The 576,716-nt window shown below is 42.3% G+C and overlaps 5 protein-coding genes across 5 annotated transcripts; 1 reads left to right on the plus strand and 4 right to left on the minus strand.

Annotated features, from left to right (window-relative positions):
• Nucleotides 1-13,572: 13,572 nt before the first annotated feature.
• On the minus strand, nt 13,573-19,444 carry prdm14 (PR domain containing 14). Its single transcript, XM_055633462.1, has 7 exons — nt 18,327-19,444; nt 18,143-18,199; nt 17,407-17,567; nt 16,759-17,026; nt 16,462-16,664; nt 14,681-14,782; nt 13,573-13,800 (listed from the first exon to the last, which is right to left on the minus strand). The coding sequence occupies exons 1-7, from the start codon at nt 19,006-19,008 to the stop codon at nt 13,573-13,575; spliced, it is 1,701 nt and encodes a 566-aa protein (XP_055489437.1). The 5' UTR covers nt 19,009-19,444.
• A 15,578-nt stretch (nt 19,445-35,022) lies between these two features.
• On the minus strand, nt 35,023-336,048 carry ncoa2 (nuclear receptor coactivator 2). The gene is given in 24 exon segments (XM_055634454.1): nt 35,023-39,194; nt 49,178-49,376; nt 50,439-50,616; nt 53,972-54,227; nt 55,874-55,963; nt 56,487-56,783; nt 57,816-57,990; nt 62,398-62,527; nt 62,807-63,019; nt 67,029-67,211; nt 78,447-78,657; nt 86,188-86,878; nt 86,880-87,476; nt 90,772-90,919; nt 101,560-101,700; nt 101,802-101,903; nt 106,312-106,500; nt 107,292-107,469; nt 108,440-108,540; nt 138,646-138,818; nt 146,053-146,160; nt 226,076-226,155; nt 310,985-311,129; nt 335,709-336,048. Coding segments are annotated over 21 exon segments (4,392 nt in total). The 5' UTR covers nt 146,142-146,160; nt 226,076-226,155; nt 310,985-311,129; nt 335,709-336,048; the 3' UTR covers nt 35,023-39,143.
• A 42,247-nt stretch (nt 336,049-378,295) lies between these two features.
• tram1 (translocation associated membrane protein 1) lies at nt 378,296-407,819 on the minus strand. Its single transcript, XM_055634455.1, has 11 exons — nt 407,589-407,819; nt 403,981-404,044; nt 398,957-399,075; nt 398,758-398,874; nt 398,610-398,668; nt 393,748-393,832; nt 392,001-392,071; nt 385,729-385,833; nt 382,962-383,105; nt 381,639-381,799; nt 378,296-380,981 (listed from the first exon to the last, which is right to left on the minus strand). The coding sequence occupies exons 1-11, from the start codon at nt 407,706-407,708 to the stop codon at nt 380,908-380,910; spliced, it is 1,119 nt and encodes a 372-aa protein (XP_055490430.1). The 5' UTR covers nt 407,709-407,819; the 3' UTR covers nt 378,296-380,907.
• Nucleotides 407,820-444,726: 36,907 nt separating this feature from the next.
• On the minus strand, nt 444,727-470,338 carry lactb2 (lactamase, beta 2). Its single transcript, XM_055634456.1, has 7 exons — nt 470,161-470,338; nt 463,704-463,867; nt 456,879-457,002; nt 456,528-456,706; nt 454,267-454,415; nt 452,168-452,249; nt 444,727-445,563 (listed from the first exon to the last, which is right to left on the minus strand). Exons 1-7 carry the CDS (start codon nt 470,280-470,282, stop codon nt 445,523-445,525), a joined length of 861 nt encoding a protein of 286 aa, XP_055490431.1. The 5' UTR covers nt 470,283-470,338; the 3' UTR covers nt 444,727-445,522.
• Nucleotides 470,339-471,878: 1,540 nt separating this feature from the next.
• Nucleotides 471,879-490,870, plus strand: xkr9 (XK, Kell blood group complex subunit-related family, member 9). The gene is made up of 3 exons (XM_055634457.1): nt 471,879-474,865; nt 483,904-484,091; nt 486,966-490,870. The coding sequence occupies exons 1-3, from the start codon at nt 474,564-474,566 to the stop codon at nt 487,706-487,708; spliced, it is 1,233 nt and encodes a 410-aa protein (XP_055490432.1). The 5' UTR covers nt 471,879-474,563; the 3' UTR covers nt 487,709-490,870.
• The last annotated feature ends 85,846 nt before the right edge of the window (nt 490,871-576,716 follow it).

The raw sequence follows: 576,716 nt of genomic DNA on the forward strand, positions 1-576,716 counted from the left end.
GGTCGCCTAATTATAGGAAGGATGTCAACAAAATAGAGAGAGTACAGAGGAGATTTACTAGAATGTTGCCTGGGTTTCAGCAACTACGTTACAGAGAAAGGTTGAACAAGTTAGGGCTTTATTCTTTGGAGCGCAGAAGGTTAAGGGGGGACTTAATAGAGGTTTTTAAAATGATGAGAGGGATAGACAGAGATGACGTGGAAAAGCTTTTCCCACTGAGAGTAGGGAAGATTCAAACAAGGGGACATGACATGAGAATTAAGGGACTGAAGTTTAGGGGTAACATGAGGGAGAACTTCTTTACTCAGAGAGTGGTAGCTGTGTGGAATGAGCTTCCAGTGAAGGTGGTGGAGGCAGGTTCATTTTTATCATTTAAAAATAAATTGGATAGTTATATGGATGGGAAGGGAATGGAGGGTTATGGTCTGAGCGCAGGTACATGGGACTTGGGGAGATTATGTGTTCGGCACGGACTAGAAGGGTCGAGATGGCCTGTTTCCGTGCTGTAATTGTTATATGGTTATATGGTTATTAAGTGTTTACCAAATATGACAAATTTCTCCAGATACTGATAATTATCGAGATATTGCAAAACTATCTAGCCATTTGTAGCATGCAGCTACTCACTGGATAATGATAACTGCAGAGTGTTGAATCTCGTGTAGGAAGGAACTGCAGATGCTGGGTTACACCGAAGGTAGATTGCAAAATGCTGGAGTAACTCAGCGGGACAGGCAGCATCTCTAGAGAGAAGGAGTGGGTGACGTTTCGTGTCGAGTCTGAAGAAGGGTCTCGGGCCGAAACATCACCCATTCCTTCTCTCCAGAGATGCCGACTGTTCCGCTGAGTTACTCCAGCATTTTGTGACAATCTTTACTTCAATGATCTTGAATGTTGAATGGCGCTGTGCATTCTCAGGAAGCTTGTATGTTATCTGTGCTAGAATGCATATCACTGAAAAGTGTTGAATGACAAGGATCACAGCAACTTTAAAATTGAATTATATTTGAAAAGGAAATGTTTGTAGCATTCTGGGAAAGGCTGGGAGACCAGCAAGGCATTTTGGGAAGATGATGGCTCAGGTATAATTACCCAAATGTCTTCCTGCGATTCCCATTTAAGAAGGAATGTCAGGAGCTATGGGGTAAAAGCAGGAGAATGGGGTTAAGAGTGAATGATAGATTAGCCACGATTGAATGGTGGAGTGGACTTGGTGGGCTGAATGGCCTAATTCTGCTCCTATCACGTATGAAATTCAGTTGAGGATTCCTCTCTTCACAAGTTAATGCAACAGAATAGAATTTTAGGTCAGATGTAAACATTCATGTATGCTGGAGCCAAAGAAGAGTTCATACAAGATTCAACAAAATGACCCCGAAAGGTCACAAATTATACAAGGATTTAGTGTCATTTATGAAACCTGAAGACATTTTCACAGTAAAATACATGAACACCAAAATGATTTGCCATATAGCCTAAAAAATTGAGATATAGCCTAAATTGCAGAGCATCCCAGATTTACAGTATGTATGATGAAGAGCAGCCAGCGTGCTAATTGTGATATGGTAAAACATACAATTTCAAACCATTCTTCCCCTTTGTCGTTCACTCAGAAATACTAATCTAATCACCACATTTATTGGCCCATCAGTTATAATTGCTTTTATTGTATATATCTACTGACTTTCTCAGTGCCTTGCTTTATGTACATGTCCTGCCATTAGTCAGCACCTCTCCTGCCTGGCAATTTGGGTTCAGCATTGATAGTGTTTGTGAGCTACTGAATCATGGACTCATTACTAGACTATGTACCTGTTGAGCATCCAAATGCACACCCAGCTATGCCGCCTTATGGATAAAAATCATTGCTTATAGCCTTGAATGACATTGCTTCCAGAATCCGGTATGCTTAAAGTAATTGTGCTCCATTCACCGGTGTTTGGTCCAAGATCAGCTAACTTAAACAGGGGGATCAATTCAGGAACTTGGTCTACAAGCAGAACTTAATGACTATTAGCAGGACTAAAACAACCTCACTCCAAAGAAGGGTCTCGACCCGAAACGTCACCCAATCCTTCTATCCACAGATGCTGCCTGTTCCGCCGAGTTACTCCAGCATTTTGTGACAATCTTTACTTCAATGTTTCACTTCAACGTGTTGCACTAGATGTAAGAAAAAGATACAAGCAGCAACTCATGGATGTTATATTCAATAGTAAATTAATTTTTTGCTTAGATTGGCCAAGATTTACTTCATTTCATAATCAAAAAGTTCCTAAATGTTCACAAAAAATCTCACATTTATAGTGTAATTCCGTGTGCAGTTTCCAATGTACAGTAGATTAAATCAGTGCAAAACTAAGTTAAGGTGTGCATCGTGGCAAATCAGTATTGCAAAAGAATTTAAAAGGACTCCAATAGGAGGTGTGCAAAATCCTTAATTCTCATACTGCATCAATCCAGTAATTTGCCAACCCTGAGAGCAGAATAGGAACCATCTACATTTGCGCGGTAGTTTAGCAAATGCTCTGCTGACAGTCTGTGGTTAGGTTGTTGATGGTTTGCTAATTCCAGGGTCTGTAGCCATCGTTGTGCAGTATGGTGACTCCTGTGGCTGCATGGTAGGGGTTGCTCTCCCCTTTGTCTGCATTCTGGGGGGTTGGCAATGGCTCCTCACTTGAATTGTAAAGGTAATCTCCAGTCTTTGAGTCTGTCTGATCGGTCGGCATGCTGTGCAATTCTTGGGTGGCAACAGCACCTACCCGACGCCCCTCACCTGATTAGCAAATGAATTTAACATTAGAGCTGGAAACAAAAAAAAAGAACAAACTTCCCAGAGGAAGTAAATGGGTAATTTTAATCAAAGTGACTACACCTGATGTTGTCTAAAGAGAGACTAAATTTCAGCTAGACACTTCACGCAGCATTTTTCCTTTGCAACTACATGCAAAAATAACCAGATAGTCCATATCCATCATGGGGCGGTACAGTGGTGCAGCGGTAGAGCTGCTTACTTACAATATGAGAGACCCAAGTTCGATCCTGACCGCGGGTGCTATCTGTGAGATGTTTGCACATTCTCCCTGTAACCACGTGGGTTTTCACTGGTTTCCTCCCACACTCCAAAGACATACAGGTCTGTAGGTTAATTGGCTTTGTTAAGAAATTGTAAATGGGCTGAAAGAATTATTCACTTTTCTTTTAATTCCTGTCCATAACATCAAGTCGGGTCTCGACCCGAAACATCACTCATTCCTTCTCTCCAGAGATGCTACCCCAGCATTTTGTGTCTGTCTTTGGTGTAAGCCAGAAACTGCAGTTCTTTCTTCACCATCATAACAGCAGTGCTGTTCCATTATTCCATCAAAAATGTTTTTCCTCAGATTAAGTGTTACTGTAGACAAGTGCTTGCCGCAAAACATTAACAACATAACCTTCTTTGGACAAATGGAACAGAAAACCAGTTTTATAATAGACCTGTGACCTGCAATCAAAACAAGTGTCTCGTTTTCTGACCACCTAATATTGTGAGCCTCGTCTGTGTATTTGCATGCATCCAATTCAATGCAATATCATCTGGTGCAATGGCTAGGCGGAAAGATGAGAAGATACAGAGAGAGTCGCCATTAAATCAATAAAACAAAAGCAAAGAACAGCATTGTGAGGTGCGGTGTAAAGTTGTCAGCGGATGAAACGTGGTGACACTTGTGTACTGCCTAGGTGAGGTCTGCTATAGGATTATAGCATTTCACTGTACACGTGACAATAAAGTATCATTGAAGATGGGACAAAAGCATGTTGTGTTTTCAATCTCAGGCTCGGAAAGATGGCTGCCCCAAACATGAGTGCAGCTTCTGTGAGGTGAGGTGAGTTCTAATTAAAACCAGCAGTGCTTTTCAAATTAGATACCAATTTTCGCAATGAGTACTTAAGAATAACATGACTAAGCACTTTTGTCCTTGGCTATGTCATTCCTGTGCCTCCACCTCGTTCCATCTCTATTGTGTTTCGAAAGCAGCAATGGTCCTAATTAGAGCAGGCAGGCTCGGTTCCCAGGGCGAGAGCTCAAAATGAATGGCAATATAAAGGAGGGAGGAGTATCAATTGTAGAGATAGGTGTGGATATGCAGAGATTTGCAGTGACAAAATATCATGAACGCCTTGAGAAAGTAAAGGATATGGGCTGTCCATTCAATTGCTTTAAAACAGGACACATTTTAAATTAAAATAAATTATATTCATAATTTTTATGCAAACAAACATGTCCTTAAATATACTTTTATCAACAATCACTCCACTGTGTATTCAGTTTTGTTCTTTGGATATCAGGCCATATTTTAAAAATGCCATTTCAGGTAAGTTTCCACTTTCCAGAGCATTCACACATTTTAGCTTAAAAACATCAAATTAGTGTGCGGGATTAGAGGCAGAACATTAAATGGACGAGTCATAACCACTTGGCCACATCGGAAATAACAATGAAACATCTTTAAGCCTAGAAAGTAATCAACACCTGTAGAGGTGCAAACCTCTCACGCCAGGCCAATAACAATGGCTTTGGTGACACAAAGGAACTGGAGATATTGGAATCTTGTGTAGAACACAAAATGCTGGAGTAACTCAGGGGCTCAGGTAGCAGCGATGGTTTTGGCCATGGATCTGCTGCTTGAATATTCATTCAGTAGTGCCTGAGGCCAAGTCATGGGATGCTACTGATCACCCTTGCATAAAAACAAAACACAGAGTGCTAGAGTAACTCAGCAGGTCAGGCAACATCGTTGGTGGAAAGGATAGGCAAATTTTCACAGAGATCCTTCTTTGGAAATGTCACCTACCCATTCTTCGATAAATACTGCCTGAGTCACTCCAGTACTTTGTGTTTTACACAAGATTCCAACATCTGTGGAATCCAGGAAGGTAGCACAGTGGCACAGTGGTAGTTGCTGTCTTGCAGCACCAGAGACCTGGGTTCGATCCCGACCACGGGTGATGTCTGTACAGAGTATATACGTTTCCCTGTGACCGCGTGGATTTTCACCAGGTGCTCTGGTTTCCTCCCAGACTCCAAAGATGTGCAGATTTTAAATTGTAAATTGTCCCTAGTTTAGAATAATGTTAGTGTATGGGTTGATCGCTGTTTGGCATGAACTCGGTGAGCGGAAGGCCTGTTTCCGAGCTTTACCTGTAGTTCCTGTTTCAGCAGTCCATTACTTATTCCGAGCAGTCTATGTGTGAGTTTTGAGTCAATGCGCCTATGATGCTGCTCCAAGCAAAATTTTCATCGTACCTTTACCTCATTGTACTTGTGCACATGTCAATGAAATTCAACTTGACCTCCACCGAAAATAGACACAAAATGCTGGTGTAACTCAACAGAACAGGCAGCATCTCTGGATAGAAGGAATGGATGACATTTTGGGTCAAGACCCTTCTTCAGACGCATTGCCTCAAGGCAGAGGGGGTAACACTCCCTAACTCTAGCAATGTTACTCAATGTCTGCCTCGCCAAGAGTGTCTGTCCCTTCCTTCTTTGGTGTTTTAATAGTATGTGTTAAATGTATGTTCTTAGTGTTCTTTAGCTTGTTTTATGTGGGGGGGTGGGGGAAACTTTTTAATCTCTTACCTCGATGGAGATGCGATTTTTTCCCTGTATTGTATCTCCATCTGCACTGCAGTCTAACATCAAGGAGTTGGCAGCCTTTGCTGGAGACCGACTTCGAGAGCTCCAAACACAGGAACCTGCGGACTTTAACATCATGGAGCACGCGGTCGCTGGTTAGAGAGTGACTTTGGGAGCTCCAACCCGCAGGAGCTTCGACCGGCCCGACGCGGGAGCTTCGATCGTCCCGACGGATCGCTCGACTGCCTCGACCGCGGGAGAATAGAGAGGAAGAAGAGTGAACTTTATTGCCTTCCATCACAGTCAGGAATGTGGGGAATCCACTGTGGTGGATGTTTATGTTCGTTTTTATGTAGTTGTGTGTCGTGTTGCTTTTTTTTAGTATGGATGTATGGTAATTCACATATCACTGTACCTTGGTACACGTGACAATCAAAGACCTTTGAAACCTTTAACTGGATTTAGGGGGGTTACCAGGGAAAAGGGCATGTATGGCAAATGAAGAATTAGAAAGATGTTTCAAACAAGGATCAGATACCATGAATAGGCGGTATTGGGACCCAACACTGCACATTTGTTAGATATGGAGATTGTTGAAATGGGTAGGAAGAAACTGTAGATGCTGGTTTAAACTGAAGATAGACACAAAAAGCTGGAGTAACTCAGCCTGACAGGCAGCATCACTGGAGAGAAGGAATGGGTGAAGTTTTGGGTCGAGATCCTTCTTCAGACTGACTGATTGACTAAAGGGTCTCGACCCAAAACTTTACCCATTCCTTCTCTCTGGAGATGCTGCCTGTCCTGCTGAGTTACTCCAGCTTTTTGTATCTATCTTTGGTTGAATTGTGCATGATTTTCCTCCAGGGGGGCATTGTTAACTGGACAGATCTTTTGTGGAGGGCTGGTGGGAGATTAGTAAAACACAGCTAAACAGTGTGCTGAAGAAGATATTTCATCATGTCTTCATCAGTCAAGGTATAGAGTAGATAAGTTGAGCCGTCAAGTTACAAGACATTGGTAAGGGAACATTTGGATAACTGCGTGTAGATCTGTTCAGGAAGGAACTGCAGATGCTGGTTTAAACTGAAGATAGACTCAAATGCTGGAGTAACTCAGTGGGACAGACAGCATCTCTGGAGAAAGGAAATGGGTGAGGTTTCGACTGAAAATTATTCCTTCTCTTCAGAGATGCGGCCTGTCCTACTGAGTTTCACCAGCATTTTGTGTCTATCTGTAGTTGTGTTCACCTTGCTGTACAACAAATGCATTCATCTGGAAAGGCTGCAAAAAGATTTACATGGATGTTACCAGGTCTGCTGGGCTTGAGATACAAGGAGAGGCTGGGTCTTTGGCCCCTGGAGTATAGGACAGCTGAGAGATGACCATAGAGGTTTATAAAATCATGTGGGGCACAGATAAGGTGAACGTCTACAGGCTTTTTCCAAGGGTAGGCGAGTCTAAAACTGCAGAGCATAGGTTTAAGGTAAGAGGAGAAAGATTTTAAAGGGAAACATTTTCCACACAGAGGGTTGTGCATTCGTGCAACTGATTTTGCCAGAGAAAATGGTAGAGGTTGCTACAATTACAACAACAAAAGTTACTTAGACAGGTGCATGGATAGAAAAGGCTTGAAAGGATAAGGGCCAGGCACAGGCAAGTGGGCCTAGCTCAGTCAAGCACGTTGGTCAGAATGTACACGTTGGGCCTGTTTCAATGCTGTACGGATTAAAATTAGATGTGTGGTGAGGGAGACGGGTGGTGGTGAAGAGGACATTCACCGACATGTGCCTGCACTCAAGGTTCAGATCATGAAAGCAGTGCCTAGATGTTTGAGTGACTGGGGCTTATAATTCAGGAGGTCAGTAGAAGAGGTGAGAATATGCAAGTACCATGGGTTGACAGGGGATGGTGAGATACTGCTAGGGCAAGGGTTGGGTCAGATAAACAAGCAAACGTGCCCGAGTCAAGTTTCCTGCTCAGGACTGGGACACAACAAGTACACTTTAGAACAACACGTACTAATATCTCCTGGCAAAATCCAAGATAAACATTGAATAGAACATTGTTGTTATGTGCTGGTCCCATATGTCAGGAAGTGCCAGATGTAATTTCCCCAAGAGGTAATATTTGACCTGGAAACTACTATAGAAATGCTTCAAATTGCACAAAAGATGTTCTGAGAAAAGGCAACACCTTGTGATTGGTTTTCTAGGAAGTGGAACAAAGAGCTGTTTTTTAAAGCACTGATGGTCGCTTGGTATAATGCCCTTCAACCATTAGAACCAAACAACAACATTTCCATCTATTAACACTTCATCTTCTTGTCCAGATTTATGAAAATCACTAGAACTATACAGATCAGGTCCACAATGCAGAGTTACCATGCAGCAACAGTTCAGAATTTGGGTTAATAAGCCTGATGCAACATCTTAAAGAGACCTCAGCTCACCATTAAAGGACAAGTTTTGCTGGTGACAAAATAGAATTGACACAATCTCTTTAGTATCATGAGGACAGGAAACCTTCAAACAGTTATACAGCTCTCTGGTGACTCAACTCATTAGGGCATTGAGTGGTTGAATCATACACAACAGTAAAATCACAGATGCAATTCTCAGGAGGTGGTGTGTTAGCCTACTTCAGCCAGGACAGCTATACTGACACCATAGTCAGCTGTAAGGCCAAGGGAGATTTTTGGAAGAGGAAGTCATTCAGTTACATTTCCAATCAGCATCTATATAAAAGCTCTTTAAATGGACATATGCAGAATTGGTGTGGATAGGTTAGGTTTTGTTTCAATACTCCCCAAACCCCCATTCCATTTGGCTACCAAGCATTATTTAAGCTCTAGAGATAACTGAGTAAATCATAAGCAAAGGCCTGAGAAAGAAGTGAAGGAGGCATAACTTAAAAGGGAATACCTGACTCCTTGCAAAGAACCCAACCCTTCTCGAGTTTTGTTTCTGAGAATCAACCACATGCCTGCTATCTGCTCATCAAGCAGAAAGATAGTATTCAGCATTGGCAACTAGCTAGGCAGGAAGAACACCACCATCGGCAATCACTCCGTTCAGTCCTGGTTCAAATAAGCATACTGACACCAATACCACTGGCTATTGTTCAGTAATGTAAACTGCAGGATACTGTACTATTCTATTCTATTTTAATTTTACTCTCTCTCAAACCAGCTGAATGACAGAGAATTTAAAGAATTGGCCTGATGAGACCAATTAATGTAAATTGGAGATTGAATTGCTAACTGCTTAGATCCTTGATAGCAAAGTGTCAACATGACTGTTTTTGCTCATATCAATTGTTTTTTATTGTTAATAAAATAGTGCATTATTTGTAATGTTAATGGATGCTTATTACTAGCATTAATTAAAAGTATGGGAACCATAATCCTCATAGATTTCTTTATTTCCTTTTTTAGCTAGTAAATAGTGAAACAAAGCTGGCTGCTTGTATCAAGTCAAGTCAAGTCACATTTATTTATATAGCACATTTATAAAACAACTCTCGGTGGCTAAAGTGCTTTACATTTGTTATAAGCTGTGGTAGGATGCAGGGAGGTTAAAATGGGACGTGGACTGGTTAAACAAATCTGCAAGTATATGGTAAATGGAATATAATGGAAAATATATGAAATCATCCATTTTGGAGGAAAAAAAATAGAAAGGCAGGTTAATTTTTAAATGGAGATTAATATTGAAAGGGATTGGTGATACAAAGAACCTTGTACACAAACTATTCAATGTTAACATGCAGAAAACTCTACATTGGCCTTTATTGTAAGGTGATTTGTGTACGCGAGTAATGATCTCTTATTGCAATGATATATGGTCCTCGTGAGACTACACCTGGCCTGCTGCAGGTCTGATCTCCTCCCGACCTATGGTGGAATATACTTACAATATAGGGAGTGCAACAAAGGGTCTTGACCCGAAACGTCACCTATTCCGTTTCTCCAGAGATGCAGTCTGACCCGCTGAGTTACTCCAGCTTTTTGTGCCTATCTTCGGTTTAAACCAGCATCTGCAGTTCCTTCCTACACAAGATTCATCTGGTTGATTCTTGGGATTGGGTGATGGTGGAGAGATTAAGTCTGTCTTGGCCTATAAACCCCTGAGTTTAGAGGAATGAGAAGTGATCTCATTGAAATACAACATAAAACATTCTTGGTGTGTTGACAGAGTAGATGCAGGGATATTATTTCCCCACACTAGCGTGTCTAGAAAAAAAAACTCCCAAAGTAAGGTGGTAATCATTCAGAAGAAATGTATTTATCTGGTCATAGTCATACAGCGTGGAAGCAGGCCCAACTTGCCCACACAGACCAACATGGCCCACCTGCCCGCATTTGGCCCATATTCCCTGAAACCTGTCCTATCCATGTAGCTGTCTAAATGTTTCCTAATTGTTGCGATAGTACCTGACTCAACTACCTCCTCCGGCAGATCATTTCCAAACACCCACCACCCTTTGTGTGAAAAAAGGTACCCCTCAGGTTCGTATTTAATCTGTCCCCCTCATCCTAAACCTCTGTTCTCTGGTTCTCAATTCTCCCCACTCTGGGCAAGAGACTCTGTGCATTTACCCGATCTATTCCACTCGTGACTTTGTACACCTCTATAAGATCAACCCTCATCCTCCTGCATTCCAGGGAATAGAGTCCTAGCCTGCTCAACCACCCCTATAGCTCAGGCCCTCGAGCCCTGGCAATATGCTCGTAAATCCTCTCTGTACTCTTCCAGCTTGACAATATCTTTCCTATAACATGGTGCCTAAAACTGAACACAATATGGTTTCACCAATGTCATGTATAACTGCAACATGACCTCCCAATTTCTATATTCAATACTGTAGACTGCTGAAAGCCGTTCTGACCAACCTATCTCCCTGTGATGCCACTTTCAAGGAACTATGTACCTGGACTCCTAGATCCTAGGGCTGTAGTTTCTCAGTTGAGTATATTAGACATATTTCTTTAGATATTAAGGATATCATGGTTATGGACTTTGTACTCAAAAATGGCACTGAGGTAGAAGTTCAGCCATGATATATTATAGCAGCATCGGTGCAAGGGACTGGCTGACCTTCTGGTTTGATTTTCAATGTTATGATGTATACACTGGCTTTACTGACAAACTCACAAATTGCATGTAAATCTGCAAATCTAAAATCAAAAGATAGAATTTACAAGGATCAGCGGGGATCTTATAGAAACATATAGAATTCTTAAGGGATTGGACAGGCTAGATGCAGGAAAAATGTTCCTGATTTTGGGGTAGTCCAAAACCAGGGGTCACAGTTTAAGAATAAGGGGTAGACCATTTAGGACTGAGATGAGGAAAAACATTTCACCCAGAGAGTTGCGAATCTGTGGAATTCTCTGCACAGAAGGCAGTGGAGGACTATTCACTGGATGCTTTCAAGAGAGAGTTAGACTTAGCTCTTCGGGCTAAAGGAATCAAGAGATATGGGGAAAAATCAGGAACGGGGTACTGGTTTTAGATGATCAGCCATGATCATATTGAATGGTCGAATGTATTGATGATAAATACGTTAATATTTACTCTGAATGTAAGCAAGGTTATCTGAGATGATAGGTAATGATTGCAGTCATTTTGTGTTGATCATAGAATGGGCACGAAGGGCCTACTCCTGCACCTATTTTTCAATGTTTCTATGCTTCAAATGACATGTTTAGTATGAGCTACACGATTTTAAAAGTTCCTTGGCAAACAATTTTTGTTGATAGATTTTAAAAATTGCCTTGGACTATTCTTGACATTTGTGGGAATTCGACAGAAACAACAGCCCTTTGCTAATGCTAAAATTTAAATTCTAAACCTGTTGTGCAGAACTCAGCAATGTTAAATATATGTTAATTGACAGAAAAGCTTGCTTAGAGAAGAACAATGTGAGATCTAGCAAACTAACAAAGGACTAGATATGTGTAGGAAGGAAATGTAGATGCTGGTTGGATATTCTGCATTTTGTTTTCAGCAGGTAATATTTGGAACCTCTAAGTTTAAGTTTATTATTGTCATGAGTAACAAAGTACAGTGACAAGTTTTGATTTACATGCTCTGCACACATTGGTCTGAGAATGTATGCACGGCAGTCTAGTTCTAGTTCAGGTACAATGAGAAGCTTTTGTTGCGTGCTAGCCAGTCATCGGAAAGACCATACATGATTACAATCGAGTCATTTGCGGTGTATGGATACATGATAAAGGGAATAACATTTAGTCTTTATGAGTTTGATAACTCATAATGTATTGATGGTAAATACAAGTCAATATTTACTCTGGATTTAAGCAAGGTTATCTTAATGATTACAGTCACTTTGTGTTGATCATAGATCTTCTGCTTACTAGTGCAGTTAAACAGATTTCTCAAGCTGCAGTGGATGAGTAATTAATTGGAATAACAAACAATAACATATGGGAAGGTAAGGATATATTTCTTGGAATACTCTGTTGCTTCTCAGCCTTTATGTGGTTTCAGTTTATTGTTACAATGACCTTCTCCCATATCTGTGCATATCTCAGTAACAAGAACATCCACTCCTGACACAGTAGGGGCAATTTACAGAGGTCAATTAACCTAAAAGCCAGCACTTTAGGATGTGGAAGGAAACTGGAGCACCCCAGAGGAAACCCATATGGCCACAGGGACAGCGTGCAAACTTGCAAACTCCATACAAACAGCACCCAAGGTATCAAGCCTGGGCCCCATAGCAGAAACGTCCATGTCACGGGGCTGGAAACTGGAAGTATCCCGAGCTAATTATGCTACCACCATCATCTATTGCGACAAGTGATGGCTTCCACTGATTGTCGCCGGAAGCTTGCGTCCTTTTCAGGACAGACGATGACAGAGAGGCCACCATTTGTAACAAGATGGATACAAAAAAAGAAAAAGTATTGTACCTGGGTCTCTGGTGCTGTGAGGCAGCCGTTCTACCAAATACTTACTCTGAACTCATAATACTGATACACCAAACTCTTTGGTTTAATCCAAATCTGTATGAGTGGGATATTTAAAGCAAAATTGCTATATTTAATTGGCTGATCTAATTTCAATTAGATCAGCAAAACAGTTCTACCAGGCTGTCAAGTCTCTTCCGTTTCAAAGGAATAAATGAAAAATTAAACTTTCTCTGCCCAGGTTTCCTTCTATTTCATGAACTAGCCGTCCAGTTCAAATTTGTGTGGGTGATCATTCTAGTGCATTTCTGGTGCTGTTTGAAACACTGCTTGCAGGAGAGATGAGAGAACAGATGGAAAACCACACCAAAACAAGCCTGACAGCAACAATTGTAAAATGACATGTGGCATCAAGTAGATTCTGCAAATTAAAGCGGAATTAATTGATTGAAAGATACAGCATGAAAAAGGCTTTTTGGTCCACCAGGTTCACACTGACCATCAATTACCCATTCACATCAGTTCTCTGTAATCCCACTTTCACATCCACTACCTACATACTGGGGACAATTTACAGAGGCCAATTAACCTACAAACCCACACATCTTTGGGATGTGCGAGGAAACTGGAGGGAATCTATGCAGTCACAAGGAGATCCTACAAACTCCACACCGACAGCAGTCAAGGTCAGGATCGAACCCGGGTGTCTGGCGCTGTGAGGCAGCAGCTCTACCAGCTGCGCCACCGTGTCGGCCCTTTAGCATTGACATCTGTGCCTTCATACAGAATGAATAATGTTACATTATTTTTCCACAGGTCCAAAGATAAACCCGTTGCAGACATCAATAATACAGAACAGGCCAAGTGAAAACAGCAGAGAGGTGCAGGTAAACAATAAACTGATTCCCAATGAGATAACACATGTTCCTTAAACCTTAACTGGTAAGGTGGTGAAGAACACAAAGGACGGTCACACCCAGACACATGGTACCTCTTATCTCACCCACACGGCCTGGTACTAACCTGCGTGGAACTGCACCTGATGATAACTGAGCTCGTGTGCTTCCATAAAGGTTTTTTTGCAGAGATCACAAGGGAACATTTTGTCTTTAGAATGTGTGCGCCTCACATGGCTGTCGTGAGCTGCATGAGAAGCAAATGCTTTGCCACAGTGACGGCATTTAAAGGGCTTTTCTCCAGAGTGCTGCCGAATGTGGGTCCGTAAGATGCTCGAGGCGGTGAAAGCCTAGAGTGGGACAAGAGAAACAGTAGAAAAGCATTAGTGATGCTCAGAGCTCTCAAACCAAGTCATCGAAACTCACTTCCCTAAAATTCAAACTCTTAAGATGCAACAGAGTTGATCTTTAAACACCTCTTAATTTATTGTCACAGTTCCACCCACCAAGTAGTATAGTCAAACACATGACGTGTCCCAGAACACGGGTATTTTTACTCAGCTAACAGCAACGTCAAAATTAATCTGTAAAATTGAACAAAGCCAACCACCAAGGAGAGCTGATAAAATATGGATCATTCCACCTGCCAAATTTAATAATTTTTACAGGTTTAGTATGAACTTGATGTCTACTGTGTTAGATCCTGCTATCAATGTTTGATAGAACCAATACAACCTTAATTTGACATAAAAGAAATCCTGATTAAATATGTTCGTAGATTTGCTATATGTGAGCATGTAAGTGTATGTATGTATATATATATATATGTGTGTTATATATATATGTGTATGTATATATATATATGTGTGTGTGTATATATATGCGTATGTGTGTGTGTATATGTATGCGCGTGTGTGTGTGTGTGTGTGTGTGTACATATATATATATATATGTGTGTGTGTGTGTGTGTCAATATATATATATATATATATATATATATACACACATATATCTCTGTGTGTCCCTGTCTCTATATATATATATATATATATATATATATATATATATATATATATATATATATATATATATATATATATATTTAAATATATATATTTAAATATATATATACATACATGTTCCATGCACTTTAATGTACTATATTTCCAAGACACGCACATTGTTCATGGCCTTATGGTTGAATAAATGGTGTGGAAATGTTCCACTCACCTTGTTGCAGTAGACGCACTTGTACGGCCGTTCTCCCGAATGAACCCTCATGTGCTTGTTGAGGCTGGAGGATTGCGAGAAGCTCTTCCCACATACGGAGCACTGTCCAACAGAGAGAGTCACAACTTGGACATGGTCGGTAACGTTAACTATCCCAGGAATTACCTCACAATAATTCAAGCTTATACATTGCACATGCAGCAAAGTGTCACCCAAATTAAATGGAACTGTGTGGAGCGAGGAGCTGTGTATATGAATAGAGTATTTGAATTGTGGAAAGGTGACACTTACATTTTGATGGAAATGGGTGTGGAATACCATATATGTAACTATTGAATTAATTCACGATAAAGCAATAGGTTTTATAGTATTTCTCATGTCTGTAAGCTCTAAGTGATAGACTGATGGTGTGATGCTTCTCCAAACATTGTGAAAAACAGTAAAACCAACAGCAAAATACAAAGTGCTGGAGTAACTCAGCAAGCCAGGCAACGTCTGTGGAGAGGATAGGCGATACTTCAGGTCTGGAACAGCACTCTTTGAGTAAAATATGCTAATTGGAGAAGCTCTTCCATAAGAACTGAACTGACTGAAAAAAATATGGATGGTAGACAAAAATGCTGGAGAAACTCAGCGAGTGAGGCAGCATCTATGGAGCGAAGGAAATGGGCAACGTTTCGGCTCGAAACCCTTCTTCAGACTGATGTGGGCGGGGGGGGGGGGGGGCTGGTGAAAACTATGGAGGCTGGTGACAATATTTGGATGAACGATCATGGTATATATTATCAGTTACCGGGGATGGGTAGGGCGTCTGTGAAGGGCGCTCAGCATCGCCAAGGACTGCTCTCACCCCAACCATGGACTGTTTACCCTCCTACCATCCGGGAGGCGATACAGGTCTCTCCGTTGCCGGACCAGCAGGTCCAGGAACAGCTTCTTCCCGGCGGCTGTCACTCTACTCAACAACGTACCTCGGTGACTGCCAATCACCCCCTCCCCCCCGGACACTCCTCCCACAGGAAAAACACTATGTCTGTATATATGCTAATGTAAATATTTATTCAAATCATATGCTATGTCGCTCTTCCAGGGAGATGCTAAATGCATTTCATTGTCTCTGTACTGTACACTGACAATGACAATTAGAGTTGAATCTGAATCTGAATCTGAATGGGTATTTTTAAACCAGAGAATGATAGCTTCTTGATTAGTAAGGGCGTCAGAGGATACGGGGAGAAGGAAGGAGAATGGGGTTGAGAGGAAAAAATACATCAGCCACAATTGAATGGTGCAGCAGACTGAACTGAATGGGCTGAATGGCCTCTAATGCTGCTTCTATGTCTCATGATGTTCAGAATGCTTCATGTCCAATGAGTTACTGTGGTTACAGAAGTGGTTCATGATGTGGTTAACCAAAGGTCAGAGAGCGAGATATTTCAATATTCTGCAGCTAAGCAGGAATTCTCCCAAGGATAAATCACTTAGAATATTTCTATACTGCTCCACTAGGTTGTGTATTTGGGACAGAGTTAGTGGATAAGAATTAGCATCATGGAGAATCACACTGGGTCTTATGTACTGGATCACGGGCTCTGACCGTACACTAGGAATAAGTCTAAACAGAATAAAGAATAATAGTCTAAATAAAATGAAGAATGAAGGTCTAAACACAATAGACAATTAAAGTGTAAACACAATGAAGGGTAAAAGCTGGGATCAGGTCTGCAGTGGTGAGCAGGCGGGGCGGGGTACAGGGGAGGTCGGGATAGGACTGCGCTCACTTTGTGCGGCCGGTGTTTTTCATGGACGTGCAGTATGTGGATCCTCAGTCGGTCCCTCTTCTCGAACGAGCGGCTGCAGAGGTGGCAGGGGAACTTGCGATCGCCCTGGTCCACGCAGCGGGTGTACTTCAAATGCTTGTCTCTGTAGTATTTGTAGGCGAAGACCTTGCCGCACCTCTCGCATTTAAAGCCCTCTGCGGACTCTGACAAGGGAATGGAAGTCGCGTTTCAGACAAGCGATAGCAGCTAATGACAGTAAACCGCAAAAAGGTCAGAAAATCGTTTAAGTGTTTTAACCTTCGGCTTGCTCTGTGAATTGGCTTTCAGTCATTTCCTTTAAAGTGACCGGTATTCCCATAAACTGCAAGTAGCAGTCTCCATACCACACCAGGAGCTCCTGTTTCTGCCGCACATCCTTGCAGGTCTCGTAGAAGATCTTGCCCTCGCTCTGCACGGCCGTCAGGTTCTGTTCCTGCGGCGACCTGGCGCAGTTTACCAACGCCATCCAGTTACTCGCCGCCCCTTTCCCGTCGATAAAGTGGCTGAGCCGACCGTCTTCGAAAATCTGTAAAGACAAGTTGAGAGAACTCACAACAGCTCAGGGCGATCACCGCCACAGAGGTCTAACCGTCCCAGAACGGGATGCCGGCGTTAAACCCAGCTATATGTAAACACTCGAGACACAAAGTGCTGGAGTAACTACTCGAGATGCTGCCTGACCCGCTAAGAAGTGCTGGAGTTACCCAGCGGGTCAGGCAGCGTCTGCAGTACCTCGGGAGGTCAGACACTTGTCCAGAGATGGTGCCTGACCCGCTGAGTTATTCTAGCACTTCGTGTGTTGTTTTTTCTTGTTAAAAACCAGCATCTGCGGTTCCCTGTTTCTCCTCTCGTAAACCGTTGACATTTCAAACTAGCTCTCTCTCTCTCTCTCAGAGTAATCCTCACCTCCCACATGTACGAGTTGTCGTCGTAGGTTTTAATTTCGCTCATATTCACCACTTTTCCCGTAAAAGGTCCGAATCGGACGCCCTTGGGGATCAGATTTTGGGAGCAGAAGACGCCGTGGTGGGGAACTCCGCCGTAGTAGGTGTGAGACACAGCGAGCCCTGCGGGGAGAAAGGGAGAGGAGGGTGAGCAGTCAGCGGTCACTCGCACAGGATTGAACTGAGTGATGCACATAGATCAGAGCGGCACCGACACCCCCCACCCCTCGCTCCCTACTCCTTCCCAAACCCTATCTCTCTCCCATACACACCTCCCCCGCTCCATACCCGTTCTCTCCACATAACCGCCCCACTCCCCCTTCCCCACTCACTCTTCATCACTATTCGCCCATTTACTCCTCCCTCTGCCACTCATTGCATATCCTCGCTCCTTCACCCGCACACTCTACCATACTCACCTCCCCTACTCAGCAATCTTTTACTCACCAACACAACGCCGCTCTCTCGCACTCACTCCAGGGACCGTGGCCCGTTCACCCTCCCCCTCCCCTTCAGTCCCCAAATCCTTTCATCCTCGCTCGCTCCCTCTCCAACTCCTTCCCTCAATCCTCTCCCCGGCTCCCCACCCTCTCCCCTTCCACTGCTTGCTCCAATCCTGCCCCCCCCCCCCCCCCCCCCCCCCCCCCGTTCGTTCCCCACCATCTCCCACTCCTTCCCCAGTCGCCCCCTCCACTCACCCGCTGGGATTTGGACAGGGTCTCTGTCCAGGTGTTGAAGCTGGGACTCGTGACCACCTGCAAGGCAGAGGGACAGAGGTATCACTGAGATATTTCGTTCCGTCCAGGTTCCTGAGAAACAGGTGAATGAAGTGAGATGAACCTCTCTCTCCCCGCCCACCCCCCTCCTCACTGAGCTGTGTACCTGTGTTTCCCGATATCCGCAGCCCTGAGATCGCATGGCTGACTGTCCCGTCGTGGTTGGCAGAGTTCATGCGGCCGTATAGGACAGTGTTGAGGTCCTGCTCGGTGAACTGTACGGGCTGGAGGTGGTGAGCGGCCGCTGTCGCCTGCCCGGTGGAGCGCAGGGAGCCAGTGTGCTGGGCGCTGTTGTTCGGCTGGAGACGGTGCCGCCGACCCTGCCTCTGGCCGGGACTGCACAGGGGAGCCGGGCGGGGCGGCACAATGACCGGCTTGTCCCGGCTGCGGGGGTAAACCGGGTTGACGCTGTCCGGCATCTTAGTGAAGAGGGTGATCGGAGCGGAGGGCAGGATGCTGCAGATCCGTTCGGCAGCCGGAGAAGACTCGTTGAGAAAGGAGAAGTTGCCGACGGAGAAGGGCATGAGCGGGCTGGAGTCGTTGACCAGCCTGCCCAGAGACTTGAGAGGCTGGAGCGCTTCTTCTGAGGAGGAGCGCAGCACATCCAGGTAGTGGGAATGGGGCTGGATGGAGGGGTAGTAGCCCGGGATCCTTGGAGGGGGCGCCGTCCTGATGGTTTCACTCGCGTAAACTTGTTCTTCAGTCGACAAGGACATCCCAGTTGGAACTATGCGGCAACCCGATCGTCTGTGAATGAGCAGAGAAAACCGTAACCAGTGTGAATACATGTTTGCATTAACATGGGTAAAGGGAGCTTCCGTCGTCAAATCTTGCAATCATGGGTCAATGGTCGATCCTTTCCACCACCCCAAAGGTAAACACCGGGCTCGTCCATCGAGCGACAATGAGTGTACATTGTGTAGGAAGAAACTGCACAGTCTGGTTTACGATGAAGTTAGACACAAAATGCTGGAGTAACTCGGCGGGGCAGGAGGGAAGGAATGGGTAACGTTTCAGGTCGAGACCCTTCTTTAGACTGAGATTCAGGGTGAGAGCGATATGGAAGGGTAGGGTGTGAAAACGATAGATAGGTGGAAAGCAGGAGGAATCACAGAGTGGAAGCAGCGAGAGAGGGTGTTACATAACTCTTGTCGGTGAGAGGAGGATAACGTATTCAAAGTAAGACCAAAATGCTGGAGTAACTCAGCGGGACAGGCAGCATCTCTGGAGATAAATGAGATAAATGGAGATACATTCAGACTGAGTATTTCTGGAATTGGAATTTGAAAGGGGATCCATGTGAAGTTCGATCAGTCTGAAGAAGGGTCTCGACCCGAAACGTCACCCATTCCTTCTCTCCAGAGATGCCGCCTGTCTTTCTGAGTTACTCCAGCATTTTGTGACTATCTTCCATGTACACTTTAGCAGATCTCGGTTAATTGACAGCATTTGCCTCAGGTACCATCCATTTCTACTGAGCAAAATTGCCGGAGTGGGGGTGGGAGGGAGAGGGAGTGGGCAGCTACCTGATTCGGAAACATGTTGTAACTCCTATGCAGTGGGTTGCACGGTCCAAGAGTCAGTATCACATGTCCAGTGCGTTTCTAAGCAAAGACTCCCCAAACCAGCAGTTAGGACGTTTAACAATTCATTAAATAAATCTCTGGAAGAAGATTACATATTAATATCCCACAGTAAAATGTTATCTTTGAAATTTGATAATCGTTTTTGAAAGTACAGTATACACACGCATACAACTGATCTCCGAATTACTCAATTCATTAAATACATCTCTGGAAAAAAGATTACAGAAAGGCAGATAGGAAATGAAGAGGTAAAAATCTGTTGGGAACATCCGAATTTCACTTTTAGAATAAGAATAGCTAGAGAAGCAACATAATGAAATTTACAACGAACAATTTAAAATTACATTCAATGGAGATCGGTATATTATGTACAAACGGTTAATACAAACTTTACTCCATATGGAACGAAATTATCGTTCTTCTGCAAATGAGGTGAGAAAGACGCACGTATTCGACGTGTGAATGAAAAAACCATGAGAAACGTTTATGTAAAACGAAAGCCCAGAAAGGATCCAAATCATGGCGCGACTCTAAAGATGGGTAATTAACAGGACTACAGGCTAGTTTCTAAATGAATGGCGCCCGCAGCGATTTACCAGTCAAGGACAGAAAGAAAAGCAAGGAGAGAAAAATAAAACACCATCGTTAGGGCAAAGTTTTTTTTTTACAGAGGTAAGATCCGATCTGGAAACGCGTAATTCGGATTCTTTCCAGAATTGCGAACAATCATTCATCAGGTTTCCATATTTTGATAAATGAGTGTCCCCAAAGCAGTATCGATTTGCCGTAAGGGCTATACGTCCCAACCCTACCCCCACCTCAACTGCATCTCCAAATGCTTATGTTTTGCAAGAACCTGCTGTAATTAATTATTGCGACGAGGTTTTGTTTTTCCTCGATCCTAGAAATCGCGGTTAGAAAATAATGGACCAGTCTTTACCGTTTCCTGGAAATGCAGGAAATCTACTCAGCACGGATGAGGAGTTCGTTTTATTCAATTCAATGCTCGTTAAATTTCGTCAGCCTCCAAAACTCCACATTTCACGTTGATAACAGTTAAGGGTCCGTGTGTGTTAACTCGCATGAACTGCATCAATGTAGTAGATGACGAAGTACGATTCTGTCCATGTGTGATAACATATATGCATCTTTCAGCACAAATAAACATTGTTTATTGGACCATTATTATAACGCCATTTGATTTAAATAAACATGTTACATCCCCGTCTCCACCGAACTGAAACCACGGAAGAACACTATCTTTTGCAGAGCACAAAGTTGACAATCTGACTATTCAGTTCGAAGTGCAATGAATTCGATATTATCCGTTGGATCAATATTCGCCAACAATTGAGACAAAACAGGGTCGTGACATTTAAATTAAAGAACATAGGGTCAATCGCAGAGGTCAGGGGGAACTAGATAATGAACACATCTAACGCCTTGGTTAAGTATTGAGTAAACAAAACGCCAGTTTGATCAATTACTTTTTAATATCCTCGTTGCTGTAAACGGATGCAAGAACTCAACCCCACATTTTTTTAATGATAGCATTTTATGGCATTACAGTCTCTTTACCGAGGTCACTAAAACCAGTGTTTGAAAATGGGCAGCAGCCACTTACCTACTTTGCCGTAAGGTCGTCTGAATCCTTCAAGACATTGGGTGCAAACGCGATAGGCGAGATTTCGCACGAGTTACTTTATTGTAGCGGTTTGATGATGGGGACGGGAGTAGTATTTTGACTCTTTGCTGTTTACAGAAAGCTTCTGCTGTGCGTGTGGTCAGCTAAGGACAGATGGCAAGAGAGTGGAGAGCAGGAGGGGCCGTGGATTCTCCCCGTCCCGGCGATTGGTCAGAGGCAGAGAGTGGGAGAGAAAGAGAGAGAGACCTCCTCGGGGACTGCACTTTAACACATTAGAAGCCTCCATCTCACTGTCACTGCATCTCCTGACCCTCGCAATCCGAGCTAACAGCGTTGTGGCAGAAAGCAATGTGGTTTATCAGTGTAGACCTAACCAATGATCTCCAAATACAACAGCAAAACATCGTTTAAATGTTTTTTCGATGCCTTCCCCGGGAAAAGCCCAAGGCATTCGCTTGTAGAATGACTTCGACGATCCAGATGCGCGCACCCGGTCACTTCATAAACTCGCTGCCTCAAACGAGAGTCGGACATCTCGCTTCTTGGAGCCAAGGCAGAAAATGAATGAATCATTGGATGAAACGGTTTAAAACAGAAGTCCTCAGGTTGATATAATATTGCAAGTCTCTGATTCATTTTATAATTCAAACAAAATATTAATCTGACGCTACAAAAATAAATGTCATCGATTCAGAACCAGTTCCAATGTCCCTTTATTTAGTGACTGCAATAGTAGACCCAATCACTGCACATCATTCGAAATCTCAGATTTAATTTTTATTTTATTTTACACCATCAGAACTCGTGGTGTTACATTTTCGATGTCTAGCCCAAATCCGGTAAACATTAAAAAAACCCCCCAATGTTTTGGTCAAGCAGTGGAAATTGAAAGTTTACTGAACGAGCAAACTGGTAGAAATAAAACATCATTTTGTGAAGACGACGTCAATTGCAACAGGGGTTTATTTATTCGGCATATTTTGCATGAAATATAAATGGGGACATTTGAATTCGGAATGAAAATAAAGCTTTTTGTACTTGCTCAGAGTGAATCATCCGACATGATACAGTATTGTGCCCCTCCCCCCAACGGGGCATGTAGGGAACAGAGGTTAGGTTACAGAGTATAAATGTAACTTCTGTTTTAAGTAAACAGCAACTCTTAAAATGCGCAGAAAGGAAGAGCAAATGTTGGTAAATACCGAAGATATACAAGGTGTTTAAGAAAGAACTGCAGATGCTGGAAAATCGAAGGTACACAAAAATGCTGGAGAGACTCAGCGGGTGCGGCATCATCTATGGAGCGAAGGAAATTGGCATCGTTTCGGGCCGAAACCCTTCTTCAGCCAACGTGTTTGCTTCTGGGAGGAATATACTCTTGTTAAGTGATATTAATTTTTTTTTAAAGAATGCTTGGAATAGCAAGGGTCGATGTCAAGCTTTAGGGCCAATCGCAAATCTGAATTTCATTACATAAAAATGTAAGAAAGATAAAAGTAAGACAGACAATTGGATGGGAAAGGTTTGGAGGGGCATGGGCCAAACGCAGGAAGGTAGGACGAGTGCTGATGGGGCATGTTGGTCGGCGTGGGCAGGTTGAACAAGTTCCACGATGTATGGTTCTATGACTATGACTCTATGAAATTTACTTCTACATTTTAAAACTTTTATTATGCAGCCGACATTAACATGCCGGCGTTTTTTTTTCTTCTTTTATATGAAAATGTATTCCTGTTAATTTTGATTTAAATCTTTTTATTTGAATTTCACAGCAATTTGCATACGTACAATGATAACAGACAGTGACAGTCAAGGTATAATTATTCCTGTTAATTTTAACAAAGGCAAATTCCAAATTAATGCAAATGATCAGATGTTAGTTATTAAAATATAACCAGAAGATTTTTATCATGTAATCTACACAAACGTGGACTTTAAGATCGATGACATCCAACAGATGCCGGCAATCTTATGTTGTTTTTCAGAAGTGAAAGGCAATGAAACTAAGTGCAATAACGGAGTTTAATTAAGTATCCGAATTATTTGCATTTATGTTGGCAGGTGATTCGGGACGGTGCACACAGATAACTAAAAGGGAATTAGTCGGGCGGGCGCTCTTCTCCCACTTACACAAGTACCAACTGGCGTGCATTTCTGGGCACCGAACGAACGACCTTCGTTACATTAACACCAAAATCAAGTGTTTGAAGGGGAACTAATGAATTTACCTTTTATATCGGTGACATTGGAACAACATTTCGTTGACTGCACGATTTCTGGGGATTCGGGTGGAGGGGGGTTTATCTCCGAACAGCATGAGCTCAGGTAGAAGTGGGATAGGCTGAGCACCAGTGAGGGGGAAACTGCAGACGTTGAATATCGGAATACAAGTGCAAACTGCTGGGCATACACAACCAAAGATCCTATTGCAGAGCAGAGCTATAGGATCTTTGTACACAACGGCTCTGCCAGTCTCTGCAAATGCAAGACGCCGGGAACCCGTGTGAAGAACCTTCCTCGCAACTGGTCACCGACGGATTCCAGTTCAGAGGTTGACCGGCAGGCTGGGTGTCCCCAGCATTTCGAAAGGCCATATGTTTTTGATGAGTTACACAGAAAAGCTGGAGAAACTCAGCGGGTGCAGCAGCATCTATGGAGCGAAGGAAATAGGCAACGTTTCGGGCCGAAACCCTTCTTCAGACTGCCCGATTCACCTGCCTCCATAGATGCTGCTGCACCCGCTGAGTTTCTCCAGCTTTTCTGTGTAACCTTCGATTCTCCAGCATCTGCAGTTCCCTCTTAAACACTGTTTTTGATGAGTGTAGGGTTATATCCTAGTGGAAGTTTCAATATACATTTCTTTAGTGAACATGCTGGGGTTTTTTTGTTAACCACTGCTGAAATTGAGTTACCTATATTCGAACAGGTTTGCATTTAAATATTCTCACTTCATTTACAACCAAAACTTCTCACCTTCCGCTCACCACTTCCTCAATACGTCCTGCTTTTAACCCTGTAATAAGGAACTGTAGATGCTGGTTTATACCGGAAAAGTGCCTCGACCCGAAACGCCACCTGTTCCTTTGCTCGAGTGATGCTGCCTGACCCGCTGAGTTACTCCAGAATCTCGTGTCTATCTGCTTTTAACTCTTTCTCGATGTGCTTTGTGACTGGCTTTTATGAGATAGGCGGACGTGTTGTAAATGGATGCCGTTATACAAATCGTTTAAAATCTCTCAATAGTTAAAATAATCTCCCACAAGATCTGCAGTAAGTATACCTAAATGCTTACCGTCCATCTGAACTGAACTGTTCGGGATGGTGGTTGAAAGAGGAGGACATGGTCTCTAAGCAATGCTGTCTGCAGCCGGTTCCATCACTGGCACTGGACTGGTCACAGCGCTATTAAACATCTTCCAGAAATGGGTGAGTCCTTGCTGTTTCATGTGCATAAACAATATTCTGATGGATTTTTAAAAATTGAGGAAAAAATGGTCGATCGATTCATGCAAGTATCTTAACCCGCGTTTTAATAACCTTTTAGTTTTTCATTTTTCCCGTTGTAACATTTGACTGCATTATTTCCACGCTAAACACGGTGCGTTTCCCCTCAAGCAGAGAGCCCACGTGTGAGAAAGGATCGTACCGCTCCTGATTTTACAGAAGGCCACTTCTGTATTCATATATTTTTCGTTATCGCCTCGTGCACAGCCAACAATAGACCATTGTGGGCTCCACCTTTCCTTGGTCATCGGTGCCGTCTCTGATTTGATCTGAACCTTTTTCATATCTCTAGTCCCCCTCTCTCCTGACTTTCGGTCTGACGAAAGGTCTCAACCTGAAACGTCACCTATTCCTTTTCTCCAGAGATATAGCCCGACCCGCTGAGTTACTCTAGCATTTTGTATCTATCTACAGATTTAACACAACAGCGTTTGACACCCGATTGGGTGGGTGTCGCTCGGGAGTGCGATGCAAGGTGAACGTTGGCTGGGGAAACGCAGAATACAATGCACCTGAATCTCACTAACTGTTTCAAAATACATTTAATCGCTAGTGATACAGAGATAGAACCAAGACATTGCTTTATAACCCCGAGCTAAGCAGCATACACTCAAAATTAAACCACCGATATTCCAGCATTTCTATCGTTCCAACCAAATATTTTTTAAACGAAACAAAGAGTCTTCCTGGTCACTGTTCAATTTTCACTCCTGTTCCTGCTTACGCTTCTCTAGTTAATTCATTACAGCATATGCCGTTTTACATTATCCACCAGTTCCTTCTATCTTTTTTTGTGTTAATTTTCTTCTCCTGTTCCCCTCTTTTTTCAGCCTCTCGGTAAATTGGCCCCATCAGTGCACGAGGTGGGGACCACAGAGGAAATTACAAAGGCTCCGGCTGCCTATCTGACCCAATCTCTCATATCAACATTTTTTTTTTTAAAGTATTGTAATCATGATTTCTATTGACATGGTTATGGAATGTCAGCTCAATAATAGCATGCACTGAAATCAGCTAACTCAGGAAATTGAAGCAGGGACTTTCTTTGGTGGAATAGCTCTATTGCTCACATACCTAACCAGCCGAGACAGAGACAGTCAGTCCACTCATCATCAGTTTCTATTTTCTCTTATTGGAAGCAATTTTCAATCCAATTTGCTGAACAGTCATTAATTCGACATTCCTCCATCTTCTTTAAAGGCATCAGATAATTGAATATTTTGTGAAATTTGTAATATATTATATTCACAATGCTTATTAACTCAAAGAAACCAAGTAGATTTGGGATGCATGTTTCACCTACTGTACTGATGCCTTACTCTCCAAATTAGTCTGTAATTTCTTCTATAAAATAACTCAACTGCGTAAAGCATTAACAAAGTCCTTGGATGCTGCTCCAGTACTGCAGAACTCCTGAAATATTCATTTGAAGTCTTGCTTATATTGTCATATGCATTTATTTTAGCATTCAGTGATATTGATTAATCGTTTTGGGTAATCTATAGACATTCAGTCACTTATACTTATTTTGAAAATGTGTGTTACTTTACATATACTCTTGCTGTCTGAGTTATTCTAATTGGATGTTAGAGCTGTGACCTGAGAACGAGTTGGGCATATTATTTATTAAAATGTTGTAATTATATTAAAATATAGCAGTTCTTGCTACATCCACCCCCATGAAACATATCTTGCAAGCTACAATACATTTGAACATGCATCTTACTATCAGTTTCTCCTTTCATTACTTGTCCTAAAGTGCCATCTATTGGTTGTTTCTTAGATCATCTAAATATGTATACACCCTGCATAGACACAAAATGCCGGAGTAACTCAGCAGGTCATGCAACATCTCTGGAGAAAAACAATAGGTGACGTTTTGGGTCGAGGCTCTTCACCTATTCCAGAGTTGCTGCCTGACCCACTGAGTCACTCCAGCATTTTGTGTGCATCTTCGGTGTAAACGAGCATCTGCAGTTCCTTCCTACACATACAGTATGCACCCTAGTGAATAGGAATTAAAGTTAATATTACTTTGCAGGAAGACTTACAGCATCTCACCAACAGTTTGGAGCTGCTCAGACTTGACCATCACTGCCTTTGTAGATCGTATCCTGAGAAAAATAACAAATATTTCTCCTCCATTATAAAGAAGCCCAAACATTTTCCCCTATTACCTACAAATAATCCTCACTTTAAATTTTTTTTTAGAGATACAACATGGAAATAGGCCCTTCTGCCCTCCAAATCCTTGCCGACCAATGATCACCCGTACACTATTTCTATTCTGCACACTAAGGAAAATGTACAGATGCCAGTTAACCTACAAACAAGCATGTCTTTGGAATGAGGGAGGAAACCAGAGCACCTGGAGAAAATCCACACGGTCATGAAGAGAAAGTACAAACTCCATACAGACAGCACCCGTAGCCAAGATCGAACCCAGGTCCCTGGCGCTGTAAGGCAGCAACTCTACCGCTGTGCCATCGTGCCGCTTCTGACACTAAACGCATGGCTCCCAATGTTTTAAAAATCAATGCCATCTGCACCAGCTGCCAGCTCTTATCCTGCAAATCTTCATTCTTTCATGCCTCCTTCCTAAAACCCCTGTCTCATGGTGCGAGTCGGCCCACGAGTGACCCCGAGTTTAAAACAAATTAAACTCGTGGTAATCACGTACAATTAACGTAGCAGGAACGTCGGAACTCATAGACGCAACTTAGCGACTCGTGCCGCTAACGGCAGGTACCCGGGAAACTTGTTAACTCTTGAAAAACTTTAAACATGTTTAAAGATTTCCACGAGCCAAATTTACTCTTGAAGTTAAAATTTGAAACATTTAAACTCATTGTAAGAACGTAGTGGCCCGTGAGTTTACCGTAGTGACTCTAGAGTTTTCATTGTCCTATCAGGGACACATGACAATAAACTCACTTGAACTTGAACTTCTTTACCACTGTTGCTTCGCTGCCACCGCCTCCTTGCTGCACAATGGCAGCGAGTGCGGGACCGAGATCCTGCCTAGTTTTTTTAAGTTCTGAAATTAAATAACTTTCAATACTGAATCAGAATATACTTACTGTATGAGATGCTGTCCAGCTCCTCTATTTGATACTTAAAACAGGCCTTCATTCACGGTTGGCTCAAGAGTAACTCAGGAGAGGAACTTGGTAACTCGAGAGAGGAACTTGGTACATCACAGAAATGAGAAGTAAACGGCAAACTTAGACATACACGTGGGAACTTGCTTAAACTCGTGAACATAAACTTGGAATCTCATAGACAACCACGAGTGTGCTTTTTTCTTTCACTTCGGATCACTCGTGGGTGGACTCGTACCGTGAGACAGGCCCATAACTCAGTTCACCTCTCCCACTCCATCGTCTTCTGGGAGCCTTTTCTCCTGATATGTTATCATCGCAGAAGTAAGCCAGCCGCCATACAATTTCCATGCCAGCTGATGAGGAATCTAAATTTAAACACACAGAGAAACACCAACCAAACTTTAAGTAAAAATGCAATGATCCCCACAGCAACAGCTGCATGTAAATAATTTAATGGCATGACACTATTTATTTATTCTTTCTTTCTGAGTTATAGAATCATAGCACAGAAACAAGCCCTGCAGCCCAATTTGTCTATGCCGACCAAGATGCCCAATCTTGCCCGTATTTGGCCCCATATCCCACTGAACGTTTCCTATCCATGTGTCTTTTAAGTGTCCTCTGGCAGCTCATTTCATATACCCTCCGCCATCTGTGTGAAAAAGTTGCCCTTCATGTTCCTATTAAATATTTCTCCTCTCACCTTAAACCCATTCCCTCTGATTCTTGATTCCCCTACTCTGGGTAAAATATACCTCGGTAAAAGGTGCACTCAGTTCCCTTCATAGTCTCATACACCTCTATCAGATCACTCCTCATCCTCTTGGGCTCCAAGGAATAAAGTTCTAGACTGCCCAATCTTTCCCTATAGTTCAGGCCCTCAGGTCCTGGTAACATCCTCGTAAATCTTTGCACTCTTTCCAGCTTAACATCTTTCCTACAGCAGGGTGACCAAAATTGAACGCAAAACTCCAAATGCAGCCTCACCATCATCTTCTACAACTGTAACATGACATCCCAATTTCTATTCTCAATACCCTGACTGATGAAGGCCAATGAACCAAAAGCCTGTGACATCACTTTCAAGGAGCTATGTACCTGTACTCCAAAATCCCATCTTTTGGCCAGATACACAACGATTAGGAAGCTCGATGGCTACTGGAAACTGTTTTTCAAAACAGAACGCAAAGGCATTGAAGAACATTCATTTACAAAAAAGTGTTGAGGAATATGGGAATGGGATTATGTGCTGTACAGGTTGATGGCATGGCCTGGACATGCTAAATTGCTTCCCCACTTCCAGTCCACTTCCTGAGAATTCCTTATTTCACAGGATTGTATAAATTAGAAATCAACCACTCAGAGTCTGCTCTGCCATTTAAAAAGATCATGATTCAACTCTGAAGAAATTCTGCTCCGATTCTGGAGAAAATAGGTGGCATTTCGGATCGAGACCCTTCTTCAGAGTCAGGGGAAAGATAAATGAGAGATAGATAGCGATATAGAGAGAGATACAGAACAAATGAAAGAAAGATGCAAAAAAGTAGTGATGATCAAGGAAACGATCCATTGTGGGCGAGGTGAAAACTCACCAGGACAACAGTGAAATTAGTACAATGACTAGGGTGGGGGAGGGAGGGAAAGAGAGGGGATGCAAGGATTTCTTGAAGTTAGAGAAATCAATATTCATACCGCTGGGTTGTAAGCTGCCCAAGCAAAATATGAGGTGCAATTTCTCCAATTTACATTTGGCCTCACTCCGACAGTGGAGGCGGCCCAGGACAGAAAGGTCAGTGTGGGAATGGGAAGGCCAGTTAAAGTGTTTGACAACCAGGAGATCATGTTGGCCTAGGCGGACAGAGTGACAATGTTCAGCGAAGTGATCGCCCAGTCTACGTTTGGTTTCATCGATGTATAAGAGTCCACACCTGGAACAATGTATATAGTAGATACGGTTGGTGGAGGTGCAAGTGAACATCTGCCTAACCTGAAAGGATCGCCAGGGTCCCTGGACAGAGTCGAGGGAGGTGGCATAGGGACTGTGCCTTTGCTCCAGCTGTGTCACTCTGACTGTTCTCGAACTAGTTTCTCAAGAAACCCATTGACATAGTACCAACCTGATGCAAATTTCTTGCATTCACACGTAAATCTGGGCACTATATCTTCACCTGTTGCACCGTGACACAGTTTTAGCAACTTTATTTATCTTAACAGAGAGGAACAGCCCTGTGATGACTTTATTTATTTTGTGAGGAAGAGACTGCCACAATTTAAATTTAGTGAGTTTGATGCGATAATAAAATATTCTTAAATTAGAGTAGCATGTGATTTGCTCCCAGTGAAGTGTGCATGCATTCATACATCTGCTACTCTCATCCTTTCTTGTGGTGGAGGTGACGTTTAGGAATTCATTGGAGTAGACCAGGAGCACAACTGCATTTAGTAAATGGTATATGCTATAACCATTGTGTGTCAATGGTGGAGGGAATTAAGTTTTAGGGCACAGCTGGAGTGCAAAGGAAGGCGGTTACTTTGATCTGGATAGTGTTGAGGTCCTCAAGTGTTTTTGGAGTGGGATTCATCCAAACTAGTGATGAACCATTGCAATCTGGACTTGCACTTTGGAAAGACTTCAGGCAGTCAGACACCGAGGACACCTACCCTCTGACATGCTATCCTAGCTATTATTGCACTGACCGAGCATATGAAGGAAGCTGGGAATGTCAAGGATAGCCATCAATACTTATCAATTGATGTCTGTGTGTGACCTCGACGTTTTCACACACAGGCAGAGATGGAGGACTGCAAATTGAATTAAACGTTGTGCAATTAGCAAATATCCCCACTTATGGCCCAGTGATGAGAAGATCCTTGACCTGCCAGTCAGCTAGTTCCTTTCCTCTTCTCTGTCTGCACATCTTCCACCCCTAGGTTTCCCATTTTCCTCTCTCCCCCTCCTTATTCCCTTACATCCACTACTCCTCCCTCTGATTCTACATCTTCAGTGCCTCAAACTTCCTTCTCAGATTCCACATCTGCTCCTTTTGATTTCACTTTACCTCCAGCCTTTGTTACTATCTGCACCTATCTGCCAATAATCTCACATCACCTGAATCCACCTATCACTTGCTAGTTCTTGTCCTGACCACTTCCCTCTACCAGCTTTCTCGCCTCTATCAGTCTGTAGATTGGTTTCCCGACCCAAAACATCACCTGTTGTTTTCCCTCCACAGATGCCGCCTGGCATGCAGAGTTCCTCCAGCACTTTGTGCTTTATTCAGGGTCACTGGTAAAGATGGTTCGGCCTAGGACACAAGGGACACCACTCTGAGGAAGCCCTGCAGTGTTGTCCAGGGCAAGGGTGAGCAACCTCCAATAATCACCACCATTCTCCTTCAGGCTAGATAATCACCAGTCTTCATTCCATTGCACACTCACACTACTACTTTAGACTTTGCCCACCTGCAGCACCACAGTAACTATTGACATTACACCACGTTTACTGCATTCTTGGTTCCTGAACCACTGAATAATGCAGACTCAGCATTTCAGTCAAATTCTACCAGTGTGCCTCTGCCACATTCTGCTACAAGGCAGAAACCATGCAGGACCTTTCAGCCTGAAAGGACTTGACTTACCCACCACTTTCCCCAGCTGTCTAAGCAATGGCAGGGCGGGTAGTTGCTCTCTCATAAGGACCTAGGTCACATCCTGATCTCAGGTGCTGCCTGTGTGGAGTTTGCCCATTTGGACTGTGATCGTTTGGGTTTCCACACGGTTCCTTGGTTTCCTCCCATGTCCAGAGGATGTGCGTGTGGCCTCTGTAAATGGCCCTAGGTGTGTAGTGAGGACAGTGGCGGACTGGGTCTAAAAATATTGGTTGCCTGGAGACAAAGGGGGCCCACTTCATCAGGGGCCCACTTGCCATCGGGCAAGCTGACACCCTGGCCAGTCCGCCACTGAGCGAGGAGGCAAAAATGGTATAACATGGAATTAGTGTAAACAGATCAATGGTCAGCATGGATTTGGTGGCTGATGGGTTGTTTCCATGCTGTATCTTTAAATAAATAAACTTTTGATGTTTCAGTCCGGCAGACCAAACCCAGTTTCAATCTGGCAGATTTTATGGTTTATTTTAAGTAAGTAGTTTAAGGGATTTGAATAAAATGGTTGCTGTTAAGAGTTTTCATTTTTGCCAGAAGCAGTTTTGGATCTCTAGCAGGGCAAAGACAGAAATGCTCAGAGTGCCACATTTCCAACATGCTTAGAAAACGATAAAAGTACAACAGCTGAAATTTCACAAGTTCAGCCAAAACTCAACTCCAGACTCAGCTATAAGAAATAGGTAGTGGTAACCACATCCTTGGCGACTTCTTGATTTAAAAGGTCTTGTGTGAAGTCAGGAGCAAATCTCATAAAAGTGTTAGCTTGCTGCCTCAAGGGGGTGCTATAATGATGGGAGATACGCCACCTACTGCACAAGAGCTGCATGGCTGTACTGTGATGCTGTGCTACATTGGAGCTTAGGTACTCGTGCTGAATCACTGCAGAAATCTTAAGGGTGGGAAGATTACTGGCTGGCATCTATCCATGTTAAGTTTGTATGTCCCATCATGACCCAAGGTTTACTTTAGTGCAACTCAATTTAAAAGAAAAGGCAAAATTCAAAGGAATTAAATTTTATTAAACATCGCAATAACAGGATTCTTTATTTACAACAGCATTATTTAACATCAAGTAAGCAAATGACATCAGCAAAAGCAATATTAGTTAACAACTTGCATAAATGTATTTAATTTCTTTGAATATACCTAAATTGGCATAGAATGCTCACAATAAGGATACAAAAATGGATGCCAGAAGAAAAAAAAAGGTGTTTAGTGTGAACTAAAAAAAATACATCTCTGAACTTGCAAACACTGTAAGCCTTCTGCCGAAGAACCTTACTTTACATATTGCTTAGAATTTGCAATCTGCCAATATACACCACTCAGAGACTTGGGGGAGAAAACAAACATTTTACAAATAGTGCCCCACTACTGACCACAAAAGGAACAAAGTAACATTGAAAAAAAACTAAGCAATAATCATGGGTCCATATTGCAGTAGGCAACCATTATTTCTAATTATCTGACAAAAAAAAAATTAATAACTGATGACACATCCAAAAATTGTACACAATTCACTATACAAACAATATAATACAACAAACAGCTGCTAGGAATATACAGGACATAAAAACATATCTAAGGCATTATGCTAAGTTATAGCATTTGAGGTTCCTGCACTGTACTAAGAAATTGACAGATCTTACAAAACAAAGTCAAGCTCTAAATGAAAAAGTAGATGGGATTTGCCTATCAAATTGAAAATCCATAGAATTGTTTGTGCAGAGAATTTGTCTGCATCCAGTCAACAATCAACTGTGTAGAAATACTATAAAATTATGTTGAACCACACCAACACACCATGGCTTAGCTGTATTTTAAAATCAACTCAGTGAAATCTTTGGATTTTGCAAACGGAGTCGTATCGCCTTGCTTGTCTGCAATGTACAGCACTACAAAGTTCATAAATGTTAGTTTTGATTCCATACTTTAAGTCTGTTAGAGGAAAAATGTTATGATTGAACATAATGCAATCAGAGAGATTTTGCTTCCTAATGAAAGTAGCTCCCATGATCCTCTTCCCAAGAGAGTAGACCTTTAAGCATTCAAATTTAGAGAAGATATAAATTTGGGTTACAGTGCACAGAGTTTAAATGATCATGTGAAACAAATCTACCCCACCCTTCAGAGTTCTGTGTTTTAATCTTTTGGCTCTGTAGGCAACTACACAGTGGTTATTTGCACAATTCCAACAGTAATACACCCAGTCATAAACCATATATTTTAAATTAAAGCAAAGATACAAAATAGGATAAATACAGAAAACTTATTAGATTATTACATGATGTTCCCATAGACATAAATGCAAAGGTCTAGGCTCTAAATGCTTGCAAAATTAATTGCCTGCATTTCAGAAAACATTTCTAATTCACAGCAGTATTTACATAAAGCTATATACCAAAGCAATCTGAAACACAATGATGTTATCTGAACACACAGAAAGAATACATTTCTTTATCAAATGAACAATCTGCAGCTGAGATGTGGCAGCTCACCTTTCTAATAGCAACTGTTGAGGCAAAAACAGGTCTGCATTCAGTGTCTGTACAGTGATCAATATGATCAGTGTGGGTTTTGGGCTTTTAATGACAGCATGCTCCATACAGCCTGACACACAAGCGCATAGGTATCAGGACTCAGAATGTTACAGCTCAAGAGCGAAGCTATGTAATAAAACACCCGCTTCCAACCCATTTAACAAATTTTCCAATGTATTCATAATATTAGACTGAGAGAAGCTACATGGACCAGAGTAGCAGTTTGGAGTTTTGGCATGATATTTGCACGTTTGAAAATCTAAAAATGGTTGCAAAATATCTATCAGAAGAGCCAGTCAAGTTACTGGCCTTATAAATGCTACTGAAACAGGCTTGTTCACTACCTATCAAGGCATCATGATTCTTTACTTACAAAATAAACCAGAGTCACTGCTGCTAAGGTATCTAATGTAATACTGTAGTACCTCACATTAAATCAGCAGCATAAGAATTTTACTTCATCAAAATTCTACAAGTATGTAAAACATAATGCTCTCAAGTAAGTTATTGCTTGGTTACATACAGGCTCTTATACATAGTGCCCTCCATAATGTTTGGGACAAAGATCCATTATTTATTTATTTGCCTCTGTAATCCACAATTTGAGATTTGTAATAGAAAAAAACATGTGGTTAAAGTGCACATTGTCAGATTTTATAAAAGGCCATTTTTATACATTTTGGTTTCAACATGTAGAAATTACAGTTGTGTTTGCACATAGTCCCCCCCCCCCCCATCCCCCCCCCCCCCCCCCCCCCCCCCCCATTTCAGGGCACCATGTTAGGGACACATGGCTTCACAGGTATTTGAAATTGCTCAGGTGTGTGTAATTGCCTCGTTAATGCAGGTGTACGAGAGCTCTCAGCATCCAGTCTTTCCTCCAGTCTTTCCATCACCTTTGGAAACTTTTATTGCTGTTTATTAACACGAGGACCAAATTTGTGCCAATGAAAGTCAAAGAAGCCATTATGAGTGAGAAACAAGAATAAAACTGTTATAAAGACATCAACCAGACATTAGGCTTACCAAAATCAACTGTTTGGAATATCACTAAGAAGAAAGAGAGCACTGGTGAGCTTACTAATCGCAAAGGCACTGGCAGGCCAAGGAAGACCTCCACAGCTGATGGCAGGAGAATTCTCTCTATAATAACGAAAAAAAACCAAACACCTGAGGGACGGATCAGAAACATTCTTTAGGAGTGAATTTGTCAATGACCACTGTCCGAAGGAGACTTAATGGACAGAAATAGAGGCTACACTGCAAGATGCAAACCACTGATTAGCCGCAAAAATAGGATGGCCGGGTTACAGTTTGTCAAGAAGTACTTAAAAGAGCAACCACGGTTCTGGAAAAAAGTCTTGTGGACAGATGAGATGAAGATGAACTTATATACGAGTGATGGCAAGAGCTAAGTATGGAGGAGAGAAGGAACTACCCAAGATCCAAAGCATACCACCTCATCTGTGAAACACGGTGGTGGGGGTGTTATGGCCTGGACATGTATGGCTGCAGAAGATACTGGATCACTTATCTTCATTGCTGATACAACTGCTGATGGTAGTAGAATAATGAATTCTGAAGTGTATAGACACATCCTATCTGCTCAAGTTCACACAAATGCCTCAAAATTAATTGACTGGCGGTTCATTCTACAGCAAGACAATGATTCCAAACATACTGCTAAAGCAACAAAGGAGTTTTTCAAAGCTAAAAAATGGTCAATACTTGAGTGGCCAAGTCAATCATCTGATCTGAACCCAATTGAGCATGCCGTTTATATGCTGAAGAGAAAACTGAAGGGGACTAGCCCCCCAAAACAAGCATAAACTAAAGATGGCTGCAATACAAGCCTGGCAGACCATCACCAGAGAAGCCACCCAGCAACTGGCGATGTCCATGAATCGCAGACTTCAAGCAGTCATTGCATGCAAAGGATATGCAACAAAATACTAAAAATGACTACTTTCATTTACATGATATTGCTGTGTCCCAAACATTATGGTGCCCTGAAATGGGGGGACTATGTATAAAGACATGGTGAAATCAAAATGTATAAAAATGGCCTTTATTAAAATCTGACAATGTGCACCTTAACCACATATGATTTTTTTTCTATTACAAATCTCAAATTATGGAGTATAGAGGCAAATAAATAAATTATGGGTCTTTGTCGCAAACATTATGGAGAGCACTGTAGCTAACTGCTTTCCAAAAGTCATCGTATCTTATTATTTACAAAATACTGTACCATATGAAAATGTTATGGCTGTTTGTGTTTGGGCTCTTATCTGATCCTAGATCTACACAATTTTGCTTTTTGAAACTGCCGCTGACTTTAGGAAATTGTAATGAAGTACTGGGTTTCTGAAGCTTATAAAACAGTCCGTCCTCTCAGCACAATAAAACTGCATTGAACAATTAGTTTCGAATAATAGGCTAGACGAGTCTGTAATACCTTTAAATTTTATGTCTCACAATGCAAGCATTACTATCCCATGCATAAACTCAACTAAACACACCAGAAGCAGTCATGAGTGTAAAGTCATGAATTTAATAGTTATAACAATCTGGTCTAATATGCATGATAGGATAGCATTGTTGGAACCAAACTGCATTGAATACTTAGCCTCGATGGAACCGCCGACATTGTAGTATTTGGTATATTGTGTGAGTAATGTCACAATTATATCTGCTTAATTCTTCAAAGCTAAAAGCTTTTTAATGTCTACATAACAAATGCAGTATGGAAAAGACCCATACTAACCCCATGCCCACACATTGAAAAGAAACTCAAGAAACTCTTAATAAATTCCAAACCTGTTCACAATTGTCACTAGAATGAGTAGCCCAAGATACATTTGCTCAGAATTCTGTATTACGTGTAAAAACCACGACTTGATACCAGAAATGCAATAAACCAGGTAATGCAAATATTGGTTCTGCACACAACACGGTATGCACCATTTAATGAGTTTCTTGTAAAACTTTGATCAAGTTTTACGTGTGAGACTCGTAATAGAAGCTTCTGCTCTTTGCACAGTTCGGTCCCAAACCAATTGATTGTTCAGGGACAATTAAAGAGTATAAAAAATATTAGATTAGTAATACTTTGCTAGATTAGAGATGCAACATTAAATGATTATGAATCAGCAGTGAGGCCAGGCACAGGATGCCACCTATTTCAGAAATCCAGTAAAAAAAGTTATCCTGAAGATTCTCATTTCCGCATTATGTCTTAGCTGCCTGTATACCTGTGTTTGCTTCTATCAATGAAGATGAACAACTTATCACCTGAAGAACACATTGTACAAAATGAGAAAGCAAGGTACACCAAGAAAAGGAGAGAATACATTTGATCTTTGCTTTTGTTATTTTGCCATTGCAGACTTTTTTGAAAGAAAATAAGTGGAGAAATCCTTAGCAAATGTCAGTGATGCTCCTGAACTCCACCCAGCACCCCAGCCTGTCTGTGGGAGAGTGTGAATCATATTGCTCATCTCTGGTGGACAGAGATAAAGCCAGCATGGGAGAATGATCTGCAAGAGGCCAACCCGTCATTTTGGAAAGGCCAATACTGTTGTCACTATGGTAAGAAGCACAACCTAAGAGAGGCAAAAAGCAAAGCTCAGAAGAAGGGAAGATGGTGAAGGAGAGAAGGAAGCTGGCCTTCAGTTCCAAGGAGGCCAATTTCATGTAGGGATTTTTGTTGTGAGAATACCAGATGTTGCCAGGAGAATAGTAATGTTGACTGGGTGAACAACATACACTTGCAATGAGGATATGACTACAAATTCCTGCCTTTTTTAAAGATGGATTATGCAGCTCCTGATGGGATTGAATTGGGGCTATGGGCTTTCCTGAGACAGTCCGAATGACTGAGAGAAATCTATTCTGCATTTTGGGCACGGGTAGGGACATACGTCACCATCGCTGGTCGGTCGTGGGAACTAGCACGGAGATTTGACCTGAATGTGAATGAAGAAAAGTCGTAAAAATGAGCCACAGATTTGGTAACCTAACTAGATCTGTAACATGGCAAGGATCAAAATGGTCTTATTTACTGCGATGTAATCATTAAGATGATTTGGTAATTTTGTGTTTTCTGTCGACATGCAACAATTAGTCAGATAAGTTATTCTGGTGTGAGAGGTGGGGCTCTACAGAGCTGATAACGTTTAATAGGTAGCCTCAGTCTGCAGAGCCAAATGATTATAATATTTGAATGTAATAAAAAACAGTCAAAACATTTCATGCACCCTGGATATTGAGCCATGACTGCAGAAAACACAGAGCATGAAGAGATAATGCACCAAAACACCTTAGCTAACACACTAACAAACCACCAGGTCTATTCCCCATTTGGTTTCATGTAAAACATAAAAACAATTTCATATTCCATTTAGATACCTTCCAAACCAAATTCTTTATTCTTACATTATTCAGCTTATTGGTAAGTTTATTTATATTCACAGCAGAACCTTTTAAAGAAAGGCTTCATTTCTAAATACTGTTGAAGGGAAACATGGCTGAAAGCCTGCACACTGGATTAAATAGCAGAAAAGTCAGCAACCACTGAAGATCAAAAAAAAGCGCAAAGAGCTGATCATTCTGCAAAACGACGATAGAAATACATTCATCGGACAAGGTTCAAAGCCGATGTCAATCTGTTGTGAGGACAGACTTAAGTCACACTTATGGTGAATGCAATTAATGGACAAAGCAACTTCGGTAGGCAAGTATGTTGCTACTAAAGAGCCTGTCTCTGTTAGCAACACTTGTAACAGGAATTTCTCTGAGACTGGCTGAGTTCAATTGGCTGCTGCACTTTTCTTGGCTTGATCTGGTGGAGCTTGTTTGTTGGTATAATTGTTACCACCTAAATGTTGACCTTGCACTGTACATCAGCAAGCACGTGGACCTTCTGGACCTAGTTGAAGACAGGAGGAATAGCAATCCAGAGGGTCAGCAATATTTCTGCAAGATTGAAAAGCATGAAATACATTTTTAATTAACAGAAACAAGACACAATATACCATTATAAAGAGTAAAAGCAGTGGATTCAGAACAGTAAGCGACTTTGGAAAATACGAAATCAACTATTTTTTCTGGTCTTTATGCTTTTTTTAGACAATTAAAAATAGTTTGCATACCATATAATAATCTTTCCAATTGCTTGAATTATTATGCTTAAATCATTTTAAAAATGTGATATTAAATGATATTAAAACCTTTACAGTGCATTCATTATGTGCAGTATACACTTGATATTTTTCGTTTACATTTTTGCTTCTTGTCCTAATTAAGGATATGTGCATAAGCAGTCAAGGAGTTAACAAGCCAGGGCTGGATAAACAATATTACAGTTTAAATGTTTTAAAATATAACATTTTTAGTCAACTCATCCCTGCTTTAAAAAAAACTATAGACTGAATTGAATGGATTTTAAAAAACCATGAATGCATTTTGACTTTTTGCTTTTACTATTCACTATTAGTTAGTTAATAAATCTCTGTTGTACTAATGGAACACAATTAATTATTTATTGCAACTTGTTATTGTAGCACTCTTGCAATAAATCTTTCCTCTTAAAATAAAAAAAAGTTTAATTCACATCAGCAGTAACAACTATCATCCAAAAGGCAACCCGTGTGCTAAATATTTAATGTTATTTGTTGTTTTAAGATTTGTAATTTGGCAATAAAAGCCGGTAACACAATATTATCCTACCATGCATTGGTGAAGCTTGGCTTCAATTCAACTTAGATAGAGGAGATAAAATTACCTCTTTTATTCAAATGCAAATTAACTAGAATTTATATAAGGAATTAATCCATAGGCCAAATGAGCAATTTCAGATAGACCATCGGAATGAGAAATGATACAATCCTCACTTTGGAGCTGTGCTGAAAGAGAGTCACTGCAGGTATGACACTTCTTCCTATTCCTACCATCTATGAGGCAGGGTCTCCCAGTTGCAACACACTTTAACTCCCCTTCCCATATGACCTTTCTGTCCTGGGCCTCATCCACTGTCGGTGAGGCCAAAGGCAAATTGGAGGAACAGTACCTGATATTTTGCTTGGGCTGCTTACAACATAGCAGTATGAGTATTGATTTCTTTAAATTCAAGTAACCCTTGCATTCCCTCTCTCTTGGTCCCTCCTACACCCTAGTCATCCTACTAGTTTCACTGCCGTCCTGCTGAATTTCACCTTTTCACTTTCTAGTTTTACTCGTCTTCACAGCAACACAGGACCATTGTAGGCTCCACCTTTCCTTGATCATTTTCATACAAAAGCACTAGTAGAGAATACAAATAACTCTGAACTTTATAAACCAAATCTGCGGGTGACAAGATATAAGAAATATCTAAGGAAGTGACCAGAAACAAAACCTATGTATAGGATTTTTCTAGGAGCAATTATTTAAACAGCATTAAGATTTAAATTCTTAAGATTATACATAACATCAGCATAATATGTACTACAAATCTATGCTGTTATAGTCAAGGGTTTTACAGGGTTATAAACTGGGCATTAGATGATGTACATTAGGTCCAAGAATTAATTGTGCACTTGTAAAACTAATTACTTTGTGATTCAGCCACGTCCCTTAACTGAATATCCACTTAAATAATTTATCTACTTCATAATAAACTCAAAGTACGCTTATTGCGACTTTAATTGCATTTGGGTAGTCATGGTACTTAATGTGAAGATACAGTGCCCTCCATAATGTTTGGGACAAAGACCCATCATTTATTTATTTGCCTCTGTACTGCACAATTTGAGTTTTGAAATAAAAAGAAATCACATGTGGTTAAAGTGCACATTGTCAGATTTTATTAAAGGGTATTTTTACACATTTTGGTTTCACCATGTAGAAATTACAGCTGTGTTTATACATAGTCCCCCCCCATTTCAGGGCACCACAATGTTTGAGACACATGGCTTCACAGATATTTGTAATTGCTCAGGTGTGTAATTGCATCCTCAATGCAGGTATAAGAGAGCTCTCAGCACCTGGTTTTTCCTCCAGTCTTTCCATCACCTTTGGAAACTTTTATTGCTGTTTATCAACGCGAGGACCAAAGTTGAGCCAATGAAAGTCAAAGAAGCCATTATGAGACTTAGAAACAAGATTAAACTATAAGAGACATCAGCCAAACATTAAGCTTACCAAAATCAACTGTTTGAAACTTCATTAAAAGGAAAGAGAGCACTGGTGAGCTTACTTATCGCAAAGGGACTGGCAGGCCAAGGAAGACCTCCACAGCTGATGACAGAAGAATTCTCTCTATAATAAAGAAAAATCCCCAAACACCTGTCCAACAGATCAGAAACACTCTTCAGGAGTCAGATGTGGATTTGCCAATAACCACTGTCTGCAGAAGACTTCATGAACAGAAATACAGAGACTACACTGCAAGACGCAAACTACTGGTTTGCTGCAAAAATAGGATGGCCAGGTTACAGTTTGTCAAGAAGTACTTAAGAGAGCAACCACAGCTCTGGAAAAAGGTCTTGTGGACAGATGAGACAAAGATTAAGTTATATCAGAGTGATGGCAAGAGTAAAGTATGGAGGAGAGAAGGAACTGCCCAAGATCCAAAGCATACCACCTCATCTGTGAAACAGGGTAGTGGGGTGTTATAGAAACATAGAAATTAGGTGCAGGAGTAGGCCATTCGGCCCTTCGAGCCTGCACCGCCAATCAATATGATCATGGCTGATCATCCAACTCAGTATCCCGTACCTGCCTTCTCTCCATACCCTCTGATCCCCTTAGCCACAAGGGCCACATCTAACTCCCTCTTAAATATAGCCAATGAACTGGCCTCGACTACCCTCTGCGGCAGAGAGTTCCAGAGATTCACCACTCTCTCTGTGTGAAAACAGTTCTTCTCATCTCGGTTTTAAAGTATTTCCCCCTTATCCTTAAGCTGTGACCCCTTGTCCTGGACTTCCCCAACATCGGGAACAATCTTCCTGCATCTAGCCTGTCCAACCCCTTAAGAATTTTGTAAGTTTCTATAAGATCCCCTCTCAATCTCCTAAATTCTAGAGAGTATAAACCAAGTCTGTAGATGCTTATGCATGCAACCAAATATGTAGCTACCTCATTATCATATTGACACTCCCACCTTATGTAGTATAACTGTAGTATCTGCATGCACCCTCCCCCTGTAGGTTGCAGTACGTGTGTAGACCAGTTGTGGTCAGTGCTGGGACGTGTGGATGTAGTGTCTTAATAAAGACTTAGTGAAGGACTAAGGACTACGTCTAAGCTCCTTTACATGGTGTCAGAACCTTTTAATCTGCGCCTCTCGTATATCGGGTTTTATTTTGCCTTTTGAGTGTGTGTGTAGTGATGGCTTCGTCTTGTCGCAAGCCTACCCCGTTAGTCTTTGATGCCGACATCGCGGAGCGATGGGACACGTTCGTCATGGACTACAACCATTATGTGAATATTGCACACCGTAATGACCCTGCTGCTGTCAAAGCATCGCTGCTATTGAATCTCGCTGGGCCCGATGCTATGAGGCGGGCTCAGTCGTTTGTGTACCGTCCAGCGGTCCTGGGCGAGGATGACCAGATTGCTGAGCCAGCCGAGTCTCCTGACGACCCGGTGTGTCTGTTGAGGAAGTTTACAGAGATTTGCGACCTTCCTTCGAACCGCATTTTGGAGCGGGCTCGTTTCTTTTCTCGCAAGCAACAGCCTGAGGAACCTGTGGAATGTTTTATTGCCGACCTCCGCTATCTATCCCAGCGCTGTCGTTTTGGTGAGTTGTGTGACCAGCTCACGCGGGACATGTTAGTTACTGGCATGCTAGACCAGAAGTTGCGGGCTGATTTATTACGGAGGCCTGACCTCACGTTGAACGAAGCTGTGCATGCTTGTCGCATTGCTGAGGTTGTTACTCCGTTTTGTGGGAGAGAGGATCTGGGAACCGTGCCGTTAGCGTGGCTGCTCTGTCTGTGCCGCGGCGGCCACCAAACAGTTTTAACCCACAGCCTCGCCCAGTTCCTGCCCCTCATCCTCAGAGTGTCAGGAAGTGCCCCAATTGTGGGTATGGACATTTGCCACAGTCTCCGTGCCCTGCTTATGGAAAAGCCTGCAACTATTGCAGAAAACAGAACCACTTTGCGGTGGTATGTCGTTCCCGTGGGAACACCGCTCAGCCTCCTCGCCAGGTGTTTAACAATCTCCAGAGGATTGAAAGTGTCCTTGATTCTCAGTACATTGAGGAGTCAGCCCCCGAGTCAGACTCCAGCATCTCTATGGGGGATGCCAGTGTTTACGCTCTGCTGCACAACCAGACTCGACTCCCTGATCCATCGGTGCTTGTTACTGTTAATGACAAGACCTTCACTGCGAAATTGGACACGGGTACCAAGGTCAGCGTAATGTCAACATCACTCTTCCACCAGATAAGGTCTAATGAAAGTTTGACTGCAGACCGCTCTGTGCTCCGAGCGTACGCAGGGGAGGGACTGACACCTGTGGGGAGGGTAACTTTCCACTGCAAGCTACAGAAGACATCTCGTGACCTGTCGTTTTTTGTGTTGGATTGTGATTGTGTACCTCTGCTGAGCAATCAGGCATGCCAGGATCAGGGTCTGGTTGCTTTCGACAGCACAGTCCATGAGGTGAGGGTGGCGTTGGACCCTGTCTCTGAATACCCTGACCTCTTTGATGATCAGCTCGGTAAGCTGCCGCTTGTATATAAAATTACTATTGATTCCTCCATAACTCCTGTGTGCCGTCCGTCTCATAGGGTTTCTTTCGCGATGAAAGACAAAGTTAAAGCAATGCTGGACAAAATGGTAAACTTGGGGGTGCTAGAAGCTATCAGTAAGCCCGCTAGCTGGGTGTCTACGATGGTTGCCACTATAAAAAAAGGGAAGAACGAAATTCGGGTCTGCATCAACCCGAAGGACTTGAACACTGCCATTAAGCGGCCCCACTACCCTATGCGGACAGTCGAGGATGTTGCTGCCCAGGTTGGTCAAGCCACCGTATTTTCAGTTCTTGATGCCAGGAGTTCGTTTTGGCAGATTCCACTGCACAGTCAGTCAACTGACTTGACAGCTTTTGCAACGCCATTTGTGAGGTACAAGTTTTTAAGAATGCCTTTCGGGATAAGCTCGGCTAGCGAAGTCTTCCAGCGCTCCATGGGGCAATTGTTTGCCGGGCTACCATGTGCCATCATTGTCGATGATATCCTCGTGTATGGTCGGGATGTCATGGAACACGACCGAAATCTCTGACGGGTCCTCGACCGGGCTCGCCAGATAAACCTCAAACTGAACCCGTCCAAATGCAGGTTCCGGTTGTCTGAAGTGTCGTATGTCGGCCACATCTTTACCTCTCGTGGTAGCCTGACCCAAACAAAACTGCTGCCATCTCCGAGTTCCCTGCACCTGTTGATCTTGTGGCCTGAAGCCTGACCCCAACAAAACTGCTGCCATCTCCGAGTTCCCTGCACCTGTTGATGTCGCTGGCCTGCAGCGGTTTCTCGGGATGGTAAACTATCTGGGCAAGTTTGTTCCGCGTCTCAGTGAGCTCAGTGCGCCGCTGCGCCTCCTGACAAAGAAGGATGTTGCCTGGTCGTGGAGTCTGCAGCACCAACAGTCATTTGACACTTTGAAAAAAAAATGCTGGTCAACACTCCGGTTCTCCGGTTTTTCGATCTCCGACTCCCAATTGTGGTGACCTGCGATGCCTCTCGTTTTGGTCTCGGTGCAGCCTGCATGCAACTTTGTGATGGAGATTCTCTGCTGCCTGTCTCGTTTGCCTCTCGTACCATGACGGACATGGAGCAAAGGTATGCTCAAATTGAAAAGGAGCTCCTTGCTGTGGTGTTTGCTCCAAGTTCCGGGACTTTCTCTTTGGGGTTCGGTTCACGGTGGAAACAGACCACCAGCCGTTGGTTACGATATTAAACAAACCTATTCATGCTGCCCCGGCCCGTCTGCAGCGGATGATGCTACAGCGGTTCGAGTTCAACATTGTGTACAGGAGGGGTACCGAAATGCATGTTGCCGATGCTCTGTCGAGGGCACCTCAGTCCTCCTGTACCCAGCATCCATACGAGCAGGAAGACCTGCACGTTCTGAATGTGAATTTTGTCCCTTCAAAGCAGCTGCGGTGCCTGCTCGAGCACACTGCTGCTGACCCTGACTTGCAGCAGCTGTCTGCTGTCATTATGCGCGGGTGGCCCCACAAGCCCAACTCTCTGCCTGCTGGCGTGCGCCCATTCTTCCTGGTTCGGGATGAGCTTGTGGTTCGGGAGGGTATCATCGTGAAAGGTCACAAGGTGGTGATCCCTGCCTCGCTCTATGATGCTTACTACTCTGCTGCTCATTTGGGGCATCCGGGCGCTGACGCTACCGTTGCTCATGCTCAAGGGCAGTACTATTGGCCTGCCATGGCCAAGTATATCAAGGCTCGAGTCGCGGTGTGCTCCGAGTGCAACTCCATGGCCCCTCACCAGCAGCGCCAGCCCCTGTTGCAGCAGCCGGCCCCTGACATGCCCTGGTCTTCACTGGCTGTGGATATTTTTGAGTGGCGTGGGAAGCACTACCTGGTGTTTGTGGACTCGTATTCATCCTGGTTTGAAGTGGACCTTCTTCCCACCATCACATCGGAGATGGTCATCGGCAAGCTGCGACGTCACTTTGCTGCCTTTGGTTCCCCGGTCAAGCTCCAGACTGACAACGGCCGTCAATTTACAAGCGCTGAATTTGCTGCCTTCGCTACCAAATGGAACTTTACTCACTTTACTAGCAGCCCTGAATTCCCTCAGAGTAACGGCCTGGCTGAACGTGCTGTGCGCAGCGCGAAGACGTTGCTGGAGCAGTCTCGCTTGTCAAACTGCGATTTTATCAGGGACTGTCAGAGATGGTGTTTTGGGTTCACCTGCTCAGCGGCGCATGTCCCGTGTCCTCCGGCCACCAATGCCAATCGCTCAGCAGTCGCTGGTCCCGGTGGTACGCCACCCTGAAGCGGTCCCCGCCGTATTTCTCAATGCCACGAAATCCAGTGCTGGTCCCACGACAAGTCTTGCCGCCCCCTACCCCCCCTCACGACGGGTCAGGTTGTCCGTTTGCAGACACCTACCGGGTTTTCCAAGCTTGCCACTGTAGTAGGGGTGGCGGACTAGCCCCGTTCCTATTTTTAGTAGACTACGAGGGCACTGTGTACCGTCGCAGTCGCCAACATCTGTTAGCTGTCCGAGAGCCTGCGCCCCCGCTTCCATTCCCGGAGCCTCCCTCTCCGTGGCTCGACTCTCCTCCTCGGATTGTGCCGCCTAATCCTATTGTTGTTCATGCCCCTACCGTGCCTCTCACGGTGCCTCCTGGTTTCAAATACTCGGCCGGTGCGTCTCCTCCACGTCTTTCGCCTACTGGTTCTTCTTCTTCTTCTTCTTCTTCTTATCCGCCTCGGGAATCGCCACCTCGCAGTCCACCGGTTTCTGGCCAGTCCCCTGTTTTTCTGTCTGATCCGCCGTCCCCTCATTGTTCTCCGCCTCCGCCTTTCTCTTTGGGGGAGGGGAGTGAGGGTGAGGGTGCTGTACGGACCCGCTCAGGTAGAGTTGTCCGCCCCCCTGATCGGTATGGCAACTTTGCTTAATATTGTGCTGTTTGATTAATTGATACTGTTACTATGTTGCAGGTTTGTATAATTACGCTGCTGCTGTTTATTCTACGGGAAAGGATGTAGATGGTTATGCATGAAACCAAATATGTAGTTACCTCATTACCATATTGACACTCCCACCTTATGTAGTATAACTGTAGTATCTACATGCACCCTCCCCCTAGGTTCCAGTACGTGTGTAGACCAGTTGTGATCAGTGCTGGGACGTGTGGATGTAGTGTCTTAATAAACACTTAGTGAAGGACTAAGGACTACGTCTAAGCTCCTTTACAAAGTCTATCCAGTCTTTCTTCATAAGATAGTTCTGACATCCCAGGAATCAGTCTGGTGAACCTTCTCTGCACTCCCTCTATGGCAATAATGTCCTTCCTCAGATTTGGAGACCAAAATTGTACGCAATACTCCAGGTGTGGTCTCACCAAGACCCTGTACAACTGCAGTAGAACCTCCCTGCTCCTATACTCAAATCCTTTTGCTATGAAAGCTAACATACCATTCGCTTTCTTCACTGCCTGCTGCACCTGCATGCCTACTTTCAATGACTGGTGTACCATGACACCCAGGTCTCGCTGCATCTCCCCCTTTCCCAATCGGCCACCATTTAGATAATAGTCTGCTTTCCTGTTTTTGCCACCAAAATGGATAACCTCACATTTATCCACATTATACTGCATCTGCCAAACATTTGCCCACTCACCCAGCCTATCCAAGTCACCTTGCAGTCTCCTAGCATCCTCCTCACAGCTAACACTGCCCCCCAGCTTAGTGTCATCCGCAAACTTGGAGATATTGCCTTCAATTCCCTCATCCAGATCATTAATATATGTTGTAAATAGCTGGGGTCCCAGCACTGAGCCTTGCGGTACCCCACTAGTCACTGCCTGCCATTGTGAAAAGGACCCATTTACTCCTACTCTTTGCTTCCTGTTTGCCAGCCAGTTCTCTATCCACATCAATACTGAACCCCCAATGCCGTGTACTTTAAGTTTGTATACTAATCTCTTATGTGGGACCTTGTCAAAAGCCTTCTGGAAGTCCAGATACACCACATCCACTGGTTCTCCCCTATCCACGCTACTAGTTACATCCTCGAAAAATTCTATAAGATTCGTCAGACATGATTTACCTTTCGTAAATCCATGCTGACTTTGTCCAATGATTTCACCACTTTCCAAATGTGCTGCTATCCCATCTTTAATAACTGACTAGCAGTTTCCCCACTACCGATGTTAGACTAACTGGTCTGTAATTCCCCGTTTTCTCTCTCCCTCCCTTCTTAAAAAGTGGGGTTACGTTTGCTATCCGCCAATCCTCAGGAACTACTACAGAATCTAAAGAGTTTTGAAAGATTATTACTAATGCATCCACTATTTCTGGAGCTACTTCCTTAAGTACTCTGGGATGCAGCCTATCTGGCCCTGGGGATTTATCGGCCTTTAATCCATTCAATTTACCCAACACCACTTCCCGGCTAACCTGGATTTCACTCAATTCCTCCAACTCCTTTGACCCGCAGTCCCCTGCTATTTCCGGCAAATTATTTATGTCTTCCTTAGTGAAGACAGAACCAAAGTAGTTATTCAATTGGTTCGCCATATCCTTGTTCCCCATGATCAACTCACCTGTTTCTGACTGCAAGGGACCTACATTTGTTTTAACTAATCTCTTTCTTTTCACATATCTATAAAAACTTTTGCAGTCAGTTTTTATGTTCCCTGCCAGTTTTCTTTCATAATCTATTTTTCCTTTCCTAATTAAGCCCTTTGTCCTCCTCTGTCCTCAACGAATTGCTGTCGGGAATCTGTCCTGTATTTTGACCGTTTGTCCCTTATTTGGGAGTGAGAAAGTTGGCAACCCTATCCATAACATTACTCAAATTAACTGGACTATTGATTGCATCCCTGCCCCTTGAGTTCAAAGCACAAATCTGGACACAAATATTCAAGCCTTTGTCGTACATGCTGCTGTTTGCTTGGTTAATGTTTGAGTCTTCCTGCAAAGGCTGATTGCAACTGTTTGCACTCCACATTTAATACCATTACTCACTTTCATATTTGAAATGTTTTCCAATGCAAAGTATTTTGCAGGTAAGTCCTTTCATGACATTAAAATGCCATGTCTCTCTCTAGCCTTTGGTAAGATGCATTTGGTGAGATCTCAGCGACTTGGCTGCTGTTCCAAAATTGAGCTGTTAATGCACCAGTATTGAATTTCACTGATATTGGGAAAACATTGTCCATTTCTTACCTGTTCAGCACCCATAGAGGACAATCCTGGTGTTGGCACAGAGGTCATTGAGGTCATGCTAATCTGCCCTGACATCTGATTCATGTTGTTCATACCAGCAGCATTGGTTGCCATAGAAACACTGATATTCATGTTGTTGCTGTACATGCTGGTGTTTGCCTGTTGTCCAAACTGTGGTGGGGACGGCTGTGAAAACATGCTATATTAGAAGAGGGGGAAAACAAAAATCATGTATTAGATAAAGTACATTTCCCTAAAATATATACAACTTGGGTCTGTGAGATCTGCATCCAACCAGATCCCACTACTGGCCACATCTTCCCATCTCCAACCTTTTCTGCTTTCCGCAGAAACCGTTCCCTCCACAACTCCCTGGTCAACTCGTCCCTACCCACCCAGTCCACCCCCTCCCCAGGAAATTTCCCCAGCAACCGCAGTAGATGCAATACCTGTCCCTTTACTTCCCCCCCTCGGCTTCATCCAAGGACCCCAACAGTCAGTGAGTCTTACAAAGGGTGGCACACTTTTCATACAGTAGACAACAAGGGCACTCCCTGCCAAACCTTTGAGTCACAATGAAGGTGCTTACACTTTCACTCTTCGATCCACATTGATGCTTTAATCAGATCCAGACTGAATTACTCCACCACTCATCTGTGGACTCTCCACAATGGATACACACTTGCTCAAAATGGAAAACCCATCCCATACAAAATTTCACAGGTCAATCAAGCTTGGCCTCATTAAACTACACTGCTCCTTACCTCACCTATCCACATAAACCTTGGTTCATTTTAAATGGCAAACTGTGCAGTAGAATAGTTAGATATAACAAAGACTTCAAAGCAACTAAACAGTTTTGCAAAAATCTCCAACAATTGATTTTTAAGTCACACAACTTCAATCCCACTCTTCTCCATCACAGAAATAATTACAGCCCTTAATAATATCCCCCCCCCCACCCCCCAAAAAAAAAGTATATGGGTTAAATTGAACAGCTAACATACTCAAGGGGTTGTTATGTAAACACCGTTTACTTTCCTCCATGATTCAACCACTTAACAAAAGCACATATTTTGGTCTGCAAAATTGTAACCGAAGTAAGACTTTTTCTTAATCTTAGAAGTTAGAAAGATTAAAAAGACTCAATTTATTGCAAATCCCACCTCAGATGTCCTGAATGTGATGGTGAAAGTATTTGCATTCATCTGTTTTCCCACCCTCCCTCTGTAATGGAAGCATGAAGATGGTGAGAAAGTACCTGTTTCCGTTCATGCTTCCCTGTGGCCAGCCATTAATCTCAGAAGGTGACTGGTAGGTGGGTGTAGGTTGAGACTGCTGTATCATTGAACTCTGTGTATGGCTCATCCTTGGGGACATTAATGGGCTTTGGGGGGTGGTAGCCCCAGCAAATCCTGTATCAGACTGCTGATTCATTCCTGTGATTGAACAAACACCATCAAGCAATTTTGAACTATATATAGTTTAAAGAACAATTTTATAATATTTACTTTATGCATTTAAAAAATATCAACATTTCTCCTTCGATGACAATGAGCAAAATTGACAAAAGTGTCAACCACTTGTGAGCAAAAGTGGATGACACTTTTTATCCCTCTTCACTGCACACAACCAATTAATTTACCATGAGGAATGAAAGCCAATTAATAATTTTTAAAAATGCATCCATTGCTGTAGTTACATTTTGGCTCTTTCCTCAGAAATACCTTGGTAAAAAATTGCAAATTGAAAGCAACAAACAACAAAATACAATCAGACCTATATTCTCAATCGTTTAATGAATGCCAAGCACATTTAAAAAATGAATTTTTATATTTTAAATTGATGTATCCACATAATGAAATATAAAGAGCTTGCTTGAAATTAATACATGATATCTCATATCTGTCACAATGCAGTCAGTAGTTTATTCTGCTCTGTTTAACTATTTCTCACAGCAATGAGGAAATTGTCATTTGCCTCTTCATTATTGGCATAAACATTTACATTTTTTCATTTGGTTCCATTAAAAATCTCCTGTACACAATCGCAGTAACAAATTCCCTTGAGCATCTGTCTGGTGGTAAATTAGGAATTTAGAAAGATGGACACAAGCAGGAATTAAATGATATACGTTAATGTGACGATTAATTCCCAAAGAACTCACAAAAAGGGAAGTGAATGAATGTAACTAAAAAGCATTTATTTTTCATTATGCCAACATTCAGTTCCTGCAATTTAATTTTGAATTTTTTTTAACAGCGTCATTAAAAACCTCAAACCAGCTTTGTCACCCATGCCTTTTTCATGCATCATAAAAGGTAGCTCAAGGTGGACACATGGTTATAAATTATTGCCACTATCATAGAAGGTGGACTCCAACAAAATTGTTAGGTGTTGATAAAGTGTCTCCTTTAAGCAGCCCCCTGTAGGAGAGGACACGCATCAGTTCTCAGGCTTTCTCAACCTACAAGACTGTGCCGTGTCATATACTTCATTTACCTCATATGTTAGCAGAAAATGTGAGTTACTGGTGGAATATTTCCTGAAGTTAGATCAATTTTGGAATTTGCCAGTTAAGTTTTCTAAACAGCCACTACTGAGCAACAACTTCACATGTGAATAACATCCATGAAATTGTCTTATAGATATGGGGCACATTTAGAAATTATATCTCCTTAGTAGTATTTCAAAACAACAATGCACAGAATTTACATCTGTGGATCCTATGTGCCAATGGATGTCAAATCAATAGGGTACCGGGATTGGGGACGAGAATATTGGATGAACTAAATCAATTCCCATTCTTTCTTTTTCTGTAACATTTAATTAACATTAAAATGTTGCATGCAAAAATGTTTAGTTCATTTTTATTTCCATTATAAGATTCTATGGCTACATTTATAACAGGAAGTTTATCATAATTATAACACCAGTCATACTATGCAGACAAGAGCAGAAGTTTGTTACTGCCAATCAACAAAAGAGAGGTTTACAAAACCATTGAATTAGCTACACTTGGGGCTGTAAAATCCGACCACCAATGTTTACAGCTCAATTTTGTGGGTAAATATATGACAAGATGCGTGAAAGCACTCCTATTAAATAACGGTCATTTTTTTCTGCCATAAAAAATAACGTTAGAAGTCTCATGAGAGTTTTCTTCACAAGGAGAATAACTGTATTCACATTATCCTTTGAATACTCACAACATAGATTATTCTCAATAACAAAACCATACAGAACATTAACCTCGCGAATAAAGTTTAAATTAGGCATCTAGGTTCAAAAGATAAATTAATAGCGAAATTAAATATCTCTGAAATTTGTTCTAACGTTTAATTGTTTAAACTGATTTAATTATTACATCACAAATATGTAACTAAAGCTTTTATAGGCATATAAAGTATGACCCCATGAAATGTTTCACAGTAATTCAACGTAAATCAATTCTGCTCAATCAAGTTTACAAATTTGTAAATTACAATGTTTACTTTAACAACAAAATACTACTCAGTTTTGCAAGTCTAGTAGTTCATTGCAAAAATTCTACTGAATCCTGTATCAATGTACTGTCAGTAAGCAAAACGTCATAAAAATCTCCTCGTTGTTGAAAATACATAATCCAACTACTTTGGATTCTTAAAACTAATGACGACTTGTAAGAATGATAATGACCAAGGCTGTCAGCATTGAAGATTCTGTGTTCATTTGAGTTATGTGATGTTTAATACAACGTAACACTATTTAGAATTTGCACATGATGTAATATTATTATCAAAATATTGAATAATCTACCACAGGAATGGTTTATGTAGAATTAACTGGTGAAATGCCAGGTATTTGAGGGACTAACAATTGACATCAACCTAAGTGTAACTTAAAATGTAAATTGGTTCAGGTTCTATTGAACCTTTACTAGTTGCATCAGATGAATAAAATTTACTCCCTCAGAATGGCTTTCCCTAACAAAACAATAATGCAATCAGAGATTTATTGGATCTGCATTATGTATTAATTTTACATAAAAGATTACATTTTGCAAAATATTAGATAACAATTCTCCACCAGTCAACAGAAACAATTCACTAATAAATTATGTCAGTGTCCAATTAGGATGAGCAGTAAGGCATCCATAATATAAATGCCCGCCTACATATTGGTGACTGATAACTGATACTGGGAATCAGTATTTTGATCCAAGCCCAACAATTTTTTTAAATAAAGATCAGAATATACTAATTATAATGTAGCTGCTGATGTGAAACATTTCATTAATGGCCTACGATGGTATTTTCCTCATTAAGATCTATGGTCTCACTGAAATGCAATAACTTTAGCCGGCATTGTAGCAGAGAAGCAGTGCATGCGAGTTAGTACTGAATATCAACATTCACTTCAAAAAAGGAAGGCGGGTCAGGTTAAATAAGGTAAAGACATTGCAAGCAACAGCTCCACACCCAATGCAAAGCCAAAATCAATTTGATCTATCATTCCCAACACACAAAGACAAAGAATAATGCAATCTGTACAGTAAATAGATTTGCCATTCTAATAGTTAACAGCACTCAGAGGAAAGGCAAGTACCTGAGCTGGGAAACTGGAAGGCATTGTGCTGCACCTGGGGACTCAATACAGGCCCAAACTGTCCTCCCACATTTCCTATCATCCCCTGGTTAGCCAGATTCATCTGTGAGCCATGCAAGGAGCTGTGAGAGAGGAGCTGTGACCCAGGATTTGGGGACACTGGGGAGAAAGGACTGGTGGAAGGCGGTGGGGAAGTAAGCCCAGTACCATAGTTCGGAGGGAATGGGAACTGTTGTGGTGATGCCTGAGGAATCCGAGGAGTGCTCATGGCAGCTGCCATACTGCCAGAGGTTGCCATATTTGGTGGGATGTTCAAACCCTGCTGCCGCATCATGATGGTTCTCTGTTGCACCTGCTGCTGCTGTTGCTGCTGCTGTTGCTGTTGCATCAATTGTCTTTGACGCAGGTGCTGATTCAGAAGCTCACGCTGTCTCTGGGCCAGCATCTGTGCATTTATAGGTCCCTGAAGAACAAATGCAAAATATGACCCTGTCATTAACAATGTTCAATTATTTAGTAACCTTGCTGCAAATCAGTTCATAATAGGAGCTGAGTGGGTTCGCAAGTAAATCTGGAGCACCTTGTCAGTTCCCTTACCTGATGTAGGACAATATGGTGTTGAAAGTCAACGTTCAATATAACAAGAATGCCTGAAATAATTGCCTTCATCAATTAAAATAAAAGAACCATAAACAATTGTTTTTTCTCCCCCTCTCTTTTCCACCCCAAATTCTATGAATTTTCTTGAATTACATTCATAACATTACGACTTGAAAGAATAAAATTGTGTTTGCTTATGACCAAGTTACCAGCCTAAATTATTTTGGGTTTCTTATTATCTCTGCATACCACAAAAATGTTCCTGATGGGTTTTAGAGAAAAAGGTATGGTATTGTTCAATCTTTCAGCACTAATTCATTGTCCGTTAATATATCCAATTTTAAAGCAATATCAAAAATTACCATTGAAGCTGACATTTTAACCAATTTGTTTTTAATAAAACAGACTAATTATTTCATATTGGAAGCACAATTTTTATATTTTCTGATAACTGCTGAAAAATAGACTAGAGATGTGCATTTAACAGGTATGGTATGAATCTACTTTAAATGGAGTCAGCCTTATTTTCCTGATTTTTTTGTTTTGTCACTCAAACGTGCACATTCACGTCAACTATGATTTCCCAACCCCCTTTTTAAGAAGCAGCACTTTTTTAATATTAGAATCTAATTTGTAAGAATTATAAAGCAGTTCTGGTGAGGCCAGCGTTCAAATTCAGCTTGCTTGGTCCGCACAGTCAATATCGGCAGTACAGACACCAGGAAGAGGATACATTTCCCAGCTCTTCAAGTAAGATTAATAGTCCATACCCATTCCTAGAGATAAAAAGAAACCAAGCCGGCATATGGTATGCTTGCCATTATTGATCGGAGTATTGAGCATTGAGTCAGGAAGTTATGGTGCAGTTTTATAGGACTTGTTTGGGCCACATCCAGAGTACTGCATGCAGTTCTGGTCGCCCCATTAGAGGAAGCATGTGGAGGCTGGATTAGAGAGTATTAGGTATAATGAGAGTTTGACAGACTTGGATTGTTTTCTCGGGAGTATGTAAAATTGTGAGAGGCATAGAGAGGGTAGACAGGCAGGACCTTCTCAGCAGGATTGAAATATCAAACACTGCAAGGCATAGCTTTAAGGCGAGAGGGGCAAAGTTTAAAGGACAGGGGCAAGATTTTTTTCCTCACCCACACACAGAGTTGTGGGTACCTGGAACATGGCACTGGTGTTGGTGGTGGAGGCAAATATGATAGTGGCACTTAAGAGGCTTTTTGGATAGGCACATGGATGTGCAGGGAATGGAGAGATATGGATTATGTGCGAGCAGATATGATTAGTTTATCAAGATATCCAGTTGGGCACAGATATTGAGGGTTGAAGGGCCAGATCCTGTGCTGTATTGTTCCATGTTGTAGCAGGCAGCAAGTCTACAACTCTCGTCTCAATGGATATCGAAATGAACTTATTTATGAATCTAATGGGAAAATCATTATTTGAAATAAACAATAAATAGAACATGATTAAAGCATCCTAGTATTTTCTAATGCCTACCTGACCACTCATTTGTGGTGGCACGCTGGCCCTTAGAGGTAGATTCATGTTGGAGACAGTGGTGAGTGGGTTCATCAGTGGCTGTCGATTCTAGCAAAACAAATACAAATTGTGAAATTGGTTATTTGTATGAAAATGGTTAAGGTTTCAAAATAAGAAATGGAGAAGCAAAGGCCTTGTAGATGCATCTGAATTAGCACATTGCCACAGTACTTGACAATACATCATCCTTTATTACAGGAGTGGGGCTGTGGCCATTACCAACCTTTCCCTACTGCCGCAGTAGATTACTATTAGGTTTCAATCATGAACAACGGGAACGTGCTTGAGATACCGAGGGGCACAGGTCTGGTTATGTAACATGGGTACAGTTCTGAGGGGCACGTGTCTGTCACTGTAACATTGGGTCACAGTACTACTGGGCACAGGTTTGTCACTGTAACACTGGGCATAGGTCTGTCACTGTAACACTGGGATATAGTACTGGTGGACACAGGTCTGTCACTAACACAGAAAGGTGGTCACTGCGTAACAGCAATGGTGGAAATCTGCACTCGTCTAAAATAAAGGACTAGGTCTTTTTGCTGCTTAGCTCAGATAGCAAGTGCATTACCATTTGCTGTCCTTGAAGCCTTTGTTGGAGCTGAAGCCGAAGCTGATTGGGCTGGTTAGGCACCATCCCCGATGACCTCAGTGCAGGTCTTGGCTGCATCCGTAACATCGGGTATCCTGGTCGTTGCCCCATTTGATTCGCCAGAGGATGAAAATTAGGATCCTGCATGGTAGAGTAGTTTCCTTGTACTACTGTGGTCTGCGGACCATATGCCTGATTGTAGACTTGAGGCTTTTCAACCATCATTGTGGACTTCTGGCTAGGAAATGACTCTGGCTGGTGATCCACACTTTGGCTCTGAAATACAAGATTAAACTTAAAATAAAATTGTGGGCAATGGTCTTATCTCACCCTTTCCCTTAAATCCTATTTACACTTTCTAGTCTACACACATGGATATTATCACTCTTATAGTTCTGCTTTTAAATTTTGCCCCGAGCCGCTCATAATCTCTCAGCTGAACATCTTTCCACAATCTACCATTGACTACATGGACTACAGCATCTGAGTCCTCCCCCTCTTGCTCCAAGATCTTGTCTAACCCAGAAGAGACATCCTTACTCCTCCACACTGGGCAGGCAACACAGCTGTCAAGATTTACTGTATTTGTGGCAGAGAGGGACAGCTGGTAGGACTGCTGCGTCTCAGCGCCAAATATCTGGGTTTGATCCTGACTTTGGCTGGTGACCTTGATCCTGACCACTGTGACTGCGTGGGTCTCCTTCAGGTGCACCACTTTCCTCCCACATCCCAAAGACTTGTGAGTTTGTAGGTCAATGGACTCTAAGATAGATGAGTAAGCGAGATAACACAGAACTAGTGTGAACTGGTCCACACGAGTGGGCCAAAGGGCCCGTTTCCATGCTGTATCACTAAAATAAATCAGAGAAGTGTCTGCTCCTCTGCTATGTTATCCCACGTGACTACTACATTACTTTTTCTTCCCTCCATTCGAATGGTTCCTCTGCCTTGGTGCTTTGGACAGTTTGCATACTCTCCCTTTAGTCCACACCCATTATCATACAGGGGGCAAGAACCTTGCATTGTTTTACAAGAGCTAAAGCTACTCCAGATTCAGCCTCTAGATCATTACTCTGGACAGAAACATTTATTTTGGCACAAATGTAGTTAATGGAATTTAGGGTGGAAAAGTGGATTTGATTTAATGGCAGATCAGGCTTGACAATCCTCACGAATGACTCCTGCTGTTTATAGTGGAAGACTTGTGTGGCATTAGTGTACAGCTTACTGTGATAAATATTTTTGTGAACCAAATTTTACAGTACCACCTTCTTGCGCTCAATCTTTTGTGCAAGACTGAATGCTTACCTGGATAACGAGTTCAGGTATTCCGAGTGCCCGGTCAATTTCTTCCAGTCCTAGTTCATCAATATTCTTTAGTGCTGAACGTAACTGGTCTAGAATTGTGCCTTCATCATTTGGAGCTTCCGTTGGTATAGATGTACAAAGCAGGTCATCTTGAGAACTGTTGTACGACTGCCTTCTAATATTTAAAAAAATAGTAGTAATATAGCCATCTCAACAAGTTTTTACATTGCTGCATGTGATAACAACAAAATAAAATAGGTCTGGGCAAAATGATGGCTTCAGAGTAAGAAGTAAGGTTTGTGAAAGAGCTTAATGAAATAGATTAACCATATTTGGATATTTTCACATCACTGACAAAGAGACATACTTTCAAATCAATTTTCAAATTTTCTTTATTATTCATTAAGAGAAATGTTTAGCCTTTATCTATTGTTTGGGCATACTTCTTCATCCACGTTCAGCTCACATTTCCTACTTCTTGTATACCTGACCTTGAATAATGAATTCTAAGCTCTACTTTTACATGGCTTATTCAAGTTCAGGCATCAAAATCCAGTGTCCACTATTTAGGTTGTTGGCTCTCCACTGGAGTTCCTTCTTGTGCCTGACCCAGAAAGCTAGGAGATGGAGATTGGTGGGGGGGGGGGATTGAGTCATGGGGAAATTGGTGTCCAACATTTTGAAAGGGGTGATTTTGAGGGTCAGTGGTGGAATGGGGAACAAGCATTTGTGATTTGGCAAAAGGCTCATGATCCACTATTTGCGTTGTTGTTTCAGGTGGTGATGGAAGTTAGTGAGGTTCAGCATCAACATTTGTGAGGATGTGAAGTGGGTAAGAAGTAGAGTGGGGAAGAAAAAGTTAAACAAAAAAAATTGAAGACTTCATTGTCAGGTTTGGAGGCCAAATAGCAAATCAACCCTTAGGGCTTGCATAAGGGTAGGAATGATGAGCGGAGGGAGCAATCGATCAGTGCATCAAGTATCAAGTATCCTTATTATCATTCAGACTTTTCAGTCTGAACGAAATTTCGTGCCTTGCAGTCATAACATAGAATAAAATAACAAAACACACAATAAACACAGATTTAACATCCATCACAGTGAGTCCACCAGGCACCTCCTCACTGTGATGGAAGGCAAAAGTCTTAAGTCCTTGTCTCTTCCCTCCTTGTTCTCCCTCTGCGCTGAGGCGATCCAGGCCTCCGATATTGTGACCCTGCCGGGTGATGGTGAGCAAGTCCCGCGGCTGAATCCGAGCTCCGCGAATGGGCCGGTTCAAACTCCGTGGCCCGGGGAGGTCGAAGCTGCCGAAGTGGCCGCCCTCCAGTCCAGCGGACGAAGCTGTTGTTGCAGGAGCTCTGGAAAAACAGGTCATCAACCTGTGACCTGCGAGCTCCCGATGATGTCGTCCACTGGGCCCGCGGCCGAGTCTCCGAAGTCGGGTCGACGCCGCCGCAACGCCACCACAGCCCCGGTCGGCCAGCCTCGTGTTGGTAAGTCCTGGCTGGCTCTGCCTCCGGAGCCTCGAGGTCGGTTCCAGTTGGAGGCCGCCAGTTCCGCCATTAGACGGAGACGGGGGATACGACAAGAAAAGGTCGCATCCCCCCTGAAGGAAGAGACCAAAAACATGTTTCTCCCCCCCCCCCCGATGTCCCAGTCTGGTTGTCATAGTCATAGAGAGTGGAAATAGGCCCTTCGGCCCAACTTGCTCACACCAACCAACATGCCTTATCCACAAGTCAAGTCAAGTTTATTCGTCACATACACATACGAGATGTGCAGTGAAATGAAAAGTGGCAATGCTCGCGGACTTTGTGCAAAAACACAAACAAACAAACAACCAAACAAACTATAAACACAATCATAAACACACATATTCTTTTACATAATAAATATTGGAAGGAAAAACGTTCAGTATAGTTAGTCCCTGGTGAGAAAGGCATTTACAGCCCGAATGGCCTCTGGGAAGAAACTCCTTCTCAACCTCTCCGTTCTCACAGCATGGTAACGGAGGCGTTTGCCTGACCGTAGCAGCTGGAACAGTCCGTTGCATGGGTGGAAGGGGTCTCTCATGATTTTGATGGCTCTGGAGTTGCACCTCCTGATATATAGTTCCTGCAGGGGGGCAAGTGAAGTTCCCATAGTGCGTTCGGCCGAACGCACTACTCTCTGCAGAGCCTTCTTGTCCTGGGCAGAGCAATTCCCAAACCAGATGGTAATATTCCCGAACAAGATGCTTTCCACAGCCGCTGTGTAGAAGCACTGGAGGATCCTCGGAGGCACTCTGAATTTCCTCAATTGCCTGAGGTGGTAGAGGCGCTGCCTTGCCTTACTCACGAGTGCTGAGGCGTGTGATGCCCATGTCATATCCTCGGAGATGTGGACTCCCAGATATTCAAAACAGCTCACCCTATCCACAGGATCCCCATTTATCCTCAATGGAGTGTACGTCCTCGGATGATGCGCCCTCCTAAAATCCGTGATCAGCTCTTTCGTTTTTTTGATGTTCAAGAGGAGGCTGTTATCCTGCCACCAGAGTGCTAGACCAGCCACCTCCTCCCTGTAGGCCTTCTCGTCGTTGTCTGAGATCAGGCCCACCACCACAGTGTCATCAGCAAACTTAATTATTGAGTTGGAGCTGAACCTAGCCACACAGTTATGTGTGTACAGGGAGTACAATAGGGGGCTGAGGACGTAACCCTGGGGTGATCCTGTGCTCAGGGTGAGGGACTTCAATGTATTCCCTCCCATCTTGACTACCTGGGGCCTGGCGGTGAGAAAGTCCAGGACCCAGGCACACAGGGAGGTGTTGAGCCCCAATTCCAGTAGCTTCCCGGCCAGTCTGGTGGGGACTATCGTGTTGAAGGCTGAACTGAAGTCTATGAACAGCATCCTCACGTAGCCCCCCTTCCGGCTGTCAAGATGAGAGAGAGCGGTGTGCAAGACCTGGGAGACCGCATCGTCCGTGGATCTGTTCGGATGGTATGCGAACTGCAACGGGTCCATGTTCCGAGGGAGGAAGGTGCAGATGTGTTTCTTCATCAGCCTCTCAAAGCATTTCATGACTACCGGACGGTAGTCATTCAGACCGGCTGGGGAGGCATTTTTTGGTACCGGTACAATGAGGGATTTTTTGAAGCAGGCAGGGACCACGGACTTGTCCAGAGAGAGGTTGAATATTGCAGTGAGCACTGGAGCTAGCTGCGTAGCACAGGACTTGAGTACTCGCCCCGAGATGCCATCGGGGCCTGCAGCTTTCCTCGTGTTCACCCGTGTCAGAGCCCTCCTCACGTCATGCTCGGACATGAGTCCTATTTGCCTGTGTTTGGCCCATATCCCTCTAAACCCGTCCTATCCACGTACCTGTCTAATTGTTGCTGAAACATTGCGATAGCACCTGCCTCAAATATGCCTTCCGGCAGCTCGTTCCAAACACTCACTGCCCTTTGTGTGAAAAAGTCACCCTTTGGATTCCTATAAAATCTTTCCCCCTTAAACCTATACCCTCTGGTTCTCAATTCCCCTACTCTGGACAAGAGACTTTGTACACCTACCCGCTCTATTCCTCATGATTTGATACACCTCTATAAGATTATCCCTCATCCTCCTGCACTCCAGCTTGCTCAACCTCTCCCTATATTTCACACCCTTGAGTCCTGGCCACATCCTTGCAAATCTTCCCTGCACCCTTTCCTAATAAACAACATCTTTCTTATAACATGGTACTCCAAATGCAGTACATAACAGTACTCCAAATGCAGTCTCATTAATGTCTTATATAACTGCAACGTGACCTGCCAACATCTGTACTCAATACTCTAACTGAAGCCAATGTGCCAAAAGCCTTTCTGACCACCCCATCTGTTTGTGTTATCAGTTCCATGTTCATTTGAAAATGGGCCATCTCTAGACCACTTTTCTGTTTAATTATCACTTCTAGCTTTGCTCATCTTCATCACACTGTCATTTCTGTGCCATCGTTTTCTACTTTAACACCTATTACACATTTTTTAATATATATACTTTGTGAATGAATAGACTGACTTCTATGCCCCAAGCTCCAAAGGGAGTTATCCCATAAGTTCCATTCTCTCATCCTTATTTCACTGTACTTCTGTAAAGTATTAATTCACACATTCGTATCAACTCCCCTCTGGCTCTTTTGTGCCATTAGCCTGTACAAAACAATAATTTATAGAGGTAAATTAACCCAAACTTTGGCAGCTACGAGGAAACCGGAGCACTAGAGATGTAAGAACCTGCTAACTCCCCACAAGCAGCATCCAAGGTCAGGATTAAACCCGGGTCCCTGGAGCAGTGAGGCAGCAGCACTAACTGTTGTCACTGTGTTGTCCTGAGATTTAAACTTACAATTTTTTTGTTGTCCCCATAATCTATGCACCCAAAGCTAATTTAACCTTTGATGTGGAGAACTCTTAAGCTTACAGTATATCTCATTTGAACTATTTACTACTCAAATGCTTTTCTTCCTAAGATAATGCTGGAATAAAAATTACAATTCTTACCTCATTGCAATTCAAAAAATAAAATAAAGTTAGTTTTAAATAATATTGCAACTTACCGATTTTGATTAGCAAAAGGCCCCTGATCAATCGGCATTATACTGTCAGGCCAAGGTGCAGTTTGGTTTGGAGGCGCTTGTTGCTGACCATATGATGGCCCTCCCAAACCCACCTCAATTTCTGGCGACCCTAATTCACATGACAAGTAGCAGAAAAAATGCTTTTTTAAATTGGCATTTGGTAACATTGCTCGCTCTCAGAAAACAAAATTAATTTTAAAAGCTCATTAGACGGATTTCTGTAACAAAGTGAATCAATATGTTTAGATTTATTATTGTCACGTGGACAGTGAAAAACTTTGTTTCGCATACAGTTCAGATATACTATACATAAATACAATCGTCAAACTCAAGTACAGTAGATAGAGCAAGAGAAGTAAACACAAGAACTAGAAATGCTGCTACATACCCATTATTTGTGTTTGGGGCATTGATCTCTGACCGGGCTGACTGTTGGGTCTCATAGGAATACCAGATGAAGGACTGCCGATCATGCTGCCTTGCAGAGTTGCCCTGCTCATTGTAATAGATCCTGTGGTGTTTGCAGCAGAGCTTGACTGACCCCAGTCTACAGAAGCCATACTGGATCGTGGGGCTCCACTTCCCATACTACTGACCATTCCTAGGCGGAAACAAGGAGGGCTGGAGAGTAATCCTGTTTCTGAAATCCATTTTTCTTCCACAATTAGAACACACGGTTATATGCATACCCAAAACTTATGACACTACTTCTACAATTTCTTTTTGTCCATTTATTTTCAAATCTGTAATTACTGCCATACTACCATTTCTTCAAGGTAAACACATTCTCGTCGTATTTAGCACCGTAAAACATCTTGGTAAATTCTAGCAGTTTAGTCAAAATAATACTTGAATATCACTAAACATGCATTATATCTCTTCTGTGGACTAATAACACTGTAAAATCTTGCTGGCAGGAAGTGTTTCTTTATGTACCAGTGACAGGTGCCGAAGAGTGTGGATAACCCTAGCTTCCTTCCTGAGGAAGTGAATCACTTTTGCTGCTGAATACGTCAATGTTTTACTTTCCAATGAGCTCAAGATAAGTTACCAATGCCTAATAGCCAGTTTTATTACACACAAAACAATTTGTTGTGACTGAGAAATTTTAGGTATTTTTAATACGCTGGAGTACAAGGCCACAAATTATTTAATAGAGGACTCAGTAAACACGGTCGAGTCAAATTTTTTTATATTTCATAGCACAGGGAAATTACACAAATGTTTTCCGATGTTTGTCTCAAACTGCAATACATAATGGGTATACCCTATCTGGGGAAATCCTCCTCTTTCCATTATGATCAAAGAATCACGCAAATTGTGCTTCTGCTATGTAAAGCAGACCACTTCCAGCAATTTATCATAAATAAATTTTTATAAATGATCACTTTTAAAGCAGTCACTAATTAAAGTATAATTGTTGATTTATGTCATCTTAAAGCTGTATAAATTATGTGGATAATGACAGTGCCCAGTCTTAATCCAGTGAATGATTGTACACTACAGTATATCCTGCCAAGTTGTAATATTTACTTAAAATTTATCAGATGAATTAATAAAAATAATCAGGCTTACAGGACTAGCAGCATTTCAGCTTTCTGAGTTTTTGAACTTACAAAATTCTTAAGGGGTTGGACAGGCTAGATGCAGGAAGAGTGTTCCCAATGTTAGGGAAGTCCAGGACAAGGGGTCACAGCTTAAGGATAGAGGGGAAATCCTTTAAAACCGAGATGAGAAGAACTTTTTTCACACAGAGAGTGGTGAATCTCTGGAACTCTCTGCCACAGAGGGTAGTCGAGGCCAGTTCATTGGCTATATTTAAGAGGGAGTTAGATGTGGCCCTTGTGGCTAAGGGGATCAGGGGGTATGGAGAGAAGGCAGGTACGGGATACTGAGTTGGATGATCAGCCATGATCATATTGAATGGCGGTGCAGGCTCGAAGGGCCGAATGGCCTACTCCTGCATCTATTTTTTCTATGTTTCTATGTTTCTATGTTGATATAACACATGCCTCAAATGGCACTGCATATATTTGGGGTAGGTTTGGTAACCATTTCAGAAGCCTATTTTGGTTAATTAGAGTTAAATAGTAGCAGAATTAGGCCATTCGGCCCATCGAGTCTACTCCACCATTCAATCATGACTGATCTACCTTTCCCTATCCATCTCCTGCCTTCTACTCATAACCTTTGATACTCTTACTAATCAAGAACCTGACAATCTCTACTTTAAAAATACCCAATGACTTGGCCTCCACAGCCGCCCGTGGCAATGAATTCCGCAGATACACTATCCCCTGACTAAAGAAATTCCCCCGTCTCCTTTCTAAAGGTACGCCCTTTTATTCAGAGGCTGTGTCCTAGACTCGCCCACTAGTGAAAACATCCTGGTGAAGGGTGGGGAATACTGAGGAAGAGACAAATACTGCATCTTAATCATCATTTTTCTTTTGAGATAATTTCAATTAGTGGTCAACTTCACAGCAGTCACATAATTTTTAAGTAAGGCAGCCGATGTAATCTACTGAATTTACATAATAGAATGAAGAGAATACCACCTACTGCTGTTAAAATGTGCCAAATGCAATACAATTCCCCTGTTCTCCACTCAAGCATATAATGTGATTACAGACATGTTTTCAGAAAGACATTAATAAAAGAAAGATAATTAAATCTTCAGAATATCGAGTATGAAGGCAGGCACGGGTTATTGATAGGGGACGATCAGCCATGATCACAATGAATGGAGGTGCTGGCTCGAAGGGCCGAATGGCCTCCTCCTGCACCTATTTTCTATGCTCCAGAATTGTATTGCAAAGTATGGAATGGAGAGTTCCAATTATATTTCCAAGCCTAACCAAATAGACAATATGGAACACATAAATAATGTTATTATTATTTCCTGTACTTTTGGATTGGGAGTTCTGGTTTTTGACCTGGTGATGAAAGAATGGTGATGTTTTTTTCCCAACTCAGGGTAACACACTGCTTGGAAGGAAAGATAAATCACAGAGATGGTGACCCCAATTCCTGCATGTTTGGTGATTCTGCCAAAAATGTATTTGGTGAAGTGTTGTACCTCATCTTCCAGATGTTGTTGTACACAGCACATGGGGTGGGAAATCACCTACTGAAATCTGGGCTCAAACAAGAGGCTCATAGTTTCATTCCTCAGGATGTATTGAGCTAATCGAAGGGAATCATGACAGGCTACTGAAGGGAATCAATCCATTGGATTCAGCGGAGATAAAAGTCAGCCAAAGATTATATAATTAGCTTGTGTTCAACATGACATGGTGACACAGTTCCAGTACAGTAGGCGAAGGCATGATATCTCTTGACTGTGAAGCTGCATGTTGTTCACGAGGCCAAGGACAATGTTAATTTGGTTAAACCAGCAATTTGGCTAAACCAGTACCAGGCATTGTTTTATACGTACAATGCCTTTGTCCAAGTATAAAACAATACAATTTCTTCACAGTGATTAGATACCTTGTTTAGATTTTCTGACATCAGGATCTATAAGGCAGCAGTAACATGCATCAAATGTATACCCGAGACATTGCATTCAAAGGAAGTCGCCAAAAGACAGTGCAGAATTATTTAAACACTTTGCAGCTGATGTCTATTAAAACTTCATTCATCGGAGTAAAGACCCACAGCAGAAAATGACAACTACAGTAACACCTTTACATCCTCTGCCTCCAGATCCAATTGATATTATTAGAAGTTAGCAGTTGTACGGCATAAAACAAATTGTACAACTCACACTGTAAACTCCACAATGAATATATTTCCTTTACACCCCCAGATGAAAAGCAACAACTTGCATTTTTAGATGGCTTTAAACCTATTTAAAAATGTCCTAGGATTCCTCGTTAGCAAACAAGATTTGATTGAGCCACCTAGGAAAATGCTAAAATGACAATGGGCCTGATGAAATTTGAGAGTCTAAAGTAGTGTCTTGGAGGTGGAGGAGGGAGTGAGACATAAACTTTAGGGGGGCAACAGCAGAGTGTAGACTGGGTCAACACTGAGAGGAGTGAGGATAGAGAGAAGCCCGGCAAGATTAGCTCCCACTGGCCTGGCTGGATGGGGACGCAAACGAGAGAAGATGAAGCTACTGGGGTTGATACTTCTGAGGAGAGATTGGCACAGAGGGTGATTATAGGATTATCCATGGGTGGGGCAAGTATGGGGTGCTTGCAGGAGAATAAGTTCATCAAGGGGAGATGACCTGGTTGAGGTAATGATTTGGGAGACAGACTTCACAACAGGTAAAAATTGAAAGGAAGTTAACTAAGAGAGAAGAACAGAAAAGAAAAGAGGTATTTCAATTCTGACACAGGTCAATAGTCAAGAGAGTTTTATTGTCAAATGCCCCTTGGATAATCACTCTTGAGATTCAGATACAACACATGATTATTTGAGTTAAGCAAAGTTCAGCAGGTTAGTAGTTCTTTAAGTGGAGAAAAAGGAAAATCAAAATCAAATGCAGCCTAGATCTTTCATGTTTTTATGTAAAAACGATAAGATTTTTATTTCTCTTAGTTGTATTGCTAACTAGAAGTAGAAAGAGTGAAACAGAAATAGTTCTGACATAAACATACCTGCACTGGCTCCCAAACCTCCTTGGTTACCCATGACTTGCTGTGACACTACAGCAAATGGACTAATGTTTCGTATTGGTGGGAATGGTCCTGCACTTGTCTGTCCCTGCATATGGATGTCCATTCCTGTATTTCGACCTTGTTGCTGTCTGCCTGGTTGCACAGCTCGAGGGTTATTGAAAGCTGCAGTACGAGTTAAAAGAAAAACATGTGCATTGGTGAAGAACTATTAAACATTTACCTGTCAACAGGTTTAAGCAATTTTGGCTCATGGTATGACAAATACATATGGTCCTTTATTTGCTGACAATAATGGCGAGCACATAGTTGGACATTATTGCTACATCAATTTCAGATGAGGGAAGATTCACAGTAAATAGGAAGACTAGGAAACTATTCTCTGAAATGCATCTACTATGGCATTGGCTCCCAGTTCACCACTGGAGTGCACTGACTAGCACAGGGTTGTGGTATTTTGTAATAGGCTCAAAGTTAACCAAAAATGTGTTCATTCATAAATGTTTGAAAGACTTCTGCATATTTTTCCATTAACTCATGAACATAGGTATCCATTGTTGGCAAGGGATGTTCCAAAGTGCAGTGCAATTATTTGTGAAAGTGGCTGGCATCTTTAATTAGTGCACCACCATTTACTTGGCATCAATATTAAAATGGCTACATTTCCCACATCACAACAATAAGCACATCTTAAAAGTAAATCTTTGCAAAAGGACTTGGGATGTGGAAAGGCCTTGTGTAAGTGCAATTCTTGCTTGGAGTATCATGCGGCCTGCCGAAGCTCTCGCTGATATCTTCAGAGCTACTGTCTTTGGGCGGCAATCCTTACTGCTTGGCTGCTGGTTTCTTCTGCTTCCACAGCCTTGATGGAAGCTGCGACTTCTGGGGTGATACTTTTCAGTTGGCTAGGAAGTGCCCAATTTCACCCAAGTTACAGTGTAAACATAAAACGGAAAAATGGTACAGACTTTCTATTAATTTGGAAAGATGCTGAGAGGGAGGTCAAAGGACATGGGGTGCTGATGTTCTGCCAAAATGTAGGATCGGCAGGTTTGATCCTCTGTGGTAGATAGGATACAGAACTCGAAGTGTGTCTGTGTGTATTCTCAAATGCAAACAGAGTCAACGCGTCAAGAATGTCATGGAGGAGCAAAGAGGCACTTTATTTAATGTGAAGGCAGCTGCTTTACACATGCCAGCCAATTTTCAAACCAAGTTAAAAGTGAATGTTAACCGGGTCCTGCTGCCTGCAAGGTCTGAGTTATTGTCTGAGACAACTGCCAAAGGAAGTGATGACTGTAGCTGAGGTCAGGACATTAACACAGCTGAAGATGGTAGGTCTTGGATGCAGCTCTTGATTTATTCTTGCAATTACATCCTTGGGCCATAATTGTTGGTCTCTGCAGTTTCAAACTATTTCCTATGTCCCAAGTGTGACTGAAATCAATGGAATACTTCTACCTTGTCCTCACTGACCAATATTTGCAAGGCTCTTTCACGGTACAACCTTTCAAAAGTTGCGTCAATGTCAAGCCTGACATCACCAGGATTTAGCTTGTGCCCACATTTGGACCAGGCCTGTAATGAGGCTAGAATAGAGTCCTGATAGAATCCAAACTGAGTTAGTTACTGCTGCAGAACGTCTGCTCGAGAACAAAGTTTCTCAAGCAAAGCATTCTGTCCATGTTTAAGATCAGACTCTTAGGTCAACTTGCTTATCATGGACAAAACACTCTCAATTCTGAAGAAGGGTCTCGACCCGAAACGTCACCCATTTCTTCTCTCGAGAGATGCTGCCTGTCGCACTGAGTTATTCCAGCATTTTGTGTCTACACTCTCAATTTCCTGTGTTATCAAGAACAATCTTGCACAATCTTGATCCCAATAGTTGTGATTGGTTCTGAAACATAATCTGCAGCAGTGCAGGTTTTATGTTGTCGGGGTGTATGGTCTTTACTGAGTCTTGTGGACTTGGTTGCTGTTTCTTCATTCAGATTAGTTTGTCATATACACCAGAGTACAATAAAATTCATAGTTTGCATGAAGCTCAGAGTAAGCAATATTCATAATAATGAGTTATAACAGTAAATAGTGACAGACTCAAAGCAGCCGAATGGTGCAAAGATTGTAGTGCAATCTGAAGTCACGCAAAAATAAAAGTGCAATAACGAATAATCAAATGAGTTAAGAGTTAAGATGTGTGAGAGGTGATTGGTTCAGGAGTCTAATAGCAGTGGGGTACAAGCAGTTCCTAAGTTTGGCCATTAGGGGTTTCAAGCTCCTGCATCTTCTATAGAAGGTAGAAGAGAGAAGAGGGCATGGCCAGGATGACAAGCATCCTGCACAATATTTCCAGCCTTCATGATGTAACGCATCGTGAAGATGGACTGAATGGAATGAGTGATGAGATTGTGATGAACTGGGCTGCATTCACCACATTCCATCAACAGTGCAGCAGCTGCCATACCAGGCTGTAATGCATCTCATCAGAATACTTTACTATAGTCCATCTGTAGAAGTTCAAGAGAATCTTTGTGAGCATGCCACATCTTCTCAGATGCTTAAGTAAATATACCGATGTGCTATCTTGATCACATCAGTGTGAAGGGATCAGATTAGGTTGGAGTTAATATGGATCCAACAAACTTAACTGTTGACCATCTCTAATGCAGCTCCATAGATGATGAAAGGGTTGTGTTCGCAACCCCCACTTCCAAAGGTCAACAGCAAACTATTTTATCTTGTTGATATTAGAGGGCTTGGTTAATGTTCTGACACCAGGACACAAGGTTCCTGATCGCTTTCCTATAGTCCTTCTCATTGTTGATCCGGACAACAGTGGTATCAACAATGATCGATTGGCCACACAGTAACATACTCTCAATCTTGAGGAGCACCAGTGTTGAGAGTCAGGGTGGAGGAAACCTTAAGATCAATTATAACACAGAGATCTGGCATTACAAAGTCCAGAAGCCACTGGTACATGCAAGCACCAAGACCAAGCTTGATGAAGTTGATGAGCATTGCAAGTCAAAATGATTTATGAACTCAGGTCTGCAATACGGAAGGCAAAGTCAGCTTATTCTAAGAAATTGGAACAACAATTCAAAACTCATAATTCAAGAGAAGTCTGGAAAAATCTACAGAAGATGACAGACTACAAAAAACGTCCTGTTCCCATCCCAGATGAGGATCCGGAGTTACCGGAAAAACTGAACACTTTTTATGCACGCTTTGATAATGCCACCCGGCCATCTATGCCTCCCCCTCCACCTAACTCAGCACCATTCACCATCTCTGAGGAGGTAGTTAGGGCGGCCTTCAAAAATCTTAATAAAAGAAAAGCGGCAGGGCCAGACGACCTTAGCCCCGCTGCTCTCAACCACTGTGCAGCTCAGCTGGCTCCTGTGTTCACCTCCATCTTTAACACTTCCCTCAGCCAATGTAGAGTCCCGCAGTGTTTTAAATCATCCATTATCATCCCTGTGCCCAAGTCCTCCAAGGTGAGCTGTCTGAACGATTTTAGACCTGTTGCACTAACATCAGTTGCCATGAAGGCCTTTGAGCACATAGTCCTCACCCATCTGAAAACACACATTGCCCCCATCATGGACCCTTCCAATTTGCATACAGCGCCAACCGGTCTGTGGAGGATGCTATCAACTTAGCTCTTCACTACTCCCTACATCATCTGGAATCACCGAACACTTATGCACGCATCCTGTTTATAGACTTTAGCTCGGCCTTTAACACTATACACCCAATTAAACTCTACAATACACTGTTGGACATGAGCATTCACCCAGCCATGTGCCATTGGATTCTGCACTTTCTGACAAACAGACAGCAAAGAGTCAAGGTGGGTGAAAAACTCTCCAGCCCTCTGACTCTCAACACAGGAGCCCCTCAAGGGTGCGTTCTGTCACCTAAGCTCTTTTCACTTTACACCAACAACCTCACATCCCAATGCAGCTCAGTCAAAAAATTTAAATATGCAGACGACACAACAATAATTGGCCTCATCTCAGACAACAACGAATCACAATACCATCTAACAGTGGACAGCGCAGTCAAATGGTGCGCAAACAACCTCCAGCTTAATACTTCAAAAACCTTAGAAATCATCATAGATTTCAGACGCAAACAAAACCCCAAACCCCCGGTCCATGTCAACTCCCACCCCATAACCTCCACAAACTCATTTAAGTTTCTGGGCACCTATATCTGCAATAATCTAAAATGGCACATTAACGCAGACCACATCATCAAGAAAGGTCAACAACGCCTATACTTCCTCAGACAGCTCAAAAAGTTCAGAGTCCACAAACACCCCCTGGTCCGTTTTTATCAATCCATCATTGAAAGCATCATCACCTCCTCAATCACAGTCTGGTACGGAAACACTGACAGTCACTCACTACACAGAATACAACGCATTGTCTCCAAGGCCTCCAGGATCATCATCTCCCCCCTCCCCTCAATCCATTCCATTTACATCCAATGTACCTCAAAACGGGCAATAAAGATCATCTCGGACCCCTCCCATCCAGCAAACCACCTTTTCCAGTCTCTCCCTTCAGGGCGCCTCAGGTCACTTGCTACAAAATCCACCCGCTTTAAAAACAGTTTCTTCCCCTCAGCAATAAGAACGCTCAATTCCCTCCAATAACAGTCAATATTAAGGACTTTTGATGTATACAGTGTCTTGTCTATGGTCTTTGTCTGTTCTTTTGCACAATGTATTGTTGGTGAGATTTGTGATTTGTGATGTGGTATGGATGCACTTTATTACTGTGATCTGTGTTGTTATTAGTGTTAATGTGACTAAAGCAGTGTACCATCATGTACCGAACCCAAATACCACCAACCCTGGTCGTGTGGCAAATAAAGATTCTATCTATCTATCTATCTTAAGATTCGCTATGGTGATTATTAAATCCTCCGGAGACATTGCAAGAATAGTCGCCAAAGGCGTAGCTGAAATTAACCGCTTCAACCTTTGCTGCTGTACTCGCATGCTACACTCCACACTGAGAATTATGTTGTTCACGGGAATTCCTTGTCGAACCATTCATTATAAATGGCGATGGCTAATTTAACCACAAGATGGAAGAGAGTTGCAAAGCTTGACCCAGCCATCTGATCGACAAACAGTTTACTCTATCTATTTAGCCAAGCATGTAACACTAGGTTCACAATGTTGGCATTTTATACACCCTTAATTGAAGAGGTAGTAATGGCGTAAAGAGGGATAAACCAGGCCTACTGATAGTGCCTCACAGATGACCAATTTGAGTTACTAGATCTCCAATATCTATTGCACATAACTTAAGATACACAGTGTATTCTGTGTATTAGAATGGCCATGGCAGAAGCACTTTGCAAAGGAGATTAGTAAATGTGAGGTCAAGTAACGTATCCACACATTTCAGGTCAGGGGAATTTGGTCGACAATAGCATCCCTGAATCACACTTCCTCATCAATATTGGTGTTCTCCGCTCAGAGGACATTTATGTCGTTGTAACTGGAGAAATGGAATAGGCGTGTTACGGGCCGTGACCCATCTTCAGACTGAGAGTCCCTGACTCTCAACCTGAAGAAGGGTCTCGACCCGTAACGTATCTATTCCATTTCTCCAGAGATGCTGCCTGACCAGCTGAATTACTCTAGCTTTCTGTGTCTATCTTCGGTTTAAACCAGCATCTGCAGTTCCTTCCTATACTTTATGTTGCCATACTGACTGGCATTCAACTGTGTTGCCATACCGACTGGCAAGATACCGATACATATGATGAGGAAAAGTTATTTTATCAGTGATTCTGTTTCCCAATTTCCTTTTGGAGATGCCTCCTTTGGATACCATTAAATGGAGTTACTCATCAAACTGATTACATTAAGTGAAGAAGGGTCTCGACCCGAAACGTCACCTATTCCTTCGCTCCATAGATGCTGCCTCACCTGTTTCCCCAGCATTTTTGTCTCCCTTCGATTTTTCCAGCATCTGCAGTTCTTTCTTAAACGAATTACATTTGTTGGTAAAAGATTGCATCGGGTGAACTTGAAAATGCTTTTATGTCTCCTAACTTCAGTAAAAAAAAAATCTATCATTCAATTTTTCCTATCAGTGAGAGAAGTCACAAAGACTTCAATCCAGATGCTTGGCTCAGTATTGTCCAAAAGTAGGTCCAAATTATATGATTTATTCGCAATAGTAGCGATTGAACCCACAACTTCTAATTCAGTGATGAGAATGTCACCAATGAGTGAAAGCAAACTCACATCAGTTACAACATTAGGAAGCCCCTACCGGGTTCAAATGGGTAGATACAGCGCAGATAGTTCACCTGGCTTAAGAGTCTGCAAACCAGGAATCACACTCAGAATAATGTAATGCCATTTATGGTTAATGTGAGGAGATTGTAACCATTTATGGTTATGGTTAATGTGAGGTTAATTCGCTCCTCGTTCGATTCAGGTGATGCACCCGTGGGAAGTTTCCAGGCTGACAGCTGTCCTCAATTTCATTCAAAACACAGATTGATAGATTATATGTGTAGGAAGGAAGATTGACACAAAACGCTGGAGTAACTCAGCGGGACAGGCAGCATCTCTGGATAGAAGGAATGGGTGACGTTTTGGGTCGTGACCCTATCAGACCTACAAATCTGAAATGCATCTGTGCCCTCATCTTAGCAAGTTACACAACAGCCCTGGATCTAATGGTGTGTCCAGAGGCAAAGTGAGAGGTCAGATATATGTTACCTAATCTGCAGCATGTTTCCAATTTCAGCACTGCAGCATCTCTGGATAGAGGAATGGGTGATGTTTCGGGTTGAGATCTTTCCTCAGACTAGATTATAGATTTTTGGATGTTTAAGGGAATCAACGAATGTGAAGATAGTGCAGGAACATTAGGCAGATTAGCCTTATTTTAAGATCAGCCAAGATTTTAATGCAGTAGAGCATTCTTGAATGATTAGATGGACTACTACTGCTCATAGTTTAAATGCAAATTCATAACAATATTATTTCATTTATGAATGCTAATTTGCTACTGCAAAAAACTAAAAATAGTAAAAAAGTAGGGTTGCTTCCCCTTCATGCATCTTTCAATTTTATTACCGTGATGACAAAAGTATGTATGAAGCACGTTTGCAACATGTAAATGAGAATGGAAGCAGATAACAAAATATACCATTTGCTAATTAAAAAAATTAATTTGAGGATTTTAAAAGCCAATCTTATCAATTGGTTTTATAATGAGACAAGTATTACCATTAACTAAAGTGATAAAGGAAATCAATGGTGTGTGATAGCAGTACTGTGAAATTAAAAGTTCAGCAAATCAGCATTCACATATCAATAAATATGCAATTCAATTGAACTCTCCTGACTTTGAAATGGAGATCGCATAAAAGAATTAGGATTCAACATTAAATAATTTGCTGCCATTCATCTTAACAAGCCCCCAGAAGTGTAGTTTTATGACAGCAAGGTCAATATATAGGTGACACCCAAGACTAACTCGAGCCAAACTGAAACAGCGAGGGAAAATATATCAGATGGAGAGCCAAGAAATTGCAGATGCTGGAACCTGGAGCTAAGAAAGCAGCATGCGTGATGGATGGAAAAAGAAATTGTTTACATTTTGGGTCGAGACACTGCATCAAGAATATAATAATATAACAGATCTTTTAGGTAGTATAGTTATACCATGCAAGTAAGATTTGCCCAAAACATGAAGACAGGAAGAAAAAACATGATTGATAAATGAGTTGCATAATAAATTCAAAATTGTTATAATTCCTGCTTTGAACAGCAGATGGCGATCATACTGCTCCTGCGTGTGCACAAGAAGGACAAAACCAGACAACTCTGATCTCCAGCAGTAAACAATATGTAGTGTCACCCATCTTGTAAATGGGCAGTTTCCACTGCTTCCCCAACAAATTGTTAGGGGAAACTGTATTTTTGTACAGTACTGTATGACCAGATGTAGATGCAAATTCATCATAGGGAAGCTTCAGAATTTAAATACAGGGTGGAAATAGCGAGTCCGCACCGGCCAGCAATCCTCATACACTAGCACTATCTACACACTAGGGACAGCTTACAATTTTACCAAAGCCAATAAAACCTACAAACCTGTCCGTCTTTGTTGTGGGAGGAAACCGGAGCACCCAGAGAAAACCCACACGGTCACAGGGAAAGACGTACAAACTCCATACGGATAGCACCCATAGTCAAGATCGAACCTGGGTCTCTGACGCTGTAAGGCAGCAACTCTAATGCTGCGCCACATTTAAGAAAAATTATATTAAATAGCACGAGTCATCAGATTTGATCCAGCCTATATCCTTGCTTCACATTTGAAGTCAGCACCTGAAAAAAAATTACCTGTGCTGACAGATCTTCAAAACCTAATTTTTGCCCATGTTTTGCACAATGTTTCTTTGCAAGGGAGTAAGGGTTACTGTTGAAAGGGGAGATGGCAGAAGCAGGGAGGAAAGGATTATTGTTGACTGGGAGTGGGGGGAGGGGTCAGAAGGAGGGAGCAGAGATTATTATTGAAAGAGGAGGGGGAACTAGGCAGGAGTAGATTATTTTTGGAAAGGACAGAGGAAGTATGTAGAGTATTATTTTTCTGAGAGTGGGAAAGAGTGAAGGTGTTGGGGATTATTTATTACAATTAAACTTTACAACATGACGTGGAAGATTAAGATTTAAATTCAGAAATTCTGCAATGTTGGAAATCCCAGTAGTCAGCCAGGTAACATTGGCCCCATAAAAACATAAGAAATAGGAACAGGAGGCATGGGCGGTATGGTGGCAAGGCGGTAGAGATGCTGCCTGACCGTGCCAGAGACCCGGGTTCCATGCTGACTATGCGTGCTGTCTGTATGGAGTTTGTACGTTCTCTGCATGACCGCGTGGGTTTTCCCTGGGTGCTCCGGTTTCATCCCACACTCCAAAGATATACAGGTTTGTTGGTTAATTGGCTTCAGCTAAAGATGACTGTAAATTGTCCCTAGAGTGGAGGATGGTGCTAGTACATGTGGATCACTGGTGGGTGTGGACTTTGTGGGCCGATGGCCTGTTTCTACGCTGTATCACTAAACTAAAGTTGATCATTTGGCCCGTTCCTACTCTCCCATTCAACAAGATCATGACTGAGCTTCCTACCTTATCTTCCATTCCTTGATATCTGTTCAAAAGCCCATCAGTGTTTGTTCTGAGTGTACCCCATGGTTGCATCTCCCCACTCTTGCCAGAGCAGAGAATTCCAAAGATTCACTCACCCTCCAAGTTCTAAAATATCTCTTCATATCAGTATGCTCCCCCTCCCCTCATTCTGGAACTGCTCGCTGATTTGGGTTGTTGGGCAGTTCATTGGCTGAGGGAATACTATAGTTAATAGCAGCCAGCTTGAAGTTCAGCTCAGCTTCATCCATTTTGTGCACGCTGACGGACAAATATGGTGAAGCAAAAGCGGTAGTGATTCTGTGTCAAGTAGCACATAACTGTTCATTTTCCATGACTCTCCTTGCAGCACCATGACAAAATTAACATACAATTTTATTACTTCTTGTGTTATTGAACTTGAACACAGAGACTGAAATCTTTGCACAAATAAATGGTGGCAGTCAGTTGAACCCTCTTGCTGGGGGGATTGTAGCGCCGAAGATTTAACACAAACCAGACCATGAATTGCCTGGCCCATAAGCCAAAATATAATCAGGCGATGAGAAGGATTGCAAAGTCCAGACAGGGTTGCAATATATTCCTTATGATGCATTAAAAAACATGTTTGCTGGCTTGGAAATTTGACAAACCCAACACAACTCGACATGAATATTAAAAGCTGTGCACTATAAAGGTCGAAAACCTAAAATATAAACAGAAAATGCAAGAAACATGGTTTCTGTATAGAGAGAGAAACAGTTAACACTTTACATCAATAACCTTTTCATCAACACAGAACATTAAGGTTGGTTCTCTCTCCAAACCTGCTGCATGGCTTGCTGAGTATTTCCAGTATTTTCAGATTTTTGCTTTAAATGTTGGAAATTATTTTTGGAAAGGAGCGATGGCTGACTAAAGAGAATATGGAAGACAGGAGCAGCAGTAAGTGAGGAAGTCAAGAATGCCAAGATACCCATACCTAATCTAACCAATGTCCCCTTAACCCCTTCGACTAATAGGCAGGGAACACAGCGTCTGGGGTGTCCATTCACATAGAGGATAGAATCACATAATCCCAACCTTCACTTTTGTTGCTGATCAAAACAGGGCACATCATTTAAAGTGAACCGAGCTCCAAGGGTGTAAAATGAGTTCAAGATCACTCTGCTCCACTACATCCATTTAACTGGTCTACGTTAATTATATTTAGTTTAGTTTACTTTAGTGGTACAGTGTGGAAACAGGCCCTTCGACCTGCACCGACCAAAGATCCCCGTGTGCAGTTTTTGTCCCCTAATTTGAGGATGGACGTTAGTGCAGCGTCAGTTCACAAGGTTAATTCCCGGGATGGCGGGACTGTCATATGCTGAGAGAATGGAGCGGCGAGGCTTGTATACTCTGGAGTTTAGAAGGATGAGAGGATTGAAACATAAAAGATTATTAAGTCTGAAGAAGGGTTTTGACCCAAAACGTTGCCTATTTCCTTCGCTGCATAGATGCTGCCTCAACCGCTGAGTTTCTCCAGCATTTTTGTCTACCTTCGGTTTTCCAGCATCTGCAGTTACTTCTGAAAGATTATTAAGGGTTTGGACATACTAGAGGCAGGAAACATGTTCCAGGTGTTGGGGGAGTCCAGATCCAGGGGCCACTGTTTAAGAATAAGGGGTAAGCCATTTAGAACAGAGATGAGGAAACACTTTTTCACACAGAGAGTTGTGAGTCTGTGGAATTCTCTGCCTCAGAGGGCGATTCTCTGGATACTTTCAAGAGAGAGCTAGATAGATGGCTCTTAAAGATAACGGAGTCAGGGTATATGGGGAGAAGGCAAGAACGGGGTATTGATTGGGGTTGATCAGCCATGATCACATTGAATGGCGGTGTTGGCTCGAAGGGCTGAATGGCTTACTCCTGCACCTATTGTCTATTCATTAGCGAAATCCTATACACCAGGGACAATTTACAATCTTTACCAAAGCCAATTAACCTAATAATCTGTACATCTTTGGAATGTGGGAGGAAACTGGAGCACCCAGGGAAAATATACACGTCATGGGGAGAATATATAAACTTCGTACGGACAGCACCCGTAATCAGGATCGAACACGGGTCTCGGGCACTGTAAAGCAGCAACTCTACTGCCGCCCCAAGACATGCTCCACACTTTGAAGGCCAAAACAACATAGATCAATACAATGCGAATTACATGTGACACTTACCATTTTGTAACATCCCAGATAATGGGCTCGGCGTTCCAAGTGGTGATGCAGAGACATTCCCGTTGCCTATTTGCAGCAGGTCTTGGAAGATGGTCTGCTTGTCCACTGGTCCACTGGCAGGAACTGTCTTCATGTCTGGGAAAAGCTGCTGTAACTGACTGTTCTGCAGGTCATCAAGAATTTCTTCTAAGTTATCCAAGTCACTGCTGATCTGCTGTCAACAACAAGGCCAATTACCGCCCATAAATTTTGTGTCCAAGCCCAATCAGTGGATACTAATTAATTATCACGGCCTGTTTAATCATTTTAAAATGATCTCATGCCTCCCGGCCCAAATCTCTCTCCCTTCGCTCAAGGAGGCGGAATATTTGTTGGGGTTAGAAACTATGGCCACAGGACCCAGCACCATCCACCTTTGCATAAAATGCAAAGATCTAATGACTTAAAGAGGCACCTCAGAGACACTTGATCCCCATCAGCTGTCAACACACGTTACACTGGCATGTTCAACAAGGAAGGAAATAAGAACCTTTCTTATTTGTCCCCTCCCCTTAAAATCCACTAAAATTCCTGCCATCAAAAATAGTTTAAGTACAATTTTTATCTCGAGGGGATATCTTTCAATTCCTTATGACATAATCAATACAGATTGAGAACCTGCAAGGTAGGAGCAGGAATGGGCCTCATTGCCCATCAACTCAATTCTGGCATTAAAGAACAATATGGTTGATCTGGCTGTAACATCAACACCATATTCCTGCTTATTCAGGGTTACATTTCACTAAATGTTCATCAGGAATCTATACACCTCTACATTATAAACATTCAAAGGTATTCCTCCCCTTGAAGGAGAGAGTTCCAAAAGAATCTTGACCCTGGAGGGAACAAAAGTCTAATCTCTCATGGCACCTTTTTATATAATTGCACATTAAAAAAAATGTCTGATTTTGCAGCAAGCACCCTGATGTGTGACTAAATGTTAAAGATATAGAATTTGTATTTAGCCCGCCATCAAATATACTGAAGTTTCAAACAAAAAGAGGAAACTTCAACGGTGTTTATATATTAACTAAGCATTATTTCAAACTATTTCAAATCAAACTGCATTATCAATTTCAAAGTCTATTTCAAACTAAATTTAATTATAAACGATTTATTCATTTATATAGCTCTTAATGTGGTTAAACACGCAAGGTTTAACCATCAGGAATCAAGATTGCCTTCTTGGGAAGTTGATGATTTAATGTTATGTTCGACAGGTGCATGTACATTGCTGAGGCCTTCTGGAACACAAGGAACTAGGAGAATGTGGGTGTCGTTCCCAAGAGTGCAGTTGTATAAAGATGACAATGTGGCATCTGCTTCCAGAGATTACTAGTTAACCTATTTTTACATTATTAATTATTCCCAGGTTGGCCATTTTAGCCAAGAACTTCAATATAATTCATGTTAATGTGAAGAATAAATGTATTGGTGCATGTGATCGACAGAAAGCATGACAAAAAATGTCCAATGACTTAACTAAATTGGTTCTCTTTTACTTGCAGAATAATCCCTTCAGCAGTAATTTTAATGAGACACTTGGTATCCATATCATTCTGTACATTAGATGTACATGCTACAGCCCATTGGGATATTTAATCTTACTCCAAATCAACACTATCTACACAACCCGCATATTTACTCCTTCTTCACAGAACCGACCTTGATACCAGATCCCATTTAACTTTGTTGTTAAGCAACCCTGTGAGGAAGCCACACCAATTAGATCTGCCGTGTTTAAGTCATCAGCCATTCTCAGGCCTAGTGACGATAGAATGTCTATGACCTTTAACTGTATGGGCAGAATAAGATCAGTTGTATTGTCAGAGTAGAGATGGAGATGTCACACAAAAAAAAACCTGAAGCTACATTACTTATAAACACCTCAGTGGGTAACAACCAGCAGGTACAGAATAACACGTCTTCAACAGGGTGAATTTCCATTAAAATCTTGCTGAATTTCCAAATTAAAGACAAATTAAAACATTTTCTAAAATTAAAGTTGCCAGGATGACTCCTGCACAAAGTGGCAAGCTATTCAATACCAACACTTGCGCAGTTAACCTAATTGTTGTTCTAATTGTAAAATTTAACACAATACCTGATACGTTGACGCGTGTGGAGCTAGGATTCCTTGCCCAACAATTCTGCACCTGCATCACCAATCTCTACTCTTGTGAACTTTGCTGTGCATCACAGCTGCCCTCTTAACAAATTCAACCAGGTTGAATAAGTGCCAGACAAAGCATGAGCCCTGGCATTCTTGAAATTAAAATCTCAAAACATATCATGAAACTAATCGCTGCTTTCAGCTCCCTGTACACAGGCCATTATCACCATCAGTCGGAGAGACTGCTCATTAAATGGGCTAAGCTGGATCTTTGACTTGTCATGTAGAAGGCTATTAGCAGAAAGATCATGCACCATAAAAAGCATTGGGGGAAAAGTATGAAACTGGATCCAAATCTGATTTTGTGACTTTTGCATGAATGTTCAGCATGTTACAAGTAATAAATTGTATGATAACAAAAGCCACTGAACGAGAAGCAGTAATATTTGGTTTCAGAGACATATTATAAAATCTGTTTTATTAATAAAAGAGCTTGGAAAATAAAAGGCTGAACAGGTGCTTTTCATTTCAGCTCAGCCAGAAGGCTTAAACTTATCTTTATTGTAGCTTGTGGAGCCACTTCAGATAAATGACCAAAAAGATGAGAATGTAATGAGCACAGAGAGACCCAGGAGTAAAACATGGGAAAGAAATAAGATAAGATAATAAAATGCTGATGTACGAGAGCAATGACATACAGCAATGTGCTTTCTCTCAATGTGGGAAAACATCCCAAAGAGTTTCACAGGTGCAATCAGAAATCAGACAAAATAATAGCTGGATGTATGATGACAAGGCTTGGACTTAGTGCCAGTTAATGAGCAACTGTTAAAAAATCAGCAAGGCAGAGGCATTTAGAGAGATGATTTTCAAATTGAGGACCCATGGAAAAGTTGCTGCAGCCACTAAATATGAGGGAAGGGACACATTATGTTGGAACATTTCACAATATTGCAATATGGGAATGTCGGCAGGGAGTGTTGGAATGGTAGAAGCAGCAAGAAAACAAAGCATTGGGAAGGGAGTCATTGTTGAAGAAACACCTATTGTCACAACCTGGAAAATATACATGATTGGGCCAAACTTTCAAGGAACTATGCACTTGGCAGGACAAATCAAAATAGGACGTACATGGTAAATGGTAGCGAATTAAGGAATGCAGTTGAACAGAGGGATCTAGGAATAATTGTGCATAGTTCCCTGGAAATTTTGGTCGCCTAATTATAGGAAGGATGCCAACAAAATAGAGAGAGCACAGAGGAGATTTACTAGAATGTTGCCTGGGTTTCAGCAACTAAGTTAGATAGATAGATAGATAGAATTACTTTATTAATCCCCTTATTCAGGGGAAATTCAGATGTCCTTGCAGCACACTAATAAAAATACAACATAGCATTCAAGACGTTTAACATTAAAACATAAAAACATCCCCCCACAGTGGTTCCCACTGTGGGGGAAGGCACAAAGTCCAGTCCCCATCCTCTTGTCCACCCAGAGTCGGGCCTATTGAGGTCTCCACAGTCACCGTTACGAGGCCCGATGTTCCCGGCCGTTCTCGCCGGATGATGGTACTCCGGCGTCGGGAGAACCCTCAGCGGCTTGGGGTGCCAGGAACGGCCGCCCTCCTACCGGAGACCGCTGCCTCACAAGCCAACAGACCGCGCTGGACGAAGCTCCACACACTGGCGATCTCGGCGAGAGATCCCAGGCTCCGGGATGTAAAGTTCAGCGCCGCAGCTGGCCGCTCCACAGAACCGCGGCTCCACGATGTTTCTATCGGCGGTCCCAGCATATTGGAGCTCCAGCGCGGCGACCCAGGAAAGGCATCGCCCGCTCCGCGACAGCGTTCCAGTACTGTGCCGCCGCCAAAGCCGAAGTTCTGGCCAGGTCCCCTCAGGAAACGTCGCTCCAGGACCCGCCGGTAGGCCGCGAGGACAGGTCGAAGGTGCTGCTCGGAGGAAGGCAGCCTCTCCGACCAGGTAGGGACTTGAAAAGCAGTTTCCCCCTTCCCCCCCACCACCCCCCACACATAAAAAGATTAGACCCCCCGACTACACACTTCTAACGTACTAAAAATAATAAAATAAGAAGTGAAAGAAACGGACAGCTGCAGGACTGGCAACCGTACAGGACAGCGCCCCCACCGAGAGTTACAGAGAAAGGTTGAACAAGTTAGATCTTTATTCTTTGGAGCGCAGACAATTAAGGGGGGACTTGATAGAGGTCTTTAAAATGATGAGATGGATAGACAGAGTTGATGTGGACAAGCTTTTCCCATTGAGAGAAGAGAAGATTCAAACAAGAGGACATGACTTGAGAATTAAGGGACAGAAGTTTAGGGGTAACATGAGGGGGAACTTCTTTACTCAGAGAGTGGTAGCTGTGTGGAATGAGCTTCCAGTGGAAGTGGTGGAGACAGGTTTGATTTTATCATTTGAAAATAAATTGGATAGGTATATGGACAGGAAAGGAATGGAGGGTTATGGTCTGAGTGCAGGTAGATGGGACTAGGGGAAAATAAGTGTTCGGCACGGACTTGAAGGGCCGAGACGGCCTGTTTTCCGTGCTGTAATTGTTATAAGGTTATATGGTTGCACGCAAAGGTACGTCTCACTTTTCTATACCACTCCCTAAGGTCCTGCCATTCATTTGTACATCTTAACCCTGTTTCAACTCCTCTAAATGCTTCACCTTGTACTTGTCTGCGTTAAATTCCACCTATTATCCCCTTGCCAACTTTCCCAGTTGATCTAGATCCTATTCTGACGGCAGGCAAACTTTGTTGCTGTCCACAAAAACACCAATTTTGGTGGCATCTACAAACAATCACGCCACCTACATTCTCTGCCAAAGTGTTAACATACATGACAATAATAAAGGGCCAAGCAGTGATCCCTGCAGCACACCAGCAGTTACACGTCTCCAATGTGAAAATCAATCCACCACTTCCACACGTTCTCCTACCACCAAGTCAATTGACTAATTTATCCTGGATCCCATGTATTCTACCTGTCTAGAACAATCCCGCACGAGGGACTGCATCAAAAACCTTGTAAAAGTTCAATTATAGATGTAAATGGCCATTGAAAATATTATTGTTCACCTCCTCAAAAAACTCAAAATCAAATTTGTGCAACATGATCTCCCTTGAACAAAGCCATGCCAACTAACTTTAATCAGTCTACACTTCAACAAACCAACAATCTCAGGCTCATCAACCTATAGTTCTCTGGCTTGCCCCTGCATCCCTTCTTAAATAAAGACATCAAAATAGCCATCCTCCAATCTCACTCACGGCTAACGAAGATACATATGACCCTGCCAGGATCCCAGCAATCTCCTTTCTTGCCTCCCACAACATCCTAAATATGCCCAGTCAGACTCCTGGGATTTTTCAGCCTTTACGTGCTCCAAGACCTCTACCTGCTTCAGGGGATCATTGTTTTCGTCCCCAAACTCACTAGCTTCCATGTACTTTTCCATTGTAAATACAGACGAGAAGTATTCACTCAAGACCTCACCCATTTCCTGTGGATCCACACACAGATTACCACATTAATCCTAAAGGAGACCTACTCCTTCACTAGTTACTATACCATTCTTAGTATTCTTATAGAATATTTTAGGATTCATCTTTATTTTATCTTGATACCTCATCCATGGCTAAAGTAGTTTAAAAAAGTCCCCTATTTGCCTTCCTAATTTTCTTCTTACATGTACTCCTACATCCATTATATTCCGAGGGACTTGCTCTATCCCAGCTGTCTATACGCAACAAATGGCTCCTCCTTTTCCTGACCAGAGCCTGAATATTCGTTTTCAGTATTCCCAAATCTTGCAGGCCCTGCCTCTCACTAGCTCTTCCTACCTCATTTATATTTAAATACACACAGATAATTCCTTGAAATTCCATTTCGAGCAGGGTGCAAGGCCACCAGATTCAAATCCATTTTCCTACAATTTCAAGCAGGGTACAAGGCCACCAAATTCAAGCAGTTTATTACCACTTCAAGCAGGGTGCAAGGCCACCAAATTCAAGTGCAATTTCATTCCATTTCAAGCAGGGTGCAAGGCCACCAAATTCAAATGCAGCTTCATACCATTTCATGCAGGGTGAAACTACCATAAAACCACACAAAACACCAAACTCACAGTTCAGTAGACATTCAGTGTGTTCAGTTGATTCACAGCTCAGACAGACATGACCTCTCCCTCCCCCATCATGCAGAGACTGCCACACCCACACTTCCGAGTTTTATAACACCTCCCCCTCCCACCGGAAAAGGTGTGGCCTTCATGGCGTGATTGACAGGAAAGAGATTCTCAACATTTTTTAAACACTAATAACACTTTTATTTTTCATTAATGAGAAGAATCCTCTGCACCTGCTGAATGGAGGGGGACTGAGTAAGATGGCCAAAAATCACAGCCCTAAGTGGTAGCGTTTTATCTAAAATCAATATACAGTGCAAACAGGAAGTTACCCAAACCACCATTTGCAGTAGTGCATTTTAACTTCAACCCAAAGCACCCAAACAACCATTTACAGGCCGTGCCTTTTTACTTCAAACCAACCATATTTTCATTTTCAAACCACATTAAGGGGACTCACAGTTGAGTAGACATGTGTTCAGTGTTATTCAGAGCTCAGAGAGATGTGACCCTCTGGCTTCCTCCATCTTGCAGAGACTGAGTGAGGCACACCACTTCCGGGTTTTATAGTCCATCCCCCCTCCCACCAGCAGGGGCAGCAGAGAGAATGGCAATTTAAAAAAAAACATTTATATCTCTCTGAATTTTCATCGATGGGAAAAATCCTCTGGTCCCGGAAGGCGGAGGGGGGCTCTGAGCGAGGTGGCCAAAAATAACGGCCGTAGGTGGCGGCGTTCTCTTGGAAATCACACCACAGCGAACCAAAAGTGGTCAAGATCAGACTTTTAGTAATATAGATAGATAGATACAGGGAATGAAAGGATGTGGCTCACATTAAGATGGGAGTTTAACAGCATCGTGTCCATCACTTACATTGTTGCAAACTTGCATGTGGGTCAGAGCAGCAGCTTGAGCCTATTATTCCATCCATAATATAGAGAGAATAACAGTGCCCATTCCCTCCTTGTCAAACTTCTTCCGTTAATGCAACAGACAGAAAACGTAAACTGGTTATGCTGCAAAACCTACTTAAATTGAAAAAAAGGCAAAGCAGTTTTGCAGGTCCCGAGGCCATCATGCCCTCGGGACCTGCAGTTAATAAACCAAGTCTTATTAAGCAATGAGGCAAATTATTCTGTTCTGCCATGTCATTTCTCTGTTTACATGTGAAGTTTCTTGGATGGCTCAAAATAGTGAAGTACTGCCTGGAACCAGAAGGCCTGGATTGAACTCTCAAGGTGCATTGAGTTACCTCACATCAAATGGGCAACTAATGAGAATCACACAAAAATTATTGTACAGTAAATGTCATTTGACCCATTTGGACTATTTCAGACAGAAAGATTTGAATAGGATCTTTACAACTTAGAAATTAAAATAATGACTTCAAAAAAATTCATGCTTTGAAATAAAATTATATCAACTGGAGGCACGCACCTGTTCTGATGGTTCAAAATTAATTTCCTTCTCAGACTTGATTGCTGTTTTAGTGCTCATGCAGGCATCCAACTTGCTATCCATCCGCTCGATTTTAGGTTTAATATTATACATACTAGTGTCGTCCTTATCCAGTAAGTATCGAAGTAGTGCATTTTCTTTTCTCTTCGGGCTCATTTGTTCCTGTTTATTAGGTATTTCTCCACCAGGAATTGAACTGCCCACGTCCTGGTTGTGTTCCTTACCTGTGGCCTCTGCTGTCAGCTTTGCCAAATCTACAGGAGAAGTGCTGTCCTGCAGGAGTCTGTGCAAAATTTTATGTTTTTCTTTCAGCGAGGGCCCATGTGATGCAGAGGTGTTGGTTGTGGATGATGTCACTGCTGAAGTAGACAGTAATCCTAATGAATTGCCTGGAGAGTCTTTCATTGAATCTCCAAGAGTACTTGGCAAAGGGGAAGCTTCCACTTGATCTGATTTGGTGATCAGTAACTGTAGGAGTTTGGTATGTCCTTTGCCATCATGCCCTCTGCCTTGGCCATCAGTCCTTTCTCCGCCACCAAATGGATTTAAGTTACTTTCATTGCCATCTTTCTGTTCACCAGAAAGTCCACTTTCTGACTGCCCGGTTGCAGCTTCAGTTGGTCCTGGCTCACCGAACAACCCAAAGGAATCTTTGGAGTCCACGCTCCCTTTTTTTAGTGAGCGAAGAACTGGCGTTTCCAGGAGAATTTTGCAAAGTCACCATTTTCAGTTCAGGTGATGCTCCATGAGATACTCCATGTCCTTCACTGAGGGCTTGAAGTGCATTAAGGGAGCTGCTAGAGTAGCTATGGCTATTCCCTGTGCTGCTACAAACCCCGACTGGAGAATGCAAGTTTCCTACGGGAGAAAACTGATTAGCTGAGATGCAAGGGCTTCCAACCACCCCGGGACTTCCACGATGTCTGGGAGAAAGCATGGAGTTCTTCTGCCCAGCAGTCACTCCTGGACTACTTCTTGATGGGCTGCCCATTTTGAGTGCATAGTTACTACCCTGAGGAGTGGCTGCTTGCATGCTTGATCCATGGTTTATTCCTCCTGCAACAAACCTGTTTCCTGGCATTTGTCCCATACCTGTTTGCTCTTTCAGACCATTCATGGCAAAATTTGAACTGCTGTTCATTGCCATCTCTTGACCTGTTGTTGCAGCTGAAACACCTGCCATGGCTGGACTACTAGAATTTGGATTCAATGGCTTTACCATTCCTTGTCCAGTTGATTCCTGATTCATCCCACAGACATTTTGCTCTCTGCAGTTTTAAATAAAACAGGCAAGTCATACCACTGCAATTAAAATATCAAACACATACATTTATACAGGATCAATGGAGAGGAGGGATGAAGGTGACTGTGGGCATTGGAGATGGATGATGATGTTTCAGGCACCCAAGGGAGAGTGGTCAAAAGCAGCAAGCTTATTTTAAACATGAAGGGCACCTAGCAATAGCAAAACCTCAGCTTTGGCCAACATCACTTCATAACAAGAGGAGTTGAGTAGAGGAGCAAAGAGGTGCTTCTGCATTTGTACAGGACCCTAGTGAGACCACACCTGGAGTATTGCGTGCAGTTTTGGCCCCCCTTTTGAGGAAGGACATTCTTGCTATTGAGGGAGTGCAGCATAGGTTCATCAGGTTAATTCCTGGGATGGCTGGACTGTCATATGTTGATAGAATGAAGCAGCTGGGCTTGTACATTCTGGAATTTAGAAGGATGAGAGGGCATCTTATTGATATATAAGATTATTAAGGGTTTGGACACTCTAGGAAGGAAACATGTTTCCGATGTTGGGGGAGTCCAAAACAAGGGGCCACAGTTTAAGAATAAGGGGTAAGCCATTTAGAACAGAGATGAGGAAATACTTTTTCACAGAGAATTGTGAGTTTGTGGAATTCTCTGCCTCACGAGGGCGATGGAGGCTGGCTCTCTGGATACTTTCAAGAGAGAGTTAGACAGAGCTCTTAGAGATAGCGGAGTCAAGGGATATGGGGAGAAGGCAGGAACTGATTGTGGATGATCAGCTATGATCACATTGAATTGCGGTGCTGGCTCGAAGGGCACGATGGCTTACTCCTGCACCTGTTGTCTATTGTCTAAGTTCCATTGACCATTTGCTGAAGCACACCTCACATTCATTGTGAAGACCAGGTCTGGAAGGATAAATCTCTTGAGATCCAGGCTGAGCTGGGCAATTAGATATAAAATTGGCTTGAAGATAAGAAAGAGGGTTGTGGTGGAAGGCAGCTTTTCCAGACTGTAGACTGTGAAGTTTCCATGTTGCATAGCTCTGCGGCTTTTTAACTATCACCTGCTTCTATGCGAGGGTATAACACCACCCCTGGGCCACGTTGACCCATGCAAATGCTGCACGGATCACACCAACCCGAGGTGCATAGTGCACATCCAAGCAAATCATTGTATGGGCATGTCACTTGCACAGAGAATATGGAAGTAATATTGCAAACTTCAAATTACACAAAGTACAATGCAATCCAATTAACTTCTGTGGAGTTGTACATAAAAATAATGCTCTATTTTACAGGTGGTCAAGACCAGGTTTTAATCACTTTAAAACAATAGCAAGGCTCCATGATAATAAGCGAGTTTGATATTCCTACAGCTTCCGACTGCGCATGCCCAGGACAAAGGTCACTATGCATAAACAGCCGTGGAAAGCAGTGGAGCAGTGGACCTTCATTTCTTCTGTTTTTTCCAGCTTTGATTCTTCTAGGTAAGAAAATACTGCTTTCAAACTATGTTGTTCCTTTGTTAAAAGCTAACATTATTTTGTTGTTTTTATTGCTTTATTATGGTCTGGTGCGTGAGCGAGATCGTGCTTGTCCGTGGTCGGTGTCGGGCCTGTTGAGTTGCTGCTGGGTCGTCCCCGTCCCCTCCCGGGTGTCTCGTTCCTGTCCGGGGGCGGCCGGAGTTGTCGGGCTGGGATTGCAGCTGGCGCGGGGGGGGAGGCAGAGTTGCTGGAGCACTTTATAGTATGGCTGGTGCTCAGCTTTCGCCGGCTATGGGAGAGTTGGCCGCTGGCAGTCCCCGGCCCGTTGGGGATGGGCTGGAGTTGGCGATTCTTCTCCGCACTGGCTGTGGGCCTGGGGCCGCTGGTGTCTACGGTCGGTCGGGCCTGTCGGTTGGCCCGGCGGGAGTTGAGCTGGGCTTGCCTCTTCTTCTCCATGCTGGCTGTGACCGATGACACCAGCGGCCCCAGGCCCACAGCCAGTGGAAGAAGAAGTGCCAACTTCAGCCCAATCCCGCTCTCCGATGGGCCGGGGACCATCAGCGGCCAACCCCCCCCCCGGCGACGGAGAAAGCCGAGCACCAGCCATACTATAAAGTGCTGCAGCAACTCTGCCTCTCCTCCCCGCGCCGGCTGCAAGCCCAGCCCTACATCTCCGGCCACCCCCGCACAGGGACTCGGGAGGGGACGGGGACGACCCAGCAGCAACTCAACAGACGCGAGCACGACACCAACCACAGACGAGAACGATCTCGCTCACTCACCAAAGCATAATAAAGCAATAAAAACGACAAAATAATCTTAGCTTTGAACAAAGGAACAATAAATACAACTATTTCATAGTTTGAAAGCAGTACTTTCTTACCTAGAAAAATCAAAGCTGGAAAAAAACAGAATAAATTAATTGCTTAACTGCTTTCCAGGGCTATTTACACATAGTGACCTTTGACCTTGGCATGCACAGTCGGAATACCGAACTCGCCTATTGAGAGTTCATAGCTCCAGATAGTGTGCAGCAATCTACAAAGTCAATGAAGATAATTTCCATTTGATATCAATAGCAGTCTTTCTGGATTAATTGAACAATTAGATGTTACTTTTTTAGCATTGGAGCAGGGGTGTCTAATTAGTTCTTGGTAGACTGCCAATTTGATGGATCAAGCACTGGTCTTCATAATGTCAGTAAGTGGTCATTCTTTTTTTATCTCTGCAGAATGTGAGCAGAAGATGATTTAAACAGAAAAAGGGGGGGGGGGGGGGAACAAGTAACTTTAGAACAGAGGTGACGTAAACAAAAATCTCCGATATGCCTATCAACACCGTTGCAACTTTATAAGGCTTCACAAAGAGGGGATCGTAGGAGACTGTCCAATCTCATTTATAATAGTCTTCCCTTTATTTGTTCTGTTTACATTACATATCATATTATTGCTTTTCATCTGTACCTTATATCAGCTGGGTGCCTCTCAGACTCCTTACATCATGAGGGAATGCACAGGATACCAGATATAGAATGCAGATGCCACGTGGAGCAAAGCATCTACATTACCATCCATAAGTGGAGGCAGAGTTGGAGAAGATGACTAACAAAATACGAGATCCACACTGTTGACAATTAACCCAAGTGGAAAATCCAATAAATATGATCCAGCCACCCCGCACTTCATTATAGTCAAAGACGTTGTAAAGGATCATAATCATGCAGGTGCCATATTCTAATTAAACGCCTCAGCATATTTGGTTCTTGAGATAAAACACTAAATGGTTACTGAAAAACCACAGGAAGGAGGTTTGAAGCTTACCTTTGAACAACATGCAGTGACATGATAAATTGAGACTCGCTGGTATTTGGAGTGCGCATAAGCCTGCTCCTTGTTTGTGCAGCAACCATGGTGCCATCAGATAAAGAAAACCGATACACAGGACTCAAAGCCTGACCCTGTCTCAACACTGAAATTCAGAGAAGTTGAGGAAAAATTACGAAAGGCACACAATGCTTCCTGAAAACTCAGACTTTAGATAGTGTTTAAAAATAATAATTCCCGCATGGACATACTGATTAATACTGGGATACCATCCCATTAAAGATGGCAGCTCATTCTTGTAAACATTTTTTATGAGGAGGATTTTGGGAAGGAGATAAAAGTGGGCAGTGTGGGGCTGGAGAGCTACAAGGTTGGAGGCTGTGGAAGGGATATCACCAAAGGTGATGAGATCGGTAACAATCTGTGTGATGATGGTCTGGTGATTCGTTTGTGGGGTCATGGTTAAGGGGTAGATATGAGGAGGTGCTCAAGAGCTGACGTCTCGTCTTAGCATGGTAGAGGTCAGCCTGCCAGATTACAACGGCACCCCTCTTGTCGGAGGTTTTGATAACAATGTTGGGATGGTTACTGTATGTGCGGAGGGCTAGCCGTTCATAGGGGGTGAGATTGGAGTGGGTAAGGAGTAGAGAAGTCACGACAGTTGATGTCACGTTGGCAATTGGAAATTAAAATGTCACATAGTCAAGAGCATTGATTTAAAGGCAAGAGGAAGAACGTTTAAAGGTTTACATGGCAAGTTTTTTTTTACAGTGAGGGGTTAGTGACTGGAATGTGCTGCCAGAAATTCAATGGAAAGAGATACAATAGCAATATTTAAAAAGGCATTTAGACAGACACATGAACAGGCATGCAATTGTGGGGCATAGAGCACATGCAGGCAGATGTGCTGTTTAAATTGGCATCATAATCGGCACTGATACAGTGCCCACCATAAAGTTTGGGACAAAGACCCATCATTTATTTATTTGCCTCTGTACTCCACAATTTGAGATATGTAATAGAAAAAAAATTACATGTGGTTAAAGTGCACATTGTCAGATTTTATTAAAGGCCATTTTTATACATTTTGATTTCACCATGTAGAAATTACAGCTGTGTTTACACATAGTCCCCTTCATTTCAGTGCACCATAATGTTTGGGACACCTGGCTTCATAAGGCGTTTGTAATTGCTCAGTTGTGTTTAATTGCCTCCTTAATGCAGGTATAAGAGAGCTCTCAGCACCTTCTCCTCCAGTCTTTCCATCACCTTTGGAAACTTTTATTGCTGTTTATCAACATGAGGACCAAAAATAAAGCCAAATAAGCCATTATGAGACTGAGAAACAAGAATAAAACTGTTAAGAGAGCCAAACATTAGGCTTACCAAAATCAATTGTTTGGAACATCATTAAGAAGAAAGAAGAATCGCAAAGGGACTGGCAGGCCAAGGAAGACCTCCACAGCTGATGACAGAAGAATTCTCTCTATAATAAAGAAAAATCTCCAAACACCTGTCTGACAGATCAGAAACGCTCTCCAGGGGTCAGGTGTGGATTTGTCAATGACCATTGTCCTCTGAAGACGTCATGGACAGTAATACAGAGGCTACACTACAAGATGCAAACCACTGGTTAGCTGCAAAAATAGGATGGCCCGGTTGCAGTTTGCCAAGAAATACTTAAAAGAGCAACCACAGTTCTGAAAAAAGTTCTTGTGGACAGATGAGACGAAGATTAACTTATATCAGAGTGATGCCAAATGCAAAGTATGGAGGAGAGATGGAACTGCCCAAGATCCAATGCATACCACCTCATCTGTGAAACACGGTGGTGGAGGTGTTATGACCTGGGCATGTATGGCTCACTTATCTTTATTAATGATACAACTGCTGAGGGTAGTAGAATAATGAATTCTGAAGTGTATAGACACATCCTATCTGTTCAAGATCATACAGGGCTCTCGCTTAACTTTTTTTCCCTGTTGCCAGCCGGGCAACCTAGGCAGCTTTTTAGGTTGCCAAATGACGGTTTAGTTGGTAATTTATGACGGCTCGAATGACACGTGTGATAATGTGCTCGGACGAAGTGCATAGTTACCAGTCAGAATTATGGTCAATGAAGCATTCACATATTATTTCTGCTTCAAATAAAGTCACAAACTAAACATATTCACCAATCAAGACATGATATATACCATGAAGAAGGGTCTGAAGAAGGGTTTCGGCCCGAAACTTTACCTATTTCCTGCTGAGTTACTCCAGCATTTTTGTGTACCTTCGATTTTCCAGCATCTGCAGTTCCTTCTTGAACATGGTATATACCATAATGACATGCAGCAAATTTACAATACAGTATCTCATCTCTTTTTACACGTTGCAATGCATGCAATTTCTATTATTTCTTTCCACTTCCAAACAAAGGTTCAAAGGTTATTTTATTGGTCACATACACCTAGGTGTAGTAAAATGCTTCTTGCCATGCAGCACATAAAGAAAGAATACAGACATAACAGTAATAAAAAAATTTAAACATTAAAACATCCCCCCCACAATGGTTCCCATTATGAGGGAAGGCACAATGTCCAGTCCCCATCCCCAGTTCACCCATAGTCAGGCCTATTGAGGCCTCCACAGTTCCCTCCACGGAGGCCCGATGTCCCAGGCCGTTCTCGCCGGTCGATGGTGCTCCGGCGTCGGGTGAATCCTCACAGCGGCATGGGACACCTGGAACAGCCGCTTCCGTACTGGAGGCCGCGGCTTCTGAAGCCAACAAGGCCGCGCCGGATGGAGCTCCACAACTGGTGATCTCGCTGAGAGATCCCAGGTTCCCGATGAAAAGTCAGCACCGCCACCTGCAGCTGGCCGCTCCTCAGACCCGCAGCTCCGCGATGTTTTTATCGACGGTCTCAGCTCACTGGAGTTCCAGCGCGGCGACCCGGGTAGGGAATCGCCCGCTCCGCGATAGCGCTCCAGCTCTGTGCCGTTGCCGATGCCGAGGTTCTGTGCGGTCCCCGACAGGAAACGCCGCTCCAGGCCCGCTGGTAGGCCGCGAGGACGGGTCGACGTTGCAGCCCAGAGAAAAGCTGCCTCTCCGGCCAGGTAGGGTCCTAGAAAAGCAGTTTCCCCCCTCCCCCCCCACACATAAAAAAGGCTAGAACTCCAGAACAAAAAACTAAACTAACTAAAAATTAAAAAAAAAAGAGAAAAAATGGACAGCTGCAGGCTGGGCAGCCATACCATACAGGACGGCGCCCCCAAAATTCTGGTTGGATTATTCAGCGTATGATCAACCTCAGTGAGACCAAGTGCAGGCTTGGCGATTGCTTCACACAACACTCGCTTCACAATAACCAACCTGATCTCCCGGTGGCTCAGCACTTCAACCCTCTCCCATTCCGATCCGATCCTGTCACTTTCCCTTGCAACCGCAGGAAATGTTACACTTGTCGCTTTACCTCCTCCCCTGACTCCATTCAAGGACCCAAGCCTTCTTTCCAGGTGCGGCAGAGGTTCACTTGCACCTCTTCCAACCTCATCTATTGCATCCACTGCTCTAGGTGTCAGCTGCTCTACATCGGTGAGACCAAGCATAGGCTTGGCGATCACTTTGCCCAACACCTCCGCTCAGTGCGCAATAACCAACCTGACTCCCGGTGGCTCAGCACTTTAACTCCCCCTCCCATTCCGAATCTGACCTTTCTGTCCTGGGCCTCCTCCATGGCCAGAGTGAGGCCCACCGTAAACTGGATGAGCAGCACTTAGAAACATAGAAAATAAGTGCAGGAGGAGGCCATTCTGCCCTTCGAGCCAGCACCGCCATTCATTGTGATCATGGCTGATCTTCCCCTATCAATAACCCGTGCCTGCCTTCTCGCCATATCCCTTGACTCCACTAGCCCCTAGAGCTCTATCTAACTCTCTCTTAAATCTATCCAGTGACTTGGCCTCCACTGCCGTCTGTGGCATGGAATTCCATAAATTCACAGCTCTCTGGGTGAAAACGTTTTTTCTCACCTCAGTCTTAAATGACCTCCCCTTTATTCTAAGTGTGGATCCTGGTTCTGGACTCGCCCAACATTGGGAACATTTTTTCTGCATCTAGCTTGTCCTTTTATATGTTTCTATAAGATCTACCCTCATCCTTCTAAACTCCAGTGAATACAAGCCTAGTCATTTCAATCTTTCCTCATATGACCGTCCCGCCATCCCAGGCATCAATCTCGTGAACCTACGCTGCACAGCCTCAATCACAAGGATGTCCTTCCTCAAATTAGGAGACCAAAACTGTACACAATACTCCAGATGTGGTCTCACCAGATGTGGCAAACTTCATATTTTGCTGGGCAGTTTACAGCCCAGCGGTATGAAAATTGACATCTCCAATTTCAGGTAGTCCCTGCTTTTTCCTCCGCTTCTCAGCTCTCCCTCAGCATACTGTCTTTACGCCTCTTCCTTTCTTCTTCCCACCCCCCTGCACCCTCACATCAGTTTGAAGAAGGGTCTCAACCCGAAACATCACCTATTACCTTCGCTCCATAGTTGCTGCCTCACCCGCTGAATTTCTCCAGCATTTTTGTCCACCCATTCACACAAGTTCTGTTATCTCATTTTCCTCACCCACTCCCTACACATTAGGGGCAATTTTACAGAGACAAGTTAACCTACAAAGCCAATGCGTCTTTGGGATGTGGGAGGAAACCTAAATGCTTGCAGGGAGAATGTGCAAATTCAACACAGACAGTGCTCGAGGATAGGATCGAACACAGATCTCTGGCGTGTGAGGCAGCAAGTCCACCAGCTGTGCCACTATATTTTATTTTCCAACACACAAAAAATTATACGTTGATAACTTTGGTTACTAAAAAAAAAGAAACTATCCATTTTCAGTCTTAAATCTCTAAGTGACGCTATGTCCCCCTTTACAGCTACTGTATGTTTTAATTATGTTCAAGACTATGGGGGCAGTACATTGGCCATAAAGTTGTTGCCTAACATTGCCAGAGACCCGGAATTGATCCTGAATATGGGGGCTGGGAGTTTTCTCCTTTTCCCTTTGATCGCATGGGTTTTCTCCGGGTGCTCTTGTTTCCTTCCACATTCCAAAGGAGTGCAGGAACCTTTTTCGGATCCAACCTAAAACGTAATATTTTCCTTTTGTCCAGAGATTCTGTCTGACCTGTTGAGTTACTCCAGCTTTTTGTGTCTATCTTCAGTTTAAACCAGCATCTGCAGTTCCTTCCTACACGCACGATACTATACGATAGAACTTTATTAATCCCAGGAGGGAAATTGTATGTGTGTGTGCATAGTTTTATATTCATATATAAATATACACTATTTTGTTTTCTCGTTTATAACATTGTTTACAGAGTACTATGTTTACATATTCTGTTGTGCTGCTGCAAGTAAGGATTTCATTGGGACGTGAGAGAATAAAACTCTTGACTCTTGATCTACGTCTTTGCTACCTCACTGCTGGACACCTCGCTGCACCCGCTCTGTTGGACAACCTCTCTGCTCCCTCACCGCTGGATACTCGCTGCACCCGCTCTGCTGGACAACCTCTCTTCACCTTCTCTGCTGGTCACCTCTCTGCACCCTCACTGCTGGACAACCTCTCTGCTGCTTCCTGCAGTTGCTCGGGCTCCTCATCATGCTCAAATACTCAACTCTGCAACTGACTGGTCTCTTCAACAACTACATCCCATCCTGCATCCCAGTCATTAAACAGCTTAGACTTCTACGTCGACCACGTTACATCCACAGAGGCTCTCGACGCAAGCTTGTTTACTTCAACCACGGACATTCCATTCCATCCACCTGCTCACTACCACGCTCTACCCCCCCCTCAACTGCGTCACCCCCCACCCCAGCTGACCACACGCACTGTCAACCGGGACAACCTCAGATCTCTCCAGCCTGCCCCCATCCCTCCACCCACTCACAATGCCAACTTTGTCCTCCTCAACACCAGGTCGCTCAACAACAAAGCCCTTGCCCTCCATGAACTAATCCTTGACAACACTCTGGACTTCCTTCTGCTCACTGAAACCTGGCAACAACCCAATGTCTTCTTCTCCCTCAATCAAACATCCGCACCTGGATTTAATTACATCTCCAAACCCCGCCCCTCCCGCCATGGAGGTGGCCTCGCTGTTATTTTCAACCAGAACTTTCCGATCACTGAACTCACCCTCCCCCCAGTAGCATCATTTGAATTCCTCGCCTTCAAAGCCCTTTCCTCCATGACAGTCATCTTCATTTACCGGCCACCTAAACCAAACCCCTGCTTCCTATCTGACTTCACTGAACTCCTCACACTTGCCTCATCCCTCTCCCCACGTCTGCTGCTACTTGGTGACTTAAATATTCACATGGACTCCCCCACCTGCAAGCTCGCATCTGAATTCGCCTTTTTACTTGACAACTTCTCTCTCACTCAGCACGTCACCTTTCCTACCCATGACAAAGATCACATCCTTGACCTGGTCTGCTCCACAAATCAACCGGTACTCGATCTCCATCCTTGCCTCTTCCCCCTCTCTGATCATAAGCTTATACGGTTCACCATCCCTTCTCCGACACCTCGCCCCGGCTTCCTCCGAGAAATCACCTTCCGTAATCTAAAATCCATTGATCCCCACCATCTCTCTGACCTGCTCTCCACCACTCTCCCCCTGGACTCAACCACCATCTCACCTGATGATCTCACAAACCATCTCAACTCCACCTTGTTTACCTCCCTTAACACTCTGGCCCCCCTCAAAACAAGAACCGTAACTTTTAACACATCTTCACCTTGGTACACACCTGCACTTCGTAAGCTGAAACAGACAGGTCGCCGACTTGAACGACTCACAAAGAAATCATCTCTCACAGTCCACCATGAAGCTTACAAACTCCACCTCACTGCCTACAAAGATGCCCTCATTGCTGCAAAATCTGCCTACCTCTCCTCCATATTCACCGACCCCTGCCTTAACCACAGAACCCTCTTCTCCACAGTGGGCAACCTCCTCAAGCCTCAACACTCTCCCTACCTCTACTCCGGATCTCTGCAACTCATTCCTCCACTTTTTCGCTGACAAAATCAGCACCATCTATCAATCTTTATCCCCTGTACCCGACTCCCCAGCATCTACTCCACCACCTACCAAGGCCCCTCCTTTCAACATCTCCACTGACCTCCTTACCCCTCCTCCACACTGCTTCCTCTCCCAGTTTGACCTGGTCACCCCTACTGAAATCTCCAAAATCATTAGCTCTTCCAAACCCACTACCTGCTCCCTCGACCCTCTCCCCACGACCCTGCTGAAGTCCTGCCTCCCCGTTCTCTGCCCCTACCTCATTAATCTCTTCAACTCATCATTGTCCCAAGGAATTGTCCCCTCTGCTTTCAAAACTGCTGCTGTTACACCCATCTTAAAGAAACCTGGTCTTGATCCCTCCTCTCTCATTAACTACCGCCCAATCTCAAACCTCCCCTTTCTTTCAAAACTCCTGGAGCGTATCGTTGCGTCACAACTTCATTCCCACCTCCTTGCGTATAACCTACTTGAACCCCTCCAATCTGTATTTCGCCCCCTCCATAGCACAGAAACTGCTCTCCTCAAAGTCCTCAACGGCCTCCTCACCTCTGCTGACACTGGTTCCCTCAACATCCTCATCCACCTCGACCTGAGTGCGGCCTTCGATACCGTGAACCATAACATCCTGCTCACCAGACTCAAAGACCTCGGCATTGAAGGCTCTGCACTCAGCTGGCTCCGTTCCTACCTTTCCAACAGATCCCACTTCATCTCTCTCCATAACCACACCTCTGCTACAGCCACTGTCACTCAAGGCGTTCCCCAAGGCTCCGTACTCGGCCCCCTCCTCCTCATCATCTACATCCTCCCCCTTGGTCATATACTCCGTCACTTCAAACTGGACTTCCATTGCTATGCTGATGACACCCAGATCTATCTCAGCACCAAGTACCCCCACAACCCCCCTCTCTCCCATATCAACTCCTGCCTGTCAGCCATTAAATCTTGGATGCAAGTCAACTTCCTTAAATTAAACAGTAACAAAACAAAATTTCTCCTCATTGGCTCCAAATCAACACTTACCAAAATTAACAACCCCACTCTCACTATTGACGGCACCACTGTCTCCCCATCTCCTCAGGCCCGCAACCTTGGCGTGATCTTTGACTCAACCCTCTCCCTTGAACCTCACATCCGCCATGTTGTCAAAACATAATTTTTTCACCTCCGCAACATGCCTTCATCTCCTCCCGACTGGACTACTGTAACTCTCTTCTCTTTGGCATCAATTCCAGCAACATCAACCGACTCCAACTGGTCCGGAATGCAGCCGCCCAACTCATTACCCACACCAAATCCTGGCACCACATCACCCCAAACTTCACTGGCTTCCCATTTCCCACCGGATCATCTACAAAATCCTGGTCCTCACCTACAAAGCCCCCAACCACTTTGCCCCCCCCCCCCCCCCCCCTTATCTCACTGACCTCCTCTCTCCCTACCAACCCTCAAGGTCCGTCAGATCCATTTCAGCCGGTCTCCTCTCCATTCTGAAATCCAACCTCTGCACTTTTGGAGACAGAGCCTTCTCCAGGGCAGCTCCCAGGCTCTGGAACTCCCTCCCACAATTGATCCGAACTTCTGAGTCCCTCACCATCTTCCAGTCCCGCCTCAAGACCCATCTCTTCACCTCTGCATACCCTTAGTCCCATGTCCCCCTCCCCTTTGCATCTCTGTCTTACTGCTCTATTTTGTTTTGTTCTTGACTCACCATGTAAAGCGTCTTTGAGTCCTTGAAAAGCGCTATACAAATAAAATGTATTGTTATTTATTATTACGTCGCTAATGTGTGGGATAGAACTAGTGTACGGGTGATCGGTGGTCGGCGTGGACTCAGTGGGCCGAAGGGCCTGTTTCCACGCTGTATCTTTAAATTAAACTAAAAACACTAAAACCAGAGGAGATCTAAAGAAGGGTCTTTACACAAAATGTCACCCAATTTCTTCTATCCAGAGATGCTGGCTGCTCCGTGGAGTTCCCCCGCACAATTAAAGCATGGAATAGTCTTCACCCTACTATAGGTATCCAACCAGAAGCAATTAAATTTAAGGTAGCTCTTTTTTTCCCCCAAGAACCCTTTTTTTTGTTTAAGTCCAAGTCAAGAGTCAATAGAGTTTTATTGTCATGTGTCCCAGATAGGCCAATGAAATTCTTGCTTGCTGCAGCACAACAGAATATGTAAACATAATACAGAACAGGAGATAAAATGCAATAGGCTGTTATTTTTCAGAGTTTGGTGTTTGGTGGTGGTGGGTCCACTCCTGTTTCAATTCCATTTCGAATATTTTTGGAGGATCAGGAAACCAAGAAGCAAGAGTTACTCCAGGGAGTTACTCCAGCTCCAGCAAGTGATTCTGTGTTGGTTTTCAGCGGTCGCGGCGAGGCGGCGACCGGATAGAAATGGCGGCCAGAACTCCCACCATGCAAAGGGAGGGAGAAAGTGGCCGACGTCGACCAGTTGCAGTGGCAGTGTGCATGTGCAGGGCGGTACATGCGCACAACCACGCTAATGATGTGCTGGCCAAAGATCCTCGCTATAGGATCTTTGGTGCTGGCCGTGGTTGTGCGCATGTGTAAGGCGGCCTGCCATGCCAGTGGATGAGGAGCGGGCAGAGACCAGAGACCACGGATGCCGGGCGGAGACGGATAGTGACAGAGAGAGAGAGAGAGAAAGATAGAGAGGGGGCCCGCACAGAATTAAACGATAGGTGTCCCGGGTGCTTGCCAAGCTGGGCAAAATGGCATGGCTTTTAGGTTGCCCGGCAGGACTGTAGGTTGCCATTTGCAGCCGGGCAACCGCTAATTTTGAGCCCTGTTCAAACAAATGCCTCAAAACACATTGGCCGGCAGTTCATTCCACAGCAAGACAATGATCACAAACGTACTGCTAAAGCAACAAAGGAGTTTTTCAAAGCCAAAAAATTGTAAATTCTTGAGTGGCCAAGTCAATCACCCGATGCTGAAGAAAAAACTGAAGGGGACTAGCCCCCAAAACAAGTATAAGCTAACGATGGCTGCAATACAGGCCTGGCAGCTCATCACCAGAGAAGACACTCAGCAACTGGTGATGTCCATGAATGGCAGACTTCAAGCAATCACTGCATGCAAAGGATATGCAACAGTATACTAAACATGACTACTTTCATTCACATGACATTGCTGTGTCCCAAACATTATGGTGTCCTGAAATGGGGGGGGGACTATGTGTAAACACAGCTGTAATTTCTACATGGTGAAACCAAAATGTATAAAAATGGCCTTTATTAAAATCTGACAATGTGCACTTTAACCACATGTGATTTTTTCTATTACAAAACTCAAATTGTGGAGTACGAGGCAAATAAATAAAGAGTCTTTGTCCCAAACATTATGGAGGGCACTGTATGAGCTGACGGTCACGCTTCTTATTGTACCGTTCTATGTTCTGCTCTATCTCAGTCACTAAAAAAACAATAACCGTTCATTACTCTTTTTCTACAAATGCTTGGCTTTTCTACGAATACTTGACTTTTCCTTCTACGACTTAAAAAAATATATATTGGTTCCACCTGTAAGTTAGTAAACACATTGTTTTCATATAGCAATGGATTTATTGTACATTTCTATCATTTATTCTGAAGTTTTAATTTTAGTTGTATTTGTACAATGTCCTGTATATCTTGCTTATATCATTTTAGTGCATTCCATAAATTCTCACCTTCATGATGATGCCTCTTAGCAAATGGAATCTCTTTGTCATTTTGCAGGTGAAATCTTTGAATACACCTTCGCACTAAGTCTTCCCAGCCTGGTTTCATTGAAGCACGTAATGCATTTATATCCAGAGATTTTAATTTGCCTAATTTTGTTTAAAGAGGAGAGGAAAAAAAGAAACAAATCTTATATGTCAATTATCCAAGATGAGAAGATTCCAAATTTAAAACTGTCATATTGTTTTACCTGTTAAATCATGTTTGGTGGTAAAACTTTCAGTATTAGCAAATTGAGATCTCTCCTTCACGGGAACTCTCCTTGCCACACAGATTAAACAGGATTGCAAATCTGAGAAAAGAAAGAAACTATTTTCAGTAAAAAATAAAAATGTAATGTAACGTCAGAAGTTTACAATTAAATATAACGCAGAAAAACTTAATTACACGTGCAGCAATCACTCCTACACTGTAGACATTACCCAAACTGTGTCGTAAAAAAACTGAAGTAATCATGAATTGTGGCGTGTTAGAAATTTTATTCAACTTGATCCCTTGGGCAACATCCTATCCTCCAAAGCAGATGCTGTACATGATGCAAAGAACTGATATTTTGGCACTGAGACACGTCTGGAATCAACATCTAAATGATCATAATTATCTCTCAAAGTTCTCAGATATCTGTATTAACAATCATAATTCTGCCACCTTCGTGAATTTATTTTAACAAAATGTGGGGAGAAGTTGCTGGTGAACCAATAAGCACGTGTTTGGAAGAAATGTATTGAAAATAATTGGCCTCCTATTTCTGGGGCCATTTGGGAATAAAGAAATTGGAAAGAAAACTGAACACTTCATATACCATACAAGTTCCAGCTCTGACAGGTCGACAAATTTATTAGACAGACTTGCATTTATTTAAGAAATTCTTGGCTCAATGCAAGGGAGGCAAGCACTGAGGTATGAAAATTCTCATATCAGGGACCCCAGTTTGGGTATAAACACAACCAGATGCAAGTCAAAATTATTTATTTTTTGCTTGAATATAGTTCAGCCATAATTTTAGAAGAGCACACAAAATGCTGGAGTAACTCAAGCGTGACAGGGAGTATTTCTGGAGAGAAGGAATGGGTGAAGTTTCGGGTTGAGACCCTTCTTCAGAAACATCAGCCATTCCTTCTCTACAGAGATGCTGCCTGTCCCGCTGAGTTACTCCAGCATTCTGTTTACCTTTGATTTAAACCAGTATCTGCAGTTCATTCCTACACACTTTAGAAGAGTAACTTAGCAGCACCTATTGGCAATCCTTTAATTTCCGATACAGTACTATTCATTTCATGGCATGTCAGTTGGAATCACATTGTGGAAAATTCAGGAGAAAAGCTACCAAAACAGCCCCCGGTAAATCTTCCTATAACTCAATGGCCTTGGATGGATTTGAACCTAGTGCAGGCATGTGAAAGATCAATGCTAAATCCATTTATCTTGCATTTATCAAAGGGACTCGCATAACATCCATAGTATACTGACAACTCCACTGATCTTCTCTACAGCCTTGCATTTCGATGTAGTTGTCCTTATCCAGCAGGATGGTCCCTAAGCCAATCCTTTCCATAATTTAACAGCAAATACCATAACCGAAGTCAAAAGGCTGCGAACTTGAACAATCTGAGCATTCTGCTGGCCTGGCTGTCTATTATCTGATCTGACTGGACAACTTCCTGCTGCATCATTTACTTCTTTTTGTAGACGCAACTATCTTTTATTCAAAGTGCATAGAATGATTTTCCTATCTACCACAAAATAATCTGCTCTCATCGATCAACCACACGCTCCACTTTCATCATCTCAGATTCAGAATGGGAACAAGTTGGAGCTTTATGTTAACATCAAATACATAAGTTTTTGCAAAGTTTTTCTAACCCTTCCATGGTGGCAGCAGATGAGGATGGAGATAGAAATCACCACTTGGTCACATCAAGGGATTACATTACAGATGCATACAAATTATGCCAAATTTTACCAATAGCATAATTCCAAAGATTGTTGATATGATGAACTGATATTTACTATCAACCAACACCAAACACAAACTTGTTCTTTTAAGTTCCTGGTTCCACTTAAAACCTAATCCATAATTATTTAGTATTAAGCAACAAATATAACTCTAGCTTTCACCAAATATTTGCTACTTCACATCTATTTCTTATGCTATCTTATCTACTAAATTGCAATTAAAAATAACCACCATTGAAGCATATGAACAAAACCAACATTTATAGGTGAGTCCCTGATTTTCTGAAGATGCACAAGATTTTGCAACACTACAGTGTGTGACGTGCTGCATCTGAGCTGGGCAGCGTGAGAGAAGCATGGAGAGGGAAGTCATTCAGAAGGTCAGGAACATTGAGGAGGTGAGGTTGGGTTTTAGGGGTGTGGAGGGAGTAAGGATTAGAGATCGTTACCTCCAAAAAAGGCTATGGTGAGTGGGTAGTATTGGAAGAGAGGGAATGAAAGGTTAGCAGGTACTTAAATTACATGGGTCCTAGTCCTGCAAAGCATCAGGACTACTTTGTTGTTCTGGGTGACCAAAATCAGACAACACAACACATATTTCCCCCCAATACTCCAAAGACACATTGCATGGGAAATCCCATCAGCCTATGTACAACTGACATGGAAATAAGCAGTGATACAACATGGAAACTTGTGTCTTGGCCAAATGAATCTGTGCCAACTATCAAGCACCCATTAGCATTAGGATACTTCTACAATAGAACTTTATTTATCCTAGGAGGAAAGTGATTAATTACCTTTTTTTTACCATGAATATTACCATTAATACCAGTTTTTATTCTCCATGTTCCCATCATCCCACCACAGATTCTACCACTCACCTAAACACCACAGGCAACTTACAGAGGCCTATTAATACCAACCCACGCCTTTGGGAAGTGGGAGGAAACCAGAACAAGTGTCAATTCCACACACACAGCCGGGGTCAGAATTGAAATTGGGTCGCTGCCCTAAGCTGCAAGAAAGCAGCACAATAAGCTGCAAATCTGTCCAACCAGGGTAATCAAAGACAAATCATATCCAGAGTGCCCAACTGAACTATTTGGAGTGTCATGAATTAATTTGAAAATGATCGTTACAATGCTTTCAATATTTTTTCAATCGCACAACACTGAAAATAGTATCATTATATAATTCAATTGTTAACTTAAATTGCTTCATGACATGATCTGAAAATAAATTTGCCAATCTGATCAAATTCCTTTACGTCGGCTATTTATTTTAAAGCATTCAGGAAAAAAAGATAAATATGTATTATTTTTATGAATACTGCATTTTCTTTACAATACTATTCTTGTAGCAGCTGAAATGCACTAAGCTTCATATAATACTCAAATAAATTGTTTTTGCTAAGCAAATCAATACATCCACAAATTATAAATAAGGAAATTACTATATTAATAACAATTGTCGATTAATAAATAGGGAAGGATTTCCATTTGTTATATTTATCTGATTCTTTGCTCACCATCCACTAAAACAATAAACTCTGAAAAAACATTAGAAATATTGACTATAATTTACATACAATTACTAATGAAGTCAAACTACTTTATAAGAACAAATCATGTTTACATTCCATAACTAAAATCTTGCATTTACATGTTGCAGTTGAAGGTAAGGTTCTTATACGATTAAAGGCAATATGCTAGTATCCTGTTGGAACACAGATTTAATTGTGTCAAGTTTACCGCAATTGCCAAACAGGAAGAATTCTGGTCAAGTTTAGATGCTGCCAAACAAGCGAAACAAAAATAACATGATTTTTTTTTTTTAAAGTTCCATCCATTTACATTAAATACTTTGAATGTTCCTTCTATGTGGTTCATTGTTATTTATAGATTTTGTTTAAACTGAAGGAAACAGACCATTTAAAGCTTATAATTTCATAAAGAGGGTGTACAATAAATCCCAGTAGGATGAATATAATTTAATTTTTTTTTTGTGACTATTAAGTATCAGAACTGCTTCTTTCCTTAGGAGAGGTCAATTATATCAAAAGCTCAAATTATCGTTAATCTTAGTTAGGTACAAATAGTTAACAGGGTTTGAGGCAAGGCAGCTTCAGTAATCCTATTATTGATCTTTGCATTGAGTATTACTGATCAGATAGAAGTTTTAGTAAAGAACCGGCAGATATGAAACAGGATTGAGCAACTACCATTGGATAGAGCAAAACAAAATTAAGAGACGTTTGTATAAATTATTTTGTTTCAAATTACTAGCAGTAAAAGGAACATCTTGATTCTTAAATATTAATGAAGCACATTTAAAGCACTTTAGCTTCAAAGCTTGCAAAAATTATGTTGACGTTATAATGTTTACCAGCTTTTTTCCCCCGTCTCAAAGGCTGCCCTTGTTACGTACCAGCCAACGTCCAGAGAACAAGCAAAAAGACTGACCCCAGGTTACCACAAACAGGAGCTGCAATTCAGCCATTAGGTGGCATGCATGCCTGACTTTCTCTCACTTCCTGTGGGGAAACACCTGACTTCCAGTGCTCCCACAACAGCGCTTGCACGCCACATAAGAATTAAATGTGCAAAAATCTATGACCCACATTTCCACATGAACGCAGGACCCAATAGCTGGTGTGAAATATTTGCACATTTTAAAATATGACAGGCGATTCTGTCATTGACTGTGGATTATCATAGTGCCAATGTGATTGCATGAAATCTTACCTTCCCCTTCTTCTTTAATTGACTTTGGTTGAGATACAGCAAAACACTGCATTGTTTCATATTTCTGAGGTGCTTGCTGGTTATCATGGCCTTCCTCATCAGTCTCACCAGGTGGTTTAACCAACATACGACAGTTAAAAGTGTGGCTGTTTCGTCTTGGGATTTCATTGGACCAAGGCACCACATTAACTGGAAAATGCAAGGTTTACACACTTCAGTGTGAAATTGGAAAGAATAATTTGTATACGGGCAAGCGAAAAATATAAAATCTTTATTTCATTAAAATTTGTATTTAATGTAAATATACTACGTCACTTGTTGCCACTTACATGCAGAAAATAATATGCAAAGAATATCCTTGAATTTTCTTTAGTGTCTCCACTAACAATCAGCAATCTGGAAGCCAGCTACTTTGAAACATGATTAGAATAAATTCAGCCAGATTGGATTTAGTACATTAATTTGTCTTTTTTATTCTGAGGCACAGCCTCTATCTTTGTAACATGACTAAAGTTGCACTTTATTTTATTGGCTCTTAGCGACCCGAATAACATCAAGGTAGTTCTTGAACCTTGATCAGATGTCTGGAAATACAGCTAGCTGCGCATTCCCAGGTTCGCCCATTTTAAGGCCTCACCATTCAGACTCTGGCAATCCAGAGTTCCGAGGGATACACCATTTGGTCAATGGATGAATGAGTTGGTTGTCGGCAGGCAAATAAGCATAAGGGTCAAGGTGGGAATTAATGACAATGGGTGAGGCGAGGAGAACAGCGATATCACATCATCCCAATTTAACTATTACATTAAAAGCCAAGATGCTAATAAGAAAGAAAATCCCGTATAAATTAGTAGTTGCCAGAGTCAATGGAAAAGCAATGTCCAGTGATCCACTGCCAGCTTTGAGCCACCAATAAATAGCCAAGTAAAAATAAAAAAAATATTAAATGAAGAGATAACAATTTTTAAACTGATCCTTACCAAGAGATTTAGGCAAAAGGTTTCTGACAAACTCTGCATGGTCACCAACATGCAGTATGCTGTATACACTGGAGTTTATAAGCTCTTCTTGGTTGTACTTCAGGTACTGAGTCACATTTTCAGATACAAACACTATGTGCCCTTCAAGATTGACCACAAAAAGGAATCCATCCAAGGCCTGTGAAGAACAAACACTACAAATTAAATGCTGTTTTATAGACACTCTCCCATCCTTAATCAGATGAGACATTATGTGCTAAAATGAAAGAAAGCTAGAGATTGGGGATGAATATCAGTGGCAGTTTACAGTTCCAAATCTAAAAGTTCTTGAAATCATTTTTTCATCTACCTATCAACATCTCTCAGAGGCTGCTTGGGTAAATGCAGGCTGTCACTCAACCCAATACCAACATCAATGCAGCCAGTCAGCAAGCAGACCTGGTGCACTCATGCCACTTTGTCTTTCGATACCCTCATTAACTACCCCCACATCTTCCTATGGTCGGGTGTTGTTGCATTCATTTGCTTCCTCACACTGCAATGCTCTTAAGGGGCAGCACAGTGGCACAGCTAGTGAAGCTGCTGCCTTACAGCTCCAGCGACCTGGTCCAATCCTGACCTGTGGTGCTGCCTGTATGGAAGTTGTGCATTGCCCGCATCTCCACCTGAATTTCCATCAGATGGTGCAATTTCCCCATACATCCCAAAAACTTGTGGATTGGTCAGTTGAACAATATTGAACAAGTAACTTCAGCATCACCTCTGGAATTCAGCTCTTGTATTCATATTTGGAGCAAGACTGGAATGACTACCCGAACCTCATGCAGGTTATTGGCAGGGGAGTCATGTAGCACTGTATGAACTGTTTCAATTACGTGAATCATAAGAGTAGAATTGAAGGGATTAATGGGCTGGATTTGACTATGGTTTGGCTACATTTAAACCCAGGGACATTGAGATCAAATGTAACAGATATATTCTCCTGGGAAAGACCAGTTTAATCACCAGAAATCAGGATGATTTGGTCTCTTAGGTGGCACAGAACCAGAATGTTATTCAAATTAATTCTGGTCCTTAACAGTCAACAAGTATGTTCCTTTAGAAATGAAAATGAAACTATTTTCATTGCTATTGGTTGTTAAACTGACCTCGAGCATCATTGGACCGAGCGCCTCTTTATCAATTACACCTTGACCTGTGGAGGATACATCCGCTTTCTGCACAGCATCTTCGTTTGCGGCAACCTTTTCTGCAAAACAAGAGGAAACTATTACTAAATCTCTATTTACAGATTCTTAAACTAATTTCTAATTTCATATTGCCATGCTAAGCTTTTTTAATATTTTCTTCGTCTTTAATCCAGATGGTACTGTGATGGTGAGTCCCCCCAAAAAAAAGTTGCTCCATGTTTGTGACCGAGTCCCTATTGGAACACTCAATGGCTGTCACTATAACTACCAGGCTATGCACAGTCTGCTCACTGTGATACCCAACTCGCAATGTATTCCGGAAACCACTGATGCCTTCAGTTTTAGATAATTAGTGTCCCTCGATTAAAGGCAACTTACATATGCAATTTCTATTTCTTCTGAACATCAATATACTGACAGTTAATGAAAATATGTATTTATTTATTTCTTTATTTCGAACAGAATAAAAGAATAAAAAGCAAGTGTGAAACAGCATACAAAAAACAAAACAAGAATATTTAAAAAGTGTCATAAACAATATCTATAAATAAATGAAATCGTATGTGTCCGAAAAGGAGCAGGAAGAAGCCAAAGCTTATTAATTCCCACCCCTTATTCAACTGCTTATAATTATCTTAAACAAATTTAGCAGCTATATGTACACCATATGTACACCACCAGCTATATGTACACCAAATTATTTACATTTATACACTAATCAAATATTTACAAAGCCATACAAAAAAGAGAGAAAAACAGAAAGAAAAAGAAAAAACCCTCATGTACTATACAGTACCTCTTAGTCATATATACAACCCATCACCCTATAATCACCATTTTAAAAAAGTGTTTTTGTATATCTTTTTAAACTTAATTATGTTTGTGCTAAGTTTTATCTCCTGTTCCAGACCATTCCACAAATTCACCGCACAGATTGCTATGCACATACTTTTAAGAGTTGTTCTGACATTGAGTTTTTAAAAATTATGTTCCCCTCTCAAATTATACCCACCCTGTCTTTCCATAACGTTTTTGTATATTTCCTGGAAGTAAATTATTTCTTGCTTTGTACATGATTTGTGCAGTCTTAAATTTAACCAGATCGGTGAACTTCAGTGTATGTGTCTTTAAGAATAATAAATTGGTATGTTCAAGATATCCAACGTTATTGATAATTCTTATTGCTCTTTTTTGCAATGTGCATAATGGCTGTAGGTTGGTTTTATAAGTGTTACTCCATATCTCCACACAGTAACTCAGATATGGCAATATGAGTGTATAATACAGAGTATGTAATGATTTGTGGTCCAGAATGTGTCTTGATTTTCCCAATATTGCTATAGACTTGGCCAGTTATGCTTTGACGTGGTTTATATGTGGTTTCCAGCAGATTTTGTGGTCTAAGATCACACCAAGAAATTTATTTTCATAATACTCTTTCTATACTTATGTTATCTATTTTCAATTGTACTTGAAAGTTTGTTTTATGTTTTCTAAATAAAAATATGAGATGATCATATAAAAATACATACAAATTCATATTCATTGCATTATCACCACCAAATCATTGCATCATCGACATTAAATCAATGCAGTATTTGAGAAATCTAAATTATAATTAGTGGTGTAATGTGTTTCTCAGAAGAGTGGGGAACAATATTAGGCAACATGAGCAATAATGGACTGCCTGTAACCGACTCCATCATTAAATAACTAGAAATCGAAAAAGTTACAAGAAAACCTATATATTAAAGATAATTAGGCTAGGATGCTCATGACCTCAAACGAAACAGTGTAATTGTGCAGATGTTATTTTTGTCAGTTTGAAATCACAGTAGTTGAGGATCAGAAGATACAAAGGCCCAGAGGAGGTGGCAGCAATGAAAGTGACATTATCAAAGCTCACCTTCGTTAAGGGTTGAAAATGACTACAAGCCTGAGGTCAAAGGCAAGCATAGTTTAAGATGGAAATTCTCAATTGCTGCTATCAATTCAGTGTTCCTCTACAGATATGATGTATGCAAACACAAATAATAGAAGCAATGCACTGACAAAATTCTAGGTTATTTAAAATTTTGTTTTGCTTTAATACCCTGAAAATGTTATGCCTGGACAGGTAAGATGCAAGTCTTTTTTTTTAATGTGCACTGGGCCACAATTATTATTTAACCACCACTTGCAGTATTTTAGATTTTCTTTAGTCTTGCGTGCATGTTATAATCTTTATTTCATATTCTCCAAATAGTTCCATTATTTGAAATAAATGTTTTATCCTTTTTACTTTGATGTCCCTGGGAACTTTTCAATCTGGCTGACCACACACCTAATTTGATGATATCAATTTTGTCAACCATACTAATGTCTGTAAAGGTGATTCAAGAGAGTTTATTGTCATGTGTCTCAGATAGGACAATTAAATTCTTGCTTTGCTTCAGCACAAGATTTTTGTTTGAATTGAGTTTAATAGTCTGATGGCTGTGGGGAAGTAGCTGTTCCTGAACGTGGATGTTGCAGATTTCAAGCTTCTGTATCTTCATGCTACAGAGATTACTAAAATCTTTGTGGAGGATTTACTTGAACTCAGTAAAGATGTTGTGCTAACTGCAGATTCAGGGCCAATTGACTGTCAATCTAATGGCAGTGGAATAGTCATTGCAGATGACACTGGATTAATTTTACAGCTGGATTTTATGGTGTGATAAGATGCAGTATGTGTGGAATTTTTCTCACCTCTGTTAGCCAAGTTTACACTCTTCTACGAATGATGCAATGATTATTATATGAACTGCATAACTATTGGAACTAAGTGAGACGGAATATGCTGCCTGTGGCAAGCCCAATCCATGTGCTCACTACCAGCTGTTAGAATGCTGCAGATAGAGCTTTTACACATCCTGATATCAACTTGCTTGCACATGCTGCCCAAATCTAGGATGACAGGACTCTGTTGTAGTGGAGCAAGCCAACACTTGCCTACGAAACAAAATAAAACTCTGACCATCAATAAAACCTTGTCCTTCCCCTGACTCAGTTGGCTGTCAATGTTGTTGTACATTGTTTCAGAATATCCCCGATATTCAGAAACAGTCAAAAACTATTAACAATTTAAACAAGTCAAAAAGTTAAAAGCTAAAAGTTAAGCAAAAATAAATCATACTAACACACTTGTAAACTAAAGTACTTAAAGTAAACGCAATTAGTTTAAACAAAATGTAAATAAGCTTAAATTACCCTTCCCCCTCACTGCTGTCCCTGCGTTTAAATAAATTCTCCAAGCATAGTTTCAGTGAATAGATCCCGCAGCTTAACTGCTAAGGAATTAAAGTTAGTTTTTACTTTGCCACTGAAGTTCAATTGGAGTGTAAAGTTAGAGTGCAACTGGGAAATTTGTTGGCGAACCTTGGCCAACAAGTTGAGAGCTTCTGTATTTGCACTGGAGCCCTGAGCTTCCTGAAACTGACAGAAGGGGCACATGCCAGAGTAGAAGCTCTGACCATCAATAAAGGAGTGGAACTGCATTCCAGCTGTTTTGTTTTCACCTGTATGTAGTTTGTGCTGCGCATCCTAATTTAATTATATTTTGACCCCAATAGTGGAAAAAATTTAATTTACTTTCCATATCTTGAATCAAATGAAAATCTTTGTCATTCTTGACCTATGTCTTGGTTTAAGAACTATGAATCTAGTGCTTAAATGAAAACATGTACTTTGTTTGAATGCTTAAATATGAATATTTAATCCAAAAACTGAGGAACAAAGTGTCATTTTAGTCCAGGAAATAATAAAATGGATCATGTGTGCCTGGAATTTTAGTTATAACCTTAGGTAGTTAATAAGATCCAATTTTAGTTAATTGCAGATATAAACAATTTTGTCCCTGTTTTCATTGATAAAATTAACTGAAAAGATCAATACAAGCTAAGTGGTAATTGCAAAATACATGCTGGACTGAGCATAATTTTAAAGCACCAAATGTCTGTTGCTCTAAAACCACATCTGTTTCTGCTTTCTCAATGTTAATGGTGAAAAATGGGTAGGCAGTCTGGTTCTTCATATCCCCTTTTACTTCACACCCCAACTTAATTTTGAACAGCTGCTCTGTGTGTGCCATTCTGCATTTTAATTTCTTTAAGAAGCAGAATGAAATGAAAATAAGATACATTCAAAGAGCATGGCGCAATCTGGCTCTAAGCAGATGCAATGTGCTCATTTCCAACAGCCTGCCAGAAGGGAATATCACTCTCTTGCTGAGTACGCCTTTCCACTGGGATTATAGCAGTGTCTTAAGAGACTTTGTTTATAATTACACTAACTGTGGCAGCAGCAGCAGCTCTGCCTACAATATGAACATGTCGGATCGAATTCAATTGAACAATGTGATCAATTATTCTTCCAGAAAATCTTCAGTGCTATTTAAACTGATTTTATGACCGGTGTGGTTGGTTGTCACGATTACAACACAAATAATGCAAATCGCTAATAAATGTTACTGCATGTCATTTGCACAAGAGATGCAAGGGTTATCGCCGGTGTAGAATGTACAATGCCAATTCAGAAGACAATGGCAAAATCAGAAGTAAATCAGTATTCAAATTCATTTCTACATAAATCTGGATTTTATATTAAACATCGATTAACATGAAGCTTTGTTGAAAGACCCACTATACTGTACAGTAATATTTTGTTAAAGATTAAAGTAAAAATCCCAAAAGCCAAATGCTCAAAATACAGATAGTTTACCGATACAGCCATGAAGCAATTTATCAATCCTATCTCACATTTAATTAAATTAAACATTAGATTAATACAGCTGGACAAAGATGGATTTAGCAATTTACACCTCACACTGACACAGTGCATCACAAAACCTAGAGAAATTTAAACCACTGCACATCTCTGATCTTTAGCATATACTGTCATGGTATAATTTTAAGACATATCTCGGTTGAATGACCCTTAAAACAAGCTAATTACACATTCTGATTAAACAATCATATATGCTACCCTATTAGTTTGTTGGGTTGTGTTATTGGGGGGGGTGATACATGTTTTTTTGTCTCTTCCTTCGGGCGAATGCAACTTTTTCTTGTCGTATCCCCCTTCTCTGTCTCCGTCTGCGCTGAGGCCTAATGGCGGAGCTGGTGGTCTCCAACCTGCGGCCGACCTCGAGGTTCCGGAGGCAGAGCCAGTCAGGACTTATAACGCGAGGCTGGCCGTCTTCGGGGCTGAGGCAGCGGTGGCCCGACTCGCTGATGCGGCGTTCCAGCTTTCGGCAGCGGCCCGGAGCTGAGACTGCGGGACTCGGCGCTGTTGCAACGGGACTCGGAGCTGTTGCAACAGCCCGTGGCTGGGGCTGCGGGACTCGGAGCTGGGGCTGCGGGACTCGGAGCTGAGGCAGCGGGACTCGGAGCTGAGGCAGCGGGACTCGGAGCGGAGCGGGACTGAGCTGATGCAGCGGGACTCGGAGCTGATGCAGCGGGACTCGGAGCTGAGGCTGCGGGACTCGGAGCTGAGGCTGCGGGACTCGGAGCTGAGGCTGCGGGACTCGGAGCTGAGGCTGCGGGACTCGGAGTTGTGGCTGTGGTGGACCGACTCGGAGCGGAGACGTCGTTCCGGCTTTCGGCAGCGGCGACATCACAGAGGTCCACTGGACTGGAGAGCGGCATCTTCGGCCTGGATCGGTCGCCTCAGCGCAGAGGGAGAACAAGGAGGGAAGAGACAGAGACTAAGACTTTTGCCTCCATCACAGTGAGGAGGTGCTTGGTAAACTCACTGTGGTGGGTGTTAATTTGTGTTTATTGTATGTTTTGTTATTTATTGTTACTGTGTATGACTGCAGGCAACGTAATTTCGTTCAGACCGAAAGGCCTGAATGACAATACAGGAATCAAATTCAAATTCAAAAATGAAACAAATCAACTCACAGCTTCTTTCAGCCTATAAATATCAGCCACGAGGTGAAAGCTTTTGTAAAACCAGTGTACTATTCACAATCACAATTTTTCTTAAAGGCTGATGTGCCACCCAGGGGAGCTCCCCTCCAACAGCCGAGGGCTATCGAGAGCACCTCCCCTATGGCCACTGGTAGAGATCCCCTCCAGTGACCGGAGGCCATCCAGAGCTCCCCTCCAGTGGCCGAGGGCCAACTAGAGGAACTCGGCTCCAATGGCTCGGGGGCAGTCAGTGGAGCTTAGCTCCAGCAGTCAAGGGGGACATCTGGTAGATCTCAGCTCTCTTGGGCTCAGAGATGTCTGGAGGTGCTCATCGCCAGCATCTATGTTTGGCTGTAAAATCTTTGGATGAGTCTTCCCAGGACACAGTCTAATCAACAATGCAGATCATGCTGATACTGCTAAAAAATTATAATTGGCCTAAGTGTGCAATAAACAGAGTATAGTACAGCTCAGTCACAGGCCCATCGACCTGACTTGTCCATGCTGACCAAAATACCCACATTCCTGTATTTGACACATATTCCTCTATTCCTTTCCATGTACCTGTCTAAATGCCTAGTAGGTTTTCAAAAAAGTGAAACGTGTTCCTGTGAGAAAGAAAGGCAAGACTGACAGAAGTGAGGAACCTTGGGTGACAAAAGATGTTGAGGTTCTGGTTAAAAAAAGGAGGTATCTGTCAGATATAAGCAAATCAGGTCGAGAGAATCCCTTGAGTATAGGAGGTATCAGAGTACATTTAAGAGGAAAATCAGGAGGGCAAAAAGGAGACATAAAATCGTTTTAGCAGATAAAATAAATGATAATCCAAAGAGCTTCCACAGCTACATTAAGGGCAAAGGAGTAAGTAAAGTGAGAATAGGAGCCTTAAATATCAATGAGTTGTCTATGTGTGGGCCACCGGAGATAGGCTAAGTGATAAATTAATATTTGGTGTCTGCATTTACCATGGAGAAAAACATAGACACTTGGGAACTCGAGGAAGTTAATATGGATGTTGTAAAGAGAGTTCACATTAGTGCTGGAGAGGTGCTGGAGGTCGTAAAATGCAGAAAGGTGGATGAATCCTCAGGATCTGCACACTTGTATTCCAGGACATTGTGGAAAGCGAGGGAAGAAATTGTGGGGAAACTGGCAGAGATATTTGATTTAGTTTATTGTCATATGTACCGAGGTACAGTGAAAAGCATTTTTGTTGCGTGTTATTTAGTCAGCGGAAGGACATGCAAGATTACATTCAAGATAGTCAAGTTCAGATGCAGGATAAAGGTAGAGGAGATTAGGAGCAGCATAGATAGTAAGAAATTCTGCAGATGGAATAGAGGTTCAAAAGAGTAGAGTAATTGTAATGAATGATTGCAGATCCACTTTTTGGACCAGCACACCGAGAGGCATCTGGCTTGGGCACCATCTTTCTTTTTTTAGCACCATTGATATCCACAGCTGAGGTGCCGGAAGAATGGTGGGTGGAAAATGTTGTGCCTCTATTTAAAAAGACTGTAAGGAAAAGCCTGGGAACAATAGTCTGTTGAGCCTAACATGTGGTGAGCAAATTATTGTAGGGTATTCTGAGGGATGGTATCAACATGTATTTAGAAAGGCAAGTCAGGGATAGTCAGCATGGCTTTGTGTATGGAAAAGTCTCTCCAATATTACCAAGTACTTTTGAAAAGGTGACCAAGGCAATTGATGTGGGCAGTGCAGTGGACTATCTACATGGACTTTGGCAAGACCTTTGCCAAGGTATCGCATGGCCACTAGTCTGGAAGATTACTTAGGTCATATGGGATCCAGGGCAAGCTGTCGACTGGATACAAAATTGGCTTGACGATAGGAGACAGAGGGTGGTGGTAGGGTGTTATTATTCCAACTGGAGGCTTTAACTCATGATATGCCACATCATGCTGGCACCACTGTTCTTATTGGTCCTTACCTATATTAACAATGTGGACGTGCATGCACGAGATGAGTTAGTAAGTTTGCAGATGACACCAAAATTGGTGGTATAGTGGACAGTGAAGAAAGTTATCCAAGATTACAATGTGAACTTGAACTGGGCAAACTGACTTAGAAATGGCGGATATAATTTAATTTGGATAAATGTTGCATTTTGATCAAATAAACCAGGGAAGGATTTACACAGTAAATGGTTGGGGCATGGAGTGTGTTGTGGAAGAAATAAGAGATTCAGATGCATAGTTTCATTAAAGTGATAACACAGGTTGAAGGGTGGTGAAGAAGGCATCTGGCACATTTGCCTTCATTGGTCAGTGTACTGAGTATAGATGTTGGATGTCACACAGGCAAGTGAGGATTAACTCAATTAGGCAACTTGGTTAGCATTGGTGAGTTGGCCTGAAGAGCCTACCATGCTGGAGAGTTCTATAATTCTTTCTGCTGTGACCACATCCTTTCTACAATGTGGTGAGCAGAACTGCATACAATATTCTAAGTATGGCCCAACCAATGTCCTGTACAGCTGTAATGTAGTGTCCTAATACTTGTACTCAATACCGCCGCATATGAAAGCAGGCGAGCTAAACACCTTTTTCTCTACCTATGACTGTTACATCAATGCTGTTAAGGTCCTTGCCATTTGTGCTTACTAGCATTAGACAATGCAAAATACATTATCTCACACTTATCTGAAATAAATTCCATCTGTCACTGCTTCACTCAACTTTCTAGCTGAATTATAACCCCCCAATTCTTAGGCAACCATTGTCAATATCTACAACTGCACCTATTTTCATGCCATGAGAAAACTTACACGAATGATCCGATTAGTACATTTGCTGATAACACGAAGATTGGTGCAGTTGTATATATACACACACACTATACATATATACACCAGATCTCCAGATTGCCTGCAATGCTCAGGCAAGGGTACTGTGGAACACATCCTGAGCTGCTGCCCAAAGGCTCTTGGGCAGGGCCGGTACACCTGGCGTCACGACCAGGTTCTTAAACCCATTGCAGAAGCCATCAGGCATGGGAATCAGCAGCTGCAGACGAGCACGCCCCACCACCCAGATGATCACCTTCGTGAAGGCTGGAGTGCAGCTACCAAGAACCACAGCAGCCAGGAATCAGTCAGGAATCCTGGCGACTGCGCAGGACTGGCAGCTTTCCGTAGACCTGGCGAAACAGCTGAAGTTCCCACAGCACATTGCCACGACCATCCTGAGGCCAGATATCCTCCTGGTCTCAGAGGTGACCAAAAACATTGTCTTGTTGGAACTGACAGTGCCGTGGGAGGACCATCTGGAGGAGGCCCACGAGAGGAAGATGGCCAAGTATGATGAACTGGTCATAGACTGCTGCAAGCAGTGCTGGAAGGCAAGGTGTATGCCCATTGAGGTTGGCTGCAGAGGTTTTGCAGGGCAATCGCTCTATAAAGCCTAGAGTGCACTGGGCATCAACGGAGTGGCGAGGAGAAGGGCCATCAAGAACACCATCGAGGCAGCGGAGAAGGCCTCGAGATGGCTCTGGATCAGGAGAGGAGGTCCATGGGGAAGAGCGAATGTCACCTGAACACGTCGTGGTCTGATCAACCACGGCTGGGTCGCCTGGGTGATGGTGTCTGATGTTGAAAGAGAAACACCCAATGACCCCAGGTTACATCACTGATGATGTGTTCATGAGCATCTATAAATGTATTTGTATCAATCAAACACATATCTATTATACATGCACACATAACCCTCCACCACTACCTTCTGTCTCCCATCAGCAAGCCAATTTTGGATTCAGTTTACCAAATCATCAAGGATCCCATGTGCCCTAACCTTCAGGTCCAGCTGACCATGTGGACTTTGTCAAAAGCCTTGCTAAAATTCACATAAAACTATCTACTTGACTCCATCAAATTTCCAAGTAACTTTCTCAAAAAACAGATCTGTGAGGCAGCATTCCCCCACACAAAACCACGTTGACTCCTCTTAATCAGTCCTTGCCTTTCCAAGAGATCATAATTGCTACCCCTAAATTAATGTTCAAACAATTTACCTAATACTGTCACAAGACTCTACTGACTGCCCATCTTAAAATGGGTAACAACATTAGCTACCCTCCAGTCTTGCGGCACCTCACCCACAGCTAAAGATGATGCCAAATAATTGATGATGCAATGTAACAGATTGTTGGCAGCAAGGCAAAAAGAATTGCCATTCCATGTACAATGCTCTTTAAAAGGAAAATGGTGAGGTCAGGGTTGCCAATCTACATGAGGCACAGGGGAAAGGAAAAACACCACCGACTTACTTGTGCACCGCATCGAACTAAAATTAGAAAACCTAACATATGGCTGCATGAAACCAGGGGCATTCATGTTCGTTAGGAAGCATTCTACTCCCAGAAAAACACAAGACCCTTCCTGTGCTCTCCAAATGTGTTTATCTTTTCAACATTAATGTACTATATTTCACTGTGCTGCTGAAATTCCCTGCAGTGAATATTAAACACAGCAGCTGCACTTTTTCTCAGTGTTTACACTTTCAGAGAGCAAGCTAAGAACAAAGCTCTGTACTATGCCAGGTACAGCTGCTATGATATTAATCAAGCTTTTCTATTTTTCACCACGCCCCTTCCCATCTTTCTTTCAGTTATTATGTTACTTATGACTGAGGAACACCATCTTAATTTATCCACCAAGATTAACCCTCTGACATAGATGATTCCATAATTTCTAATAGTTTACCGAATGTTCCAGCCTGCCCGACATCCCTCCCTCACCTGACTCTACTCATCTCTTTCCCTTCTTCTCAGCATCCATAATCTGCAGTCCTCATCTCCACAAATTACCTCCTCCATTGCTATATTCACCCCTTGCTTTCATCCCCAACCATCAACTCTTCCTCATCTGGATACACCCATCACCTCCGATCTCCTGTTTTGCCCTCTCACACCTCCCCCATAAAAGTGAAACCCCACAATTGATTTAATCAATTTAATATTTAAGAACGAACTGCAGATGCTGGAAAATCGAAGGTAGACAAAAATGCTGGAGAAACTCAGCAGGTGAGGCAGCATCTATGGAGCGAAGGAAATAGGCAATGTTTTGAGTTAAGACCTTTCTTCAGACACCCGCTGAGTTTCTCCAGCATTTTTGTCTATCTCTAATCAATTTAATAGTTTGGGAATGGTGAATGACCTAGTGCCTCCAAGAAATTCTGGACAGCAATGCTCTTTTTTAACTTGTTATCTGAAAATAGTGCGGGCAATTTGTTAGCCACCTCCCCTTTACACTCTTAGACCTGTTGCAGAGTCTCAACTCGAAATGTTGACCATCCCTTTGCTTCCACAGATGCAACCTGACACATTGAGTTCTTTTAGTGTTTTGGGTTTTTTTCAGCTCCAGATCCCAACATCTGCAGTCTGTGGTGCCTCCCTGAACAACCATATTTCTTGAAATTGAACCATAAATCTAGCTCTTGGTTTTTGGAATAGCTGAATCCAAATCTCACTGAACTTGCTCATTCCGCGATTGCTGTCCCCCAGGGTGCTACAATTTTCATTTCCTGTACATTGCCAGCACCATATTCAGATAACTAGTCAAAATGAGTATTGCTGTCCAGAGTTTCCTGGACACACAGGGTCATGCAGCAGTCACGAACTACTAATTTGATTAAATCACTGGGGTTTTTCCATTTTATATTTGGCTGCTGATGCCTGATTGAAATATCTTTCCTGTTCTCTCATACCCTTATCTTGCTCCAGAGAATAATGTCTTCGGCTAGCATTGCCTTAATCTTTAGCAACACATACTCGTGCTAGCATAAATTTAACAATAGTCAGAATTGTATAGCACAGTAACGGACCCTTTGGCCTACTATGTCTATGACGACTTGTTTGCCAATCAACATGAATCCCATTTGCCTGCATGAGGATTATGTTTTTCCAAGTCTAGTGTAGGAATGAACTGCAGATGCTGGAACACCAAAGATAGAGACAAAATGCTGCAGTAACTCATCGCGTCAGGCAGCATCTCTGGAAAAAAGGAATTGTTGATATTTTGGGTCAAGACCCTTCTTCAGACTGAGAGTCAGGGGAGAAGGAAACTGGAGGAGGCTTAGAACAGAAAGTTTCCCCCTCTCCAGACACTCAGTCTAAAGAAGGGTCTCGACCCCATACGTCACCCATTCCTTTTCTCCAGAGATGCTGCCTGACCCGCTGAGTTACTATATCATTTCTCCAAGTATTGCCCATATAAGTATGTCAAAATCTCCTACCTCTCACCTTAAACCAATGCCTTCTTGTTTTTGATATCCCTTTCATAGGAAATGTTCATTTTGGATATTTCTGACCTACACTTTCCATATAATTGTTATTCTTGTTTTGCACAAGAAATGAACAAACCACTTTGCCTATTACATTGTTTAAGGCACTTAACATTCCTAAATGTAAAGTTAATTTACATCAATTGGTCTGCTGTGTTCCTGGTATCCCCTTCTCATTATAATACACCACCCTCACAAACTCATTATATCAACATATTTTCTTTAACTATATTAATGTAAACGTGCTCCAGGTATGTCAATAATATCTGCTTGATCTTGCTGGACATTGCGCCCTCTTCACCGGCTGACCATGTTGGTCCACACAACCACCCAATCAGAGACCTGTTACTTCGCAGCTCAAGCAGCATGTTTAAATATTTCCAATATTTAGAAACATAGAAATTAGGTTCAGGAGTAGGCCATTCGGCCCTTCGAGCCTGCACCACCATTCAATATGATCATGGCTGATCATCCAACTCATTTATTCTGTACCAATCTTATTATGGAGGTATTGCTGATTGTTTTGTTTTATTACCTCCACTTTTCCACATTAGGTATTGTTTAACACTAACATAATCAAATGCATCCCTGTTTTACTATACTGTATACGCTTGAGGTTACCTGTTATAACACACCACCTCACCAACTGATATTGAAACAATATTTCAATCAACCTGCCTTCGGAAGTTATTTCTCCTTTATATTTTTAGAACTACATTATTGGTGATCTCTTGCTTATCCAAGAATTGAAACTATATGCTGTTCTGAAGTTTTAATTATGCTTTCTAACAAAATGTTTCAGTGTTGACAATCCCCGTTCCAGCACAGGTTCGCAGAAACAGCAGGTACAGCAAGCACAGTACCTCGAAACAACGGAGAGGCCTCCATTGTGTCCGGAAACGTGGCCGACGGGCAGGAGTTCAGGTCAGTCTGAAGCGCAGGGGACTTCGACCCCCTCTCCCTACCATCTTACTGGCCAATGTACAGTCCCTTGAAAACAAAGTGGAGGACTTAAGAGCAAAGCTGCTTTACCAAAGGGAGCTGAGGGAATGCTCTGTGTTCTGTTTCACAGAGACATGGCTCACCCCCAGCTCCCCAGACTCAGCGGTCCAGCCTGAAGGTTTCTCCAGCCATCGCATGGGTCGTACACTGGCATCTGGGAAAGGTAGAGGAGGGGGCGTCTGCCTCATGGTCAAATCTGCGTGGTGCTCAGACGTGGCAGTCCTGTCCAACTCCTGCTCTCCACACCTCGAACATCTGGCGGTGAAGTGCCGTCCCTTCTACCTACCGAGGAAATTCACCACCATCATCCTGACCGCGGTCTACATCCCTCCCCAGGCTGATGCCCATCTGGCACTGGGGGAGCGGCACGCCCTGATCAACAAGCAGCAGATGGCTTACCCTAAGGTGTTTACCACCATAGCCAGGGACTTCAACAAAGCCAACCTGAAGAAATCACTTCCGAACTTCCAGCAACATGTGTCCTGCAGCACCAGAGGATCAAACACCCTCGACCACTGCTGCACGACCACTGCTTATCGCTCTATCCCTCGCCCTCACTTCAGTAAATCTGACCATACTGCAGTTTCCTGCCTACCCCCCGAGGTAAGGACCGTACAGAGCTGGTCGGTGGGGGCGGGGGCAGAGGAACAACTCCAGGACTGTTTGTTGTCAGTAGAATGGGCAATGTTAACGGACCTGGAAGAATACGCCACAGTCATTACAGACTTCATAAAGAAATGTGTGGAGGACTGCTTCCCAACAAAAACCTTCGGAGCGTTTCTTAACCAGAGGCCTTGGATGAACCATGAGCTCCGCACTTTTCTGGTCCAGATCCCGGGCATTCAGGCCTGGAGATGCAGAAGTCTACAAGAAGTCCAGATACGACCTTGGTAAGGCCATCAAAAAAGGCCAAAAGGGACCTGCTCCCAGCTAGAGGATGAGACGGATGTTCGGCAACTGTGGTATGGCTTGAATGCCATCACCTCCTACAAGGCAAAATCAAGAGGAAGCTCAATTGTCAGCGAAGCATCACTCCCTGACGAGCTCAATGCGTTTTGCGCACGTTTTGGTAGGGAGAACACTGATGTGCCTTCTCGAGCCCCCATTCGCCGTGATGGTATTTCAGTCACAGTCACAGAGGCCGATGTCAGAAGATCCTTCAGGGGGGGTGAACCCTCGGAAAGCGCCTGGGCCTGATGGTATACCCGTCCGTGTTCTAAAAACCTCTGCGGACCAACTGGCTGGAGTTTTTAAGGACATTTTCAACCTCTCACTTCTGAGGTCTGAGGTTCCCACCTGCTTTAAAAGGGCATCAATAATACAGGTGCCCAAGAATAGCAAGGTGACGTGCCTCAATGATTATCGACCAGTGGCACTAACGTCTGTGGTGATTAAGTGCTTTGAGATGTTGATTATGGTGCATATCAAATCCTACGTCTACAAGAACGTCGACAAGAACGTCGACCCACTGCAGTAGGCTTACCGCCTCAACAGATCAACGGTGGATGCGATCTCACTGGCTCTCCACTCCGCTCTGAACCACTTGGACAACAGAAACTCATATGTCAGACCGTTATTCATTGACTACAGCTCAGCGTTTAATACCATCATCCCCTCCAAGCTGGTTACCAAGCTCTCAGATCTGGGTCTCTGCGCATCCTTCTGTAATTGGATCCTCGACTTCCTCATCCACAGACCAGTCTGTCCGTAATGGTGGAAATGTGTAATTCTCGTTAACAATCGGCACAGGAGCACCTCAAGGCTGCGTGCTCAGCCCCCTGCTGTACTCACTGTATACTCATGACTGTGTAGCTGGACATAGTGCGAACTCCATCATCAAGTTCGCCGACGACACCACTGTTGTGGGACGAATCACTGATGGTGACATGTCAAGAGTATAGAAGTGAGATCGACCGATTGACCAAATGGTGCCAGCACAATAACCTGGCTCTCAACACCAGCAAAACCAAGGAACTGATTGTAGACTTTGGAAGGGGTAGGATAGGGACCCACAATCCCGTTTATATCAACAGGACGATGGTGGAAAGGATCAAGTACTTCAAATTCCTGGGCGTGCATATTTCCGAAGATCTTTCCTGGTCCCAGAACACTGATGCAATTATAAAGAAAGCACATCGGCGTCTCTACTACCTGAGATGATTACGGAGAGTCAGTATCTCAAAGAGGACTCTCTCGAACTTCTACAGGTGCACAGTAGAGAGCATACTCACTGGTTGCATCGTGGCTTGGTTCGGCAACTTGAGCGTCCAGGAGCGGAAGAGAATGCAGAAAGTTGTGACCACTGCCCAGTCCATTATCGGCTCTGACCTCCCCACCATCGATGGGATCATTCGCAGTCGCTGCCTCAAAAAGGCTGCCAACATCATCAAGGGCCCATCCTTCAGATTGATGGCATTACTCAAACTAATCAGTTGAACAATTTGGATTATTAAAAAACTTCCACATCATGCATCTCATTGCGGTTTATCAGGCCTTGTGAACAGATCACTCAGTCATACAGAATGAGAACAGGCCCTTCAGCCCAAATTGCACATGCCAACCAAGATGCCCCGTCTGCACTAGTCCCAAATGCCCTCGTTTGGCCCATATCCCTCTAAACCTTTCCTATTCATGTCCCTGTCCAAATGTATTTTTAAATGTTATAGTATCTGCCTCAACTACCTCCACTGGTAGCTTGTTCCATATTCCCACCACCTGCTGGGAAAATAAGTTTCTCCTCAAGTTCCTATTAATATTTTTGCCTCACACCTTAAACCTATGATCTCTTGTCATAATTCATTCCAATGCAACAATAACTACAGTTGCAATAGTATCTCATTCACTATAAAGCACTGTAAATCATTCACTGTAAATCAGGAGATGGCAAGTTACTTCATATACAAACATTTTCATCTTTATCGTGTGCTTCACAGGGCACATTGCATTTTAATGACAGCAAGGCAATTTTATTTTTAAGGTTATTATCATTCTTTAGCAATAATTAGAAACATCAAGTCTTAAGCAATTACTCCAAGAAAATCTCTACGTTTGAAATATCGGTCTTGGAAACCCAGATTCTCTTTAAAATTAAAGATTTCAAACTTAGCCATTTCATCACGTGGCATATATGTTTATTTTATGTGATTTTATTTTTTCCCCCACTTCAGCTTAAAGTGGAGGAGACTAGTTTCTGTAGGCTAGCTTCCCATAATTATAACGTAACAAGTAACCATTTATTCTGACCCTAAAATATCAGTGTGTGTATGATGGTGACTGGATAAGTCAATCATTCTTGTTTACATTATGGACCACAGAAGACAATGTCTCCATTCAGTTGATGCACTAATATAGTGTAAAAGAACTCTCCTAAAGTACAGCTGGTACAGTGGGTTGGGAACACAGAATTTTCATCTAAATATACAAAAGGATCTAAACTTAACCTGGCCGAATTTATATAGCTTTGCCCCATTTAAAAAAACTGCAGTTACTAATTTATCCTATTTAAAGTCAACTCCACTTTAATGTCTAATTATTTGAAATATGGAAAAAGTAATCATACTTCGAACAGGGAAAAAAAATCTTTATTTTACTGTAAAGTTGACAAATGCAAAAAATGTGGTTACTTAATGCTGTGCTGCTTAAATGTCAATTTGCATAAATTCACATCTTGAATTTAAGCAGAATCAGTTAATCAGTGGATGGTTTGAACAGTACTTGCAGCGAAGTACAACAAAAGAGAACTATGTAAGAGTTAAGTTAAAACAAGTCAAAATAGTAAAAGATCCGTTTCACATATGAAAGCACTTGCAAATGGAACAGTGAAATCTGCAAGCATTAGGTTTAAATTGGATGACAAAACATAAATTAATGCTGAGACTATAAGCATTAGGATCAGCATTGTCACGTGTCTTTCACTCTTTGTGGACATTGGCTAGCAATGTTACAACATTTTGAGATTTAAAAAATCAAGCCTGTAATTTATCCCATCAGATAAAGCATAAAAAGAAGTTTAATTTGGCACCTAATTCACTTTCATATCTCAAGTATTTAAAAAGGTATGGCCATTTTCATACTTGGAAATTAGCATCTTGTTCCCTATTGATTTTCTATGGACATAACAAAAAAGCTGTGATCGTGAACAGTCAAAAGCACATAACCTTCTTAAAAATTAAGAGAACTGAATGAAATTTTCAGATCATAGATTGAACCATTCTGAAACAAATATAAAATAATCTTACTCGGATGACCTGAAATTAAAGCATATAATTAGTTAGTTACCCACTTGTAGCTAATTTCAAACTTCAATTACTAGATCTAAACATCTATCCATTTCTTAATAAATGATTAACATTTTTAAATAGCCTAAGTGTCCAAATAATATTCACAAATAATTCACAATAAAACATGATTTTAAAATCTCATTTACATTAATTTATAGGCCAAATGGAAGGAATTTAGTGTTCAATTGCCGTGAATTAAAGTCCATTTTAAATCAGCTTTCTAGTGGGATCCTGTGAACGCGCTGGTTTAGAAAGTTCACATTGCGGTAGATTTGTGCCATCAAATGCCCAGAAAAATACTATATATACTACTATAGCACTTAGGAAAAACTCGTAAAACTAATAATAGCTCATGTGAGGGAACCTACCAGCGAATTTCCGTTAATAACTAACTAGGCTGAACAAACTCGATTTGAACAGCCTAGAGAAAATCGCGTTTTAAACCCGCCCCCCTCTAAACGGAGCCAAGATCGAGCACACGGGCTGGGGCAGATTTTCAGCGACGCTTCAGGTACGCTTTGCAACATACCTACATTGGCAAAGTCAACAGTACCATCTTCTTTCAACATCCTTCCTTCTATGTGGTACTTATTGGACTTTTTCCAGTGGTTTCCATTCTTAATTAACTTAAGCACAGCCAAAGCATCTCCATCAATGGTTTTGATTCTGCTTGTATGCGCTAACCTGGATCTCCATGGCAACAGTACTCATAGCCAGAGAATTACCTGAATTGACTTATCCTTTGCTCCTTCATTGTTGCCTCTGCATTTTCCAATAATCAAACTGGGCTCCTTCCTCTGTCATCTCCATGCAGTCTTTCATAACACAATTGGAAAAAATAATGTTGCATTTCAAGTTTTACCTTGGGATCTCTCGCCGACATTGCCAGTGTCGGAGCTCTGACTAGCGCGGCCTGTGGATTTCGGGAGTCGTGGTCTCCGGGGAGGAAGCGGCCGTTCCAGACGTTCCAAGCCGCTAAAGAGTGTTCTCCCGACGCCGAAGACCCATCATCGGCGACTGCGGAGGGGGGATGCAGTCGTCGCAACAACTTTGTGGGGGGATGCTTTTATGTTTAAAGTTCAATTCTTTTTTAATGTGGTGTCTTACTTTTATTGGTGTGCTGCAAATAGCAACTCAAATTTCACTACACCAGAAATGGTGTATGTGACAATAAATATATTTTGTCCTTTGTATCAATGAGCAAAAATATTCTTCAATTAAAAACTAAGATCAAAGCTACCATCTTTGGGCACTGACATAAATTTATTTCCCAATCTGATAATTTCATTCTGCTCCCCAGGGAACCCAGATTGTTCTGCCCCGACATGAGTTCCCAAGCACATTTTTACTCCATCATCATATTCACCTCAAAACTTTAGTAGTTTCTATTGCTTTTGCCACCTCTAGACTTTAGTATTCTAACCGTGTCAAAGCTGGTTCCTCATCTTTCACCTACATAAACCTAGGCTCATTCAAAATGTTACTGCCATAGCTCACACCATTCCCTTCACACAAACTCACACCGTTCCCTTCACATCAATTGCCGTTACACGCTCTGGGTCATGCAAATTTTAAATTCTCTTTTCTGTTATCCTCCAATGCCAGCACCTCACTAACTGCTGTAGCCATCTAACTCTCCAAGATCTCACTGCTCCCTCAATTCTGACCTCTTTCACAACTGTTCACAACGCGAGGGTGGCACGGTGGCATAGAGTTGCTGCCTTACAGTGCCAGACACCCATGTATGATCCTGGCTATGGGTGCTGTCTGTACGGAGTTTGTATTTTCTCCCTGTAACCGCATGGGTTTTCTCCGGTTTCCTCCCACACTTCAAAGACATGCAGGTTTATAGGTTAATTGGCTTTGGTTAAATTGTAAATTGTCCCTAGTGTGCGTGTGTATGCCGGAAAGTGTTAGTGCGCAGGGATTGTTGGTCAGCGTGGAGTCAGTGGGCCGATGGGCCTTTTTCTGCAATGTATCCCAAAACTAAACTGCAATTTTAAATCTCTCTGCCCGCACTGGAGACCAAGTCTTCATTACAAACTTACAAAATAGCAGGACGAGGATCATTTAGCTCTTAGCATTTGCCATGTCATTCATTAGAATGACTCTTACTAATTTCTGCAAATGCACCTTACAAAGTATTGTATCCGGATGCATCACACTGTTACGCAAAAAATTCCAAAAAGCTGTGAACACAGCCCAGTCCACAACACAAACTAGCCTTCCCCTCTATTCACTCCTTCGTGCCGTCTCGGGAAAATGTTAACAAAATCAAGGACCACTCGCAAACTCTCTCCTCCCCTCTCCAGTCTGGCAAAAGAATCAATAGGTTTAAAGCACGTCCAACCAGAACAGTTTCTTCCCCGCCATTATCAAACTCTTTAATGGAGATCTCATATGATAGGGATCATTTGCCAATCTTTAAATCCACTTTGTTGTGGACCTTGCACTTTGTTTTATCAGCACTTTCTCTGGAGCTGTCGCACTACATTCTGCATTTTGTTTATTTTCTTTTTTTTTAAATTACTGATTGCACTCAAATGATTTGCCTGGACAGCAAGCAAAACAAAGTTTTTCACTGTATCTCGGTACACATGACAATAATAAACCAATACCAAGAACGAAGATCAGGGTTGAACTTGGACCACAGCGCCACCTGAATGTATTCAGAAGCTGCATTTCACCAAGCCTCATGGGTCGAGCTTTCTAGATATATACTATCTTTTGAGGAAATACATTTCTTCTAATCTCAATACTGAATTACACAGACACCACAGACAAAGGGAAACCATTATCATTGCATCTACCACGTCAAGTCCTAATGGGGCTGTCCCACTGTACGAGCTAATTCAAGAGTTCTCCCGAGTTTGCCCTGATTCGAACTCGGAGAATTACGGAAATAGCCGCTCGTAGGTACTCGGGGCACTCGTGGACATTTTTCAACATGTTGAAAAATTTTCACGAGTCTTCACGAGCTTACTGCGTTTCCCAGTACCTGCCATTAGCATTACGAGCCGCTAAGAGACGTCCCGAGCTCCGACGTACCCACTACGTACATTCTACGTGCTCACCACGAGTTTGATTTTTTTTTAAACTCGGGAGAGCTCTTGAATTACCTCGTACAGTGGGACAGGCCCTTAAGGAATTACTTAAACTCTGAATATTATGATCTCTCATTCTTCTAAACTCTAGGAAGTGCTTCCCAATAGCTAGACCCCATCTCTCCCCATTCCAGGAATTCATCAGTGTATTCATTCTACTGCAAGTATAATGTTTCTCACACAATATTGCATATACTCATATGTCTCATTAGGGACCTAAATAATTGCAGTTAGATATCATTACACTTAGACTCAAATCCTCTTGCAATGAAGACTCCACACTGTTTATCAACCTAATTATTTACTGTACCTTCACACTAATATTCAGTGATTCATTTGCAAGTAGATTCTGGTCTCTCTGCACCAAAACACCTTTCAAATCTTTCATAATTTAAAATATTCTGCTTTTAATTTTTTCCTACGTCACATTTTTCTACATGGCATTCCAAATGCCATGGCTTACCTCTTCACTTAGCCTGCTTATATAACATCAAAATATAAATAGACAATGCTTGAAACATTCATCAGGTCAGGCGATGTGAGCGCAAAGAGAAACAGAGTTAATGTTTCAGATTTGTAACCCAATGTATTTTGTCTTTCAGATTGTCAGCACCTGTAGCTTTTTATTGCTTTTCGTTTTATAAAATCTCTGAAGCCTCTCGACATCCTCTTCATAATTCACAACTGCACCCAAAATATGAACAGAAAACGATGGAGATACTCGACAAGTCAGGCCGCATCTGTGGGAAAAGAAACAGAATAACATTTTCAAGATCCTAAGCCACAAAGTTGTGACAAAGGGTCGTTGTCCTGAAAAGTTAACTCCATTTCTATTCCCACAGACAGAATCTGAATTGCTATTTCCAGCATTTTTGTTTTTGATTTTAGATTTGTAGTTCATTTTCTATCAACATCAAATCTGGATATATTATACATGGTCTTTTCATCCAAATCATGGATGTAGATTGTGAACAGCACCCGAGGCATCTGATTACTCCCAGCCTCCCAATCCAAAAATAATTTACCTGTTTTCTCTCCATTAATCAATCTTCAATATATGTGAGGATAGTACCACAAATTCCACATATCCTCATTTTGATTTATCACTTCTTGCATGGCATCTAATCAAATGCTTTGACATTTGATTAGACATACATCATATCTACCAGTTTCCCCCTCATTTATTCTTCAAGATCCCAAATTTAAATTTTCTTCATTAACCTTTCTTCAGTTTAAAATCAAACATTCTAACCAGGATTGTGTGTTCTGACTTTGGTATCGAACTTTAATTGATATCGTCCCTCAGATAGTTTCACAACAGTAAGGGCATTATATAAATGCAAGATATGGTGGTGGCAGCTTTTAGTCACGCCTCCAAATACCTTTCTTCTTCACCATGGTCTCAGATTTTGACTGAACAGGCTTCAATGCACATACCTGCAAAATATTTCTATGTTAGCATCGATATATAATTTCATGCTTTTCTCTATTGTTCATGGTCATCCTTATGGGCCTGTCCCACTTAGGCGATATTTCAGGCTACTGTCAAGTTATGCAGGCGGGGGACAGTGCAAGCGGGGGTAGCACTGCCTGAATGAAATTCACACAGTGCAAAGTCAAAGGAAAGGGGGGAGCAGGGGGAGAAGCGGGAGAAAGGAGTGGTCAACTTTTAAGAAGCCAGAGATACAACTTTTAAGAAGCCAGAGATACACGGCTGTGTAGCTTGGCGGACATTAACATTACTGCTCGGTTATCCTTGGTACTGAAAACTACTGCTTACGTTTTTTTCCCCGAATGCGCCAATGAAATTCATCGGTCAACACCAGCTACAACCTACGACAACCTTTGGCCTCCTGGCGACCCACCTATGGCACGAGAAATCTCGCTACCCTCCATGGTGGCTTCATTTTGGTCGCTGCTAATTTTTCAACACGTTAAAAAATTCACAACGACCATAATGAGGCCGCGAATAGTTCCCAGAATGCGGGAACTCCTCACAACCATGAAGACGACTACCCGGCAACCACCTGCGAACATGTGGCGACCGCAGAGTCTCCTGCAGTCGCCTAAAAAGTCGCACAAGTGGGACTGGCTCATAAAGTTTACACTGTGAATTAATAAGATTAATTTGATTTTTGCTCTGTCAGAGAGAGCTGGAAGTTATCAGGTAAGCCTGGTGAAGATTAAAGAAAAGGGCCATGATAGGACTGAAATATGGAAGGCTAATTTTAAATCAGCACTGGGAACCAATGCCAACCAGCAAAGGAATGATGTGGAAGTAGTTTAGAGATACAACGTGGAAACAGACCCTTTGCCGCACCGAGTCCATACTGACCATTGATCATCCGTACATTAGTTCTGTGTTATCCCACTTTCACATCCTATACACTGGGAGCTATTTACAGAAGCCAATTGACGTACAAACTTGCATGTCTTTGGAATGTGGGAGGAAACCGGAGCACCCAGAGAAAACCCACAGAGAGATGGCCACTAGGAGAACGGACAAACTCTGCACAGACTGGATATAGGTCAGAGGATATCTGGCAGTGTTAGATGTACTTACATCTGTCAATGGTAATGGATGGAAGACTAAGCACAGTCACATGCAAATGCTTGTTCAGAGGTGACAAAGGCAGGAATGGGAATTTGAGCATGAGGGTAGCTGGTGAAGGGGTAGAAACAAGTAAATGTTCTAGACGGTGGATACCAGATGGTTGTTACGATGAAGAATGTGATATCATGAGCTCTGCCCTGGTCATTTGGGACAGAAAGGGATCTGGTTCAACCACTGATATCAATGAGGAGGATGGAATTAGTGGTTTGCCTTCTGCTTCTTTCCCCACCTTGGTGGTTGTTTCTGTATTCAGGTTGAGATCAATTGTGCATCTCTCCTGTTGGAGAAAGACCACCACGTTCCCAAAATCTCACAGGTAGTGGATACGTTTCCCAGAAACAGTCTCCAAGGTGATATTTCAGGAAGCTACCAAACTCCTTGTGTACAGAATACTAGAAATGTATGAAAAAGTACATATTCAGAAATTAACCATATTCGAATTGTTAGTTGAACAATCCAACTGTTCCAGCTTCTTTCAAATCAATGAGCAAAACAAGAGAGCAAACAAGGACAAAGCGCTGAAAACATTTATCTGGCATTTTAAGGTAAATAAGGATGTAATTTTAAAAGCCTTGCACATTAATGGCATCGAAGAGCAAATCAGTTGGGCTAGGTTATTGACATTTGAGCATATCAGATTTTAATCTAGAAATATCAGATCAAAAGCCAAAAACATCTGAACAAAAAAGTGCATTCTGTCAATGAACTAACACCTAAAAATCATTGTCTGGTGATTGCTCGGAATTAACCTTCTATTACTACCCAAGACCCCTGCATCATCATTTTATGAGAGATTTTAGATAACCTCTGACTACTTCCAGAACATGAGCGTCAACCAAGAAGCAGGGCTTGCAACTGAACAGTTTAAAAATATTCCAGGCTTCAAATCACACATGGACAACCAAATATTGTATCAAAGAACAAATTGTTCCCCAGGATGTTTTTCAGAGAACCTCTGAAATATCCAAAATTCACAACTCTCAATTTTTATTGCAATCAGCCTCTGGCTAAATGTAATTCTCATCTTTTGCTCAAGTTCTCTGTCGACCACCACTCGAACATCCCCTAAATATGACCATAGCTACGTTAATATTAAGTACCCACTGTGATGTCCCACCACCATTTACTGCATCTCCTCCATATTCTCCTCCCAATGATCCTATTTAGTTTATTCCGATACAATCTTTTCAACTTCCTTTCTTTTCCAATCCGAATTTCAGAACAAATTTCCAGTTTGTCTCGGTCTTCTTTCACAATTTTTACTCAACACTAACATAGGAAGTCTGAAGAAGGATCTCTACCTGAAATGTAATTTACTCTTCACGGTTGGTGGCTGAGCTGCTAAGCTTCAGTACTCCAGCATTTTGTGTCCTTTGTGGAAGAAGGAACTGCAGATGCTGGTTTAAACAGAAGATAGACACAAAAAACTGGAGTAATTCAGTGGGACAGGCAGCATCTCTGGAGAGGAAGGAATGGTTGACGTTTTGGGTCGACCTTTCTTCAGTCCTTTTATGTATTAACCAGCATCTGCAGTTCTTAGTTTCTACATAAGGAGGACTATGGTCTTTTATTAAGTGCTGACATTCACCAGGGACATATACAAGATTATGTGACCATGCCATCAATATGGGCCTAATAAAAGCTCACTAACAGTTTCCAACTTAGTGAAGCCTGCATGTAATATTCACATGCACATCAACGTCTGTTCACACCAGTTCTGACCAAACATTTCCCAAGTATTACCTTTAATACATCTAGGTTTATGTGCTTGACTCCTCAAGCTAAAAAATTTACTTTTTTCCCCTTCAAAATTTCTTGATGTTAGCCACGCATTATTTAAAGAGATCATTTGTGTTCCACTGTGGATGGATCGATTGTAATCATGTATTGTCTTTCTGTTGACTGGTTATCATGCAACAAAAGCTTTTCACTATACCTGACAATATGCACATGACAATAAACTAAACTCAAACTGTTTTCTTCACATCTCCTTCCACTCCAACTTCACTAAAGCAAATATTGCACAGGCCCAACGGTTTTGACTGTTGTCAATAATCATTAATATCTCTCTCTAAGTCCTCATCAAGGGCCAACATTCACGAGAGACATACAAAAGAAATGGGACTCGGAGCACAGACCACCTACCCACACCAAGTAAATGGCAACAGGAGGTTAAAGATGAGTTGCTCTCCCTTATAAAAGTCAGCAGACTTAAATTCCTATTCCTCTCCTCATCTTCACTTGCCTCACCCAAATAAGCTTCCTTTCCCATCTTTCCAAAGTCTAAGTGTCTCCTCACAATTCTTACTTGATCCTCATGTCCATAAAATACAAAACCAGCAGCAATGTTATCTGTTAATCTATCCTATAGCTTCACCCCATAGTCTCCTACAAGATCCCCCAATAGCCTGACATTTTGCACTGGTGATCACGGTCCCTTTGAACTTCTATCTCCTATCAAATACCCTATTTCCACCAAACAACCCAAACTACGATACTCAACTTCCCATAAAATCATCTTTTTTATTTTTTTCTGTTCTGCACGTTAGCGGATTGTCCTATTCATAATACTCTATATTTTTCTTGCAATCTATTGCAGTATCCTCCCTTACTTTTCACAATCATACTGTGAAGCCGTCAACAACTTCATTGTCCTGCGAGATCTGTTGAGGAGAACTGTCCTTGCGATGGCTTCTTTTCCAGTTTACAGCGGTTTACAGTTTCATCTCTTGTCATCAGGGGAGCAGGGGAGAGACAAGACTTTGCCTTCCATCACAGTGAGGAGGAGATTCACTGTAATGGATGTTTGTGTGAAATGAGTTGGTTGTGTGTCTTATAAAATTGTTTCTTCTTGTTGTGTGGCTTCAGAAACCAAATTTTGTTTGAACCTCATTTGAGGTTCAAATGACAATAAACGGTATTGTATTGTATTTTTATTCAACCTTTCTTTCATTTAGATTCACATATTCCACCCATCACCTAATTTGCAAACACAAGATTTATGTCCATTTATCTGTTTGCCATCTTGTTAGATTTTTCCCAGACTAAGTCGCTGGTGAATTGGAACTTGCATCAACTTGAGAAAACCAAAACAATTTCAATTATTATTTATGAAAAACAGCATGCTATTCCCTTCCCTCAGAATTAAACACAGAGTGTCACATCATAAAACCACTTGCATGCATCTCTGCAACATTGTTAGCTGCACACATTATTGTTAAAAACTTAGTCATGGCTTTGTGAATCTAAATATGGCCTTCTCTAATGCACTTTCTGCTGGTCTCCCAAACTTTTTCCTATAAAGATTATACTTGGCACAGAACTCTATCACCGTCTTATGCAGTCGAGTTTTCTTATCACTTCAGCGTTCACTGCTTTCCTCAGGCTCCCTGAATCTCAAAACTAAAACTTCAAAATGTCTTCAATCTTAATTCTGCAGCCACCTCCCACCACAACATATGACACCAGTCATTTGATTCTGGCCACATACAGTGGCAGAATTGTTAGCTACCGTAGCAGTATATTCTCTAAATCTTGTCAAACTATATCATAACCATCATTAAAAGTTAACAAAATGTCTGCAATCTTGCAGATTTTTCCAAATCTACTGTTGTTTGCCTATGATCAGCTGCAGAAATTGCAAGACAAATGCTGATTGTAAAGGATGATTCCACAACAAGTCTGTTCTCAAGGAGGGATGGAGTGGCTTTGAGATCAGTGGCGTGCAGATTTCCCAGATTGATTCCCATGAAGAGACCAAATCTGGAGTATGGTGTAGAATTTTGGTCGCCCAATTATAGGAAGGATGTCAACAAAATAGAGAGAGTACAGAGGAGATTTACTAGAATGTTGCCTGGGTTTCAACAACTAAGTTACAGAGATAGGTTGAATAAGTTAGGTCTTTATTCTCTGGAGCGCAGAAGGTTAAGGGGGGACGATAGAGGTCTTTAAAATGATGAGAGGGATAGACAGAGTTGATGTGGACAAGCTTTTCCCTTTGAGAATAGGGAAGATTCAAACAAGAGGACATGACTTCAGAATTAAGGGACAGAAGTTTAGGAGTAACATGAGGGGGAACTTCTTTACTCAGAGAGTGGTAGCGGTGTGGAATGAGCTTCCAGTGGAAGTGGTGGAGGCAGGTTCATTGGTATAATTTAAAAATAAATTGGATAGGCATATGGATGAGAAGGGAATGGAGGGTTATGGTATGAGTGCAGGCAGGTTGGACTAAGGGGAAAAAAAGTTGTTCGGCACGGACTTGTAGGGCCGAGATGGCCTGTTTCCGTGCTGTAATTGTTATATGGTTATATGGTTATAAGAGCATTTGAGGAAGCTTGACCCATACTTACTGCAGTTTACAGGCCATGTCTTTGTTACAAATACCCAATTGATGGACACCCATACGCATAAACAAGCACCCATAAATATTATTAAATTTAGACGAGAACTACTCTTGGAAAATAAAACTTGTAACCTCCCTGCTCTAATCAGATATCATTGTCTCGTAAGAGCATCGGCTGTCAGAAGGCGGCTTCTCCAGAGAGTTCCTTCGGAAAATCACCAGCTAACACTTCTATTGATACTTGTGCAACAATTCTCTATTAAATAATGTAGCAACCATTGATACTTCCATTTGAGCATGATACATCCGTTTCTGTAAAATGTTAACTAGGGAGGAGAATAAATAAATGTTAACTGACTCTCATCAACATCACTCTCATCAACATCATTCATTACAAAATAAAGCAGAATCAAAATCAACAAAAGATTTCACAAACTTAAAACGTTGATAGTGGATGTCCTTGCAATTTTACTCACCAACTTCAAAAATGACACGAAAGTTTATGACATCTTTTGTTGATTTCAATCATGCTTTATTTTTTAACTGATTAATAAAAGTCTCACCTTTACTTTAGCTCTTTGATGTCACTTTTGCATTTGTCTTATTTCTAACAGTCATGAATTGACGGGTTTGTTCCCACCATGGCCCTCACCACTCCACCCCCGCTCCTCCCAAAGATCTTTGGCGACTTCCTTTCTTTTTGGTCCGGCTCTGATGCAAGAGGAACAAGCACCATTTCACCACTCAGCCACTTCTGACAAGCCCATTTCCTTATTTTGTGACAAAGCACTGTCTTAACACTCTTTGAATCCAAGTCTTGAAGGTTGTTCATATATTCAGGCACTTCAACATCTCTCTTAAAACCCAGACAGTTGCAAGGTGAAAATAATAATAATAATTCCTTAACTTCACACCCCCAACAGCTTTGCAAGCTCTCTGTGGTTTTCTAGATTATTGTCATGACTGGGAGTCTTGCTCGTCGGTCAATCTCCTCCACAACACACAGAGGCCTCTAATAAACCCCCAAATTCTTCACAATTCTGAGCATCTCCCTTCAATCATTTTTTTAGATTTAGTTAATCTTTTACAAATTTTCACAATAGAGGAACTCTCCATCTCCCTCAGTCTTTTATTTCCAAGCAAGGTTGGTTTTTATTTATCAATTTACAGGACTTGGACATAACCGATAATGCAATGTTTTTTGTCCATCTTGAATTGTCCCCAAACTGACGAAGCATTTAAGAGTTTAAAAGTATTTAACACATTGATGGCTCTGGAGTCACCAGAGGCCTTATCTGTCGGATGAGAATGGCAGATTTCCTTAAATGACGTACGCTTATACAATAGATGTGATTTTATTCCAATCCATAGTTAATGTCACTGAGACAAGCATTTCATTTTTAATTGACCTAGTATAATACAAAATAAAATACGTGAATTCAAAATCGCAATTGCCAGATTGTTAATCCAGAACTTAGTTTGCATTGTCAGTTCCTTTACAACAATGAATATCAGCAAACTGCAGACACTGCAAATCTGAAATAAAAGCAGAAAATACTGGAAAAATTCAGGTGATCAGGCAGCATCTATGGAAAGTGAGTGTTAATATTTCAGTTGCAAGACCCTTAATCAGAACCCAGTCCTGTTCCAATCCTGAAATGTTAAGTTTCTCATTCCACAGAATGTGTCTGATTTGCTGAGTTTTTCTTGCATTTTCTGTTGTTATTTCAACTTTGCAATTCTGCTAATGTCTGCTTCCTTTTAAATGTTTTGTGTTCTCTATTGGCAATCCATCATATCTTCAGGTGAGGATGGCAGATTTAATTTTCTCCAAACTACAACTTCGCCCATAACTCTAGATTTCTCAAATTGTAATCAAAATACGACAGATGTTTCACTCTAGTGCAATTTCAAACAAGCCCACAGCCAACCACCATTTCTAACCTGTGCAACTGGAATAAGTTGCAAGACATTTAAAATTAAACAACATTTTCCATATGAATTTATTTCTTATGAAAAGTGAAATCTGCCCTAACAGAATGGAAGAGGAACTTCTACAGCTGCAGCTGAAAGCAAATTACACGGTTTGATTAGGTTCCAATTAAAGACAATGACTAATAAGGGGTCACCCGTGTGGGATTCCAAGCAACACCACTCAAGGAAAGTGAGTTCTCAAACTCTTGAAAGGAACAAGACAATAAATAAGAAATGTTTTTTTTACTATTAGGATTATTCCAAGCCATCATGAAAATGATAGTGTATAGTTTTCTTTTTCCAAGAGACAGTTAAATTATCAGTCTTAACATGAATTTTCAGTTTTTCTATATTGCTGACATGGATTTGCCCTTGCATGTACTCACTCGATTTCCAATTTTTCAAAATCATAATAACCAGACCTAGAATTCATGTGTACCACTGATAAGCTGCAAACATCAAAATGGAGGATGTGAACAGGAAATAAGGCGTCTGAAATTGGGAAGTGCAACAACTTCATTTGGACCATTGCATTTTAATGTGGAACTATGTCCCAAACACATCTAACATTAATCCTTTTAAAAACAGGCAAATTCTGTGTCATTAGTTAACTTACCCTGCTCTTTTATATGCCGGATTCTTTTCACAGTTTCTTTTAGGATTGCACATTTGTCTGGCTTAACGTTGAAGTTGTCAATGTCATTAAAATTAGCAAATATCAGTTCAGCAAGTTCTTCAATGTACTTATTTTCTTGCTCTCGATGACGTTTCTCAGTGTTACGTTTGGGGCTGTTAAAATACAAAAGCAGCAGTATTAGATGCCAAACACAATGAAGGCTACTTCACCTTGTGAAATGCAGGGAGTTAAAATTGATCGTCTTTGTGTAACTCCATCCAATTATACAAGATTTGACAAAAAAATAACCACATCTTATCAGAGCGAACTAATAGTGCAGCTAAGGTAAAGTTGAAATAACAATAAAATATATCTTGCTTTCCACTAATCACGATTTTCAGAATGGTAGAAACAATTTTTTCCCCCTAAAAATCTGAAACAGCAATCTCAGGATTGTCTTTCTTCATGAATTGAGGAATTCGGCATTGAAAATAATCAACAGTTTAAATATCAAAAAATTAAATTTGGCCTCCAGGAGGAAAGGTTATGATTCCTAGAACCCCTCGAACTACCTTAGTTGGAAAATGGTTATTAATAGTTAAGAGTACTTTAATTACACGGCTAACAAGACTTGGTAACTTCAATGAGGAACCTTTTCAAACACACTCTAACACCAAACCATGCAAAACAGCATCAGGGTAGAAAACAGAAAAATCTGTTCAAAGAATTAATTATATTATTGAACTTAATGCACCAATATTTCTCATTGCCACAATCCTGTTCTCAAGTTCCTTAAAAGAACATTTACTGTTAGTTTCATTATCTTTTGCATGTATAATTTCATGAATCCTTGAGGCATTGTGTACTAGACCAAGTGCAGACCCGTTGGGTCTGTTCCCCCAAAGTGTGTTTGCGGGAGAGGGGGGGGTGAATGCGGCGTCACCCACCCAGATGGGGAGAGAGAGAGATGGGGAGAGAGAGAGAGAGATGGGGGGAGAGAGAGAGGGCGAAATGCAACCGTGCGTCACGCGTTCAGAATGTTCAGGAAATGAAGCGTGCGCGTCTCATGCATGAAAGCTGTCAGCAACTCTATGGAATTCAGGGGAGCAGCCTGCCGCGTCACACACACACTAACCACCCCCCCTCCCCCCTCCTTAGTGATGTTAATTGACAAATAATTAAATTAAATTCAATTGAAACCAATGGAATCTGCAACCTGGCCGGCAGGGGGGGCTGGGGCACCAGGCAGGCTGGGGGAAGGGCCGGACGGGGCCAGTTGGGCCAGGCGCAAAGGCATTGTGAGGTCGGCGGGTGGGGCCGGGCGGGGCCACCAGGCATGCTGGGGGGGGGCGGGGCCAGTTGGGCCAGGTGCAAAGGGATTGCGAAAGGGAGGGGGAGAGATCTGTGAGATGGCGCTGTGACTCATGCAGCAGTTTTGATTTTACAATACAATACAATATTTATTAAATGTCATTTGAACCTCAGTGAGGCTCAAACGAAACTATGTTTCCACAGCCATACAAACAAAGACAATTCCTACAATACATACAAACAATTCAATTTACACAAACATCCATCACAGTGAATCTCCTCCTCACTGTGATGGAAGGCAAAGTCCTTTCTCTCCCCTGCACCATTTCTCTCCCGATGTCGAAGCCCCAGGCGGGTGATGGTAAGTCCCACGTCCATTTAAGGCCGCGCCGGGCGATGTACGGCCCCGCTCCGGACCGTTCCAACCTCGCGACATGGGCTGGAGAAGTTGCGTTCGGGAGATCCGAAAAGCGGCCACCCGGACCCGTGAGCTCCCGATGTCCCAGTCCACCGGTCTGCAGCTGGAACCGCCGAGCTCCGGGGTCGGGCCACAGCAGCGAGCCACCACCACTCCCCACGCTCCAAGGCCGGGCAGCCCGACGATGGTAAGTCCGCAGGCTCCACGACTGGAGCCCCCAGGTCGTTCCGTTCGTTCCGTTCGGAGGTCGTTCCACGGTGCTAGGCACCAACGACAACGGAGACCCAACAGGGAAAAGGTCGGGTCCCCCATACAGGGAAGAGATTTTTTAAAGTTTCCCCCGCCCCCCACATATACACAGTTAAAAACAGTATTAAGAACCACTACATTTAACTAACCAAAAAATAAAAAAGACAGACAGGCTGTAGGTGCCGCTGCAACGTGACTCACACCCTCACACTCACAGTGGGTCCACGTGAAGGTTCCAATCTCCCACACCTGTCCAATTGTGATGTCATATATGTAAATGAGATCCATTGTGATTGGACATTGTGAGGTGATTCAGATTCAGATTCAATTTTAATTGTCATTGTCAGTGTACAGTACAGAGACAACGAAATGCATTTAGTGGCACTGACTCATGCAGCAGTTTGATAGTAAATTTTTTTGATGTTTTGTGAACAATTTTATTCAAAATCTGGTGAAATAATAGACCAAATCTAGAGAGGAGTGCATTTATGAAATCGTAAGTTAAATCCCTACCGAAATTGTAAAAATCTCCGCGTTTTTGCGCCTGGCTTTCGAGAAAAAACGTTTCACATGCAAAATTACACACACACACACACGGTCTGTTTCCCCAACACGCGTTTGCAGGGGGAGGGGGGGGGCTGCGGAGTCACACTCACACTAACCACCCCCAAACACACATGCAAGGGGGGGGGGGGGGGGAAGAGGGAGAGACGGGGTGGGGAGAGAGGGGAGGGTGGGGGAGAGGTGAGGGAGGAGGAAAGGGGAGGGTTTGGGGAGGGAAGGAGGGAAGGGGGTGGGGCGGGGAAGGGGTGGGGCGGGGAAGGGGGGGAGTGAGAGGGGGATGGGGAGGGGGAGGAGAGTGGGGAGGGCAAGAAAGGGGGGAGAGGGGTAGGGGGTGGGATGTTAGAGGGGCGGGGACATAGGTGGAGAGAGGGGATGAGGGGAAGGGGAGAGGAGAGAGGTGGGGGAGGGGGAAGTGGAGAGTGACGGGGAGAGGGGTATGTAGAGAACAAGAGAAGAGGGGTTGGGGAGGGGGGGAGAGAGGGTGGGAGGGGAAGAGGGGTGAGGAGAGGGAGACAGAAGACGGGGTGGGGGGGGGGGGGGGGAGGGAGGGAGGGGGGGGAGAGAGGGTGCTGAGAGAGGGGTGGGCAAGAGGTGGAAGAGTGGGGGAGGGAAAGGGGGTAGGGGGGAGTGGTGGAAGAGGGACAGAAGGGTAGGGGGAAGGAAGGGGGGGGGGGAGAGAGAGGGGTGGGGGAAGGGGGAGAGAAGTGGAAGTGGGGAGAGAGGGGTGGGGAGAGTGGTGGAAGAGGAACAGAGTGGTAGGGAAAGGGGCGGGGGAAAGAGGGAAGGGTGTGGGGGAGGAGAGAGGGGAGGGATTTAGGGGAGGGAGGGGGGAGGGGAGAGAGTGTGGAGGGAGGGGGAGGGGAGGGGGGGAGGGGAGAGAGGGGAAAGAGTGATGAGGGGGGGGGGGGCAGTCCATCTATCCTCATTTCCTCATTGCCTATCACCCCCAATCCTCTTTCTCTATTCCCACACATATGACATCTGTGAGCATTGGGCATTTGACATCACACGTTCACCAACATTCTAGGGTGAGAGCTGTTTGACTTACTTCCATAAAAACAGTGGATTTGCGAATGTGTGAAATTTCTACCGAAATGGAAAAAATCTCTTTTTGCGTGTGGTTTTGGCGGACCAAGGAATCAAAGGCCAAAAATCTAATCTGAAAATGGAATCTGACATACACCCACAGACATACAGTTTTAAATGTATAAGACCAAGTGTTCCCCCAACGTGCGGTTGCGGGGGGGGGGGGGGGGGGGGGGCAGCATGTGGCATCACACACACTAACTACCATCTCACACACACGCTAACTACCCCCCTTGATATCTACTCCCTTATTAATATTATTAATTTGCTCCTTTTACCCCTTAACCGCCCTATCCACTGACGCATAGCCCCTAACTCGCAGGCGCGTCTAGAGGGGGGGGGGGGGTTAGAGAGTGAGGGCAGAGAGAGAATGGGGAAAGACAGAGATAGGGGCAGAGACAGAGGGAGAGGGGGGTGGAGGGGAGGAGGAGAGGATGGATGGGTGAGTGAGGGGGGGGGGATTTAGGGGGAGATATGGGGGGGGGGGGGGAAGAAAAGGGGTGAAGGGAGAGAGAGGGACCCACACTCCCCAGGATGAGAATGGGGGGAGAGGAGGGAGACAGGGGTAGGGGTGGGGAAGGGGGAGAGTGGGTGAGGGGGCTAGAGAGGGGTGGGGGAAGGAGAGGGTAGATGAGAGGGGAAGATGGTGATGTGAGAGGAGAGGGGTGGGGGAGAAGAGGGGTACACGGGAGAGGGAGAGGGGAGGAAGAGGGGGAGGGGAGAGGTGGAGAGAGAGTGGAGGGGAAGAAAGAGAAGATGCTCCATGCGTCTCATGCACCAAAGCTGTTGGGGGAGAGGAGTGTGCGTCGTCACACACACTAAGCACCCGCCCAGACAAACAGATGAGAGCGTCTGCTTGAATGGAGAGTGCGTGCCTGCCCCACAAACAGTCACACACACACGGGCAGGCGGGCTGCCAAATGAAGAGAGAGAGAGAAGCAGCTTCTGACTCTGTAAACCCACAGCTGGAATGAGTGCACAAGGCTTCACGAGCTGCGCCAATAGTGATGCTAAGGTTCAGCGTGTGAGGACTTGCTGCCCTGAGATGTGTAGAACAAAGAAGCTACAGCGGAACGGAGCTGTAGAATGTTTGTTCTGAAGAAGTTTCTCGATCTCTTTGCGCCTTTAATCCACAGTGGTGGGCGGGTGGGGCCTGGAGGCATGTGGGCCTGGATTGGTCGGCATGTGGCATAGTGACGTCAGCAGCTCGTGAGTCCCGTATAGATTTTAAAATGAGTGGGGGGGGGGGGGGGAGGGGAAGGATTTTATTTAAAAATGTGTACATAAAAATGTCCAAATGTAATGAGGAGTGGATTAGCAAATGTAAAAGTGAAATCGCTAGCGAAATGGAAAAAAATCTCGGAGTTTCTGCATGTGGTTTTGGCGGACCAAGGTATCAAAGGCCACAAATCTAATCTGAAACAATAACACATAGACATAGACACACACACACAGTTTTAATATATAGATATGATATGATATATACTACTTGACGCCCTATTCTTATAGACAAACCCATAACTCCCACTAGTTTCCTATCAATAGTTGCTTAATTGCACACAAGCAACTTTTATCTTTTGGCGACACATTTAAACACTGGCAAACATTTCTTTAAAAGCCATTTATTCACAGATAAACAGGACAATTATAAATGCTTAATCTACTCAACGTTTCAAAGTTAACTATTCTTGCTCCTGCCTTTAAAAATCTAATATCAGGTTCAATCAATATTAGAATTATCAATTGTAGTTTATTTTATTACTATTAGACGGTTAATTATTTTGTGTTTGTTACTCGTCAAATCTAAATAGCCTCATCTCTTGTAGGTCCTCTATAAATGTTTCAGCTTTCCTGCTGGAACTATTCTATTTTGTCAAGCCCACATGAAATTGAAAATCTTCCGTTGCAACCACATTGCTTCCACTATATGCTTCCTTGCTACATGTGGATAAATGTGAGGTTATCCATTTTGGTGGCAAAAACGGGAAAGCAGACTATTATCTAAATGGTGGCCGATTGGGAAAGGGGGAGATGCAGCGAGACCTGGGTGTCATGGTACACCAGTCATTGAAGGTAGGCATGCAGGTGCAGCAGGCAGTAAAGAAAGCGAATGGTATGTTGGCTTTCAAATAATTTGAGTATAGGAGCAGGGAGGTTCTACTGCAGTTGTACAGGGTCTTGGTGAGACCACACCTGGAGTATTGCGTACAGTTTTGGTCTCCAAATCTGAGGAAGGACATTATTGCCATAGAGGGAGTGCAGAGACGGTTCACCAGACTGATTCCTGGGATGTCAGGACTGTCTTATGATGAAGAAAGACTGGATAGACTTGGTTTATACTCTCTAGAGTTTAGGAGATTGAGAGGGGATCTTATAGAAACTTACAAAATTCTTAAGGGGTTGGACAGGCTAGCTGCAGGAAGATTGTTCCCGATGTTGGGGAAGTCCAGGACAAGGGGGTCACAGCTTAAGGATAAGGGGGAAATCCTTTAAAACCGAGATGAGAAGAACTTTTTTCACACAGAGAGTGGTGAATCTCTGGAACTCTCTGCCACAGAGGGTAGTTGAGGCCAGTTCATTGGCTAAATTTAAGATGTGGCCCTTGTGGCTAAGGGGATCAGAGGGTATGGAGAGAAAGCAGGTACGGGATACTGAGTTGGATGATCAGCCATGATCATATTGAATGGCGGTGCAGGCTCGAAGGGCCAAATGGCCTACTCCTGCACCTAATTTCTATGTTTCTATGTAGGTTTGCCCAGATGAAGTCAGCACAGTTTGGAGGATGATACATGGCACTTCCTGGAGTTTAGCATCCTCTTTACCGATTACTCATCCTAACTGATGTCATTTCTTTCCACTTTTATCATCTTTTATTAATGCTGATACTCCTTCTGATTCACCAATTTCTCTCCACATTCCAAACAACCTGAAATATTTTATGTTCAATCATGCACCATTTGTTGGCACCTCTTTAATGACTACCCCATTATTTCCCTCAGGGTGAATTTGTTCTTTCAAATTATTTTTATTGGCAATATGAATTCAATAAGTTAATTTATCTTGCTACCTATCCCCACCTTGCTCTGTGTCCTGACACTATTTCTCACCTTATTTGAGACCACATACATGTGGATGGTATTGTTCTTTGAATCACAACAAAAAGGTTCAATTTCCTTTTTTACACTTTCACTTTTTATTTTATTATTTCTCTTTTACCTCTTTTTCTTTTTTCCTTGGTAAAGTGCCAGTTCAAAGTGTTCTCCCCCCCTCCCCTCCCCTCCCTGTCCCAGAAGTTAGCAAAAGTACATGCTAATTGCATGTGCTGATTAAGTAACTGAGCCAGATGGTACAGGAACCTTACAGGTTACTAAGTTAGCCAATTTCAGAATTGTGCACTTGGATTTAGGTCTTGAAGGAATGAAAAAAAGTATTCAAATGCAGGTCTATTGTCCATTGAGAATTTGGGAGTCTGGCAAATAAAAAAATATCCAAAGACCAACTTAGAAGGTCATAAAAATGTAAGCAAAAAAAATCAAATGGTGCTATTGTGAACTAAAGATCCTATTCAAGACCCTATTCTCAAAACTAATATTGAAGAATTGAAATGTATTAAAAGGATGATAAATAACAAAATATTTTAGTGATGAAAATATTGGGGGGAAAAAAGCACATTTTAATCAAGATAAAGCTGTAAATTAATTGGATAATTAATGCAATTTACCTTAAAAATATGTTAAGTCATTGAACATATTGCTAACTTTCCTTAACTTTTCTCTTACCTTGGTCGTGGGTGGTCACACGGTGATTCCTTGCGTTTTCTCGCGTCTAATCTGGCAAGGTCGGAGGAATTTTCACCCATTCCACTCATCTTGTGGACATATAAGCAGCTGAAGATAAAATAAGTTTTAGTTACAATTTCTCTGCTGTGCCATGATGGCATTCATGCAAGATTTCATAAATCACTTGCCCTAATATTCAGGCACGGAAATCGCTATCCAAATATGGAGGGGACCGGGGGACAGGGGGACAGAATTTTTTGGCGGCCGCGTGCACATGCGCACACTCACACACGCACGAGGCTTCAGAGGTTCAATCCAGAGCTAAATGCAGCTCAACTCTGCTTGTCTCGCCGGGTTAACCTACAGACCTGCCTGGACTGACAGGACTACAGCCTTGCTTCTCCGCGCTAGCTGCAAGCCTGGGGGAACAGCTCCCGTCTGATTCCCGACCTCTCTGGCCACCCTTGGGGGGGGGCATTTGACTGGGGACGGGACAGCGCCGGAGACCCGGGATCGATCCTGGCTGCGGATGAGGCGCAGGTCTGTGCCGAGAGTGTTTTGGCACATCTCTCTCCTTCAATCACTGCGCTCTATCCTCAGTCCCCCCCCCCCTCCTCCCTCCTCCAATGATCGCGCTGAATCATCATATCCCGCCCCCATTGCCTGTTGACCGACGTCTCTCTCGTCCAATCAGCAGTCCCACCCCCACTGTCTCACAGAAAGCGGAGATTTCACCGGGTTTCAAAATCTGGATTACAAAAACTTGGGGGAAGGATGTTATCCACCTCTCAAAATAGAGGGGAGACATGTCTGGCCCCCCCGCGATTTCCGCCCCTGCTAGTATTCAAAAGGAGATACAAATACGGTTCCAACATTCAGGACAACATCAACCACTGGATTATATATTACACTTTATATTTATTAGTTACATTTACATTCATAGCACACAAATGAGCATAAGCACATGTGCTTGTGTGTGCGTGTGCGTGTGCGTGTGCGTGTGTGTGTGTGTGTGTGTGTGTACATTGGTCTATGGATTTTAGCCTATCTCAATGCCACGCCAAACTATTCAATTTCACAGAACAAAGAAAGGAAGAGGTTGAAATGCGGCCACTCAGTGTTTTAGGCCTGATCCGTCATTCAAGAAGATGGTGGCCAAATAGCACCTTGTCCCCGCATCCTCTGATCCCTGTGGCATTAAGAAATATTTCCACCTGATCCTACAATAAACCTAATTTTAAACTACCTTGTGGTAATGAAATCCACAGGTTCACCACCCTCTGGTGAAATAATTTATCCCGATTCTGGTCCTGAACGGCATGTTCGATTTTCTGGTTCTGGACTCACCTGACCATTTGGAAAATGTTTCCTGCATCTAGACTGTCCAGACATTTAAAGTTTTATGGGTTTCTAAAACTCCCTTCCATTCTTCTACACATTAGTGACAACAATCCTAATTGACCTAATCTCTCCTCATAAGTCAGTCTTTGGTCCTGACCAAAGATTATAGAGGAGCAAGATAGACCACTCCTCGAAAAACTGCGTAGTATGACGTGTGTGATGGCCGACCCCATTTTATAGGGCTGCCCACATACTGTCATGGCGTCCACATCTACAGTTCAGTATAAATTGCTCTAAACGCTGATGTTGACAACTCAACCTGTCTTTCTTCAGGTTCCCCAACATCAAAGAAAGGTGAGGAAATATTATTGTTTTCTGTCGACATTATTTTGTCCTGAAAATGTTATTTTTTGTTCCCCTATCAACGCTCATTCAGACACTAGGGTTGTTGGTACATTAGAAAGTGAATAGACTTTTTTTTTAATAGATCTAAAATTACCACAATAATAAAGTCAGCAATTTGTGTTCTTCTGTACATTTAGTTTTTGTTTCTGTACGGCAGGAGTGTCCAATATATGGTCCAGAGGGAGAGAGAGAGAGAGAGAGAGAAGGGGCAGAGAGAGAGAAGAGAGAGCGAGAGAGATGGGGAGAGAGACACATGACCCATCACGAGATTTTAACCTCAGATTCGAGTCGGGGAGCGCGTCGACCCGGGGCTGCTCTTAGTGTAGTTACCGATCAGATCACTTGAACTGTCAGAGCCGAGACATCACTGGGCCGCCGTGAAGAAGGGTGTAATGGTACGGTGCGGGGTTCAGCGGCTGTCAGAATGGGGCGGCTGTACGTTTTAACGTGCCATCGTTCCTCTCTCTCCCCATCTCTCTGCCCCTATCTCTCTCTCTCTCCCTGTCTCTCTCTCTCTCTCTCTGCCCCTTCTCTCTCTCTCCCTGTCTCTCTCAGTCTCTGCTCCATCTGCCTTTCACTCTCTTCCTCCCCTCTCTCTCAGTCTCTGCCTGAGAGTTGGCAGCCCTGCTAGTGTCTTAGGTCCAATAGAGGATAGAATGAAAATTCTTTAAATGGTCTACATAAGAAGTTTTAAATAAGCTCTTCTACATTGAAGGTAAATTGACATATTAGTGGCAAAATGCATCTTCAATATACAGGTATCTCCCCACAACTGAACAATTGCACTTAAATGATATATCATTCATTCTGCAGATATGTAGTTATAACTACATTTTTTCCTTCTTAGTTAATCCAATATGAGATTTTCTGTAATTTCAGCGGGTCCAGAATATTCGTTGACAAGATCTCCTCCATATAACCATATAACAATTACAGCAGGGAAACAGGCCATCTCGACCCTTCTAGTCCGTGCCAAACACGTATTCTCTCCTAGTCCCATATACCTGCGCTCAGACCATAACCCTCCATTCCTTTCCCGTCCATATAACTATCCAATTTATTTTTAAATGATAAAAACGAACCTGCATCCACCACCTTCACTGGAAGCTCATTCCACACAGCCACCACTCTCTGAGTAAAGAAGTTCCCCCTCATGTTACCCCTAAACTTCAGTCCCTTAATTCTCAAGTCATGTCCCCTTGTTTGAATCTTCCCTACTCTCAGTGGGAAAAGCTTATCCACGTCAACTCTGTCTATCCCTCTCATAATTTTAAAGACCTCTATCAAGTCCACCCTTAATCTTCTGCGCTCCAAAGAATAAAGCCCTAACTTGTTCAACCTTTCTCTGTAACTTAGTTGCTGAAACCCAGGCAACATTCTAGTAAATCTCCTCTGTACTCTCTCTATTTTGTTGACATCCTTCCTATAATTAGGCGACCAAAATTGTACACCATACTCCAGAATTGGCCTCACCAATGCCTTGTACAATTTTAACATTACATCCCAACTTCTATACTCAATGCTCTGATTTATAAAGGCCAGCACACCAAAAGCTTTCTTTACCACCCTATCTACATGAGATTCCACTTTCAGGGAACTGTGCACAGTTATTCCCAGGTCCCTCTGTTCACCTGCATTCTTCAATTCCCTACCATTTACCATGTACGTCCTATTTTGATTTGTCCTGCCAAGATGTAGCACCTCACACTTATCAGCATTAAACTCTTCAAACTGGCATAAATCTCTCTGTAGACTTTGAAAATCAACTTCATTATCCACAACCCCACCTATCTTAGTATCATCTGCATACTTACTAATCCAATTTACCACACCATCATCCAGATCATTGATGTACATGACAAACAACAGTGGACCCAACACAGATCCCTGTGGCACCCCACTAGTCACTGGCCTCCAACCTGACAAACAACCATCCACCATTACTCTCTGGCATCTCCCATTCAGCCACTGTTGAATCCATCTTGCTACTCCACCATTAATACCCAACCATTGAACCTTCTTAACCAACCTTCCATGAGGAACCTTGTCAAAGGCCTTACTGAAGTTCATATATACAACATCCACTGCTTTGCCCTCATCAATTTCCCGAGTAACCGCTTCAAGAAATTCAAGAAGATTAGTCAAACATGACCTTCCAGGCACAAATCCACGTTGACTGTTCCTAATCAGACCCTGTTTATCCAGATGCTTATATATATTATCTCTAAGTATCCTTTCCATTAATTTGCCCACCACTGACGTCAAACTAACAGGTCTATAATTGCTAGGTTTACTCTTAGACCCCTTTTTAAACAATGGAACAACATGCGCAGTACGCCAATCCTCCGGTACTATTCCCGTTTCTAATGACATTTGAAATATTTCTGTCATAGCCCCTGCTATTTCTACACTAACTTCCCTCAATGTCCTAGGGAATATCCTGTCCGGACCTGGAGACTTATCCACTTGTATATTTCTCAAAAGTGGCAGTACTTCCTCTTCTTTGAATCTCATAGTTTCCATAGCTACTCTACTTGTTTCCCTTACCTCACATAATTCAATATCCTTCTCCTTGGTGAATACCGAAGAAAAGAAATTGTTCAATATCTCCCCCATCTCTTTTGGTTCTGCAGATAGCTGTCCACTCTGACTCCCTAATGGACCAATTTTATCCCTCATTATCCTTTTGTTATTAATATAGCTGTAGAAACCCTTTGGATTTACTTTCACCTTACTTGCCAAAGTAACCTCATATCTTCTTTTAGCTTTTCTAATTTCTTTCTTAAGATTCTTTTTACATTCTTTATACTCCTCAAGCACCTCATTTACTCCATGCTACCTATAATTATTGTAGATCTCTCTTTTTCCGAACCAAGTGTTCAATTTCCCTTGAAAACCATGGCTCTTTCCAATTTTCACTATTTCCTTTCAACCGAACAGGGACATAAAATTTCTGTACTCTTAAAATTTCACCTTTAAATGTACTCCATTTCTCTTCCACATCTTTCCCATAAAACAAACTGTCCCAATTTACTCCTTTTAAATCCTTTCGCATCTCTTCAAAGTTAGCCTTTCTCCAATCAAAAATCTCAATCCTAGGTCCAGTTCTGACCCCTTCCATCTCCTCCACCAAAGTCTGGTGTACTTGTCAACCACCTGCCGTTTTTGTTCTGAACACTGAACTTGACAAGTTTTCCAACAGGCAGACCAATGAGAGGCTAAATTGCAATGCAGTTCCAACGCTATTTGACATCCTGAACATTCCGAAGTTCTGTTTTCCCAACGCAGGTTACTCAAGAGGAAGTATGAGAACCTCCCGTTAGCCGCACAAAATTGTGCAAATGACGATTTATTTATTATTGTATATAAATTGGAAATGTTGTTCTTTGGGGTAAGCAAGTGGTGGGGCTATCATTGTCTGAAATATGTTGAATTTTACATCACTTTCAAAACACTGCAACCCCCTGTATATGTCGTGCACAAAATGATGTGAATTATGTAAATATTACCATAAATGACGGAAATAAAAAGTGTTTTCCTTGTTTATAAAGTTCAATTTAGAGTTATTTGAAATTGTGGGGGTTGGTGCAATATACGGCTGACCCACAAATGTGTCATTATGAGACATTCACATTTAAAAAATCCATGTCTCAAAAAAAAGCAAGAAGATCCCCATATTATTTGACTAACTTATCAACTGAATTTAAATATGTAGGTATGTATGCACTACATTGTGTTATGCTAATATAGTATGGAAAAATATTTTGACATTGTGTTCATGGATGTTTTATTCACAATATTAGGATTTCATATATATATATATATATGTATGTATGTATGTATATATGTATGTATGTATGTATGTATGATATATATATATTGTGTATATATATATATATATACATATACATATATATATGTATATATATGTGTGTATATGTGTGTGTGTGTATGTATATGTATATATATATATATATAGATATATAAAGATAGATACATACACAAACAGAGTGAGACATATATATATACACACACACACACACAGATTGAAAGAAAAAGGTTGCTAAACAAATTAGAGGAAATCTGAAGAAAGAAACTAGAGAAATATGTCAAGTCAAGTCACTTTTATTTATATAGCAGTGAAAGATTTTTCAAGTGACCATTTGCTGGTGGGACAGACCCTTAACTTTCCTCTCACACACAGGCACACACATTCATATAAAGATATATATAAGTTACATTTAATTTTGTGCACAGTGTGTGTTAAATCAATAGAAGGGAAACTGCACAATACAATGCAAGGGAAACTACGCAAAGGTGGCGGCTGGGGAGGAAAGATGGGAGGGAAATGGGGGAACAGGGGGAAAACATTGACATTAAAATTAACTAAAATATGTGATGTGATAGATGCGCTAAATCAAACACTGTTCCCTACAACACTGATGACACCAGACGATAGAGCGGATTACACAGCGGGAGGCATAAACAAATGGCGGCCGTGACGTTCCGTCACGTACTACACGCCAGCCCATTGGATTTCGGAGGAGTGGTCTATCTTGCTCCTCTATAATCTTTGGTCCTGACTTCCCAGTAGTCAGCCAAATGACACTTTGTTGCTCTCCCTCCGTGGCAAGAATATTCAGACATTCAATTGGTTAAAGCACAGAATCAATGATACTTAATGCAAGCAACAAAGAGGTAAAAATAATTTTCAAATTTACTCTGATAACTGCAATAAATCTTAAGGCTGCCCACGCCTAGATTTTCTAATTGAAAGTAATGAAGAATGTACCAACAACTTCCCAACGCGTGGGCAACACTAGAAGTAGACTTAATAATTTCTTCAACTGAGAGAACTCTTCCCACACCGAGATCCATATAAGCCAGCAAAACTCACTGAGTAGAAATCAGAAGGAAGAACTCTGACCTATTAAATAATCATGTGCAGTCATCAAAAAGAGTAACTGAACAGAATTATTATCTTGGGATCAGTCTCTAAAGGAAGACTAAACCATCACCTGAAACTGCCTATCAATACAGAAAATCCAGCTGAGAAGAACACCATACTTGAAGAACGTTGAGCAATTGTGTGATTCAATTACTGGCAACATCTGGAAACATCAAATCCCCATTAATACCTGACGTTCAGCACAAACACAAGATCGAAGCAGTAAATTTCTTTATTACCTCTCAACAACCAATTTAGACATTAAAATAGCAGTGAATCAAACATTTCATTTTTGAAAGAAGTTAAATTCTTTTGTGACCTGTGTGCCAAAAATGGGTCCCCAGACCAGGCATTTTACATTTATTATCAGTTCCAATTGCTCATTCGTTTGCAGTTTTCATAGAGTAACAATGACATCAAAATTAGAATTAGCAGTTAATTATACTAAGGTTGACAACTAATCTAATATCATTCATTATTCTTTAACACATTGTGAACTCAACTTTTCAAGCACAGATTAAAGCATGTAATACAGAAATGTGTACTTTGATTTGCATGTGCTCTTGTTGGGAATAAATAAAATCGATTCACCACGTTGTAAGACAAAAAATTGAATTTTCTACATGTGCCTTATCAATCTTGCTTACATTTCAATATTATCCAAGGTCAAATAACATGCAATTGAGTTATGAGAAAATTCTGAAAACGCATGTGATTTTAAATAAATGATCATAGTAATGCGATGACCATTCTGACGACTCCACTTCTCCATGTGTGAACCTGTACAGCAAATGCAGGTAGACTACTTACCAGCACATTCTTTCAAATCTCACCTCAACAGCAATACTAGTCCAAGCCAGAAGGCTATGCAATCAAATTACCATCTAGAGACTACAGAGGTTCAGGCAAACCCCACCGATGTTCCAGTCAAAAGTGAACTTCTGCTGCATTATAGAAACATAGAAAATAAGTGCAGGAGGAGGCCATTTGGCCCTTTGAGCAAGCACCGCCATTCATTTTGATCATGGCTGATCGTCCACAATCAGTAACCCGTGCCTGCCTTCTCCCTATATCCCTTGATTCCGCTGGCCCCTCGAGCTCCATCTAACTCTTTTTTAAATCCATCCAGTGAATTGTCCTCTTCTGCCTTCTGTGGCAGAGAATTCCACAAATTCACAACTCTCTGGGTGAAAATGTTTTCTTCATCTCAGTTTTAAATGGCCCCTTTATTCTAACATTGTGGCCCCTGGTACTGGATTCCCCCAACATTGGGAGCATTTTTCCTGCATCTAGCTTGTCCAGTCCTTTTATAATTATATATGTTTCTATAAGATCCCCTCTCATTCTTCTTAACTCCAGTGAATACAAGTCCAGTCTTTCCTCATATGACAGTCCCGCCACCCCAGGGATTAACCTTGTGAACCTACGCTGCACTGCCTCAACAGCAAGGATGTCCTTCCTCAAATTAGGAGACCAAAACTGCACACAATACTCCAGATGTGGTCTCACCAGGGCCCTGTACAACTGCAGAATGATCTATTTACTCCTATACTCAAATCCTCTTGTTATGAAGGCCAACATTCCATTTGCTGTCTTCACTGCCTACTCTACCTGCATGTTTACTTTCAGTGACTGGTGTACAAGGACACTCGGGTCTCGTTGCACTTCCCTTTTTCCTAATCTGACACCATTGAGATAATTACATGCCTCCTTGTTCTCACCACCAGTGGATAACCTCACATTTATCTACATTACACTGCATCTGCCAAGCATCTGCCCACTCATTCAACCTGTCAAAGTCACCCTGCAACCTCCTAGCAGCCTCTTCGCAGTTCGCACTGCCACCCAGCTTTCTGTCATCTGCAAGTGGTACTTTTAATCCCATCATTTAAATCATTAATATATTGCAAATAGTTGCGGCCCCAGCACCGAGCCTTGCGGCACTTCACTCGCCACTGCCTGCCATTCTGATAGGGACCCATTTATTCCTACGCTTTGTTTCATATCTGCTAACCAATTCTCTATCCGTCAATACCCTACCCCTGATATCATGTGTTCTAATTTTGCCCACTAATCTGCTGTGTGGGACCTTATCAAAGGCTTTCTGACAGTCCAAATACACTACATCCACTACATTCAGCTTTGTTGAAAGCTGAACTGTGTCAACGCAGCCACCTCAGAATCTTACAGTGGTCAAAGTGCAAGACGTTACCAGGCCAACATTCAAGCTGTAAGAACATCACCAATGAGTCCTGATATTATCCCAACATTTATAACAAAATATTTAATCAGCAGTAATCTTTCAATAAACATAAGCGCAAGGACGAGGCGATAAGAGGCCAGCTATAGAAGTTAATTTACGGAATATGCCCTCTACATTAATGAGGTAATCGGCCTCACAAGCAGTGCAGGAAAGATATCCAAGGAGATAACAAGAGCATTTGCTAATATGAATCATGTCATAAATGAGTCATTGAACTGTTGATTTTACTTTTAAAAACGATTTTTCAAAAACAAAGAATGTAGATGCTTTCTCAAGAATGCTATCGTGACCTCTTTGGAGCATTGACACTCTGACATGTCAGGTGTTAGCATTACCTACTCACTGACGTCTGAGAAACAAACATCCCAAAAGGAACTAAATGGATAGTTGTGAACAAGTGATCCATGCATAACGGATGAAGCAGCATTCTTGTGGTAAATCTCAAACATTTTCCCTTACACCTAGTTGGGAAGGCAGGAGGCGATAACAAAAAGGAAACGGGTTAACAAAACCCAGAATTAGAGAGCTCTAAAACATATATAGACAATAGGTGCAGGAGTAGGCCATTCAGCCCTTCGAGCCAGCACCACCATTCAATGTGTCCATGGCTGATCATTCACAATCGGAACCCTGTTCCTACCTTCATCCCACACCCCTTGATTCCGCTAGCCCTAACAAACTTTCTTTTGAATGCATCCAGTGAATCGGCCTCCGCTGCCTTCTGAGGCAGAGAATTCCACAAATTCACAACGCGGTGTGAAAAATTTCATCCTCATCTTAGTTCTAATTGGCCTACCCCTTATTCTTAAACTATGGCCCCTGGTTCTAGACTCCCCTAACACCGGGAACATGTTTCATGCACCTAGTGTGTTCAATCCCTTAATAATTTTATACGTTTCTATAAGATCCCCTCTTATCTCTCTAAATTCCAGTGAATACAAGTCCAGTCGCTCCATTCTTTCATCATATGACAGTCCTGCCATCCCAGGAATTAACCTTGTGAACCTACGCTGCACCCTCAATAGCAAGAATATCCTTCCTCAAATTAGACCAAAACTGCAAGGAATACTCCAGGTGTGGTATCAACAGGCTCCTTAGCCCAACAAATACATACTTCTAATGTTTAAGCATGCAGGTCATTCTCAGAAAACGACTGGCTCCGCTTTTACAGACATCCATCAATTTGTCTGCAAGACAAAATACTCAATGGCATCCATACCTCCACAGTATTGTAATAACAAAGCAGCAAAAGCATGCAGGCTGATAAAAAAAGAAAAAATACTAAAATGATAATAGGCAATGGACAATAGGTGCAGGAGTATCTCTGGATTGTGTTGTGAATCTTTGGAACTCTCTGCCACAGAGGGTAGTTGAGGCCAGTTCATTGGCTATATTTAAGAGGGAGTTAGATGTGGCCCTTGTGGCCAAGGGGATCAGAGGGTATGGAGAGAAGGCAGGTACGGGATACTGAGTTGGATGATCAGCCATGATCATATTAAATGGCGGTGCAGGCTCGAAGGGCCGAATGGCCTACTCCTGCACCTAATTTCTATGTTTCTATGTTTCTATGAGTAGGCCATTTGGCCCTTCGAGCCAGCACCGCCATTCAATGTGATCATGGCTGATCATCCACAATCAGTACCCCGTTCCTGCTTTCTCTCCATATCCCCCAACTCTGCTATCCCCAAGAGCTCCATCGAACTCTCTCTTGAACCTGCCTCCACTGCACTCCGAGGCAGAGAATTCCACACTCTCAACTCTCTGTGTGAAAAAGTTTTTTGTCAACTCCATTCTAAATGGCTTACCACTTATTCTTAAACTATGGCCCCTGGTTCTGGACTCCCCCAACATCGGGAACATGTTTCCTGCCTCTAGTGTCCAAACCCTTAATAATCTTACATGCTTCAATAAGATCCCCTCTCATCCTTCTAAATTCCAGAGTATACAAGCACAGCCCATTAATTCTTACTCTTTGTTTCCTGTCTGCCAACCAATTTTCTATCATGTCACCACTCCACCCCCAATATTGTGCCCTCATTTTTCCCACTAATCTCCTATGTGGGACCTTATCTGCGGTGGAGAGGAGGAGGAAGGGGGGGTTGGGCAGAGAACTGGGGAAGGGGGGGGGGGAGAGGAGGGAGAGAGAGGGAGGGGAGAGAGGGTGGGAGAGGGGGGGGGAGAGAGGGGGGGGGGGAGAGAGGGGGGAGAGAGAGGGGGGGGAGAGAGGGGGGACATGGGGAGGGAAGAGGGGGGGGGGGGGGTGAGAAGGGGAGAGAGAGGGGGGGTGGGGGGTGAGAAGCGGGGAAGCCTAGGGGAGGAATGGGGGGAGAGGAGGAGGGGGGGGGGAGAGGAGGAATGGGGGAGAGGAGGAGGGGGGGGGGGGGAAAGGGGCCCGAGCCGAGACGGTTCTGACCCGTGACAGACCCCGGTACAGGGACCGGCTTGCTGGTTCTTCACGTGCAGCACAGTCTTCAGCTATGATATTTGGTCTTCAGTTGACGGGCCGACTTTTGATTAACGGGGGGAGGAGGGTAGGGTGGGGGGTGACGTCATTCGCAGCACGAGCAGACAGCAGGCAGGCAGATTCATTGTGACGGCATCAGCAAAAAACAGGCATTTTGATTTCAAAGTTTTATCAGATTTGTGAACATTTTCATTAATAACTCAAGAGATAAAGCACAACATTTACAGATAAGGCCATTTCAGACTCTAGGGGGTAAATCTCCTCCCGAATATGCAAAAATATAACCGTTAGCGCATCGCTTTTTCGAGAAGATGTGACAACACAAAAACAAATAAATATACACATGCACGCATCCACATACAAGATCAGAGTTTTATAGTTATACTAGACCAAGTGCAGACCCGTTGGGTCGGTTCCCCCACCGTGGGGTTGTGGGGGTCGGCATGCAGCGTCACACACTAACGACCCCCCCTCCCACTAATGGAGGGGGGGGGGGAAAAGGGGGGAAGGAGAATGAGAGGGGGGGCGAAGAGAAGAGAAGGGGGGGTAGAAGAGAGGGAGGGGGGAGAGGGGGGGGGGGGGGGGGGGGAGAGGGGGAGAGGAGGAGAGGAGGAGAGAGAGGAGAGGAGGAGAGGAGGAGAGGAGGAGGAGGAGGGGGGAGGGGGGGGGGTGAGGAGGGGGGGGGGGGGGGGGGGGGGGGGAGAGAGAGTGCCTTTTTACTTCAACCCAAACCCAAACAACTATTTGCAGGCAGTGCTTTTTTACCTCTGACCATATTTCCATTTTCAAACCAAATTAAGGGTACTCACAGTGCTGTAGACATTCGTCAGTGTCATTCAAAGCTCTGATTGAGGCACACCACTTGCAGAGACTGATTGAGGCACACCACTTCCTGGTTTTATAGTTGTTCCCCCTCCCTCCAGCAGGGGCAGCAGAGAGAATGGGGAATGTTGTAAAAACATTAAACATTTTCATCGACGGTAAAAATCCTCGGCACACACGCGGCAGAGGGGGGCTCTGAGCGAGGTGGCCAAAAATGACAGCCGTAGGTGGCGGCGTACTCTTGGAAACCGCAGCACAGAAAGCCGAAACCGGTCAAGAACAGAGTTTTAGTAATATAGATAATAAGGATGTGTCGGATTGCCATTGTGTCGGAAGGCTTTTATTCCACCGGGAGGTCTGAAAATTTTCTGATTTGAGTATTCAAGTTCAAGTTCAAGTGAGTTTATTGTCATGTGTCCCTGTGTAGGACAATGAAATTCTTGCTTTGATTAAGCACACAGAAAATAGTAGGCATTTACTACAAACAGATAAATGTGTCCATATACCATGATATAAATATATACACACATGAATAAAAAAACTGGTAAAGTGCAAATAACAGAAAGTGGTTATTAATAATCAGAGTTTTGTCCGAGCCAGGTTTAATAGCCTGATGGCTGTGGGGAAGTAGCTATTCCTGAACCTGGTTGTTGCAGTCTTCAGGCTCCTGTACCTTCTACCTGAAGGTGGCCTAGCAGGGAGATGAGTGTGTGGCCAGGGTGGTGTGGGTCTTTGATGATACTGCCAGCCTTTTTCAGGCAGCGTCTGCGATAAATCCTCTCGATGGAAGGTCAGAGCCGATGATGGACTGGGCAGCGTTTACTACTTTTTGTAGTCTTTTCCTCTCCAGGGCGCTCAAATTGCCGAACCAAGCCACGATGCAACCAGTCAGTATGCTCTCGACTGTGCACCTGTAGAAGTTAGAGAGGGTCTTCCTTGACAATCCGACTCTCCGTAATCTTCTCAGGAAGTAGAGGCGCTGATGAGCTTTTTTGATAATTGCGTTAGTGTTCTCGGACCAGGAAAGATCTTCAGAGATGTGCACGCCTCTGTATTCTGAGTATTCTGATCAACCATTGATTATCTTATGTAAATTTATGCATATTATTGCTATATTTTAGCACAATGGGCTAAGAGTTCGGCTGGCGACCGGAGGGTAGCCGGTTCAAATCCCGCTTGGAGTGCATACTGTCGTTGTGTCCTTGGGCAAGACACTTCACCCACCTTTGCCTGTAATGGAATGTTACGGCGGCAGGCGCGGGCACACCGCGACGCCCTGTGTCTCCCTTTCAAGGGAGATGCTAAAAATGCATTTCGTTGTCTCTGTGCTGTACACTGACAATGACAATAAATTGAATCATTTCATTTCATTTTTTTTTTATATTTTCTTCTTGGCTATCTTTAATAGAGATGTACATGCTTTTAGGCCTATTAAATGCATAAATATGACAACAAATGGGCTGCTGAGAATTACAAATGGCTGTAGGATTTACAATATCAAATTCTTTAAAACTACTAAAACATACATGTAAAGAAGTAGCAGGGGCTCCATTGGGATAATAAAAATGTATTATGTCAAGCCTTGCTCTGACTGCAGACCTTTAGGACTTTCATTGTGGAAAGGATGCAGTCTAACTCAAAATGTATAGAAAAACTCCTTTGCAGGATTAGAGAATGATTTGAGAATATTTGAGATGATTCAAGTTGTAAAGGCAGGGAGATGGTTTTGCAGAATTCAAAATCAAGCCAGCTTGTTAGGTGGCAAGTGTGATATTGCTTTTCCTTAAATGTGAACTGTTACCCTTTCTCCTTATCAGGGAAATGTGTTAAACTCACCACAAACAGCAAAGTGGGGTGAGACAAAAACACACCCACATAATAACTCAGTGGCAACTGCTCCATTATACTTCCCTGCCTTCAGAAGATGTTTGCTTAAAAATAATGCAGCAGCAAAAATGAGGCCATATTCACTTTAAAAAATACAAGAAACTGCACTCTAGGTCAAGTAAAGAATGGTGTTTATCCCACACAGTTTGAAAAATAATCTTAGCAAACTCTAACCTCACTGCTGAGGCAATGTAAAAGTGGGAGTTGTAATTTGCTACCTGGTAACTTCTATTGGAACGTGTTTTCATCCAACACTCGCACAAATAACCAGCCTCTGGCTTGATGCCTTCACTTCATAAAGCTCTATGGTACAAATTGGCAATTGGAACAATGTTCTGGATGTCTCCTTGCATCTCCAAAAAGAGTGATTAATATTGGGGGAAACGTAGAGAATAACACCAAGAAACATTTATTAATTAAACCTTAAGAATAAACCGTGCCAACCTCAAAGTAGAGCTTGGCATGATTTTGGAGAAAACATCTGTGCCTTCACCTGCAGATCCAGTAGCAAAACCATGTGGAGCTTTTTTCAACCATAAGCCTTCCATTAGCAAAGAGAATGCACCCTATCAGCAAAGAAAGCCCATTGACTAGAAGTTCTTCAGTGCAAGGTCCAAAAGAAAAAGACCTAGCAAAAACGATGACTGCATCAACATGGCATAACCCAGTTTTGTACATCCTGGCCTCTGAACAAAACCCACCGCCTACTCTTTCACCCAGATCACCCAAATCACATCACTAGGAGCGTGTACTGTACCTGAAATTTGGATCTGGTTAGATTATAAACGTGTTGGTCTGAACCATCACTAGCATGGTTTATACACAGAGAGAAAGAATTCCAGGCACAGAAACTTTCCCTGGTTGACTAAGCATGCCCCCCCACCCCCCCCCCCAAAATTTGAGTAGCTGCAAAAGTCAGAAAAACTCTTGCAGAAAGAGTTGCTCATCAAATCAAAAGTAAGTAACAAAGCAGAAGAAGAATTTCTGACAAAGATGGCATTTGAGGTAGCAACTGTCAGGGAGGTGGCTTTAGAGGGTTTTCTTAGGACACTAGAAACTTAGTTGCTGGAATGTTGATCAAAAAATAAAGTGCTGGAGTAACTCAGCCAAGCAGCATCTCTGGAGAATGTTGATAGACGATTCGGGCCAATCTGAAGAAGGGTCCCAACCTGAAGCATCACCTGCCCATGTTTTCCAGAGATGCTGCCTGACCCCGCTGAGTTACTCCAGTTGCTCAAGGGTTTTCTTACCCTGGAATGCAGCAGTGAACATGAAAGTGTCCAACATGACATACCTCAGGAGATTTCACCCAAGGAAATATTTCTGAGAATGAAGGCGACCCTGACTTCCACCGAGGAAGCAGTGCAGATACTTTTATTTATTTGTAACCGGAAGTTTGTCAAGTAAAGTTTCATCAAAGTAAGGAGCCTAACATTTGTGATAAATATACCTTTTGCATATATACCAATGAGCATTAACTATAGGTCAGGGCTCACAAAATTGCATTCATTCATTGAAGGTCACTGATATTCTCACTGGATACTGTTTTCTTGCAGACAGCAAAAATAAATATGTTGTCTGGTGTTATTTTTGATGGCTTTGTAAACTTTCTGCCAAAGAGCCTTCTCTCTGGAATTTTATTTCTCAGCTAAAAAAAAGTTATTTGGCCAATTGAAAAACCTTATCAAGAGTCTTCACCATCAGCTTGGCTTCAGCATCACGTCCTCCTCCTCCTCCCTGCTCCTCACTTGGGCTTGACTCCTCATTGAGCTGAATGGTGTGGAACATCTGCATATCCTCCAGCTCCTCTGCCTGAAGATCACCCACAAATGACAACCCACTTACACAATCCCTTCCACCTCAGGTTTCATGTTAGCGGTCATAAAAATCATTCATTGCCTTATCTCACAAATTTGCCAACATTTTAATAGTGAAAGATGTTATTTAATTCAGAAACACCAACTTTTTTTATACATAATCTCTGCCAAGGTGTAATCCTTCCAGCATCTGGCCACTCCCAAACTTAGATTAAGTTCGAGTTAGATAGCAGCTCAAGTTCAAATTGTATAATAATCTTTAAAAGTTTCAACTAGGTCAAGAGACTGCAGGAGGGATGTGGTGTTCAATTGCTTAAAAACCTCTCCATAGCAGGACACACAACCTGAAGGCTTTCAGAGTAGTTTGGAGCATTACCAAAGATCAGGAGGACCTCAGATCCTACATTCTTCAATGCCATGTAGAATCCCACAATGTTAACCAGATATCTGTGCAACTGGATCCTGGATTTCCTGACAGGCCAACCCCAGGTGGTGAGGATCGGAGACCACACTTCCACAGCCCTCACCCTCAATATCGGTGCACTTTAGGGGTGTGCCCTCAACCCCTCCTGTACTTCCTGTACACCCACGACTGTGGCACAACATGACACCAACACTATTGTCAAGTTTGCGGATGACACTACAGCCTGTCATTACACCCCTGAATGGGTGGGCGGCGCGACTCAAGTCGCAGCGGCCTCTGCAGACCGTCTGTCGTTTTTAAAATTTTTGGCTTGTTTGTATGTAGTTTTTATTTTTATTTTTTTAATTGGGTATGTGTGTGGGGCGCGGGGAAACTTTTTAAAATCTTTCCCCTGCACGTAGAACCCGACCTTTTCTCTGTTGGGTCTCCGTTGTCGTTGGGGCCGAGCACCGTGGAGCGGCCTCCAACCGGAACGACCTGGGGCTCCAGTCGTGGAGCTGCAGACTTACCCACCATCGTGGAGCTGGCCGAGTTCGGAGCGGGAGGAGCGGTGGTGGCACGCTGCTGCGGCCTGACCTAGGAGATTCGGAGGCTTACCGCAGGTCTGGTGGACGGTGACACCGGGAGCCCGCGGGTCCCTGGTGGGAGACCGTTTTTCGGGGCTTCGCAACGGCGACTTCTCCCGCCCGAGTTGCGGGGTTGAAGATGACCTGGAGCGGGGCCTTACATCGCCCGGCGTGGCTTTAAATGGCCGCGGGACTTGTTAGCGCCCGCCGGGGGCTCCAACACCCAAGACCCGGAGCGCGGCCTTGCATCACCCGGCGCGGCTTTATAATTGCCGCGGGACTTATTTACCATCGCCCGCTGGGGGCTTTGACTCTGACATCGGGAGGAGAACGAGAGTGCAGGGGAGAGATAAGACTTTGCCTTCCATCACAGTGAGAAGGAGATTCACTGTGATGGATGTTTGTGTAAATTGTGTTGTGTCTTGGTTCTTCTTCTTGTTTGTATGACTGCAGAAACCAAATTTTGTTTGAACCTCTGGGTTCAAATGACAACAAATAAATTGTATTGTATTGTATTGTACAGTCGTGGGTCTGAACACCAACGGGGAGGAGTCGGCCTACAGAGAGGGTACGTGGCCCTGACACGGTGGTGCCCGGCCAACAACCTCTCTCTCAACACCGACAAGACCAAGGAGGTGATCATCGACTACAGGAGAGGGGGAGCAAAGTAAGCACAGTCTGATCATGCCCATACCTTCAACTAATCTGACATGATAGACAGCATACCAAAAATTTCAAATTATTGAACAAGCAGGTTTGTGTGTAATGTAGTTAGACATCAAAACATGCAATGCCTAGTAATTCAACTTGAATGTTCCCATCACTTGCATGATAAATTTCCTCAGATGATAAAGATTTGCTTACATTTTGTCAGCATGTCATATGAAATGAATATGGAACTAACGTCACCTGAAGCTCTGGCAATACCAGCTATTCATAAGTTCTCTCCTGGTAACCTAGTTAGTCGGAACTAATGAAGTGCCGTCTTCAAATGTGTCTATACAACGAGAATCAAATCTTGCACGATCGATCTGTATATCTATGATTCAACAGAACAGAAAGGATGCAACCAAAATGCCCAAATTGTTTGCATTTGGCTTCCTACCAACAGCTTCAGTGCATCAATATTTGGTTTATAATGCAATCCAACAAAATTATACAGTGTCTTAGGCGAATTCCATGTTGCTTTTCTGGCCTATGGAACAGGGGCAGACTCTAATTTCCACTCTTTTTAAAGGGTATGCGATAGTACCAGGTCAAGTATGTCAGAGTCACAAAACACAACATTAACTCCCTTCCCTCCCACCCACCGCTAACTCGTCCAAGATGTTGCAGGAACGAACTGCAGATGCTGGTTTAAACCGAAGATAGATACAAAATGCTGGGATAACTCAGCGGGACAGGAAGCATCTCTGGATAGAAGGAGTGGGTGATATTTCAGTTCGAGACTCTGCCCGTCCAAGCTAATCCATTTGACCATGAGTGGCCATTATCCCTCTGAACGTTTTCTATGTACCTGTCCAGATGGCATTATTGTTTCTACCTCGACTACTTCCTCTGACAGCTTGTTCTATATATTCCCACCCTGTATGTGCAGAAGTTCCCCCTCAGGTTCCTCTCAAATCTATCAGCTCTCATTTTAAACTGCCCTTTAGTTCTTGATTGCCCTACCCTAGGTTAAAGTCTAAGCACATTCACCCTGTCTATTCCCCTTGTGATTTTATGCACCTCTATAATATCACCCTCAGCCTCCAGCACTGCGAGGAAAAAGTCCTAGCCAGCTTAACCTCTCCCTGTAGCTCAGGCCTGCGAGTCATGGCAACGTCTCTTAAATCTTCTCTGCACTTTCCAACCAAATTACATTTATTCTACAGCAAAGTAACCAGAACTGAATACAATGCCCCCAGCATAACATGTAATAAGAAGGAACTGCAGATGCTGGTTTATACCAAAGATAGCCAAAATGCTGGAGTAACTCAGTGGATCAAGCAGCAAATTGGAGAAAATGGATAGGTGACGTCTCGGGTCGAGACCATTCTTCAGTGATTATATTAGGGGGAGAGAGAGAAAAAAAACAAAGCAAAAAGAGACAGGACAAATTACAGCCAGCAACAGATGACCTTAGATGAGGAAATCCTGATGGGCAGATTGCTGGACAAAGACTGGATATAGAAACAGATGTGAGCCCAAGAGACGTGTTTACAGAAGTTATTTAAAATTGGAGAATTCAAGTGTTCATTTACCTAGGAATGGCATTGAGTACATTATAACGATGCCAGAGAGAAACAGTTTGGACTTCCCTCGAGCTTCACTGGGTAGGTAGAATCTACCAAATGCCTGAAGAGCGGAGCAAGTTCCAAATCAACTCCAACTGACTGTAACTTTGGAATGAATATCTAATTCCCCCTCTTAAAACAGCCAAGGTTAACAGTAAGCCAAGAACTGGCAAAGATTGTTAAAATCTGTCACACCTGCGAGATCCATTAGTCTATTATGCATAATGCTCAAAATACATTAAACTGGGAATTTATTTAGCAGTATTGGGCGGGCATAAAATAAGGTATTTTGTCAATAGCTTTGCATATTTTGTTGATGTACCAAACAAAATGTGGTAGATGTACCAAACAAATTTGTGCATTATGTGCAGAATGTTGATAATTCAACAATACGGATGCCCAACTTAACTTTAGAATCTCATGTTGTTAATTAACTCTTCCCAAAAATGACCCTAATTTAAAAATCATCCACTCTAAATTTTTTTGAATGCGTTTTCAGAAGTACCTCAGAGTGCTATAGATGTTATCAAACGTGTCATGTAAATGTAAGTTTCTTTATGCAAGAACAAAGCAGGATTTAATGTTGACATTTGTTCATTTACAAAAAGGCCATCTATTCTCTCGCCATGCATGAACAACTTGGTTAAAAATCTATTGACAAATACATCTGTGCTATCTGAATGACTCGATGGGAAGCTGCATGTGGACTGATACAAATAAGCTGCTCTTCAAGGACAGTGTGTTGCTTTATGAACAAAATGCTTCAGTATTAACCTCCTGATAAATTATTTTTATTTTACACACAAAAAATTGCCTACTTTCCATAACTAAATAAAGCCTTCCGTTTACATGGATTTTATGAATTCTTATAAAACGGTTAAAAATAATTGATGCAGTTTCTCGAAAAACCCATTAGCTTTTCCTTTTCAATAGAAATCAAGAAATTATATAACAAGATAATGAATCAGACGTGCATAAACATACATTGTTTATGACTCTAAAACATTGATTTTTGTGCAATTTCAAAAGCAACATAAACAGATTTTTTCTGCACTTTGATGTTATGTTTATTGGTGAAATGGCAAAACGAAAAGCAGAGAGTGCAAGTGGGATTGTTTTGATTCTAATAAATGCTTTACCAGTCAAAGAGCCCCTAGACAACATCAGTGGGCACATTTACCAACAGCTGTTTTATAACCACACAATGCAATTTTCCACAATCGCTTTCCACACAATGGCTACTGTATCCCTCAGTTTGTACCAGCTGCTAATTTACATTAAAAAGTGCCATGTGCAGAATGTATTTTCAGTTTATTTTTTTACAATGCATCAGCTTTGGATAAGCAAACAAAATGACTTTAGCAGCCAAATTCCTGCATTTAACACGACAAACCATCACATCTTGATATGTATTCATATGTTTCGTCTGCATTAGGGCACCACAACCTTCACAAGAAAAAGCACAACTCCTGGATATGGTTTCCTTTGTTCAGGAAAGGCAGGACCATCCAAACCTTCCAGAGACCCATTTATTTTACTTAAATTACACCAATATTTTATAATCCGTCAACAAAGACTTAAGGCCTTGTCCCATGATGCGAGTTTACCCAAGAGCTCTCCAGAGTTTAAAAAAAAAATCAAACTGGTGGTAAGTACGTAGCGGGTACGTCGGAGCTCGTGGATGTCTCGTAGCGGCTCGTAATGCTAACGACAGGTACTCAGGAAACGTGGAAACTGGTGAAGTTTTTTCAACAGTGTGAAACATTTCCAAGAGTAAAAAAATACTTGTGATGAAGTACCACGAGGTTCTTTTTTTTTAAACTCGGGAGAGCTCTTGGGCGAACTCGCATCGTGGGACAGGGGCTTTAAGATTCAAAACTCATCAACGGTAATTATTTAGCAACTGGACATGAGGGCATAGCAGAAGAGGGATCGCAGTCAAAACCCAAGATTCATAATCTGCAACTTATTCAAATACAAAGTTCATATTTCAGATCCTTGAACATTCCGAATTTCATGACAACTATTTCAGAGATCATCCAAAGAGAAAAAAAACCCAGAAGCTGGGAGACCTTTCCTAATCTAGCCAAACCATTTCCTAAAAATGTTAAACAGCATTCTGTTTCCATTACTTTCCATAGAAAGACAGAAGGCGAACATTACATTTGCAGTGATTGAAGTGGCTGTTCAGAAGTTATGCATGTGGAAGTAGCAAAAAAGCCTCTTTATATAATTCAACAGTGGTATTTTTTTTTAATAAAATGATATACTTTGACATTTAAACTTCCTTTTTACATTGAATTGCAACACTATGGCCAATGAATGAGATTCTCTTTATTCTATCTGGAAAATGCAATTCAATGTCACTGGATGACTTCCAATTAAACTAGAAATGTTTCCACGAACTATCTGGTGCCCAATGTTATTCTGATTGTACCACAAAAGGGTTACTCAAATTAATTGTTTCAGCATTTGTGTTATGTTAAAGCACTTAGCTCTAGCTAAGACAAATTATTTAATATTTCGGGAATGGTGCAGGGATATCATGTAATTTTATACCATTGATAGCTTCAGATACTCCCGGGGCAGGCAGGAGTTGAAATCTGCTTCCATGCTCTATTATGACAAAAGAGATACCCCCAGTAAGTGTTCTCTGTATGACGAAAACCTTATCTATTCCTCATCATGATCATACTTCTCACACAGTGACACCGAAGAATTGTGAATAGTGTAACACCATGAGCCTGACTGTACCCTTTCCTTCCTGATCCAGTGTAAATGGCTTTTGTATCTTAGTCTCAAACACTTTACTATCCATTACCCTTAACCTCTGACCACTCTCATTTCCCGATACAAATTTTCTTTAGCATCCCCAACTCCCTTTTCCTAACTTCCAGTTGAACAAGTTAACTTCTCCGTGGATTGTCACCTTGTCGTGGTGGAGGAGATTGGTGTGGACTTGAGATCCTGAGAGCGATGCTGTCTGGAGCTATGCTCCTGGTAGGGTCACCCATGGAGGTAACGTCGTGGGGGAGGTATCTGACAAAGAGCAATCCAACCAAGACCTCAACGGTGGAACAGGCGGAAGACGTTGGTTGACAGTGGAGCATCACAATGACTGGGAAGGCGGATGAAGGCTGCAGCAGAAAAGGGTCTCCGGTCGTCTTGGACTCCATGCCACTGGATCCTGACCAAGATCTGTCAAGGACTGTGAGGTGGGTGTCTGTGCACCAGTCTCCCCACGTTAAACAAAGTTACGCACAGGCATCCTCCATATAGGGAATAGCACTCTGGAGACACCCATGGTCAGCCATGACTGAAGGGGGCCTAAGAAAGTTGAACAATAAATTTATCATCATGGTTCCAGTCTGCTCAATATCCCCGTCTTCAAGATAACACTTAATTTCGACTCACCATGCACAATACCAAGGAATGACAATAGCTAATGGACAGAAAGCCTTAATTTCTACAGTAACTCCTTGTCAACTATATTCATCTTAAAAAGATGCATCCATGGAAGCTATCGAGTAAACTTCATATTTTGCAGCTCCATTCTCCTGACATAACACTACAATTTTGCAGCAACCAAAACTTACAAATAAAAAATACTGACGTCCCTACAGTACTTCCCTTCTAAAATTGTTGCAAGTTTAACTTTCTACTGCAATCATAAGATTTGCACTGCCCAAATCCTAAAAATAGATATACCAAAGTCCCAAATAATATTTTCCTTCTCAGATTTTACTTTATATAAATAAATACAAGAAAGAAATGTGCAATGTTAAATATAATTCCCGACTTATGTCAAGGTAAACCACCCACTAATGCCTCTAAAGAATAAATTTAACTAATAGTATTTTCCAAGAAAGATGATAAACCAAACCTGCCTCATTCCAGATCCTAGACACAAAATGCTAGTGTAACTCAGCAGGACAGGCAGCATCATAGGAGAGAAGGAATGAGTGATGTTTAGGGTCGAGACCCTCTTTAAACCAGCATCTGCAGTTTTCGGTTTAAACCAGCATCTGCGGTTCCTTCCTACACATTCCAGATCCTACCAGTCTTGCATCATAAACTGGCACAATGTAATAACATTGGAAACAAGGAACAAATTTGAAGAAATCCCATTAGTTAAGCTATGCAGTTTGTAGAAAATGAGTTTGATGATGGGGAAGGGGAGAGAAGAAAAAATGAATGGAAACCAAAACATGCCTTCAAGTAACCACACCAAATCAAACAGGCAATCAATCATAACTACCAAAAAGATTATGCCGTATGGAAATAACAATCACTTGCACTGCCCATCATATCATCCTTTAGGGGTCACCAAGAAATTATTTGATGTTTAAAGTAAAACTTCAATACCCTGATGTAGCTGACTTACCGCCTAGGTTTGTAGGCTAATTTTCTTTGGTAAAATCCGTGAATGATCCTAGCGTGTAAGATAGTGCTCGTGTACGGGGTGATCGCTAGATATCACAGACTCGCTGGGCTGAAGGGCCTATTTCCGGCTGTGACTCTAAAGTCTTAAACCTTAAACATTATTTTGAGATCACTGCTTCAATCTGTCAAATTCTATCTAATGGCATTGGAAATGATGAAAATAATTTTGTCCTTTTTCTACAAATTTTACGCAGATTGACAGAAATTGAAACTGTGAAGATGACTGCCGAAAGCATAGTTTCTACAGTGAAATCTAAACCAACAACTGCTACAAAAATGTATTTCTTTTTCCTCAGTGGAAATTCTGACAGACCCATTTCTCTCAATTCAGTAACTAAAACAAACGAACATTCACCATAAAATGGAGGTCTAACAGAGACTTCCTTTGCATTAAAGTATTGAATATAAATGATGAACTCTTGACATATATCAGAGATAAATTTTGAAATATTTTAAATGGCAGCAAAGGATGGCAAACAAGAAAAAAGCTTATTTCTGAAAATCTCCTTTACAAGTATTATTATTATTTTTTTTAAACTCAAGCAATTAAAAAAACAAACAATTTTTACAGCAATGCCGGGTGCTAAATTCTTATTTGGTTTCTATCTCCTCACACTGGCTCCTTGAGGTCTCATATATTCTTTCTACATAGGAGGTCATTCAGCTCGAGTCGTGCCAGCTCCCAGAGAAATCCTTTTGCAGCTATTCCTGTACGTATTTGACTGTAACTAATTCCACCTTACTTCCATCAATTCCACTTTGATTCTCCCATCGCGTACTGACAGGGGGGGGGGGTATTTACAGTGATCAATTAATCTACCAACCTGTTTTGTCATTGGGATGTGGAAAGGGACTGGAGCACCTGGTCATAGAGATGCACATGATCATAGAGAGACTGTGCAACTCCACTCGTGGCTCTGAAAGGTAGGAGACTGCATCTGATGTGAAGAAACTATATCTATCCAGCATTGGACTTGAACAATGAGTTTAAAGAGTGAAGAAAACACGAGGAAGCTGCTTGTATACAGGCAGCACAGGAGATCAGACTGAGCCCAGCACATTGGAGCCGTGAGACACCAGGCACGACTTGTGCTGCCCTTTAATGAGCAGCTTCCGTTTGTTTCCCTCGATCAATAAACTCATGATTCAAGTCCAGAGTTGGAAAGATGTGTTTTCTTCTCCTCAAATGCCGTCTCCTTAAGGGCCTGTCCCACGAGCATGCGACTCCATGCGGCAAAGGCGACCGGAGCTGTATGGAGTTGTGTGGAGCTGGTCCCGACATCGCGCGGGGCTCCGAAAAATTGACCATGTTCAAAAATTCCGCCCGGCAATGGCCTGCCGGCCCGCAGCCGCCTCAACGCCGTACGCACCGCCTCGATGGGCATGCGCAGCGTCTCGACGCCGTACGCAGCGTCTTGACGCCGTACGTCACGCGCGAACTTCCCGCGGACTTCACTCGAACTTCACATCACTCACTCAACCTCCGCGCAGCCCCCGCTTCCGGTTTGGTCACGCTCACCGCATGCAGGCGCATGCTGGTGGGACCGGCCTTGTACGGGGATCACTTGACCTCCGCGCGGCCCCCACTTCCGGTTTGGTCGCGCTTGCCGCATGCAGGTCGCATGCTCGTGGGACAGGCCCTTTACCTTTCGAAACTATCATTGGCCTCTCTCCTCAAAAGGCCCCTGTCCATGTAAACCAACCTCTTCATAACCTTCAATTTTTTTAACACAATGCCACCTCCCAAGTTCCTGTCCTTGCAACAGTACTGAAATATTGAAAGGAACAAATGTCATCTCATTAGTCAATGATGCTAGTTTGCCTCTCTCATCTGCTTCAACCGTAGAGCCTTAAACATAGTGAACCTCCTCCACCATCATGTGGTCAGCTATGCACTGAGGTAATATTTTCAGAAGACTTGTTTTGAGGTTCCAAAGAAACACTGAAAATGCCCAGCCTTACTTTTGCTGTTTAATTTACAGCAAAGCAACACTTAGTACCCAGAATCCCTTACTGCTGCTGACCCAGCTGTAGAAAGGCTACCAAAGGAGAGATGGCATTTACAAATAATTCCCTCTTACCATTGGTTTTCGTGATTACTTTGCTAAAAGCAGAATCAATGTATTTATAACCTGCACAAATTCTGTAAATGGGATCCACCCGCCCACTTCTTCACCATTCTATCCCTTCATAGTTGGAGCCGGGTTCCAGGCCTCAGGCACTGTGAGTGAAAGTACTTAAAGCCCATTTGTGGCTTTGAGGGCAGCGAGCTGTCAAATGGCCACAGTGTCCCGTGTATGAAAATTCGGGATCCACAACTGAGACCAAAAGTCACTTGCAGATTGCCTTGCATTGTGAGATGGCTACAGCAGCAAAACCTGAAGATTTGTGGACGCCAAAGCCCAAATATATTGTTTTTGGCAAATTAATCATCAGAAACAATGATAACACAGAATTATTTGTGGAACTGACAGCAAACTGGGAGACACTGGTCGTAGCCCCAGGAATGGGATGTCGTGTCTCAGTAGGGCTGCCAGCAACCATGACACTGGACCATTTAGCGCTCAGAGAATGAACAGGGTGGATCGTGTCCAACCATATCTGTGTCTTGTGATTGCCATCTGTGGTATCCCTGCAGCCGTACTAAACGTTTGTAGCTTGGGGCGTCCAGAAATCTTCAGGCTTAGCCATCTCACAATGCAAGGCGATTTGCAAGTGACTTTCGGGCTCAGTTGTGGATCCCGAATTTTCACCCAGGGACAATGGGATGGCGATGTCACTGCCCTCAAAGCCACAAATGTGTTTCAAATACTTCTAGTGATCAGAGATATTTAAAACAGGTCAAACAATTCTTTCCATTAAAAACAACTTTAAAATACATTTAAGTCATGTATGTCGTTATGCAAAGAAATACAAGATATTTAGCTGCACTGTGTTAAGCGAGGGTCTTGGACACACTTTGCATCCAGCCTCTCACCTCAGCATTGCTGAGCTCCACTCAGAGATCCTCTGCACGGTCCAGTGCTGCATCAAGAGTTCAAATTCCTGGCTTACTCACTGCAATGCACAGGCATGAATCAGGAATGCACAGCTCAATGGATTTGCACCCTCATTCACTGGGCTGCAATGACCTCCATAGTAGAAAAACAACTGGCTCGGTATAAAAACTCAACAACCACCATTTTGAAACGGTTAAAGTCATCTTTACCCATGCTTTCATTGCCTCCAATACCAACTATTTCAAAACGTTCTTAGTAAAGACCATATCCTCCATTTTTAAGTTTCATCATTCAATTCCCCACCAACTACATCCTATTAAGATACATTTAGACAGATACAGGGAGTCAAGGGATATATACCATGCGTAGGCAGATGAGATTTGTTTAATTTATCATCATGTTCAGCATGGACATTGTGAGCCAAAGAGCATGATCAATCTCTCATAATCCTGCTTACCCCAAATATGTACATGAATTGGTAACCTAGGCTCCAATTTAAATAGCTAAATCAGACATTTAAAAAGTTGTCACAACCTCCTCAAACCTGACATTTTTACATTTTGCGCATCTCTCCATTTCAACAAAATCACTACAATCAGCTATTTGGACACTGTGGAATTCACTTCCTATTCTCTTCTTATAGTCAAGCTTTTAGCCACTTGTTGTGGTACCTCGGCCTTGGGGCCAAGTACATTTTTGTCCAGTTACATCCAACTGGTAAAGGCACTAGGCACTGCATCAGAATGGAAAAGGTTCAAAAATAGAACCCACAAGTGAAACAGAGGCCGATAAAGTCACATGGATCCATTAAATGCCAGGTTAATGCATCACTTTTCAACATATGTCTGGTAAGAAAAATAAATACACAATTAGCAACAGTTCTTTGAATTTTAAGGGGAGACTGTGATTAAAGAACGGCAAATACCACTCACCCATATTACTATGCAGATGAAGACATCACAGAACATCATTTCAGTAACTGTATAATTCACAAGGACCGAATATTCTTAGGACATGCAGACAGCACTACATGGAACAACCAACATTTCCCGGTACAAGATCCAGCAAAAATGTTGATTCTTATCTATACATGCAAGGGTGGTACAGTGGCGCAGCACTGCTTTCCAATGCCAGAAACCCGGGTAGGATCCTGACTAATGGTGCTATCAGTATGGAGTTTGCATGCCCGCCCTGTGACCGTGTGGGTTTTCTCCGGATGCTCCTGTTTCTTCCCACATTCCAAAGACATACAGGGTTTGGAGGTTATTTGGCTTTTGTAAATTACCCCTAGTGTATGTAGAATGCAAAACTGGGATAACATGGAACTCGTGTATGGGTGATCGATGGTCTGCGTGGGCTCGGTGGCTGAAGGGCCCGTTTCCACCTTGTACCTCTAAACTAGCAGGGACGCAAGCTCTGAACTTTCTGGGTGCTCTTTGCCAGCTTTTTCTCAGTTGTGCTCCAATTGAATTCAGCAGAGAATCAGCGCCAAAACCTGCACCAGAAACATTCATTTGAATGGAAATGAAGTAGCTGCAAAGGCAAGTTACTATTCTTTGAATTGCACACTTTAAATGCTTGAAATTCTTTAAGCGCTTTAGCTTTTTTCCTTAATTACTAATATTTGATCTCTGACAAAATAATATTTGCTGTATGCTCAGAACTATTTCTAATTTTGAAGTCTGTTGGGCGAGAGGCCGTGGTTTGGCTAGCTTTCAATTCTTTTTAGCCATTTTGTGGCGTATGCTATTTTTGCTCCTCCCTCCACCCAGCATAATGATTCCAATGTGTGGAGGGCTGCACCATTGAGAATTTGGTTTGCACTTTCCACGACACTGACACCAGTTGATCCAGATAACTTCCGACGTGCTACGCGAGTAAGCAAATACACATTATACTTATACCACTTTCCAGCACTTGGCCCACAGCCTTCAATGCCTTAAAATTTCAAGTGCTCCTCTAAATACTTGCTAAATGTTGTGAGAGTACTTGCCTCCACTACCTCCTCATGCAGTGCTTTCCCAAAAAAAAACACACCCACACACACACCCGTCAGCCTGTCCAGTTTCTCCACAGCTGAAACACTACATTCTGGTCAATCTCCTCTGCGTTCTCTCCCGTGCAATTACATCTTCCTACAGTGTGGTGATCAGAAGTGTACAGACTTCTCTAATTATGCCTTAACTAATGCTTTATATAATTTTACCATGACTTCCTTACTCTAATATTCTGCACCTCAGCTAATGAAGGCAAGTGCTCTGCATGCTTTCTTAAGCACCATATCTGGACATGCTGCTGCTACCTTCAGGATCTTTGAACATGCTCCTTAGTACTCTCTGGTGTCCTATCATTCATGGTGTATCTCTTAGTCTTTAGGCCTTGTAGATGGTTTATGCATGCAACCAATCATATAGCTACCTCAGCACCAGTAATCCCGCCTTGGGTATCATTTATAATAACACCCACTTCTCCCTCTGCGCAGTTCAGTAGCAGACTGGAGTCAGTCACTACTTATGTGTTGTTTAAGTCTATGTATTAAAGACTATTTCAAAGTCACATGTGTGTAATGTCTCATTTACATGGTGTCAGATAGAGACTACTCACATCTCCTGTTTACCGGTTTTTCTTTCTTTCATTAAGTTTTTATTTTCATTTTGACGATGGCTTCCTCTTGCCGATAGCCTGCCCAGCTCATCTTCGATTCGAATATCGCTGAGCGCTGGGCTACTTTAGAATTGGACTACCGCCACTACATGAACATCGCGCATCGCAACGAACCAGATGAAGTCAAGGCCTCTCTTCTACTCAACCTTGCCAGCCCCGATGCCATGAGAAGAGCGAGGACTTTCCGGTACTCCCCAGCGGTCCTGGGTGAGGACGATCAGGTACTGATCCCCGTAGAAACAGCTGATGACCCGAATGTCCTGATGCGCAAATTCAGGGAGATTTGTGACCTGCCCTCTAATCATATTTTAGAAAGGGCGCGATTCTTTACTCGCAAGCAGTTGCCAGACGAACCAGTTGAGGGCTTTATCGCTGATTTACGCTACCTGGCCCAGAGGTGCAGGTTCGAAGGCATGACTTCACCATTGTTTATAAAAAAGGTACTGACATGCACGTTGCTGACACTCTCTCTCGTGCACCTCGAGTGTCCTGTGACCGCCACCCCAATGAACGGGAAGACCTCCTAGTGCTCGGCGTCGACTTCGTCCCCACCAAGGAACTACAGTGCCTGGCCAAACATACTGCCGCGGACCCTGCACTACAACGACTATCATTAGTGATCAAAGGGGGCTGGCCGAACAAGCAGCGCACCAGCAGAGGCACAGCCGTTCTTCCTAGTTCGCGACAAACTGGTCATACAGGACGGCGTTATTGTTAAGGGCCACAAGGTCGTGATCCCTTCCTCGCTGGATGACAAATACTACAGTGTGGCACACAGCGGGCACCCGGGTGTTGATGCTACGATCGCCCACGCACAGTGCCAGTTCTACTGGCCTGGGATGGCCAAGTACATTCGAGACTGTGTCTCGTCTTGCTCTACCTGCAACAGTCTTGCACCTCACCAGCATAAGCAGCCCCTTTTCAGATCAGATTCAATTTTAATTGTCATTGTCAGTGTACAGTGCAGAGACAACGAAATGCATTTAGCAGCTCCCTTGAAGAGCGACATAGCAAACGATTTGAATAAATAATAATAAAGTGTCCGTGGGGGGGGGGGGGGTGATTGGCAGTCACCGAGGTACGTTGTTTAGTAGAGTGACAGCCGCCGGAAAGAAGCTGTTCCTCGACCTGCTGGTTCGGCAACGGAGAGACCTGTAGCGCCTCCCGGATGGTAGGAGGGTAAACAGTCCATGGTTGGGGTGAGAGCAGTCCTTGGCGATGCTGAGCGCCGTCCGCAGACAGCGCTTGCTTTGGACAGACTCAATGGAGGGGAGCGTGGAACCGGTGATGCGTTGGGCAATTTTCACCACCCTCTGCAAGCCTTCCGGTCGGAGACAGAGCAGTTGCCATACCATACTGTGATGCAGTTGGTAAGGATGCTCTCGATGGTGCAGCGGTTAGAAGTTCACCAGGATGGAGGAGATAGATGGACCTTCTCAGTCTCCTCAGGAAGAAGAGACGCTGATGAGCCTTCTTGATCAGAGGAGGTATTGTGGGTCCAGAGAGGTAATCGGAGATGGGACTCCCAGGAACCTGAAGCTAGAAAATGTCCCACCTCGCGTCCCGTTAATGTGGATGGGGGTGTGCGTGCCGCCTCTGGACTTCCTGAAGTCTACAATGAGCTCCTTGGTCTTCTTGGAGTTAAGGGCCAGGTTGTTGTCAGCGCACCATGCTGCTAAGTGCTGGACCTCCTCCCTGTAGGCCAGCTCATCGTTGTTGCTGATGAGGCCAATCACCGTTGTATCATCTGCATACTTGATGATGGTGTTAGTACCATGTACAGGTGTGCAGTCATAGGTGAAGAGGGAGTAGAGGAGGGGGCTCAGCACACAGCCCTGAGGAACGCCGGTGTTCAGGGTGAGGGTTGAAGAGGTGTGCTTGTCTAACCTCACAGACTGGGGTCTGTTGGTTAGAAAGTCCAGTATCCAGTTGCAGAGGGAGGGGTCGATGCCCAAGTTACCGAGTTTGGTGATCAGTTTTGATGGAATAATGGTGTTGAATGCTGAGCTGTAATTGATGAACAGCATTCTTACATAAGTGTCTCTGTTGTCAAGGTGGGAGAGGGCGGAGTGAAGTGCTGTTGAGATGGCATCCTCCGTACTCCTGTTCTTGCGGTAGGCAAACTGATAGGGATCCAGTGTGGGGGGTAGGCAGCTTTTGAGGTGTGCCAGGACCAGCCTCTCGAAGCACTTGGTGATGATGGGGGTAAGTGCAACTGGGCGGAAGTCGTTGAGGCTTGCCACAGTGGAGTGTTTTGGCACTGGCACGATGGAGGTGGCTTTAAGGCAAGTGGGGACAACTGCTTGGGCAAGTGACAGGTTGAAGATGTCAGTCCAGACGTCTGTCAGCTGCGCAGCACAGGCACTGATCACGCGCCCGGGGATGCCGTCAGGGCCAGCAGCCTTACGTGCATTAGTCCTACTCAGTGCCACGTACACGTCGTAGGGGGTGAGTGTGAGGGGTTGGTGATCGGCAGGTAGCACAGCCTTGATGGCTGTCTCTAGATTGTCCCTGTCGAAGCGGCCATAGAAGTGATTCAGCTCCTCAAGGAAGGAGGCGTCGCTGGATGTGGGGGTGATGTTGGAGGGTCTGTAGTCCGTGATGGCAACATTTTGCAACAACCCGCGCCAGCCCTGGCCTGGACCTTGGAAGCTGCTGACATTTTCGAGTGGCGCGGTAAGCATTACCTTGTCCTAGCCGACTCGTACTCGAACAGGTTCGAAGTAGACCTCCTGACCTCCCTCACATCCGAAATGGTCATCCGCAAACTGAGGAAACACTTTTCAACATTCGACTCGCCTGTCCATCTGCAGACCGACAATGGCAGGCAGTTTACCAGCCACGAGTTCAAGCTTTGCCAACAAGTGGAACTTCCTCCATTTCACGAGCAGCCCTGAGTACCCGCAGAGTAACAGACTTGCAGAGCGGGCCGTCAGGAGCGCTAAACAGCTGATGGAGTAGGCGCGCCTGGCTAATTCGGACTTTTACCTTGATCTACTTAATCTCAGGAACATTGCCAGACAACGCAACCCTGGGATCGCCAGCCCAGCGGTTAATGTCCAGAACAACGCGACCACCATGCTGCTACCTCATGTGCGGGAGCCTGCCTCCATCCAGTCGCAGCACGATATCCAGAAACGGTCCCACAACAGGTCATGGAAACCACTCGTGCCCCTGCTGCCAGGACAGGTCGTTCGTCTACAACCTGCAAGTGGATATTCCCGTCTGGCCACCGTTGGCACAGCCGACGCGCCACGATCTTACCTTGTGGACTATGAGGGGACTGTTTACCGCAGGAGCCGTCAGCATCTGCTTGCTGTACAGGAGCCCCATCCGCCGCCAGCTGGACCCTACGCTCCACCACTCCAGTTACCGCCGTCCGCTGCTGATCCTGTGACCGGCCCCAGCATGCCCGATACCCCTCGCATGTTCCGTTCTCCTCCGCGTGGCACGGCTATATCTGACTGCAGATTCATCCCTCCTGCATGCTTGACCCCCCCTGCCACCTTCTGTCCCCCCATTGGCTTTCTCACCTTCGGGTTCACCGCCGTCCTCGGGTCTTTCTGATGAAGGGGGGGGAAGGTTTGGTCCGTACGCGTTCGGGCCGCGTCAGTAGGCCGCCTGTTAGGTATGGCGATTTTGTTTAATTTCATTTAACTTTGTTGGCATGGATACATACCATGTTTAATCTTCCAAGGGGAAGGATGTAGATGGTTTATGCATGCAACCAATCATATAGCTACCTCAGCACCACTAATCCCGCCTTAGGTATCATTTATAATAACACCCACTTCTCCCTCTGCGCATTTCAGTAGCAGACTGGAGTCGGTCACTACTTATGTGTTGTTTAAGTCTGAGTATGTATTAAAGACTATTTCAAAGTCACATGTGTGTAATGTCTCATTTACAGGCCTAGAATACTTGTCAAGAATAAATCTCTCTGCCATTTTACCATCTGATTATGTAGTTCTGCAGCTGAAGACTGCCATCCTCACGATCAATATTAACACCAACTTTCACGTTATAGAAACATAGAAACATAGAAAATAGGTGCAGGAGTAGGCCATTCGGCCCATCGAGCCTGCACCGCCATTTAATATGATCATGGCTGATTATCCAACTCGGTATCCTGTTCCTGCCTTCTCTCCATACCCCCTGATCCCTTTAGCCACAAGGGCCACATCTAACTCCCTCTTAAATATAGCCAATGAACTGGCCTCAACTACCTTCTGCGGCAGAGAGTTCCAGAGATTCACCACTCTCTGTGTGAAAAAAGTTTTCCTCATCTCGGTCCTAAAAGATTTCCCCCTTATCCTTAAACTATGACCCCTTGTTCTGGACTTCCCCAACATCGGGAACAATCTTCCTGCATCTAGCCTGTCCAACCCCTTAAGAATTTTGTAAGTTTCTATAAGATCCCCCCTCAATCTTCTAAATTCTAGCGAGTACAAACCGAGTCTACCCAGTCTTTCTTCATATGAAAGTCCTGACATCCCAGGAATCAGTCTGGTGAAACTTCTCTGTACTCCCTCTATGGCAAGAATGTCTTTCCTCAGGTTAGGAGACCAAAACTATACACAATACAAGACCCTGTACAACTGCAGTAGAACCTCCCTGCTCCTATACTCAAATCCTTTTGATATGTATGCTAGCATACCATTTGCCTTCTTCACAGCCTGCTGCACCTGCATGCCTACTTTTAATGACTGGTGTACCATGACACCCAGGTCTCGTTGCATCTCCCCCTTTCCTAATCGGCCACCATTCAGATAATAATCTACTTTCCTGTTTTTGCCACCAAAATGGATAACCTCACATTTATCCACATTATACTGCATCTGCCATGCATTTTCCCACTCACCCAGCCTATCCAAGTCACCTTGCAGCCTCCTAGTATCCTCCTCACAGCTAACCCTGCCCCCCAGCTTCGTGTCATCCGCAAACTTGGAGATGTTGCATTCAATTCCCTCGTCCAAATCATTAATATATATCGTAAATAGCTGGGGTCCCAGAACTGAGCCTTGCGGTACCCCACTAGTCACTGCCTGCCATTATGAAAAGGACCCGTTCACTCCTACTCTTTGCTCCCTCTGCCAACCAGTTCTCTATCCACATCAATACTGAACCCCCAATACCGTGTGCTTTAAGTTTGTATACTAATCTCTTAAGTGGGACCTTGTTGAATGCCTTCTGAAAGTCCAGATATAACACATCCACTGGTTCTCCCTTATCCACTCTACTAGTTACATCCTTGAAAAATTCTATAAGATTCGTCAGACATGATTTACCTTTCATAAATTCATGCTGACTTTGTCCAATGATTTCACCACTTTCCAAATGTGCTGCTATCCCATCTTTAATAACTGATTTTAGCAGTTTCCCCACTACCAACGTTAGTCTGTAATTCCCTGTTTTCTCTCTCTCCCACTTTTTTTAAAAAGTGGGGTTGCATTAGCTACCCTCCAATCCTCAGGAACTACTCCAGAATCTAAAGAATTTTGAAAAATTATCACTAATGCATCCACTATATCTGGGGCTACTTCCTTAAGTACTCTGGGATGCAGCCTATCTGGACCTGGGGATTTATTGGCCTTTAATCCATTCAATTTACCTAACACCACTTCCCGGCTAACCTGGATTTCACTCAGTTCCCTCATCTCATTTGACCCCCGGTTCCCTGCTATTTCCGGCAGATTATTTATGTCTTCCTTAGTGAAGACAGAACCAAAGTAGTTATTCAATTGGTCTGCCATGTCCTCGTTCCCCATGATCAATTCACCCGTTTCTGACTGCAAGGGACCTACATTTGTTTTAACTAATCTTTTTCTCTTCACATATCTAAAAAAGCTTTTGCAGTCAGTTTTTATGTTCCCTGCCAGTTTTCTTTCATAATCTATTTTCACTTTCCTAATTAAGCCCTTTGTCCTCCTCTGCTGGTCTCTGAATTTCTCCCAGTCCTCTGGTAGGCAGCTTTTTCTGGCTAATTTGTACGCTTCATCTTTTGTTTTGATACTATCCCTGATATCCCTTGTTATCCACGGATGCACTACCTTCCCTGATTTATTTTTTTGCCAAACTGGGATGAACAATTGTTGTAGTTCATCCATGCAGTCTTTAAATGCCTTCCATTGCATATCCACCGTCAACCCATTAAGAATCAATCGCCAGTCTATCTTGGCCAATTCACGTCTCATACCCTCAAAGTTACCTTTCTTTAAGTTCAGGACCCTTGTTTCTGAATTAACGAGGTCACTCTCCATCCTAATGAAGAACTCAACCATATTATGGTCACTCTTGCCCAGGGGGCCTCGCACAACAAGACTGCTAACTAACCCTTCCTCATTACTCAATACCCAGTCTAGAATAGCCTGCTCTCTCGTAGGTTCCTCTACATGTTGGTTTAGAAAACTATCCCGCATACATTCCAAGAAATCCTCTTCCTCAGCACCCTTGCCAATTTGATTCACCCAATCTATATGTAGATTGAAGTCACCCATTATAACTGTTTTACCTTTGTTGCACGCATTTCTAATTTCCTGTTTGATGCCATCCCCAACTCCATTACTACTGTTAGGTGGCCTGTACACAACACCCACCAGCGTTTTCTGCCCCTTAGTGTTTCGCAGCTCTACCCATATCGATTCCACATCCTCAAAGCTAATGTCCTTCCTTTCTATTGCGTTAATCTGCTCTCTAACCAGCAACGCAACCCCACCTCCTTTCCCTTTCTGTCTATCCCTCCGGAATATTGAATATCCCTGGATGTTCAGCTCCCAGCCTTGGTCACCCTGGAGCCATATCTCCGTGATCCCAACTATATCATAGTCATTAATAGCTATCTGCACATTCAACTCATCCACCTTATTACGAATGCTCCTTGCATTGTGACACAAAGCCTTCAGGCTTGTTTTTACAACACTCTTACCCCTTATACTATTATGCTGAAAAGTGGCCCTTTTTGATTTTTGCCCTGGATTTGCCGGCCTGCCACTTTTACTTTTCACCTTGCTACCTATTGCTTCTACCCTCATTTCACACCCCTCTGTCTCTAGGCTCACACATTTAAGAAACCCTTTCCCTTTAACTCCATCCTCCACTATCCCATTCAGAGTCAGAGTCAGAGTCAATTTAATTGTCATTTGGACCCCTGGAGGTCCAAACGAAATGCCGTTTCTGCAGCCATACATTACACACAAATAGACCCCAGACACAACATAATTACATTTAACATAAACATCCATCACATAACTGTGATGGAAGGCAAAAAAAACTTATCTCTCCACTGCACTCTCCCCCCCCCGATGTCAGAGTCAAAGGCAAAGCCCCCGGCTGGCGATGGCGATTGTCCCGCGGCCATTAAAGCCACGCAGGTGGTGCGAGGCTCGTTTTTTGCCGGGTCTGTTGGTGTTTGGAGCCCGAATAGGTGTGCCCTCGCAGAGAGTGCAAGCTGCCATTCCAGCCGCTCGGGTGGCGGGTGATGTGATAGGCTAACGCTCCAGCAGCTCTTGAGGCTAGCAACTTTGAAAAGAAGTCGCCGTTGCAGTAACCCCCGAAAAGCACTCTCCCTCCAGGAGCCGCGTGCAGCACCTCCCGGTGCCGTGAATCCACAGACCTGTCGTTGGAGCCTCCGACTCTCCGGTCGGGCCGCAGCAGCAGCAGCAGCAGCAGCAGCAGCAGCGCTCCTCCACCGCTCCACCCGCTCCGGACTCGGCCAGCTCCGCGACGGCAGCGGTGAGTCGACACCTGAGTCCCCGGTTCTTCCTGTTGGAGGCCGCTATCGTTGCGGCCTCAACGACACCTGAGACCCCGAGGATTAAAAAGGTCGGGTCTCCAGTGCATTATTGAGATTCAAAAAGTTTTCCCCCCCCTGGTTTTGTCTCCCACCCACTTTTACTTTTTTCACCCCCCACTTCACACCCCTCATAAAATAACAAAACTACATAGGCTAGACAACATTTAAGAAAACGCTTTCCCTTTAGACGGCCGCTCCTGGCTATCCGCCGCCGACGCCCCACCCCCCTTATTCAGTTTAAAACCACCCGTGTAGCAGTGGCAAACCTGCGTGCCAGAACGCTGGTCCCACACCTGTTAAGATGCAATCCGTCCCTTTTGTACAGTTCCCCCTTACCCCAAAACAGATCCCAGTGATCTAAGAATCTAAATCCCTGCCCCGTGCACCAGTTCCTCAGCCACACGTTCAAGTCCCGTATCTCCCTGTTCCTGCTCTCGCCAGCACGAGAAACTGGAAGCAAACCGGAGATAACAACCCTGGAGATTCTGCTTTTCAACATTTTTCCAAGCTCTCTAAAGTCACGCTGCAGAAAATTCATCCCCTTCTTTCCGACATCGTTTGTGCCGACATGCACTACCACTTCCGGATGTTCACCTTCGCCCTTGAGGATTTTCTGCACTCTGTCCATGACATCCTGGATCCTGGCACCAGGAAGGCAGTACACCATCCTCGCATCCCGTCTGTTGCCGCAGAAACCCCTGTCCGTACCTCTCACAATGGAGTCTCCCACTACAATGGCGTTGCCTGCCTTAGGCCTTTTTGGTTTTGGCTCAACAGCCCTATTCGCATCGCAAGCCAGTCCGTCGCTCAGTGTAAACACGTCTTCTGTCCCGACAGCTTCTAAGTGGGTGAACCTGTTCACAAGAGGTACAACACCCGGGGACGTTGGCAGTCCATGCTTCCCTCTCTTTCTCACTGTCTCCAACCTTCTCTCTTCCAGTACCTTAGGTGTAACAATCTTACTGTAGGATTTGTCGAGGAACGACTCTGTTTCTCGGACGAACCGGAGGTCATCCACTTGCTTCTCCAGTTGCGCAACACAGTCCTTCAGGAGCTCTACCTGGATGCACTTCTCGTATTTGTAGCAGCCAGAGGCACCAAGCGGTGTCCTTGACCTCCCACATACTGCAAGCATCGCACTGAATCAGCTTGCCTGACATCTCCTTCTTTCGTCTCTAACTCTCAAGCATATTGCGTGGTCTCCTCTCCGAAGACTCAGCCAAAGACTTTACTCACAGGGCATCTGCACACTTTGTGCCCTTTTGTGTATTATACAGCGTCTGCAGTTCTTGATTTCTAAAGGAAAAATATTGGTTACTCTCCAGTCATCCAGGACCTCGCAAGTGACCATCTTTGTCAAGGTCCCTGTATTTTCCCCTCTTGTTTCCCTCAATAACCTAGGATATACCCCATCAAACCGTGGGGATTTATCCACTTTAATGCTCTTTAAGAGCCCCATGACCGGGTCCTTGTTGATCTCAATCCGCCCTCACAAATTAGATTTCCCCAATATTAATCTCACAGCTTCCACGTCCTTCTCCTTGGCGAAAACAGATGCACAGTACCCGGCCTACATCCCCCGACTCCAAGCAAAAAAGCTCTCCTTTATCTTTAAGAGCGTTCCTACTTTCTCTCCTTGGTTACCCTTGTTTTTAATGTACATACAGGACTCCTGTATATCGGTGAGACCGGGCGCAGGCTCGGCGATTGTTTCGCTGAACACCTCCACTCAGTCCGCCTAAACATACCTGATCTCCTGGTTGTTCAACACTTTAACTCCCCCTCCAATTCCCAATCTGACCTTTCTGTCCTGGGTCCCCTACATTGTCAGAGTGGGGCCCCGCGCAAATTGGAGGAACACCACCTCATATTTTGCTTGGGTAGCTTACACCCCAGCAGTATGAACATTGACTTCTCTAACTTTCAAGTAGCCCTTGCTTTCCCCTTCTCTCCATCCCTCCCCCTTCCCAGTTCTCCTACCAATCTTACTGTCTCTGACTAAATGTTATCTCTGTACCGCCCACTCCCTTGACATCAGACTGAAGAAGGATCTCGACCCGAAAAATCACCTATTCCTTCTCTCCAGAGATGCTGCCTGTCCCGCTGAGTTACTCCAGCATTTTGTATTTATCTTTAATTTCACTGTTTGTTTTGCTGTAGGTATTCCATATGGTTTCAGAGCTATTTCTGTGTTTATTGCCAGTATTCTTGATGCTATGATGCTAAATGTTCAACTTCTTAAAATCCACAATTACTTGCATGTACAGAGGTGGGGCAGAATCAGAAAATTGATGGGTTTTTGCCTGCCTATTTTTTCCACTCGTTTCCTGAAGGCATTGAATTCTTGTTAAAACATCGTCAGTATGCCAGGCACCTTCTGGTGCCCCACCCCAGGAGTCAATTGGCTAGATTTTGCATTCAAAGGAGAATGTACTGTTCATTACACTTTCAGCTGCCCAAAGACTTTTAATGAGCATTTGTGCACTAATTTACCGATTACAAAGCTATTTCAATACAGCCTTTTTACTGAAGATAAGAGGCATGCATGGACAAAGCAAGAGGAAACCACACATCTTCGAATCAGATTGAAGATTTATCACAGAGATATGTCATCTAGGAAGTAAAAATCTGAATAATTTATTCAACACAAGAGTATTTACAGAGAAAAATAAAAGGAAGGAAAAATGGGAATAAGCTACGAGGCCTTGAGTAAAAAGTGATAATTATTTAAAAAAATTCAAACAATAACTAAAATGGGAAAGAATAAGGCTCCAAGTTTGTAAAAGTAAATTTTGTGTCAAAGGTTGCTTGGCCTAGTATTCATAAAATCAATTGTACTTCAATGGGCAATCTCTATCATTTTCTGACTTGCAGATTGGATAGCTAAACGGCAAGTACACACCCTTCATGTGCTTCAACGCCATGACTTTCAGCAAGTTTTAGCACTGCTTCCAAATTCCTGATCTCCACATTTATAATTGTCATTATCTGATTTACTTCATAATAAACAGTAAATATTCATGGTCAATGCAAAATTTGGGTCATTATTTACAGAAGTAAATGAGTCCGATAGGGAGCCCGTGACCAGTGTGTGCTAAAGGGATCAGTGCTTGGCCCCCTGTTATTTGTCATCTATAGTGATGATTTAGATGACAATGTTGTTGCTGCATGTTTGGTAAGCTTGTAGATGAATCGGAATACTATTGAACCATGAGGAGGTTTTCTAAGATTGCAATAGAATCTAGATGAGTTGGGGAAGTTTGCCAAGGAATAGCAAGTGGAATTTAACTCAAAAAAGACCAATGTTTTGCATTTTGGCAAGTTAAACCAGGGCAGGATGTACACAGTAAATGGCAGGGCCCTGGAGAGTGTTATAGTACAGAGATACCTATGAGTACACGCACATAGATCTCTAAAAGTGGAGACACAGATAGACAGGGTGTTAAAAAAAGGTGTTCGGCATGCTTACCTTCGTTGGTCAGCATACCATGTTCAAGAGATGGGGCATCATTGTGCAATCGAAAAGTCATTGGTGGAATATTCATTATATTTCTGATTGTCTTATTGTAAGAAGAATGCCATTAAGCTGGAAAGAGTGTAGAAATTATTCATCTGAATGTTACCAGGACTGGAGGATTTGAGTTACAAAGACAGCCTGGATAGGCTGGGACTTTGGCACACAAGCGGCTGGTAGGTGTCCACTCCGTGGTATAAAAATCATGGAGGCCTACATAATGGTAATGGTCACGGTCCTTTTACCCCCCACAGTAGTGGAGATCAAAACTAGACTGCGTAGGTTTAACATGGGAGGGGAACGATTTGAAAGGGATCCGAGGGGGGCAACATTTTCCATACAAAGTGGTGGGTACATGGAACAAACTACCTTAGGTAGCTGGTGAGGAGAGTACAATTACACCATTTGAAAGAAATTTGGATGAAAACAAGGATTCAAACGTAGGCAAATGGTACAATCTTAACGGCTCAGGCAGCATCATTGGAGAACAAAGATAGTGACGTTTCTGGTCGGGACTTCTTCAGACTTAATTGTGGACTTCCGGCAGGAATGACTGACAGAGTAATACAGCATAGAAACAGGCGCTTCGGCCCACAGAGTCAGCAATGACCATCATGCAACCATTTACACTAATCCCATTTTGTTCTTTCTAGACTCCCCCCCCCCCCCCCCCCCCCCCCCCCCCCCCCCTTTCCCCTTCCCGATTCTACCATTCAGCTAAATTCTAGGGGGAATTTACTGTGGTCAATTGATAATCAGACTGCATGTTTTTCCAGATATGAGTGAAAACCACTGAGAAAATACTCAAAACTGCACATAGATAGGCTGGGAGGTCAGGATCAAACATGGCTGCTTATAACTAAGAGGCGGTGACTCTACAATTTGCACCACAGCGCAAGTGGAAACTCTAGTTGATTTCCTCCTTCAAACCAAGTGGCTTCGAAACTATAACTGTTGCCTGCCCAAATGAATCAGCCAAATTAGTGCAGATTAGGGATTAAAACTACATCTTTCTTTGTATAGAGACAGAAAGAATTGCAAATGTTGGAATTTTGAGTAAAACAGAGTGCCGGAGTAACAGCGGGTCAGACATCATCTGTGGAGGGAATGGATAGACAAAGTGTTTTGGGTCAGAACCCTCAGACACATTCTTGGTCCATCTGGCTCAGCATCGCATTGACATTACAGGAACTAAAAATGTTAAAGATGACAATAAGCGAGTTTGGTATTCCGACTGCGCATGCCCAGGTCATAAACAAAGTCTTGGCAACAGTGGTGCTGCATTGTGTGCAGGCTTGCGTTTCGTCCGTGGTTGGGGTCGGCTCTCCATCGCTGCGGGTGCTGTTGAGGTGCTGCTGGGCTGTCCCCATCCCCTCCCCAGTGTCCCGTCCCTGTCCGGAGGTGTCTGTGGTGGCCCTGGGCTTGCGGGGCAGACCCGGATTTACAGACGTGGCAGCAGCCGTTGGCTCCAGCTCGGCTCAGCCTGTCCCGCCGGGTTGGCCGGCAGCCCTCCACCTCCACCCGCCTCCCCTCAGTCTGACACCAAGATCCTGCTGAAGATGGGCAGCCGCCGGCCCTGCTCGAAGACGGGCGACTCGGAACCGCTGCTGCAGGAGTCGTCCTGGTTGGAGAGAGTCTGCAGATGGGCTCCTACTGGCCATGGGCCGGACGGGCGCCCGCTGGAACTGCTGGTGGTGCTGGTGACAGCAGCAACCTTCTCCCCCTCCCAGCCTCAAGCCCAGAGTCCGGGCCAGCTCCAACTCCAGGTCGGGGATGAAGGCCGTCTGCAGCACGGCCCAGTCGAGCGCCGGTCCGGAGGAGGCTGAGCCCAGGCTGGCGCTCTGGCGCAGGCTAAGCCCTCGCTCCTCCTCGGGGTTGTAGACAGAAGCCGGTGGTGTGCAAGGCACGGCTTGTACTTGGGGTGGCGGCTGAGGGAGCACAGCTCGGCCAGGTCGTGGGCGAACTGGCACTTGTCGCCGTCGCGGCCAATCGGCTTCCTCTGGAGTTGGAGAGGGGTTGGGCTGGAGTTGGTGCTGGTTGTCGGCCTGTGGGTTATTACTGATGCACTTGGGAAAAAAAACTGGTGTAAAATACAAACTATTCATTTTGTATTTGTTCAGCAATTTGTGCATCATTAAATCTATTCCCTCTGATATGTACTTAAACTTCAGATTTTATGGTTTTAAGGATAATGCTAACCAAGACTACAGAGGTACAACTGAACTGCTGTTGTTGATGTTATTTTATAACGCTAATTACCTAAGTTAACAGTGATTAGGATCTTTAATAGCATTCCTTACTGATCTAGTCTTTCTGCAAATACTCCAAAGTAAACAAATACTTTAACTTCCATTTAAAAAAAAACTGAGTTACCCTTCTAACATATACTTTGCTTTAATGGTTCAAAAATGGATGCATTAGTCAGTAGCATGAAGCTAAATTCCACTTACAGGTTGAAAGCTGATCAGCCACATTAATTTTTTATGTTTAAAAGACACTTCAGGATGCCATTGGGATAGACTGTGGGATAACACATTAGCCTGCAAATGGATAGCAGTGGCTTTGTAACACACGCAGAAACATCCTAATTATTGTCTACAATATTAAATTTCAGACAACAGGCACTCTTCATGGAGCAATCTTTGAACTGCTGCATTAATTTTTTTCCAATTACTCCATTAGAAGGAATTTCCAGTTAATATTTGTGGTACTACAAAGGCATAAGACCAGTTGTATAAAATACTGCAACACACAGGCACTGTACTGTAAGAACAATGCTTCACCAAAACATTACAGGATAGCTTTCCTTCAATATGTAGCCGATCCCCAAAGGCTAAATAGATCAAGTTGCTCAATAATCTGCTTGCATGCAATCTAAAATTATCTGGTGCCATTACAAATCCAAGTTGAATTTTGATTCTGTACACAAGTACAGTATTCAAAAAAAATTCTCCCACTCATCATTTTATTTGAATTATCACCACTTTCATGCATTAAAACCAGTGCTAAAAAAACACTGGGCTCTTGAATTTTCTCCCCTCCATCATCTAAGAACAGATGTATTCTTATGTGTGCGCTCATCTTATATATAAAACATAAATATCAATTATACATGCATTTCAGTTAATTATTGCATGAACAATGTTACCCAAATGATCTTAGGTCAATAAGGTGAGAATTGGATTTGAAAAAATAGCCCTTTTCATCAAGTACCTGGATATCAGTAACTGATTTGAGTAACCATGATAATTAAGAGTGCCATATTAAAATACATTATGTAAAATGTTACATTTCTTTTTGATTGCATATGAAAATGACACCCTTGAAGTTAAAAAAAATCATCCAGTTATTGTTTAAAGTGTAACATGGTAGGAAATGAAAAGCAGTTGCTATCAAACATAATTATTTCTGTTACTAGGCAAGTCTGAGGTAAAAGCTCACAATCATTTGTATTTTATCCCTTATCAAAACCTGTGTTTCCATTTAAACCAATGCCTTTAAAACTATATTTTTGTGCAATTGTAGGCCCCCCTCGGTCATGACTAATCATGGGTGATGCATCCTGGTCGGATGCAAGCCTGGGCGATGTCATATGGAGGACAGGCTGTTGCCCATGCGGCACGTCCCCCCTCTCTACGTTGCTGATCGATCCAAAGGAACAGCAGGGCTGTTACAGTTTGGCACCAGCGCCGTCGCAGGAGCTGACAGAGCGAGGTTGGAGACAACGACGAACTGCCTTAGGGGCTCCGACTCCGGATTTTCTTGAGGTTTACTCCTGGAGCCTTTTCCATGACTGGATATGGCCACAAGGCAGTGGAGGTTTTAAGACAGAGTTTTCACTCTCCGAGATGGACTGCCTTCCCAGGCTGACGAGCCCCATCTGCCCGAGACTCGTGGGGGCGGGAGCATCTACCTTCCCGTGCAGATCTATAGCACTTGCCCACTGCCCAGTCTATGATATCAACATTAATTGAAAGTAGCACCCCAGGAACACCGTGAACTAGATTTCTACTTCAATCAAATTGATAGCAAAAAGTGTCCAGTCATAAATGAAAATCCATTAAGAGTCACTGCCATGAGGAGATGAGCAAAAAATAAACAAGCAAACCTGAGTAAAATTACAATGAAGAAAATAATTATTAAAACAGGTTTAGAAAACGTTTGCCTACCATTACAGAGTAGTTTACGACTGCATTTTGTACAACTGTTATATAATTAAGTAACTAGGTTGTGGTTCTTCTAAACACAACAGGTTAGTCTCTGCTAGGCTTAGCCTTTTAGTCTCAATCAATAAAAAAGTGGCTACCAAATTGATGTGAAAGAGTTAATTCACACATATTGTGCATGTGCGGTATCAATGCACTGGCACAGCAACAGGAAGGGGTATAGCAAATATCAGTGATTTCAAATGAGTCATCAAGTTTAATAATGGTGCAATAGTAAAACAAATGCATCTTAAAATTTCTGTCCTTTCTGTAATCTCATTGACCATCTGTACTTTGCATAATTTAAAGAGTTAATATCAAATAAATTTGATGACTTTTTTTGAAAGAGCAATATCATATGAATATATACATGCTAGATTTTGCTTAGGAAAATTATTGCTAAATTCAAAAATGTTTGCCAATCTCAATTAGCAGTAAGATTTTAATTATTGGTAAAACCGTATAAAGAAATCCTCATAGATGAAATGAGCTTTGTAAAAACACCTCCCCCTCAAATATTAAAAAATATGCACTTCAAGTAAATTACTTGCAGCAACATATTGGAAAATAAAAATTGAAGCTGTTTTTTTTAAACTATAGCAATAGATAAATCGTAACTCACTTGGTGCTTTAATCAGCATCTAGCATATAAAACACAACATCATAAAATATTAACACAAGCACTTTGGGAGATTTAATAAGTTCAATTACACAATTAAATTTTTCATTTTGATTTTTCTCAACAATTGCAGCACTGGGTAAAGGTATGGAAATTTAATGCACGTTTATATCTATGTAGTGCCATGCCTTTATAAACTGTGTGCTTTAACAGATCTTTTTTGACAGCTATAAAGGGCTGTTATTAAGATTAAGACTCACCCACTTCATCATGCAGTAAACAGCATCTCGTAATTTCACCTCTAAGCATCCGACAATAGGAAAGCTGCAATAATTTCTCCAGTAAGTGAAAGCAGAAGATACCCACAATAAGGTGGTTTAGTGAAGAACGGTATTAATATAGCCAGTAACAACTAAACCAGACCAGACATCATGCAACCACAATAACCTGTGGAGCCACAATTTCATCTTCATTGGCTGTATTAGATCATGTGATTTAAACATCTTTAACTTAAAGTGCTGTTCCACTTAAAGGAGACAAAACCAAATAATAATGTACAAACTACTGCCGAATTTGGAAACAGAAAGACACAAGTTGAAGTATTCACTTATTGGTATCTATTCTAAAAGTCCATCTTTGATGCCAGCACTATTAAATGCCACAAATTCAGTTGCTCAGCTGATAAGAAAGATGTATGGACTTAGAAGTGCGTTATAAATGTATAGCCATTCCAATGATTCAGCAAGTTTTCCTAACAAGTGCGGAAGGATTCCCGGATCAGAGATATGCTGCTTCAACAAAAACACTTGCATTCTTGGTTACTAGGCACTGGCTTCTTCCTTCTTAAAGACCAAGATACCATGTCCTCCAGTGATGATATCTGACCCGCTGACTCACTCCAGCACTACGTCTTTTCATGCAATTTTTTTTTGTGTGAATTGAGCAAATTCACAGCTGCAGCAGTCTACAGATCCCACACAGGACTCATTAGACACTTCAGAAATGGAGTCACACCAAAGCCAAAGGGGTGCCTAAAAATACATTTTATTCTAAATGTTTTATAATTTTGAACATTTTTAATAATGTTCAATTTTAAAATGGTCGTGAACAGCAGCATTAGATTGAAACTGGCTTCCTTAAGAAAGTTTCCGCTGGGGCTCCTCCCAAAGTGAGAGCAGGTTTAGCAAGATGGTGAACAATAGGACATTTCCATCTAAAAATAACTTGGATTTGATTTGGGAGGCAATCTCAAAAGCCATGATACAAACTAAAATCTGGAAGGATAGCAAACAATTAAAAAACAATAACAAGGGACTCAATTCTACATCGATATCTTGTGGAAATTTTCTGCAGAAAACAGAGGAATTATCAGCTTTGGTAGGAGGAACAAGTAGAAGCATGCAAAAGGTTAAATGCTGCTCCTTGTTCATCCTATCAAATCAGTTTGTCGTGGGTATAGGAGCAGGAAGACCTGGTCGTACATGGATAAATTCTTGAATTCTTAAAGTCTGAAGGGCCTCGGCCCGAAACGTCACCCATTCCTTCTCTCCAGAGATGCTGCCTGTCCCGCTGAGTTACTCCAGCATTTTGTGTCTACCTTGTATATATTCTTGGTTGCGATAGGACATGTTGAGAGAAATACAAGAGAAATTGCACCCGGGATTTTATGAATAATGGGAAAGAGAACAAAAGCAAAAATTATATTTTGGACATTAACAAAACACTGGCTCAGCCACAGCTGGTGGATTGCATCAAATTCTAATCACCCTACTCTTTGCATAGGATAGAGGAAAGATTTATTAGAAAGGTTCATGGGAACTTTGTCTAAGCATATTTTCAGATTGAAAGTTGGACAGAGTGGTGGCAGATGGAATTTAATCCCAACAAGTATGAGGTGATACTTTTTGGGAAGTCCAATAGGGGTAGGACATATTCGGTAAATGGTAGGATGTTAGGGATGTTGAACTTTGGCGTTCAAGTCCTTAGCTCCAGGACTCTCGGGAGGTGAGAGAGTATGCTTGCCTTCATAAGTCAGGGCATAAAATCTACAAGTTGAGACATTAGGCTGCCACATTACAAATCACTGGTAGGCCGCACTTGGAGAGTATTCTGTGCAATTCTGGTCACCACACTATATAAACAATGTGATTTGGCTGAAGAGAGTGTAGAGAAAATTCACCCGGACTTTGTCAGGATGAGAGGGATTTATTGATGGGGAAAGATTGGATAGGCTGGGCTTATTTTCAATGAAGTGATGGAAGCCGAGGGGTGATCGGATAGAGATATATAAAATTATAAGAGGCACAGATTACGTAGAGAGAACCTTTGGTCCCCGTGGTCGGGGTAACATCGAGGGATAGATTTAAGATGATAGGAAGGCATTTTAAGTGGGATTTGAAAAAACTGTGTTTTTAAACAGCGTGGTTGGTACGTACCTGTTGTGGTGATTGAATCAGAGATCATCACTACATTTTGCAGACATTCACACATTTGAATAGGCAAGGCATGGAAGGATATGCAGGCAAATGGGATTAGTGTAAAATAAGTTTTAATTTTAAGATTAGTTTTAAATTAATTTCTAATGCCACAGAAACCAAAATACACAAAGTTTCCTTTCAAGAAATCTCTAAATATAACAAACTGAACTGTTTACTAAGTAAACTGGTTAAAAATGGAGAGGGAAGATTGTTTGCCTTTTAATATAGGTGCGATTCTTCTCTCTCCAATAAATCCGAAGAAATCGACGTATGAGAAAAATCCGATAATCCATAGCACCTTACGAATCTGGAAACAGTTGAAATTAACCCTTAAATTGAGAAACTTATCTATCCTCTTACCAATCGCCAATAATCCCTCGTTTAAACCGTCTACTATAGACAAGGCGTTTGCACAATGGGAAAGCTTAGGAATTAAAAAGCTGGGAGATCTTCATGAGATGGGGACCCTCCTGTCATTTCAAGAATTACAGTCGAAATATCATTTGAAAGGTAGCCAATACTTCAGATATCTTCAAATATGAGACTATGTGAAAATACACACCCAAGATTGTCACTCTATGGGTCCAGATATACTAGATGAATGCATGAATAGAAAGTCAGATTCAAATAGTACCTCTATAATACCCTTTTAAATTTACATATTCCACCGTCGGAAATAATTAGGCGAGCTTGGGAAGATGAACTGGGTCTAACAATTGCAAAGGATAGTTGGGAGGAAAGCCTTCTATATATATACACACAACTGTTCTCTTAATGTTAGGCACTCGCTAAGATACAATTTAAAATACTGCATAGACTTTATTATTCAAAGTCGAAATTGAATACGATCTTCCCAAATGTCTCCTATTTGTGATAAATGTCTCCTCCAATAAGCAACCATAACCCATTCCTTTGTTTGCTGTACAAAATTACAAAACTTCTGGAGGGGAATTTTTGATATCTTTTCTAAAATACTTAAAATAAAATTGGACCCAGGCATAAAATTGATCACACTAGGTATGTCAGAGGCCTGAGCTAACATTATTTCAAAGACATTTCCTTAACTATAGCCTGATAACAGCGAAAAACCGAATACTTAAATTTTGGAAACAGACAACAGTCCCTACAGTGAAGATGTGGATCACAAACATGTCCGAGACACTACATTTGGAAAACATTAGGCTTGTCTTGGCGGAAAAACCAGATCAATTTCTCAAGACATGGACACCCTTCACCGAATTCTTACAGGAATAGCATGGCGCAACACAAACTTAAATTTAAATCCGATGCCAGGTTGGGTGAGGTGGGCGGGGGGGACGAGGGGCAGGTATATCTCCACCTTTCTTTATCTCTTTTCTTATTTCTATATTTTTCGGCCACACTACTGGTAGTTTAGGGGTCTTTCCTAGTTCTTTTTCGAGCTATCTTTTCACTTTTTCCCTTTCTTGTTCTCTTTTTCTTTTCTTTTTTCATATTCAGGTTATAAGGTTAAAAATGAAGCTGTACAATAATTGTATTATCTTAGATGCCAAATGTTTTATCCTTGTACAATTGCTTCTAATAAAAATAAATTAAAAAAAAACAAAAAAAAATTGAACTGATCAGATGTAAAGGTTCTTTCCACAAAAAGTCACATGTATACAAAACTGGTTGACATCATCAAATCACTGCATTAATCGAGTTTTGTTGTTGAGTGCATGATCTTGTCAAAATTGCTATGAATATCAATGTAGGTTTTCAAAGTAGCATTCCCACAGCTCTGCCCAAATGTGTCTCAAACACTAAAGGCACTGTGTGAACTTGTCATTTTTAACAACAGCAGCCCAAATAAAATTACCAAATTAGCATCCAATATCTGAGACCAAAACAATATCTTCCAAGCTCCAGGATTCCAAATTCATTCTGAGTCAGTTTATCTCAACCTTTCTGCTATATTCATTAAAAACAAGAGACTGCAGATGCTGGAATCCAGAGCAGAAATCTGCTGGAGGAACACAGCATGTCAAACAGCGACTGTTTATGGAAAAGAATGGTAAGCGCGAGGTGATCCGAATTCAACCATTCCTTTTCACCCAATCTTTTGAGTTCCTCCAGATTGTTTCTACTGTGCTTATTTTAAACCTGGTCTGTAATAATGTTCAAGAATTCCAATATCACCTCCTTCTTGATCTCAAAATGTCCAAGCATATTAATATACCTCACACTGATCTCACTATCCTCCATGGTGAATACCGACACAATGTTCAGTATACCTACATTCACTGACTCCAAGCATAAATTCCCCCCTTTATCCTTGAATTACCATCTTCATTTTTTTTGATGCATGTATAATAATCCTTGGGATTCTCTTTGAAACAACTTGCCAATGCCATTTTATGGTCCCCTGTTTGCCTTCCTCAAAGGTCCTGGCTAATTTCATCTTCCTAAATCTTACAGTGCATTCAGAAAGTATTCAGACCCTTTCACTTTTTCCACATTTTGTTATGTTACAGCCTTATTCTAAAATGGATTAAATTATTTTTTTATTATCATCAATCTACACACAATACCCCATAATAAAAAAGCAAAAACAGGTGTTTAGAGATTTTTGTAAAGTAATTAAAAAGAAATAACAGAAATATTACATTTATATAAGTATTCACAACAGCATCAGGTTATATCACTGATGATGTGTTCAGGAGCATCAATAGATGTATTTTGATCAATCAATTCAGACCCTTTACTAAATACTTTGTTGAGACTCCTTTGGCAGCGATTACATCCCCAAGTCTTCTTGGGTATGACGCTACAAGCTTGGCACACCTGTATTTGGGTAATTTCTCCCATTCTTCTCTGCAGATCCTCTCAAGCTCTGTCAGGCTGGATGGGGAGCATCAATGCATAGCTATTTTCAGGTCCCTCCAGAGATGTTCGATCGGGTTCAAGTCCGGGCTCTGTTTGGGCCACTCAAGGACATGCACAGACTTGTCACAAAGCCATTCCTGAGTTGTCTTGGCTGTGTGCTTAGGGCCGTTTTCCTGTTGGAAGGTGAACCTCCACCCCAGTCTGAGGTCCTGAATGCTCTGGAGCAGGTTTTCATCAAGGATCTCTCTGTACTTTACTCTGTTCATCTTTTCCTCAATCCTGACTAGTCTCCCAGTTCCTGCCGCTGAAAAACATCCCAACAGCATAGAAACATAGAAAATAGGTGCAGGAGGAGGTCATTTGGCCCTTCAAGCCAGCACCGCCATTCATTGCAATCATGGCTGATCGTCCCCAATCAATAACCCGTGCCTGCCTTCTCCCCATATCCCTTGAATTCCAAAAGTAACCATAACCCATTCCTTTGTTTGCTGTACAAAATTACAAAATTTCTGGAGGGGAATTTTTGATATCTTTTCTAAAATACTTAAAATAAAATTGGACCCCGATGGTAAATTGATCACACTAAGTATGTCAGTGTATCCAAAATGTCAATTCCAAAAGCCCCTAGAGCTCTATCTAATTCTCTTAAATCATGATGCTGCCACCACCATGCTTCACTGTAGGTATGGTATTTGCCAAGTGATGAGCGGTGCCTGGTTTTCTCCAGACGTGACGCTTGGCATTCAGGCCAAAAAGTTCAATCTTGGTTTAATCAGACCAGAGAATCTTATTTCTCATGGTCTCAGAGTCCTTTAGGTGCCTTTTGGCAAATTCCAAGCTGGCTGTCATGTGCCTTTTTACTGAGGAGTGGCTTCTGTCTGGCCATTCTACCATAAAGGCCTGATTGGTGGAGTGCTACAGATATAGTTGTAGCTCCATCTACAGTTCTAGCTTCATCTCCAGCCAGCACCAGCTCTAGCTCCATCTCCAGCTCCTCCGGGCGGGGGGAATCCGAATGGGGGGGGGAAGAGACCGGGCGGGCTGGGGAGACTGGGCGGGTGAACTGCTACTGGACAGTCCGCTGTCCCCTTTCCCCACTCACGCGAGCGTCCCAACTGGCCCCCAACGCGGAGAAGCGCCAACACCAGCTCACCTCCGCCTCTTCCGCCGGGCGAACCGACAACACCAGCGGTCCCAGGCCCACAGAACCCACAGCCAGCGCCACACCAGCCCAACCCCACTCCAACTCCAGAGGAACCCACTCCTCGATGGGCCGCTACGGCAACAAGTGCCAGTTTGCCCACGTCCTCAGCCGCCACCCCAAGTACAAGACGGAGCCGTGCCGCACCTTGCACACCACCGGCTACTGCCCCTAGGGTACCCGCTGCCACTTCATCCATAATCCCACACCACACCACAAGGAGGAGCGAGGGCCCCGGCCTCGCCTGCGCCAGAGCACCAACCTGGGCTCAGCCTCCTCCGGCCCGGCGCTAGACTGGGCCGCGCTGCGGGCGGCCTTCAGCTCTGACCTGGAGTTATAGCTGGCCCCGACTCTGGGCTTGGCAAGATAGGAAGATGAGTTTGCTGCTGCTGCCAGCACCACCATCAGCAGCTCCAGCGGGCGCCCGGCCTGCCCATGGCCGGCAGGAGCCCGTCCGCAGACTCTCTTTGCAGCAGCAGTGGCTTTGAGTCGCCCGGTTTCGAGCATGGCTGGCGGCTGCCCATCTTCAGCAGGATCTCGGTGTCGGATTGAGGGGTGGGAGGTGAAGGTGGAGGGCTGCCGGCCAACCCGGCAGGACAGGCAGAGGTGAGCTGGAGCCAGCGGCTGCAAGTCCGGGGCCACCCGCCAGCCCAGGGCCACCGTGGACTGGGATGGGTCACCGGGGAGGGGTCGGGGACGGCCCAGCAGCATCACAAGAGCACAGGAGAGCCGGGTCCGACACCGACCGAAACACAAGCCGCACACAATGCAGCACCACCGTTGCCAAGACTTTATAGCTAGTGACCTATGACCTGCGCATTCACAGTTGGAATACCGAACTCACTTATTGCAAATGCTTTAGACCAAACTTCAATAAACATTGGGCTTAATCATCATGAAGTATTGGGATTTTCTTAGTCACACCCTTCATCACCATTCATAAATTCAGAAGTTCTTGGAGCAGAATAAGACCATTCGGTCCATCAGGTGTACTTCGCCATTCAATCATGGCTGATCTGTCTTTCCCTCTCATCCCCATTCTCCTGCTATTAATGAGGATATGACAGAATTACAGAGCTTTGATCCAATTTGTTTATTATGAATCACATATTTGCCAACTGTATGCTTTTGCTAATTAACACACATCAAGTTCTGCACTGTTCTATCATTAGAGTGACATTTCAGTTGCAGATATCCCTGGCATTTCTTTCTGCATGTCCCACTCTTAATTGAGCTGGCATTAGTCCTCAGGCTTGGTAGTTAGTAATGGAAAGTGCAGCAGATCCTAAGCCATGGCGACACATTATGATTTTTATTGATTCATCTTGTTAAACCTCGTAAACTAACATGCAAACGTTTTCCTGTTCTCCGGAGCCTTGTTAGATGTTGGCAATCACACACTGCACAATACAACTGTTTTCTTCTTAGCTTCATAGTATTAGCCTTGCTTATGAATCATAATGATGTGGGATCAAAATTCACTTCATAAGTTCATAATTTATAGGAGCAGAATTAAGCAATTTGGCCCATTATGGCAATTTGCCATTAAATCAGGGCTGATTAATCTTTCCCTCTCAAAATCATTCTCCTGCCTTCTACCCATAACCCCCGACACCCATACTAATCAAGAATCTGTCGATCTCCGCCTTAAAAATATCCACTGGCTTGGCTTCCACAGCCACCTTTGGCAATGAATTCCACAGTTCCACTTTTTTCTGACTAAAAAAATCCCCCTCATAATAATAATAAATACTTTATTGATCCCCTCGGGGAAATTCAGATGTCCAGAAGCCCCCAACCAACAAATCCACAGACTCAAAACGAACGCAGACAGAAAATACATAGAATACACTGTGGACACTACCTGAGAGCAATAAATACTTAAAAAGACCAATAATTAACAATTAAAAATTAAAAACTGCAAGAATGCATCCCCAACAGCCTAGTGGTCCGAATTATAAAATCTAATGGCTGCAGGGGTGAAGGATCTCCTGAACCGCTCCGTTCTACAGGACAGGGAGAGGAGCCGGTTGTTGTTCCGAGTGCTCTTTTGACTCTCCAGAATTCCATGGAGGGGATGCCCGGGGTTTTTCAGGATGACCTGCACCTTGTGCCTCATACGCCTCTCAAGCACATCCATCCCAGAGTCTACTCTTCCCTCCAGCACTGAGCTAGCTCGTTTAACCAGTTTGACCAGCTTCTTGTTGTTTTTTGCACTAATGCTGTTGCCCCAGCAGACAACAGCGTAGAAAATAACACTTACAACCACAGTGTTGTAAAACATGTACAACATGTCATTACACACATTGAAGAATTTGACTATCTACAACTATCTAAAATCTCCTTTGAAACAAAACCATGATCAACACTTCAGTGCTGTGGGAGAAATGCCACACTGTCTGGGATAACATCTCCTAAATGCAACATTGCATTTGCAAGTTTTAGTGGCATACTGGTTAAATTAATGAACCAGTAATTGAGATTCAATTGATAAATTATCCAGAGATTGAGTTCTGTAGGAATATGTGAAATGGTTAGATTGTCAAGATCCAAGCTAGTTGTCTAATTCTCTTCATGGATGTCACCATTCCATCCTTAGCCAATCTAGCATCAAAACACGTGAATGAGGATTTATTTCTACTGATGTCCACCTCCACCTTATCAAATTGCCTACGCTTCCCCTGTTCCTGGTCAACATTAGGTTTCCACATTAGACATAGTCAGTTTTAAATGTCGACTTCACTATTTTGTAACTATAGCTCCTCAGTTGAGAATGGTTCACAGGTAGAAACATCTCAACATTTACCCTATCATCCCCTTGAAGATTTTGTTTTTCATTCAGTTCTCCCCTCATTTTACTCAACTCCAAAGAATATAGATCCACCTCCAAAACTGCTTGCCAAGCTCACTGAATTGGGTCTCTGTGCATTCCTCTGCAACTGAATCTTCGACTTTCTCAGCAACAGATCACCATCTGCACAAATTGGCAAAAATACTTTCTCCTTGATAATCATTGGAGCACCTCAAAGCTGTGTGCTCAGTCCCCTGCTCCACTCTCTATAATCATGATTCCAACTTCATCTTCAAATGCACCAACAACACCACCGTTATTGAACAAATTACAGATGACGATGAGTCACAGCATGAGGGTGATCGATCGACTGACCAAATGATGCCAGAACAACCACCTTACTCTCAGTAAAATCAAGTGACTGGTTGTTGACATAGGAAGAGGAAGGCCGATGATCTACAAACCTGCCTTCATCGACAGCAGCGAGTCAAATACTTCAGATTTCTGGGCGTACGTACCTCTGAAGATTTGTCCTGGACCCAACATATTGATATAATCATAAAGAAAGTCCATCAAAGCCTCCATTTCCTTAGATGATTGGGGAGATTTGGTATGTCAACGAATTCCCTTTTGAACTTCTACAGATATACAGTAGAGAGCATATTGATGGTTAGGTCAGGTCGGGGGGAGTTCCCCTCACCATGGGCACCATGGAATCCCGTGCTACCTGCTCCATCGTTGGATAGTCTCCGACTAAACCGTCTCCCCACCTGGTTTGCCAGGTGAGGAGGAGGCTGTGGATCCCCCAGCAGGACCAAAAACAAGACCTGTCAAAGGGTGGATGAGCTCCTAGCGAGCCAACGGCCATCCACACTTCAGTCGAAGTTGCGATCACATAGCATTGTATGGCACCGTGTCCATTGATGTCTTCAATGATGATGATAATCACAGCTTGGTTTGACAACTCAAATGCCCAGGAACAAAGTAGATTGCAAAAAATGGTGAACATTGTTCAGTCCTTCACAGGTATGGACTGACCTTCCCACCATCAAAGGGATCACAGGGGTTGCAGCATAGTCAGAGACTCACATTACCCTGGCCATACTCATTTCATTCGTGCTATCGGGAATGTGGTAAAGGACCCTGAAAACCGCAGCTTCTTCCTTACAAGCTTCAGGCTATTAAACATTACAACAAATATGTTCCAATAAATTAAACTTATTAAGTTCCAATTAAGTTTAAATAAGCTCAAAACTACATAGACATGGGGCATTGTATTATTTGGTGCACTATTATAGTTTGTTTTGCACACACAAATACACACTAAACATTTGTTTGTCATGTATTATGGTGTTTATCCATTGTGCTGCTACAAGTATTGTGGACAGTTTTGGTCTCCTAATTTGAGGAAGGACATCCTTGTGATTGAGGCAGTGCAGCGTAGGTTCACGAGATTGATCCCTGGGATGGCGGGACTGTCATACAAGGAAAGATTGAAAAGATTAGGCTTGTATTCACTGGAGTTTAGAAGGATGAGGGATTATCTTATAGAAACATATAAAATTATAAAAGGACTGGACAAGCTGGATGCAAGAAAAATATTCCCAATGTTGGGCGAGTCCAGAAATAGGGGCCACAGTCTTAGAATAAAGGGGAGGTCATTTAAGACTGAGGTGAGAAAAAACGTTTTCACCCAGAGAGTTGTGATTTTATGGAATTCCCTGCCACAGAGGGCAGTGGAGGCCAAGTCACTGGATGGATTCAAGAGAGAGTTAGATAGAGCTCCAAGGGCTCGTGGAGTCAAGGGATTATGGGGAGAAGGCAGGCACGGGTTATTGATAGGGGACGATCAGCCATGTTCACAATGAATGGCGGTGCTGGCTCGAAGGGCCGAATGGCCTCCTCCTGCACCTATTTTCTATGTTTCTAAGTAAGAATTTCATTATTCTGTTTTGAGTCAGGACAATAAAACACTCTTGATTCTCCTTCAGCTGCTTGTAACAGAACAATACTTTCTTTCATCCCCGAAATTCAACTGGTAATGTTACAATAAATGGGGGGGACTATGTATAAACACAGCTGTAATTTCTACAGGGTGAAACCAAAATGTATTAAAATAGCCTTTAATAAAATCTGACAATGTGCACATTAACCACATGTGGTTTCTATTAAAAATCTCAAATTGTGGCATACAGAGACAAATAAATAGATGAAGGGTCTTTGTCCCAAACATTATGGAGGGCACTGTATAGTGTCAGGTGGAAAGACACCATCTTCCTCCCATCGCAAGAAAATATTGAAACTTAAAATAGATACAAAATAAGCATCCCTAATCTGAGTCACAGTAAACTGGAACCTCTACCCCCATATATTCCCTCTATCATTCATTGAGAATAAAAACAACTCCTTATGCAGTCTCTCCTGCAATATATTGTGGCTTATAATTAGCAAAAATGCACTGTAATCAGTAAATGCAAAGGAGGCTACAAAACAAAGTACACATTAAACTATCATAAATGACCGTTTTTGGCGGTATCTGAAAATATAGAGATGCACCAACTCTTTCCCCAATGCACTCACCACTCTCACAACCCAAAAACAATATTAGCATTTCGAGAGTAAATTTGGATGAAATCAGGAAATCAATCAGACTGAAAATTGATGAGGAGATTAGGTGAGAGGCATTTGACATCTGACATTTTTAATGCTTCTCATCTTACAGTTAAATATATTGCAAAGGAGTACATTCCCTCGTGGGTGTAAACCTTAGATTAATAAACATAAAGTGGATCCTTTATTTTTCAGTGGGAACTACATCTGCCATGCATATTGTAATGGAGAGCAGAATCAGATCTGCCTCTTTCAACACAGGCAACACAATTCACCAAGAACAACAAGCAATGGAAACATAAAACAGATCAGCAGTAATAGAGGCCACTCAAAGCTTTAAAGTTTTTACATGACAATGGAAATAGGCTTAATTCTAATTGTCACATATTTGAATTCACGTTGACCCTTCATTTCCTTCCACTTCCCATAATTCAGCTGTAATTAAAAATTGGCAAATTCATACTCCAGTTTGAAATAAAACTGCCATCGCTACAATTTTGATGCTATTTTCAAACATGATATTGGGCACTATTGTAGCAACTCAATTTCTTCAACAACAATCCTCAAACCTATGATATTGAAGATCAGAGACAGCAGGTGCATGGGAATACAATCATCTCCATGGTAAAACTGCACCTGACTTGAAAGTATATTTATTTTCCTTTATTGACACTGGTTCAAATCTAGGAACTCTCATCCTATTGCTACTATGGGGTTATCTTCATCACACAGATTACAGCAATCGCCACCAAGTTCTCAAAAGGAAGTAAAGATGAGCCACCCACGATGGTGACTTCCATATCCAATGAACAAACAAATAAGAGGAAAATCTTTGGTTGCAGAACTACTACTTCTACAGACCAGTAATTTAAAAATTGCACCCTCAGTAAAATAAGACAGACAGTAGACCCGGGAAAAACAACCCAGTGCATTATCATATCTCCATGGAGCTCTCAGATAGGATCACTACAACAAAGTGTGAAGCGAATTCATTTGGCAGTTTACCGCATGGTTTAGGAAGGAACTGCCAATGCTGGTTTACACCGAAGATAGACACAAAATGCTGGAGTAACTCGGGCAGTATCTCGGAAGACAAGTCTCGACTCGAAATGTCACCCATTCCTTCTTTCCAGAGATGCTGCATGTCCCACTGAGTTACTCCAGCATTTCGTGTCTATTACATTGTTTTGTTCCTTTTTTTAAATAACAATTTAAAAATAATCTGCTGCAGCAGCAAAATTATCACTAAATGCATAAATTCTCATTCATAGACATAGCTTTTAAGAGCAAGTTTATGTGGACCTATTCAGAAATAATCAGTCCAAAAACTGGCTCAATTATATAAGCAGCAAATATCAGCAATCTGGAAAAGAGTGCTGCAGAAAGCAGTCAAGTCTGCACATTTTCCAGTTAATTTCCAGTCAATTTATAGCCTATGCTCTTTCTTAAATAGATAGGACATCAGCACGCAGTATTCCACAGTTTTCCAGTTGACCATATAATACAATGAACACCACTGCATCTAAACAACACCTTCATTACGTCACTGCCATGGAAGGAGACTATTCTGCTCGTCACTGTCAACATTCAGATTGTGGCTGAACGGCTCCTAAACTCCATTTACCTGCTTAACTCCATATCCTATCAGATTTCTATCCTGAAATTTGTCAACCGATATAGCAAAGATAATAAACAGAGAATAAGAGGTAGTGGGTTTCTTAAAAGTGTGAGCAGAGAGACAGAGGGGTGTAAAATGATGGTAGAAGCAATAGGTAGCAAGGTGAAAAGTAAAAGTGGCAGGCAGACAAATCCAGGGCAAAAATCAAAAAGGACCATTTTTCAACATAATTGTATAAGGAGTAAAGTGTTGTAAAAACAAGCCTGAAGGCTTTGTGTCTCAATGCAAGGAGCAATATAGTTGGGATCACGGAGACATGGCTCCAGGGTGACCAAGGCTGGGAGCTGAACATCCAGGGATATTCAATATTCAGGAGGGGTAGACAGAAAGGAAAAGGAGGTGGGGTAGTGTTGCTGGTTAGAGAGGAGATTAACGCAATAGAAAGGAAGGACATTAGCTTGGAGGATGAGGAATCAATATGGGTAGAGCTGCAAAACACTAAGGGGCAGAAAATGCTAGTGGGAGTTGTGTACAGGCCACCTAACAGTAGTAGTGGAATTGGGGATGGCATCAAACAGGAAATTAGAAATGCGTGCAACAAAGGTAAAACAGTTATAATGGGTGACTTCAATCTACATATAGATTGGGTGAATCAAATTGGCAGGGGTGCTGAGGAAGAGGATTTCTTGGAATGTATGTGGGATAGGTTTCTAAACCAACGTAGAGTAATCAACGAGAGAGCAGACTATTCTAGACTGGGTATTGAGTAATGAGGAAGTGTTAGATAGCAGTCTTGTTGTGCGTGGCTCCTTGGGCAAGAGTGACCATAATATGGTTGAGTTCTTCATTAGGATGGAGAGTGACATAATTAATTCAGAAACAAGGGTTCTGAACTTAAAGAAAGGTAACTTTGAGGGTATGAGACGTGAATTGGCCAAGATAGACTGGCAATTGATTCTTAAAGGGTTGACAGTGGATATGCAATGGAAGGCATTTAAAGGCTGCATGGATGAACTACAACAATTGTTCATCCCAGTTTGGCAAAATAATAAATCAGGGAAGGTGGTGCATCCTTGGATAACAAGGGAAATCAGGGATAGTATCAAAACATCCCTGATTGTTTTCTCAATACAAATTAGCAAAAGATGATACAAATTACCCAGAAAAAGCAGCCTACCAGAGGACTGGGAGAAATTCAGAGTCCAGCAGAGGAGGACAAAGGGCTTAATTAGGAAAAGGAAAATAGATCATGAAACAAAACTGGCAGGGAAAATAAAAACTGACTGCAAAAGTTTTTATAGATATGTGAAGAGAAAAAGATTAGTTAAAACAAATGTAGGTCCTTGCAGTCAGAAACAGGTGAATTGATCATGGGGAACAAGGACATGGCAGAACAATTGAATAACTACTTTGGTCTGTCTTCACTAAGGAAGACTTAATAAATCTGCCGGAAATAGCAGGGGACCGGGGGTCAAATGAGATGGAGGAACTGAGTGAAATCCAGGTTAGCCGGGAAGTGGTGTTAGGTAAATTGAATGGATTAAAGGCCGACAAATCCCCAGGGCCAGATAGGCTGCATCCCAGAGTACTTAAGGAAGTAGTCCCAGAAATAGTGGATGCATTAGTGATAATTTTTCAAAACTCTTTAGATTCTGGAGTAGTTCCTGAGGATTGGAGGGTAGCTAATGTAAACCCACTTTTTAAAAAGGGAGGGGGAGAGAAAACGTGGAATTACAGACCAGTTAGTCTAACATCGGTTGTGGGGAAACTGCTAGAGTCAGTTATTAAAGATGGGATAGCAGCACATTTGGAAAGTGGTGAATCCATTGGACAAAGTTAGCATGGATTTATGAAAGGTAAATCATGTCTGGCAAATCTTATAGAATTTTTGGAGGAGATAACTAGTACAGTGGATAAGGGAGAACCAGTGGATGTGTTATATCTGGACTTTCAGAAGACTTTCGACAAGGTCCCACATAAGAGATTAGTATACAAACTTAAAGCACACGGTATTGGGGGTTCAGTATTGATGTGGATAGAGAACTGGCTGGCAGACAGGAAACAAAGAGTAACGGGTCCTTTTCAGAATGGCAGGCAGTGACTAGTGGGGTACCGCAAGGCTCAGTGCTGGGATCCCAGCTATTTACAATATATATTAATGATTTGGATGAGGGAATTGAATGCAACATCTCCAAGTTTGCGGATGACACGAAGCTGGGGGGCAGTGTTAGCTGTGAGGAGGATGCTGGGAGGCTGCAACATGACGGATAGGCTGGGTGAGTGGGCAAATGCATGGCAGATACAGTATAATGTGGATAAATGTGAGGTTATCCACTTTGGTGGCAAAAACAGGAAAGTAGACTATTACCCGAATGGTGGCCGATTAGGGAAAGGGGAGATGCAACGAGACCTGGGTGTCATGGTACACCAGTCATTGAAAGTAGGCATGCAGATGTAGCAGGCAGTGAAGAAAGCGAATGGTATGTTAGCATTCATAGCAAAAGGATTTGAGTATAGGAGCAGGGAGGTTCAACTGCAGTTGTACAGGGTCTTGGTGAGACCACACCTGGAGTATTGTGTACAGTTTTGGTCTCCTAATCTGAGGAAGGACATTCTTGCCATAGAGGGAGTACAGCGAAGGTTCACCAGACTGATTCCTGGAATGTCAGGACTTTCATATGAAGAAAGACTGGATAGACTCGGCTTGTACTCGCTAGAATTTAGAAGGTTGAGGGGGGATCTTATAGAAACTTACAAAATGCTTAGGGGGTTGGACAGGCTAGATTGTTCCTGGAAGATTGTTCCTGATGTTGGGGAAGTCCAGAACAAGGGGTCACAGTTTAAGGATAAAGGGGAAATCTTTTAGGACTGAGATGAGAAAAACATTTTTTACACAGAGAGTGGTGAATCTCTGGAATTCTCTGCCACAGAATGTAGTTGAGGCCTGTTCATTGGCTATATTTAAGAGGGATTTAGATGTGGCCCTTGTGGCTAAAGGGATCAGGGGGTATGGAGAGAAGGCGGGTACAGGATACTGAGTTGGATGATTAGCCATGATCATATTGAATGGCAGTGCAGGCTCGAAGGGCCGAATGGCCTACTCCTGCACCTATTTTCTATGTTTCTATGTTTCTATTAATTATATTATATTCATTTTGGAGAATAATTTTCCAGATGACTATTAGGGCTCTCTGATTTCATTCTTAAATTATCCTGTTCTAACCCTAAGCATATTCTCAATTTGTTCCAAAAACAAGTGATTAATGATTGAAAATCAAACAAAATGGCAATGGGGGCGAACTGTGGCCCTTCTGCTGAAATAATCCAACAAGTTTAATTTTATTTAAGCTTTTCCAGCTTTTCATTTTGACTCCAAGTTATTCACACATGAGCCTCATTACAATTTAAAAAATGCTAGTGCTTAATCGTTCCTGAAGTTGTTATTTGATTAGACGTGACAGAACTGCTTGGAGCACGTGGAAGGAAAGCACTTGAAATACATAGTTCCATTCAAAATACAAAATGCTGGAGTAACTCAGAGGGTGAGGCGAGTTCCATTCAAAACACTATTTTATAGGGTGAGGTACCAGCACTGATCACAAAAATCAGAACACTGAAGCTGAAGCTGTCGGTTATTTATTAAGTAATCAGAAAAAAATACCCTCTTTGCGCTGGTATTTTCTTTCCCATTTCTGTCTTAACAATTTTTAACTTCCTGTCCCCCAGTAGCTACAATTCCTATATGAAAATACTGTTTGCTCTTTTTAGTGCAAAGTTACTGGCCAAAATCATGAGGATTACATAAATCAGTGAAGTGATTATGCATTGTGGCCATCTCATACAGCTGTACAATAAAACAAAAGGCAGGAATATTAAAAGAGCTTCTATGCATTAAATGAAATTCAGTAATTATGAACTACCAGGCTGGCATTTTCATTATATTTAATACCAAAACACTCTTCACAGAAGCATTCTTTTTTTATTATTTCATCCACATAACATAAACAAGATTCAATGGATGTTTTCTACAAAGCTGAAAATGCTATTAACTAGTTTGAAGAGATCATTAACAAACCTTTGTAAACAGAAGTTGGGAAACATTCTCAACTTGATTGAAATGATTGGAAAAAATGGTCAGTAATGGCAAGTAACTTCCAATGATCTGATTAAAAGGCATGTGTTGCAATGGTCATAGGCAAAAAAAAAAAATCAAAAGCTTGTTCAATTCTATAATTTTTAACAACTAGGAAATCACATGTTTCCAATGATATAGTCTGTCATTATTGGTATCCAATCATTAGCAATGTTTCACAAATTTTAGCCTGGAGGTTCAAGAACATCTATTAGCAGCGTCGCCAAGGCTGTCAATGGTTACAATAAAGGAAATGCTCAAAAAATGAACACCGCTGTGGATGTTATGAACCAGCCACATTGTAGATTTTAACATTTAATTTTGCTATAATTTTGCCTTCGGAGAACTGAACCAGAAGCATGCCAAAGCCAGCAGTTTTGGAAACAAATTGTTGGAAACATTCAGAAGGTAGGGTAGCATCCTTGAAGAGAGAAACAAAGTATAACATTTGCGGTCAATGGCATTTCATGGAAACAAGTCATCACTGGTTATCACGGAGACAGCGAAAAGGGGTAACAGGGAAGGGCAAAAGGGAAGGTTTGAGAAAGGAAATGTGGCCAGAGAAATAAATTGACAAAGGGGGGTACATTTCAACAGGGGGGTGGCAATGGGATAAGCAGCAGAAGAAATATTACCTGGGCGTGATGCAGATAGTTATGGCAACATTAATCGAGAATTGTTGATGCCAAGTTAGAGCCTGGATGAGGTTCTCTTTCTCGATTTTCTATTTGACCAGGTGGCACAGTTGTGCATTAGTAAAGCACCCACCTCTCAGCTCCATAAACCCAGATTCAAACCTGACCTCCAGTACTGTCTGTGTGGAGTTTGCATGCTCCTCTGGGTGTTCTAGTTTCCTCCCGCAACCCAAACAAACACATGTAGGCAGGTTAATTGGTCGCTGCAAATTGCCCCTCGTGAGCAGCAGGTAGAATATCGGGAGGTAATGTTGGAGGGGGAAAATCGTGGAATGACAGAATAAAATGGTTTAGAGTGAAATTAGATTTTATTTGAGTATTTCTTGGTCTCCCAAGTGCAGAGCAGACCACATTTGTGTGCAGATATACACAAATTCTGAACATGATGGAGGGAACTTAGACCTCATCCTGTCATAGGTATTCCCTTTGTCCACCCATTTCTCTAAAACACTACACAAGTGAAAACAAACTTTCTCTCTTTCTCAATTCCGCCAAAAGGGCCTTTGACCTCAAGCATGAAGACAATTTCTCTTACCACAAATATTGCCTGACCTGCTGAGTTTAATCCAGGTTTTTCAGTTTTTTTAAAATTTCAGATTTCCAGCATTCAGACTATTGATATCCAATTCAGAATCTTTACTCGATGGGAGTATATTTTAGATTGCTAAAACGTTGAAAGGAAACAGAGGCTGACAATGAAAACCAAGTAGAGAAAAACAAGAACAAAGCCATTAAAAGAGGGCATTAATTATAAAGATTACACGTTGCAAAATGCAACAAATGGAAGATAAAAGAAAGTGTTCTATATCCGGAGACGCTGCCGAATCTGCTGGAAACTGTAATGTCTGGTGCCAGTATTTAGTCTAGAATAGATGGGTGAAAATTAAGAAAGAACACGTGCGGAATGGAACTGATGCCATTGGAAAAAGTAAAACCGTAGTGAAGGAAAAATGAAGATATATGAGATGCTGGTATGGAAGGCGCTTTTTTTTAAAATCAAAAAACCCATTAGTGAGCCAGTGGAACTGGAAATTTAGAATGGCGTCCTTATGAAAAGCTGGGTTAAGAGTGTTTAATTCTCATTTGCACACACCGAACAATGAAAATATTATTTGCAACAGTTTAACAGGCCCCAAAACACAATGTATACAGATAAAATAATTTTCAGTAATTCAATAAATTAATAACTATAACTCCAGTGCAAAAATCACAGTCCTGAGTGCAACCAAATGCAATCGCTAGAAGTCCGTAGTTGCTGAGGTTAATGTTGTGCTGTGTTTAAGAGCCTGATGGTTGGTGGACTGAAGCTGTATGTGGGAGGAGGAGGCATGAAGATTGCTAAGGATATTGATCAACAACCTCCCTCCTCCCCACCCCCAAGGTAGAGATAGGAAGTTAATAAAGAATAAAAGGTGAGAGATACAGTATGAAATGAACTATCCGAAAATATTTGAATACGAGTGAAATTTGTTTGCATGTGATGAGTTTTGTACCAATGCAGGGATCTGAAAAAAAATGATACTCCCCCAAATGTACCAGAAACAAGGAACGGTGCAAGGGTTGTACCATGTATTTCAAAAGTTAGGGTTTTCCTCTACACAGGAGACACCAAAGCAGGCTGGGTGGCTGTTTTACTGAATATCTCCCTTCATTTGGTAAAGGTGGCCCTGCTCACTTTACCTCCCACTCTGACCCCTCAGTCTTTGACCTCTTGCACTTTTCTTGTCAAGCCCAACACAAGCTCATAGAGCATTACCTCATCTTGCAGTCGGGCACTTTGCAAATCTCAACATTTCTCACTGAATTCCACAATTGCACACAATCAGCCTTTCTAATTTGACCACAATTCACCAACCTTAATCAAAGCTCACCAACCCAAAATTCCACTTTCCTCAAAATATCTGACTTTACATTGTTTCTGCGTTCTCCATTATTATTTCAGATTTCCAGCTTCTGCTGGATCTTGCATCTCAATTCCATTTTTTTTTGCTTTCACTTCATCTCAATAAAAATTATACATCACGTGCCCTCAGTTGGCACCACCTCCCATGTGACTTTCACCTTGTCACTGACATTCCCTTTGTTCTCACACCCTTCCCTCGTTCCTGCAACTTAAAAAGTTTGGTCTGATTTTTGTCTATCCCCTAAATGGAGATAAGAATGGAAGGAGAATTAGAATAGGACCACACGAGAATGACAGATGAGGTGATGCAAGTCTTTAGTTCTGTGCAATTGGAGGGAGCATTACCAATGCAAGCATGAAGGCATTTGAAACAAAAGATAAATGTTTTTTCTCTGAATTCCAGTTTTGGCTTTTGAAGGTACTGGTTAGTAGCTTTCATCCACCATTCCTGGGCTATAATAGACAATGTAAAAGGAGAAAGTTGTCCAGAATTTCCAAGAATACTGGACATTATCAGGCAAGTGTCACACCTAATGCCCCTCCCTATATGCTCACGATCAGTGCCTTGGTCAAGATACTGGAAGGTCATTTATTTTAATGCTTTCATGGGCTATAGTTAAGTTTCAGGTTCTACGTTTTGAGCCTGTAAGCTGAAACTTTGGTAAAGCACTGAAAGAAATCTTCACTGTTGACATTTTTTTGTCAATCGCAATATTAGACTGAGCTCCTGTAAAATAAAGTACATAAATAAAATGCCTTGGAGCACCACTTAAACGGCAAGGAGTTATGGTAACGGTAACAAAATCCTTCCTTAAGGCTTCTTCACACTTTGTGGCATATTTGGAAATACGATGTGTCTTATGAATACAAAGTTTCAAGGACATCAAAAGGAAAAACGGACCTAGTTCAAAAATGTTACCTCTAGCTTTCCTTATCTTTATGCAGAGATAAACATAGCAAAAATACTTTGGCTCAAATGCCATAAAGGATACTTATTATGTTACGATGTCATACAGGATTTGAAGCCTTCAGTCATTTTTGATTTTGCTTATCTGAATTATGGATGCGATCTCGCTGGCTCTCCACTCCGCTCTGGACCACTTTCACAACAAAAACTCATATGTCAGGCTGTTATTCGCTGATTACAGAGCGGCATTTAATACAATCATCCCCTCCAAGCTGGTTACCAAGCTCTCAGATCTAGGTCTCTGCGCATCCCTCTGCAATTGGATCCTTGACTTCCTCATTCAAAGACCAGACTGTTCGTATTGGTGGAAATGTTTCAGCCTCGATAACAATCAGCACGGAAGCACCTCAAGGCTGCGTGCTCAGCCCCCTGCTGTACTCACTCTATACTCATGACTGCGTAGCTGGTCATAGTGCGAACACCATCATCAAGTTCACTGACGACACCACTGTTGTGGGACGTATCACTGACGTGGATGAGTGAGAGTATAGAAGTGAGATCGACCAACTGACCAAATGGTGCCAGGACAATAACCTGGCCCTCAACACCAGCAAAACCAAGGAACTGATTGTCGACTATGGAAGGGGTAGGATGGGGACCCACAATCCCGTTTATATCAACGGGTCGATGATGGAGAGGGTCAAGAGCTTCAAATTCCTGTGCATGCATTTTTCTGAAGATCTCTCCTGGTCCGAGAACACTGATGCAATTATTAAGAAAGCACATCAGCAACTACTTCCTGAGAAGATTACGGAAAGTAGGTATGTCAAGGGGGACTCTCTCTAACTTCTACAGGTGCACAGTAGAGAGCATGCTGACCGGTTGCATCGTGGCTTGGTTCAGCAACTTGAGCGCCCAGGAGTGGAAAAGACTACAAAAAGTAGTAAACACTGCCCAGTCCATCATCGGCTCTGACCTCCCTACCATCGAGGGGATCTATCACAGTCGCTGCCTCAAAAAGGCCGGCAGCATCATCAAGGATCCACACCATCCGGAAGTGGCGGCGCTGTAAAACGGCTGCGGCTCGCCTGCAGTCTGTCTGTTTTTGCTTTTTTGTGTTGTTATTTTTGGTCTTGTTCAGTTAAATCTTTGGTTATTAGGTTGTGTTATGTGTGGGAGGGTGTGGCTGAAACGGGGCTTTCTGTCTCTCCCTTCGGGGGAATGTGACTTTTTTGTCGTATCCCCCTTCTCTTCCCCGTCTGAGCTGAGGCCTAATGGCGGAGCTGGCGGCCTCCAACCTGCGACTGACCTCGAGGCTCTGGAGGTTGAGCCAGCCAGGACTTACCTACGCGAGGCTGGCCATCTCCGAGCTGCGGCGGCGTTCAGGCAGCGGCACGACTCGGCGCTCTGGTGAGGGCGGACGGCGCGGGGCCGAGACACTCCCGTGAGGGCGACCCGGCTCCTGGCTAGAAGGTGCTCCCGTGTGGGCGACCCGGTTCCTGGCTAGAAGGCGCTCCCTTGTGGGCGGCCCGGTGCGGGGCTGAGACGCTCCCTTGTGGGCGGCCCGGTGCGGGGCAGAGATGGTGCTCCGGTGGCTGAGGCGGCATTCTGGCGGCGGCGACCTGAATCCGGGGCTTGGCCGTGGGCCAGTGGACGACATCGTCGGGAGCTCGCGGGTCTCAGGCTGGTGCCTGTTTTCCGGAACTCCCGTGGCAGCAGCTGCGTCCGCTGGACTGTAGGGCGGCAGCTTCGACCACCCCCGGGCCGCGGAGTTTGAACCGCGGGACTGATTTACCATCGCTCGGTGGGGTATCGCCTCAGCGCAGAGGGAGAAGAGGAGGGAAGAGACAGTAACCCTAAGACTTTTGCCTCTATCACAGTGAGGAGGTGCTTGGTGAACTCACTGTGGTGGATGTTAATTTGTGTTTATTGTGTGTTGTTTATTATTACATGTATGGCTGCAGGCAACGACATGTCGTTCAGACCGAAAGGTCTGAATGACAAATAAAGGATTCAATTCATTCAATTCAATTCAATTCATCCTGGCCACACACCCATCTCTCTGCTGCCTTCAGGTAGAAGGTACAGGAGCCTGAAGACTGCAACGTCCAGGTTCAGAAATAGCTACTTCCCCACAGCCATCAGGCTATTAAACTCAACTGAAACAAATCTCTGAACATTAATAGACCATTATCTGTTTATTTGCACTTTATCTGCTTATTTATTGATGTGTGTATATATTTATGTAATGGTATATGGACTCACTGATATGTTCTGTATTCATGCCTACTATATTCTATTGTGCTGAAGCAAAGCAAGAATTTCATTGTCCTATCTGGGACACATGAAAATAAACTCTCTTGACTTGACTTGAAAAGGACTTGGAAGCACCCATCCAACACATTGGACAAAATAGAAGACTGTAGATTGCATTTTAATTCACATTAACGCTGAGCTTAAGCAATCAGTCCCAGTAAAGTGGATACGTTAATCGGGTGTTCGTCCCAAACTAAAAATATTTTCTGACACACTTGCCCACATAATCCATAGTAGACAATTGCTTTGGAATAAATCCAACGTGTTAGACTTGTCCACAGACAAACCCAGTCAAGCAAACATTACACAAGAAAAGTTCATTCCCCAAAGTGAAAAAACACAGATTTCCCCCCCCCTTATCCACTCTTCTATTCCTCGCCAGAAGGCAAGTTTTTGCAGGACCACAGTTCTACCAACTCTCATTCTGAGGGTTATTTTCTATCTGTAAACTTAAAAAATGGTTTGAGCACCAATTTTTGTCTCGTTGATGTTATCACATTGGCCGTTCAAACTGATACAATGGTATACATGAACCTCCCCTAATCCATAGTTCATCAAAAAAAACATTTAAGAAGGTGTTCATTACTTTTCTTCCACCATCCATTAAGTTCTGTGGTCAATGTAGCTTTTCTACTGGCACCCAAACTGAAAAAAAAACAATTAACATAGCATTTCAGAAATGAAAACCTCGGTGCTTATTGTGATATATTAAAATGCATGATCTCAGGATGCAAGTAGTAGTAATAACTAATTTGCTTTCCTTCAATGTTTCCAATAAGAGTTCCTGCTCCTTCAATAGTACCAATAGGCAGAAACTTCAATGAAGTGCTAAAGAGGTTTCTCACAGCTGAATGTACTATTTTTTAAATGGCATTAAACCAAGACCTTGCAAATTGAAGACATTTGTGTTAGTCATAAATTAGCCTTCTCTAATTGTCTTAAGATGGTGGAGGTGACCTGCCCTCATAAAACGCTGCAGTTCATATGGTAAATGTTAGGAGAACATTAAAATACCTATTACATCAGTGTAAGTGGGTAACCCTACTCCCCTTATGGTGATGTTGTGGGGCAGGCGGGGTGGGGGGTGGGGGTGGGGGGGGTGACGAAGGTTCTTTTAACCTGAATGATGTTGAATATCTCATGTGTTGTTTTGATGTTTGTACCTTGTGTCCCTGGCGAATAATGCAGCAAATTTACCAAAAGAGTACTTGACACCATAGATGCAGAGAGATGCACAGTTGTGGAGAGCACAGTCTCAGGATAAGCATTGCAACTTGATTCGAAGGTGAGGCACATTTCTTCAAAGATCTATTAATGCCAAAGGTGTGTGGGTTTGTTGGTTAATTGGCCTCTATAAATTGCCCCCGTAATGTGTACAGAGCGAATGAGCAGGTGAGATAACATAGAACTTGTGTGTGAAAAGGTGATCAATGGTCTGAAGACAGACACAAAATGTTGTTGTAATTCAGTGAGACAGGCAGCATCTCGGGAGAGAAGAAATGGGCGACGTTTAAAGTCAAGACACTTCAGACTTCTTCTGGAGAGGGGTTTTGACCCAAAACTTTACCAATTCCTTCTCTCCAGAGATGCTGCCTGACCCGCTGAGTTACTCCAGCATTTTGTGTCGATCTTTGGTGTAACCAACATTTGTAGTTCCTTCCTATACCAATTGATGGTCTGTGTGGACTCAGTGGGCCAAAAGCCTATTTTCGTGCTATATCGTTCAATCAATCTCAAAATGAATGAGGTGGAGGCGCTTGGTCAAAAAGTATTCAAGATTGAGATTGGTAGTACTTTGGCCACAAAATAAATTAAGGCACATAGGGATAAATGGTGCAATGGAAGGGAAGGGTATAACTCCCCTCTAAAATCCTCATAAATGGTATATTTTTGAAACGTTCCTCAAAAGTAATAAATGCTTTTAAAAAAATCCATGAGGTCGACCTTCCTCTATGTAATACACTAGACCTTCAGAAACTATTATAGTACTAGTAATACAGCAATCAAAAACTGGTGTACAGCACCCTAACCAAATCAGTTTGCAATTGCCATTAATGTTTATAGACCATTCTATGCATTTGTAATATTCTGCTCTTTCCTCTGAATGGTATAATTGTACAACTAGTTCATGGGAATGCAAATATTAAATTGTTGGTGTGAATTTAATTATACACGCTGTTACTATACAGTTAACCATAACCACAGAGCACATTACAAATTATAACAAAATCTTGCCTTGTTGGCAACTGCCTCAGTTTTATTCATGTTGGGCTCCCTTATTGTATCTTCCATCTGTTTCCGGTAAGAGCAGGCTGAACATAATATTGATTTGATTTCAAAGATATCTCAGAAACAGCAGCAATTCACATTTTGAATTTGCTTCTGACCCTGCGGTGGGAGAACTATTTGCCACAAATATTTCACGATAGAGAATAGGGAGAGGTAGGATTTAGAATGAGCAAGCACACTTGCATTTTGCAAATATTCATTTTTATTTTCTAGTGATAACACAGACAGATCCAAAGATAGTACCTGCTCTTTCTCTCCAGCCACCAGAACAAATAAAAGAAAATACGATAGATCGTGTGGACCTTCATGTCTACTTGGTCATTCAATCTGATTCATACATTGCAAGGGCCAGGAATCGAGCAGGTAAGATCATCTCTGACCCCTCTCACCCTGGCCACAAACTCAAACTGGAAAGCGATCCGGACTGTCAAAGCTGCCACAGCCAGACATAAAAACTGCTTTATTCCACGTGTAGTAGCTCCACTCAATAACCAAAAATCTGTAGCCTCCTTTTGCTCTGGTATTTTATTTAATTCACATGTTTAATCAATAATGTTTTATTATTAATGTTTAATGTTTAGTGTCATTCCTAACTGTCACTGTATGTCATGTTGTTTCTTGTGGGCAGAGCACCAAGGCAAATTCCTTGTATGTGAATACTTGGCCAATAAACGTATTCATTCATTCATTCATGGCCAATCTTCGACCACTTTCCCTTCCTATCACCACATTGTCAGATTCGCAGAATTTAAAAAAAGACTGAACACTGAATATCTTTAATGACTAGAGAGCAGTCCTGAGCTCCCATCTACCTCATTGGAGACCATAGAGGTATCTTTAATCAGACTTTACTGGACTTTATCTTGTACTAATCAAAATACCCAATACCCTGTAACTGTACCCTGTGGGCGGCTTGATTGTAATCATGTACAGTCATTTTGCAGATCGATAGCAAGCAACAAAAAACTTTTCACTGTATCCCTGTGCATATGATAATACTAAACTACACTAAAGTCACTCAGTGTTATTTAGAGGTAAAGAACTAACACTTTGTTCTTGCAATCCCACCTGGCTGGCCTTTCTGCCCAAGATTATATCCACCAAATCTGGTCTTTCTACATTCAATCTATCAATCCCTCACAGAACCTTGTGAGAGCTGAGATCAACTTTCATTCTTACAAACTCCAGGGAGCAGAGATCAATCTTTGTTAATTGCTACTCGTAGGACTACCCCACAATCTCAAAATTCTAAACTGCAATGAAGAGCAATATAAATTTCTTTACTCAGCTCAAAACTGCATACACTGTTCCAAATGTGGTCTTTACCAAAGCCAAGTACATTCTCAGTAAGACATCCTTACTTATGAACTCCAATCCCTATCAATAGAGGGCAATATAAAATATGCCTTAGTAATTACCTATTATGCATGTGCAAATTGACTTTTTGCATCTCCTTAACCAGCATGCACATATCCCTCTGTACATTGTAGCATGGTGTGCTCCAATGCCAAGAACTCGATTCTGCATTCTATTTTCCCTTTGCCCTACCTATTGTACTGGAGTCTAGCTCGATTATGATTTTTTTCTTTTTCTTTTTTATTTTATATGGATCTATTCAATTAGTTTAATCAATCTCTGTAAAGCACTTTGGTTCAAAGTGATTTTGTTTAAAAGTGCTATATAAATAAAAATATTATTATTATTATTATTATTATTATTATCATCATTATCTCATAAGACCCAGAACCACAAAGAGAAAGAAAACTTTTGAAAAAGTCCTGAGTAAATGCTTGGTATTTTATGGCATAACGTGTCAAAAAAATTAATCTTGCTTCAATCACATAAGATAGCAGGTAATAGGTCATTTTGTTTCCATTCATCCTACAGGATCCACTGGCATTTATTGCTTCTTCCTAATTGCCTATATAGAGGGGGCAATGATCTGCCTTTTTAATTGTCAATAGTCCTTCTGATACATGTCCAACAAGACTATTGCGGTGGAAGTTCCACAAATTAAACCCGGCAATCAAGGTGTACTGTATTTTCCGGTCAGGGTAGTGTACAATTAAGGGAGCCTTAAGATTCTGATGGTCCCGGGCACCTCTTATTCATCAGATTACCATCAAAGTAATCCGAGCAAGTAAATTAAACAGGACATTTTCTCGACTGCAATTACTGCAGCCACACTGTTCTCGGTGGTGGATGGAAAGAATGCTTAACATGGTATATGGTGTGTTAAGTTGCTTTGCCCTGGATAGTGGTGAGCTTTGAAGTTTGAGCTGCACGTGTCACTTGACTTCTGCTTTGTAAATCATCAATCACTACTAGCAGGATACAGTCTCCGAACTACTGCTGTAGCCACATGGAATTATTTCCCAGACTACTGATGATGGTACCGCCATTCAATGTCATTACTAATGAACGCCCTTTTCTTTCGCACTCCACCTTTAATGGTAATCCACTTTTGATTTATTGCTAATGGAAATTCGTTGACCATTTTGATTGGAACACATGTGCATACGTGATTCATGGATGCTTCAGCAAACTAAAACAGGAGTTGAATATCCACAACACATTTGCACATATCTGCCACTGGTTGAAGCCATTAATATAACATAAGGTGTACCGCAAGTGATAGCACATGCACTTGTTTCCCAATATTTCATGAGGTGGAATATGAACCTTAACAGTTTCAGTGTGTGACTTGCATCTACTGTAATTCAGGCAAATTCCAAGAGGTAACAATCACTGAACTAGTTCTGCTGCCAATAGTCTGTCACACAATAAAAAATGAACAGAAAGTACAGATGAAACCAAATTTAACCATTACATTTTTTTCAAAGGCATTCAAGACGTGGAACATGCTTGTGGACTGCTAACATATCCAACTTCAAAATCAAAGTGCAGGTTCAGAAATCGGTTGCAAATTCAATTGTAAAAATTTATGAGCTTTTTTCCATGCAGAGTTATATCCAGTGAATGGTTCCCACATAACATTTGATCTGTTGTTAACAAACATGCATTGTCAGCTGCTTACACCAACACTACTTCATAAATGCTTCTAATATTATTAGCCAATGCAGAATGATGCCTAAAACAATGGATACAATTATTTATCAGACTCAATTCAACAAGTCCTTGTTATCAACTTATAATCAACAAATGCGTGTCACATTAAATTGGCCGTGTTTTAGTGGAAGAGTTGATAAATTTATCATGTTCGCACAGAACCTTCTTGTGTTGGCCAATGAATTCTGTTTGCCATGAAACGGATTGAATTTAATGCCAATTCTGGCAAGCAATGAAACATCAATAGCAGGTGTATATCCAGAAATAGTGAGTGGATTGTGGGCTAGAGGTGCAATCGAACCCGGGTTAGGGATATCAGGTATCAGGAATATCCCTCCATGGATATAGCAACTTCTTAGTGTCACTGCCAGCAGTCTCGGTAGCATTGCATTATATTTTTATCCCGTCCACATTTCCTTCCCTCACGATTTTTATGGGCTTAATATTTCCACTAATGTAGGTTCACATCCAGCTGTTCCAAATGTCCGTGACTCGGTTTATTTAGGACATCTGCGCATGCTCCACCAAATGTGGAATCCAAAACAACATGCAGTCAGATGCCAGCATTTCTGACCTCTTTGCTGCGAGGGGCTGGGTGGGCCGTGAAAACGATTGCATCTGATTCCTCACCAGTATCTTGTGACTGGCTGGCACACAGATAATGACCCCAGTTAATTGAATGGTGTTGCCAACACTGTGGATAAATGCACGTGCAGGTAAGGGTTTGAATTATTTTACATTATTGGCTAGTTAATTATGCTTTTAGCATTTTATGGTTTTCATCCTAAAATGTGATTTTTTTAAAATAGCTTTTCATTATTTAAATATGTTTGAACTGTTTTTTTAAATATCCCTCAGGAAACAGGCGTACAACATTAGGACCCAATGACTTGGGGATGACATATTGCAATGGACTGAAAATTAGTTATTGATCGGCAATTATAAATGCGGAATTAATGGCCTGTATTCAAGTTGGAAGGTAGCAAATAATGGAGGGGGAGGAAGAGTGTTCAGGCTTCAGCTATTTGAAATTTATATCGCTGGCTTGGTGTAATATAGTGTAAAATTTCCAAGTTGCCGAATGATAAGCAACAATGTGGGGAAAATAATTTGCAAGAGGAACACAGATTAGCTGCAAAGGAATAAATGAGTTAAGTAATTAGGCAATTCAATTATAAATTGAGAAAATGCAATTATCCACTTTAGTAGATTAGAAAAGCAGATTTAAGAGATGTTGAGAAATTAGCAAGGTCTTTGGATATGTCGACGGATTTGGGATTTCCTAGTATAAAAATAGTAGAGAGGATGTAGCAAACAGTTAGAAAGGCAAATAGCAGGTTAGCCTTAATTGCCATAAAAATGGAATGCAGAGGGAAATATTTTTTTCCTGCATTTATACAGCATTTTGATGAGGCTATGTTTGAAAAACTTGAAGTTTATGCAGTGAATAACAATTTGATTGATTCCTGATCTGAGAGGTCTGTCCTACAGGAAACGTGAAAAATGATGTGAGAGACTAGGAAAATGAGGATAGTCGCCTTGAAACAAGGATTCTTGGAGATCTGAGGAAGATGCAAGCGATCGCTTCCTGTGCTCGAATAAAAGAATTGCGATGCAGACTCAATGAGGGTTCTGTTATTAGATCTGAGAAAATAAGTCATTTCTCCATAATGGATTCCATTAAATCAATCAATAAATACATTCAAAACAGATTGATAGGTTTTTAAACTAGGAGCCCAGTCAAAACTATTGCCAGGATGTATCTGATTAAGGATTAATCAATGGGAATCCAATGAAGATCAGGGAGCATTTGTAAATTTTAGATGCTCATATGGTGCCACACTTATGAAATAAACACTCCCTGCCATTTCTGAGCTCCGTGCTGTTCCGCTCCTTCAAAAGGTTTAGAAGGAAACTTCAGCTCCTTTTAAAAGTTAAACTCCTTCGAAAGGTTCCTTCTAAAATTGGAGCACCTTTAGAGCATCCAAAGTTGCTCCAATAATGTACCATTACATTATTGGAGATTGTGCAAGAAGGCATTTATGTGCACTCCTGCCCTTTTGATAACCATTGTCCAAATGCATACAGGTTTGTAGGATAATTGGCTTCAGTAAAATTGTAAATTGTCCTAGTTTGTTGGATAGTGTTAGTGTGCGGAGAATCCTGGCCGAATGGCCTGTTTCGTGCTGTATCTCTAAACTAAGCTAGATACAATACAATACAATTTATTTGTGTCATTTGAACCTCATTGAGGTTCAAACAAAATTTGGTTTCTGCAGTCATACACACAAGAAGAAGAACCAAGACACAACACAATTTACACAAACATCCATCACAGTGAATCTCCTCCTCACTGTGATGGAAGGCAAAGTCTTATCTCTCTCCTGCACTCCTCATTCTCCTCCCGATGTCAGAGTCAAAGCCCCCGGTGGGCGATGGTAAGTGTCCCGCGGCCATTAGATGGCGATCACAGGACCATTTGCCCACTAGTTTGCTGATTGTGAAATAGTTTGTCACAGCATATACATTGGACCCAATAACCAAATGCTGTTGCCTTTAACTGAAAGAGCACTTCTTTTACACAGTAATATTATAGTCCCATTGCTTTCCTTAGTCACAAACATAAAATCAATACATGAAGTGCTGTTCAAAGAATCTATTATAAAATGTCTCTCTATATACGCCATATCAATTGAAACACACCACATTTGAACCTAATAGAATTAGAATATACCAATAAAACAGAGAATAGGGATCTGTGGAGTAGACTTAATGGGCCGAATGGCCTAATTCTGCTCCTATCTCTTACGATCTTATGATCCATCACTGAAAATGAATAGTGTTGAAAATTGTTCAATAAATGATTTGCAACATAAAAGTTATTTTAAATATCAATAGTAAGCATCCTAAATTGATTTCATTCCTCAGCCAGCCATTTCACTTGTACTTACGTTTACATTTGAGATTATGCAGCGAGTATATACTACAGAGTATGGTTTTTTTTAAAATGCTTTACGTGACAATGTATTAGCCAGATGTGACTCGTTTATACTGTTAGAATACATTTCACTTACTTTTAACATTGAAATCTCTCTTATTACTATATTGCACATATTGAGATTGGGAAAGTAATGTAATTTAATCAGTTTCAACAACTGCGCCATCCAAATTTAAACTAACAGACACCCACAGGATGGTGGGTATTTGGATTGAGCTACCATAGGAAGTAGTTGAGGCAGAAACTATAACAACATTCAAAACGCATCGGACAGGTACATGGATAGGAAAGGTCTAAAGGGATATGGACCAAATGCCGGCAGATGGGACTAATGTAGATGGGGCACCTTGGTCAGCATGGGCAAGCTGAGCCTAATGGCCTGTTTTAATGGACTGTAACATTCTAACTTCCACAATCTTAAAATTTCAAGGAAGCAAACTGTTAAAGGTTGAAAATGTACCAATTAATCATTGATAGTATTAAACTAAAAGAAATGTCATTAACAGGCATAATGCCTTTTACTCTTTACAACTGATAATTCCCTAGTACAGGCAAAATATCTAAATCTTGGGGCTGAATCTCATGATTTTCTTTCTACTATTTGCATGTCACCAGCATTAGCAATGTGTATGTCTCTGGTGTATGTATTTACAATTTTTTTAAGCTAATTAATTTCTACGTTCCTAATTTTACTTAGATTTTTATTCCCTTTCTTTCACTTCTCCATCTGGTCTCATTTTAGCCCAGATGGTAAAACCACCTGGATCTCTCTATAACTGCCTTTTTAAAAAAATCACTTAATACAAGCCAAAAGGACCGCACTTAGCAGCATGGGGTCGCTCTCCTTGCCAATTTCACTTTGCCCCAAGGTGAAGCAGTCACTCAGCCAAGAATGAATAAAAATCATCCACTGAGTGCAGCTGTTTATGGATGGTGTCAAGAAAGAATATCCACCACGTCAGATTTTCATAATATTTAAGTTAACAAAGTGCACACTCAATGTAATGATTTAGCTTGGTAATTATGGTGATCAGTTTGAAAAGGATTCTAAGGTTTATAATGAAGACTCTTCACCTAAGAACCCAAGTCACGTGTATTGGCCAATGCTGTAAAAAGTACTACAGTATAAAAGTACATGATCAGACTCGGCCAAGAAACTGCTCATTTAGACTTATTCTGACACTAGTTTTAAAATCCAAATTTTAGTTTGAAAAAAGAAATTAACTTCATTTGGAACCTAAGCTCCATTATTATGAGTATTTCATACATGCCAGCTACTGCCAAAATAAAGTAAAGTAATCCACACACTGAAGGAGACAAGTAGCAGCTTATACCCTCTGTCATCTTTCCAACACAGTAGCTGGAAAGATAGCCACGCAATGCCTTCAGTGCGTCTAATCAGACTGATTCTTTCGCAATCAATAACAGATGAGTAAATAAAATTCCAATGGTTTATTTTCTAAATTATAAAATAAGATTCCCTTTAGTGAAAATAGCAAATAATCATGATTAAAAGAAACAAACATGCTACAACTAGTTTCAGATAGCAAAAGATGACTGCCAAAATACCACGTTTAAAAAAGCTACGAAATAGAAATTTGATCCCAAATTGTATCAAATTTGCTCACACACTCCATTCAGTGCAAAACTGAGGAATTGCTCCACAAATTATAGATGCTATCTTTCAGAGACTCAAACTGACCTCCCATTTGCTCTGTCAGGTGGATCCAAAATACCCCATAGCGATATTTGAAAAGCAGGATGCAAGTCAACATCTATTTCATAAAAATAAGTCTAATGGGCCTGTCCCACTTAGGCGATTTTTCAGCAGACTGCCGGCGACTGTCAAGATGCCGGCAGTCGCCTGAAAAACCGGCAACTGGAACGGCGACTGTCAGAGTGGAACACACACACAAACACATTGTTTCCTTCGCCAGCCCGTTATGCAGGCAGGGGTCAGGGCAAGCAGGGGGAACGCTGTCTAAATAATTCACACGGTGCAAAGCCATGGTGAAACAGACATACACTGCGATGAGCAGGAAGGTTGGCGCTGTGAAAAGACGGCTAAAGCACAAGTGTACAGTAAGTCCTTTAAAAGAGGGGGGGGTAGAGAAGGGTTGGGGCCAACCTAAGAAGCCAGAGATACATGGCTGAGAATCTCGGCGGACATTTCACATTACCGATCGGTTATCCTTGGTTCTGAAAACTACTGCTTACCTTTTTTTCCCCCCATGAGCCAATGAAATTCACCGGTCAGCACCGGCTACAACCTACGAGAACCTTCGACCTCCTGGCAACCCATTTGGACCTCCTGGCGACCCACCTACGGCTCGAGATTTCTCGCTACTCTCCATGGCGGCTTCATACTAGTCGCTGTAAATTTTTCAACATGTTCCCAGAATGCAAGAACTCCTCATGGCCATGAAGGCGATTCCTGCAAACACCCACCCGCAAACAAATTGTGACCATGTGGCCACTGCATAGTCTCCTGCAAAGTGGGGCAGGCCCATAAGCCACCTAACCTTCCTCTTCTGAAATACTGTCATATTTATGCCATTATTAAAATCCATCAAAGGTTGTACATATTGGATTATTCAGAGGGTCTGAGAAGTTCTGCAATCAACACATCTTTCTTATCATATCACAGACTTTATGAATTAGTTCAAATTTAGCTCTATAATCTGTCAAAGTCTACAAGCAAAAAAATGTCACACTTTAACGCACCTTGGCTCTTCTCCAAAAACACCGCTAGGGCATTTCGGTTGCAATACGATTGACAATCTTCAGATATTATTCTCTTCACTCTGTCAAAAAGAAAAAGTAACAATAATTGTCAGAATTATACAATGATAATCCAGTCCCTCACATAAGATACACATTGTTCAACTGAACTAGCTGTTTAATTATTGGTACTTACATTTGTTTTTTTTGCCTTTAGTAAATGGCACAAATTTCTATTTTAAGTTAAATCAAAGCACTAGAATAAATTTGAGGACTAACTAGCTGTGCCGACAGAATGTTGCTTGCCTCCGTTGATGGCACCAAATTTACGATATTGTGGCAGCTGCAAATGTCACGCTACTTCTGAAATTCAGTTCCATTATGATGGTGCATATTTAGCATTAGCAGCGGAGGAGGAATTTCTGCCTTGCTGACTTATTAAGACCACAATCCCAATTCTGGATGAAGCTCAAAATAATTATAGAAGTAATATCCCCATTTTTAAGTCACTGTTTATAATAACATGTATGCATTGGTGAATCTACACTGCATTCCTTCCAAGGCCAAGAAATCTTTCCCAAAATGTGACTCCTAAAATTGCTTAGAATATTCAAACCATGGTCTAAAGAGAACCTCATTGTTGTAGCATATCTTTGACACTTTAGTCACCAAGTTATGACCTGGTCGAATTACATCTAGGCTTAATAGCCAAAAATCAAGACTAAGATGTTACACTTAATTATAGACATCAATTTAACATTAATTGAGTTAACAAGTCCTCATTTCCACATCTCCTTTCATGAGCAGCACTGAATCCATAGTTTTCCAGAATAATGGAATCATTTTTGTTTGAGGGCCCTTTCAAAGATTATAGTATCTGCAATGTTCCCAGCATTAACAGTTTTTCCTTTAAAACCCTGGAATCGTCTGGTTTGGGAACAACTTTACTATTTTCTTCAATACTATTATTTTACTTAGGTTTACAAATGTTCTTCCCAGACTCGAAGTTAGTCTACTCGGGATGTAGGCCATCCTCTTTCGCTGCTTGAAATACTGATACAAAAAAATGTCTACCATTTCTTGATTTTCATCTACAATATTACCAGTTCTAGTTTTCAGACTACCTTGACGACCGACCAGCTTCCTTCTCCGGATGCAATTATCAAGACTGAGTTTGATATCGCTTGCAAGTTTCTCTCCGTGGTTCACTTTACAGTTTGTTTCACAAAAAGTTTTGTTGCTCCTGTCTTCTAGTTACAAGGTTCGTTGGTAGTTTTTACATACAGTTTTGTTTCATTGGTCCATAAAAGATTTTGATTGATTCAATTTTAATTGTCATTGTCAGTTACAGTTACAAGGATGCTTTAGCATCTCCCTTTTTTACATACGATTTTTCTTTTCGGGGGGGGGGGGGGGAGTTGCATTGGGTCACCAGGTACGTTGTTGAGTAGAGTGACAGCCGCCGGAAAGAAGCTGTTCCTCGACCTGCTGGTTCGGCAACGGTAACTCAGTAACACTAATTTGCTTTCACCTTCTTTAGCAGATCTTGTCCAGTCTTAACTACTTTTATTATCTTATTTCACATTTGTCCCTTTCAAAGATGGCATTGAAATGAAATATCATGGTCTGATAGAATATGTATCACCAAAATTTTAATCCCTGTACTAAATGTCACAGCCACTCTCTATTGTGTTAGTGTTGAGTCCAAATTGATGTAACTTTCAATGACCTCAAGTTTTTGATGCAAAGCCAAGATTTACATGAGTAAATCTGAGAAACATTATCAAGTCATTTATGAAGTGTTAAGTGTGAAGAATCCAGAAAAAACCCAATAGCTCCCAACAGTGATGCCACTAGGCAAATTTCGTTCAGACCGAAAGGTCTGAATGACAATAAAGGATACTTATTTATGATCTTCATAAATCTCCAAGGCTTTCTTTTGAACTACATGCCAAAATTCCAAGTTATATTTACTGTATAATCTATTCAAGTTAAAATTAAGTAATCATAGCACATTAATGACGCATTGCCAAGAAACTGGGTGGGTTTTTTTTAATGCATGATTTGTGCAAAAGTCGTCATGCTATGTATAATAAACCATGCTAGCAATCCATTCCCCGGTCAATGGGAGACCATTGGGAAATCAGCACAGGCACTTCTGGGCCCGATTCCATGACGGATGTTTGCCCAGGAGGCAGAAGAGACTGCAGATTTTAAAAAATGCTGGAAGAACTCAGAGGATAAGGCAGCATATGTGGAGGGGAATGGGACAACAGGAGATGAGGAGGAAATTCTTTCGTCAGAGGGTGGTGAATCTGTGGAGTTCAGTGCCACAGAAGGCAGTGGAGGCCAAGTCAGTGGATATTTAAGGTAGAGATGGATAGATTCTTGATTAGTACGGGTGTCAGGGGTTATAGGCAGAAGGCAGGAGAATGGGGTTGAGAGGGAAAGGTAGATCACCTATGATTGAATAGCAAAGTAGACATGATGAGACAAATAGTCTAATACTACTCCTAGAACTTATGAAAGGTAACGTTTCCGTTCAGCCCTTCTTCAGATTGAAATAGAAGGGATGTAGCTGCTGGAAAGAGGCGAGAAGGGCTGGGGGAACAAGATACTCCACCCTTTCCCCTCACCTCCCTCTACCACCTTACTCTCTTCTCCTCCATCAGTTCAAAGAAGAGTCCCAACACAAAATGTCATCTGTTTAAGAAGGAACTGCAGATGCTGGAGAATCGAAGGTTACACAAAAAAGCTGGAGAAACTCAGCGGGTGCAGCAGCATCTATGGAGCGAAGGAAATAGGCAACGTTTCGGGCCGAAACCCTTCTTCAGACGGAAGAAGGGTTTCGAAGGGCGTCTGAAGAAGGGTTTCGGCCCGAAACGTTGCCTATTTCCTTCGCTCCATAGATGCTGCTGCACTCGCTGAGTTTCTCCAGCTTTTTTGTGTAACCTACAAAATGTCATCTGTCTAATTCCCTCCACAATGCTGCCTGACCTGCTGAGTTCCTCCAGCAGTTTGACATTTGCCCAGATGTCCAGCTGCTGCATCTATGTTTGCATGTAATGTGGCCTTTGAACTACAACCTGCATTTTCCATTCACTGTAAAACAAGGGACAATCCTACAGTAGTTGAAGTGCAAATTAAAGGAGATATTGATTCTCTGCCCATTGCCCCAGTCAGACACATTTTTCGGTGCTCCATATTTGTCCATAGCAACACAGCCAAAATATCACAGCCTGCATCTGTTCTGCACCTCTGTACAAGACGCTGTGACCACTAGCACCTGACTAATCTGATGCCTCAGAGCCATGAGTAACACTGACCTAGACTTTTGCAGGAGGGATGCCCAAATGCCCTAGTCTCTGTTTTATTGGTGTATTCTAATTCTATTAGGTTCAAATCTCATCTATTTTTCTTTCATTTTCACAGCAGATTTTACTGCAGTCGAATTGAGGATGCTATGGCGAGTATTTTAATTTTTTTAATTTATTTTTTTATTAAAAGAGGTGACAATGGCAGGACTGCCAACTCTCACGCTTTGAGCGTGACACTCACGCATTCCAGCCAATTCTCACGCCCTCATGCTGAAGACTGAATTCTCACGCTGACAGGCTGTCTTCAGTCCCTGCACAGCAAAGATCCTATAGCGGAGCTAAAGGATCGTTGCTGCACAGTTCGTCTCTTTGCGCTGCATGACAGCAATCTGCACGGATTGGGGAAGCACGTCAGTCCCGGTCTGCGGGTGTCAGCACTTTTGTGAGCCGTCTGCGAGCTCTGCGCTGCCGGCTGCTGCGGCAACCTCGCTCCCTCCCTCCCTCTTGCCCTACAACTAGATTGGCAGCACCAGCGCCGCCAATCCACGCTACATCATGCCCGCCAGACTCCCCATTGGGCGGCCGGGGAAAGAGAGGGAGGAGAGAAGGAGGGGCGAAAGAGAGAGAGAGAAAGAAAAAAAAGGGAGGGATGGAGGCAAAGAGAGACAGGGGATGTAGAAAGGGGATGAAGGAAGGGAAGGAGAAAGGGGAGAAAGAGGAAGCGTGAGGAAAAAGAGGGAGGGGGAGGAAAGAGGGAGGGATGGGGCAGGAAAGAGGGAGGAAGTGGAGGAAAGAGGGAGGAAGGGGAGGAAAGAGGGAGGAAGGGGAGGAAGGGGAGGAAAGAGGGTGGGGAGGAGAGGAAAGGGGTGTGTGAGTGTGTGTGTCTGTCTCCCTGTGTGTCTGTGTGTGTGTGTGTGTGTGTCTCCCTGTGTGTGTCCTTGTGTGTGTGTGTGTGTGTGTGTGTGTGTGTGTGTGTGTGTGTCTGTGTGTGTGTGTGTCTGTGTGTGTGTGTGTGTCTCTTTGTGTGTGTGTGTCTCTGTGTGTGTGTGTGTGTGTGTGTGTGTGTGTGTTCCCTGTGTGTCTCCCTGTGTGTGTGTGTCTCCGTGTGTGTGTGTGTGTGTGTCTCCCCCTGTGTGTGTGTGTGTGTGTGTGTGTGTGTGTGTGTGTGTGTGTGTGTGTGTGTGTGTGTGTGTGTGTGTGTGTGTGTGTGTGTGTGTGTGTATATGTGTGTGTGTGTCTGTGTCTCCCTGTGTGTGTGTGTGTGCGCGTGAGTGCGCGTGTGGTCACATCCTGGCCTTAGACAGGGCTGCCAACGCATTTCAGCCAATTCTCACGCTGATGACAGAATTCTCACGCTGTCTTCAGTCCCTGCACAGTTTGTCTTTTTGCGCCACATCAGAGCGATCTGCGCGGTCTGGTGAAGCGCGTCAGTTGGCGGCTGTGAGTGACGTCGCATCTCTTCTATTTTCTTCTTTCTTGGTTGGATGTGCAGCCGCCAACAACATGAAGCAGCCGGAGATAAAACTAACCAGGTGAATCAGTTGTAAAACATGGGGGGACCACAATGAGTCCAAACATCGAGGACAGGGTTCGGCAACCTACGGCACACGGGCCGAATCCGGCCCGTAACCCGAAAAACCGCGTTTATTTTCAATTCGTTTTCGCGGAGTCAGGGCAGCCGACCTGAGAACTGCAGCCAGTCCTTGGGACGCGAGCTGATCTGGGAACGGCAGCCAGTCCCTGGGCACGCAGAATGCCCACTTTATCATTATGGACAAATTGGGCCAGCCATGTACATGTTGTATAACTCTGACTCTATGCAGATCTGAATGGGCTTAGAATGACAGAAAAAATGTTTACAGAAAAAATAATTTAATGTTGTAGCACGGTGGCACAGCGGTAGAGTTGCTGCCTTACTACCACATGGGTTTTCTCTGGATATTCCGGCTTCTCCCATATCCGAAAGAAGCGCAGGTTTGTAGGTTAATTGGCTTCTGTAAATTGTCCCTGGCGTGATGGATGGAATTGGTGTATGATAGATTGCTGGTCGGTGTGGACTTTGTGGGCGGAAGGGCCTGTTTCCATATATATTTTTACATATATATCTTAATTTCATTGAACCATATATGATTGAATATGTGGCATTATTTTCGTCTTGTTTCTATATTCAAAGGTTAAGGTTGAAACCGTCTGAAGAAGGGTTTTGGCCTGAAACGTTGCCTATTTCTTTCGTCATTCATGTGCTGCACCTGTTGATCAGCCTGGCTCTATTGTGGAATGTAATTAGGAATGTAATTTAGCCTAACCTTATTCATACCTAATCCAATTTAAAGCATAAATGTTGCATTCAAATGCAAGTTAAAAGACTCGTTACAGCATGCACCAGATTGCACAATTTCAAGCTGAAAAATACAAAAGCTTCCCCCCCCTACGCTCCTTCGTAATTTCTCACTCTCAACTCTCACCCAATGTTGGCAGCCCTGCAATGGCGCAGTAGCTGTAAAGCTCAGAAGGCAGCTACCATGGGGAACTACACCAACCTGCAAGACAGCTTCTTTGTGTTAACATAGGTTAAGTGTGGAAAAATTGGGACCATGAACAACAACAATGCGCAGCAGGTCCAAACCAATAAAACCATGCCTGTTAACCAGAACTTTACTCGCATCTTTGATGTATTCTCTTATTTGGCACTGGTAAATATGGATATTCAGTTTCTTCAAAGCATACACTTCACTGATGAATACTTGCTTTCTGCAGTTACATGCCAATATATATTTTTCCAAAGAATGCAAGGAATAATGAAAATAATCTACTTAACCTCTTTGCCAAATGCTAACCTTGATATTTCAGCCCAATAGTTTCCCCGATACTGGGGAAACAATTCTATTGGACCACAAAGGCACCTGGAATATTGTTTTAGTTTAGTTTAGAAGTACAGCATGGAAACAGGCCCTTCGGCCAAGTGAGTCTGCATCGACCAGCAAATCCCACACATGAACACTATCCTACACACACTGGGAACATTTTGCAAATATACCAAGCCAACTACAAACCTGTACATCTTTGTGGAAGGAAACTGGAGATCCCAGAAAAAAAACATGCAGTTCACAGGGAGAACTTACAAACTCCATACAGATCGGCACACGTACTCAGGATGGAACCGGGTTCTCTGGCGCTGTAAGGCAGCAACTCTTCCACTGCGCCACCAATAAACGCTTTGATTTATTTTGGACAGCTAGTATCAGTGGCGGACTGGGTCTAAAAATATTGGTTGCCAGGAGACAAAGGGGGCCCACTTGATATAGGGGGCCCACTTGCCATCGGGCAAGCTGACAACCTGGCCAGTCCGCCACTGGCTAGTATCCTATTGTCCAGTATCTGTTTAAAAATGCTTTTGAATAATCTTGGACAGCCATGATTTTGCTGTATATTTGGAAGATCATGGAAAAGAGAATAGATAACAATTTCAACCACTCACCCGATGTTTGTAATAGATCTGAGAAAATTTGAGTAGGTTTATAGTAAGTAAGGAAGTAAACTTTATTGTCAATTCAAATAATGCACCAAGTAGTTACACAGAGGATTGAAATTGCGTTTCCCCATACTCCAAATGTGCAAGTAATATTTATAACACAGACAGACTATATACCAATAAAGATAGACAATGGACATATACATTATATAAAATATTCACAGTGTGCCAGAGTGTAGTAAAATTTTAAGGTATGTTATTAAGGTGCAATAATAAAGGTGCAATATTGAAAAGTGCAAATAGCATACTGCAAACATTGAGTTAAAGTTATTTTGACAGTCAGTTGGTCTTTGTTTGTGTAATGTTCATGGAATTTTCTTGAGTGTGTTGAGAAGTCTGATGGCCTGAGAGAAAAAGCTGTTTTTGAATCTGGTGGTTTTGCTCCGCATGCTGCAGTAGCGCTTGCCGGTTGGTAGGAGGGTGAACAGTTTGTGTGCTGGGTGGGTGGTGTCTTTGATGATATTGGTTGCTATCTTGCGACAGTGAGATGGGTATAAGTCCTGGATTGCTGGTTGGGGTAATCTGGTGATCTTCTCCGCTGTCCTCACCACTCTCTGTAGGGCCTTCTGGTCAGCAGCAGAGCAACTGCCATACCAGATTGAGAGACTGCTGGTAGGAATGCTCTCAATGGCACCCCTGTAAAAAGTGGTGAGGGCAGAAGGTGGGAGGTCGGTTCTCCTCATCCATTGAAGGAAGTGGAGGCGTTGCTGTGCTTTCTTGACTAGGGAGATGGTGTTAGTGGACTATGTCTGATCATCTGTGATGTGCACTCCCAGAATCGCATAATGTCATAATGCCACTCAAACTGCACCAATCACAATGAGCTCTCAAGCTGTCAACTGCCACAATGACATCACAATGTAACGTTGCCAACGGTAACGAGGTTGCTGCCCCCACGATCGTGGTGATTGGCCACAAGGCAGGGAGTGGGAATGGCCGATCGGGGGGGGAGGGAAATGGAAACACTCAGGGAAAAAATCTGCCAGCCTAACCCAGCATAACAATGTTTAATGATTAGATTTGGATAACAAAAGATGGCCCTGTCGGTGGCACCAACATCACATTAAAGTTTAGTGCAATTGCATTTTTTTTTAAAGTTTAAAATTACCTGCACAGTTGGGGGCTATGGGTGAGTGCTGGTTATTGCATTGGGGGAACGGGTTGCGTTGTGAGAACGGGTGAGTGGTGGAATCTTACGTTGGGGAACGGGTTGCGTTGGGGGACCAGGCCTCCCGTGGGGGCTATGGATGAGTGGTGGATTCTTGCGTTAGGGGAACGGGTTACGTTGGGGGAACGGGTGAGTGTGGAAACGGGTGAGTGTTGAAACGGGTGAGTGTGGAAACGGGTTGCGTTGGGGGAACGGGTGAGTGGTGGATTATTGTGGTGGGGGACAGGGCCCCAACGGGCCAAACTTGGTCTAGTATATTACTAATGCTCTCATCTTGTTTCTATCTATCTATGCATATGTGCTCCCGAAACTACGCCAAAACAGTACAAGATAGCACAAATTTGTTTTGCACCACCTTAATCACAATTGTCATATGGTTGTTTTGTGTCATGTTTCGTTCAGATGGATGTTATATTTCACGTTATTGACATTTTTAGATTTACAAAACCCCAATTTGAGAAAAATGTCTTCCCTGTGCTTACAGCTATGACGTCACAATGGGATTATAGCCCTGCTCGCAACATTGTTGCTATCCAAGTACACAGAGTCCTGCTAGCTCCAGCAGGTACAAATGCATTTTTCTTAAAGTCACAGTACACTGAATTTTTTTAAAAGTTTAAAATGAGGGAGGGTGAATAAGGCGAAATGAGCAGCCACTGTACAATTGGGCAAGTGGTCAAATATTGCATTGGGGGAACGGGTTGCATTGGGGAAACGGGCGAGTGGTGGAATATTGCCTTGGGGAACGGGTTGCGTTGTGTTGCCTCCCGTGTGACAGGGACCAAACGGGTCTCATTTGGTCTATATCCCTCTAAAACTTTCCTATCCATGTACCTATCTAAATGTCTTTTAAATGTTATCTCCAAAGACAGTCTAGAAATATTTTACGCTAAACAAAATATAACTGCAAATGGAACGATCTGAATATGAAAACCGGACTAAAGTTCTCCAGGTGCAAATTATCTTGGATAAAATTGTCACAGACAAGAATGATCATTTGTGTGTACAAAACAGAGATAAGATGACACTTCAAAAATCATCAATTTTTTTAATTCTACCACATTAACTGTCTCTAATTTAGTTCATCTGGTATTGAAGCTCTCATCTATGCTCTGGCAGCTTCTAGACTTTATTCCAATGGTCTCTTAATGAGCCTTCAAACTTGAGCTCATCAAACTCTGTTGCCATATCCTAATGGACTCCAAAGGTCATTCATTCAGCACTCTTGTAGGCTGCTGACCCACATTGTTTCTACATCTGGTAACCCTGAACACAAAAACTCAACTTTTCAGTCAAATTCCTCGTCTAGATCTTTCCAATTTTCTTCTCCAGCTCAACAATGTTCACATGTTGCACTTCTCCAATGATAACCCCATGCCGATCAATGAATTTCATGGCCATTATTAGTCATATCTTCACATCTGTCTTGGTTTAAACTCAAATTTCCTCTAAACTCTCCACCTCTATCTCTTCAAGACATTCCTTGAAATCCCAGTCTGTCCAAGCTTTTATTCATCTATACACTTCAAATTGGGGCCACATTTTGACTAATAACATTCCTGCGGCCTATTACAGAGTATTTATGAAACACAAGGCAGAACATTAAGCAATTGCTGGAGCATCTTCCAGTCAACTATCAGCAAGGATTGTTTTACCTCCAACGTACTTTGATCTTACAGCTTTTCTATCCAACAATGAAAAGCAAACATTCAGAGACTGGCCATGATGTGATGATGCCATTTCATCCAGGTTCAATTGTAGAAAACGGGCTCCATTTCACCAATTTAAAACTCTAATTCACATCATAATCCAATTGATTGTCATGCATTCAATGTTCAGATCTTGAGGACTAGATTATCCACTGTGTACACGCACATGCATATTCTTTACCAGTAAAATTAAATTTGCTTTAGGAAACCACATTGAAAAGCTAGCCCCTTAAATCAAAACATAGAGGATTCCCCACAACTGTAGCCCTGAACACATATCTTTCTTTCCCGTCTCCCTTCAGTCCCTCTCCTAGCTCACCTTGTCCACAAGACCCGTGGGCTCTATTCTTGCAACTTTTGCTGACCTTCTCCTGGCACCTTTAATAGTAACTTATATTGTGAAGAGCTCTCTTTCATTCACCACTACTACCTTCTCCTTCAGAATGCCATTGCCATCCACTACCCTTTATCCCTCCAATCTTACAAATTTCTGCCCCATTTCTAACCTTTCTTTTCCAACATTAGAAAGTATTGCAGTCATCTAAATTTGAGCCCATCTTTTTAAATCAGATTTCTAAATTTGAGCAATCCCTGTCAGGTTTCTCTCTGTGCCATTGGACCAAAGCAACTTATAGAACATACAACAATACAACATATGATTGGCCCCTTCAACCCCCAATGTTTGTGCCGAACGTGATGCCTAGATATAAACTGATCCCATCTGCTGGCACATACTCCATATTTTTTTATTCCTTGCACTTCTATGTGCCTATCTAAAAGCCTCGGAAACCTATTTCAAAGTCATTCAATGATATCCTCTCTGATTGTGACAATGTAACATTCACTTTTATCCTTCGACCTGTCTGCAGCCTCTACACAGTTGACTACACCATCTACCTCTAATTGACACAGCTAGTAGAGTGGCTGCCTCGCCACCAGAGAACCGGGTTTGATCCTGACCTCAGGTGCTGTCTTTGTGGAGTTTGCATGCGCTTGCTGTGACTGTACAAGTTTCCTCTGGGTGCTTACCATGCTTACCATGTTCCAAAGATGTTCGGGTTTGTAGGTTAATTGCCCGCTATAAAATGCCGCAATTGTGTAGGGAGTGGATGAGAAAGTCAGATAGCAGAGAACTTGAGCGAATGGGTGATAAATGACTGGCATGGACCCTGTGGGAGGAATGGCCTGTTACCATGCTGTAACTTAAGTCAATCAATATGCTTAACTAACATCTAGTATGGATGCGCATAAATGTTGTTCAATGTTTAGAATATTAAAGTGACTGCCATCAGTTCCCAATGTAAGCTCTTTTCACTGGCCATTGCAACCAGTTTTCTTCCTTCACCTGCCTGAAACTGATCCCAGGGTGGGTTTTAGATAACCTTCCCCATCGAAAGAACTAAAGACGGTCTATTTTTACTTTCAAACAGCGGCTGACTTCAGCCCTCCCTCAAATTAGCTGCTGACAAAATGCTCATCGTCAACCTTTGGTCAGTCAAACACTTCCAGCTGACCCCCCTTATTCTACTCTCCATAAAGCAGCAAGACCTGTAGGTTTCTCCTGCTCTAGTCATCTCAGTCAATCCACATGCTTGCGGATGGATCGACATTGGATTGCAGTTAAACCATGCTGCAATTTTAAAAAGCTCAACTGTTTTTAAAATTCCTTTGTGACTTTAACTCTCTAATCTCTTCCAGCCCTATAACCCTCAGTGATGTGCAGGATCCACCACTTCCGGCCTCTCCTTGAACTCAATTTAAATCACTTCACTTGCATTAACTGCAAAATACATCAAGAGCGAGGGCCAAACGGACTTTGAATTATGGCACCAAAACATGGTGGCACCCGCATGTGTAATATATGCAAAAATAATTTCACTGTGCAGTTGCATTTGTGACAAATAAAGCATTATTGAACTATTGAAGATGCTGGGTTCTGAGATTCCTTCCCCAGACTACTTCATCCTTCTCCCTCTTATTTCCTTGAAAACGTACCCATTTATCATACATTTGGCATAATGCTTGTCAAATTTTGTTTGAAAAAATCCTGAGGATGCAGCAAAAATTCTATGAGAAAAGATGCTATACAAATGGAAGTTGCTCCAATTTCTCAGGGCAAGATGAATGTTAGAATTGAAATGGCAGGCTCACAATCTGAACAATAGTTTGCCATCTTTCTCTCAATGGTAGCATCTTTGTCCGTACGATAGGGTTGCAGCGTTAAGCCCTAGTTCAGCATTGCAAGCAAACTGTCTCGACTGACATGCAGATGAACAGCAGATTATTGGTGGTGATTCTTTTATGCATGATGTTAAATGCAGAGATTTGTTTTAAAAAAAAAAAGGGCTTGGTCCTACTTTGAAGAAAGAATGTTGATGTTCTCCCAAGTGTACTGCCTATATTTATCCCTGAATCAATTTCACCAAAATCTATTATCTAGTCAACAAAGGGATCACAAGAAACTGCAGGTGCTAGAATCTTGATATAAAACACAAATTGCTGGAGTACCTCAGCAGGGCCAGGCAGCATCTAGAGAAGGAATGGACAGGGAACGTTTCAGATCAGGACTCTTCTTCAGACCAGTCTGAGGAAACCCACTGCTCAGAACTACTTGCAGGTAGATGCCCTTCAAGTTCAAGACTTGCTACAGTTCTCACTCAAGACTCTCTCTGAATGCATCCCCTCCCATTCCAGTATCCACCATTCCCCTCCGAACCAACAAACCAAATGCCTCCCACATCTGCACCTACTTTATCCCCACAAACAAAATATTCAACCCTCATGATGCCAAATGCTCTGGCATGACCTCTTTCCAGACACCCACCACTCCAATCTTTGCCCCTTCCTCCCCAGGACAGCCCTGCCACACACACACACACACAGCCCACAGTCAAGACACATGATCTGCCATGGAAAAAGCAAAATACTAATCTTTGAACATGTTAATCATTTAAGGTTGCAGACAACAGTTATTAGAATATGCACTGACCAGTTTTTACAGCTGGCCAGTCAGATGTTTAACATATCTTTTCATGCAACAAGAATTCCTTAGATGATATGATTAAAGTGTTACTTTTCACATTGACGTGCTCTATACTTTTGTATACCAGGTTTGTATTTTTATGTTAAAAAATAATTTGAAACAATTTCATAGTTTATTGTAAATAGATACATAACATGATGGTAAGCATTTTGGATTGAAGACTTTTACTTCAAAGTCTAATCTTCTGCTTATAGGGAATTAAACCAATTCAAGTATCTAACATCAAATGCACAAGCCCAGACCTTCATGCAAACCAACCTCCCTTCCATTGACTCCATCTACACTTACTGCTGCCTCGGCAAAGCTACCAGCATAATGAAGGACAAGTCTCACCCCGGTGGTATTTGAAAACGCATACCTCCAGATTCAGGGACACATTCTTCCCAGCTGTTATTAGGTAACTGAACCATCCTATCACCAACTAGAGAGCGGTACTGACCTGTCATCTACCTCATTGGAGACCCTCGGACTATCTTTAAATTGACTTTACCTTACACTGAACATCATTTTCTTTATCCTGAATCTGTACACTGTGGATGGCTTGATTGTAATCATGTAGTCTTTTTGTTGACTGGATAGCTCACAAAAAAGCGTTTCACTGTACCTCGGTCGGTACATATGACAATAATAAACTAAACTAAAGCTCGGTGAGGTTTGATTACAGGTTAATCTGCTTCATGTAAAAAATAAACCCTCCTTACCATTAACTAGCAAATCTTTTTCAGCATTGTTTAAGACAAGTCAATATATACAAAGGATAAAAACTCCACGAATAATAGTGCATTCAGAAAGTATTCAGACCCCTTCACGTTTTCCACCATTTTGTTGCAGCCTTATTCGAAGATGGATGAAATTCTTTTTTTTTTTTTTTTTTTTTTTTTTTTTTTTAAATCATCAATCTACACACAATACCCCATAATAAAAAAAGTTAAAACAGGTGTTTAGAAATGTTTGCAAAGTAATTAAAACGAAATAACTGAAATATCACATTTCCATAAGTATTCAGACCCTTTACTATGACACTCAAAATTGAGCTTAGGTTCATCCTGTTTCCATTGATTATACTTGTGATGTTTCTACAACTTGATTGGAGTCCACCATTGGTAAATTAAATTGATTGGACATGATTTGAAAAGGCACACACCTGTCTATATGAGGTCCCACAGTTGACAGTGCATGCCAGAGCAAAAACCAAGCCATGAAGATGAAGGAATTGTCCGTAGACCTCCAAAACAGGATTGTGTCAAAACACAGATCTGGGGAAGGGTATAAAACAACATCCGCAGCATTGCAGGTCCCGAAGAGCACAGTGGCCTCCGTCATTCTTAAATGGAAGAACTTTGGAACCACCAGGACTCTTCATAGAGCTAACTGCCCGACCAAACTGAGCAATCGGGGGAGAAGGACCTTGGTCAGAGAGGTGACCAAGAATTCGATGGTCATTCTGACAGAGCTCCTCTATGGAGATGGGAGAACCTTAAAGAAGGACAACTATATCTGCAGCACTCCACCAATCAGGCCTTTATGGTATAGTGGCCAGATGGAAGCCACTCCTCAATAAAAGGTACATGACAGCCCACTTGGAGTTTGCCAAAAGGCACCTAAAGGACTCTCAGAGCATGAGAAACAAGATTCTCTAGTCTGATGAAACCAAGATAGAACTCTTTGGCCTGGATGGCAAGCGTCACGTCTGGAGGAAACCAGGCACCGTTCATCATCTGGCCAAAACCATACCTACAGAGAAGCATGGTGGTGGCAACATCATGCTGTGGGGATGTTTTTCAGTGATCAGGAGTCAGGATTGAAGGAAAGATGAACGGAGCAAAGTACAGAGAGATCCTTGATGAAAACCTGCTCCAGGGTGTTCTGGACCTCAGACTGGGGCAAAGGTTCACCTACCAAAAGGACAACAACCCTAAACACACAGCCAAGGCAAAGCAGGAGTGGCTTCGTGACAAGTCTGTGAATGTCCTTGAGTGGCCCAGCCAGATCCCGGACTGCATATCTCGTATGTGTATGTGACAAATAAACTTGACTTGACTTGAACCCGATCGAACATCTCTGGAGGGACCTGAAAATAGCTGTGCATCGACACTCCCCATCCAACCTGACAGTGCTTGAGAGGATCTGCAGAGAAGAATGGGAGAAATAACCCAAATACAAGTGTGCCAAGTTTGTAACGCCAGGCCCAAGAAAACTTGAGGCTTTAATCACTGCCAAAGGTGCCTCAACAAAGTACTGAGTAAAGGGTCTGAATACTTATGTAAATGTGATATTTCAGTTATTTTGTTTTAATTACTTTGTAAACATTTCTAAACTTCTTTTCGCTTTTTTATTATGGGGTATTGTGTGTAGATACATGATAAAAAATTGTAATCAATTTAAACAATTTTAGAATAATGCTGTAACGAAACAAAATGTGGAAAAAGTGAAGGGGTCTGAATACTTTCTGAATGCACTGCATAGTAGATTCAAACAAGATCTTCCGAGTGATGGTGTACTTTATTTTCTTAACTGTTACAGGCCAATAAACAATAAATTAGTTTTTACGATGATCTAGTAGTTATTTTGTACCTGTTAAAATACAACTTTCAACATTCATCAAACACACAAAATGAAACTAAATTGTATTTTTGTTGAGCTGTCAGTTAATGAAATTTTACTCGTGTTTTATCTAATTTAGGCCTTTATTCAGTCAGTACTTCCTGCCCTGAATAACTAACAATTTGATACTAGGAATGCCAACAAAGTTGCAGAATTCAGTTTTTAAATATAACTAATTTTATATTGTTACTATTCAGGATACGTAACATGCTGCTATGATCACTTCAGACACGTTACAAGTATAACAGAATGCTCAGTCCCTACTTCCTATTTTGAGCTTCATTATTATCTGTGGTGCACTCCTATCCTGTAATGCCTAACCCCTTGTTGCAAACAGGTTAGACCATAACATTTTGTGATCAACTCCATTCCAGAAAAGACTGCAAATCGTGCTTTGTATTTTTTTTTTTTTTTTTTTTATTTATTTTATTAGAAGTTAATACATCACAAAACAGTACAGTGGCACCTAATTTTAGGTGCCAACTATGTAATACCGTAATCCATTCTATGTACAGAAGAGAAGGCCCCTTAAAAGAGAATTTTTCAAATCTGTATTCGGAGATGTAGCTCTATCCGCGTCATGAACTGAAATCAGCAGTGCTTTGTATTCTTTCTGATGCCATGCAACAGAATAAAACTTTCAAAATTAATCAGCTTGGTCTAATTATTTCTTGGAAATGGAGAATTATTTGCTATATATATTTTGTGTTAGAGGAGGAAGATGCATGGCTTGCACGTCTGCTGCTGTATTCTGCTAATATTCACTCATCGTGTCAATCAGGCATGGATAAAAGAGAAAGAATTGGGTATCTTACTAACTCACTCCAGTGTGGGGGTGTGGAGGAGGGCACGCCTGAGGATCTACATAATCAATCAAAGATAATAATTCATTCCAGGCAATGAAGGCAGAAACAATCACTCGCAAAGTCTGCTACCAATGACCTTCTACACATAAAAGTAAACAAAAGTTATGGATGAATCCCAAACTAACCATTAAATAAATCTCTTCCTCTTATTTACACAGAATAAATAAAACTTTGATAATCTGGCATCCTTGGGACATTAGTGAAAACTAGTAGACTTTCTGGATTATTGAATGTACTCATTTTAACACCCTAGTACATTAAAACTTTTTTTTTTGTGCCTATTATGCAATAGCATAATAAATTGTCCAGTTTGAAGGGAATGGGAAATATATAAGCACTCTGGACATTCCCGAGCCTGGTGCTCCACATGCCAAGCCCAGTCTCAGCCACACTCTGAACCTCTGGCTCGGGCCACTCACCCAGTTTGTGTTCTGGACCAGTTAATGTTACAGACTAATGAATGATATGTCAGATTATTAGGGCTGTTATATTATATTGGTGAACTAAATAAAGTATATATTAGAGTTCCACTGAATGCTCCAAAAATATTAATTTATATATTTAAAAAAATGTATTTTCTTCATTACAAACTTTTGGTGGCTTGTAAATGTCAAAGTTACTGAGTGAACTATTTGTTTTTTTAATCAGGAAAGCAAGTAGTAAATTATAAAACATTTTACAAAAAAAATCATACACAAGCAGAGCATTGAGATGAAAATCTCAGCAGTTCATTAATTTCCCAATTCCAGTCATGATTTTATATGTACTATATATTGGGCAATTCAATAGTTTTATGAAAGAAAAACCATGTTTGACAAAAGTATTTAATGGTCTAAATTTTAGATTTGGTAGTGTGATGTAATGGTGGGGTTGTCAATTATTCACAATTAATGCGACTGCAAACTAATACATTATTTTTGAAATGTTCCTATGTGTAATCCTGTGTGCTAACTCAACAGATTTGATAAACCAATCTTCTTAAAATGTCGCAGCAGGCTATTCAGTCCATCAGGTCCATTCTGGCTCCCATGGAACAATCCCAATTGTTCCATTACTCCTCTCCTTATTTCAAGAGTCAAGTGTCAAAAGTGTTTTATTGTTATATGTCCCAGACAGGACAATGAAATGCTTACATGCTGCAGCACAACAGAATATGTGAATATGTAAACATATTCTTACTTGCTGCAGCACAACAGAATATGTGAATATGTAAACATTGTACATAACGGGAAAAAAAAGAAAAAATTCAATAAATAACAAATATAGTGCAAATAACAAATAATAATATAGTATTTTGCAGTTCAGAGCTCATAGCTTATTTGTTGTGTTTAATAACCTGATGGCTGTGGGGAAGAAGCTATCTGCAGGGATGAAGTTATTTCCCTGTATCCCACCAATTTCTCCCTCACACAGACCCATTAACTCCTCTTTGATTCTCAACACCAACCTACATAAAGGCATAATTTAAAGTAGCCAATTAATCTACCAACACGTGTTTAGGACACAAGAGGGAACTGGGGTACTTTGAGAAAGCCCAACCAGATATAGAAAGAACATGTAAACTCTGCATATAGAAGTCCTATTCTGCATATAGGATTGAAAGTGGGCCCTCGAGTTAAATAAAAAACAGAGGAACTCAGCAGGTCAGGCAGTATCTGTGGATACTGTGGGTCCCAACCCAAAATTATGTCTGTTCATTTCCCTTCACAGATGTTGCCCGACATACAGAATTCTCCAACAGATTTTGTTTACTCTTGTGTCTCCATTTTACTGGGACCTGGAGCTGGCACTAATTACTGTGCCATCGTGCTGCACTTTTTCCCTTACAATGCCTTGTAACACCTTCCCTGGATCACAGGTGGACACAAGTGATAATAGGACTTTTGCCCCAAGAGCCCAACCTCCCTCTCACCATGAGGCTGCTGATCCGCCACACCTAGGAACTCCTACCTGCCACTTTATATTACTAATGAAAAGTTTAGGCATAACTCCTCTGCCAAAGTCCAGGTCTTTAAGTTAACTAGACGATAAGAAAGGTAGAAAGTGTATTCAAAAGAGATATCATGCACAAGTGAGAATATGTCAATGAGAGAATAAAGAGGAGGGAGAAGGCAATGGGAGGATGGTGGAAGAGAGGGAAAGGAGGATATTAACCATGTATCATCTCAATGGATGTTATCAAAAAGTATATTTTATTCAACCTTTCTAAATTACTATGCAAGCAAAATATTTTCTTTGGATCAAAATGACAGCTATTCTTTTATTGTTTATTAATGTGGTCAAAATTGCAACCAATTCATAACCCTTCTTTTAATTGCATCTATTTTCAATCACACAAAAACACTAATCAATTTTGACCACTCAGACGACAGGGACAAAATAACCTACCCAGGTTTACTAATAATGTAACAATAGATTTGAAGATAAGCTTCAGTGAGATCCAAAGAAGCAATAAGCTTTCCTATCCAAAGAGCCTCAAAGGTATATGATGGACTATTAGATTTAAAAATGTGAAATGAAATGTAAAATTACACTTATACACACATGTACAAATGCACAAGGATTAGACGGTGTATTATGTTTGGAGACTGATGCGTTGGTGTTCAGAGAGACCTGGAAGTTCCTTGGTACACTAATCAAAAACTAAGGTTTCCAAATACTGAAACATATTGGACAGTGAAATAATACAAATAATCATCATTTAAAACATTTCTGGACAACAAGTTTATGAAAAACTGACGTGTTGAGAAAAGGAAATTGGATGAATAGAAATGTAAAACGGAGTCATAAAGTAATTAAAATTAAAGAGGGATGTTTCTTAGATTGCCAAGATGCTTGCATGACCCAGCAAACTGGGACATCCCCACATACAAATAATTTTGATGATGCCATGACATAACTATGCTGCCAAAATTAGGAAGTAATAGAAATGAAGGTGGTGCACCAGAAACCTCAAACAGAATGGTGGCCAAAATGGCCAGCGGATATGGCAAATACAATACAATATATTTTGTCGTTTGGATCCCGTTAAGGTCCAAACGAAATGTTGTTTCTGCAGTCATACATACAAAACGAAAAAGACCCAAGACACAACACAATTTACACAAACATCCTTCACAGCGCACCTTCTCCTCGCTGTGAAGGAAGGCAAAAAAAAAACATATCTCTCCCCTGCACTCCCCTCTCCCCCCCATGTCAGAGTCAAAGACAGAGTCAAAGCCCCCCAGCGGGCGATGTTAAATTTAAATGTCCCGCAGCCATTAAAGCCACGCCGGGTGATGCAAGGCCAAGCACCGGGTCTTGGTGTTGGAGCCCCGGCGGGCGCTCACAAAGTCCCGCGGCAATTCCTTCACAGCGCATCTTCTCCTCGCTGTGAAGGAAGGCCGCGCGGGGCAGGGATGTAAGCCCCCGCTCCAGGTAATCTTCCCCCCCCGCAAATCGTGGCGGGAGTCGCCGCCGTTGGTGTTGAAGCCCCCCGAAAAGCGGTCTCCAACCATGGACCCGCGGGCTCCCGGTATTTCTGTCCACAAACCTGCGGTAGAAGCTTCCGAATCTCCGGGGGTCGGGCCACAGCAGCGCTCCACCACAGCTCCACCCGCTCCCGATTCGGCCAGCTCCGTGAAGGTGAGTCGTCCGCAGCGCCGCGACTGGAGCCCCAGGTCGTTCCTGCTGGAGGCTGCTCCACGTAGCAGCCCCAACGACAACGGAGACCCGGCAAAGAAAAGGTCGGGTCTCCCGTGCAGGGGAAAGAATTTAGAGTTTCCCCCACCCCCCGCACACATACCCCGACAAAAAATAATTAAAAACTACATTTAAACGAAACAGAAAATAATAAAAAAACAGACGGACTGCAGAGGCCGCTGCTGACGAGAGTCGCGCCACCCACCACAACTTGACATTGTCACCGATTGGGGCACAAATCACATTTGGGTTTGGAGATGGACCCGTGCAAGAGAACAAATGAGCGAAGAACCATTTAAAAAAAAAGGATCACAAGTGGCAAAGGACTTGTAAAGGGACAAAATAGAAAGCTATATTCAACAAAGATTGTATTGACAAAAGGTCATGATGAATTGGCACAATTCAGTGGTTAGTTCTCTGAACTATAGACGGAGGAAATACCCAAAAATGTACAAATGAAGGCCGCAGATGATTAAAGACTGTGATACCTCAACTGGTATTAAAAAATGGTGTGCATGAAATTTAATTCATACTTTAAAATTTTGAAGACGTTTAAGAATAATAAAAACCCAAAAGATGAATTTCCATTGGTAAACAATTTTTGTTCAATTTTGCATTAGTACCAGAGTTATAAATAGTGCTATGACATTTTTCATAGTTAAGGAGATTACATTTCTGTAAATGCAGCAACCTTTCATATTATTTAAGAAAAATCTAAAAAACAATCAATTCAAAGGAGAGCACCTGCTGGAGGAATTCCAAGTCAGGCAGGATATGTGGAGGGAAATGGGCAAAGAACATTGTGCCTGTGTCCTTCTTCAGACATTCTTCAGTGAGAGGACAATGGGATTCACATTGGTTGTGCTGCCCAGCTGCACCAGAACCACACAGTTAATGGCTTCCAACTGTTGCAAGGGATCCGCAATTAAAATGATCAATTACTCACAATACCAAAAGGCAACTACAAAATTAATTTCAAATGCCACAGAAACCAAGATACACAAATAGTTTCCTTTCAAGAAATCAAAATTTAAAAAAACTAAACTGATCAGATGAAAAGCTTCTTTCCACCAAATGTTGCATGTATACATATGGGTTGACATCATCAAATCACTTCATTCATCTAGTTTTGTTGTTGAGTGCATGATCATGTCAAAATTGCTCTGAATATCAATGTAGATTTTCAAAGTAGCATTCCCACAGCTCTGCCCAAATGTGTCTCAAACACTAAAGGCACTGTGTGAACTTGTCATTTTTAACAGCAGCAGCCCAAATAAAATTACCAAATTAGCATCCAATTGCATATAGCTTTGTGATAAAGCTATCTGAGCCCAAACAATTTCTTCAAACTCCAGGATTCCAAATTCATTCCGAGTCAGTTTGTCTCAACATTTCTGCTGTTTTCATAGAAACAAGAGACTGTAGATGCTGGAATCCAGAGCAGAAATCTGCTGGAGGAACACAGCATGTCAAACAGCAACTGTGTATGGAAAGAAATGGTAAGCGCGAGGTGATCCAAATTCAACCATTCCTTTTCACCCGATCTTTTGAGTTCCTCCAGCAGATTGTTTCTACTGTGCTTATTTTAAACCTCGTCTGTAATAATGTCCAAGAATTCCAATATCACCTCCTTCTTGATCTCAAAATGTCCTAGTATATTAATATACCTCACACTGATCTCACTATCCTCCATGGTGAATACCGACACAATGTTCAGTATACCTACATCCTCTGACTCTAAGCATAAATTCCCCCCTTTATCCTTGAATGGTCCTACCCTCTCCAAAACTATTTTTTTGATGCATGTATAAAAATCCTTGGGATTCTCTTTGAAACAACTTGTCAATGCCATTTTATGGTCCCTCATTTGCCTTCCTCAAATGTCCTGGCTAATTTAATCTTCCTAAACCTTACATGTGCTTCCTTCTCTTTGACTAAATTTACAACCATCCTCATTATCCAAGGTTCCCTTAACTTGCCATCCTTATTAGAACATACTGGAATTCTGATCAAATGCATGGACATTTGTCATTATAGAATAGCAGATACTCAGCCAAGCAAGGTATTATAAAATGTTAACAATTCCCTTTAACTTCCCCGAACTGTATGCAGATCATGGGAGTGAAGTAAATACAGTAGGTTTGTATCCATGCTTTGTTTTAATTTCAAATACTTCCAGAAACATTATTGGAAACCTGTCTGATGAATAACTGACATCCTTGGCAAATCAGTCCTGAAGATCTAGTGGTGAAATTTCTATTTTGAGGTGTTAATCTCATGCTTGCAATCTCTTTTGGATTTGGTGGTTTTCTGACATTTGGAAATAATGTATTTTTCAAAATTGTTATGTCAGTGATGAATTATATCATCACTTAAATCACACTGTCAATATCTGTGGCATCAGCAGCTTGATATAGTGTAAATTCTTGGGAATATGGCGTTAAAATTTATAGTTCCAATAGATTTCATGGTGTGAGCATATGCAATTCATAAAACTTACCAGCAGCTCTAACATTAAAACAATGAATTGGTGATTGTAAATGGAACGAAGAGTGATTTACTTCTGTTGAGTAGCATTTTCATTATTCAGCTTTTTCAGGCAGATCTTGAAACAGGCTTCATCGTTGAAAAAATGCCCTTGCATATCATCATTAACCGGTCCCTGGCACCAATCTCCCAAGGAAGCAGTGGACAACGCTGAATAGATTCAGGACTGGACATGGCCCCTGCTTGGCCAGCCTTCACAAATGGGGTAGCAGTCCAACCCCACGGTGTGGAGAGCAGCAAACAATGCAACACATCATTGAAGCATGCCCTCAACAAAGACTAAATGGAGGACTTGTCACCCTTCATACAGCAGATCAAGAGGCAACTGCTTGGCTAAAGGACTTTGCATTCGCTAAATAAATAATCATTAACACCTTCACTTATTGCCTAGCATCTGATGATATTGATCATTACATTTCACACAAACCCTTTGCTTTCCTTTTTGGTTGTCCAAATGCAGCAATGACCTTGGTCAGTCTGAAGAAGGGTTTCGGCCCGAAACGTCGCCTGTTTCCTTCGCTCCTTGCTGCTGCACCCGCTGAGTTTCTCCAGCAATTTTGTGTACCTGCAGCAATGACCTGTTGATTACTGATCCTCCAGGGCTTCCGATGCACCTAACACCCCAGCATGGCCCAAAGTTAACACATTGCTGGTATATCCAGTCTCTTGATTTATCCATTTTCATACTTTATTCTATACTTTATAGAATCTTTAAATTAGATTCTAGTTCCCCCCCCTCTTCCTTTAATTTCCACATTTGCTAAATACACAGCTATTCTCAGTATAATTTTCCTGATTTCCAAGAGTGAATCAGAAGAAATTCATAGCTTGAATATTCCTGCGTCCATCGAGCATGCTAAATTGTTACTGCACAACCTGACACATCAATGGGCCATCACTTAAATATTGAAAAATCCGAAGCTATAAGGTGCAGGATATAGTTCACACGAAGGAGCTTATGAAGGAAAGCAGCTGGAATAAGAGCAAGACTGGGTCATTAGATCAGGGTTGAAAGTTTGAGGAGGATGGGCGGGTAAGCTTAGAAACAGAAAATGCATACAGGAGTAGGCCATTCAGCCCTTCGAGCCAGCACCACCATTTAATATGATCATGGCTGATCATCCAAAATCAGTACCCTGTTTCTGCTTTTCCCCCACATATCCATTGATTCCTTTAGCCCTACGAACTAAATTTAACGCTCTCTTGAAAACATCGTGAATTGGCCTCCACTGCCTTCTGTAGCAGAGAACTCCACAGATTTACAACTTTCTGCATGAAAAGGTTTCTCATCTCAGCCCCAAATGTCCTACCCCTTATTCTTAAACCATGACCCCTGGTTCTGGATTCCCCCAACTTGTGGAACATTTTTCCTGCATCTAGCCTGTCCAATCCCTTAAGAATTTTATATGTTTCTATAAGCTTGTCAGTGAATTGGAGTATGAAAGATTGGAGCTGTCAGGCAGATGGTATAGCGGGTATGTCAGTCATACAGTGCAGAAACAGTCTTTCCATCCCACTTATCATAATGCTGACCATTTACACTAATCATAAATTAACCCTATTTCATTCAATATACATTCCTATAAATTGCTTAGACCCTCCAACTTGCTACCCCTTCCCGAATTCTACTAACATACAGGGGTAATTTATAATATCCAATTAACTTGCCAGTTTGCACATCTTTGAGATGTGGAGGATGCCAATACACTCAATGGAAACCGAGAAAAAACATGCAAACTCGGCACAGACAGGATAGCGCAAATCCAGGATATGAAAATTTACATCTCAACTGGAAATGCCGCTATGCTGCACTTAGGTGGGTAAATAGTGTGCAACCACTGGCAGACTGTGACCTGCTCAAGAAGCCCCATTTAAACTCTACTGCTGTAAATATCATCCTATTAAAATCTGGTTGTTCAAAGAACACGGAATGACAGATGCAACTCAGAACCATGTAAACTAAATTCTCCAACAATCACTTGATGTGCATTACAGAAAAAATAATGGATCAGCAACACAAATAATATTTGCCACTTCTAAGTTTTTAAAGTAGCGACGCAAGAAACACTCTACCACTTGGTGTTTTGCTCATGTTTTTAAGAACAGTTCAATTCAATACAGAACGGAATGTTATCACAATCCATTCGGGAAGAAAATAAAAAGAATTCTCATACACATGACAGCAAAAGAAAAAAGTATTACATGTATGAATTCCTCCGTCCAAACTGGGGAAAAGAGGGGGCATAAAAAGTAAAAATAGGTTGGTGAGCAACTTCGAATTTCATGGTGGGACTAAAGCATGTTTACTGATTGGAAACACGCCATTTGGACCATTAAATTTGCATATTGTTTTTCTCAATGAGTCTTCCATTCTAATGCTAATCTCCTTGCCTTCGGCATTTCTCTTTCCAAGCAACCATCTGCAGTTGCACCCTGTTTATTTGCATCTCTCTTAAGGATAATTACCATTTTAATGCAACCTTTCATAGAGCCTTTTCTCTGTATACTTACAATTGTGAAAAGTGTGTTTATTGCAATTCCTGTTTACATGATTGTGAACCTTGAATCCCAGGAAGCCATCCTTCAATCTCATTGGCAGTCAGGCTGCAACAATTATTTGCTGCAATTGTTCTTTGAGATTTTATTTTGTATTCGCACTTTTATAATTCTATACTACTGTATTGACTGGACATTGAAGGAAATTAACATGAATTAGCCTGGTCTTGATTTTTCTTTCAAGATTTGGAAAATGCCTGTTGGACTACAATTTGCAAGATTCTCCATTGTGGTTGCAATGAAGCACATTTCACTATAATTCCCTTTTAAAAGAACACATTGACAGTGTTTCAACAACTGACATTATTTTTAATTCAAAAATAAGTTCTAACAGCCGTGGCATTTCAGGGATGTCCTAAATTTTTGACCTTATGGTTTGTAGATCAACTTGCAGGAACAAGCTGGCTTTCAAACATAATCACCAGGCATGGATCATCCTAAACTTTGAGTTACATGGATACATAGACAATAGGTGCAGGAGTAGGCCATTCGGCCCTTCGAGCCAGCACCACCATTCAATGTGATCATGGCTGATCATCCACAATCAGTACCCCGTTCCTGCCTTCTCCCCATATCCCTTGATTCCACTAGCCCCAAGAGCTCCACCTAACTCTATTTTCAATACATACAGTGAATTGGCCTCCACTGCCCTCTGAGGCAGAGAATTCCACAAATTCACAACTGTGTGAAAAGGTTTTTCCTCATCTCCGTTCAAAATGGTCTACCTCTTATTCTTAAACTGTGGCCCCTGGTTCTGGACTCCAACGTCGGGAACATGTTCTTATAAAAGTTGATTCTTTCGTAAGAACTAAATTACACCACTTGTAACATTCCCCATTTTATTCCTGTCTCAACCTATCTAATGTTGTGCACTGTGTCTGGATGACTTTGGAAGGCAACCATTCCTGGGATTGCATGTCTGCCCTCTCAATCTCAGCTCCTCCAGAATTTGATACCTGTAACACAACCTAACCTTATTTTACTAACATTTCCCTATATTTACCGGTTGATATTGTCCACATCCCCGACTTTTTATTTGTAATATATCAAGCCTGATGGTATCCCCACACCATTCCTTCCCCCACCTCCTCAAATTTAATTCTGCTCGTATGTATACGGTACAGTGGCGCAGCAGTAGAGTTACTGCCTTACAGCGTTTGCAGCGCTGGAGACCGTGGTTCGATCCCGAACTATGGATGCTCTCTGTAGAGTTTGTACGTTCTCCCCATGACCTGCATGGGTTTTCTCAGAGATCTCCGGTTTCCTCCGACACACCAAAGACGTACAGGTTTGTGGATTAATTGGTTTGGTATAATTGGCCAGTGTGTGTACGATAGTGTTAATGTGCGGGGATCGCTGTTCGTTGCACTCTGTGGGCCGAAGGGCCCGTTTACGCGCAGTATCTCTAGCTTTTATTTCCATCCAGCAAAGGGTTCTGGTGGGCTGCAGACCAATGAGAAATGTTGTAGTGACATTTTCAGTACAGAATGTGTCAAGGAAGGCCTTAAAATCAGTGCAGGTAGACATGAAAACTTGTACAAGGGGCAACTCATTCAATATGCAGTTAAACAGGGATCTAAATTAAGCAGGCAGTCATCTAAAATTGATTCATGTTGCAAGTTATCCTCTCAAAAGGTGGCGAATCTCTAGAATTCTCTATCCTGAGGGTTGTGTAGGCTAGAACTTAAGATATTTGATGAGGAGTTGTATAATTTTGAAAGCTTCGGTAATTGAAGACCATGTAGAACTGGTAAAGAAGAGGAATTGTGGCTTGGGGAAGATCAGTCACATTGAACTGCAGAACCGGCATGGAGGTTCAAGTGATCTATTTCTGCTCCTTTGTTCTTGTGCTCTCGTCGCCCTAACTCAATCAGCATGCTGTATTTGCATCCTTCATCAGAATCCCATAAACCAGAAATTGGATCAATTTTCACCCACTTCAATTGTGCATGATGTACATAAATGAACATAAACCCAATTGAGAGGGATAGCAAATATTTCTGGATAAAATTCCACCTGAATCTTCTGTGCACTGTTCATGTTAGCATGCCAAATGTTCTTCCAAATGTACACATAAATGAAGGCATAAACTCCTTCCAATTGAAAAGGATATCCAATATTTCATGGATCAGCTAAAATATACCATATAGCATATAAAATTCCACCTGGATCTCTTCTGTGCACAAATTTTTTTCCCCATAGTCCCACCTAGCATGCCATAAATTCCCTTCTCATCCAAATCCTATCCAATTTATCCAATGAAGCCTCCACCACTACCACTGGAAGTCTACATCCTCCACACCAAACCACTATCTGCGTTTAAAGAAGTTCCCCCCTCATATACCCCTAAACTTCTGTCCCTTAATCCTGAAAAGGATCATGGCTGATCCTGAAAAGCCATGAACTAGGGGCACACTATACTTTGTGGCTACTTATTGGGATTATGTAAAATACTACGCTGCTGGTATTGGAATAGCTGACCAGATGGCTTCAGAACTCTTTGCAGGCTAGAGGGAGTGTTTAAACTAATAGAGAATGCTTCCTCCAGCAGAGAGCCACTGAAATGCTATTGCACTGGGTACCTCAGTGGCACTTAGTCTTTTGAGACACCAGAACCCATCAACACTTCTCTAATGAACCTATCCTTGGAAGCTCAGGATTTCAAAAGAAATTATTGTTGGGTTGTGAGGAATCCTGCAGGAAGACATGCTCCATAATCTAATCTTGACCCCAATTCAGCACAGAAATAACCAGATAGGGCCACCTCATTGACACTTAATCCCTCACATGCTAGTTTTCAGATCTACCAACACCGCTTTTAAGGCATTCCTTGGCCCATACCTTACAGAAAAAGTCACTACAACAGTTCTGTGATCGGCAGACCACAAGAACCCTCAAGTGGAAAGACATAAAACCTACTTGTGTACCACTTGATTGAGTGGAAAGTCTCACACTAACTAGACAACAGTACTTACCTGCTCCTGGATGTTTTTTTATACTGGAGCTCTAAGACACACAGCTTCTTCCTGACATGGATCTCATTGACCTAGATCTCCATGTCTCTGAGTTAATGTTTGATCGGCCTCCTTTGCATTAATTGTGTGACTAAACAAGGAGTTTGAAGTCGCATTAAGTTGAATACAGATCTACTGGGAACTGTACAAGTCAAAAATTAATACAACTTTCCGTGTACGTCACTTAGCACTATTTAAATTTTTTTATTTGATTTTCTATTTCTAACGGATTCACACAAGCTCTAAAGTCACACAAGCATTACAGTCAAACCAGTTTAGTATACCAAAAAATATATATATTTTTTTTCTAATGTTTTTCATCTCACATCAAAACCTACTTTTCTTACCAAGCCTCTAGACACTTTGCCTGTTCTTTTAATTTTTGCACTCACTTGCTCCTTTAAAATGATAGATTTTGACATTAAAAGTCCTGCATTAGTGCGTGCCGTTTGCCATCTGTTCAGAGATGGCATATCATAAGAAAACCTCCTCTGTAAAATTGTTTGTTTGCACATCACTCCAAGGTTTAGAATCATCCACACGATAGGTCTGCACTGCAACCATGTTGATGGAGGCTGGGAGAGGGAGGGATAAGGTGAAACTTCAGAAAGCACTCCAACATGCTTCTGCACCTGTGGCAGACAAATGCCAAAGTCAACATTGAGACCAATCATTTGAAAGTCTCATGGTGAATTGCATGACAGCTTGTAATTTTCCAATAGGGATGACTTAACTGAAGTTAATGAAATATGAACTGCACTGATGATACGATGCAGTGCATATGCAGTCCTTCCAAAGGACAGCAATTTACTTATTTTCAGAAACTATGTCATAATAATAATTCAGTTATTTTTCTTGCTTACGTTCAATGCTTGTAAAGAATTTCTTTATATTTTTTCCCAGTTTTCTGCGTTTATTGTTAACATTGTTTTTTATTTAAGACGAAGAAATGCACATATTTTTCTGGTAGTTTAGGTCATAGTAGTTTGGTTTAGGTTCAGCAGTCTTCACATATTTTATTGGTCTAAATAGCCCTGATAGCTCAAGCTCCACCTCTTAACATCTGGCAGTAGTGTCAGATTACTGAACGCTAGGGAAAATAGCAGCGAAGTTACAAACAAGCAAATAGAGTTATTGCAGATCTGCCTACTCACTCAGCATAAACATGGCAAAACACTAAGTTAAAGAATGGTCAACAGTTTCAAGGCTTCCCCTCCTAAAGAGAGCAAACCTAATCAAAATCCAGTAGTATCGTGCCTGCAGCAAAATTCTGGAGTCCACTGAACTCTATTCCTGCTAACTGGCAGATTTAAGCCAGCAAAATGGCTCCAAAAATGACTCTAATCCCGTTACACAAACGTTACAGTAATTCAAGTAAAATGACAACTCAAAAGATTTATTTGCTCTTATCATAAATTATCAAATTTAAAAGAACCACAAATTCAATATGCTCAATTTCCACAGGGTCATGCTCAGGGATATGGAATAGCAAATCCCCCCCCCCCCCCAGAGTTCCACTCGGTGCAGTTGTTAGAACGCCTTCCCAAGCATGATGTAACATGACCAAAATTAAACCAGGAGGCGCAGGCAGGGCACGTGCCACAGACAGCGAGGGAAAGCAGTTTTTCTTCACTCTTTAGCGCTCAATGAGGAATGAGTGCAAGTTGAGTCTTCTGCTATTTCTATATATTTAATTAGAATAAAACACCCAAGGGCAGAAACTATGCTGAAGTGTCTCAGTCAGAAATTAAAATGCTGCATTTTAATTAAGTTAACTAATTGCAAAATATGTTTTCTACTCCAATGCATTATAATCGAGTCCCTCTCAATGGGTGTAAATAATCATCTTTTATCAAGGTTTCAAAGGTCAACACAATGCAATAAATGCCATTTCACGAGGAATGAGAAGCTTACTCACTCACAAATCTTATTCATCCAGCTGTCACACCATCAATGGATTCTACCTCAATCTATAGAATGGCTTATAGATACTTCCATCTCTGAGGCAGATATGTTTTATTAAATTGCCACTAATGTCTCCAAAGTGTTTCATAAACTACATACGATGAAATTTGTTATGATTTACATTCTAGAGCAAAAGGGCTTTTGTATCGCATCTTTCATAAACTTGGAACATGCCAAGTCACTGCACAGCTAACATGGTCACCATCATAATTACCGAATTGTGAAAGGCCTGGACAGAGTGAATGTGGCCAGGAGGTTTCCACTAGTGGGAGAGTCTAGGACCAGAGGCCATAGGCTCAGAATAAATGGATGTACCATTTGAATGAAGATGAGAAGGAATTTCTTTAGTCAGAGGGTGGTGAATTTGTGGAATACACTGCTACAGACGGCTGTGGAGGCAAAGTCAATGGATATTTGAGGAGATTGCAGATTTTTGATTAGCAAGGGTGTTAGAGGTTATGGGGTGAAGGCAGGAGAATGGGGTTGAGAGAAAAAGATAGATCAGCCATGATTGAATGGTGGAGCCTTGATGGGTCGAATGGCCTCATTCTGCTCCTAGAACTTTATTAAATTCATTTTATGTGAAAAGTAAACATTTTTCAACCTGGACTAGTACTCAATCAATGGATTTTATCTAGGAAAGAATGGGAATTGTCACAATTCATCACCATGTCTGGCTGCGAGTCAGAAAATGAAAGATTCTGTTTTCCTGGTCTTTTATCACCTCTATGCAAGACCATCAGAAATCAGGATGGGGTTGATTGCAACAAATTTCCACACATTATCCACTGAAAGATTAAAGTAGCCTCCCATCACATGCCACCAAAACACGAGCATGAATAAGAGCCACATTAGTAAGGCATTGGAGAAGACATTTCCAATGTTATACACCACCACATTGATACCTAAAGCTAACTTTATATGCTGGTTAAACATACTGAAATATTTCCATTTCCCCACCATATCAAAAATGAAAATTCACAAACATTGACAAAATGCCTCTTGACAATTACACTCCTTTATATGCTCAAAATGGCGTACAGGTAAGCTTACAGGATTTGCTCAAGGCCGTGAACCAATATGATAAATATTCCAGACTTAAGCATTGAGCTAGAACTTAAATGCTATTCAATGTAACTTACTCAAGAGTTAAGTGCTACAACTATAATAGCCATTTACTTTTAAGCTATTATGGCATTGTACTTATGGCAAGTACACTGTGCCCTCCCAGATACACCTTGTAACCATTTAATAAGCAACTGTCTTTTAATTAGGATAGTAAAACTATATTACAAAAGTCATGAGTGTATTTATAAGCTTAGGGACGACAACTGCACAACAGTTAAACTAAACATTACTATGGAAAATCATGAAAAGCTAAGTTGTGCACAAACCTTGCTTGAAGTATTTCAAATAAACAAAATATTTCCTGAAGCTTCGAAATTCAAGGTTTTCAATTAATTACTTTCGAAATTCAGCAGTGAAAGAGACAGATTGTAGTTTTAAATACAAAGTTTATTTGAATTTATTTCACACTAAGGACAATCTATAAATGGACATGCGTCAGCATTTGCACCTGAAAACTTTTCAAAAGTGTATTGAAATCTATTTGTATAAGCATGCTGCTGTCAATTCTGAAAAATAAAATCGGCAATAACCTTATCATTCCTCACTACCAAGTTTCTTGATACGTGTTAGCAAGTTATCTCATAAATGGATGAGAAACAATTTCAGTTTTCACTACAAAAATCAACTGGAGCACAACAGCATTCCCTGTACCGAATTGTGCAATTTATCTCAGTCATCAGGCTGTGCCTCGCCAACTAGCAGGAACTCAGGAGTGAGGCAGAGATGTCTGAGTGAGGACAAACAAAGTGCACATTCTTGACACTGGCCTTTGTTGTGAAACTAGTACATTCTACATTTGAAATAATTTTGAGGCTCCTGATACAAAAAAAAAAGAACAAGTTGACCTTTGACCCACAATATCAATCTGCAATTGAGTTTTGTAGTTTAAAGTTTACAAGAGCAGGATTTAGAAGCTAAGTTTAGAAAACAAAAAAACAAAACAAATTTAGCATAATTCACATAAGCCAGCACAGGATCACATGAATGCCAAAACTGAAGGTAGCAAGTTTATTGAAAATTTTAAAATATATCAGTTCAGATTCCCAAGACCCAGAAACAACTTCAAACACAAATAAATACAGGAAAATGCAGATTAAAACTAGTGTTAAAGCGTCAGTCACACCCAAATTCTGTTCTGATTTCCCATATGTTCATAAATTTTCTTTTAACTTGCCGTTCTTGAAATTCACATAAACCATGTAATCACATGTATCACTTGAACGTCCTCCAAAATAATCTACTGCATCCAGTGGTCCTGATATGGCCTCCTGTACATCGGTGAGACCAAGAATAGACTTGATGACCGTTTTGCCAAACACTTGTGCTCGATCCGCCAAGGCCAACAGGTTCTCCTGGTTGGTAAACGTTTTAATCCCTCTTCCCAGTTCCAGAATGACCATTTTGTCCCAGACCTGCTCCATTGCCAGAGCGAGGCCACATGCAAACTGGAGGAACAGCACGTTGTACTCCACTTGGGCAGCTTACAACCCAGTAGTATAGACATAGAGTTCTCCAATTTTAGGCAACTACAAACCACCAACCCCCCCCCCCACTCGCGCCACTCCACTGTGCTCCACCTGGAACTGCACCCATTGCTCCTCTCCCCCCTCCCCTTCCACCTACATCTCAAGTTTCACAATTCACAACTCCAATCATTTTGCCTCACACCTGTTTTTTCATCTCTGGCTTTTGTCCAACCATCTGTCTATAGGTATGTTGCAAAGCCTACCTTAAGCGTCGCTGCAGATCTGACCAAGCCCGTGTGCGCGATTTTGGCGCCGTTGAGAGGGGGACGGGTTTAAAATGCGATTTTCCCTAGGCTATTCAAATCGAGGTTGTTCAGCCTACTTAGTTGCTGATGAAAAATCGCTTGGAGGTTCGTTCGCTGGAGCTATTTTTACATTTAATTGGTTAATTTAATTATTATAGTAGGTTAAAAATTATCCTCTAAACCCGCGACCGCCGACAACGGGACGGATCTCATACAGGGGACAACGGAAGGTAGGTTGTTTATTTTTACATTAAAAAGCACTTCTTAAGATCCCTTTATACAAAGTTTTATGTTACGAGTAGCTAATTTGGGGCCCCATTATATCCCGCAGTATTTTTCTGGGCATTTGGGGTATAAATTCACCGCAATGGGAACGTTCTAAACCAGCGCGTTCCACAGAGTTCCACAGGATCACACTCGAAAGCTGATTTAAATGGCCATTAATTTACAGCAATTGAACACTAAATTCCTTCCATTTGGCCTATTAATTAATGTCAATGAGATTTTAAAATCATGTTTAATTGAGAATTCTTTGTGAATGTTATTTGGACACTTATGCTATTTAAAAATGTTAATCTTTTCTTAAGAAATGGATAGATGTTTAGATCTAGTAATTGAAGTTTGGAATTAGCTACAATTGGGTAACTAACTAATTATATGCTTTAATTTCAGGTCATCCAAGTAAGATTGTTTTATATTTGTTTCATAATGCTTCAATCTATGATAACTGAAAATTTCATTCAGTTCTCTTCATTTTTAAGAAAGTTATGGGCTTTTGACTGTCCACGATCACAGCTTTTTTGTTATGTCAATAGAAAATCAATAGGGAACAAGATGCTAAGTTCCGAGTATGAAAATGGCCATATCTTTTTTAATACTTGAGATATGAAAGTGAATTAGGTGTCAAATTAAACTTTTTATGCTTTATCTGATGGGATAAATTGCAGGCTTGATTTTTAAAATTTCAAAATTTTGTAACATTGCTACTGTCTATCAAATCCCCCTCTCAGCTGTACCCACCTGCAGGTTTTGTCCTATCCCTCCGCTCTTCCTGCGTTTTCTACCCCCCTCCCCCCCCTCGCAATCAGTCTGAAGGGTCCTGCCCTGAAACGTCACTCATCCATGTTCTCCAGAAATAAAAACTAGTATCTGCAGTTCCTAGTTTTTGTATTGTAAAAGTTGTTATCTCGCACTTGATAAAGGCTGGTTTAACAAACATGCTGGATAAACCAACATTTACCCTGGCGTTCCCCCCATGCCAATGTAGGCACTGCCCCATTGTTGTGAATGCTTACTTGATATTAGTACAGGTGCTCCACCAACATCAGCCCCAGGAGCACCAAATATCAACATGGTGTTACCCTCTTCATGAGTGCAGGGATTGTCCAGATGCTGGCTCGGGCACTCCCTCTGCATTACATGGAATGAGACTATGCTGGTCAGTAAAGTGTCAGATAGCCAAGTTCCACGCTAATTTTAAACAAGCTGCAAATTATCCATCGGGTGAGGCAGCATCTATGGAGCGAAGGAAATAGGCAACGTTTCGGGTCGAAACCCTTCTTCAGACTGATGTGAGGGTGGGGGGCGGGAAGAAGAAAGGAAGAGGCGGAGACAGTGGGCTGAGAGGAAGCTGAGAAGGGGAGGAGAAAGTAGGGACTACCTGAAATTAGAGAAGTCAATGTTCATACCGCTGGGGTGCAAACTGCCCAAGCGAAATATGAGGTGCTGCTCCTCCAATTTACGGTGGTCCTCATTCTGGCCATGGAAGAGGCCCAGGACAGAAAGGTCGGATTCGGAATGGGGAGTTGAAGTGCTGAGCCACCGGGTACTCCAGCGGTATGAACATCGACTTCTCTAATTTCATGTAGTCCCTACTTTCTCCTCCCCTTCCCAGCTCTCCCTCAGCCCACTGGCTCCACCTCTTCCTTTCTTCTTCCCACCCCCCCACCTTCACATCAGTCTGAAGAAGGGGTTCGACCAGAAACGTTGCCTATTTCCTTCGCTCCATAGATGCTGCCTCACCCATCGATTTTCAATAGATGCTGTCTACCTTCGATTTTCCAACATCTGCGGTTCCTTCTTAAACATGCAAATGATCCATCTTTTGACAGAGTCATCAATCCTTTTAAATTCCTTCAGAACATGTTAGCATTGAAATAATTAGTTTCAATTGGGAACATACTTTAACACACCAATTACTGTGGATAGAGAACTGGCTGGCAAACAGGAAGCAAAGAGTAGGAGTAAACGGGTCCTTTTCACAATGGCAGGCAGTGACTAGTGGGGTACCGCAAGGCTCAGTACTGGGACCCCAGCTATTTACAATATATATTAATGATCTGGATGAGGGAATTGCAGGCAATATCTCCAAGTTTGCGGATGACACTAAGCTGGGGGGCAGTGTTAGGTGTGAGGAGGATGCTAGGAGACTGCAGGGTGACTTGGATAGGCTGGGTGAGTGGGCAAATGTTTGGCAGATGCAGTATAATGTGGATAAATGTGAGGTTATCCATTTTAGTGGCAAAAACGGGAGGGCAGACTATTATCTAAATGGTGGCCGATTGGGAAAGGGGGAGATGTAGCGAGACCTGGGTGTCATGGTACACCAGTCATTGAAGGTAGGCATGCAGGTGCAGCAGGCAGTAAAGAAAGCAAATGGTAGGTTGGCTTTCATAGCAAGAGGATTTGAGTATAGGAGCAGGGAGGTTCTACTGCAGTTGTACAGGGTCTTGGTGAGACCACACCTGGAGTATTGCGTGCAGTTTTGGTCTCCAAATCTGAGGAAGGACATTATTGCCATAGAGGGAGTGCAGAGAAGGTTCACCAGACTGATTCCTGGGATGTCAGGACAGTCTTATGAAGAAAGACTGGATAGACTTGGTTTATACTCTCTAGAATTTAGGAGATTGAGAGGGGATCTTATAGAAACTTACAAAATTCTTAAGGGGTTGGACAGGCTAGATGCAGGAAGATTGTTCCCGATGTTGGGGAAGTCCAGGACAAGGGGTCACAGCTTAAGGATAAGGGGGAAATCCTTTAAAACCGAGATGAGGAGAACTTTTTTCACACAGAGAGTGGTGAATCTCTGGAACTTTCTGCCACAGAGGGTAGTTGAGGTCAGTTCATTGGCTATATTTAAGAGGGAGTTAGATGTGGCCCTTGTGGCCAAGGGGATCAGAGGGTATGGAGAGAAGGCAGGTACAGGATACTGAGTTGGATGATCAGCCATGAAGATATTGAATGGCGGTGCAGGCTCGAAGGGCCAAATGGCCTACTCCTGCACCTAATTTCTATGTTTCTATGTTACTTGAGGAACTAAAGTATTTTTAACCTGCCAACATTCCTCCAATTTTACCAAACCCTCAAATCAGTCCGTGAATTTCTTAGATCCTGAAATTAACCTACCCGTGAATGCGTTAAACCGGTTTATAATGAAAAGAGTTTGAAAGGCATACTGTAATTCTCAAGTAGCAGAGTGATTTAGTCAAATTCTACCAAAGGTTGTGATAATTTACCACATTTTGACAATTTCCCCAATGGTGAGCTGCACCATTGCAGCTTCTGCACTGTTCAAATTGAAAGTTTCTATCACATCATAGTTGGGTTGTGACCTGCATTTCTTAAAACAACCACAAAGTGAATTGAATGTTTCATTTAACAGCAAGAGAACCATGAGGCACCACAATCCAAAACCGATGGACATAAAATATTTGGCCACATTCGGCTGTTGTGCTTCCTCAAATCACACTATTTCACCAGCTATGACTGACTGAGGTCATGGAAGGCCCTGCAAAAATGCTGGGTCTCTCTTCCTTCATACTGATTCTAGCAGACCACTACATTTCCAATATACTTTTTTAGGTTTCCAGCGTCTGCAGCTTTTCCATTTTATTTCATTAAATAAAAAATATATTTTACTGCATATTTTAATCAATAAATGGTGTCTGTGTGAACTACTAACGATGACGAGTTTTTTTTTAAAGGATGGTCAGACAACCAAAATTGGCTAATATTATGCACAAATTCCATTTGTTATCGAATACTAACCACTTAAAAAGATGGAAAAATATATAACATTTCCTTCATCTCATTTTGAATGCAGTCAAACATTATATGTGGGATTTATGTCTGGATGCACCTTTTCATTCTTTACTTCTCCCATTAGCAGCCTCTTTACCCTCCACCTCCGGTTACTGTCCATTCCCCCCCAATCGCTGCAACTAGTTTCAGTATGATGCTAGTGTTTGTCCTGGCCCCCTATGTTCTAGGAAATCTACCATCCAATGTATAATAAACATTTTCCAACCATTATCTAACAGAATAATGAGAATCTGAATACTACTAGTTTCCATTTATTTTAATCATGAATCATACAAGCAAATTTGCCGTCTTGCCAGTTACCAAGTATGAAACTTCAATGTAGGCAGAACGGCACAATTAAATGAGAAAGGTCAAGTAGATCCAATAGGTTTATGGACATTTTCATTTAAAAAAAAAACATTCATCTTTTTATGGCGATCATCTGGGCAGTCACCGACATTAAAAGCAACTTGGCTTCTAATAAAATAAATGATGGATGGCTGGCAGTCACTTACAAGACAGAAATTAGATTACAGTCTGACCGATTTATCAGTAGGAAATGACACCGTCTTTAAATACAATAGTATAATGTTGTATTTGTGTTGATTTATCGGAAGACATGTGACTATTAACAAACTCTTAAATATGTTGTAAGAATCAATCATGTCATCTCATGTGAGTAGCTGATGTCAATCAGTGTGGAGTGGGAAAAGATTTGGTCTTTTTCAGCTTCATAGTAATCGGAGTAAGGAAATAAAGATATCAGGATAAATAAAGTTCAGGCTTAAACTTGTCCATTTTAGCATAGATTTTCAGCTCAGTGATCTTAAAAGGCCATTGTTTACATTCAGAAGCAGAAAAAATAAGTGGAAGTAACGAAAGCAGTTCAGCCTAAAATTACCCAAATTCCATCCAGAACACTATTTAATAACTCAATCTATTTGTTTTGAATTGTTTCCTCGTTCAGCTTCATATTGTGAGAATGTCCTGCTGATATTTGGCCAAGTCTGTCACAATGCTGATTACCACGTTGTTTGTACAACATGGGAGTTTCAGCCTCCACAATGCCACTTCAATGAAGATACAAAATTCTTACGTTGGACAGGCTAGTCAGAAGATTGTTTCCGATGTTGGGGAAGTCCAGGACAAGGGGTCACAGCTTAAGGATAAGGGGGAAATCCTTTAAAACCGAGATGAGGAGAACTTTTTTCACACAGAGAGTGGTGAATCTCTGGAACTCTCTGCCAGCGGGTAGTTGAGGCCAGTTCATTGGCTATATTTAAGAGGGAGTTAGATGTGGCCCTTATGGCCAAGGGGATCAGAGGGTATGGAGAAAAGGCAGGTACGGGATACTGAGTTGGATGATCAGCCATGATCATATTAAATGGCGGTGCAGGCTCGAAGGGCCGAATGGCCTACTCCTGCACCTAATTTCTATGTTTCTATGTCCCCCCCCCTTCCCCTCCTCCCAATCTAAATAAAACATCCTCGGAGTGCTAGAAAGGACTCGGGTACCTTTCCAGATTGGTCTTCCCTACTGAGCTAGCAATGGCAATAGTAGGAAGACAAAGATCAAGATTCACCACAGTTGTAAATATTTATCACGTAAATATTTTCCAGTATTGCCCCATATATACCTTGTCGCTTTTTCTGCCAGGTTGGCCAGATCACAAATTACCAACTCAAATTCAGTGTATTCCATGCACCAGCTCAGTAACTACAATATAAAATGCTGGAAAAGCCAAGCAGGTCAGGCAGCATCTGTGGAAATACACTTCAGGTCAAACATCTCAGAGAAATATTAATCTTATGCAAAACTGTGCAAACAATAATTAATGGCTCCATCAATGGAAACAACTTTGGCTGTCTGGGCTTGTTACTTGGGCTCTTTAAGATTAAAAACAAATTAATCCAGTCCTGGCACAATCCAACACTTTTTACAGCATACATGGCAAAGAACCACCAAATACAACTACAGTTACAAAGTTCGCAAGTAAATCTGGGAAAATCAGCACAAGGTATCATGCACAAAGCATAAAAAGCTGTATACACTATTTTGCCATCAGAAAACATTAAATGAGGCACCATTTGGGGGGGGGGGGGGGGGGGGGGGGGGTGGAATAGAAGTGTTTTACACCTTTTGTTTTAGCAGGTCAAATTCAATAACTAATCGCAGGTGTCTAACATAGATTAAATTTTTCGTGTTTTATTCTATTACAGCTAACAGAAGTTAATCCACAAAGATACTGACATCTGAAGCACATAGCTAAAGAATACAGAGGAATTAAAAACATGGGGAAAGTGAAGGAAGAAAACACCTCAGTATTGGAACAACGTTTCCATTCCAACTTCAGTGGTTTATAAACCAGACACTTATCCAACAGCAACAATTTCCTTGGGCATTCCAATGCTCCCTTAGAGTTAGCTTACATCATTTTTACGTCAGCGCAATATCCAAGATATGATCATAACATTGATTTTGATCTAATTTGTATTTTTACTGCGTCATGTCTCAGAAAAGCTAACACAGAAAGCAGTAATTTCAATCAGAAATGGGCTAATCATCAAGAGCATCTAAAACTAACAAAGATACTGACAGATAAAATCGGACCATGTTGAGTCTGAAATCAAGAGTTTATTCTTTCAAACTGAAACATTTAAGCAACTCACGACAGACGTTCCAAAAAGATTTACATCCGTGAATATATCCATCATGCTTTAGAAGATCCTTCAAGACCACATGTTCGAGAAGTGCAGCTCAGGAAATGGCAGATTCATAGCTCAATAGTTCAGTTGGGCAGGACAGTTCAATAACCCACATCCTTGACACTAATTGTCAACACCCCCATTGCAAATTGGTGCATTTCAATCTTCTCAACCTGGCTTGGATCAATTTCCTCCATCAAATAGCTCGTCAACACACTCGTTCAGACTTTTGCCTGCCATTTAGAATATAGAACAGTGTAGCACAAGAACAGCCTCTGCGGCCAGCAATGTGTAGGCAAATAGGAGCTGGTCTTGGCATAATGTTTGGAACGGACATTGTGAACACTATGCCAAGACCAACTCTTACGGGCTGCACATAATCCTAAGCTCTCCATATGCCATTCCAAAAGTCTCTTAAATGTCGGAGGCAACAGAGAGAACTACTGGTGCTATGGAACAGTTGCCTGGCATTATTCATCCTGTTCAGGATTAAAAAAAACAAGAATAGAGAGGATGTAGAAAAAGAACTGCAGATGCTGGTTTACCTAAATGGTCACAAATGGCTGAATTAACTCAGTGGATCAGGCAGCAACTCTAGAAAATATGGATAGGTAACATTTCGTATCAGCTAGAAACTTCACCTATCCATGTTCTCCAGAACCGCGGCCTGACCCGCTGAGTTACTCCAACACTTTGTGCCTTTTCTTAATGAATAGATAGGAAGCTAGTTTCAGATAAAATAACCAGGTACACCTTCTCACTCAAGCCAAAAGACCACTTTACCTCCAACAACCAAATAGCAATACATGCCAATAGCTTCCCGTCGAAAAAAAATCAGCTCCAGTCAAAGCAAACACTTAATGATGGTTTCTTATAAAAGCAATAACAAATTAAGCTAAAAATTTGCCGTTGTTTTAAAGATTAATTTCAAAAGTGCAGCATAAAAATTAGAATCTAAACTATCGTACAGTCTTGCATTGCAATGGTAACATGAATGGCTCATTTGTAGTGCAATTGAAAATCCTCCAAATATGTGGTATGAAAGAATTATAATAGCACCATATCCAAAATAAATTCACTCCAATGAATTTTACTATAAACAAACATTTTGGACAGGAAATCCTGCTATAAGCCTCAAAAGATTTGAGTACATTAAATACACTTCGAATTGAACATTCAGGCACGTCAGTTTGGAAATCATACAAGCAGTACATTCTACTCTTTAAGCAAGGTTATTGTTATTCACAAACTAATCCTATGACATGCAAAAGCATTACTACCAGTATCTTCACAAACTGTTTGTGTAAATGCAATCAATTAAAGAGGTTCAGAACATTCATTGATGTCAAATTAATTTTTCCTTCAAATCAGATTAAGTAAAAATCAGAAAACGCAAGAGATTGCAGATGCTAAGTTCTGGAACATAAAAAACAGAACTGGAAGGACAATGGGTCTAACAGCATCAATAGAGGCAAAAAGGGTAAATCAACATTGAGAACGGGCTTTGTGTAAATATGTGTGTAATTTTCAAAGCATGCCTCCTCAAAATCTACAACTCCAATAAAGGATCTGTACTCTTAATGCCATTGATTATTTGTCCAACAAGGCCTAACATTTCAGATTAATGAAGTGAACATGTAAAATGGTAGTCTGAATAGTTATCAGTAAAAATAGTTGAAACCATGCACTTAAACATTTTCTCCAGGAAGCTCCCCGCCTCCACCCTTATAACTTCCTACATTTCACAGCAAAAGAAAATCAGAAAAGTGTCATAAACGTCATAACTAATTAGCATTTTCCATTGGAAAACTTCATTGATATCTCTCTAGTGCCCATGCCAAAAATACCTTGTGTCCATTCGAAGCCAAAATATTTTATAATTCTCACAATCTTCTACTGAATCATATTTCTCCAGATGACCCTCTCCTGCATACAAAAGCATCTGCAGTTTGTTTTAACAGCTGACAGATATCACAATTTTTTACAAAATTATGATGACTATACATTTATTTCATTATCTCTTCCACCTTTGAGTCAACTGATCAGTATATAACTATATTGCAGTCAATTATTTTGACGCTCATATCCAACATTAATTTAAGCAGATTTATTTCTCACAGTAAAGAAACAAAAATATCTTTCATGTGATGACCTTCAACAAAGAATTAAACACACGCAGTCGAGTTTACTGTCATATATGCCTCACGTGCAGCTTTTTTATTTTTTTAAACCAGACTTTTTACTCTTTCAGGACATCCCTCAGAACAGCCCACAGGTGCCATATTCTAAAAGTTGCAGAAAATGGTACTATGGTCCCTTTCACAAAGTATACAAACACACCATAATTATTGTATTTAAATATTCTGCAGCGTTTCACATAAATGTGTTTTCTGCTATCTCTCAAACCCAGATGGCAATAATCTACCTTCAAGACTTCCCCAAATACTGTCCCTCAGCAACATCCAATAACCTGTTGGGGTCCAGATATACCATCCCAAAAACCATCTCAATGCACTCCTATCCAGTCTTTCATTTAACCTGTCCAGCATCCTCCACTGCCTATCCGTCATTACAATACTCAGCAATATACATAGGGTGTGGCTTTCCTCAATTTTAATGTCATCCAAAAGATAGACACAAAATGCTGGAGTGACACAGTGGGACAGAGAGCATCTATGGAAAGAAGGAATGGGTGACATTTATCAGGTCGAGTCCCTACCTCAGACTGACGTGGGGGGGGGGGGGGGAGATAGATAGATATGGATGTGTGAAGGTGTGAAAACAGGGCAAAGGGAATGAAGATCAAGGAAACATCATCGTGCTTATAACCCAGCTACTTATAAAGTAGCTCTACCTCTCGGTATCAATCTCACCTCCTCCAGTCATACGACTTTCCAACTCTTCCCACTTGTACTTCACTGATTTTCTCCACTCCACCACTTGTCTCAATGTCTTCAGTTTTAAGTTCTGGAATTTCCCCACCCAAACCCATGGATTTTTCTAACTTTCATCCCATCTTTAAGTTGCACTTTACAATCAGCAATATTTAGTCATTTGTCCTGGTATCTCCTTTTGCGACTTGGTGTCAATGATTTTTTGAATATACTTGCATGAAGCACCTTTAGCTATTTTAAAGCAGCTACACAAATGAAAGTTGTTGCTGTTAAAACAAGCCACTTCTGATAAATCAAATCAAATTGTTTAAGAAAAAGAGTCTGAAGATGGGTCTCGACCCAAAACGTTGCCTATTTCATTTGCTCCATAGATGCTGCCTCTGAGTTTCTCCAGTATTTTTGTCAACCAAATCAATTTGTGCAGATGAAAATCTGATCATTTAGTGTATGCTCACCCCACTCAAGGAATGAAGAAGAATCACCTATTTCACCCTCACCACCAATTTCTGAAAAAATGAAAACTGCACATCGAATGCATGCCGACTGCTCCTTCATGCAAGAGGCTCCGAGCAACTTCAAAGTAAATTTATCTGTTTGCCCCAATTCCAAAACAGCGTTAAATAGACAACCCAGAACATGACACTTTCCAACAAGATTTATAGATGAGCTTCTTGTTAGTTTATCCCCAAAGAGGGAGAACATTTCCCTCACAACACCTAGCAGTAGGTTCCAGTTAAAACCTGGAACTTTGTTACAATACTATAAAATCAAAACAGCGAGGAACCCCTTTGGCCTATTGTTCTTTGAAAAAGTTATCTAATTAGTTCCACTCTCCATTAGGGACACAAACCCTGAAAGACCACTGGTCCGATGTTCAAATGCCTTCCGCTATACTGCATGAAGTTTGCCAAAAGGGTAATGAGATCCAGTCATCTTGAAGTGTTGCTAGAGTGAATGATTTGCTACCTAGCCAGTGAAAATAGTAAGCATTCATGCCAAAACTGAAAATTACATTTTGCTTTGCATAAAAGGACAAAAAAAAAAATCAGTACCCATCATAGAGTAGATAAAAATTGATGAAGTGTCAAAAAGAAAAGTTTTATACACAATGAAATACCAGATTTATCAGTGGTTCTATTCACCAAAAATAAGCATAAAATTGAATAAACAATTGCATTGTTCTACTTGGCAATTCCCACTGCCACACCCTCACAAGGCCCCTCCACTCGATTAGCTTTGCCCTGCCAATAACCTAAACCTACAAGAAGCTGGGCTTGTGTACAGCACATCTGTTAAACTTATTCTCACCCCTCCTATGGCTAAATTCTGCAGGTATTCAGCCAGTTCTACTTAGCAGGCTAACAGCCAATCATTTGTTGTCCCCAACCCTTCCACACAAAACAAGAGGAAGTTGACTTTAAACTCCGCTGCCTTCTTTCATTATGAATGACTGACAAGCAAGCCTTACACTTTGGAAAGCTCAGTCAAGCATATCCATTTTTATGGTGCTGCATAGTCAAACTACAAGTTTCTACTTGTTTAAACAAGGAATAAACTATTTTAAAACAGCTACTCTGAATATTTTTAATTTTTTTTAATGCATTAAAGTATACAGATCATATTATCCCATGATCAGAAATAAAAACACACTGCATTTAAAAAAAACATAATGCGTTTTAACTTGTTATTGTATTTTATCTATTCATCAAGCCAAAGACACAACATTGTGTAAAAGACTTGTAACAAATCAAAATATTACCTAATAAAATACTGCAAACATTTAGAGTTTGGGGAAAGCAACAATTTTTTTTTCCCATAAACCTCAGCATTTCTTTCATTCTTTTGGACCGAGTAACTTTTCAAACAAGCAGTATAAATCCAGAACTGGAAAGGCAATATTGTATCAATGTATTGAATATTTTCCAAGGACATCCAAGAGCAGTAATCAAAAATAAAATTGCATTTGAAACCTGCTCTCCATGTATTCCAATTATTTATTAGTATAGTATATCTTTATTGTCATTTTCCTGAGTACTCGCATACCCAGAGGAAACAAAAAAATGTTGCTCAACCAGTGTCCATTCAGTGTGCAGTAAAAAATAAATAGAAATAAAACTACATATATCATTATGAACAAATTAAACACACTACTCTATACTAAACATCAACAGACGTTCCGATCAGCTGCGGCACGACAGTGGCTCTGCTGCAGTGTGTCCAGGTTGGTGGGCGATACTTTGGCAGGAGGGGAAAAGTCCGTTTATCAGTCTTATAGCCTGCAGGAAGAAGCCGAGGAGCATCCTGCTGGTTTTGCAGCTAATGCTCCTGTACCTCTTCCCAGATTGCAGGATGGAGAATATGTGATGCGATGGGTGGTAGGGGTCTTTGATGATGGAGATGGCTCTGCTGATACATTTCTTCCTGTATAAATCCAGCGGGAAAGGGAGTGGAGCACCAATAATCCTGCTGGCGGTCTTCACAATCCTGTCTAGTTGGTGCCGTTCGTACGCCTTGCAGCTCCCGAACCAGGAAGTGATGCCGTAGGTTAATGTGCTCTCGATTGTCCCCCTATAAAAAGTTTGTAGGTGTGTAGAGGGGAGACCTGCTTTCCGTAGTCTTCGGAGAGGGTGTAGTCGCTGCTAGGCTCTCTTGACCAGTGCTGTGGTGTTGGTCGTGGACGTCAGGTCATCTGACAGGTGGAGTCCCAGGAACTTCACGCTGCTGACCCTTTCCACATCAGCTCCATCGATGTGCAGAGGTGTATGGTGTTGTTTCCCCGCCCTCCTGAAGTCAACCACCATCTCCTTAGTTTTTCCCACGTTGAGAATGAGGTTGTGGGATTTGCACCATCCTGTGAGCAGCTCCACCTCCATCCTGTACGCCGACTCATCATTGTCACTGATGAGACCCACCACTGTTGTGTCATCAGCGAACTTGTTGATGAAGTTGTTGTTGAGTCTAGCAGTACAGTCGTGTGTAAGCAGACTAAACAGCAGGGGGCTTAGGACACAGCCTTGGGGCGAGCCAGTGCTCATGGCTATGGTTTTTGATGTCCTACTGCCCACCCTGACTGTCTGCTGCCGTTGCGATAGAAAGTTCAGGACCCAGTTACATGTGCCAGCATCAACCCCCAATAGCTCCAACTTCTCCACCAGCTGCTGCGGAATGATTGTGTTAAAAGCAGAGCTGAAGTCTATGAAGAGGATCCTGGCATAAGTATTTTTCCGATCAAGGTGTGACAGTACGAGGTTCAGTGTTCTTGAGACTGCGTCCTCTGTGGATCGGTTGGCTCTGTAGGCGAACTGCAGTGGATCTAGGTCGGCAGGTAGACTATTTTTGATATGCTGCATAACCAGTCGCTCAAAACACTTCATTACTATGGGTGTTAGAGCCACTAGTCGAAAGTCATTATGGCAGGCTGGAAACCAAATTCTTCTGATATGTACAAGCGAAGAATATCCGTGGCGCACAAAAGATTCTGTACTTCCAGGTACTCCATTGGCTCTGCAAAGGTTTTGGTTGGTTTGAGTTTATGAAAATGATTGTACGAAGTTTCCAATTGATACTATTTTTCTTTTAGCATCTAATTAATAGTGCGACTGTTCGACAATTGAACTATTTCAATACAGCCTACAAAAAAATCAACTTTCATTTTTACTTAAGTTAAAAATTAGACCATGCTAAATAGAACTAAAGAAATGCAGGAATATGGAAAAGGTTTCCATAGAAACTAACAACGGCAGTACAGCATCTAATTATATCAGTATCCAAACAAAAATCATTCCTGCGTTAATCACTATGTCGGCACGTGAAATGCTGCATTCTGACATTGGCTGTGAACCAAGGGGGAGGGGGTGGGGAAAGAATATATTCCATTTGTGATCCTTCAACGCATCATTTACAGCAACTACTTCCTGGAAGATAGATATAGTCAATTTAACTGCATAAACAGATTTTTAAAGGCTTTGAGCAATAAAAAAGACAAAAAAAAAAGCTTTCAGGAACAGGAAAAGCAACTTCCAACCAGATCTGCCCTTGTCATGAAACAATCCTAAGAAATTGAGAGTTAATTGGCAATGCAATATGCCTATTTCCAGCCAAGTTCATAACTAGATTGCAGGAATTATATTTAAGGACCTTTTAGCAATTTGTGTAAGATTGTGCCGTCTAACACATGTCTATCCAGTCTCCAAACTACTACACATATGCTAGGTCTGATGCACTCAAAAGGAAGAAATTAATCTCCGACTGACATCATATGTCCAAATGCAAAGGCGATGTTATTGTTCATAATTTCAAACAGTTGATATTATAAAATTTTGTGTTTCACCATCGCAATTCCATTGTTCACTTCAAGATTGGGTGAAAGAGGGGGAAAAAAAATTCTACATCTCGTTTTTCCTCCGAATCCACTCGGAGTTTGCCTGTTATAATTAGATTGACAAAATAAACTAACATAAAGATAACAACCTAAACAAGATTTGTCATAAGCAGCAGTGCATCAAAATCACAAAGCTGGCAAATGACATCTGACTTGGTATCCATTGGTTTACGGTTATGGATCCATTTGAAAATGTATAGCTCCAGATTGAGCAAATTGCTGTTATCGGGCAACTGAACAGTCTTCTCATCAGCTAGTGTGGTCCTCACCTCACATCCACCTGATTGGACCTTTGAACAATCTTTAATCAGACTTCATTGGACCTGGAACTGAATGTAATACCCTTTATCCGTGCACTGTGGACAGCTTTAGTGTAATCATATGGTCTTTTCTTTGACTGGATATCACACAAACAAAAAGATTTTCACTGTACCTCAGCACTCATGACAATAATAAACTAAATTTGTTAGGAGAGATCTAGAAGTGTTATTAGCCCAAAGGTTAAAAAAAAAAACTAACACACAAGTCAGATCCATTCCCCAAACTACCTGGGTGTCCTTGTACATCAGGCACTGAAAGTAAGCATGCAAGTACAGCAGGCAATGAAGAAAGCAAATGGCATGTCGGCCTTCATTGCAAGAGGATTTGAGTATAGAAGCAGGGAGGTCCTACTGCAGCTGCCCTGGTGAGACAACACCTGGAGTAGTGTGAAGTTCTGGTCTCCCAATTTGAGGGACATTCTTGCTATTGAGGGAGTGCAGCGTAGGTTCACCAGGTTAATTCCCAGGATGGCGGAAATGACATATGATGAACGAATGGATCGACTGGGCTTATATTCACTGGAATTTAGAAGGATGGAGGAGGGGGGGGGGGGGGGGGGTCTTATAGAAACATATAAAATTATTAAGGGATTGAGCAGGCTAGATGCAGGAAAAATATTCCTGATGTTGGTGAGAGTCTAGAACCAGGGGTCACAGTTTAAGAATAAGGGGTAGGCCATTTAAGACTGGGACAAGGAAAGACTTTTTCACCCAAAGAGTTGTGAATCTGTGGAGTTCTCTCCCACAGAAGGCAGTGGAGGCCAATTCATTGGATGTATTCGAGAGAGTTAGATATGGCTCTTAGGGCTAATGGAATCAAGGGATATGGGGAGAAAGCAGGAACGGGGTACTGATTTTGGATGATGAGCCATGATCATATTGAATGGCTGTGCTGGCTCGAAGGGCCAAATGTCCTACTCTTGCACCTATTTGCTATGTTTCTAACTGCTTTGCCTCACTCTTTTTCCAAAAATATAAACATCAAATTCACTTGAAACTTCGTAACCGAGCTATGCAAAAAAAAACAAAAAAACTGGCAAATATCAACCACTTGCACCTGGTTAATGAGTGAAACTCATGACCATTCAGTTGAACAAATAAAGGAGCATGTGGATATAGAGGCCGCATACCCAGATAGCAACTACTGCTGAGCAATGAAATAATCTTTTCACTTACAACTGACTCAAACAGAGCAATTTGTTAACACACTCACTGGGAAATGGAACTACAGAATCTTTCAATGACAGGGTCAAATGTTGATATTAGAATCATCATAATCCAGGATTATTAACCAAACCAACAACACACACAAGAAGCTAGGAGCTAGAAGTGCAGAAGAATGCGAGAGAGAGCAACGGACCAGGAAATTATAGACGTGTTAAACTAACATCTGTTGCAGGAAGTTATCGATATCTTTAATTACGGACAGACTGACTGAGCACTTAGCTGCAATTTGAGCTGATTAGAGAGAGCCAACAAGGATTTTAAAGGGTAGGTCATGTCTAACCAGTCTAAATTAATTTTTTTAGGAGAAATAACTAATGTAGAAGATGGGATACGAATCCAGAAGGTATTTGAGAAGGCTCCATGCAAGGGACAGCTAAAATTAAAATGGTGTTATTGAAGCAAATTATTGACCTAGTTAAAAGGCAAAATAAGGGTAATGAGACGCATTTGAATTGGAAGTAAGCAAACTTCGATGGCTGACAAAAAATTGTTTTGAGGTTCAACTATTCACATTTATTACCAACTTGACAAACATAATAAAAGTCGCATGACCGGTGTAGTAATATGTTCAGAGCATATAATTAGAGGTGATAATTGATTGAATTGGTTGAAATGTGACAGATAAACTGCAGTCCAGTTAAGTATGAGGTGATCAGAAAAAGGGTTGAGCCTCATTATTTAACTTACGAATACCTAGCACAAAGAAGTTCTGAACAGATTTGAACTTCATGTGAACGGATCGCTAAAACTAAAATGACACCAAAAACAAATCAACAAGGCTAGCAGATTGTTTGCCCTTATGATGAAAGGGTTGGAACCCAAGTTAGATGGTTTGGCCACATACAGGGTATAGTTCCAAATTCTTTATTGATCTTTCTAACTGCAAGGCTGCAACTCACCTGCAACAGACTTCCTGCAAGAGTGCATCATCCACAGGACCAATGAGAAACTGTTCAATTTATTTTGCTCACACTACGAACTTAAGACACTTCAGCCTAATTAGTTGATCTACAGTAAGCAGTTGGTGCTTCCGCATGCTCGCGCACATGCACGCTCAGAGAGCTGAACTCAGCCATCATCGACTCAGTCAGTGAAACATTCCAGACAATGAATATTACACTCAACATCTGCAAGACAAAGGCCCTACACCAACCTGCCTTCTCCGCATATAACCTCAGGAAAAAGAGGCCCATTTCTCATGCAAAGGTGTTGCTCATAGACGATGAAATTCATCATTGCCTGTAGTGTACCACTCACAGCCTTATGGGCCTGTCCCACTTAGGCGACTCTGTAGGCGACTGCCAGGGACTAGATTTAATGGAATTCGCCTACGACACCTGGCGACAACCTACGACAGCAAAAATTGTCGCCACTGTCACTGAACAAATTTCAACATTTCCACCATGTTGAAAATTTTGCAGCAGTTGCCTGTAGTCGCCAAAAATAAATAAATAAGAGGATATTTTAAAAAAATTGCCTGTGGGACAGGCCCATTAGACCGTTTCAAGTTCAGGACCTCAAACTGACAGAGACCAACAAAATCTCAAGGCACTGGAAATATATCACCAATACTGTTGCCACAAAACCCTCCAAATCCACTGAAAGAACAAAAAACATTATTTTTCCGTACTTGGCCAACATCCCCAACACAGAGGCCCTGACTCGTCTCTTTCTAGCAGATCACATAATTTGCAAGCCTGGCGCTAGATTCATGAACAGATACTATACACTATTATAAGCTCTGCCACTGGTACAGATCAGGCCCATGACCACTCAAAGTGGAGGACAACATTCCATGTGCCATTCAGAACCTCAAGACCAAGCTTTGGAAACATATAGTTTATTGGAAGATGTGCAACACTTTACAAGCCTACTACTACCCACCCACCTCCCCAGGCATAGCCTCAGTAACCTCAGAACCAGAGTGGGACCCTGGGACCTCCTTGAATCCTTGAACCCTGAGACTGCCCAGGAAAAAGGCAACTTTCCCGAGCACAGTATCTTGGGGGAAAAAACATTCATGACTGACTTTTTGCAAGGTAAATTACAAACTGATAGGTTATTGGCAATTAAAGGGTGGTTGGATTGTGGTATTGAGATTTGAAAGGAATTGAGAACATATAGATAGAACCATATTCTGCTTGTGGGAAAATCAAGGCAACGGAGCATATCATTCTAATTAGGACAAGGCCATCAAGGAGAATTTAGAAAACGCCTCTGCTGCAAACATGGTAAGGAATATTCAACTTTCTTGCAAAAGCAGATTAAATGCCAGATCACAATAATTTTAAACCAGAGTAATAGGTTTTTACGAGCCAGGGAATAAAACAATATGGAGCCAGAGCATGTGATTGGAGGTACAATACAAATGTCTTATCAACTTGAGGAATGACACTAACGACTTCAGTTCCCCAGAACATTTCTTGCATTGGCTTTCAAAAGACAAATTGCTTATTCGCCATGTAACTTTGTGTACACTATGGACAGTTCGCTCTCACCTGCACTATAATGACCAAGTGCAAATAGATGAATCACTTTGTGGGTCGTCTCTGCTCTACCTGCACACCCATTGAGATTCTACTTATGTGTCATATTAATTCCCCATCTCACCAATTCTTCCTACTTCAGCCCTGGCATCCTACACCATTTCCAATCTAGTTTCAGGAAGAACAAAATCATTTTTCTGACAATGTTTTTTCGGGCTGTGTGAACATTTCGGCAAATCAGCATGTCCAGCATTCATTTGGTATTTTTAGATAATTATTCTGCAGTTGCATCTCCTATGGAGTTTTGCTACCTTCCACCATCACTCCTTTTGTCATTTAATTTCCATATTATCAGAGACCCCCCTGGTAATCTCAGAGATCCTCCTCCTCTATCCATGCATGTACAAATATAATCATTTTTGCGTCAAATCTAACACTCAAACAGCAAAGTACAAGTGGTGTCTTGTACTGCCATGTAACACAAGCAGCAGACAATCACCTGAAATCATCATTACCCAGATTATGCAATGTTGTTTTAATTCACAAGCAATAAACCATTTAATAGATTACAGTGCAACAGCCAAAACACAAATGTCGGCCATTAACCATATAACCATATAACAATTACAGCACGGAAACAGGCCATCTCGGCCCTACAAGTCCATGCCGAACAAATTTTTTTCCCCTTAGTCCCACCTGCCTGCACTCGTACCATAACCCTCCATTCCCTTCTCATCCATATGCCTATCCAATTTATTTTTAAATGATACCAATGAACCTGCCTCCACCACTTCCACTGGGAGCTCATTCCACACCGCCACCACTCTCTGCGTAAAGAAGTTCCCCCTCATATTACCCCTAAACTTCTGTCCCTTAATTCTGAAGTCATGTCCTCTTGTTTGAATCTTCCCTATTCTCAAAGGAAAAAGCTTGTCCACATCAACTCTGTCTATCCCTCTCATCATTTTAAAGACCTCTATCAGGTCCCCCCTTAACCTTCTGCGCTCCAGAGAATAAAGACCTATCTTATTCAACCTATCTCTGTAACTTAGTTGTTGAAACCCAGGCAACATTCTAGTAAATCTCCTCTGTACTCTCTCTATTTTGTTGACATCCTTCCTATAATTTGGCGACCAAAATTGTACCCCATACTCCAGATTTGGTCTCACCAATGCCTTGTACAATTTTAACATTACATCCCAGCTTCTATACACAATGCTCTGATTTATAAAGGCTAGCATACCAAAAGCTTTCTTTACCACCCTATCTATATGAGATTCCACCTTCAAGGAACTATGCACGGTTATACCCAGATCCCTCTGTTCAACTGTATTCTTCAATTCCCTACCATTTACCATGTACGTCCTATTTTGATTTGTCCTGCCAAGGTGTAGTAGCACCTCACATTTATCAGCATTAATCTCCATCTGCCATCTTTCAGCCCGTTTTTCCAAATGGCCTAAATCACTCTGTAGACTTTGGAAATCCTCTTCATTATCCACAACACCCCCTATCTTAGTATCATCTGCATACTTACTAATCCAATTTACCACACCTTCATCCAGATCATTCTAATAAAGTTCCAAAGTTCACAATACAACTGCCATTTAGAGTCAAGTCTTTCCAATGACAATCTATCCATAAAGCGGTTTGCAAAAAAACCAGCCTGCAAGAACCCATCTCAGAATTCTATATTGCTGACTGTGCAAAATGAGGCATCTCTCTCGGCCTCTGTCGTAGTGCCACATCAGTTATGCAGAATTTATCAGCATTAGCATATTCTCAAGATGGTACACAAAAAATTGTAAAAGGTCCACACTTTTTATGAAGTGGACCAGTCTAAATCTACTATAAAATGATTTTAACAATTTATACACACAATTGGTGGGAGTACGTTGGGAATCTCATACACATTTATTTAAAAAAGGAACATGTCTGAAACAAATGTGCACAATCCTTTATCCAAAATTTCAAAATGGACTGTCAAGAAGATTCTATTGGGTATATCTTTTAAAATCTGAACTGTATTATATTGCAAATATATAATATACAATATCTTCAAAAATCTGCATTGCATTATGTTGCACTTTTCATTTAGAAATACACACTTTATGCACACATTTCATTTTGCAATAATGCAATACTAATTGGACGGTCTTGTAAAAAAATAATTTATATACACATGGGAATGCGTTTTAAATTCCGAGAATATAAATACATTTAAGGTTTATTAAAAATGCAGATTATGAAGCTTTACAGTAAATCTTGTTTGAGCATGTTTGGGACAAAGACCCATCATTTATTTAATCGCCCCTGTACTGCACAATTTGAGATTTGTAATAGAAAAAAAAAAATCACATGTGGTTAAAGTGCACGTTGTCAGATTTTAATTTAATAAAGGCATTTTTATACATTTTGGTTTCACCATGTAGAAAATACAGCAGTGTTTGTACATAGTCCCCCCCTATTTCTGGGAACTATAATGTTTGGGACACAGCAATGCCATGTAAATGAAAGTAGTCATGTTTAGTATTTTGTTGCATATCCTTTGCATGCAATGGCTGCTTGAAGTCTGCGATTCATGGACATCAGTTGATGGGTGTCTTCTCTGGTGATGCTCTGCCAGGTCTGTATTGCAGCCAACTTTAGCTTATGAGTGTTTTGGGGGCTAACCCCTTCAGTTTTCTCTTCAGCATATAAAAGGCATGCTCAATTGGGTTCAGATCGGGTGATTGGCTTGGCCACTCAATAATTGACCATTTTTAGCTTTGAAAAACAGGCTCACTTATGTTCATTGATGATACAACTACTGATGGTAGTAGCATAATGAATTCTGAAGTGTATAGACACATCTTATCTGCTCAAGTTCAAACAAATGCCTCGAAACTCATTGGCCTGTATTGCCCAACTTTATTGGCCTGTATTGCAGCCAACTTTAGCTAAAGCAAGACAATGATTCCAAACCTACTGCTAAAGCAACAAAGGAGTTTTTCCAAAGCTAAAAATTGTCAATTCTTGAGTGGCCAAGTCGATCACCCGATCTGAACCCAATTGAGCATGCCTTTTATATGCTGAAGAGAAAACTGAAGGGGCTATCCCCCAAAACATAAGCTGAAGTTGGCTGCAATACAGGCCAATGAGTTTTGAGGCATTTGTTTGAACTTGAGCAGATAAGATGTGTCTATACACTTCAGAATTCATTATGCTACTACCATCAGCAGTTGTATCATCAATGAAGATAAGTGAGCCGTGAGCCTGTACCTTCAGCAGCCGTACATGCCCAGGCCATAACACCCCACCACCGTGTTTCACAGATGAGATGGTATGCTTTGGATCTTGGGCAGTACCTTCTCTCCTCCATTACATTGCCCTTGCCTTTACTCTGATATAAGTTAATCTTCATCTCATCTGTCCACAAGTCCTTTTTCCAGAACTGTGGTTGCTCTTCTAAGTACTTCTTGGTAAACTGTAACCTGGCCATTCTATTTTTGCGGCTAACCAGTGGGTTTGCATCTTGCAGTGTAGCCTCTGTATTTCTGTTCATGAAGTCTTCTGCGGACAGCGGTCATTGACAAATCCACACCTGATATCTGAAGAGTGTTTCTGATCTGTCGGACAGGTGTTTGGGGATTTTTCTTTATTATGGAGAGAATTCCGTTATCAGCTGTGGAGGTCTTCCTTGACCTGCCAGTCCCTTTGCGATTAGTAAGCTCACCAGTGCTCTCTTTCTTCTTAATGATATTCCAAACAGTTGATTTTGGTAAGCCTAATTTTTGGCTGATGTCTAACAGTTTTATTCTTGTTTCTCAGTTTCATAATGGCTTCTTTGACTTTCATTAGCACAACTTTGGTACTCATGTTGACAAACAACAATAAAAGTTTTAAAGGTGATGGAAAGACTGGAGAAAAGACTAGGTGCTGAGAGCTCTTATATCTGCATTAAAGAGGCATGTGTCCCAAACATTATGGTGCCCTGAAAAGGGGGGGGGGGGGGGGGGGGGGGGGGGGGGGGGGGGGGGGGGGGGGGGGAGGACTATGTACAGACACAGCTGTAATTGCACATGGTGAAACTAAAATACCCTTTAATAAAATCTGACACGGTGCACTTTAACCACAACTGATTTTTTTTTCTATTACAAATCTCAAATTGTGGAGTACAGAGGCAAATAAATAAATGATGGGTCTATGCCCCAAACATTGAGGGCACTGTAGTCTCGAATCATCTATAATAACATAGGACTACTTAAGTCTGCACATTAATTGCCCTAAAGAATTAACCCATACAATTTAGCTATATAAGCTTCAATGTTAACATATTAAGGCATTGTATTTTTGAACATCTGTTTACTTTAACCAATCCAGTCCTCCATCTGGTGCAGTTATTATGGTGTAAAGCAATACAAACATGGTATTTTGTTGATCTGATATAAAGAAGGCAAAGAGCATCATAGACCAAAATCACCCTGCCCATGTTCTCATTTCACTCCTGCCATTGGGAAGCTGGTATAGGAGTCTGAAATCGGTGACCTCCAAATTCAGGAATATCTTTTTCCCAGGTTCCTGAACACTACAAGCACCAACGAACCAACAAACTATCTTGGTTACACTACGGGCTTTTGTTTTGCACTAATATTGCTTTTGTAAATTTATTGAACTTTTGTTTATTGCGTTACGATTACTGCATTACAGACCTGTTATGCTGCTGCAAGAATTTCATTGAATGGTTTGTGGTACATATGACAATTACACACTCTTGGCTTTTTTGATTTGATAAGAAACCTATATTTAAAATGCAATCACGGTGAGCATATATTTTAAACTAGAGGTCCCAGCTTCACACGGGAGGGCTGGTCCCCAATGCAATATTCCACCTCTGCACCAATTCCAATATTGCTGGCCAGTGGGGGGGGGGCTTTCTGGAGCGTTAGTATGTGTTGTGGGTCAAAAAAGGGACTGGTTTCCAGAGGGCTAGTATGGACATTGTGGGCTGAATGGATTCTTGGGCTGGCAGCTCAGTCACTCTGGCCGGGCTGCTGTGCGCTGAATGTACATTGTGGACTGAATGGATTTTTGGACTTGCAGTTCAGTGAGTCATGGCAGGCGGGCTGGCACTTCAGTCACTTACAGCTGGTGGGCTGGCATTTCACTTACTCATGGTTGGTGGGCTGGCAGCCCAGTCACTCACGGCTGGTGGTGGCAGCAGTTCACTCAGTCACCCCTCCTCCCTTCCCCCCCCCCCCCCCCCCCCCCCCCCCCCCCCCCCCCCACTCTGTTCCATGCCATTCCCCTCCCCCATACACATTCAGTCCATCTCCCCTCAACCTCCCACCCCCCATTTACTCTTAGTGGCTCTCCGACAGCGCAGCCATTCCTGCCTATTAGGTTACTAATGTGATGAAGAGCACGTAGTCATGGCAAGTGGAAAAAATATTTATTAAAGTTTAAAATGTGAATTACTTAAAATATAACACCAATTTAAATGTTAAAGATGAGATTTATTAAGTTTTTTGTTGTTGTGTCTCTTGCTGTGTTCTGTTGCTCACTGCCACTTGATAACACTTTGCGATTGATATAAAATTTTTAATATAGAGAGATTAAGCGGTCAAATTTTATCAAAGAAAATCTGAGAATTTACCTCAAAAGTCATCATGGAGTGCAGGCCGCAAGTCCAACCTCACAGCACACACACCCACACGCAGTCAGACAAACACACAAAGACACACGCACACAGACACACACACACACACAGAGTCACAAACACATACACACATTCACACAGACACACACACACTCGCACAAATACTCAGACAGACGCACAGACAGACGCACAGACAGACGCACAGACAGACGCACAGACAGACGCACAGACAGACGCACAGACACAGAGACAGTCAAACACTAACACGCATAGACACTCACACATACACACACTCACACACAATCACTTACACAGACACAGCCACTCATACATACGCAAGCACAGATAGACGATGCGCACACACACACTTTAGAACCAATAGACCCTTTTTGCAAGCATTTTAGAACCAAGAGACACTTTTTGCAAGCATTTTAGAACCAATAGAGACACTTTTTGCAAGCATTTTAGAACCAATAGACACTTTTTGCAAGCATTTTAGAACCAATAGATAAGCAAGCTTTAGAACCAATAGACATTTTTTTGCAAGCATTTTAGAACCAATAGACCCTTTTTGCAAGCATTTTAGAACCAAGAGACACTTTTTGCAAGCAGTTTAGAACCAATAGAGACGTTTTGCAAGCATGTTAGAACCAATAGACACTTTTGCAAGCATGTTAGAACCAATAGACACGTTTTGCAAGCATTTTAGAACCAATAGACTTTTTTTTGCAAGCATTTTAGAACCAATAGACATTTTTTGCAAGCATTTTAGAACCAATAGAGACAAGCTTTTGCAAGCATTTTAGAACCAATAGAGACACCTTTTGCAAGCATTTTAGAACCAATGGACATTTTCTATTGGTTCTAAAATGCTTGCAAAAAAATGTCTATTGGTTCTAAAATGTTTGCAAAAAATGTCTATTGGTTCTAAAATGCTTGCAAAAGGTGTCTCTATTGGTTCTAAAATGCTTGCAAAACGTGTCTATTGGTTCTAAAATGCTTGCAAAAAAATGTCTATTGGATCTAAAGCTTGCAAAAAAAGTGTATTGGTTCTAAAATGCTTGCAAAAAGTGCCTGTATTGGTTCTAAAATGCTTGTTTCAACACATTAGGCATCACTTGGAGGAGCAGAAATTTAACTGGACCTGCCACTTCACGCAAGGGGAAGACCAAGTCTTGATACTACAAAGAACAGCTCACTTCCTCACATTTCATGCCCCTCTTCACCTGCAATGCTTAAATGATGAAATACGTGCAATGTGTAAAAATCAGTGCATTTACAATAATGATAAAGACAAAGCATATTTTGATTGCCTGGTAATTTTATGCAAACATCAACAACGTGGAACTGTGCCTTCAACGTTACTACCATTAAAGTTTTCTTAAAATACATTTCTCAGCCCGTGGATAACAAGAGCAGGCAAGATCATTAGAACAAACTCCATCTACTCTCACAACATTCCAAAACACCGTTGTTTCATTGTCGCCCTTTCTCCAATACTCAGTTTTCCTAACACCCCAAGAAAATGATCTGCTTAAAAAGTGTAGTGAGTCATGGAGATGGGCTATCATCTGCTCAGGAAACAAATCCAGTGTCACACATGAAAATAATACCTCTTCCAATCCCATTCATTTTAATAGGATCCTCAATGATGACACATTATTTACATTTTACTGCAATTAAAGTATATGCTTGTCATGACCATCTAAAATACAAGTTTCCTTTAATTTTACTCTATGCCATGTTGTATTTACAATCTGCAGAAAGGTTTCCACTCCTGAATGAACGTTAGAATAAATAAATTGGAGTAAACCAAACTAAAAATAATCATGCCAAAATCAAAACTCAGAAGTCTAAAGCCTAAAAGAGGAATTAAAAAAACTGTAAATTTCAGCCCCTAGGCTATAATGGTCCGTGGTAGCTGATGACCTATCCGATTAGTCGACTCTCCCTCTCTCGGGGACGACTCTCCCATCTCTCTCTCTGTTTCTCTCGGGCCCACCCTTCCTCCCATCCCCTCGCGGCTTATTACAGCGCTTCGTTCACTGCCCCGTTTCTCGACTGTGAACTGCGCTGTGATTGTCCGTTGAGCGGAGGGGAGGGAGGGGTTTGGGGGGCAGTCGGTTTCCGCCACGGTTGGTCGTGGTTTTGCCCAAAGATCATCGAGCAGAGCTCCACTCTGTGACCTTTGGTTTTGCCGCACTCACTGTGCGCTTGTTCTGAGATTCTTGATGTCGGAGGTCCTCAGAAGAAGAGAAAAACACATCTGCGGGCCGGATAATTTTGGGTTATGAAGCATGTCTCGTCAAAAAAGTGATGGGGCTGCAGCCCCCCCCAGGTTCCACAGCCCATGTTCTAATTCTCCATTCTGTTCCCACTCTGACTTCTCCGCCTTTCGTCTCTTGCACAGTTCTCAAAAAGCCCAAAGAAAGCTTTAGCAACAGCACCGAGCCTGCAGGGCTCAACATTGAATTAAACAATATCAGATAACCAACTTTTCCAGTTGTGCTACCTCATGAAACATTAAACTGAACTGTCATCTGCTTCATGACAGCATAAAAAAAATCTGAAAGCACTGTTTCCCTGCAAAAGCAAGGGACAAAATCATGAAATAAAAATAACACTCTGCATCCAAGTGTTGGCTATACATTTGCCCATGAAATACTGTGGCTATAATTCAAATAACCTTAAAGGACATCCAAGATCTTATAAAAACAAGAGCTCCTCTTTCTTTTAATTAACATATCCCCAGGTAGAAAAAATTCAGACCACATTTATCAGGCAAGGGAAAAAGTCTCAACTAGTCTTGGCAAATACATATGTTTGAGGAACTTGGAGTGATGGAAACAGCTCAAGTCGGAGAACTGTGATGTAATGCAGTTCGAAAGGGCAAAGACACGAGGTAATTCCTAATAAATATGGTGTTAACTGGAGGGAATCAGAAGCATTTTTGACCATGTCCACTGAAGCCAGAAATGAATTCAGCTAGTGTTCGATAAAGTGATTTTAAAGAATTAAGGGATATTTGCTTTGATCAGCCGAGACGGGGTACATAATAAAAGGGGAAATGCCGTGAAACTGTAGAAAACACTAGTTAGGTCACAGCTAGAGCATTGTTTATGCTTTTGATCACCATACTAGGAGAGGAACGCGAGAGGAGAACAGTAAGGATGTTGCTGGGGTTGTGGAATTATAGTTATTAGTTGGGATTGACTAAAATGATGTTATTTTCTATTGCAAGGAAGACGACCACATAGAGATTTAATTACCGGTAAGTGAACAAAATTATGGTAAATCCAGAGAGGGCGAACAGGAAGGACTCTCTCTCTCTCTATCTCTCTCTGGAAATAAAGAATGAAAGCTAGGAAGCTCTGAAGGCAAAGGATTGCAACCAAAGTTTACAAACATTACCTCAATCCGGATTATTGTTTCAATGCATTATTGAAGAGCCGTTGCATTATTAGCAGAATCATCTTGTGGAAGCAACTTTCATGGGCCTTCGCACCTCACTGATGGTTTGAAATGATCCTGCAGATGTTTCAAAGAGCTGGAGATTCCTGGTCAATATTTATCTGTCATACAATATATTTTAAAGAAACTAAATTTTTTTGACAATGAGTTGGTAATGATGTGGTGTGCCCACTAGACAAACAAATTACATTCGCTCAAAAAAAGCAACTGTGCAGGAAACTGTACAGTAAATTTGCAATAAAACTCGGCTAACGTCTCTATAAAAAATGCAATGAGTGGAGAATCATGACAAATCATGTTCGTAAAACTAGTTGAGTCATATGCAGCAAATGGTCAAAGTTAATTGACAAGGGAATTACACTATCATCTCTTGATGGCTAACTATACTATTATTGTAAAAAAAAGTATTGTAATGTGGACACAGGCTGTCATTATTTCCAAAAATACTATAGAGACAACATTTAAAAAAATACTATGCCTTGGAACATCTGAGATTGTGAAGTAATTCCTGAAGCATGTTCCAACAAAAATATATTTTAGTAAAAGAACCAGTAAAATCCATGAAAACATCCAGCATGTACATATACTAATACAATGTTCATTCATATCAAGTGATTTGACAAAATGTTCCATGAGTGAGATTGGCTCCCAACACAGCTCCTTAATTTAAAATTCCCAGCATCAATTTCCCTATCCTCCTGGATTTTGTCTTCATAACCATCCTCGCTCCCTCTCCATCTGATTCTTTGTGAGACGCTCAAAAAAAAGAATCTCTTTGATTTTTGGATATTGGCCTTAATAACCCGAGCGATTTGATATCAAATTCTAGTTGAAAAAAACTTTCCTGTGAAGTACCTTGGGACATTTTATTCTGTTAAAGTCACACTATAAACAAACCGTCCAACGTGCGCGCCTGTGTGTGGACAGGCAAAAGCAAAAAATAGTTCTGTCAACAATGTGGCAAAGCCGATGAGATTATCCCAATGGAAACATTAATAGTTAAAATTTATCAATAGCATTCAATTTATTTCAGAGAATATTCCATTCAGATGACTTGAACTTTAAAGATGTATTCCTCTTTAATACTAGTTTGATTTTTTAATTACTGCACACTTTGTTTTAAAGTAGCACAGCAGCATGTACTGTATTTAAAAAGCATATTTCCAAATTTAATCTGGAAAACGTTTAGAAATGAATTTTATTTTTTAATTGTTTAAAGTTTTGATTATACTGTTAAACATAATAAGATAACAGCATTAAATCAGATCCTCTCAGTAAAAGTTGTTACGGTATTTCAATACACCAAGCAAAAACATTTCAAATTTGTTGATAAACCGCACAAACTTCTGGCATGTCTATTGCGAAAAATGGAAAAAGATCACACCATTCAAAAAATTAAATCAGAAAAAGGTGAGCTGCTCACACTACCTTTAGATTCCTAAAATTCTATCAAAATTTATATGCATCCAAAACATCAGCCGACTGTGCAAAGATCAAGAACTTTCTTGACAATTGCAACCTTCCATCACTTAATGAGGAACGAGAAGAATTAGGTGCTGAGATTACAATAAAAGATATTGAAGAGACCAATAAATCACTGAATAGTGGGGAAATGCCAGGTCCAGATGGATTCAGTAAATAATTCTATAAAAAAAATTCAATGATTTAATTTCCCCTCACCTACGAGCCCTTTATATACATACTTTTAAAGAACAGAGTTTACCACAACAAACCCATGCCGAATCAACCATCACATTGATACCTAAAAAAGACAACAATCTTGAAGAGCCTGGATCATACAGAGCAATAGTTCTTTGAAATACAGATCAGAAAAACTTAGCTAAGACTTTGGCAAGAAGACTAAGTTGGTACATCAGTAAATTAATGCATCCAGACAAAACAGGATTTATACCTAAACGACATTCGTTTCATAATTTGAGACGCCTGTTTAATATAATATATTCACACAGAAAGATAAATGAAGACTTAACAATTATTTCTTTAGATGCAGAAAAAGCATTTGACCAAGTAGAATGGGCCTATCTCTTTACAGTGTTGGAAAAATTCCAGCTAGGAGAAAATTTTATTTCATGGATAAAGCTGTTATATAATAACCCGACCGTCAGAATATTGACTAATCCAATTCTGTCACCTAAATTTCAATTATCCAGGGATAATAGACAAGGATGTGCCCTTTCATCAATGTTATTTGCCTTAGCCATAGAACCCTTAGCAGAAATCATAAGAGTACATCAAGGCATTCACGGATACAATACTAAACATACCAATAACAAGATTTTGGTATATGCTGACGATATACTTTTATACATCACCAATTATCAAGTCAGTATCCCAAATATTTTAAACCTTATAGAACAATTTGGTTCCTTCTCAGGGTATAGAATAAACTGGAATAAAAGTGGTTATGCCAATAAAAGCTCAAGACCCTTTACATCTCCAAAAATTCCCTTTCAGAATTGTTACTGAAAAAATTTAGATACCTTGGAGTCTATGTGACTAGAAAATACACCTCCCCATTTCAAACAAATTTCCCCCCATTAATTACCAAATTAAATGCCCTCATTCATTTTTGGAAAAAACTCCCTATTTCCCATATAGGTAGAGTAAATGCCATAAAGATGATTTTCCTTCCACAACTCCTATATCTATTTCAATCAATAACGATTTATCTCCCCAAAAGTTTTTTTTTTTTTTTTTTTTTTTTTTTTTTTTTTTTTTTCCCTTGACTGTTATCACAATTTTCATTTGAGATTATAAAACCCATAGAATACACAAACGACACTTATGTAAATCTGAAGAAAATGGTGGTTTAGCACTTCCCAATTTCCTTTTCTAATACTGGGCGACTAATATTAAAAACTTAATTACTGGATGGATGACACATGCCAACAGGTAAACTGGTTAAAAATGGAGAGGGAAGATTGTTTGCCTTTTAATATAGGCGCGATTCTTCTTTCTCCAACACATCTGAATAAATCAATGTATGAGCAAAATCCGATAATACACAGCACCCTATGAATTTGGAAACAGTTGAAATCAAACCTCAAACTGAGAAATTTCTCTCTCCTTTTACCAATCGCTAATAATCCCTCGTTTAAACCATCTACTTTAGATAAGGCGTTTGCACAATGGAAAAATTCAGGAGTTAAAATGGTGGGAGATCTTTACCAGAATGGAATTTTCCTCTCGTTTCAAGAATTACAGGAGAAATATCACTTGAAAGCAAGTAATTTTTTCAGATATCTTCAAATCCAAGACTATGTGAAAACATATACACAAGACTGTCACTCTATGGCTCCAGATATACTAGATGACTGCATGAATAGACATGTTGATACAAGCAAGTTAATATCCAACATTTACTATACTCTTTTAACATCCCATCTTCTGAGAGGCATTGGCGAGCATGGGAAGACGAATTGGGTTTATTAATTTCAAAAGATAGCTGGGAGGAAAGCCTTCTATACATACACTACTGCTCTCTCAATGTTCGGCACTCCCGATACAATTTAAAATACTGCATAAACTACTACTTAAAGACCAAATTAAACAAGATCTTCCCAAATGTCTCTCCTATTTGTGATAAATGTCTCCTCCAAGAAGCGACTATAACCCATTCCTTCGCCTCCTGTATAAAGTTACAAAACTTCTGGAGGGAAATATTTGATATCTTCTCCAAAATACTTAAAATTAAATTGGAACCAGATATAAAACTGATGACTTTAGGTATGTCAGATGCCTGCTCTAAATTAATGATATTCCTAAGACGTTTCCTCAACTACGGTCTAATAACTGCGAATAAATTGATAGTCAAATTCTGGAAATTGATAACAGTCCCTACAGTGAAGATATGGATTACTGATATGTCCGATACACTACATTTGGAAAATATTAGGCTTGTCTTGGCGGAAAAAGCAGATTAATTTCTTAAGACATGGTTCCCTTTTACTGAATTTCTGCAACAACAGAATGGTTAAATACAATTTTAAACCCGATGCCAGTGATGGGTGAGGTGGTAAAAAAAAAAGGTATATCTCCATCTTTTGTTTTCTTATTTCTTTTCTTTTCTCTTTTCTCTTGCTACTTCTTTGGTAGCCATGGGGTCGTGTTCTCGCTTTTTCTTATTTTCTCTTTCTTCATTCTCTTCTTTTTTCTCTCTTTTTTTCTTTTTATTTTTCCTTCTTATTTTATTTATTTAGGTTCTAACGTTAAAAATGAAGCTGTACACTGTTATGTCGATCGCCTTATCCTTGTACAATCGCTTCGAATAAAATAAAAAAAGTGTTGATTATATTTTTCTGCAGTTTAAATAAGCAATGCCATCAAGTTTAATGCTGATAATGAATTTGGATGATTTGGCTACAATTCTAATTTATAATTTTGAAATATACACATTATAAAACCATTCCATGGTATATTTTTTTTGTTTTGCACGGCGTTTATGTTAAGGTTTTAAACACCAAACATTCTACTACCAGGAAATCTCTCACTGGGCATAAAAGCCTGCGAAAACAAAAAGTTTTTTATTTGATAGAAAAAGGGTGGTGGCTTCATTACCATTGTGTTTGTAACAGTTTGTGCCAAAAGAGCGTCCCCACTGCCATTAATTTGAGAGGCCATAAAGAACAGAGTCAACATAATTATATCGTTTCTGGGCGACAATTCAGACTGCTATGAAGTAACAACAGGGTTGCGCATTTGGTATGATTCGAGTCGCAGATGGAATAGCTGGAATTTAAATGACAACAAGCATTTATTTTCTGCTATGCAGCTGAATGATTCCCACCCCTGGCGGTGATGCTTTCTGCAAGCATATGATCAGTTACTCAGCACAACATAATAATCACATCACGGTCAGGTGACATTTGCAGAGGATTTGGCTGCGGCGGGGATATTGCATTAAGGCGGAGAGTGGAGTCAGCTTGCAGTCCAACTATCACTCTCCACCTGCAATTTCTGCCAATGTGCAATTAACCCTAAATCCTCATTTGCTTCAATTACACACGAGTCAACCTCTAACCTCCTGACCCTGCTCTACAGAGGCGCTGCGAAATAGGAGATCCATCACACTGATTATCCCCAGCAATGGGTGGGACGGTTGCTGCTTCGTGGTTCCACCAGAGCACACTAATCTGAAACGACTTCTCCACTATCAGCAGTTAATACCAGCCGCACGTCGAGCGAGAAGAGAGAGTTAGTTTCAGTTTGCATAATTCGGACCAAAACTGAAAGCTATTGTTGCGCGGTTAAAAGTTTAACCACAAAACGTGTAAAGGGGAGCAAATCCTCCGATAAGATCCCTCAGATCCTTCCCACGATTTGTCGCCACTCAATATTGTAACTTCTGTAGGATATAGTTGGGATGGACTGAAACGAACATGCCACCATTTAACACTCCGAAAGGAAGACCAGCGTTTTAATAAAAACAAAGGCTTTGTTCTTTCAGCACAAACCCATATTAACCACAGAAAACGCACTTTAAAGAAATGCAATGGGATTGAATGCACCAATTTCTTTCAAGTGTGGTTTCTGTGCAGTTTATTGCAGGGGCGAGCGATGTTTTTGCTGATGGCTATATGTACGACATGCACCTATTGGATTGAATTGGACCAAAGTTTTGATTATGAATATACACATAACAAACATTTTGGTCCAATTAAATCAACCCAATAATAAATACAACTTGCAAGATTATTCTGTAACCACCCGTACCCCCGGAAAAAAACGAATGCGAATGAAACACAAGATATTGAGGGGAAAAAAAAAAAAAAAAACACACACAGGAATCTTGAACAAAACACAGTGTTGCATTACAGATCAGGCAGCATTTGCAGGGTGAACAAGTAATACTTTAGGTCGGAACCATTCTTCAATCTTATGGAGTGGTGGGGAGAAAGCTGGAGGAGAGGTGGGATCAGAACAAAGGTTGGTATTTTAAATGTGTACAGGTATAATGAGAGGGGGGTGTTCAAGCAAGACAAGGAAGAAGGCAATACAAATGGGAAATGGGGTGTATGTGGATGGGAGATGAATGTACAAAGATGGGGAAAGGAGCTCTGTGACAGAGAGAGAGAGAGTTGCAAGGAGAAGTATGGGGTTGGTTGGGATCAGTGAAACAAGGAGTTGCGGAGGGTGTGGTTTCAGATTGAAACCACCATGTGTGGGGATGTGTTGGATGTGGAGGGTGTGAAAAAACGTAACATCTCCAGTGTCAGCACAAAATATGCCCCAGATGTCGAAGCATAATCTAAGACACCGTAAGATGAGAACATTTCCAAAAAATCTGATTTGTGCAAGTATGTCCTGGCTGTATTCAGACCAAAGTAATACTCTCTAGTATTTATTTACTGTCTAGTAGAAAATTTATGGAGTGGAACTTCGTAACATTGATATTGCAATTATGTGTAGTAATATCCAGTTTGATGCCAATAGTTTGAGTGGTCTAAAGTTTGCAGTACTTCATTTGGATTCATATATTCTGTAAGTGTGCATAACACAAATAACAAAATAAATGACATTTGTTGCATTGTCGAATCATCTCAAGTAGACTTTCAAAATGTAATTACAATTTCTGTGGGGCCAAACTTGGGATTTGGTAGCAAGATGGATATTGTTGTGTTGGTCATCCAGTGATATATAATGCAAGTATCATAATGGCAGCAAGGGAAGTTAAATTAATTTATTTAACAGAATCTGAAGCCAATAATAGTAACCATGTAATAAAAATCTTGTTTGGTTCACCAACATCCTTCAGAGAAGGAAATCAGTTTGCCCCACACAGTCTCTTAAGCCAATTGGCATGCCAAAGGCAATGTCACTTACTCTGAATTGCCCTCAAAATCACTAGACCATGCAGCTCAGGGGCATTTATGAATGGGCACTAAATGCTCACCTATCTAACAACACATCATGAAAATGAATGCAAAATATCTGCAGACAATTTGCAAATATAATAATGCCACAACGTGCATTTGGATAAAGGAACATTTTGGTGGTATTGTTCCAGGGCTAAGCGTAGGGAATTAGAAAGTTGCCCCGTTTAATCTTTTACTTCAAAATTGGATAAGCAAACGCGAACTCAGCATTAACATTTTCCCCACACAACACCTGATAACAGTTCAGTGTCGAGTTAAGTGTGGATTAAACCTATGATCTTCTCACTCAAAAGCAAGCATACCAAATCAAACTGACATTAATGCATTTCAAATAAACATATGCTAGTCTTTAAATTCAGAAGTCTATTTAACTTTACACTGCACTCATAAAAGCCTTTCCCCTCGTGCTATGAAAAAGGAACAAACACACATACACAGTAGTGTTGTCAATGGATTTTGGCCAGGCACCAATTTCACATGTTGGTCACTTACATCATGTAAAGAATCCAAAGAAACAATTAGATTATATGATTAATCTTTTCATGCTTTCGGCAGATTAATTGTTTTCAGTATAACACAGGAGAAAATAATGTTATTTTTGAGGGGAAAAGATCTTCTAACATGTTGATACATGCCACGTAGTTACTAAGATATCATTAGTGACTACGTGCTAAACTAACCTCAAGGGCCTGTCCCACTTTCACGACCTAATTCACGATCTCTGACGAGTTTGCCCTCAACTCATACTCACAGCATAGTCGTCACGAGGTTGTAGGAGGTCGTAGGTAGGTCGTGATGCTAGTCGTAGGTACTCATGGATTCATGTAGGTCGGGGCGTTCTTCTAGCCTGATGAAAAATGCCCACGCGTAAAAAAGGTCGTGAATTAGGTTGTGAAAGTGGTACAGGCCCTTTATGCAACTGCAATGCGAATCTCCTCACATCCCCGGCAGGCCCAAAAGAACAGTTAAGGTGGGAAGCAATGGTGATGGCATGGAATCAAGGCCACTGTCATACCATTTCTAAATGGTGCAGTCTTGGCTGAAATCAAGGGGAAAAGAAAACAACGTACGTACTCTCAAATTTTTCAGAATAAAACCAGATATAGTTCCAAGTGCACATCCAGGTTCAGGTATTAGCATTAAAAGTTTGTTTATTTTAAAGCAGCTTTTATCTGCCAGCAAGTTGAGAGGTGCAGAGCTTGCAATACTTGTGAGAATATATTTTTCAATTTTTCAAACACACATCAGTAACACTCCCTATACATTATTTTCAATATCAAATTTCTGTCCACTTCCACATGTATTTATAGGATATTGTTATACTTTCTAGGTAGATTTTTAAAAACTTACCTACATCATTGGGCTTTACTGAAGAGTGTTTATTGGCCTTGATAAGGTCACAACACTTTACTGAATTATTGGAGTCTATGTGCTGGAGTACCAGCTAAAGTAGGGAGTTTCAGCATTATAATCCAGAAAGAATGAAGGGGCAACAGGTTTCAGAGTTAAGATGGTGGTCAACTTGAATTTCAAGATAGCGACATTCTCATGTGCTTTCAGCTACTGTTCTTGCCGACAGAAATTGCAGATTTGGGAAGTACTACTGAAGACAGCATGCCCAGGACAGTGTGCCATGTCTTGATGCTTTGCTTTTTTTCTGAGAGTATTCCATCACAATCCTGAGCCGAGTCTTGTAAATGGTTCAAAAGCTTTGTGGAGTCAAAAGGAAAGTTACTCACAGCAGGATACCCAGCTTTGTTGGCGTGAGCATTATCCAAGGGGGTGGAAATGAAACCAAACTAACACTTCAGATCTTATGACGAGGGAGGATTATTGCCAAAGAGTTGGCGATGTTTGAGCCCAGGAAATTGCCCTGACGAACTCCTGCTGTTATATCCTCCACACAAGAGGTTTGCTCTACAATAGCCACAGCCACCTTTATTTTGTGCACAGTATCTGGAAGTATTCTCTTTGATTCTCACCATTTAATTTCACTATGATTTCTTGAAACCATAATTGACGAGTGCCATCTTAATTTTAAGGGCAATCGGTCAAGTCTATATATTCTAGCTCCTTCACTTGTGACTGGTTGCTGATTGGAATGAGCTCAAAGCAAAGTAGTCCTGGTGAAGCCCAAACGTATTACCAATGAACAGGTTACTGGTGAAGGTAGACACAAAATGCTGGAGTAACTCAGCAGGCGAGGCAGCATCACTGGAGAGAAGGAATGGGCGACGTTTCGGGTCAAGACCCTTCTTCAGACTGATGTTCAAGTGAGTTTGTCATGTATCCCTGATAGGACAATTAAATTCTTGCTTTGCTTCAGCACAACAGAACATAGTAGGCATTGACTACAAAACAGATTAGTGTGTCCATATACCATTATATATGTAGGTAGCAGGGAGATGAATGTGCAGCCAGGATGGTGTGGGTCCTTGATCATACTGCCAGCCTTTTTGAGGCAGCAACTACGATAGATCCCCTCGATGGAACGGAGGACAGAGCCGATGAAGGACTGGGCAGTGTTTACTACTTTTTATAGTCTTTTCCTCTCCAGGGCGCTCAAGTTGCCGAACCAAGCCACGATGCAACGATCTCTCTTCTCACGTTGCTCGATCTCTCTTCTATACTCCGACATCCCCATCAGTGATACGTCCCACAACAGTGGTGTCGTCAGCGAACTTGGAGTTCGCACTATGATCGGCTACGCAGTCATGAGTATAGAGTGAGTACAGCAGGGGGCTGAGCACGCAGTCTTGAGGTGCTACCGTGCTGATTGTTATCGAGTCCGACACATTTCCACCAATACGAACAGACTGCGGTCTGAGAATGAGGAAGTCGAGGATCCAATTGCAGAGGGATGCGCAGAGACCCAGTTCTGTGAGTTTGGTAACCAGCTTGGAGGGGATGATTGTATTAAATGCCGAGCTGTAATCAATGAATAACAGCCTGACATATGAGTTTTTGTTGTCCAAGTGGTCCAGAGCAGAGTGGAGGGCCAGCGAGATCACATCCACCGTTGATCTGTTGTGGCAGTAAGTGAACTGCAGTGGGTCCAGGTTATTGTCGAGGTAGGAGTTGATTTGCGCCATGATCGACCTCTCAAAGCACTTCATCACCACAGGCGTTAGCGCCACAGGTCGATAGTCATTAAGGCACCTCACCTTACTCTTCTTGGGCCAATATGTCAAGAGAGGGGGCAGGACAAAAGGGCCTGTCCCACTTTCACGATCTAATTCATGACGTTTGCCGAGTTTGCCCTAGACTCATAGTCGCAGCATGGTCATCACGAGGTTGTAGGAGGTCATCACAAGGTCGTAGGAGGTCATAGGTAGGGCGTAGCAGGCCGTGGTGCTAGTCGTAGGTACTCGTGGCATCAAGTAGGTCAGGCCGTTTTTTCTAGCATGATGAAAAATGTCCACGAGTAAAAAAAGGTCGTGAATTAGGTTGTGAAAGTGGGACAGGCCCCACAGATAGAATATAGTCGAAGACAGTAAGACTAGTGGGAGAACTGAGAAGGGGAAGGGGATGGAGAGAAAGCAAGGGCTATCTGAAGTTAGAGAAGTCAATGTTCATACCCGCTGGGGTGTAAACTACCCAAGCGAAATATGAGGTGCTGTTCCTCCAATATGCACTGGGCCTCACTCTGACAATGGAGGAGGCCCAGGACAGAAAGATCAGATTGGGAATGGGAGGGGCAGTTGAAGTGCTGAGCCACCGGGAGATCAGGTCGGTTTGGACCGACTGAGCGGAGGTGTTCAGTGAAACGATCGCCGAGCCTGCGCTTGGTCTCGCCGATGTAGAAATGTTGGCACCTGGAACAGCGGATACAGTAGATGAGGTTGGAGGAGGTACAAGTGAACCTCTGCCTCACCTGGAAAGACCGTTTGGGTCCTCGGATGGATTCGAGGTGTGAGGTAAAGGGACAGGTGTAGCATCTCCTGCATTGCAGGGGAAAGTACCTCGGGAGGTGGTGGTTTGGGTTGGAAGGATCGAGTTGACCAGGGAGTTTCAGAGGGAACGGTCTCTGCGAAAAGCAGAAAGGGGTGGAGATGAAAAGATGTGGCTAGTAGTGAGATCCTTTTGTAGGTGGCGAAAATGTTAGAGGATTATATGCTGTTTGCGACAGCTGATGGAGTGGAAGGTGAGGGCTCCGGCCTTGTTATGGGGGGGGGGGGGGGGGGGGGGGAGTAAGAGCGGAGCCGCCGCAGGATATCGAGGAGACCCTAGTGAGAGACTTGTCAATAATGGAAGAGGGGAACCCCCGTTTCCTAAAGAATGAGGAAATCTCCTGGTATAGAACACCTCATCTTGGGCGCATATGCTGGGAGTAGGGGGGGGGGGGGGGGGATAGTCTTTACAGGAAGCAGGATGTGAAGAAGTGTAGTCAAGATAGCTATGGGAGTCAGTAGGTTTGAGGTAGATGTCGGTCAATAGTCTATTTTCTGTGATGGAGACGGTGAGAACTAGAAACGGAATCTAAGGAAATAGGAAGAGTTGAAATAGTTGTTGATGGCAAGGACCAGCTCTGCTAGGCGGAGGAGAGGATTGGTAGACGGAAATTGGCTGGTTCTGGTTTTTTTTTTTGCGGTCCCTACCTTCAACAACTTCCCCTTCGACTGTTCCCAATTCCTCCAGATCCAGCCTAACTATGGGCATTCGCATGAGCCCTAGCTATGCCTGCCTCTTTGTAGGGTACATCGAACAATCCCTGTTCCAGTCGCACACTGGCCCTATCCCCAAACTCTACCTCCACTACATGACTGCATTGGTGTTACCTCCTGCACCCATGCAGAATTCACTGACTTCAACTTCACCACTAATTTCCACCCTGCACTCAAATTCACTTGGACCGTCTCCAACATCTCCCGGCCGTTTCTAGATCTCACCATCTCCGTCGCAGGCAACAAACTATTGACTGACATCTACTACAAACCTACTGACTTCCATAGCTATCTTGACTACACTTCTTCCAACCCTACTTCCTGCAAAGACTATCCCCTACTCCCAATTCCTCCAACTACGCCGCATCTGTGCACAGGATGTTTTCCCATACCTGAGCATCAGAGATGTCCTCATTCTTTAGAGATCAGGGGTTCCCCACTTCCATTATAGATGAGGCTCTCATTAAGGTCTCCTTGATATCCCGCAGCTCCGCTCTTACTCCCCCTCCCCCATTCGTAACAGGGGCAGAGGCCCCCCTGCCTTCACCTTCCACCCCATCAGCCGTCGCATAGAGCATATAATTTTCACCACCTCCAATGGGATCCCACCACTGGCCACATCATCCCATCTCAGATTTCCACAGAGGCCGTTCCCTCTGAAATTCCCTGGTCAACCCGTCCCTTCCCACTCAAACCACCCCCTCCCCAGGTACTTCCCCAGCAAACGCAGGAGATGCAACACTTGTCCCTTTATCTCTCCCCTCAACTCCATCCAAGGACCCAGTCTTTCCAGGTGAGGCAGATGCTTGTACCTCCTCCAACCTCATTTACTGTATCCGCTGTTCCAGGTGTCAACTTCTCTACATCAGCGAGACCGAGCACAGGCTCGGCGATCCCTCAGTCAGTCTTAACCTACCTGATCCACTGTTGTCTCAGCAACTCCCCCTCCCATTCCCAATCTGACCTTTCTGTCCTGGGCCTCCTCCATTGTCAGAGTGAGGCCGGGGTGGGAGCCTGCAACCTTCACGTGGTCCACCCTGTTTCGACGAATGCAATCAACCTGACGTGCACAATCAAATAAGATGAAATAGAACAAGTTGTCCTACAACTTTAGGCTGTGCACGCCATACACAAGAAGAAGAGTGAGGCCCAGCGCAAATTGGAGGAACAGCACCTCATATTTTGCTTGGGTAGTTTACACCCCAGCAGGTATGAACATTGACTTCTTTAACTTCAGATTGCCCTTGCTTTCGCTCTCCATCCAATTCCCTGTTCTCCCACTAGTCTTAATGTTTCCGACTACATTCTATCTTTGTCCCGCCCCCTCCCTTGACATCAGTCTGAAGAAGGGTCTTGACCCGAAACATTGCTCATTCCTTCTCTCCAGAGATGCTGCCTCACCCGCTGAGTTACTCCAGCATTTTGGGTCTACCTTCAATTTAAACTAGCATCTGCTGTTCTTTCTTACACAGGTTGCTGGTGAATATATAAACAACATTTTAATTACTATGGCTGAGAATAGACTAAAAGGACTGTAATTGCCAGGTTAGGTTATCTCCCATCCTTTAAGGATAGGATATATCTAGCTATTTTTTTTTCCAAATCTTGAGGGAGACACCAGTGCTGAAATTTGACTGAAACAGTTTGTCTACGGGAACAGCTAGTTCAGGTGTATGCCGAAGCCATGATGTTGACTGGAACTACAAACTTTTCTGAATCATGTTCTCTCAGCATCATGTATAAAATGAAAGGGCTAAAACAACCAGTGTAAAGAAGGGTCTCGACCCGAATCATCACCCATTCCTTCTCTTCAGAGATGCTGCCTGTCCCACGAGCATGCGACTCCATGCAGCAAGCGCGGCCTAACGTGGTCGCTTGAGCCGTACGGCCTCGCGGGGCCAATCCCACTTTGATCGCCGGAGCCGTATGGAGTTGTGCGGAGCAGGTCTCAACATCGCACGGGGCTCCGAAAAACTGAAAAATTCCGCGAGGCAACGGCCTGCCAGCCCGCAGCCGCCCTGACGGGCGTTCGCAGTGTCTCGACAGGCGTGCGCAGTGTCTTGACGGCGTACGTCACGCACGGACTTCGCTCGAACTTCATATCACTCACTCGACCGCTTCCGGTTTGGTCGTGCTTGCCGCTTGCAGGTCACATGGTCGTGGGACAAGCCCTTTACTCCAGCATTTTGTGTCCATCTTCAGAGTGAAAATGATTGTAATTGTCCCCGTCAGTCAGGCTTGATGATCTCCGCTTGAACTGAACAATTTTACTGCCTTTAGTCAGTACAGCTTCCGGCAGCAATAACCCTGCTTTTATTGGGAGAAGGAGACTGCAGCTTGTGTTGACTATCTTTTATTTAAAGTAGTTTTTTTTTTAAAGACTAGACACAAAGTGCTGGAATAACTCAGCAGGTCAGGCAGCATCTCTGGAGAAAAAGGATAATAAATTTATCTCGTTTACTGTACAAGATATACTTCATATGGGTCACATTCTCCAACCAATGAATAACTCATTAGCAGATGCAGTGTTCTAAATAAATACTCAAGATAAAAAGTCAATCGAATCAGATTGACAAACGGTGATTTTCAATGAGGAGGGTAGGGGTTGGGATAAATCATCAACTGAGCATACAAACTAAAACAGCAGCAAATTCATTTGGTGGCTTCACCACATTGGCAATGCAATTTTGACACCTGCTCTGTTGCCGACATGTTCATTTAGCCCCAATTGAACTAATAGTAAAAGAGGGATTTGCCAGGCTACAAGGCAACAAATTGTGGTGGAAAACATTTGTCCATTGCAATTAATGGATTTCTAATTTTATTTTTTTTTTAATTTGTTCTGACATTTAGTAGGATGTTTCTTTCACAAGTATGAACGGAGTTCCCAGCATTACATCACAAACACTACATCAGAGAGGGTCTCCTGCATTATATAGATTGAGAAGGAGCGAATTAGAAATGAGAACCGCCAGGATTAACCATTCTCAACTATACATTAGATCAGGGGTCGGCCCCCGGGCCGAATGCGGCCCGTTACGCGTAATCATCCAGCCCGCAGACGTATTTTTTTTCCTGTAATTATCCGGCCCGCAGACTTCTGTCATCTTCGGTACCTCCCAGGCCCGAGGCCACGGCGCCCAGGCACGGTTATGCAAGGAGGCCTGCGCTGGCGGCCACAATGGTGCAGGCCGCCAAGCACACAGCTCTGGCTGTACCGCATCCTACACAAAGCCGCCGGCATGACCGCCCATCTTCTGTGTCGGGATCGGGGTTGTCAATAGGCCAGGGATGAGTGAGTGTGAGTATTTGAGCTTCACTGTCGGGATAGGGGTTGTCAATAGGCCGGGGACGAGTGAGTATGAGTATTTGAGCCACCGTTTCAGGACAGAGCCAAGGCAATAGTACGTAGGTACGGCATGTTTGTGAGCGCCCGTAACTAGGGGCCTGTGCTCCGGATGGAGTCATCGCAGGGGTGGGATCTATATGAACATGTGATTTGATGCCTGCCATCCGGGGGCGGGATCCATATGTACACGTGATAGATGTGACCCGCCATCCACTCAGACATGCGTCCTGGCCCCTATGCAGAACAAGGTTGCAGACCCCTGCATTAGATGTAGTTATATTTGATGAGCTTATTCTTTTAGTACATCAAAATCCACCCAAGGTTACAGGTTAAATATCTGATTAATATGTGTTTAAGAAGGAACTGCAGATGCTGGAGAATCGAAGGTACACAAAAAAGCTGGAGAAACTCAGCGGGTGCAGCAGCATCTATGGAGCGAAGGAAATAGGCAACGTTTCGGGCCGAAACCTTGCCTATTTCCTTCGCTCCATAGATGCTGCTGCACCCGCTGAGTTTCTCCAGCTTTTTTGTGTACATCTGATTAATATTGTAGTTTTAGAGGTTCAGTGTGGAAACAGGCCCATCAGCCCGAGTCTGCGCCAACCAGTAACCCCATACACTAATTCTATCCAACAAACACATCGTTGGGATGTGGGAGGAGACCAGAGCACCAGGAGAAAACCCAGTCATAGGAAGAACATACAAATTCCATACAGCAAACAACCATAGTTAGGATTAAACCGGGGTTTCAGGAGCTGTAAGGCAGCAGCTCTACTGCTGTTAGACTCAAAAAGCTGGAGGAACTCAGCAAGACAGGCAGCATCTCTGGAGAGAAGCAATGAGAAGTAATTCATGTCGCGACCCTACTTCAGATTCTACTGCTGTGCCAGTTTGTCACCCTAATACTACTAAGCCACACCCTAAGTAATTGGAATTGTGCTTCTAAAGCCAATAATGATAGGCTGCAGACTTCATACTGAAAGACATGATTTGACTTGTTTGAAAATGGAACAAACAAGATAAGCCAAATGGCTGCCTCCTGTATGGTGAATTTTCTGATCCTACACAGGACCAAAATTATACCAACTCATGACTGATCACAGCCAATGAATCGTTGGAGGATCCCAAAATCAATTCAGAAGTTTGCAGTTGTACAGGGCCCTAGTGAGACCATTCCTGGAGTATTGTGTACAGTTTTGGTCTCCAAATTTGAGGAAGGACATTCTTGCTATTGAGGGAGTGCAGCGTAGGTTCACAAGGTTAATTCCCGGGATGGCGGGACTGTCATATGCTGAGAGAATGGAGCAGCTGGGCTTGTATACTCTGGAATTTAGAAGGATGAGTGGGCATCTTATTGAAACATATGATTATTAAAGGTTTGGACACGCTAGAGGCAGGAAACATGTTCCCGATGTTAGGGGAATCCAGAACGAGGGGCCACAATTTAAGAATAAGGGGTAAGCCATTTAGAACAGAGATGAGGAAACACTTTTTCCCCACACATAAGTCTGTGGAATTCTCTGCCTCAGAGGGCGGTGGAGGCCAGTTCTCTGGATACTTTCAAGAGAGAGCTTGATAGGGCTCCTAAAGATAGCGGAGTCAGGGGATATGGGCAGAAGGCAGAAATGGGGTACTGATTGTGGATAATCAGCCATAACTACATTGAATGGCGGTGCTGGCTCGAAGGGCTGGATGGCCTACTCCTGCACCTATTGTCTCTTTGGCAGAGTGAAGCAAAGTGAGAAGATGGAAAGCAGTTCGGGATTTCAATGCTCATCGTTACTGTGATAAGCATTTGCTGGAAACTGGTGAAAACATTATTTGTCTTGGAAGTGATGGCCGAACAGACAGCAGGCTCCTGATTCAATCTATCCACAGAGAATAGAGAACTGAGCAAGATACCACAAGCACAAACTAGCAAATTCAGGGAAGAAAGAAACATCGCCTGCCTGTGTTCCCCGCACATTAATCCATATATCATGTAACATCACTGAAAGATTCATGGAGAATACACTATTTGTTAGAATGACCATTGCTGTTCCTTTATTTTTGGGTTCTCATGGAAGATCACAGACCTCAATAAATAACTAACTCATCTCTCCATAGCTGCCGACAGACCTGTTAAATATTTCTAGCATTTCTGTTTCAGCATCTGTAAATTGCTTTTGTTCTTTTATTACTGAATGTAAATATCTTATACTTCCATATAAATAAAAATTACTGGAAATAAAGAATAAATTATACAGACACAAGGATGCTAGAATCTTGAGCAAAGCACAAAGTACTGGAGTAACTAAGTGCATCAGGCAGTATTTGTGGATGGAATGGATAGGCAACATTTTGGATCACGACCCTTCCTTTTTATTGTCATCCTACCGTTTAGGTTCTTTCAACATGATACAGAGGACCAGGCACGTTTGTTGATATGTCTGTTGCGTTCAAATAAATATTTTCTGCAATAATAGAGCTTTCCTTTGGGTGACTGACTTTGTGTCGATGATTTTTGTTAATTTGCCAGTATCCGAAGTGGACCTCAAATGCAGATAACTTTGAAAACATTTTAAATGTACAATACCAATTATGCATAAACTGACCCAGATTTCCTCGTACAATATGCAAGTTCATTGCTACCTGCAGGTGATCAAACTTTTATTCATACTGCTAAATCTGGGCAAGTCTCAGAAGGCCCAGCTGCCTTATTCTTGTGGCCTCTAGCATTAGATAGTATGAGGTGAAGAGGAGAAATTGTCCATTCTCTATGTAGTTCAAGGTCTAAGATAGCATTCTTTGAAAAACCAATGCATTAACTGGGTGCTGTTTGTACAAATTAAGCAATGATCACATAGCACATATGCCTATTATATAATACTGAAATACCAAAGTAATATAAAGCAATATTGAACATTTGAAATAAAAACAGAAAAGGCTGGAAATACTTAGACCTGACAGCATCTATGGAGAGAGAAAAAAAATTGCTAATGTTTCAAGGTGATCCCCTTCATCATAAGATGAATGTTCAGCTCTTCTGAGAGGTCAGTTATAAAACGTTGACATTGTTTCTCCTTTGAGCAGGTGCTGCCTGACCTGCTTATCATTTCAAATATTTCTTGTTTTACTTACATAAATTCCTTTGGTTGGAATGTCAATTGCCAACTTTCCTCATGTGTCTAAAAAATGCCGAGCACCTATCTATTACCTAAATAGTTCCCATCTTACCTGCCCTCAGTTGCTGGCCTGTTTCCACAACAGCAAAATAAATGCAACACAAAATTAGGATTCCAAACTAAACTTAGAAATGTTTAAATACCACCGATGCATCAACAAAGCACCACTCCCCATGGCCTTTGTTCAGGTACATCACTTTTCAGCAGCTCCAGGTTCAAGGACTCTAACTTCTTGGTCCACAACTGGGTCAGCAGGCAACAGCGAGGCCATTGGCAGAACAGCAATGGTTGGATCGCAATTGTGCAGACTCTCCCTCCAGAGAACTCTCCCAATGCTTGGTCTTTTGCAGGACAGTTTGCTGGACCACTTGGCATACTGCAAACCCCTTGGAACACTATTAATGTCAGACACACTGGCAGCAAGCTGAGCCTGTGCTGCTGCAAGCCAACTTTGCAGCAAAACCAGGATACGGTTCAGGCTAAGTAGCAAGTAACATTCACACCTCATAAGTACCATCACCAATAATAGTCTAATGACCTTCCATTGACATTGTGCAGAATCCCACCCACACCACCAAAATCTAGGTGCCAGTGGCGTAACCAGACCATACTCAATTACTACGGATGAGAAACCATGTCAGTTCAGGGTTGCATTTTGGATGCAGGTGTCTCTTCCTCTGGCTTTCCACAGATTTGCCACCATCTTCTGGACAAAACTCAGGGATGTGAAGGAACAATAGCTACTTGCCTGAAATAATGCAATTTGAACAATACTTTAAGAAGCTCAAAAGGACACAAAGTACTGGAGTAAATCATGGATAGGTAATATTTCAGGTGCAGACCTTTCTTCAGACTGCTTTTAAGAAGCTCAATGTCATCCAAAACAAAGCAGTATGGTTAGACGGCATCTCTTTGTCACTTTAAGAATTCACTCCTTCCACAGTCAGGCCACCCTGCGGCATTACGCACAATCAACAAGATGCATTCCAACAGCTCATCAAGATATTCTACACCTTCGATATCAAGATCTCCACTGCAGCAGCAGAAAAAGCAACCTACTGCGGTGCCAGGAGGCTTCTGCCCAATAGCAATCACAGTTGCAATGACTTCAGCCTACTCTAAGAAAAGCAGGCTGGGTTTAAACCGAGCAGATACATTTTAACTGGAATGCAATAATAAAAACTGTGGATGCTGGTTTATACCAAAAGGGAGACACAAAATGCTGGAGTAACTCAATGGGTCAAGCATCTCTGGAGAAAATGGATGGGTAAAGTTTCAGGTTGGGACTCTTCTTTAGATTTTTAACTGGTGCTTGTTACTTACGCAACTGGACCCACTTCTGGTTACTCATTAGTAGAGTGAATTCTACCTATGCTGAAATCATCAACTTTTGTATTGCCTACTCATTGTAGTGTGCTTAGTTTTAGTTTAGAAATACAGCATGAAACAGGCCCTTTGGCTCACCGAATATGCGCTGACCAGCGATCACCCATACACACTAGTTACAGAATTGCACGTTACAGAAACCAATTAACCTACAAACCTGTACATCTTGGAATGAGAGAGAAAACCAGAGTTGCTGGAGAAAACTCACGGTCAAAGGTAGAACACACAAACTCCATACAGGCAGCACCCATTGTCAGGATCGAACCCGGGACTCTGGTATTTTTAGTCAGCAACTCTACCTCTGCGCCATCCTGTGCTGTCTGCATTGATTGGAACAGTGGTTGGTGAATTATTCATTGCAATACCTGCAATCATTTTTGGGAGCGTATGTGATTCGACACCAAGAAAAATGTTTACACAGTACCAAGTGTATATTAAGACAACAAAAATTAAAATATCTATAGTTAAACGTTCCAGGGTTATTGTTAATTTCTCAGCCTGTGCTGTCTATTAATAGTAACTGGAGAGATTTTACACCATTATAAATCCTACATTTTCTTGGAATCTAATAGAGGTTATGCAGTCCCATCATGTGATTTAACTGATTAAATATCTAGTAAACCCTATAAAAGAGATCCCTAAACTCAAGCTAATTTGCAGGCTGGCAAGTAAGTGAATTTTCTTCATATAAAAAGGGATTCTGTACCCTCCACATTAAAGGATTTCTATGCAGGATAGACACTGACCTGAAGCAAGCATTGTTAGTGCTGTTCCAGCATATATAAAAACAAATCGCATAAAGGTGAAAAAACAGCTCAAATGTGCGTGGTGAATCAGATTGCAAAAGGAGGAATCATGTTATTTACTGTACTAAAATGAGTTGTATCAAGATGTGTATATTTTTTTAGATTTTAATATTTATTAGGACTTCATCACATATTTAACAGAGACCAAATTTTAATACCGTATATAAAACCACCTTTCATATTGTGACTACGCACTTGACATTCTCCTGCAAAGAAACTATGTTGTTGCTCTTAAAAAATTAATCTTGAGCAAGATGATGTTCAGACTCAATGTCCTTTAGTATTACTGCACTTACTTTAGTTTAGAGATATTGCGTGGAAACAGGCCCTTCTTCCAGAGTCCACACCGACCAGCGATGCCCGCACGCTAACACTATCCTACACACTTGGGACAATTTATAATTATACCAATATAAATAGCCTAAAAACCCGCACGTCTTTGGAGTGCGGGAGGAGAAAATCCATGCAGGTCACAGGGAGAATATATAAACTCCGTAGAGACAGCACCCGTAGTCAGGATCGAACCTGGATCCCTGGTGCTGTAATGCAACTCCACCCTGTTTGCTACAACACTTCAATTTTTACAAACGGTACAGAAACTATCATAAATTCATATTCTAAAACTTGTCAATGTGTTTGAAGACTCCATCAGTACAAAGTCCAACTTTCCTGGTACAAAAATAATTCTTGACTGAGAGTATTGCTCAAACCTTATCAAATCTGATGTCAAAATATCGTGCTGAATAGCCAATTATAGATGGGGCAATACCGGTGCCTCAGTCTATTGGGCTACGAAATAGATTGACAACAGATTCTATTAATAAAACATGCTAGCAGGTACACAGATGATGCTTGGGCATGATGAATAATTGCAGGATAACATACCAATACCAATTAACTGTACCGTTGAAGAAATAAGGGTCCCTTTGTTGACCAAATACTCTTGCATTGAGGGAATACTTCCCAGTCATGGTATAAAACTGGGAAAATATGATTTCCACAATAACCATTGGACAATGGAAGGATATGCACTGTTTTTTTTCCTGTGGGATGGAGAACAAGGAAACGGGGTATCCTACCATTATGACCTGACCGTGCATCATCTATCACTAATAATATGCCGTGACCAGCAAGCACAAGTAAGATTCTAAATTGAAAAGTTCAGCCATATGAAGTGAATTTAGAGATGCTTGCAGCTCGTGAAAGGCATCCTTTGGTGATTAAATCAATGGCAGTAATTGACAAGACCGTATACCCATCCCCACATGAAGAGTAAAAGACAAAGCAGATTTGCAGTTTACTTTCCTTGCACTCATTACAGTAATTGCCAAATAGCTGTTCATATAACACACGTATTATATCCAAATTCTAAAGGCAAAATAATTCTGCTTTATAATATTAATATCCAGATATCACATCTAATGATAATTGTTACATTAAATATATACTTTTTAAAAACAATATTATTCACTTTCTTTCACTTTCAGAAACCATCTTGTAGGCAAATTATACACATTGCAGATTTTAATAAAGGCCATTTTTCTACATTTTGGTTTCACCATGTAGAAATTACAGTGGTGTTTATACATAGTCCCCACATTTCAAGACACCATAATGTTTGGGACACAGCAATGTCATGTGAATGAAAGTAGTCATGTTTAGTATTTTGTTGCATATGCTTTGCATGCAATGACTGCGTGAAGTCTGCGATTCATGGACATCACCAGTTGCTGGGTGTCTTCTCTGGCGATGCTCTGCCAGACCTGTATTGCAGCTATCTCAAGCTTATGTTTGCTTTAGGGGCTAGTACCCTTCAGTTTTCTCTGCAGCATATAAAAGACATACTCAATTGGGTTCAGATCGAGTGATTGACTTGGCCACTCAAGAATTGACCATTTTTAGTTTTGAAAAACTCCTTTGTTGCTTTAGCAGTATGTTTGGGATCATTGTCGATGCAGAATGAACCACCAGCCAATGAGTTTTGAGGCATTTGTTTGAACTTGAGAAGATAGGATGTGTCTATACACTTCAGAATTCATTATGCTACTACCATGAGCAGTTATATCATCAATGAAGATAAGTGAGCCAATACCTTTAGCAGCCATACATCCCCAGGCCATAACACCCCCACCACCATGTTTCACAGATGAGGTGGTATGCATTGGATCTTGGGCAGTTCCTTCTCTCCTCCATACTTTGCTTTTGCCTTCACTCTAATATAAGTTAATCTTCGTCTCATCTGTCCACAAGGCCTTTTTGCAGAACTGTGGTTGCTCTTTTAAGTACTTCTTGGCAAACTGTAACCAGGCCATTCTATTTTTGCGGCTAACCAGTGGGTTTGCATCTTGCAGTGTAGCCTCTGTATTTCTGTTCATGAAGTCTTCTGCGGACAGTGGTCATTGACAAATCCACACCTGATATCTGAAGAGTGTTTCTGATCTGTCGGACAGGTGTTTGGGGATTTTTCTTTATTATGGAGAGAATTCTGTTATCAGCTGTGGAGGTCTTCCTTGCTTGCCAGTCCCTTTGCGATTAGTAAGCTCACCAGTGCTCGCTTTCTTCTTAATGATGTTCCAAACATTTGATTTTGATAAGTCTAAGGTTTGGCTGATGTCTCTAACAGTTTTATTCTTGTTTCTCACTCTCAAAATGGCTTATTTTACTTTCATTGGCACAACTTTGATCCTCATGTTGATAAACAGCAATAAAAGTTTCCAAAGGCGATTGAAACTGGAGGAAAGACTAGGTGCTGAGAACTCTCATACCTGCATTAAGGGGGCAATTAAACACACCTGAACAATTACAAACACCCGTGAAGCCACGTGTCACAAACATTATGGTGCCCTGAATTGGGGGGGGGGGGGGGGGGGGGGGGGGGGGGGGGGGGGGGACTATGGCTAAGCACAGCTGTAATTTCTACATGGTGAAAACAAAATGTATAAAAAGGCCTTTTATTAAAATTTGACAATGTGCACCTGGCCCCATAGCAGAAGCGGCGTCCACGTTGCGGGGCTGGAAACTGGAAGTAACCCGAGCTAATTCTGCTACCACCATCAGCTATTGTGACAAGTGATGGCTACCACCGATTGTCGCCGGAAGCTTCCATCCTTTTCAGGACAGACGATGACAGCGAAGTTAACATTTGTAACAAATTGGACACGAAAAGAAGAAAAATGTCACACTTAACCACATGCAATTTCTCTATTACAAATCTTAAATTGTGGAGTACAGAAGAAAAAAAAAATGATGGGTCTTTGTCCCAAACATGTATAGTGCCAGGTGGAGAGATACCATCTTCCTCCCATCGCAAGAAAATACTGAAACTTAATAGATACAAAATAAGCATCCCTAATCTGATTCACAGGAAATTGAAACCTCTATCCCCATATATTCCCTCTATCATTCCTTGAGAATAAAAACAACATACCAGAAGTTTTCCATACATCATTTGAAGAAAAAAAATCTAGGATAACTGACATAAAAGCTTCAAATAAATGACTCTGATTTGCTTTTTATGGAATATAATTCATTCAGAGACAGAAAAAGTATATTATGGAGTTTGAAAGATAGACAGAAAGAAAATGCATTCATATAATGAAGGAGCCCAAAACTAGCCATCTTTAGTGGAAGTTTTTTTTAAACTCAGCAACAAAATGTAGAACATGTTGACATGTGGAATGGTTGAGGCAATTAATCTGGCAGTTAATAATGGCAGACATGGTAATCATCCAAAGGGTAAAAGAAAATAATGTGGATATAGTTATTATGTAAAATAAATCTGTGATACAACAAAGCAGGACAAATCTTTCATTACACAAGCAGAGGCCTGGTGGTCTGTTTCTGCATCGCAAAGTAAGAGCCAGTACTCAAATCAAATTATTTACTGTAGTTCGGCAGGAATGCAAGTATACCATTTTCTTCTAGGAAAAAGATAATAAATGATAAATGGTCACATCCCAAAATTATTTTGAACAGTTATTTGAAGGAGGAATTTTGAGTCATTCAGCCCTACGTCCCACTAACCCCACCAAAATAATTTTCCTGAACCAATAGGACAAGTCTGGCATATGGATCTATAGTGAACAATCAAGCTCATTACAAGGCTAATGTCTCAGGATAAATGATGTACACAAACCCACAAATTTCTATATCAAACTAAGTACAACCGACACACCACTGCCGTTGCAATTTTTTACCGTGCAAACTGAAATAACATCTATTAAATAACATCTATATGAAATATAGTAACAAAATCAGCAATTGCAAACTGATTTATTTTCATCTACTTATATCCCTTATCCACAAAGTTGAAACTTCAATTTCAACTCTATATCCAACATCCACAAAAACATTTTCCTGTGGGTGCTTCAGATTTCTCTACCATTCATTTCCACCTCAATATCCACCTCACAGCACTGAAAAAAATAACATTAGATATAGGAGGAATTGTTCTGCCGTCTCAGTTTAAGAATGCTACATTTAATTCTCTCAAGATTATGAATGGCAATCTTGTTGTTAATATTTTCCATGCAATTCAACTTACATTTGGAGCGTTGTGTGCAGGAAGGATGTCGAGGCTTTAGAGAAAGGCAGAAGAGGATCACCTGTTGCCTGGATTAGAGTGTTGGCTATAAGGAGAGGTTGGTCAAACTTGGATTGTTTTCCCTGGAGCAGAAGCTGTGGGCAACCTGTTGGAAGCATGTCAAATTAGAAATTCAGAGTATTTTTCCAAGGGTGAAAAAATAAAATACAAGAGGACTTATGTTTAAGGAGAGATAAGGAATGGGGGAAAGTTTAAAGGAGATTTATGAGGCAAGTTTCTTTTTTTAAAAGTGCTGGGTTCCAGGAATATGTTGTCAGAAGAGAGAACCAGTTACTTACAATTTTTTTTTTTAATTTAAAAAAAAAAGCATTTTGACAGGATACTTGAACAAACAGGGAATGGAGGGATATAAGCCTACAGCATTAGTTTGCATTGTCATCATTGTTGGCCAAAAAGCCTGCTCCTGCACTAATTATCACATTAGATCTGACTCTTCTTTAGGTACACCTTAGTCATTTTACACCTGCTTTGTTGAATTTGGTCCCTAAATCAATTGCTCATTCACATCTTTAGGTGTTTTAAAGACCCGATTCATTAGCCACAAATTTAGCTTCCCATGCCACTTTCCTCCTTCAGAATTTTGGCTGCATCCTATGCACCTTCAAAAGCTCCGATATGATTCTTGTTACCAATGTGCCAAAAAAAAGATATCCTTTGATTTTTAAATTATATTTTCTATCAGCCAGCTGTGTTCTGTGTGGCATTTTAAGGAAATGTGCAAAGCAAAATTATTGCTCTACGATGCCATACACAGCTTCTAAACATTGGCTATTAATAATTGATACATTTGAACATAGAATTCCAGTTACACCAACAAAATCAAAATTAAACAAAGAATCTATCAAAAATCTAGTATTAAAACAATCAACATCTAAACAGTAATGTCCCTTCATAGTTAATACACAAAGACTTTACAAGACAATACAGAAAAAGTGCAGGACAGGGGCCGCGTACAGACATTAATGCAAATTACATCAAGAACAAGGGACATTGCAGGGATTGGACCATGAGAAAGACTGTTGGAAAAGCAAACATACTGGAAATGAACATTTGGACTGGCGAGCGTGATCAGGACTGGATAATACATGCAGGGGAGGGGTTATATGGTCCATGCAGAGGCATTTTCACAGAGTACACAATGGTGAAAAAGACAGGCCACCTTACTGTGATGATGAATGTTGCAAAAGGACAAAGGATCAGTGCCTCACCCACTGATTCTTCAATGAAAAGCAAGATTGCTCCACTGTTATACAAAGGAGCAAGCAAAATTCACATTAACCTTTCAGAAACTAGAATTAAATTTAGCCTGATAAATTTCACATTTAAAAAGCTTGCCTCTGTAAATGCATCACATTGCATCTGTAAGATCTCAGTTGCGGGTAACCTGCTCTTGACCCTCATACCAGGGATTCGATTCACTGTTTACAGGCTAGAGCAGGCATTGTTTATAGAGACTCATTAATCTAAATTTAAGTATTGACTTCCCATGCCCTATAATATAGATAGATAGATAAGATAGATCCTTTATTGTCATTCAGACCCTTCGGTCTGAACGAAATTATGTTGCCTGCAGTCATACACTGAATCAATAATAACAAAACATACAATAAACACAAATTAAACATCCACCACAGTGAGTTCACCAAGCACACCCTCACTGTGATGGAGGCAAAGTCTTAGTCTCCGTCTCTTCCCTCCCTGTTCTCCCTCTGCGCTGATCCAGGCCGAAGATGCCGCTCTCCAGTCCAGCGGACCTCCGTGATGATGTCGCCGCCGCCAAAAGCCGGAACGCCGTCTCCGCTCCGAGACGGCCCGCCACTGCATCAGCTCCGGGCAGCCGCCCCAGCTCCCGCAGTCTCCGCTCCCTTCTTCAGTTTAATCAATCCTTTATTTCAATCTAATATTTTACTTAAAGTACAAAAAAGTGGCCCACTTTATTGTACATTAACTGTATTAAAACTATGCATTTTCAATCCTAATGGTTCAATTGATTTAAAGTTATATAGCTGAAAATGATACTCGGTAGCAATAAGGGTTCATAATCCACATTATCAAACACCGCCCACCTTTAGCATTTCTTTTTAAACCAACCAGATTTTACTCAAGACATTAACTCCAAATACTGCCGAGTTAAGAGTTTCCCATTGAACTGCTGGGTGGGGCATTCCACAAGCAAAGACAAAACAAACTACTGAATAAAACTCCCAATGGCCCTCAGGCTAAGCTACAAACACCAGCACCAATGCAAAAACAAATTACACTACATCACCTAAATTTCTATGTTACAGATTGATTGATGTAAACATATTCTGGCATGAGTTCGTCTCTTCTCACATTCACACAAACGCACTCAGGGCAGCAAGAAACCGACAGAGCACTCGACAGATCCCTTAAGCTCAGATTTAAATCACCCTCAGTATTCTTGCAAAATTCACAGAAGCATTACATTTCAGAACCCATACAAATTTTAACTGAAGTAACTATGCTTATAATTTTAGTCTGAAGCGGTTTGAACAAAAGGAAATTATGTTGAGACATGGGAATCCAAATTGAAGTCACTTGGGCATTTATTTTTCCAAGAAAACCAAACTTGAACATTGTAGCGAAAAACATGAATCATTTGAGGCAAACAGAAAGCAGCAGCAGTTTAGATTGAGAAAGGAAAGAGGCTGCACTATCCACATCATCCAACAGTTTCAGAAAGGCTGAAACTGAAGGTTTATGGACTAGTCAACAAATTTCACTCAAACTGATTTAAAGACTAATTATACCAGATTGAGCAGTTAATATCATATTGTAATAAATTTAAACCTTACAGACCCTTCACGTTCTGTATTTCAAATAGTTTTAGCAATGCATATAAATGTCAGTATCAAAGAAGAATAACATTACTGAGTACACCACTTATTTTAGGTATTAGCTAGCTCACCATTCAACATTTTTTTTCCCCCACGAAGGATACATTTTCTTTTGAAAGAGACCAACTCAGATATACCAACTGTTTTTTTTTTAAATGTCAGAGGGGTCCAGGGACAATCTACTACCACAATTAAGTCAACAGGCAGGACAATAAAATCCAATGTCCACTTCGAATTCCCGAATCAGAAGCCATGGATGAACAGCACCGTTAGGCTACTGCTGAAAGCACGGGACACGGCTTTCAGGTCAGGCGATGCCCGAGCCTACAGTTCATCCAGGGCTAACCTGAAGAGGGGCATCAAGAAGGCCAAGCACTGCTATAAGCTAAGGATTGAGGAGCACTTCAATAACAACTCTGACCCCCGACGCATGTGGCAAGGCATCCAGGCCATCATGGACTACAGACCCTCCAACACCACCCCCACATCCAGCGGCGCCTCCTTCCTCGAGGAGCTTAACCACTTTTATGGTCGCTTTGACAGGGACAATCCAGAGATGGCCATCAAGGCTGTGCTACCTGCCGGTCACCAGCCCCTCACACTCACCCCCTACGACGTATACGTGGCACTGAGCAGGATTAATGCACGTAAGGCTGCTGGCCCTCACGGCATCCCCGGGCGTGTCCTCAGGGCCTGTGCCGTGCAGCTGACAGACGTCTGGACTGACATCTTCAACCTGTCACTTGCCCAAGCAGCTGTCCCCACGTGCCTTAAAACCACCTCCATCATGCCGGTGCCAAAACACTCCACTGCGGCGAGCCTCAACGACTTCCGCCCAGTTGCACTTACTCCCATCATCATCGAGTGCTTCGAGAGGCTGGTCTTGGCACACCTTAAAGGCTGCCTACCTACCACATTGGATCCCCATCAGTTCGCCTACCGCAAGAACAGGAGTACGGAGGATGCCATCTCAACGGCACTTCACTCAGCCCTCTCCCACCTCGACAACAGAGACACCTACGTAAGAATGCTGTTCATCGATTATAGCTCAGCATTCAACACCATTATATCCTCTAAACTGATCACCAAACCCGGCGACCTGGGCATCGACCCCTCCCTCTGCAACTGGATACTGGACTTTCTAACCAACAGACCCCAGTCTGTGAGGTTAGACAAGCACACCTCTTCAACCCTCACCCTGAACATCGGCGTTCCACAGGGCTGTGTGCTGAGCCCCCTCCTCTACTCCCTCTTCACCTATGACTGCATGGTACTAACACCATCATCAAGCATGCAGATGATACAACGGTGATTGGCCTCATCAGCAACAACGATGAGTCGGCCTATAGGGATGAGGTCCAGCTCCTAGCAGCATGGTGCGCTGACAACAACCTGGCCCTTAACTCCAAAGAAGACCAAGGACCTCATTGTAGACTTCAGAAGGTCTAGGGTCGGCACGCACACCCCCATCCATATTAACGGGATGGAGGTGGAACGCGTTTCCAGCTTCAGGTTTCTGGGGGTCAACATCTCCGATGACCTCTCTTAGACCCACAATACCTCAACTCTGGTCAAGAAGGCTCACCAGCGTCTCTTCTTCCTGAGGAGACTAAAGAAGGTCCATCTGTCTCCTCAGACTCTGGTGAACTTCTACCGCTGCACCATCGAGAGCATCTTTACCAACTGTATCACAGTATGGTATGGCTACAGCTCTGTCTCCGATCGGAAAGCACTGCAGAGGGTGGTGAAAATTGCCCAACGCATCATCGGTTCCTCACTCCCCTCCATTGAGTCTGTCCAAAGCAAGTGATGTCTGCAAAGGGCGCGCAGCATCGTCAAGGACTGCTCTCACCCCAGCCACAGACTGTTTAATAATAATAATAACTTTATTTATAAAGCGCTTTTAGGCAACATCAGTTACCACAAAGTGCTGTACATGGGAAATCAACAAAAAGTTATTACAAACTACTAAAACCATTAAGACGACAGGACTATAAAAACAGTAAAAAATTAAAAGACATTAAAAGCACTAAAACAGGAACAATGTCTCAGCCAGTGTCGAAAGCCAGTGAATAAAAGTGAGTTTTTAGGGAGGATTTAAAGATGGACAGTGAAGGGGCCCGTCTGATCTGCAGCGGCAAGGTGTTCCAGAGTGCCGGGGCAGCAACAGAAAAGGCTCTATCCCCTCCTACCATCCGGGAGGCGCTACAGGTCTCTCTGTTGCTGGACCAGCAGGTCCAGGAACAGCTTCTTCCCTGCGGCTGTTACATTACTTAACTCTGTACCTCGGTGATTGTCAGTCACACCCCCCCCACCACGGACACTCCTTCCACCAGAAAAAATTGCACTACTACGACTGTATGTACATAAATATATTTATTGCTCATATTCTATGTTCGCTCTTCTGGGGAGATGCTAATCATTGTCTCTGTACTATACACTGCACAATGACAATAAAGTTTGAATCTGAATCTTCTTTTTGCAATGGAAAAGACCAGAAATACCATTACATCACTACTGATGATGTCACGTGAAATAAGTTTTGTACATATCTTAACTGTTTTCTTTTCATCACTCAGATCAAGTACAAATTGATACTTCAAATTCCAAATGAAGATAGGATGTCTCCATCAGTGTCACATTATCAGACTCTGCACTTGAAATTCAGTGACTTCAGGCCTCTCCATATTGGCCCCCAATCCTTTGTTTCCAAAAAACAATTTATCAAATTCACATCTTGTCCAATCCCACTTTCCACACTTACATCGATGACAACAATCCACCCAAATGTATATTTCTTAAACATAGGTTTCTGATAACAAGTCATTTGCTGGGTCCTAGAACTTCCATCCTAAACTATATTGTTCCATATCCTGTATCAACACATCCTCAACCAGGCTTTTAATTTCATTTAAAATCACCTCTTCAATGAATTGGTGCATTTTACCTGTACTAAACAAAAATATTAAATGTTTTATCATTCAAAATATTTCAAATTCACTTTGCAAATTTCACAAAATGAACCATGTTAATTTCTTGTAGTTTAACACAAAACTTAGTTCAAGCACCAGTAATTAGAAGTTATAGATGGAATGACAACTTAAGTTTCATATGACTCAGCTATCAAAAAAATTAACTAGTGAAGCCTATAAATGGACTCGCATAGATGCAAAACTGGTTAGCCAACTTTCAGTTACTGTTTTTACAGCAATCTACTGAAGCTCACAAACATGTGATTATACGGGATACTGAGTTGGATGATCAGCCATGATCTATTGAATGGCGGTGCAGGCTCGAAGGGCCGAATGGTCTTCTCCTGCACCTAATTTCTATGTTTCTATGTTCCATCAACTCTCAATGTAACAGTCTCAAAAAATCACCAATTCCAATTGGAAAGAATGACACCAAAGCCGATTATTTTATTTAGAATTTTGTTTTGTAAAATTTTAACTATAAAATTATCAGTTTCATTCCATATGATAGCTTGATTTATTGGTTGGCAAATATTCATTGGTTCGAGCATCTAGAAATGTATGAATGCTTTTATATCATACGAAAGCATTAGAACAAATCCTTACACAATGCCCGATGCAATATCCTTCTAACCAAATAAGATTTCAACAAAGCAGAACAAACAACTTCTCAAATAGATTTGCTCCACAAGTGCACAACCTCCATTTGGTGCCTCCTTGCTGCCCATACAAGCTCACAAACTTGCCCTGGGGAGGAAACAAAAATCCAATCACACACTGCAGCCTCCAAGTATACCAACTAAATCCCAAAGCAGCTACATACAATTACAAAAAGACTCCTTAAATTATTGAAAATAGCATCCAATACTTTTCTAATGACCATCATACAATGCCATGCAAAAACAATTGTTGGAAACAGAGACACGGACAGATGAAGAGGAGACATCAGACCTGCAGGTATCTTCTGTGAGCATGCCACTGAAAGAACCACAGAACATTTCACAACGTCTGTATCGAACATGATGCCAAGTGAAATTAATCTCCTCTCCTGCATGTGACCTATTTCCTTCCATTCCCTGCATATAGAAACATAGAAAAATAGATGCAGGAGTAGGCCATTCGAGCCAACACCATCATTCAATATGATCACGGCTGATCATCTACAATCAGTACCCCGTTCCTGCTTTTTCCTCATCCCCTTGATTCCTTTAGCCCCAAGAGCTAAATCTAACTCTCTTGTAAACATCCAGTGAATTAGCCTTCACTGCCTTCTGTGGCAGAGAATTCCACAGATTTTCCTCATCTCAGTCCTAAATGGCCTACCCCTTTTCTTAAAATGTGACCCCTGGTTCTGGACTTCCCCAACATCAGGAATATTGTTCCTGCATCTAGCCTGTCCAATCCTTTAAGAACTTTATATGTTTTTATAAGATCCCTTCTCATCCTTCTAAATTCAAGTGAATACAAGCCCAGTCAACCATTCTTTCATCATATGCCAGTCCTGCCAACCTGGGAATTAACCTGGCAAACCTACGTTGCACTCCCTCAATAGCAATAATATCCTTCCTAGAATTAGGAGACCAAACCTGCACACAATATTCCAGGTGCGGTCTCACCAGGGCCCTGTACAACTGCAGTAGGACCTCCTTGCTCCTAAACTCAAATCCTCTCGCAACGAAGGCCAATATGCCAATTGGTTTCTTCACTGCCTGTTGTACCTGCATGCTTACTTCCAGTGACTGATATACAAGCACACCCAGGTCTCGTTGCACCTCCCCTTTTCCTAATCTGACACCATTCAGATAATAATCTGCCCTCCTGTTCTTGCCACCAAAGTGGATAACCTCACATTTATCCACATTATATTCTATATGCCCACTCATCCAACCTATCCAAGTCACCGTGCAGCCTCAGAGCATCCTTATCGCAGCTCACACTGCCACCAAACTTTGTGTCATCCGCAAACTTGGAAATGTCACATTTAATTCCATCGTCTAAATCGTTGATATATATTGTAAATAACTGTGGTCTCAGCACAGAGCGTTGCAGCACCCACAAGTCACTGCCTGCCATTCTGAAAAGGAGCTGTTAATTCCTACTCTTTGCTTCCTGTCTGCCAACCAGTTCTCTATCTATGTCAATACCCTACCCCCAATACAATGTTCTCTAATTTTGCACACTAATCTCGTGTGGGACCTTTTGCGAAGTCCAGATACACGACATACATTGGCTCTCCCTTATCCATTCTACTTGTCACATCCTCAAAAAATTCCAGAAGATCAGTCGAGCATGATTTCCCCTTCATAAATCCATGACTTTGACCGATCCTGCCACTGCTTTCCAAATGTGCTGCTTTAACATCTTTAACAATCGACTCGAGCATCTTCCCCACTACCGACATAAGGCTAGCTGGTCTATAATTGCCCCATTTCTCTCTTTCTTAAAAAGTGGGGTTACATTGGCTACCCTCCACTCCACAGGAACTGATCCAGAGTCGAGAGAACATTGGAAAATGATCACCAATGCATCCACGATTTCTAGGGCCACCTCCTAGAGAACTCTGAGATGCAGACCATCGGGCCCTAGAGATTTATCCGCTTTCAGTCCCAGCAGTTTACCTAACACCATTTACTGACTAATGTGGAATCCCTTTAGTTCCTTCCTTCCACTAGATCCTCAGTCCCCTGGTATTTCTGGGAGATTGTTTGTGTCTTCCTTAGTGAAGACAGAACCAAAGTACTTGTTTAACTGTTCTACCATTTCCTCATTTCCCTTTATCAATTCACCTGTCTCTGATTGTAAGGGACCTATATTTGTCTTCACTAATCTTTCCCTTTCTACACATCTAAAGAAGCCATTTGTCAGTTTTTATATTCCCCGCAAGATTTCTTTCATGCTCGGTTTTCCCCTCTTAATTAATCCCTTTGTCCTCTAAAGTTCTAAATTTCTCCCAGTCCTCCAGTTTGCTGCTTCCTCTGGCCCAATTATATGCATTTTCCTTGGATTTAACACTATCATCGATTTCCCTCATCAGCCACGGTTGAGCCGCCTTCCCCGTTTTATTTTTTTGCCAGACAGCGATGAACAATTTTGGAGTTCATCCATTGCCATTGCATCTCCACCATCAGCCCTTTAAGTATAATTTGCCAGACTATCCTAGCCAATTCCCATCTCATGCCTTCAAATCTACTTTCTAGTTCAGGACTCTAGTCTCTGAATTAACCACGTCACTTCCTATCCTAATGCAGAATTCCACCATATTATCGTCAGTGTTGCCCAAGGGGCTTTGCACAACAAGATCGCTAACTAATCTTTCCTCATTACACAATACCCAGTCTAGGATGGCCTATTCTCTAATCGCTTCTACATATTGGTTTAAAAAACAATCCCATACACATTCCAGGAAATCCTCCTACTCAACGCTGCTACCAATTTGGTTGGCCCAATCTATATATAGATTAAAGTCACCCGTAATAACCACTGTACCTTTGCTACACGCATTCCTAATTTCCTGCTTGATGCTATCCCCAACCTCCCTACTGCTGTTTGGTGATCTGTATACAACTCAAACAAGCTTTTTCTGCCCTTTCGGCTATTTCGCAGTTCTACCCATATCAATTCTACAGCATCCAAGCTAATGTCTCTCCTTGCTGGGCGCAAATGCCTGCAGGTATCCCTGTGGCCACCTGGCATTCTAATTCCCTAAAGACATTTCCCCATAGGTAGGTGTGATTAAGAACATTAAGAAAGGATTGCACCATATACGAGGAAAGTACATTCTAGTTTTGCACCCGTCATGCACCTTCTTTCACCTGATCCTACTTTAACCATTGAAATACAGATTTTGTGGTGCATCAAAATCAATAAATCCTTACCAAAAGTTTTACTATTTTTAGCTGATCCTCTGACAGGAAGAATATTCAAATACTCAAATTGCCAGCCACAGCTATTCCTTATTTACTCCGTATTTAGATCAGCTATTGTTGCCCACACTAAGACTGAAGTTAATGTTAAAATGTCTTTCACACCTTTTCAGGTATTTCAGTTGTAGTTCTATTATAGCTGGCTTTTTTGTAAACATTCATCTAGTTTAGGTTTGATAAACAAATGAGAATCAACAAATTAAAAATTGGTCAAAAAGATGAATAGAATTTGATATTATCCTCAAGTTCGCCGCCGACACCAAAGTTGTTGGACAAATTACAGATGGTGTTGAGTCGGAGTATAAAAGTGAGATTGATCAACTGACGAAATGGTCAGCACAATAACCTGGCTCTCAATATCAGTAAGAACAAGGAATTGATTGTGGACCTTGGAAGACGAAGGATGAGGACCCATAATCCTGTCTATATCGACTGGATGATAGCGCAGAGTCAAAAGCTTCAAATTCCTGGTTGTGCATATTTCTGAAGATCTTTCCTGGACCCAGCACACTGATGCAGTTGTAAAGAAAGCACATCAACATCTTTACTTCCTGAGATTACAGAGATTCGGTATGTCAGAGCGGATTCTCTTGAACTTCTACAGGTGTACAGTAGAGAGCATATTGACTGGTTGCATCACGGCCTGGTTCAGAAACTTGAATGCCCAGGAGCGAAGAAGACTGCAAAAATTTGTGAACACTGCCCAGTACATCACGGTTTCTGACCTCTCCACCATCGGAGGGATTTACTGGAGTCGCTGCCTCAAAAAGGCAGCCAACATCAGAGGCCCACACAATAATTTTACCCGTCATCAAGAAGGTGGTACATGAGCCTAAAAACTATAACGTCAAGGTTCAGGAACAGCTTCATCCCAATCGTCATAAGGCTATTAAACATTACAACATCAAATAAATTCTCATTTACATAGACTATTATTGTTATTAATGCACTATTATTGTTTGTTATGTGTATGTATGCATGTGTGTGTGTATATAGATATATATATATATATATATATATATATATATATCTATATCTATATCTATATCTATATCTATATCTATATCTATATCTATATCTATATCTATATCTATATCTATATCTATATCTATATCTATATCTATATATAAACACACTGAACTTTTTTTCTCATTTATTACATCGTTTACAGTGTATACATATGTTCACATATTCTGTTGTGCTGCTGCAACTAAGAATTTCATTGTTCTATCTGGGACATATGACAACAAAACACTCTTGACATTGACAAAAATAGATTGGAAATATTGTAACGGTTATATTCTGCAAAGTCTTGTAACAGATTTAGAAATGTTGTAACCCATTGAGAAATGTGGAGGGTGGGGGAGTATTCATACCAACCTAGTTGATAATGAATGCAAAATTAATCTAAATATAATATTTAAATAAAGCATGGCTACCTTTCAATGATATCAGCATATCTGTCTGAAAGTCCTGGTGAAGAACTATGTTTTGTGGATCATATGCCTTGACTGCATCAGTCCTGTTCCACAAGCTTTGGTGAAAGCAAACTTCCCATACATTTTTCTTGCATAAAACTAAAATTGCTCTTAAAATTATATGTTTGGACCGTGTATTTAGAAAACCTACAAAGACAATACGGCAAGTTACAAGAATTTGGTTCATGTTCTGTATTAAGTTATTTGCACTGGCAGTAATCAGAAACTTTATAATTGGTTTCACTAACCACTATTTTATCATTATTATTGATTGCAGTGTGTGGGCATTGCAACAGAGCCACTGTTTGTGCCATCCCTAATTGGTCACAGAAGGTGGCAGTCATGGTAGTTCCAGCACTAATGAATTGAGATTTCCAGGATTCAGACCCAACAATCTATTTCCAAGTATGTAACAGAGGACAATCTGTAGATGGGATTCCAATGTAATTGCTGCCCTTTTACCCAATATGCTTGGAGAGTATCTGCAGTGCCTTTTGTAAATATTATATGCTGCACGCATGAGAGCGGGAATATTGAGGCTGATAGATGATTATGTATGGTTCAATCTTGTACTTGAAGCATGTCGTTTTTTCTTTCCCACAGATTCGACATGGCCTGTTAAATATTTCTAGTATTTTCTGCATTTATTACTAACTAGGTTTTTTGGGATTTGCTGTCAGTCTGCATACCCACTTTCACAATGTACCAACTCCTAAATGAAGCACCACTGGAGGTCAGTAATATACTCCAAGAAATTATGTCATCTGCAAAAGGAGAGCAGTAAAGAAAGTGGGTCCCAAAGAAGCATTTTGAATTTTAACAATGTCTCATTTGAGATGTCAGCAAACTCCAATTTATTATCAACTTTTGTCCAAATGTTTAAAATTGGAAATAACCCGAAATTCATTCTAGAATTCTACAAATAGTTTGCTTGCAACTTCTTGCTCATGAAGTTACCACAGTTAGCAATTTAGCTCTATTGACACCACAGGAATTATTCCGCCGTATGGGTACGGGCATGCAGTCGCCTCCTGTGGCTTCATAACATCCTCAAAAGCAATGAACACAATTTATGTTTAAGGTTCTGGTGCATCAAGTCTTAGCCAATCTTGTGCTCAAATTACTGGGCAATGAATACACAGCAACTGATAAACAATTGGCTAATTTCACAGGAAAATACTGGCAAGTCCAGGTGGAACTGCTGGCATTCCCACAAGTGCCACCACGTACATGATTCTCCCACAAAATTCATGAACCTACTGGATCCTCTTTGGCAACCTTTTGGGCAGAGTCAGTTCACACATGTGTACTGATGTACAGTGGAATACTATGTTTTGCTTGCTATCCAAAACGATCAGAAATATACATAAAAAATAATTAAGCCAAATTCAAGCACAATAGGTAGAACAAAGGGAAAGATACAGCATGCAGAATATAGCTCTCAGCACTGTCACACAGCTGTTCCAGAGACAAAGTCCAAGGTCTGCAATAAGGTAGAGAATCGGACTTTACGCAAGCTTATGGAAGGACCATTCAGAAGCCTAATTACAGAGGGGAAGTCTGGTAGTGCATGCTTACAAGCTGCATCTTCTATCCAATGGGAGCAGGAGGATTGATTGGGGTGAGAAAGGTTGTTGATTTTGTTCGCTGCATTCCACGGCAGCATGAAGTGATGTATTGGGCGAGATCCACAACTCTTGGCATTAAAAGGAAATTATTTTGACCCAATCTATTAAATGTTTTTTGGTTGCAATCTGCAGAACAGATGAGGGAGAAACAGTGGTTTGGATTTCACACAAGATTGGAAGTAGATTAATGGCACAGCTGGAGCAGGGGGCAAAAAAAAAAAAAAAAAGGAATGGACCATTTACAGAACGAGAGATTGTGATTGGTGAGATGCTACTTTAGTAGAGCGAAAAGTATTTTGTAAAGTGAGAAATTGAAGGTTTGTGTTTAAAGGGACCTGGAAGTCTTTGTACAGGAAATTACTGAAATTTAGCATGCAGACACAGAGACAGTTAGGAAGTCAAGTGGTACATAGATCTTTATTGCAAGGTTTGTAGTGCAAGCATAAGGATTCCTTACTGCAATTAGATAGAAACATAGAAAATAGGTGCAGGAGTAGGCCATTGGGCCCTTCGAGCCTGCACCGCCATTCAATACCTTCTGTGGCAGGGAGTTCCAGAGATTCACCACTCTCTGTGTTAAAAATGTGTTTCTCATCTTGGTCCTAAAGGATTTCCCCCTTATCCTTAAACTGTGACCCCCTTGTTCTGGACCTCCCCAACATCAGGTACAATCTTCCTGCATCTAGCCTGTCCAACCCCTTAGTCACTGCCTGCCATTCTGAAAAGGACCCGTTACCTCCTACTCTTTGCTTCCTGTCTGCCAACCAGTGCTCTATCCACATCAATACTGAACCCCCAATACCGTGTGCTTTAAGTTTGTATACTAATCTCTTATGTGGAACCTTGTCGAAAGCCTTCTGAAAGTCCAGATATAACACATCCACTGGTTCTCCCTTACCCACTCTATTGGTGCGATCGCACCTCACTCTCTACAAATCTGACCACCACCCCCCTCCCCACAAAAGAATATCAAGAAAATCTAACAAGCAAGTGGTCATAGTGTTAAAATAAAGGATTAGCCAATCAGTCAGAGATGAGAATAAATCTCTTTAATATAGGGTAATGCTATACCTAAAACACAGCTGTTGAGGCTCAATCACTGAACAATGTTTTACTATTAAAAGGAACCACGAGATTTGGGGTTAGAACAAAATTGGTGCAGAGGTAAAATACCTGGTATAATCCAACTGAATGTCCTTCTGCCTTTATTTATATATTTTTCAACTCCAGGGACAGAGCATGAATTTTATGTAATTTTCCAGCAACTGCTTTGCGAAAATTGACATAAAACTGGTCACATTAAATCTGGTATAACAGGAGCTTTGCCACTCATTTCAATGGAAGGGAGGAACATGTGAAAAGGTAAATATTCCTTGCATTGTTTTTCATTGCATACAATATAGGGCAGAGAAAAGCACAGTACACAATACAATGAATGTGTCCACCATAATGCCAAGATGAACCAATTTAAGCTGCCTGCACATGATCCATATCGCCCCACAATCTCTGCATAGCCAAAACCCTCGTAAACACCATTATCGTATCTGCATTCACCCTGGCAGCATGTTCCAGGCACCCATCACCCTCTGTTTAAAGAACTTGCCCCGCACATCTCCTTGAAACTTTGCCCCACAGTTAAAATGTTCCACGGAAAGCCAATACTTGCAAGAACGATTGCAGATAATCCAGGCTACAAAATCATGCCAGTGAATGTAACTCCCTAATCGTATAGGCTGGATCGGGGAATTGCTTCCATAGTTTTTCTTCTTACCAAATGCTGATGCAAAGCAATAATTATAATTCTCTAAATTAATAAATAAAAGCTTGTCACCCTAAAAACAAGCTAATTAACACAACATATTTAAACACTAAACTACACTATAGCGTCCGCAAGTTTGAGTCGAAGGCCATGGCTTATACTTATTCTGTTGATCTCTGCAATTGTAGAGGACTGCACAACAGGCTTCAATACCTTAACCCGAGGAGGGCGGCAGGATGTAGTTGTGGAGAAAATGTTTATTAGCCCAATTTCATGCAAAAAAAACGTTCTGGAGAGGCCATGTATAAATAAATGACCTGCTAATATTAAAGTCCCAAAGAAGAGGAGCCATTTGGTTAAATTACTATATTTTTAAGTGAACAGGCAACTCGTCAAACACCATTTACTGTTAAAACGATATCTATCACAACATCATTCTGAGCAGAATCCAGTACCACATTGAGCAACAGCAAGTTGGCGGTTAAGTTACCTGTAATCACGATTACACAACAAGAGTCATATGGATTGCAGTTTCAGTTGTGAGTAATCCAAGTAATAAGTCACATAACAATAGATTGCAATTCCACTGAAATTGTTTAGCACACATGACTCAAAAGCAAAAATGCAGGCAAACTTTGTTTTGGTCTTGCCTTCAATTTCCAATTAACCGAATTGAATTTTACTCACAATCATTCATGCGAGGCTTTCTGCAACAGCTAGATTTGTACAAGTGAGGAGAGCTCGGCCAATTATGTAATACAATGCGCAATCTCCTTCAATGCTTGAAGATTCTATGATTCCATTTATCATATCAACAATACCAAATAAATAAAGAAGAAACATTAAAATTAAGTGCACAACTATAAAGTCTGTGAACACAGGAGGTTGTAATGCTGAAGCGACTTCCACTGTCTCCCTCTCCACCCCACCCCCACACAATTGTCCTCACTCCCAATTTCTCAAACAGTACTCCAAAGCTCAACAGCTGGCCAGCAGAAGGCGCCGAGGTGGCAGCCGGTTTCGCTGCCCGGTCCCGGCAGCCACTCGCAGCCACCCGAGCGAGTTGCTGGCATGATCCCCGACCCCCTCCTTCCCAACCCTCCTGCTCTCCCTGCTACTTTACCCAGTGGCGCTGTCCTTTTACAGCCGCCGTAATGAGGTATAGCCAAGTCTATTTTTCTTGGCTAACAATCTAGCCTTCAGCCTCCAAGACGCAGGTAAATTTTCGGGCAAAAAACAGCGTCTTCTCTGCCGGGAAATACGGTATTTTATTTCAATTAATTATATTCAGGCAACACACTTGCACACACACTTGCATGCAAAGCAAGATTCTACAAACAGGATTAGATTAATGACCACCTAATTTTAAAGACAAATTAGGTGGTTATTCATCTTTTTCTGTGTGTAAAATTTTGCTATATATGTTTGTAATGGTTGCGTTATGAATGCTATTTAGACACTGGGAAAACTATCTTTATTAGGGCATGTTTTAAATCCACCTCACTGTTTTACATTTCATGCAAAGGAAAACAACAATAATCCATCACTAGTCTGAACTGTCAGCCAAAAGCAAGTGTTCAAATCCTGTTGGGAGTCTCAAGTCCACAACTTTGACTTAGGCTACCACCAGGACAAAGTTGTTACTTTTATGATTTGTAGTCTATTTTGTAAACAACCATTATACAAACAACTTTAGAAAAAATATGCATCACCAGGTGTAGTATTTCAATGCAACTTCCAAGGAAATCTACATTACAAAATACAGTGGTAATACTGATACCATCTTAAAATAAGTGTGCCAGTGATTAGACGAGTTGTTTACAGATGATCGCTCCATTTATCTGCAGTTTCAAATGCAATCTACATGTGAAACATCCACATCTAAAAAAAGCTATTCTTTGCTATTTCCACTTTTCAAATAAATCAATAAATGGAAATTGCATCATTTATTTCTGGACCAAAAAAGTGTATCAATAATAAGCAAAGGCAGCAAGATTATCATACTTGTAAATTAGTATGGAATGACCCTAAATCTAGTTCGGAATTTTCACTTTAAGTGTTAAAGGCTCGATTGTATACCACATTTAATTCTGTTGGGAATTAGATTTAGGCACTGAAAAATGCTGCAATTGACAATGAATAATGAGCACAGACTGGTCAAATAAAACTATGGAATATTTTTAATTCATGATTAAATTCTAGAATGCAAGGATTCCTCACGCTTTCAGTTTGGCCATACTATAACGCTCCCCAAGTGTCAGATATCCTTCAATGAAAGAACTGTTAAGTCACCAGACTGCAGATTCAAAAACTATTCAACCCCAGAACACAAAAAAACAAACAAGATTTGACAAGCCAGTTCAGTTATAAGAGGCAGCACGGTAGCGCAGCATTAGAATTGTCGCCTTACAGCGCTTGCAGCACTGGAGACCCAGATTCGATCCAGACCACGGGTGCTGTCTGCACGGAGTTTGTACATTCTCCCCGTGGGTTTTCTCTGAGATCTTCAGTTTCCTCCCACACTCCAAAGACGTACAGGTTTGTAGGTTCATTGGTTTGGTATAAGTGTAAATTTTCCCTAGTATGTGTAGGATACTGCTTATGTGTGGGGATTGTTCGGCTCGGTGGGCCGAAGGGCCTGTTTCCGTACTGTATCGTTAAACTAAACTATACTGCTGTGTGTGCTATTTTCAGACTTAGAAACATAGAAAATAGGTGCAGGAGTAGGCCATTCGGCCCTTCAAGCCTGCACCGCCATTCAATATGATCATGGATGATCATCCAACTCAGTATCCTGTACCTGCCCTCTCTCCATACCCCCTGATTCCTTTAGCCACAAGGGCCACATCTAACTCCCTCTTAAATATAGCCAATGAACTGGCCTCAACTACCTTCTGTGGCAGGGAGTTCCAGAGATTCACCACTCTCTGTGTGAAAAATGTTTTTCTCATCTCGGTCCTAAAGGATTTCCCCTTTATCCTTAAACTGTGACCCCTTGTCCTGGACTTCCCCAACATTGGGAACAATCTTCCTGCATCTAGCCTGTCCAACCCCTTAAGAAGTTTGTAAGTTTCTATAAGATCCCCCTCAATCTTCTAAATTCTAGCGAGTACAAGCCGAGTCTATCCAGTCTTTCTTCATATGAAAGTCCTGACATCCCAGGAATCAGTCTGGTGAACCTTCTCTGTACTCCCTCTATGGCAAGAATGTCTTTCCTCAGATTTGGAGATCAAAACTGTACGCAATACTTCAGGTGTGGTCTCACCAAGACCCTGTACAACTGCAGTAGAATCTCCCTGCTCCTATACTCAAATCCTTTTGCTATGAATGCCAACATACCATTCGCTTTCTTCACTGCCTGCTGCACCTGCATGCCTACTTTCAATGACTGGTGTACCATGACACCCAGGTCTCGTTGCATCTCCCCTTTTCCTAATCGGCCACTTTCCTGTTTTTGCCACCAAAGTGGATAACCTCACATTTATCCATATTATACTGCATCTGCCATGCATTTGCCCACTCACCCAGCCTATCCAAGTCGCCTTCCAGCCTCCTAGCATCCCCCTCACAGCTAACACTGCCCCCCAGCTTCGTGTCATCCGCAAACATGGAGATGTTGCATTCAATTCCCTCGTCCAAATCATTAATATATATTGTAAATAGCTGGGGTCACAGCACTGAGCCTTGCGGTACCTCACTGCCTGCCAATCTGAAAAGAACCCGTTTACTCCTACACTTTCCCACTTTTAACCCAAGTCCTTCCCACATTCTCAGTGATACTGCCTGAGCCGCTGAGTTACTCCAGCATTTTGTGTCTATCTTTGGGAGTAAAAGATCGCACGTCAAGGCTCTTAATGGATGTCCCCCCAATCATAACCAATATTAAATCTTAAAACAATGAGTTTTCTGTTCATTAACATTTGCAGTTCCTGGACCTTGATGTGCTCGTTGGAGGCTGTGCTTCCTGCATTGCTTTTTGAAGAGAATTCTGGGGTCCACTGCCAAACTCTACATTATGTGATGGAGATTCGTGAACATGCTCATGTTCGTTCTGTTCATACTCCAGAATTTACAAACTTGATCAGACCATATTCCACTACTAGCAAACCAATGGTTTCATCCCATCAAGGGGTTATCCAACACAACCATGGGGGAAATACCAGCATTAACAACAAAATAAACTAAAATTAAGTCATATTACACAATTCAAAAGTGAAAATAATGAGGTTCATGGGAAGAATTGTGCCAGGTTGATACAAGCCCTTTGGGTAAATGCCCTACACTTCAGTAAATATTAGCTTACTGTATTTTCTCCCATAAATTAATTCCAAACAAACAGATCTAAAATTAGAGCACAAGTGTAATAAATTGGACAAGTATTAGTGGAGCTATGTGTAGTATGTTAGTAGGAATTCATTCAGCGTTTACACCTAGCTCCAATAATCTCAAATAAATATGTTTAAATGGCAGGCAACATTGGTCATGATTATGGGCATCTTGAAAGAAAAGAATCCAGGAAAATCAGATTTGAAAGACCATGGAACATGCTATGGAAAAGCAACAATTGACCATGGATGAAAGCTTGAAAATCTAACAAACAGAAAAGTCCTATATGCCTAGAGTTCAAACATAAATGCAATGCATAATTCATTTAGTCAATAGTCAGATTTATTCGTCACGTGCACAGTAAAGTGCAGTGAAATGCTGCACCATGAGAAAAAAGTTGCAGAACAATACTATAATAATGTCACATAAAAGCATCTTTTACCAATAAATTGGTTTCAAGCATACAAGTTGCATCCGTGCAACATTTATTTTCCTTAGATGCGGTATTCAATCAACCGGCAAGCCCAACATTTATTGCCCATCCTGCAAGACTGGAGGGTTGGGAGGAGAGGTAATTTTTGGAAAGGATTAGCCCAAGCTATGGGTATTTCACCAGCAAAGGAAGAAAAAGCAACAGGGGCACATGCACAAAGCAACATTATCAGAGCCCTAAAAACACATATACTGCATGGTTTCATCACATCCCAAGTGGAAAGAATAACAGTTAATTTCTAGTAATTCAAATGGATATAAGCAGCGCAGCTCCAAAATTAATTCCTTCAATTAGTGGCACAGCAACCCAAATGAAGCACTACTTTAATATGTGCACAAAACTAATTTCAGAAATGCAGACTCCAAGAGCACAAGACATTAAATTAAAACTATGAAGAATTCTTTAAAAGAGAAATTGAAGACATTTCTCAAATACTACTTATAGCAAAAGTATCAAAACAGCATGAATTAGTGAGTGAAAGCATGACAGAATAAAAGTCCAGGAAATAGAGAGTGGAAAATTCAAAACTGAGGAACACCCAAAACTGTTGATGTGCAAAAGGTGCAAGAGTTGTGAAATGAAGTCTACATCAGTGCATTAGTTTAGTAATCCAATTAGTCATTCAGACTCCTGGATTTTTGAAACAAAAAATATATTCAATGTCTTGGCAGCAGAGGATTCGATAATTAAATTAAAAAGATCTATATTCAAAATGATGGCCCAAAAAAAAGGAATAAAAGTCTGACGGATTTCCGTACAGAATCCAATTAGTTCACTGGTGTTTCTATTATTTTCAACCAGTCAAGCCGATCAACACGATTGACTCCAAATTATCTTCTTAAGTGGCCAAGCAATTAGGTATATCAAGCACATTCCCAAGTCAACTATAATTGGGCAATATATGTCGTGCCATTAACAACCACTTCCTCAAAATTAATATTTTTGTAAAATGTAAAACAGAAACAGAAACAGGCCATTCAGTCCTTGAACTTGGCCCATTTTCCTCTCAGGCAGAAAGAACACCGTTGGATACAACTTTCTAAATAACAAAAGCAGGAGCAGATTGGAGATAATCCAGTTCTTTTTGGACTAAGCCAGAGAAGGACACAAAGTGGCATTTAACCATTTACCAGAATTAATGCCTCAGAACAAGGAAGGGGTGGGAGATTGCAACCTTCACGTGGTCCGCCCTGTTTCGACGAATGCAATCAACCTAGCGTGCACAATCACGTAAGATCAAATAGAACAAGTTGTCCTACAACTTTAGGCTGTGCACGCCATACGCAAGAAGAAGAACAAGGAAGTAACAGAATTGTGAAGCGCTAGAAAAAAAGTCAGTTGAGATCAAAAAGAGATGGTGACAAACAACTGGCCAGCCTTTTGAAAGCCCAGCAGAAATGTTTCTAAAGTAGCTTTAAGCTGACAATTTAACATTCATTTTTTTTGGAATGGACTGGAGAGATTGTAACACAGAGTGAATCTCGGTAATATCCACTGTATATGAATGACGGAGCTCATACTCAGAAGAAAGAATTGCACCTTCTAGTTACAGGTGCCAATAAATCTTTGTACAGCTAATGAGTGGTAAGCAACATTAATACCACAGATGTACCATCCAACAACCATCACCAACAAGTGTAACCATCTGACCTTGATAGTCAAGAGCATAAGCATCAGCAAGTCCCCTATATCACCACCATCCGAGGAGTCACCATTGAGCAAGCACACACAATGGTGGTGTGGCAAGTACTATGGTAACAGAACCAGTTTAGAGGCTGTGTATCCTTCAGCAAGTATCTCTATCCCAGTTGTACCTAAGAATATGACGGAATAGTCAATACTTACATGGACGACTGCCGTTGCAAAACTCTCAAGGGGCTCAACACCATCCAGGACAACGCAGCTCACTCAACTAGCACCGCATGTACCACTCTAAACATTCATTCCTTACACCACCACTATACACCAGTGTACCATCTACAGATGTATTGGAGTCACTCAACTCGACAATGTGAACACACCCAGTTGCAAGTTTCTGTCCAAGTCACATACTAATTTGCCCTGGAAATGAGCTGTCACCTGAGCACTCGTTTTGGGAGTACGTTCACCAGGAAAACGTGGCTTTCCAACACAATTAGGAAAGGGAAAACATGCTGGCTCCATCAACAACACGCATACAATGTGTACTGGTGGTATTAGGCATGAATAAACACAGAAACACCAACAAATGTATCCTGATTAAATCCCCAATTTCTGTTTAGTTTTACAACTGAGACAAAGTATGACATTATAACTCACCATTGGATCTCTTAGTTGGAATAAAAAGCGGGCGAAAAAGAATAAATATGGACTCAAATATAGCAGGCAATGAGAGGTATGCAATATCAGTTTTGGTTAGATCGCCCAAAACAATTAAATAACATCAATTAAACGGATAAATAAGCAAGTGATGCCTGTATGGGACTGTTGCAACTGAAATCCAAATTTTTTTTAGGTTCAGGAAAACGGTGTACAGTATTTATCAGAAGTGGAAATAAATCATTCACGGATCCTGGAGCTGAATACAAACATTTGCAAACCCAAACGAAGGTAGTAACAAGTCAGAACGTTTGAGAAAGTTTGCTTTTTCACAATAATTCAATCCTCCAGAATGCGAAACACAATGAAAAAGAAAAAAGCAGTGGTTTGTAATCACGGAGCACGTAAAGTCCTGCAGCTCCAAAGTGTCGTTCTACTTCTTGTTTCTGAACGTTTTGGCGAGAAATTAATCCGAAAGAAATCACGCAAATAACCCGACGACAAAATGAAAAGTTGTGCCTGGTGTGCATCAGGGGAAAGGGGTGGGGTGGGGGAGGTTAACTCCGCCTTGTGGAAATCAACCGAGGAGTTCTTTGCACCTCAAAAGCAGCAGCCATGCTGTGGTGGATGCGCCAAGTAGCTGCCACTGATCTTCCTTCAGTCAGCGTCCTGTAGGGGAAGCCGCGGACCACTGCCAGTGGCAGTGGGAGGAAAGAGGACATGGCATCCCATCCAGTCGGCATCCTATGCAGCTGTAGTCCATAACTCGCTTTCCAGTCCGCGGCGTAGGCCCGAATAAACAATTGGACTACAATTCCCGAAATACACCGCGGGTCGGTCTACGCGTGCGCATTGTGCCACACTTGATGTTTATCATTACAGTTGGTGAGCCGCACGGTGCAACCAAACTTCAAAGATAGACACGAACATGCTGGATGGAGTAACTCAGCGGGACAGGCAGCATCTGTGGAGAGAAGGAATGGGGGGCATTTGGGTCGAGACCCTTCTTCAGACTGAGAGTCAGGGGAGAGGGAGACGTGAGATATGTTGAAGGGTAAAGTGAGAAAGCGACAGATCGAAGCAGACGGTGATCAAGGAGATGTAGAATGGTTCATTGTTGGCTCTGGAGAAGGCATGCAAGCAGTAAAATTAATCAGGACAGTGAAACTGTAGGAAGGAACTGCAGATGCTGGTTTACACCAAAGGTAGACAAAATACTGGAATAATTCATCGGAACAGGCATCATCTGTGGAGAGAATAAATGGGTGACGTTTTGGGTCGAGTCCCATCCTCAGACTGACATGCAGGGGAGAGGGAGACCAGAGATATGGAAATGTAAGGTGTGGAGTGGACAGATCAAAGCAGACAATGTGCAAGGAAGTGTAGAATGGTTCATTATTGGCTATGGGGAAGGTGACAACCAGGCATACAAACTAACATTAATCGAGAGGACAGTGGAACTAGTCGGAGAACTAGGGTGGGGAGGGACAGTGAGAGAGAGAGAAGGAAGGAAAGCAAGAGATACTTGGTTCGAGAAATCAATATTAATACCGCTGTGGGTATGTATGCTGCCCAAGCGAAATACGAGGTGCTGATCCTCCAAATTGCATGTGGCCTCACACTGACAGTGGAGAAGACCCAGGACAGAAAGGTCAGTATGGGAGGGGGAGTTAAAGTGTTTAGCAACCAGGAGATCACATAAGCCCAGGCGGACTGAGCTGAAGTGTTCAGCGCAACAATCTCCCAGTCTCACTGATATACAGGAGTCCACACTTGGAACAGCAGATGAGGTTGCAAGAGGTTCAAGCGACCCCCTGCCTCACCTGAAAGGACTGTCGCGATTCTTGGACGGAGGGAGGAGGAGGTACCGTACAGGTGTTGCTCTCCTGCGGTTGGAGGGGAAGGTACCTGGGGAGGGGGTGGTTTGGGTGGGAATGGATGATTTAGTGGAGAGCATAGCCCGCTGCCTGTTGGATACAGTGGCTCTCCCTCTTAACGGGTGAAACTCCGCGTCAATCAATGGCGCTTCCCTTCAAGTTAGGTTGAGAATCGAATGCAAAGCTCGCATTTTGGTGAAATAGTATTAAAGAAAGCGGCGACTTTCGGTAGCAGCTGCAGACAACGCCAAACCAACGCGGGTAGGGCCCACCCAGCCGCTACTGAATACTCTCAATACTCCGAATACTCTCACCCCCCCCGAATAACACTGCCGCCGCTGCTGCTGCCTCCGGCACTTGCATGGAAAAACACACACACACTGACTTGGTGGGGTCGGGCGAAGTTGCGGGAGCGGTTGCCCGGCGCGGCGAGGCTCAGCTGCCCCCCTCCACCGTCCCTGCAGACCCACGCCGCCGCCTCCGCCTCGGCTCCAGGCTGAGCCGCCAAAAGCAGCGGCACAGACGGGCACACCGTGTCTCCGAGATAAGTGTGGGAGGGGGCGGTGTACTCACCGGCTCGACGGGACTGGAGGTGGGTGGGGGGGTTCAACAGGGGAGGCGATTCACCAGCCTGACCTTCGCTTCTGAAGACGGCCTCTCCGAGCTGTCCGCCATGTTGCTCCTTGTGTATTTAAATGGCAACCGCCCACAATCGAGGGAGGCGAGGCGAGCGGAGGGAGAGAGAGGGGGGGAGGGCGGGCAGTGGGGAGGTGGGCCCTGCCTAGCCTAGCCTAGCCTAGCCCCAGAGCGACATACGCTGCTGCTCAGCTGCTGCCGTGGCCCCACAAACAGCCACCATCGCGGCGCCGTTCACCTGGCTGCCCGCGGCGGGGGCTAGTGCCAGGCTCGGCGCTGGGATGGATCTCCGGGGCGGCCAAGACACCCATCCTGTACTGTCCTGTCCGTGCAGCTGGTAGTCTTGCCCTCCTCCCCTCCCACACACATACACACACACACACAAGCCAGCAGTAATATTAAAACAGACCTGTTACCTCCTTCTTGAAGTGAAGCGTGCAAAAACTAAAAGTCTCTCAAACTAAGCCGAGATTCACGACACATCGCGGGCTTCATCGCTGCGGCTCGGGATTTCTCAGTGGAATCGGGAAATATGTGGCTTGCCGGATTTAATTTGATCGAAATAGCGATGTAACGATCAACGGGATTTCAATATGTCAAAACGAATCCTGCTTTTTGGCAGATTGTCGACTAGGCACCAGAAGTGGTGGTGAAGTTTGGGGAGGGTGCTACAAAGTTCAGAGCCTGGGCAGCTGCCAGTTGTGGGAGGAAATGAAAGTGGAAGCTCAAGGAGCTGGAACCGGGGAACGGAGTGCAGAGGCTTGAAAAAGGTTGCAGTGATAAGGAGGGGTTAAGGCTCTGAATAGATATAAATACAGCTTTCCCCTGACACTCAGTCTGAAGAAGGGTCTCGACCCGAAACGTCACCTATTCCTTTTCTCTGGAGATGATGTCTGACCCGCTGAGTTACTCCAGCTTTTGTTTCTATCTTCGGTCGAAACCAGCATCTGCAGTTCCTTCCACCACAAGGCTTTGTTTATTACGCATTCACATTTTAAATCTATCGTGTCTTTTGGGAATAAAGACTGTTCGTGTCTTTTTAGGGATAACGCTTATTAGTACTCCGGATTTACAGGTTTGCAAATATCGATAAATTAAAATATTCAGGATTTTAAAGACGGTATAATAGGATTATTCATCGGTCTTATAACAGATTGGCTTTAAAGTAGAACGTGTTCTTTTTTCAATTTCCAGCGCACTATTTGGAATAGCTAAGGGGGTAACTTGCAATTTAGGGAGAAAAAGCGGGGTGTTGTACAAGAGACCAAGTTGGAGGAATGTGATATGCTGGCACTTGTGGGTGGGAGCAACATTGTATGGTTGCAGAAATATGAAAAGTTGCGTCCGGGGATGCATTTATTTCGAGGAATTGTGGTACCTAGAGAAGATGTGGATCAGCAGTTCAGAGTGGAGAGAAATAATAGATGCTGCCTGATCAGCTAAGTATCTCCATCATTTCCCGTTTTTACTTACATTTTTTAGCGCCTGAGTTTTTGTTTTTTAGAAAATGTAAAATAAATTTAGACACAAGAAATGCCTATCCAAAATATCCAAGTGTTGTCTGGTAAAAAGTAAATGAGAATTCCGTAAATTACATTCAGAAAAAAAAGGCATCTCAACCATTAGAGGCATATTAGAAAATAAAGTACAGATGCTGACATTCTGAATTAAAAACAGAAAATGCTGTAAACACTTAGCTAGTCAGACAGCACCCATAGAAAAATAAACAATTAATGTTTCAGGTCCAGCACCCACACACAACTGACTGACTTCATCCACTTCACCACCAACTTCCATCCGGCACTCCAATACACCTGGACCATTTCCGACACTTCCCTACCATTCCTTGACCTCACCATCTCCATCGCAGGGGACAGACTTCTGACCGACATACACTACAAACCAACTGACTCACATGGCTATCTGGACTACACGTCTTCCCACCCTGCCCCCTGTAAAGACTCCATCTCCTACTCCCAATTCCTCCGGCTACGCCGCATCTGCTCCCAGGATGAGACGTTCCACACCAGGGCATCGGAAATGTCCTCGTTCTTCAGGGAACGGGGATTCCCCTCGGCCACTATAGATGAGGCTCGCACCAGGGTCTCATCCATACCCCGCAACACTGCTCTCTCTCCCCATCCCCGCACTCGCAACAAGGGCAGAGTCCCCCTAGTCCTCACCTTTCACCCCACCAGCCGGCAAATATAACAAATAATCCTCCGCCACCTCCAACGTGACCCCACCACTCGCCACATCTTCCCATCTCCCCCTATGTCTGCCTTCTGCAAAGACCGGTCCCTCCGCAACTCCCTTGTCAATTCTTCCCTTCCCTCCCGTACCACCCCCTCTCCGGGCACTTTCCGTTGCAACCGCAAGAAATGCAACACCTGTCCCTTCATCTCCCCCCTCGACTCCATTCAAGGACCCAAGCAGTCGTTCCAGGTGCGACAAAGGTTCACCTGTATCTCCAACCTCATCTACTGCATCCGCTGCTCTAGATGTCAGTTGATTTACATCGGGGAGACTAAGCGGTTGGGCGATCGTTTCGCCGAACACCTCCGCTCAGTCCGCTATAACCTACCTGAACTCCCGGTGGCTCAGCACTCCAACTCCCCCTCCCATTCCCAATCCGACCTCTGTCCTGGGTCTCCTCCATTGCCAGAGTGAGCAACACCGGAAATTGGAGGAACAGCACCTCATATTCCGCCTGGGATGCTTGCATCCGGATGACATGAATGTTGAATTCTCCCAGTTTTGCTAGCCCTTGCTGTCTCTTCCCCTTCCTTAACCCTCGAGCTGTCTCCTCCCATCCCCCCGCCCTCGGGTTCCTCCTCCTCCCTTTTTCCTTCCTTCTCCCCCCCCCCCCCCATCAGTCTGAAGAAGGGTTTCGGCCCGAAACGTCGCCTATTTCCTTCGCTCCATAGATGCTGCTGCACCCGCTGAGTTTCTCCAGCATTTTTGTGTACCTTCGATCTTCCAGCATCTGCAGTTCCTTCTTGAACACTTAAACTAGCTTGTTTATTCCCCTTTTCCAGTTTTGAGTAAGAGTCATGGACTGGAACATCAATTCTGTTTCTCTTTTCACAGATGCTTCTGAGTATTTTCAGCATTTCCTGTTTTTATTACATGGGCACATTCCTGCTGTATGTTCCCACATAGCCAGCAGATTAACTTGATTCATGTTAACTACAGGTTTGTGTAACATGGGTTCTGATGTGGATGATGTGACAACTATTGGTGGTTAGGAAAGGAAGTATTAAGAATAAGCAAGAGGTAGATTAGAATAGAATCAGATAATGGTTAAAAATAGCCCAGATACAAGTTTGAAGGCTACCCCTAGTTCCCCAGTTATTGCACTGAGAACAATATGGTACACAGTCATAGAGCTGTACAGTACAGAAATAGATCATTTAGCCTGCCTTGTCCATTTCAACCAAGTTGCCATGTTAGGTTAGTCTGATTTGCCTGCATTTTGCCCATATCCCTCTACCTTCCTATCCATATATCTGTCCAGATGTCTTTTGAAAGTCATTATATAAAATAGAATTTAGGATTCAAGTAATTTGTGGGATGTTCTTTCGAGGCCATGATTGTCTTAAGACATTTGCAGATGCTGTAGTTGCAAAATCACAAATTGAGAGGCTTCAGTGTTGAGCCACATATGTCTTTTATATAGTTCTGATTCATGTTTTTTAAACGTGTTCATTTGCTGTATGTGCAGTGACCGTCTGCTCCGGGCTCAGAGAACAAAATGATGAGTTTGAAATGGAGAGATAAATTATTAAGTATTACTAAATGTAAATGTAGCAGTTCATGATTACCGAAAATACATCCTGAAATCAAAAGCAGTAAGTGAAAGAAAAAGAAACAGCAATTAACAGAGTCATTTTGAAAATTATTACAGACAGAAGAAGAGAACAGGTGTTGACCAAGAGCGAAAGCAACACAGAATAATGAACAATCCTATGGGATTCCTAAAAATCCTAAGGGATTCCTAAAAATACTTTAAATAAATGGTAGCAATCATTATAATAAAATAGAGGACTTCCTTACTTCTGAGCAAAGATCTTATAGCGGAGCTCCGCTATAAGATCTTTGATTCTGAGGAGGTGAAGATACCAGATTTGACAAAGATTGATCTATTTATGTAAGCAGGTGCATTCATATCATAAACTAATCTGGGAACCAAGGAAAGACAAAATGCTGGAGTAACTCAGCAGGTCAGGCAACATCCTGGGAAAACATGGATAGGTGACGTTTTGGATAGGGACTCTTTTTCAGACTGATTGCAGGGGTGGGGAGAAATAAAGCTAGCAGAGTGGAGGGACGTGACAGAGCATGGCAGATAGTGGCCATGCTCTGCCACGTCCCTAAGTAAATTGGATTGGACAACACTTGCATATTTTGGATAAGAATTTATTTTATGTGGAATATGGCAATTATTAATCTAAGAGCAAACAAAAATGAAAAAAACTATGTGGGACCTGCAATATTCCACCTCTCCACCATTTCCAGGGTGCTAGTATGGGTGTGGTGGGCTGAAGGGACTGTATTCCAGAGGGCCAGTATGGACGTTGTGGGCCAAATGGATTATTGGGCTGGCGGCTCAGTCATTCAAGCTTGTTGCGCTGGCAGCTCACTCACTTACGGCTGCCGGGCTGGCAGTTGACTCACGGCTATTCCTTGAAATTCCATTTCAAGCAGGGTACAAGGCCACCAAATTCAAGTGCAGTTTCATACCATTTCAAGCAGGGTGCAAGGCCACTAAAGACAGCGAGTCATGATCACTCCATCTTGCAGAGACTGACCCACACTTGTGGGTTTTATAGTCCCTCCCACCAGAAGCGGTGTGGCCTTCACGGCGTGATTGACAGGAGAATCTCAACATTTTTAAAACACTAATAACTCTTTTATTTTCCATCGATGTGAAAAATCCTCGGCACCTGATGAGCGGAGGGGGGCACTGAGTAAGATGGCCAAAATTCACAGCCGTACGTGGTAGCGTCTTTTCTAAAATCAATATGAAGCGCAAACAGGAAATGGCCAAGATTAGACTTTTAATTATATAGAAGGCAAGGCAACTTTAATTAGGCAACACAGCTTTAGCATTTACCAAACCAAAGGCAACACAACTTTAGCATTTCCAAACCAAAGGCAACACAGCTTTAGCATTTCCAAACCAAAGGCAACACAGCTTTAGCATTTCCAAACTATATTTGCCAGGTCAGTAAAACCACTCAGTTTAGTAGACATGTGTTCAATGTTATTCACAGCTCAGATTGAGAGACATGACCCTCTCGCTCCCCCATCTTGCAGAGACTCTGAGGCACTCAACACTTTCGGGTTTTATAGTCCCCTCGGAAGGGGTGTGGCCTTCAGAAGAGAGAATCGCAACATTTTTTAAACACTAATAACTCTTATTTTTTATCAATGAGAACAATCCTCTTGTTCTGCGCAGCGGAAGGGGACTCTGAGTAAGACGGCCAAAAATCACAGCCATAAGTGGCAGCGTATACAGAACACCAGGAAGTGGCCAAGATCAGACTTTTAGTAATTATAAATAGATAGCTGAACTGCTTCTAATGTTAAGATTTTCTAAAGTATAAGGACAGATGGAAGAGTCTTGGTTTGTTTACACTAAAGAGTGGGCTTGAGAGGCATTCAAGATAAATATTGAACTCTGGTAATATTTTCAAAGGAGTCACAAACTCTTGAGTGAACTCTGGAAATGAGAGCTACATTGCATTTAGCAACTTTCCACAGAATATGGTGAATATTTGGGGTTAGATATTGCTAGATAATGAAGAATTAAGCAATTGAGTATGATTAGTTTTGAACTCTGTTGGTAGATTCTGAATTGATACCAATCCTTTCCTGTATTCTTTATGAGAGAATAATAGGGATAAAGTAAAGTAAAATGCATTATCAAGTAGAAAGAGAAGCCTCTGCAGTATATTCATGCATTATTTAACATTAAAAAAACAATTATTTCATTAGCAGCAAGGGAAAAGGTAAATGTCAGCAATAACTGAGGCACAAGGAGAAAATTTCAAAGATACTTCTATCGATCATGTAATGTAGAGACCTATTGAGACTGCTGAAAAAAATAAATTGATCCCCTCTGAATACAATTAAGAATTTCTGCAGTGTTACGCTCTGCCCTTGAACAGAAACAATGGGGGCTTATTATTGAATTGTTCTTGTTAGATTCTATCTATCTATCTATCTATCTATCTATCTATCTATCTATCTATCTATCTATCTATCTATCTATCTATCTATCCATCTATCTATCTATCTATCTATCTATCTATCTATCTCTTCTCCCCCCCACCCCACCGGCCCCCGACAGCCCCCGCTTGAAGCCGTCTCCTTCTCCCGCTGCAGGACGCTCCCGCTCCACTGGCCCCCACCTGAAGCCGTGCCCCTTCCCCGCCTGTAGAACATTTCCCCCTCCCTCACCGGCCCCCGACAGCCCCCCCCCCCCCAAAGCCGTCCCCGTCCCCCAGGTGCAGAACGCAACGAGACGCAACACGTACACACCTCCCCTCCCACCCCCACACACCCCGCCACACACCCCCTGCAACATACCCCCTGTAACACACCCCCCTCCCCCACACCACTTTCTCCCCCCTCCTACATCCTGCTGCCCACACACACACCCGTTCCCTCCACTCCTCCCCTCCCACACATGAAGAGAAGGGGGAGAGAGTGCTGGGGATGAGGGGAAATGAGCCACCCCTGCACAGTTAGGGGCTATGAGTGAGTGGTGGAATATTGCATTGGGGGAACGGGTTGCGTTGGCGGAACGGGTGAGTGGTGGAATATTGCGTTGGGGATTGGTTTGCGTTGGGGGACCAGGCCTCCCGTGTGACTGGGACCCAACGGGTCACACTTAGTCTAGTTCCCACTAAATTTGTCTATTAGATAGATAGATAGCCTTTATTGTCATTCAGACCGAAGTCTGAACGAAATTGCAGCAGTCATACATATAATACAATAAAAACAACAAAAACAACAATAAACACACATTAACATCCACCACAGTGAGTCCACCCAACATCTCCTCACTGTGATGGAGGCAAAAGTCTTAGGTCTGCAGTCTCTTCCCTCCTCTTCTCCCTCTGCGCTGAGGCGATACCCCGCCCGGGTGATAATAATAACTTATAATAATAATAACTTTATTTATAAAGCACTTTAAACAACTGCAGTTGCCACAAAGTGCTGTACATGAGAACTCATGGACAAGAAGTTATTACAAACCATTAAAAACCGTAAAACAAAGGACTATAAAACAGTAAAAATTAAAAGACATTAAAAGCACTAAAAACAGGAGCAATGTCTCAGCCAGTGTCGAAAGCCAGAGAATAAAAAATAGTTTTTAGGGTGGATTTGAAGATGGACAGTGAGGGGGCCTGTCTGATGTGCAACGGCAAGGTGTTCCAGAGTGCCGGAGCAGCAACAGAAAAGGCTCTATCCCCTCTGAGCTTCCGCTTAGACCTTGGTACCTCAAGGAGCAGCTGATCAGCTGACCTGAGACGCCAGGCAGGACCGTATGGGTGGAGCAGCTCAGAGAGGTAAGGCGGGGTGAGCCCATTCCACGATTTAAAAACAAATAAAAGAATTTTAAAATGAACTCGAAAGTGCACTGGGAGCCAGTGAAGGGAGGCCAAAATTGGCGTAATGTGCTCCCTCTTTCGAGTTCCGGTTAAGAGGCGAGCGGCAGCATTTTGAACCAGCTGGAGACGAGCCAATGAAGCTCGTGCCACTCCAGAGTAGAGTGTGTTACAGTAATCCAGCCTAGATGTAATAAAGGCATGGATTACTGTTTCAAAATGCTGCCACTTGAGAATGGGCTTCACCTTTGCCAGCTTCCTTAGGTGAAAGAAGCTGGACTTAACCACCACGCCTATTTGTTTATCTAGTTTAAAATCACCGTCCATCCTAAAACCCAGGTTTAAAACTGTTGGCTTTACGGACAATGCCAGTGGACCCAAGTCAACAAAGGGAGGGTCACGGCAGCCATTGGGGCCAAGCAAAATCACCTCTGTCTTTTTTTCATTAAGTCCCAGAAAGTTTAAGGCCATCCAGGACTTAATGTCCTCAAGACAAGACAGAAATGATTTTAGAGAATAGTCGTCTTCCTTCCTGAGTGGCATATATAACTGGCTATCATCTGCGTAAAAGTGAAAGGAGATGCCATGCCTTCTTAAAATTGAGCCCAGAGGAAGTAGGTATAGAGAGAAGAGCAGGGGCCCTAAAATTGAGCCCTGTGGAACCCCATATGCCAAGGGAGCGGAGGAGGATTCAAAGCCAGCAAGGCTTACACGCATGGTTCTGTCTGCCAGATAGGACCTGAACCATCCCAGGGCACTGCCACAGATGCCCACTTGGTGCTGTAATCGGGAAATTAAAATTCCATGGTCCACTGTATCGAAGGCGGCAGATAGGTCCAGCAAGACAAGAACCACATAATTACCGGAGTCGTTTGCCAGGAGGATGTCGTTAAAAACCCTTAGCAGAGCTGACTCTGTGCTATGCATAGCTTTGAATCCAGACTGGAAAACCTCCCGAATATTGTGCTCGTCCAGGAAGAGTTTCAGCTGAGCATAAACTACTTTCTCCATGATTTTAGAGATAAATGGCAGCTTGGAGATCGGCCTAAAATTGGCCAGAACAGTTTGATCCAGGCCAGGTTTCTTAAGTAGTGGTTGCACTACTGCATATTTAAAATTTTCGGGGACAGCCCCAGAACACAAGCTACTGTTTATGATGGCGAGAACCGACTGCCCTATACTCGGGAAAACCTCTTTAAAAAGAAGAGGAGGGACAGCATCACAAGGGGAACCCGACGGCTTGATATGGCTAACCACATCCTCTAGACCCGACAATGTCATCGACAACATTTGTTGATGTTACAAATCAGTCCCGCGGCTCAAACACCTCGGCCCGGGGTGGTCGAAGCTGCCGCCCACCAGTCCTGCAAATGCAGACGCTGGCCCACGGCCGAACCCCGGACTCAGGTCACCACCGCCAGAACACCGTCCCAGCCACCCTCACGTGAGTACCGTACCGTCTTCAGCCTCGGGCTGGGCCGCCCCGACATGGGCGCCGAACCTCCCCCGGGCCAGACCGCCCCAACATGGGCGTCGCTTCTTCCCCGGGCCGGGCCGCCCCGACTTGGGCGTCGCTTCTTCCCCGAGCCGGGCCGCACTGACTTGGGCGTCACTTCTCCCTCTGGCCGGGCCGCACCTCCCCGAGCTCGGCCCCTCCGACGGGAGCCTCGTTCCACCCTCAGGCTGGCCGCCCTCACGGGAGCGTCACAACCTCTCACGGGAGCACTGTTCCAGCCTTGAGCCGGAACGCCCTCATGGGAGCGAGCTCAGGGCGAGTCTTGATGGGCTCTGCCTCCGGAGCCTCGAGGTCGCCAGCTCCATTAGGCCTCAGCGCAGACGGAGGCAGAGAAGGGAAAAGTTGCATTTCCCCCGCAGGGAGAGACCGCAAACCCCGTTACAACCCCCCCCCCCCCCCAAAAAACACAAACTAAGAACCAAAAACTAGACTAACCAAAACGAAATAAACAACACAAAAAACACAAACAAACGGGACTGCCGGTGAGCCGCCACTATTCAAGGTATAATGAACCATAACAATTGGTATATTCTTAGGGAGAACTGTAAGGATGGAAATGGTTGGAATAATGTAAAAAGCTTCCATTTGACTAAAGCAAAACCTAATATTGGAGAAAAATAGTGGTGCTACAGATGTGGAGGACTGTTTTCCATGTGGCAAGAGATGATATGCTTGGGTAAAGAAGCCACACAGGAGTATACTTTTTTTTTCATGAGCAGATATGTGGTACATGTGACCATCTCTCTTTTGTAGGAGTGGGGTCATGTGCCCACCCCATTCATACTCCACTGAAAATGTCCAGGAGTGTGAGCTCCCCAAGGATAAAAGGTAGCTTTTGAGAAACATCAAGCTATATCTCATGATCCACATCGATCTAGACATTTACGGAATGCAAACCCTTTCTTTAATGAGAAGTATCTGCTTATTCAATAAAGCACTATGGACCAGGTGAGTACAGTTGGTGACTGCCTGAATTTATCAGAAGCTGGAATGCTGGCAAATCTCAGTATCTACGATGCAGCAGTCATACATCTGTGAATACAGCACCTCAGTAATCTCACTGATAGTGAATTTAGCAGCAACCCAAGAAGTAAGGCAGCGATTGGTGGCAGCCACTTGCAATAATCCAATGGCCAAGAATTTAAGAATGACTAAAACTTTCACTTCCATCGGGAAGTCTAGGCATCGATAACATCCTCAATATTTCTGTGCCTCCTGGTCAGTGTTCTTCAACCCTTCAACTCATCTGCAATGCCTATCTTGAAGCTTGCAGACCTGCCAAGCAGTGTCCTAACAGGGGGGTTTATTGAAAGTGTTCCTGAATAGCTACATTCAGTGGTAAGAACATACTTATAATTTTACCTGCTCTATCAACCTAGGAAAAACATTGAGTTGGCTGCATTCAGCTCAAACACCGCCCTCTGAAATCTTCCTTTGTTAATAGAACATCCCATCAAATCATGTGTAAAGCAAAAACATAGCATATTGTACCCCTAGTCCTCCAGAGACTAATTCACAATGGATATTGTCTGGAGCTTTGAGCAATTTATGTCAGTACTGGCTGAAACAAGCGATTAGATCATTAGATGTGTGACCTGATGCTGAATAAACAACAAGCATGATAACATAGATCATAATAACATAGACCAGAGGTACTTGGTCCAATTTCATAATCGACGCCATTATCCCTGGAGAAATTAGCTCATACGATTTATCTCAGCTAAAAATAATCTTGGGATCATAGAGTGCTTAGGTACCCGGACGTGGAGCCGGAGGATGAGAAGCCGAAGCAAAGAATGGAAGCCAAATAACTGAACGGAAACAAAGCCGAAACGCCAACTAACGAAAAGTGTGGGATGCCTAAAAGCAAACAAACCGAAAGGGCGGGACGCCTAAAAGCAAACTCACCAAACTCTGCCGAAACGCCAACTCACCGAAAGGCTGCGTCGCCTACAAGCCAACTCACCGAATGGTCGCTGTGCCCAAAAGTCAAATAACGGTCATGACGTCGCTGGGGGGGCGGGACTTGTTAGCGATTGGTCCAGACCCCCGCGTCCATCACATCACTGGTGGGGGGGGGAGACGGGAGGGTGGGGGTCATTTTCCCACACAAGCCATAGGTGACTGAGCATTCTGAATCCGAGCATTAAGTTGTAACGGCTGAAGGAGCGCATCCCTTGGGACAGCGGCCACGGCTGCCCTCCGCCTCGTCTTCCCCATGTGGCCGCACTGTGACAGGTTGTGTGTCAGCAGCGCCGGGCGGAGCAGAGGTGTGGGACAGGCTGGTCCCTCCCTCCGCCCACCCAGAGTCACTGACCGTGATGCACCGCCATCGAACCCCAAGCCCCACACCAGGGTTATTCACCCCTCCGACCCCCGGGCCCTGACCCACACACGGGGTTATTCACCCACCAACACCCACACTGGGTGATTCACCCCCCCCCCGGCCATGGGGACAGACGGCTTGGGGCATTGGCAGCCATAGTAAATCGCTTTTAAAACATGGGGGGGGGAGGAAACACAAATTCCCTAGTGGGCCGATGACAAGTGTGCATTACAACAAACAATGTTATCTCCTCCCACTGCCCCCCCCCCCCCCCCCCCCCCCCCCCCCGCCTCATGACAACAAGAAGCACATTTTATTTACTGTTTAAACACAGTAATACCGTCTGGTTGCCTGCGTAACGCACACACGCTCCCACGCTCAAAACACCAGATAATCTGTAATCTGTTTTAACCGAAGATGGACATAAAAAGCTGTAGTAACTCAGCGGAACAGGCAGCATCTCTGGAGAGAATCCATGTGCTCTATGAACAACTGAAGAATCGTGCAAGTCAGCGCCTGCTTTCCCTGTGCAAGTCAGGATGCCTCCATTTTATGGCAGACTGCACGACCCTACATGTCTACTCTGCAAGAATTAGATTTAAGAGAACCAGTACAAACCTTGGTATTCATTTTATGTGATGTGACCATGCGGACCAATTGTCTTTGTGCTTAGTGGTCAGCCACCACCTTGGTCCCTGAAATTGGTAGGTTACTTGAAAATACAACATTGTTCCTTCATCTCTATCTCTGCAAGATCAGAGGGAGGGGGGGGGGGGGGGGGGGGGGGGGGGGGGGGGGGGGGGGGGGGGGGGGGAGGGGCTAGGATTTACCCAAGATCTGAACCATGTTGCAGAAGGTCCAGAATATTTCCAAGACAACGGAGTGTGCCTTGGAGATGAATCTGCAGATGTTGGTGCATATATACTCCTCCTGCTCCTATTCTTCGAGATGACAAAGATTGAGTTTGAGAGGTGCTGTTGCTGCCTTGTTTCATGACTTGAGTGCACTTTGTAGGAGATACACACTACCACTAGAGGTAGGTGCTGGATCCAATGTTTAGAGTGGTGGACATGCTGCTCCTGACCTCTGTCATTTGGATGGTTGAAAAGCAATGAGAAGTCAAGAGGTAGATCATTGCTGCAGGATAACTAGCCTCAGAACGGCTGTGTGGCCACTATATTTAGCTGGTCCAATTAATTTGTAAGGATGTTGATCATGGGGGTTCATCAATGGTTAACCCTAACCCAATGCATTCACTATTGCATTATTGGTTCTTGGTTTCTTGGTCCTCCAAAATATTCCAAATGGATTTTAAACTGGAGGTGGTGGAGGGAGGACTTAAGCCAGAAAGGGTTATTGGGAAGAAAGAGCTACTTTAAATTTAGTTGCATCTGGTTGGGTAACTATAGTAGGGTGGAGATTATTCCATGCTTTAATTGTGCGGGGGAAGAACGAATTGCTGTACACATCTGTCTTGGTAGCTGGGATCACAAATTGGATTGAATGCCCTCGTCTGCTCCTAATTGGTTTGGGTTTGGTGTAGGTCTTGTAATCTATGTCGAGCTGACCATTTAACATTTTGTAAAAACAGATCAAACGGTGAGCTTCACGTCGGGCTTGGAGAGGGTTCCACCCCAGAGAATTCAGAAGTTTGGTGACGCTCGCTTCTCTTTCATAGGTGTTAGTAACAAATCGAGCGGCCTGTCTTTGGACACGTTCGATGGAAGAAATGTTTTTATTTGTTTATGGGTCCCATGCTGCAACTGCATAATCCAAATGAGGTCTAACGAGGGTGAAGTGTAGTTTCTCCTTGACAGAAGTTGAACAATTATGAAAGTTGCGCCTCAGAAAATTTAGGACACCTGTTGCTTTCACCGTTGCATGATGAGTCTGACCATTCCAACGCAGATCATTCTGCAATTTGATGCCAAGATACGTGGTTTGTTTGGATTCTTCAAGGGTGGCACCAAGTATATTGTAAGATGTTTCTCCTGGATTCCTCTTTCTGGTGACACGCATGGTTTCACATTTGGAAGGGTTGAACTGCATGCCCCATTGTTGTGACCACTCAACCATAGTATCGAGATCCTTTTGGAGAGCATCTTCATCATCAGCTGAATTAATTGGACGGTACAGCAAACAATCATCAGTTAATAGTCTGGTCGTACTTACGACTTTTTCATGGATGTCATTTATGTAAAGCAAAAATAGATGTGGGCCAAGTACTGTGCCCTGAGGTGTACAACTCAACACTGGATGCCAAATGGAGCTCTTTCAGTTCACACACACACGCTGAAGACGTTTTGTCAGGAAACTGGAATTGTAAGGATTAAGCAATTGAGCATGATTAGTTTTGGAATATTCTTAAGTTATTACTATTCTTTACCTTCCCATTTGTTTTTGAAAGGAAGAAAAATGCATTAAAAAAGTAGAAAGAGAAGATGAAATTTTCAGTTCCTGCTCCATGCATTGTATTATTTAAGGCACCATCATCAATGATTTTCAAGAGGACAAGATTTAACTACCTCTTTTTGAAAATGGTCATTGCCTGACCTTAGTGTGGTGAAAGTGGTATGGCATGTATGTTTGGCATTTATCAGATTAACCCTGAATATCAGACACAGCTGAGTGCATCATTTGTGAATAGAATTGAATGTAAGCAATCAACAGTGAATTCTCTACTTCGATCCTTGCAATGGAAGGATATTAAGTAATGAAGCAGCTGAAGACAGCTAGTCAAAGGGCACCATCCTCAGGACCATTTGCAAAAATGTGCCTAAACAACGTTGTCTAATTAAAAACAATAATATTCCTTACCATCTCAGAGATATCACGGCCACTCCATTGTATTATACTTTATCTGCCCACCTTGTGGTACACACATCCCTCCTTTATCCAGGTCTCCATTCATGTCCAGTTAAGCAGTGTTTGGCCAAACTGGCTACTGACTCTTCACTATTGTCACTTGTCTTCATCTAATGCACTCATTTGTGATGTGCACTTCCTCATTTCCCTGTGGTACATCCACCAAATAATCTTATTTTTAAGCAATTCCATGCTTGTCCTTCATTGTTATCCTCACCAAATGTTTCCATCCACCAAACACACACACACACACACACACAAGTTTGCTATTTTCCTCATACCTAGAGTCAGAGAGACAATAGCTGGAATTTCTTCACAGGTCATGCTGCTCACAACAACAGATAAATAATTGGGAGTAGAAACAACCTATACTTGCAGTGGGTATTCATAAATATCCAGAGGTGCAAACAAAACCCCAAATACATCACACAAAGCAGTCATGTTGAGTTAGATTCAACATTGTGAGCAAAGGAAGAAAGAAAGTCTATTATGATCTTCTTAATACCATGCAACAATCCAATCATTCCATGACTATTTCACATTCTCTGTCTCCCCAAGGCTCACCACTGGTAATGCAAGCAAGTGCACATACACTAGACTCATTCTGGTGATATGTCACCTCAGTTGTTTATACCTCATTAGAACCAGAAAATCATGCTATTGGGTATTCAGCTGTGCTCTTCACATCACAAGTGAGTGACAACAGATGGAAACAAGTGCAGTGGTAAGGAGCCAGTAGCCAGTGGATGTAGCGTAGTGTCAAACACTGTTTAATAAGACGTGAATGCAGACTGTGAGGATGTCTGACAAAGAAGAATCATTAAGCAATAGCGTTAAATATACAATAAGCTGACTGGCCTTCAAAATACTTCCGCCATATTTTCAGGGAAACAGGACAAGTCTGCTGCAAATGTATGCATTTCTCCAAGGAATATGCAGCCAATGCCATGGATGGTAAAATACTCCCATTAAATGAACTACACCATACATCTTTAGATAAGTTTACAGATGCCTTAAACCTTGTCATGTGGCTATAGAGATCTGTATCAAAGTGTTTACCAGCACAATAGTTGGTGGCTATTGAGTGTGTGGCTGGATAATGTCAAAAGGAGCCATGAATCTTGATACAGGCTGGTACTCTGTGACCGACAGGATCGGGAGATAGTAAATCTTATGGTTTGATACAGATGCTGGCCACTATTAGTTACTAGACTAAGTGGGACCTGTTGGGTCCCAGCATCACACGGGAGGGCTGGTCCCCCAATATTCCACCTCTCCACCAATTCCAATATTGGTGGCCAGTGGGGTGGGGGAGGGCTTTCTGGAGCGCTAGTATGGACATTGTGGGCGAATGGATTCTTGGGCTGGCGGCTCAGTCACTCAAGCCTGTTGTGCTGGCAGCTCACTCATTGCTGGTGGGCTGGCAGTTGATACACAGCTGTTCCTTGAAATTCCATTTCAAGCAGGGTGCAAGGCCACCAAATTCGAGTGCAGTTTCTTACCATTTCAAGCAGGGTGCAAGGCCACTAAAGACAGAGAGTCGTGACCTCTCCCTCCTCCATCTTGCAGAGACTGAGCCACGCCCATACTTCTGGGTTTTATAGTCGCTCCCACCAGAAGGGGCATGGGCTTCATGGCGTGATTGACAGGAGAGAGAATCTCAACATTTTTTAAACACTAATAACTTTTATTTTTCATCGATGGGAAAAATCCTCGATACCTGATGAGCGGAGGGGGACTCTGAGTAAGATGGCCAAAAATCACAGCCGTACGTGACAGCGTTTTTTCTAAAATCAATATACAGAACACCAGGAAGTGGTCAAGATCAGACTTTTTAGTAATATAGATAATACCCTGAGCTCCAATCCAAGAAACATTAAAGAAACTGAACCCGAGTGTTTCCTTTAAGTTACACCTTTCTACTTCCTCATTTATTCCTTCTCTGCCACTTTCCTCTTTCACAGTGCTGCTGCTGAGCTTTCACCATAACTAGGGTTCAGTCCAAGGCAACATAAGTGACACAATGCTCAGGTGAACCTCACAATTGTGAGAAGTAATCTTCAAAGTTTAAATTATATCCTTTAAGAATTACTGTGAAAAAATGCTAGAAGGTTAATTAAAACCTGTGATGTGATTTTTTTTCCTCCCAAGATTAATTCTTCCCACCCACCTCTTCCCCCAGCCTAAACAACAACTCCCTACCCCACTTTCCCTCGATGAGCAAAATTCGTATCCTTCTTTCAACAAAGAGTTTCAGGAGGCTTGGCTTACCATGGACCACAATGAAATGATTGAAGTCTTGAACTGCTTGAGTAATTTCCAGTTGATAATTGAGAATTCATCTTTCAGTTGAAATTGAGAATCCATTTCCAGTTGATAATTGGGAATCCATCAATCTGTTGATGCAGCCTTTTGTGCTTGTGAATTGTTGAAATTTCATTGCACCCTGGTACATCTGAAAATAAACTAATCTGAGTGTATTTTCTACACTAAATTAATCTACACATGCTTCAACTGAAGCGTCACTATATTTGGCTATCTAGAAGATAATTTGCCTATGATTTTAATGCTTATTATTGTCTATTTGCTTTAACAACTGTGTGCATATGCTGTGATGTTCTACCTAATGTAGTGTCTATTCACGGTACTAGTCATGGTACTCTGTGACTGGACTCTTGGCAGTTGGCTGTGGTTTGGGAAGGAGTTTAGAAGATGGAAGCCGCCCTTGAGTTCCGCATGTGAGCCTGGGATGTAAAGCACAGGAGTAGTATAATTATCTTTAGTGTTGGAGTTCGCCACATTAGCTTTAACATGCTGCGAATCCAGCCCATGTCACTATGCTTAATTAGGCATGCCAGAGGATCAGATGATAATAGTAACACTATTTAAATGCCTGGCAGTCAACCACTCTCACCAGTGGTTCATGAATCAATCCCAGAGTATGAAGTGATTATTTAAGGCCTGGATGGTATCATTCTGAACAGCCTCAAGGTATACTCAATAAAGAATTTTTAAACATGTTAATGTCAAAACCCATTATTTTTGCTTTTATATTATGAGACATTGTGTGTAGATTGATGATAAACAAAAATAATTTAATCCATTTTAGAATAAGGTTGGCACGTAACAAAATGTGGAAAAAGTGAAGGGGTCTGAATACTTTCTGAATGCACTGTATGTATTGTAAAAAATCTGTACCGCTTGCCTGATGCAAGAGGGGAGAAGAGGGAGTGACTGAGGTGAGTCCTTGATGATGATGGCGACCTTCCCAAGGCAGCGTGAAATGCAGATTGAGTCAATGGAAGGGAGGTTGTTTTGCATGATTTCATACATGCCAAAAAAGTTTGGTCTGGGTTACATCCACAACTCTGCAATTTTTTGCAGTCTTGGATGGATCTGTTCCCAAACCAGACTGTGATGCATCCCAATAAAATGCTTTCTACGATGCATCTGTAGAAGTTGGTAAGGGTTGTTGGGGATATGCCAAACATCCTAAGCCTTTAAAAGAAGTAGAGGCGTTGGTGTGCTTTCTTGCCCATAGCTTCGATGTGACTAGTCCAGGACAAATTGCTTGTGATATTTATTCCTAGTAACAAAGCTTTTGAGCATCTCTACTTCGGCACTATCAACTTGTATGTACAGCTGTGTTTCCTGAGGGAGAGGTCAGCATAGGGTGTATCCTCTCTCATTAACTACCACCCAATCTCAAACCTCCCCTTTCTTTCAAAAACCCTGGAGCGTATCGTTGCGTCGCAACTTCATTCCCACCTCCTTGCGTATAACCAACTTGAACCCCTCCAATCTGGCTTTCGCCCCCTCCATAGCACAGAAACTGCTCTCCTCAAAGTCCTCAACGACCTCCTCACCTCTGCTGACTCCGGTTCCCTCAACATCCTCATCCTCCTCGACCTGAGCGCAGCCTTAGATACAGTGAACCATAACATCCTGCTCACCAGACTCAAAAACCTCAGCATTGAAGGCTCTGCACTCAGCTGGCTCCGTTCCTACCTTTCCAACAGATCCCACTTCATCTCTCTCCACAACCACACCTCTGCTACAGCCACAGTCACTCAAGGCGTTCCCCAAGGCTCCGTACTCGCCCCCCTCCTCTTCATCATCTATATCCTTCCCCTTGGTCAGATACTCCGCCACTTCAACCTGGACTTCCACTGTTACGCTGATGACACCCAGATCTACCTCGGCACCAAATCCCCCCACAACCCCCCCCTCTCACATATCAACTCCTGTTTGTCAGCTATAAAAACCTGGATGCAACATAATTTCCTCAAACTCAACAGCGATAAGACAGAATTCCTCCTCATAGGTACCAAAGCCACACTCAGCAAAATCAATAATCCCACTCTCACCATCGACGGCACCACTGTCTCCACATCTCCCCAGGCCCGCAACCTTGGCGTGATCTTTGATTCCACCCTCTCCCTTGAGCCTCACAGCCTCTGTTTCTGCGATATTCGTGGACACAATAAATATATCCTCAATGTGGCTTAATAACATGCAACCTTCATATGTAATGCTGAATAGAACTATTTAATCAATACACATTTTCGAGTCAGCATGTTTGCGTAATATATTGACCAATTGAGTGATATTGAACAATGAGCTTTTCAATGTCCTATTCTTCCTTCAGAGTGCCCTGCCTGATTTGTAAGCAAAATTGTTTGAAAGTTGAGAGGGACTACAGGTATGGTAGTTCTTTCCTTGTTCCCACTCTTTCATCTCAATGAATTGGATTCTTTGGAAATTTGATGGCATATATTTTGCAGTTGATAATGGCAGCATAATAACCAAGGATTTTGAAACAGTAAAACAAATATATTTGAGCAAGTGCTCTAAATGAAAGAAAATAGCAAAATACATTGTACAATTAGGGTTACTGCTAGAGGTTTGATGTTGAAAAAGAGAGGTATTGGGAACTGTGCAATGGTTCTAAATAGGCAACTGTAGGAAGCTAACCAGATACAGGAAGGTGTGTAAAAGGAGCTACAGATGCTGGTATCAACCGAAGAGAGACCCAAAGAGCTGGAGTAAGCAGGACAGGCAGCATCTCTGGAGAGAAGGAAGAGGTGACTTCGGATCGAGATAGATGTGGCCAGCCTGGATTGCTGGTGTCATTTGTTACTACTGTGCTGAAGTAATAAATAGGTCAAGATGTGCTTGTCTACAAAGCCCTGCCCATTGATCTTTTTCCAGTGTTATATAATTAGTGATATTTTACCTTTGTTGGTCTATGCTTTTGCTAATGAAACAGAGTGGATTGATTGGGTAAAAGAGGGCATTCCTGCTCTTCCTCACTTCCAGAATAAGATGCTGCAAGAAAAACTCCCCCACTATGTTACAAAAACCCCTCTAAATTCACAGGCAGGACATGCCAACCAATATCTGCATTCTCTTCCAGATCCATAAACCCACGTTTGAATCCTTCATTACACTCAGTTTATACACTTAACACCGTACTGTAAAAATTTCAGCTTCGTCAACATGTGATTAACAGCATAAATGAAAGAAAGAATTTTAGGAGCAACATTTTAGTCGCCAGAATATAGCAATATTCAGTTGGCAAAGAAAAAAAAGTTAACGTAATTGCATGAAGCAGATATATTTGTCTTGCTCATGTCTACTTAATGCAATGTCAGATGAGGTACATTTGGAGATGACCAAGGATAACAGCTTTCAAAGTCTTTCCATCACCGGGAAAGTTGTAGTGGAGTGCCCTCTACTGGTGTCTGACAGCAAATACACTGTAGTACAGTAATGGTACAGCCAATCATTCTCCAAATTGCAACAATCCTAAACATATATTTCAAGTTTATTTCAAACCTAAAGTAATAGCAAAATGCACTCATCTTCAGTATTCATCTTCAACATTAATTCTTAGCTATTGTAACAACATAAAAGAAAATTCTACAATTGGAAGCTGTGGTCAATGTTCTTTATAAAAGAAGGTAAGTGAGCTATTTTTGTTTGGAATTGGCCCCTATCATTTCCTCTATCCCCTCCTAAACTCCTCAATTTAAACCAAACGTGGACTGGGCGATCATTTCGCTGAACACCTTTGCTCAGTGCCCCTTGAACGTGATCTCCCGGTTGCCAAATACTTTAACTCCCCCCTATACTGGCTTTTCTGTCCAGGGTTTCCTCCATTGTCAGAGTGATGCCAAATGCAAGTTTGAGGAACGGCACCTCATATTTCGCTTGGGCAGCTTACAACCCAGCAGTATGAATATTGATTTCTCTAACTTTGTAACCCTTGTGTCCCCTCTCTCTCCGTTCCTCCCACACCCTAGTCATTGCACTAGTTTCACTGCTGTCCTGATAAGTTTGATTGTATAACTCGTTATCACCTAGCGCACAGACAACTATGGACTGTTTACTTGATCATCGTTACTTGCATATCTTTCATTTGTTTGTTCTATATCTCTCTATATCACTGCAGAACCGGATTGAATGACTTCCAGACAACTATGGGTTTATAGTTTATTTTAAACTGCTGGCAATTAATATTGAAATCAGGCTCAAAGTAACAAAGATGTTACTTGGTTGAATTATTTTATAATGTAACAGATAGTGTCATAGTCTTACCGCACAGAAAGAGGCCCTTCGGCCCAACTTACCAATGCTGACCATGATGCCCCATCTACGCTAGTCACACCTGCCCACATTTGGCCATATTGCTCTAATCCTTTCTTTTCAATGTATCTACCCAAATGTATTTTGGATGTTGTTATAGCACCTGCCTCAACTACCCCTCTGGCAGCTTGTTTCATATACCCATTACCCTCTGTGTAAATAAGTTGCCCTTCGGGTTCCTATTAAATCTTTTCCCTCTCACTTTAAACTTATGTCCACTTTATCTATTAATAAATTATATTGAGCATCCTGGACAGAGAAACAGAATTAGCATTTCTGGTCAACAGCCCTTCACCTTAACCAGAAAAATTAGAAATCGAGCATGTTTTAGGTTTCAGAGAGCGGGAAGGTTGGACAAAACAGAGAATGCCTGTTATAGGCTGGAGACATAGATTACCCAGGTGACAGAATAGTTTTCATTGCAATCCAAGAGAGAGGAATGAATTATTGTTGTCTGGATGAATGTAATTGCAGGAATATGAACAAGAGCAGTGGAGAGAGAAAAAAATAATGTGCTGGAAATGTGAAATGCAGAATAGCAGTTGCTAGAACTCTGAAATAAAGAAAAATGCTGAGAATTGTATGAAAGATTTGGAGAAAGATAGAATGCGACAAACTCCAGGCCTATCTTTTTTAAAGTTTTTGAATAAAGGATTTGCACTTTATTTCCTCCCAGAGTTTAGTGAGTTATGAACATTTTCAACCAAAGAGTCCATTATGGTTGGACTTCCTTCAAAAGGCGCTCATGCAGTCATCAGCCATCAGTCCCTGAGTGTCTCCAATACTCTATCCCTTGTATTTTGGATTTTTGTAGGTCGACCCTATTATTTGTAATTATTACAGTTCTGATCTCATATTTTATTAAGAGAATTATCCCATCTACTCTTTTCTGCCTTTTAGTCCAGAACCACCTCTCCGTACAACTCTTAAGGTACACCCTTTTATTTCTATTTGTGCCATTAATTCATTCATTTTCTTATAACTAATTTGATGGCTCCCTTTTTTGAATCCTACTGAAAAGCCTTTTTTAACTCTGTGTCTTTTCATATTTGATCACTTTATCCCTGAGGATCCTTTGATGCTGCCTGACCTGCTGAGTAGTTCCAGCATTTACTGTTTTTATTTGAGATTGTAATTTTCAATTTGTGTCGTGTTCTGAATCCATAACCCATAAGCATTCATAGAACATAGAACAGAACAGCACAGGAAAGGTTCCTTCGGCCCACATGTTTGTGGCGAACATAATGCCAAGTTAGATTGATCTCATCTGCCTGTACACGATCCATATCTCTCTGTACCACCCACTTCCATGTGCCCATCTAAACGCCTCTTAAACACAACTATTGTATCTGCCTTCACCACCATCCCTGGTAATGCGTTCCTGGCCTCCACCACCCTCTGTGTTGAAAAACATGCACCACACATTCCCCGTCTCACCTTCTAGCTATAGTTATATTGCTTCCACCAACAACCCTGGCAGCACGTTTCAGGCACCCCGCACTATGTGTAAAAAAACTTGCCCTGCACATCTCTTTAAACTTTGTTCCTCTCACCTTAAATATATGTACATAGTATTTGACATTTCCATTATGGGGAAAAGGGTTCTAACTGTCTGTGCCATTGGTGTACTTCTAGTAAGTCTCCCCTTAACCTCTGACATTCCAGAGAAAACAATCCAAGTCTACCCTGTAGCTAAAACCCTCTAATCCAGGCAGCATTTTGATAAACCTCCTCTATACCCTTTGCAAAGCATCCGCATCTTTTCTATAATGGGGCAACCAGAATGGCACGCAATACTCCAAATGCAGCCTAAACAAAGTGCTATAGAGCTGCACCTATAGATTTTTTTAAATCAATTTCAGATAGTCTTCAATCTTGTCTTTTTTTAATTTTTCCTTTAATGTTATTTATAGGCATACTCTAGAGTAATACAGCACGGAAACTGGCTCTTTGGCTCTACTTGCCCTTGTTGCGAAAGTAAAACTACTCTTGAGAAAGTCTCTGACTTTTTCTGTTACACTTTGTCTCAGTTACATGGTTTATTAACTTGTACTATCATCTTGCCTTTATTCTTTAATTTCTAAACATCTTCAACCCTGAGTAAACCCCTTCCCCCACCACACAATTCCACAATTTACTTTAAAGCCCCATCTACACTCCTTGTTACTCAGTTCACTGGAACATTGCTCTCAGCCTTATTGATGTCAGGCCATCCCAACAGTGCTGCTTCCTCATTCCCCCCATGCTGATATTTGCGCCCTTAAACTGAAGTGTCATCAGACCCTTGAATACTTCTGCTGTCCCAGGAGTTTCATGTTCCCTTGTGCCTATTCATGGCCAAGCTATTCTCAAATAAAGTGAAGGATGTGTTGTGTCCATGACCTCCTTCAGTTCTGGTCTGTCCCTACTATTATACAACATCATGTTCTGTGAGCAGAGATTTTGCTAGTCCATGCAATGACATGCACTTTTCAACAAAGAGCATGACATTTGTTAGTTCACAAGGATTTTCTGCATCTGATATATTCATGTTTTCAAATGTGAACAGAAAATACTGAAAATTCTCAGCAAGTACAAAACACAGAATGGTAACCTTTCAGTTAACAATTTCCAGTAATTTTTTTACTCTATTTGAAATTTCCAGCAACTATCCATTTTTGCTCGTTGATTAGAGATCACTTTCAGAAGACGTTATTAACCATGACATTTTCCTCTTATTTCTGAAGCAAAGGCAAACTAATTTGATGACTCCCTTTTTTGAAACCTTTTGAAAAGCCATTTGTAACTCTAGTGCTCTTCATATTTGATCACTTATCAATTTGATTAATTAGTTCAGACTCATTATCAGTAAAATGTAGAAACAAGGAACTGCTGATGTTAGGTCTGAAGAAGGGTACCGACCTGAAATATCACCTATTCATGTTCTCTAGAGAAGCTGCCTGAGTTACTCCAGCATTTTGTGACCTTTTCATTACCAGTAAATCTCAGGTCAATGCTACTATTGAGATTTGGTCATGTCCGCATGCCTCTCCCCATCACCTTACTGAATTTACGCATTAGCAGCAGGCTCACTATTTCCAATTGATGCAGAGGTGATTTATTCTTCATCTTTCTCGACTTAGCTGCAACCTTTGACATTGCAGATCACATTCTTCCCTCCTCCAACATCAATCTACTCTCCAGCTAAGTGGGACAGCACTTCTTGATTCCAAAAATTTATTTACGTGTTTATTCCAAGAGAATAACCTGCAATGACTTTCTCTTTCTGCTCCCACAAAGCTACTTTTGGTGTCTCCGAGATTGGCTCGTTTTGGTACCTGTTTCTTGTTGAGCCCATTGCAGTCCCGATCTGCCCTGTGCTCTGCTCTCTGTGAGTCAGTGTACAAAACTCTGCTGCATGTCCTAACCCGCACCACCATCCCATTCAACAATTATTCCTGTGCTTGCTCTTCCACACGTGATTGGTTGGGATTATGTATTTGGTTTGTGTTTGGTTGGGATTATGTAGTTTTTTTTTGGTGTTCACTTTTTTTTTTTAATTTTATTTTGTTAGAAGTAAGTACAATAATGTGGTACCACAGTACCTAATACTTATTGACATATTACATTTCGTATACAACGTCTTATTTTTAATTTAATAATAAAGCATTCTTGCTGAAACCTGGGAATCACTGGCAAATGCCAACTTAATAGTGGAGAAGGAACAGCCAGGATGATGTCGAGAACCTCAAGGCCATGATCAGGAGTACATGGAAGCCTTGCATAAGAATGGAAAGAGAGCGCTGCCTCCCAAACCACCCAACTGCCTGACGCACCAGCCACAACTGCCACCATGAACTGATGATTCCCACACTGGCCTCAATACCTCCCTCAGAATCCTCGAAACCACAATGAAAGCAAATCATTCACGATGCCATAGGACTGCCCAAGAAGAAACAACAACCTGGATAAATGTCAGACTTCTTTTAAAATTATATAAAATCTTGACAACATGATTCAATTATTAATTCAAATTATCACGTTTTCAAATTATTACTTTTTTTTACATCAAATCAGTAAAAAAGCACTTTTGTAAATAATTTAAAGTAAAACAGTTTAATTCAATCTACAATTTATTTGTGCCATATTGCTCTACTCTCAGCTCCTAATAATTTTGATTCTGTTCATTCCTGGGTTACCTTCATGAATAATATTTGATGCACTTTGCTTTTCACTGCCAGATTATGCAGATTGCCCAGTTTCAGAGGGCAGTCTTGGGATCTATCCTAAATGCTGATAGTGACATTCAGACTTTAATGTTTGTGCAGAAAGTTGAGTCAGCTGTGTGGCGTAATGGCAGCAACTATGTAGCTATCTGTTGATGTTTACTGGAGGATCTACAGTGCCCTCCATAATATTTGGGACAAAGACCCATCATTTATTTATTTTCCTCTGTACGCCACAATTTGACATGTGTAATAGAAAAAAATCACAAGTGGTTAAAGTGCACATTGTCAGATTTTAATAAAGGCCATTTTTATACATTTTGGTTTCACCGTGTAGAAATTACAGCTCAATTGGGTTCAGATCGGGTGATTGACTTGGCCACTCAAGAATTAACCATTTTTTAGCTTTGAAAAACTCCTTTGTTGCTTTAGCGGTATATTTGGGATCATTGACTTGCTGTAGAATGAACCGCCGGCCAATGGGTTTTGAGGCATTTGTTTGAACTTGAGCAGATAGGATGTGTCTACACACTTCAGAATTCATTATGCTACTACCATCAGCAGTTGTATCATCAATGAAGATAAGTGAGCCAGTACCTTCAGCAGCCATACATGTCCAGGCCGTAACACCCCCACCACTGTGTTTCACAGATGAGATGGTATGCTTTGGATCTTTGGCAGTTCCTTCTCTCCTCTATACTTTGCTCTTGCCATCACTCTAATATAAGTTACTCTTCGTCTCATCTGTCCACTAGACCTTTTTCCAGCTCTTTTAAGTACTTCTTGGCAAACTGTAACCTGGCCATACTATTGTGGCCAACTAGTGGTTTGCATCTTGCAGTGTAGCCCCTGTATTTCTGTTCATGAAATCTTCTGTGGACAGTGGTCATTGACAAATCCACACCTGACTCCTGAAGAGTGTTTCTGATCTTTCGGACAGGTGTTTGGGGATTTTTCTTTATTATAGAGATAATTATTCTGTCATTAGCTGTGCGTGCCAGTCCCTTTGCGATAAGTAAGCTCACCAGTGCTCTCTTCTTAATGATGTTCCAAACAATTTATTTTAGTAAGCCTAAGGTTTGGCTGATGTCTCTAACAGTTTTATTCTTTTATTCTTGTTTCTCAATCACATAATGGCTTATTTGACTTTCATTGGCACAACTTTGGTTCTCATGTTGATAAACAGCAATAAAAGTTTCCAAAGATGATGGAAAGACTGGAGTAAAGGCTGGGTGCTGAGAGCTCTCTTATACCTGCATTAAGGAGGCAATTACACACCTGAGCAATTTCAAACGCCTGTGAAGCCATGTGTCCCATACATTATGGTGCCCTGAAATGGGGGGACTATGTATAAACACAGTTACAATTTCTACATGGTGAAACCAAGATGTATAAAAATGGCCTTTAATAACAATGTATAAAATGGCCTTTAAAGTGACAATCTGCACTTTAACCACATGTGATTTTTTTCTAATACAAATGTTAAATTGTAGAGTACAGAGGCAAATAAATAAACGATGGGAGGTTACACAAAAAAGCTGGAGAAACTCAGCGGGTGCAGCAGCATCTATGGAGCGAAGGAAATAGGCAACATTTCGGGCCGAAACCCTTCTTCAGACTGATCGGGGGCGGGGGTGGGTGGGGACAAGAAAGGGAAAAGGAGGAGTAGCCCGAAGGCTGGGGGATGGGAGGAGACAGCAGGGGGACTGAGGAAGGGGAGGAGACAGCAAGGACTAACAAAATTGGGAGAATTCGATGTTCATGCCCCCGGGGTGCAGACTCCCCAAACGGAATATGAGGTGCTGTTCCTCCAATTTCCGGTGCTGCTCGCTGTGGCCATGGAGGAGACCCAGGACAGAGAGGTCGGAGACGGAGTGGGAGGGGGAGTTGAAGTGCTGAGCCACCGGGAGGTCAGCTTGGTTATTGCGGACCGAGCGGAGGTGTTCGGCGAAACGATCGCCCAACCTCCGCTTGGTCTCACCGATATAGATCTGCTGACATCTAGAGCAGCGGACGCAATAGATGAGGTTGGAAGAGATGCAGGTAAACCTCTGTCGCACCTGGAACGATTGCTTGGGTCCTTGAACGGAGTCGAGGGGGGAGGTAAAGGGACAAGTGTTGCATCTCTTGCGGTTGCAAGGGAAAGTGCCGGGGGAGGGGGTGGACCGAGAGGGAAGGGAAGAATTGACAAGGGAGTTATGGAGGGAGCGGTCTTTGCGGAAGGCAGATATGGGGGGAGATGGGAAGATGTGGCGAGTGGTGGGGTCACGTTGGAGGTGGCAAAACTGACGGAGGATTACTTTTTGTATGTGACGGCTGGTGGGGTGAAAGGTGAGGACTAGGGGGACTCGGCCCTTGTTGCGAGTGCGGGGATGGGGAGAGAGAGCAGTGTTGCGGGGTATGGAAGAGACCCTGGTGCGAGCCTCATTTATGGTGGAGGAGGGGAACCCCCGTTCCCTGAATAGTGAGGACATTTCAGATGTCCTGGTGTGGAACGCCTCATCCGTGGAGCAGATGCGGCGTAGACGGAGGAATTGGGAGTAGGGGATGGAGTCCTTACAGGAAGCAGGGTGGGAAGAAGTGTAGTCCAGATAGCCATGGGAGTCAGTGGGTTTATAGTGTATGTCGGTCAGAATAAACGATGGGTCTTTGTCCCAAACATTATGAAGGGCACTTTAGGCCAATAATGCAGTGGGGAAATAGTGGGTAACTAGGCATTTCCACTGAATCTATACAAACCAACTGACAGGAATTTGGTAGAATGATTCATAGATCATAAGGAAAACAAAAGTTTAGTTTTTTTAGTTTAGTTTAGAGATACAGCACAGAAACAGGAGCATCGGCCCTCCAAGTGATTCCTGCACAGTAACCTTTTGCACTCTAGATTCAATTAATAATCTTTACAGAAGCCAATTAGCCTACAAACCTGTATGTCTTTGGAGTTCGGAGCTCCCAGAGAATTCTCATGTGGTCACAGGCAGAACATACAAAATTTATACAGACGGCACCCATAGTCATTTTTGAGCCCGGGTCTCTGGCGCTGCAAGGCAGCTACTCTACCTCTGTGCCGTTTAATAAAGGCCAAAGTTACAAGTAGGAATATTGCAATATGGTATTGAATTTTTCCAAAGTTTCATTGCAAATAATATTTGAAGTAATTTTGCAGTTAGTTTCTTGCAAACGTTCTCTGTGCGCAGCCATGTATAGAGCTAGATATTGACATAATATAAGGTTTGATGCTGCCATCTAGTGGTGACCAGTAATGTCCAAATCAGAGTGAAGTCATCAAGCCTGACAAGATGAGCTCATTATTAGTTTAAGCAAAATAGTAGTTATTACATAGATCTCGTGGGAAATTCTGTTGAAAAATGAGCAGCCGGACAATCTGTCTGTCTGTGGATTAAAGTATTTGGAGATTATATTGGATGGGATATGCAGGTTTTCAAACCAGATTGCTTAGCTTACTGCTGAAGAATGTTAAGGATCAATTTCAATCTTTCCTGATTCTTAAGCTCAGATAGGAAATCCCTCAACGAGCATATATATATTAGACTGTTACTTCGTTCTATACTGTCCAGAAAACCTCCTCCTTATTTAATTGTGGTCATATTTACAAATTTGTGCTGTCTTAATAATTGACAGAACCCCAATGGAATAGTGTGAATAAGATGATGTAAAGTGAATTTATTTGGTAGCAACTTGTTCAGTAATATAATGGTTTCTATATCTGGATTTTCAGATGATGTAGCAATGTTCCAAAATTTTGAGATTTAAAAAATCAAGTCTGCAATTTATCCCATCAGATAAAGCATAAAAAGAAGTTTAATTTGACACCTAATTCACTTTCATATCTCAAATATTTAAAAAGTTATGGCCATTTTCATACTCGGAAATTAGCATCTTGTTCCCTATTGATTATGGACATAACAAAAAAGCTGTGATCGTGGACAGTCAAAAGCACATAACTTTCTTAAAAATTAAGAGAACTGAATGAAATTTTCAGTTATCATAGATTGAACCATTCTGAAACAAATATAAAATAATCTTACTTGGATGACCTGAAATTAAAGCATATAATTAGTTAGTTACCCAATTGTAGCTAATTTCAAATTTCAATTACTAGATCTAAACATCTATCCATTTCTTAATAAATGATTAACATTTTTAAATAGCCTATGTGTCCAAGTAACATTCACAAATAATTCACAATAAAACATGATTTTTAAATCTCATTTACATTAATTTATAGGCCAAATGGAAGGAATTTAGTGTTCAATTGCTGTAAATTAAAATCCATTTAAATCAGCTTTCTAGTGGGACCCTGTGAACGCGCTGGTTTAGAACGTTCACATTGCGGTAGATTTGTGCCCTCAAATGCCCAGAAAAATACTACGGGATATAATGGGCCCGAAATTAGCTACTCGCAACATTAAACTTTGTATAAAGGGATCTTAAGAAGCCCTTTTTAACGTAAAAATAAACAGCCTACCTTCCGTTTTCCCCTGTTTGAGATCCAACCCGTTGTCGGCGGTCACGGGTTTAGAGGTTAATTTTTAACCTACTATAACAAGTAAAGAAAGCCCTTAAAACTAAAAATAGCTCCAGCTACAGAATCTTCTAGCGATTTTTCGTTAATAATTAACTAGGCTGAAAAACCTTGATTTGAACAGCCTAGGGAAAATCGCGTTTTAAACCCGCCCCCCTCTAAATGGCACCAAAATCGCGCACACGGGCTGGGACAGATTTTCAGCGATCTTCAGGTAGGCTTTGCAACATACCTAGATGATGTAGTACTTTTCCACTTTGCGTTGGAGCATCTTTCTCATATTATAGGAAATATCTTTAGACAATCTTTGGTTTGAAATGAAAAGCATGTTAAGCATTATAATTAGATTATACAGGTATATACTTCAAGTTGTAAGATGATACAATGATTATCAGCGATATATTAAATCATTCATTTTAAGCTTCCTTTGATTAATCTAAACACCATATGGGGTTGCTCATCAGAACATTGCTCGGAAACAATAGACTGGCAAAGCATGACTATATGATAGAATTCTAACGGATAAATTAAAGATCACAATACTTTTCTACAATACTGGATGATGCATTCAGCACAGTTTCTAAGTTTTTGGTGTTTTCTGCCAGATAAATGTTCTACAATGTAGACAAAGGGTATGTTTAATATCCCTTAATAGTAAGATTAAACGAGAACTTACCAGTTTGAAGTTTGATCTGTATTTTATGAGGAGTTACGATGAGGGATTACGTGAAGAACCCCGCCAGGACGCATGCGTGTCATTCTTCAAAGCAGCGGTGTGAAATCACAGATAACTGTAATGACTAAACATAGTAAGATTAGAGAAGAGATACCAGTTAAGTATATGATCAAGGGTGGGAGCGGAGGGCACGTAATCCCTCATCGTAACTCCTCATAAAATACAGATCAAACTTCAAACTGGTAAGTTCTCGTTTAATCTAACTATTTTACTTCGGAGTCACGTGAGTGACTACGCGAAGATTTTAAAGCTCAGTGATTTCATGCCGTGGAAACGAGTCCATACATCACGTCTGCCTTGATGACTGTAGGAGGAATTGTGTTAACATAATTTGGACATGAATTATTAACAAAAATTTATAACCCCTTTTTATGGGTTTAAATTAATTTACAGAACTTAAATTTGTTTCTGCAAACGTTCCAGGTTTCATTACTGGTTTTTTGTAAAATAATTGGAATGTTTTTCCCCCAGACCATCCTGCTGCCTTGAGGATTTGGTCCATTGGTACATCCAACTGTATCGCTGCCGATGTAGCTGCAGCCCTGGTGGATTTAAAAATATTAGTATCCACCCCAGCCTGTGTTAGCACCTGTTTCAGCCATCTTGAGATGGTCTGGACCGTCACTCTTTTTGTGGTTGCTAGTGGCTGACCAAAAAGTGCCTTCTCATTGCCTCTTAGGATTTCGTTTTCTCCATGTATAACGACAGATGTCTTACTATACACAGACGGTCATCTGTTTGGGTATGACCTAAATTGTATATTTAGGCCTGCTGATCCCTGTCTGTTCTGCTTACTAACTCATAGATATGAAACATAATATTTTCTGTTGAGGAAGTCATGTTGTCCAGTCTTAGTTTATGCAGTGACTGTACCCTCTGTGCCGTGACCAATGCCATTAGCATGACTGTTTTTAATGTCAGTCTGTGTATAGTAAGTCAAAGGAGTTGGAGGAATTGAGTGAAATCCAGGTTAGCCGGGAAGTGGTGTTGGGTAAATTGAATGGATTAAAGGCCGATAAATCCCCAGGGCCAGATAGGCTGCATCCCAGAGCACTTAAGGAAGTAGCTCCAGAAATAGTGGATGCATTAGTAATAATCTTTCAAAACTCTTTAGATTCTGGAGTAGTTCCTGAAGATTGGCGGGTGGCAAACATAACCCCACTTTTTAAGAAGGGAGGGAGAGAGAAAATGGGGAATTACAGACCAGTTAGTCTAACATCGGTAGTGGGGAAACTGCTAGAGTCAGTTATTAAAGATGGGATAGCAGCACATTTGGAAAGTGGTGAAATCGTTGGACAAAGTCAGCATGGATTTACGAAAGGTAAATCATGTCTGACGAATCTTATAGAATTTTTCGAGGATGTAACTAGTAGCGTGGATAGGGGAGAACCAGTGGATGTGGTGTATCTGGACTTCCAGAAGGCTTTCGACAAGGTCCCACATAAGAGATTAGTATACAAACTTAAAGCACAAGGCATGGGGGTTCAGTATTGATGTGGATAGAGAACTGGCTGGCAAACAGGAAGCAAAGAGTAGGAGTAAACGGGTCCTTTTCACAATGGCAGGCAGTGACTAGTGGGGTACCGCAAGGCTCAGTGCTGGGACCCCAGCTATTTACAATATATATTAATGATCTGGATGAGGGAATTGAAGGCAATATCTCCAAGTTTGCGGATGACGCTAAGCTGGGGGGCAGTGTTAGCTGTGAGGAGGATGCTAGGAGACTGCAAGGTGACTTGGATAGGCTGGGTGAGTGGGCAAATGTTTGGCAGATGCAGTATAATGTGGATAAATGTGAGGTTATCCATTTTGGTGGCAAAAACGGGAAAGCAGACTATTATCTAAATGGTGGCCAATTGGGAAAGGGGGAGATGCAGCGAGACCTGGGTGTCATGGTACACCAGTCATTGAAGGTAGGCATGCAGGTGCAGCAGGCAGTAAAGAAAGCGAATGGTATGTTAGCTTTCATTGCAAAAGGATTTGAGTATAGGAGCAGGGAGGTTCTACTGCAGTTGTACAGGGTCTTGGTGAGACCACACCTGGAGTATTGCGTTCAGTTTTGGTCTCCAAATCTGAGGAAGGACATTATTGCCATAGAGGGAGTGCAGAGACGGTTCACCAGACTGATTCCTGGGATGTCAGGACTGTCTTATGAAGAAAGACTGGATAGACTTGGTTTATACTCTCTAGAATTTAGGAGATTGAGAGGGGATCTTATAGAAACTTACAAAATTCTTAAGGGGTTGGACAGGCTAGATGCAGGAAGATTGTTCCCGATGTTGGGGAAGTCCAGGACAAGGGGGTCACAGCTTAAGGATAAGGGGGAAATCCTTTAAAACCGAGATGAGAACAACTTTTTTCACACAGAGAGAGTGGTGAATCTCTGGAACTCTCTGCCACAGAGGGTAGTTGAGGCCAGTTCATTGGCTATATTTAAGAGGGAGTTAGATGTGGCCCTTGTGGCTAAGGGGATCAGGGGGTATGGAGAGAAGGCAGGTACGGGATACTGAGTTGGATGATCAGCCATGATCATATTGAATGGCGGTGCAGGCTCGAAGGGCCGAATGGCCTACTCCTGCACCTAATTTCTATGTTTCTATGTAGGGACAGAGCTGTAGCTGGAGACCAATTCCTGAGCATTTTCAGGATAATACTTACATCCCATATTTGGGAGTACCTGGTTCTTGGGGGATTAGTATTAAAATTCCCCTCATAAGTTTTGTTACCAGTGGGTGAGTCCCAACAAAGTAATGTTCTGTCCCCTGCCATAGGTAAGTCGACAGGGCACTTCTGGCGCAGTTGATGGCACCGTAACTGAGCCCTTCATCATAGTGGAGGCCTGCCAGATATTCCAGAACAGACGGGACGTTCATGTCTCTGTAGGTGTTGTTTTTATGGCAGTGCATCGCCCACTTCCTGATATAAACCAGATAATGTTTTTTGGTTGATTGTCTTTGGGCCGCCGAGATCATGTTCACTGTTCGGTCCGTCAGTTCCAGTTGTAGTAGAGGTGTTTTTAAAACTCTACAAATTAATAAGTTCAAATGTTTATGGCATGGGTGGCTATCCCTTGTTAAGGGATGTAGCAATAAATCTGGTCTATGTGGGATGGTGATACATGTTTCTAATGCCATGTTTAATACCACTGGGAACCATGGTTGAGTAGGCCAATCGGGTACTACCAATACCAGACGCAGAGTCTTGTTGTATTTTCCTTAATACCCGACTGATGAGGCAGGAAGGAGGGAATGCGTAAATAAACAATTTCCCCCCCCCCCCCCCCCCCAATGCAGCGAAAATGCATCTGTCGCCGCTGCCCCAGGGTCTGGTTCCCATGAAACATAATTTGATAACTGGTGGTTAAGTCTGGATGCGAAAAGATCGATATCTGGTGTTCCATATTTTGCTGTAATATCAACAAACACTTTTTTATTCAACATCCATTCGGCGTTTTCATTAAATTTGCGTGACCTGGTGTCTGCCACTAATTTAGTCTTCCTGGTAGGTAAGTGGCTGAATCCAAATATCTCTCTGGATACACCATTGCCAAATTGTATTAGCCAGATTGTCACATGATGTTGATTTGTTTCCACTCATGTAGTTAATGTATGCTACCACGGTGGTATTTTCTATCTGTAGTCTAACATGCTGGTGATATGATCCAGTACAATATGACTTTAGGTCATGGAATGCACCCAACATTTCCAGGTAGTTTATGCCCAGTGTGAGTAATAATGATGCCTCCTGAGCAGTCCATCTACCTCCACAGCTGGTGATGGTGTTGGTGGCTCCCCACCCAAGTGCACTGGCATCAGTTTGCAGTACCATGGAAGGGTTACTGACAATGATTGGATTGGAACAAAGCCAGATGTTATCTATCCATCATTTTATTCCATTTTAGCTTTGATTGGTAGTTTCATAGGTCTGTCAAAGTGACCTGCATTAATTTAGAGTGCTTGTATTTTTGCCCTCTATAAGTTTTGGTAATGTAGAGGTCTAAATTGTGTGGCTGGAAAGGCAGCCACCATTTGCCAATTACTTTTGCTACCAATCTGATGGATGGTTTGCTGATGTCAATGAGGTTATGCAAGCCTCTATTAAATCTCTAGCCTTTCCCTTAGGCAGAGTCACCGACATGTGAACTGAGTCAATGGTGAAACCCCCAAATAGTCCATAGTAGTGGAAGGCATTAGTTTAGATTTAACTGGATGGATAATAAATCCCAGTTTTTCAAATAACTGTTTTGTGGCTGTTACAATTTGTTTGGCCAATTCCAAAGATTTGCCCACAATGAGTATGTCATCTAAATATGCCATGACCATGTGTTTACATTTCCGTAGAAACGCTAGGGCTGGTTTCAAAATTTCTGTGAACAGCCTGGGGTTGATGACCCATTTGGCAGTGCTTTATACTGCCAGAGTTGCCCATCCAGTTGAATTTTAAGTAACATCTGTGGTCACCTCGTATAGGCACTGAATAGTAAGCATCTTTTAAATTGATGCTGGCCATGAAGTAACCTTTGGAAATTAATTGTTTAGCAGTAACAAAGGTATCCATTTTGTCAGATCTATGGTGATGCGACAACCACCATCTTTTTTGTTTTTGATAAATATATTGGACACGAATTCTAATGGTTCGTGTTGAATTTTCTCAATTACACCTTTTATGTAAAGCCGCTCTTGCACCTAATTTCTATGTTTCTATGTTTTAATTACAAGATTAGAGAGGACATTCTCTAGGAGAGTCCAGAACCAGGGGTCACGGGTTTAGAATAAGGGGTAGGCCATTTCGGACTGAGATGAGGAAAATAATATTCACCCAGAGAATTGTGAATGTGTGGAATTCTCTGCCACAGAAGGTAGTGGAGGCCAATTCACTAGATGTATTCAAGAAAGAGCTGGATTTAGCTCTTAGGGCTAACAGAATCAAGAGATATGGGGAGAAAGCAGGAACCCGATTCCTGCATGTACTCCTGCACCTATTTTCTATGTTTCTATTCCAATTATGTAGTGCCCTTGTTAAACCATATCCGATTACTGTGGGGACAGTCGACACAAGAAACTGCAGCTGCTTGACTTGAACAAAGTGCTAGAGATAGTGGGTCAGGTAGCATCTGTGGAGGGAATGGACAGACAACATTTTAGGTTGGGATATTTCAGACTGATTGTGATGGGGGGTAGAATGTTGGACAAACTAAACTAAGTGATAGTTGGATGCAAGTGAGGGGATGGGTGGGGGGCGGTAGGAGGGGTGGAGGGTTGTGTGACTGCAGATGAGTGTAGTAAGTGACAAAGGCCAGAGGTAAAAAAGAGGAGGAAAGATAAGGAAAGGAGAGTGAAATGTAAAGACAGAGTGTAGGACAGTGTGAGAAATTTGTGCACCCTGGGGTGGGGAGGGGCAAGATAAAGAGGAGGATTGGGGGGTGGGAGGGCATGACCTGAAATTGCAGAACTCATTGTTCACACCGTTAGGTGGTAGGTTACCCAAGCAAAATAAGAGATGCTCTTTTAGTGGCCTCAGTCTGGCAGTGAACAAGGGCAAGGACAGAAGGGTCAGGAAATGAATGCGACTCCCCAGAATTCCCTCCATCAGTCCCTACACATCTCAACCATTTCCCCGTAATCTTTGGTGATACACCCGTTCCCCATCCCAAAGTCCCCCATCTTCCCCCTACCCCCCTCCACCTGCATCCCCCATCTGGGTTTACATTTTACTCCTCTCATCTGATACCCCTTTTCACTCTAGCCTTTGTCATTGACTTCACCCATCTTCCAACAATCCCCTCCACGCATATTCACATATGACACCCAGAAATAGACACAAAGTGCTGGAATAACTCAGCGGGCCAGGTTACATCTCTGAAGAAAAAGGATCGGTGACATTTCGGGTCTGGATGCTTCTTCAGACTGAAAGTAGAGGGCAGGTAACTGGAAGTGTCTTCTCCACCTGGCTGGAAATGGCTCGCTGGGCAGAGGAATTCGGGTTGGGCTTTAACTTTACATGCAAGCGGGCCTCTACACTTCACGTTGCAACCAGCCAGAGGGCATTTGTTATCCAACTACGTTAACTGAAGAAACTGTTCTCGTCATTAACGTTAAAAGAACTCGTTAGTAAAACTAGAACAAAGTAGTGAAGGAGGAATAATGTTACAGGCTGTGGGCCGAGCATCAAAAATGTGTCTAGAAATCAACTTTCGTGACCCGTATCAGAACGACATGAGATTTTACACAGATTTAGATAAAATATAATTGAGAAGGAAGTCATAACTCGTCAGTGCCAAATGTTGCACATTAATTCATTAGAAAATGTGATCGAAAAAGTAAGCGTCATCTAGTGTCCAATACCCATATTACACCATGAGGTGCCTGTTTCCGTGTTGCAGTCTATTTAAAACGTATATTAAAAAAAATAATATAGATATATATATATATACATAATTATATATGATTACAGTCATAGTCACGTCATATATATATATATATGACGTAAATATGACTAATCACATATAATTATGCATAATTATATAAAAATAGTAATGAATATAATTGTGTTTTTTGAATGAGAGTGCCGCAGACGTCCGACTCCTGAACCAGCCTAATTAATGGGTGAGGGCAGTTCCTGTGGGTTCCCCCGTTTACTGAACTCCACTGACTGCCAGTGTGCAGTGAGGGTCACGGCCATAGTGGGACCGGGTCTTGGGGTTCAGCCGGGCAGTGCCAGCCTGGGGGAAGGTTAAGGCATCTTTCACTGACAGGAAAATGCCTAACCCTAACCCTAACTCCACCCCCTTCCAGAGCTGCCCATGGCTTGAGCAGGAGCCGCTTTGGGACCGGCTGCGGACTCCGTACGTGTGGCCCTGCAATGCCCTTCTTGATCATCGTGGTGATGATGGTGGGGAGCAGCATTGCCCTGCACGCTGTTCGTGCCGCCTTCAGCACCCCCATAACGGCGGCTCCGTCAGTCCGCCCGCTCGCTCACTGCAACACCGGCCTACTGACAGCCCGACCGACCACTCGCAGCACCCACCGGAGGCCCCGCCCAACGCTCACCACCCACCGGAGGCCCGGCCCAATTTGCGTCTGACCTCAATGTCAAACGTGCCTTGATTGTGCAATTACTACTCAGAAAATTTGAGGTTTTTCTCAGATTTTAATAAAATGTGCAGGTTTTGTTCTTGACGAGTTCCAGGTACGATTTATATAATATTTTTACACAATATGTTAAAAATTGAGGTAGTTCCGTGAGTTGGGTCACAAACTTGAACAAAAAAGTTCCTCGGCCTACAACCTATCAGTGGGAAACACTCGTCCTTCTGCAAATGTCATCATTTTGCAGTCCAAGGAGCAGGGAGTTAAGGATCTGCATGAAAAGACTTTGGGACTTGCTGATGCCCCGCTCACCTGCTCTGTTGAGAATCCTAGCATCCAACACACGATCCCCTTAACTACACTTGTGGCTGATTTCTGGAGCAGGAGCGAGCTACAACGTGCCATTAAAAGCCAGTGGTTTTGCTTTAAAATAGCATTTGCCCGTTATAAAATGTTTCAATTGTTCGCATAATTAAGTTTGTGTATATTTTTGTTCAGTAACATTTATTTATGAGTTTATTTCAAGAAGGACTGGTTCTTCCAACGACATCTGCTCCTACCACAAAAAAGGCGCCAAATCGCCTCCTTCGGCCACGCAGGTTGATGTGACTGTGCCAGGCAAACTGATGCATTTTTTTAACTTTTACCAGTGCCAATAAGAGCATTGTTTGGAACTCCTCCACTAAATAAGTTAGAGCAATATTTTTGGGGGTTAACAATCTTATTGAAATATAGAACAAGCTATTGATGGCTGCACCGCAAGGCACACGCTGAGACACTTCCACCTCTGGGATTAATGCTGGAACATTTATTACTAATGACTTGGATGAGAATGTTGATTAGTACGTTTGCAGGCAACACGAAAATTAGTCATACAATGACTTGGATACAGTGGGACATAGTTCAAACGGAATGTTGGGTGGAGTAGCTGGAATTTAGTCCAGGCAAGTGTAAGATAATGCTTTTTAGGAATTTAGGGCTAGGACATATAGAGTAAATGGAAAGTATTTTAGGATCATTGTTGGACAATAGAGAAGCTTGGGGAGCAAATCCATTCCTGAGAATAACAACACGGATGGATTATTGAAAAAGGCATTTGTTATACTTGATGCCTGTCTACAAAGGCAAGCATAAGAATTGGACACTGTGCTGCAGCTGTATAAAACAATGGTTAAACTGCATTTGGAGTATTTTGTGTGGTTATGGACCTCAACAAGTCCTGACTGCATATAAAGTACCCTGGGAGGTTAGATTGCATGCGATCCAGAGAAGAGCTAGATAACTGGATAGAGTCTGCATCATGGTAGGAAGCAGAGGGTGGTAGTGGAACTGTGACTAGTGGTGTGCCTCGGGGATCAGTGCTGGTTCCATTACTTTGTCATCTATATTAACTATTTTGATAAGAATAAACAAGGCATGCTTATTAAGTTTATATATGACAATAAAATAGGTAGAATTGTGGACAGTAAGGATGTTTATGAAGAATTACAGCATAATCTTGATCAGCTGGGCAAGATTTCCAAGGGATAGCAAGTGGACTTTAATGCAGATAAGTGTGAGGTGTTGCATTTTGGGAAGTCAAACCAGTGCAGGATCTTCATGATGAACGGTAAGGCCCTGGGGAGTGTTGGAAAGCAGATGGATCGAGGAGTGTCGCCGTGTAGTTCATCAAAAGTGGCGTCACAGGTAGATAGGGGAGTGAAGGTGGCATTTGGCATTCTGGCCTTTGTCGATCAGGGAATCATAAATCACAGGTTATGAGGTACTTCCTGATCAAGGACCCAAATATTCTCATACTGATGATTTTTGTTACATTGGTGGAGGGCTCTGGTAAAGTTTCTAGTTGCTAAAGAAGCTAGTCTAACAACTAGAATGTAAAGCTCCTATCTAATTAAATTCCAGGATGTACATCCTTGTGTAAATTAATTGAATCAAGCATACACTCTGATTATATAACTAAAAGTCTCATGTTGACCACTTCCTGTTTGCGCTGTATATTGATTTAAAAAAAAAAAAAATGCTACCATATATCGCTATGATTTTTGGCCATCTTACTCAGTCCTCCTCCGCTGAGGCAGCCCCCAGGATTATTCTGATCGCTGAAAAAAAGTTATGAGTGTTTAAAAAATCTTGAGATCAGCTGATTGGTCCTCTCGCTTGTCAATCACCATGATGAAGGTAACGCCCCTTCCGGGGGGGGATGCAGAAATATAAAACCCCGGATGCCTGGACGCGAGTCAGTCCCTCTGGAAGATCGCGAGGGAGAGGCTACAACTGTGATTCTAAGCTGTGAACCAACTGAACTGTGAGTCTGCAATGTGCTTGCAATAAATGATTTGTTAGCCCTTAATGAAAATGCAATGAGTTGTTTGGCCTGCCCTGTGCTTGAACTTGAAATCAAAATGTGTTGTTTGGCCTGCCCTGCAGTTGAAATTGAAATGGAAGTGAAATTAATTGTTTGGCCTGCCTGAAACCACTAATTTCGGCCCACAAGGCCCCTATTAGCCAAGAAACCAGTCCCCTTTGCCCAAAATAGCCCAAAAGGCCCGTGTCTAGCCAGAAAAAAAAAGTTTAAAGAACCCATTTGGCCCATACTAGCCCAGGAGTCCCTTCGGCCCATCAGTAAGTATTCCCCTGCAAGTATTAAACCTCACCCCAGTATTTTTCTCCCTCCCTTCATTGGCTCCCTGTGAGATCCAGGCCAGGATAGGCTTCCCTCCTTCATAGCTGTGATCTGCAGAAAAAGATGAAAAAAGTCTAAAATTGATTCTCCCTCTCCCCCTTCTCTCACCTTTCTGGCCTGAGTGACTGAGCTGCCAGCCCAAGAATCCATTCGGCCCACAATGTCCATACCAGACCTCTGGAAACCAGTCCCTTCAGCCCATAACACCCATACTAGCGCTCTAGATAGCCCCCCCCCGGCCACCAATATTGGAATTGGTGGAGAGGTGGAATATTGCGTTGGGGGACCAACCCTCCCGTCTGAACATGAGACCCAACGGGTCCCACTTAGTCTAGTAGGGCAATATACATGTCGCAGGGCTATCTTTCATTCATTATTATCGCACCTTTATGTCTTTCATACATTTCTATCGCCACCTGTTCTTTATGAAGTCTTAGACATGATTTGACATGGAATCAACCAGATTCTGAGTTACCAACAATTTTTTCATCTCGGTACTGCTGTTGAATTATGGCCTCGATATGTTTCTGTCTTTTGCTACCGTTCTTCTCTTTCAGTCTCTCCTTGATGATTGACCACAAATTCTCAATCCGATTAAGATTAGGTGTGTTGCCAGGCCAGTCCCCGACATGTATCCCTGCTGGAAAAATTGAGTCACCATCCTAGACGTGTGTCACCGTGCAAGGTCTTGCTGGAACATCGCAGATCCATCTGGAAGTCTTTGTCATCTCCATCACCACTCTTCTTTTCAATACATCTAAATAACATAGCGATCTTATCATTCTGTCAACTGGGAGCAATGGACCAACACCATAGTAGCTGAAACACCACCAGAGCATCATCTATTCAGGAAGTTTGATGAACTGGTCGATGTGGTAATTTCTCACTGGCTTCCTGACTAATCTCTGAATAAGTTAACTCTGTTGGCCCATCATTGAAAAACATCCTTCAGTCCTCAAGTCCAAACTTATTATTTTAAGGCCCACTGGTATAATTTCTTCTTCTTCACAGCCATTGGAAATTGTTATTTACCTCACAGAGTTTTTGGCTATCTGAGACATCAATGATGCTTCAAAGTGCTTGAGTTTATTGAAACTACTGCTGCCTGCAATTCTCTCATGGCATTATTTGTCTTTCTTGGATCCTCCTTACTTTCCCGAACCATCTATTGGAGTTGTCTTCCTCTTGCAGCCACACTCGCCCATCCTCATTGGCGGTACGGATCTGGTTTCTTACCCTTGCCTGACATACCTGGATACAGAAACTTGGCTCACCCCAACCAACTTAACAATCTCTCCCCCCGACTTCAAGCAATATTGATGCAAGGTTATGATTTTTCTGTTCATCTCCTTGGAGTGATATCTATTTTGTGAATTGCTTGAGTTTTTCTCAAATTATAAAATAATGGGCTGAAGATTCAATGCAAGGTTGTTATTTTGCCTTTAATTTTTTTTTCAATGTTATCATTTTGGTCATGCTTTATATGTATTTCCAGTCTCATGCTAAGTTGTATCTTCCATTTTATCCCATACATTCCACATATCTTCATTTACAGTGGCTTGCAAAAGTTTTCATACCCCTTGAACTTTTCCACATTTTGTCACGTTACAACCACAAACGTAAATGTATTTTACGCCACACTTTTCAGTTTTTTTATTTGTAAAAAAATTTGATAAACCATGTATCATTTTCCTTCCACTTCACAATTATGCGCCACTTTGTGTTGGTCTATCACATAAAATCCCAATAAAATACATTTACGTTTGTGGTTGTAACGTGACAAAATGTGGACAAGTTCAAGGGGTATGAATAATTTTGCAAGCCACTGTACATCATTTCCAGATCATTTTCATCCAAGTGTGTTCATGCATTCCATGTTCACAGCAGACTGTTTATCCATACTCATCTTCACCAGTTCTTATCAAATCTTTGTAACTTACAATAGTCTATTTATTGGATTCCTCCATTTCCTGATTTCCAATTTGTTGCTGTACAACACTTACATTTTTGTTCTGCACTTCTCAAGGATGCAATATTGCATCATTATACGATTGAGGTAAGTTTCACAGAAATCATTGGAAATTATATGTGAATAATGTGTGTAAAATCATGAGAGGAATAGATCAAGTAGAATGAATAGAGTAGTAAGTTAATCGAGGACCAGAGGACATGGGTTTAAGGTGAAGGGGAAAAGATTTAATAGGAATCTGAGGGATAATGTTTTCACACAAAGAGTGGTGGGTGTATGGAATAAATTGCCAGGGGGGGTGGTGGAGGGTGGGACTATCCCAACGTTTAAGAAAGTTAGACAGGTATATGGATAGGATAGGTTTGGAGGGATATGGACCAAGCGCAGGCAGGTGGAACTGGTGGAACTGGTGGAGCTGGGACATTGTTGGCTGGTGTGGGTAAGTTGGTTTGAAGGGCTTGTTTCCACACTGTATCACTATTAATACCCAGAGAATGAAAAATGACCATAACTTAGAGATATTTATACAGTTTCAGAAAAATAAATGGTGGACATAAAAGCGCACATGGATAAAATAGCAAAATCAACCAGTGATTCAATTAAGTTGCACAAAGATGTAGTATGTGAAGGTAGTGCACATTTCCCAAATGCCCTACTGGTCTGGGTTTCTACTAACTTAATGAAAGAGAACACGTGGGAAAGATATGATTCCACTGGATTACCAGAGAGTATCGGTGAATCACCCAATTTTCAGTTCTCATATGTACAATCGAAATCAAAAAGCAGATGAATCCAACAAAGATGCTGCAATATTTTCATTTTTAATCACAGGAAAGTCACATTTAGTGAAATCCAGTGTAAAATTACTTCAAGTCACCTTTGTCTCCAATTCCCTCACTAGAGTCTCACTCCATGGTCAAATTCCAGACTCCATATGCAATGTTTTTCAATTAATATTGTAGTTTGTCAGGTCAGGCTCAGTGTTGGCATGGATACTGGAACCTGGAGCAAAAAACTGTTGAAGGGACGCCATGAGAAACATTAACTTTTCCTTTACCTTGATATATGGTTTGACCCATCAAGTTCAATCAATTAGTTTTTATGCACGCAATTTTTGCATTTACATTTTCTGCAGCTGTATAAATTAAAGATTTCAAAAACACAGCAACTGATTACACATGATGCCACATTGAAAAAAGAGTCAAAGTAGGCTTGACAATTTACTTCACATTTACTCTGCAATAAATGCAGTTACAATAATTCACTGTGCTTATAATTGAAAATACAATTCATAGACAACACATCCAAAGTAAAACCAATTTCCCAATTATTGGAGGCATCTTACATATCATATATTAATACTTGTCAGTTGCTAGTCATGTAAAAGGTCACTTTTGTCCATTAACTGAAAGTATTTATAACATATAAAGCAGAATTAGATTAAAGAAATTATTCATGGATATTTATTTTAAAAATACAGCCTTCCTTTCCACTTTGTTTGCACATATTTTGGCAATAGATTTGTGCGCTCACTGGTGTGAAAGAAAGGTCGTACTTAAATAGTTTGAGCATCCAGCATCTTAACAATGCCAGGTGAGGTTAAGGCACAATAGTAAGCCGTCTCTACTCTGAATGCTCTTTGAACATCTAACGTCAACATAGCATTCTGCATTCCCAGCAGTTATATGATCATGCAATCAGACTGTCAAAATAATCCCAAAATATCGTTTTGTGCTCACTAATTAAATGGTGATGCATACTTCATCCACATCATATTGGATCCCTCAGCCAGAAAGACACACTTGGCTCATTGATCTAACCTCAATTTGGAGCCAAGCTGACAAACTTGAAATGGGGTGTTGAATCCTAGTAGTTTTTGCATATAATGATCACCTTCCTTGTGATCAAAAATGCAATGCAGGAAATGGACTCTTCGCAAATTATTTCCTAGTCCCTCACCTACACACTGGTCATATTCCAAACTAGAAATATGGATAGGATTCAGGAACATTTGAAGTGCTTTATCCAGGAGCATTCTTCAATTTACAAAATTAAAGGCTCCACCAATAGTTAGCATTCCAGAAATGTCTTTAAATTTAATGACAAAGATCTTTATGAAATTCTCATTTATATATTTTTTTACAAAATTAAAACTCTTCTGAAGTTAGCAATTCCCTATGTAAAGTATATTGTATTGTTGTCATGTTAATAATAGTTGCTTTCTGTCATTAGATCTGCAGAACTGCCACACTAAGGCTTTGCAATTTTTTAAAATAAAACTGCTACTAAAATTTGCAGTCTTTATTGTTCTTTTCCTAGAGTAAAAAAAATAAGCATACCTGTTTTACTGCAATTCTTTTCTTTCATTGTTTTCTAAAAAATCTTATTTGCAGTGATCTCTAAATTCTGCCCCTGCTCGAATTAACCTGAGTATTTGGTTATAATGCTGACAAAGTGGATGGCCACATGAGTGAAGAGGATGACTGCAATTCTAATCAAAAGAAATTAAAGCATAGAAAATAATGTGATTTTAGGACTCAATCCATTACATGAACCTATATGTATGTTAATCCCACCGTATAAAAACAAAGAAGTATAATTTTCTTGTATGATAGAAATCTCAATTTAAAACAACTGTTCTAGTGATGAATTGCTAAATTAACTGTTCAAGTAATTTATAAAATAATTCAACCTATAAGAGGAAAGGTAACATTTACTTCAGCCGGCAATAATAATTTGGCATCCCAAAACAAAAGGTCTATTTTCAGATAGTATCATTGTTTTAATTGCATTGGTGCAGCACTTTGTAATTTTATGCAGTGATAAAATTATGACCATTTTCATTGCATGTACACCTTGTCATTTACTACTAACAGGAGAGGAAGGACAATTGTGTTACACTGCATCCCCAAAGGGTGGAGGGGGAATGATAATTTCGCAGATGGGTCCTTGCATTAGTTGTTCCCACTGGAAGAGACAGATCATAAACTATATTTTGGCAAAGTTGAGCAGATTTTTTTGATGCTTTTGTACAAGTAACTATTTTCTTATAGCAGAAATTCTGGAGGTTAGGAAAATTTAGCCCTACTATAGCATAACTTCTTAAAGCTGGAAAATGTGGATAGGTCTGTAATAAACCACTTCCATTTCTGGTTGAGCAGAGCAGAATTTCACAAATATCAAATAGAATCTGCTATATTGTTTCTCTAAAATGGGGACATTGTGAGTAAAAGAGTACCCTGCCACCTTCCCTTTCCTCTCGGTATTATTGGCTTAATTATTTTCTGTTGCACGTACCTAGAAGATAAGACTATTTGCTGCTGAAAATTAAATAATATTTGAAGGAAAATTGTCAATGGAAAATCTAATAAAGCAGTTGGCAATTTGTCTGTAGATGTGCCGGTTGTCTGTCTTTCAAGATGATTTAGCTTTTCTTAAACGTGGAGAGTCCCTATCTTCGGAAGTGACGGTTCCATTTACTCCATTAGCTGCAAAACAGAAAGACAGGTTACTATTGCTTAATTCCTGTGGCCATCTGGGACCAAAATTATGTGAACTGCAAGCAGGCTGAACTATACAGAATACACAAAGCAGACGAAATAGTAACAGAATAAAAGCCAACTGTGACACAAATCAAAAATGGCAGGAGAAAGACCAAAACATTACAGCAGTTGTATAAATCTGAAATAACAAGGGCAAATATTGAACATTAAGTCTGGTACATGTAAGAGAATAGGTAAGTAAAGGATAGAGCCTAAAGCACTAATCCATTTGCAATTCCTCTCCAGTATACGAACATCCAAATTGTGTATAACTCACACCTACGACTGAACATTTGCCACCTGTTGTGGGACTGCAGGCATCTTCTGCCATATGGGAACTCAGTTCACAGCTGCACTTCTCTCTACCGGTCTGTTTAGCTTATAAACAGTTCTCAAGAACAGAATCCCGCTGTAACCCAGGGAGGATCCAAATTCTTCTTCCACGTGCCAATCAACTTCAAATTACCATTTTCATCACAGTGAAAGTTCACTGTAATAACTTGAAGAAAACAGTACATTTTAACAGATTTGAAAATTACTAAATTGCTTCCAATGCCACCGTTTGGCACCAAATGTCACCACATCTTAAATGACTAAACTAACCTTTATTTTCTCCTTTTTTGGTCGCTTTGTTCTTTGTGTTGCCGGCTTTCTTTTTTAGAGCCTGTATTTGTGCATGCTCTTTCCATCTTTTGAGCTGGAAATTAATGAACTTCCACATCATATATGCTTGTGTCAAGCAAATGGCAGCCAGGGCACTTATTCTGTAATTAAATACAGAATTATATAGTTATATTTTCTTCACCATTATCATATTCCATTTACCAAAAATAATTGCGTGTTTACGGGCAGATCATGAAGTGGGTTAGCCAATTAATTTAGACAATATGGAAAAAAAGCATATTTAAAAAAATGTTTTATTGTCATCTCTCCAACAATAAAATCATCGTTGTTATGGAAATAAATAATAAAGAATTTATGCCAAATTCTCAATAGTAATCCTGCCAAAGTTATTAAAGCAAATTTGAAGCAAAAGAAAAAATAGCTGTTGGAAAGACTTGGCAAGTCAGGCAGCATCTGTGGAGAGAAATAGACAGTCGAAGGTTCAGGTTGAGACCCTTCATCCTGTCCACAGAAGCTGCCTGACCAGGAGAGCAGCAAGTCTCCTCTTCTTCCTCCAAAACCATGTGTTACAATGTTGAAAGTTTTGAAGGCAACTCAATAGATAAGATGTCAAGGAAAGGCCTTTAAATTAGAAATAGGGACAGATATCGCTTTGATTTGACACTATAACAGGAAAAGCAAGTGGCAATAAAGCCCCAGGGATGTATGAATTTTTTTTGTGAAAAGGCCCAAGCTAGGTTTAAAAAATGGTGCAGCAATAAACTAGTTTATTCTTTGTTATACCACAATCAACTGGATTGCCGAAAATAGTTTAATTTTTAGCACATCACTTAGAACCCTCAAGATTTTAATAATTGGAAAGTTATATAAAGAATTTTCTTCATTTAAACAACCTTTCAATAATCCGCAATTATTTTGTGATCTTTTAAATGGGCGCAGTGTGCTCATTTTGCCCGCCAATTTCCGTAAATCCCTGCATATTTTATTGCATAGAAAATTAAAGTAAATAGTGAATAATCAAAAACCCATTGGATTGTTAAAATTACTTTTTTGCCATCAAGTTGTCAGTTTTAACATTCATGCTGGAGATGGACCATTGGTCTTATCCATTGGTGTTCCTCATGTAAAACAATTAATGACAAAATATTCACTATAATCAGAATGCAAACCTGTTGTGATGATTCGAAGATTTGTCTCAGGACGTGTAATTGAAAAATGGTTCCGGAAAGCTATGACATTAATGACTCTAAATCATACCTTCAAAGAAATAACAACATTTTTCATCACATTTAAAATTTGTACCTTACAGCCAAAATGTTAAAGTTTCCAGTAGCTAAATCGAAACTTTGATTTTGAGATCCAGAAAGGCCAAATCCAATGGCGAGTACAGACAGGGAGAGAGTAAGCAGTCGTGCCACGACAAACAAGGCAGCCCAAAGGGTAAAACTGGAATTTAGAAAAAGATTAATGAGTTACCAAATCGAAACATATAAGCAGCAAATGAATGGCAAAGAAATGTCAGAGCTCTAAAATTCTCAGAATTTTAAAATTTTACTTCTTAAAGATTCTGAGACTAAGCTATCTTTGGTTTTGCTTTCGACATGTCCAAATAAAAAAAATCTGAGCTTGGGTCCACACGGCATCTTTCACAATCTCAGTACATTCCCAAGCACTTTACAATCAAAGTACCGTTAAAACTCTAGCAATATAGAAAACACAAACATCAACTTAAATGCACCAAGCTTCTACAAATAAAAAGTAATGATCACAATGCGTAACTGGCATCAACTGAGGAACAAACCTTAGCCAGGAAAAAAAATGCCACATAAAAATAAAGGAACAAAATGATAGAGTAACACTGTGGATAGCACAGTGGTAGAGTTGCTGCCTTACAGTATCAAAGACCCGAGTTCAATCCTGACTACGGGTGCTGTCTGTGTGGAGTTTGTACGTTCTCCCCGTGACCTGCGTGGGTTTTCTCCAGGTGCTCTGGTTTTCTACCACACTCCAAAGACGCATATGTTTGTAGGCTGATCAGCTTGGTTAAATTGTAAATTGTCCCGAGTGTGCTTGGGATAGTGTGAGTCTGCAGGGATCGCTGGTTGGCATGGACTCGGTGGGCCAAAGGGCTTGTTTCCATGCTGTATTTCTAAACTAAACGGGTCAGGCAGGATCCCTGTAGAATATGGACAGCTGATGTCTCAGGCAGGGACCCTTCTTCAGACTGATTGTGTGCTCTGGGGGTGGAAAAAGAAAGCTAGCTTTCTTTCAATTGTGCCATAGGACCATCAACATCGACCAGAAAATAGGCTTGATTTATCGCCTCACCAAATGATAGCTTTATCAAGAGCGCAGCATACCCTCGGTATTCAATTATGTCGAGGCCCTGCGCTTAGGATAAAGTGTGGTGCATGAATTTACAACTTTCTAGAAAGTTGACCACAGATGATCAGAACAAATTCCAAAAGGTGACTGCAACGTTGAAATATTCACACCAATACTTCATGTAGAAAATTGATATATTTCTCTTATATGTGATTCTATGTCATCACATAGAAACATTTCTATGTTTTTATGTGATGACAGCAATTCAGTCAGATTAAAAGCAGGAGCAAGACTGATTCATGGAGAAGCTCAAGTGTAATGCACTGACACACACCAATTGTGAATTTGTGAAACAATCAATAAATCATGTAAAAAAAAAAAAAGATAATGGTGTCTAAATTAGAGGATACAAAAGTGGCTAGTATGGAAACAACACAATATTTCGGTCATGTGGATAACTGCCTGCTTCAAATGTGCATATCAGCAAATTTTAAAGTTCATCAGTAGATCAATCCAAATATCCATTTCTTGATTTTTCCAACACTTGATTACAATACTTTAAAAAAAACTCACCAGAGAGCCAAGATAAATGAGAGCTAGACCATGTGGGATCACAGCATTAATACCTGCAAGCCACCCAAACAACAGCCATTCCAAATCCATTTAAGTAATTTGATTTACATTATACATTGCACACAGAAATAGGTGGACTTCCAAATATGTGGTCAACAAGCAGCTTACCCTGGTGTTTTTTCTTAATCTCCAAAATGAAGGGACTCAAAACAAATGGCTGATTTATCCAATTTACTTTTCTCCTTTCCACTTCGGTGAACCTTCTTGGAAGTGTTTTAATCCAAATTATATCCACAGTTGAATAGTTTTCAACTCTATACGATATTTCAGTGCTATGTATTACATGGAAGCTTGCAAATTAGCAGGAGCACGTCATTTGGCCCTCCAAACCTTTCTCACTATAAGATCATTTTATAATCTTTCACTTCTTTATTATCTTACCTACATCTGCCTTGAAAATATCTGAACACTGCTTTCACCACTCTTGAAGCAAGAATGTTACAAAATCTCAGGACCCTCTGTGGAAAAAAATGCCTGTGCCTTAAATGGAGGCGGTGGGAGCCTTATGTATATTTTTTTTAAAGTGCCCCTTATTTCTAGATTCTCTCACAAGATGAAATATCATATCTACATCCACCCTATAAATACCATGTAGGGTCTTTTGCTTCAATCAAGTCTCCTTTTACTCCAACCCTATTGGGTACAAGCGTGGGCTGTTCAAATTTTTCCTTTATACGATAACCCACATACTCCAAATATATTCTGGGAAGGTTCTCCAAACTGCTTCCAAACACATTAATATCCTTCCAGAAAAATTCCAATGTTGTCTCACCAAAGCCCTATATAACTGAAGTATAAGCTCCCTTTTGAATTCCTCGTGGAATATATGACAACATTGTTAGCTTTCCTAATTATTGCAGTATCTGAAAACTATCCTTCTGCGAATCTAATCTATTTGGCAATGATAAAGTCTCGGTTAACTGCATGGTCAACTACTCATTCATAAAATAAGCTTCAGGATTTACGAACAAAAACAGTCCTCAAAAGCAGAATTCTTGTAATGTTTATATCTCTATAAACATTTGAATAAACTATGTAAACTTATAGTGGTCAGTACAATTGCTTGCTATTAAATACGGACCCAAGCACTGTTTTAAGTGGTTAAACTCACCCCTTCTCGTTCTTTTCATCACTGAAATAAAACAGTCGAGAGATATGAAACAGAAGTTCCACAAAATAATGCAGCACCATGAGTACCAGGCCAAAACGGTTCAAGCTAGCGAAAAAAAAGGCAGAATTTTATATTTTACTAGACCAAGTGCAGACCCGTTGGGTCTGTTTCCCCAACGCGCGTTTGCGGGGGGGGTGTGGCATCACACTCACACTAACCACCCCCCAAACACACAGGCGGGGGGGGGGGGGGGAAGAGGGAGAGGGGGTGGGGTAGGGTTGGGAGGAGGGTGGAGTGGAGAGATTGGTAGAGGGAGAGGCACACTAACTATTGGGGACCCCCAAACACAGGCGGGGGAGGGGGGGGGGAAGAGGGAGATGGGGTGGGAGAGAGGGTGAGAAGAGGGGGGGAGGGGAGGGGGGAGGGTAGGAGGGGGTGGAAGGGGGTGGGGGGGGGGGGGGGGGGGGGGGGGGGGGGGGGGGGGGGGGGGGGGGGGGGGGGGGGGGGGGGGAGGGGAGAGGGAGAGAGGGGGAGGGGGGGGGAGAGGGAGGGAGAGAGAGGGAGGGGGCGGGGGGTGGGGGTGGGGGGGGGGGGGGGGAGAGGTAGAGAGGGAGGAGGGGGGGGGGGGGAGAGGGGGGGGGGGAGGGGGGGGAGGGGGAGAGGGGGGGGGGGGGGAGAGGGGGGGAGGGGGGAGGGGGGGAGGGGGAGGGGGGGGAGGGGGGGGGAGGGGGAGTGATGGGAGAGGGGGGTGGGGGGGGGGGGGAGAGGTAGGGGAGGGGGGGGAGGAGGGGGGGAGAGGGGAAGGGTGAAGGAGAGGGGGAGGAGAGAGGAGGAGAGTGGGGAGAGAGGGGAGAGGGGGGGGGGCGGGAGGGTTGGAGGAAGAGGGGGAGGGGGGAGAGAAAGGGGAGGGAGGGGGAGGGGGGAGGAGGTGGGTAGGGGGAGAGGGAGGGGGGGAAAGGAGGGGAGAGGGGAGGTGGAGGGAAGGGAGAGGGGTGGGGGGGGAGGATTGGGGAGGGGGAGTGGGGGAGGAGAGAGGGGTAGGGAGGGGAGGGGGGGAAGAAGGGAGAGGGGGGGGAGGGGGGGGAGAGGGGGGGGGGAGGGGGAGAGGGGAAGAGGGGGGGAGGGGAGGGGAGGGGGAGAGGGGGAGAAAGGGAGGAGGAGGGGGAGGGAGAGGGGGAAGGGGAGGGGGGGGAGAGAGGGGGGGAGAGGAGGCGGGGAGAGGGGAAGGGGAGGGGGGAGAGAGGAAGGGAGAAGAGTGTGGAGGGTGGGGGGAGAGAGGTAGGGGGTGAGGGGGAGGGGGAAGAGAGGGAAGGGGGAGGGGGAGGGGGAGGAGGGGGGGAGGGGAGGGGTTGAAGAGGGAGGGAGGGGACAGATAGAGGGGGGGGGGGAGAGAAGGGGGGGAGAGAGGGGGGGGAGGGAGGGGAGGGAGGAGAGAGGGGGAGGGGGAGGGGGGGGGATGGGGGGGAGGAGAGGGGGGGGAGAGAGGGGGGGGAGGGGAGGGGGGGAGGGGGGGGGGGGGGGGGGGGGGGGGAGGGGAGGGAGGGGGGAGGGGGGGGGGGGGGGGGAGAGGAGGGGGGGGGGGGGGGGAGGGGGGGGGGGGGGGGGGGGGGGGGGGAGGGGGGGGGGGGGGGGGGGGGGGGGGGGCGGAGAGGGGGGGGGGGGGGGGGGGAGGGGGGGGGGGGGGGGTAGGGGCAGTCCATCTATTCCCCATTCCCTATCACCGCCAATCCTCTTTCTCTATTCCCACACACGTGATCACGCGCTTCGACACAGGCTGCGGGGGGGGGGAGGGGGAGGGGCTGGTGCAAAGGCAAATGTAAATGAGATCCATTCCGATTGGACATCTGTGAGGGATGGCATTGTGACATCACACGATGGAGCGTTCACCAACATTCTATGGGTGAGTGCTGTTTTAAAAAAAAATTATTTTGACATTTTTGGGAAGGGAGATTTTTATTAAAAATGTGTACATAAACACGACAAAATTTAATGAGTGGATTTGAGAATGTAAAAGTGAAATCTCTACCGAAATGGAAAAAATCTCAGAGTTTCTGCGTGTGGTGTTGGCGTAGCAATGAATCAAAGGTTGGCACCCACAAACACACAGCCAGAAACACACACAGTTTTAATGTCTAATAGATTGACCAGGGTCGGCCTTAAGCCAACTGGGCCAATTGCTCCCAATTGGGCCCCGCACCAAAGGGGGCCCTGCGCTAGAGTAATCTACTTTAGGCTCGTCTCAGTTTCGTCGAGTTTCCTCCGCACTGTTAAAAACCGTTTTCTTTGGCATGATGCCTGGCCAAAGTTTCTAGAGTTCGTCAGATTTAAGTTTGTTTCCATCTTATGGTGCGAGTTTCCCTACCGTCGAGTGTAAACACAGCTAACTGGATCTTACTACTATCTGATTAATTTTGTGTCAGACCCATAAATGAGGTAAGTTTTAGTGACCAAGATATAAACCATATATCTGAAATATGGTCACAGATTTTCAGAGGTTTACTGTGAAAAGCAGTACAAATGTTCATAAAACATCAGGTAAAAGATGATCAGATATTATTATGTGTGACAATGAAGATTAATTAATTTTCTCAGACATTCCTTCAGTTACGGCTTTTCATAAGAAGTGATAGGCAGGTGTTATACTTTTTCTGCTATATTCAGTCATATTTGCAGAGAGTACAAGTATTATTTTAAATAAATGAATAAATAAATGATATATGTGTAAACAGACGTGGCTTTATTTGGTTTAAGCGAGCTCTTGTGGGGAAAGTTGGCGAGAGTCAACTTGGGAGGGAAACGTAAAATCTGTGGGTTTTATAGCAAGTCTTCCACTCAAAAAGGTCTGCAGTAAAGCCCGAAAGGGTAGGATGGGGCTGAAGCCCAAAATTTAATGCCTGGACTGTTTTTTTGCCAATGGTTTTTGTTCCAGGATCTAGTTAATTAAATTACTTCTTTTTTTTTCATTTCACAGTCACTAAAACAAGTGGTATTGTAACTAGGTACTTTCCAGAGATGATCTACACATTTTGTTTGTTACCTGTAGACTTACATGTATGGAATTCTATATTAAAATGTAGCTTAGATCGGTTTGGTCCATTAACTCGCATGCACTTTTTAAGCGCACATTTTGATAACTTTTCTTTCTACCATAGAGATATAAAGTCTATAATAGACTTTATTTATATTTCTACAATTCTACAAACCTTGGCTGGGAACCTGGGGCTCACCAAAATTGTTCCTAATTGGGCCCCGCACCGCCTAAGGCCGGCCCTGCTATTGACAACAAATGGGCAGAGAGCGATCAACATTATCAAGACCTTTCACACCTCACTCACTCCCTTTTCTCCTCACCTCATGCAGAAGGAACAAAAGATGAAACTACAATCAGATTCCAAAACAGCTCGTCCCCACTGTTAGCATACGAGTTTTGTTCAAGAGTCTGATAAGATTCTTGATCTGCCAATCTACCTCGTTGCAGCAATAGCATGTTTTTATCTGCATTTTCCCTGTATCTGTAGCATTATATTCTGAAGAAGGCTCTCCACCCAAAACGTCACCCATCTTTCTCTCCAGAGATGCTGCCCGACCCGCTGAGTTACCCCAGCATTTTGTGTCTACATTATATTCTGCAGTTTCCATTCCGTTATCAACAATGGACGTAGACCTTTCAACAATAAACCAATAGCAATCTTAAGTTGTCCCCATTCTCAGTAACAGAACCAAAGACTAATATCAGCATGAACAAATCAGATTCTTAACTGTTAATATTGCATGGTTAAAAATACTCCTAATTTTTTTTCTCCCAAATTAGGTGCAAATTTAGATACAATTTGGAATACAAATTCTAAATTTCAAAGAATGACAAGAGGAGGACCATTAAAAAAAAGACTGATGGGTAAATAGGAATGCTTCTTTACTTTATGAAGCTAAATAGACACATTCACAAGATAGTTGCTAGTTTTCAAATGAGGAAACGGGGTTTTAGAGATAGAAAACTGGATAGCATAACCGATTTCAAATGCAATACCCATTGATGGTATCATCAAATTGGGGGATAATGAAAATTAAAATGTTTATACGGTTGGACGCAGGAAAGAGTTGCTGCCTTCCAACGCCAGAGACCTGGGCTTGATCCTAATTATGGGTGCTTGTCTGTTCAGAGTTTGTATGTTCTCCTCGTGACCTGCGTGGGTTTTCTCCGGGATCCTCCCATCCTCCAAAGATGAACACGTTTGTAGTTTAATTAGCTTGATAAAATTGAAAATAGTCCCTAGTGTGCGTTGGATAGTGTAAAGGGCCTGTCCCACTTTCATGATCTAATTTACGACCTCTGCCGAGTTTGCCCTTGACTCATACTCGCAGCATGGTCGTCATGAGGTCTTAGGTAGGTCGTGATGCTAGTCGTAAGTACTCGTGGCATCAAGTAGGTCGGGGCGTTTTTCTAGCCTGATGAAAAATGTCCACGAGTAAAAAAGGTCATGAATTCGGTCGTGAAAGTGGGACGGGCCCTTAAGTGTGCGGGGATAGGTGATCGGCGCGGACTTGTGGGCCGAAGGGCCTGTTTCCGCACTACATCTCTAAACTAACTATAAGTGAAGTTGGAAACGGTGATTATCGAAAAATGAACATTGGTGTAAATAAAATTAGATGATATACCATGTATAGATTGAGATAATAAAAAGCAGGGACTTGTTAGATTGAGTGTCCATTCAAGTTACACATTTGACATGACCTCCATTCCGATCAGCTTAACTACCTTGCTGATTAAATTCTTGTTCCACCATGAATTTAACCAATGCCATAACATGAATCTAATTTATGATTTACCGATTCATTTACTAATTTGCAAATTAATCGGCCGAAAACTATGTCTTGCTGAGCCACCAGAATTAATCTAGTTATCAGAAGTCATCAGAAGTTTCTTCTATTCATGATTTATTAACATCTCTAAAAAGCCTTCCAAGTAAAGATTTCTTTTTCCAAACCTTTCCATTTTTTTCCTGTTCAAGATCGAAAGGACCAACATAAATAAAGGTCATACTTCTAGCAGCAAGCTCAATCACAAAAATCAGTTCGAATAACCAATCATAGCCTAAAGGAATAAGATATGTTTGATTCACAAATCATCCCATTTCTGTGTAAATTGGTCATTCTCCCCAGGGAGGGTTAAATCAGAGGGAGGCAATCTTCAAATTAATGCCATGCACCTAGTTCATGAATATATTGATGAATGCCCAGAAACACAAGCCTTTTCTGTCACAACAAAATTCCAGACAAGTAAAATGGTCACAAATTGAAGTTAGGTTTGCCACAAGCTAATGCAACAGAATTTTGAGACCATACAATTAAAATAACCATCTGCAAAACTACCCACTTGTTAAGAAATGCCAGTGTTGAGATAGCCTATAAACAGTGTCCCTACAGGTTTGGTTCAGTTTAATTAAAATAACGAATACTGTTAATAAATGAATTTTATTTCCTTTAGATTCCCCTTTAGCTACAATCTTGGCTAAGATGAGGATATTTATAGGCAACGACGCATGCTGTATGTACAGGCAAATATCCTCTTGCGTAAATTTGGTGCGTGTGCAGATGTGGTGAAGATGTCGCTATTTAGAGCATACTGAGCACACTGCGCACCTGAACTATTTAAAGACAAGTATGCAGAGACTAAAGGTGGCATATAACGATGCCATGAGAACACTGCTAAGGCAACCTAGATGGTGTAGTGCCAGTAATATGTTTGTGGCTGCAGGAGTCAGTACTTTAGCTATCCTAAGACACCACATGTATAAATTCATTTGCAGGATAAATGACTCTAAAAATGTGCTTATTGTGGCCTTGACAAACATAAGGGTTAGCACTACACACTACGAATCCCAGTTATGGAGACACTGGTATCGTTGTCTCGTTGCAGGACATTGATCATCTTTTAATCTGGATTTTTATTGCTTGAGTATTGTGGGTTTTTGTTAAATATAAATTATGATGTTTTTATGTGATGTACCATGATTTTATATATATTTATGATATTTGATATGCAATGCATTTTTAATGTAATGTAGCCCCTTGTCTGGACCTTGAGTCCATAATAAAGTTTATTATTATTATTATTATTATTGGCTCTCTTTTTGACTATCTAACAGCCCCTTACAGTGAAACAAGTGACAGGGTCTTCTGGAGTTCCTATTTAGGTTTATTTTAATTGCCCGATTCAAATGATTATATTGAGGGGTTTTTCTTCATTCACACCAGTTCTGAAAAATACTTACTTCAACAGATAAGCTCCAGCAATGTGAAAAATATACAAGCTCGTATACACAAGCTGCCGAGGAATATCTTCCTAAAAACAAAAAGACACTCAACTACAAACCAATAACAGTGCAAACATTGTTCAAAGGTGCAATTTTAGAGGTGGATTCCAAATCACTTCATTGAAATGTATGTTACATCAATAAAAATGCATCATCTCCAGAAATATATTGAGAATGGTCAAATAATCAATATATAATGATTCTAACTCAGATGTTTCAATGGCCTTGGAACAGCATTAGTACATCAAACATTTTCATTATCAACAAAATCTTTAAAAAATGTTTGGTATATCCAGCTGAAAACAATGACAAGAAACCTTGTCAGGGGTGTTTCACTTATTAGATACACAAGAAAATAGTTGCATTAAAATCTGTTTTCCATTCTTCCGGGAAGAATTCCTGTTTTGCTTAGATCATGCTGTCAGGACAGAGGCAGGGAAGTCATGCAGCTTGGATCTGGGTTGAGAGGGAATAGTGGCGCATTTTGAAGGGCATTGTAGACTGCAAAGTGTAGACTGCAAAGTAGGAACAAAGTGCCGTGGATCAGCAGATTTGACAGATTATTTGGACGATCAGCCATGATCATATTGAATGGTGGTGCTGGCTCAAAGTGACAAATGGCCTACTCCTGCACCCATTTTCTATGTTTCTATTGGGTGTTTTTTTGTATGAATATTCAAATACACTTATTTTACTTTTAAATTTTACACAGTAGCATAATACGTTTCCCCAGAGACCTGGGTGTCTGTGTCAGCAGGAGTGTGCAAATCAGAATCCCAGTGAGCCAGATGAAGAATCCTTAGAATTTATGAACAACCAGATAGTGGATTATCAAAGTTTTACTGCACTTGTATGTCTAAAATATACCCATCTTCCCAGGTAACAGACATTGTTTAGTTCAGGGAAACAGTGTAGTCACAGACCGTTCAGCCGACCAACAATCACCCCGTGCACTAATTCTATCTTACACACAATTTACATGATCAAATTAATCTACAAACTTGCACGTCTTTGGAAATCAGACGGAGCACCCGGTGAAAACCAATGCCGTCGTCGGGAGAACATGCAAACTCTGTGCAGACAGCACCCGTAGTCAGGATCGAACCTGGGTCTCTGGCGCTGTAAGGCAGCAACTCTACTGCTGCGACACTGTGCCGCCCACATGGAAAACCCTTAGTGACACTTTGCAGCTGCATCTTTACTTCCGATGAAGATTCATAGTTCCACAGAAGATAGATATAAAATGCTGGAGTAACTCAGCAGGACAGGCAGTATCTCTAGAGAGAAGAAATGGGTGACGTTTCGTCAGACTGAAGAAGGGTCTCCTACTGATTTACTCCAGAGATGCTGCATGTCCTACTGATTTACTCCAGCATTTTGTGTCTATCTTCAATTTAACCAGCATCTGCAGTTCTTTCCTACACCCGAGGCTTTTGGGCTGTACAGCCACACCAGGTAGTGGTTTTAATCTGTCATTCATCAGGAAAGTTCAAAAACTAAATGTCATTACCAAGGCTTAACATAATAATATTAGACTGCATTTCTACAGAGCTTTGTTCAATGCCAAGTCAAGTCTAAATTCTGCTGTTCATCATCAACTAATTATTATTAACTTTGTTAATCAAATTTGCCTTCCCAACATTTGTTGCTGCAGCTGGTATACTGTATGCAAAACATCATGCAAAGGAAAAGTACCAAAGCTCACCTTTCGGGTTTTCTGAAAATAAAGCTCCGGTAAGGCATGCAACCAATAAGCCACCTGGGCGATATAGAAAAATTTCACCTGAAAACTAAAAAAAATAAAAAAATGTTACAAAGAATGTACATAGAAATCTTGCAATTTAGTGCAAATCACAATGTACAGGCCAAAATCAAAATGTACAGGTTAAATTAACTCTTGTAAATAGTTAAGTAAATTACCGCTAATTTATCTGTAACATATTTTGGAGGCATCATTACAATAACCAACAAAAACAGTTCCAGATAACTAAGGGACACTACTGTTACTAATGACAACCTTTGCTCACAGCCGTGTTGCCACAAAGCATTCTGACTAATCAGAACGTTGCATATTTCTTCACGACGCTGTGAAATTAATATTCTTACCTGGAATAGTGTAGCATGCAAATTAGTCTCAGACTTCACCGCTACCAGTGATCAAATATCATATTTCAGCTCTTGGATATAAATTGCAATAAGTCTACAATAAATAACCAGTTCAAATATATTACAACAAAATTATTTAATGTCTTGAATGCAACTATAACACCAAGTCCTGTCTAAAATTAAATAAGCTAAAAGTAATGTAAATAAACTTCTGGTTCAACCATAATGTCACATCAGGTCTCTAAAGTCTAACGGTAAAGTACAGATCTGAAATCAATCATGGCTCATTTGAACTTGAAATTTAGTACCACATTTATTAGGATAGCATAGCCATTTTTTTTCCTCCAAAATTCAACTGTGGTTTTCACTTTCTCATTTCAGGGAAAGAGAGCTTCACAAGAGGCAGCAAGTAAAGACAATACTCAGCTGAGCCTCAAACCAGGAGGTCCTGGGTACTAAGCTGCATTGACATAACAAAATTGCTCATCACCAAGGTTTGGTGGCCAATGACCACGTTTTAGAGAACGCAAGGGTTAGGGTTTCAGTTTGCAGGCAGTGCTCACTGTTCTCACTTCTGGAGACCCGAGTCTCAGTAGAGGCTGCCACTTTGATCTGGCACACAATATCATCACCCTCATCCAAATCTGCCAGTCGTTCTCGGCAAATTATGTCCCACATAATTTCTTCCCACAATTTGGGGCAGCACGTAACTTTGTATTGCTCTTTCTGCTCTTATTGAGGCTGACACAACCATGTATTCACCCAGTGTGTTAGTCTTCCCTTCAGGTTATTCAAAATGATTGATCCATGCCTCTTCCCCTTCTCTGATCATAGAAACATAGAAATTAGGTGCAGGAGTAGGCCATTCGGCCCTTCGAGCCTGCACCGCCATTCAACATGATCATGGCTGATCATCCAACTCAGTATCCCGTACCTGCCTTCTCTCCATACCCCCTGATCCCCTTAGCCACAAGGGCCACATCTAACTCCCTCTTAAATATAGTCAATGAACTGGCCTCAACTACCCTCTGTGGCAGAGAGTTCCAGAGATTCACCACTCTCTGTGTGAAAAAAAGTTCTTCTCATCTCGGTTTTAAAGGATTTCCCCCTTATCCTTAAGCTGTGACCCCTTGTCCTGGACTTCCCTAACATCGGGAACAATCTTCCTGCATCTAGCCTGTCAAACCCCTTAAGAATTTTGTAAGTTCTATAAGATCCCCTCTCAATCTTCTAAATTCTAGAGAGTATAAACCAAGTCTATCCAGTCTTTCTTCATAAGACAGTCCTGACATCCCAGGAATCAGTCTGGTGAACCGTCTCTGCACTCCCTCTATGGCAATAATGTCCTTCCTCAGATTTGGAGACCAAAACTGTACGCTTACTCCAGGTGTGGTCTCACCAAGACCCTGTACAACTGCAGTAGAACCTCTGCTCCTATACTCAAATCCTTTTGCAATGAAAGCTAACATACCATTCGCTTTCTTTACTGCCTGCTGCACCTGCATGCCTACCTTCAATGACTGGTGTACCATGACACCCAGGTCTCGCTGTATCTCACCCTTTCCCAATCGGCCACCATTTAGATAATAGTCTGCTTTCCTGTTTTTGCCACCAAAATGGATAACCTCACATTTATCCACATTATACTGCATCTGCCAAACATTTGCCCACTCACCCAGCCTAAGCTTATACGGTTCACCATCCCTTCTCCGACACCTCGCCCCTGCTTCCTCCGAGAAATCACCTTCCGTAATCTAAAATCCATTGATCCCCACCATCTCTCTGACCTGCTCTCCACCACTCTCCCCCTGGACTCAACCCACATCTCACCTGATGATCTCACAAACCATCTCAACTCCACCTTGTCTATCTCCCTTAACACTATGCCCCCCCTCAAAACAAGAACCGTAACTTTCAACACATCTTCACCCTGGTACACACCTGCACTTCGTAAACTGAAACAGACTGGTCGCCGACTTGAACGACTCACAAATAAATCATCTCTCACAGTCCACCTTGAAGCTTACAAACTCCACCTCACTGACTACAAAGATGCCCTCATTGCTGCAAAATCTGCCTACCTCTCCTCCATATTCACCGACCCCTGCCTAAACCACAGAACCTTCTTCTCCACAGTGGGCAACCTCCTCAAGCCTCGAGCCAACACTCTCCCTACCTCTACTCCGGATCTCTGCAACTCATTCCTCCACCTTTTCGCTGATAAAATCAGCACCATCTATCAATCTTTATCCCCTGTACCCGACTCACCAGCATCTACTCCACCACCTACCAAGGCCCCTCCTTTCAACATCTCCACTGACCTCCTTACCCCTCCTCCACACTGCTTCCTCTCCCAGTTTGACCTGGTCACCCCTATTGAAATCTCCAAACTCATCAGCTCTTCCAAACCCACTACCTGCTCCCTCGACCATCTCCCCACTACCCTGCTGAAGTCCTGCCTCCCTGTTCTCTGCCCCTACCTCACTAATCTCTTCCTCCTCATTGTCCCAAGGAATTGTCCCCTCCGCTTTCAAAACTGCTGCTGTCACACCAATCTTATAGAAACCTGGTCTTGATCCCTCCTCGCTCATTAACTACCGCCCAATCTCAAACCTCCCCTTTCTTTCAAAAACCCTGGAGCATATCGTTGCGTCGCAACTTCATTCCCACCTCCTTGCGTATAACCTACTCGAACCCCTCCAATCTGGCTTTCGCCCCCTCCATAGCACAGAAACTGCTCTCCTCAAAGTCCTCAACTCTGCTGACACGGGTTCCCTCAACATCCTCATCCTCCTCGACCCGAGCGCAGCCTTCGATACAGTGAACCATAACATCCTGCTCACCACTCAAAAACCTCGGCATTGAAGGCTCTGCACTCAGCTGGCTCCGTTCCTACCTTTCCAACAGATCCCACTTCATCTCTCTCCACAACCACACCTCTGCTACAGCCAGTCACTCAAGGCGTTCCCCAAGGCTCCGTACTCGGCCCCCTCCTTTTCATCATCTACATCCTCCCCCTTGATCAGATACCCCGCCACTTCAACCTGGACTTCCACTGTTACGCTGATGATACCCAGATCTACCTCGGCACCAAATCCCCCCACAACCGCCCCCGTCTCCCATATCAACTCCTGTTTGTCAGCTATAAAAACCTGGATGCAACATAACTTCCTCAAACTCAACAGCGATAAGACAGAATTCCTCCTCATAGGCTCCAAAGCCACACTGAGCAAAATCAATAACCACACTGAGCAAAATCAGTAACCCCACTCTCCCCATCTCCCCAGGCCCGCAACCTTGGCGTGATCTTTGATTCCACCCTCTCCATTGAGCCTCACATCCGCCATGTCATTAAAACCTCCTTCTTTCATCTCCACAACATCACCAAACTCAGACCCTCTCTCACACCTCCCGCTGCTGATAGACTCATCCATGCCTTCATCTCCTCCCGACTGGACTATTGCAATTCACTTCTCCTTGGTCATCAGCTCCACCTACATCAACCGACTCCAACTGGTCCAGAACGCAGCCGCCCGACTCATCACCCACACCAAATCCTGGCATCACATCACTCCAGTCCCCAAACAACTTCACTGGCTTCCTATCTCCCACCGGATCACCTACAAAATCCTGGTCCTCACCTACAAAGCCCTCCACCATCTGCCCCCCCCCCCATATCTCACTGACCTCCTCTCCCCCTACCAACCCTCACGGTCCCTCAGATCCACATCAGCCGGTCTCCTCTCCATCCACAAATCCAACCTCCGCAGTTTTGGGGACAGAGCCTTCTCCAGAGCAGCTCCCAGGCTCTGGAACTCCCTCCCTCAATTGATCCGCAATTCCGTGTCCCTCACCATCTTCCAATCCCGCCTCAAGACCCATCTCTTCACCTCTGCCTATCCTTAGCCCCACGTCCCCCTCCCTTTTCATGTGCATTAATTGCCTCATATTGTGTTTTGAATTGAATTCTGTCTTTACTTTGTGTACTAGTCATGTCTCTACTATTTATTTCATTCCCCTTACATGTTTTTCCTCTACCTGCTAAATTTTTGTAAAGAGTCCTTGACTCTTGAAAGGCGCCCATAAATAAAATGTATTATTATTATATATAATAATAATAATAATAATATTCCAGCATATTATTATTCCAATATTCATCAGGGAGAGGTGTCCAGCAAGTTTAAGTAAGATGTTTAGGGTTAGAGGTACATTGGAAGAAACACCCAAGAGAGCCACAAGAATGATTCTTTTCTCCTACACTTTGGGTCAAGTGCTGTGCTCAAAGGAAGAAAAGCATTTATAACCATATGGCACTAATTTTCAGACCCAAAACCCCAGCACAAACGACTTTCTATTGAAAAGTGCACCCGCATTGCACATGCCTATAAGAATCAAAAGTGTAAAGGATAAATAATAGAAATAGGTGAAGATATATTAATGTTTTTATAAAAAAATACTCACGGCATCAACGTATGTGGGTAGCTTTCCCATAAATTCCTAGGATGTGATGCGTAATTCTCCTGTAAACATGAAAAAATGTTTGCTCAGACTGTTAAGCAATCATTATATTTGCCAAAATCAAAAAATATTGAAAATAATTTTTACTTACAGAGCCTAGAATGCATGCTCCCCAGACAAAAGAAACCAAGTAAAAGGCACTGAGTTGTCCAGATTCATTGAATTTGCTGTGCTTTGTTTTTGAGAAGTGCATCCGCCTGTTGATTTTCTGTAATGAAGTAACTCAAGTCATTTGATAGCTGGATAAAACATAATTTGAGGGATTATTTAAAAAATGTAACCATACTCACATCAAGCACATACTCTTGCACAATGGCGTGGAGAATAATAGCAACCAAAGTGTAAAAGAAAATTGTAGCCACGTCCTTAAAGCCATAATGATAAAGAATGCGTGATTCTCCCTTTTCATCTAAGAGAAACAAAGAATTCAAGATATATTGATGCACAACGTAAGTTACATATGTAAAACAAAAGTACACGTAGGCGTTCACAGGTGATTATTTTGTAAGAATTAATAACTGCAAATGTAACTGTCAAATTAAAAGTAAAACAAAATATACCTTGAAAAGAATGCAATTCATAAATCATTCATGAAGTAATGTGATCTTAAAAATGGAATTTCGAAACAAATAAAAGTATCCTTGAAATTAAATAATCTATCAGTACTAACCCCACTATTGAACAACCCTGCATTCATACCGTCTCTTATTGATAAAACATATCAACAATGGGATAGACTGGGGATTAGGAAAGTAGGGGATGTGTATGAATTGGGCAAACTGTTATCATTTCAACATTTAAAATTTAAATTTAAACTGAAGGATAATCAATATTTTAAATATATACAGATATGTGACTTTATGAAGAAACATATACATAGATTTCAAACTATATTTTTAGGTCCTTTATTGTATTGTATTGTATTGTATTCAAATTTATTGTCATTGTCTCAATTTAAGACAACAAAATGAATTTCCCTTACAGGCAGTATCATAAAAAAATAAATAAAAATCATTAAAAAAAAAAGTACACCTTTAGAAGAAGCAATGAATATTAAGGCTGATTCACAAAAACTAATATCATACTTTTATAATAATATATTAAATAGAGAATTACCCTCAACAGAAGCACTAAGAGAAGATTGGGAACATGAGCTAATGATAAAGATCTCGAAGGATAGATGGGAAAAGTATCTGATGAACAGACATAATTGTTCTATTAATGCAAGACATAATTTAATTCAATTCAAATTATTACATAGACTTATATTATTCAAAAACGAGGTTGAATAAATTTTATCCAAACGTCTCTCCCAGATGCGATAAATGTCCGTTTCAAAAAGCTAATATAACACATTCATTTGTAGGATGTACAAAGTTGAATAAATTTTGGAGCGATATTTGATATATTTACAAGGCTTTTCAAGTCCACAATAGAACCTAAAACGGAATGGATTATATTTGGAATAATAGTAGAAGATATCAATTTAAATAAAGACCAAAACGTTTTTTTTTAAATTATGGGTTAATAATTGGAATGAAATTGATACTTAAATTTTTGAAAAATACAACTATACCAACTGTTAAAATGTGGATTAGGAATATGATGGACATAGCACGCCTTGAAGAAATGAGATTCCGACTAATAGATAAATATGACCAATTACTAAGGAGTTGGTCTCCTTTCATCGACTTTTTGGAATCATGTGATGCAGCGGTACCGTAAAGATTGCTGATTTCAGTTCATGCCGTGGATAGATCTACATCTCTGAATAAAGATTTGAAAATTTCTCTTTTAAGGGGCCATCTCTCATATTTCTACTTTCCACTTTTTTTTTTATATACACACTTCATGTTTTTCTATTCTCTACCATCTATTTTTCCTCTTTTTCCCCTTTCTATTGTTTTATTTTTCTTGTCTTGCTTACTTCCTTCTCAAAACATAAAACTAGAGGTTGTACATAGAATGGATTATGGTATGATATAGTTGGCACCTAAAATTAGGTTCCACTGTACTGTTTTGTACTGTATTAACGTCTAATAAAATAAACAAAAAACAAAAAAACAAAAACAAAAAAAGATGGAAACTTTGCAAGATTGTATAATAAGCAAATAAAAAAAATAGAATGATCAGGTTGATAAACTAATTAATAACAATAAAAAAAACTTGAGTGTAACGATTGCAAAATGTTCAGCTAGTAGAAAAATAAAATCATTACTAGAACTGGTGGGTTTAATGTTGAAGGAGTTCAGGTGTTTTAGGTGAATTCAACACAATTACTATAAAGCTCCAGTAAAAAGTTATAATGTGATCCCAATAGCAGAAGGAAAGTACATTTCAATAAAATGGAAGCAAGCAATAGTTATAGGATTCCGCTGATTGAGATGTCAGAAATCCATTAACATTTGAAGACCATGTCCAACAATTACAATTAAAAAAAATCTGAAGGAATATGGGAAAATAGTAGAATAAGAAAAACTAATAATTGAAGACCATGTACAACAACTACAACAGTATTCATGACAAACTACTTTTAAACTTCTGTTGATGTTTTTAAGTATGTTACTTACAAATAATTTCAAAAAGCGAGAAATTACTCGAAGGTTCATCAAAAAACCATCACATTAATAAGCACTTTACATCAGCCCATGATAAAGATAATGATAACATCTTGTATTATGTACTGCTTTAATATAATAAAATGCCCTAAGGCACCTTACAGGAATCAGACCAAGAAAATGAGAAGAAGCCTGGCAAGCAGTTAGAAACATAGAAATTAGGTGGAGTAGGCCATTCGGCCCTTCGAGCCTGCACCGCCATTCAATATGATCATGGCTGATCATCCAACTCAGTATCCCGTACCTGCCTTCTCTCCATACCCCCTGATCCCCTTAGCCACAAGGGCCACATCTAACTCCCTCTTAAATATAGCCAATGAACTGGCCTCAACTACCCTCTGTGGCAGAGAGTTCCAGAGATTCACCACTCTCTGTGTGAAAAAAGTTCTTCTCATCTCTTGGTTTTTAAAGGATTTCCCCCTTATCCTTAAGCTGTGATCCCTTGTCCTGGACTTCCCTAACATCGGGAACAATCTTCCTGCATCTAGCCTGTCCAACCCCTTAAGAATTTTGTAAGTTTCTATAAGATCCCCTCTCAATCTCCTAAATTCTAGAGAGTATAAACCAAGTCTATCCAGTCTTTCTTCATAAGACAGTCCGGACATCCCAGGAATCAGTCTGGTGAACCGTCTCTGCACTCCCTCTATGGCAATAATGTCCTTCCTCAGATTTGGAGACCAAAACTGTACGCAATACTCCAGGTGTGGTCTCACCAAGACCCTGTACAACTGCAGTAGAACCTCCCTGCTCCTATACTCAAATCCTTTTGCAATGAAAGCTAACATACCATTCGCTTTCTTTACTGCCTGCTGCACCTGCATGCCTACCTTCAATGACTGGTGTACCATGACACCCAGGTCTCGCTGCATCTCCCCCTTTCCCAATCGGCCACCATTTAGATAATAGTCTGTATTTGTTACTAAGTAAAATTGTGGATTAAGAAACGATTTGAAGGAAAGTGGAGAGACAATATTTTGGAGGGAACCTCAGAGTTCAGGGTTCACAGAGACAAGGTTGCCAAATAGTGAGGAAACGTCACTCAGAATATTGAGTAATATTGAGGTAATACTCAGGCATGATCAGGGAAAAAAAAGAAAAAAGAGGAAGAGAGATGGGGGTCCAGGCAACATACTCTCTTGCCCATTTACCCTTAATTTATACTGTAATTTTTTTAAATTATACCTTAAAATGGCACATTTTACTTGCTTGTCACTTCTTGATTTACACAGAAAATTTGTGATAATCATACCTTAAAATGACACCAACTCCTTGCTTGTTTACACTTATGTCATATTGAAAATATTTTATATTACACCTACTTGTAACATGATACCTGTTCCTTGCTTGTTTACTCTAATTATAGAGAAGTATCCTTTATCATTGTATTTAAATGCCAAATTAATTTCAAATCCAACTCTTAACAGTTAGGATGAAAATGATGATCCGTCTACTTCAAAGATGATCATATTGTGCTACATAGCTACTCAGTCAAATTAAGTGGACAAAATATTAACATCTCAACTTGGAATTTAAGCCATATTTGAAAATAACACTTGCCAAAATTTAAAATTAAAGATTTAATTTATTTAAATCTATGGTCAAATTATATTTAAAATAAAAGAAAAATAAGCAAATAATCTTTTATCTTCTTTTGGTGATTCTGGCAATGTGAAAATGTCCAGCAAAGTCAGTGACTATTAAGGAATGCTAATTGCTGACTTAATGGTGAGTCCAAGTAGGAAATGCAACAATGCATTGTATTGCACAGCCAGAAGGCTTCCCGACGACCTGTGAACGCAGCCAGAGGCCGTTATCGAGGCGCCGCGGTCTCGACGCCTCCTGGAGCCAGAGTCCTCGCGGTAGAAGCCAGAGTCTTCGCGGGTAGAAGCCCGGATCGGACGAAGCGGCCGACGGTGCCTGCGGTTGGGGCCTGGGTCGGCACCATGGAGATGCGAAGTGGGGCGTCGATAGCGCTGATGCCTCATAAGGGGTGAAGTCTCACAACGGCGGCGATGACTTATCAAATTTCAAAATCCACGGAGAAATCTCATGCCTGAATACTGGAATGGAAGACAAAGTCTGGAGATAGGCCCCAGAATTCTGGATGGGTGGATGGTAGATTGGCCCACACATCATTTCCATAGTCAAATCACAGACAGGGGTGACTTTCCCCAATATTCTGAAGGTGAATGTAGGTGGTCTTTGTAACGAAGGACATTGAGCTGGAAGCTCATCTCTGGGTTAATAGATTAGCTAGGCTGTCGAGAGGCTCAGCCAGAAAAAGAGGAACTGCAGATGTTGGTTTAAACCGAAGATAGACACAAAATGCTGGAGCAACTCAGCAGGACAGGCAGCATCTCTGGATAGAAGGAATGCGCGATGGTTCAGGTCGAGACCCTTCTTCAATCTGAGAGTCGGGGGAGAGGGAGACAGAGATATGGAAGCATGAAAACAAGAGATCAAAGGGTACGAAGATCAAGGAAAATGTAGAATAGATCATTAAACGAGGGAAAGGTGACAATGAGGCATACTATCAGTAAAATGTACTCAGGACAGTTAAACTAGTCGGAGAACCATCTCGTATGTGTATGTGACAAATAAACTTGACTTGACTTGACTTGGAGACAAAGGGAAAGCAAGGGTTACTTAATGCAAGGTATTGCTCTGAGAAATCCAAAAACGCTAAGAAAACATACCTGTTGCAGGAATTGTGATATTATATTGCAGAGTAACAAAGGACACAGCTATCTTAGCTGTCATCTGCAAAACAGGAAAGAAAATATCCTCAGTTACCATAAGTAATCATTTAAATTAAAAAAACAACATTTTAGCCATCAATCAGCATGGAAAATGGACATCGACCTTTTCAATGGCTGATGTCAATACCAACAATAGTAAGGGCAGCTCAATTTTGTTGTACAGCATTAAAACCCACACTAAATGGGATACATTTACAAAATTGAGGTTTCACGCACAGCAATGATTTCATTTCACTACAATCTAGTCACGTAGCTTCCCATATCCGTCATCCTATCGTGCCCAGCAAGTGTGGAAGAAATGAGGAATGCAGGACAGCTTGCTGATCATAACCGCAAGCAGGCCGAAAAATGCTAACAACTGAGGTGAAGCATCAAGTACAGGACTGCATGCATGCATAAACGCAAAACAAAAATACATTACAATTTGCTATTGAACAATTGACATATCAAAGCTACATCCAGCCGGAGGGAAAATTGATTTAGTCGCTACATACTTCACCATGAACAATACCAAAGTCCAGCACAAGAGCAAAACACATAGATGAGTATTTATAACTATTTTGAACCTGAAGCCCTAAGAACATGATACATTTTGATCTTGCCCTGACCACGCCATAAACACAGATGATGATCTTCAGTTAATTCAATATATTCCGGGCAATAAAGGTATAACTGAGTGTAGTGACACAGGAAAGGTCTAAAAGCACCCTGACTGAAATACTGAATCAGATTCAGCTGGGGATTTGCCAAGCTGATTCAGTACAAATAATTACACAAGGATTAGAGGATCAATCATTTTGCAACCATTTGATCAATCATCTCCCTCCATCACAAAGTCAAAAACAGGATGAAGAATTTCTTCCCTGCACAAAGAAAAACTTAGAAACCTTTGACGCTTTACTTGATAAACCTCAGATAATGTGCTGAACAAGTACCAAGCATCAACCATCTACAACAAAACCGCACAACCACATTGCATTGACATCGGGTTTCCTGTCATTTGTCATCATTGTGATACTGAAGAGTCAACATTGACAAGGAACCAGGCACACAAGCAGATCATGATTTCTCCAAAAACCTTTCACCATCCACAATGCACCGTAAAATTTTTAATAGAATATTCTTCACTTGTCTGGTTATTCACTGCTCGAACAACACTTGAAACCATTCAGAATATATCAGTAGGTTTGATTGCAATCCAATGTCAGAATTACAAAGACAGACGAGAGTAGATGAAAAATCTAGTTGGAAGATCATAAAGTTTATTTTTTTCGGGTCTGTAATGTGAAAAGGAGAAGCAGTGCCAAGTGCCCCCCAGCTGACATGAAAAATGTTATCAAAGAGCCAAAAGTGGCCAAGTAACAAAGATGAATTAATTTATTGTGGTCACCCAGGTGACAGATTGGATATGCTGGAGACAGGGTCTGAGCAAAGAAACAAATGGTCCATGCACAAAGGTGCATGGACACACTTGCATGGATTAAACTCCATGGCTATTTCTCTGCCCGTATCTGTAACTGAACTATAACCTGCTGTATCGTTTCGCAGCATCCTTCACTGTAAGCAACTCCAATTTTAATGTTCTCTGAAAACTTGCCTACCAATTCATCTACATTCTTGTCAGAGTCATTATACATATCACAAACAGAGGTCCCAGCAATGATCCTTGCAGAACACCACTGGTCATGGACCTCCAGCCAGAATAACACCCATCTACCAACAAGCCAGAAGATGCGCAAAGTCTACAGAGAGAGCACCCACTCTCATGATAAAATTCTGCACTAATCTGAACATTCTCAATGTTAAGCTTGGAAAGATGGCATTAGGTCCTCTGACATTAAACTAGCAAAGAGTTAATCAAAGGAAACTAGCACTAACAAATCGGGAACTCAAAAAGATTAAAAATGAAGAGAAGAAAGCCAACTATGAAAGACATTTGGGGAGATTTGGCAGGTAGAAGGGCAAGTCAATATGATGCTTAAGATAGCATAGCTTTCACATAGGCTGAGCCACAGAACTTTAGAGCTCATAATTATGCTTCAACTTCATATGTACAATTTAGCCCACACATTGCATACCATGCATACATTTGGAGATAAGGTATTTACATGGATATGATCTAAATTTTTATCTGACGAGATATCAAATAAACTTGTTTCCTTTGGAACAAAAGGAGGCAAAAGGGAGATGATTTCAGTAGATTAAATTCAGAGCGGTTGAATAGCAAATAGAAAGGACCCAATTCCCTTGGGTACAGCGCCAAACCTGACGGCATAGTTTTAAAAAGATGAGGATTTTTTTTTCCAAAAGGGCAAACGAACTCTGGAATTCAATGCCAGAAAGTCTGATGGAGTTACCCTTCCATCGCTTTGGAACAACTTTAATGTTTATTTGAAGAGTCAAGTGTAGAGCTACGGACGTGATGTGCAGAGCTATGTGTTAGAAAGTGGGATAATGTTTGGTTGCTCTTATTCAACATCACAGATATTACCAGCAAAACGCTTGTTTTTGTGTATTAATTTTTTGATTGATTCTATGAACTGTAACTCGCTTTGCAAAAATTTATCTTGCAACTTTTGTACCATGTCTTCATGCCTCCTTACAACTTTGCACATATGTAATCAAGTGCGTACAGTGAAGTAGCATTAACCTGTAGTGAATAATTGGATCAGTATACTCACTTTTAACCCAACACCCAATTAAAAAACGCTGGTTTTATTAAATTTACACATTTACAAAGGGCTGTCGCTAACATGACACCGCGTTGCTTTGACTAGAGTGCAATTACATTGATGTAAGTTTAGATATACGTAGATAGGCACTCGCAGGAAAAAGCATGCCGTTAAGAAGCCTGGTTAACTCTTACAATTTTACACGCAAGGCTTTCTACGATTGATGAAGAGTAACGAAAACATCACCAAACTTTTCAAAGTTCGATGCAGAATAGGGGCATATGCAGCAGTGACAAAATAGACAAATACATTTTAATTGCACATATGGATTATATTTCCAAGTAGTTTTAAACATAAATTGATATTCAAGTGCAGCATGGTTAAGAATGGATACATGTACATTTTGGAAACCATCAGCAAGCTTAGAGTAAAATGAGGTTCGGGAAGCTCTTGGAATTGGACACGTCAACCCAAAGGCAACTGTTCCCGAGGGGGAGCTGAGCCAAGCCACGCCGCTTGTTTCGCGCGTTGCACCGTGGTGCTTGTAGTCCTGCACTCGCCCGCCGCCGCCCGGACACACGTACGGGGCACTACAACTACCACAATGCCCGGCGGCTGAGACCAGGTCCGGGTGAGAAAAAGCAACTGGGAGAGACGGTCCGGATACTGGCGGCAGGCGGGCGGGCAGGCAGGCGGTGGGCCGAGCGGACCGACATGTCCACGGTCCGCCCGACACCACGGAATGCCACGTCTCGGGGACGGCCGGAGCCGGGGAGCCGGGGAGCCGGGGAGCAGCCTCACTGAGGGCCGTTGGAAGGGAGCTAACCCCGCTGCGGGTGGAGGTAGGCGCCGCTCACTCACTAACTCACTCACCTCGAACATCAGGCCGAGCAGGAAGACCATGGCGACACACGACACGATGTCGGCGTGGTTCTGCACGATGAACTCATGGCTGAACACCGGCGGGCTCTTGTTTTTCTTGCGCAGACCCATGGCGGTGGCACGAAGGGTGTCCGAAACCTCAGACTGACGGTAACGAGCAGCAGCACCACGTCTGCAGGAGCCTGAGGCGCCCTGACTCCGCCCTCGCTCGCTGCCCGAGGGGCAGGCGAGACTCCCGCCGCATCGCCCCTTCAGGAAGGGAGCAGTACCGCGAAGCCTCACCCAATACAGTCCAGTCAAGTCACATTTACAATACAATACCGTTTATTTGTCATTTGAACCTCACATGAAGTTCAAACACAATTTGGTTTCTGCAGTCATACAACAAGAAAAGAACCAAGACACACACCAACACAATCCACACAAACATCCATCACAGCAAATCTCCTCCTCACTGTGATGGAAGGCAAAGTCTTGTCTCTCCCTTGCTCTCCATACTTCTCCCGATGTCAAAGTCAAAGCCCCCGGCGGGTGCTAGAAAGTTCCGCAGCCACTTAAAGCTGCGCCGGGCGATGCAAGGCCCTACTCCGGGTCCCGACACTGGTGCCCCCGGCGGGCGCTAGCAAGTCCCGCAGCTGTTTAAGCCGTGCTGGGTGATGTAAGGCCCCGCTCCAGGTCACCTTCAACCCCGAAATTTGAGCGGGAGAAGTCCCCGTTGCCGGTGCCCTGCAAAGCAGTCTCCCACCGGGGACCCGCGAGCTCCCGGCGTCACCATCCACCGGAGTCGGGTCACAGCAGCGTGCCACCACAGCTCTCCACGCTCCGAAGCCGGCCAGCTCCACGATGGTGGGTCCGTAGCTCCGCCGGCTCCGCGACTTGAGCCCCCAGCTCGCTCCGGCTGGAGGCCGCTACACGGCTCCAGGCCCCCGACGACAACGGAGACCCGACAGGGAAAAGGTCGGGTCCCCTTACAGGGAAGAGATTTAAAAGTTTCCCCAACCCACCCCCCGCCCCCCACACATACACAGTCAAAAACCCACTACAAACTATACCCTCAACAGGACAATAAAATTTAAAAATATTTTTTAAAAAGACAGACAGATTGCAGAGGCCGCTGCGACGTCGGTCGCGCTGCCCACCGGATATTTATTAATATAGCACATTGAAAAAAAAAACTCGTTGACCAAAGTGCTTTACATTTGTTATAAGAATAGTATACACAAGCAAGCTACATACATATATACAAATAGCCCTCGCTCAGAGGATGTCAGGAAAGGCTTGGGAGAACAGATACGTTTTTAGTCTAGACTTAAGGAGTCGATGGAGGGAGCAGTTCTGATGGGAAGAGGGATGCTGTTCCACAGTCTAGGAGCTGCAACCGCAAAGGCACGGTTGCCCCTGAGTTTATGCCTAGACCGCGGGACATTCAGTAACCCCAAGTAGACAAAGAGGAGGGTCTTGAAATATATTTGGAACCGCACAGGGAGCCAGTGGAGAGAGGCCAGGATCGGGGCGATGTGGTCCCTATTTCGGGTGCCCATCAGCAGTCTCGCTGCGGCGTTTTGGACCAGTTGCAGGCGAGACAGAGAAGATTGGCTGATGCCAGTGTAAAGGGAGTTGCAGTAATCAAGGTGAGAGGAGATAAATGTATGGATGATCTTTTCGAGGTTATCAAACTGGAGGAATTGTTTTATTTTAGCTATCATCCGAAGCTGAAAGAAGCTAGCTTTTACCACGGCATTGACGTGTTTGTCAAATTTCAGTGCTGAGTCAAATATCACGCCAAGGATTTTGACGTGAGGTTTGAATAGTGGAGTAAGGCTTCCAAAGCTGCCTGCTATCATTTTGATTGAGTCCGAGGGGCTGAGAAGGATGACCTCAGACTTACTCTCGTTTAGTTGGAGGAAGTTCTGGGCCATCCAGCACTTTATATCCTCGAGGCAGCGGGTAATGTTAAGCAGATTTGATTGGTTTTTGGGCTTCAGGGGGAGATAGAGTTGTGTATCGTCTGCGTCGCAATGGAAGGAAATGCCGTGCCTTTCAATGACTTGGCCTGAGGGGAGCATATACAGGGAGAAGAGAATGGGGCCAAGGATGGAACCTTGTGGAACCCCACAGCAGAGACAAGCTGGGGTGGAGAAAGAGTTTCCTATGTTGGAAGAGAAAGTCCTACCTTTGAGGTAGGAGATGAACCAGCTCAGGGCAGTGCCATCAATACCAACACCGTACCGGAGACGGTCAATTAGGATTGGGTGGTCGACAGTATCAAATGCTGCGCTGAGGTTGAGAAGGAGCAGGATTGCACAGTCGCCGGTGTCAACGGTAAGCAGTAGGTCATTATGTACCTTCAACAAGGCAGACTGTGCTGTGGTGAGCCCTGAAACCTGATTGGAAAGACATCATCCTCCGACATTTTCACCACCTCCAACGGGATCCCACCACTAGCCACATCTTCCCATCTCCACCGCTTTCCGCAGAGACCGTCACCTCTGCAACTCCCTGGTTAACTCATCCCTTCCCACCCAAACCACCTCCTCCACAGTTACCTTCCCCTGCAACTGCAGACAATGCAACACCTGTCCCTGTACCTCCTCCCCCTGACAGTCCTTTCAGGTGAGGCAGAGGTTGACTAGCACCTCCTCCAACCTCATCTACTGTACCTACTGTTCCAGGTGTGGACTCCAATATATCAGCAAGACCAAGCGCAGGCTCAGCAATCGTTTCACTGAACACCTCCAAGATTGACACAGTGGCTGTTATCAGCCTGGTTACTCGACAGCTTATCCCATTGTTTTGAACTGAATATGAATGGCTTGCAGATGATTTCTAAAACCACCATTGAAAAACAGTGAGCAAGAAAGCTTTAGCATGTATGAAAATGTAGATATGTAGGAAGGGACTGCAGATGCTGGTTTAAATCGAAGTTAGACACAGAAAGGTGGAGTATCTCAGCGAGTCAGCATCTCTGGAAAAAAGGAATAGGTGATGTTTTGGGTCGAGACCCTCCTTCAGACTGTTGGTCTGGTCTGATGAGTCGGATAGAAAAGTAGCAAATGAAATTTAATCTAGATAAGCATGAGATCGTGTATTTGAGAGGGAATACACATTAAATAAGGTTGTTAAGGTACATTGGGTGCTTTGTTTTATTAGCCAAGGTACTTATTTTCAAAAAACAGCAAGGTCATGCCAAATTCAATTACATTAGTTATATAACACCTTAGTACTGTACATAACTCTGGCCACCAAGAAATATGTGATTTACCGGAGAGGGTGCGGAGGATATTTACAAGCACATTGGATTGGAACATTTTAGATTTGGGGAAAGATTGGATCAACTGGGATGTTTTATATAAAATACAGGTTGAAGGGTAACTTGACCGAGCAGTACAAAGTTATGTGGTACTGTACGTAGCAATGTTACAACATTTTGAGATTTTATAAATCAAGTCTGCAATTTATCCCATAAAGCATAAAAATAAGTTTAATTTGACACCTAATTCACCTGGTTCATATCTTCAGTATTAAAAAAGGTTATGACCATTCATACTCGGAAATTAGCATCTTGTTCCCTATTGGTTTTCCATTGACTTAACACAAAAAGCAGTGATCGAGGACAGTCAAAAGTCCATAACTTTCTTAAAAATCAAGAGAACTGAATGAAATTTTCAGTTATTATAAATTGAAGCATTCTGAAACAAATATAAAGCATCTTACTTGGATGACCTGAAATTAAAGGATTATAATTAGCTAATTACCTAATTGTAGTTAATTACAAAATTGTGCCGGAAATAATAATAAACACCCAGGCTGCCTTGAAAAAAAAATGTGATATTCCCAAGATCAGTGTAATATTATTGTATTATATGCTGTAAATCCATAACAGATAGGTAAATAAATTCCAATTTCCAGCAATAGACCAAATCTTTATGGAGAAGATCAGTTGCTGGCTGGTACATTGGCATATCATAATCAGTAGCATCATCATTCTCCTCAGATTGTAACCAATAAGCAACTCTGTACACCTTGTTTTCCCTCAAATTTTCAATGTTGGCATTGTAAACTACAATTTTTTGCTCTTCAAACCACACATGACATGCCTTTCTGCCCACTACTTTCCCATTAAGAATGCCCTGTAGATTCCATTTCTTAAGAAAAGGATTTTTTTTTTTAAATAGCCAAAGTATCCAAATAACAAACTAATCCCATTCACACAAGCATTCACAATATAACATGATTTTTAAATCTCACTGTCATGAATTTATATGCCAGATGGAAGGAATTTAATGTTTAATTCCCATAAATTAATCTAGAAACATCCACTCAATAATACATGGGACTAAAACTGATATTTAGTATATAAATATTGACTAGGGGGAGACAATAACACAAAATATAGACGATTTAGATGCTCTTATGACATGATTGTCCAAAAAAAAGAGCATTTAAATCATCTTGCTAAGTGGGTTTTTCTGGAACGCGATTGATTGGGACGTTGCATTTGCGGTAAATTTGAACCCCATATCGGCAGGAAAAACACTGCCTGTTTGTATGGGGCCCAAATAACATTTTTGCATCGTAAAATTTGATTAAAGCCATCCCAAGAAACAAGTTTATATGTAAAATATACGACTTACATTTTGTTTTGTCCCGTTCATGCGATCCGTCACGCTGTAGGTGTTGAGGGCGTTAGAAGTCACCTTTTATTTTAATGTAATTATTAAATTGTCTCGCGATTAAATAAATAAAAAAATCGGGAACGGAAGTCCGATTGATTGTTCTTCAGCAGCTAGCTGCCCGAGGAAGCCGCCTCCGAAAAGCAGGAGAAAACGGCATTTTAATCCCCCACCCCCCCTCAAAGGCGCCAAAGTCGCGCACAAGGCCAGTGGCAGAACTGCAGCGCCGATGAAGGTAAGTTTTGGAACATCGCTGTACGATTGCCACTTGTGCCCTCCCTCAAAAAACTTCAGTCCCATCCTATTTCCCATCTACAAATCACGACTTAGCAACATAATCAGTAGACGTGGTGTTTATTAACTACTTTTGCCAACAAGCCAATCTCACCACTTTCGTACCACATGTTAAATATTTTTCTAACTAAATATTGGAAAGACTGAAATGATAGAAAAAAAATTACCAAGCATCAACTCTGAAATGAACCAGACTGTCCATTTCCTTCATGTCATTTGTAGCCTCGAGATGACATTTGATCTACACATCTGCACCATCACTATTTCCACCACCTACCAGCACCTGCTTCAGATCATCTCCTGGTTTAGCCTTCACTCATGACTGTTACCTCAAACCCTATTCCAAAACATTCCTATGCAAATTCATATGTTCTACATTGTGGATAAGATACCATAATGAGAGATGGGGACCATAAATCTAGAGATGGCATCCCAAATCTCACCATGACAGCAAGGGAAGTTGAATTAAATTGAAGAGGTCTCAGTGCAGGTAACATGAAACAACTAGAAGATAGACACGAAAAGCTGGAGTAACTCGGCGAGTCAGGCAGCATCTCTGGAGAAAGGTGACGTTTCGGGTCGAATATGGTGAAGGGTCTCAGCCCGAAAGGTCACCTATTCCTTTTCTCCAGAGATGCTGTCTGACCCGCTGAGTTACTCCGGTCTTTTCTGTCTATCTTCAGTTTAAACTAGCATCTGAAGTTCCTTCCTATACATGAAACGACAAATATTTTGTAAAACCTATCTATCTAATGAATGATCTGCAGGAAAGGAAATATGTTATCCATTCTCATTCTGATTTGTATGTGACTCCAACCCTACAAATATGATTGAGTCTTAACTGCCTCAGGGGCCACTGAGGATAGACAACTGCTGGCATTTCCAGAAATGTCCATTCTGTATTTGCTGTCATTCTTGTTCTTGTCCTTCTCTGTTTTACTATCTCGACTCACTGTTTAACCCTTCCAGTTATTTGCCATCATCCATTTCTTGTGAACATTCCCTATTCATTCCTTATGCTGGGAAGAGACTGCATTCTGGAATTCCCAGCATAAATCTCACCAGATTTCTTTCCTTCTTTAAAATACTTTTTAAAATCAACTTCTTTGACCAAGCGTTTGGTTATTTACTCTTGTGTGGATCCCTGTCCAACATTATTTAATAAAACTAATTTGAAGCATTTTGGGACATTCTTAGTTTGTTCACAATGTTAGATAATTATGTTTTGCTGTTGTTCTTGTTCAGTACATTAGATTACAATCCTCAGTTTCTATGGGGTTGTTGCTAATCACCCTATGATTCTCCCCCAAAACAGCAAACATGGCATTTTCAGCTATTTATACCAATTGGTTTGAGGTGCTTCTAATCTCCCATCCATCATAGCAAGAGTCAAATGTTTGCTGAAGTTCATGAACAAATTTCATTTATAATAAGGCAATACTTGTGTTGGTGCAAATTTACATAATTTCATACAGAATGGGAAGATCTGCATGTCATTTAGTTCTGTTAAGGAACAGTAGCCACCAAAATGGATTATTTGAGTCTGGAATAAAGATGTATGCCTGAATTAATGTAGATAGTAGTTTAAGAGTAAATTTTGTCTATATTTGATTTGGAAATATTTGACTTCCAGCATGGTGCTCTATTCGTTTTTTATTGTTAGAGAGTGGAGGCTGCCATGGCTATTTATCCAATGAAGTCCTGTAGAAAGTACTGGTCTTGGACAGGTTTGTACTCTTGTTAAATAATTTCCAACACTCACACTTGGGCACAGAAGTAATGGATTGGATGTCAAATGTGCCATGGAAATGCACATCTGCACGATAGGATGAGTAAACTGAATGTAAAGAACATTTCAGCCATAGAATCTGAGTTGAATAAAGGTTTTAGAATCTAACCTGACTAAACGACTGAAAAATAACCTTCCTGAATATAAGTCCAGAATATAAATTGAAATATATTTAATTAATATGTACCCAGTTCTCAGTTAGATCAAATATTTATCTTGCCAATGAACAGTTTTACAAAGGTATCAGTTCATTAACATGTTAAAAGTTATCTGATAACTCAGCGGTTGAACGCAGCATACAGGACAAAGGCATGTGAAGTAATCTTGTGATTTTATTTCAGAGCCCATTTGCCCAATCCGTAATCCATATCAAATTGGTTTATATCAACCAGCATCAATGTTATCCTTCAGCTATTTGACTGTGTGAAGGAGAAAAAACTTGAGTCAGGAATTCCTAAGAAGTGCATAAATGTGAAGTAATGAGTCCATGATGGTGTGTCTAAGATGAGAATCTAAATACCATTTTCCATGTCAATAAAGTTTGATACAACATCACAACGGCAGGCGTACGATTGATTTTGAGGACCGAAGAAAGCTACAAAAAGCTACAAGTCTAAATGAAATGGAAGATTCATTAATAATAAACAGGATTCGAGTAACTACATACGAGGTTGTATATTTTAGTTAAAATCTAAAGTTTTGGTTTAAGTGGTGGAAATAAAGACACATTTAAAAAGAGTAGGTCGAGCTTAGTTCTCTCCCTAGTGAGATCTTCTATATGTTATGTGAAGAAACCTTCCAGAACATACTCAACAATTTCTACCCCATCTAACACTATGGCAGTCCCTGGCTATATTTGGAAAGTTAAAATCCCCTACTATGACCACCTCATTGTGCTTAGAACTCTCTACAATCTCCTAGAATAATTTTTGCTCTAATTCCCAGAGTAAAAGCTTCTTTAGGTATGTGAAGAGTAAAAATATAGTTAAGACCAAAGTTGGACCTTTGAAGACTGAAAAAGGTGAATTTATTATGGGGAACAAGGAAATGGCAGATGAGTTGAACAGGTACTTTGGATCCGTCTTCACAAAGGAGGACACAAACAATCTTCCTGATATAGTAGTGGCCAGAGGATCTGGGGAGTCAGAGGAACTGAAGGAAATCCACTTTATACAGGAAATGGTGTTGGGTAGACTGGTGGGACTAAAGGCTGATAAATCCCCAGGGCTTGATGGTCTGCATCCCAGGGTACTTAAGGAAGTGGCTCTAGAAATCGTGGATGCATTGGTGATCATTTTCCAATGTTCTATAGATTCAGGATCAGTTCCTGTGGATCGGAGGGTAGCTAATGTTATTCCTCTTTTAAAGAAAGGCGGGAGAGAGAAAACAGGGAATTATAGACCAGTTAGCCTGACATCGATGGTGGGGAAGATGCTGGAGTCAATTATAAAAGATGAAATAGCAGCACATTTGGATAGCAGTAACAGGATCGGTCCGAGTCAGCGTGGATTTACGAAGGAGAAATCATACTTGACTAATCTTCTGGAATTTTTTGAGGATGTCAGGCCCGTACGAAGCTTTTCAAAAAGGGGGGTGGCATGACAGGATTTGCGGAACCAGAGTTGGTTTACAGGGCAAGGCCAACAAATGCCCTTGCATTAGTAGAAGTAGTGGTAAATGGCAATATACATTCAGGAGCACCTGTTCCGTTGTTTTGCACAATCCGCAGGCATTGCCACTTTCATTTTACAGCACATCTTGTAAGTGTATGTGACAAATAGACTTGACTTACCTTGACTTGACAACAATTGATTTCCTGTTGTTGGGGGGCAGTGTGAGCTGTGAGGAGGATGCTAGGAGGCTGCAAGGTGACTAAGATAGGCTGGATGAGTGGGGAAATGCATGGCAGGTGCAGTATAATGTGGATAAATGTGAGGTTATCCACTTTGGTGGCAAAAACAGGAAAGCAGACTATTATCTGAATGGTGGCCGATTAGGAAAAGGGGAGATGCAACGAGACCTGGGTGTCATGGTACACCAGTCATTGAAAGTAGGCATGCAGGTCCAGCAGGCAGTGAAGAAAGCAAATGGTATGTTAGCATTCATAGCAAAAGGATTTGAGTATAGGAGCAGGGAGGTTCTACTGCAGTTCTACAGGGTGTTGGTGAGACCACACCTCGAGTATTGCTTACAGTTTTGGTCTCCAAATCTGAGGAAGGACATTATTGCCATAGAGGGAGTGCAGAGAAGATTCACCAGACTGATTCCTGGGATGTTAGGATTTTCATATGAAAAAAGATTGGATAGACTCGGCTTGTACTCGCTAGAATTTAAGAGATTGAGGGGGGATCTTATAGAAATGTACAAAATTCTTAAGGGGTTGGACAGGCTAGATGCAGGAAGATTGTTCCCGATGTTGGGGAAGCCCAGGAAGTCCAAGGGGTCACAGCTTAAGGATAGAGGGGAAATCCTTTAGGACCGAGATGAGAAAAACATTTTTCACACAGAGAGTGGTGAATCTCTAGAACTCTCTGCCACAGAGGGTAGTTGAGGCCAGTTCATTGGCTATATTTAAGAGGAAGTTAGATGTGGCCCTTGTGGCTAAAGGGATCAATGTGTATGGAGAGAAGGCAGGTACGGGATACTGAGTTGGATGATCAGCCATGATCATATTGAATGGCCTACTCCTGCACCTATTTTCTATGTTTCTATGTAGGCAAAAGACGGCATCCACATGATCGCTATATACAAGCCAGGGGTATGCTCGTAACCAGTCAGGGTTAAATCTTCGCCAGCATCCATTCTTATAGAAGGCACAATATTTGTATGTTGGACCCAGTTTAAAGTGATTCTGTATGAGGTACAGCTTCTGAGCATCTGAGAGGTTGGCAATAGCTATAGCAGCTTCTTCTTTGGTTGTGGTAGAATTAAGGAGAATTAGACCAAGTGCAGACCTGTTGGGTCTGTTCCCCCAATGTGCGGTTGCGGGGGGGGGGGCGTCATACACATTAACCACTGCCATACACGAACTACCCCCGCACACGCGCTAACTACCGCCCTTGTCAATATATTAATGATATAATGACGGCCATGATGTAACTAGGAAAATGGACAGGGGAGAGCCAATGGATGTAGTGTACCAGGACTTTCAGAAAGCATTTGATAGGGTCCCACATAGGAGATTAGTGGGCAAAATTAGGGCACATGGTATTGGGGGGTACAGTGTTGACATGGATGGAAAATTAGTTGGCAGACAGGAAACAAAGAGTAGGGATTAACGGGTCCCTTTCAAAAGGCCAGCCCTTTCAGAAGGGACCCTACTAGTGGGGTACCGCAAGGCTCGGTGCAGGGACCGCGGCTGTTTACAATATACCTGGATGATTTAGATGAAGGGATTCAAAGGAATATTAGCAAATTTGCAGATGACACAAAGCTGGGTGGCAGTGTCAACTGTGTGGAAGATGCAGGGTGTCTTGGACAGGTTGGGTGAGCGGGCAGATGCATGGCAGATGCAGTTTAATGTGGATAAATGTGAGGTTATCCACTTTGGTAGCAAAAACAGGAAGGCAGATTATTATCTAAATGGTGTCAAGTTGGGAAAAGGGGAAGTACAACGGGATCTTGGGATCCTTGGTCATCAGTCAATGCAGGTACAGTAGGCAGTGAAGAAAATTGCATGTTGGCCTTCATAACAAGAGGAGTCGAGCATAGGAGCAACGAGGCCCTCCTGCAGTTGTACAGGGCCCTAGTAAGACCACACCTGGAGTATTGTGTGCAGTTTTGCTCTCCTAATTTGAGAAAGGACATTCTTGCTATTGAGAGAGTACAACGTAGGTTTACAAGGTTAATTCCCGGGATGGCGGGACTGTCATATGCTGAGAGAATGGAGCGGCTGGGCTTGTATACTCTGGAGTTTAGAAGGATAAGAGGGGATCTTATTGAAACATATAAGATTATTAAGGGTTTGGACACGCTAGAGGCAGGAAACATGTTCCCGATGTTGGGGGAGTCCAGAACCAGGGGCCACAGTTTAAGAATAAGGGGTAAACAATTTAGAACGGAGACAAGGAAACACTTTTTCACACAGAGAGCTGTGAGTCTATGGAATTCTCTGCCTCAGAGGGCGGTGGAGGCCGGTTCTCTGGATACTTTCAAGAGAGTGCTAGATAGGGCTCTTAAAGATAGCGGAGTCAGGGGATTTGGGGAGAAGGCAGGAACGGGGTACTGATTGGGGATGATCAGCCATGATCACATTGAATGGCGGTGCTGGCTCCAAGGGCCGAATGGCCTACTCCTGCACATATTGTCTATTGATTACTGTGGGGCCTATAGTGCCATCTCAACAAGGTGAGGACCCCCATCTTCTTTCTCACCACCCATATAGTGTCACTGAGTATTTCCTCAGTAATTTCATCTCAGATTTGAGTGCTGTGTATTGTTTTCAAAGGACAAAGTGATTGAAGCAGCAGAGAAACATTAGGTTGCTATCAAGATGGAGGGAAATCAAATATAGCTTTTCAAAAATAGTAACACGAGATTAGATGCTGGAAACTTGAGTGAAACATAAAGCGCTGAAGGAACTCAGCGGGTCAGAAAGCTTCCATGAGTGGAATGGACAGATGATATTTTGGATCGGGAGCCTTCAGGCTAATGGAGTGTAGGGGAGAAAACTGATAAAGAAAGCAGAGTCATAGAGACGTACAGCACGGAAACAGGCCCTTTGGCCTAACTTCCCCTTGTCGACCAAGGTGCCCTATCTACACTCATCTCACCTGTCTGCGTTTGGCCCAAATCCTTCTATATATTTCCTGTCCATGTATCTGTCCACTCCAAATCTCTTTTAAATGTTGTTAGAATACCTGACGCAACTACCTCCTCGAGCAGCTGGTTCCATATACTCACCATCCTCTGTGTACAAAATGGTGTCCCTCAGGTTATGAAATCCTACTCACCTTAAACTTGTCCTGTTTCTTGATCAGGGTAAAATACTCTGTGCATTCACCCTATCTATTCCCATGATCCTATACACCTCTAAATGATCACCCCTCATCTTCCTGCACTTCAAGGAATAAAGTCCTAGCGAGCTCAACTTCTCCCGATAACTCAGTCCTTCAAGTCCTGGAAACATTCTGTTAAATCTTCTCTGCACTCTCTCCAGATTAACAAAATTCTCCATAGCAGGATGACCATAACTGATCACAATACTCCAAATGCGGCCTCACCAACATAACTGAAGGGAAGGGGTGGAGCAAAAACTGGCAAGTATTAGGTGGATTCAGATGAGGAGGGGGTGGAGCAGATAAAACTGGCAATTAGGTAGGTGGATTCAGCCTGCACCGCCATTCAATATGATCATGGCTGATCATCCAACTCAGAGGTAAAATGTACCTGCCTTCTCTCCACCCCCTGATCCCCTTAGCCACAAGGGCCAACAAAGAATATAGCCAATGAACTGGCCTCAACTACCCTCTGTGGCAGAGAGTTCCAGAGATTCACCACTTAAGGTAAAATGTCTCCATTTGATAACAAAAATAAACTGACTACTATGCCTGCAATGATGAACAGTAATGTGAACAGGTTGGGTAGAATTAACTTTTACAATGTCAGAATTGTCTTATGAGGGTTTCTGTTCAGAAACATTTTCTCTCTTCAGGAGCTCATCAAGTCTACTCCACCATTCAATCATCTCTCCCTCCTAACCCCAACCTCCTGCCTTCTCCCCATAACCTCTGACACCTGTACTAATCAAGAATCTATCTATCTCTGTCTTAAAAATATCCACTGACTTTGCTTCCACAGCCTTCTGTGGCAAAGAATTCCACAGATTCACCACCCTCGGACTGAAGAAATTCCTCCTCATCTCCCTCCAGTCCTGGACTTTCCCACTAGTGGAAACATCCTCTCCACATCCATGCTATCCAAGCCTTTCACTATTCTGTACATTTCAATGAGGTTCCCTCCTCATTCTTCTAAACTCCAGCGAGTATAAGCCCAGTGTCAGCACATCCTTCCTCGGATATGGTGCCCAAAATTGCTCATAATATTCCAAATGCAGCCTGACCAGTGCCTTATAGAGCCTCAGCTGTTTTTGCAAGCCCTCTTGAAAGAAAATAATTTCAAGCCCTCTTGAAATAAATGCTAGCATTTATAAATATCAGAATTCTGAATCTCAGAATATTCTGAATATCAACATTCAGATACAACAACAGGTAAGACTGAATAAAAGAGAAAAGATCCATTTGGTGTTGATAAAAATTCCAGGTTTGGGAGCTTGGAAGCATCGGAGGAGGTATGTTTTTTTGTAAATAAGTAATTGTACTTTGATTTAACACTTTTACGTGTTTTTGTTTTTAATTAACTTGGTGGTTTTTGCTCTTTTAAAATGTTTACCAATTTATTTTATTTGCTTCAACCAAAGTAGTGTTAAATATCTCTACCAGAATCATTTAAAGGCTGTTAAGATCCTTTGCAACACTGATAAAACTTTAGTTAGTTAACAACCCAAACCATCTGCCTCCTTTCTACCCCACCCTTCCATGTGCCCCACACTGATGCACACCCAGCACACCCATTTCCTACTATTGTGCTCTCCTTTCCCCACCTCCTTCCACCTATATCCCTTCCTCTGGCATAATGTTTCACTCCTCCTAAGGAGGGAAGCCTTTTGTCTTCTTTTCATCTCTGGTCATAAATACACTTATTACTTGCTTGGCTTTGTCCCGCTCCCACCTCTTTTCCATCTTTCCCCCTCCTACTACAATTAGTCTAAAATATTCCTGACGCATCACCTATCCATGTCTTCTAGACGTGTTGCGGGCATTTTTGGTAAACCAGCAACTGCTGATGTCTACTGATAAAACTAGCCCACCTTTGCCTTCCATGAAAGCCTACTAAGCAATATTTGGTAGTAGGGCCTCTGTTCTATCTTAATAGTCTCAATTACCAGTCAATGCCCAACTGGAGGACCAATGGGGCTTCAAGGTTAGTCTTCGGCATCCAGCCCAGATAAGTGCAGGTCTACTGGGGTCATAAAGTCATACAGAACCGAAAAGGATCATTTGAGCCACTATGCTGATCAACTTATCTATACTAGTCCCATTAAATCACATTTGGTCTGTTGCCTTCTATTCCTTGGTGATTCAAGTGCTTGCCTTGATGCTTCTTGTATCTTTTGAGAGTACCTGTCTCCATCATGTCCTTGGGCAGCATGTTACAGATTCTAAATACAATTGAAATAATTCTCCCTCAGAACCCCGCTGAATCTCTCACTTATCACATTACACCTATGATTTTTGTTTTCGACACTTCCACCACTGATTCTCACCATCTACCCTATCTATCCCCCTCTCAATTGTGTATACTGCTATCAGGTTGTAGGATCTACTGAATCCTACGTCAGAGAGCAAAGAACAAACGACACTTAGCTGAGCCAGACACCTTATGTCTTCTATGTTCCAGAAGCCCCTTTTACCTACATTCTCACCAATCATAAGCTGAGTGTAGATAAGGCCAATTAGTGCATCTGACCTTGGAGTTGTTATTAAGCTCTTGTGGCTTGACCTTCTCGTGAGGTGCTGGCGAGTCGCCAGTGGTGACAGGCTGTATGCAAAACCAACGTGGGCGTGAAGGTGCCACAAGGTCACCTTTTCAACTCCAGAGAAACCAAACCCAGACTATCTCCTTATAAATGAAATACTCCAGTCTAGACAACATTCCAGTGAATCTCCTCTGCACTCCCTCCAGCGTAATCACATCCTTAGTGATGGTCAGGTCCAGCAAGATCTACCCTATTATAATGCTTATTTAGACCATAGCATAAGCAAAAGAAAGTCAAGAACAGAACAGTGATTTCTAATATTTGCAGAAATTATGATGGAAATAATAATTTCTCCCTTCTCAAATGATCTCATTTTCATACTGGTAAAATGCCGTTTCCTTTACCTCAGTTACTATTCACTTATCAGATTTTACTGATTTTAACTGTAACCATGACATATTGGACTAGATTTTAACTCCCACAGTCATCGAGAACAAAAATTGTGAAGAGATATTCTTGGAGACAACATACATGTACATGACTATTTTTAACATACAACAAATGTAACCTCTTAGTAACAATTAAATAATTTATTTCTAATACTTATTGGGCCTGTCCCACTTACTCGACTTTTTAGGCGACTTGCCGGCACCCGTCATAGTCGCAGCAGGTCTCCGAAAAATGTCGACGTTGAAAATCTAGCGGCGACCAGAACAAGGTACGACTCTTTGGGCGACTACTCACGACCATACAGGCTTCACCCCGCGACATGTTGCCTGTATGGTCGTGAGTAGTCTCCTCAGTCGCCCAAAGAGTCGTCTGGTCGCTGCTGAATTTTCAAAATGTTGAAAAGTTTCGGCGACCCATGACGGGTTCCGGCAGTCGCCGAAAAATCGCGTAAGTGGGACAGGCCCATTACATTCGCAAGTATAAATTTTGTATGTCAAGCAGATAGTGGAAATAATATTTTATCTGCACAATCTTATGCTCTGAACATTTCTGCTGAAAGGTTTTGTGGTTCAAGTGCCTCGTACTTTACAACTGGAACTTTTAAATTTTAGTTTATCCCCCAAGCATGACACAAATGGTGCACGAGTATGTACTTTTTAGATAACAAATTAGCATTTCACAGGAATCCAATATAAGTAAATTCTGTTTAACTAAATTTTATAATTTGTAAACACAACCTAAAGTACATTGAAAAGGTTGAAGTTATTAACTAAAATGACTCAAATATTAAGTCTAATGGTTGACAGTAAACTTTACTGCATCCTGTTTCAACTCTGAGTGATTTGCAAAACAGCACCATAAAAAGTTATTCCTAAGTGACCACAAAAACTTTGCATTCCTTGTTTTGCAGTTCAATATTTGTGAGATAAATATGGATACTGGTCATCAATGTAAAAGCTTGTGTCTTCAATATAGTTTACTGTGTGGTTCAATAATACTTCAAAAGGATACTTTTTAATCACTAACATCAGTTTAAAATTTCATCTTTATATCACAGCTTTTACATCAGGAAGATGAGTCAATTATCGGGTTACAAATATACAAGACTATATGTATAGTTTGCAGATATAGGATTAAGGATAATGTTTGTTCTTGGACATCAGGTCAAATAAATGGCCTGTTTCTGTGTGTTTCTAAGAATCTCTGATTTGAGCATATGGTTGTCCATACCTGACTGCAATGCTCCATAACAGGCAGTAATGAAGGAATAATTCTATTCTTCATATAAGGGTGTGGTTTGCTAGATACATCATATCAATTATTCAATTTATTCGTGGTAAATAATGATTCTCCCCAGCACGTGTGTAACACATGTTGTAATATAAAACAACTTAATGCCTCTTAGTGTCCCCATTCTCCGTACAGTACCAGGCAGTGGACAGAACAAATACAGCAATTTTAGTTATCAGCATATTTTTTAACAGAAAGTCAACTCCTGCCTGATTGTTTCAATTCTGCTTAAGAGCTGAATTATCCTTTGAGTTATGTTTTGGTGGTAACTATTTTTGTCACTCAATAAATCATACTGACACTCTTTACCCAAAACATGGGTAAACAATTACAAAAAAAGTTACTACCAAAACCTAATTCAAATGATGATACAGCTCTTAAGCAGCATTGATACACTTAGGCATAAGTTTGCGTTAAAAATATGCCGATAACTAAATATTAATCACATCAAAACTTATTTAATCCAGTCAGATCTTTTCGAATTTACAACAAAGATGGAATATTTTTGGCTATCATATCTGTGCTGGATGAGCTCATCAACAACGTCAGTCGATAATAACTTTCCATATCTTTATGTACTTATTCACGTATACAATTCATTAATGCATGAATTTATGGTCAGTAACATTTTTAGTTGTAGCAATTCTAAAACCTTTCTTCTTACAAGGAAAAATGAATCAGATTTTTTTAGATCAAAATATTAATCCTCCCCAAGAATTATTGTTAAGTATTTCACAGCACATGAAACCAGAGAAATTAATTTTAATGTAGCTGTACAATTTATCAAGGTGCACCTTACGTTTGCTGTCAAACATTCTGTTAGTTCTGTTTTATCAAGATTTTATGATATGATCACAACGTCATTAGGCAGAACTGGGTTTTTTAACCAACAATGGAAACATTTCTAAAAATTCACATTCAAAGAATAAGTACAAAGAGTCAGCTAGAGAGGGAAGGCAAAATACATTCCAGGTAACAATTTCATGGCAGGATCTATGTCCCGTTCTAGATCCAGCAAAGCAGTGTACTTTCCTTCAAACGTTTGTACTTGGTTAGCTAGGATTCTAACAAATAGAAACCCTTCAACTTCAAGCTCTATCAACCCAAGTACTGAGAAAACAAATGTATCTTTGTTTCTCTTGATATGAAGTACACACATATTCCCTGTGGAGACTCACAGTCAATTACAGACAGCTAAAAGACAGTTAATTATTTGCCAGTATTGGGAAACTGGATGTACTACTACCTGGCATATACGTACCAGCCGTATTTACACGTTTCTAGCTGTTGATCCAGGTCTGGTCACTCGGTAGGCCAATGGTTAGGATAGGTTAATCCCAATGACTATCTTTGTTCTGCAAAACAAATTAATCAGTAAAACTGATTGGACAATCATCAACACCCAGGATCTGCTTGGTTAGCCATCAGATCCCCAAATCCACTTAAGGTGACTTGACACTCATATTTTATTGGCAGGTATGTCAATTTGACTCAGAGTGACTCTACCCACCCTAGTTCAACTAGTCATGTTGGACATTAGACAATAAATAAAAACTTCTTGGAAACTCACTGTGATCATCCTTGTGAAGGATTAATATTTTGATCTCAAGTTCAAGGAATCTCCATGTCTATAAATCATAGAATTTAACATGTTGCATGTTAATGTTTATTTCTGATTCCAGGAGACAATAAACAATGAACTGGGATGAAAAAGAAATGTAGTAAAAACTTAACAACTTAGCCAGTATCCAGGAGAGAAATGTGGTTCGTATTATCAAACTTCCATCAGAACTGGAAGGAACATACAGATGCGGAGAGAGGAGATGGAACAAAGAGAACACAAAAAATGCTTTGACTAAAAAAACAAAACTGGCAATAGTGCAAAATGTAAGTGGTTGGTAATAAGATAAAATAATAATGCAGGAGGAATAAATACCTGATATTACCAATGTGAATGTTGAAAATGTGATTACCAGCAGTTGTTAATTTCACTGTTGTGTTCTGGATGTGGGGATGTTGGAAGATCTGGTGCTGTTCTTTGAGCTTATATTGAGCTTGGGGTCATACAGCACAGATGTGGCCCTTCCATGTAACTTGTCCATGTTGACCAAGATGCCCCATCTAATCTAGTCCCATTTGCACACATTTTGCCCATATCCTTTTAACCTTTCCTATCCATGTGCCTGTCCAAATGTCTTTTCAATGCTGTTATTGCATCTGCCTCAATTACTTCCCATGCCAATATTCCATATACCCCTCACCCTCTGTGTAAAAATGTTTTCCTTCAGGTTCCTGTTAAGTCTTTCCCCTTTTATCTTAAACTTATGGTCTCTAGTTCTTGATTCCCTTATCTTGGGAAAAATACTCTGTGCGTTCAGGTTAGCAGCATCTCTGGATGGTTGACATTTCAGGTTGGGACCACTCATCCAGTCCATATGACGGGGCTCGAGCTTAACTGTTGTCTGTTCATTTCCTTCACAGATGGTGCCTGATCTATTGAGTTCCTACAGCACTTTGTGTTTTATTTTAAAAGAGTATTGTGCTGAAGAGGTCAAGAGCATGCAATGCCTTTCCCTTCCACTGGATGTCAGCCCTGTATTTAGAGACCATTTTAAAGTCTTCACTTGCTGATGCTGGCAAGGGAAAGTTCTGATTATTAGATTAAATACATTAGATGATAAGATTGTTATTTCCCTAAATGATCATCAAATGTATCACGAGAAAAGGTCACTATACAGACATTGTCAGCAGCAATGCTGGTAACATTGTTTAAGGCAATTTTACTCACCCATTGATGGGGCACAGAAAAAGTAAATTAAACACTAGGGCCAAATTCTTATAATCACATTGGCTACAGAGAAAACTGCTAAATGACATAGATCAGACCATTTGTGTACTTTTAGGATATCCACTGGTTGACTCAAATTACATGTTTCTATGCTCTACTTTCTATTCAATGTAATCCTGCATAAAATGTGTGAACTGAAGTATTCATTCATTCCTCAGACATTGTGAAAATACCTATATAAAAGAGGATTGTTGATAAAAAAGTGGAGGTAACAAAACAGATTTAGAAAGATAGACAATAGATGCAGGGGTAGACCATTTGGCCCTTCGAGCCAGCACTGCCACTCAATGTGATCATGACTGATCATCCACACTCAGTACCCTGTTCCTGCCTTTTCCCCCATATCCCCCGACTGCACTATATTTAAAAGCTCTATCCAACTCTCGAAAGCATACAGAGAATTGGCGTCCACTGCCTCTGAGGCAGAATATTCCACGATTCACAATCCTCTGTGTGAAAAGTTTTTCCTCATCTCAATTCGAAATTATTCTTATTCTTATTCTTAAACTGCGTTAAGCATGACAAGTAATGATATGGTTTGAAGTACAAACAGAAATGGAAAATATTGTACAAAATAAGGATACCAAATTGGAACAGGGCAGATTTTAGAAACATGAGAATAGGAATGAATAGAGAAACTGGAGACAAGACAATGGGATATTTTTAAATCAAGAATTTAAAGTTTGAAAATAAAAATTTGCTTTTAAAAAAGGAGACAGCAGTCTGCCAACTAACATTGTAAAATCTTCAGCCAATAAACCCATTTCTGATTTTATGATAGAATGAGTCAGTGAAGAAGCAATAGAGCATTCACAATAGAAATCAGCAGAGCACTGAGTGTACTAATTAAAAAAGTTAATCATAATAATTTTAGTCATAATTTAGTCTAGTTAATAATCTAATTGCAAGACACCAATTTAAATTGCAGTTTTTGCACTGGATAATAATGTATTAGCCTTTTTAAATGAAAGAGGGGAAAAACTGCAATAGAGTTAGAGTCATCAAGCTGTACAGCATGTAAATAGACCCTTCAGCCCAAATGATACATGCCGGCCAAGTTGGCATTTGGACTTGTCCGATTTGGCTGGCATCCCTCCAAACCCTTCTGATCCATATATCTGTCCAAATGCTTTTAAAAAATCGTAATTATATATGCTTCTACTGCTTTCTCTTACCAGCCAATTACTTTCCTGTTTGTTTGTAATTTCATACGTTGATTCTTTTCCCAGTTTCACAAACTCTTGGTTTGTGCCACTGGTGCTTTTTATTAATTCAGTTTTTATTTTTCTGTAAGGTACAAACACACTCACTATAGGTCGTACATTAAAAAATTCCCCCATTCATCAAAATCGCTAATTCATACTGTGAAGCTGAAGCCAATATGTTATCAAAAACATAGACATTTATATCTAAAAATTGAAAGATAGTCTGTCCTTCACTTGAGTAATGATCAGTTAGCCAGTTATAGCTGGCTCTCTCATTAACTGTGCAACTGCCACTTGTAGCTTGATTACTACTGACCAACACTGTTCAAGAAACTACAAGTTATGGTTAAAGTTGCTAAATACTAAATTGAAAATATAACTAACTCTTACATGGCGATCAACTGACCGCACAGTTGTGTACCCTGCAGAAATTATACTCTGTGGAACTGGATTCTTTGCTACTTGCTCCATGTCTCCTATCTCAATACCTCCCAGAGACCTGGTAAAATGAAATTAAATGGGCATAAAGGACTAAAAGCCTTTTTCTTGCCTGGCACAAAAGAAACTGGCATTGTGTTGTTCATCCATCTCTAGGACATTACTGCAGGAAATTTTCCAGACAATGTTCGATGCTCAACATTATTAAATTATTATAGATTTTTTCCTGGTGCAACATGACATGTTTCGCACATCTTATCGAACATTGACTATTTGAGACATATTTGTAGAGATCATGCTCCATAAACAGAAGATCAAGAATATATATAATTTGAAGAAAAATAAAATGACACAAGCTTCATATGTTTTTTTCTGCTTCAAGCATTTTGCATGCAAAGTGATGGTTAAAGGATGTTTGGTTGTTACTATTTAACAGAATGTTCTTGAGGTAATTTACTAGCTGAGTTGTAAGCCAAGAAATTCTGCGGTTTCAGATACATTTCCTGGTGTTGTTTGAATTACCAAAATGTTTTTAAGCATGAATAGTAAAGGGATGGTGATCACAACTCCATAAATTTTAAGATTATTTAGAACAGAGATATGTCTGGAGCTTGTGGGAAGGTACCAAAGTTGAATAAGGCAAATTACAATGTTGTAAGGCAGGAGCTCAGGAGGGTACATTGGGAACACTCGTTTTTGAGTTAATCCACATCTGACACGTGGCAGTCATTTAAAATACATTTGTTCAAAGTTCAGGACCAGCATGTTTCAATTAGGAGGAGGGATAAGAATGGCAAAGCAAGACAACCTTGGATGACCAAAGAAATTGTGATTTTTTTTTCTAAAAAACGCAAGTGCACGCAAGGTTTAAGATGATGAAATTGGATAGGGTGTTTCAGGAAGGAGGAAAGAATTTAAGCAAGCGATTAATAGGATCAAAGGGGCATACAAAGTGGCTATGGCAAGTCAGATTAAGGATGTGCTATACTGTTCAATGTGCAATGAAATAAATCGATTAGTTTAAAAGTAGAAGAAAGATTATTTTAATGGTAGTGCTACATGGTTCAAGGCTTACGTTTTTTTTAAATGTGTGATTGTGACTTTGAAGCCAGGCTTTTGGATAACCCTTCATACCCACTCTGTGCTTTTGTTTAGGCAAAAGTCAATGTTTAAAAGAATTAATCCTCCAGATCTGCTGCATTTGACGATGTATGATTTTACTTCGGAGTCACGTGAGTGACTACGTGAAGAACCCGCTCAGTGCGCAGGCGCGGCATTACGCCAGCAGTGCAACAGCGGCAGCGGGAGTCAGGCGCTCCCGCTACGAGCCTGAAGGAAAGGAACGTTAGGTAAGTACTTACCTTCAAAGTAAAGTTGGTCTTTGCTTTTGTGTTTGCTTCAGGGGGAGCAGAGCAGCAGAGAAGCGGCCCCCGTTCGACTCCAGGGTAGGAGCCGACAGTGGAAGGGGGAGAGGCGGCAACGGGACCGCACACACTGCGGTCCACAGACACGGGTGCTGCGCTGATGCCCAGTCCGCTAAAACAGCTGTCTGACCAACAGCAGCGGACTGGAGGGAAATTAAAAAACCGGCCGGCACCCCTGCAGACTCCCGACAAGGAGACTCGCTGCCCGGAAACCGCTGAAATGCCGCCCGAAAACGGTCAGGACCTCAGGCTGGAGACAGACAGGGAAGAAACAAGAGTGTCTGTCTCTCCAAGCCAGTGGAAGGTCATGGAGCTAAAAACTCCAGCGAGACTGCGTCAGGACGACTCCACCAGAGGAGCGTTCAATATCGGGGGGGCAGCCACAGGCGGCAGGACCGCTCTTGGAGCGCTCCGCTATCCCCGAGACCGAGCCAAGCCCAGTGCTGCTAATACCTGAACAGCGGACAGGGAGGAAAGCCAGCAGGAAAACAAGCCGGCTGGTCATTTCCGATTCGTCGGAGGGGGAAATGTCTCCACCAAAACGGAGGAGAGACAGCCGCCTGAGCTGTATTCAACAGCTCCTGGAGCAAGTACTCCAACGAGATACGCAACAAGAGCGTTCTCACGGAGTTAGGTCAGTCACCTCCTCTACAGTGTCTTGTGCACTGCCGTCTGCTCCCTCATTATTAGAGGCTAGCACAGGTGACCAGGGCTGGGCTGGTCTGGAACAGGGGCTGGCGGACGAGTTCGGGAGTATGCAAGGGGTGCAGGAGCAGGAAGAGCTGCTGGGTGTCGTGGACCGCTATGTAGCAACCCCACGCGCAGGAAGATAGCTGGAACCAAAGATAGCGGCCAGCATTAACCACCTCTCCAACAAGGCCTTACAAGAGAAAGTCCTTTTGGAAGCCTTGGAGCAATACACAGCACCAGAAAACTGTGAGGCGCTCAAGGTAAAGAGTGTGAATAACCAAATTTGGAAGCAGCTGGGGCCACAAATTCGGAACAAGGAATTAAAACTACAGCGGAACCTAAGGCTCCTGACATCGGCCATCACGGCCTTTGCTCGTTCCATGGAACACATGGATATGGATACATGCCAACAGGATGTGCTAGCACTGATGTGCAACACACAATTCGAGATTAAGAATCTCCGGCGGGACAACATAAGACCTGCCCTCAATCCCAAATTTGCGGGGTTATGCAAGACCCCTGCAGCAGTAACGGACGCTCTACTATTTGGGAAAGACCTCAATAAGAAACTGAGGGACATGGAGGAGGCAGCTAAATCTTTCAGCCTCATGAGGGCAGGCCTGGGAACGAGCAGAACAAGGCCTCTGATACCCAACCGGCAGCACCCCACGGCATCCACCAGTCGACGTACACAACTAGGGACTGGTGAAAGCTCGGGGACCGCTTATTACTACCCCCAAAGGTCTTTTTTAGATCATGGCCCAGAGCGGACCCCATGGAAAATGCGCCACCCCCCAACATTGCTAGCACGTCAGGCAAACAGAGCCTACAAGAAAAAGCAGAACATTTCAAGATGGAGACATTTGTTACTGCCAGACAACTGATCTCCAAAGGATACTTTATGGCAAGCATTGATATTAAAGATGCTTACTATCTAATACCCATACACAAGGATCATTGCAGATACCTAAAATGTATCTGGTTGGGGCAGTGTGGCAGTATAGAGCATTGCCCAATGGTCTAACTTCAGCCGCTAGACTATTCACAAAAATATTAAAAGTAGCCATGGGAATACTAAGGAAACAAAAGCATATTGTCATGGCATATCTGGATGATATTCTCATAGTAGGGAAAAAAAAGGAATTGGCTGTGGCAGCAGTATTAGCTACAAAACAGCTCCTTGAAACACTGGGGTTCGTCCTACATCCAGATAAATCTAGGTTGAAGCCATCTACTACCATGGACTACCTGGGCTTCACCATTAACTCAGTCCATATGATTGTTACTTTGCCAAGGGAAAAAATGGTTGCATTAACACAATCATGCAACAACTTAATGGTCAACAAACGACCAACTATTCGACAAGTAGCAAGAGTGATTGGGACAATTGTAGCAGAAATTCCGGCTACACAATTCGGACCTTTGCACTATCAAAATCTACAAAGAGCAAAGGTACATGCACTACAACGACATTCGGGTCACTATGACCGAATCATGAAATTACCCACTGAAGCTATATCAGAGCTACAGTGGTGGGCAGAGAATGTTTGGCACAGTTTCAGCCCTATCATCATCACTAACCCTACTTTAGTTATCAAACAGATGCCAGTGCTCAAGGCTGGGGAGCAACTAACTCCATATCCAGCACAGGTGGCAGATGGACTAAACCAGAGTCATCATTACTACACACACTGGGCATCAATTATCTAGAAATGTTGGGCGCCGATTATGGTTTAAAAGCATATGCATCTAAAATGCAGCACTTGCATGTGCAGGTACAGATTGATAATACTACGGTGGTGGCATATTAACCATGTGGGGGGAATAAAATCATTATCATGCGACAAATTGGTCAATGTGATCTGGCAATGGTGTGTCGAAAGACATATTTGGCTATCAGCTGCTTATCTACCAGGTAAGCTAAATACAGTGGCAGACACCAGGTCACAAAAAATTTAATGATAACACCGAATGGATGTTAAACCCTAAAATCTTTGTTAAAGTTATTAAGCAATATGGAACGCCAGATATCGATTTGCTTACATCAAGACTGAATCACCAGTTACCTATGTATGTGGCTTGGGAACCAGACCCAGATGCAGCAGCGGTAGATGCCTTCACGCTGGATTGGGGAAATTTCTTCTATGCTTTCCCTCCCTTCTGCCTCATCAGTCGGGTACTTCACAAAATACAGATGGACTCTGCTTCTGGGATTTTGATGGTGCCCGACTGGCCTACACAGCCATGGTTCCCAGTTCTTCACGACATGGTGGTCAAGTCACCTATGATTTTCCCACGGTTGTTGACTCACCCAGTATCAGGCATAAACCACCCATACCATGAAAACATCAAACTCCTGGGTTGTAGGTTTTGAATAGACCTTACCAGGGACTGGGATTATCCGAACGAACTATCACCACCATGTCGGCATCCCTGCGAACATCCACCAGGAGGCAGTATTTAACCTGTATCAAAAAATGGGAGCAGTACTGCCAGGAAACAGGGACAACATATGCAACTGCCACAACCACCGACGTGCTGGAGTTCCTGGCCCATCTACACCATGATGAAGGGATCAGTTATAGTGCCATCAATACAGCACGAAGCGCCCTGTCTGCTTACCTAAAACCAGCAGGACAGCAGGCCATGGGATCCCATCCTCTGGTGGTAAAACTCATGAAGGGCATTTTTAATATTAAGCCCCCTAAACCCAGGTATACCCATGTTTGGGATATCAGTGTGGTATTGACATACCTCAGGGAATGGCCACCAGCTAGATCCCTCAGCCTCGAGCAATCTACATTAAAGACGCTCATGTTAATGGCACTCGTATCCGCTCAGAGGGTCCAGTCGCTGCACAAATTAAGACTGGACAACATGGTGGTCACCCCAGACCAGATTACGTTCATCATTCTAGGTCTGGTGAAACAAAGCAGGCCAGGAACGCCCAATCCACTGGTGGTATTCCGGGCCTACCCACCAGAGCCAAAGTTGTGTGTCGTGACCCATCTACAACAATATATAGACACAACCCACAATCTCAGAGGGAGTGAAAAAGCCTTATGGGTCAGCCACAAGAAACCTCATGGCCGGGTAACGAGCCAAACCATTTCACGGTGGCTCAAACAGGTACTGAAAGCTGCCGGAATAGACACTAATACATTTAAATCCCATTCCACTAGGGCAGCATCGACATCAGCGGCTGAACGAATGGACGTCCCGGTTGACCACATTCTCAATACGGCAGGATGGTCGAGGGAAACAACGTTCAGAATGTTTTATAATATAAGCCTGACTTATTTGCAGACAGAATATTACAAACTGCTTATGGTTATAATACAAAATACTCAAAGAATAAAATATCCCTATATGCCGATGATGTACTACTGTACATCACAAAACCGCAAATTAGTATACCAAACATATTAAATTTAATTGAGGACTTTGGATCCTTTTCGGGATATAGAATAAATTGGAACAAAAGTGAAATTATGTCGATAAAACCAAAAGACTCAACACATCTTTGGAAATTTCCCTTTAAAATAGCTACAGAAAAATTCAAATATTTGGGAATTGAAATTACTAGAAATTACCAGGATATGTTTAAAGCCAATTATAATCCCTTACTCAAGAAATTGAATAATCTGATTAAATTCTGGAAAACATTTCCGATGTCCTTAATAGGCAGAATAAATGCTATTAAAATGGTTTTCTTACCACAAATTCTATACCTATTTCAATCAATACCTATATATCTCCCAAAAAAGTTTTTCAAAAAATTGGACTCAGACATTACAAATTTTATATGGGATTATAAATCCCATAGAATACAAATAGCACACCTTAATAAACGAAAAGAGCTGGGGGGTCTAGCGCTCCCTAATTTTATGTATTATAATTGGGCAGTAAATATTAAAAATATGATTCACCTGCTGGACAATTCTGCACAGCAGGCGAACTGGATGGTAATGGAAAAAGGGGACTGCTTCCCGAGTAATATAGGAGCGACCATCCTCTCACCAATAAATTTGAATAATAAAAATTACAATAAAAATCTAATTATACATAACACAATAAGAACATGGAAACAAATAAAACAGAATTTAAAATTAAGAAACCTATCTCTTTTAATACCAATAGTCAATAATCCATCGTTTAAACCATCAATCATAGACAAATCATTTATACAATGGGAAAGAATGGGAATTAAAACGCTCGAAGATCTGTATGAATTGGGGAATTTACTATCATTTCAACAACTACAACTGAAATATAATTTGAAAAATAACCAATATTTTAAATATCTTCAAATTTGTGATTATCTGAAAAAACACACAAAAGACTATCATAATATGCCTTCCGACTTATTGGATGAAGCAATGAAGACCAAGGCGGAATCAGCTAATTTAATATCGTACCTATATAATATCATTTAAACATAGAAATACCCACATCAGATGGAATTAGAAAAGATTGGGAACAAGAATTAGCTATAAAAATCTCAAAAGAGACCTGGGATAATCATTTACTACAGGTGCATAAATGTTCGATCAACGTACGACATACGCTCATTCAATTTAAAACAATACATAGATTATACTATTCAAAAACTAAATTAAATAAAATCTTCCCTAATGTTTCACCAATCTGTGATAAATGCCTGTGTCAAGAAGCTACCATAGCGCACTCTTTTGTTTTTTGTATAAAAATCAAAAAATTCTGGTATGAAATATTTGATATTTTTTCAAAATTGATCAAAATAAAACTGGTACCAAAACCAGAATGGATTATCTTCGGAATATCAGAAGGTAACCCTGAATTAAACGTGTTTCAGAAGAATTTATTTAATTACGGGCTAATAATGGGAAAAAAGCTTATACTTAAATTCTGGAAAAATGCGCCGACACCAACAATAAAAATGTGGATATCAAATATGTTTGAAACATTACATCTGGAAGAGATGAGATTCCTCCTAGCTGGTAAAGCAGACCAATTCCAAAAGACGTGGTCTATGTTTCTGGACCTATTACAAGTATGAGGTGCAATAGTCAGGACCTGGTAACGGGAGGTAAAACAACAAAAACAGACTTGGTTGGTAGTCCCCTTTCTGCGGAGTTTAATGTTATAATAGAGCGATTGTTTCTATTTTCTCTTTCTTTCTTTTCTAGGGTCTATTTTCTCACTTTACTTCCTTCTCTAACTTCTTTCCTAAGGGGCTTTCTTTTCCCAACACTCTTGCACTTCACGACTCTCTTGCACTTTCTTTACTTTCCTTACTTCTACCTTTTTCTTAAAGCTCAAAAAAAATGAAGCGGTACAAAAAATGTATTAAGATATATGTGTTATGTAGGATTGTAATTTACCGTACTTCTAATAAAAATAAAAAAAAAAAAAAAAAAAAAAAAAAAAAAAGAATATTACAAACTGCAAATATTTAATTTAAGCCTGGGGGAGCAATTTATTTTTCTGTTATTGTTAATAAACACCTTTCTGTTTCTTGAAAAAAACAGATTCATTGGTTGATTGCGATAACACTTCCTCCCTCAAGAAGGCAGTGAGTGAAATAAAAACTGTTACACGGTTTGAAATCACAGACCTTTGAAGCCTTCACGTAGTCACTCACGTGACTCCGAAGTAAAATAGTAAGATTAAACGAGAATTTACCAGTTCGAAGTTTGATCTGTATTTTATGAGGAGTTACGATGAGGGATTACGTGCCCTCTGCTCCCACCCTCATTATATAGATCAAACTAGTAAACTGATGTCTCCTTATCTTTACTATGTTTACTTTAAATAACTGTGTCTATCTGTGATTCCACCGCTGCTTGGAAGTATGCCGCGCCAGCGCACTGAGCAGGTTCTTCACGTAATCCCTCATCGTAACTCCTCATAAAATATAGATCAAACTTTGAACTGGTAAATTCTCGTTTAATCTTACTATTATAAGCTCTATAATTAGTATGCTACTTTGTTCAACTATATTCTGGGACAATCCCAAATTCTGTGCTTTTAAAATATTTTACAAATCCAGTTCTTCAATAGAACTTCTTAAGGGCCTGTACCACTATGGCGACCTAATTTGCGAGTTTAGAAGAGTTTGCGCTCGCCACCAACTCGCAGCATGGTCGACACGTGGTCCTAGGAGGTCCTATCCCACTTAGGAAACCTGAACGGAAACCACTAGCGCCCCACCCAAGGTTTCCATGAGGTTCCCGGAGGTTTTGGTCACTCTCCCTACTGGTCGAAAGTGGTTCCCGCGTGGCCGAGGCTTCTTCTATGTTCCTTCGAATATTTCAACAAAATCAAAACCGGCCTCGACTAAAAATAGGTTGCCGTTTGGTTGAAGCCAGCGGAGTGGGGTCGCTATTTACTTACAGGCAGTCGAAGGCAATCTTCGCTGACTGGACATTTTGATTGGCTCATTGGAGTTTCACGACCTAGAAGGACCCACCGGAAAGTAAAATGTCTGCTAACTTTATTAAGCTTCTTAAAAATGTCTCCACTCCTTCTCCCCTCCCCCTTCTCTCCCCTTCTCCCCACTTCTCTCCCCCTTCTCTCTCTCCTTCTCTCTCCTTCTCTATCGCCTTCTCTCCCCCTTCTCCCTCCCCCTCCCGCGTTCTCTAAAGGACTTACTGTGCTCTGTGGCAGCCATGTGCCTTCCTCTTCATCGCGCAGACAGCGCTCCTCCGCTGTCCCTGGCCCCCAGCTTCGCGATGTGTTTGTGTTTGTGTGTGCGGCCGGTAGCAAAGATCCTATAGGATCTTTGGTCGGTAGATGCAGCTCACTCTTCGGTCGAGGTTTTCCAGGCGAGTAACCAAAACCTCTGGCGACTCATGGAAACCTTAGGTCGCGGGCAAGGTCACCAGAGGTTTCCGTTCAGGTTTCCTAAGTGGGACAGGGGCATTACTCTCCTTCATGCTTGAGAGAAGTTCCCGCATACTCGTGGCCTCTGGTCGAGGAAAAATTTTCAAGATGCTGAAAGATTTTCCGCGAGTAAAAATGGGTCAGCATAGTTCTTTTGAACTCGTAGTGCAGTGGTAATGGGGCCGCTATGTAGTTATAGGTAGAGGTAGCCGTAGGCAATCTCCTTTGCTGACCGGGCATTTTAATTGGCTCATTGAAGAACAAAAACGTAAGCACCAGTTTTCAGAACCAATGAAAACCGACCGGTAATGTTAAATGCCCGCTAAACTTTATTAAAAGTTGTCTGGCTTCTTAAAAGTATCTCCACTCATTCTCCCCCCCTTTGCTAACTTTCTTCCCTCCCCGCTCTTTTAAAGGACTTTACCGTACACTGTGCCAGCCGTCTTTTACCTTCCTGTTCATCGCGGGTATCACCTTGTGAATTTCAGACAGCGGTCCCCGGCTTTCCCTGGCCTCCGCCTTTGCGATGTGTTTGTGCGTGTGTGTGTGCTGATGGTCGATCCAGCTCGGGGTTTCATCGCTGACGGTCGATCCAACTCACGGTTTTTCAGGCGAGATCCCCCGAGTTTGAAGGTTGCGTAAGTGGGACAGGCCCTTTTTAATCAAATCCTACTGATTGGAGGTGAAATTATGAAATACCTTAGCATATATGAGAAAAATGAGACATTTTTAATCTTGAAAGCACTGTATTTATATATAACCAGACCAAGTGCACCCAAGCCCGTCCTTGGTTCCAGCGGCGGCTTCTTTTTCGGCCCCGGTCGGTCACGGCCCCATCCCAAGCCCCAGGCTCGGCCCTCACTTAAGCTCCAGCACCACCCTCCCCACCAGGCATTGGCAGCTGCCACCGCACGAGCGCAGTAGTTACCCCCCCTCCCATCCTGCCTTGCAAGTGCATTGTGACATCACTATGGGTTTTTTTCCGAAATGGGTGAGTTTTTGGGCTGTTTTTAAAACTTTAAACGATTAAAATGTTTGGAAATATAGGTGGGAATACGTCAGGATGATGTTTATCACCTCGACGGGATGTGAGTAGGATGTGTGAAAATGGGAAGGCTGTGGTCCAGCCACAGGCAAGACGAAGATTTTTAGTATTATATAGATTTGCACATAGTTGATCTGCTCACTTTGTAGAAAGCTCAGGGCCGGATTTACGTAAAAGCTTGTCAAGCTTAAGCTTAGGGCCTCGAGATCCAGGGGGCCTCTGGCCAAGGCAGGACACCTGCCGTTTAACTCTGGGCGGGCCCCCCTCTTTGTCTCTCTCTCTCTGTCTGTCAATCTCCATCTCCGCCCGCCATCCGTATCCGGGCCGCCGGGTCTCCGCTCTCCACGCTCCTCATCCGCTAGCACAGCAGGCCGCCTTGCACATGCGCACTGCAACTGCCAGCACATCCTCCCCCCCTGCACAACCACGGCCAGCACATCATCGGCCGCCCTGCGCATGCGCACTGCCACAGCAACTGTGCCATTGCTGTCCGCTCGCCGCCTCCCCGTGCCCGCTGAAAACCAACGCAGAATCATTCCCTGACCCTGGATCTGGAGTAACTCCCTGGAGTAACTCTTGCTTCTGGTTTCCTGGTCCTCCATAAATATTCTAAATGGAATTTAAACTGAAGGTGGTGGAGGGCTGAACAATAACAGCCTATTGCATTTTATCTGTTTATTTATTGTGTATATATATGGTCTATGGTATATAAACACACTGAACTTTTATCTCCTGTTCTGTATTATGTTTACATATTCTGTTGTGCTGCAGCAAGCAAGAATTTCATTGTCCTATCTGGGACACATGACAATAAAACTTTCTTGACTCTTGACTTGGACTTAAGCAAAAAAGGGTTTTTGGGGAAAAAAGAGGTACCTTAAATTTAGTTGCGTCTGGTTGGGTAACAATGTTAGGGTGAAGACTATTCCGTGCTTTACTTGTGCAGGGGAACTCCAATGGAGCAGCCAGCAACTCTGGATAGAAGAAATTGGGTGACGTTTCGGGTAGAGACCCTTCTTTAGACTCCCTCTGGTTTAAGTGGTTTTAGTTTAATTTAAAGATACAGTGTGGAAACAGGCCCTTCAGCCCACCGAGTTCACACCGACCACCGATCACCCATACACTAGTTCTATCCCACACATTAGCGGAGTAAGTCAAGAGTCAAAAGTTTTATTTTCTCACATCCCAGTTAGAACAATGAAATCCTTACTTGCAGCAGCACAACAGAATATGTAAACATAGTACTCTGTAAACAATGTTATAAACGAGAAAACAAAACGGTGTATATTTATATATGAATATATAACTATATAAATATATATATATGTGTGTGTGTGTATATAATATATATACCCACACACACACACACACACAATTTCCCTCCTAGGATTGATAAAGTTCTATCGTATAGCATCGCGTGTGTAGGAAGGAACTGCAGATGCTGGTTTAAACTGAAGATAGACACAAAAGGCTGGAGTCTAACATCGGTGGTAGGGAAAATTCTGGAGTCAGTTATTAAAGATGGGATAGCAGCACATTTGGAAAGTGGTGAATTCATTGGACAAAGTCAGCATGGATTTATGAAAGGCAAATCATGTCTGACGAATCTTATAGAATTTTTCGAGGATGTAACTAATAGAGTGGATAAGGAAGATCCAGTGGATGTGTTATATCTGGACTTTCAGAAGGCTTTCGACAAGGTCCCACATAAGAGATTAGTATGCAAACTTAAAGCACATGGTATTGGGGGTTCAGTATTGATGTGGATAGAGAATTGGCTGGCAGACAGGAAGCAAAGAGTAGGAGTAAACGGGTCCTTTTCACAATGGAAGGCAGTGACTAGTGGGGTACCGCAAGGCTCAGTGCAGGGACCCCAGCTATTTACAATATATATGAATTATTTGGACGAGGGAATTGAATGCAACATCTCCAAGTTTGTGGATGGCACGAAGCTGGGGGGCAGTGTTAGCTGTGAGGAGGATGCTAGGAGGCTGCAAGGTGACTTGGATAGGTTGGGTGAGTGGGCAAATGCATGGCAGATGCAGTATAATGTGGATAAATGTGAGGTTATCCACTTTGGTGGCACAAACAGGAAAGTAGACTATTATCTGAATGGTGGCCGATTAGGAAAAGGGGAGATGCAACGAGACGTGGATGTCATGGTACACCAGTCATTGAAAGTAGGCATGCAGGTTCAGCAGGGAGTGAAGGAAGCAAATGGTATGTTAGCATTCATAGCAAAAGGATTTGAGTATAAGAGCAGGGAGGTTCTATTGCAGTTGTACAGGGTGTTGGTGAGACCACACCTGGAGTATTGCGTACAGTTTTGGTCTCCTAATCTGAGGAAAGACATTCTTGCCATAGAGTGAGTACAGAGAAGGTTCACCGGACTGATTCCTGGGATGGCAGGACTTTCATATGAAGAAAGACTGGATAGACTCGGCTTGTACACGCTAGAATTTAGAAGATTGAGGGGGGGTCTTATAGAAACTTACAAAATTCTTAAGGGGTTGGACAGGCTAGATGCAGGAAGATTATTCCCGATGTTGGGGAAGTCCAGAACTAGGGGTCACAGTTTAAGGATAAGAGGGAAGTCTTTTAGGACCGAGATGAGAAAATCATTTTTTACACAGAGAGTAGTGAATCTGTGGAATTCTCTGCCACAGAATGTAGTTGAGGCCAGTTCATTGGCTATATTTAAGAGGGAGTTAGATGTGGCCCTTGTGGCTAAAGGGGTCAGGGGGTATGAAGAGAAGGCAGGGATGGGATACTGAGTTGGATGATCAGCCATGATCATATTGAATGGCTGTGCAGGCTCAAAGGGCCGAATGGCCTACTCCTGCACTTATTTTCTATGTTTCTAACCCAACAGATCAGACAGAATCTCTGGACAAAAGGAAAATATTACGTTTTGGGTTGGGTCTGAAATAGGTTTCTGCACACCTTTGGAATGTGGAAGGAAACAAGAGAATCCGGAGAAAACTCATGCGATCAAAGGGAAAAAAGCAAACTCTATACAGGCAGCACCCATATTCAGGATCAATTCCGGGTCTCAGGCACTTTTAGGCAGCAACTTTATGGCCAATGTACTGCCCCATAGTCTTGAACTTAATTAAAACATACAGTGGCTGTAAAGGGGGACATAGCGTCACTTGGAGATTTAAAACTGAAAATGGATATTAACCAAAGTTCTCAACGTATATTTTTTTGTGTGTTGGAAAACAAACTATAGTGGCACAGCTGGTAGGCTTGCTGCCTCACATGCCAGAGATCTGTGTTCGATTCTGTCCTCGGGCACTGTCTGTGTTGAATTTGCACATTCTCCCTGCTAGTGTGTAGGTTTCCTCACACATCCCAAAGACGCATTGGCTTTGTAGGTTAACTTGTCTCTGTAAAATTGCCCCTAATGTGTAGGGAGTGGGTGAGGAAAGTGGGATAACAGAACTTGTGTGAATGGGTAGACAAAAATGCTGGAGAAACTCAGCGGGTGAGGCAGCATCTATGGAGTGAAGGAAATAGGCAACGTTTTGGGTCGAGACCCTTCTTCAGATTGATGTGAGGGTGGGGGATACGGGAAGAAAGGAAGAGGCGGAGACAGTGGGCTGAGGAAGAGCTGGGAAGGGGAGGAGAAAGCAGGAATTACCTGAAATTGAAGAAGTCAATGTTCATAACGCTGGGGTGTAAACTGCCCAAGTGAAATATGAGGTGCTGCTCCTCAAATTTACGGTGGGCCTAACTCTGGCCATGGAAGAGCCCCAGGACAGAAAGGTTGGATTCAGAATGGGAGGGGGAGTTGAAGTGCTGAGCCTCCAGGAGATCAGGTTGGTTATTGCGGACCGAGCTAAGCGATCGCCAAGCCTACGCTTTGTCTCACCGATGTAGAGCAGCTGACACCTAGATCAATGCAATAGATGAGGTTGGAGGAGGTGCAGGTGAACCTCTGCCGCACCGGGAAAGACTGCTTGGGTCATTGAATGGAGTCAAGGGGGGAGGTAAAGCGACAAGTGTAGCATTTCCTGCGGTTGCAAGGGAAAGCGCCAGGAGAGGGGGTGGTTTGGGTGGGAAGGGACGAATTGACCAAGGAGTTACGGAGGGAGCGGTCTCTGCGGAAAGCCACAGGGGAGGAGATGGGAAGATGTGGCCAGTGGTGGGATCCCATTGGTAGACAAAAAATCTGGAGAAAATCAGCGGGTAAGGCAGCATCTATGGAGCGAAGGAATAGACAACGTTTCGGGTCGAGACCCTTGTTCAGATTGATGTCGGGGGGGGGACACGAAAAAGAAAGGTAGAGGCGGAGACAGTAGGCTGTGGGAGAACGGAATGGGAGGGGAAGGAGAGAGAAAGCAAGGACTACCTGAAATTAGAGAAGCCAATGTTCATACCGCTGGGGTGTAAACTACCCAAACAAATATGAGGTGCTGCTCCTCCAATATGCGGTGGGCATCACTCTGGCCATGGAGGAGGCCCAGGACAGAAAGGTCGGATTCGGAATGGGAAGGGGAGTTGAAGATTGTTCCCGATGTTAGGGAAGTCCAGGACAAGCGGTCACAGCTTAAGGATAAGGGGGAAATCCTTTAAAACTGAGATGAGAAGAACTTTTTTCACACAGAGAGTGGTGAATCTCTGGAACTCTTTGCCACAGAGGGTAGAGCCAGTTCATTGGCTATATTTAAGAGGGTTATGTGCGAGGGGATATGGAGAGTGGACGGGGTTGGTTGTGCGAAGCGATCGCCAAGCCTGTACTTGGGTCTCACCGAGGTTGATCATACGCTGAATAATCCAACCACATTTTTGTTTGGAAGTGGAAAGAAATAATAGAAATTGCATTCATTGCAATGTGTAAAAAGGGTTGAGATACTTTATATAATTTTGCTGTATGCCTTTGTGGTATATATCATGTCTTGATTGGTGAATATGTTTAGTTTGTGACTTTATTTGAAGCAGAAATAATATGTGAATGCTTCATTGAGCATAATTCTGACTGGTAACTATGCATTTTTTCCGAACACATTATCGCACGCGTCATGCAAGCCATCTTAAATGACCTCCTAAACTGTCATTTGGCAACTAAAAAACCTGCCAAGGTTGCCCGGCTGGCAACAGAGAAAAAAATTAAGTGAGAGCCTTGCAAGGTGTATAACATTTTTGACACTGTCATAGTCTTTTCTTACATATGCTGTCACAATGCTCTGTAGTCTCTGAACAACCCTTCAGTAATTTTCTTTGCCCTCCATTTCAGAATAATAGTGTTTAAGCCAATAACTCGACACTAGCACTGGCAATATATAAGTAAATAAAAAGCTCAGCTTTCCAGCCCCTTATCTCATTGGCCACGCTCGGCTGCAAATCGGTGTCAATCTGGTGGACCATCTTCCTCTAGTCGTGGGAGTGGGGGATTGGGAGGGGCCTCGGAAGTAGAACAGCTGAGGCAGCCTCTCTTCATCTAAATCCGGCCGACTCTCTGTAAAAAAGTGATGGATCTCATATCTTGTTCTAAACGGCAGTACCCCTTATTCTTAAACTGTGGAACATGTGTCCTGCCTCTAGCGTGTACATACCCTTAATAATCTTATATGTATCAATACGATATCCTCTCATCCTTCTAAATTCCAGAGTATACAAGCCCAGCCGCTCCATTCGGTAGGCGGCGCGTGGCTGGTAAAGCGGCCTCTTTTTCAATTGCGTTTTTATAGACAATGTCTGTGTCGGAGTAGGCCATTCGGCCATTTGAGCCTGCACCACCATTTACTGTGATCATGGCTGATCATCCACATTCAGCACCCCGTTCCTGCCTCATCATATCCCCTGACTCCACTATTTTTAAGAGCTTTTTCCAACTCTCTCTTGAAAGCATCCAAAGAATTGGCCTCCACTGCCTTCTGAGGCAGTGAATTCCACAGATTCATAACTCTCTGGGTGAAAACTCTCTCATCTTCATTCTAAATGACCTACCCCTTATTCTTTAACTGTGGCTGCTGTTGCTGAGTCAGGAACACTGATTCCTGCCTCTAGCGGTACGGCGGCACCTTAATAAGGTCCCTTTTTATTGGAGTTTCACGCTTGTATCCCCCTGCCCATTCTGTGGGTGTCTTTTCCTCTTCCCAAATTCTCCCAAAAAAGCCAGAGTCTATATCTACATTCATGGCTTCAGGTGGAATATTGTCAGGGCCAGCAGCCTTGCCAGTTTTCTGTTGCTTGATTGCAGCCTTTATTTCTGATTTTGTTGGCCTCGTCACACTTAATTTGTAGTGGTATCCTGACCTTGAGAATGGGTGTCTGTACAGCCGGTGGTGGTCTATCTAGCTCTCTCTTGAAAGTTTCCAGTGAACTGGCCTCCACCGCCCTCTGAGGCAGAGAATTTCACAGGCTCACAACTCTCTGTGAAAAAGTGTTTCCTCATATCCGTTCTAAACGGCTTACCCCTTATTCTTAAACTGTGGAACATGTGTCCTGCCTCTAGCATGTACATACCTTTAATAATCTTATATGTATCAATACGATATCCTCTCATCCTAAATTCCAGAGTATACAAGCCCAGCCGCTCCATTCTCTCAGCATATGACAGTCCCACCATCCCGGGAATTAACCTTGTGAACCCACACTGGACTCCTTTATTTTTAAAACATCCAGTACATATAATGCACAATACAATAATAATATACAATTCTTATATACCTAGAACAAGTCAATAATAGTATTATTTCCAACATTACATTATATTCACTTGTTGGTTTAAAAAATAATTGTGTTTTTTGACTTTCAATTTTCAGTAAGTTGTTTAATTACCTACTATAACAATTTGAAGTAGAATTCAACAGCAGATTTTATATTATATATAGATTTATTGTGACATTAACAATTTGAATATTTTATATATTATAGATAAAACCTTAACTGTAAGACAATGCTCAATCAGTAATCCCTTGCAAAGTGGTTTAGATCCGTGATTTAACAGAATACAACACAAGCAAGGCATTACCAGAATTATAATTTCATTTCTTTAGTTGGCTGGATATAATTTCCCAAGGTGTTTTCCTGATGAGGTTCTACTGAAATTTTGAAGTAGTAACGCAAACAGTTCACACATTTTCTCCAAGTTAACAATCAGAGTTATTGGAGATGATCAGAAGACTCCCTTTGGATATCCTTCTGTATACTTTATGACATATTTTCAGATTTTTGATACCAAACCTGTGCTTCAAAAACCAAATCTTTTTTTTAAAGCATTTAAAAAAAAAAAAGAGGGCTCCATATTGTTCATATGATTGGGGTACTGATTGGGGATGATCAGCCATGATCACATTGAATGGCGGTGCTGGCTCGAAGGCCCGAATGGGCTAATTTTGCACCTATTGTCTATTAAAAAGATGGACATTCATTACAAGTTGCTTTTCCATTTCCGAGTTGCATTATCGTGGCCTGAAAGACAAAATAACAGGAATTTTGATCAATGTAACTTAAAATACAAAAAATACTGGATTGATATTAAAAAGTGCAAAATTACAGTACCCCCCCCCCCCCCCCCCCCCCCCCCCCCCCCCCCCCCCCCCCCCCCCCCCCCCCCCCCCCCCCCCCCCCCCCCCCCCCCCCCCCCCCCCCCCCCCCCCCCCCCCCCCCCCCCCCCCCCCCCCCCCCCCCCCCCAGTGATTCAATAATGTACAAAAGATTGCTTTCCTCAATCATTTCCTTACAATTGCACTCAGGCTACCATGTAACACGTTATGATAATCAAGGGAGAGTTTATTACACTAGATTGGAACAAATATCTCTTGCGTTAAGACATGAATTATTATCCTGCTGCCGCTCGTCTGGTTATGTAGACTAACTTCTGCTGTTGAAAGTTTTTTTCACTAGAAAAATAAGAAATGGCACGACAATAGACAATAGGTGCAGGAGTAAGCCATTCGGCCCTTCGAGCCAGCACCGCCATTCACTGTGATCATGGCTGATCATCCACGAATGTCCTGGAGAAGCACAGAGGGCTCATTATTCATGATAGGTGTTCTTAGGAACATCTAATAATTACTGTAAGCCAATGGGCACTAGCATGGGATTGTTTGCCTTAATTTTAAGGCAAATTAACTGTTACTAGAAAGACAAACATTTACTTGCACATGTAGTTCTATTTCTCAGGGGAATAATTAAATCGTATTTTGGTCTATTTATGACTGGTGGGATTGGACAAAGAGCATATTTAGCTACGTTGACAGAATGTTGGTCTTGGTGTATCTGCTTTTGCATACTTCCATTATAGTATATCTTACTGCTCCTGTATCGATATTATTCATGCCGTTTGTTTTCTTTTAATTTCCAGATAATTAACTGATTGAAATTCTACAAATTTTATAATGGTATTTCAACTCAAATCTCTAGATTGTTAATCCAGGATTTTGAGTTACCTTGGCAAGCAAACAAGTGTGCCACCACCATAATCCTATTCAAATGGTTTTGGGTGGAAATTCATGGAAAAATAGTTTTTAGAAAAAGAATAGATGCAACTATGTGCATTATCTACATTACTTAGACTTAGTTCCTCCCACACTGTTGAGTGCATTGGGCAGCAAGCTTTCGCCTTTCTGTTCGGTTATGTGCAACGTCTTCCACCATCGATATGTTAGCGTCCCGGGCTTCCAAATCCTTCTGGAATGTTCGCCTCCATGTGAGTTTTGGTCGGCCTCTTTTCCTTCTTCCGTCAGATTGCTATCTTAGGTGTACATTCTGGTGACATTCTGAGTACACGTTCTGCAAATTTCATCCTGCGTACCTCTATGTCCTGGCTGAGAGGCTTTGTTGCAGTTTCCCGGTAGATCTCCTCATTTGTGATGTAGTCTCTGTATCTAGTCTTCAGGATCTTCCTCAAGCAGCGTTGTTGGAATGCATCCAATTTCTTTTTCATCTTCACATTGATTTTCCATGTCTCACTGGCATAGAGGGCTATAGGTAGGACTACGGACTGGAAGAGCTTGACTTTTAGCATCTTGGATATCCCGCCACTAGACCATATTGACTGCCTTCTTCTAAAGACTGATGCCGCTTTACCAATTCGGGAGTTGATGTCGACCTCTACATCTCCATCTACTGTGAACATGCTGCTATGATAGGTAAATCTTGTGGCGTTTTTCACAGGTTCCCCATTGATTATCAGTTGGTCTACTGGCTGCTGGACTCCAGTCTGCATGGTCTTAGTCTATTGGCAGCTGATCTTTAATCCAACCTTTGATGCATTCTCCTCCAGAGCAGTTGTTATCTCTTGAAGGGTGTGTCTCGACTCTGCCAATAGTGCAATGTCATCGGCAAAATCTAGGTATGTGAGGTGTCTTCCTGTTCTCCACGGTATTCCAGTCAGGTTTGTTCATTGTCTTCCGCATGACATAGTCGATTCAGACAATAAACAGTAAGGGGGATAGAAGGCAAACTTGTTTTACCACTGTTCCCATTCTATTATCCAGGTCACTTAAATTTCATCCGTTATCGTTATGTTTATATCCCCATGAATTCCAATAACATAGACTCAAATCTGTTGTGTATCTACTCTTTCGCTTTCCTGTCAAATTTTCAACACTCCCTTGACCTTCATTTGCATTAATTTTAGCTTGCTATAAGAAAAATCTAATCTTAATTTATCTCATCATTCATGGTACTCAATTTAATAAAGCACTCCCTTAATTTATTGTGGAAATGATCCTAGTTTGTGCTCCAATTATACAATTAAATGTATACCAACTCTTACCCAATGCCTTTCGCTGATTTTTCTAATTTACGTGCGCTTATTTCCTTTCATAGCATTGAAGTTTTTTATCTATACCCCAATTTTTAATTTATAGCTGATTGGCTATTCTAGAAAATGGTCTCCCTTGCAAATTTCCGTAGCTGTGTCAGTTGCGCGTACATTAGAAAATGAGTAAAAAAACATTGGGTTCATAAACACCACGTAAATTTTATTCTGTATCCCAATTTTTAGGAGTGATATGTGAATTCCATGAGGGTTGATCTCCATTAGCCAAACTGCCATAATGCAGGTGTCACCTTTATTTACTCTTACTTCCATATTGAATCCAATTGTGTCATGATCACTCTTGTTTTTACAAATACAGACACTCTACGTAAGTGTTATGATCCGTGATCTCTTACGCAAGTCAGATTTTACATGTTAGAACCGTTCCCTTTACTTACCTGATGGTTTGCCAAAATAATTGGATTTATTGAATAAATCTCGATATGATAGGATAGAACTTTATTTAGCCTCGGATGGAAATTGGTCTGCCAACAGGCATAAAACACAACAAGATACATGAAGTGAAAGTGACGAGTGGAAAGTCCAGGATTGGGGATGTGCAAAGATTGGGGAAGAGGGGCGGGAAGGTGTGTCAGTATACCACATATAACCATATAACAATTACAGCAAGGAAACAGGCCATCTCGGCCCTTTTAGTCCGTGCCGAACACTTACTCTCACCTAGTCCCATCTACCTGCACTCAGACCATAACCCTCCATTCCTTTCCCGTCCATATACCTATCCAATTTATTTTTAAATGATAAAATTGAACCTGCCTCCACCACTTCCACTGGAAGCTCATTCCACACAGCTACCACTCTCTGAGTAAAGAAGTTCCCCCTCATGTTACCCCTAAACTTTTGTCCCTTAATTCTCAAATCATGTCCTCTTGTTTGAATCTTCCCTACTCTCAATGGAAAAAACTTATCCACTCAACTCTGTCTATCCCTCTCATAATTTTAAAGACCTCTATCAAGTCCCCCCTTAACCTTTGCGCTCCAAAGAATAGATAACCTAACTTGTTCAACCTTTCTCTGTAACTTAGGTGCTGAAACCCTGGTAACATTCTAGTAAATCTCCTTTGTACTCTCTCTATTTTGTTGACATATTTCCTATAATTTGGCGACCAAAATTGTACACCATACTCCAGAATTGGCCTCACCAATGCCGTGTACAATTTTAACATTACATCCCAACTTCTATGCTCAATGCTCTTGATTTATAAAGGCCTGCACACCAAAAGCTTTCTTTACCACCCTATCTACATGGGATTCCACCTTCAGGGAACTATGCAGTTATTCCTAGATCCCTCTGTTCAACTGCATTCCTCAATTCGCTACCATTTACCATGTACGTCCTATTTTGATTTGTCCTGCCAAGATGTAGCACCTCACACTATTCAGCATTAAACTCCATCTGCCATCTTTCAGCCCACTCTTCCAAATGGCCTAAATCTCTCTGTAGACGTTGAAAATCTACTTCATTATCCACAACACCACCTAACTTAGTATCATCTGCATACTTACTAATCCAATTTACCACACCATCATCCAGATCATTGGTGTATATGATAAACAACAGTGCACCCAACACAGGTCCCTGAGGCACCCCACTAGTCACCGGCCTCAAACCTGACAAACAGTTATCCACCATTACTCTCTGGTATCTCCCATTCAGCCACTGTTGAATCCATCTTGCTACTCCACTATTAATACCCAACAATTGAACCTTCTTAACCGACCTTCCATGAGGAACCTTGTCAAAGGCCTTACTGAAGTCCATATAGACAACATCCACCCATTTACCCTCATCAATTTCCCTAGTAACCTCTTCATAAAATTCAAGAAGATTAGTCAAACATGACCTTCCAGGCACAAATCCATGTTGACTGTTCCTACATGACAGAAGGGGGAGGAGTTGTTGTACCGTTTGATAGCCACAGGGAAAAAGAATCTCCTGGGCATTCTGTGCTGCATCTTGGTGGAACCAGTCTGTTGCTGAAGGTGCTCCTCAGGCTGACCAGTGTGTCATGGAGGGGGTGAGCTGTATTGTCCAAGATGCTCGAATATTTATTGGTCTACGTAATTCCCGTTCCATCCAGTGATGTTGCCATCCTACCGTGAATGGATAAATCCCAGTCATTTGTTCGAAGATTCGTTGGGAATAGATGTATCCTTACATTTGAACAGTCACACGGTGAGTTAATGGATGCTGACACTGGCCAGTTACACGGTGTGTGGATGGATGCTGACACTTGGTCAGTCACACGGTGAGAGGATGAATCCTCACAGTGGCCAGTCAAGGTGAGCTGCACATGATTGAAGTTAACCGGATTCAAAGGGGATGGAGCGCAGAGCAGGTGTGCCCTCTAGCTGTACGGCAGTGGAATAACAGGGCTGCTGAACTTGTTCCTCACTGGTTTCGTTTTTAGTTTTCCAGCGGGTCCCACTTGGGGCGAAATTTCAAGTCGTGTCTCGTAAGTGGTGGAAGGGTGAAGAAGAGTTTGGAAAAACATTTGCGTTTTAAGTACTGTCGGTTTTTGTTCTTTGGACTTTGTAACTTTCAGTCGACAGCGGACGCAGGACGGGAACAAAACCAAGATTTGCAGGTGTATCTCTGTCTTGTATCTGTCTTCTTTCAGTTGTCGGATCATGTGCAGTCTGTCCCACAGTGATGGTTGACTCAGTAATCTGTCCCAGAGCACACTGTGAGACATTTGCATATCAGACAAGCATTCTTTTAGTTTAGTTTAGTTTAAGAAGCAGCTTGGAAACATAAACTGCAAACATAAACTGATTGCACTCGGGTCAGAATACAGAATTGTTTATGGAAGTGCGAGTTTACATAAGTTGCCTATTGCGTTAGTCAGGGAGTGTCTGTGCTATCTTATCTTTCCTAAAACCAAACTGACAATAGTTGTATAGCTAAAATATACATCACTTTACCCTTTCTCAAACTAATTTGTGACTGAAAAACTCCTTTTGCTAAATCAATACAATATTCACTCTGTACAAAAAAAATTAAGCGCAGTGTATAAATTACATTTCCTAAAGGGTTACAACTGTACAAGACGAAGATGACAAAAAAAATCAACTATTTTAAGTCTAGAGCACAGAAGTCGAATGTTGAAGCTATGTTTGAGATGTTTAATTGCAGTTGTTCAGCTTTATAATTTATTTAATGTCTCTGAGACAATGTTGACTGCTAATCCGCTGAGCAAAATAAAAACTCTCAGTGTTGAGAATCTAATGATAAAGCCTTTCATCAGCAGGTTAGCTACTTAATCCGAAGAGTAGCAGCAGGATAACTTGTGTCTTACTGCAAGAGATATTTGTTTCTATCTAATACAATAAACTATCCTTTTATTACCCCATCCATGCATTGCAATGGCCCAGTTCTCATTAGAACTATCGATACCTCCAGCATCTTCCATGTAGGACAATTCACATCTCAAATTCATTGATCCTTGGCAAAGCTTTTTTTTAATTTCAAGTTTTCAAGAGAATTAGATTTAGCATTTTCAAGAGAGAGTTAGGATTAGCGTTTTCAAGAGTTAGATTTAGCTCTTAGGGCTAAAGGAATCAAGGGGAAAAAGCAGGAACGGGGTACTGATTTTGGATGTTCAGCCATGATCATATTGAATGGCGATGCTGACTCATAGAAACATAGAAAATAGGTGCAGGAGGAGGCCATTTGGCCCTTCGAGCCAGCACCGCCATTCATTGTGATCATCCGTAATCAGTAACCCATGCCTGCCTTCTACCCATACCCCTTGATTCCGCTGGTCCCAAGAGTTCTATTTAACTCTCTTTTAAATTCATCCAGTGAATTGGCCTCTACTGCCTTCTGCGGCAGAGAATTCCACAAATTCACAACTCTCTGGGGCCCAATGGCCTACTTCTACATTTCGATGTTTCTAAATATTGATGCAAATATATATGGCATGATTATTTTTCTGTGATCTATACTTTTTGTGCCTACCTGTTACTTGATCCCCTCTAGATATTTTAATGGGATGCGAGTAGCAATGAAGATCTCGTGATCTGTCACCTTGTGGAACCCATCAGCATTTACACAGACTTGGCCTCATGCTCAGCATTCAACAAACTCTTTCTTATGGATGGCATAACTGTCATTTCATTTGGCAGGCCATGCTCCAAGACTGTAACATAAATGTGTTGCCATGCACCTGGGGAACTAAAGTGAAAGTACCAACATTTTTCATCTTCATTGCAGAGGATACTCACTCAGTTTTCCTTCCTTCATCAGCTTTTTCAGGTGGTGTTTAAGATTACCTTCAGCTGCTTGATGCAAGTGAAGAGGGGTGTCCTGTTGATAAAGCAAACCATACCTTATACATTGTTGGAAGAATAGACATTTTCTAAAGTAAAAATAAAAAAAACAAACATGATGCTTATGCGGAACATAATAGAAATGTCCAGGAGCTAGCATTATTGACCGTAGTTCTAATGAAGCATGCTACTCAGTGGCACTGGTAAAACCCAAATTGGGCAGTTGAAGCAGATTATTGATGAGTACGTGTTGTTTTACAGCAGTTATTGATGATCTTTTCCGGAGATTGAGAAGCGACATTGGCCCATTAATAAGCCGGATTGGATTTGTCCTGCTTTTTATAAACTGGACATACCGGGGCAATTTTGAACAATCAGATAGATGCCAGAGCTATAAATATATTGGAATAGCTGGGCAAGAGGCCAGATCTTTCTGGAGGTCTTCAGTATTAAACCTGCAATGTTAAACTTTGCACTATTCAGTGATCTCAGCATTTCTTGATATCACGTTGGCTTGGAGTGAATACATTTGTTTGGAAACCAGGTAGACAAAAAATGCTGCAGTAACTCAGCGGATCAGGCAGCATCTCTGGAGAGAAGGAATGGGTGACGGTTCGGGTCGAGACCCTTTTTCAGACTCTCCCGCAGAGTTACTCCAGCATTTTGTGTCTACCTTTAATTTAAACCAGCATCTGCAGTTCTTTCCTACACATGTTTGGATAGCAGCTTCTGTTATGGAAGAGGGAAATGGGAAGAGGAAGCAGGTTGGTTTGGGGCACTGCGAGTCGGCTGCCCTGCCAGCTACTTTGAATTTTTTGTTTTTTTTACTATGTCCAAATGTTTGTTTTAGTGTCTCTTGGTATGTCTTATGTGGGGGGTGGTAGGGGAGAACAGGGAGAAACCGTTTCTCAGTCAATTCCGCGACGGAGAGGTGACTTTTTCCATGTCGCTTCTCCGCCTCCCCTCTCGCAGCCTAATAGCTTGGATTGGAGCGGCATTTCTCGGAGTCGGGCCCAGAGCTTCAGCAGCGGGGACGTTTCCGAGAGTCGCCAGAAAGGAGTGCTCCGATCGCTGGCCTGGTGACTTTGGCATCATGGGGCTGTGGTCACCAGAGCTTCTAGCCGTGGGCGTGGCGTGGACTTACAATCCGGAGTCTGGGATCCCTTGCCGGTGATCGCCGGAGAAGAGCTCCGACCGCGGGCCTATAACATCCTGATGCCGCGGTCTCCGGTAAGAAAGTGGCCGATTCGGGCACTCCAAGCCGCGGAGTGTGTTCGACTGTCCCAACGTCGGAGTTTCGATCATCCCGACGAGAGACCGTGTACATCCGGCCGTCCGTAGCGGCGACTACGGAGGGTTTATGGCCCCGACCACTGATGAACAAAGGAGGAGGACTGACTGAAATTTGTTGCCTACCACCACAGTGAAAAATGCTGTGGTGGATGTTTATGTTAAATTCTATTGTGTATTGTGTGTTCTTTTTTTCAACTGTATCACTGCATGGCAAATTAATTTCACTGTACCTTAGTTGGTGCATGCGACGAATAAATTTGTCTTGACTTTGACTAGTCAGCCAGCTTTCACAACCAAATGTGTCGGGCTGCAAATCTCTGATCAGTTGGGTTTGGTTAGCATTATCAATGGTTCCCAGAGTCTGTCTACCTGTTCATCCATCACATCCTCCATTTCTGGACATGAGGTACAAAGTAGCAAAACTGCCTCAATGAATGTTGATAATTACCACCACAGTCTATGTGTGCATAATAGCCACTTCAACCATGAACCAGAAGGCAGTTAGTGCTTGTGAAATCAAAATGCTGAAGGTAGCACGATACATTCAAAAATACAAAAGATTGTTTATTTTTTATGGTATTAGACAACTAAGATAAAACCCAGTATATTTCCATAATGCAGATGTCATTTATCTAGTTCTCAAATAGAAGAATAAAATAGATAGTCCATATGCAAGTTTTTAAATCTCACAATTCAAAATCTTTCATTGTGTTACGATGAAGAACTCAGTCCCATTATCAACATGAACATAAAAAGATTACCTTATAAATAGTTTTAACAAGTTCTATTGGGGTGAAATACATTTCATTATGCTCCTGAAACACCTTTAAAATCTGCTGTTCCCTCATATTTCTGTGAGATATGTATTCTCTAATTTTATCAGAAGCATTTTGCACAACTGGACCATGACCTGAAATACAAAATGTAGAGCATGAAAAATCAAGAAAACAATATTGCAATTGTTCGTTCGGGAAACAAAGGACACATGTTCCGGTAGAGATTTACCTTGTGATCTCGAAAATCGCCTCATCTGAAAATTGATTCATTATTTCTTGAGTTATTTCTTCAAATTCTTTTTTTTTTTTAATTTATTTTTTAATATTATTTTTATTAGAAGCAATTGTACAAAGATCGCGCTCGCCCGCGGCCTCCCTCGAGTCTCTGCCGCCCGCTCGATGTGGGCCCCGCAGCCCGCTCGCCTCCCCTCCACTCCACCCCCTCCTTTCCCCCCTCCTCTTCTCCTCTCCCCCTCCTCCTCTCCCCCTCCACTCTCCCTCCACCTCCCCTCTCTCCCCCCTCCTCCTACCCCCCCTCTCTCCCTACCTCCTCTCTCCCCCCTCCTCTCTACCCCTTCTCTCTCTCCCCCCCTCCTCTCCCCCCTTCCCCCCTCTCTACCTCCCCTCTCCCTCCTTCCCCCTCCCTTCACCCTCCTCTCCCCCCATTACCACCCTCTAGAAAAGAATAAACAATAGATTGTCACTAATCATTATTACCCTTTATCGTGATATCCTTCTCAACAGATTTAACTGAAGATTCTGTATTTAATGAATTTACATTAGTTTTCAACAATAAACATGTGATTAATACGTCATCAGAAATGTTTGAATACTGGCATTCATTTTGAACAGTTTCCTTTAAACACCTGATGTATTTAGATACATCAGATTCACCAGTGTCAATTAAAAATTGTCTGCAAACTATTATGCTGTCCATTAAAATCTATCAGTTTTCATTACACTCCATTAATTTTCACATCAGAGTTTAACCTGTGTGCACGTAATGAAACATAGAAACATAGAAAATAGGTGCAGGAGGAGGCCATTTGGCCCTTCGAGCTAGAACATGGTAGAGCATCTAGCTATTGCTTGGATTTATTTAGATGGTTGGTTGAATCGTAACATTCTTTGAGGTATCGTGACCCAGATGGCTAGAATACAAGCTTTTGCCGGCTATAAAAACATGAAAATACTACACAAATAGTCCATACCATCTCTATTGGACAAATACATTATCAAGCGCATCATACTGAATATAAATCAGGAACTGCAATCCTAGTTTAATTTTTCATTCATCACAATTCAAGGCCATTCTGCAAACCTGGATAAACAATTTTAATTGAACAAGTGCTTGTTGTCAGTACCAAACCAGGTTGATCGCTAAATGGCGTCAAGTTGGGAAAAGGGGAAGTACAACGGGATCTGGGAGTCCTTGTACACCAGTCTATGAAAGTAAGCATGCAGGTACAGCAGGCAGTGAAGAAAGCGAATGGCATGTTGGCCTTTATAACAAGAGGAATCGAATATAGGAGCAAAGAGGTCGTTCTGCAGTTGTACAGAGCCCTTGTGAGACCACACCTGGGGTATTGTGTGCATTTTTGGTCCCCTAATTTAAGGAAGGTCATTCTTGCTAGTGAGGGAGTGCTGAGTAGGTTTACTTAGGTTAATGCAGCGTAGGTTAATTCCCGGGATGGCAGGACTGTCATATGCTGAGAGAATGGAGCAGCTGGGCTTGTACACTCTGGACTTTAGAAGGATGAGAGGAGATCTCATTGAAACATATAAGAATGTTAAGGGTTTGGACACGCTAGAGGCAGGAAACATGTTCCAGATGTTTGTGGAGTCCAGAACCAGGGGCCACAGTTTAAGAATAAGGAGTAAGCCATTTAGAGCGGAGACGAGGAAACACTTTTTCTCACAGAGAGTGGTGAATTCTCTGCTTCAGAGGGCGATGGAGGCAGGTTTTCTGGATGCTTTCAAGAGAGAGCTAGAGAGGGCTTTTAAAAGTAGCGGAGTCAGGGGATATGGGGAGAAGGCAGGAACGGGGTACTGATTTGGGATGATCAGTCATGATCACATTGCTGGCTCCTGCACCTATTGTCTATTGATCCACCAGGTTTATTTGTACCTTTCAGTTTAGCAAGTTTACAGTGATCATCTTGTTTCCCAATGATATATGTGTTTACTTTCTTGGCATTACAACACAATAATGTATAATTCAAAGCAATGGAGAACAATCTACTTACCTGGATATATTATGTCAGCATTAATAGCTAGTAGCTTTTCCAAAGAAACCATATAATCATACAAGTCCTCAAACACTGCTGTTCCAACGCCCAGAATACAGTCTCCAGAAAATATAGCATTTTCCTCTTGAAGTAATAATGCCATATGATCACTGGTATGTCCTGGTGTGTAAATAACTCTGATAGCAAAAATATTTTTGTTATTCACACCTTGATAAACCTAATACAGACTATATTCTGCTAATAATTACAAATAATTGAATCAGAATTAATATCTAATCTAAAATGAAAATGTTTATACATATAAAAATCAAGAACTTCATTAAAAGGTAACATTTTTTCCAAGATTACCTCAGTGTGGCTCCCTCAGACTTCAACACATCTCCATCCTTTAGATAGGTGTACTGCCTTTCACCATTTCCAATGTTTTCTTTTCGAGGTGGTGTGCATGGAAGTTTGCTAATCTGAATATCATCTAATAGATATTTAATTTATTGACATAACAACATATTGCAGATCTAGTTGATAATATAAACTTTACAAATTCAAAAATACAATAAATGTATACTTCAACAAATATGTTTTTAGATATAACAGACAACTGAGTGCTGACCTTTTTAGATTAAAGCAGCATTTTATCTTTAAATTCAAAGATAAAATTCTGCACTTATACAAACAACGTTGACTAGTCAATTATTTTTTTTTAATTCATTTTAATTTTGATTAATAAATTCCAATCCTATTATTAAATACATAAATATACTTAGGGGCTGATTATTTAATTAACCATTTAGTCTCTGCAGTACTTTAGCATGAGCTGCACATATGCAATCTTCTTAATGTCAAAAACATCCTAAGGCTTCACCAAAAGTTATTGGCCAAATAAATGGACAATATACCAAAGGGGAAAGCGGACCATAAGAGCGCAATGAAATTGGATGGAGCAGACGGGGATAGAGGAGCGAAATATGTGTGGCAACTGATTCAAAGCCAGATAAAGCAAGACTGGGGTCGAGTATAAATGTGATTGAGATTAAAAAGTATTAGGGATTAACTGGCAAAAATCTGTATTATCACTTTCATGCTTTGATTTGCAGAGTAGAAACATCTAAATTAGAAGGGGGAAATGCTACCAACTAAGTCATTGCTGAAACACCAGTAAAACTAGATTGTTTATTTAATTAAATTTGATTTGAACCAATGCACCAAACTCTGACTTCAAAATCAACTTTCTGATCAATTTTTAAAATGATCTTAAGTTTTTGATCGCTGCCATTACACATAGTACATTCTAGAGCTTTGCTATTGAAAATTACACTTAATATTAGATACTTTGAGGGAGAATACATAATTTAGACACATTAGTTCTGAAAGTTGTTTCCTTCATTATACATTCTTCATATTATACAGAAAATACCTCACTGAATATTTCATTGCAGGGTGAAAATTAATTCTATCTATCAAAGATATGCCTCTTATTTTATATTGGAACCCCTCACAATCCATATAGCTATATCCAATCCCTTAAAACATTCCCCTTCAACCGCAGGAGATCGAACACCTGTCTCTTTACCTTCCCCCTTTCCAGGTGAGGCAGAGGTTCACTTGCACCTCCTGCAACCTAATCTACTGTATCTGCTGTTCCAGGTGTCAACTTCTCTACATCGGTGAGACCATGCGCAGGCTCGGCGATCATTTTGCTGAACACCTCCGCTCAGTCCATCTTAACTTACTTGATCTCCCGGTGGCCCAGCACTTCAACTCCCCCACCCATTCCCAATCTGAGCTTTCTGTTCTCTGCCTCCTTCATTCAGAGTGAGGTCCAGCACAAATTGGAGGAACAGCACCTGATATTTCACTTGGGAAGTTTACACCCCAGTGGTGAACATTGACTTCTCTAATTTAAAATAGCCCTTGCTTTCCCTCTCTATCCCCTCCCCTTCCCTGTTCTCCCAACAGTCTCACTGTCTCCGACTACATTCTATCTCAGTCCCGCGCACTCCCCTGACATCAGTCTGAAGAAGGGTCTCGACCCGAACCGCCACTCATTCTTTCTTTCCAGGGATGCTGCCTGTCGCGCTGAGTTACTCCAGAATTTTGTGTCTACCTTTCCTTAAAAGATGACTGGATTTTGAATAATAAAATGATACATAAATTCCTCTTGATGAAGTATTTAATATTCTTTTATGAAGCTGCATAACGAAACTACCATAAATCTCACAGTTTTAAAGCTGAGTCTCACGTTGCGAGTTGACACAAGAGGTACCCCGAGTGAAAGACTCGTGGTTGTGTACGAGATTGCAAGTGTATGATCAAGAGTTTAACCGAGTTCCCACGGGTATGACAAGTTTGCAGTTTACTTGTCATTTCTGCGATGTTCCAAGTTCGTCTCCCGAGTTACTCTTGAGCCAATCCTAATTGAAGGTTTGTTTTAATAAGCAACAGTGTTGTTTTAATAAGCAACAGTGTTAAAGAAGACCTCTCCATCCTGTGGCTTTGTTTTAAAGATAGAATTCAGCGCGGCCGCATTTATTGATGTGACCTACAAAGGGAAAATGCGTACCATCCAGTGCCAGAGCAGTTATACTTATGATTTGTTTGAAACACACAGGTTTGGTATGTTTTAATTGAATTTACTGCCATGTCTACACACTGCAGGGAGACGGGAGATTAAATCTATGAATGTGGACGGATGTGCACATCAGATTGTTGTGAGACGGAGCTCAGGGTCCGCCTCCTGAGCTGCTTTGGTGCCCAGGCATGAGTTGAGGTGGAGAGAGGTTGGGGGGGGGGGCATCATTAATCTGTCTGGGGTGACATGGCTCTTGGGTTAGGCTGGGATCATTCTCTGCGGAATGATCTTAGTGCGGGAGACAAGTGTAGTAGAGGTGTACTGACTGTGTGGGCAGCCACTTTGGAAGTGATTGCCCACCAGTCCCAAAAGCCGCTGTGTCTCCCTGCCCCTGGGATAGCAGGGGGCGATCAAACAGCACAATACCCCCCTCCCCCTCCACGCCAGCACAAAGGGCAACGATCCCAAGGCCTTAGCGTCAGAAACAGCGGGCAGGCGACAATCACCTGCCATAAGAGAGATCATGCACTTTTGTAGGTCTCCTTTGCGCGTCGGTGTTTCTGTCTTTCTCCACTCATTGTTGGCCCTATCTATCACCACCCCCACCTACACCCCTCTGCTTCCCGGCCATATGTGTGACCCCTTCCCTCCCGTCTCCAGCTCCCCGCCCATTGCACCGGCGCGTGGGTTTTGCACTGACTTCACGTCGACGATGCCAGCAGGTCAGTGCCAGTCACACCGGGGCAGTCGCTCCCTTCAGTTTCCAAGAGGTTCGGGACGGGACTGGAGTTGGGAGGGAAAGGTGGGGGGGGGGGGAGGTGTACAGTTCCCAGTCTCAGCTCCTGTCCAGGGGGGTGGCCGGAGACGTCAGGACCAACGGGACACTGACCACCAGGCCCACCGCAAGCACGGAGAACCCAGAGACCCACAGCCAACAGCAACTCCAGCTCAGCCCCGTTCCAACTCCAGAGGAATCCGCTCCCCGATGGGCCGCTACGGCGACAAGTGGCAGTTCGTCCACAGCCCGAGCTGTGCCCCCTCATCCGCCACACCAAGAACAAGACGTACCTTGCACACCATCAGCTTCTGCACCTACGGGGAGCGGGCCCGGGGGTCGGTGTCCCGTTGGTCCTGACATCTCCGGCCACCCCCCTGGACAGAAGCTGAGACTGGGAACTGTGCTGCCCTTGCCCCATCCCTCTGCAACTGCAAACAACCCCACTCTCCTGCTCACCTAACCCCCCCCCCCCCCCCCCCCCCCCCCCCCCCCACCGCCACCACCACCTTTCCTTCCCAACTCAAGTCCCGTCCCGACCCCCTGGGAAACTGAAGGGAGCGACTTCCCCGGCGCGACTGGCATGGACCTGTTGGCATCGCCGACGTGAAGACAGTGCAAAGCCCCCGCGCCGGTGCAATGGGCGGGGAGCTGTAGAGGGGTCACATACATGGCCGGGAAGCAGAGGGGTGTAGGTGGGGGTGGTGACAGATAGGGCCAACAATGAGTGGAGAAAGACAGAAACATCGACGTGCAAAGGAGACCTACAACAGAGCATGATCTCTCTCGTGTTATGGCAGGTGATTGTCGCTGGGAAACTGAAGGGAGCCACAATCTGCTGCTGCCTGCCCGCTGGGTTAAAGAGTTCCCACGGTAGACTCACGATACACTAAGGTAAACGCACGGGCCACTACGTTATTGCGAGTTAAAATGTTTCAATTCTTAACCACAAGAGTAAAATTGACTCGTGGAAAATTTCAAACATGTTTGATTTTTTGAAAGAGTCGACAAGTTACACGAGTACCTGCCGTTAGCGCCATGAGTCTCTAAGTTGCGTCCACGAGTTCCGTACGTACGTTATTACCACGAGTTTTAACTCGGGTTACCTCTTGTGGTTACATCCGGAAGTGGCGGCGCTGTGAAACGGCTGCAGCTCGTCTGCAGTCTGTCTGTTTTTACTTTTTTGTGTTGTTTTTTTTGTCTAGTTCAGTTAAATTTTTGGTTATTAGGTGCTGTTATGTGTGTGTGGGAGGGGGTGAGACAGGGCTTTCTGTCTCTCCCTTCGGGGAAATGCGACTTTTTTGTCGTATCCCCCTTCTCTTCCCCCGCCTGAGCTGAGGCCTAATGGTGGAGCAGGCGGCCTCCAACCTGCGACCGACCTCGAGGCTCCGGAGGTAGAGCCAGCCAGGCTGGCCGTCTTCGGGCAGCGGCACGACTCGGCGCTCCGGTGAGGGCGGACGGCGCAGGGCTGAGACACTCCCGTGTGGGCGGCGCGGCTACCGGCTGGAAGGCGCTCCCGTGAGGGCGGCCTGGGTCCCGGCTGGAAGGTGCTCCCGTGTGGCTCCCGGCTGGAAGGTGCTCCCGTGTGGGCGGACTGGCTACCGGCTGGAAGGTGCTCCCATGGGGGCAGCCTGGTGCGGGGCTGAGACGCTGCCGTGTGGGCGGCCCGGTGCGGGGCGGAGACGGTGCTCCGGTGGCTGAGGCGGCGTTCTGGCGGCCGCGACCTGAATCCGGGGTTCGGCCGCGGGCCAGTGGACGACATCGTCGGGAGCTCGCAGGTCACAGGCTGGTGCCTGTTTTCCGGAGCTCCCGTGGCAACAACTGCGTCCGCTGGACTGTAGGGCGGCAGCTTCAACCACCCCCGGGCCGCGGAGCTTGAACCGCGGGACTGACTTACCATTGCCCGGGGGGTATCGCCTCAGCGCAGAGGGAGAAGAGGAGGGAAGAGACAGTAACTCTAAGACTTTTGCCTCCATCACAGTGAGGAGGTGCTTGTTGAACTCACTGTGGTGGATGTTAATTTGTGTTTATTGTGTGTTGTTATTATTACATGTATGGCTGCAGGCAACAACATTTCGTTCAGACCGAAAGGTCTGAATGACAAATAAAGGATTCAATTCAATTCAATTGTGTCAACTCGCAACGTGAGACTCAGCTATAAAACCACCCACATTAATTTGACACCAGCAATTTTGGTATGCATTCACAAATTACTTGGCATCTCAAGGGCCTGTCCCACTGCGAGGACCTAATTTGAGAGTTTATAAGAGTTTAGGAGAGTCAATGAGAGTGTCATGGTCTTGTTGTATCGCAGAAGTAGAACACCTCCTACGACCTCCTTCGACTATGTAAAGAACCTCCTACGAATATGTAGGCCTCCTATGACCATGTAGAAGACCTCCTTCGATCTCCTTCGACTATGTTGAAGACTAGTTTCAACTATCTACGATTTACTCGCCGATACTCTCTGGAAAATTGGTCACCGAATAGTGGAGAGTGAAGACGACCACCTTCGACTATACTAACACTATCTACAACTACCTTCGACTACCTTCGATTGCCTTTGACTACCCTCAACTACCTACTACGACCTACTTCGACTAAACCTACGAATAAAAAAATATCGATTTTTTCCATGCCGATCAATTTTTATTCGCGGACAATTTTCAGAATGCTAAAAAATATTCCTCGACCAAACTGAGGCCGCGAGTATGCGGGAACTTCTCTCGAGCATGAAAGAGAGTTACATAGACCTCCTAGGACCACATGTCAACCATGCTGCGAGTTTGAGTCTAGGGCAAACTCTTCTAAACTCGCAAATTAGGTCCCCGCAGTGGGACAGGTCCTTAAGTCATTTTTGATTCAAATATTGCTTCAACTTTTGTTCAGAGTTCTGTGGCTGTGATTGGTGATAGTAAGCTTCTCAGAATGATGCTAATAACCACGTGGGCTAGTCAAACTTGTTTTTAAATCATGCCATGTCAATTCTTATTTTAAAAAAACACATAGCAAACTAGTTCTCAATTGTAGTGAAAATGCTGCAAATACTCATCATGTAAGGACACATCTGTGGAAAGAGAAAGAGGAAAGAGAAATAACCCTTCATCCCAACTGGGAAAGAGAGAAAACAAGCTAGTTAAAGTTGCAGCAAGGATGGAGGAAGTGATGGATGGGGAAAAGAGATTATCTCTGATGTGTGATGATCAGTGAAGGACAATCTATTGAAAATGAAGACTGGTGAGGTGAAAGGCGAGGATCAGGAAAACACCTCTTGTTGTCCAGGAAAAATAGAGGCAAGAACATGTTATGAAAATATTTAGCTCATCCTCTGCAATTTCTGCCATATTTAACAAGATTCCCCTCCTTTTCAGCAATCCAGAAGGATTGTTCCCTTATATCTCCCTGGACCATATTTCCATCTCCACCAACTACAACTTTTCATACAAATCTTGAAGAGGAGCCCTCTACCAAAATGTCATCTGTTCATTTCCCTCCACAGATGCTGCCTGGCATGCTGTTCCTCCAACAGTTTGTCCATCTATAGCTTATCTACACCTGACTTCCAGAGGTATTCCCTTTGTCCTATCCATCCATTTGCTCCTCTTGCCAATTTAAAATGAACTTATTTTGTCTCTTGCTCAGCCCTGAAACATTAACTCTGTTTCTCTTTCTACAGCCACTGTTCCGCTGGCTGATCCAGCATTTTATTATTCCAGATTTCCAGCATCTGCTGTTTTCTTATACGAGTAACTGTCATTCATTTGTGAGAAATAATCATGGATTATAGATCAGTTACAGTGAGAGGAAATTTTCACATTATCAGTCTTACCTTCAATGACATTTTTCAAGATGTCTGGTATGCCTCCAACGTGATCATTATGCCAATGTGTCACCAGAATTTCTTGAATACAGGTATTCATATTGAACAAAGTTTCTCTCAAACAGCTGATGTATTCAGGTATCGCTGATTCTCCAGTGTCAATTAGGAATCGTCTGCAAGAAAAGTAAAAACTGGAAATTTATTTTAAAATTGATTTGGTACAATTTTTAAACCAGTACAGTGGCACAGCTGGTAGGGCCGCTGCCTCCCAGCTCCAGAGACCCATTTTGATCCTGATCTTGGGCACGGTCCTTGTTGTGACCACATAAGTTTTCTCCGGGTGCTCCGGTTTCTTCCCACAGCCCAGACTTGTGATTTATAGGTTAATCGGCCTCTGTAAATTTTCCCTAGTGTGTAGAAATTAGATACGAATATTTGATAACATTGACCTCGGTAGGCTGAAGGTCTTGTTACCATTCTGTAGGTCTAAAATTAAAAACATTAGCATGCTAAATGGAAGACCACTTCCCAAACAAACGTTTAAATATGTCTATACCTGAATACCTGATACCTTAGGTAATAATACCTGAAAGGTCAGATGGAAATATTAATTTCATTGTGGTACCCTTTTTATGTTGTGAGGATTAGATTTCCGCTGGTGTGTAACTCACCAAGGCTTTTCCTCCATTTACAAGACAATGGCCTAGAGCAGTGGTTCCCAACCTTTTTTTGGCCATGCCCCACCTAATCACCTCTAAAATCCTGACGCCCCCCCCCCCCCCCCCCATGTGGTGATATATAATTATTATCATTTAAAAAGTGAACTCCGTTTCAGCTGAAGAAGCTTAAAACGCCAATACCTTGGTTTAAACAAGCTTCAAAAGAACATGGCATCCATGAAAAAGAAAAATGAAATAAACAAAAGACAGTTAAAGTTCTGAGCAAGAAATTTCTAAAAATTTGTAAAAAAAAAGAAAAAAACATTAGGTGGTATTAAAATAATAATAATGATAAATATGATAATAAAAGAGTATTCACAGGTAATAAAGAGAGAGAAACATTTCTATATTAGAATATTGAAATATTTGTGGATTGTCTCATACGAAAACAGCAAATAAAGTTTCAAAATGTTTACCTGATGGAAAATCCAAAAAAATAAATATCGAAAATTTGCACCCAGACCTCAGTTGCGCTCAATTGCCCCCCTTAAAAATCAAATTGCCCCCCTGTGGGGCGTACACCCCACGTTGGGAACCACTGGCCTAGAGTGTGACTGAAGACTCTCCACGTATGGAAAAAGCAGAGTTAAGAAATCAAACATTGTCCACATGGTTAGCACACCATTTAAAAATAAAATCATTCCACCCACCATCAAAAGACAGCAAGTTTGTGGGAATACCACCACTTGCAGATTCCCCTCCGAGTTACGTACTATCACGCCACTAATCACTCATCGTCAATGGGTCTAAATCCTAGAACTGCGTACTGAAGAGATAAATGGGAGGAATTGATCTGAAGAGCTGCAGTGACTCAAAAGGCAATTTATCATAATCGTCTCAGGGGCAGTTATGGATGGGCAATATTTAATGATAAAAATGTTTGTTGCACCAGGGGCAGGCAAGTGGGACTAGCTCGTTCAGACTACGGGCTGCATGGATGAGTTGGACCAAAGGATCTATTTCCATGGTTTACTGCTCTCTCTCGCTTGCCATGTCTCGTTAGCCTGTATATGAATTAAAAGAATTTGGATGACACCCTGTTTATGATATTTTACTTAACTGGGTAGCACAGCTCAAGTTCATACAGTCTAAAGAATGAGCACAGATTTTTTTTTTTTTTACTGAGGTTGGAAGCAGATGCCATTTTTAAGGATATTTAGAAGGCATTTGACCAAGTTCCCATAAAAGACTGTTTAGCAAAATGGAGGTCCTTGTAGAATATGGATAAAAATTGACTGAAAGGCAAAGTTGAGCCATGAAAAACATTGTGGGATGATAGTCGTATTTCATAGGGGTTAGTGGAAGGACATTTTTGGGGAGGTAAATGATGTGGATAATGGGAAACAGAATAAAATGTGCACAGCATAGAGGAAATGGTGTAAAGTGAGGACAGTAATAGTCTGTGTTGACAAATAGAAGCAGTTGAGTGGCAGGTGGAATTTAATACATTGTAAAGGGGTACATTTTGTCAGAAAGAATGAGACAAAACAATAATCTAAACATCACATCTAAAGAGTGGATGAACACAGATAACTTGGTACATGTGTGTGTGTGTGAATGTTTGAAAGTGGCAGGAAGTACAGAAGAATGTGAAATCCTAAAATATACTGAGATGTGATCATAAAAGCAGACTCTACTGACCCTTTATAAAACACTGGCCAGGGCATAATGGAGCATTGTCTAATTGCCTTCCCCTAACACCAATGTAAGGTATGAATATCCTAGACATATTCCTTGGGATCAGAGAGTTCAGCTACAAGATTGGTATGGAGAATGTGACATTGCTCTCCATGAAGTAAAGATTTGGGATTTAATAGAAGAGTGTAAAATCATAACAGATTTGATGGAGGGACAAAGAAGATGTTCTCTTTTACAGATGGTTAAAGACTTAGATATGAGGATTTTGTTTTAAAATGGAAAGATTGGTGATGATCTACAACTAACTGTTTGACTCAAGGCCCTGAGCATCTGTTAATTCACCGTTTTCCCAGTCTTTCTGTCTGTGGCCTACATGGTTACAAGGAGACATAATGCAAGGTTGAGGAGCAACACCTAATTTTTCAACTGGGCACATTGTTACCATCAGGACTCTATGAAGTTCTCCATCTTTAGATAACTCGTTCTTTCTTTCCCTTTGTATAAGAACTGGCCATTTTTGCATGCTATTACGTTGGCTCGGCTTTTCTTACTTTGGTATTGTTTGACTGCTACTCATGTTCCCTTTAATGGAGACTTGGTCAAATGCCTTCTAAAAATCCATAAAATGGCATGTGCTTGCAATCTCTTCAGCTCTTTCTATAACCTCAGTAAAGAAACATCTTGCCTCATTCTCTAGACTGTTTGAACTTGAGCTGTGCTACCCAGTTCAGTAAAATATCATAAACAGGGTGGTCAGGGTGTCATCTAAACTCTTTTAATTCATTTACAGGCTGTGGGCATCATTAACTCAACAGGTCAGCCTGCAACTGCAGAGGGAAATGGACAAACAATATTTTGAGTCTGCACCTTCAAACTTCTGAAGAAAGGCCCCAATCTGAAACATTGTCTGCCCATTTCCCTCCACCTATGTTGCCCTAACCCACCAAATTACTCCAACAATTTGTATTTTTGTTCAAGATTCCATCACCTAGACTTTTGTGTCTTCTCTTTGGTTCTCTCTTTCCCAGTTCTCACGAGGAGTCCCTGACCTGAAACTTTAACACTTTCTCCTTACACAGATTTCTTTCAGCTTTTCAGCATTTTTTCAACATTCATTTTCCCACAAGAGATATAGCTGATGATGGCACAGGTACAAAAGATAGAGTAACTTTGAATTTTAGTATGTCACTTGGGGAATTTAACTTCAACAAGTTAAATAAATCTTAAAAAATGGTTCTTCTCAGTAATAGTGTCCATGAAACTGCTGGAGTGTTGCAAAACTCACCAGGTTTACTGACATGCTAGAAGAAAATAAATTTGACATCCTTATTCAATCTGGATTGTTTGTGATTCCAGATTTATCAATGTGGTTGAGCTCATAAATTATAGGAGCAGAATTAAGCCATTTGGCCCATCTCTGCCATTCAATCACGGCTGATCTATATTTCCCTCTCAACCCCACTGCTTCTCCCCATATCCCTGACACCCTTACTAATCAAGAAGTAAGGTTCTCATATTTGACCCCTCAGTTCAGAGATAATTAGGAATGGAGAAGTAATATCAGGTAATATCTCCATCAAATAAATGAATTAAAAAAAATAAAGAGGGAGTGTCAGACAAGTGAGAAAAGAAGGAATGCAGGTAAAAAAGGGTAAATATTGTGCAGGAAAGCATCATCAAAAGTAAAAGTGTGCACTTTCAATGGGGAATGGTTTATTATTGTCATGTGTGCCAGGATACAAAGAAAAACTTTGCAAGCTATCCAGCCAAATCATACTGCACATGAGTACAATCAAGGCATTACAGAAGTACAACGAGACAAATACCATAGTGCAGAATATAGCGTGACAGCATTATTGCATGGCAGTTATGCCCAAAGATCATGGTTCACTCTATGATCTTTGGTTATGCCAGGGCCACACTGAGATTGGTTTGGAGATTGGGACTACACCCTTAGAATCAATCGTATAGAGATCATTTAGAGAATCATACATAAGTTGAGTCACGAGTTGCATGGTCAATAGTGCATGTTGGAAATATTCAGCAGGTCTATCACCATTTGCAGAAACTGAATGTTAACATTTCATATTCGAACCCCAATATCACAACTGGAATAGAGAAAAGAAATTAATTTTCAATTACAGAGAAGATGTGAGATAGAAGATGTGCAGTCTTTTTTAATGTCAGTATGTAATACAGAGTGCAATTTGAACTGGTCAGGGGCAGAAGGAGCCCTCTCTATAATCATAATACACATTTAAAAAATAAAATCACACAGGCATATAATTGTGGTTTAAAAAAAATCATGTTTACATGCCTGTAAATGTTCCAGACTTGTGGGTGAGCAGTCAACCCAGCACAGGTTTCTTGTGGCGAGAGTTAGGTCTTCACTAATGACATGCGCCAGGAGGGGGGAGGGATGTGCTGGTGGGCGAGAAGGGAGGACAAGGGTCCTTGTTGGGAACGGAGGAAAGGGGTGGGTGCATCTGCAAAGGATGGGAAGGAACGGTGTAGGAATGAACTGCAGATGCTGGTTTACACTGAAGGTGGACACAAAATTGTGAAGTAACTCAGCGGGGCAGGCAGCATCTCTGGAGCGAAGGAATGGGGAACCCTTCTTCACATTGAAAGTCAGGGGAGAAGGAGTCTAGAGATATGGAAGGGTAAGGTGTGAAAACGACAGATCAAAGTAGACAATGCACAAAGAAATGTAGAATGGAGGGAACGTGTAGGAGGGAACTGCAGATAGAAACATAGAAAAATAGGTGCAGGAGTAGACCATTAGGCTCTTTGAGCCAGCACCAACCACCATTCAATACAATCATGGCTGATCATCGAAAGTCAAAGTCAGTTCCCTGTTCCTGCTTTTGTCCCACATTCCATGATTCCCTTAGCCCTAAGAGCTAGACCTAACTCGCTCTTAAAAAAACCCAGTGAATACTGGTTTACATTCAAGATCGACACAAAATGCTGGAGTAACTCATGGTGGCCGATTGGGAAAGGGGGAGATGCAGCGAGACCTGGGTGTCATGGTACACCAGTCATTGAAGGTAGGCATGCAGGTGCAGCAGGCAGTAAAGGAAGCGAATGGTATGTTAGCTTTCATTGCAAAAGGATTTGAGTATAGGAGCAGGGAGGTTCTACTGCAGTTGTACAGGGTCTTGGTGAGACCACACCTGGAGTATTGCGTACAGTTTTGGTCTCCAAATCTGAGGAAGGACATTATTGCCATAGAGGGAGTGCAGAGACGGTTCACCAGACTGATTCCTGGGATGTCAGGACTGTCTTATGAAGAAAGACTGGATAGACTTGGTTTATACTCTCTAGAATTTAGAAGATTGAGAGGGGATCTTATAGAAACTTACAAAATTCTTAAGGGGTTGGACAGGCTAGATGCAGGAAGATTGTTCCTGATGTTGGGGAAGTCCAGGACAAGGGGTCACAGCTTAAGGATAATAATAATAATAATAATAACTTTATTTGTTAAGCACCTTAAAAACAACCAAAGCTGACCAAAGTGCTGTACAGAAAAAAGAAAACAAGCAAGACATCATAAAACAGGCAGAACAACAGAACATACAGCTAACACGAGGCGCATAAATTACATACAAAAATCCAAACAATAAATTAAAAAACATAAAACACAAGTACGAACAACGCAGCAAAACCAAGCAAATAAAGTTAATAAACAATTCATAAGGGGGAAATCCTTTAAAACCGAGATGAGAAGAACTTTTTTCACACAGAGGGTGGTGAATCTCTGGAACTCTCTGCCACAGAGGGTAGTTGAGGCCAGTTCATTGGCTATATTTAAGAGGGAGTTAGATGTGGCCCTTGTGGCTAAGGGGATCAGGGGGTATGGAGAGAAGGCAGGTACGGGATACTGAGTTGGATGATCAACCATGATCATATTGAATGGCGGTGCAGGCTCGAAGGGCCGAATGGCCTACTCCTGCTCCTAATTTCTATGTTTCTATGTCATGACAGGCAACTTGGGGGACGTTTCGGGTCGAGACCCTTCTTCAGACGCTGTTGGTGGATTCACGGTCCCTGCCGGCCCGGCCCGGCCCGGAGACTCGCACCCTCCCGCGCCTCTACTCGTTACTCACCGGGGACCAGTGCCCACTAGGTAGGTGTTGGTCCCCTGGAGGGTCATGGGGCCCGGGTTGCAGCCCAGTACCCGGACCACCCGCGCCGACAGCTGCTGCACCTTGGGCAGAGCCACCGCCATTACCCTGTCACCGCCGCACAGGCCGCAGGCGCTCTCCCCTCCTCTCCCCTCCCGCGGCGGCGACACCGCCAGCGACAGCGACACCTCTCGGCGCGGAGCGGAGCCGTTACAAGCCGCTCAGTCTCTACGGGCGGCGGCATCTGGAGATATAGAGACACCTGGAGCTATCTGGGTATATCTGCAGGTATCTGGATAGATCACAACACCTGGAGATATCGAGACATCTGGAGCTATCTGGGTATATCGAGATATCTGCAGGTATCTGGATAGATCACAACACCTGGAGATATCGAGATATCTGAATATATCGAGATATCTAGAGGCAACTGGAGACATCTGGAGATATCAAGACACCCAGAGGCAAATGGAGGCACCTGGAGGCGTCTGGAGATACCTGGAGACATCTGATATCGTGACATCTAGAGGCAACTGGAGACATCCGGAGACGTCTGCGGGCATCTGGAGACACCTGGAGGCTTGCCAAGGCCCACACTGGCACAGTGCAATGCAGAAGGAGCTTCAGATGCTGGAATCTTGCTTACTGTATCCTCTCGATTGTATTCACAACCCACCTGTATGAATGAGAATATTTCTAAAATGCTAGAAATCTGAAACAAAATCAGAAAATGCTGCAAACACTCAGCAGGCCTGGCATCGGCTGTGGAGAGAGAAACAAAGTTGGTATTTCAGGCTGAAGAGCCATTCTTAAAAATGTGAAAGAGATAGAACCAGGTTCATTTTTAAAAAGTAGGAAAGGCGCAGGAGGTTGATAGGTCAAAGGGGAACGTTTCACCCTAACACAGATATTCCATCTGACCCACTACCAACTCACATGGAGTTAATGGAGTGATGTACATAGGTGAGAACATCTAATCAAATAGTGAACAGGCTGTGGAGTTTTGAGCAAAACACAAAGTGCTGGATTAACTCTGCAGGTCAGCAGGAACAGTGGAGGGAATGGACAGACGACGTTTCGGGTTAGGACCCTTCTTCAGCCTGGGCCTCCAGCACATTGTGTTTTGCCCAAGATTCCATCTGGAGTTTCTTGTGTCTCCGGGCTTTAGGTTTTTATTGGTTGACTTACAATTGCCCCAATCTCATTTGAACAATCCGTACCTTGCCTGAAATACTCTCCTGGAATCCCTTCCACAACAGCAGCAATGAGCTTACATGAAACTATTCGATATACAAAAATGTCTCACTTCCTCATTACCTTAAATGGCTTTAATGCCATTGAGCAAGCACCACATTTCCTGACTTACCATCAATAACATCACATTATTTCTACTTTCATACGTGACAGGATGCTTGGAATTCCCTTAAATAATGTTCCTCTTTTTTTATTTTCATTTAATATTTCATGTCAATTTATTTTAACTGATCATCACCATTAAATAAATCTTCATAATTATGTGAAAACGTCCAATGCTTAATGTTATCCAACCGGGAGATCAGGTACGTTTATGCGGACTGAGCGGAGGTATGCAGTGAAACGATCGACGAGCATGCGGTACTCCCAATTCCTCCGTCTACGCCGCATCTTCGCCCAAGATGAAGTTTTCCATATCAGGTCATCAGGGATGTCGTCATTCACCTGTTCCAGGTGCCAACTCCTGTATATCGGCGAAACCAAGCACAGGCTCGATGATCGTTTTGCTGAACACCTCCACTCAGTCCGCCTAAACCTACCTGATCTCCCGGTTGCTCAGCATTTTAACTTCCCCTCCCATTCCCTGAGCTTTCTGACTTGGGCCTCCTCCATTGTCAGAGTGAGGCCATACGCAAATTGGAGGGACAGCACCTCATATTTTCCACCCCAGTGGTATGAACATTGACTTATCTAACTTCAAGTAGCTCTTGCTTTCCCTGTCTGTCCATCCCCTCCCCCTTCCCAGTTCCACCAACACTTACTCTTTCCGACTACATTTTATCTCTGTACCGCCTACTCCCCTGACATCTGAAGAAGCATCTCGACCTGAAACATCACCCATTCCTTCTATCCGTCCCGCTGAATTACTCCAGCATTTTGTGTCTATCCAAGGCTGAAATATATCCTTGCATCCTCCATTGATCTATTGTAGTATTAGGCAAACTGTAATGGGCCCAGGTTCTTGTTGAGGTAGCAGTTGAAGTGCACCATATGGTAACTGCCCTCCTGTACCAAACTCTTTTAAGGTGAGAGGGAAAAGATTTAATAGGAACCTGAGGGGCCACTTTTTCACCGATAGAGTGGCAGGTATAAGTAAGTAAGTAAGTTTATTAGCCAAGTATTCACATACAAGGAATTTGCCTTGGTGCTCCACCCACAAGTAACAACATTGTTACAATGCCAGTTACGAATGACTCAGAAAACACTAAACATTAATAATAATAAGACATTAATGATAAAACACCATTGATCAAGCATGTGAACCAACAAAATACCAGATCAAAGCGAGGCTACAGATTTTTGGCTGTTTAGTAGAGCAACTACTCGTGGATAAAAACTTTTTATCTCTATTTTATATGGAAAAATAAACTGTTTTTATATGGAATGACCTGCTGGAAGAGGTAGTTGAGACAGGAAGCATCACAATGTTTAAGAAACATTTAGACAGGTGCATGGATAGGATAGGTTTTTGAGGGATATAGACCAAACACAGGCAGGTGGGACTAATTTAGATGAGGCATGTTGGTCGGCTTGAGCAAGTTGGACCGAAGGGCCTGTTTCCATGATGTATGACTCTATGACTCTAAGCACTTCATCACCACAGATGTTAGTGCCACTGGTTGACAGTCATTGAGGCATGTCACTTTACTCTTACGGAGCACTGGTAATATTGATGCCCCTTTAAAGCAGGTGGGAACCTCAGTAATGAGAGGTTGAAGATGACCGGGTACATTCAAAGGGTTCATCCTCCTAAAGTATCTTCTGACGTCAGACTCGGTAACTGTGATTCGAATACTATCAGGGGACTACGGGGGCCCAGGCAGGGGCATCAGTGTTCACCCTATCAAAATGTGTAGAAGGCCTGGAATTTGTCTGGGAGTTATGCCTCGCTATCATTTGAGTTGCCCCTTGGTTTTGCGATGTAGGAAGTGATGGTGCCCAAGCCCTGGCACAGCTGTTGAACATCCTTCTCATTCTCCAGTTTATAGCAAAAGGCCATTTTAACCTTTTCGATGGAATCTGCACTGCCACGTTTGAACATCTATGATTCAAGGTGGTTCAGGTGCGGAGAAAAGGAACTGGATAGGTCTGCTACATCTGAGTATCAGGAAGAGTTTACCATGCGGCATGCACCACCACCTCTAGCTTTCCCCTATGCCTCTTCTGCCCATGCGATAAATGAAAAAAAAAACTTTGGGCTTGAGGGCTGAGTCTGGGGAGCTGAGGGGTAATGTTTTAGGGTGTTTTAGGGTTTAGGGCCACTCCGCGACCAAGTTCAACCCTGACATGTGGTAACTGCGAAAGCTTGCATCATCTCCTTGTGACCGGGGTTCATTGCAACATTGGAAAAAATAGGGGTCAGCCACTCTAACTTCCCTTCAGTATGGAGATGAGTTGCAGAATCTGGGGGAGGGGTCGAGAGAGGGGGAATTGTTGCAGAAAATAGAATGGAATTACATGCATCATCTGCATCTGCCGGGTGTCCATAATGGGATTGGTGTAGGGTTAGTGTAAAATTTTGTTTGGCGTTTGTGTTAGTGTAAAATTGGTGTTTGTGGGTGGAAGGCTGCGTTGCTGTGTCATATGAGTCTATATGACTTTCCACTAATTCATTTCATAGAAAACACAGCGGATCCCAAGATCGAGAGTGGGGAAACTCCCTTGTGCTCTGGTCGCTTTGAGTGTATGAGTTGTTTAACTCAGTTAGAACTTTTTGGGGAAACTGACCGTCAGCTTTTACACATGACCAATTCAGAAAAATTGAAGCTTTGTAAAACTACGCCACGAGGATGTCAGAAGACCATCACACACGTGGAGAAGCTTGGAGTGAATATTATCGGATGTGAATGCACGGAAGCATCACGCGGACACACCCCGCCTCTTCCTCGACAGTTTGTGCATGGACTTTAGCCCCCAAACACACAGGCAATAATACGCGTTATTGGGCGGCCATTCGCACTGTTCCTCTGTGACTGATAATTTACTACCTTATTATAAACTAAATTAGAATTGAAAGAATTTAGGCGTCATTTCTGGGAACCGTCGTGTCAACTAGGAAAGTGAAAGAGAAAAAAAGACTTCGCCGCGGGGGATATTGATTGACAGTAAGAAATATTAACGATAGATCGATCATGGCAACTGAGCAAAACTTTGGCAAGTGGAATTTTGCACTGTTCCTACTTGGTTTTGTGCTGTACCTGACTGACATTGGGACCGATCTTTGGGTTGCTGCTGTGTACTACATCGGCGGGGACCGAGTGTGGGCTCTCCTGGTGCTGTTAGTGATACTGGTTTCTGCAGTGATCCTGCAGAGTTTCAGCTGGTCCTGGTATGAAGACGATGAGAATAATCCAGACCTCGGTAACTCAGGCTGCGTCGGTTGGCGTTGGTGTCGCCGTGTGCTGCATATTTTTCAGATGGGAGTGCTGCTCAGGTGAGTACCTTCCGTACTGTTCGGAAAAAAACCCACCCTTTCCCCCCACCAATTCACCTAAATCCTTATTCCTCCCGGTGGTGCGAATGGTCCAAAAATGTGTCCGAGTCTGTAGAAAATGCATGTATGGAATTACTGGAGAATGGAAAGGAGGTAATTGTCATCTGAAAGATGACCAACTTGTGAAATTGCGTGAAATTGGTAAACTTGCGAGTTTCCTGCCCCATGAAGTTTCCTGTTAAGTAGGACAGTATCCTGCCCTACTTTATTTTCCGGGAAGAAATCACGAAAGGACATAATTGTAAACCTGGAGACCACTATTTCACACGTAACATTGTTAGCAATGGCATTGAGTCGACTATATACGTTTCAGCGCAATCATAATAGACTTTATTATTGATCACAATTTGCAGAAACACCTTTAGCACCCCATTGATTCCCTTGTGGAAACCCGATTGACAATTACGTAATCAGCCAGGCAGTGAATAACTGAGGTGACAATAATATAGACACAAACGATTGCTGATGCTGGAATCATGAGCACCAAAAAAAACTGTTGGAGGAACTTGGTGGTTCAGGCGGTAACTGGGCAAGGAAATGGCCCGATAATGTTTCCCGTCTGAGGTAGGGTTCCGACTCGAAACGTCGTCTGTCCATTTCCCTCCACTGAGCTGCCTAATCCGCTGCATTCGTATGTTTAAGAAGGAACTGCAGGTGCTGGAGAAGGGTCTCGACCCGAAACGTCACCCATTCCTTCGCTCCATAGATGCTGCCTCACCCGCTGAATTCCTAAAATAACTTTGTTTTGCTGACTATAATGTTGACGTTATCATTCCCTGGTGTGGTTCTTTTTAGACGTATTTAATGTAATACCTGTGACCTCAAGGTGTCTGACCCTGATAATACAGAAACCCCCCAAAAATTCAAGATTCAAGAGAGTTTATTGTCATGTGTCCCAGATGGGACAATGAAATTCTTGCTTTGCTTCAGCACTACAGAATATTGTAGGCATAAACAAATACAGAACAGATCAGTGTATCCATATACTTGAGGAGGATTTTCACCGTCGCGGTTCGGCGTCGGCGTTCCATCAGCCCGGCGAGAGGGTCCTGAGCATCGGGCCGCCCGGGGTGGCGACTGCGGGTGCTCGGAAGGCCCCGACCACGGATGAACATCTGGGAAGATCGGAGGGGAGGCTGGCTGGACTATGGTGCCTTCCTCACCTTGGTGCCATTGTGTTATGTTGTGTCGTGGACTTTCTGTGTTTGTGGCTTTTTTTTAATTCTATTTTATTTTTAATATGTTTTATTATTTATTATTTATTTATTTTTATGATACTGACTAAAGGGAAATTCATTTCGTTGTCTCTAATTGAGACAATGACAATAAATTTGAATACAATACAATACCATTGAATATATATATATATATACACACACAAATAAGCATATAAAGTGCAATAGGCTATTAAAGTTCAGATTTTTGTTTGAGGAGTTTAATAGTCTGATGGGGAAGTAGCTGTTCCTGAACCTGGATGTTACAGATTTCAGGCAGCAGAGAGATGAGTGTGTGGCCAGGATGTTGTGGGTCCATGATGATGCTGACAGCCTTTTTGAGGCAGCAACTGTGGTAGATCCCCTCGATGGTAGGGAGGTCAGAGCCGATGATGGATTGGGCGGTATTTACAACTTTCTGCAGTCTTTTTTCCGCTCCCGGGCGCACAAGTTGCCGAACCAAGCCATGATGCAACCAGTCAGCATGTTCTCTACTGTGCACCTATAGAAGTTTGAAAGAGTCCTCCTCGACATACCGACTCTCCATAATCTCAGGAAGTAGAGGCGCTGATGTGCTTTCTTTATAATTGCATCAGTGTTCTGGGACCAGGAGAGATCTTCAGAAATATGCACGCCCAGGAATTTGAAGATCTTGACTCTTTCCACCATCGACCCGTTGATATAAACGGGACTGTGGGTCCCCAACCTCCCCCTTCCAAAGTCCACAATCAGTTCTTTGGTGTTGAGAGCCAGGTTATTGTGCTGGCACCATTTGGTCAGTCGATCGATCTCCCTTCTATACTCTGACTCGTCTTCATCAGTGATACGCCCCACAACAGTGGTGTTGTCGGCGAACTTGATGATGGAGTTCGCACTATGACCAGCTACGCAGTCATGAGTACAGAGTGAGTAGAGCTGGGGGCTGAGCACGCAGCCTTGAGGTACTCCTGTGCTGATTGTTATTGAGGCTGACACATTTCCACCAATACGAACAGACTGTTGTCTGTGAATGAGGAAGTCGAGGATCCAATTGCATAAGGATGCGCAGAGACCCAGTTCTGTGAGTTTGGTAACCAGCTTGGAGAGGATGATTGTATTAAATGCCGAGCTGTAGTCAATGAATATGTGACATATGAGTTTTTGTTGTCCAAGTGGTCCAGAACGGAGTGGAGAGCCAGCAAGATCGCATCCACCGTTAATCTGTTGTGGCGGTAAGTGAACTGCAGTGGGTCCAGGTTTTTGTCGAAGTATGAGTTGATTTGCGCCATAATCAACCTCTCAAAGCATTTAATCACCACAGACGTTAGTGCCACTGGTCGATAGTCATTGAGGCACATCACCTTGTTCTTCTTGGGCACCGGTATTATTGATGCCCTTTTAAAGCAGGTGGGAACCTCAGACCTCAGAAGTGAGAGGTAAAAATGTCCGTAAAAACTCCAGCCAGTTGGTCCGTACAGGTTTTCAGAACACGACCGGGTATTCCATCAGATCCAGGCGCTTTCCGAGGGTCCACCCCTCTGAAGGATTTTCTGACGTCAACCTCTGTGACTGAGACTGAAATATCATCACGGCGAATGGGGGCTCGGGAAGGCACATCAGTGTTCTCCCTATCAAAGCGTGCGTAGAACACATTGAGCTCGTCAGGGAGTGATGTTTCGCTGACATTTGAGCTGCCTCCTGATTTCCCCTTGTAGTAAGTGATGGCATTCAAGCCCCGCCACATTTGCAGAACATCCGTCTCATCCTCCAGCTTGGAGCAAAAATAATTTTCCATTACTAATATCACTCGATTTGAAGACCATAACGTGACCCATTCAGTACCTGTCCACCAAAATTACTGAAGATGAACAATTTTTATGTGTCAAGAAAGATGTGCTAAACCCATTATAGATAATGGGCCAACATGTTTTATGTATGACGCCCTGCTGTTACATTCCATTGTACAATTATCTTTGGATAATTAGTGTGCACACAGATCCTTCCTTTCCTTCAAGGTCAGATCAGGGCACGGGGAGTCATGATCAGCAGGGTGATGGTACCACAGTTGTGATCGGCCACTGGAGGTGCTAACCTTGTGATGTGGCTGGGTGTTGTGTAAAGACAGAGAAAAGGGTTAGTGGGGATTAGTGAGAGGGGGGCACCAGATTTGCCTGCAAGGGGATCCAGTCATTGAGCTCCAGGTCAGGCATTTGTGATGTGATGATGAGACAAGTGCATAATGTCATGACTGGGCAGTGGTCAGCAATAGTACGATGGAAATGAATTCTCAAGATGTTGTAGAGTATGCTGCCTAACTATGGTGTATTAGACAGAGCACAACTGAATTTTGAAGCACCACATGTTTATTAAATTACATATAACCTAAATAAACAAGATTGTTGATGCTAATACATCAATTAAGTTGTGTATAAGTTCACTTATGAAGTTTATGCCTGGTTTATGATACGTGCAGTGGCTTAAATGTTCGTTACCATTATGTATGTCAGATGTTCCTGAACAAATTATCCTCGGCCTTTCTTATTTATCAACCAAAGACTGCCGCTCATCTAATGCGTCGTCCAAAAATATGATGAGTTCCACACACATATTGACTGTATTCAGCTTGACTTCACCACCGCTTTTATCATTTTTCTCTCTCCATTGCCTGCAATATGTCATGTCATCCAGGACGTGGAGAAATTTGACAGGAATTTAGGAAGGTAGGAACAAGAGTCGATCACTATGTTTAAACAATTTTTTTTGCAGGTCTTTTTGGTTTTGTTCCTTACATTATTCCCAAAGTGACTCATTTTGATGCTGTTCCCTAGACTAATATTATAAATTGTCTTTTTATCATTCCCACAATTAACACCATTGGTATTTTTATATTCATGTATCCATAGAAGCTCCTTTCACTCTTAGATTACTTGCCTGTCTTTCTAACTCTTTTGGTCCTACTTTGTTAAGCTCTAAAATGCTTCTGATCTTCAGGCATATTTGCTATTTCTTAAAACCTTATAGGCCTCTTGGATTGATTTAATAATAATTTAATTTTCCCTGTCTGCCATTGACAGGCCACTTTTTAATTATCTGCACCATCTATGATCCACCTGCCATTGCCTCCCAACTACACTTCACTACTCGTCCTCCCCCTATCTGGCTCCAATTGCCCATTATCCTTCACCTCTTCTTCATCCACCAATGACCCCTGGTCCTTGACTTACCATTTTCCCAATCCTCTTTATACTGGCTATTTTCCCTCTCCACTCCGAGCCCTGCTGTACGGTTTTAGCCTGAAACCATTCCTTTCACCCCACAATTCCATAGCTGAAGTTAGTGTTAGGTATTGCTGTGAAGTGTTCAAGATGCTTGTTGGCAAGAAGCTATTCTTGAATCTGGTGGTCATGGCTTTCAGACTTCTATACCTCCTTTCCAATGGTGGAAGGGAAATGAGAACATGGTCAATGTGACGTGGGTCTTTGAGGCTGTGCTCATATAGATACCCTTGATGGTGGGGAGGTCATTATCCTTAATGGACAATGTCCACCAAATTTTGTAATTTGTTCCTGGACATTCATGTTGCCAAACTATGTCATAATGCAACCAGTCAATATGCTCTCCACTGTGCATGCCAAGGGTATTTGTCGTCAGGAATCTCCTCAATCCTCGATGGAAGTAGAGGCATTGATGGGCTTTCTTTATGATTGCATGATGGCCTTGGTCCCAAGACAGATCTTCAGAGATATGAAATGCCCAAGAACTTGAAGTTGTTGACTCTCTCCACCGCCAACCCGTCAATGAAGACAGGTTTGTGGATACTCGGCTTTCTCTTTTCTAAAGTCAATAATCAGCTCCTTGGTCCTGCTGATATCAAGACTGTTATTCTGGTACCATTCATTCAGATTTTCATTCTCCGTCCTGTACTCTGACTCATTACCCATTTTTCGTCTTAACAACGTCGGTGAATTTAAAGATGTCATTGGAATTGTGTCTAGCTACACAGACATAGGTATGTAGAGTGAGTAGAGCAAGGGACTGAGCACACAGCCTTGAGATGCTCCTGTGCTGACTGTCAGAGAGGAGGAAGAGTTGTTGCCGATTTGCAGTGATTTGCAGTGATCTGCGGATTAGGAAGTTAATATAAAGCAGAAATTAGACGTCTGCAAATACTCACCAGTTACTCTCTCATCAGTCTTACTCTCTCATCAATCTCGTCACAGCCTTCTGCCAAGCTCACTGTTGGTTATGAATTCCCCCATCAGTTGTCACCCAAGCCACCTGTCTATGTAGAAAGAAAGAACTGCAGATGTTGGTTTATACCAAAGATAGACACAAAGTGCTAGAGTGACTGAGTGGGTCAGGCAGCATCTCTGGAGAAACAGTATGGGTGCTGTTTTGGATAAGGATCCTTCTTCAGACTGAGCTTTATCTGACCTTTTGCTCTATATACTTTCTAATGGGTTTCTCACTCTCTGTTGCCACGTACATGTGCCGCCATTGGGAGTTTGACCTGAATTCTGCTGTCTTATGGTTAGCCAATTTCACTCTTGACTAAACCAATTTAAAATAAACTTTACTGCCTCTCTCAAGCTTTTATTGATAGATGTAAATACATTTTACATCTTACACAATTTTTTCAGTGACTTGCCGGCATTCGTCATAGTCGCAGCAGGTCGCCTAAAATGGTCAAAATGTTGAAAATCCAGTGGCGACCTTAAAAGGTATGACTCTGTGGGTGACTACTCACCACCAAATAGGTGTCACCCCGCGACATGTCACCGCCATAGGGAGTTTGATCTCATTTCTGTTGTCTTATTATCAGCCAATCATTCTTGACTAAACCAATTTAAAATAAAAGTGACTGCCTCTGTCAAGCTTTTATTGATAAATGTAAAAACATTTTACATTGTTAAGGTCCTGTCCCACTTACACTATTTTTTTGGAGACCTGCCGGCATTCATCATAGTCGCAGCAGGTCGCGGCGGGGTGACACCTGTATGGTCATGAGTAGTCGCCAAAAGAGTCGTACCTTTTTCTGATCGCCGCTGGATTTTCAACATTTCGAAAATTTTCGGCGGCCTGCTGTGACTATGACGGGTGCCGGCAGTCACCTAAAAAATCTCATGTGGGACAGGCCCTTATGTTAGAGCAAGAATAACCTGCTTGCTAAATAAGCAATGATTGTGCATTTGAGAACGGAAGTATTTAATAGATTTAAATAATTTTCTTAATTAGTTTTAGTTTAGTTTAAAGATGCAGTGTGAAAACAGGCTCGTCGGCCCACCGAGTCTGTGCCGACCAGTGATTCCCGCTCACTAACAAGTATCCTACACACACAATTTCACCAAGCCAATTAGCCTACAAACCTGTACGTCATTGGAGTGTGGGAGAAAACCCACGCAGGTCACGGGGACAACGTACAAACTCCTGACAGAGAGCACCTGTGGTTAAGATCGAACCTGGGTCTCTGGTGCTGTAAGGCAGTGGCTCTGCTGTTGCACCATCATGCTGAATGCTTGAATGATATTTCACCATTTAATTACAAATAGTTTTATTAAATGTTAAATATCCGGTTATTTGAGTACAGCAAATAGCAATCATACATTGTATTACCAATTAACCTATTGCATAATAACTCATTTGAATCAAAGTACACATAGCAGCATGAGTTGCTTTATAGAAATACACAGGAATACATTGGGTCACAAGGAACTATATGTAGTCTACAATGTTTTATCTCCCATAATTCTCAATGTCTGTCCCAATTCCACTTGAGTAGCGGGGGCATCTGAATTGCCATTTTTTTCATACCATGTTACTCTATTATTTACCATCCTTGAATATAACCCATAAGCTCTATTTCTGTGCTTGAAACATGTTCCTTCTGGTCAGAGATTGTAAGTACCGATAATCCAAAATGATAGTGAATGTGTCAGTACTTGTTCTCACGATTATGAAAACTGAGTGGAAATGCTGGTAGTTGCACATGTACGCATAAACAGACAAATTCAGAGGCTGCCACTGGTGAAACCTTCTTTCTCTACGAGCACTTTGCCATGTTTGCAGACAAAATCAATAGTTGTTGGAGAGACATGGAGTTATGCAGCGTGGAAAGAGGCCTTTCAGACCAACTTGTCAATGCCAACAAAAATGTGTATCTGAGCTAATCCCTGTGATTGGCTCATATCCTTTTCTATCCATGTAAAAATGCAAAATGGAATTTATTCCCTCTGAAAAAAACAATGTGAAGGCCTTATGTAAATTAATGTATCTGAGTTTTTAAAGGTTTACCATGTCATACCTTCTGGTGATGTTTGTTGTGATTTGAAACACAAATTCTCATGTATTCTCATCAATGCTTGAGAAATACATTTAAAATGTATATGACTTTTAAAATACATTGATATAATTTTATCTTATAGTAGAGCCACAGAGATGCCGTACTGAAACAGGCCCATCAACCCACCAAGTCTGGACTGACCATCAACCATCCATTTACACAAATCCACCATTAATTAAATTAAAAAATATATATTCATGTCACCTTCTTATCAATTACCACTCTCATATGTTCATATGTCATATGGAATAGGAGTAGAATTAGGCCATTCGGCCCATCAAGTCTACGCCGCCATTCAATCACGGCTGATCCATCTCTCCCTCCTAACCCCATTCTCTTGCCTTCTCCCCATAAGCCGTAATACCTGTACTATCAAGAATCTATCTATCTCTGCCTTAAAAATATCCACTGACTTGATCTCCACAGCCTTTTGTGGCAAAGAATTCCACATATTCACCACCTGACTAAAGAAATGTCTCCTAATCTCCTTCCTAAAAGAACACCCTTTAATTCTGGGGCTATGACCTCTAGTTCTAGACTCTCCCAATAATCCTCTCCCCATTCACTCTATCCAAGTCTTTCACTATTCTGTATGTTCCAATGACGTCCCCCCTCATTCTTCTAAACTCCAGCGAGTACAGGCCCAGTGCCAACAAATGCTCATCATAGGTTAACCTACTCATTCCTGGGATCATTCTTGTAAATCTCCACTGGATTCTCTCCAGAGCCAGCACATCCTTTGTCAGATATGGTGCCCAAAATTGTTCACAATATTCCAAATGCGTCCTTACCAGCACCTTATAGAGCCTCAACATTACATCCCTGTTTTTGTATACGCCCTCTTGAAATAAATGCTAGCATTGAGTTTGTTTCTTTACTACCGATCCTTTCTCTCCGACATGTTAAGGGCAAGACCAATTATCCCACTAATCTACATGTCTATAGGATGTCAAAGGAAACTGGAGTGCCTGAAGGAAATCCATGTGCTAACAGGGAGAACATGCACACTCCACACAGACGGCACCTGAGGGCTGGGTTGCTGTTGTCATGAGGCAGTGGATCTATTAACTGCCCATTGTGCTTCCCACAATTTTTTGCCATATCTTGGTGGACTTCTCTGACAGGTTAGATCGCATGTGATCCACTTGAGTAATTAAGAGAACATGGGACACACAATGAGTATGGTGCCTGTTGCTCTTCAGATAGTTCACTGTGTAAGTGTTAATTGGTAAATTCTAAAAGGGTCATTTTAGGGGATGTGACCTGATTCCAAATTACTTCTTTCAAATTCTTAAATATAAATTGTATGAAATAACATTGATTGAGTAGTTTTTATTTGCTCTTAAACAGAAGATTTATGAGCATCGGTCTCAAAATGGATAATTAATAAAACACAATCAATTTGGTGTTGCATTTCAAAAATATTTTTCTCCTTGTTTTTAAAGATACATAAAGGCACTTGATTATGGATACCGGGCAGCATTTAAAACAGAAGATACTCACAGGAAGGCCATATACTCAGTTACAGATTTGAGCATGTTACGGTTGTTTGAAGCATTTTTGGAAACTGCACCTCAACTTGTTCTTCAGGCGTTCATCCTGCTGAAATCTGATAACAGAGAATATATTCAGTGTAAGTTTGCTTTTATCATTGTTGTTATTGCTGTTATGTACTCTTATGGATTAAATAAGGTAGATTTTCTTGGGTTTAATACAATTAGCTGTTTTGCTATGTTCTACAGTCCTATTATGCCCATTTAGTATAGTTTAGTTTAGAGACACAGCGCAGAAACAGGCCCTTCGGCCCACCGAGTCCGCGCCCACCAGCGATTTCCACACACTAACACTATCCTACACACACTAGGGACAATTTACAATGTTACCGAAGCCAATTAGCCCACAAACCTCTACGTCTTTGGAGTGTGGGGGGAAGCCGGAGTAGCAGGAGAAAGCCCACGCAGGTCACGGGGAGAACGTACAAACTCCGTACAGACACCACCCGTAGTCAGGATTGAACCCAGGTTTCTGGCGTTGTAAGGCAGCAGCTCTACTGCTACACCACCATGCTGCCTTCCTGAATTCATCCCGAAATAAATAGAGCATTATGCCCAGACAGGCCCCAACAAATGATATGTGTATTATATGGTCTATTACCATGCAATTGGAACCTCTCAATCCATCAATAATCTGTAAAAGCGAGAACAGACCTCAATCTGGAAGAACTAGCTTTCAAAAGATTTAAATCTTGTAGCCTGCTCTGGACATCCTCTTCTCCCATTGAGAAATATGGTGAGATATTATTGGAGCTGGGGGAAAAATACCAGGAGGAATAATAGGAATAATTGACATAACAGTTGGAAAGGACCTCAAAACTGTTAGCTTAATTCTCTCAGCAGGTTTTGTATATTGAGTTGCTTGGACAAATCGCTCTAGATTTATATTATTTAATATATGTGCTTATTTCTTTCACTTCCCGGAGTGAGCGGGCATTAGGGGGTCAAAATTAACTATTGTTGATCAACTGTTGTTTCAACTAACAGTTTGTGCACCCAATTCATGAACTGCTACAGTTGTTCATGGTGGGTAAAGCAGATATGGAGTCTGGACTCGATTTTGCAACTAGGTGTGGCCCAGAAAACATTAATTTAAAACAGGAGAATGATAGCATGTTTACAAATTGGATGGAGGTTATCTGACTCATGGTGTCAGTACCAGCCCTTTGTTATGGCAACCACAATTATTTATTTGCCAGAAGCTGACTCTAGACCACCAAGTCAATAAACAATAGACAATAGGTGCAGGAGTAGATCATTCGGCCCTTCGAGCCAACATCGCCATCCACTGTGATCATGGTTGATCATCCACAATCAGTACCCCGTTCCTGCCTTCTCCCCATATCCCTTGACTCTGCTATCTTTAAGAGCTCTATCTAACTCTCTTTTGAAAGCATCCAGAGAATTGGCCTCCACTACCTTCTGAGGCAGAGAATTCCACAGATTCACAACTCTCTGGGTGAAAGTGTTTTTCCTCATCTTCGTTCTAAATGGCTTACCCCTTATTCTTAAACCATGGCCCCTGGTAGTGGACTCCCCCAACAACGGGAACATGTTTCCTGCTTCCAGCGTGTCCAATCCCTTAATAATCTTATATGTTTCTATAAGATGCCCTCTCATCCTTCTAAATTCCAGTGTGTCTGAAGAAGGGTTTCAGCCCGAAACGTTGCCTATTTCCTTCGCTCCAAAAATGCTGCTGCACCGGCTGAGTTTCTCCAGCACTTTTGTCTACCTCCAGTGTACACAGACCCAGTCGTTCCATTCTTTCAACAAATGACAGTCCCGCCATCCCGGGAATTAACCTTGTGAACCTACGCTGCACTCCCTCAATAGCAAGAATGTCCTTCCTCAAATTTGGAGATCAAAACTGCACACAATACTCCAGGTGTGGTCTCACTGGGGCCCTGCACTAGTCAGTCTATCATCATCCACTTCCTTTCTTGAATTAGTATATTAAATTGTCTACTCTGCAATCTGACAGCATATTTACATACTGCATTTAAGGAGAATGCAAATTTGAGTCAGGCGTTTTTGTTCTCACTTCTCCCAATTATCCACAGCCCAATATTCATATCACAATTGATCACAATCACAATCCAGTTTGCCTATTATTTTGAAATGTTAATATGTTATTCTTCAAGAGATTAATGGGGTGAAATGTCCTATCATATGATACAATACTTTTGTCTGCTATCGTGATGCAATTTCTGTGGAATAATTTTCCTAAATCAAAATTCAGATTACTGCACTTTCCATATTGCCTGTAATTTTATATGCAGGTCCCTCTGAATATGAAACAAACACAGTATGAGGCATCAAATGGTGGATGCAATGTACTTCCTTATTGCAAATGCCTTCGTGCAAGTGTAGCTTTGCTCCAATAAGTTGAAGGAGAGTTGTCATTGTAAGTTAAAGTAGAAAGCAGTTTAGGCAGGCCTCTGCCTTTGGACGTCACATCTGAACATGGAGCCCGTTAAGACTCAGAATAGCTCTCCTTCAGGCCCCCACTCGCCCCAACCAATCACAATTTTGATGACTGCAAGAGCTGCTGATGTAAATTGTTGTCCTCTTTCTCATCTGATTGTGAACCAACAGCATTCCAGAGACCTAACTTAACCATCAACATCATGATCCTTCTCTTCCCTCTGGCCTCTCATTGCCACGTCAGCACCATTTCCAGGACTTTCTAGACTCCTGACCATGCTGTACCTCTAAGCTAAATTAAGCTGCCAATAATTTAATAGGGGATCAAGCAATTCCTCCTTTTGAGGACTGGGTTGAAAGTTCAGCGATGATTTCGAAACATTTTTTTGTTATCTCAGAATGATCTTGTGACTACAAGGATAGAGAAGTTCTAAAGTCAACAAGATGACTGTTTATTGACATTAATATTAGTGTTCTAATTGTGAAGGATACTGAATTATATTACATGTTGTATTCCTTCTCTTTTGCAGATGTGTCTGTGATTTTGTCATGCATGAGCATGTCATGGGCTACTTTGGACTATTATGCGGCACTAAAAAAATCTTTACCTGATCAACCAAAGCTAACCTGCGGATTCCCTTATTTGTTGTACTTTTTTTACAAGCTGTTGACACTTAATGCAAAAATTTTGCTCATAACCCTTCTGGCGACGACACATGTCATCGATGTCATTGTCTACCTGTGTGTTTTATGGTTGGTTATGTTTATTTGTGTATTTGTGCAGAATACAAACTTCTGTACATCCACGATTCAGGAAGTTATTTACAAGGCAGTGGTTGCCATCATCTTAGTTTTCACCTTTTTCAATATAAAAAATAAGAATACAAGATTGGTTATGACCCTCTATTATACCTTTAGAATTCTTGAAACTGTTTCACTTCTTGTCTTCTGCTGGTTTCTCAAATGTTCTGCGGTTGATAAAGACATTGATTTCCCTGTTAGTGTAACCATTGGGTTGTCACTAATACTTGGGGTTATTTGCCTTGTGTTGTACTACAGTTATTGCCATCCAACAAGGGCAAATGATCAAGACGTTGAATATTCTGACAATACACAGGAATTACAAACATCTTGTGATGAAGTTGATGGATGCCTATCTAAAAAGCCAACAGTTATACTCAACAATATAAATGAAAACAGCACTATGATTCATTCAACAGTTGCTAAATCCAGAAATATAAATAGTAGATTAGCAAATTGTTTAAGTGTTTAATTAAAGATATAATTGGAGTCAATTGACTTCTTTCCACAGATGTTATATTTAGTGTCAAAAATACGTCATTTTTGGGACATCATAATTTTCTGATCTGAAGCCACTGATGATGCCACCCTAAGCCCACACTGCCTCCCCGCCTTCCAGACCAAGCTGCCAATGGCGGCCCACACCTCCTCCCGGGCTGCTTCCAGGCCGCACCTACTGCCACTACCGCTGACCCACACAGATTCCTTGGCCACTCCAAGGCCGTCCCTGCCCCCACCACTGGCACCGGCGGCCCTTACCTGTAGTTTGGCCGCCCGAGGGCAGCGACCAATGACTCTTACGATCCCCGCCTCTCCTAAGCTCAGCCACCATCAGGCAGGGCATCAACTCACCTGGATTCCAGGCGCAGTCCCAGATCGAGAGTCTGAAGAAGGGTCTCGACCTGAAACGTCACCTATTCATGTTTTCCAGAGATGCTGCCTGACCTGCTGAGTTACTCTAGGACATTTTCACGCAGAGAGTGGTGAATCTCTGGAACTCTCTGCCACAGAGGGTAGTTGAGGCCAGTTCATTGGCTATATTTAAGAGGGAGTTAGATGTGGCCCTTGTGGATAAGGGGATCAGGGGGTATGGAGAGAAGGCAGGTACAGGATACTGAGTTGGATGATCAGCCATGATCATATTGAATGGCGGTGCAGGCACGAAGGGCCGAATGGCCTACTCCTGCACCTAATTTCTATGTTTCTATTGTGTCGTTTTGCGCATAAACCAACCTCTGCAGTTCTTTGTTTCTACAACTTACACAATGATAATTCCTTACTCGGATAGAGCGGAAAATTGTTAATAATGGGCACCATTCCCTCCCCTCTGGTCCATTATAACGAGAATTTATTGTATCGCTGTTGCGAGCATCATGAGAATAGCACAGAGAATGAAGTTTCATTTACAAGGCACTTTTCATGGCTTCAGGATGTCCCACAGTATTTTGCAGCCAATGAGGTAGTTATGATGCATTGTTATTTTAATGACATGAAGCACGTGCCAATTTACACAAAATGCTCTTTTAATGAAAATTGAGATGAATGCCAGACAATTAGTTTCAACTATATCGCTCGATGGAGTTGAGGGTGATGGGAAGATATAGGGTAGGGCTAGTCATTGGGTGTTGGGGAATGAGACATGGACTCGTATATTCAGCTGGGATACCTAGGGAACTTTTCTGGTGCTGAAAAGCCTCCTACTGTATTTTTTTTTCACACTCAGATTGTGGTTTGGTTGAACATATCAACCAACAGAAAACAACTTCTTTAACTCTGAGGTGCCAGAGAAATCTCATTGGATATGACATGGGCATCACACGCCTCAGCACTCGTGAGTAAGGCAAGGCAGCGCCTTTACCACCTCAGGCAATTGAGGAAATTCAGAGTGTCTCCGAGGATCCTCCAGTGCTTCTACGCAGCGGCGGTGGAAAGCATCTTGTCCGGGAACATTACCATCTGGTTTGGGAATTGCTCTGCCAAGGACAAGAAGGCTCTGCAGAGAGTAGTGCGTTCGGCCGAACGCACTATGGGAACTTCACTCGCCCCCCTGCAGGAACTATACAACAGGAGGTGCAACTCCAGAGCAAATAAAATCATGGGAGACCCCTTTCACCCCTGCAACGGACTGTTCCAGCTGCTACGGTCAGGCAAACGCCTCCGTTGCCATGCGGTGAGAACGGAGAGGTTGAGAAGGAGTTTCTTCCCAGAGGCAATTCGGACTGTAAATGCCTATCTCACCAGGGACTAACTCTACTGAACGTTTTTCCTTCCATTATTTATTATGTAAAATAATATGTGTGTTATGATTGTGTTTATAATTTGTTTGGTTGTTTTGTTGTTTGTCTTTTGCACAAAAGTCCGCGAGCATTGCCACTTTCATTTCACTGCACATCTCGTATGTGTATGTGACAAATAAACTTGACTTGACTTGACTTGTTTTATTTATGAATTTTTCCTGCTCTGGGTGTCATTGGCATTGGCAGGATTTATAGAGTTATAGAGTTGCTCAACTCTAATTACTCTTGAGTAGGTGGTGGTAAACTGTCTTCTTGACCTGCCACATTCCTTCTGGTGAAGGTTCTCCCACTGTTGTAGTATAGTTGTTGAGTTTAGATGAATAATGATGCAGCTAGAGCTGAATTAGAAACTCGCTCCATTCCCATGGGTGTCCCTAGTGGGTGTAGGGTGGTGTTAATGTGCGGGGATTGCTGGTCGGTGCGGACTCAGTGGGCCGAAGGGTCTGTTTCTGCGCTCTGCCTCTAAACCATGATGTGCAAGTGAGCTGACAGCTACTCACAACAACCACAAGATGGTCTTTTTATCCATGAAATTCCTAGCCCCATCCACAACAATTAAATACTCAGATTCAGAAGGATATATTTCATCAGCAATGTACTGTTGTGTAGTGGATTTTCTAAACTTTGTTGTATTTATTCTGTTTATTATTGCTATTAATGTGAATAAACCATTTTTATTATATCTGTGCATATTTCCTAAAGGCTGACACAGCTGCTATTTTTCCTATTAAGCATTGCGTAGACTTAGTCACAGTCATAGTCATACAGCTCGGAAACAGGGCCTTTGGCCCAATTTGCCCATGCCAACCAAGATGCCCAACTCTGTCCCACATGCCTGCGTTTGGCCCATATCCCTCTAAACATTTACTATCCATGTACTTGTCCAAATGTCTTTCAAATATTGTTATAGTGCCAGTCTCAACTATCTCCTCTGGCAGCTCATTTCATATACCCACCACCCGTTGTGTGAAGACATTACCTCTGTTTTCTATTAAATCTTTCACTTAAAACTAAAATATTCCTACTTGGCTAAGGTGTTGCAATTCAAGTTTCCTTTGTGCTAATTGTCATTCATTTTCTGAACATAAAATATATATATTTCTGTTGTAATTCTGTCTGAATAACACGTTGGATCCTAATTATGTTCTTATTTCCTCCTGCCACCTTACCTGCCCATGCTCTCCATATGTTCTTCTTAGTGGAGCTTCACTCCATCCTTAATCCCCAATCCAACTATTCCACAACTGTTCTTCTCTCCGGCTACCTCTTTAACTACAGATCCTTCAACTGCTGCATTCTCTCTATCTCTCTATATCGCTCTCTTTCACTCACACAGCTCCGCTAGTGGGTACCTGTACTATCTTTTCCACTATCCTTGCTGTGTGACTTTTGCCAGCAATCAACACTTCATGTACATTTCCTTCCAGAATGACTGTTAACTTGCAAAGATCTAGTGTGGATTACGGAGACATCTAGGTTTGGACTCAAACTCAGTTTAGAGGCATCATTATCTTTTCCCTTCCAAAATCCTCTCAAACCGGTTGTTTTTTCCAGCTCTACCCCACCCAGTCTGCAGCATTGCTGTACGTAATTTTACCTGCAAGACATGTTGTGACATTTCCAATTGCTTTTTTGGCAGCTTCCATGCACAACACTTTCTTTAAAAATTCTAGTTGCACAGTGTGGTGAATATTTTGAATTCACTATCCAAAGAGGCTGTGGGGACTCAGTCACTGAGCATGTTGTAGACATCGAGATTCTGTTGAATGTTAGGGGAACACAAGGGTATGGGGTTAGTGCAGGAATTAGTGCTGAAGTAAAAAAACCGGAGTGAACTTGTTTAATGCTGCAATACGAGGCCAAATGTTCAACTTCTGTTTCTTACGTTTGCATGTTCTTCTCCCATCTTTCTTTTTCCCAGCTCCATACTGTTTCCCCCCATAATCTCCAGATTTTCTACCTTCAATCTCGTCACTGGTTTTTAATTTAATGTGAATTCAGTCTCCATCTCCCCTTTGCATATTATTGGTCTCCAGCCACTTCCAAACCTTATCCTCCCAGTATCCATATCCCCTTCCTGAACGCACATGACACGTCTTTATGGTTAATGACAGAGTTAACGGCACAGTGGCATAGCGGTAGAGCTGATGCCTCATGGCGCTAGAGACCTGGGTTTGATCCTGACCTTGGGTGCTGTCTGTGTGGAGTTTGCACATTCTCCCTGTGACCACATGGGTTTCCTCTTGGTTGCTTTGATTTCCTCCCACATTCCAAAGACGTGGTGTTTATAGGTTAATTGGCCTTTGTAATTTGCCTCTAGTGTGTTGTGGGATAACTAGTGTGAACGGGGTGGCCAATGTTCGGTGTGGACTTGGTGGGCCGAAGGGGCTGTCTCCATGCTGTATCTCTAAACTAAACTTTAAACTAAAGTAAACTAAACTAATTTATTTATTTTACTCCTCACCATCTATATCCCTCTACCTTGCCTTCATCTATTTTTTTTCCCACATCTATTATTGAAAAAGAATTCTGTCCCAGTTTGCTAACAGTAGTATTTGAACACCGTTGCCCAGTCTTTGCCATGAATGCCTCTGTAACTGTTGAAATATTGTTTCAGACTTTTCTCTGATTTCATTCTTTCAGATACCAAAGAATGCAGCCCTCTGGTGCTTGCTCTGAATTGAAATCATCCTACATGATCCAACTTTACTTGGCCTTGCTTTCCACATTCCAAAATAGTTTTATATTCCAGAATATTTCTGGAAAACAATGAGTATTCCAGCTCCCTTTACTGCAAACTCCTCTCCCTTGACCACTTCAACATTCTCAGTGCAGAGGCCATGAATTTTGAAGGAAGTATTGTCCACAAATACCAATTATTCCAGTTAATTCCTCAACATGGAAGCTCGTCTTTCCTCTGTGCTGTGTGCTAAATCTCTCATTTTGACTGTCAAGCTTTCTTTCTTCATTTGAGTTACATTAACATTTACACCGCCAAATTCTATTAAACATGTTAATTACTGAACAAATTGTTTTTTGCTAAATTGTCACAGATAAAATGAGAGATTAAGTTATGTGCTGATATTTCTTTATTAGTGCCTCAACAGTGCAATTAACAGAATTTCAATTTAAGCACTGGCCAGGCAAATTATTTGATAGAAATAATTATATAGTGAAATATATAGTGGAACTAAGCCAGCATAGCTTGGTTACTGATAATACTCGGATGAATCTAACATGTGGCGAAAAATAGTTAATTTCGCTGTTCATGTAGCTGAATCATATTATCAGCATTGCAAGACTTGTCAAAGAAAAGAGGGCATAACTTTATGGTGAGAGGGGCAAAATTGAAAGGAGATGTTTAGGGCACGTTTTTTTACACTGTATCTGGTGGGTATCTGGAACGCGCTACCAGGTGGTAGAGGCAGATATGACAGTGAGGGAGGGGGAAGAACAATGGAAGACCCGGCGTGGGGGGGGACTGCCGTGAGGGAGGGGGAGTGGGAAAATAAAGGAGGAACCAGCGTAATTTGTAACTTTGTCAGTGCCATAGGTGGCCACTATTTGCATACCTTGGGGATGCAAGCGAAGAATTTCACTGTGCCTTGCCACATGTGACAATAAAGTATTCTGTTCCATTCCATCCATTTGATAGTGGCATTGAGAGGCTTTTAGATAGGCACATGGATATGCAGGGAATGGAGTGATATGGATGATGTGCAGTCAGAGGATGATGGCACAGTCATTATTGGCCGAATTGCAGTGTTGTAATGTTCATGGCAAGTCTGTTACTTCTGTTAAGGATGAGACATATATGGATCTGACAGATTGGCAGTCAGTTTCTATCTCAGATTTTGCTCTGTTTTCCAATGTTAGGGCTCTTGCATTACAGGATTTGTCCAGAATTGTACAATGAGTGTTCATCTGTTCACAGGGCAACTCAGTTGCACGGCAGTTGTGTTCTTAAGATATACTTACAAGCTGGCCATCACAAACACAGAAATATCACGGGAAATTGATTTTAAACCCTTAATAGAATAAATCTTCTGTTAATTTAATCGCAATAACCTTTAACACAGAAACATCCCTGCATGGGCTTTTCAAAGCAGGTTTTGTAGTAAACCCCATAAAGGGATATTTGAACAAATGAACAATTATTTGGCTGAATGGTATGTCAAGGATGAAAGCGAGGTGACTTTAGTGAGGGAATTCCATATAGAGTCACGCAGCATTCAGCATAAAAACAGACGCTTTGTGCCAACGTCAATGCCGATCAGGATGCCCCATCTACATGTCCCACCTGCCTACATTTGGGCCATATCCTTCTAAACCTTTGCAATCCATATAAGAAAAATCTTAGGGCCTTGCTACTTGAAGACACGGAACATTTAAATAGAGGCTGATTTGTGGAGTATACTTATCTTAGAGCGCTATGGAAATGTTTATATACTTGTATTGCACGTTCTGGCTGCTGGCAAATTAATTTCAATGGGTGCATTTGAGGAATAAAATTGACCTTGACTTTGACTTTGAACTGAGAGAGGTTGCCGAGGTGGGAAAAGGCCACACAGAGATTCACAAACAGAGATGAGGGTTTTAAAAACAAAATGTTACTTAACCAGAAACCAATGTAAGTTTACACAATGTGGACACGATGTGTGTGTTTTAGAGTCAGCCGTTTTCCCCACTCCCTCTGTATGTCTTACACACTAATGCACAGAAGAGAAGGGGCTTGCAATGTGCTGCCTAGTAATGTACACTGTATAGATGAATGCCACATCCCTGATATTAGTCATATGGGTTGCGGCCAGCAGATAGCATGGCTCGTTCAAGCAAACGCGGGCCGTTGAACACTTATAGAAACATAGAAATTAGGTGCAGGAGTAGGCCATTCGGCCCCTCGAGCCTGCACTGCCATTCAATATGATCATGGCTGATCATCCAACTCAGTATCCCGTACCTGCCTTCTCTCCATACCCCCTGATCCCCTTAGCCACAAGGGCCACACCTAACTCCCTCTTAAATATAGCCAATGAACTGGCCTCAACTACGCTCTGTGGCAGAGAGTTCCAGAGATTTACCACTCTCTGTGTGAAAAAGTTATGAGACCTACTTCGTCGTTACATTAATGGGACATAATACATACCAATTATGGTGGCCACAGTGTGGGACCACCATCCAATTCTTTCTGGATGTGTGCTTGCTAAGAAGTTATTAAAGATCGTAAAAGGGATGCACTATATGGATATTTGTCAAAGATCACCTGATATAGTTGTGTGACTCGTGCACTGCATTATGTGGGCTGCTTCAAAGATATCCACCAAGACAAACAGAAGCTATGACAAGAAGATTGTAAATGAGATGAAACACAAATTATGGTCTGTCTGCTGGTCTTTCAGTATGAGTAGTTGTCTGCAACCCATCATTGCAGGCTGACATATTGCAGGATTTAAGAAACATGCTAAGCTACAGGGAAAGACCCTGTGACAAGGTTCTCTGAGAGGCTGTGTAAAAACCTCCCCGAGTTATCACTCATAAAATATGCGCAGCAGAAAAATTAATACCATGCTGATATCATGTAAATCTTGTAAGCGAATGAGATGGTCAGACTCGTACTGTAAATGGCAACTTATGAATGGACTGTTTTGTATTCATACACATTTTATGAATAAAAAGTGTATATTTGCAACAACAAATATCCCCAATAGTGCTTGCTCTCCCTCACACCATCCACTGCCCCTCCTTCCAGTTTGTGACTCTCATCCCTCACACTTCATCAACATGGTGATGCGGTTCTTTGTTGAATGTTATCGCTGTTCCACGAACCAAAATGTTATATTTAAAAAGCAAATCATCAAGTGGAGAAACACAGCAGATGTGAGTAATCTGAATTAAAAAAGAATGTAGTGGAATTACTCAGCAGATACAATGCATTCAGAAAGTATTCAGACCCCATTACTTTTTCCACATTTTGTTACATTACAGCCTTATTCTAAAATAGATTACATTCATTTTTTTAATCATCAATCTACACACAATACCCCATAATAAAAAGCGAACACAGGTGTGTAGAAATTTTTGCAAAGTAATCAAAAATAAATAGTGAAATATCACATTTACATAAGTATTCAGGCTGTTTACTCAGTACTTTGTTGAGGCACCTTTGGCAGCTATTACAGCCTCAAGTCTTCTTGGGTATGATGCTACAAGCTTGGCACACCTGTAGTTGGGGAATTTCTCCCATCCTTCTCTGCAGATCCTCTCAAACTGTCAGGTTGGATGGGGAATGTCGATGCACAGCTATTTTCAGGTCCCTCCAGAGATATTCGATCGGGTTCAAGTCCGGGCTCTGGTTGGGCCACTCAAGGACATTCACAGCCTTGTCACAAAGCCACTCCTGCTTTGGCTTGGCTGTGCGCTTAGGGTCATTGTCCTGTTGGAAGGTGAACCTTCCTCCCAGTCTGAGGTCCAGAACACTATGGAGCAGGTTCTGAAGAAGGGTTTCGGCCCGAAACGTTGCCTATTTCCTTCGCTCCATAGATGCTGCTGCACCCGCTGAGTTTCTCCAGCACTTTTGTCTACCTTAGGTTTTCATCAAGGATCTCTCTGTACTTTGCTCTGTTCATCTTTCACTCAATCTTGACTAGTCTACCAATTCCTGCTGCTGAACAACATCCCCCCTACCAAGCACTGGGCAGAAGCGGTGGAAGATAGTGGCCTTCAAATGGGGATGGTTGGAGAAAGCATCCTGCTTGTCTGCTAGATTTTCACTTACTGTAACTGCAGGAAAAATGTTCCCGATGTTGGGGAGTTCAGAACGAGGGGTCACAGTTTAAGAATAAGGGGTAGGTCAGTTAGGACTGAGATGAGAAACTTTCTTCACCCAGAAAGTGTGAATCTGTGGAATTCTCTGCTACAGAAGGCAGTGGAAGCCAATTCACTGGATGTTTTCAAGAGAGAGTTACATTTACTCTTGGGGCTAACGAAATCAAGGGATATGGGGAAAAAACAGGAAAGAGGTACAGAGTTTAGATGAACAGCCATGATCATATCAAATGGCAGTGCTGGATCGAAGGGCCGAATGGTCTATTCCAGCACCTATTTTCTATGTTTCCATGCTTGAGTATATGGCAATAAATCTCGACCACTTAATTTTGAAGCATTCATGCATGGTGGAGGTATAATGTAGTCATAGTATGATACAGTGTGAAAACAGGCCCTTCGGCACAACTTGCCCACACCCGCCAACATGTCCCAGCTACACTACCTGCTTTTGGTCCATTTTTCTCCAAACCTGTCCTATCCAAGTATCAATTGTTTCTTAAATGTTGGGATTGTCCCTGCCTCAACTACCTCCTCTGGCAGCTTGTTCCATACACCGACAATCCAGTGTGTGGAAAAAGTTTCCCCTTAAAAAGTCACCTCTTGAAAATACTTCAAACAAAAAACATTGAAATCATACTTCTACAATGCACTAAAACATGATTTTAATACATCAAATTTTAAAAATTCCCTACCGTGGGAGGGGGGACACCTCCTTCCAACACCCTCCCCTCACTTGGTTGCTTCACTCCCTCGCTGGTTACCCCCAAGGCCAGTGATCAGTGATCGTTCAGCCTCCCCACTTTCAAAAACACTCTGTGGCCCCTGTTTCAGACAGAGAGCACTGCCAGATGTGAGCGGGGAAATGAGGCCTGTTGTCCATGATGTCTGGATCCCAATGCTCAGCATTTCCTGTTTTGGAGTTTGCTAATGTTATTGATTTGTAATTGGCCTGATTTGTAATTAGTTGACAAAACCTTAATTTATCAATCTGGAATATCCAGTGGGATGGGATAAGTGTAATATTAAAATGACATGCAAGGTGTCAGGCTGTCTGTCACAACATACAACCCTGATAACTCATTATTTCCTTCAGTTAAATATTGGGAAGGTAGCACTATTGTCATTTGCCACTCAACTATTATGTTTTTTTACCACATTGACTATTTCTAACCCCCCCCCCCACACCAAATTCCTTTGACAGGTTGAATAGAAATGTCTCCAATTCTCGTTGTTTTATTAATTGAACACGTTGGTGAACATCCTCAAGGAGTGTAATCAAATGAAACTGATTCAGATGCGATGTTTAAGAGCTTGTTCAAAGAAGGGGCATATTTTAAAGGAGTGACAGAGATACTTGCAAGGGAATGTGGGAGGAGGTTATAATTTGTCTTTAGTTTTGGTTTGAACCAGGACATAAATGATTCAAAGTTTAATATAGTAATTGTGCTGATACCGACTCCAACCAACCACGTAATGAACATCACCCATTCCGGAGGTTTTATTTTTCTGATGCCATTTAAACTTCATTTGGATTTCAATCACTTCAATGTAAAAGTAATTGGGAATGGGGAGCATTAGAACAAAAAATTGCCCTTGGTACATATTAACTGTAATATAATAATGTATGTAGGTTGGTAGGTGCAATCAAAACAAATATATTTTTATCATTGTTGTGTTATGAATACCACAGAAAATATTATGTACTCTCAAAATCACATACAATAGAATAATATTGCTTACATTTATAGTTATTGGACTTTGAATTTTGGAAAAGTCCCAGCTGAGAGGAAGACAGCAAAATACTGAAAACATTGGGGGTGAAAATGACTTCAGGACAGTTTGTTAGGAAAATGAAGGAAATTGTAACAGAATACCTATACAGCTGAGTGAATATAATTTTATGGATGAGAAATTGTGTTCAACTATTTGATGACTTCTTTGACAAAGTAACTAGCATGTTAGATAACAAGGAAGCCAATTTTACAAAATTTGGTCCACGAAGAGTCCCATAAATGATTACCACATTAGATAATCTCCTGTGGACTTGAAAGTAATAGGTTAAGTCCAGGGGGTCAGATATGGGGCTTTATGTGAGGGCCAGATATATTGTCAGTGCAGAGGGGCTAGGAGCAAGGCCAAGTGTGCATCCAGAGTCAAGGTCTGGAATAGTACTAGGTGTGCAGTCAAAACTGGGACAATGGAGTGTTGAGCACTGGGAACCTTCAGCAGCTATGGTCAGGTTAGAATAGGGGGCCAGGTGTAAGGCTGGATTTAGGGTCAGGAATGAGAGAAGGTATGCAACTGTAGTCAGGATCAGGAGTAGTACCCAGTGTGCAGTGAGACCCAGGTTGGTCAACATGGGCCAAGTGTTTGATTATAGTCTGATTTCCATACATGAATACACTAAGGTCATTCATGTGCTGCACCTGTTGATCAAAGCCTGGCTCTACTGTGGAATGTAATTAGGAATATAATTTAGCCTAATCTTATTCATAGCTAATCCAATTTAAAGCATAAATATTGCATTCAGTTGTAAGTTAAAAGACTCGCTACAGTATGCACCAGATTGCACAATTTCAAGCTGAAAATGCAAAGGTTCCGTACCAATGGGAGGGGTATCATCCGGCTTGGTCTCTCGCTATTTCTCACTCCCAACTCTCACTCAATGTTGGCAGCCCTGCCATCAGGTTCTTGGTCACCTCCCTGACCAAAATCCTTGGTCCTGGTGGTTCCAAAGTTCTTCCATTTAAGAGGTCAATTTGCACTTCGGGACCTGCAATGCTGCAGAAATTGTTTTATCCTTTCACCAGATCTGTGTCTAGACACAATCCTGTTTCGTAGGTCTGCAGACAATTCCTTCGGCTTCATGGCTTGGTTTTTGCTCTGATATGCACTGTCAACGGTGGGACTTTACATAGACAGGTGTGTGCCTTTCCAAATCATGTCCGATCAATTTAATTTACCACTGGTGGACTCCAATCAAGTTGTAGAAACATCTCAAGGATAATCAATGGAAACAGGATGAACCTAAGCTCAATTTTGAGTGTCATAGCAAAGGGTCTGAATACTTGTTTAAATGTGATATTTCATTTATTTATTTTTAATTACTTTGCAAAAATTTCTAAGCACCTGTTTTTGCTTCATTCGGGGGTGTTGTGCATAGATGAAAAAACATGAATTTTATCAATTTTAAAATAAGGCTGTAACGTAACAAAAAGTGGAAAAAGTGAAGGGGTCTGAATACTTTCTGAATGCACTGTAGCTCAGTAGCTGTGGAGAGACGAACAGAGTTAATGTTTCAGGTTACACAAAAAAGCTGGAGAAACTCAGCGGGTGCAGCAGCATCTATGGAGCGAAGGAAATAGGCAACGTTTCGGGCCGAAACCCTTCTTCAGACTATCTAATGTTTCAGGTTGATGCACTTTAATCAGAAACTTTCATCATACTAATGTAAATGTATTGTAAATGCAGTGTAAACCCTATCCCCAGCTCAACGGATGCTGCCTAATTTGCACTATATTCTGTCTTTATTATTCCTATGTTTATCTTTGGCTCTGACCAGTAGGACTGAAATGAATTCCTTGATAAAGCAGGAGACTAATATGAAGTCAGAACACTTCTTGTACAAGTGTTGGCTGCTCTTGCTTGCATAGAAGGGAAGAATAATGCTTATCTCTTTGATAGTAAATGCCCTTCCCGTGCACTGAGAGATCCTGGGTAATTGTTTGACAGCAGCTAGACCTGTGGACTTCGACATTTGTGCCACAATATTGTCATTTACAAGTGCCCTGCCACTTATTTGAGGGCAGTTCTTATTTCATCAGAGGCCTGCAAACACGAGACTGAATTTGATGCCTGCTGTTACAAGAACTCTTGAGAGGAGGCTGGTGGCAAGCTTAGTGAGAAATCGTATCTGTGGCAATTGATTTATTTTACCTGCATTTATTGGTGAAATGACATGGTGAATTGATAATTATAGAAGCATCAAGCGACATCTTGTGGTGAAATGTAGAAGTTCAGTAAATGATTACACTGACACGGTTTCAACAAATTATGAGTTGCTTTGCTTACTTATGTGAAGCTGGTATACGTTATTATTCTTTTACACACAACGCGAACTGACTGAATAAAACTTAAGCATTAAAATCATAAATATCTTAATTATAGGTATCTAATATCTGTATTCCTGAGCCCTTTTTAGAATAGAATTGTTGAGCTTCAGATTTATATCATCCTTAGATCCCATTGAATCTTTCTATTAATCACTTTCTTTCGTTAATTCATTTTGTATGCGAACTGGGGATTGCTTGTTAGGGTTTATTGTTCCATCCCCAATCGCATTCTATATGATAGACACAAAATGCTGGAGTAACTCAGCGGGTCGGACAACATCTCTGGAGAAAAGGAATAGGTGATGTTTTGGGTCGAGACCCTTCTTCAGGCTGAAGAAGGGACTCGTCCCGAAACATCCTCAGTCTGAAGATTTCTCAACCTTTTTACCCTTGCGGAACCCTTGAAATAATTTTCATGTCTCAGGGAATCCCTACATAAAAATTATTATCTGCCCCCAGGATGAGGCGTTCCACACCAGGGCATCTGAAATGTCCTCATTCTTCAGCGTACGGGGGTTCCCCTCCTCCACCATAGATGAGGCTCGCACCAGGGTCTCTTCCACATCCCGTAACACTGCTCTCTCTCCCCATCCCCCCACTCGCAACAAGGGCAGAGTCCGCCTAGTCCTCACCTTTCACCCCACCAGCCGTCACATACAACAAGTAATCCTCCATCACCTTTCGCCACCTCCAATGTGACCCCACCACTCGCCACATCTTCCCATCTTCCCCTATGTCTGCCTTCCGCAAAGACCGCTCCCTCCATAACTCCCTTGTCAATTCTTCCCTTCCCTCCCGTACCACCCCCTCCCCGGGCACTTTCCGTTGCAACCGCAAGAGATGCAACACTTGTCCCTTTACCTCCCCCCTCGACTCCATTCAAGGACCCAAGCAGTCGGTCCAGGTGCGACAGAGGTTCACCTGTATCTCCTCCAACCTCATCTATTGCATCCCCTGCTCAAGATGTCAGCTGATCTACATCAGTGAGACCAAGCAGAGGCTGGGCGATCGCTTCGCCGAACACCTCCGCTCGGTCCGCAATAACCAACCTGACCTCCCGGTGGCTCAGCACTTCAACTCCCCCTCCCATTCCCCATCCGACCTCTCTGTCCTGGGTCTCCTCCATGGCCAGAGCGAGCAACACCAGAAATTGGATGAACAGCACCTCAGGATGCAGACTCCACCTTGGGGAGTCTGCATCCTGCGGGCATGAACATTGAATTCTCCCAATTTTGTTAGCCCTTGCTGTCTCCTCCCCCTCCTCAGCCCTTGGGCTGTCTCTTCCCATCCCTCAGCCCTCGGACTCCTCCTCCTCCTTTTTCCTTTCTTCTCACCGCCACCCCCCATCAGTCTGAAGAAGGGTTTCGGCCCGAAACGTTGCCTATTTCCTTTGCTCCATAGATGCTGCTGCACCCCGCTGGGTTTCTCCAGCATTTTTGTGTACCTTCAATTTTCCAGCATCTGCAGTTCCTTCTTAAAAATTATTATGTATCTTTATTAATCTCTTTCTTTCTCTTTCATAAACTTAAGGTTCATAAGGCAAACATAATATATTTTTCTTAAGGTAGACAAAAATGCTGGAGAAACTCAGCGGGTGAGGCAGCAACTATGGAGCGAAGGAAATAGGCAACGTTTTGGGTTGAAACCTTTCTTATAACTGGTTTAAGCAAAAAATAACTTACGTTTATTGACAATGCAAAAACAATAACTGAAATCGAACTGCTTGCTCAAAACTGAAGCAAATAAAGGCAAACAGAAGAACTACTCTTGGAGGAGAGAGAGAGAGAGAGAGAGACAGTGAAAACAACACACACAAACTTTTCATAAACTAACAAAAACATACATAAATAAACGTTTCATAAACTAACTAAAATAAACATGAACATATTTACATTTATAAAATTCATATAGCATCCCTAAATGATGGGTAAAAATTACTAAATCATGTTGGTGAATGGGGGTCTGTACCTGCACGCCAGGAAGCTCAGGCAGGAATGATGGAGACCATGCATGCATCTGTACTCGAGTGAGTCACTTATTACACCAATCCGTCATGTACAGCTCCTGTCTACTGACCACTAAAGGCCGTTTCACACTGGCGCTGTATAGACGTCGCTAAATATGATGTAACTAAATATGCTAAATAGATGTCGCTAAATATGCCGTACGTGTATAATAAAATAACGAATATGAAATTAACATAAAAATGACTCCAAAATACATTTACATATGATTAGCCTATTTATCACTATTTCCCTCGGAACCCCTAGCGACCTCTTGTGGAATCCTAGCGTTGAGAAACGCTGATCATGACCTACTCTGCTTCTCCAGAGATGCTGCCACACCCAGTTACTCCAGCATTTTGTGTCTATCTTCGGTGTAAACCAGCGTCTGCAGTTCCTTCCTCCACTCTCGAGATGACGATGGTCTAGCCACCTCCTTGAATGTTGCACCCTTCTATTTTGTAGGGAGTTCCTGGCTATGGACCCAGTAGTACAGTGACGCAGCTGGAAGGGGTTCTGCCTCAGAGTTTCAGTGATCAGATTCAATCATGACACCTGGTACTGACTACATGGAGTTTGCATGTTCTCCTTATGATCATATGGTTTTCCCCTGGGTTTTCCTGTTTCTTCCCACCTCCAAGCCCAGAGGGTTGTAAGGTTCATTGGACACAGTAAATTGACCCTTGTGTGTTATGAGTGTTAGAATCTGGGGGGGGCAGAGGGGAAATAAATGGCAATATGTCGGGAATAGGTTATTGTGAATTGAGGTGGAGGAATGGGGTTTCTTATGAGCAGCATAGGCTTGATGGGCTTCTTCACTAGTGTGAGAAAATATGGAAGCTTTTCACTGTACCTCAGTGCACGTGACAATAAACTAAACTAATCTAAACTAAACACCATTGATTGTCACCATAGAGAGAGATTGGATTCACGCACCAATTGGGCAGTTTTTAGAAAAATATTCCCAGCATCATTGACAATTTACGGAAATCCATGAAAAAATATTTTTTACTCTCTCCTATCAACCACAGAATTAAATGTGTAAATACATAACAAAAAGAAAGTAACACTTTTAATTTCTTTTCCTTATTGATATAATCTCACATATTCTAGCTGCACTCAATTTACTCATTCATCTATATTCTGCCGTCTGTTCATGTTCAAGTTCCATTTATTGTCACGTGCACCAATACAATGAGATTTGAGTTACCATACAGCCATACGAATAAAAAAGAACACAATACACGATAGAATTTAACATAAACATCCCCACATAGCGGAATCAACGTTTTCCACTGTGAGGGAAGGCAATAAAGTTCCGTCAACTTCCTCTTTGTTCATGTTCAAGTTCCAAATTTATTGTCACGGTGCACCAATACAATGAGATTTGAGTTTACCATACTAGCCATACGAAGATGAAAAAAGAAACTTACAAAATACACGATAGAATTGTTATGTTACATAAACAAGGGGTCCCAGGATAGGGGAAATCCTTTAAAACGAACTTTTTTCCAGTGGTGAATCTGAACTCTCTGCCACAGAGGGTAGTTGAGGCCAGTTCATTGGCTATATTTAAAGTGTGGCCCGTCTAAACAGGGGGTATGGAGAGAAGGCAGGTACGGGATACTCTTTGTTCAGCCATGATCATATTGAATGGTGCAGGTCGGGCCGAATGGCCTACTTGCACCTAATTTCCTATGTTTTCTGCGGGGCCTTTAGTCGCTACGGACGGGCCCAATGTACAGGCCCTCTAGCCGGGATGATGGAACTGGCGTCGGAATGAAAGAGCACACTCAGCGGCTTGGAGTTTCCGAATCGGCCACTTCCTACTGGAGACCACGGCTCCCGAAATCCACAGGCTGAGCTGGGTGAAGATTCAACGCTGGCGATTCGCGACAAAAGATCCCAGGACTCCGTGATGCTAAAGTCAGCATCGCCCGCGACTGGAAGCTCTGCAGACCACAGCTCCACAGTGTTAAAGCAGCAGGCCCAACACTCCGGACCTTCAACACAGCGATCCCAGGTAAGGCATCGTCCCGATCCGCAATGGAATTCAGTGTTGCACCACTGCTGAAACTCCGGCCGCTCTGGTCATTAAGCAAAAGCAAATATGGAAATAGGCAAAAATCCTCAGAAAACTACATTATATTCGAGGGCTTGATATTAACTAACAGATTGACAGCGAACATTCATAGTGAGGACTGATGTTAGACAAGGCTGTGTCATTGAACTAAAAACAAAATGCTGGAGGAATTCAGGGGATCAGGCAGCATCTGTGGGGGGAATGGACATACAGTGTTTTGGGTCAGGACCCTTGTTCAGTCTTTCCCCCTCAGCTTTAGGGGGGGGGAAAACTGGGGCAGGGGAATGCCTGACAAGTGATAGGTGGATACAGATGAGGTGGGGGTCGATGGGCAGATGGGTCGAGTAAGTGACCGAGGTGAGTGATGAACAGATGAACTTCATATTTTAATCCTCCACTTCTTTTACTATCTGGGTGCCAGATAGTAAAAGAAGTGGAGGATTGAAATATGAAGTCTCCGGGAAGGATATGGATTGAAATGGAGGAGAAATGATGAAAGGGAAATATGGGAGATGAATAGATGGAGGATGGGAAAGCAGCAGGGTGATTTTGGTGGCGGCAGATGCTCCCATTGGGCTGCGGCTGATCACAGGACCCGATGGACTGCAGACTGCAGGGGGAAACCGCCGAGCCGGACTCACGTGGACAAACAAAATATGTGATGGACCTGTCCTGCTGAGTTACTACAGCAATTTGTGTCTCATATTCTAAGGATAAATTCCCGATCTTCCAATCTACCTCATTGCAGCCCCTGCATTTTTAAAAAATCTACTCTTGCTTTGTAGCTGCAACACTATATTCTGTACTCTGTTTATTTTCTCATTTGGTCTACCTGATGTGCTCATATATGGTACGGCTTGCCTGGATAGCACACTAAACAAAATGTTTCACTCTACCTCTCTACACTTGTCAGTAATAAACACATAATAATATCAATACCAATGCTGCCACAACCAAAGCCTCCTAAACCACTGAAAGGATAGGTAAACCAATGGCAGTGCCCTCTCCCAATTCAACATCACCACTTGAATCAGTCACCCCCATTGGGCAGGCAGTGTTCCCCAATAGATATGTGTAGGAAAGTACTGCAGATGCTAGTTTAAATCGAAGGTAGACACAAAATGCTGGGGTGACTCAGCGGGACAGGCAGCATCTCTGGAGAGAAGGAATGGGTGACAAGAAGTAGGGTCTCGACCCGAAACGTCACCCATTCCTTCTCTCCGGAGATGCTGCCCGCTTAGTTACTCCAGCATTTTGTGTGTACTTTCCCCAATAGATATTCAGTTCTGACTCTGTTCTGGGAAGAGATTACAAAGAAGATAAGGAAAAGATTCAAGGATATATCAATATCCCCTTAAAGAAAAGGAACATTGTCACTGACTCTCTGCAGCGCACAGAATGCTGCACAAGTCTTGGAAGGAAACACAAACCACCCACCCACCAGCCCTCTCAGCCACCATTTTCTCCAATCGCCGAAGAGTGAGCAGTGAGCAATCCACCTCAAAATCCACAAAGAAGGATTATATATAAATCATTCAAAATCCCGAGGGACCTGTTAAAGGGAGGAAGAAAGTAATTTCTGGATAGATGAAAGGCCCAAGGATTAAGAATTGGTGCAAGTTAGAACCTGAGGGACAGACAAAGGCATTCAGAATATGTAAGAGGCAAAACTGGATTCATTGCATTTACTGAGTATGATAGACGAGGCCAATGTTTATTTATTCCCAATTGGTTCACAAATGGTACTTTTTACTTTTTCATACCTTTTCCTGCCATTTCCCAGATGACTGATGGTCAGCAAGAATAGTTCAGTTTAAGCTGCCCCTTTTTTCCCTCTTAACTCACATCTTCAAAATTGGAAAAGCAACATTAAATGTAACTACTGCTGGAACTTATTTAATTCTTTAAAAATCAAAACATAGTGAAATAATTATGGCCAATGTAAAAGTCTAGTAAATGCAATTAGAAAGAAGGAACGTAATCTTCTTCCTACTCCATATGGAATTTATCTGGGACTAAACTTTCTGACATGAATCAGGCAGTATTTCACACTGCCATAAGCAATATTGTATGGCATGTTGATAGAAACTACAGTTGCAAATTAGGAGCAAGTGGAAGGTTTTAACTGTAATAACAGCTTTATTCTTAAAATAAATATGATAAATATTTGCGTTCATTTTAAAAATAATTAAATGAATCAATCTTGCTGTTGCAGGGTTGCGACTACTATGAAAGCCAGATGGAATTACGAAATATTCTTTAGGTTATATTATTTGTCTCCAATCTGACACATGGTGGCACCAGTGAGCTCACCTGAAAAGCAGGCAGTTTACCACCAAGATCTTCTTTGGCCCATGAAACAGCTTGAAAATAAACATTAAGTGTAGTAATCACTTCTTGGCTCAGATCAAATTCAGTTTTCTTATGTACATGAAAGTATTTTCTTATGTACATGAAAGCCACTAATATGTCTACTGTCAGAAGCACTCTATAAAACAACAAATTGCAAGGGATTAAGCAGTGGTAAACTGCCACTTATCCAAAGACTGCAGCTTTACTTTATGGGAGGTAAATACCTTTAGACTAGGATGCAAAGATAACATTAAAAAATACCCAATTATTTATTTTTTGTTGAAACCCCGAACTTTTCAACTTCAAAGATGTAGCATTCCAAATTTGTATACTAAGTCTCTTAGATTTATCAAACAGTTGGTATAATTCTACTCTAATGAGCTTCCAAAGAAAAATGTGGCTTTGATTATCAAAGTTACAAATCAAAGTTAGATGTGGTTGATATTAATGGAATTTTTAACTATCTGTTAGACTCTTTTGTCATTTGATTGCCTTATGGAAAGAACATGATCTAAATTGATTCACGTGTGGCTTCTGTGGTATAAGGAGTTGTATCTCGAATCAAGAATTTGTCTTTAATGCTCTGTTGTTAAATCACAGAACCCATATGAACAAATTGTTCCTGTCAAAGACAGATTATTCAATGAAAAAGGGTTAATTATATGTAATCTGTTTTCCCGATGATCAGAGCAGTGTTCCTGCTTTAAAAGTGCTGGCTTTCCTCAGAGATAAGTACAATGGAAATTTAAGTATGTCGAACATTTAATGTCCTCCATTACATTTTAAGTTGTCTGGGTTGGATCCATTGTAGAAGACTGGAGAATAAGGGAAACACAATATTATTTTTCTCTTAAAATCACTGGATTAGCAATTCTAAAGGCTCAGTTGAGTGGTTAGGGATCAGAAATTATTGGACAAGGGAACAGTCCGAAGTATATTTTAATTGGTATTGGTTTATTATTGTTACATGTATTGAGATACTGTGAAAAAGTTTGTTTTGCATGTTATCCTGGCAAATCATACCATACATCAGGCAGTGCAAAGGTGAAAATAATCAGAGTACAGAGTATAGTATTACAGCTACAGAGAAAGTACAACAAAAAAAAGTGCAATAGCTGCAACAAGGTAGATTGGAAGATCAGAAAATTCATCTTTAGCCCATAAGAGGTCCATTCAAGAATCTAATAACAGTAGGGAGGACATTGTTGTTGAATCATAAGAAAACAACTCAATTATACTTTCATTATATTAGTTACATTTAATTGATGGTTCTTGCCTTATTCAAATATTGAATTCGTTTGTCTCAACTTTGTTTATACCTTTTGTTTAAGCACAAAAAATCCAACATTGTCCAGAATACTAGTTTTACTGGAAATACTGGTATGAATATAAAGTAGGCAACAGTATGAAAGGCTTAAATTTTATTTTTCATTTTAGTTCATTAGATGCTTTTGCAAGATGCTTCTGAAATTTTCAGTTGGCTGATTTGAAAGAATATGGAGGGATTTGAACTGCACACAAACAAATGAGACATGGTGCAGTTAGCAGAGTTTTAATACTTTTGAGTAACTGGAGAGACAGTTGACGGCACGGAAAGACGGCACCCGGGAAAGGCTAGGTTAACACCCCAGTCTGTGTCTTTCCTGAGAAAAATACCCAATAAAGATACGGAAAGGCCTAATGAACCACCATGGCCTAAAAATCCATCAGGCGAGAATGAAATGCTCGGAGAAGGAGAAAAAGGTGCAGCGCACAGGCCTTGAAGCTGGTGAGAGGCAGGAGCAGCCCAGCCAGGACTCACCCCACAGAGTCCAGTCCCTCCACACACTAGAATCTCCCAACCCCTGCAGAGTAGTTATTAACATGGCTGATCCATGGGCAGTTGTTGCTGGGACGCAAGTCGGGGCCAAATCAACCCCGGCTGGGTAGCCTGGGTGAGGATGTCTAATGTTGTGAGACCCGAAACACCCGTTGACCCCAGATCACATCACTGAGGGTGCGTCCCAGCGCATCTAGAAGATGTATGTATTCTTCACAATTACATTGTAGCATATGAGACTTTAATAGCACATAATTGTGGGTTCTTGAAAATTTTCACATCCTTAGAAATTGTTTTTCAACAATTCCTGACAAGTGATTGGATCATCTGAGATTGGAACACTGTTTCTACATCTGTAGGGAGGAACTGCAGATGATGGTTTAAACCAAAGATCGACACAAAATGCTGGAGTAACTCAGCGGGTCAGGCTGCATCTCTGGCTAGAAGGAATGGATGATGTTTCGGGTCGAGATCCTTCTTCAGAATAGTCAGTGGAAAAGGAAACAATGGTTACTTCATGTCATCCACTTAACAAGGAACTATGCATTTGCAGTTGTATTGGTCTGGATTCAATGACCATGCAGTGCTATGAATTACATTTATGATTATATTATTGCAATGGCTATGTTAAAAATAGAACTTTAGTTAAGGATTCAAGTGGTGCCAGGCCAAGCCCTCTCAAATGCGTTAAATTCTAATCACTCTCATATTCTGCCAACGTAAATATATTCATTTAAGTAATTTTCAGTTAGGCAATGTGGAAATATTAGACAATAATATGTAAATAATTCTAGAAATAAACTTTTCTCCTCAAACATCAATAGCATTTTCATATCTCACATAAATTCTTGTGTAGGACAAAACTGTAGATGCTGGTTTACACCGAAGATAGACACAAAACTCTTGAGTAACTCAACAGGACAGGCAGCATCTCTGGATAGAAGGAATGGGTAACATTTTGGGTCAAGACCCTTCTTCAGACTCTGTGTCAGGGGAGAGGGAGACATAGAGATATGGCGAGACCTAGCACAGGCTCAGTGATCGTTTCACTGAACAGCTCCGTTCAGTTTGCCTAGACCTACGTGATCTCCCAGTTGCTAAACACTTTAACTCCCCCTCCCACTCACATATTGAGCTTTCTGTGCTGGGTTTCCACCACTGTCAGACTGCGGCCACATGCAAATTGGAGGAACATCACCCCACATTTCACTTGGGAACCTTACAACCCAATGGTATGAACATTGATTTCTCTAATTTCAAGTAACTCCTGCATTCCCTCCCCCCTTCTTTCTCTTCCCTCCCCCACCCTGGTTGTTCTACCAGTTCCACTGTTAGCATCCTTGTATCCTTCTTGATAGCACATCTTCCACAGGCAACAATAGGCCACTATGGACGCCACCCATCCTGAGGTCATCTGTTGCTGACCCCGATTTGTTCTACCCACATTTATTACCATCATCAACACCATTCCTTCCATCATAAGATTAAACATGTGATGTTCACTGATGATTGCACAATGTTCAATTCCATTTACAAACTCCTCAACAAATTAAGCCAAGGGCCGAAAACCTGGAGGGGACAGAGGGGACATGTCCCCTCCATGTTTTGAGAGGTGGGGGACATCCCCTCCAAGTTTTTGTAATTAGGATTTTAAAATCCAATGATCGAGGGCGCCAATTGGACGAGAGAGACATCGGTCGGCAGGCAACGGGGCGGGACATGATTCAGCGCGATGATTGGAGGAGGGTGGAGTGGGGGGGGGTGGGACTGAGGATAGAGCACGGTGATTGGAGGAGGGAGACGTGGCACAGACCTGTGCTTCATCCGCAGCCAGGATGATCCCGGCCGGGTCTCCTGCGCTGTCCTGTCCCCTCCTGAGTAACCCCCCCCCCCGCGGGTGGCCAGAGAGGTTGGCAGCAAAGATCCTCCACTATAGGATCTAGGATCTTCGGTCGGCAGTCAGACGGGCCCGCGCAGAGAAACAGCGCTAAACCCAGCTAACTCTGCCTGTCCCGCCAGGTGAGCTTACAACCCTTCCTGGACTTGCGGGAAATATGGCCAGCGCAGAGAAGCAGCACTGGTGTCCCATCAGTCCAGACAGCGTTGTAGTTAACCTGGCGAGACAGGCAGAGTTGAGCTGCATTTAGCACTGGATTGAGCCTCCGAAGCATCGCGCGCATGTGTGTGAGAGTGCGCATGCGTGCGTGGCCGCCAAATAATTGTGTCCCCCGTCCCCTCCATGTTTTGATAGCGAGTTCCACTCTTGAATGAAGCAATCTGTACCTCTATGCATCAAGACACAATCATGCATGAGCTGGTAAGTGACCATCTCCAACAATAGAGATTCTAACCACTTATCCTCAACAGTCAGTGGCATTAACATCATTGAAACCTGATCCATCAATTTTCCTTTCATTAACCAGAATCTCAACTGTATCCACCTAACCACCTTGTGGATACCAGGGCTACAGGTAAGTGAGGTTACTTACTTCTACGTCCGTCTACTCCGTCTACGCCGCATCTACACCCAGGATGAGGTGTTCCACACCAGGGCATTGTAGGTGTCATCATTCTTTCAGGAACGGAGGTTACCCTCTTCTACTATAGATGAGGCTCTCACCAGCGTCTCTTACATACCCCGTGACTCTGCTCTCACTCCCCATCCCCCCACTCGTAATAAGGGAAGAGTCCCCCTTGTCCTCACCTTCCACACTACCAGCCGTCACATACAACAAATAATCCTCCGGCATTTTTGCCACCTCCAACGTGATCCCACCACTTGCCACATCTTCCCATCTCCTCCCCTGTCTGCTTTCCACAGAGACCGCACCCTCCGTAACTCCCTGGTCAATTTGTCCCTTCCCACCCAAACCACCCCCTCTCCGGGCACCTTCCCTTGCAACCTCAGGAACTGCTGCACTTGTCGCTTTACCTCCCCCCTTGACTCCATTCAAGGACCCAAGCAGTCTTTCCAGGTGCAGTAGAGGTTCACCTGCACTTCCTCCAACCTCATCTATTGCATCCGCTGTTCTAGGTGTCAGCTGCTCTACATCGGTGAGACTAAGCGTAGGCTTGGCGATCGCTTCACCCAACACCTCTGCTCGGTTTGCATTAACTTACCTGATCTCCCAGTGGCTCAGCACTTCAACTCCCCCTCCCATTCCGAATCCAACCTTTCTGCCCTGGGCCTCCTCCATGGTCAGAGTGAGGACCACCGTAAATTGGAGGAACAGCACCTCATATTTCGCATGGGCAGTTTACACCCCAGCGGTATGAACATTGACTTCTCTAATTTCAGGTAGTCCCTGCTTTCCCCTCCCCTGCTCAGCTCTCCCTCAACCCACTGTCTTCGCCTCTTCCTTTCTTCTCCCCCCCCCACCCTCACATCAGTCTGCAGCAGGGTCTCGACCCGAAACGTTGCCTATTTCCTTCTCTCCATAGATGCTGCCTCACTCGCTGAGTTTCTCCAGCATTTTTGTCTACCTTCGATTTTCCAGCATCTGCAGTTCTTACTTAAACAGTTATTTACTTCTGACAGTCCAAAGACATTTTACCATCAACAAGGTACAAGGCACAAGGAACATGGAATACACTACGTGTAGAAAGTAACTGCAGATGCCAGTTTAAACCGAAGATAGACACAGAAAACTGTAGTAATTCAGCGGGACAGACAGCATCTCTGGAGAAAAGGATAGGTGATGTTTTGGGTCGAGACCCTTCATCGGACTGGTCTTAAAGGGTCTCGACCGGAAATGTCACCTATTCCTTTTCTTCAGAGATGCTGTCTGACCCACTGTACCAGCCTGGAAGGGTGCAGCACCAACAAATCTCACAAAGCTCTCCACTTTACAGGAACAAGCAGGCCTGCTTGATTGGCATCATAAACATTCATTTCCTCCACCATTGACCAAGAATGCTGCATTGTGTACCATTATACAACATCTACTGCACTTAGTCACCCAGGCTACTGCAGTAGCATCACCCAAATCTGTGACCACTACACCCAAGGTGGATGAAGACAGTATGTACATGGGTGCACAGGGACACCACTAACTGCAGGCTCTCCACCAAGTTGTACCTTGGAAATTCATCACGTGTCATTTATCATTGCTAGGTCTAAATCTTGGAACCCTATCCAACAGCACCGCAGGATTACCTTCGCTGGAAGGATTGCAGGGCAATATAATGGAAAGGTGGTAGAGTGGCACAACAAGTAGACTGCTGCCTCATGACACAGGAGACTTGGCTTCAATCCTGACTTCAGGTTCTGCATACTGTATGTGGAGTTTGCTCATTCTTCCTGTGACTGTTTGGGTTTCTATGGTTGCTCCAGACTGGATAGACTTGGTTTATACTCTTTAGAAATTAGGAGATTGAGAGGGGATCTTATAGAAACTTACAAAATTTTTAAGGGGTTGGACAGGCTAGATGCAGGAAGATTACTCCCGATGTTGGGGAAGTCCAGGACAAGGGGTCACAGCTTAAGGATAAGGGGGAAATCCTTTAAAACCGAGATGAGAAGAACTTTTTTCACACAGAGAGTGGTGAGTCTCTGGAACTCTCTGCCGCAGAGGGTAGTCGAGGCCAGTTCATTGGCTATATTTAAGAGGGAGTTAGATGTGGCCCTAGTGGCTAAGGGGATCAGAGGGTATGGAGAGAAGGCAGGTACGGGATACTGAGTTGGATGATCAGCCATGATCATATTGAATGGCGGTGCAGGCTCGAAGGGCCGAATGGCCTACTCCTGCACCTAATTTCTATGTTTCTATGTTTCCAGCTACTTCCCACATCACATCCCAAGTACTTGTGTGTCGGTAGGTTAATTGGCAGCTAGTAGCAATTTGGCCCCAAATGTGTTGCTTTGTGATAGATTTGGTGGCGATGTTGATGAAAATGTTGGAAAATAAAGCAAAAGTATTTATGTAGGTTTAATGTAAATTAGTTGGCATGAACAGTGGGCTTAAGGGCACATTTCTGTTCTCTATCTCTCTATGACCCTAGAATAGATGTAAGTGTTTCTTTTCTTAATATTTTCTTTATTTGGGCAGTGCGTACTATTCAATATTTTGACATTCAACCTTTTGCTACTGTTCTCTCCACGTTGGAGATATTAATAACCATTTACCATTCTATGGTTTTACAGGTTTATTGCTCTTGGTCCCATATTCCTCATGTTAGGCAAACAAAATTAATGCAAGGGAATATTTTTTCTCCTCATCCTAGTTGCAAAGCATGACATAGTGATCAAAGAGCAAAGCATTTAATTCGGTAATGACATAGTTTGTTTATGTGTGCCACCAAGATTACAGCAATGACTATTTTACAACCAGTATCAGATCACTTAAAATTAGGAAAAAAAATAAAATACCTCATTAACTTGCCGACAAAAGCACTTGTTAAAATATAAAAGCATGTTTAATTGTGGGGACCATCCATTTGCTATTGATGTTTTTCTCCTTTGTGTGAGAGCTTAGCTTGAGTTTGGATGTGATCTGTGTGTAGAAAATATGTATATACTTACATATGTGTCATCGTGGTTATTAAATGTTCGGAAGGGCTGATGAATTATATTTTAAGCAAACATGTTCTGATTGAGTTTTGAATGTACCCTTGCATAGTCTCGAATTAGTTATCAGCAATCTTTAGCTGGTAATTGTTTCATCTTGATCCAAGTTAATGTTACGAATGGCAATTAGTAACAAATCTAATCTCAGAGTTTAAGTGTGAGGGAGAGATGCATGTGCCCAATAATAAATGAATTAAAACAACCCTCATGCAAATAAATGTTTCATCTTGGTCCAACTAACGTAACTAATGACAATTTGAAACAAACACTCATCTCAGAGGGAGAGCTTCGTATACCCAATAATGTGAATTAAAATAACCTTCATGAAAATAATTCAAAGATGCATCTTTTGTAGCCTCGTTCTCTTTCAAAGGTCATGCAACATTTACAAGGCAAGTATAAGGCTGATCCTTTATGTGTTTTCCGGCTAATATAATGCATTATGAGACAACTAATTGCCAGCCTTTTCACCGTGCTGATGGTTGAGTAACTTTACTATGTTTTAGATTACCAAGCTACAGCAAAGCTTTAATATAATGCATAGAATGAGCAAATAAAAAACAAACTAAAACCAAACAAAATTAAAAATATTGAAAGAATTGATCTGACAGAGAGAAAAACAGAACTTGATAGTTACAAACAATTACTGCAAATGCCAAATAATTCAGACACTGCTATCACACATTCGTAAAAGTTTAAGAATTGGAGATTGTTCCCAACTTTTCTGTGCAACCAAAGTGAACCATTGGATAATGGATTGTGTAATTGAGAAGCCAGTTCGATATCTATGCCTCCTTTATTTTGTGTTACCTTTTGCAAATGCTGAACTGGACATTAATTTTATTTGTGGTTACCAGAGGTAACATGTAGCAAAAAGCAACTATTATCTCTCTCGTACTGAACAAACAGAATTATTACAAGTGAGCATAAGCTATTCTCATCAGACAATTAAAAATATCATTCATAGTTACAGCAATAATCTTTATTGCCTCATTTCTTTTACACTTGTTACATATTAAGTCAAGGCTATAACCATATAACCATATAACCATATAACAATTACAGCACGGAAACAGGCCATCTCAGCCCTACAAGTCCGTGCCGAACAACTTTTTTCCCTTAGTCCCACCTGCCTGCACTCATACCATAACCCTCCATTCCCTTCTCATCCATATGCCTATCCAATTTATTTTTAAATGATACCAATGAACCTGCCGACACCACTTCCACTGGAAGCTCATTCCACACCGCTACCACTCTCTGAGTAAAGAAGTTCCCCCTCATGTTACCCCTAAACTTCTGTCCCTTAATTCTGAAGTCATGTTCTCTTGTTTGAATCTTCCCTATTCTCAAAGGGAAAAGCTTGTCCACATCAACTCTGTCTATCCCTCTCATCATTTTAAAGACCTCTATCAAGTCCCCCCTTAACCTTCTGCGCTCCAGAGAATAAAGACCTAACTTATTCAACCTATCTCTGTAACTTAGTTGTGAAACCCAGGCAACATTCTAGTAAATCTCCTCTGTACTCTCTCTATTTTGTTGACATCCTTCCTATAATTGGGCGACCAAAATTGTACACCATACTCCAGATTTGGTCTCACCAATGCCTTGTACAATTTTAACATTACATCCCAGCTTCTATACTCAATGCTCTGATTTATAAAGGCTAGCATACCAAAAGCTTTCTTTACCACTCTATCTATGTGAGATTCCACCTTCAAGGAACTATGCACGGTTATTCCCAAATCCCTCTGTTCAACTGCATTCTTCAATTCCCTACCATTTACCATGTACATCCTATTTTGATTTGTCCTGCCAAGGTGTAGCACCTCACATTTATCAGCATTAAACTCCATCTGCCATCTTTCAGCCCATTTTTCCAAATGGCCTAAATCACTCTGTAGACTTTGGAAATCCTCTTCATTATCCACAACTATCTTGGTATCATCTGCATACTTACTAATCCAATTTACCACCCCTTCATCCAGATCATTGATGTACATGACAAACAACAAAGGACCCAACACAGATCCCTGAGGCACCCCACTAGTCACCTGCCTCCAACCCGACAAACAGCCATCCACCATTACCCTCTGGCTTCTCCCATTCAGCCACTGTTGAATCCATCTTGCTATTCCGGCATTTATACCCAACAGTTTAACCTTCTTAACCAACCTTCCATGAGGAACCTTGTCAAAGGCCTTACTAAAGTCCATATAGACAACATCCACTGCTTTACCCTCATCAATTTCCCTAGTAACCTCTTCAAAAATTTCAAGAAGATTAGTCAAACATGACCTTCCAGGCACAAATCCATGTTGGCTGTTCCTAATCAGACCCTGTTTATCCAGATGCTTATATATATTATCTCTAAGTATCTTTTCCATTAATTTGCCCATCACTGAAGTCAAACTAACAGGTCTATAATTGCTAGGTTTACTCTTAGGACCCTTTTTAAACAATGGAACAACATGCGCAGTACGCCAATCCTCGGGGACTATTCCCGTTTCTAATGACATTTGAAATATTTCTGTCATAGCCCCGGCTATTTCTACACTAACTTCCCTCAATGTCCTAGGGAATATCCCAATTTGGTTATGATCTGTGGTACAGTATATCTATAGTAAAAATGTACCATGCAAAAGTTTTAAACTTGAATCTCTACTGTTATGTGAAAACTGTCTGTTCAGCTAGCCTGAATGGCTCTTTGATGTAATTTTACTATCCAACTTTTATAAGAGTAAACTTTACTAAAATATGTTTTCAGTGCCTAAGTCGTGTGTCCAAAATATATTGTCCAACATCTAAATTTAGATTGACACATCAATGCACCATTTGACTGAGTGTGGCACCCAGGAGAACTGAAAGACTAAAGTCAATGGTTAGACTGATAATTCTTATGGAGGACGATGTTTGTGGCTGGTGAATGTTAGTCCCAGCCACAGGACATCACTGCAGGAGTTCCTCAGGGCAGCGTTCAACATACAAACCTTTTCAGCTGTTTCCTCAATCTTTTCCCTTGTGTTAAAAATAGAGATGTTACCTGATGATTGCCCAATGCTCAATTCCTTTTGCAAACTCCTTAGCAAATGAAATAGTCCTTGTGTTCACACAACAGAGACGTAGACATCACTGAGGTTAAAAGGCTCTTAAGCAGCAAGTAACATTTGTGCCACATAGAAGCGGCAGACAGAAACCATCTCCAACAAGGGAATCTAACTACCGACCCTCAGCGTTCAATGGGATTACCTGCTGAGTTCCTCACCATCAAAATCCTGGATGTCATTGGACCAGCCACATTAAAACCATGGCTATATCCACAAGTCAGAGCCTGGGTAACCAACAGTGAGCGATTAACTGTGTGGCAACTCAAAGCCTATTTACCATCTACAAGGCATAAATCATGAATGTGATGAAATATTCCACACGTCAGGATGAGTTCTTCTTCTTTCGTGTGGCGTGCACAGCCTAAAGTTGTTGGACAACTTGTTCTATTTGATCTTCCGTTGAGCACGTCGAGTTGATTGCATTAGTCGAAACAGGGCGGACCACGTGAAGGTTGCAATCTTCCACCCCCGGGATGAGTTCAGTTCCAACAACAAAAAGCTTGGCGCCATCAAGGAAAAAATTGGCTTATTTGATTGCCATCCCATCGCTAAATCTTATTTCCCTCCACTGTGACTGTGGTGTATTTCATCTATGAAAGCTATGAAATGCATCGCAGTTACCTGCCCAGATTTCTCTGACAACCCCTCTCAACACACAGCCTCTACCACCAATAATGATGAGATCTGCTGACACATGAATATAGTTTCCCTTCCCAGTAGCTCATCGTCTTGAATAGGAAAGTATATTATTATCCTTCTGTACAGGACCGGCCTTAAGCTGATTGGACCGATTTCTCCCAATTGAGCCCCGCGCCTAAGGGGGGCCCCCGCGTTAATTTTCCATATTTCGTACGGAAATACAAATTTGCTTTGTTAAATAAAGACTAAACAAAACATTCGCCATATGGATTTTTTTACAAAATGAACATGGATAACAACCGCTGCACGGCTATCAGACACAAATGATTTGTTAACTACTCTTGTAACACTTGTTAACAGCCAGTAGTTAACATGTAGTTATACAATGTGTCGTCAATGCATCGATCCACATTCCTCAGTGAATGTAATTGTGTTTTGAACAAGTATTAATGACGCTGCGTTCCTTTGAATACAATTCACGCGGCGTCATTAATACTTGTTCAAAACACAATTACATTTACTGAGGAATGTAGATCGATCCTTTGATGACACATTGAGAATTTCTTAAAACTCACCGTCATGATTGAGGGCTTCTTCTTGGAAATAGCCAACGTTTCGGGCCGGATCTGAAGAAGGGTTTCAACCCAAAACGTTGCTTATTTTCTTCTCTCCACAGATGCTGCCTCACCCGCTGAGTTTCTACAGCATTTTTGTCTACTGCAAAACGTCAATGATTCCGGGAATGCCGAGAGAGCTAGAGAGAGACGTGATGGGGAGCTGGAGAGAGAGAGTGCACGGGAGAGAGAGGGAGGGAGAGAGTGAAATACAGAGAGACACAACGTGGGTCGGTAGGCAAATTGAATGATTAACCTTCAATTTTGCAGCATCTGCAGTTCCTTCTTAGACATTTTGCGGTGACGGTTGCATCTGCGGTTCCTTTCTGTTGGGGGGGGGGAAGAGTTCTGGCCTGTGGCGGCTCCTGATAAGTGATATGTTCCCTCCGCGGGTGCTGCCTTGCCCGTTGAGTTCCTCCAGCACTCTGTGTTTTTTGTTTGGCTCTGAAGTTGAAGGTGGACCCCCCTGTGTCTATCTTCAACTCCCTGTCTGTGGTGGCTCAGCGGGACAGGCATGGGCTCTGGGGAGAGGGTTGCGTTTCTGGTCGAGACCCTTCTTCAGACAATCACAAGTACTCTCACTGACGAGAGTTCAGTTCAGTCTGAAGAAGGGTCTTCTCTCCAGAGTCGTTGCGCTGCCTGTCCTGCTGAGCTACTACAGCTTTTGTCTATCTTCAATTTCAGAGTTAGATAAAATTTCTCATGGGGGGCTTATAGCGTCTACCCCCCCCCCCTCCCCCCCTTCCTTCCCAATATCAGCCTCAAGGACCTTAACGTACCCCTAATTCCTAAAACCCATTTCGATCACTGATTGCAATATATATGTAACATCACATTGCAGGTTCTACAGAGGCTCTGGGGAGAGGGTTGCTTTTCTGGTCGAGACCCTTTTTTGGACAATCACAGGTCTCTCACCGACGAGAGTTCAGTTCAGTTTGAAAAAGGGTCTTCTCTCCAGAGTCGCAGTGCTGCCTGTCCTGCTGAGTTACTCCAGCATTTGTCTCTCCTCAATTTCATACAATTTCTCATTGAGGGCTTATAGCATCTACCCCCCCTCCCCAACCCCTTCCTGCCCAACCTCAGCCTCACGGAGCTTAGCGTATCCCTAGTTCCTAAAACCCATTTCCATCACTGATTGCAATATATATGTAACACCACATTGCAGGTTCTACAGAGATTTTGATTATATTGAGTTGATGATTTCTAAATTAATTTATGGGAATTAAACGTTAAATTCCTTCCATCTGGCATATAAATTCATGAGTGAGATTTTAAAATCATGTTATAGTGTGCATTCTTGTGTGAATGGGATTAGTTATTTGGATACTTAGGCTATTTAAAAAAAATAATCATTTTCTTAAGAAATGGAATCTACAGGACATTCTTAATGGGAAAGTAGTGGGCAGAAAAGCATGTCAAGCGTGGTTAGAAACCTGTAGTTTACAATGCCAAAATCTGAGGAGTATGATGATGATACTGATTATGATATGCCAATGTACCAGCTAGCAACTGGTCTTCTCCATAAAGACCTGGTCTATTGCTAGAAATTGTAATATATTTACCTATCTGTTATGGACTTACAGCATAAAATACAATAATATTAAAGTTCTGATCTTGAGAATTTTTGAATTTTCAAGGCAGTCTGGGTGTTTATTACTATTTCCGTCACAATGGTCAATTTTGTAATTAACTACAATTAGGTAATTAACTAATTATATGCTTCAGATCATCCAAGTAAGATGTTTTATATTTGTTTCAGAATGCTTAAATCTATAATAACTGAAAATTTCATTCAGTTCTCTTAATTTTTAAGAAAGTTATGGGCTTTTGACTGTCCTCGATCACAGCCTTTGTGTCAATGGAAAAGCAACAGGGAACAAGATGCTAATTTCCGAGTATGAAAATGGCCATAACTTTTATAATACTGAAGATATGAAAGTGAATTAGGTGTCAAATTAAACTTCTTTTTACGCTCTATCTGATGGGATAAATTGCAGACTTGATTTTAAAAATCTCAAAATTTTGTAACATTGCTAGAAAATGTACCCGCATCTTGGAGGCCGAAGGTTAGGTTGTTAGCCAAGAAAGATAGACTTCGTTATCCCTCAGTAAAGCAACATCAAGAACGATGTTGCTGTACTGAGGGATAGCCAAGTCCATCCCTCATTGCTAGCAGCTGATGGGAAGCGGCTGTAAAGTGGGAAGCGGCTGTAAAAGGACAGCGCTGCTGGGGGTGGGTGGGAGAGTTTCTTTCACAATAACCACACAACGTGTGGATAGTCTGTCCAGGGGTAAAGTTGCGGGGAGAGCAGGAGCGTTGAGAAGGAGGCGGTCGGGGATCATGCCAGCATCCAGCTCAAGAGCGGGTCAACGGGCGATGGATAACAGGGCAGCGGGCGGTGGAGCTTACTCCATATGTCAGTGTGAGTAACTTCAATTGATCCCTTGTTTGCGCTGATACAGGAGTAAGCTCCTCCGCCTGCTGTGATGTTATCTATCATCCGCTGACCCACTCCACTCTATGATCTTTGCTTTTGAGCTGGTCCCCTCACTGTTCAGACGGAGAGCACTGCCAGAGGTGAGCAGGCCAGCAGAAGGCGCTGAGATGGCAGTCGGTTCTGCTGTGTGGTGATGGCGGCCGCTCGTAGCCACACGAGCTGCTTCCCTTCCCGGCCACAATGCAGTGGCTCTGCGCCCGGAGCACCGCGGCAGCGGTGAGTGAGTGGGTTACTGGCATGAACCCGACCACCACCTTCTCAATGCTCCCGCAACTTTACCCTGGCTAGACTCCCCACACGCTGTGAAAGAAACTCTCCCCCCAATTGGTCCCTTGAACTAGTATAGTCATTCAATAAGATGACAACTGATTCATGTTGACCCGGTGCGCTCCCGTTTTTCCCACCATCTTTCCACCTGCCGTTACCCTCCACCCCCCACCCATTCAGTAATTCAGAAAGAAGGAGATTTGGAAGCCTTGGGCAAATTGAATCGTTACTTTACTTCTTTTTATTTTTACGGAGAGGAGAACAATCTGCGCATGCGCGGTTTAAGATGTTTTTAAAGCCGACTGACTGTCATATTACTCACGACACGTGACTGATTTATAAATATTTATTTATATTTCTATGAAAATTGTTCCCAATTGGGCCCCGCACCTCCTAAGGCCGTCCTTGCTTTTGTATCGCTCTGTCTCTGTATTGTGGGCAGACATTTACAAGAAAAATAAAGCAGATGATATAGCTGCTCGCCACTAGCATCATGAAGGCTATTTGGGAAGGGAAATAAATAATGCCCTTCACAGCAAAGCCCTGACCATTATAAAATGAATGAAAAAGAAGAAACATTAGATTCTCACAGGTAGACAAAAATTGCTGGAGAAACTCAACGGGTGAGGCAGCATCTATGGAGTGAAGGAATAGGTGACGTTTCGGGTCGAGACCCTTCTTCAGACATTTTCACAGATCTTTACTGGTAGCAAATATTCACTTACTGAATATTTTTGCCATTTTTCTTGACTGCTGTCATAACTCCAGCTGAGAAATGGAAACATGCAACAAAAAAAAGAGCAATGTGAATGTGCCAAGACCTGAGGTGACCAACAGTGGTAATCCTATATTTTGTGTTTTTAGCAGTGAGAGAGCTGAAGATATCCCTAGCACTGACATTTCCTGCAGCATGTCATGGGTATTTGGCCAAAATTGTCCAACCCCATAGAAATGAAATACCCTTTGGCTGATTCAACAATTACATTTGAAAGGTGATGATGGACATTATTTGATACAAGTTATTCATCAGTTGGCAGAACTAAACGAGATGAGGGGTCATTATTGCTTGTGGCAATTTACAATGCACCAGTTATTTAAATTCTTTATTTCACCATTAGTCAGTGGAATTAAACTGATTGTTGCAGGTTTTGGGCTGTCTATAGTTCACAGAAACAGTCATATATTTTATAATCTTATCACAAATTGCTGGAGTAACTCAACTGATCAGGCAACACAGGTGAAGGGAAGGCAAAACAGTGTTTTGGGTCGGAATCCTTCTTCATCCAAAACATCTCCTATATGTTTCCTCCACAGATACTACTTGACTCACTGAGTCACACCAGCTCTTTGTGTTTAGATTAAGATTCCAGCATCTACAGTTCGGCTTTTCTCTGTCTTTCAAAATCTTATCTTTACTTCCATTCCAATACAGCACTGGGCACAGAGTGCCAGAGCTCTTAACTTTGCTCTTGTCTGCTCAAAAGGCCACTCTCTGAGGAGACACAGTTAAAGTAAGGCAGCAGAAAACTGAATTAGTGTCCCAAATTGTAACATCGGCTATCCATGTCCTCCTGAGATGCTGCCTGACTCACAGAGTTACTCCAGCACTTTGTATTCTACTATAGGGAGAATGTCTTTTACCACCACTCTGAAATAAAACGAGTAGTTGAATATCTGTTTCTCTCTTGTTTTGGAGTAATAAAAGCCATCCAAATTAAAAAGGTAGATTCAACTGACATCTTTGGAATTTGATATGTTAAAGCTTCTGATGGACAAAGGCTTTCCAGCCTTTCCACTGCCCTGAGGTCAATCATGCATGGACATAATAATATAAAGTTTGGTCAACAATGTCAGGCATACTTTACAAATTCAACATCAGCCAACATGTTCTTTGTGCAACCGTTGCAGAACCAAGATAATTACTTACTGGGTGGCTGCAATAAAAAGTTGAAAGAAAACAGTCAAGAAAAAGCAAGACATTTGAGCTGGCTTGAATTTTCTTTGATTTTTGAAAAAACTCAATCAAAGGCCGATAAAAACAAAATGGTTATATGAAGTTACGAGAATGGGTGTTCTGATTTTTTTGATTGTCATTTTTTTTTTGTCTTCTTGTGGAAGATGTTAAAATGTCTTTAAAATAGTTACAATACTGTGTTTATTTGAGGAGAGACAATTTGGAACCAATGGCCAGTGGAACTGAAATGCTTCTGCAAAGGTTTGCATAGTTTAGCTGGTCAAGACAAAGGATCTCAAAGATGACGGATGGCCTTTTCTTATTGGGACTTGGAAGATGACGAGGAAGACAGGATCTACAGAGACCTGTGCATACAGAGATTCATATTCATATACACTGTTCCTACAGGCAGCATAGTGATGCAGCTGGTGGCACTGCTGACTCACAGCACCAGATCTTGATGTTGGGTGCTATTGGTGTTGGGTTTGCACGTTCTAACTGTGATCGTGTAGGTTTCCTCTGGGTCCTCTGGTTTCCGCTCACATCCCAAAGATGTGCAGGTTTTTATGTTAAGTGACCTCTGTAAATTTCCCCTAAAGCGTAGAGAGTGGATGAAAAAGTGAGATAACATAGAACTGGTGTGAACGGGTGATCGATGGTCGACGTGGAATCAATGGGCCAAAGGGTCCGTTTCCATGCTGTATATTTAATAATAATAAAAAATAACTGCCGTCATTGGATATTCTTATAATCAAGCTTTTATATAGAGTCTTTACAATCATACATCTGTGGGTTTTGCAAAGCTAATTCTCTCCCGTTCTACCCACTGTATATTCCTTCTTCTAGCTTCATAATTTGTGATCTTTACTTCAAAACTTTTCTTGTTTCATCTTTGGCATTTGTTCAACCATCTGCCAATCAAGTCCCCCACCCCCCTCACCTGTATCCATCTGTCACTCACCAGGCTACCCCCCCCCCCCTCCCCCCCCCCCCCCGACAATATTCAGTCCGAAGAAGAATCCCGATGCGAAACATCACCTGTCTATATTCTCCAGGGACGCTACCTGACCCTCTGAGTTACTTTTTCCCCCCAATTACTTTAAATATCATTTCCGAGCTCACTAAAAAATCATAATCAACTCTGGCAAAGGGGTTAAAAGATGTTATTCAGCAGTATGTACATAGGTACCTTTTTTAACCTCACATTTATCTGAGGTGGATAACCTCACATTTATCTGAAGTTTAATGCGGATAAATGTGAGGTTATCCACTTTGGTAGCAAAAACAGGAAGTCAGGTTACTATCTAAATGGTGTCAAGTTGGGAAAAGGGGAAGTACAACGGGATCTGGGGGTCCTTGTTCATCAGTCTATGAAAGTAAGCATGCAGGTACAGCAGGCAGTGAAGGAAGCGAATGGCATGTTGGCCTTTATAACAAGAGGAATCGAATATAGGAGCAAAGGAGTCCTTCTGCAGTTGTACAGAGCCCTAGTGAGACCACACCTGGAGTATTGTGTGCAGTTTTGGTCCCCTAATTTGAGGAAGGACATTCTTGCTATTGAGGGAGTGCAGCGTAGGTTTACAAGGTTAATTCCCGGGATGGCAGGACTGTCATACGCTGAGAGAATGGAGCAGCATGGCTTGTACACTCTGGTGTTTAGAAGGATGAGAGGGGATCTCATTGAAACATATTAGATTGTTAAGGGTTTGGACACGCTAGAGGCAGGAAACATGTTCCCGATGTTGGGGGAGTCCAGAACCAGGGGCCACAGTTTAAGAATAAGGTGTAAGCCATTTAGAACGGAGACAAGGAAACACTTTTTCTCACAGAGAGTGGTGAGTCTGTGGAATTCTCCGCCTCAGAGGACGGTGGAGGCGGGTTATCTGGATGCTTTCAAGAGAGAGTTAGATAGGGCTCTTAAAATAGTGGAGTCAGGGGACATGGGGAGAAGGCAGGAACGGAGTACTGATTGGGAAAGCTTGGGAGAACTCTTAAATTACCTCATACAGTGGGACAGGCCCTTAACAGATCCACTGTTTGAGGCTTTTATCAGAAATGGCAACATATTACATTTAAGGCTAAATTTCAGGCCAGGAAAAATAAAGAGGGGAGAAAAGAACAAAAAGGAATGCCTGTGGCAAGGGTGAAAGAGAGGCAAAATTAACTTGCAAATGGGGATCAATAGGGGCTTGTAATGGAAAAACCAGAGAGCAAAAGATAGTTCCAAATGAGATTTATTTTTTAGTCTACACCAACCAGCGATCCTTGTTCGTTAATACTAAAGGGCCTGTCCCACTTGGCGAGTTTTTTCAGCGATTGCTGGCATCATTGACTGACGTATCAGGTCACTGAAAAAGTCCCGGAGTGATGCGGCGTGATACGGCGTAACGCGGCAGTGATGTGGCGTGATGACGTATTGACACACAGTGTTTCCTCAAGTGTCACCACATTTGTTTTGTCGCCACTGGATTTTGAAACGTTCAAAATCTTTTGGCGACCCTGATATGTTGCCGATAAAGTCGCCAAATGGGACAAGCCCTTAGCCTACACACACTAGGGACAATTTACATTCATACCAGCCAATTAACCTACAAATCTGTACGTCTTTGGAGTGTGGGAGGAAACTGAAGATCTTGGAGAAATCCCACGGGAAGAACGTACAAACTCCATACAGGCAGCACCCATAGTTAAGATCGAACCCGGATCTCTAATGCTGTAGGCACTGTAAGCCAGTAACTTTACCGCTGTGACACGGTGCTGCCCACTAAATATAAATACCAGAATCTTGGGCAAAAATCGTGTCAGAAAAAATAGGAGCCATAGCTATGATCTGAAATTGTTGAAAACAATGACTTGGATTTTGTTTTTGCATTTTCTCACAATTAGTACCAGCAACTTTTTGTGCTGAGGCTTTCTAATGTTTCTACCACTTATACTGTGTGATCTGCTCTTAGCCATGCACTGGCCTTAACCTGCTACAGGATATGTGAGCCCATTTCATTGACTGGAGATTTTAGGGTTATGATGAAGATAGATAAGCATACAGTAGATTACATAATTTCTTAATCATCTGTGTTTGCTTTTATGTGTTTAATCATTTCTGTTAGTTGAATTTGTTCCTTTTATTTAATTGTTGTGTGTTTAATAGTTTTAGACTTCTCTTCTATGCAAGAGGTGGTCAGGGGGAATAAAAATGTTCAGTTTTGACAATATGGCTGGAAGGTGTGTTCTGGGGAATGGAGAATGTAAGTCTTGAATTCCAGCCACACAACACCATCAGGAAAATCTTGGCCATTAACTTCTTCTCTATAGTTGCCATTTGACATGCTACATATTTCCAGCATTTTGATTATTGGATGAGAGAACACATGGAATATTTGGAAAAAATAATAGCTGACGTCTTTGGTTATTCTGCACAACCTTGTATTCTTTAGTTTAGATTTTAAAGCTACAGCATGGAAACAGGCCCTTTTGCCCACCAAGTCCACATCAACCATAGATCACCCGTTCATACTAGTTCTGTGTTATCTCACTTTTGCTTCTACTCCGAACAAACTCTGGGCAATGTACAGAGGCCAATTATCCTACAAACCCCGCATGTCTTCAGGATGTGGGAGAAAACAGGAGTATTCGGAGGAAACCCACGCGGTCACTGGGGGAGCATGCAAGCACCACACAGACAGCACCTGAGGTCAGGATCGAACCCGGGTCATTGGTACTGTGAGGCAGCAGCTCTACCACTGCATCACTGTGCTGCCCTTACCTAACATACCACTAATGTACCTTTGTAACCTGGAGAAACGGCGATGTATACTAAAGGGCCTGTCCCACATGGGCGACATAATCCGCGAGTTCTGGTGAGTTTTCCCTCGACTCATACTCGCAGCATGGTCGATACGAGGTCATAGGAGGTCTTCATAACTGTCCTTCATGCTCGAGAGTGGTCTCTGCGTACTCGAGGCCTCAGCCAGGTCGTGGCGTTTTTTTCAATATATTAAAAAATGCCCGTGAGTAAAAAACGGTCGCCATGGAAAAAATCGATACTTTTTTTACTTGTAGATTTAGTCATAGTAGGTCGTAGTAGGTCGGCATGTTAGTCGCAGGTAATCGAGGGTAGTTGAAGGAAGTCGAAGGTAGTCGTTGATAGTCTTCATCAGTCGAAGGGAGATCGAAGGAGATTGAAGGAGGTCGTCTTCACTCTCCACAATTTGGTGTCCAATTTTCCCGAAGTTAGTCGTAGCTAGTCGAAGCTGGTCTTCAACATAGTCGAAGGAGGTCGAAGGAGGTCGAAGGAGGTCTTCTACATAGTCGAAGGAGATCTTCAACATGTCAGTTTTTCATACTCTTCTAAACTCGCCAAGTAGGTTGCCCAAGTGGGACAGCCCCTTAACTGTGGTGCCATTTTGCAATGATGAATATCATAAAAACATTTCTGAAACTTTCCTTTTTTTTTAGCTTGCCTGCAAATGAATTCATATGAAATTCATCCATGCACTATTATAACTCAGTCATTATGTATTTAGCAAACTTTAATTTTCTTGGGTTAAAGTCCTTTGTGGTTCATTTATTTCAATTGGATTAATGACTTTGTTAAATTAGCTAGCACATGACTGACTAATCACACCACAAAATAGTATACAGAGGAATTTCTAACCCAGCTAAGCAAGCTACTGATTCCAAATGGAATATGATAGGCAATTTCACTCTCCATCTCCAATATATCAAAACACTGGCTTATTAAAAGCAAAGATGAGTACATTAAACAAAGTCTATAATTGTGGTATGGCTTTTAAAAGTAAACAATGATGAGTTGTAAGTTTATATGTTAAGGCAAGGTCACTGAATAAGGACAGTTTTTCATTTGGATCGGATGGTATTTGAATCACGTTAATTGCCAGTATCATACTACATTGGCTGAGGATGGCTGTTAGCTGCTAAAGACAAAAAAATAGTCTCACAATGTCTAAAAATACATTTAAAAAGAGCCATTTTAGTAGCTTGCTCACTTTGTAAAACTACATTGTCGCTGTTTCATGGATAATGCAGTCAGTCCATTTGGTTCAAGCTCATTAAAACTACAGTGCACCTATTGTGTTAATGTTTCCTTATGTGGCAGACCTGACAACTGACATTTACTTCTGATTTGATAAGGATCTGTCCATTAATCTCAATGAGAAAGGCATAAATTGTAAAGCTATTTAAAAAAAATATCAGCCCAGCCATACCTCTTTCCAACTGTAAAAGAATTACATGCTTCAGCTTGTATTAGCTGAACACACTATCTCTGTGGTTCCTCTGAAAATATATGTGCTGCCAAAAAGTCCATTATGAGGACAGAAAGGAATCTCAAATTACACCTGAAGCTTATATATGAACCTTGAATCACCACAATGTTCTTGTCTGGGAAATGATTCAAAAATGTTACCTCATTACATCAAGAACAATGGGATTGGCCTCTAATACAGTTAGAATGGAAACACAAAAATGCGTTTCACAATTCTCAAAAAGATTAACACATGCTTCGTGCAACTGGGGAAACATTAGGCTTGGATTTTGCTTGGTCTCAGGCTGTGTTCACTACTTGGTTTCCCCGCTGCCATTCACTTCAAAGTCCACATCCAGAAGCTGAACGCTGGCCAGTGGGACCCTTGACTTGATCGGTAAATCCCCACAGAACATCAGGGCCTTGCACATTGGAATCATGAAACCCAACAAGCCCTCACCCCATCCCTTTGCCGTCTGCTAAATCTAACAAGTTTATGGAAAATATATCAATGACCCTGATATTCACCAGCTTTCAAAAAATATTAAAAATGACAAAGAATCAAAGTGACTGAAGAGTTTAAAAAGACACAAAGATTTAGAATCTACTTTCTTCAGGGTCCTAAACCAGGGAGCGAGATTTGACGATTCTCAATAGCCAGGGTTGATTATAGCAGTTCAGTTCAGAATCATCTCCCTGCTAAGCGTTGAAGGCAAGATTTTCTTCAGCATAATGGCGAGGCAGCTGACCAACTTCCTCTCCAGCAATGGCTACATCGACAGCTCAGTGCTAAAGGGAGGCTTATCTGGAGTGCCGGGGTGTCTAGAGCACACGGGAGTGGTGACCCAGCTCATCAGAGAAGCCAGGGAGGACAAGGGAGACCTGACAGTGCTCTGGCTTGACCTGGCCAACGCCTACGGCTCCATCCCGCACAAGCTGATCCAGACAGTCATGGCCAAGCATCATGTGCCGGGCCAAGTGGCAGATCTCATCCTGGACTATTACAACCAGTTCAGCATGAGGGTCAGTAACATCAGAGTGGCACAGACTGGAGGTTGGGATAATCACAGGCTGTACCATCTCTGTGATCCTTTTTGCCTTGGCGATGAACATGATCGTCAAGTCTGTAGAGCCAGAGTGCCGGGGCCCTCGGACCAAGTCAGGAATGCGTCAACCACCAATCAGAGCCTTCATGGACGACCTGACTGTCACCACTGAGTCAGTGCCAGGAGGCAGGTGGATCCTGCAGGGGTTGGAGAAGCTGATTGGATGGGCAAGGATGAGGTTTAAGCCAGGAAAATCAAGGTCACTGGTGCTGAAGAAGTCATGGACAGGTTCCGTTTCAACATCAAAGGGCCACCAATCCCAACTGTCTCCGAAAGGCCAGTGAAGAGACTTGGCAAGGTGTTTAACAGCAGCCTGAAGGATACAGCATCTGTCCAGGCAACCTGTCAGGAGCTGGAGAGTTGGTTGAGAGCAGTGGACTGGTCGGGGCTTCCCGGCAAGTTCAAGGCATGGATTTACCAGCATGGTATTCTGCCAAGGATACTCTGGCCACTGCTTGTCTACGAAGTCCCAATATCCATCGTAGAGAGATTGGAGAGGAAAGTCAGCAGCTTTCTCAGAATGTGGCTGGGACTGCCCAGGAGCCTTAGCAGCATCGCCCTTTACGGAAATAACACCAAGCTCCAGCTGCCCTGAAGTCCCTGGAGGAGGAGTTTAAGATGACTCGGGCCAGAGAGGTGATGCTTTACAGGGACTCCAGCGACCCCAACGTGGCTCAGGCAGGGGTGGAGGTGAAAACTGGGAGGAAGTGGAGAGCCGGCGAAGCCGTGCTGCAAGCAGAGTCTCGGATACGCCACAGAGTCCTGGTGGGAGCAGTGACTCGGGGAAGAGCTGGCCTGGGAATCTTCCCAACTCCACAGTTTGACAAGGCCAAAGGGAATGAGAGGCGCAGGCTGGTCCAGGAGGAAGTGAGGGCCGTGGTGGAGGAGGAGCGGTTGGCTTGAGGCAGCAGGGGGCCTGGACAAGGTGGGAGCAGGCCATGGACTGAAGAGTCACATGGACTGAGCTCTGGCAGGCTGAACCGCAGCGCATCAAGTTCCTGGTCCAGGCAGTGTATGATGTCCTGCCCAGCCCATCGAACCTCTTCATCTGGGGCAAAGCGGAATCTCCATATTGCCCACAATGCTCAGGCAAGGGGACGTTGGAGCACACCCTGAGCTGTTGCCCAAAGGCTCTTGGGCAGGGCCGGTACACATGGCATCACGACCAGGTTCTTAAACCCATTGCAGAAGCCATCAGCATGGGAATCAGCAGCTGCAGACGAGAACGCCCCACCACACAGATGATCACCTTCGTGAAGGCCGGAGTGCAGCTGCCAAGAACTACAGCAGCCAGGAATTAGTCAGGAATCCTGGCGACTGCGGAGGACTGGCAGCTTTCCGTAGACCAGGTGAAGCAGCTGAAGTTCCCACGGCACATTGCCACGACCACCCTGAGGCCAGACATCCTCCTGGTCTCAGAGGCGACCAAAAACATTGTCTTGTTGGAACTGACAGTGCCGTGGGAGGACCATCTGGAGGAGGCCCACGAGAGGAAGATGGCCAAGTATGAAGAGCTGGTCATAGACTGCCGCAAGCAGGGCTGGAAGGCAAGGTGTATGCCCATCGAGGTTGGCTGCAGAGGTTTTGCAGGGCAATTGGTCTACAAAGCTTTGAGTGCACTGGGCATAAACGGAGTGGCGAGGAGAAAGGCCATCAAGAACACCATAGAGGCAGCTGAGAAGGCCTCGGGATGGTTCTGGATCAGGAGAGGAGGTCCATGGGGAGGAGCGAATGCCACCTGAACACAAGTCGTGGTCTAATCAACCACGGCTGGGTCGCCTGGGTGATGGTGTCTGATGTTGAAAGACCCGAAACACCCAATGACCCCAGGTTACATCACTGATGATGTGTTCAGGAGCATCTATCGATGTATTTGTATCAAGCACATTTGCAAATAATTGAATTTATTTTATTCTATAGAATATAATTTATTCTATGGGGATCAATGAAAATAAAATAAATAAAATAAAATAAAATTCTCCTATAAATTCAAATTGAAACACATGCACTGACTACACCGCCCAACACGGACTTCCATCTGTATATATGTATATATGTATGTAGCGCCGCAGAATTTGTGCACCTATTCCCCCCCCCCCCCATCTCCCTTCTGTTTTTTGTTTTTTCTGTTTCTTGTTTTTTGTGCTAAATTGTATGTATGCACTGAGTACGAGCAGCTTTCAGTTTCACTGTACATGTATAGTGACAATAAATGGCATATCTAATGAATAACTTTTATTGTGCATGAAATTCTCCTAGAATTTGAAACTCCTAGACCTAGGAGTTAGCATCTGCATCTGCAAATGAATCCTCGACCTCTGAACCCATGGACCACAATCAGCGAGGATAGACATCAAAACATCCTCAATGATAATTCTCAACACCAGTGCCCCTTAAGCATGCATTTTCAATCCCTTTTCTATCTGCCACACTCACAAATGTGTGGCCAAATTCTGCTCAAACTCCATTTGCAAGTTTACACCGTGGGCTGGATATTGAAAAATGACAAGATGGGGTAGGGGATTGAGATAGAGAGTTAAGAGCCTGTCCCACTTGGACAACCTAATCCACGAGTTTAGAAGACCCTAGACGAGTTGAAAAAAAATGTCAAGGTCATGTTGACTCGCCAAAGTAAAAGACCAAAAACAACCTCCTACAACTATGTCTACGACGACCCTCGACCTCAGTCTTCCACACCTAAGGCCAACTACAACTAGCTACAAGTGGAAAATGATCACATGATAAAATGATGTAATGTTTGCATTTTTTTTCTCGGGCCAGTTACTGACCTACAACTACCTACGACTACCTACGAGTAAAAAGTGTCAATTTTTTCCATGCCGACCTTTTTTTTTACTTGTGGGCATTTTTTTATCAGGCTGGAAAAAGCCCCGCGACCTGCTTGAGACGATGAGTACGCTCAGATCACTCACGAGCATGAGGAAGAGTTACGAAGACCTCCTACGACCTCATGGTGACCATGCTGCGAGTATGAGTCAAGGGCTAACTCGGCAGAGGTCGCCAATTAGGTCGTGAAAGTGGGACAGGGGCTTTGAGTAGCAATGTGATCATGGCTGATCATCCCCAATCAGTACCCTGTTCCTGCCTTCTCCCCATATCCCCTGCGCTATTTTTAAGAGCCCTATCTAGCTCTCTCTTGAAAGCATCCAGAGAACCTGCCTCCACCACTCTCTGAGGCAGAGAATTCCACAGACTCACCACTCTCTGTCAGAAAAAGTGTTTCCTTGTCTCCGTTCTAAATGGCTTACTCCTTATTCTTAAACTGTGGCCCCTGGTTCTGGACTCCCGCAACATCGGGAACATGTTTCCTGCCTCTAGCATGTCCAAGCCCTTAACAATCTTATATGTTTCAATGAGATGTCCTCTCATCCTTCTAAACTCCAAAGTGTACAAGCCCAGCTGCTCCATTCTCTCAGCATATGACAGTCCCGCCATCCCGGGAATTAACCTTGTAAACCTACGCTGCACTCTCTCAATAGCAAGAATGTCCTTCCTCAAATTAGGGGACCAAAACTGCACACAATACTCCAGGTGTGGTCTCACTAGGGCAACTGCAGAAGGACCTCTTAGCTCCTATATTCGATTCTTCTTGTTATAAAGGCCAACATGCCATTCGCTTTCTTCACTGCCTGCTGTTCCTGCATGCTTACTTTCATAGACTGATGGACAAGGAGCCCCAGATCCCGTTGTACTTCCCCTTTTCCCAACTTGACGCCATTTAGATAGTAATCTGCCTTCCTGTTTTTGCTACCAAAGTGGATAACGTCACATTTATCCGCATTAAACTTAATCTGCCATGCATCTGCCCACTCCCCCAACCTGTCCAAGTCACCCTGCATTCTCATAGCATCCTCCTCACAGTTCACACTGCCACCCAGCTTTGTGTCATCTGCAAATTTGCTAATGTTACTTTGAATTCATTCATCCAAATCATTGATGTATATTGTAAATAGCTGCGGTCCCAGCACCGAGCCAACACCAGCGGTACCCCATTAGTCACTGCCTGCCATTCTGAAAGGGACCCGTTAATCCCTACTCTTTGTTTCCTGTCTGCCATATCCATGTCAGCACTCTACCCCCAATATCATGTGCCCTAATTTTGCTCACTAATCTCCTATGTGGGACCTTATCACATGCTTTCTGAAAGTCCAGGTGCACTACATCCACTGGCTCTCCCTTGTCCATTTTCCTAGTTAAATCTTCAAAAAATTCCAGAAGATTAGTCAAGCATGATTTCCCCTTCGTAAATCCATGCTGACTCAGACCAATCCTGTTACAGCTATCCAAATGTGCCGCTATCTCATCTTTTATAATTGACTCCAGCATCTTCCCCACCACTGATGTCAGGCTAACTGGTGTATAATTCCACGTTTTCTAGAGACACATCCTTAAGTACCCTGGGATGCAGACCATCAGGCCCTGGGGATTTATCAGCCTTCAGTCCCATCAGTCTATCCAACACCATTTCCTGCCTAATGTGGATTTCCTTCAGTTCCTCTGTCAGATCCCCTGGCCACTACTATATCAGAAAGATTGTTTGTGTCCTCCTTAGTGAAGACAGATCCAAAGTACCTGTTCAACTCATCTGCCATTTCCTTGTTCCTCATAATAAATTCACCTTTTTCGGTCTTCAAGGATCCAACTTTGGTCTTAACTAATTTTTTCCTCTTCACATACCTAAAGATTTCCTCTTCACATACCTAAAGACGACATACCTAAAAACTGTGGGTTAAGACGACAACCTCACCTTCAATGTCAGCTGGACAAAGGAGCTAGTTATTGGCTTCAGGAAGTGAAGTGGTTCACATGCCCCTGTCAACATCAATGGAGTTAAAGTGGTGATGGCCGACAGCTTTGTTCCTTCGTGTAAATATCACCAACAATATGGCTTGGAACAACTACACTGAAGCCATGAACAACCAAGAAAGCACACCAACGTCCCTATTTCCTCAGAATACTAAGGAGGTTCGGCATGTCCCTAACAACTCTTACAAACTTCTATAGATACATTGGAGGAAGCATCCTATCAGGATACATCACAGATTGGTTTGGGAACAACAATAAGCCCACAAGAAATAGTGGATGTAGTACAGGCCATCACGCAATTCAACATCCCCCGCATTGACTCTATTCACACTTCATGCTTCCTCTTTTCCCCTCTACAGTCGGGCAGGAGATACAAAACCTTGAAAGCACGTGCCACCAGATTCAGAAACAGCTTCTTCCCCACTGTTATCAGACTACTGAATGATCTTCTTATAAACTAAAGATGTAGTCCCAATCTCCCCAACCTACCTCATTGTGGCCCTTGCATGTCCTTTTATCTACACTTTCTCTGTAACTGTACCTTTATATCATTGTAACACTATATTCTGGTATTATCTTCTTTGCATTACCTGTTGTACTTGTGTATGGCTCGATTTTTATCCATTTACAACATGATTTGACTGGAGAGCATGCAAACTGTACCTCTGTATATGCCAGTAATAAACTTATACTTATCACCTATTTTCATGGGAATATTGTAACTGATAATTGATATGTGAATTTGTACAGGTCAGGTTCCTTTGTTTGATCAATGAGTTTAAATACAAGTTTAAAGAGGTTTATAGTTGCTACAAAATTTAAGTCCTCACCATAAAAGTGAAGAAAATTGCAGTCATTTTACCCTAATTCAAGGTTGAAAAACTGTGGGATTGGGTACAACGTGAGCTTTGTATCTGGCCAATTTTACACTTTATTGACTCGCACAGAAAGCAGAATCAAATGTGAAACAAGCTTTGCAGCTGATAGAAACATAGAAACATAGAAATTAGATGCAGGAGTAGGCCATTCGGCCCTTCAAGCCTGCACCGCCATTCAATATGATCATGGCTGATCATCCAACTCAGTATCCCGTACCTGCCTTCTCTCCATACCCTCTGAGCCCCTTAGCCACAAGGGCCACATCGAACTCCCTCTTAAATATAGCCAATGAACTGGCCTCGACTACCCTCTGTGGCAGAGAGTTCCAGAGATTCACCACTCTCTGTGTGAAAAAAGTTCTTCTCATCTCGGTTTTAAAGGATTTTCCCCCTTATCCTTAAGCTGTGACCCCTTGTCCTGGACTTCCCCAACATCGGGAGCAATCTTCCTGCATCTAGCCTGTCCAACCCCTTAAGAATTTTGTAAGTTGCTCGGCTCCAGTGGGTTAGGTTACCGTTACCCATTGAGTGCAAAGGAGAAGCTGTCCCTGACTTGCAGCAACCTCAAGAGATACCGTGACTGAAGCTGATCACACACAGTGTTCATCAGTTTGAGGCGCATGGACATTCGTTCATCAGTAAACCAGTAAATGCACAGTCTTTTGCCCAGAGTCATGCAATTAAGATCCTGAGAACATAGGTTTACAGTGAGAGGTGAAAGATTTAATAGGAACCTGAGGGGAAACGTTTTCATACTTAGGGTGGTGAGTATATGGAACGAGCTGCCAGAGGAAGTGGTTGAGGAAGGTACTATCACAACATATACACATTTGGACAGGTATATGGATAGGAAAGGTTTAGAAGGATATGGGCCAAATGCAGGCAGTTGGGATTAGTGTAGCTGGGGCATCTTGGTCAGAGTGGGCAAGTCAGGCTGAAGAGCCTGTTTCTGTGTTGTATGACTCCATGACTCAAAATTGTCAGTTATCTTTTTCTTGCTCTTTATAGAAAAACACAATAATGGGAGCACTATTTGTTTCAGCATGATTGATGTAACAATTCGGATATTGCAATACTCTTTCCATTGAAAGATTCAGAAACATACTCAGGTTTAACAGTTTGATTAAATTGCTTGATTTAATCTTAAATTTGATTAACCATATAACCATATAACAATTACAGCACGGAAACAGGCCATCTCGGCCCTACAAGTCCGTGCCGAACAACTTTTTTCCCTTAGTCCCACCTGCCAGCACTCATATCATAACCCTCCATTCCCTTCTCATCCATATGCCTATCCAACTTATTTTTAAATGATACCAACGAACCTGTCTCCACCACTTCCACTGGAAGCTCATTCCACACCGCTACCACTCTCTGAGTAAAGAAGTTCCCCCTCATGTTACCCCTAAACTTCTGTCCCTTAACTCTGAAGTCTGTCCTCTTGTTTGAATCTTCCCTATTCTCAAAGGTAAAAGCTGATCCACATCAACTCTGTCTATCCCTCTCATCATTTTAAAGACCTCTATCAAGTCCCCCCTTAACCTTCTGCGCTCCAGAGAATAAAGACCTAACTTATTCAACCTTTCGCTGTAACTTAGTTGTTGAAACCCTCTCTATTTTGTTGACATCCTTCCTATAATTGGGCGACCAAAATTGTACACCATACTCCAGATTTGGTCTCACCAATGCCTTGTACAATTTTAACATTACATCCCAGCTTCTATACTCAATACTCTGATTTATAAAGGCTAGCATACCAAAAGCTTTCTTTACCACCCTATCTATATGAGATTCCACCTTCAAGGAACTATGCACGGTTATTCCCAGATCCCTCTGTTCAACTGTATTCTTCAATTCCCTACCATTTACCATGTACATCCTATTTTGATTTGTCCTGCCAAGGTGTAGCACCTCACATTTATCAGCATTAAACTCCATCTGCCATCTTTCAGCCCATTTTTCCAAATGGCCTAAATCACTCTGTAGACTTTGGAAATCCTCTTCATCATCCACAATCTTGGTATCATCTGCATACTTACTAATCCAATTTACCACACCTTCATCCAGATCATTGATGTACACGACAAACAATAAAGGACCCAACACCGATCCCTGAGGCACCCCACTAGTCACCTGCCTCCAACCTAACAAACAACCATCCACCATTACCCTCTGGCTTCTCCCATTCAGCCACTGTTGAATCCATCTTGCTACTCCTGCATTTATACCCAACAGTTGAACCTTCTTAACCAACCTTCCATGAGGAACCTTGTCAAAGGCCTTACTAAAGTCCATATAGACAACATCCACTGCTTTACCCTCATCAATTTCCCTAGTAACTTCTTCAAAAAATTCAAGAAGATTAGTCAAACATGACCTTCCAGGCACAAATCCATGCTGTTTCTAATCAGACCCTGTTTATCCAGATGCTTATATATATTATCTCTAAGTATCTTTTCCATTAATTTGCCCACCACTGAAGTCAAACTAACAGGCCTATAATTGCTAGGTTTACTCTTAGAACCCTTTTTAAACAATGGAACAACATGCACAGTACGCCAATCCTCGGGGACTATTCCCATTTCTAATGACATTTGAAATATTTCTGTCATAGCCCCAGCTATTTCTACACTAACTTCCCTCAATGTCCTAGGGAATATCCTGTCAGGACCTGGAGACTTATCCACTTTTATATTTTTCAAAACTGTCAGTACTTCTTTTACTTTGAAACTCAAAGTATCCATAGCTACTCTACTAGTTTCCATTACCTCACATAATTCAATATCCTTCTCCTTGGTGAATACCGCCGAAAATAAATTGTTCAATATCTCCCCCATCTCTTTTGGCTCTGCAGATAGCTGTCCACTCTGTCTCTCCAATGGACCAATGTTATCCCTCGTTATCCTTTTGCTATTAATATAGCTGTAGAAACCCTTTGGATTTACTTTCACCTTACTTGCCAAAGCAACCGCATGTCTTCTTTTAGCTTTTCTAATTTCTTTCTTAAGATTCTTTTTACATTCCTTATACTCCTCAAGCACCTCATTTACTTCATGCTGCCTATAATTATTGTAGACCTCCCTCTTTTTCCGAACAAGATGTCCAATTTCCCTTGAAAACCAGGGCTCTTTCCACTTTTTACTGTTTCCTTTCAACCGAACAGGAACATAAAGATTCTGTACTCTTAAAATTTCCCCTTTAAATGTCCTCCATTTCTCTTCTACATCCTTCCCATAAAACAAAATGTCCCAGTTCACTCCTTTTAAATCATTGCGCATCTCATCAAAATTAGCCTTTCTCCAATCAAAAATCTCAACCCTAGGTCCAGTTCTGACCCTCTCCATAATTATATTGAAACTAATGGTATTGTGATCACTGGACCCGAAGTGCTCCCCAACGCATACCTCCGCCACCTGTCCCGTCTCATTTCCTAACAGGAGGTCCAACACTGCCCCTCCTCTAGTAGGTACCTCTATGTATTGCTGCAAAAAACTATCCTGCACACATTTTACAAACTCCAAACCATCCAGCCCATTTACCGAATGTGTTTCCCAGTCTATGTGTGGAAAGTTGAAATCTCCCACAATCACTACTTTGTGCTTACTACTAATATCTGCTATCTCCTTACATATTTGCTCTTCCAATTCTCTATCCCCATTTGGCGGTCTATAATACACCCCTATAAGTGTTTCTACCCCTTTCCCACTTCTCAGTTCCCTTTACCATTTTAAATTGCTGGTAGATTTTGTTTTCTTTGTAGGTGGTTATTTATAACTTGAGTGCAATTAGCTAAATAAGGCAGTTTTACAGAGGTGGTCCCAAATCCTTTCATTCCTGTTCACCTGAATTATAGCTGAGTTTTGGTTACTGATTATTACCACCAGATGACAACTAGAAAACTAGTTAGACTACAGCACTATCCCATCTCAAAGCAATATTCACATAGCGATTTAGAAGATTGACGTTACAGTACACTCATATACATTTTTTTTCTTTTTTATAGCACAGCGTAAGATTATTCAAGCACTAATTTTTTCAGTTGTGAGTAGGTGCACCGTCACACTCTTCAAGGTTGATTTAAAAAGCGTCACACACACTAACCACCCCACACACACACTAACCACCCCCACACACACACTAACTACCCACACACACACTAACTATCCCCGCACACACACTAACCACCCCCCCCCACACACACTAACCACCCCCCCACACACACAAACCACCCCCACACACACACACTAACCACCCCCACACACACACTAACCACCCCCACACACACACTAACCACCCCCACACACACTAACTACCCCCACACACACTAACTACCCCCCTTGATATTATATTAATATTATTAATTTGCAGAGAGGGCAGAGAGAGAGAATGGGGAGAGACAGAGAGAGAGGCAGAGACAGAAGGGAAGGAGGCAGTAGGAGAGGGGGGATGGAGGGGAGGAGGAGAGGGAGGGTGGGTGAGGGGAGAGAGATGGGAGGAGGGGGAGAGAGAGAGGGGGGCTGAGAAGGAGGGGGGAAGGGGGGAGAGGAGTGGGAAGGGAGGGGGAGAGGTGGGGGGGAAGGGAGGGTGGAGGTGGAGGGAAGGGGGTAGGGTAGAGGGTGGAGGGAAAGGGGTAGAGGGAGGGGTGGAGGGGAGGGTGTGGAGGGGGGGGGGAAGGGGGTTTAGGGGAGGGCAGAGGGTTTGGGGGGAGAGAGGAAGGGGGGAGAGAGAGGGGGAGGGAGGGGGGGGAAGCAGGGGGAGAGGAAGAGAGGGGAGAGAGAGAGAGAGAGAGAGAGAGAGAGAGAGAGAGAGGGGGGGGAGAGGGGGAGAGAGAGAGAGGGGGAGAGTGAGAGAGAGAGAGGGAAGGAGAGAGAGAGGGAGAGGGAGAGAGAGGAGAGAGGGAGAAGTGAGAGGGGAGAGAGGGGGAGAGAGAGAGATAGAGGGACAGAGAGAGAGAGAGAGAGGGGTGTGAGAGAAAGAGAGAGGAGAAGGGTGGGGCTGCAGCCCGAGCGCGAGGCACGGAGCGACCTGAGGGCGGTGGAAAGCAGCGGGGGGACCAGCCGGGCCAGCGTGACAGGGGGGACAGACGATCGTGTATAGGATCTTTGGTAGAGAGGAGAGGGGAGAGAGGGAGGAAGGAGAGGGGAGGAGGTGAGAAGAGGAGTGGGGGGGGGAGGGGCGCTGGGCTGCCAAATGAAGAGAGAGAGAGAAGCGGCTTCTGACTCTGGAAACCCACAGCTGGAATGAGCGTGCAGGGCATCATGAGCTGCGCCAACAGTGATGAGAAAATTCAGCGCGTGATCCTATAACGGAACGGAGCTGTATGAGGAGAACTTATGAGGAGTAAATTCAGCGCGTGAGGAGTCGCTGCCCCGAGATCCGTAGAACAAAGAAGCTACAGCGTCAATTGGTCGGAATGTGGGCATTGTGACATCAGCAGCTGGTGAGCGCCGTTTATATTAAAAAAATTGAGTTTTGTGATCAATTCTATTCAAAATCTGGGGAAATAATTGACCAAGGAGTGGATTTCTGAACTCATAAGTCAAATCCCTACCGAAATTGTAAAAATCTCCAAGTTTTTGCATCTGGTTTTCGAGGAGATACGTTTCACATGCAAAAAACACACACACACACACACACACACACACACACACACACACACACACACACACACACACACACACACACACACACACACACACACACACACACACACACACACACACACAACACACACACACACACAAACAAACAAGAGTTTTAATAAATAGATAGATGGATATGATATGATGATTATTTTAGTTTTAAGAAGATGAGCCTTCTCGACATTAAAAAACAAGCATTGGAAAGTAGTTCAGGCTTCAATTCCCAATTCAAATAGGAAGGCCTCATCCCGGGTAAAACAGATGGTGTTTTCCTTCTCATCTAATTCCTCTGCAGTATTCAACCAATGTACTCTGCCAATCTTCTTATTTCCACTGACGTGGTTAAAGATGATTTTGTGGAGTTGTAATTGATTGTGTAATTCCAATGATGTTGGCATTTTTGCCATGGTTTTAAAGAATTTACAGCAGCTTTTATACTTGGAGGAAATTTACAGTTAATGATGTAATCCTCAATGATGATGGCACAAACGTATTCACTGACTAGCATTGTCATTTCTAAGCTTAATTATTCAACAGATTTTATTAATATCCAGATTTTAAATATGTACAACAGGTCATGAACTGTTTTTGCCACCAGTACTTCCTTCAATTCTCAGCCTGGTGTGATGAATCATCTATGTCTTTTACAATTCTCAGCATCTAAAACATCCAGCTGGCTTCTTTAAAAATTATACAGAATATTGGAGTTACTATAAGTGGGTCAGGCAGCATCTCTGAAGTACATGGGTGCGTTTTGTGTCGGGACATTTCTTCAGACTCCATTTTACTGGTCTACTGAAAAATCTAAAAATATGCCCACTTTGAAGAAGTCCTCCTCCTCTCTCTGACAGGAGCTCTGTGATACCCTCTCCCATTGCTCCCCCTATGTGACTTGCTGCTCTCCCACTTTATGGCTCTGTTCTGACCCAGACACACAAACATCTCCAGTTCCTTGTGTTTCCAGGCTAGCTGCCTTACCTACACAAAGAAAGTTACCTCAGACAAGACTCGTTCCTTGGTCCGATGTTTAAACGTAATTATCGATACTAAACAATTTGTGCAGCAAGGAACTGCAGATGCTGGTTTAAACCGAAGATAGACACAAAAGGCTGGAGTAATTCAGCGGGACAGGCAGCATCTCTGGAGAGAAGGAATGGGCGACATTTCGGGTCTTCTTCAGACTGAGAGTCAGGGGAGGGGGAGATACAGAGATTAGGAAGTTTAAGGTGTGAGAACGAGATATCAAAGGGGTTGGAGATCAAGGAAAATGTGGAATAGATCATTGTTAGTTAAGAGAAGGTAACGACAAGTTGGTTCATCTCATAAACCCAGTGCAATCAAAAATGATAGCAAAACAAACATGTCAATATGAACCTGCAAACACTGAGGAATCAAATATGTGATCCTTCATTACAGTAAGGTGGACTATTGATAATGTAAGTTTAAGAAACAATACATATGCATCCACAAATGTAGGAACAAGGAACTGCAGATGCTGGTTTGCAAAAAAAGACCCCAAGTGGTGGAGTGACTCAGTGGGTCAGCAGCATCCCTGGAGAACATGGATGCCGTAGAGCAGGACTGCAGCAGGAATCAGAGGGGGAGCAGTGAGGGAAAATATCACAGATCTCCCATGGAAGAGAGGAGAACCTCTAAAAATTAAACATACCTTGAGGAGAAGCAGTAGGAATCGCAGAGAGAGTGTCTCGCACAACTCCCATCAGAGAGAGTTATAGAACTTCTTCAAAGAGCAGCAGGAATCACAGGGTATATACATACACATGTATTTATGAAGGAGAGGGAGCAGAAAAAATGAAACTGCTGCTAATTTTATTAACACCAGGTGGCATTATGCCTGCACGATATATAGTTGATTTGTGCAATAGTCCTTTGCCTTTAATAATCAAATACAGAGCTACATCCAAATTAATGTTCAAGGCATGTCTTGATGTTTAAAAAAACTGTTTAAAAAACAATCACAGTTCAGAGTTATGTACCTTTCCTCCAGCGTTAAAACACTTGATGAGAATGTTCAGTTTCCACATAACACAAATTCTCAACAAATGTTTACATGCGGGTTGGGAAACATGTTAAAGTTTTTTCTCAAAAGGTTTTTTAATGGTGTCGGTACAGTCTGCAAAGTCCATCACAAAAGCAATGCTCTTCAGAAACAACACCTAAAACAGTCTACTTATAGGAATAATAGGGGGCATTTATTGTTGCGGGTGATTTTAACCACTCCAACCTTAAAACTGTACTCCCCAGATTCCACCAGCATGTCTCCTGCCCAACCAGAGGAAACAATATTTAAGAGGGAACTGCAGATGCCAATTCTGTTAGTCCTTGCTGTCTCCTCACCTTCCTCAGCTCCCCTGCTGTCTCCTCCCACCCTCCAGCCTTCTGGCTACTCCTCCTTTTCCCTTTCTTGTCCCCACCCACCCCCACCCCCGATCAGTCTGAAGAAGGGTTTCGGCCCGAAACGTTGCCTATTTCCTTCGCTCCATAGATGCTGCTGCACCCGCTGAGTTTCTCCAGCTTTTCTGTGTAACCAGAGGAAACAATATTCTGGACTTAGTATATACTAATATTACTGAAGCCTACAAAGCCCTCCCCCTCCCCCACCTTGGACAGTCTGACCACCTCTCTCTGTTCCTGCTCCCCAAATACACACCTCTGATCAGACGTGTGAAACCTACCGTGAGGACAGTGAAGGTTTAGCCTGAGGGGGCTGTCTCTGTTTTACAGAAACAGTTTCAGCAAACAGACTGGAGTCTGTTTGCCACCCAGGCCACCTTTAACTCCCAAGTGAACATCAACTCATACACCTCAACCGTTTTGGACTATATAAAATTCTGCGCTGACAACGTCACTACCCACAAAGAGATAAAGACCTTCCCTAACCAGAAGCCGTGGATGAGCAGGGAGGTCAGACTCCTGCTGAAGGCTCGTGATGCCGCTTTCAGATCTGACGACGTTGAGGGAAACAGCTCATCCAGGGCCAATCTGAAAAAAGGAATTAGGAATGCTAAACTCAATCACAAACGGCGGATTGAGGAGCATTTTCAAAACAACTCCGACCCCAGGCGCATGTGGCAAGGAATCAAATCCATTGCCAATTATCATAAATTTAACACCCCCCCCAGACAGCGCCTCCCTTCCTGACGAGCTAAACCATTTCTATGCTCGCTTTGACCGGGACAACAAAACTCCAGCCATCAAAGTTGCTCCACCCCCGAATGAACAACCCCTCAGTCTCTCCACCTCTGCTGTACAAGATGCACTGAGCAAGGTGAATGAGCGCAAAGCTGCCGGCCCCGATGGCATCCCTGGGCGGGTGCTCAGTGCATGTGCTGGACAACTATCCAGGGTGCCATCCCCACTTGCCTCAAGACATCAACTATTGTGCCAGTGCCCAAACAATCAGCTACAGGGAGTCTCAACGACTTCCGCCCAGTGGCACTCACCCCTGTCATTGCAAAATGCTTTGAGCGGCTGATCTTGGCTCACCTCAAAGCATGCCTCCCTCCCACACAGGATCCCCCATCAGTTTGCCTACCGGACCAACAGGTCTACAGAGGACGCCATATCGGCGGCCCTACACTCTGCCCTGACCCACCTGGACTACAACAACTCCTACATCAGGTTGCTGTTCATTGATTTCAGCTCTGCCTTTAACACTGTCATCCCCGCTAGCTTGATCACCAAACTCAGCGGACTTGGCATCACCACCTCCCTCTGCAATTGGACACTGGATTTCCTCACCAACAGACCACAGTCTGTTAGGGTCAACAACCTCACCTCCTCCACTATAACACTGAACACCGGAGTGCCACAGGGCTGTGTGCTCAGCCTTCTCCTCTACTCCCTCTTCACCCATGACTGCATCCCTAAGAATGGCTCCAACGCCATCATTAAATTTGCCGACGACACCACGGTGGTAGGACTGATCAGTGACAACGACGAGTCAGCCTACAGGGATGAGGTCCAGCACCTGACAACCTGGTGTGCCAACAATAACCTCGTCCTCAACTCCAAGAAGACGAAGGAAATTATTGTTGACCAGGAAGAACAGGGGGGGCAGACATACCCCCATCCATATAAACGGGACTGAGGTGGAGCGCGTCTCCAGCTATAAATTCCTCGGGGTACACATCTCAGAGGATCTGTCCTGGTCCCTCAACACCTCCAAGCTGATCAAAAAGGCGCAGCAGCGCCTTTACTTCCTGAGGAGGCTCAAGAAAGCTCACCTGTCCCCCCAGATCCTGACCAACTTTTACCGCTGTACCATCGAAAGCATCCTGACCACCTGCTTCACGGTATGGTACAGCAGTTGCACCGTAGCGGACAGGAAGGCACTGCAACGGGTGGTGAAAACCGCGCAGTACATCATCGGTGCCCCGCTCCCTGCCATGGATGCCCTCCATCGAAAACGGTGTCTGAGACGGGCCGGGAAGATCATCAAAGACCCCTCCCACCCCAACCATGGACTGTTTGCCCTCCTCCCATCAGGGAGGTGGTACAGGAGCCTCAGGTCACGTACTAGTAGGATGAGGAACAGCTTCTACAACAACACTATCACATTGCTGAACTCGGAGTCCCGCCGATAGATTTCTCCAGTCTCTCCGTCCACATTGTTTGCTTATTCTGTATTTTTATTTCTATATTGCACTATTACTACGGACTGACGCTAAACTGCATTTTGTTGTACCCATACTTGTATCTGTGCAATGACAATAAAGTTGAATTGAATTGAATTGAATTGAATTAATCAACTGGTAACGTGTTACATAAACACAATTTATGGATTTCTGTTGTCAATATAGTTGGCCAGCATTACCTAATATTTGTAGGATGTATAAGCGAGTAAGTAAGTCTATCTGGGATTCAAAATGATTCATGGAAAATCAAGCGGGCATTGTGTTAGGGTGAAAGGTAGGAGATTTAAGGTTGTGACATTGGGGGTAATTTTTGAACACAAAGCGTAGATGATATCTGAAATCTATTGCACGAGGAAGTGGTGAAATCAAATATACAGTAATTACTGAATGCAGGGGAGTTTTAGATAGACACTTAAATAGGCAAGGTATAGGAAGATACAGTTCTAATGTGGGCAAATGGGATTTGTGTAGATGGGCAAAAAGGTTGGCATGGATGCAGTGGGCCGAATGGCTAGTTTCTGTGCTATATAACCCTATGACTTTATGAAGTATAGAATGCTATAATCAGTTTACAATGCCACCCTCACCTCATCAATCCTTCCCTACTCAGAAAGTGAAAAAAATACAGGAAATCCAATTCATGATTGGATCTGTATGAAATATACTCTGGCTGGCCTGCCTTGCTTTTCTTTGATTAGAAAAGAAAACACTTTACCTTGCCAATGGTAAGAAGGGTCTCGACCCGAAACGTCACCTATTCCTTCTCTCCAGAGATGCTGCCTGTCCCGCTGAGTTACTGCAGCTTTTTGTGTCTATCCTTGCCATTGAGCCCAGTTGTGGTTTGGTTTCTTCCTCACACAAGATAGACCTACTTGTTGGAAAGGTGAGCTAGAATCTGCTTTTAATGGGAACTGAAATTTCCCCAAAACAAATGATAGATGGAAAAGCTGCTTGCCAAGAGCCAAGCTTACAGTCTTGTGGCTCTTGCTAGGCTACCTAATTAGAGGATCGACTCATTCAAGCAGATTCAAGCAGTTTGATGGCTAAAGCGAACTAACTTACTTGACAACTTGCAGATAAAGGACCACAATGTACAAAACCGAGGTTTAATAGGTATGAACCAAAAAAGCAAGCAGCTTTCAAATTAGTTGTGTTCTTTTAATTCACTAATGTATAGGTTGCCATCACTCAGTTTGTTTCCTCGTAGTGCTTGCAAGCCTCAAGACCAATCAATAAAATGTGAGTAGCCTTGCCTGTGAACCAGAATGAATAGTTCAACCACAGCAGGAACTGAAGAAGGCAGGGACCTTTTCATGTCCTTTCATGTGTACTTAAAAGGACTCTCCCGATTAGAAACCCTTTTTACAAAGGTAAAATAATTATGATTAATGTGTAATGTTGAAGTGCTAAAAATTGGCTGAATTACCTGAGGCAAATTGTGTTGATTTTTACCTCAGAACCTTTGCACTGCTGCCCGGGAACTTCCCCGGGCCAATCTTCCTGGCAATGTCATCAATACACACTTCTGCACATGAAAAACTCAAAAATTATATGGAAGAAAGAAAGGTTGACAAAGTTCACTGAAGTACTCTTGATGAGGAGTCTTAAAAATAATATGCTCCTTCCGTAATCCAAAGAGAGAAAAAAGAGAAAAAAGCAATGTTTGAAATTTGAGGTGGAGCTTTAACTGCACAGTTATAACTAAGACTATATGTACCTGCAGGGGTCCGTTCAGAAGGAAGCGGTTTTAGAAATAGGTGTCAATGCAAGAAATGGCAGATTGCAGTCACTGCTGAATTCATTATCCGATTATAATTGTTGGATTTGTGAGCAAACACTTGAACAGATTTAATTTGTTCACTGATTTATAAGGAAGCTTGATTTACTTTTTTTTAGATTTGTTTTTAAATTTAGTTTAGTGTATAGTCATGTGTACCGAGGTACAGTGAAAAGCTTTTTGTTGTGTGCTATCCAGTCAGTGGAAAGATTATATATGATTACAATCAAGCGTATGATTAAAATCAGCGTACAGATACAGGATAAAGGGAATAATGTTTAGTGCAAGATAATGTCCAGCAAAGGCCAATGAAAGATAGTCTAAGGAGTTCCAATGAGGTAGACGGTAGTTCAGGACCTCTCGGGGCTTCCCGACGGGTCGCGGCTGTGGACTGGGAACGCGACCAGAGGTCTTTATCGAGGTGCTGTGGTCTCGATGCCTCCCGAATCACCGCGTAGAAGCCCGGGTTTGGGCTCGGCCAGGGCCTTGCAGGTCAGAGTCCGGGTCGGTAGAGCGGCCAACGGAGCACGCGGCTGGGGCGCAGATTCGCACCACGGAGGCGTGAAGTGGGGCGTCGACAGCAGTGAGGCCTCAGCAGCAGTTAAGCGGTGGCAGCGGTAAAGCCTCGTGATGATGGGCCTTGGTGACGGCGATGCCTTGTGATGGCGGTGATGCAGTCGACAGTCAATGAGAGCGTGGAGGATCATCAGGAGTGGGAGGGGAAGAACAATGGAGGTACCGGCGTGGTGGAACTGTTGGGGGGGGGGGGGGGGGGGGGAGGACAAAAGGGGGAGCCGGCGTGCTTTGTATCTTTGTCAGTGCCGTAGGTGCCTGCTATTTGTATACCTTGTGTATGCAAGCAAAGAATTTCACTGTGCCTAGTCACATGTGACAATAAAGTATTACTATTCCTATTCCTCATGAGAAATGTTCTGGCTATTGCATTACATGCAAATGCTGTGAAAAACCACGGGGCTGCAACTTCTGTGCTTGTCGGAAATCTCATCTGTTGACAACGACGAACACGAAAGGTGAGATTTGCTATTGAATTGCATTGTACTGGTGATGAGATTATATTCGAGCTGCCCACTCCAGCAGCTAAACTGAAGTTTGCAGCAAAAAAGTGTTCAGCAAGACGGGATGAGCCAGGAGGTTACATCCAGCCGTGAACGTGGAGACACTCCACCGGGTCGAACAGCTCGTTTCGGAAGGCGGGACGCTTGAAAGCTCTTCATTTGCGGTAAAAGGTAGGCAGTAGAATACATCCATAAATTGCTTTTACTCTACATCTGTTCCAGATCTGTTAAGAATATAGAGGGTCAAAGGCAGAAAGTATGGGTCTCACACAGCTAGATTGACCATTTCGACAATGTGCTGGTAATTGTGTTAGGGAGGGGCAGGTGGGAGATGAAGTGCAGCAGGGGGGGGGGGGGGGGGGGTGTAATCTAACAATATGTTACAATGTGATTATTGTGATTAACAGTTACATACTTCATTGAACATCCACTCAGTTATTTGGCTAATGGAAGCAATTGTGCTTTTTTTCCCCTGTGGTGTCTCACTGAAGTTGTAGATCCATGATATCAAGGAGGATCAGAGGCAATGAAAGACTTGCAGATGTGCAGCAAGGAGCCTGGAATGACAGTGATGTTGCTAATGTTTCATTTGGATCAACCGATGATGAAGATATCAAAAGAGATCAGTGGGTCTTACTGACAGCTGGCTCAATTGTTTGCATCTGTTCACTCTGTATTCGGCATGTCTGGAATGGATTATGCTGGCCTGTGCTGAACAGATTTCACCTTAGCAAACATATGGGCTCCTGTAAAACCACTGCTCTGAGTTAACTTTGGAAACTTATGCCGAAGTCCGATATAAAAGTTTTAAAAAGGTCTATATTGACCCAGAGTTTGTTGGAAAAGTAAAAGTTTCTAGGACACATGGCTATTGATTTGTAAATTAATTAATGATGAAGGAGAGAGAAGTTACGAATTGCAGTTTGCCACAAGTAGCTGAAAATCATTATTCCTGCATCATGCACGCAAACAATGAAAGTTTATGGATAGCCTCCTCATGAATTTCAGGAAATTCCTACAGATCTGTCATTAAAATAGAATGATGGGCTGCTATTTAATAAAAATAAGAACCCTTTTTAATGATGAGCTGTATATTCTAGCAAAGCCGGTTAACCTCAGAGGGAACTTTGAAAGTGTGTGATCACACTCCCACAGGTAATAAATTGCTTACAAAGCTTTTCAACTTTTAAATTAAAAAATAAACTACTTTTCTCTGCTCTTTCCTCAACTGCTAATCAAATTTATTTCTCCTCTTTATTTATCAGAATCTAATTTTACTCTAATGCATCTCTACGCATTTTTACTCTTTGCTACTCCATTGGAAAGGAGATGGAGAAACAAGGAACTGCTGGTTTACCAAAGAGAGAGAGAAAATGCTGGAGGAGCTCAGCGGGCCAGGCAACATCCATGGAGGTCATGCATAGATGAGATTTTGGGTGGGGATACTTCTTCAGACTCCGAGGTGCGTCTGAGAAAGGGTCCCGACCCAAAACGTCACCTATCTAATGTTCTCCAGTGATGCAGCCTGCCCGTTGGGTTCCTTAAGGAGTACCTTGTGTCTTTCCTTAAGGAGTTGGACTGTTGTTCTCCAAATTAGTTGAGGTCCTTGTGCATTATCCTGATGGTGCAGTTACCAGTTTTTATTTCCATCAATTTCAATTACAATATGTTTTGAGCTGAAAGGTGAGAAGACAATAGAAACATAGAAAATAGATGCAAGACTAGGCCATTCGACCTTCTGAGCCAGCACCACCATTCAATATAATCATGGCAGATCATCCAAAATCTGTTCCCCTTTCTGACTTTTCCCTCATATCCCTTGATTCCTTTAGCCCTAACCCTCTCTTGAAAACATCCAGTGAATTGGCCTCCACTGTCTTCTGTGGCAGAGAATTGCACAGATTCACAACTCTCTGGGCAAAATAGTTTTTCTTCATCTCAGTCCTAAATGGCCTACCCCTTATTCTTAAACTGTGTCCCCTGGTTCTGGACTTCCCCAATATTGGGAAAACATTTCCTGCATCTACTCTGTCCAATCCTCTAAGAATTTTGTATGTTTCTTTAAGGTACCCTCTCATCCTTCTGAATACCAGCGAATACAAGCCCAGGTGTCCCATTCTTTCATCTTACGCCAGTCCCGCCATCCCGGGAATTAACCTGGTGAACTAATGCTGCACTCCCTCAATAGCAATAATGTCCTTCCTCAAATTAGAGGACCAAAACTGCACACAATATTCCAGATGTGGCCCTGAACAACTACAATAGGACCTCCTTGCTCCTAAACTCAAATTCTCTCATAATGACGGCATGCTTACTTTGGAGGAGGTATGCCACAAGGTATGCCAGTAAAAAGAATTATGGGCCATTATTTCATTTTTAATGGGTTTACATCCCATTCCTATCACACAACAGCTTCAAGATACTGGCCTGAAATTTGAGATGAGGAGTAATAATGCAGTTACATTGGAATAAATCTCTCCGCTATATTCACAGTTTATTCCTGATATCTAAAAGTTCTAGTGATTCCCTGCTCACCTGTAGGCTCTGTTAAGCCTTCTTTATTGCTCCGTCAAGAACCTCCACTAATTATGAACTGACTATAAAAAGCTCAGGTATGTTACATTTTATCCAATGAGATGGAACTGGATTTTTAAGATATAATACGCCATTATAACTGGAGAAACAAGGAACTGCTGATACTGATTTACAAAAAAAGACACAAAGTGCTGCAGTAACTCAGCGGGGCAGGGAGCATCTCTGGAAACCATGGCAAGGTGAAGTTTCACATCGGGACCCTTGTGTAATTGCTGACTCTAAATTCTCAACTAGTGTGGAATACCATTCTTTCAGGTAATTCATCCAAAACTATCCAGTTAATAAAATATTTGTTTAAATATTTTTTTCCCCTAAAGTTGGTTATAATGTTTCAGCTCCTACCATAATCAATACACCCTGTATTTATTTTGTGTTCCGTAAAAGTTTGTTAAAAATGACACTTTCTTTCCTAATATACTGTCTGTAATAATTCTTCCATCACTGATCCTCTGAAGCTGGTGCCAGAGTGAAATCCATATTGGAAAGTGGAAATCCACTTCACCAAGTCTGCCAAAGGTTTGTCAGCACCTGTTCTTGGGGTCAATGCTGATCACTCTCACTTTGACCTGAGCTGCAAAATCATGGTCTTTATTTTTTCTTTGAATTTGACTGAAGAAAACATTAAAGAAAACAAAGGACTGAAATAGTTACACTCCCCAGAGGTAGAACCTGGAGGTGCCAGCAAGTTCATATCATGTCTCCTGGTATCACAGCAAGAGCTAGATAAAATGAAAACTAATCCTCAGCGGAGTGAACGATGATCTACAGTATTTAATAATGTGAAATCCTGAAAGGTATTGCTGGCATATGTTGGGAGGTTACTCTGTCTCTCTTGACAGTCTAGAACAAATGGCCCACAGTGCCAGAGATCCAGGTTCGATCCTGACCTTGGATGCTGTCTGTGTGGTGTTTGCGCATTCTTCCTGAGACCACATGGGTTTCCTCTGAGTGCTCCGGTTTACATCCCTGTTCAAAAGTCATGTGGATTTGTAGGTTAATCGGCTTAATTGGCCTCTGTAAATTAGTGTGTAGAGAATAGATGCAAAACTGGGATGACATAGAACTATTATGGTAGGCATGGACTCAGTGGGCTGAAGGTTGATTCCATGTTACAGCTCTAAAATAAATGGTTAATTTATGGTCAAGATGAGAAGAATGTTCTTCACATAGCAGATCATTAGCTTCTGAATTCTCTCTAAAATGGAATCAAGCTATGAAAGGTGGGGTTCCAGAGATGCTGCCTGACCCACTGAGTTACTATAGCTCTTTGTTTTTTGTTCAATGAATCTAAATAAGGGTTCCGACCTGAACTAACCCAAAACATTGCACATCCATTTCCTCCCCTATCTCAGTTCCCTGTTCCCTGATTCTCAATCTGAAGAAGGATCTCAACCCGAAATGTCACTCATTCCTTCTCTCCAGAGATGCTGCCTGTCCTGCTGAGTTACTCCAGCATTTTGTGTCTATTCTCCAGAAATGCTGCCTGACCTGCTGAGTTAGTCCAGCACTTTATGAATTTTTGCTCAAGCTACAATAGGATCAGAGAACAAGTTGTATGAGGTAAAACATCTTATTGAATAGTGTACTTGAGGAGATTTGTGCCCAAATCCTTTTGCCATTTCTTATCTTCTAATGAGCTTGGTAGTTTAGTTTAGTTTAGTTTAGAGATACAGTGTGGAAACAGGCCCTTTGGCCCACCGAGCCTGCGCCGATCCCCGCACACTAACATTATCCGACACACTAGTGACAATTGGCATTTTGTACCAAAGCCAATTCATCTACAAACCTGTATGTCTTTGGGAGGAAACCGGAGCACCTGGGGAAAACCCACGCAGTCACGGGGAGAACGTACAAGCTCTGTTAATACAGCATCTGTAGCCAGGATCAAACCCGGGTCTCTGGCGCTGTAAGGCAGCAACTCTACTGCTGCGCCACCGTGCTGCCCTGTACTAAAAAAATTAAATATCATAGGTCTGAGCATATCCCTATAGAGAAACTGCAGGTACACCTGTCTCACAAACTTGGTGCAAGATGACTTAGGTTAAATTTGCTAGAGAGCTGTAGCCAACATGAAATCTCCTTGTCGAAACAAAGAGCTGCAGATGCTCGTAAATACATAAGAGGACACAAAGTGCCGGAGTAACTCAGCAGGTCAGGTAGCATCTCTGGAGAACATCTTTCGGGACAAGACCCTTCTTCATTTCTGAAGTTTTCTACATTTGCCAACTGTTCTCTATATGGTGGTTGACATGGAGTAATTGGCATTTCAAAGCGAAGCAGTGTGATCAAGGCACTTGTTTCCTGCAGATGCAGAAGGCAGGTGAACTGGGAGACATCTTCCAGAAGGATAAAGTCTCCATCCTATTTTCCGTACCACACATTCCTCGAGTGTCCACTGTGCGTATAGTAATAGCAGTGAAGTTCTGACTGAAGGCTCTGTTTCTGTCTAGTGATCCTGCAGGGAACTGTGGTAATTTCATCCCCAATGCTCAATTTGCCCGGTTCCTTCTTGTCTTCACATTGCAGCGTGGAAGCAAGAGAGGAGCTGGAGTCATAGAGGCATAACATTATACGGCATGAAACAGGCACAACTTGTCCATGCCAACAGGTTTTATAAATGAGGTCTGATCAACCATCAACCTTTCAGCTTTCCTGCTGGGCTCACCACCATGTCCAGAGCAAAACGCAAACGGATCTGGATGCACTTTAATCCAACCTCTCACCCGCACACCAGGAATAGCTTGTGTGAGTTTTATGACGCCATTCATTTGAATGAGTCACTGACCTTGATTAAAAAGTTTGGTGCAGGTAAAAGTTTTTTCTTTACCAAATATTAATATTTTAAATGGATTTCTAATTGCTTATTATAGTGCAAAGTAATTACTGTATATTATAGTTTTCTTGTACCTTATTAATAATGTTAATGGCCCCATCGCAGAAGTGTCCACATCGCGGGGCTGGAAACTGGAAGTATCCTGAGCTACTTCTGCTACCACCATCATCTACTGTGACAAGTGATGGGTCCCACTGATTGTCGCCGGAAGCTTGTGTCCTTTTCAGGACGGACGATGACAGCGAGGTCAACATTTGTAACAAGATGGACATGAAAAGAAGATGAAGAATAATTGTGATTATTTTAATGATTGATATCTACTACAACAGTTTCTGTTTTACTTCGGAGTCATGTGAGTGACTACGTAAAAAACCCCGTACAGCCGCACGTGCGTCATTACGTCAGACGCTTTGGTGCAGGCGACCGGTTGGAGCAGCAAAGCTCCTCCAGCGGTAAGTTTAAACTTCAGGTAAGTTTGTATTTCTTACCTGTTTTGTTCCTTGCAGGAACCTCTTGTTCCAGAGGCTTCCTGCCCGATGCTTCACGACGACCAACGAGAAAACCAGCTATGGGCTGTGGGGAAACCCTGGTTCTCGCCACCGGAGCGGATAGCTGGGGAATGTCGGGTTTTGCGAAGTCGGTCGCTGATGGGGTGATCAGTGATTTTCAGGCGCTCCGGGTGCCGGGAAGGTTTCCCTCCGATAGGCATAAAGAAGCTGGGGTTCCCGGGGAGGGGACCTCCAGCAGACCGGGTGCCGGGATATAAATGGACACGATGGACACGAAAAGAAGATGAAGAATAATTTTAATAATTTTAATGATTGACATCTACTACAACAGTTTCTGTTATCAGCCAATGATAGGGGTGAGCTATCAAAAGTCATTGTGGTCAATGGCTGAGCCTAACAATCCGACATCTGAAACCGAGCTACCATTTGAAGTCCTCTTTACTTTGTGGGACATTTTATGTTATCTGAGCCTTCACATTGTCTAATTCGTCAGACCTGCAAAAGGTAGGAGAAGTCACAGGAAAAACTCGGGAGAGGAGATTGAAGAAAGGAGAAGAAGTAAAGGAGCAAGAGTGGACAGTGTGTCAGACTGAACACAATCTGGCCTGTAACACCAAGATAGTTTGCAATAAACTAAAAGCGTAAAAGAACAAGAACGTCATAACATTTTTCATTTTTATCCCTTTATTTAATTTTTTTGTTAATGGTCCATTAATAAGCATAGAAGCCGGAGCTAAATCCATGTCTCTCTGTAAAGTAGAGCGAGAGAGAGAGAGAGCAAGCAACTGTAGAAAACTAGGATAATACAATGGAGAGAAACCTGTTGTTCGCAGGTTGCCTGGACATTATGGCTTCTTCCTGACAACGAGCAGGTGCTATTTACTTAGTGGATTGCACTGGGCAGCTGGCTGACAGGACCCTCCAGCTGGACTTTTGCACTTCATTCAGACCACCACACCTGGCCCCGACTACAAACAAGAGCCTTTCTTCAGTCAATCTGTCAGCACAAAGCCATTGGTTCAATCAAACTTTCCCAGCTGCAATATTTCATAATTGCCTGCGATTCTATCTGGCCTTCACTGTGAGCAGAATGTTCCTGTTCCCCCTTGGCACACCATTAACACAACTTCTATATTATCTGCCAATATCACTTAATCAGCTTTATCTTTGCCGCTAATAATCTTTTAACCCAATAGGTTGTGATGGAAGAAGTATGGGTGCCTTGCATAATGAACAGCAGAATAATTTAATGAAAGATTAATGACTTCCTGTAAGCACTTTGTATCTGATATTAAATAATTACAAAATTATGCCCAGAAGGAGGAGAGCTTTTGAGAAGTACTGGCTTGGTATGTAATGCCAAGGAAATGACTCTGACTACACTCCAAGGCCAGCTCAACCACATTTACTTATCATATTTGTTTTGTTCTCGATCTACAAGGAGCCTTTCCTGGAATTTATGCTATGTATATTAAAATAAATTAAAGTAAAAAATGCTTTGACTAAGGGGATTATAACACACTGTATCCATTAGAAGGAATCGCTATTATGGCTGTTCGTACTTAGCGAGACAGGCAGCCTCTCTGGAGAAGGAATGGGTGATGATTCAGGTCGAGACCCTTCTTCAGACTGAGTGTCAGAGGAGAGGGAGACACAGAGATATGGAAGGGTAAGGTGTGAAACTGAGAGATCAAGGGGGACGATGCTCAAGGTAAATGGAGAATGGTTACATAAGTTACAATTCACACCGCTGGATTGTAAACTGCCCAAGCAAAATATGAGGTGCTGTTAATAGCAAAAGGATTTGAGTATAGAAACATAGAAACATAGAAATTAGGTGCAGGAGTAGGCCATTCGGCCCTTCAAGCCTGCACCGCCATTCAATATGATCATGGCTGATCATCAACTCAGTATCCCGCACCTGCCTTCTCTCCATACCCTCTGATCCCCTTGGCCACAAGGGCCACATCTAACTCCCTCTTAAATATAGCCAATGAACTGGCCTCAACTACCCTCTGTGGCAGAGAGTTCCAGAGATTCACCACTCTCTGTGTGAAAAAAGTTCTCCTCATCTCGGTTTTAAAGGATTTCCCCCTTATCCTTAAGCTGTGACCCCCTTGTCCTGGGACTTCCCCAACATCGGGAACAATCTTCCTGCATCTAGCCTGTCCAACCCCTTAAGAATTTGGTAAGTTTCTATAAGATCCCCTCTCAATCTTCTAAATTCTAGAGAGTATAAACCAAGTCTATCCAGTCTTTCTTCATAAGACAGTCCTGACATCCCAGGAATCAGTCTGGTGAACCTTCTCTGCACTCCCTCTATGGCAATAATGTCCTTCCTCAGATTTGGAGATCAAAACTGCACGCAATACTCCAGGTGTGGTCTCACCAAGACCCTGTACAACTGCAGTAGAACCTCCCTGCTCCTATACTAAAATCCTCTTGCTATGAAAGCCAACATACCATTCGCTTTCTTTACTGCCTGCTGCACCTGCATGCCTACCTTCAATGACTGGTGTACCATGACACCCATTTCTCGCTGCATCTCCCCCTTTCCCAATCGGCCACCATTTAGATAATAGTCTGCTTTCCCATTTTTGCCACCAAAATGGATAACCTCACATTTATCCACATTATACTGCATCTGCCAAACATTTGCCCACTCACCCAGCCTATCCAAGTCACCTTGCAGTCTCCTAGCATCCTCCTCACAGCTAACACTGCCCCCCAGCTTAGTGTCATCCACAAACTTGGAGATATTGCGTTCAATTCCCTCATCCAGATCATTAATATATATTGTAAATAGCTGGGGTCCCAGTACTGAGCCTTGCGGTACCCCACTAGTCACTGCCTGCCATTGTGAAAAGGACCCGTTTACTCCTACTCTTTGCTTCCTGTTTGCCAGCCAGTTCTCTATCCACATCAATACTGAACCCCCAATGCCGTGTGCTTTAAGTTTGTATACTACAGTATAGGAGCAGGGAGGTTCTACTGCAGTTGTACAGGGTCTTGGTGAGACCACACCTGGAGTATTGCATACAGTTTTGGTCTCCAAACCTGAGGAAGGACATTATTGCCATAGAGGGAGTGCAGAGAAGGTTCACCAGACTGATTCCTGGGATGTCAGGACTGTCTTATGAAGAAAGACTGGATAGACTTGGTTTATACTCTCTAGAATTTAGGAGATTGAGAGGGGATCTTATAGAAACTTACAAAATTCTTAAGGGGTTGGACAGGCTAGATGCAGGAAGATTGCTCCTGATGTTGGGGAAGTCCAGGACAAGGGGTCACAGCTTAAGGATAAGGAGGAAATCCTTTAAAACTGAGATGAGAAGAACTTTTTTTCACACAGAGAGTGGTGAATCTCTGGAATTCTCTGCCACAGAGGGTAGTCGAGGCCAGTTCATTGGCTATATTTAAGAGGGAGTTAGATGTGGCCCTTGTGGCTAGGGGGATCAGAGGGTATGGAGAGAAGGCAGGTACGGGATACTGAGTTGGATGATCAGCCATGATCATATTGAATGGCGGTGCAGGCTCGAAGGGCCAAATGGCCTACTCCTGCACCTAATTTCTATGTTTCTATGTTCATCCAATTTGCATTGGGTTTCATTCTGACAATCGAGGACGCCCAGGTCAGAAATATCAGTATGAGAATGGGAGGGGGAGTTCAATGCCTGCCAAAGTGTTTGGATATCTGCCCGTATATTTTAATTTGTGGCAAGGTGTCATCGTTTGTGTGATAGTATGGTGCTACTCTTAGGCGCTCATCATCATCATCATCATCGTTGAAAACATTAGCGACGCAGTGGTGCTGGTTCCCGATGGGAATCTATTTTTATTATGCTCCATAATAAAAATAGATACAAGTTGTTGATCTGGAACAGAATCTGGATCAGATTACAAGAGCAAAAATAATTCAGATGCCAGTTAACCATATAACCATATAACAATTACAGCACGGAAACAGGCCATCTCGGCCCTACAAGTCCGTGCCGAACAACTTTCTTTCCCTTAGTCCCACCTGCCTGCACTCATACCATAACCCTCCATTCCCCTCTCATCCATATGCCTATCCAATTTATTTTTAAATGATACCAATGAATCTGCCTCCACCACTTCCACTGGAAGCTCATTCCACACCGCTACCACTCTCTGAGTAAAGAAGTTCCCCCTCATATTACCCCTAAACTTCTGTCCCTTAATTCTGAAGTCATGTCCTCTTTTTTGAATCTTCCCTATTCTCAAAGGGAAAAGCTTGTCCACATCAACTCTGTCTATCCCTCTCACCATTTTAAAGACCTCTATCAAGTCCCCCCTTAACCTTCTGCGCTCCAGAGAATAAAGCCCTAACTTATTCAACCTATCTCTGTAACTTAGTTGTTGAAACCCAGGAAACATTCTAGTAAATCTCCTCTGTACTCTCTCTATTTTGTTGACATCCTTCCTATAATTGGGCGACCAAAATTGTACACCATACTCCAGATTTGGTCTCACCAATGACTTGTACAATTTTAGCATTACATCCCAGCTTCTATACTCAATGCTCTGATTTATAAAGGCTAGCATACCAAAAGCTTTCTTTACCACCCTATCTATATGAGATTCAACCTTCAAGGAACTATGCACGGTTATACCCAGATCCCTCTGTTCAACTGTATTCTTCAATTCCCTACCATTTATCATGTAATCAGTTATCTGAACAAAAGAGGGAAATGGTGGGATAATTTAAATTGTCATCCTGAACCTTTCACATTGTTTCGTTCACCAAGGGTGCTTTCAGACCCATGGTCCTGATGCATCATCCCTTTGATGCTGCAGGTGTTGCTTGACCCACTAAGTTCCTCAGCAGTTTTTTTTTTGTAGTTGATTACTGTCTCTCTCATTTCATAAATTTTCTTCTCAAATATCCCATGTGAAACGTGGTTGGGGCGGAAAGGAGGTTTGAGGGGAAGGCAAAGACCACTGTAATCTCACCTTAAAAAAAGAGACACGAAGTGATGTATTAACTCAGCGGGTCAGGCAGGAACTCTGGAGAACAATGGCGTGGTTACACAGATACTCCAAAACTTTGTGTCTTTTTTTTGTACACCAGCATCTGCAGTTCCTTGTATCTAATCTCACCTTACATTGATATACTTCCATCAGCCACAATTATATAAAGGCCCTGAAGGATCATCAGTCAGCAGGAACGGGACCCCACCTGAAGGCTTGTCGGATGGTGTAATCGGAAGGGAGCTGGAGACGTTGGATGTGAGGAGCGTGGGCTGGTAGGACGTAGAACCGGGATAATGCCTCCAGCGCCTTCAAGGTTGACTGCAGGAAGCATCCCCAGGACACAAAGATGGCCAGACAGACCGACCGGACTTTGGACTTTGAATGATGGCTCCAAATATGGCGGCGCCCACGTGTAATAGATGCAAAAATAATTTCACTGGGCAGTTGCATGTGTGGCAAATAAAGCACTATTGAGCTATCAGATTCTGAGCTGGCTTGATGGGGGTACATGCTGTGATATGTCTCCTAGAACAAGGTTTACTTATAACAGAGGTGAAGACAATTTTATCCCCCCAGTGGATCTTTGGAATTCTCTACCCTCAGAGAGCTGTGGGGGTTAAGTCAAACCTGTAATCAAGCTGAATGAGACAGATTTCTGGTCAATAGAGGAATCGAGGATTGTGAGATGCAAGCAAGGATGTTGGGCTGAGACCAAGATCTGAAGGAATGGGCGAACAGGTTCAAGGTGTACTCCCTCTCTGATTTCATATGTTCTTATCTAAATGACATGTCAAATCATCCTGCAACTGACTCTTCAAACAAAGATGAATCAGTTTGGAGAAGCAAAACAAAACTGCAAATGCCAGAAATCTAAAAACAAACATAGAAAATGTTGGAATTACTCACTAGGTTTGAACAGGTGAAAGGTTACCTGCCTGAAACTTTAGCTCTATTTCTCTCTGCAGAGATGCTGCCCAGCCCATTGATTTTTCAGTTTTATTTCTGAATTGGATTACTTGCTTATCTCACACATAACCTTTTGTGGCAGCACCCATATAACTTGCTATCATTTTATCCCACTATCCCACATCTTTGGATTATTCATCCAACAGCCTCTGACTGGCACACAGTCTAAAAATAACAGGGCTTTGTGTGCTGCGATGTGTAAACATCTGGGAACTGAGCTGCACTGGGTATCTCAGTATTTACAGCGTGAGGTTGTGAGGATCCCACATGGAACCAAGACCATTGGCTAGAGATCTCCAGTTATCAGTTCCATTATTTTCCTCCTAAAGGGCCAAGTAATCGGTCCTCGTGATGTTGTTGTAGATTGACAACGATTTATCATTTTAACGAGAAGATCATTGTTTTTTTTTTTCAATGTTATTTTTGAATTTAAACTTTGTTTTAGAAACATTATCTCTTGTACATCTGCCCCTATGCTTCTGTGGTAGGAGCTCCCAAGCAGGGCTTTGTATGATATTAATCAGACATGCCAGAAATACTTCAAAATAACCCCACAAAATTCCATTAAAATCAATGAAGTTCAACCCTGAATGATCACATTTAGTACAGAAAGAACCATTATTGGCTGTTCACAGCAAATGACCACCCATATTTTGAGAATTTCAAAGAATTTGAGAGCAGTCAGACTTCAGCAAGTACATGCCATGTTATTTGTCGGACACAATAAAACCTTTGTGTAGGAACTCCAAAGTCCCAGTCTTACCCAGTTCAAAGGTCAATTGTTCCTTTTCCTATTCCTTCAGGAGTATAAGTACAAAGTTATTTACACACTTAAACAACTGATTTATTAAGACATTTGATCTGTTTTTGGTTTTCCCTTCTATGTTCTAAAAGTTCTGGTCATGCCTTAATAAGCAGAAAACATTAAACACGATATCGGTGGGGGCGCTACAATGGCGGCAGCCCTGTCAGCAGCGCGTTAGTTTTTTCAACTTTTTTTTTTTTAGTATGTTTTAAAGTATGTTTTTAATGTTTCTTTGCGTGTTTTGTGTGGGAGGTGGTGTGGGGGGGTGAGGGGGAAACCGTTTTGGCCGCCTCCTCCATGGAGAGGCGACTTTTTCCAGGTCGCCTCCCCCGTGGCCTAACAGCAAGGATCGGCGCGGCCTTTCCCGGAGACGCGCCCGGGGCTTCAGCGGCGGGCGCAGCGTGGACTCTCAGCGTGGAGCGGGTGAGCCCTCGCTGGGGCTCGCTGGAGGGGAGCGTTCCATTTCGCTGGCACGGGGCAGCCGGCAGCCTGAAGCCGCGCGCGGTCTGCACAGCTCCAGCTGCTGCGGCGTCTACAGCCCGGGATCCCTAATGGGGGACCCGGGGGAAGAAGAAGCCATCGCTGCTGACCCGCGGCCAACTGCTACTGTGGGCGCGGTGGCGACTTACCATCACCCCTGGAGGGGAGCTTTGACCGCCGGCCCTGCAGTCTGCGGTGCTTCTGGCTATGGCGCGGGTCGGAACTTTAAACTTTAAATCTCGACCGCCGGCCTGCGGCCTACACCAACTTAAAGCCGTGGTCTCCGGTGGGGAAGAGCCGATCCTGGACTTACCTTGACTTGTACCTTGTCCTTTTACCATCTGGACGCCCGCAGCAACGGCTGCGGAGGGTTGAGGTCCCGACCACGGGGGAAAATGGAGGAGGACAGGCCAAATTGTGTGCCTTCCACCACAGTGATGAATGCTGTGGTGAATGTTTATGTTAAATTTTTATTGTGTTTTTGTGTGTGTTCTTTATCATTGTACCGCTGCTGACATATTCATTTAACTTGCACTTTATGTGCAATGTGACAAATAAACCGTATTTTATTGTATTGTATTGTATTGTACATGAACAGTTATTCACCCACTTTAAAGTGAGAATTATCCTCCTCTGCCATTTTTTTATTCCAACTATAGTTTTTACCTGTAAAATGTTCCTCGGTGTCTGTGTGACTCAAATATGATATTAATAGATATGACAAAGATTCTAATGAATAATTCCAAAATTAGCAGAAAGTAATTGCCTTTTGTAAAGTGACAGTAATTGTGAAAACTGATAACTGAGCAGAAGAACAAAACAGCTGCATTTTACAGTATCACCTGTACATGAAGCGATTTCATATGGTTGAGAAAATGTAAAGGATCACTTGTCATGACAGAATCATATCTAATCAAATAAATGCAGCACAACCATAAATTAAAATCTTCAACATATATATGATGAAACGCAAAGAGAGAATTAATTTTTTCAATTCATCATTATAGGTCAGCTGAAATTTTGCAACTGGTCTTTCATACACAAAATCTATAATTTCTATTATAAATGAATATCTTCTATGGCAAATCAGGGAGAAATCAGTCTTGCATCGAATTCCATGTATGTTGCTCATTGCCACACACAGCTTTGAATGGATCAAAGCGATCCTCATATAGTTTTTAGTTCCTCGCTCTTGAAACCTAAATTAATTCTTGTGATATTAGTTTCTTTGGGTTATTCTAAGGAGACGTGATAGGATAGATGTTGAGATGTTTTCTGGGACGCCAGAGGTTGCGGGGAGACGTGATGGAAGTATATTAATTCATGAGAGGTGTAGGAGTCATTAAGCTTAAGTCAGTATATTATAGCCATGTCTAACATTTTTAATATTTTAATTTTTATTTGTCTGCACTTTTGTAGGTGGGATTTGATATGTAGAAGGTGTGTGTCTATTTCTAGAGGAGATTAGCGCAGACTCAGATTAGGAGTCAGTTGGGTCTCGGAAGGATGGTGAGAATACAGTTTTTTACCATACACACAAATCATGATCACGACACACACAAGTGAATGAGATGACATACTTTTATAAGAAGAAACGTTCATATAATTCATATGACATGAATGGATCAACGATTAAGAACAGAAAGTGATGGATTATTTCTTTGCTATGTACTGCTTCAATAAAAGACCAATTGATCAAGAAACAACGTTTGGAAGCTTCGTTTTTACGATCTTAAGCGTGTCGTGAGTGCGTAAACTATACCTCCTAACCATCCCAGAGGAGTAATGGCTATCGAAATCGGGCTTTGAGAATGTCGTAAAGACTGCCATTATAAGAGGCACAGATAGATAAACAATCCAAACCTTTTTCACAGGATGGAAAAATCAAATACTAGAGGGCATAGCTTTGTGAAAGTGGCAAAGCTTAAGGGAGATGCGCAGGACAATTTTTTTCCACAGTGTGATGAGTGCCTGGAATGCGTTGCTAGTGATGGTGGTTGAGGCAGATATGATAGCGGCATTTAAGAGATTTTTGGAGAGGCATATGGATATTTAGGCAATGGAGGGGTATGGGATATGTGTGGGTAGGTGAGAGATAGTCTTGGCATAATGTACGGCACAGACATTGTGGGCTGAAGGGCCTGATATTATGCTGTAATATTCTATGTTCTATGCTTTCACCAGTGGGAGGGTCTCAAATGCAGTCTTGTTTACAAGATAAGGGAATGGTCATTGAAAAAGTGAGGTGCATTGGAATTTATTTTCGCAGAGTCTGGTGAACCTATGGAATCTCCTGCCCTGGAGGGTGGCAAAGGTTAGATCCATAATTTAAAGAGGGAGTAGATGAATTTTTGAAAGATCGGAAAACTGAAATGTATGTGGAACAAAAATTGAGTCCTGAGATAAATCAACCAAGGTCATACTGAATGGCAGGGCAAAATTCAGGGACAAGGGGTATCCTGTTAATTTGTTGTGTTTTTCTGTTCTCACTGTGCTAGAATGGTGGTTGCATGGGTGCATGGTGGGTGTATGGAACAAGCTGCCAGAGGTGGTAGTTGAGACAAGGACTGTCCCAACAGTTAGATGGGTACATGGATAGGACAGGTATGACTAGTGTAGCTGGGACATTGTTGGCCGGTGTGGGCAATTGGGCTGAAGGGTCTGTTTCCACACTGTATCACTCTATGACTCTCGAATCCAGGGGCAATTCAATCCTAGATTGTTTATAGATGCAGAGGATGTTCCCTCTATCTGAGAATAACCCAGGTAGAATGGCTAAATACCAGTTGCTTCAATGGAAGTGCCATTACTGGTTAGTCTAGTTTTGTTTTGTTTAACCTGAAAGCAGACCCTTCGGTCCACCGAGTCCACGGCGATCAGTAATCACCGATATATTAGTCCTAACCTGTACACAAAGGATAATTTACCTGCATGTCTTTGAAATGTGTGAGGAAACTGAGCACCTGGAGAAAACCCACGTGGCCACAGAGAGAATGTATGAACTCCATACATGACTGTTGTATGAGGACTCTTGGTCAACAAAGGTATATCTTCAGTTTATTTGAGAATGAAGTGCAATGTTATACTTGGAGAGAAGCATTAAGATTCTGAAACAGCCTCTCCAGGGTTATTTTGGGAGGGCGTGCTTGACTTGTATTAGAATGGTTCAAGGTAAAAAGAGATTATATGTGGGTAATAAAAATAATAATGTGGGTAACTGATATAAACCTCACTGTTTGCATTCCAGCTCAGGTGATTTTATAAACAGAATTACTTGTAGATTTGAAGAAGTGATATAAGTGCACCCCTTTGCTCACTGGAAAATAATCAGAGAATTCAATCTGTAAATGTGACTGTTTCATCCACACATAACATTTTCAGAACAAGATTTTAAACAATAGACCTCTGCAATGAGAATTTAGAATCCTAAATAGTAGGCTATTAGAGTAGTAAAACGATAAAAGGAAGTTCATAGGCTGGTATCGCAGGTGTGCAATAGGTGTCTTTGTTTTGGTCTCTTTGTTGCAGTGCCATTGTTTGATGTTGCCTTAGATATCTGGAGGGAAATGTCTCCACTTGCAAAACAGCTAAGAAAAATGGAGCAGGAGTTTTGTAAAGACACGTCTCAAATTGCCAACAACTGCACCTGGTGGAAAAATAAAGGCATACATTTGGGAATCTTTTACAATGCTGGAGGTAAAAACAATTGGATGGATGCCAGTAGCATGGTATTCAATAGAACTTGGCTAAAGATCATGGTACATAACATTATTGCCAATTAGATTGGTGGAGTTGATCCAAATTCCAAAGAGCATTTACATTCCTGCTTGACTATTGGTTACTGCCACTGATGTTAAGCAATGATTCAGTCCTTATCATAAGATCACGTTATAGGAGCAGAATTAGGCCATTCGGCCCATCAAGTCTACTCTGCCATTGGCTGATCTATTTCTCCCTCCTAACTCCATTCTACTGCTTTCTTCCCATAACCTCTGACAACCGAATCAATATTACTAATTAAAAATGTATATATTCTTATTTTTAATGTTTTATTTATTTTCTCTATTTGCTTCCTTCTTTATCACCTGTGATGCTCCTGCAACCATTTAATTAGGATATACCACCAGGGGCGTCGGGGAGATGGCCAGCCCTGCCCGCAGTCTGTTCGTTTTTTTCACCTTTTTGTTATTTTTAGTGTTTGTTAAAAGTTTGATATAAAGTACTTTTGTTTGTTTTATGTGGGGGGAGGGGGGCGGGGGGATCGAGGGAAACTTTTTTTTTTTCAGGTTCTTACCTTCCCGGAGATGTGATCATTTTTCGGATCACATTCTCCGGGCTCTGCGGCCTACCATCGCTGGAGCTGGAAGCCGCCTCGGATTGTTGTGAGCCCCACCGTGGGGCGCTGACTTAACATCGGAGCGGATCCCTTGCCTGGGATTGCTCCCACCGCGGCCTGCGGACTTACCATCAAGGACTCGCAATCTCGGGAGAGGCAAGTCGGGAGCTCCAACGCCGCAGAAGGTTGGACCAGCCCCGACGCGAGGTTTGATCGCCCGGCGCGGTGAGCTGACAACCCCCTGATGCAGGAGCTGAAAGCCTTGATGCGGAGGGCCCGAATGTCGCTGGCTACGGGAGTCAAGATCATCCCGTTAATGCGGGCTCAAGGCCCCCGACTAAGGAAGAACATAAGGGAAGGACTTGAACTTTATTTCGCCTTCCATCATAGTGAGGAATGTGTAGGAGTCACTATGGTGGATGTTCATGTTAAATATGTTTTTGAGTCTGTTGCTTTTAATTGTATGACTGACCTGGCCAGTGAAATTCCTCGTATGTAGCAAAACATACTTGGTGAATAAAATCTGATTCTGATTCTGATTTTGGGCACATTTTTAAAGGTTTGATTTGGTAAAATAAGTCCTCTGTGCACTATCCTGCTGTTAGAAAATTCAGTAACACCATCCTCACAGTCAATGCCCTTGATATTTAACAGGCATTGTCCTTCATGCTTTCTATCAGTGCCAAATTAGATAAATCTGGAGCCAGGGGTGGGGTTGGGGCCAGAGTTTTGCAAAGGAGAGAGACATGGGTGAGGATAGATGTGTGCATTGGGCTGCAAAGCAAAGAGGTCAATGTGATGATCAGGGTTGCAAGTGTGGATGTGGCCATTGACCAGTGTGGAGATTTCAAAGTGCAGTCTGCGTTTGTCGCTCAGGGTGGAGTTCAGTGGTGCGGAGCGGCATTGGTGTCTGGGGTAAGGCTGGGTGTTGGAGGAGATTCTGGCTCCGCTTGGGTGGGGATTGAAAGTTTTGCGAGTGATTGTGGGTGAGAGGAGAAGGGAAGGAGAGTAAACAAACATACTTAAGTTGAACTTCCAGCACCACACCACCTACCTGTTGTGTATGATTGTACTCATGTAAAGTATAATATCGTTGGATACCCTGCAAACAAGCTTTTCACTGTATCTCGGCGTATATGACAAGTGCTCAATTCATTTTAACAACTTCTTAGGCACAATGAAAGTATGCCCATAACATTTATGCTTTGTTTGTAGGCAACAGGCAACTGTTGCACTGTAAGATTACTGGGCAATGACCACTTCTAACAAGATGATTTATGTGTCATTTATGTAAGTTCTGTTTTGTGCATTGTTTGAGTCTAAGTGCCTGTGATGCTGCAGAAAGTAAGATTTTTCATTGTACTTGTACCTCACCTTACCTGTGCATATGACCCTAAACTTGACTCAACGACTTGCCTTCTCCCAGTCAACTGTACATGTGGGTTCACTGGAGTTTGCTGTCATTTTTACAGAGTAATAAAGTTGATGTCTGGGAATAATGCTTGTTACAATTTGTGAGCCAGTGAATTATATTTGCATTGTACATACATAAAATACAATGCTGAGCAAGTATTAATATTTTTATTAAATATTTTTATTACATCTTTTTTGCAGTTACGTCTCATGCAGTTACCTCTCTAGAATCATTGACGTTAACTAATCTTACACACATTTTGAGCTGCCTCAGGCTGATACCTAACCCTATTTCCTAAGTTTTTCAAATTGGATTTTATGATATCCTAAAGAGGGTTACATCATTCCAGTGTTGGGATGTTGTAAACCTTTGATCGGCATGAGGTAAAATACTAACATGAGTCGAGTTGAATTTGAGTTTAGTTTATTGTCATGTGGTACATGTACAGTGTTCACTAGATACAGTTCACTATGTACAGTGAAAGGCATTTGCTGTGTGTTAACCAGTCAGCGGAAAGCCAATACATGATTACAATCGAGCCATCCACAGTGTACAGATACATAATAAAGGGAATAACGTGAATAATGTTTAATGCAAGTCCAGTAAAATCCAATCAAAGGTAGTCCAAGGGTCTCCAATGAGGTAGACAGTAGCTCAGAACTGCTCGCTAGTTGTTGGTAGTGTGGTTCAGTTGCCTAAAAGCAGCTGAGAGTATTAAAATTAGTCTGATTTGTAATTTCACGCATGCCAGGAGATAAAGTAGAAGATTTATAGAATAAATGAAATTAGCCTTCGATTTTAGACTTTAGAAATACAGCATGGAAATTGGCCCTTCGGCCTACCGAGTCTGCACCAACCAGCGATCACCCCGTACACCAGCACTATCCTATGCACTAAGGACAATTTACAATTTTACTGAAGCCAATTAACCCACAACCCCCTACATCTTTGGAGTGTGGGAGGAAACCGGAGCAGCTGGAGAAAACCCATGTGGTCACAGGGGGAACGTACAAATTCCGTACAGACAGCACCTGTAGTCAGGATCGAACCCGGGTTTCTGGCGCTGTAAGGCAGCAACTCTTCTGCTGTGCCACACCTAGCTATTGAATTTTTGATTGATTGACATAGAAGAATACATTCCATGATTTGGCCCCTGAAATATATGAATTCAGCACAAAAAGCACACTCATCTGTAAAGTGAAAATGCAAAAATGTTGCTGACATTTTGAAATTCTCCTGTGTGTTGGAACTATTTCACTTACCTCAAGTTTTATCGAAACACATTGTGAAATTAATGACATGCTCAAGGTTTTTTATTTTAATTAACCCTCTCTTTCAACATGCAACTGAGATGTAAAATCAGACAGATAACTTGGATCCTTACATATAAACTGCATAGTCTTCACATCCATGAATGCTGAAGGAAATGAGTTGTCTGGGTTCTATGATAAGCAGATAACACCACACACTGGGCTACTGCCCAAACAGTGAAAATATAGCTCTTTCTTTATTTGTCTTTAAACAAATCAAACTGCTGAAATCTACCTTTTGAAAACAATTGATGTCCATTACTTTTCCAGCTTGCATCAATTCAATTAGTTTTGGACCAATAATTAAACTTGTGTGATGATGAATTGATGGTTTTCGCAAGCTTGAAAATTAGAACAAAAGCAGCAGAAAGCAGATAAAATAGTAAGATTAAACGAGAACTTACCAGTTTGAAGTTTGATCTGTATTTTATGAGGAGTTACGATGAGGGATTACGTGAAGAACCCGTTCAGCACGCATGCGCGGCATACTTCAAAGCAGCGGTGTGGAATCACAGATAGACACAGTTATTGATGTAAACATGGTAAAGATAAGGAGACATCAGTTTATGAATTTGACCCATATTATTGAGGGTGGGAGCGGAGGGCACGTAATCCCTCATCGTAACTCCTCATAAAATACAGATCAAACTTCAAACTGGTAAGTTCTCGTTTAATCTGACTATTTTACTTCGGAGTCACGTGAGTGATTCCGTGAAGATTTCAAAGCTCTGTGATTTCAAACCGTGTAACAGTTATTACTACATCACTGCTGAAGTCTTTGAGGGAGGAAGTGTGTTATCGTAACCAATCAATGAATCTGTGTGTAGAAAAACACAATGGTATTTTTTAACAATAACAACAAAGAAATTAAATTGTTCCCCTGGGCTTAAATTTAATATTTGCAGTCTGTAAAATCTTTCCTGCAAATAAAGCAGGTTTTTCCAACGGCTTATTATAAAATTTCTGAACGGTCTTACCCCCCACCACCCTGCTGTAGCCAGGATGTGGTTTATAGGCACGCCCATTCTTTTAGCCGTCGACGTGGATGCTGCCCTGGTGGAATGAACTTTGTACATGTTAGTTTTTATCCCAGCAGCTTTTAGCACCTGCTTGAGCCATCTCGAAATGGCTCGTCACCCGACCATAAGGTTTTTTATGACTGACCCACAAGGCTTTTCATCTCCCACAAAATTTTGGTTGTGTCTATGTAGGATAATAGGGTCATGTCACTTAACCGTGTTTCTGGCGGGTAAGCCCAGAATTGCACGACTGGATTAGGTGTTCCTGGTCTGCTCTGTTTGATCATTCCCTGGATAACAACAGAGATCTGGTCTGGAGCTGTGAGCATGGTGTCCAGTCGCAATAGGCGTAGTGACTGGACCCTCTGTGCAGCTACAAGTGCCATCAACATGAGTGTTTTGAGCATAGATGGTTTCAGGTTGAGGGATCTGGCTGGTGGGCATCCCCTGAGGTATGTCAGGACCACACTGACATCCCATATATGGGTGTACCTTGGTCTAGGGGTTAGAGTTGTAAATACCCTTCATTAGTTTGACCACCAGCTGGTGGGACCCCATGGCCTGTTGTCCTGGAGCTGGTTTTAAATAGACAGGCAGGACACTTCTGGCTGTGTTGATGGCTCTGTAGCTGAAGTCCTTCATCGTGGTGAAGGTTCGCCAGGAATTCCAGTACGTTGGTAACTGTAGCAATTGAGTAGGTGGTCCCTGTATCCAAGCAGTACTTCTCCCATTTTTTGATGCTGGACAAGTGCTGTTTTTAGTGGATGTTCGGAGGGATGCTGACATGGTGTCGACAGTTTGTTATGATAATCCCAGTCCCAAAAGTGGTTTGTGCAGAATCTGCAACCCAGGAGTTTGATTTTCTCATGGCACGGGTGGCTTGTGCCCAAGACTGGGTGTTAATAACTCTGGGTCACTGGGGAATATCATCGGAGTTCCAACAACCATGTCATGGAGTATTGGGAACCATGGCTGTGTAGGCCAGTCGGGTACTATCAAAATACCTGAAGCAGAGTCCATTTGTACTGTGCGTAGCCCCCGACTGATGAGGCAGAAGGGAGGAAATGAATAGAAGAAAAATTTCCCCAATCCAGTGCGAACGCATCTACCGCTGCTGCCTCAGGGTCTGGTTCCCAAGCGACATACATAGGTACCTGGTGATTTAGTCTAGATGCAAATAAATCGATATCTAGCGTGCCATATTGCTTGATAACTTTTGTGAAAAATATATATTTTTGGGGTTTTAACATCCATTTGATGTTGTCATTAAATTTATGTGATCTGGTGTCTGCCACTGTATTTAGCTTACCTGGCAGGTAGGTTGCTGATAGCCAAATATGTCTTTGGACACACCATTACCAAATTGTATTGACCAGCTTGTCGCATGATACCGATTTTATGCCGCCCATATGGTTAATGTAGGCCACCACCGTAGTATTATCTATTTATGACCGTACATGCAAGTGATGCATATTTATGCATATGCTTTTAAACCCATAAAAAGTCACCGAAACATCTGTAGATAATTAATGCCCAGTGTAAATGGTAATGATGATTCTGGGTTTGTCCATCTACTACTTGTGCTGGATATAAAGTTAGGTGCTCCCCAGTCTTGAGCATAAGTTTGGATAACTGACGTAGGGTTAGTGATGATAATAGGCTGAAACTATGTCAAATGTTTTTTGCCCACCACTGTAGTTCTGATATTGCTTCAGTGGGTAACTTCATGAAACGATCATAATGACCTGTATGTCGTTTTTGGTACAACGGTCCGAATTATGTAGCTGGAAATGCTGCTACCATTATCCCAATTACTCTGTTACTTGTCGAGTAGTTGGTAGTTTGTTGACCATTAAATTGTTGTACGATTGTGCCAATTCAACTATGTTGTCTCTTAGCAATGTTACAGTCACGTAGACTGAATTAATTGTGAAGCCCAAGTAGTCCATGATAGTGGATGGCTTCAACTTAGATTTATCTGGATGTAAGACAACCCCAGGGTTTCGAATAACTGTTTGGTAGCTGAACAGCTAACATAGTCAAATTCATGGTCTTGCCTACCATTTAGGATATCATCAAGATATGCCATGACAATATGTTTTTGTCTTCTGAATATTGCCAGAGCTGATTTTCGTGTCAGCGTGACACTCTTGGGCTGATCTGAGCCCATTGGGTAACGTTTTAAACTGCTATAGCTGCCCCATCCAGTTAAATTTCAGGTATCTGCGATGATCCTTGTGAATGATACTAAATGGTAAACTTCTTTAAGATCAATACTTGCCATGAAGTATCCTTTGGAATTTAGTTGTTTGGCAGTAACAACCGGTTCCATTTTGAAATGTATATACTTAACAAACATATTTAGTGAAGTAAAGCCAATGATGATGGGACATCCGCCATCTTTTTAGGGTTTAGTGAATATATTTGATACGAATTGCAAGGGTTCAGGTTTCCCCACGACACCCTTTGTAATTATTCTCACCACTTCAGCTTGTCCCTCTTGTTTCTTTAACGGAGAAAGGAAAAAATACCCTCCGGGGTGAATGTTGACCTGGTGGCAATTTTTCTAGTATGAATTGTATTCACTAATGCCATTGAGTATATACTGATCACTCGTGATAGACTCCCATATGTTAGTATGCTCTATATACTGGTAGGAACCAGACCCACCTACCTCCATGGTTATGGGTATTCTTCTGTTTCCTGCCGGTCCAACGAGTGTTGCACGTCGTCTGACGTGGCGGTGACGTTGGGGGGTGGCACATTTTCCATGGGGTCCGCTCTGGGCCCTGGTCTAAATAAGACTTTCGGTGATAGATGCGGACCCAGAGCTTTCATCAGTCCGATATGGTAGACGTTGACTGATGGATGCGATGGGGTGCTGCTGCGTAGGAATTACTGTTTTTGGTTACTCGTCCCGGCCCTGCCCTCATGAGCCAAAAGTTTTGTAAAACCTCTTACATGTCCTTCATATGCTTTGTGAGGTTTTTGCCACAGAGCAGTGGGTCTGGCTCAGTGGCTGAGGTCTTATGACTTGTTTACGAAGGTTGTGGTCATCTCCGTATTTGTCCATGGAACGAGGAAAAAAATGATGTGATGGCTGTCGTCAAGCTTTTTGCGCCTCCTGCACATGGGGTTTCCACATAGCTGTCCACCACACACCACACCTAGCAGCTCTTCCTGTTCCTGCACCCCTTGCATACTCCCGAGATCTTCAGCCATTGCCCCTGTTCTTGACCAGACCAGTCCTGGTCACCAAAGCTATCCTCTGGAAAGGAGGAAGCAATGGACAGTGCACAAGGCACTGTGGAGGGAGTGCCTGACCCCCTCTGCGAGAGCGCCGCTCCTGGGGTGCACCTCACTGGAGCTCCTGCTCCAATAGCCACTCCATGCGGCTCAGGTAGCTGTCTCTCCCCCGCCTGGGTGGAGAGACGTCCCCGTCCGATAAGTCGGAGCCACCGGCCGGACGCCTCCGTGGCGTTACTTCCAGCCCGCTGTTGAGGCGCTAGCGGGGCTGGGCTCGGTCGCGATGTCGGGATAGCGGAGCGCTGGGTAAGCGATCCTACCGCCTTGTTGCTGCCCCCTCGATGGAAACGCTCCTCCGTGGAGTCGAGCGGGGACAGGTCTGTTCCGTTGCTGCCCCCGCGATGGAAACACTCCTCCGTGGAGTCGAGCGGGGGACAGGTTTGTTCCAGAGCCTTTCTTCTCTGCCGGACAGCAGAAGGCTCCCTGTGAAGGAAACCGACGTCAGCTTACCTGACGGTCCGTTCTTTCACCTCTATAGCGGGAGAGCCCGACTACCGCTGTGCCGCTGTTGCTCTGCTGGACGTAATGCCGCGCATGCGTGCTGAACGGGTTCTTCACGGAATCACTCACGTGACTCCGAAGTAAAATAGACCTGTCATAGTGGATTTGCTTGCAATGGAAAATGATAGGAAAAGGTTTAAATTAATTTACCAGCAATTTTGATTTTGATTTTAATTTCCTTTTCGAGAAATGTTAGAAACACTCTGGAAGCACCCAAAGTGATTCGCGGTGTGCACTGTTAAGGCATTCGATAAACCAACTTGTTGATAGACTCACCACTGATCTACAAGCTATTTTATTTTGTGTCTGCACCCATTTGTGTAATATGTATATCACAATATTCCCTCCTACAATTGGCGTAGTTGGCAGGATACTATGGAGGATGACTGACTGCAATGGGGCATCTAATCGGGTGAGTTTGTTTAATGTTACCACCCATAGTTAGAGGCCCCATAGCAGAAGCGTCCATGTCGCGGCACTGGAAACTGGAAGTATCCTGAGCTAACTCTGCTACCACCATCATCTACTGCAACAAGTGATGGCTTCCACTGATTATCACCGGATGCTTGCTTCCTTTTCAGGACGGATGATGAGAGCGAGGCCAACATTTGTAACAAGATGGACACGAAAAGAAGAAGACCCATAGTTGGAGGAGTCGGGTGACCATAAGTTGCAGTATCAAAAGAACAAAGTAGAGGAAAATAAAAGATATGGCGTCTTTACTAGACAAGACCAGTAAGATATTAGCTACTGTCGCAAACATAAAGTAAGATGGCTGCTACTGATGCGTAGCCTTCAATAAACCAACTTGTTCAACTTGACTCACTACTGATCTACGAGCTATTTTAGTTTGTGTTTGTGCCTATACAAACCAGATACAGGTTACGGATATAGCACAAAATGGCACAAAATTCCCTCCTTAAATCTCCAAACAGTCAAGGGCCTTTTTTTTAATGTCAACAAATGAACCAGCCAATGGTGCAGCGCATAACATTCAAGGGTTCTGTAAAATATTCAAGTCTGATCAATTGTCTCTAATTATGTGCAAGATTTAATCAATACGAGCAAACAACTGAAGCAAATCTTTACATCATTAAGAAAAACAATTAAGAAAAAGGAGCATTAAGAAAAGATGCATAATTATGATTTCAGACTAGCAGTACTTATTTACCATGGAAACAAGTACCAGCTCGTCTGAAATCATAATGCATAAATCAAGTAATCTTGTTACTTGTTTACCATGGAGACAAGTAATACGAATAATGTGAATATCAGAGAAGTGCTTTATCAGTGTGATGGCAAAAGTCCACGAGGCATCCAGTTAGTAGATTTCTATTCTTGCCGGAGTATCTTCTGAGGGGGGTGGAAGAGGCCAGGAACTAGCAGTGCATCATCACCAGTGTGGAGAGTGTAGATAGAAAAAATTGAAATGTGTAAAACTGAACGTCAACTGGTAAGATTGTGATAAGAATTCAAACAGTCCAGATTAAAGATCCAGGTTAATGCACAGAAAAGAGTTTGAAGGCCAGTTAGCTTCATATACTTTGTGCATTTTCAAAGGACATGACCTGTATTAAAAATGCATGTCAGTGAAATTGATCATGTGTTTCATGTATGTTGAAAGAAGGAAATATAGATACCTCCTTGTCTCCAATAGTGCCTGTAAGATATTAAATACATTCCTAGGTGCTTTGGCATTCTTCCAAAGAATGGAAGGAGAGGAAGTCATTTTGTTTCAAAAAAAACTTCAAGTTTTAACTAGTACTGTATATGTGAGGAATTCAGTTTTTCCATTTGTAAAATGTCACATGCTTCTAATGACAACCTGGGGGGAAGGATATATACTTTCATTGGAAATTCAGGCTGTGCACTACAGTTAAACAGGCAGCTGTTTATTATTTCATAGGCTCCAAATCCTTATGTAATGCCGCCTATATTTTGAATAATTCAATTCCACACTTGACTTCTGTCTGACCAAATTTGGTCTCCTGCATAATCAAGTCAAGTCGAGCTTATTGTCATATGCACAAGTACGGTGAGGTACAGATACAATGAAATCATGCTTGCAGCAGCTTCACCGGCACATAGAAGCAAATATCACACAAAAAAACATAAATTACACAACAATTGTTGAAGATAGAGAAAAGAGAAAAAAGATTGTGCAAAAAAAAACCCAAGACAATAGTGCCAAAATACTGTAAAAACAAGATATTAGCATGTAGCATATTATTACTTAAACAGCTATCCATAACACTGAGCATGAAAATAATCATGTGATGGGAGCAGAATTAGGCCATTCGGCCCATCAAGTCTACTCCGCCATTCAATCATGGCTGATCTATCTCTCCCTCCTAAACCCATTCTCCTGCCTTCTCCCCATAACCTCTGACACCCAAATCAAGAATATATCTATCTCTGCCTAAAAAATATCCTCCACGGCCTCCACAGCCTTCTGTGGCAAAGAATTCCACAGATTGACCACTTTCTGACGAAAGAAGAAATAATATTAAACGTATTCACTTCACCATACTGTACACTAAATACGCAATTAAAAATGCCTCAGAACTAGCCAGGGCATTTATTTTGTGTGTACATGTTAAGTTCTATAGTTTCAGCTCGCTGGGAGTTATATTGATCAAAGGTTTCAGAAATAAAAATCTTTCCAATGTATGGGTACTTTTAAAGTGGAAATGACCAAGGTCAAGAATTATTCTTAAATTTTATCAGTTATTTAATGCTCTTCCTTTATTTTAATTGAATTTCTGATCATTGATCCAGCTTTTTATAAGTTTGAGCTGGTGAAGTTAGACCCCACCAGGTGGGAAGACATTAAAAACAATAATGGGCAGAATTTGTTGCCCTAAATTGTGTTATAATCCCAGGTGCACTTTCTTGATTCCTGAAGATTTTTCATCGGTAACATGTGAGGCAAATAGTCAACACCTGCCCTGAATAGATGATGTGGGTTTGCTCTCTGCCTGGAGGCATTCTTTCATACCTTCCTCTATATAACAAGTGATGCTTTAATGTCAACTTGACAGCAGA

Source organism: Leucoraja erinacea, chromosome 4 (assembly GCF_028641065.1).
Source record: "Leucoraja erinacea ecotype New England chromosome 4, Leri_hhj_1, whole genome shotgun sequence".
NCBI lineage: Eukaryota > Metazoa > Chordata > Chondrichthyes > Rajiformes > Rajidae > Leucoraja > Leucoraja erinaceus.

Coding starts and splice junctions, on each gene's coding strand:
- prdm14 (XM_055633462.1), bottom strand. CDS start 19,008: ATGTATTCACACTGGTTACGGTTTTCTCTGCTCATTCACAGACGATCG. Junction 17,568..18,142: donor CCCTGTCCAAATCCCAGCGG/GTGAGTGGAGGG, acceptor TTCTCCCCGCAG/GGCTCGCTGTGTCTCACACC. Junction 14,783..16,461: donor AAAAACACCGGCCGCACAAA/GTGAGCGCAGTC, acceptor TCTGTTGGACAG/TGCTCCGTATGTGGGAAGAG.
- lactb2 (XM_055634456.1), bottom strand. CDS start 470,282: ATGGCGGTGGCTCTGCCCAAGGTGCAGCAGCTGTCGGCGCGGGTGGTC. Junction 457,003..463,703: donor CTTGAAAAATGTCATTGAAG/GTAAGACTGATA, acceptor AATATCTATTAG/ATGATATTCAGATTAGCAAA. Junction 454,416..456,527: donor TGCTGACATAATATATCCAG/GTAAGTAGATTG, acceptor TTTGTATTTCAG/GTCATGGTCCAGTTGTGCAA.
- xkr9 (XM_055634457.1), top strand. CDS start 474,564: ATGGCAACTGAGCAAAACTTTGGCAAGTGGAATTTTGCACTGTTCCTA. Junction 474,866..483,903: donor CAGATGGGAGTGCTGCTCAG/GTGAGTACCTTC, acceptor TTGTTTTTAAAG/ATACATAAAGGCACTTGATT. Junction 484,092..486,965: donor TAACAGAGAATATATTCAGT/GTAAGTTTGCTT, acceptor TCTCTTTTGCAG/ATGTGTCTGTGATTTTGTCA.
- tram1 (XM_055634455.1), bottom strand. CDS start 407,708: ATGGGTCTGCGCAAGAAAAACAAGAGCCCGCCGGTGTTCAGCCATGAG. Junction 398,669..398,757: donor GAGCATGCATTCTAGGCTCT/GTAAGTAAAAAT, acceptor TCATGTTTACAG/GAGAATTACGCATCACATCC. Junction 385,834..392,000: donor GCTGGAGCTTATCTGTTGAA/GTAAGTATTTTT, acceptor TTTTTTCGCTAG/CTTGAACCGTTTTGGCCTGG.